Source organism: Castor canadensis, chromosome 9, assembly GCF_047511655.1.
Source record: "Castor canadensis chromosome 9, mCasCan1.hap1v2, whole genome shotgun sequence".
In the NCBI taxonomy this organism is placed as follows: domain Eukaryota; kingdom Metazoa; phylum Chordata; class Mammalia; order Rodentia; family Castoridae; genus Castor; species Castor canadensis.
In genome coordinates, this window is record NC_133394.1 from 140,346,668 (window position 1) to 140,923,383 (window position 576,716).

A 576,716-nucleotide genomic window follows, 5' to 3' on the forward strand; every position below is an offset into this window, starting at 1 on the left:
AAAAAAACCCCAAAGAATGTGGAAAAATCTAGAATGCAGAAATTTGCTGTAAAAAATACAGAAATTTTGTTCTTTGAAATATTAATAAAATTGAAAAATTTCTAGCAAAGCAGATGAAAAAACTGACAGAAGATGCAACTGAATGTTATCAGAAATAAAGTAGGGGACATAGCTAAACACCTGTAGGCATCAAAAAGAAAACAAGAGAATAGTACAACTACAAACAAATTGTGATAATCCGGAAGACACAGAGCAATTCCTTGAAAAATACATACTATCACAACTTTCTAGATCTGAAAGAGATTTCACTGGTGAATTCTAGAAAATGGTTAAACAAGAATGATATCGATTCCAGAGGAGAAAATAAAAGAGAAAGAACACTTCAATTTGTGTTATAAGGTAAGCATTATTCTTATCATGCACAGATGATCAGGAAAAATAGCATAAAATAGAAAAATACTGACCACTGTGAACCTGAGTATATGTGGATATATCCATGAATGCATATATGTAACAAATAGAATGCAATAAATGTAGCAAAAATGTAATAAATAGAATTCATTAATACTTAAATAAATTATATAAAAATATATAACCAAGAAGACATTGCAGAGATTCATGGCTGTTTCAAAATTGGAAAAAACGAATGTAATCTATAATATTAACAGGTTAATGAAGAAAAATCACTTGCTCACATTAATTGATGCAGATATTCAGTTGATAAAGTTTAATACCCAAAGAACATAAAATTCTCAGAAAACTGGGAATGCAGAGAAATGTTCTTAACTTTGTAAAAAAATGTCTACAAAATTCCTACAGCTAATAGGACACTAAATGGTGAAAAGCTGAATACTTCTTCCTAAGATCAGAAGCAAGACAAGAGTGTTTACTTTCAATGTTCTCATTCTTCATAGTACAGGAAGCTCTAATAAACAAAATAAGGTCAGAAAAAAGAAGTAAAAAGGAGCATCAATAAGAATGAAAGATGTTAAATCTGCCTCTATTTTAAGATGACATGATCATCTACAAGGAGAATCTTTGCAGATAATATCGACAAAAAACATTTAGAACTTGTAAATAAGGCTAGCAAGTTCATATACAATGAGTGAGCATAAAATAATTATATTTCTGTCTTTCTAAAGAAATACAATGACACAAAAGTAAAATATAATGTCATCTATATGTGATTTGAAAACTTAAAATCCTGATGAAAAATAAAATACTTCTGAAAATGGAGAGAAATTAATTCATAGTATTCATGGAATGGAAGAGTCACAATTCTTCAACGTGATATGTACATTTAGTGCATGTCCTATCAAAATATGGCAAAAGGTTTTTTTTCCTGACATAGTCAAGATTATCCTATAATTGATGCTAAAAGGAAAAAAGAACTGGAATGCCAAACCAAGCCTGAAAAAGATAAATGAAACTATAGGAATTCTTCTATCAACATTCAAGGAATTGTATACAGCTTATAGCTGAATGGTATTGGCAGAAGGTTAGACACATAGATTAATGAAGCAGAATAGAAAACTTAGAAATAGATCTGCACAGAACTATCCTATTGACTTTTGCCAAAGGTCCAATATTACTTTAATGAAGAAAAGATACTCCTTTCAAAGTACAAAGCAAATGCAAGGGACATCCTTAATCCAAAAATAAATTTTGACTGAAGTTTTATACCTTATACAAAATTAATTCAACATGAATAATACACTTACCTATGAAATTATGAAACTCTTAAAAATAGTGGAGAATCTTTTCAATCTAGGGCTAGGCAAAGCATTCATAAGACTAATACAGAAACATTCACAAAAGAATAAGATATCACATTAAAGAGGATATACAAATGATAAATACATGCACTGATATTGGCAATCACTACCCATCAGGGAAAAGTAAAATGAAACTACGATGCACTCAGATCAGAGTAGATCAACTATAATCCTGACAGCAGCAAATATTGAGTAATATGTGGAAAAACTAGAACATTCACACATTGTGTGCAAATAGAAAATGATGCAGCTACTCTGAACTCAAGTTGGCAATTTCTTAACAACCTGAACCTACAACTATCACACACTGTATAGCAACTATACTCTTAGGCATTGACTCCATAGAAATGACAGTTTAGGCCTGGCAAGGAGCTCTTGCCTGTAATTTCAGCTACTTGGGAAGCAAAAATCAGGAAGATCATGGTATAAAGACATTCCTGGAGACAAAAGTTAGCATGACCCGATCTCAATTAATGCATGCTTATAATCCCCATTATATGGGAGGCACAGATAGGAGGATGCTTGTTTGAGACCAACCTGGATAAATGCAAGATCCTATCTGAAAAACAGCCTAAAGAAAATAAGGTTGGAGGTGTATCTCAAATGTTAGAACAATGTCTAGACACCAGGCCCTGAATTCACATCCACATAGCCACCAAAAAATTATTTTCATTCAGAAATCTGAATGCATTGATAGCAGCTATTTTTTTTATAAGAGCATAACCAAAAGTTGGAATTAACCAGATACTCTTCAGTGAGTAAATGGTTAAACAAATTGTGGTATATCCATACCATGGAATACTATTCAGCAATTGAAAGGAATGGACTATTGATACCCAAAATAGCCTAGCTGAATCTCCGGAGAATTATGTTTAATTTAAAAAGCTAATATGAATGATTCATCTGTACACAGAAACGTTCTGCCTTGACTGTATCGATGTCACCATGCTGGTTGTGATATTGTACTGTACTTTGTTTTTTTTTCTTTTTTTTTATTGTTTTATTATTCTTATGTGCATACAAGGCTTGGGTCATTTCTCCCCCCTGCCCCCACCTCCTCCTTTACCACCCACTCCACCCCCTCCCTCTCCCTCCCATGCCATAATACACTGCAGAAACTATTTTACCCTTATCTCTAATTTTGTTGAAGAGAGAGTATAAGCCATAATAGGAAGGAACAAGGGTTTTTGCTGGTTGAGATAAGGATAGCTATACAGGGAGTTGACTCACATTGATTTCCTGTGCGTGTATGTTACCTTCTAGGTTAATTCTTTTTGATCTAACCTTTTCTCTAGTTCCTGGTCCCCTTTTCCTATTGGCCTCAGTTGCTTTTAAGGTATCTGCTTTAGTTTCTCTGCAGCAAATGCTAGCTAATTTTTTAGGTATCTTACCCATCCTCACCCCTTCCTTGTGTGCTCTCGCTTTTATCATGTGCTCAAAGTCCAATTCCCTTGTTGTGTTTGCCCTTGATCTAATGTCTGCATATGAGAGAGAACATACAATTTTTGGTCTTTTGAGCCAGGCTAACCTCACTCAGAATGATGTTCTCCAATTCCATCCATTTACCAGCGAATGATAACATTTCGTTTTTCTTCATGGCTGCATAAAATTCCGTCGTGTATAGATACCACATTTTCTTAATCCATTGGTCAATGGGGGGCATCTTGGCTGTTTCCATAACTTGGCTATTGTGAATAGTGCCACAATAAACATGGGTGTGCAGGTGCCTCTGGAGTAACCTGTGTCACAGTCTTTTGGGTATATCCCAAAGAGTAGTATTGCTGGATCAAATGGTAGATCAATGTCTAGCTTTTTAAGTAGCCTCCAAATATTTTTCCAGAGTGGTTGTACTAGTTTACATTCCCACAAACAGTGTAAGAGGGTTCCTTTTTCCCTGCATCCTCTCCAACACCTGTTGTTGGTGGTGTTGCTAATGATGGCTATTCTAACAGAGGTGAGGTGGAATCTTAGTGTGATTTTAATTTGCATTTCTTTTATTGCTAGAGATGGTGAGCATTTTTTCATGTGTTTTTTGGCCATTTGAATTTCTTCTTTTGAGAAAGTTCTGTTTAGTTCACTTGCCCATTTCTTTATTGGTTCATTAGTTTTGGGAGAATTTAGTTTTTTAAGTTCCCTATATATTCTGGTTATCAGTCCTTTGTCTGATGTGTAGCTGGCAAATATTTTCTCCCAATCTGTGGGTGTTCTCTTCAGTTTAGAGACCACTTCTTTTGATGAACAGAAGCTTTTTAGTTTTATGAGGTCCCATTTATCTATGCTATCTCTTAGTTGCTGTGCTGTTGGGGTTTAGTTGAGAAAGTTCTTACCTATACCTACCAACTCCAGAGTATTTCCTTCTTGTTCCTGTATCAACTTTAGATTTTGGGGTCTGATATTAAGATCCTTGATCCATTTTGAGTTAATATTGGTATAGGGTGATATGCATGGATCTAGTTTCAGTTTTTTGCATACTACTAACCAGTTTTCCCAGCAGTTTTTGTTGAAGAGGCTGCTATTTCTCCATTGTATATTTTTAGCTCCTTTGTCAAAGACAAGTTGGTTATAGTTGTGTGGCTTCATATCTGGGTCTTCTATTCTGTTCCACTGGTCTTCATGTCTGTTTTTGTGCCAGTACCATGCTGTTTTTAATCATTATTGCTTTGTAATATAGTTTGAAGTCAGGTATACCTGATACCTCCAGCATTGTTTTTTGACTGAGTATTGCCTTGGCTATTCGTGGCCTCTTGTGTTTCCATATAAATTTCATGGCAGATTTTTCAATCAATAGTATGCCGTGGGGTAGTTCTATTTTGATCTGGTCTGTTTGGTGTCCTGGAGGCCTCTTGCATTTGTATGGGAATGTCTTTCTCTAGATTTGGGAAATTTTCCGTTATTATTTTGTTGAATATATTATGCATTCCCTTTGCTTGCTCCTCTTCTCCTCCTTCAGTACCCATGATTCTCAAGTTTGGTCTTTTGATGGAGTCGGTGAGTTCTTGCATTTTCTTTTCACGGTCTTGAGTTGTTTAATTAAGAGTTCTTCAGTTTTTCTTTTGATTACCATTTCATCTTCAAGTTCTGAGATTCTGTCTTCTGTTTGTTCTGTTCTGCTGGATTGGCCTTCCGTTTTGTTTTGCAGTTCTGTTTCATTCTTTTTCAGCCGCAGATACCATTCACAGAACTGTCTCCAGACTCTTTTTTTTTTTTTCCCTCTCTCCCTAACTCTGATAAGAAATCAATCGAAGTACACCTGCATGCTGAAAAACTTACTGAAACTGTATTGCATTTGAACTTGGGACACTGTGGGTTTTTGTTTTTTGGGGTTTTTTTTTGTGCAGTTTTGTTCTACTTTATGTGTCCCCTTTGATGAGACAACTACAGAACAACATCTGAGGCACCATCTCCAGGATTGGAGACTGAGACAGACACCAAAATTATTAAGACTGAAACTTCATTGCATTTGAACTTGGAGGGTTTTTTTAATTTATTATTTTTTTATTATCTATTTTTCATTTTGTTTTATTTTATTATATATATATATTTCTTTCATTTACTTATTTTTCATTTTTATTCTTATCTTTATTCTTTTTATTTTTTATTTTCAATCCTCTCTCTGTCTCTCTAATGCCTGTTGAGCTTACTGTCGATTAGTACACTAACACTTGCTGTTAATACCTTTGTAACTTCCTTGATTGATTCCCTGTTTTGTTTTCTCCTACTTGTCTGTTTAATTGTTTTTCCCTTTTCTTTAACTTCTTGCTTTCCATCTCCTCTCACCATTTCATTCTAAATCTTACCATTGTTATTATTACAAGCTAGAAAATACTTAATTGCACACAGTACAGGGACAGTAACAACACCATGGACAATGATGGGAAGACAGAGAAAACAGGGAAACCAGTTTCCCCACAGCAAAAAATTAGTACAGGAACCAGAGGGAAATGAAGAAAACAGATACTCAGATCCAGACTCCAACAAAATGAAGATAAACTATGCCAAAGAATCCAATGAAGCCCACGAGAATAATTTAAAAGAAGACATACAACAGGTACTCAGTGAGAATTTTATAGAGATGATACTGGATATGGTCAACCAAAATGTACAGGAGACATTCAAGAAATTCCAAGACAAGAAAAATAGAGAATTTGAAAAAGCAAAAGAAGAAATAAAGGAAACCATAGAAGCACTGTATAAACACCAAAGTGAAACAAAGACCACAATTAATAAACAGATTAATGAACTCAGGACAAAAATAGACAACATTAAAGAGGAAACCACCCAGGATATGGATAACCTCAGAAAAAAGAACAAAACAGAACTGCAAAACAAAACAGAAGGCCAATCCAGCAGAACAGAACAAACAGAAGACAGAATCTCAGAACTTGAAGATGAAATGGTAATCAAAGGAAAAACCGAATAACTATTAAGTAAACAACTCAAGACCTGTGAAAAGAAAATGCAAGAACTCACCAACTCCATCAAAAGACCAAACTTCAGAATCATGGGCATTGAAGAAGGAAAAGAGGTGCAAGCAAAGGGAATGCATAATATATTCAACAAAATAATAATGGAAAATTTCCCAAATCTAGAGAAAGATATTCCCATACAAATGCAAGAGGCCTCCAGGACACCAAACAGACCAGATTAAAATACAACTACCCCATGGCATATCATCATTAAAACAACAAGCTCAGAAACTGTACTGTACTTTGAAAGACATTTCCTCTGACAGAAATCTCTGCCAGGATCTCAGTATCATTTCTTACAACACCATATGATATGTTTTCTACAATTTTCTCAGAATAAAAAAATTCCTTACAAGCCACATCACAGTATACTTAGCACACAATATTGTGCAACATACATTGAATTGGTGAAAGCTGTGTTGTACTGGTGATTATTCCTCTGGTTCTGTTCTTGATGTAGTGGAGACAGTACTTCTGTTCTCTTGCAATCTGGGACTTCAGATTTTCCAAATTGATTTTCTTTGCCATGTATCAGCATGTGTAAATGTTTCATCATAAATTCTGATCTTTATGCTCAATAAGAATACTTGTTACTTCACATACCTAAATGAAACAGAACTGAGACCTTTTGCAATTGCTTTTAGTGGGGTGGAAAAGGGTTGGGGGGAGAGACGATGGGGGCAATGTAACTAGTGTACAATATGAGTTTGATCAGAATTATCATTAAGAATCCCCCCTGTATAATGAATATATCCTAATAAAATTTATTAAAATATTATATAATGGCCTTGGTTATATCTGTACTTTCTCTACTGTGTTCAGAATTCAAAACTAATATAAAACTATTTGCTATAAAATCTTCCATAAATCCCAAGGTCTTGGGAAAAACAAATGGATACTTCTTATTTCAAAAATATTTGTGGTCTCTGCCTGAAAGATCTCCTAAAGTGATATAGCACTATGTTCTTCTTTATAAAGAAAACTTACACTGTCAACTTCAGTAAAGAACCATCAAATCATATGTGAGTGCTGTCAACAATACAATGGTCTTGTCTTACATTTCAAAGTGTTTCCTGGCATGTGTTCAATTATTGTTCAGATTTCACTAAATAGCAGCTTGAACTTCTGAGAAATTGAAAAGTATCAATTCATCACCATGATTCCATGCACAGCAGTTACGTCTATCACCCCTGGTGAGCTGAGGGGACTACCTTGATTCACTACTTCCTGGTTCACAGGTCACTGCACCTGCACCGGACAATCCAACAGATTCTCTGTTTAGATAAATCATCATATTAACTTCTGTCAACTCCTAAGGAGTAGAGAACCTAAAAGGAAATACTATAATATCATTGACAGAAAGATGTATCATCTTTTCAGAGGAATATTTGAATAGGTTTTGTAATGGCAAAGAGCAGTTTTAATTCTTCGTAACTTTTCTTTATGGATTGTGTGTGGTATTTTAGGAAATATTTATTATTACATGTTGCACAATGCTTTCAAATGTATGCTTCTCTATTTGATTTCAAATATAATAGTTACAATGAACTTTTTGCTTTTAGGCTAGTTCACTCAATAAAGAGCTATTCAATTTCTTTATTTCCCAGAATAAATGTTTTATTTTCTTCAAATTTGTCTTTCTTATTTATGTCAAAATATGAACATTTATCCTAAAAATTATTGGCTTTTTAAAGTTTATTAATTCTATTGGTGTTTGTTTCTGTTTCTGGGACTACACATTATAGCCAAAATGTAGGAAATATATGTTATGCCTTTAAAAAGTGTTTAGTAATCATGATTCACATACTAAAGGAATCTTAGTCTTTCATTCAAAATAATACTTTAAAAATGGTGGCAAACTGTAGTTCACTACTCAAATATGTTCATAAATGGGTTTTGTAAATAAGTTTTAATGAATGGAAATTTTGCCCTAAAGCTACTTTCATGATACAATGGGAGAAGCAAGCAGTTTAAATAGATATCATATATATCTATATGATATCATATATCCCTTATTGGATAACTTTTTTACCCTCACTCTAGAGAAATCTAGTCCATTCTCTCTCTCTCTCTCTTTCACACACACACACACACACACACACACACGCATCTAATGGAAAAATGTTCATGATATAAATTTAAGATAAAATATAGGCTAAAAAATGACCCAATTTTTTAATAAATGGAATATATATGTATAAAAAGTATCTGATAAGACACACAAAAATGTTGCATTTTGCTGTTTAGTGGAATTATAAACAATTTTTTCTTTCATTTTCCTTATGTGTTAAATCTGTTTTTTTATTTTGTCTTTCTTACTTTTTAAATTTGATAAGAAAGTTTGGGATGCAAGTAACAAAATTATAATGAACAGTATTTCAAACTAAGAGAAAACTCGTCGTTAATAAGGAGTCCAGAATTCAAGGTTCATCCATAACTTAATAATGTCATAAAGGGAAGAAGTGTACACAATATTTTATAATAATATAATTTCAGAGAATGATGTATAATTAGTAAAATGAAATCAACAAACCGAAGCATTAAAGAGCACGTACTTGCAGGGTTCTATCATTGGAACTGTGTGCTAGAGCCCACATCATCAAATTCACCTTGTTTCTCTTTTGTTTGCTGTGTGTATTGGAGGATTCATTTGTCTCCCTGTGCTTTCTTAATATATCTTTAAGAAGAAATTTAAAAACCTCATAGAATTACTTGGGATTTTGAACATGTTGATGCTAGTATAGTGCTTATAAGTGTTTCCAACATACAATAAATGTTGAGCATTTTATTAATATTAGTGATAGGAGAAAACTAAATGACCCAGGTGACTTGAAGGTCTGACCTTGAAGAAGATTCATAATATGCAACTATGAATGAACACACATACTCTCTGAAGCCTTGCTGGTTTTCCTGATGGCTCAGTCAGTCAGTGAACTACTACTCAGAGGGAACAGGGCCTGTCAGGTTTTCAACTTCATGGCATATATTGTTCCTGTTTTCTGAACAACCTATTTGTCTTCCTACTAATCTTATATTTCTCAGAGAAGGCTTATTTCGATCCTCATCCCTAAATTCCTTGATCTCAACCTGTATTATTTTGCTGGGGCTGACTTTATTGTCTACAAACCCTATGTGTGGGGGTAAACAAAAATTTATTTTTTCACAAATCTGCACCTACAAGTCCCAGATCAAGCTGTGAGCAGGGTTAATTCTTTTGACTTTTCTCTCCTTGGCTTATACAGTTGATCATTTTTTCCTTGTATCACCACATGGTCTTCCTTTTGAATGTGTGATCCAATTGCTTCTTGCAAGGACACCAGTCATTGAAATTAACAAATAGAATCATTATAAGTGCATACATGAAGCATGACAATGGGGTATGAAGTCAACCCTATGGTTATGGCAGGAAGGTTAGAAACTCCCCTGTGGTTATGATCACTAAACAAAATGGGTACTTTAAATCCTATTCACAACCTGTATTTACCCCTTTCACAAGGTCTTACCCAGGTTATTCCCTGAGTACAGTTGCAATTTTACACTGGCATAATTAAATTATTAAAATATGTATTGCCAACAAAAATGTGAATTTTTATGAAGTTAATGATCTGGCTACTTTACTTTCTAGAATAGTACCCAGCACATCATAAGAACTCAATAACACTTGCCTACTGAATAAATAGAAGTAAAAAAGAAGGAGGGTTGAGAGTAGATAGTGCTAGAAATGGTCTTTGAAATGGAATCAGGCATTTCAAAAAAAGAGAGTTTCTTGGAAGAGGATCTGATGACAAAAAGGAACAGTTTGTCAAGTGATCCGAAAATAAGTCTGAGAGGTGAAGTACAGAGACTGTAAAGTAAGCAGTGACTCAGAAATTTAAAAAAATATATAAAATTACCAGGTCTGTACTTGTTGGTTTATAAAAAACTTGCTTGGAATTTTGCAGAGGAAAGAGGGATGCTCATAAATATCACTCTGGTTGTAGTGTGGAAACTCATGGAGAGCACCATAGCTGAATCTCAGGAGGTTTATTTGATGATGTTTGCAAAAGTTTAAGTGAAAGAGATTGGGCTTTATCTCTGCAAAGCTCTGTTTCTTCAGCAAAATAAATAACAGGATTGGTGTTTGGTTGGACTTAGTTGAGAGTAATTAAGACAGAAGGAGCAGGAAATCATCAATTGAACTCTAGAGGGATGATGGTGTCATTCATTGGGGTAGAAAATACAGGGAGATGAGCAGGTTTGAAGAAGAGATGAGTTCAGTCTTAAGCATGTAAACTTGACTTGTGAGCTACCCAAGTGATGTAGACTAGCAGGCAATTGACAGTGTAGATCTACAGTTTAGGTGATTGGTATAAACTTCTTGGCATAAGTAAAGTTCTCTTTGAGGTATGATCTAAGTCAAGGAATTAAATTGGATGCAAATGGTTTACTAAGGAAGTGGGGGGAGCAAGAAAGTGAAAGAGAAGAAGCCAAATACTTGAGTAATGCAGCATCTACTTCCTATTCAGGGGTTTTTGCAGCAGAAGTTGCTCCACAGAGTTCATACAAATGGGGGCAAACAAATCCATTTCCTATTCCAGAATACAGGGAGAAGTACATATTAAACTCCCAGACACTTCAGGTTCTTCAAAAGGGTGAGGCAATTTCAGTGGCTAAGAGCAATACACTAAATGTCCCAGGCATGAGGTCTTGATAGTAAAGCACACAGAAGTCTCAGGATGGGCATGCAGAGAGATCTGAGGGGTCTGAGCAGGACACTAACAGTATTCCTTTCTGCATAGATATGTTTTGGGGCCGGCAACTTATACATGATAACAGATTCCATGGGAAAGTTATCCTCCAAAAGTGAATAACTAGAATGAGGAAAATGGAGCTTAAGATGGAAACAAAAAATGAAGTGGAGTCAATGAAAGCTGAGAAAGCTTACCAGTGTAAAAAGGAAAAAATCAGTGAAAAAAAGGAAAAACAGGGGATTAAAATTCCAGAAAGCCAAAAGAAGGGAGCATTATTCTTATGACTTCAGAGTTAGTAAGTATGTTCTTCCAATTTCTCCCAAGAGCTCTAGACAATTAGGTGTTTTACTGTTAAAAAGGTGCCTATTTCTGATAGCTAAGAATTCTCAAAATAATTTTGGAGGTGGATTCTCCTCAGGACTCTCAGCATGAAGTAGAATGCAATAACTATTGGACTGAGACAATGAAAGCCCAGTTTTTCTGTTCCACTTTCACTAGTACATTGACTTTTAACTGTAGACAATTTATCAGTAACATCTAGGCCTTTGTTTTCTTCAATAATAAAATTAGTTGGTTGGCATTGTCTCAAAAATGTTTTATTCTCTATTCCCTAGGCTGGCTCTGTCTCCTCCAGGCAAGGGTAAAAGTCAAAGAGCTGATGCTATAGATTTAATTAATTCATTCAATTAATATTTATTGAACACCTGCTCTGTGCTGGAATGTGGACGCATAGCAGTGAACAAACCTGGCAAGGTCCTTGCTTTCCACCTTATCAAGAACAATAGTTACAAAAGTAATTCATGGATTACAGTTGTGGTAGATGTTATGAAAGAGAATGAGATGTTAGAGGATTATATATCAGGGGAAGCTGCTATGCATTGGTAAATTCAGGAATTAGAGCTGGGGTGAACAAGTTTCTAGCCTATGAAGCAAAGTCCAGATTTGGTTAAGCTGGACTCTTAAAAGTTTGTCTACAGTGCAGTTTCACATAGAGACACTTGGTATTTATGAGCAGATCTTGGGGGGATATCTAAGACCTGTTCCAGACAAAATTAGCCATGAAGATGATCAGTGAGGTGGCAAAAGCTATTGGTGTTTCAACAGATTCATTTAGCCAATTTTTATTGAACATTTATACTTTTCATCCATCATTTTTCTTTTATAGTTTATACTCCATTAAAAAGTAGGATTTCCATTTATTTAGTGGTGCCTCTTCTCCAAGCCAGAAGAGTACTAGTTATGATTTCCATCTTCTTCAATGTTTTAAACTTGTTTTGTGAGCTAACATGATCTATCTTGGAGAGTGTTCTGGAGGCTTGAGGAGAAAGGGTAATCTGCTACTTTTGGAATGTTCTGTATGTTTCTGTTAGGTACATTTCACCTATAATGTTGTTAAAGCTCTTTTATATTGGCTGTCCGCCTGGTTGCTCTATCCATAGTTGAAAGGGAGGTATTGAGATTTCCTGCTACTTTTCTTTTGTTGTCCATTTCTCTCTTCAGTTCTATCAATGTTTGCTTCACATATTTAGATAATCAGATGTTGGCTGCAGTTAAATGAAGCTATAATTTAATGTAAAAAGAAAAACTGGAAAAATTTTAAATGTATGGAAATTAAACAACACACTATTGAGCAACTGGTGGGTCAAAACATAACAAAGGGGAAAATTAGAAAATATTTCAAAACAAATGAAAATGCAATGACAATGTAACAAAATGTATAGAGTTCAGAAAAAAATAGGTTATACTCATTTTTATATTTTAAATATAAATTCATGTAAACAAATATATGTTATTATATATTATATATATATTTAATATATATGTAATATCTAATATATATTATATAATTACAATATATATAATATATATAATATTTAATATATAATATATAATTACTATATATAATATATGTAATATCTAATATCTAATATATAATTACAATATATAATATATAATATATAATATATAATTATAATATTATATTATATAGTGATATTATGTATATAGTAATAAGTGCTTATGCTAAATAGAAAAATTTCTAGAAGACTTAAAGACACTAGAAGAGAAAGAACTAATTAGACACTTGAAAATACCTTATGATGATATCATATAGGGAACTATTAACACAGTTTTCAGAAGGCAAGACTTAAGCTGTAGAGTGCCTTCCTTGCAAGTGTGAAGCCCTGAGTTCAAACTTCAGTATTGTCAAAAAAATAAAAGGGAAGAGGTGCTCCACATTGCTAGTCACCATGAAAATGCAAATAAAAACTGCAATGTGGTATCATGCTATACCTCTGGGGATGATCATTATCTAAAACGATTAAGGAATTAGAAAATGTTCATGTGAACTGTTAGTGGGAATGTAAAATAGTACAACCACTATGGAAACAGTGTGGAGTTTTCTCAAAAGAATTGAAAGTAGAGCTACCACAACATCTAGCAACTCTACTTCTGGACACTTACCTAAAAAAAATAAAAATCAGGACCTTGAAAAGATACTTATACTCCCATATTTATTGCAATATTATGCACAATAGTCAAGAGGAGAATGCAACTTAAGTCTCCATTAATGGATGAATGGACTAAAAAACGGAATGTCATCCAACCAGAAAAAGAAGGAAATCCTGTAATATACTATAATATGAATGAATCATAGAAACATTTATCAATGTGAAATAAGCCAGGCACAGAAGTAAAAGTACAGCACAATTCCACTTACATGACATATCTATAATAATCAAATTCATAGGAACAGAAAGTGAACTTGCAGTTTCCAGAAGCTTGGAGGTAAGGATAAAGGTAACTTGGCATTTATTGAGTATAGATTTTGTATGTAAAATATGCATGCTCTATAGATATGCTGTAAAACATTGTACTTACAGTTAAAAATAACATATCACATACACATAAACCATACAGCAGTGAAATTGACTAAGACTGAAAGCTCATGTTTATTGAACTTGTCATCTAGATTCATTGGATGAGACGGTGACAGGAACTTTACCTGGATTATGCCATCCTTCTCCTAGTGAGAGCAGTTGAACCTCATTACACAAGTGCAAATGCTTCTCACTCCATTCTTCCCACTACTATGTGGTTAGTATTTTCTCTCATTTCTAGGAATGGGAATTTGTGTGAATGATTTTACTTTTTGCAGTCTTTGTTTCAAAATCTAATGAAACTCAGTTTCAATAATTTTTTTCTCCTTTTATTTTATCATTTTTATATTTACTTACACGTGTAGACATCAGTTTCAATAATTTTTATTAGCCACCATGACACTGGATATGAAGTAGCTTGAAGATTTCTGAAGCTTAATTTCTGTTGAGTTTGGATTTAAATAATAAATTTCTCAAATTATAAAAATAAATTTTCTGACAGATTCTGTATGAGACTTAAACAAGTGAAGCCATAGTAACATTTTGCTTAAAATATAGTTATGAGTTGTAAATCCTGGATTTGAAAATACACTAATAAATTCAATTTTCCAAGAAGCATATGCTACTGGAAATTTTAAAACTTTTTTATACATCTTACTCTTCTCCTCGTAGCTTTTTAAAAATGATACTGGGGTTTGAACTCAGTGCCTTAGGCTACTCTTGAACTATACCACCAATCTTCTTTATAGTTTTCTTGAGGCATTCGAAAAGTTGCATACAGATATTGGAGAAGGTATAATTCAGCTCAAATTCTAGTTTGTTCATTTATTATTTATACAACATCTCACTCAATGTATAATTTCTGTCATGATTGGCATCACCCTCTGAATAAGGAAGACAATCTTACTCAAATAGAGCTGCTCTAATTATTAAGTGAGCTAATGTATGGAACACAGGCAGTAGGCTTTCAATAGATGCTGGTCTCTCCTGTTATCTTTCTCTTGAAATAAGCAGTAATCCAAGAATACTTCTGCACCATTATTTCTTCTAAAATATTAGCCAATTTCAATTTAAAAAGATGAATTCCACTAGGGAATATAATTTGTCTTTATCATTGCTTCTGCTTCATCAATAGGAAAATGAGACATCCTGAGAGTTCAGTTCTCCTCCCTATTATCTGGCCATCTAAATGCATTTGTGGGCAATTTATTGTACAATTTGGTAACCTACTGATGTAATCATGATCATTTTATGATTATTGATTTTTTTCACTGTATAAAATCTCATTTATTTTCCAGTATCTTTGCCAGATTGCTCTTTCACAAAGAAGTAACATTTTGCCATGAGAAGCATATAAAATATTAAATTCCTTACCATTTTTTGGTCAAAGGTCAGGCTTTAGTGAGATGGATTGCTTAAGAGCCTGGAACATAATCTTGCAGTGACTGTGCAGCTGCCAAAATTCTTACAATAACAGAGAAATTATGGAGTTCTCATAGCTTAGGAATGACCAAGCAAACAAAAGGAAGGTTGAGTCCACAGCAAGTGGCCTTATGAGTCCTCATGAACTTGCCATTTTCTCACTTGCAGGGATGTAAAAATATAAAATTAGTTTCCTAAAGGAGAACAGAGTTCTATATTACTTTTTATAATATGTAATTATGGGCACAGATATGAGGATAATGTTGAGAAACAATGAAAAATAATGTGAAAAAGATAATGGGAGAAGGCTGGGTTGGGATTGGCTAGGTAATGCTAGGTAAAGCCTTGAGTACAATTGAGCAAACATTAACTGAGGATTGTTTTCAAGCCAGGTCTTGACCAAGGTATATTCTTCCATGAGAGTTAAGATTAGGTCTACACCCAAGGAGTTTATATTTTGTAGGCAGGTAGAAAAAGGGAATCATTTGCTGTATAGAAGTTGGAGTGAATAAGGGAGCTAAGTTGGTGGTGTACAGGTGTGTGTCCTGTGTTCTACTTTGCACGGGACTTTATCTTCTTACATTTCATCTCAAACTAGACTGAGGACCTTCCCAGCCAATTACCATCTGCATACTCACACACATATATGTGCATGTGATCAAAACACATGTTCTGGCTGTGAACAGTGGCTCACACCTGTAATTCGAGTTCCTCAGGAGGTGGAGATCAGGAGGCTCTCAGTTCAACGCCAGCATGGGTAAAAAAGTTAGCAAGACTCCCATCTCAATCAGTAAGCTCTGTGTGGTGGTTTAAGGGAAGCAAGAGTAGGAGGATCTCGGTCTGAGGCTAGCTCTAAGTGAAAATTCAAGACCCTACCTGAAAAATAACTAAAATGAAAAAGGACTTGAGCATTGACTCAAGTGTTACAGCACTTGTCTAGCAACTGTGAGGCCCTCACTCAAACTTTACTAATGCCAAAAAAAAAAGAAAATTAAAAAAAAAATTCTGCAAGCAGATTGGTGTTCAAATGTTATTTGGTTCTCTGTTTATCATGACCTTTTAAACTAACTTTTGTTATGTCTCTTAACTTCAATTGATCCTCAGTTATGGCACCTGAAAATAAGGTTTTAATAACACTCTTCCAAAACTGTTGTGAACTATGAGTCAATTTATAAAAGACTCATGTCATATGAGTCATGGTACATAGCACAATGAATAGCAATTATGTCTACTATTTTTTAATGTTTAGTAGGCTCAAAATCTTTTACACTTAATAAATATCCATTTGGAATTAGTAGCATTTAGAATTATAGTTAGGGATTTACTTGTGTCTTAGATAGTAAACTGGCTAGTTAGAATTAGCAACCTAGAGAATTTTCACTTTTGTGAAAACCAATAATTAAAATGAATAAATTTCCCATAAATTCAGATCTCTGTGTTCCCTAAAAGAGCAAAGTATCTCTAGGTATCATGCGTTTGGCTCTGCTATGGCCAAAATTCCAAAGCCAGTATTGAACAGATCATGTGACATTCTTTTTTGTTTGTTTTTGTAGGACTTGTTGCTCCCATGCCATGTATGAACATACCACACATATACACCTCAAATTGTGTCACTAATTTCAATTTTCACTTGGAATTTTCATTTTAGAATTTGGGTGTAATTCTGTCTTAAGTTCCAGGTCTGGGAACTTCTGTAAAGGGAAAGGGAATTAGAGTTGAGGTTAATGAAAATGATTCTGTGAATGAATCTGGAGTTTCCCTGCAGCTGTTTGCCACCTTCCTTTCCTGAAGAATGGCTCCAAGTGCAAAATTTAAAGTTTTCTTTTTCTTTCAATTTGTGGTTGTTCCTCATAGAGCCCTTACAAAATTTAAAAATTATATGGTTCTAGATGACCAATGTGAGTAATTGGTACATTTGACCTGAAGAAAACTACTAATCTTTGAATACTTAGTGATTCAGATTAATGACATTTTTTGACAGTTTGAAAATTATTGATTCTGCTTAGTGATTTTTTTGATGGTTTGAGAACTGTATAATTTTTATGGAATCAAATACATAACAAATATTGAGACTACAGAAATGGAGTGGACATGTAAAATTCTTCTGCTAAGTTTCTGTCATAATTGTGAGGCATAGCTACAAAACTACTTTTGGAAGCAAATCATCTGTGTGTTCACATGTGCACCTGTATACTCTTGTGGTTTGGATGTGCTGAATGGTTGTTGGAGAACAGTTATAAAACCACTTCAAATACACTTAGATAGGATTAACAATTGGCTCATTTGCTTTGATAGAAACTATAAAATCATTAGACTTTCAGTTTATATGTTGCTTGATTTTATACCATATCATTGAATGCAGAGGATGAGTTATAAAAGCATGTTCTTTGAGGGCTGTTGCTTAAGAAATTAATTTATAGAGCATCAAGTACTTTTTCTACTCAAGGTACTTATCCAAGTGATTTGCAAGCAAATTTTAGAGTGATCTGCTGCAGGAAAATCTTCCATATTAAGTCCTGTGAGTAAAATACCGTGCAAATTATTTTGCCCCTTTAGGGTGTAACATGGCTTTTTTAAATAAAGCATGCATGATGGATTTTAGGGGGGCACTTTATTTTCTAGAGTGTAACTCTTTTAAAAATATATTGGGTGTTTGGTTGTCTGTAGCTGTAAATGTAATATTTCCATAGACATTTTCCCAAGGAGTACAAAGTCCTTATTATATGAATAAACTGAATTACCCATACTACAGAGATGAGAATAAAATAAAAAGAAGGATAAATTTAGTTTTCATTTCTGCTCTCTTGACTAAACTTGTGATATCTGATATAAAGGGGAAAAGTTGACACCTAACTTTTCCCCTTTGCACGTTGGTCTCCATCCAATGATATAAGAGTTTGGCACACATTTCAAATAAATGTCCATTTTCTTATCCTTCTACAGGTCAATTGACCGATTCCTGTGAATAAGCAGACACAGTGTATAAAGGTTTTGTTCTGAATGAGCCCCAGTTGATTATCCCTTATCTGAAATGCATGGAATCAGAAGTCTTTGGGATTTCAGTTTTTTTAAAAACATTAGCATATATGTAATAAAATATTTTAAGGAATGGGAATCAAGTTTAAAAATGAAATTTATTTATGCTTCATATGTAAGTTATTTCCCCTTTCCACCTTCCTCATCTGTTTATATGAATATGCATATATGTATGTATATGTATGTCTATATTACTGAAGGTAATTTAATACAACTTTGTGTTCAGTGCCAATGTGTTGATAGTAACTCATTACAGGGGTAACGTGTGAAATTTTTGTATACAAAGTCATGTCAGAACCCAAGAAGCTTCATATTTTTCAGATTAAGGATGCTCAAATTGCATCTCCTCATGGAGCAAAGAAGGAGTATTGTTGAATGTGCTCCCATCAAATGAGTTTAAAAGGAAATTATGGAGATAGATTTGAGCTCTAATGTTGCCCCAGGCATCATGCTATAGGGGAAAAATATTCCCTGTTTTGCTGCTTCTTAGCTTCCAGGTCTTTGCTAAATTGCTTAAATTCTCCAATAATTAGTTGCTTAATCAGACAGTGAAAGCTAGTAACATTTTTACTGTTTCTTTCCCAAGGTGCTGGGAACAAACAGGTGTGAAAATCTTTTTTGGACTAGAGAATGCAACCTAACTAGGAAGACAATGGTTTTAGTCACTGAAATAGAGTGAATTATTCCATTTATTTAAATAAATAAGTATACACTAATTGAATTCTTACTTTAGGCCAATTATTCTCTTAGAAGCTGGTAGACAAAACAGATACACTATGCTTCTTAGTCTTATGGAGCTTGCAGTCATCTTTCTAATCCCTTCTGAAGCTGGCACATGGTACATATTTATTACTTATTTTTCAAAATTCAACGGATATAAAATTTAAATTATAAGAGTCTGAAGTACTGTTATTGGAATACCTATCTTAGACAATAATTTGGAAGAAAGTAGCCTAAATAAACCCCATGACTCATCAAGTATTTTAGGTAAGCTACATTTTCAGGCGTGATAACTCATTAGCAGGTTTGAACTCTAGTAAAATCCATTTTCTTGTTTCCCCTTCCCCATTATTTTATTTATTGTCAGTGCCTTTGAGTTTGATTGCTCATTATGAGTACCAACTCTCCTATTAAGTTCTTGTTAGGATTTGATTCACCTTTATATTCATATATTTTGAAAAACACAGCTTGCATGCATCAGTCATTATTTTGGAAATAGGAATAAAGCTTAAGTGATAATAAAGGGAAGAACAATAACTTGAGTTGATTTTTACAAAACCAGAATCTAATGCATTTGTTAAGTATATACCTTTCTGAGCCATAAAGTCAGAAAACCCAGAGTCATGAAAGTTGATGACTAAACTTTCCCCATATCTCATAGGATAAGAAAAGCAAAAGGCAAATTTATGTCACCATAAGATAACTACTGCTACTATTAGTCTATAGTTGACAAAGACCTTTTCATAAAAATAAGGCCAATACACTACTTGACTTGTTGGTATTGGTCTTTTAAGCCAGAGGAAAGGTCTTGATCTCAGACTAAAGTGTTCTAAGGTAGGATTTCAGCAAAAAGTTAAAAAAAAAAGAGGAAAATAGCATAATTTTAGTTTCTCTACCTCCTATGTCATATTATGTGTAATAACCACAAGACATGCAACACTTTCCCTCTTTTAGATGCAACTGCAGAAGCAACTGGACCATATATTTGGAATGGCCAAGGTCAAGAACCATTTTAAGTAATGGTTTTTATGTCCTATGGGAACTTTAGGACTTAGCCACACAAATTGTTACAGAAGATATTGGCATCACCAACTGTGTTAGTGAGCTTTTCATTACGGTGACAATATATCTGAGATAATCAACTTAAAAAAGAGAAAAGGATTGTGTTGATTCACAGCTTCAGAGGCATCAGTCCATGGTTGGTTGTCCCTATTCATTTGGGGCATGAATAATCCCAAGGCACTATATTATGGTAGGGGTGTGGTAGAGGAAGCTTGTTTATATCATGGCAGCCAGAAAATGGAAAGATAAAAAAAGCCTGGTATCCCAATATCCCATCCCCTTCAAGGGCACACACCCTCAATCCTCAATAACCAAACTTCCTTTTAGTAGGCCTTGCCCTTCTAAAGGTCCTGCTGCTTCTCAGTAGTGTCATAGGCTGGAGAGCAACCCTTTAACACATGGGCCTTTAACAACACTGTACCCAAATTAGAGCAATGCCAGAAAATATCTTCAGTGCACCTTGTGAGCATTAGGCTCTGATGTCTTCCCTGGGTTAGGAAGATGGACTATGTATTAAACAATAGCAAGAGCAGGTATTCAAAGGTGATTGGAGATGATGTTAGTCTGTAGAGCCCTCCATAGCAAGGACTCTATTTTACTTGACATAAATAGTATCATCAGGTGATAGGCAGTTTTTAAATGACAGATAATTAGAATTGTTACTATTGCTTTAGAGAAAACTCATAAAAAGGATAAAATATCCTCAGTAATCTGTGAGCGAGAAAGTCGGATATACACTGAAGACCTAATATCACAGCCATGCAGTAGATAGGAAATAAGCATATGGTGTTACAGAGAAACTTGTAGATTCTGTGATGCATAAACTTTGCTAAGAAATACTTATCATATAATTATATGTCATTCTGACCTGTTCACTTAGTCACTCATTATACACCAGGAACAATTTATGATACCATCTTTTTGGTTAGCCACTGGTGCCATTTTTATCTCTCCAGTTGTAAAATCCTATTTGAAGAAGGAATTCTTCAGGCTGACATAAAAACAGCATTGGCTGCTATAAATTCTGATGAAAGGATTCTTTGTAAGCAGAAAACTGCTTACAAAGAAATTGTAACCTGCATTCAGTAATATTCATTCTGCATTCAGTAAATATCAAATATAAAAGAAAATATTTTCTATTCCCCTAAAGGATGTTTTCTGCATCTTTTCAATGTAATAATTAAGGAATCAGATAAGTTCTAATGTTCTTTTGAGTCTTAGCAGTGAGGACATGCATTCTACATAGTTTATGATTGTATGTTTAAGCAATGCATATGAATTTTTATATCTGCCTTCCCAAAACAATAACTATCAGAATCCACAGAGAATCTATCAATACCTACTTTGTTTTTACTCATTTCTATCCCTCCACTTATTCAATTATCTAATGTTCATAAACGAAAATGGATTACTAAAGACCAATTTATTTTGCTAGAAACTCTGAGAGGGATAGTTTTAGGAAGTGAAAAATTGATGATTTTGCTGTATTCTAATTTTTAAGTAAAGTCATGATGAAAATTTTATTTCTGTTGCTCTTAATCCCAATCATTTAAGGTATCTGATAAGTTTCTTGTTTATTTTATACTCTGAAAAATATTGAAACAACAACAAAAATCCAGGCCAATGATTGGTTTTATAGTATTTATCCCATGGTTTTCACATGATTGTCTTGCCAGATAAGTGTCTTCAAAACCCTTTATTTTTACTATTCTAATTTACTTCTTAACACTTCCATGAACACCTCAAATGTGCTAATCTACTCTAAAACAGCTGCTGAAAGGATGTAGATATATAGACTGAAACACAAATATTTTTTTCTGTTTGTCTTCTACCACTCGATAGAAACTCCAACCCTTCTTCCCAGCCTTTAGGCTTTTATCACAAGAACTGAAAAACCCCAGGGATTATGTCTTGTTCTTGCTCCAGATCAGTTATTTTCAAATCCAGGATAATACTTGTGAGACATCTTAAAGATTCATAATTCCAGGACCCCCAACACAGATTTACCAAATGTCTGAGAATGTGGCCAGGTCATTGATTTTTTTTATAACTCCTAAGATATTTGATGTAATTTTTCCCCAGAATGACAATTGTCCTGGATTTCTCGCCACCCATATTTATGACTTTCCATGAGCATAAATCAGCTGCTGTAGGGCATTTGCTGTTCAAGCTTTGCCTGCCTCTTCCCAGTGTTGACTTCATGACTTGTAGTCTTGACATACAAGTCTTCCATGCATTCTCTTCCTTCCACCATTGGATTAGTCATCTCACAGCTATGGCCAGAATATTTGACCCATGTTCCTGTGAATTTCAGTAGGTCCCTCAAAGAAAACACCCTTCCCATTCTTTACAGTATCCCTGCGAGTACTTTATAACTGGTAGAAATTCTGTCAATCCATAAGCCTTCTTTGTATTTCACACCATCTATTTTTTATTCACCTCTTTATAATCCGTGGTAGAAAAGATTGGAACTAAAGGAGAAATTTAATAGGATAAACCCTAACTTTATTTCTCTCTTTAAGACTGAAATTCCCTGTTTTCTCTTAGCAATCAAGTTGACTAACAGAGGGACTTTGGGTGGTTGAATTAAAATAAGATATCTGTTCTGTGTGTATCCTGCCCCATGCCAAGGCATGATGTTCAATAAAGGGAGTTTGGCCAAATTTTAGCCTCTAGATGTTCCTGTATGTTGCACAACTAGCACAGTCCTAAGTAAAGAATCAGACTTCCTGTGAGCCAGCACTATGCTTTCCAACAAAGCCAATTCTGTTTTTGTACAAAACTAGACAAAAGAAGGGATCCTGACCCTCTACACCATGCTAAAGCCATCTATCTCAGTGTTGGGTGGCACATCCAGGATTCCCACTGGGACCTGCTCTGGGAAGAAGTGATTTATTCCCAAGTATGTATATTAAATGTAGTTCATGTTTGTATGTTTTTAAGTATAGAGTTCAAAAATTAATTGGCAGTTGATACTCCTACTTTTCTCATGCACAGATAAAACATTCATGAAGATTTCTTCTTTTGCTTTCATTATCTCACTTTATTTTTCTTAGTATAGTTGATGCTATTATAGGAAAGACTTTTTTCATGTATACTCTTTGCTTAACTAAGACATTTATGGTTACTTAATATTGCTCTCTCTGTCTCCCTCTCTCTTTCTGTATATACATACATATATTTTTATATGACTATGTATTTCTTGGATATAACAACTTATCATTTTCATATTTTTACAACCTTTCAACATTTTGGGACCACAAGAGTTAAATTTTTAGTGTTAACTTTGTTCAAAATGCTGAGCCAGGCATGTGTCTGATAGTATGGGTAATTATATGTGTATATAAATGCAAGTATGTATGTATATGTGTATGTAGATATAACTTTGTTATTCTTTTTATTCTTACAATGACTCTGCAAGTCCTGGGTTATGCTTATTTTACAAATGAGGAAAAGGAGTTTCAGAGGAGATAGAGAAGTTCTACTAGTCAACACAACAGAAAAATTTAGTCTGTACTGGCTCCTCCTTCTCCTAAGTCTTGGGACTTTTTATAATATGACTAGAAGATTCTTTGGCCACAAACACTAAACCAAGAAGAATTTCATGAATCTAGTCATGGAAGTAGTTTTCTGTGAGTCACTTTAATCATTTAACTATATGTTAAAAGGATAAGTGTCATCTTTAACACATTTTAAGAGTACTATCCTCTCCTGAGCTCTGCTGAAAGAAGGTCTATATAAAGTAATACAGTCACAGGCTGAACTGAAGGCAGAACTGAGCTCCGTCTACTCTGCAGTTTGTGACTGTTGGCATGCAAACTTGGTTAGAATGCAAGGAATCACTGCTCAAGACATTCCAGGAGCCGACTTAGAGGGCTTGGAACAGCAAAAGTTCTGGGAAAGTTTTGGTGCAACTTCTCATATTAAAAATAAAGAAGAAGAAAAGAAATGAAAAGAAAAAGAAAGCATGCCTTTAGGCAAGGTATTTAACAAAGCCAGATGAGAATTTCATTCATGCATTGAGAAAATATTTATTAAATGTCCATTCTCTGTTACATAATGAGAAGAGGGCATGCAGACCCAGTCTCTGTTCTCACATGACTGACTATCTAGGGGGAGAAGGCAGGAAACCATCACAACTTCAGAATGAAGGAATGAGAGGGGGTAAGGACAGGGAGACTCTGAAAAGGAGTCATGTCACAAAGCAGGGAGAGGATGTCCAGACACAATGAAGCAAATAAGCAAATGTCACAAGAGAAAAGGCTAGTGGCTTGAGGGATTGAAAGGGCATCAGTATGGCTAAAATTGAATGAGTACATGGTAACTTAGCAGGGCCTGAGCTGGTCTCTGCCTGATGTGGCCTGGAGGAAAGAGAGGACTTTCTCATTTGTAACTGTGAACATTTTGCAACTATTTTCTGTAATTATACACCAGTCTTGGAACCTGCTGTAGAACATGACTCAAAGAAGCTGCTTCTCTGTCTTTACTTCTTACCCTGTTTCTTTCTCACCTTAATAGCTACTGTTAAGTGAGCAAGAGAATGACAGGAGAGCATCGTGTGAAAGAAACAAGGTCTGAGCATCATTTTATGGTCATTCATGTCAAGCAGTATACACATGGAACCTGGAAAAGTCACTCTTCTTCTCATGGGCATTTGGATCTGGTTCTAACTGCCCTAACTGCTTCGTTAATATTCTTCTCAGACTCTAGAAGAATTAATTTAGAAGGTAACACACACGTATAGGAAAGCAATACAAGTCAACTCCCTATATAGCTATCTTTATCTCAACTAGCAAAAACACTTGTTCCTTCCTATTATTGCTTATACTCTCTCTTCAACAAAATTAGAGATAAGGGCAAAATAGTTTCTGCCTGGTAGCGAGGGGGTGGGAGGGCAGAGGGAGGAGGCGGGGTAGGTAAGGGAAGGGGCAGGGAGAAGGGGGGAGAAATGACCCAATCATTGTATGCACATATGAATAAAAGAAAAAAGAATATTCTTCTCAGACAATGGGAACTCACCCAGACGTGGAATCCATCATGGTGATGGATCTGCTCTTAGTCCAACTACTGCCAGATCAGAACCCACAGAAGTTATAACTGGACCCTCAGTACAAGGGATATGAAATATTTGCTAGACTTCATTTTATTTCTTGTGAGTTAATCAAAGCTTTAAAAAAATATCCAATTTCTTAGCTAAGTTGCTAACCCCATTAATTCCCAGGGTGGATATGTGCAACTGAGTTTCTTAGGAATTCTCTGCTATTTCTAAGTAAAGCAATACTTAGCATAAAACACATAGTGAACAGGAATATTTAGCCTATGACCTAGGTTCGGTTTACAGAAACAGCTGGAATATCACTCATAACCATTTTTTATTGGTAAAAAATGATGATTTTGCAATTCCCAGAGTCTCATAGACTTGATTTCTGAAATTGAATTGAAAATGTTAAGAAGCTACTGTTTAAAATCTCACAGCAAAGACAAAATGGGGACTATCTTAAGGTATAAAATCATTTATTTTTGAACAAAGCAATACTTTCAATAATAAATATTTTTATTCATAAAGGTGTTGTTTATGTAGCTTCAGTTTGGGTTTTAGTTGGACTTTTGAAGAGAGAAGGTTTGGACTTCACTTAGAATAGATTTGACATAAAGAAGTTTCAAATGTTAATTTATTTGAATTCATTATTACCAAATACACTGATATAATATCAATCTATCAGTCAATTAATCTATCATCTTTTAAACATAGTCTGCATTGTGTTCATGCTGGATATTCTCTTTGCCTGGCCAGATCCATTGTCTGGTGAACTTGACAATGTGCCTATGCAGCTGACCTGTCTGGGCTGCAGGAAAAGACTTCTTTTTCCCTTCAGCTTCCACTAAACTCTGCAATAGGAGGGACTGAAGCAGATGACAGGCAGGAAGAAAGAGATGACAGTGACTATCCTCCTGCTGGGAACTCATTCCTCTCCCTAAAGCTATAGCTGCTGTCTGATGTGATAAAAGCTCAACCCATTCCTTCTAGAACTTTTGACTTAATACAGGCAATGCCTTGTGTGTTATTGTACTTCCTCATTGTCTTTCATTTTGTCCACATTTGGAAAGTAGTTTCTCTGTAAACATTCCTCAGGCATTGGGTATACACATACAATATAAAGTCCCCTTAGACTTTGTACTTGGGAATCAGATTGAGACTCAAATTTCCCTTTCATATCATTTCTATCAGTCACTTCATTTTAAATTGCATCTGAAACTTAAAAACAAGTGAAATAATGACTTGTAATTCAAACTTAAAATATACTGAAAATTCCTGGTTGTGTGCCTTCTCCTAACTCCCCCATCTGCCACTTAGTAAATAACGTCTATAATTAGTAAATAAACTGTCTTTTGTCACCTGTACAGAAGTCTGGCTTTGAGTAGTTTTGAGGTTGTATAATGCTCTTGGGATTGAAAGAGAAATACAACTGAAAGCCACGTTGGCTTGGTGCTTTATGCACCTTATGGATGTATATGTGTGAAGAGAGAGGGTTAGAAAGGGAGAGATGAAGATGGAGGAAGGAGCTTCAGGCATCGAATTCATCAGAGAAATGTTTTCTAACCTTCTAATTCAGGCATCCACGAATCAGAGTATGGTGGCTTTTAGATTGAGATCCCACAATGTAGAACTGAAGACAGATGAGAGAGGTGAAATGATATGCAGTTTGCATATGTATATATATATATATGTATTATATATAGTATTCAGAAGGTATGAGTGTCCAGTGATGGTGGTTTCATGTAGCCACTGAACTGGATGAAAAGATGCTTCTTCCTTCATCCCAAAGAAAACAAAATCAACCCAAATAAAAATAACCTAAACAACAAAAACAACTTTTATAGTAGCCAAGTTCAATTCATTCTTAGCGAATGTTCCCACAGAATAAACATAACATTTTCTTAAGCCCTGACCAGTTAAACAAAACCAACTTTAAAGAAGGGTGGTGTTAAATGTTTCTTCTTTGACAATATTGTCCAAAACTGTAGCGTGGGTCTTTGAAAGGTTTTGGAGATGTTTCTGTTTTTCCCCTTTTCATCCTATTCCACACCATCCCCAGTTTTGTTTCCTTGGATACTTTAAAACTAACATCAAATTGTCTTTCATATCATGAAGGTTGATAGACACATAGATAATTCTGGGATCATACATTTGGGATTTAAGTGCTTTAGTCAAACAATGATGTCGAAACAAAATAGTCTGTTCTTTATCATTTTTATTGGCATGGAAACTTATTTCTCACGAAGACAGACATCTTCCCCACTCATAGAGCAAAGCTTTCAGGTTATTCTCAGAAGAAATATTAAGACATAATTAGCACAAACCTACTGCTGTGGTTTAGAGTTGGATATAAAGAGAAAAATGATCCTTGTGACTTTTGTTCTCATAATTGCTAGACTAACACAAAGGTGCTATTGTGAAAATGATTGTATTTATAAGAAACTATTCAGATGGCAAATAGTTTCACTGCTAATCACCATAATACAAACATAAATAGGAAGCTACATAGTCTTTTGTCTGAGATAGGGCATGGTGGAAATTTGCCTGTTAATTAAAATCCCAGCTCTGCCACTTTACAGCTCTGTGATTTTGGGGGAGTTAAATAGTCTCTCTCTGTTTAAATTTCTTTTATCCATGAAATAGAAATAAGGATAGTATCTACCTCATTAGGCTGTGATGAATATTATATGCATTGATATTTTAAAAGTACTTAAGGCATGTATGTAATAGGAGTCATGAAATATTTTTCATAGATTGAAAAGATTTGGGTTCTTTTTTATTAGAGACTTCTTTATTTATCTTGTCCATTCTTTCAACCATTACCTCCGTAAGCAGAATATCATTTAAGATTTTACTTACTGAGGGCCAAGTCCTTGTAGTAGTCATTATACTTTTAAAAGTTTGTTTAACCCTTATAGTGAATTTGGGAGGCAAATATGGAATGAAACTTGGTGCTAACCACTGCAGCATTTTTACTCCACTGAAATATCCCATAAGTATTCCACAACTATAGTTTCATAAATAATGTAGCAGTCATATAAAATACTTACTTCTCTGATTTACATTATTTAACTAAAATACTCTACACATTTACAATTGTGTCATCCACTCTCTTCATCTTCACCTGATAGACCTATAAACTGAGGTTTGGAGTAGAAATTTAGAAATCTCACTAAGGATTAACTTTTTTCTTACTCCTATAATGTTATAATTATTTTCTTCTGCAGCTTGATAACTATATTTTTTTCTTCATTAAAAAAAACCTTGAGGTCATTGCAGCTACTACCATTACCTTATCATTTGAAATATTATTGGTCCCAGCTTTACTCTCTGCTAGCTGCAAAGTAGCCTCATTATAACTTCGAGTTCTATAGTTCCACAACATGAGAATATGAAAAAGTTCTAGGGAATCTGAGTTTTAAGAAAGTAAAATCATTACTGATTCATATTCATTGACAGCACACAGATTGTGAGAAACTGGAGCAGGTTCCCAAAGTCTATGGGTGACAACATTTAAAATTTCTAGATTTCCATCCTCCATGCCCTCTCATCACAAGTGTTCAAGTTAGGTAATTATATATTTTAATGATGATTTCTAATGCATTTAGGTATCTTGAAGTCTTTGAGAGCCCACTAAAAATAATGAACCCTGTGCACTTAGTGAGACTAGTGACTAAAAATGTTTTTGTTTAGTGGTCTTCTCTTCAAGTTGCCAGCTCCTTATTTCTTATTTCTATTTCTTTCTTTCTTTTCTTTTTCTCTTTTAGTTTATGCATTGACTTACCAGAAAGTAAAATACTGACAGTGGTATGATTCTACATTTCCATATCTGGCATATTCCAATCTGATGGAAGTAAATATGTGAATATATCATGCTTAATTATAATATTTTAACATTCTTTCACAAAGGAAATCTAAATCAAATATACTGAGAACAATCCTCATTTTGATTAATTTGTGGTTATGTCAGCCTCAAAATAAGCACAGAGTGCTCTAGCCTAGCATGTTTTCAGCTTTCAGAATTTGCTTTTATGGTACCTATTATTTCCAGATGACAGGACATGGTGCTGAAAAATATGGGAAAATATGGTTAGGCTAATGGGTTTCCTGCCGACGAAGTCATTCTGAATCATTTAATGCGGCTTCTATATTATCTCACTGTTGATTAAAGCACAGGCAAATTACAGTACTGAAATCTCTTTCAGAGAAATTCTCTGATGAACTGGTTCCCGAAGAGGTGGGGAAATGTAATATGGGCATGTGCTAGAAGGTACATCATTTTCAAGCAATGTCTTTCTGAGATTCAGACATCAGCAGTGAATTTGTATTCCCAATGGATGTGTCACTCAGATCACTCCATGGGTATGTCAAGATGCTACGTGACGTGAAGATTATTTTTTAAATTTCTTAATTTATAAATCTCCAAAGCCTCTGCAGATGAAGCTTCAAACCTAGAATATTTTGGATGGTTTGGCATGCAGGAAATTAAAAATGGCTTCTTACAAAAGAAGGATATCAGAGGAGTACAAGGGGAAAATAGGAAGGAATTAAATAATTGATTAATTATTGGAGTTAAAAATATATCCATTATAAGTGGTAGTGTAGCAGTGATCTAAAAATGCATTTTAAATGATGACGGCTTTATGATTTAGATGTCATTTGCTCAACACAGAGATCCTAATGTTGATTGATAGGCTTATAGATGTCTTCCTTGGGATTTGGCAGACAAAACTGATGTCTATGCATTAAATCAAATGCTTCCACATCTTTTAGTTCTATTATAACACTCAAAGCATCATTCACAATGATCTGAAAGACTCATATCCCAGAGTTGTGACAAATGAAATCCACTTATCTCATCCAGATTATATGACTATTTTCCAAATCCTTTCTTAATATATGCCTTCTGAAGCTATGCCATGATAATTTCAGACTTTTACTGTTTTTATGCATTGATATTTTCTCCCACATATTATGGCACTTGATTCATCTTCCTTGAATTGTCATCAGTTTAGCATTGGCAATATTTATGATGCCTCATGCATTTGACACAATAAAGACAAAACCTACTTATAATTCACTCTGTTGTGGTTACATGGTTTCTGTTAAGGAAAAATGCAGAAAACGCATTTGTAGAACACCAGGATAAGGAATAAATATAATGTATAAGATGTGTATAGTTTTAAAACAAAATAATGTTAGAGCCAAAGAATCAATATTAAGTTTGAGAGCACTATGACTGGTTTTTTTATAAAATAAGAAAAAGAAAATAATATCTAATGGCCAATGCTCTCTCTAGTTTTGATTTTCTTGAATACAGACATAATTTGATTTTTCTGTGTGATTTTCCTGTACTTCTTGAAAAGTTGTACCAATTGGCTTAGTATTAAAGTAAGCTGAATTTGAGATCTTTCTTCACTAATGCATATAGAATATCTGAGTTGTTTGAAAGAATCAACATGAATTTCATAAACGTAATATTTATCATTCTTATGTGTTTATTTGCCTCTGATACTTGAGAGCCTCAGGAAGGATATATTTTATCTTATTCTTTGGTACAGCTCTACTTCTTAGCAGAATACCTGGCAACTAGGAGTCATTTCATAAATATCTGAAAATAATTTCTGAATAGCAAGCAGAAGATGGTATACATATTCTGCCACAATATAAACCAAACATACCATTATTTAATTATTCATTAATTCATCAATGGACAAATTGTCTAAAATGTATTTGTCTAAAATATATATTTGAGTGAATGTATCTTAGCCTAAATATGCACAGTGATGAGAATTTTTTAATAGATCATGGAAGAAGTTCTTACTATCATTTAAAAAGTTAGAATTCAATACATTCTGTTGGAGAGACCCATGATAAAAATGATTTTCTTTTTTATTAACATGTTCACTGTATAAAGGGATCCTTAAGATATGTCCATGCATGCATATATTATACGTTGATCAAATTCAGTCCCTCTAGAATTTTGATTGTTGTTTAATTGACTTTCTTAAAATTAAAAACTGATATGACAATCAAATAAAACAGAGATCTGCAAACTGTAGTTCATGAGTCAAAACTTGCCTGATGCTATGTTTATAAATAAAGTTTTATCGGAACAACCATTTTCATTCATTTATATTTTATAAATAACTGATTTCATGAGTCAGAGTTGAATACCTGAGATGGATACCAGGAAATTATAAAGCCAAAGATGTTTAGTCTTTTCCTAAAAAATACGACCTTTTAATCTCAAATTGAAATATATTGATAGTAATCTTTATAAAGATGCCAGCTACATTTCAGCATGGTACTCAAGGGCTGGAATATCTTAAGTGTTTGACTTTACCTCTCTGAGCTTTGGGATACTCATTTGGAAAATGGGAATTTTGATGAGGACCCAGCTATTTATTCTAATTAAAGAAGTAGGAAAATGTAGTCCTCCAATGTCATTCTCAATCTAATGCCTGTGTGCAGTGAGCCTTTCAATGAAAACATTTGAATGATAGAACCTAATAGGATTAGCATATCTGACACAATGGCAATCAATATTAAGATTGATTCTCTTTAAGAAGACACTTGTCTACAGATTTTTACAGTCTTGCTCTTGAATTTGAACATTAATTTGGAAGCATTCCAAAGTATGAAACATTTCAGATAGTAGAAACTTTCCCTTTTGTCAACTTATTTCTAATGCCATTAATATTACTTAGTACCATTTAGGGTCTTGAAATGTACAAATCATGGCACAAACTACTTCATAAATACTATGGTATTCATCCTCTGGATGACCCTAAGAAGTAGGCATTTTAACTGTATTTCATATAAGGACCATAAGGACTAAGGAAGCAATTTTTTTAAGTGATTCAACAAGGAAGTGGTAAGAATTTGAAACTAGATCTAGCCCAAAAGGCAAACTTTACACTAACACCTCATCATGCCTCCTGATGCTATTCCTTGGGCCCACTTTATTTTGCCTCCCTAAAATGGATCCCATTTTCCCATAGAATTCATGCTAAACAGAAATAGCTTCACAGCACATGTAGAAAACACTTTATTCTTTAACTAATAATCAAAATGAAATATAGTGAACCTGTGATAACATGGAAATAACCAAAATTCAGAAATGATTTCACAAGTGATTGATCCTTAGAACCCTCAAACTCCTGCCAGACAGCTGTGAAGACTTATTGGGTAATTTTGTCAACCTTGCTATCACATGACCTTGACACTTACATGCTTGAATTTTTCATCCATATTTGTAGAGCTTTGGCAGAGTTTTACAGTGCTATGTAAAGCAGCACTTGTTCTATTTGACTATTGTGCAGTCCCATCAATCAAATTACTCAGACAAGTATGTGAGATCCATCAATAATTATAGCATACTTTGACAAGGTGGTTGAGGAAGATATGGGAATTTTGGTGACAGATACATATTATTGCATTGAAAGTATTAAGAGGCACAGTGGGTGGAACTGCTGGATTCTCTACAGGCTTCTTCCCAGTGCAAAGTTAGGGAGGTAACATTTTTCCACCTGTCCTTAGGTTTTCTGTGAGAATTTCCTCAACTGATATTAGCATCCATAGGTTTAATGTAGATTTTTCCTAAAAGACTATACATATAATAGGACAATACAAATATTTCTAATTAAGTATCTTTACAGATTGAATTGTTTTTACCCAAAATTTATATTAATGCCTTAGCCTTCAACGCGATATATTTATAAGGAGATAATAAAGGTTACAGGGGGTCATGAGAATGGGGTCTTAATCTGATGAGGCGAGTGTCCCTACAGGAAGAATAAGAGATACCAAAAATCTCTCCCTCCATGTATAAAAAAGAAAAGCCCATAAGATGACTTAACAAGAAGGTGACTGTCTTATCTTGGAAAAAATAAAGCTCTAATTAGGAACCAAACCAGCTGACATTTTGATCATGAACCTCTAGCCTCCAGAACTCTGAGAAAATAAAATTCTGTTCTTTAAAGTACCCTATCCATATAATTTTATTGTGCAAGCTTAAGGTGACTAAAATACAACCTGTAGCAAACAAGAAACTAAACTGTGGCAATCCCATTCTCAATGTTATTTAAATGATACTTAAGAAATGTTGATTGTTATATGACATCACCATTGAAGAATTCCTTTCTAATAATGTACACAGTCCTGAAGAGAATTATTCTATCATAAGTTTTTATAGAAGATACATATAAAAGAAATTTTCTTTCCATTGCCCTTGTAGTGGTATAAGTCTGAGCTTTCAAAAAGTGTTTCATATCTGATTTCTCAATAAGGGTATTTTTGGCTATTACAGATTCGATATTTCAAAGAGCCTACTAAATACACAAATATATTGCATGTATCACATCCCATAATTCTGATTTTTAATGAAAGAAGAGCACTGAAATAGACTTAAGTAAATTTACATCTTATTTTCTTATTTTGTGTCTGTTAATATTTAATGTCAAAGGAAGAATTCTGCTTCTGGGAAAGGTACTTGTGAAGGACATGAGGATAGTTAATTTGGGAGTTGCTGTTACAAATCTTTACTGAATGTTCCTATCAGTGAGCAATATTACTTAGAATTTCTCTCAAAATTTCCACTATTTTAAGATATTTATCACACATAAATTTGGTTTCCTTAGTTGAATGGACTATCCATATGAGGCAATTGAGCCAGCCAGCAATTTTGATTTTAGGACCCAGAGAGAGTAGTTTTAGCAACTGCAACAGCTCTGGACTCAGCAGTAGCTCTGTGGCAAATGTGGTCAGGGTACGTGGAATTTGGTAACTTCAGGATTGAATGATTTGGACTGGGGATTTAATTTGAGATTCAGTTTCCATTTTGCAAACTTGTGATGGACAGTTTTAGGGCCATATAACATAAGGTTTATTTGTGTAACTCAGGGTCATCTGAGTTTGGTTCTGCCAGGATGTTCCCTTTGGACTTGAATAGAATGAAATTTAAGTGTTGAATTCATTGTTTACATATATTTTCCCTCAACTTTGTGGCCTCTGTTTAAGGAAAATAAAGATCTCTTTGTTTAAGGAAAATGGCTTATATTTTAAATATTTTTGTGTGGGTGTATAAATAGAATCTATTTTTATTTTTTACATATCTTGGCAATATTTCAAAGTATTGTATGTCAGCCATCATATAAGGACATATGATGATTTACATTTCTATAAATCTTTCAAACAACGAAAGACCACAGATACGGATGTTTATGATGAGCAACAGTTATACATTTTGAAACTTAGATTATAAAGAGATATTATGTTTTGCTCAAGGACCCTCACCTCTGGCCTTGGTTTGCCTTTGGTTTCATCTCAGACCACCCTCTCTTGGTGCTCCATTCACAGTCAGATACAGAATTCCTCTCTCAATGGGATGCAATGCTTTAAATGACTTCATACTTTCCCTAATTCCATTTCCCTTTCTAGGAATGCCAATCCAGTTCACTTCATCTCATTGCATTTCTCATTTGACCCATTCCCATTTGCCTGCTTAAATATTCTTCAAGTATCAGTCCTGCCCTCTATGATCCTTCCATACACTATGAATTAATTAGCTTACCGCAACATCAAGTACATCTTGCATTATGAATTATTTCCTTATCAATGTTCTCCATTAGTGCAAGTGTTCTTTAAAGGCCTGGACTGTATTTTATTCCTCTTGTATTTCAACTTCTGTTTTTTGTGCTGAGTCAGACATAGAGTAATCAATGTATATATAAGTATTTGGTCACTAGGTATGTGGTCCCAGATTTGCTAATTTTGCACTTCAACATTGAAAGTTTATAGACACACACACACACACACACACACACACACACTTACACATACACCATATCACATACATGCTAGGGTTGATTTAGGCAGAACACTTGAATTAAAAGGAAATTCACTCCCTAAACTGTGTTGATAGATCCTAAATGGTAGGAGCTGTTCTATTACCTTGGAAATAAAGTCATATCTTCTTATGTTGACCTGTGCAACCCAATTAGCAGGACTCTATTTCTATCTCTTGGTTCTTTCTATGTCTCTGAGTTACTACTGGTATCCAAGGAGTAAATTATTTTGTCTGTCTTACTTACTGGGAAGCAGAATTCAGACACGAGCAGAACAAAAACATCACAGCTGGCCCTTGTATGGCCAGGGAGAAACTGGGGTGTGTGTTTGTGTGTGCCAATTTTTCCTATTTATTATGCTGAAACATACATAACAGAAAATTTACCTAGAACAGAGAAGCTATTTTTCTTGTAGGACTCCAGTAGTTCATGTGAGACAGGTTGTTATAAAAGGGCACAATTGGGTCCTTCCTGGTTTCTAGCCTCTTATTTTACCATACAATTACTCTTCCAGAAACTTCTGTTTTTATATGATATAGGCAAAAGAGCCCTCATCACAAGACAAATAAATGGGCACATCTGATCTTGGATGTTCAGTCCCTAAAACTGTGAGATAAATAAATCTTTTTCATTTATGTGTCATCCAGCCCCAAGTATTTTGCTATGACATTGGGAAATGGACTGAAAGAGTTATCACATCCTTGTCTCGCCTGTTCTGATGGGATGTAGTAATTCCCTGTGAAATGGATTTTATCACAAATGAGAAGTGCAAAGGCTATTACCAAAAGAGGAGGATACTGACAAGAACACTTACCCATCCAGACAATTGCCATTTTAATATAGTAAAAGATTACATTTAAAGTGTATAATATTGAATTTTGTAGTTAAGATATTTTACAGGTCAATATTCTATAAAGGACAAATTACACTTTGTTTTACCTCTACCATCCATTGAAACTTTATTTGGATTTTTAACTAAATTAGGTAGTATGTGTTATTGTACAGGGTCCATATTTAGGAAATATCTCTTATTTCATGTATTCCTTTAATCTTTGTTCTAATTAAATAGCATTGTAACAGAGACATAACTTCTATTTATCTTTTTGTCTCTACAAATGAGCTATCATTTTTGTTTGTTCATTAATCTTCTTATTTTATTAGGCATTCAACCATAACTTTTGAATGCTTAATTTATTTGTTGTGTTTGATGCCAGGGGAGTTAATGTGTGTGTGTGTGTGTGTGTGTGTGTGTGTGTACATTCACATGTATGTGTGTAAGAGGGTGGCACAAGTTGATGGCATTTGAGAAAATATTACATTGTTCGTATCCTGAAGGACTTTGCAGTCTAGTGTAATATATAGTTACAATGGCCTTCAAGCACTAAAGTCACCAAATTATAGTGGTAAGCCAATATTTTCAGTGGAATAATAGTCATTTGGACACTAAGTGGTGAGTCTTCAAGTCTGTGCAATTCAGCTGAAAAAGAGTAATCATGCCCAAAAAGAATGTAGTATTTTACTCAGTGAGCAAAAAGGGTAGATGTGAGGCCTTTGATGGATCACACTACCTGTAAAGTTATCTCAGGCGAAGGACCAGTTTTTAGTGACATAGACACATTTACTGATAGCAGTCTAGGTGAAGCTCCAACTTCTTTTTTGATGAAAGTCAAAAGCATCCATATGATTAAGCTCTTTCTACCTAACTTCCACTTTCACTGCTGTGCTGTATTTGCTTATTCAGGGATCTCCAAGATCTTCTGAAAACAAACAACATATTATTTTCCATATTAACCATTGTGATACTGTTCACCCCAGCATATGTTTTGAAATTCCCCTGACTTTCCTCTCCATTATTTTTCTCATTATCATTCATGGAAAGTTTACCAAGATAGTAGACCCCCACACTGTCCTGACTCCCTTAGCTCTGATTCCCTTAGCTGTTTTCTCACTTGGCAGTAGAACTATCCAAAGAACTTTACCACCAACCTTCATGTAAATGACTTCTAAGTCAGTATCTGTAAGAATGATTTCTTTCCTAAATTCCACTGCTATGTTGCAATTAACTGGTGGATGATATCATTAAATGTTTCAAATTAAACAATTAAAAAATAAAATTCTTGTTGCTATTTCTCTCAGAAATTTAGCTAATTTCTTAAGGCTACAAATCTAATCATGTCCTCACTTTAAGACTATGATGTTTAAATAAACTTGCTTTCAAATGTCAACTTTCCTCTAAATGTTGTAACACCTCTAATGTCCTTTTTCTTATTTTAAATGAGATTACATTAGGAACTATCTTACCAGGATATTTATATACAATTATTAACACATATGCAACACATTCTGTGGAGTTGGATACAGTGTAATTTCTAAACAATGACAGTTTTTAAATTAATATTCAATATTATTCTCCTGCTTGAAATCAGAAATGAAACAGTGCTGTTCGTACATTACTTCTCATGCTTGTATACCATAGAGAAGTGGACAAATGATTTAGGTCTTAACACATGGGCAGAAATCAATAGAAAAGGAGATGGAAGGGTATTTTAGGTGAGGAAAAGCACTGAGGCAAAGAAGTGATCACTGTTTTCAATGACAAGCAAAGACAGTAGTTCTTCTTTGGCATTGAGTTCCTATGTAGGAAGTGTGTGGCTGTAGGGTTAAAAATTGATTTACTGTCCAAGTATTACATGCCTTCTTCCATGGACATGAGAGACAAGGGAAGATGTCTTCACAAAGAAGGTCATTCTCAAATATGTGCTTCAGGAGCCTTTATCTGGTATCAGAACATGACACAATGAAATGGACAGACATTAGAGGCAAGGGTTAGGAGATTACTGAAATCATGAAGTGGAAACATGATCATTTCTCAGCCATGAAAAGAAATCTCATGCAGCAAAGTTTCAATTCAAAAGGAGCCAGAGACTATTTCAGAGATTGGGCTCTATCCCCAGGGGAAGAAAGAAAGAAATAAAGCTTCATTGAGAAAATTTGGATTATCTGAAATTTACCAAAAGCAGGAATATGAGTTATTAAGAAGAATTAGCTGATGGAATTATGTTTATGAAATGACAAATATTTAAGCAGAATTCATTTATATAAATATATATATATATATATATATATATATATATATATATGCATATGACATTTTTCTGGGGAAGATTTAAACTGCATTTACCACATTATAAAGGGCCCATAAACAAATGTTCAAGATTTGCTACAGTGGACTATAAGCTCCATGATGACTGAGACCATGTTATTCTAGCACAGTATTCTATCTGTGGTGCTTAATCTATACAACATACTCTAATAAGTGTTCATTGACTGCATGAATGTATGAATAAATGAAAATCTTAACTCTTGCTGTCAACAGGGGGATGACAGTTAAACAAATGTTATACTTGTTGTGTTTTAGCTTTAGAAATAGGCATATAATATTGTTCAGAAGTTGAAAATTTCTCTTCAATAAAATAAAAATTTCCAATGTTAATTTGTTTGTTGTTGTTTTTTTCCTTCTGAGATGCACTTGCCAAAGCATAGTTAGATGTGCAAGAGATTTGTTACTAAGTATTGATAGTGACAGAGAGTGAGGGAGCAAGAATTATCAGTTGGACATTCAGGCTGTGATGCTTTTCTCATATTAAAGAAAGAAAGGATGATTCGTTAATAAGAGACTTAAAATAAAATAAAGCTCTGAGCAAGTCTCTATAAATCTAGTGGGACGTCCCTGAACCCGTGTTGTGAATGGCCACACTTTGGGAATGAATGGGCCAGCAACAGTAGCTTAATGACTGACTGACAGCCACTGAGAACGAGGAAGTGAAATTTCCCGGCAAATGATCACATGGACGCATAGTGGCAACAGCTGGAACTTCCATGCAATGGTATGTCTCAAAGCAGACTTTCTTAAGGGAGTTTCAAAGCATATATCCATGACTACTATACTTTTATATCCAGGACTCTTAAAGATCAAATTTGAAATATGAACTGTCCACTATGCTTCTGTTGGATGTTTCTGTTGGATGTAAACCAGAATTTCAGTACTGTCTATGCGAATAGCAGTCACATAGTGACTGTACGCATCAATGATGCTTGTAGAACTGTGACACTTCTGCAAAACAGGCTGGGAAAAACCCCAACCTTATCTAAGGTATGAGTGTTCATCTTATAAGTGTCTGAAAATGTTTATTTGCTTTCTGATGGATTGAAAGAATTTGAAACTACGTATAAAATATTCCAATTTAAGCAAAGCTTTAATTTAGAGACAACAAACCAGTAATTAGGAATGCATTTGAGACCACTGTGTTTTAGGAACTACTCTAGCCTCAGTCATCATAGGCTAACAATTTGAGAACAAAAATATACAGTGCATTTGATCATGCTTTGATTTGACATCTAACTAAAAAAACCTATTAGCTTCTTATTCAATTTAGATAAATATACGTTTTATGGAACTTTGGAGTGAAAAACAAGCTGAACAATCATTCAATGCAGACTGTCTCTGCAACATTAAGAATCATTTTTATCATTTGGAGGTGGTTCTTAACATCTACATATTCTCACGAAAAACCAGAGCTGTTGATACCTCTTTCTTGCTTCCTTTATACTCTGCTGCAGTCCTGGATTCTGGAACATAGAATTTAAACTTGGCCAATCCATTCTGTAAAAGTTCATCTGGAAACTTTTCAGATATGGTTAAAGCAAATAAGATGTAGTAAAGGAGTTGAACTGGAAGTAAAAACCAGTTTCATGGTCTTCTAATTTGGAGAGCTTTGTTTCACTCTGGATTCTGAAAGTCAAAATTACTGAAGCAAGAACATATATGAAGTCCTGGAGACAGAAGGCATTGCATGATGTTCAACATACAGATCTGTGTCTCAGCTAGGTAATGAGTTCACAAAGAAACCAACTGCGCATTCATTTCCTCAAAATCGTATTTTAAACAGAATGAGCTAGACACTTAACAAAATGAGCATAATCCATCCATTGCCACAAGGGAAGTATTGCAATGAAGTTTAGAGTTAACTGTTTTCCTTCAATGGGTCAGTAAAAGTACACATAATTCATAATCTGTAAAACCATTACTTTCATAGGTCTTGTATTCGCAGGAAACATCAATAACGTTTTGGTAGCCACATTCATTATGTTCTTCCTTTGTCTTCTATGTGGTAGGTGTATCCAACATCACATAGAACTGAATTACTATCTCAAATAAGGAAAGTGGGAAGAGTCTATATTTAGAAGAAGGAGTTATATAGAAATGCAAATGTCCATATACATTTCAAAAATTGCTTCATGCAAAAGTCTTTCCTTAATCAAAGATATCAGTCCTGTGGTTTTAATGTGATACTAGTCAGGTAACACAATATAATGAAATGCTAATTTCTTTTGGCCATTGATACAAAATAGCATTAACGTCACATTTCTGTTGACCTTCCCTCAACATCCAAGTGATGACCCAAATAGAATATTTCCAAAATGCTTCTTATTCCATTTGCTTCCTCCTGCTATTTGTAGTGGGCTTATTAGTTCCATGTGAGCTAATGGACTGAGGACAAAGGCAGGATTTTAAGCTGGAATACCTATGCTTTAGTTTTTTTCTGCTACTGTAACAAAACCACACACATTGAATAATTCATAAGGAATGAAAACATTCCTCCAACTTCTAGCATTTGAGAAGCCCAAGATCAAGGTCTTGGCATCTGATAAGGGATGCTTCTCTGATTTCAAGGTACTACCTTGAAGTTGTGTCCTCAAGAGGAGAAGAACACTGTGGCTTCTCATAGTAGAAGGTTAAGGGGCAACAAGGGGATGAACTTCCTCTGGTAAGCCATTTATAAGGGCATCTAATCTCTTTGATGCAGGCAGAGCCCTCATGACTCAATCACTTCCCAAATACCACACTTTTTCACACTTTCAGATTGGCAATGCCTGAATATGAGGGGTATACATCTATTCTATAGCAATGGAAACATCTTTCCTGCCTGGGATGTAGACCTACACTCTTTAAGTTCTGCTCAGGGGCTAGTTTCTGAGTGGAGAAAGACATGTAGGATTATCTAGACATCTGTTAAAACCTTAAACAGAACAAGTTCCCTACTCCTTTTCCTATGGAAATACATAAACTAGGGTAATCTCAAAACCTATGTTCAATGGATTAGGATATCAGCATAACAGAGTGACTTATTTATTCTTTATTTGCAAGCAGTTTCATATAACCCACTTACAGATACTCTACTGTCTACTTTTTCTTGTCAACTATAATAGCACTTTAGATTGTAATCTTTCAAAAGAATGTGAAAGATGTTCTTTTTAACATATGGTTTTATATGAAAGACAAAGAGTATTAACTTTATCTTCATTCTCGTTATGTTAAGCTCTTTTAGTATGAAAATGTGAAAGATGAAATGTTTTCATTCTGTAAGAAGTTAGTAATCAGCAGTTTGTGTTATTACAGCCTGGATTTCCTATAAGTGTTTAGTAGATGGCCTTTATTATTTATAGAAATTAAGATACACTATCTACCATGTCATTTTTTAATTCAAAAATTTTATGTATGTCATCCCTTCATGAAAGGAATTAGGTGCCCTTTTGAAAGGGCTTGAAATGGATAATTGAAATTACACAAAGGAAGTGACATGGAAATCTTAATTGAAATAATGAGGAATCTATTAACTTCAACATAATGCAATATTGAGGAATGAATATTAACAATGAAAATATTTTTATAATGACTGAAACTATGTCTAGCATTTATTTTGTGGGAACTGTTCAAATCATTTAATATATATTATTTCACTTAATCATCATGAGCACATTATAGGCAAGTAATTTTATACCTCCATTTTATATAGAAGAAAATTAAGGATTGATTAAGTTCACTGCCGTAGTCATAAAATTAGCCAATGATCAGAGCCCAGGCAGTCCAGCTGCAGAGTCTCCAGTCTTTTCACAAATCCTGGTCCTTTCATAATGATGTAAATTTCTAAGGTCTGAGCATTTTGTTTCCACACCTTATGTAATAATCTAGTTGAAATGCTATGAGTATTGACTCATAGTATTTGGACATTTCTTTAGTACAGATTTCAATTCCAATTCTTGCTTCAGCTCCTATCTACTATTTGATTTGAAGCAAGTTACTTAAATTCTGAGTCTTATTTCAACTGTAAATAGTATATAAATCTCATATTTTTATAAAGAAAAATTGAAATAATTTGGTGTGGCATAATCATAAAGTGTATAGAAACTTAATGTCAAAACACCATAATTGTTATTTTAAATAATTTTCATCACATGCAAAAAAAAATTGGTGCAGAGCTAGTTTATATATTCCGATGCTGAAAAATGAGCTATCTACTGCACAGAGAGAAATAATAGACTCTTGAGATAACTTTAAACCTTATTGAAAAAGGAAAAGTGTGAGTTTTGGCAGTACTATTTGATTTATTTGATTCATTTAATAATTTTACCTTTATGGAAATTTGATTGAAATAACCAGATTGGATTGTGACAAAGGGAATGCTGCAGGCTGATCTAGTAATTGACTACTGGTCATTAATTCAGTAAGTCATAAATGAATATAAAAAGTATTTATGAAGTTCTTGTTAATTGTTCAGTGATTCTAACTATAGTAATCCTTTTTGTTTTCTAAGTTCCTGAAATAATAACTTAATGCCAGGAAAAATTGAATTGAGTAGATATTCCATAGAACCCTGCAGATGAACAAATAAATGGGTAGATTTTTGCAATCATAAACTTCTTGTTTAGCTGAGGAGATAACTTCTATATACTTAAGAATGCTACTTGGTTTTAGGGACAAATGATCTACAAGTAAGTAATTGCTATAATGAATAAAAGCAAAGTGATTTAGAGAGATGACACATAAATTATGGGCATGAGCAAATGGGTAAAAAATTTGGAATGAGCAATGAATGGTTAGAATTCAATTAGAAAGATTGAAAAGGGAAAAACCTCCCAGGTAAGACAATTGTCATGAGCATATCTTGTTAGCTTTGGGGCAGAGTGAAACATCAACCTGGGTGAGAAGGTGGGGCGATTCCTGTTGGTACAGTGGTGTTTGGTAAGATTGCTGGTGACGGTGAGATTCATTGGCAAAGGTTTTGCTTGTCGTGCTTTACCTTGTTGGCAGTACTTTATTGGTAGTGAAGTAAACCCCAGCTTTAGCCTTTTTTTGGAAAAAGTTCTGCATTAGAAGGAATTATAAAAATGGACTATTTTGGAAGAATTCTACCCTATGGAGACTCAGAGCCACTGGGGCGCTGTTGACAGTGGGGACTGGGCTGTCTTTCAGTCTTTGGTTTTCCCTTAGGGAATGATGTTTGTGCAGTGTGGTGAAGCCAGAATCTGATTGCCATTCTTGTTTGCATCTCCAGGGTTGAATGTGTAACCAGATAAACCAGTGAATCTTGAAAAAAACTAAAGAGTAGATGAAATCAGTACTTTAAATAATCTACCAAGTTCATAAAGCTTTTTATCAACAGCTTTATGTTAGCCACCAGAATAAAAGTAGGAGTCAAAGGCACTGTTTTTTATCATATTTTTGTGATATAAATATATGATATATATCATGGTACTTGGAGTGACTACTCAAATTATCTGCTGAAATTCAGTTGACACTCTGTAGAGGGTATTTATTGTTGCTTTATTGATGAAAATTCATAATGGCTAAAGAGATCAATTCTGAGTCAGACTGAGTTTGAGTTTAGGCTCTGATGTTATTGGCTGCATGACATTGTTCAGCCTGTCTGCCTCTCTGTACCTCAGTAATTCCACACTGGATGAAAGAAAAATGAAGGTATTTTAAGTATATTGTTCTTGGTATTTTATTTATAAGCATATAAATAAGTAAAATAAGTTATAGGTTATTTAACGAAAAGTCCTAATTTTAGATGGGTTAGGGAGTAGAAAGAAGATGGAGTCTACAAATCTTATTCTCAACACAGGCCAAAAACAATTCATGGGTCTATATAAAGAAACCAGCAGCATTTCTCCTCAGCTCAGGCACAGTGTATTTGAGAAGCCAAGAGAGGAATATAAGAACTGTTTATTTAATGCCACTGTCTGACGTCCTCTGTTTTGAGAGTTTAGTATCATTCTAAAAGTTCTCTCTACAAGAGGTCAATTTAACCTCTTCCACTAACATTAGGGGAATCATTTTTCCATGGGGAGTCTTTAGTTTCTGTGGCACTTAAAATTGATAACAAAATAGAAATTATTATAATTTGCATCTTCAATGGTTCCCCAAAGACCCATGTGTTAAAAATTTGGTCTGCAGGATGACACTTTGAGGAGGTAGTGATTCCTGTGAGAGGAGGGGCCTTGTGAGAAGGTCTAGGTCATAGAGAGCATGGCTCTGAAGGGTCTGGGGAACACCTGATGGTGGGCTTCCTGGTTCTGTAGTTAGTGGGAACTATTTGGCCACATGCTACCACTATGTTTGCAAGCCCAAAGCAATGGAGCAATCTGATTATGGAGGAAGGCAACAAACTGTAAGCCAAAATAAATTTTTTTCTCTTTTAAGTTGATTATCTCAGATATTTTGTTGTAGTGGTAGAAAGCAGATTAACATAGAAATGTTCTTATGAAATTTTTTTCCAAGAATATAAAATTTCTCAATTTTATAAACATGGTATAATAGAAGAGTATGAATTTGGGGCTTCAATTTCTTCTGACATTAAAGCTAGCTAGAAAAACTATAGAGCTTTCTTCATCTGGTGAATCATGGTTCCAAGTAGCAGGTATCAATACATTTTCAATTGTGATTTATATGATCAAAAATACCCATATATGTGAGTTTCACATGTGTGCCTGTTCTTATGCATGACACAGACTCCCAGGCACAGGCACACTAACTTCATCTTTCATTCTCACTCAGGTAAAAATGAACAAGAGGATATTTAATACATGAGTAACTTTGACCATTTTAAAATTTCAAACACATGTAAATTGACTTCAAACTTTGGCCCTTTAATTTTGGTAAACATCTGTATATTCCCCTCACAATACATATGCAGGCTACTGAAAAGACTAGTACTGTCCATAATAATTGTGTACAATTAGCACAACTATGTAGATAAATGAGGGAAGTTGGTACAACTATTGAAGAAGAACCTATTTTCTTACATTTATGGATAATTGCTCAAAAGACAAATGAATAACTGCTGTGATTGAGAGAGGGTGACCACCATGAAACCGTATCCATTCAAAGTGTACCTTAAGGTTATCATTTCCTTTGGTTAATCCCATGGGCTCACAGGATACTGCTGAATACTAATTGAAACCCACTGTCCTAGTGGATAGTGGAGCAAGAATCTACATATAGAGAATCTTGAACTGAGGTCCACTTTCTTATTTAAATTCATGAGATTTTCTTTTTTTTTCATCTTCATACTGGAAAAAATGTCCCAACTTACAAAGTTGGTAGGAGAATCCAAAATGATCTTTATGTGGTAAAGCATTAGAAATTTACTTTTTTTCCTTTCTCTATTCCCTGCTCTGATTTCATGCAGGCACATTCTTTTAAAGTCTTTGCTTGTCTAATGTTTATAGGGCAGAAGTTAGAAGCTGTTTGAAGTTTCTTCCTTAAGCTCTATCATAGTGAAATTACGTCTTGAAACCTGGAGGTAGGAATGGGAATAGTTTGTAGGCTAGAGAAATGTGGGAAAAGACATGTCTAACAACTGGGAGGAATAAGGAAATGACCCTCTTTATCTTTTATCTATGTCTCTATAATGAGATTTATGAGTGTTTCTTTAAAGAACCCTGGGAAAGATTCCAAGATGGTGGCTAGAGGGAGGAAGCAGAAAGCATGCCTCCTAAAGTAAAATCTTGGAGAGACGATGGATATACACCTTACAAACAAAACCACCAAGAAGAGGCAAAATTTTGACTCCTCCACATCTCCAGCCTGCACAAAGCATCTCCAACTCATGTTGAATGGAGAAACTAGGAGGGCCCCTGGGCCGCCACCAGACGCCAGCGCCCAGACAGCTAGGGAAGACATGGACCATAAGCTTATGGTTGAATAGTACACTGTCTCTCCCTGTTTATATCTTTGAAACTTTTTTTGTTTGTTTCAATGTTTTGGTTTTTTTCTACTTGTTTATTTGTTTTTCCCTTTTCCTTTAACTTGTTTGCTTTCCATCTACTCTCACCCTTCCATTCTAGATATCACTAGTGCTATTAATACAAGGCAGAAAATACTTAATTGCACACTGTACAGGGACAATAACCACACCAAGGGCAAAGTTGGGAAGACAGAAATAACAGGGAAACCAGCTTCCCCACAGCAAAAAATTAGTACAGGACCAGGGGGAAATGAAGAAAATAGATACTCAGATCCAGACTCCAACAAAATGAAGATAAACTATGCCAAAGAACCCACTGAGCCCACAAGAATAAGCTAAAAGAAGAAATACTACAGGTATTCAATGAGAATTTTATAAAGATGATTGATACTGGATATGGTCAACCAAAATGTACAAGAGACACTCAAGAAATTCCAAGACAACAAAAATAGAGAATTTGAAAAAGCAAAAAAAGAAATAAAGGAAACCATAGAAGCACTGTATAAACACCAAAGCAAGACAAAGTACATGATTAATAAAGAGATAAATGAACTCAGGACAAAAATAGAAAACATTAAAGAGGAAATGACCTAGGATATGGAAAACCTCAGAAAAAAGAACAAAACAGAATTGCAAAACAAAACGGAAGGCCAATCCAGCAGAATAAAACAAACAGAAGACAGAATCTCAGAACTCGAAGATGAACTGGTAATTAAAGGAAAAACCAAAAAACTATTAATTAAACAACTCAAGACCTGTGAAAAGAAAATGCAAGAACTCACTGAGTCCATCAAAAGACCAAACCTGAGAATCATGGGCATTGAAGAAGAAGAGGGGCAAGCAAAGGGAATGCGTAATCTATTCAACAAAATAACAGAAAATTTCCCAAATCTAGAGAAAGATATCCCATACAGACGCAAGAGGCCTCCAGAACACCAAACACCAGATCAAAATAGAACTACCCCACGACATATCACCATTAAAACAAGTTCAGAAACTAGGGAAAGAATATTGAAAGCTGTAAGAGAGAAAAAAACAAATAACATACAAAGGTAAACCCATCAAAATCACAGCAGACTTCTCAACAGAAACATTAAAAGCAAGAAGAGCTTGGGGAGAGATCTTCCGGGCACTGAATGAAAATAACTTCAACCCCAGGATACTCTACCCAGCAAAACTATCATTCAAAATAGATGGAGCAATAAAAGCCTTTTATGATAAGCAGAAACTAAAACAATACGTGACCACAAAGCCACCACTGCAAAGGATTCTTCAAGGGATTCTGCACACAGAAAGTGAAACCCAACTTAACCATGAAAAGACAGGCAGCACCAAACCACAGGAAAAGAAAAAGCAAGACAGTAGAGAGTAACCTCAACTTAGGTACACACAATCAAACCTTCAAACAACTAAGACAACTAAATGGCAGGAATCACCACATACCTATCAGTACTAACGCTTAATGTTAATGGACTTAATTCACCCATCAAAAGGCACCGCTTGATGAAATGGATTAAAAAGGAAGATCCAACAATTTGTTGCTTACAGGAGACCCATCACACCGACAGAAATAAGCATAGGCTAAGGATGAAAGGCTGGAAGAAGATTTACCAAGCCAATGGCCCCCGAAAACAGGCAGGAGTAGCAATACTTATCTCTGACAAAGTAGACTTCAAACCTACATTGATCAAACAAGATAAAGAAGGACATTTCATACTAATAAAAGGGGAAATAGACCAAAAGGAAATAACAATTATCAACCTATATGCACCCAATGTCAATGCACCCAATTTCATCAAACATACCCTGACAACCTAAAAGCACATATTAACTCCAACACAGTGGTTGTGGGAGAATTTAACACCCCATTATCATCAATAGATAGGTCATCCAAACAAAAAATCAATAAAGAAATCTTAGATCTAAAATATATAGTAGATCAAATGGACCTACCTGATGTCTACAGAACATTTCATCCAACTTCTACACATGGGCTTCTTCTCAGCAGCCCATGGAACCTTCTCCAAAATAGATCATATCCTAGGGCACAAAGCAAGTCTCAGCACATATAAGAAAATAGAAATTATACCATGCATACTATCACAATATAATAAAACTAGAACTCAACAACAAAAGTAAAGACAAATAACATGCAAACAGCAGGATACTAAATAACTCATTACTTAATGAACAATGGGTCACTGATGAAATAAAAGAGGAACTTAAAAAGTTCCTGGAAGTCAATGAAAATGAAAACACAACCTACTGGAACAGATGGGACACAGCTAGGGCAGTCCTGAGAGGAAAGTTTATAGCCATGAGTGCATATATTAAAAAGACTGAAAGATCCCAAATCAATGACCTAATGATACATCTCAAACTCCTAGAAAAACAAGAACAAGCAAATCCCAAAACAAATAGAAGGAGAGAAATAATAAAAATAAGAGCTGAAATCAATGAAATAGAAATAAAAAAAAATACAAAGAATTAAACAAATATTTGGTTCTTTGAAAAAATAAACAAGATTGACAGACCCCTGGAAAACCTCACTAAAATGAACAGAAAAAAACCAAAATTAGTAGAATCAGGAATGCAAAAGGGGAGATAACAACAAACGCCATGGAAGTCCAGGAAATCATCAGAGACTACTTTGAGAACCTATATTCAAATAAATTTGAAAATCTTAAAGTAATGGGCAGATTTCTAGATACATATGACCATCCAAAACTGAACCAAGAGGATATTAATCACCTGAATAGATCTATAACACAAAATGAAATTGAAGTAGCAATCAAGAGTATCCCCAGAAAGAAAAGTCCAGGACCTGATGGATTCTCTGCTGAATTCTATCAGACCTTTAAAGAAGAACTGATACCAAACCTCCTTAAACTGTTCCATGAAATAGAAAGGGAAGGAAAACTGCCTAACACATTTTATGAAGCCAGTATTACACTTATCCCATAACCAGGCAAAGACACCTCCAAAAAGGAGAACTATAGGCCAATCTCCTTAATGAACATTGATGCAAAAATCCTCAACAAAATAATGGCAAACTGAATTCAACAACACATCAAAAAGATTATTTACCATGACCAAGTAGGCTTCATCCCAGGAATGCATGGGTGGTTCAACATACGAAAATCAATAAACATAATAAACCACATTAACGGAAGTAAAGACAAAAACCACTTGATCATCTCAATAGATGGAGAAAAAGTCTTTGATACGATCCAACACCATTTCATGATAAAAGCTCTAAGAACCTAGGAATAGAAGGAAAGTACCTCAACATTATAAAAGCTATATATGACAAACCTACAGCCAGCATTATACTTAAAGGAGAAAAACTGAAACCATTCCCTCTAAAATCAGGAACTAGAAAAGGTTGCCCACTATCTCCACTCCTATTCAACATAGTACTGGAATTCCTAGCCAGAGCAATTAGGCAAGAAGAAGGAATAAAAGGAATACAAATAGGTAAAGAAACTGTCAAAATATCCCTATTTGCAGACGACATGATCCTATACCTTAAAGACCCAAAAAACTCTACTCAGAAGCTCCTAGACACCATCAATAGCTACAGCAAGGTAGCAGGATATAAAATCAACATAGAAAAATCATTAGCATTTTTATACACTAATAATGAACAAACAGAAAAAGAATATATGAAAACAATTCCATTTACAATAGCCTCAAACAAAATCAAATACCTAGGTGTAAACCTAACAAAAGATGTGAAAGACCTCTACAAGGAAAACTATACACTTCTGAAGAAAGAGACTGAGGAAGACTATAGAAAGTAGAGAGATCTCCCATGCTCATGGATTGGTAGAATCAACATAGTAAAAATGTCTACACTCCTAAAAGTAATCTACATGTTTAATGTAATTCCCATCAAAATTCCAATGACATTCATTAAAGAGATTGAAAAATCTCTCATTAAATTTATATGGAAACACGAGAGGCCAAGAATAGCCAAGGCAATATTCAGTCAAAAAACAATGCTGGAGGTATCACGATACCTGACTTCAAACTATATCACAAAGCAATAATGATAAAAACAGCATGGTACTGGCACAAAAACAGACATGAAGACCAGTGGAACAGAATAGAGGACCCAGGTATGAAGCCACACAACTATAACCAACTTGTCTTTGACAAAGGAGCTAAAAATATACAATGGAGAAAAAGCAGCCTCTTCAACAAAAACTGTTGGGAAAACTGGTTAGCAGTCTGCAAAAAACTGAAACTAGATCCATGCATATCACCCTATACCAATATTAAGTCAAAATGGATCAAGGATCTTAATATCAGACCACGAACTCTAAAGTTGATACAGGAAAGAGTAGGAAATACTCTGGAATTAGTAGGTATAGGTAAGAACTTTCTCAATGGAACCCCAGCAGAATAGCAACTAAGAGATAGAATAGATAAATGGGACTTCATAAAACCAAAAAGCATCTGCTCAACAAAAGAAATGGTCTCTAAACTGAAGAGAACACCCACAGAGTGGGAGAAAATGTTTGCCAGCTACACATCAGACAAAGGACTGATAACCAGAATATATAGGGAACTTAAAAAACTAAATTCTCCCAAAACTAATGATCCAATAAAGAAATGGGCAAGTGAACTAAACAGAACTTTCTCAAAAGAAGAAATTCAAATGGCCAAAAAACACATGAAAAAATGCTCACCATCTCTAGCAATAAAAGAAATGCAAATTAAAACCACACAAAGATTCCACCTCAACCCTGTTAGAATAGCCATCATTAGCAACACCACCAACAGGTGTTGGTGAGGATGCAGGGAAAAAGGAACCCTCTTATACTGTTGGTGGGAATGTAAACTAGTACAACCACTCTGGAAAAAAATTTGGAGGCTACTTAAAAATCTAAACATTGATCTACCATTTGATCCAGCAATACCACTCTTGGGGATATACCCAAAACACTGTGACACAGGTTACTCCAGAGGCACCTGCACACCCATGTTTATTGCAGCACTAATCACAATAGCCAAGTTATGGATACAGCCAAGATGTCCCACTACTGACGAATCAATCAAGAAAATGTGGTATCTATACACAATGGAATTTTATGCAGCCACGAAGAAGAACGAAATGTTATCATTCACTGGTAAATGGATGGAATTGGAGAACATCATTGTGAGTGAGGTTAGCCTGGCTGAAAAGACCAAAAATCGTATATTCTCCGTCATATGTGGACACTAGATCAAGAGCAAACACAACAAGAGGATTGGACTTTGTTCACATGATAAAAGCGAGAGCACACAAGGGAGGGGTGAGGATAAGTAAGACACCTAAAAAACTAGCTAGCATTTGCTGCCCTTAACGCAGAGAAACTAAAGCAGATACCTTAAAGCAATTGAAGCCAATAGGAAAAGGGGACCAGAAACTAGAGAAAAGGTTAGATCAAGAAGAATTAACCTAGAAGGTAACGCACACGCATAGGAAATTAATGTGAGTCAAATCCCTGTGTTATCTCAACTAGCAAAAACCCTTGTTCCTTCCTATTATTGCTTATACTCTCTCTTCAACAAAATTGGAGATAAGGGCAAAATAGTTTCTGCTGGGTATTGAGGCGGTCAGGGGAGTGGGAGGGGGTGGAGTGGGTGGTAAGGGAGGGGGTGGGGGCAGGGGGGAGAAATGACCCAAGCCTTGTATGCACATATGAATAATAAAAAAATTTAAAGAAAGAAAAAAGAATAGAATCCCGGACGCTAATCAGAGACATTAACATAGAGGGAAAGCACTTTATACCTGCCTTTAAGTTATGAAACGTGTAAATCATGAGAAGTAATTGAGGTTGAGAAAATCCGGGTGGAGTGAAATGTGTTGACCTGTCACTGTTCCCACCTTCCCTTTTGGCCTTCTAGTGTAGAATTTTTAAACTGATCTTGAATATTTTAAATGTTATATTTCTCAATTTTCTGTCCATGTGAGATAGATTGTATTAGACTATTGGTTTTATACTTGGCAATATTAGTTTTTCAGGTTAGGGTTATGGATTACTTTGTGACCCACAAATATAATTATCAGAATATGATTGTGTTTGGAAATCCAGTCTTTACAGAGGTCATTAGGTTAATATGAGGTAATTAGTATGAGTTCTAAACCAATGTGACATATGTTTCTTTGGATGTGCACAGAAGGAAAAACTATGTGAAGACACTCACAGAAAAGTCATGTGACTAGAATAATGCATTTATTAGCCAAGGGAGCCAAGAATTACTGACAACTATTAACAATACCAGCATCTAGAGGCAGGTTCTTCTTAGAGTCATCAGACCATGACTCTGCAGACAACTCGATTTCAGACTTCCTTATACTTGAGAATCAATGAGTGTCTTTTGTTTCAAGCCACCTAGCTTTTTGTATTTACTTATGACAGTCGTAGGACACTAATGTAGCAAGTAGTTGGAGTTCCGAATGTCTATTTCTTTACCTGGAGATGGGAGATAGTGAATTTCCTTGCATTGTCTGACAAATTGTAATTGACAATAATTGTAAATTATTTCAATTATTATAAAGGTGAAGAGAGGAAGCAGGGCTTTCAAATACTCCTCCCACCCACCTTTTGAACACTGACTTGTTATGAAGCTACGGAGTATGGTAGCACATGTTGTGATACAGGTTCATTCTCTTAAATCTTCTCAGTTTCTTGTAGATTTCATTGCTTTTCCCTTTATTGCCTTGGTTATCCTACTGTCGGGATGATATCCTGGAGAGCAGAAACCTTAATATCTTGGATATTTATTCTTTTTTATTCAGGAGGAAAAATAAAGACAAATATACATATACCCTAGACAAAGCCTGTACATCTGTGCTTTTCTTTTCAACTCTGCCACTTCAGGAAGGCTCTTCTATCCCACTCAGCTTTCCTCCTTTTTAATGAGAAGCTAGTTCAACCCCTGAAGTTCCTTGAGTTTGAAAGCTGACTCAAATGTCTCTAATACAAAACTAAGTGATATTCTGGTTTAGTGGTCACAGTTATCAGGTTCAATGTAAGGTATTTTTGTCCTACATTTCATGTTAATACTTTCATGTTACAACCTTAAAGACCCAGTCCTTGGGCTGATACCTTGCATTTATTCCTGACTTTTTTTTTTCTTTGCCCTCACATTTTATTTATTTACTTTTTCCTTTATTGCTTTGCTGGATGGGATACACTGTGGCATTTACATAGGTTCTTAGACTGTATCAAATATATCATACATGAATTCACCCCCAAGAGCTGTCATCTTTCTATGATGGGCTGTGAAAGCTGAGTAAGAAATGTAAGAATTATGTTCCTCCCAACAGGAATGAGCATACATAAAGATGTTAAGGTTGGAAATTGTATGTTCCCATTTCCATGTGAGGGTTGCTACCATTTATTTTAATTGTGGTTATTATTAAGCGTATGCTGTTGGAAGTGGTTTGAGATAATCCGCTTGTTATCTGGGCAAGCACAACACTGATCTCTCAGGGATGACACAGTTATCAGGGTAGAGAGACAGGATGCTTGAGAGCAGAAAACAGATGCTTAGCATTCAGTATAGAGTGGCAGCCTTTGGCTAATATTTTTGGAATAAACCAAGACAGCAACAACAACAAAAAACTGATTAGCAATAAGAACAATGACCATACTATCAACTCTAAACCAAGCAACAGTTGATTGGGGAGTTACTAATAATTATACCAGGCAGAATCATAGGCATAGAGTAAACAAGATGTTCACTCCTTCTAGTAGCAAGGAACAAGAGAGAAGCAAGAATTTCTGTGCCAATCAAATCAACTTGAACATTAAGAACAGGATCAAGACCCTGAGAAAATGAGGTAATTGAACCATATCAATTAAGATTAAGGTCTTTCTTAGTTGGAATTGGACACAGAAATCAGATTCCAGTTATATGTTCTTTGCAGTTCTTCTGCAAATAACTTTGTAGAAAAATATGTCATTCTGATTCACATAACAATTGTTATGTTGATAAACTATTATATCATCTTCATTTGGTGCAAGGATAAAGAATTTGGGTGGCAAAGAATTCCATTTCAGCTCAGTAGAATGTTTTTTCAGTGATGGTTTGCGATGGTATATGCAGTCATATTTGTTTTTCCTTAAACTTCTTGGTGGTACAGAAAAGTGTAACAGTATACCAACATGGTATGTGCATGAAACCTTATAGCTTATAAAAATATGTAACTTCTTTCCTATTGTGCTTACTTCCAAAAATGTATTACTAAGAGCAGTAGCCTGAAGCTTTTCCAAACTTTCCCATTACCTTAGAACTACACATATCCCTAGTCACAATTGAAACTATATTACAGAATCAAAATGTCATAACTGAGGAATATCAGACCCTTATTTCATCCATTTCCCTATCCCCAAAACATAAGGTCTGGGCTCAGAAACACCACCAAAGCCAAAACCAATAAAACTGAGGCAAACAAACAAAATCACAAATACTTTTTGCCTTATATATCTGTGCATGCTAAATCAGAGTTTCCTTTTAGAGGAAGACCTTCTGGTTCATGTGGAACACTGCTTCAATTTCCTCTCTTCTCGGTGTGTTTGTGTATGGTCACAGAATTCTCATTATGGTTATCCAAACCATTGAATCTTACTGTTTCCAACATAATTTACTTGGATCACTTCACTTTTTCTCAGTCCCATCCCCCTTCCCTAGCCAGGTGATTTGAAATTCCTCTGAGACACAGAAGATTTTAATTTTGTTTTCCTGCTAGAAAGCTATAATGTTGATGAGTGATATCTTAGCTTTATAATGTTTGAGTGAGATGATGTGAAAAGGCAAACTGTGAGGCAATGAGAAACAGTTGTTTCTGCAAAATCAAGAACATTTTACCTTCTACCTACAATATGCTTACCTCTAAGGCATCTTCCTGGAAACTTAAACACAAATTTTCTCAGATGAGGTTATCTGTTTACTTGAGAGAATTTAGTGATACGAGCCAAATTTTTTGACATTGCCACTGTCAGCTCATGAAATGCACAGGAATGGATGGATATTGATTGGTTAAAAAATAAAGGTCAATATCTTAAGGATTTTCTTTCCTGGCCAGGATTCAAGAGTGATAGTATTGTGAGTATGAAAGGTAAAACACTGGAAAACTGCAGCAGATAGGTAAAATATGGAAGCAATTTCTCCAAAAAGACTCTGAGGAATCACAGGGGCTAATCCAAGAGCAGATGAAGTGTTAGAGAATAAAACCACTGGTAAGAACAAAATGGAGGAGAATGAAGGAGAAACAAACTAACATAATGACCAAGGTGAGACCAAGAACAGGAACCAGACCAGAGTGAGACTGGGAAGATTTAAACACAGATACAGGATGGACATATGTCTCAAACCAAAGAAAAGCAAGAGGTAGTGCTGATAGAGTTAATAGATCTTTCTTTCACACTACATAGAGGAAATCAATAGAACATAGCTTTTAAAAAGTTACCTCCAGAACCGAACATAATAGAAAAATTTTAAATCTCATAAAGAATTTAAAAAACAATTCAGAAGGAACATCATTCTTCATAATGAAATGTTGAAAACCATTTGACTGAGATCAGAAGCAGACAAGGATGACAACTTTCGTAACTTATACTCAACATTACACTGATGTTCTTTGCACAATATGGTAAGAACATCTTAAAAGTTAACAGAAATAGGGAATGAACAAAAATTTTCATGTACAACATGATTTTATATGTAGAAAATACAAAATAATCTCCAGATAACTAATTCGTAATATCAAATAAATATGTCAAAATATATAGGCACCATGTCAACAATATAATGACAACAACTATTGGAAAACAAAATTTTGAAAATAGTTAATTGATAGCAGGAATGAATCTAAGAAACTCATCTATAAATCTCTATTTTAAAACTGCAAAATATCACTAACAATAAAAAGAAACAACTAAGCCAATGATTTATGACAAGGGATGTCTTGCTTATAGACTGAAAAAAATGATTAATAAATACATTTCAGACTTCTCCTCCAAAAATCTTTAAAATTAATATAATCCTAACCAAATCTTAGCAGCATTTTTCAGTAGAAATTGGCAAATTGGCCATAAGATTTATCAGAAAATACTAAGGGTTAAATATCAACCAAGATAATTATGATGCAAAAGAACAAATGACATGGAAAATTTTCATCAACAGCTATGAAGATTTACTATAAGGCAACACTTATAAGACCCTGAGATATTTGCACAAGTGTAGAATGGATAAAAAAATATTAACTCTATACCACACATGGTATAAAAATAACCTCCAAAAGCATAATAGAGCTACATAAAAATTATAATAAGATCTTTAAAAGAAAACAAAGAAAGGCACCTCCAATTCATCATTGAAGTCAAAGATTTCTTAAATAGGATACAAAAAGCACTAACTATTAAAGACAATTCTGAAACTGAATTACCTTACAATTATATTATAACTGTAGACATTTTACATGAGTAGAAAAGACTATATAGAGACTGAGATATGAAGAAACCACACTCATGTTATACAAAAACTATAAAGCCTTAGAAAAAGAGATAGTCAATCCAAAAAAAATTAAGAAATTATTTGGACAGACACTTAACTGCAGGATATGTTTAACTTTCAGTACATGTAGTAAAGTATATCCAATCTCATTAGTCATTAGCTTACTAAAACTTCAATAAGATATCAATACAAACCTCACCAAAATGATTACAATTCAAAAGACTAAAACAACAAAGCTTCACCAGAGTATGAACAATGGGAATTTATTTGCAGTGCTGGTAGGAATAAATATTTTCAAGTTGCTTACAAAGCTCTTTAGCACTATCTTCTATAGCAGAATATTAACATTTTCTATGACCCCCAAACTGCATGCCTATGCCTATATTCAGGCATAATTATACAATAACATAGAGAGAAAGAGACAGAGAGAGAAAAAGAGAGATAAGAGAAATATAGTTTTATTGAAAGACAAATGAGAATGCTTATGGAAGCTTTATTTATAATACTACCTAACTAGAAAAAACAACCAAAATAAATAATGAGTTATAGTATAACACTCGGTAGAATATTTTACAGTGATAAAAATGAATGAAATATTGCTACATGAAAAAAAAACCACAGGGAAGTTTCTCCCAAGCATAATGTTTAAAGATTAAGTCAGGAACAAAGAAGTATATACTGTATAATTCCTATTATCTAATGTTTTAAAATTTGTAAGAAAAAGTAATGTGACAGAAGGCATATGATTATTGATGTTTTCTAAAACCTAGGTTATACTTTTGTGTTTGCATTGTAAAAACTCGTGAAGCTATTATCTTTATAATTTTTCTAATGTTCAATGCATATATTAGACTTTAGGAAAAATTTTCTGAAAGTTTAGAAAAGGAAAAAATCAGATACTAGTTGTGTATTTCAAGTTTTGTAAACATAGCTTATAAATGTCTATATACCAAAGTCTATACAAAGTCTATGTATAGTCTGTAAAAAGTCTATATATCTCTGTAGAATGATAACATCAAGTACTTCTAGGTGCTGAGATTTAGAGTGATTTTCTTTTGCTTTTTTTTCTCTATTGACTAATATTTTCAAAATAAACATGAATCACTTTTACTAAGATAGATTATTTATAAATAGATCATTAAGAAAAGTGAAACTATACACTTTGAGGGGAAATTCTGAATTTTCATGCTATATTATTTATATTTTGTTCTATATTGTAAACTACATAACAGGAAGGAATAAATCATTAAGATGTTAAAAAAATTTATTGCAAGGCTGAGTAAAAAGAGCAAATGCTGGAGGTATCACAACACCTGACTTCAAACGATGCTACAGATCAATAGCAATAAAAACAGCATGGTACTGGCACAGAAACAGATTTGAAGACAAGTGAAACAGAATGAAGGACCAAGATATGAATCCATACAGCTATACCCACCTTATTTTTAACAAAACCACCAAAAACATACCATGGAGAAAAGACAGCCTCTTCAACAAATGATGCTGAAAAAGTGGTAATCTACCTGCAGAAAACTGAAACTAGATCCATGCCTGTCACCCTGTACTAGTATCAACTCAAAGTGGTTTAAGGACCTTAATATCAGACCTGAAACCTTACAGTTCATACACAAAAGAGCAAGGAATACCCTGGAAGCAATAGGTATAGGCAAGGACTTCCTCAATAGAAATACAGCAGCCCAGCAACTAAGAAAAAGGTTGGACAAATGGGGCTACATAAAATTAAACAACTTCTGCACAACAAAAGAAATGTTCTCTAAACTGAGAAGACCACCCACAGAGTGGGAGAAAATATTTGCTAGCTATGCATCAGACAAAGGACTGATAACCAGAATATACAGGGAGCTCAAAAAACTACACTCCCCCCAAATCAATGACCCAATAAAGAAATGGGCAACTGAACTAAGCAGAACTTTTTCAATGAAAGAAGTCCAAACACCTAAACGAAAACATGAAAAAATGCTCTCCATTTTTTTGAAGTGCATTCAAAACCACACCAAGATTCCACCTTACTTCTATTAGGATAGCCACCATCAAGAACACCACCAACAACAAATGTTGGTGAGGATTTGTGGGGGAAAAGGAAGCCTCATACACTGCTGGTGGGAATGTAAGCTAGTACTTTCCACTATGGAAACAATATGGAGGCTCCTTAAAAAAATAATAGATCTGCCATATGATCCAAAAATACCATTCCTAGGGATATACCTGAAGGAATGTGACTCACATTACTACAAAGGCACCTTCACACCCATGCTTACTGCAGCATTATTCAAAATAGCTAAACTATGGAAGCAGCCAAGATGTCCCACTACTGACAAATGGATTAAGAAAATGTGGTACTTATTCACAATGGAATTTTATTCAGCCACAAAATATTCTGTCATTCACAAGTAAGTGGATGGAACTAGAGAACATCAACTTCAGTGAAATTAGTCAGGCTCAGAAGGCCAAAAATCACATTCTCCCTCATATGTGGATTATAGACGTAAAATAAATGCAGTAATATTACTGGACATAGATCATACATTAAGGGAAGAACACACACAGGAGGAATAGGGAAAGGGGAAAAACCAAAAACTTAAATGTGGTTGATGTGCTCATTGTATAGGAATTAATGTAGTAATCTTAAAACTGGCCAAGGCCACTATGGGAAGGGGACCAGGAAGTAGTGAAGAGGTGTGGTAGAGATGAACCAATTTGGGTCCTAATACACATATGCATAGAAATAATACAAGGGCTCTCCTTGTATAACTATCATTATCTCAAACTAGCAAAAATATCATGTTTCTCTTTTTATCTTTTATGTTTTTTCTTCAGCAAAATTGGAGAACAAGAGGGAGGGACAGGTTCTGTCCGTAGGTGGGGTAGGAGGGGTGGGAGTGGCCCAAATAATATGTATACATGTAAGGAAACGTAAAACTGATAAAATAAAATTAAAAATAAATAAATAAATAAAATAAAATTTAAAAATAATTATTGCCAGAATCCCAGTGTCATTTTAACAATGTCTGATAAAGTGGAGGCATCGAATTATAGTTATTGAATGAGAAAACGATTGTCTCCATTCTCTGATTTTTAAAGTCACTGATAATGTCTTCCATATAAATTCTTTGTTCCAAAGCCAAGCTGATCTCTTTTAGAAGCTGCCTCGGTTTTTCAAAACAACACTTTGCAAAGCCCAGGTTCATAATGATTTGATGGAAGGACTGAACTGGGATTTGGAAATCTACTGCTTGCCAGACTAGCATTGAGCAAGTCCCTCAAACCCTCTGACTCTGAATCCCACCATTTGTAAACTGTGGAGAGCGGATTATGAAAAGCCTATGAGAACTGGATGTAAGCAAGGCAAGATGCGGCTTAATTACTTTTACCTGTAGGCCAAGATAGGCAGAGCCCAGGTCACAAAACAGAAAAAGCACAACAGCTGTGTCTCCTAAGCTTGTGTTCAGAGAAGCAGGAATGCAGGTTTCTCCTGTTACAATGCCACACCCCTCCCCAAGAGCCTCTGCTCCACCCTGTTTGCCACTGTCTATAAAAGACCTCTGAATGAGGGTTTGGGGCTTTTTGCTTTTGCCTTTGGCATTGGAGGGCTTTTTGGGCCTGGGTTTTTGAGGGCTTTCACTTGGGCTTTGGCTTAATTCTTTTGCTTTGGGTGTTTTGGTGTGGGAAGCTTTTGGAAGGATAAAGAATTACTGAAGGGAAAAGAATTGCAGGGAAATTGCTGAATGGAAAAGAATGGCTAAAGAGTGGTAAACAGAAAAAATTTAACATAGGCCTTAGGAAAGTTAAGCCAAAGAAGGAACTTTAACATAGGCTTTAGAAGCTAAACAAAAGCCAAAGAGAAAACATGGGACAGTGTGAGTCTAAGGAAAGAGATTTTAAGCAAGGTTTTAAAGAAGAATTTAGAAGCAAGGTTTTAAAGAGCTGCAAGGAGTAAGGCCTTAAAGGATAAAGATAGAAAAAAGAAGCAGTTAGGGTTGGGTGTCTCCATCTGAGCACTCAGCACACCTGACCCCACTTTCTGTCTGTCTGTCTATCCTGTGTCTTTTCTGAATTTCTAGTTGCCCCCAGTTAAGTCCAGTTAGGTTCAGTAATAACCAGTAGTGAGAGAGAAAGCTCGCTCTAACAAGGGAGGGAGCAAGAAAACAGCGCCCCCTCCAGTAAACCAAGGAATGGAACCAGACTGTTAATATAATTTCCTACATACTTTTACAGCTATATCCCATTGGTCATAAAGTGTTTACATTCCAGTGAAAGTTTATTGTATTTTTTAATATAGGACTACAGTTGGAGATTTCTTATTTCTTATGTCAGTTGAAAAATTACCTTATGTATCCACTTTTCAGTATGATGTTAGAGTGCTTTCACAAAGGAAAAACATACATTTAAAAATATGTTGTTTACCCTTAATCTATATTCCAAAGGCACTCTTTATGGTTGAATTTTCATAAGAATGAACATTATAAAACTTTTCATATATTAAACAAAAAGAGCTGATGCCCAGAGTAAAAAATAGTCAACATACACCTGTGAAAAATCATAAAAACATAAGACAAATTATATTTGAGAAATGTGACTTCTTATGAAAAATGTATATACTTTTATCAAAAATAAAATGACTGCTTTCCCCCTCCTTATCCAATGCTCACTTCTCAAATCCAACACTTACTGTGAAGAAATGCCCAGAACTGCAAAATCACAAAAATTAATATAGTTAGGAAGTGCTCTAAACTGAGCATAATAATATATATGTTTTACTTTAATGTCAGAAAACTATTGACATTTCAATCCTACTCCCAAGGCTTAAGAAAATATTTCAGTTTATGCAGTATAAGATGTTGTTATCAAGGATAGAGATAAAATTTAAAAGTAACAAAGCACAGAAGAAATTCCAGATCATGAGTCAGGGAAAGAAATTTTTATGAGGGATTGACTCAAACAGTTGCAGAGGCTGAAAATTCCCATCTGCTATCTGTAAGGTGAAAACCCAGGAGAGCTGGTGATATAATTCCAGTCACAGTCAAAGATACAACCAGGAAGATAATAATGTAAATTCTAGTCCATGTGCAGGAGAAGAGCAAAGTCTCAGCTCAACTAGAGAGTCTGGAAGCAAAGGAGATGTCTTTCTCTTCTGCTGTCTTTTTTGTTTTATTCAGGCTATCAACAAATTGTATGATGACAACCCATTTTCGAGAGTACCATATGATTTATGGAATACATGAATTCAAGTGCTAGTGTCATGTGGAAACACTCTCATAGACCCATCTGGAAACAATGTTTAACTTTGGCTTTCATTGGTCCAATCAAATTGACAAACAAAATTAACCATCACAACACTGGAGAAACTTTATTGGGGCAGGTTCAATAGACAATGAGACAGCTAGAGAGTTTAGACAATTTGAGGAGGTTTTCTGTAATGAACCTGAGCAATGGGTTTGTGCGTGAGGGATCAGGTGAATTTTTATTTTCAATATAGAGAGTTTAAAGTTGATGGAAGAGAACCATTAAAATGCAGGTTAGGCAGAATGATGAGGTTGAGGGAAGAAACATCAGCACAGCAATGGAAAGGGGAAATTGTAAGAACAGAGTTCTTAAGCAGGAGAGAGAGATGCCAACGGAAACTGAAATTCAAATACTCCTTTTAAAATCCTGCCTTAGAAATAAAGGTTTGCAATGTCCTGATGAGCAAGGAGCCCAATGAAGCCAAAATTAACTTCAGGCAAAATAATCTGAAATGTGTAGTGATAAAGGAAAGTTATAAACACCAGTTATAGCCTCATAAACAATTTTGAAATGAGGGCTTTTCTCTAAGTGTGTAGTTTTCAAACCTATTTTGCTTCATCTTTTTTCCTAAGCTATTGTAATTACCTAATTAATGGTCATCAAATCTAATCAGTGGTCAACAGATATGAAATGGGAAGATGAGTGGTCCATTCTTCCTAGAGAAGAAAAATTGAGAAGTCCTGGGTTTGTCAAATATAAAATCTTACATAAAATCACTCCTGAGAATTTTCAATAAACATGACTTCATATAGACTAACTTTAGAGAACCCATTTCTTTGGCAAATAAGATTTTGGTCAAAGGCAAACTTGTGATAAATAATGACAGTAAGCATTTATGCTCCATAAATTGAAGGTAAGGTCAAGAAAATGCCAGTAAGAAGAATGTACTGTCTGCCTTGGGTCTGTGGAAGAACTGTAGAGAAGGTCACTTCCTGGTATATTGGTTCTTTCATAGGATGGTATCATACCAGAAATTTTGAGTTGTTTTACACTAAGTCTGTAATTCGAGTACACACTGTGACTCTGGCATGATTGTTTACCTGCCTTGTAATTTATTCTCACTGTGGTCATGTAAGTTTGTGAAGAAGGAAAAATGCTGATTTTCACAGTAAGATGTCAACCCATATCTGGTTATGAGTAACCTAATTATTAGAAGAGCTTTACTTTTCTCATTGCCGTATCTTTTATTATTATTATTATTTTTGCTGTGCTGGATGAGGGTACGTTGTAGCATTTACAAAGGATCTTACCATGTAGCAAATATATCATACTTGAATTCACCACCTCCATGGCTCTCTTTCATCCTCCCCCTCACCAGACTCCTGAAGCAGTTTCAACATGTATCATTTTTGCATTTACATACATGTGTATACATTATTTGTACCATATTCATCCACACCTCACCCCTCCCACCAGTGCCAGCCCCAACCACTGGGCAGATGGCCCATTGGTTCTGCCCTCTTGTTCTCCAATTTTTAGAAGAAAAAACATAAAGATAATAAGATAAACATGGTATTTATGCTGGTTTGATATAACGATAGCTGTACAGGGAGATTCCATGTATTGTTTCCATGCATATCTATATTACCATCCTAATTGGTTCATCTCTACTAAGTCCTCTTCACTACTCCCTAGTCCCTTTTCCATGGTGGCCTCTGCCAGTTTGCAATTACTATGTTCATTCCTATACAGTGAGCACATCAACATCAACTAATTTCAAGTTTTTGGTTTCCTTCCCTTGCCCTAACCCTTCTGTGCATGGTCTCCCCTTAGTGTGACCCATGTCCATGTGACCCATGCTGCATTTGTTTTAGGTCTGTAATATGCATATGCAGGATAACATGTGATTTTTGGCCTTCTGAGCCCAACTTCACTTAAGATGATGTTCTCCAGTTCCATCCATTTACCTGTGAAAGACAAAACTTTGTTCTTCTTTGAGTAAAATTCCATTGAGTATAAGTACCCAGTTTCTTAATCCATTTGTCAGTAATGGGTCATCTTGGCTGTTTCTATAGCTTGTCTATTGTGAATAGTGCTGCAATAAACATGGGTGTGCAGATACCTTTGTAATAACCTGAGTCACATTCCTTCAAGTATATCCCTAGGAGTGGTATTTCTGGAACATGTGGCAGATCTGTGTTTAGTTTTTTAAGAAGCTTCCATATTGTTTTCCAAAGCAGTTGTACTAGCTTACATTCCCACCAGCAGTGTGTGAGGGTTCCTTTTTCCTGGGCATCCTGGCTAACATTTGCTGTTGTTGGTGTTTTTCACGGTAGCTATTCTAACAGGAGTGAGGTAGAATCTTAGTATGGTTTTGATTTGTATTTCCTTTATGGCCAGGGCCATATAGGGACTTTTTAGCCATTGGGACTGTAAAAGAGCATTAGTGGTCATTTGTCCTTTGGCTCAAGCAATCCTCTGGTCTTGTGTGGGTAATTCTGTATATCCTAGTACTTGGACTTGTGTTGGAATTTCAAAGTATTTCCATCTCTTCTTGCCAGTGCTGGTATTGGGTCTTCGTTCTCTTTCTAAGTTTCTGAAAATTCATTTTAACTTGATGCCACATGGATGATAATGTTCATAGAAGACCAGCCTACATGGTGTCATAAACATGCCATTAGATGTAGATTTACACATAGTGTACTTTGAAAGTTAAGCAAATACATTTTGTATTCACTCAGTGCTTGCAAATTAAAGTCATTAACTCTCTTACAGGAGATAACTATGAACAAAGTACATTATATGAATGTATGGAAATACCATGATGAAGCCTTTTACCATGCATAATTTACTATATGCCAATAAAAAGTCATTTACTCCTGAATATTATTTCAAATTGAAAGGCAAACCATCAAAGATCATCAAAATTTATTTCACTACTGAATTGATGTTCATGACTCATTTTGTTCATTGAAATATGTTCTTTCTATAAACAATAATAAAACTTAGACACAGTTATGTCTGCATTTTGAGAATGGAGATAAATTGAAATTGGTCAAATTGAATTCCTTCAGATATCCAGAGAAGCTGGAAAGACTCATTTCCTATTCTTTTTCAACCTCCTTGACTCTTTGCTTTTGTATCTGTGTAGCTATCTCAAGTCATTCTAGGATTATGAGATGTCTGACCTTCTTAAAATAAGATTTGGGTTCTGTTTTTTGTTAGAAAAGAAAAAAATATAGTAGCTTTCTTTAACTGGTAGAATGTCTCTAGCCAAGCCTAATTTAGACTTTAGGTAGTATTGAAGCTAGGACAAACTTCAACTTTCCCTTCCTTGTTTCCTTTTCCTTGCTTCCTTTCTCTCTCTCTCTCTCTCTCTCTCTTTCTTTCTCTTTCCCTTCCTTCCTTCCTCTCTTTCTTCATGTGTTTGTGTGCTGTACTTTATGGGGATTGTTTTAAAGTAACTTATATTTGTTCTTCAAAGATGTGCCTTAGTGTTTCTTCTAATTTAGAGAAATCAGGCAAATTTAATGACAGGTTTACTTTTCTGGGAGAAAATTATCATTTCATTTTCCTAAATATGTATTTTGTTAGTTTATTCAATTTGAAATATATTTATGTGTTTTAAATTTGATATTCTAGTTTTGTTTAATGACTATAGAATATATATAGAACAGAAGTATGTTTCTATAATAAGAGAGATATTGCCCAAATAGCTTTTTTTCTTCTTATTGCTTTGGACTTTCTGGGTCTTTTTAGGTTCCATGAAAATTTTAAATTGGTATTTTTATTTAGATAAAAAGTCACTGGAATTTTGATAGGGATCGTATTGACTCTGCAGATAGCTTTGTTTAGTGTATTTTTAACAATATTAATTCATGCCACCAACATATAACATTATGTTATTTTCAATTTCTTTCATTAATATTTTGAGTACATAGATTTTTTTACTTACTTGCTTAAATTTATTCCGAAGTGTTTTGTTTTTAAAATTCTTATAAGTAGGATTTTGAAGTTTCTTTGCAGATAGCTTATTAGTGTACAAATGCATACTGATTTCTGTATGTCCATTTTGTATCCTGTACTTTTACTGAATTTATTTGCTCTAACAGAGTTTTTTCTATACTATTTAAGATTTTTTAAGTGCCAGGTCAGGTAATCTTAAAAGAGCGACAATTTACCTTCTTCCATTTTGATTTGGATGCCTTTTATTTTCTTTCTATCAAATACCTGAGCAAATACTGGTTTTGACATAAATTTATTTGAAATAGCATTATCAGAGGGGTGTTCCCTTAGAGGTACATACTTGGTGGGCACAAAAGCACTATTGAAGCCTAGAGCTGCTTATGAATGCTTAGAATGTAAGTTTCAAATTGACTTAAAAGTGATGGAGGAAACAGATGTTTAGCCTGAAGTTTATATTTTTCATGCATACCTGGCATCTTGTTTCTGTTCACACATCAGAAATTAAGAGAAAAATCTATTCTTCCACCTACATCCTCTTCCAAAACAAAGCAAGCAAACCAACCAATAAAAACTAACTCTTTAAATATAATTTGGCTCCCTCAATTAAGATAGAAATTGTGGGACTGGGTAGAATTCAGCAGCTTTGAAACTTAGTCTATCATTTTTACCCAGTATGGTTAATTTCTAGTCCATTTCCATTACTGTGTCATAAACTTATGGCTCAAGTACAAACATAAAATGTCTCTGAATACTTTATTTATAATTACATAATCTTAGGGTGAAATTAAATTTGAGTAATACAATGTGTGGTTCTTAAAATTTATGCATCAGAGACATTTAAAATCATTGTTCAAAAAAAATCTATGGACCCTTTACATACAAAAATGTACAAAATAGATACGAAATTAAAGGTGTTCATAGATTTTTATAATTTTATCACTGGGTTCTGTAGAGATCTATTAGTCTCATTTTAATAAACCCTTAATATTTCAATATTACCATCTATTTTTAAAAGGCAACTTTTTGTAGACATTATTATTACCACTTAGACTTTATTATTTAGAAGCATCATTTTTTAATTCATACCTAATTTGAAGTACAGCGAGTTACTATAAAAGTGCTTGGTAAATTAATAAATATTATTTTTTTCATTTACTTAATTAACCCTTATAGAGCACTTGCTATGCATGGGATGTTTTTAATGGGCTAAAGTTGCCAAGATGAGTAAAACAGAATATAAAAGAAAGGACAAATGTTTTGGAGTCAGACATGGTACCACACCTTGTATTTACCTAGTAAACATTTATGACATATGTGATACATGTAGAAAATACATGAAATGATAAATAGTCCAATATTTTGAATACTGGAAAGCAGGTGAAAGCATGGGAAATAATGATAATCTATCTGTGCCTTATAAATATTTGATTCTTGAATAATATTTGTTTCTCTCCTTCTTCTACTTTCTCTTCCCTTACAGTAGTCCAATTACTAACATCAGAAGGATTGTGAGATGAAAGTTCATAATGTGGGAAGTTCGGGAAGAGAGGAATAGACACAATGAACACAAAAAAGGCACCAGCTAAATCTGCCTTGGGGGACTTGTCAGTTCCTTATTAAGGAGGCATTATAGCACATGTGCTATAATTCCAAAAGGTGAGATTTCTTAAGTTGAAGAAGAAATGGAGAGTGACCTACAAGACATTAGAAGTGATGTTTCAGTTTGTAATGGAGTTTAGTAAAAATCAGCAGAATAGAGAATAGTGGAGCACATGGAGGTGAGAGAGATGATATTAAAAACAAAGTTTGGTCTAGATATGAAGGTACACATATTTTATACCAGGAGAGTTTTATATTGTCTTTAGATACATGAGAGCCATTAAAATCCTTTAAATTAAGGTGAAATATACTCTCAAACTTGGGAATATAACATAAACTTACAGATATAACCTTAACTTCAGTTTGTTAATTTGTAAAATGGAAATAAGAATAGTCCACAGTACGTAGAGTTATTCTCTGGTGTCTATGGTAGTCTATGAAGTCAGTGATTTAGAGAATACATTTAATATTTAGAAGAGAAAAAAATTTAGGAGAAAAAATACACTTGAGAAACAATAGAAGATAACTCCAGAAAAAAGCAGAAGATAAAGCATGTTTCATAACTAAACACTGGAGTGGTGATAAAGGAATAATATTTTTAATACCTTGGAGACCAGACGAACTTTGTCAACTATACAGGAAAGGAGAGAAGACTTGGAGGGGAAGTGTGTTTAAGAACTGCTGTTGGACATGGGACAAGGAATTGCACCTGAGGGTGTACTCAGAAGCAGTAGGATTGTCTACTATCTTCTGATGCCAGTTCCAGCTAGCTGCAGAAAAGACAAGCTGCTATCTTTAAAATTGCTCAAGAAGTGAGCACTTTAAGTTGATCCTTTTCCAGCAATAGTTGAGTGTCACCTGGGTATCATCTACAAAAGTTTCTCCCTTTGTGATTCCTGAATTACATCTGAACTATTCACAAATATTTCCTTATATACTTGTCAAAGTACATTTGCATCCCCCAAAAATGATGGTAAGATTGTGGACATCAGAGCATTTTTGGAGGCATAGAAAAAAGTCCTCAGTATCCACAGTTGACTGAAATCCACCACATTTTGCTATTAATATAATTTAGACATTCATTTTGGGATTCAGATATTGAAAGAAGCAAGTTATATTCAGACATTTTCCAAAATTCAAAATGTTTTACATAGTAATGTGTTTTATCACATTTCCATACCTGCATATAATGTGCTTTGATCATATTCATCTACTGTATTGCTTTCTGCTTTTGAGATTTTTATTTTATAAGTTTTTATTAGGACATATTCATTATATGGGGGAATTCATAGTGACAATTCCAATTAGACTTATATTGTACATTAGTTGCATTGCTCCCATGCTCTCTTCCCCTAATTTGCCTCTGTGTCTCATTTAAAGCAATTGCAAAAGTTTTCTTCATTCTATTTCATACAGGTGTATGAAGTCCATCAACCATATGCTCTCACCTTAATCTCCTTCATTCACCCTCTCCCCTCCCACTACTACCCCACACATACGGTACCTATATTTACAGTCTATATGTGGATATCCAGTGGTACCACTCTTAGGCATCTACACCTGTACACCGAAGTTCACTGCAGCACTATTCATGTAGTGAATAGTCTATGTTTTTAATTATTAATGTTTTAGTTGATGTATGAAAGGGTTTCTCAATGTATCCCCACTGTGAGTATACTTTACTTTGGTTTATTCAAACCCTTTTATTACTCTCTCTTACCCCTTTACCTCCCACCCTACCCCCATTTTTCAACAGTTTTCAATATGCATCCTTATATCCTCTATGTTCATAGATGCTATGTTTTGTGATATGACTGATGCTCTATCATTCTCTTTTCCTTTTCCTCTTTCCCCAAGTTCCATAGAATAGTTTCACTATTAAAAACATGTTCTACATATGAGTTTGTGTATTATCATGCTTGTTTTTGTATTTATATTTATCTTTTGAATCTATCTTCCATGTATAAGAGAAAACATCTGGCCTTTGGCTTTCTAAGCCAGGTTTACTTCACTCAGTATGATGTCCTCCAATTGCATCCATTTACCTTTAAACTATGTCATTATTCCTCATAGGTGTGTAAAACTACATTTTGTAAATGAATACATTTTCTTGATTCATTCATCAGTTGAAGGGTACCTGGGTTGTTTCTAAAGCTTAGCTATTGTGAATAGTGCTGCAATGAACATCAGTGTGTAGATATCTCTATTGTACACCTGATTTACCTTCCTTTGAGTATGCCTTGGAGCAGTATCACTGGATATCCACATGTAGAAGACTGAAACTAGATCCCTGTCTTTTCCCTGTATCAAAATCAACTCAAAGTGGATCAAAGACCTTAATATAAGGTCTGAAACTTTGAAACAACTCCAGGAAGTAGTAGGAAATATACTGGAACATATAGGTATAAGGAAAGACTTCCTAAGTAGAACTCAAAAGACTCAGTATCTAAAAGAAAGAATGAACAAATGTGACTGCATCAAATTAAAGAGTTTCTGCATAGCAAAAGAAACAGGCACTAGACACAAGAGACAGCACACAGAATGGGAGAAAATCTTTGCCAGCTACTCATCCATTATGGGACTAATATCCAAAATCTACAAAAACAAAACAAAAAAACCCCTCAATACCCAAAGAATCAACACCCCAATGAAGAAATGGACACATGAATTAAACAACGAATTATCAAAGGAAGAGGTACAAATGACCAGTAAATACACGAAGAAGTGTTCAACTTCCCTGGTTATAAGAGAGATGCAAATCAAAACAACACTTAGATTTCATCTCTTTCCACTTAGAATGCCCATATTCATGGGTGATAACAATGACAAATGCTTGAGAAATCTGAACCCTTATACATTGCTGGTGGGAATGCAAATTAGTACAATCACTATGGAAAGCAGTATGGAGAGACCTCAAAGAGCTAAAAAAGTAATGCCATATGACCCAGTGAGGTTGAGTTATTTGTCTTATTTGTTTTATAGCTTGAGCACTTAGCACAAACAACATCTAAGCCCTAATATGCTTTGAAAGTTGAATGTTAGCTATAATAGCCCTGGAAATGACTTAACAGTCTACTGTCACAATGTAAAATAAAATATTTCATCATTTTCCTATTGATACATTTTTATGTATTTTGTTAAATTGTCACTATTATGAGTAATACTGTTATGGGTTATATTTATGTTTACATTTTTAAAAATTTGTATGATTATGTCCTTTTTCCCTTTATTGTTATGCTGGATGGAGGTGCATTATGGCATTTACACAGGTTCTTAAAGCACATCAAATATATCATACATGAATTCATTCCCTCTACTATTTTCTTTTATTCTCTCCTTCCCCCAATTCCTGGAGTCATTTTGACATTGATGTATTGAAAGATGCAAGTTATATTTAGATATTTTCCAAAATTCATGAAGTTTTACATAGTAATGGGTTTCATCATAACATTTACACAACTGCGTATAATGTGCTTTGATCACGCTCTTCTCCTGTATTACTTTCTTATTTTCCATTCTCTTGTCCCATTTTCCCTTCCCCTTCTTTTAGTGGTTAAATGGCACCAAGGACTTTGGCTTTCTTAGTCAGAGTTGCATATTTCTTGCCAAGCAGAGTAAATGAAATATTGGATCTTATTGATGTTTAGGAGAATGATGCCTATTTCCTCACAAAATTTGGAGTCGTCAGGTGTCAGATAAATAGAAGTTCAAATACCATCTTTATTCTTGAAAATAAATATTGGAAGTTACAGCAAAGGTCTTAGTCAAGTGGACTTATTGATGGAAACTTGGCATTGAAATAGTCCATATAAATAAAAATTAAGTTTTTTATGATTTCTGTCTTCTTCTTGTCCAAGGGGAAAGAGTGCAAGGAAAAACATAGATCCACTTTATAGTGCTTTAAGATATTTGGTAAATGAATTATGATAATCAAGACACTTGGACCTGTAACTCCATGTTCTAGTTGCCAACCAAATAATTCACTACTCATTGGGAAGCAGTAAAAGGTAAAAAAATCTTAGAAAGCTAAGTCTGTTTCTCTAGTGGGGATCCCTTTACTTGAAAATAAGGAGGATCAGAGAATAAGCAGCTGACATATATTGATTGCATGCAATATTTAATGAATCTGACATTAGTAAAAGAGATAAGGAACATATAAAAGCTGAGAATGATCCTGTTAATTCTGTTAGCCAATATTGAGAATATTGTCTAATAATTAAAAATACACATTAAGTGAAGTACACAAAATGGCCTTTTAAAATGCACAAATGACTTTCACATCAAGTAAACAGAAGTACACTCCGTTCAGAAAAGGAATATGCCTAGAATGGAAGAGAAAACAACACTGGCTTTTAAATTCTCTTAGATTATTTTTGGATAGAATTTCTAAAATTTGTTCTGAAGGACACTACTTTTAGATATCTTGAGGTATTATGGCCAACAGTGGGAAGGGATGAGAAATACAGATGTTTGAGGATGGGTGGAAGACAATGCAAGTTTTATGGAGAAGGCCAGCAAGAGCAAAAGCTTCCTGTGGACCCAGGGAAGAAGGATTGGCACACTCTACTGCATTAAAGAGTGTTGAGTAAAAAACGAAATCATGGGACAGGTCTCAGTCAAGTAACACATGAAAGGAAAAATAAGATGGAGATGGAGTAAGCATTTTAGGAAGTTGATCTGGTTGGAGAAAGCAGGCAAACAAATTACTTTACAAGAATGAATGTAGAAATCTTAAACTGACTGAAACTACCTTAATAAAGGGACTAAGGTAGAATGAAGAAAACCAAATGGGGTTATAATACGTACATACATGGAAATATCACAAGGAAACTCCCTGCTTCCCTTTATCTCAAACTAAAATGTCATGTTTTTGTTTTATCGTTTCTCTTTTTTCTCCTACAAAATAGGAGAATAGGAGGGTGGAACGACTCCTGCCCAGAAGTGAGGGCTGGCACCAGTGGGAAGGAGAAGGTATTGGGGAAAGGGCTAGGAAAGTGAATACGGTACAACAAAATGTACACATGTAAGTAAATGCAAAAGTGAAACCTCTTGAAACTACTCCAGGAATTAGGGGAAAGGGAATGACAGAGAATGGTTGAGGAAGTGAATTCATGTATGATATAGTTGATATACTGTAAGAACCCGAGTAAATGCCAAAATGTACCCCCATGCATCACAACAATAAAGGAATAAAAAACTCTGCTATATTATAAGGTGCAGTGCACATTTTGAAATTTTTAAGTATTGTTAACATTTGCTTATAATCAAATTTTAAGAATGTATAAGACAACAATCATTATACTTAATTTTTCAAGAGTGGTAGAATAATAGCAAAACTACTTTATACTATTTATCCATATTTGCTTATTTTGAGTTTTGATTAGCATATATTAATTATATGAAATGTTGGATCTGTTTGTGACATTTTTATACATGTTGATGATGTACTGTTGATCATTTTCATCCCCCACTGTCCTCTCTTCTTTCCTTTAGTAAATTATTCACCAAAATATACTGTTTCTGAAAATTTTAACTTAACAATCCGTCATATCTTTCAGAGATTATTTTAATGGATTTTCATTTCATTTCTTTACATGAGTATTGGATTTAATGTCATTAATATTCTTCCTATATGTATTATGTCCCGTAAATGTCAGTTTTTGTGCCACAGACAAAAGGACGATGTCCTGGCATATCATGCTTCCTTGAACCCTTGATTCCTTGCTTCTTACTTCACTTCATTTAATTCCTTGAAAATGTTGCTAATCATGGCTGAAAATTAGGAGATTTCAATTTCTACTTTCTGTATTGTCTCTCAGAATGATGGCTTATCCAGACAGAATGTGAGCCCCACTGTTTATGTTATATTACTATCAGTAATTCTCAATGAGACTTTAATTGTCTTAATTTCTATTCTAAATGTGGAGTCTGGGATCTGTGCCAGCAGTTATTTCTTTGAAAATAATAATAAAAATATATCCAGGTTTTGATTTTATAAATATGTCCCTGCATGAAATGTTAGTCAATTATATGTCTTGTTATCTTCAATTTTATTGTAAATTCTAACTACAGGGAACTGTTGGGAAAAAAAATTGAGGCAACTAGTGATAATCCAATGAGTTAATAGGATCAGTTTTTTAAATTACCAAATTTATAAAGGTAAATATCTAATTTTTAATTGAATTTTTATTTTTTAGTATTTTATTTCTCACTGCTTAATAAATCACATTGTTGTAAATGATAAATTACAGTTGGGAATGAAGGTTGAATGCTTATTTTAATTTTACTTTCCTCTTGTGTGACTTAAAATTTCACTATTTGTTTTAAAATAGAAACATTGTAATAAAAATTCATTGCAAAAGCAGTGAAAGTGAGTAAGTTGTTGTTGTCAACATTGGATAGTTGGTAAATTATATAAACCGACTTCAAAAGGGATAACTTTGAAGTTATATCTTACGTTCCTGAACAAAAGTATTTCTGAAACATCTCAATTAGAATTTATGATGTCAAAAGATAGTTTTCAAAAAAAGCTCTCTTAAAACAAAGATGAAGAAAAATGACAGATCAGAATTGGAAATAACTTAGAACTCCATCTTTAAGGCAAAATAAATCATTTTATATGGTTTCATCTAAAAATGAAGGTATGTTTTATGCATCATGTAATTCATCCATTAGAGGTATAAAATTCAATGATTTTAGGTAAATTTATAAGTTGTACAGCCTGGAATCAGTTTTAGAGCATTTTCATCTCCCAGTGAGATCCCTCATATCCAGCAATCATTAAACTCAACCCTCTAAATCTCCCCTCAACCACTCCCACCACTGACATCCATTAATCTGTGATAGTTGTCTTTTCTGAACATGTCACATAAGCAGAATAGTACAATATATGGTTTTATGTGCTTGGCTTCTTTCACTCATCTTAATCTTTATTAGTTTTGACCACAATGAAGCATGAATCAGTAGCTTGTTTCCTTTTGTTGCTGAACAGTGTTCCATTACATGACATCTACAAATTTGTCTATCCATGCATCTACGTTATATTAAATGACTCCCACAGCCTTAATTCTTGAACTGGGTCCCCATCTGGTGGTGCTACTCTGTGATGATATAGAAGCTTAGGAGGTGTGGTCTGGTTGGAGGAAGTAGGTTGGAGGTGTGGTTTTCAAGGTTATACCTGGTCTTTACTCCCTTTGCCTCTCTACTTTCTGTCTACCCTGAGGTGACTAGCTTCTCTGCCATATGTTCCTGCCAACATAATGTTCAGCCCATGATGATGTAGCCAAGTAAGCATGGACAGAACCCTCTGAAATCATGAGCTAAAATAAATCATTCCTCCTTTAGGTTGTTTCTATTAGTGATTTTCTTACAACCATGATAGTATTTACTAGCACAATCACTTCAAGAGTATGTAGGATACTTCTAATATTTGGCTTTTATGAATAAAGCTGCTAAGAATATTTATTTGAAGGTCTTTGTATATGCATCAGTTTTCTTGGAGAGCCACCTAGTATACCTAGGTGATAGGGTGAATGTACATTCTATGTTTTTCACATCTCAAGTTTTATTTTTAGAAACAGCACAGGAGTACATCACCCCCAAGATGGTAACCTAAGGATCACACCAATAATTCCTTATATTGACAGATAGAAGCCTTTACTATGGATCCTTAGTGGCTGCCCCTGCACTTTTGTAAGCCTAATTCCTAACTAGAGTTGCAGCTGGGGCCTGGACATTGGTTTGAGCTTTAATCTTCAGCCTGAAGAGCCTGAGCTACTTGGCAAGGTGGGCATTTGTATGCTTCTGAGCTTGGAGTAGACAACATAACTAGTCCGATCAAGCTTGTAACTGGCACCCTTTGGGATGTCGGGTGTATTCCAGTTGAGTTTTGCAAGGACCTTGATACCTTCAGCACAAGTGTTCTTGGCCTTGGTATTATTTGCTTGCATTTTCAAGCCCTTTTGGTTTTCACCTGGAAAGATGCTTGTTCCTTAGGAACTTACAGTCTACCCCCTTAGGAGATTCTTGTTATTGTGATCAGGGTTTCTTCAATTCCTTGCATGTGGTGTGGTATGGTTACTGGACTTGACCATGTGTATACCATAATCCATGGCTCCCAAAGTGTGGGAAGATAGGAAGAGAGCTGTGTGTACAACCTTTAAATTCTCCACACTTTTTCCAAAATGCTGTAACAGTATACATCACCATTAGTAATGTATTCCCACTTCTCAAATTAATTGGTTATTTTGTCTTTTGTATTTAGCCATTCTAAGTTGGTATGAAATGGAACCCACTGTGGTATTAATTTGCATTTTCCTAATGACTAATTGTGTTGAGTATTTTCCCTTTTGCTTGTTAGCTATTTGTATATCTTCTTCATTAAATTGTTCAAATCATTTTTCCATTTTATTAGGATATTTGGTGTTATGTTATTGAAGCATAAACATTATCTGTGTATTCAGGACTCAAGCCCTTCACATACATACATATTTTCAAATATTTTATTATAGCATGTTGATTATCTTTTAATTTTCATTGTTTTGTTTCATTATTCTATTTCCATGTGCACATTTACTTTAATCATATTCACTCCCATCACCCTCTCCTTTTGCTTTTCCCTCTGCCAATAGCTTTCCCCCAAAAAAATCTCCTATTCATTCATATAAATTTTTAGGTCTGTCTTTTCACTTTTTAATGATGTCTTTTGAATTACAGGTGTCTATAATATAAAAATAATTGACATATTTTTATCACAGTACTTAATATTTTCTTCTGTAGAACAGAAGAATTGAAACTTGAAAAAAGGCATTTGCATTTAAAACATACATTGGGGAAGTAAAGCATATTGTATTTCCTTTTTGAAGATTCATTATTCATACAAACATCTTATAGTCCTCCAAACACCGTTTTTGTTTATTTAGTCATGACAGTACAGTATTTTTGTTAACATTTTCAATAATTCTTAAAATGTACTGCAGAACCAAATTTGGGAAATTCATGGATTACAGTTTATGCTTCACAGCTATTATCATAAGCATTCCATCTTGTAACTGCTTCTGAGAGTAGACAAGATATGGCTATTGTATTCATGAAGAGCAACTAATCCAAGCCAAACATCCGGTGATTGTTGGATAGAGTTTATACCCAGGTCTTCCTCCCAAATGCCATGTGCATTTCAACTGTGTTATCCCAGGGAAGTATCAATCCTATGAATGCTCATGTTACCATAAGCACTTAGGTCCAAAGGTTTTCAAAGTTTGTTGAGTGACTGAGTACTGTTTGTACATTCCGCAACATTACACATGCCAGTCTGAATGTTCTTCAGATAGTGCTAACAATTGGGAGGAAAAATGCAGTTAAGCAAGAGGATATAGATGTGGCAAACAGATCAGGAAGGGCAGGGAAAGCAGAGGGAAAGGCAACAGGTGGCGAGTGAGTAACAGAGAAAACCTTCACAGACTTCTCATATCTGCTTTTGCTGGGTTCTGATTCTGACCGATCAAATGGTGTTTTTCTTTTATTCTGTAGAAAATCTTGCAAATTAGAAATTCATAGGATGATTCAAACTAAATAAATAAGGCCACTAGAATGGTAATTGAGTATATAAAAATAAATGAATAGTTATGAAAGTGAAAAACACAAGGTCAATGAAGTAATAGAGGAAAAATCATTAAATGAAATATAGATAGCTTGGACCATGAGAATACTTTTGAAAGTGAGATGTTAGGAACCTTTTGGTATATTTATTTAAGTTTAATTCATTCTCAGACCAAACTTAGACAATACCAGTGTTTGAAACTAGAGAATTTATGAACATTAATGTGGGCATTTATTTACAAAATTGACAGGATTTCAATAACATTTGTTAATGTATGATGAAATAAGGAATAATCAAGGAAATATTCATCCTTTAAGAACAACCACTTTAATTACTTCCTTAACTCAATGACTATCTATTTAATGCCTGCTATGTTCCAGGGATTGTGCCTTGTTTCCCTAATAAGCAAACCATAAAATAAAGAATAAATGTAACTGTAAGTCAACTATGTAGTGAATGGATGATAAATGCTGGGGAGAAAAGCAAAGGTGGAGCAGGTTTTGGGAGATGAAGACCATTTGGTAGATGGGATGTGCTATAGAAAGCACTGGGTATGAAATTAGCAATGGTCAGAGTAACAGATAATAGGTCTCAATATGAAACATGTATGTTTTTACCCTTATTTGATTTCTTATTCATACTTTTTTTCTCAGATGGAATGTAAACAGGATTAAGTTATTTGTTACCATAATTTGAAAAAAAAGTTCAGTTGTTACAGTATCCATAAGCATTTGAAATAAACACAGTTATTGTCCTTACATTTTTATTTGTCTATGGAGTGACTGTTTTTCTTTATTTGTTTATTTATTTAGTTACTTATCATTTTACAACTCAAATTTTGAAGACAGTAGCATTCTGTATACTTTTCATTCTTTCTTCTCTGATTTAGCCAATGGGATTTCACGAGAAGTTTGTATTTATTAACATAATGGATTACTTCATGGAGTAACATATGAAAGTGGGTATTATTTTTCACTTCATTTAAATGACTGAGTGTTCTCCAAAAGGAAAATCGAGGGCATTTGGAAGATGGTTATGAAGAGAGTTAGGTTAAGAAGGTACAGTTTGTGAATCCCATCACCTACTTTATGGATTGTGAATGAAATGTCATCATCAGGGCAAATAATATGTACAATGGGAAATAAGAGGAGTTGATTTTATGATGTTGGAAATTTTCTTTATGGTTTTTCTATATGAGAAAGTACATTTTATTCTACAACATATAAATTCATTTGACTTAGAGTGTTGAAACATAATCTTTAATCTAAGGCATAAATCAATGGGATAAATTGGGTCTTTTGTCTGTCCTCTTTATGTTGATTAGTGAGCACTTACATGTGTTTCTCCCTAATAAGCTGCTGTTTCTCATTGGTCAACATAGTAATATAGAAGAAATATACAACATAATACAAATTTAATTATATCCCAAATAATACCCATCCCATCTAGAATTTCTTCATTCATTCATTTATCCATCCTTTCACTGAAAATTTATTTTGAGAACTTAACCTGCTGTGACAAAAACATGAATAAGACATAATTAAATGAGATAGATGTGTGTTAGGTGTTATGGACTGAATTTGTGTTCTCAGTTCATTTGTTAAAGCTCTAATCCCCAATATGACTGTACTTAGAGGTAGGACCTGTGAGGAGTTAATAAAAATTAAATGAATTCATAAAGTGGGGGTTCTACTCAACTAGGACTGGTGTCCTTACATAAAGAGGAAGAGACATCAGAGATCTCTCTCTCTTTTTACCAAGGGAGGATGCAGCAAACTGGTGGCCATATGTTAGCCCTCAGTAGAGCCTTCACTAGAGGGTAAGTTGGCTGGAACTTTGACCTTGCAGTTCTTGCCTCCAAAGCCATGTGGCATAAAATTTATGTTATTTAGGTCACCTAACATATGGTATTGTGTTATGAAAGCCTGGGCTCACTTTATAAAGAAAAATGCTTATTTATTTCACAGTTTTGGAGTTCTAAGTCCAAAAGACAAAGGGCAGGCTCTATGAGAAAAACCCCTTACAACCATCACCTCTTGGCACAGATAACAATGGTAGAAATGCATGCAGGATCAAGGAAGGTGATTACATATCAAACCAGGAGCAGAAAGAGAAATAAGACAGGTGGCACTAGACTTTCCCTTTTTTTGACAAACTTCTCTTGAGAATAACTACCAGAACTACCACAGGAGAAACACAGCACACTCCTAACGACCTAAGGCTCTCACTTCAGAAGTTTCCACCATAGAGAAGAAAGCTTTACTCACAATAGATCATTAAGGAACAAAAACTGTACACAAATCAAAACGCGAATGGTGGATAGGAATTTATCAAACAGTGATGGTAGTAATGCAACTATGAAAAGCTCCTGGTGTTTACCACGGGGCCCTTCTATGTCTTTCACTATCAAATTCCTGTGTTCAAAGAGTATTGTGATGAGGGTTATCAATTAATTTTCACTGGTGTTACTTTTCCTTTGTACCAACATTCCAGAGCTTCTTACAATTCTCCCTTTCTCCACCCTCACTGCACAGTACCTGTGTTCTTTCTATGGACCTGCTGATTTCAGTGGATGTGTCCTAGAGCACTGGGATCAGTATGGAAAAGCTCTATGTGCAGTAAACACAGCACAAAGGCTGTGTTTACAGGTACCATTAGAATGTCTGGAGACACGAACTCAGAAATGTCATCTTTAATTACTTTCTGCCCAAATGCTAAGTTGCAGTCTGTATTTCCTTCTCATCTTGTGCTTAGTTTTCTAACACTTATATTAGTGTATTATAAATGTTAATATCTATCTCACCCACTGAACTGTGGGGCTCACTGTGCAGGTAATAATTTACTCTGGCCATTTCTAATACTGGTAATCATCTGTTCAGTCATTTACCCAACCACTCATGTATTCATCTAACCTATGCATATTTAACACCTAGAAAACACTGGTCATACTGCCAGACACTGGTGGTACCACAGTGAACCAGGCCAAGGAGGCAATAAAGAAGTGGTCACAATAATTCCATTGATAAGTGCTCTGAAGGAAATAAACTGTGATATAAAATAAAGAAACTGGACAAGGACATATCCAAAAAGGAGAACTACAAGTCAATCTCCTTAATGAACATCTATGCAACAGTCCTCAATAAAATAATGGCAAACCAAATCAAACAACATATCAGAAAGATCATTTACCATGACCAAGTTGGCTTCATCCCAGGGATGCAGGGGTGGTTCAACATATGCAAATGTACAAATATAATACAGCACATTGATGGAACCAAAGACAAAAACCTCTTGATCATCTCAATAGATGCAGAAAAAACCTTTGATAAGATTCAACATCATTTCATGATAAAGGCTCTAAGAAAATTAGGAATAGAAGGAAAGTACCTCAATATTATAAAGGCTACATGTGACAAATAAATGGTAAAACTAGAGAACATCCTCTTGAGTGAAGTTAGCCAGGCTCAGAAGGCCAAATATCATATGTTCTCCCTCATATGCAGATTATAGACCCAAAACAAATGCAGTAACATTATTGGACATGGGTCACACACTAAGGGAAAAATGTGCAAGGGAGGAACAGGAAAAGGGAAAAAAACCTAAAACTTGAATGTGGTTGATGTGCTCATTATAGAGGAGTTAATAAAATCTTAAACTTGCAGAGTCCACTACGGAAAAGGCACCAAGAAGTAGTGAAGAGGTCTGGCAGCGATGAACCAATGTGGGTTTCAATACACAAGTGCATGCAAGCAATGCTAGGAGTCTCTCTGTATAGCTATCTTTACCTTAAACTAGCAAAAATGCTATGTCTTTCTTTTATTTGTTATGTTTTGTCTTCGACAAAATGGGAGAACAAGAGAGTAGAACAGTTTCTTCCTGGAAGTTGTGGGTTTGGGGAGTGGGGAAGATGGGAAGAGGAGGGAGGTGGCCCAAACAATGTATACACATGTAAGTAAATGTAAAAAGAATAAAATTTTAAAAAGTGAAAAAAATAAAATAAATTTATCATATATTAAAAAATGAAACAAAGAAACAGGACAGGGAAGGGGAGAGTGAGTATCTGAAGATGAGAAGGTATATTATGAAGATGTGTGAGGAGACAGAGCAAGCAGAGGCTCTAAGTAACAAGGGTAGCAAGTGCAAAGGCTTTGGGGCAGTAAATAGTTTGATTTTTTTGAAGAGTAGAAGTTATGCCAGTATTACTGGATTATAGTATATGAATTGGAGAGGGAAAATGAGGTTGAACCTTGAAAATCATGATGAGAATTTTGGGTTTGCTGTAGTAGAAAGCTGTTAAAGAGTTTTTATTGTATATACATATATGTATATATGCCAATTATTCAATTGCCACTATAATTTATGCTTTTAAAAAAATCACAGTATCATTTATGTGAAAGCATGACTGCAAGTGAGCATCTACAGAAGTAGAGAGGTGGCAATTACTATAATCCACTAGAAAGAGAAATGGTCCCCAGGACAAGTTACTAGTATAATGTGGATAGAAGAGAACACATTTGATTTGTATACATTGATATGTAGGTTGAGATAATTTGATCAAGGTTGGATGTGAATTATCAGGAAAAGGCAGGATTTAAGGATGACTTTAAAGTTTCATGTCATAGAACTAGATAGACGAATGTACCATTCAACAAGGTAGGTAAATCAGAAAAGGAACAGGTTTGAGAGAAATAAAAGTTCTTTTTATCTTGGTAAAGAAATCAAGAAGGCCCTAGAATGTAGGGGAATGAAGTTCACAGGAGATTTCTGACTTCTGCATAGAATCAGGGTATGGAGAGCCACAGGACTGCTGTACTTGAATGAGAGAGAATGAAAATCAGGGAGACATGAGTCCCAGGACTGAAGCTGTTGCATACCTGTATACAGAAAGAGAGAGAGAGAGAGAGAGAGAGAGAGAGAGAGCAGTTAACAGCAGAGAGATGGAGAGCCACCATCCAGAGGTGGAGGAGCAAATTGGGTGAATGACTTGTCAGGCAGGAATTGACCCTGAGATGAATGTTGTTGAGAGACTGAGAGAAATGTGCTAAGAAAATGACCATGATACTGGCAAGGGTGTTGGTGACTGTCCAAGAGAGGTTTCATGGCAGTGTGATGGTAACCAAGTCAGACAGGAGAGGGTTGGAGAAAACTAAACAAACAAAACATCAAAAGACCAGATTTAAGGTTTCTTCATATCATCAATCTGAAACCCCCACATTACACACAACTCAGGCCAGCACTTCCTGAATAAACTGTTTATAAAAAAGCCTGATCTTTAAGTGGATGTTACGTTGAACTATGAGCCCTTTATAACCAGAAGAGCAGTTTTCAGAATTTACTGAGAAAAAGAAAAAACTCAGGTCCCATATCAGTCTTCTGGCTATATTATTGTTGGATAATTTTGTGATGCATCATCTTTCAGGTACAAGAATGATTATAATTTGGCACTCACTTTGCGATCTTTTTGCAATTTCATTGATGTAATATTGTTAGAGTAGAAGAACATGCATTTGAAGAGAGCAAGGGCATTTCCATCACAATGATGTTCCCTCTGTTTCTTCCACTCACCTGAAAAGTAGCTTTCTTTTGCCATTGGTACTTTCCGGGTGCCAGAGGAGAGAGGAAGCTGATTTTAAAGCTTTCCCTCAAATCACCTGTCTCATGGGCTGTTTGTACCCTGGGCATAATTTTCTTTGAGCATGAATGAGATGGGGAAAAAAAAAGTAAACAACTTTATAATAATTAGCTGAAATAGTTTTGTTTCTTTCTCTACAGAGACATGTTTAGCTTTCCTTTAATCTTTTTTTATTTATTTTCCACTATTTTAGTTTGTTCAAAGCCTATGCATAACTGCACCCTGGATTTACATGGAATCTGAGGGAGGATTCAACCATAGAGCACTTTTTATGGGGACTTGTGGAAACTTTTTTTAAGTTTTCTTTTCCATTTTGATGATGTCTAAAAATAACTTGCAGGTGGGCAACTGAATTCAGAGCCAAATTCTATCTCTGTTCTTTATTACATTATTTTGTTGCATTTTTAGAAAGCTTTGCAGCTGATATTGAAGTATTCGATTTTTTTTTCTGAATCTGTAGTTTTTCAGAGTTATTTACAGGCCTATATAATGTCCATAATCTTGTTTTTATTATAATTTTAGTTTTGGTAAATGAACAATGAAGTGGAATTTAGACATGGAGCCAAATGCTATTTTTTCACTGCACTGAAATGGTCTCTGGTTGTTACTTGATCCTGGTGTAGAACATCAAAGGTTCAGGTCTTTTTCAGTAAATATGGACAACAGAATACCTCTCTGCTGAAAGAATATAGAGATGAATCCATTAATCCCACCAGACACTGCAATGCTGAATTATTTTCTGACAAGTTCTTTTTTTTAAAAAAAATATTGGATCATTCAGAAGCCAGGGCAACCATCCTCATTTACAAATTCACAGTGTCTTTTTCTATCATCTTGGCAAGTTTCCTTTCCCTTAATCCCAGTTCTCAAGGTGATCTTGTGAGTGTTTCTTGTGCTGAAACCACCAAGCCTTGTAAATTTCTGTTTAGACAAATGTATTACCTCTATTCTTTTAGAATTAAATGTTGCTGTGTACCTCAAAATGGTCCTTTGAATACTAAATAATTAGGACCATAAACTCTTCAATTGACTATTATCGTGCATTATATGAGAAGCAGTATTACTAGCTCATTATGATTAATCTAGGGAAAACAATGTGGTTATAATTAATATCTATTCAATTTGATTTTCTGTAATGGGGGATACACACATCTGCTTATACTTAGGGAAGACTTACTATACTTAGGATCATCACCATCTAAATTACAAAAAAATATTGATACTATGCTCAAAGTTGAACAATATTTGCAGTCGTTACACCTGAGGGGCATGGAAGAACACTGTATTCAAATCAGAAGACTTGAGACACTATGACATAATAAAAATGTCCTTTTCTGGGTAATTAAATTATTTTGTCATCAGATACCTTATTTTCAAATATGGAGGGTGTGAAAAAGTAATGTCTCAATTTTCTTGATCATCTAAAGTTCTATATGCCTCTTTTCTTTTTATTCAAAAATCAACTAACTTCACACATAAGACTTCGTTTCTGTGATAAATTGCACAATACAAATAAACATGCCTCTTTGACCTACTGTTTCCATACTATTCCTCCTCCAGTCCCAGAAGACACAGTATCTTCCCTTTAAAGTGTTTTCTTCCTCATCTTTTTCTACATGATATAAGTGAGTATATTCTTTTAAAAATAAAAGCATAGTTTAAGACTGTTATCATCTGTCTAATGAATGTATCATAACATGTTTGACCATTATGCTTATAAAGGATAGTCACAGTATTTCCTATCTTCTTAAAAGAATTATGATGAAAATCTTCTCTGCAGACATAAGCAATTAATCCTAGAGTGGAAAACCTCACAGGCATAAATGACTGCATCTGAGGGAATACATATTTGCATAATTTAACTTCTTGAAAGCTGCAGTATATATAATACAATGTCTTGTATGTGAATGTTTAAAATCTTGCCAATCTGATGGCCAGGACTGTGCACTCATTATTTTCATTTGCTTTTCCATGAAAGATGAGCTTTCCTCTTGTGATTATTGACTTTTTGCAGTACTTATGTCTTTTGGCCATCTTTTTATTTTTAAATATCAATCTATACCGTAAAAGGGTTTAATGTATTCTGGATGTTAATCCAGTTTCCTTATATTTTGGACAATTTTTCATTTTCCAACTCATCACTTTTCTTTTTCCTTTGTTCAGGGTGAGTTTCATGTTTTGTTAAATGGGGCTCTTTAAAATAGTTACCAAAAGGGATGTGTGTACTTCTTACACAAAAAAGAATACTGATTGAGAATAAATCAGCAGTCAGTACATTTGTAGTGGACTTTCTCTGTGTAAGGCTCTTCATCAGAAATAATCAATGAGGGATAAAAATACAGAGTAACCATTCAAGTTTGTTAAGATTCCTATGCTTATGTACTCTTATGTATTTGATTAGAAGTTGCAAAAATGCTCTTAAGTAGTTACATAGTATGCTGTGATTTTATATAAAATAAGTATCTCACATCCCAGAAACATTAACATCTATTTGATAAAAATCATAGAATTAGAATTGTGGCAGAGGAAGTTATATTTGCCACCATGTAGACTAAATTCTGCTCTGGGAAATCACATCATTTCCTGTCATACCTCCAGTGACAGAGAATCCAGTGTTTGTTCTAAGTATTACCTCTTGCTCCCCTGCCTTTTCCTCCTTATTTCCCTCCTTCTCTTTCCTTTTCTGCTTGCCTTTCCTTCTTTTGATTGATTGTAATTTTTTTGATAGAGTCATAGAATAGTTCTATGCTTCCTGATCTGTGTCCCCTGTTAAATTTTGCTTTTTTAAACATAGTCATGTTTGGATATATAGGTTTAGGATGAAGTAAATGTATGCTATTGGGAGTTATCTAATTGTACACATCCACATGCATTATTATACTTATATTGTATGTGTGTGTTTGTGTGTGTTTGTGTGTGTCTAAGGTATGAGAGAAGCATGAGAATGACACCAAAGTTCTGGGTCCTTTATGCCCCTTTGCCTTGGGTACACTTGAGCCTGCTGGCTTGTCATTTTTTATAGTACTGTGTCACTTTTGATAGGGTCCTCTTCTACTGAAAAGTCCCTCATGCAGCTCCTTATCTGATTAACTTCTTCTTGACCAGGACTTTTTGGTGACCTGCAAGCACCAGTAGATGGTGACTTTCACCTCTAAGCTTCACCTCTCCCATAACTAGGTCTAAGTTTGATGCTTCTGTTCTCCTATATCTCATTCTTACCCTTGCCAGCTGACATATCCTACTACATTGGAAGTTCTTGCTGAGTTGTCTATATGCCTCTCACTGGGCTATGAGCATCTAAGCACAGATTTTCTCTACTGGTTTCCATGGTATGTTGCACTGTGAAGAGTGGACTCAAACTTGTTGAAAGTCCAGTGGTAGCTTCTTATTCAAAGGCATGTTCCAATATCCAAAGTGGAAGCCTGAAACAATAGATAGTATCAAACTTTATACACACTGTATCTTTCCTATACCTACTTTTGATAAAATTTCATTTATAAACTAGGAATGTAATATTAACAATGATTTATCACTGCATACAATTCTTTTCTTTCTTTATTAAGTTGGGAACTTTCACCTTTTCACTTAATGGAAGCTCTTTCTATTTTTCCCCATATTTGAAATGTCAACATCACTATTCTGGTGCTCTGGAGTCATGATTGTAGGTAAACTAAAGGATTTTGAACATAGGCACTGCAATACTCTCTCAGTTGATCCACTAATTGTATGACAATTGTATGATAACATATACAATGTGGACGTGCCAGGCAAAAGTGATGATTCATGTCCAGGGAAGGAAGGAGCAGGATAGTGTGAGATTTCACCACATTATGAAGAATAGTGCAAATTAAAAACTTAATAATTGTTTAGCTGGAATTTTTAATTTTATATTTTTGAATCAGAGTTGATCACTGTTTCACAGAAAAGTGAGACAGTGGAGAAGCAGAAACCACGACACCGTGAGTAAAAGAAAGCAGAAACCATGACACAGTGAGTAAAAGAAAACATAAACAAGCCCTCTGTATTAGTAGTGTTACTTTCAAAACCCCTTAAAAATGCCCTCCTGACTCAGCCCATGTTTTTCTTCGTCTCCTAACTTCCAAAACTTAGTCTTTTCTTCTACCATTCCATTGCCCTTTCTGAAAACCAATGTCATTTCTGGCCTCTCAAAACCTGCGTCTGTTTACATTTTCTCAATAAGACCACACTGTGAGCAAATATAGTACCTTCTTAGCAGAAGGAAACACCATGAGTTTTGGTCTCTGTTATATTTATTAAAAATACATGTGTCTATTTATCATCTCACTATAAGATATGTGAGATGCCAAATGGTTCAGAGTTAATATTTTATAAGCTGGGATTTTGTGTTATTTGTATGGCTTTCATTTTGTTTGTCTGTGCTTTCTAAATTGTTCACAATGAAAATGTAATCTTTTTATATAGGGAAAAAATAGTTAAATTATTTAGAACATGAGTTATTAGATTTTGCATTGAGAAGGTCTCTAGTGTCCCTCCAGGAAAATTTTAGGGGAATAGTGAAGGAAGAAACATAATTGCAAAGAGGTAAGTTTTCTAAGCTTGCCACTTAAGAATCTGGAACTTTTGAAATATCTTACTGAAATAAACTTTACATTAAATTAAAAAGTTTCAATACGTTGATAATTTTAGAGTAATTCTAATGAATAATTTATCAAATGAGTTTCATTTAATTGCCCAGGGAATGATTATAACTCTTATTTCTTTCTCCATAGCAATGAGGAGACTTAATATCAGTATCCGCCATGCTAGGTGCAGGCTCAGAAGTCAGTGAAATAGTGAGGTTGAGGTTTGTAGGTGCTGGAGAGGATAGCCATCTGCACTTCATCAAGTTTCATTTGGATCATTTCAGTTACTATGAAATGAGGTTCCTTCCTTCTCCTGACTGTTGAGAGTTTTTTAGACAATAGGTGTTCAAGGCTCTCATTCCAGAACCCTCTAATTCAACAGGGCACCATGGTAAATTAAGATGGCCTATCTCTTGGAGCCAGAAAAGTACAGAGTTGGAATGTTACATGTACCATTTGCCTGCTGTGTGAATGAGTGTGTAACTCTCATTTGTCAAGGTCTTAACTCTTCATCATAATAACAGGGTTTTTTAAAAATAATGGTTGACAACACAATATGATATTTGTGAGTGTTAGTTATCTTGCTCTACTTCTCTCTTATTTATTTCCTCCTCTACTTCTGAGTTTCTCTCAGATTAAAAAATATATTTCTTATTCTCTTGTGAAGCCAATGTCTTATCAGAGAAGCTAATGGGAGCTGTGGATCCTTTCTGGATGAAAATGCACACATGCACACAAGTTGATATATAATTTCAGACTAGTCATTGGTCGACATGAAACACTTCTAGGGGCCCAGTTTTATGAAGCATTGTTTTACAGTTTTAGTCTCAGCTCAGTTCCAGTTTTCCTTTCATAAACTATTGGGGAATTTCAAAGTCCTTTACAAGGGACCTTGGAGAATCAGGAGTGTGAACTCTGTTACCATCCAACAGCACATGTAACTGGGCAGGTGCCAATGAGTTGAAGTGACTACTTGGAGGCTGAGAATGCATTGCTTTTCTCCTGTCCTTGTTAAGCTTTTGGGGGTTCAGTTGTTCAAAGATACTCTTGCCTGCCTCTAGGAAACAAGTAAATATTAACTCTTGATGTCAGATTATCTGACACCTGAAAGCCTGGTTTTACATCTTTCTTTGGATTGTCATACTCCTAATCAAAGGTTAGTTAAAGAGTCAATTCATCATATCTCCAAATTTAAACATAATTTTTCTACTCAGTATGCTGAACCCGAAGAGCCAAACAGACAAACACAAAGCATTTGCTCTCCCCTCTTCCACTGACTTTATTTAGCTCCATAATCCACCTTGCTTTCCTGAAGTGCAAGGGACTAACACCCTGGAGAAGTACTTAATCAATGGCTGATGAAGTTGGTGCTACCGCACCTGTCTCACCCTTAATAACTCAGAATTCTGTCTTATACATTGACTCCCAAGTCTGCCTCAATTGAATAATGTTCTAAATGCCCTCAGTGGTAACTACCATAGTAAAGCACACATCATTGATCTTTTCCTGTCTTGCTTCTCACTTACCTATTAGCATTTCCAAGTAGATCACCTATACTTGATCCTCTATCAGCTTCTGAAGCAATCAAAATACGACATTATCTAACACACTGCACAATATTCAATTGGCTGTTCTATATTGTGGGAGGTTTAACTGGCTGGATATTCACACACTAGATGTCCTTAGTGATCTTAGACACTGTGGTAAACAAAGAACCTGCTAATAACCCAATACCCTCCTCCCCAAGTGGACAGGAATGCCACTTCTACTTGATAATCATTGAGCTACCAGAAAAAAACCTGGAGATTCTAGCTTCAATGTGTACTTGAATAATTTATTTAAGTTTATAATTTAAGTTAAAAGAAAGAAGATGATTTCACAAGGCCTTGCAAAAAATATGTTTAAGATGAATTAAGATTTACTGTATTTATGTCTAATTTATTAAGTTTAAGATTTACTGTATTTATGTCTAATTTATTAAGTTTACAAGAATCAATTAAGTTCTTGGGGATCTTTTGTTTATTATTCAGATAGTTGAAGTGCAAATTAAAGAAAATCAAATATATTAAATGTATAAATGGTATTTAAAATATTTAAAGGGATTTAATTAACTAAGCTGTAAAATCCTCTTTAAAAGTCACACTTAAAATTTACTAGATTTATAAATAGAATCATGCGTCTATAAATTAAATCTAAATGATTTGAAAAAAACTAAGCCTCTGAGTTTGTAGCTTTAAAAAATTGACTATTAATGTCAAAATTCTAATAACCCTATATTGTCCTTCTCTATGCAATCATTTCAAATAAAGCATCAGCCTTAAACCATGTGTTCACTTCTTACTCTTTATTCCAAAATGTACAGTGAGTATCTTTTCATCAAGCATAATCTGTCTCTCACAGCATCAGTATATGTTTACTTTCCCTAAACTCAGCTGTGATGTCTGCAGTTCTTACACATTTTCATTAGCTTTGATTTCTACTATAAGGTGTTTGTAGACTGAATTGTGCAATTTTATCACAATCTGATTCTTTTTTACTGTGCTGGGATTGGAAATCATGGCTTTATACTTGCTAGGCAGGTACTCTATTACTTGAGTCATTCCTGCAGCTCTTTTTCTTCTGGTAATTTTTGGAGACAGGTTCTCACATTTTGCCCAGGCTGGCCTTGACAGTGATTGTCCTATTTTATACTTCCATCCATCACTGAGAGGACAGCTACATGTACTTGCCCAGCTTTTTTCCATTGAAATTGAGTCTCATGACTTTTCTGTTGGCTTGGAACTGCAATCCTCCCAAGATTTCAACATTTCTCCCATGTAAAGCTTGGGATGGCAGGCATGTGCCACTGTACCCAACTGTTTGTTGAGAAGAGCATCTTATGAACTATTTGCCTGGGCTGGCCTCAAATTGCTATCCTCCCAACCTCAGCCTCTCGAGTTTCAGGTTACAGGTGTGAGCCACTGGGGCCCAGCATCAATCCAGTTTCTTAAATAGTTATACTGGGATTTCTGGGAGTGTTTTGTAGTTTTACGATTTTCACCTCTTTTTAGTCATTTAAAAACTTTTTCCAGGCTCACTCTATCCTCTCACACTGTGCAGCACTCCATCTTTAGAGAGGGTCCCTAACTGACTCCAATTTTCTTGTCCTTGTGAACATGAGCCAACTGGCCTATGATGTTGTTTTACCACAGATTCAAGCTCCACTTATGATTGTGCAGGGCTCAGCTTTATGCAGCTGTCCCAATTCTACTTGCACCAGTTATCTCTTGCCATAATGCCATAAATAAGCCACCTCAAAAATCAGTAACTTGAAATAATAATCATTCATCATAGTTCACGAGTTTAAGTGTCAGTTTTAAAGCAGGTTCTGACCTCATCTAGGCTCATTTGTGCATCTTCTATAGAGTATGAGTCCAATAGACTTGATCTTCACTGAAATCTTTTGCATGTTTGAGAACCATAGGGTTGTTTGCTAAGTTAGCATAGTTTTTGCTGGTATGGCAACTTCTGACACTAGCTAGCACATATTTGCTTAGTGATCTCAGAAAAGTCAGAACAGAAGTGATGACACAGTGCTTTCTTAAGCCTCTGTAAATACAAAGTTTGCTAAGATACTGTTTTATCCCAGAAAGCCATATGACTGAGTCCAGGTTCAAAGGATGTGGAAATGGTCTAGATTAAGGAGAAATGCAAGGCCAGTGCTCTATGGAGAGTGAGCAGAAGTGCGTCATTAAGGCTTAGTCAAAATTTTCAGGGAAGTCAGAATAAATTTTTAGGAATTATGGAATTTAGACAATCCCATACTTCTAGACGGTATGGAATACACCGGTACAGTCTAAAATTCCTAAGGATATTTTTTTCATAAATGAAGAAAAGTTCAAGGGGAAAGTCAGAAGGAACAGAACTATTAAAATATCACAATGAATTATTGCTAGCTGTCCATGACAGAATATGGTTCTTTATTTGATATTTGCACAATATATATCCATTTAGTTAAAATTCAGTTTGAAAAAGTTTTCTATTAATTTGGACAATTTGAAATCACACAACCTCAGAGCCCCCAGTATATTTGAAAGAGAACTTTGGTGTAATGGTTCTCAAGCTTAGAGAGTTTACAGCTTGTTTTTTCTTCATTCTTTTCACCTTGATCTTCTTTTTTTTTTTCTTCTGATTCAGGTTCTGAGTGCGCCAACTGTCAAGAAGCTACCCAGAGACTATCAATACATAGCCAACTCAGGAACGTACTGATCTAGTAAACAGTGTAAGATGGCACTTATTCAAGTTGTTTTGTATGATTCTTGCTGCTAGGACCTGGAATTCATAATTGGAAACCTTGACTTCCCAAAGAAAAATAGTAACCCAATTTTATTCAAATACCTCTCTCATGGACAGTCAAGTGAATGAACATTTTGCACACACAAATACACACACACAATTACTTGCCCTGTATTCAATTTGACATAATAGTCCAGATATTTTCCTAACATTTTGGAATGAGGAAAACTCGTTCTATGAAACTAATACAAACATCTGTTGTTAACAAAGATCTCTTAAAGGATGATTTGTGTGTGTGTGTAGTGTGCAAAAGAAGGCTTACAGAGTACGTGTGTTTCAAAATAAAGATTCTTGAACAAACATCATAGGTACTTGGTATCCTTAGAAAAGCTTGCAACCTTGTTAACAAATCCATTACACTTATTGGAGTCTTTTATTAAGAATATCTGGCAGAGAGGTCTCTCCAAGTTCTCTTTAAATAAATTGATGGCTCTCTGCAAGTTTTATTCCATACTCGGCTGTTTGTCATTCTTACAGCAGCTGATAAATACCCATGATTTCCTCTTTCTCTTCCAGGTGAAAGGGTGAGTTAAATGGGCAACATTTATGTCAATGGGACTTCAGATTTGTTTCACTCCTCTCAGTCTTAGGTTATGCAAAGCTACTTGTAATATGCTAGGACCTATACATGACTCTAAATGCATGATTCAGTCACATGTTTTTATACAACCTAGTAGATATGATTCCATATTTTCATAGGGAAAAACTGACATTTTAAAGATAATATGGTTATTCACAATTCCTGAATATGAAGTGTAATTCATACATCTGTTAATTTCTAAAGTGGCAACACTTATTTTACAACAAGTAATTATATATGTGCTATTTACTTCGTGTTCCTCAAAGCAGCATAAACAGAAAATACTTGTGTTTCAGTAGAGATTTTCCAGTTATTTCCAGTGAAATTTCAGAAATGTGTTTCTGTGAGCAGATGTTGAGCCCTAAAATGAAATCAAGCCAATTAAAAATACTGTTAATGTTCCACTCAGCAAAAGGGGGCTATAGGATAATTTGATATAATGTGCTGAAACAGCCAATATGTACTACTTGTACTCTACTGTCTTAGATGTTGGGGCATGAAATTGGATAAGATACAGTTCATGCCCTCATGAAACTCACACATTACTTGGAACAGGCAAACTACTGGATATAAAAGAGATATTTGGAATTAAATATAAAGCCCTTGGAGGATAGGTAAAGGTATTATGAAGACAGACAATTGGTTTTTATGGAAGAGATGGAAAACAGTGATCTCTGTTTTCTTTATATATCTATAGAATAGATATATAAACTATAGGTAGATAGATATTGGTAAATATAGATATAAACATGCTGTTGAAAGTGAGGGAAAGAGAGAAAAACATCTTTCCAACTCTTAATCCATATTGTTCAAATAAAATGGAGTATCTTCTAAGCTCTAAGTAGAAAACTCCTTCACAGTTCTAGAGGCTGTAAAGCTAAGGTTGAGGCACAGAAACACTCAGAGTTCAATTAGGGCCCACATGTTGGTTTACAGAAGGGATTTACTCTCTCTATTCTCATATGGTAGAGGAGGACGTGGTCGTTCTCCTTTAGATTAGTATCCGCTTTTAGAAGGAGAATAATTCCATTTGTGAGATGTTTCTCCTCATAATATCATCACCTACTAAGTGCTCCATCTCCTCTTCTTCATTACATTGGTGATTAGGTTTCAGCATATGAATTTGGATGGGGACACCTGCATTCTAACATAGCCAATGGTGTGTCAAAATTGTACTCATACAGAAGCAAAGAGCATGCAGGGAGGCATGAAGTGAATATCTGTGACTTCCTTGAGAAATCCAAGCTTCATTACTGTCCCAGAAATCAATAAAAGTATATAATTTCAACAAAGAAATAGAAGTTGTTTAAAAACAATCCAATGGAAATTACTGAACAGAAAAAAATGCACAACCAAAATAAAAATATGTTGATGAACACAGATGTAGAGAAAAGATGACTTAGTCTGGACAACAGAGAAATAATAGACTGAAAAAATAAGGAGATTTGTAAGACAATGACAACATGATTTTAAAAATGTATTGTCAAAGTCTTAGAAGTAAAGTAGAAAGAGGAAGGAACTGAAAAGTAATGAATAAATAATTATTTGACATTTTCCATATTTAGTGAAAGAAAAAGAAAACATCAAAGCAACAGAGCAAAACTTAGATAAGATATATCCAAAGAAATATACACAAAATACATGATAACTAAGTATCTCAAAAATAAAGACAAAGCTTTAAGGGCAGCCAGTGACAAGTAACGTAATATCCATAAAGGGTAAGTCACTCAATGGACAGAGGATATTTTACTTGAAATGATGGAGGAAAAAGTGGTATAATCCTTATTAAATTCTGAAAATAATAAAATGACTATCGTAATATTTATATACAGCAATGGTAGATGCAAACAATTAATTCAATATACCACACCAGTAGAATTTAATAAATAAATGACCATTTCATAAGATAAAGAAAAAACAATTGACAAAAATCTAACACTTTTTTATTAAAAAAAAGAAATTAAGGATAAAAGCCAATTTCTCTGAACTTGCAGAAGAGCAGCTATAAAATATCCAAGCTGAATTGCTTAGTGGTTAAAAGTAGATGCTGTCCCCCAGAACCAACAGCAAGATGAGAATTTTTAATATTATGACATATATTTTGCATGGTGCTACAGATTCTAACCAAGATAATTTGAAAGTAAAAGAAATTTTAAAAGATTCAAGTATTTTAAAAAAGTAATACTATTTCTATTTATAAATTGCATACTCTTGTACAAAGAAAATACTAAGGAATCCACTAAAAACTATCAGGAGTAGTAAGTTCAGCAAGGTTAAAAGATGCAAGATTAATATAGAAAAATCAATTGTATTTTTACATATTTGCAATGAATAATCCAAAATAAAACTATGTAAAGCATTCTACTTACAGTACTGTGAAGAATAATATAATACTTAGGAACAAACTTAACAAAAGAGTACAAAACTCAACTCTGTAAAGTATAAGTCAGTGTTGAAATTATAGAAGATGTAAATGAATGGAAACATGTCCCATGTTGACAAATTGGAAAACAAAAAGTTATTTGAATGGCAATATGTCTCTGTATAGCTATAAGATTGATTAAATCCCTATCAGAATCCCAGAAGATCTCATTCTAAAACTCAAGTACACTTGTAAAAGTCCTCTAATAGTCAAGAAAAAAACCTTAAGAAGGAAGAAAAATTTTGAAAAACAAAGATAAAGCTGTAAAAACAACCAATATCAAACAACAAATGATGTATAACAGAAAATTTACTCAAAGGCCGATCATTTGAAGTGAAAGCTTCAGGAAGCAAGGCAGTGAAGTAATGTGTCAGGGTTGATATACAGATCGACAGAGTAGAAGTGAAAGTACAGAAGTAGACCCATGTGCTAATGGTCATCCAATATTTGGAAGGGTTATCATGACCATTCCTTGTGGAAAAAAATCATCCCTTAAACAAATGTCTGTGGGACAAACAGCCACATACAAAAGAACGTTACACTTTATGCAAAAATATCACAAGCAAGAGCAAACACCTGAATGAAAGGGATAAAACTATAAAACTCTTAGAAGAAAGAATAAGGGTATATCTCATTGCCTTAGATTTGCCAAAAGATTCTTAGTTATGACACCAAATCATGAGCAAGAAAAGAAAAATATCAGTTAGGATTCATCAAAATTTAAAACCTTTATGCCTCAAAAAACACTATACAGATGATCACAGCTCATAAGATCGGGAAAGTTTAGCTAATAATATAGGAAGCTTGTACCTAGCATATATTAAATGTTCTTACAAATCAATTATAAAATAGAATTCATTTTGAAAAAACAGAAAAAACCTAAGTAGACTTTCTCCCAAGAAATACACAATCAGCAAATCAATACATAAAACAGTTAATATAAATTATCATGGAAATGCAAACCAAAGCCACGAGGAAACCTCATTTCATATTCTCTAGGATTATTAAAACATTTAAAATTAGATAACAAACATTGGTGAGGATGCAGTGTATTTGGAATCCTCATACATTGATGGTGAGAATAAAAATTGTTGAGCTTCATCATGTCCAAAATCTAGAAAAAAATTTAAGTGACCATACCAACAAAATGTAGTATAATCATACAATGAAATATTATTCAGCAATATAAGTAAAGAAAGTAACAGTTTACATGTTGTGGTTTGGATATGGATAGTTTTCCCAAAAGCCTTAAAGGTTTGGTTTCTAGCTAAGGGGATTTTGAGAGGTGATTGGGCCCTGAGGGCTGTACCATCAACGTGATCATGTTCTGCCTTAATATAAGCCTGCAATGACTGAGCCGTGCAACCATGAGCTGAAACATCTCAAACAGTGAACCAAAATAAAATTTCTCTCCTGTAAGTTGTTCTTCTCAGATATTTTGTAGCAGTGAAAAATTGGCTAGTACATCATACCATGACATGGATTAACCTTGAAAACACGTTAATTTACAAAAGAACACATACACATGAGATGTATAGAATAGGTAATTTAATGGACAAGAAAATAGATTAATGATTATTTATGGTGGAGGTGGTGAGGGGGTTGAGAGTAAGGTGGTGACGGCTCAAGGGAATGGCATATCTTTTTGAAGTGATGAAAATATTCAAAGTATTCAAAACTGACTCTGCCAGTGGTTTAAAAAAATGTCCTCCTCAGGAGGATCACAGGTCAAAGCAAAGCCTGGGCAAAAAGTAAATGAGAACCAATCTAAACGAACAAGCTGAGCATGATGGCACACCTGTTATTCTAGCCATGCAGGAAGGAGGTCATAAGTAGGAGGATCTTGGTTTGAGGCCTGCCCTGAGCAAAAACATGAGACCCTATTTGAAAATAACTAACCAGCAAAAAAGAGCTGGGGGCATAGATAAAGTGATAGAGCACTTGCTTCATATGAGTGAAGTCCTGAGTTCAAACTCTAGTGTTCACCCCAAAAAAAGAAAGAAAATATGGAAAAAATTACTTAAATCAAACTATCAAAACACAGACAGGTTAGAGTAGATAGCCTAGGTTTCTTTAGAACTATTGTAAAATTGAAATTTAATTAAGAATCTAGCAAAAAAGTCTTCAGGCATAGATGACTTATTGGAGACAAGCCATCCAAACCATTAACACAAACTTTTCATGTCTAAAAAATAGAAAAGAAGGAAATCCACCTAAGTCATTTTAAGTGGTTGATATTACGCTGAAATCCAAGAACAGCAAGCATGTGTGTGCACACATGCACTGGACACACGGACACACACACATACACACACACACACACACACACACACACAGAGCAAGAGCAAGAATGAGAGAGAGCTGCAGACCAGTATCTCCCATGAACTTGAACTCAAAAGTCCTCAACAAAAATCTAGTACATTAAATACAACAATGTATAAAAAGAATATGACACTATTAATGTATGCAAGCCTAATTCAATGTCACTATACACATCGTTATAATCTCCCATATCAACAGGCTGAGAAAGATAAATCATGTGGTCATTTTAATTGAAAAAAATTACATGACTAAACCTTTCAGTATATTGGAAATGAGGGGGAATTTCTTCAACTTCATAAAAAGGATATTTCCCAAATCTACAGCTACCATCATACTTAATGTAAAAGATAGTAATATACATTTGACTTTCACAGGCTGACCAGGTAAAAATGATACATCCCAATGTTTTTTGCACATAGGTGTGGTTAGTCGAGTTGCACTAAACAATTCAATGTAGGCAGGAGTGAGGATATTACTGCAGTTGCAAGTCTTTAAGAATCAGTGCAATATTTCTGGTTTCATTCCCCTAACAGGGCAAACAAAGAAGCTTCATCCTTCATCCCTGTGAGGGTACATACACATCAAGATCCTGACCAACAAACCGGATGAAATGAACATCAAACACGTACCTTTGCAGACATTAGTTACCAGAGAATAATCTCATTTACCCTGACCAATAGAACAAAATCACATGCGTGTGTGTGTGGGTGTGTGTGTGTGTGTAGTGATGTACCCTGTTAGCTAGAGCCATTCTCTTCCTTGTTCTTGCCGGCACAGTTTGCTTCTTATGATGGGGAATGGAAATAACAAAACAATCAATTTCCTTAGAGCAATGGCATTGGTACACTAACCAATTTTAGTCAATGAATCTATTGAGACCTAATGAGAGATCTATGAGATAGTTTCTGGGATAGGTGCACTTATCTAATCAATTATTATAATTTCCCATTTTCCTTTTATGCTTTCATGTCATTGTATATGGACATGGTGTATATAACTAGTGTAGCATGCTGCAACCATGAGGAGAAATGAAAAGTCATTGATAACCCATGCATTGCCCTTGACACTATTGAGTTGCTGAATTATCATGAGTTGTGGTTACACAATCTTGAATTGGTTGTCTTATTATGTGGGGAAACACTGATTTTGACACTTTTCAATGAATATTCCTTAAACATGAAGAGTACACAGTATTTCATGTATAGATACTTCTCCAAAATCTGGTACTTCAGCTACCAAGTAGAATCAAATGAGATATGTTTTCTGATGAATCCTTGCTATTCAAATTTTGCTACTTTTTTTCTCCAAAACTCAGGAAACAAATTGCTTCAGGTAATGGCATGTTACTTTATCTTACCAGAAAAAAGTTACTGTCTAAACCCAGAGACTGCTTGATGATGTTTGAAGGATTCATGTGTATATGAAAAGATACGCACAAACATACATAAACATATCATTGATGCACAGTTAGAACAAGATTTTATCTTTACACTCACTTTCATTTTAATTGTAAATGTTGACTTTAACAAGCTTGTATGACAGCCAGATATATATGCATTTTGCAAAGACACACATATATATGCATAAGTGATTCATTACACATTTTATACTTGGATACTTGTTATAAAATAAGTAAAAGAAAAATAGAAAATTCCTGTCCCCATCCCTTTTAAGTCTACAAAGTTCCATGAACATTATCTGCTGATTTGTTGTCCTTCTTGTATACTTGATTCTATAAAAATATATTTTTATTAAGTTAGCATTTGTTTATTTTACAGGACATCAAATATTGCACAGGAACATAAACAAGCTGAAAGATAAAAGCTGAAATGAAACTTCAGGTTTAACGTGAGAATGAAACACAACGATAAACACAATTTCCCCCCCAAACACCTCCTTGTAATAAGAGCTTTGTAAGCAGACAATGCCAGTTACAGTTTCAGTGTTATGTGTGTCACTCAGAAGTGCAAGTCCACTGTGACCTCCTTCCCAGGAAATAGATAAATCCAGAGAACCATACAAAGCACTGCAGATCAAGTTTTCATTCTGACACTGATACCTGAGAATTTGTCAATGTCGTGACTGAGACACCACTCAGTTTAGACTGCAGCATAGAAGTCTGTACACTTCTTTGGAATAGCAACAGACACATCCCATTAGATGCTTGTCTACTGAGACCACACGAACAGCCACTAAGTACTGCTGATGGAAGTTAGTAGCAATTTGTAGACTTTTTTCCCAATTTTCGATGATCCTCCAGTCACTTATCTCATTCTTGGTAGCTATCGAACTCTGGATACCATTTAACTGCTCTGTTTCACAAGAGATCTCTATTTCTAGTCTAGTTCAAGATTGAAGGATTTGCTTTGTCCAAATAAAAATCCTTTGAAAACCAAACCCAACGTTTGAGGTATATCCAAATATGTCCCTCTGCACAATTAATTATCTCCTACAATTCAGTATGATAATACAGGAGTGCTTTTCTTAATCATAAAAATTTTATCTAGGAGAAAAGAACAGATAGTGGCAAAAAGGAAAATAACTTTACAGTGGTGATTGGGAAGTAGGTTAAATAACTTCTTAAAAGATGTGGTGGTGCATGCCTATAATCCCAGCACTCTGGAGGCTGAGGCAGTATAATTATCAGTTCGATGTTGTTTAGGTTGCATAGCAAGCTTCTGTCTCAAAAAAGCAAGGTATAAATAGATAAAAAATCATATCTGAAATTCATGTATTTATGATTTAGTTTGTATTATTTATTTTATGAAATTTGTACAGTATGGAATTCTTGAAATTAAATTATCTACCATTATAAGATAGAAATCATGATTGGAATTTACTTGTATAAATTATGTACTGTATTTTTATAGCATTAAATGTGTTTATCCTCACATTGCACACCAGTTATTTACTCCTGTGATACCCAATATAAGTAATCACCAATTTCCATTTTATTTTCTTCCTGTGCACAATGGTAGACTATTTCCACACTCTTTGGCACTGAGGTGTGGCTATTAGCCTGGCTTTTTGCTACAACGTTATATAAACCATCATCAGGACAGATCCATAAAATCTTTCCATTATATTTTCCCTTCATTCCTCCTTAATAGTTGCAGAAAACGAAGGATCATATAGTGACCATGGAGAGTGGCAGAGCTACAAAATGTACAGAATTTACATCTCTGAAAAAGCCACAGGACATTCTCCTGCCACATAGGAACATCTGCACTAGATAATAAAGCATTAGCAAGAAATAGATGCTTATCATCTTAGGACAATAACACTTTGTATCTGTTTTCTATACCAGCTAGTATTACTTTCCCTGACAAAAACATACCTTACAGGAGACTTCATAATTTTATGTGCAGATTCTTTCACTGTCACCCAATATCAACTTCAATTAAACATAATATCGAAGCTTAGCAGATGGGGAAAATCTTTGCATTTGAACAAATTCTTAGTGAGATATAAGTGCATAGGGTAGGATCCTATAATGTGAAGTTAAGGTAATGGGATTTTGTCCCATTATACTAATCACTAATGCTGTGCATCACTAATTTCATGATAGTTCCAGATTAAGCACAGGAGGTCTTACAGAGTTGACGTCTTTTTATTCTGTTATCTTTATAGGCTTTGTCCTACACTATACAGAACCACCTGGTTGAGTGGTTGAGTCAAAAATAACTTCCTGAATGCTTGCGGGCTTAATCAATACTACAAATGGCCTTTGATGGAAACATAAAATAACTAGAGCCTGTATGTTTCAGCTAGTTAACCACTTAAACCACAAACATTTATTATAAATACAGGTTAACTGCCTGTATGAAGAAAAAGTAGTAACTTTTCTATTACAGGAAAAATTATTGTGGCTTCTTTTCTCAACATCTAGCAGGTAAAAAAGAATGTATTAAATCAACTCTGGAGCTTTGTTTCTAGGCTATGTTACCTAAGTTTTTAAAGAATTCAGGGTTCCCACATAGTGAGATATTTCACTGATAATGGTAATGAAAACATTAAGTGGTGAAAAGCATTAAGTGTGTATACACTGTGTGTTGTATAATAAATTGCCACAAATTTAGAAGCTTAAAAATATATACTTATTACTTCACAGTTTCAATGTGACTAGAGACTGGTCACAACTGAAGTTGGTCCTCAGCTTCATGGACTCTCTCACATTGTAATCAAGGTATTAAACAGGGCTGGATATAATCTTAAGGCACAGTGGGGGAAAGATAATTTTGATACTTGCTTCTGTGGTTGTTGGAAACCCCATCATCTTTGCTGTATTCTATTTTCTGAAAGCAAAATACCTCAGAATGGTCCACACTCAAAAGGCATTTCATCTTGCAGTCATCCTGTTTAAGTTCACTGCATAGGTTCTGGTGAGCTTTTGCAGAGTATACTTCCAATCAGATTTTAGTTTCCTGAGTTATTACAGTGTTATTCTGATTTGCTTTATAATTTCAGCACTGCCAGGGCTTTTGATCAATTCCATCTGGTGCTGTAGAAAGCACTTTCTGGGGTGATATGCTGTTGCTAAATGACCTCTAGGTGGAGAGGGAAGCAGAAGCTTCTGAGCCTGGCTCTTCTTATGCTATTATGTGAAGCACAGAAAGACATAAGGTTCTGCAACTGATGCTACTTATTTGCCATCCAGGTCATAAAATGGGGTGTGGACATTCCAGTATTTGGGTGACTGGAGGGGATGACTGCCAGCCAAATCAGGCTGAAGAGCAGTGGTCAGGACTTCTCATTAGGTGGGGCTTCGCTATTCCTGATCCTTTGGTTGGAAAGAGTGACCATATCGTTTTTGTGTTTTTACTTTCCTGGTTGTGTGGTTCTGAACTGCAGGTGTCTCTGTCACTCAGTCCAAGTGGTATATGGAAGATAAAAAAGTATACACATGTTAGTAAATGTAAAAATGATACCTGTTGAGACTGTTCCAGGAATTGGGGGAGAGGGAATGAAAGAGAACAGCGAAGAGGCGAATGTCAAATTTGATATATTTGATACATTGTAAGAACTTTTGCAAATACCCGTTGTACCCCCACCCAGCACAACAATAATAATAATAAAAATCCAAAATACTGTCTTGTTTTCCAAATTCTGATTTTTGTAACTAATTTACTTCCTTCTATTCAGCTTTCACTATTTACATTGTTGCAATTTTTTTTTTCAACACTGGGCTTTGAACTTAGGACCTCATGCTTGCTAGACAGATGCTCTACCACTTGAGCTACTCCTCCAGTCCTTACATTCCTTTTACATTGTTAAATAATATCTAGGTACTTAGTTGTACTATGGGAGGTTACAGAAAAAAGGAAGTGTATACAATATTTATCTGGGTTCCACCATTCTCCATAAATCATTCAATGTATCACCAAACAAGGTTTCAGAAAACTATGGTTTCTGTAAGTGTTCTCCACTTTAGTACAGCTACTTGTAAAAGTATTGACTTGACTTTAAATTGTCTTTGCCTCTAATATAAGTACCTTTCCCTGATCATGTGATCTTTATAGAAATATCAAGGTATAATAATGGTTTCCAAATATTGCTTCTGAAGGAAGCTCAGGAGTAGCCCACATTGTACACACATTACGCCAAAAAGGGAAGTGCAGCTTTAAATGTGACTTCTAAATTTTAATTTCCATGATCTAATCCAGGGAGCATGCAAAACGTTTTAGCAAGTTTTAAAATAATTTAATTTATTACTTTCTTGAATAAATTAAGAAATATTTTAGGAGGTAATAGCTTCTGAGGTCATCCTTTCATGATGGATAGAATGTGGATGAGTAAATTGGGGAGGCATTAGGAAAGAAGAGTGAGAGTTAGTAAATCCATGAAGGTGGCAAGGTATGGACATTCCTATAAAAGCTAAATGGAGCACATTTTGTTTGCAACAGAGTATAAAGAGGAGTATTGTGAGTAATGACAAGCTTGAAGACTAGTTGAAGAAGACCTTGAATACTACTTTAGAAAATGAGTTCTTAATTTGTGAGGCAATGGAGCATCCTGGATAAATTTAATAGGGGACATTTGTCATTAAAATCATGCCTTTCAGAAATGCATTTGAATGTGGAGAATACAAATTACAATAGTTTGACAAGAGTGAGTTTCATAGTAAAAAGAGGGATGGAAAAATACCTCAGATAAGATGGTTTAGTGGTCTAAACATTTGTGTCCCCCCCCCCCTCTAATTTATATGCTGAAATCTTAAACTCCAAGATGATGATATTAAAATGAGAGAGTTTTGGGAAATAATTAAGTTATGAAGGTAGAACCCACTTTTTCAAAGAGAACATTTTAAACAATGGCCTTCCTCCACATGAGGACATACCACAAGAGACTGCTGTTTATCACCAGGAAGTGGGCCCTCACTTGACACCAAATCTGTCAGTAACTTGGTCCCAAGTTTCTCAGCATACTGAACTATGAGAATTAAATTCTGTTGTCTATAAGGTAGCCAGTCTATGGTGCTTTTTTGTAATAGCCCAAACAGACTAAGGCAAATACAGCAATTCATATATTTGATTCATAACTCTGTAAACTATGCACACACTAGGATAGATTTTGCAGTAGGCACTAGGGTATAAGATGACCACGACAAGCATAGTCCTGGTCCTTGATGATCTTACAGTCTAAAGAAAACAGAGTAATTAAACAAGAAATTAGAACATAGTATTATAAAGGATATTCTAGGTAAAAGAAGGCTATGCAAATATAATGAAAGATAAATAACTTGGAGGTCATTATGAAAATATTTTCTAGTAAGTAGTGCCTAATGTGGGTGACTATATATCCTACATTTCCTAGAGAATTTCCTAGTTATGTCTGTTCTCTTTGTGTAAGATATTACTAACACCTCCAACCACTCTCAAAAAATTCCCAGCTTAAAAATAAATTATTTGGTTATCCTATGTCTAAGTGAAATCAGGGATAGTTGCAGCTATCCAGGTAAATGGTCAGTGGTAAAGAATAATTTAAGTATAGTAAATGTCATGTAAATAGACCTGGAGGAAGAAAGGAATATAGTATATTCTAAGAATATTGCTAATAAATAATTACTATTGTTTTAGAACACAAATGATTGAAAACAAGAGAAGAATATGCTAATTGTTTGCACTGCAAACACAGAAACTGAACAAGTTTCTTAAAGATTCTGTCCTTTACAGTGAGTACAATTGGGATCTTTGAGGGACAGAAAAGAAGGATTAGATTTGGCTTCAGAAACAGCACCCTGGTTTGGTCTGTCAATAACAGATTTCAGGAATTCAAGTGGGATGGAAGAATGACTGTGGCCGAAAAATCCATTAAAACCTTCCATAATGACAAAGATGATGCATGATAGAAGGGTAACCCAAGATATTGGCAGTACTGAGAAGAAAAGAATTTGAAGGATATTTCTTAATTAGGATTTGTAGAAATTGGTGGACTGTTGGAATTTGGTGGATGAAGAGTAGGAATGATTAATGATAGGACACTGTTACTTTGACTTTGGAATTGAGTGGCTGGTGATGCTATTCATGAGTCAAGAAAATGGAAAGGAAAAGTGGAATTCAACATATTTTGTAAAGGAAATGATTCAAATAATTGAATCTGATGAAGGAGGAAGAATGATGGGTGGTTTGAAAAAAATAATGCAATACAGCTCATTTAAAAGGAAAAGATGGCCCAGATGATAGTAAGAACTTGGTTTGTTTACCTGTTCATAATAGTTTAAGTGGAGGGAAAGTTTTAGATGCTAAAGTGTATTTTCACAAGTGATTACTTCTCTCAGACCTTTGGAAAGGTACTGGTGGAAATCAAGAGACAGGTTAATACTGAGTATGTGAAGTCAGTATGCATTTGCTAGAGGATATAAACACCCTGCATGTGGCTGACTTCTGAACGTTCTTAGGGATAAGTTCCTGGGCCATAAAATTGTCATGGGAAGGATATCCAGACTTGTTTCTGTAGTTCCGACTGAAAGAGGAGGTCCGCATCAACAGATTTTTTTTTTTTTTGACAGTACTGGGTATTGAACCTAGAACCTTGTGCTTGCTATGAAAGCACAACATCTCATGAGCTATCCTTTAAACCTGGACCAGGAATTTTCAATGCTGATGAAGACACAAGGAAAATTTATAAATTTATTTTTTGCTATTTGTTTATGATTTTTTATTATGGTGCTGGGAATACAAATCAGGGCCTTGCATATGATAAGCACTGAGCTAACCCCACCCTAAATTTGCTATTTAATTTGGCCATTCTGGCACAAATGAATTTGTGGGATAAAAATTTAAATAGAGTGAAATAATGAAAAGCAGAATGTTAACTTTGAAAGGTAGGTCATGGAGATATAGAGGCAAAGCGTATAATTTCCTTTTTGCTAGAATTTGTTTTTAATTATACATGAAATGATTGTGACACAAAGATGTAGCAAAGTGATGTTCCTTGTGAATGGATGAAAAGAAAATGTATTTGTAAGTAGAGAAGAATCACTAGAGAAGGAAAACTTCAAAAGAAATCAGAAAAATTAATTGATGGAGCAAGTTCCACAGATTGCAATAATAGTATTTTTAATTCAATAAAAAGGATACATTTTTATATATGAGGTAAGAAAGGGGTGAAACTTCGCTGGTGAATATATTAGACAAAGGAAAAATATGAATGGATGAAAACATATGACTAACATTTATTACATTTCCTTTAAGAGACAGGCTCTACACTGTATTCTATTCTAAGCTATGTTCACAAGAATCCTAATAATTTGAGGTCTAGTTATCAGCTATGCTACCTGTTGGAACAACAAGAACATAAAATTCCAAGTGCTAGTACCTTAATTTAAGCAAATATCAAGTTAAAATGCATACTCATTTAGACTCATTTCCTTGGACCATCCATTGGGTCCTTAGAATTCTCCATATGAGTTGGCATATAGCCAATGGGCCATCTGAAAGAGTTTAAGACGGTTTAAGAGCCAGGCCTGAAAGTACCATGTGCCATTTCCATCTCTAGTTACCTTCACCTGATTCACTGTCAGAACTTGGGAAAGGAGCCTTGCTGAGTGCCTGGAAAGTAAATGAAGCAGATTTTCGTGAACTCATAGTTAGAAATAGTAAAATCAATGAGATGTTAAATGTGAGAGTTCACTTTGCATAGAAGGAAACTGAGACTTAACTTGTGCTTAAAGAACTCACCCAAGATTACACAGATTAGAAAGATGTGTCTGGCTGAGTCACTGAATTAGAGCACATCATCTTCTGTAGGGACAAGCCTCCACCATCAGTTAGGCAGAACACGGTAATGTGATGTGAGCACAAGTCACTGCAGAGGAGTTAATTAGAAACATATGCCTCCCTTGGGTCTTATTACCGAGCTTCTTTGGTCCCTTTCAGGACAGTCAGAAGCTTCCATTCATCCATTCTCTCATCTGACCATTCAAAAATTACTATTAGATACACAATAACCATCAGACTGGACCGTTCTAATGTCCACTGCACAATGGCAGAGCCTCTGCTCTCACAGAACATGTTAAAATACAAGCTTTCAGAAATAGGGCAGTATGGCTACAGATGCTCATCCTGTTTAACTTATGCCAAAAAGTAAAATAATACATTGAAAGAATATGGGCTAAGAGTTCAACAAAGTAAAGAACTAAACTAGTGAGCTTGGCGTGTAACTCGGATTTGGAACACTTGCATAGTATGTATGGGCCCTAGGTCTAATTCCCCTGAACTCTACTGATAAAAATACTAATAATGAAATATAAACAAAATTAAATGAGTATAGAAGCTATGGCTCTTTCAAGGGACTCCATAACAAATTAGTGGAGAGTCTCTTCAGGATATGAGTGTTGAGTATTGAGATAAATGGACTACACATATTTTCAGTTTTAAATATTTTAACTCCAGGAAGATGAATTCTAATTCTGCTAGGTTATATATCCCAATCTCTTCCTTGAGATGTCTCAAAAGAAGATCTTACCAGAAAAGTGAGGGATAATTATCCAAAATCTTGATACAGTTACAAGAGAAATAGAAAACAGATGAAGAACAAACAAAAAATATTGGTGAACTACTTTAGTCAAAAAACCTGAATACTGCAAAAATAAATTAAACAACGATATAAATATGTGATAAATACAAAAAGTGAAATAAATAGGACTCGGTCAGAAAAATAATTGGGAGGAAAGGAAGTTCATGAAAAGATATTTGGGTCTTGAATAAGGAGGAAACAAGCACAAGATGAGCCAGAGAGGAGCTTCATGGATACAGGGAATAAAAGACCCTGGGGCTTGGTGGTAAACAAAAATAAGCTGATATGCCAAAAATATCGTGAAGGAGGAGAGAGGAGCAGGTACGTGTGGAGTTCACAGCAAGTTGCAAAAATTAAATTTAAGTTCCAGTAAGTGGGTATTGCCTTTTATTTATTTATTTATTTATTTTTTTATTTATGGTACTGGGGTTTAAACTCAGGCCCTTACATTTGCTATGCCAGTGTTCTGTCTCTTGATCCATGCCTGCTTCCCTTTTGGGTTTAGTTTATTTTCCAGATAGAGAGATTCTTAAGCTTTTTATCTGGATGACCTCAGACAGTGGTCTCCCTGCTTCCACCTCTTGAGAAGCCAGGATTACAGACAAGTACCACCACGCCAGATTGTTTTTGAAATAGAGTTTCATTAAATTTTGCCTGAGCTGTCCTAGAACAATGATCTTACCTCTTTCATTGTTGGAATTGTATGTCCAGGTTGCTGGTTGCTATTAAGAGAAGAGTGTGTTTACTCAAAAGTATCAAATGAGTGAATTATTTATTTTTGCTGAAAGGGAAGAAAGATTGCTTTTGTGTTTTGCTTACTGTAGAGACAATGATAATTCTGTTTCTACTAGACTTTCGTCCTAAGAATAGCCCTGATTGGCTGTTTAGTATCATTGGCCTGAACTTTTGATATGTCATGTACTCTCTTGTCATCTGTATTGGATAAGAATCTTCCTGGCAGATTTGGAAGAAGAAGAGCATGTTCCCTGGAGTAACTCAACCAGGATTAGTCTGATTGACAACTTTCTACCCAAGGGGCCTGGAACAGGTTATTTACAGTCTCTGATCTTCCTTTAAACTCCCTCCTGTTGTTAGCCAGGTATGGCGCCTCTGCATACAATACCAGCACTCAGAAGGCAACGGAAGGAAGGCTACAATGGGGAGACCCTATCTCAATTTTTAAAAATCCTTCTATCTTTGATAAAATTATTTTCTCTCTCTCTTGTTCTGAAAGGTCTGATTGTCCAAAAATAGCTTACTAAAATAAAACAAAACAGACTTATTGGACAAATTGAATCCCCTATGCAATCCAATAACCCAGGCATCTGGTCCCTACAACAATTCCTTATAGAAGGCTGAAAGTTACAGTTTTTTTGTAGCTATTGAATACAAAGAATCCTAGTCAGATATAAAGTTCAAAATATCAATAAAATAATTGTTAAATGGAAGAACAATTAAGACTAGAAGACATTCCCCTAAAGGGGCAAACAGGGGAATATCTTTGTGTGCTGTAGTGGGGGAAACTACTCACCCATTCTTAATGTATCTCTATAACAATTACCCCATTGGTTCAACTTTCACAGTAGCTAGAGGTAGATGGTGGTCACTACCAATGTCGGAAAGAAAAGTTCTCTATTCCATCCTTGACACAAGGTAGCAGAGTTGCAATTTTCGCAAACATAAAAACACAGTGAAAGCCTCTTAATTTCTTACTTAGATATTTAACAGTTGTTATAATACCTTTCTAGAACTCATTAAAGAATAAATGGAACTGTAAGTTTTATTTATAATTCATCATTGAAAATGTTTATTGTATTTTGAGATGCTGTAAAACATCACTCCATTTCTTCAGTATGTAAAGTGCCTGCTTGAAATACATAAAAGTCTCTACCAAGGTGCCTCACAAGATACGGCAGATTTAATGAATGGTACTAAAACTGCTAACATTCCTAATATTTTGTATCATTCAATTTCACACACTAGTAGAACTGCAAGACTTTTGTTCATAATTTCATATTAACAACTTAAATTTTCTTGGCATATACTGAGTTTAGATTATATTGCTATTGCATAAATATTTAATTTAGGTGAACTTCTTTATATTTTAATATTTCTGGTCCATTTGTTCCTAAATGTTTTCTGAATATCTTCTAAGTTCTAATAGAAGTTCTCAGAGGATAATAAACAAATACAGATTTCAGATAGAATATATTTTCAAGAATTAAAGAATGCATAGTCAAAATATTTTTATGGCTTATAACCAAAGTTGCCAATATTTTTCCTTGAAATGTAGAATAAGGATGGCAGAGTTAAATTCCTCTTTATGTAAGATACTTCCATAAATAATTATGTATTTAATCAGAAATTGATTGAAATCAACTTCTGGGTATTTTTGCCTTCTACTTTCCACAAACTGAGATAAGACATATATTTGAACCCTAGAACGTCTCATCATGTGTAGCACAAATGAATTTATGTGAAATAATTGATTTGTATGTATGAATATGTGTGCATAGTGGAGGCAAAAATATTGTCCCTCTTTAAGCTAAAATTGCACTTAGCTTATGATTTTATGGATGGATTGTATATGCATATGTCTGTGTGTGTATGTGTCGTGATTTTATTCTAGGATTCTTAATATCAGTTTCATTTTTCTACAAAGGAACAAGATTTCCATGGTCTAGTTGAAGCCTGATACATTTTTATGAAACTAATTACTTTTACATCTGTACTCTTTTTTCCCCCTTCCCTGGATACTTTTGTTTAAATAAAATGGCCTTTATAATTCTGTTTAATTGTTTGATTTCTGTCAGAGGGAAATTAATTTAAATATAAAATGGAAAAGTTAAAAGAAATAAGTGAACTGCTAGATATCCCTCAGGTTTGTCCATTTGGACCAAAGTTATTTCTGTTACTGAACATGATCCACTCACTGCTCAACAGTTCTGGGCAATGGATACCTTTACTAAAAGAATTTTACACAAATTACAAGCTCTTTTTGTAAACTGTGAATTCTAAAAACCATGAGACAATTTTTCAGTTCTTCTTCATCTTTTGCAAGGAAACAAAGAATTGCTGTATAAACAGAAAAAATTGGATTTGTACATGCAACTGATACTTTAGTAATTCAAATATTGAGTCTATATTCAGAAGAGTGCATGTGTTTTATTTGGGTTTCTTATTAGTGATATAGCCTTCTTTGGAAGGTTTAACCCCCCATAATGCTTGAAGAGGAGAAAATAAATCACCATAACAGCAAATACAAAAATAAAGCATGTATAGAAAAACACTAAAACTCAGTGAAAGACAACTAGCAAATCAGCAATAACCATAGAAAATGAAGTAGTGAAAGTAATGTGGAATAAACTGTGAAACTAAAAATTAATGACACTGAAATAATAAGAAAAAATAAAGTTAGTGATTTTATAGTGGTACGTTCTTTCAGTTTATTCCAACATATATTTGGAATATATTCACAATATATATTCTATATATATCTATTCACAATAACATTATGTCAATGGAAGTGTGAGCAGTCAAGTGATTTGGATGGATAAGAATTGAGGCCTTTACCCTCAGCATTGAGGAATGACATAGTTGAGAATCCACAGTCAAGAGAAATGAGACCTTAGAAATATCTATGACACCTGGACAGGGTCCCAGCATCCAGGGCAAGCTGGCCATAGAGCAGGATAATTCAAAGTGGACATGAACCACACTGTTTACCTTAAATATGTTAGAGAAAGGTAAAACTCAGTATCAAATGACAGATCACTATATAGTATCTGTACAATCTTTGGCAAGTTCTATAATCTCCAAAACCTGTTTCTTCATCAGCAACACTGGGATTATAACAACTGCTGCACAGGACTACTGAAAAAATTACCTGAGATCATCCACTTAAGGCATTCGGGCCTCTACCTGAATATACCAGCAAGTTGATAGATTTATTAAGAGTATATTACTGTTTGGTTCAACCTTTGTTTCTCTATTTATTTGACATCTAACATAAATATATATCACTGAATATTTAAAAACACATTTTTAATGAATGTCTAAGAGCTTTCTTTATTGAATTTCATGTTTAATGTACCCATTTCTCCATTTTTGACCATTTATGTTGTTTCAAAATTTCAATTATTATGAATGACAACAGAAAAGCTCCATATTTAAAATGTGATCTGCATTTTTGATGAGACAAGAAAAGTTCATTGAATGTCACTTAATGTACCAAAATATAAAACATTTTAAGATTCTTCACACATGGACAACTTGCCCGCAGAAAAAGAATGCCTAATTAGACTATTTTGATTTTGATGCTTAATTTTCAAGTAAAACACAGCACCAATTTGTATGATAAAATAGAAATATTAGAAATTTCAAAGATGAAGCAGCCTCCACAGTTGATCGGTGAGGGTCAATGTCACTAAGTAGTCCTATTCTTTCTATCACTTCCATCTGTCTTTCCTGTTGTGGACAGGCAGATAGCAAGTAACCTGTAGCAAGTGCAGGAATTTCCTGAGGACCAAATGAGGCTCAGAGCCTCTTTCATGCAAGTGAGGAAGTACACAGTAGTCTTCACAGTTTTCCTTGGTCCTTGGTCAGATTGAGCATATTCCCATTTCCAGCTAATCTCTGCAAGGGAAATTGGATTAGCACAATCAATTTGGCTAATAATTTAGGATGGACTGAATGTAAGGGAATCAATAATAAAATAAATCATGAATTCCATTGCCAATATTTTGAGTACAACTTTAAATTTATGCTCAGTAATACTATCTACTTTTGTAAACTGTCAATTCTATTTGCATCCCATGAAAAATATGTTTGTGTGCAATTTACAAGTTTCTGTAAAAAATATAGTGTGGCTGTCTATTGGATTGGATTGAATGACAGAATGAAAAACTGGAATTTATCAGGTCTTAATTCAGCTGGACTATATTCTACAGGGTTGAGCCTTACTAGCTGAAGAGGATATAGACTTCCTAAAATACAAGGAGGATATTAGAAGCAAGGAAAGCATCTCAAGAAACATTACCCAGCACTAAATCATTATTTGGAGGAATCTATAAATGGACTGTAAATTAAAACGTGAAAATGGGTGTAGAGAGGAGTGAAATTTAAACTCTCAATGGGATAATCCCTCAGATGAGATGGCCTCACACTGTTTCTCTTGGATTATTTCAAGGCCCATTGTCTTATCTGAAGGAAGGCTATTGAGCAGTGATTGAGTGGTGGTGACCTGGTGCTACACTCACTTTGCACAAAAGCCCCTCTGCTGTAATGCTTGGCAAGGTTATACACTGAAGCCAAGTGTGACCCTAAAATAAAAAGAAACCACTCATCCACTCCTTAAAGGGTTTAGTATGATGTATTTTATTATATCATAATTTTGAAAGTGTCATTTCTCCTGATGGCTAATTGTTAGCTTTCAAATGGATGTTGTGCAGATTGCAATCAAATATCTTTACTTTATTGAATGCATATGTTGTTAGGAAACATGATTCCACATGAAAGGACTCTACAGTTTTACTGACACCCAGTTCTCTTTGCTCTAGTTTTGGTCTCCCCTCCTGCTGAGGCTGGCAAATTAAAGACTTTTTCTTACCATCTATCCTTCCAAATTCCCTGATGTGCATCACTGCACAGAATAAATGCTCAGGTGATTTCCGATCTTCTTTTGTGGTTGTCAGTCTTCTTTCAACTTTTAACTGAATATAGTGGAGGTGCTATGGCCCAGCAAGAGTGTTTAAACAAGTGTTACAAAACATTTTGTGTAAAGGGATTAGCTGTACATTCACATTTCCATTCCAAATTTCAACTTGACTGCTTTTCACATCTGGCACTAGAATTTGTTTATAGAATGTTTAAAGTCTTTGTGTCTGAATACATATGTATGTGTATTATGTGTACAAGACACATATAGTAAGGACAGATGTGCTATTATATTGACCCAGAGTAGTTGACCAGAGACAACTACACGGTCTGTTAAAACAATGTCCATTTTTTTATAAAAATAGTTATGTCCATTGACAATAATTGATAATTATAGTTAAAGCATTATAATTACATCATTACGTATGGCATATGCAATCTTATAATTACTTAAAGATAATACTTTTCTGGAAGTCCCACCTGACTGTCTTAATAACCCCATGAAGTAGACCCATAACTAACATAATAATATTGCCCATATAAGGAAACTGAGGCTCACACCTCTGGAAAATACAAAACATAGCTTTTATGCAATATCTTTTGTTTTTTTGTGAACCAAAAGATTTTTATATTGTTCATTTAGTAGAGTTTTAGAAGAGAGAAAAGAGAATTTGGTGACGGGAAGTAGATATATGCATTTGTAAACCAGGGTGGATCTAAAGTTAGATAGTGTAAAGTTTCAGACTATTCAGAAATACAGAGACCTTAAACATAGTCTTATATAATGTATGTGCCTAAGAATATTTACTTCTAAGGAAGTATTTTTTTCTCTGTAATTGTCATTTTTAACTTATTTATATTTTCTCAAGCAAAAGAAAGAACTTTTTTTTATATTATCTAATGATAGAATGTGTTACAACTTCAATGGTCTTATTTTACAACTTATTTATCATTCTTTTCTTTTCAAGATAATTAGAAATTATTACAGCAAACTCAAAACCAAAAACAAAACCACATACAGAGTGGAATCAGTGGAAGAAACACCCAAACAATCAGCATAACAAAAAGAAATTGGAACCATGGAAAAATAGAGAAATATATTTTAAATAAAAAAATGTTCAGTATTGTAAGCAAACCTGGGAACCAGAAAATTGCCCGATTTAAAAGATTGAAACATATTAACCAACCTTTTAGCTGACATAATATTTTCCTGGCAATACAATTTTAAAGGATCTTACTAAAGAAGAGAATGAGGAAAATCACTTAGTTAATATCCAACCAACATATATTTCAGGACGATGGACACTAGAGATTAGTTACGTACAGTAATGATGACAGGTTTCAGTCACATGCCTATGGGTCAAATAACTTCTGTTCATTTTTCACTTGTGTTATGGATATAGTTACAGACCATTCCTCTGTCTCTGTAGAATACTAAGAAAAGTGACAAGGACTTTTAAAGTAACAGTTCTATAGTAAAACACAAGGATAGGAAACCTGCATTTTCTGGAAACCTGGAGGGGACAGTATCCAATTTGTCTCACTTCTAAGTACAGGGAAAGATGAAAGGAATGAGGTAAATTTTGAGTTGATTCTCAAAGTGAAGATTTATCCAGTTGATAACCAAATGAAGGGTATTTTAAGAAGGTTAAAGAGAAGAAAATATCAGAAGAAAATATAAGAAGGTTTATGAGAAGAAAATATCAAATTGAATGAGGTCTTTGAAGAAATTTATGTAATCCATATCTCAAGAGCATCTCAGAAAATAGGGAGAGGTGACATCAGAAAGATCACTGGAGATTTATACACCAGACTAAGGAGTTAGGAGCCATTAAAGGATATTAATCACAAGGCAATAAGATCTTATTTGTATTTTAGAAAATCACTCAGCCCTATATGCATATTTTGACAAGGTAATTCCTGTGTTTTTAAAGGGAAAAACAAAAGTCAGTCATTCGTTCAACATTTTTGTACATTTACTGCTTGACCATCACTTCAGAAGAGGTAAGTACAAAAAACTAAGTAAAGTAGACTGTCTCTATATCCATGAAACATATGGACTATGGTGAAGACAGGCACTAATAAAGGTTATAAGTAATTATGTAAATGGTTGTATGTGTGCAAAAGTCTATGGGAGAGAAATAGAAGGGTCTACAGGACCTATATTTTTTTAAAAAGACATCCTATCCAGGATACTTTTAAATTTGCCTTACTCTTATTGTCCCATTATTGGAAGGAAGGTGAAGGTGAGCAGGCTCCATGTCAGGACATAATCACTTTCTTCAAAGAATACACAGTCCTTCAACATTTCAACTAAAATTTCCTGGGGCCTTTGCAATACCCACGAGTGAGGCAGCCATATGGAATCTGCTGCTAATAAATGAATGGATAGACTCAGTCAAGCTGAAGAAACTTAGTTGATAATGTAGGTCGAGTAAGTCATGCTGGCTCATGTCTATAATCCCAGCTACTTGAGAGGCAGATCACAGTTTGAAGCCATCCCCAGGAAAAAAAGTTAGCAAGGAGGCTCAAGGAGCAAGCCAAGTATGGTGGCTCATTCTTGTAATCCCACTTACACAGAAACATAAGACCTTATTAGAAAAATTACTAAAAGCAAAAAGGAATAGAAGCATGGCTCAATTGGCAGAGCACTTGCCTAGAAAGCATGAGGTCCTGAGTTCAAATTCCATACCTCAAAGAAATGGAGGACTGATTAGTGTAGACTGGAACAGCTAATTTGTTTCCAAGATATGCTGGCAATCACTTAAACATTTATCTCAAACTTCCTCCTTGTCAGAAACACTTCTAGGTGGTGAGAATCTAGCAGTGAACACAGCAGAGAAATTCCCACCTTTATTGAGCTCATATTATGTGGGGAGAATAAGTCAATGCCTTCAATCATAAAATATATCAGATAATGAGAAATAAGGAAATAGGACAGGGTGTACTGACAGAGCAAGGGATAGAACACAAAAATATCAGAGGCGGATAATCTATAAGGAGAAAAGTTTTTTAGCTGATTATTTTGGAAGTTTAGTATTCAAAAGAGAGAGGCTCCATTTCTTTGGCAAGGTAGCAAAGAGGGGCCCATCATAGTAGATATTCATGTTGGAGCACGCGGTCAAGTTCAAGCTTGGAAAGGGGGCGAAGAGAAGAAGTGAGAGGGGAGAGCAGAGAAGGAAGAGGTGAGGGAGAGAGGAGAAAGGGGAGAGGAGACAGGAGAGGAGAAAGGAGAGAGGAGAGGGGGAGGGAGGGGAGGGAGGGGAGGGGAGGGTAGTGAGGGGAGGGAAGGGAAGTGGAAATGACAGGAAGGAAGAGGAGAGAAGAGGAGAGGAGGGGCAGGAGAGGAGAGGGAAAGGGAGGGGAGGGGAGAGAAGAGGAGAGGACAGGAAAGGAGAAGGGAAGGAGAGGAGGAGGAGAGAGAGAGAAGAAGAAGAAACAGGAGATAAACTTATCACACAGTCCCCTGTGGGAGCACACTCCCAATGATTTAATGACCTCCCACTAGGCTTTAGGTCTGGCGGGCCCACAGCTCTTTCAAATAGTACTACTCTGGCATGCTGGAGACCAACCCAAGTTGTACCATATGACCTTTGGAGCACACATAATTAAATCATAACCAAGCCATAGAGGAATCCTTATATGGGCAGAGCAGGAAACAAATTTTGTAAAGGAAATAGTGGCAGGGTAGTAACGCAGGAATACAGACACTAGTTATATTTCGGAGGCAGAGTCCTAAGGACTAGCTGTGTGATAGATATGCAGTATACCAAATAGAAAGGAAAGAAAGCTGACTCTAATCATTTTGCACTGGAAGTCCCTGTAACTGAAATGGAGAAATTATTTGAAGGAGTAGGAAATCAGAAGGGATTGTAGTTTCAGACATGTTAATTTCAAGCTGATTACTCAAATTTTGTACAGTCTCAGATGACCTTATGGACTCCTTCTCTTGGTTATATCCTAACTATACTGCCAAACTCTGAAGTTTTAAACTTGGATGAAACACTAAGTAACATCTAAACACTTGGAAGACAGCATGGTGAGAGACCATCAGAAGTTAGAAGGAGCTGTGTCTCCATGGGAGGAAGCCAAACACATTTTCCCATCCTTTGTTTACCACATGGTATACTTCTTTCTGGTAATCCATTCCACGTGTGGAATCCAGGTTCTTGAGCAGTTTTTCGTGTCTCTGAAGTTCATTGTTAAATAAGAATGAAGTAAAAAATGCCTCACTTTTTTTTTGTCTTGTCTCATTCCCTTCTTTTCTCTCATACTCACTATTCTAAGTTTGTACTTAAATTCATGCACAGGGTCTTATTTCCACATATCATACGCAAGGACAGTTGCCCACAGGACATTTAAGTGGGTATGTCAATTGAGAAATTGGATTAATAAGTTCAGAGAAAGGGAGTCACAGTGCCGGGAGTGGTGAGATTGAACGATTTAGAGATTTTGGTATTATTATACATGGATAGCACTGGAGTCTTGGTAGGAGAAGATTTCTACAAAGGAATGATTATGTAGAGAGATGTGAAGAAATCCAAAGACTTAACTTTGGCCATTCCCATAATTAGAGGTTCAGGGAAGCCAGTCAGTAGCCTGAAATGAGCTACCAATAACAAGGACTCAAAAAAATTATTTTTGTGGAAGCCAAGCTAAGACTAAGTCAAAGATGAAGAAGTAAAGTATCAAATGATCTGGATACTGATATGAAATCCCCCACCTGGTAGTATAAACAAGAAAGTCAAGTTCTTTTCATATTATCAGGATAAATTAATTGTATATAGGGGTTTCATTATGATCTTTACATTTATACGTATAATGACTTTGATAATATTCATCCCATCTATATTACCCTTTCTGAACCCCACCCCATCTTCCTGCATACTTAATAACAGTTCTGGTGGATTTCATCGTGTTCTTTTCACACAGACAGAGTGCACTTTGTCATATTCACCCTCTTCACCTTCTACTCTCTCTCTCTACCTCCAGCTTACCTCCCAGAGAGTCCCCCTTACACAGTGACATTATTATTATTATTATGTCTAATTCCACAAATGAACAAAAGAAAACATTTGATATTTGTCTTTCTAAGCTTATCTCATTCAACATGATGCTTTCCAGTTCCATTCATTTTCTTGCAAACAATGTAATTTCATTCTTCTTTATTGATGAATAATACTTCATCGTGTATTTGTACCATATTTTCTTTATCCATTCATCATTTGTTGGGCTCCCAGGCTGATTTCATAGGATAGTTGTTCTGTACATTGCTACTATAAATGTGGGTCTTCAGATATCTCTAATGTATGTTGGCTTGCATCCATTCAATATATATGCCCAAGACTGGTGTAGCAGAATCATAAGGAAATCCTATTTCTACTGTTTTGAGGAAGCTCCATATTTATAAATTTTACTTGAAGTGTTGCACTAAATTTTCCACCAACAGTGTATAGGGTTCCTTTTCCCCATGTACTTGCCAGTATTCATTGTTGTTTGTCTCTCTTCTTTCTTTTTTCCTTCTTTCTTCTTCTTCTTGTCTACTGAGGATTGAACTCAAGGCCCGATGCTTGCTAGGCAAGTACTCTACACCTTGAGCCATTCTGAGTCTTCTATTCTATTCCCTTGGTCTATTCTATGCATTTGTTTTTCTACTACTACCATGTTGTTTTTGTTACTATGACTCTGTAGTATAATGTGCAAACAGGTGTGAAGATAGCCTCAAATTGCACTTTTTCTTTTTTTCTTTTTTTTTACTAGGTATTGCATTGACTTTGGGTTGTTTTTATGTTTCATTATGAATTTTTGGATTTTTTTTTCTATTTCCAAGAGGCGTGACATAATTTTGAAGGGTATTGCATTGAATTTGTAGGTTATTTTTGATAGTGTAGCCATTTTCACAATATTAATTTTGCCAATCCACAAACATAGATCTTTCCATCTTCCACATTCTTCTTCAATTACTTTCTTCAATGTTTAGTAGTATCACTGTAAATGTCTTTCACTGCCTTAGTTAAATTTATTCCTAAGTATTTTTTAAGGTTATTGTGAATGGGATTGTTTTCCTGATTTCTTTCTCAGCCTGTTTGTTTTGTCATATAGAGAAGCTACTGAATTTTCTGTGTCAATTATGCATCCTGCTATGCTGCCAAAAGTATTTTTCAGATATAGGAGTTTTTTGGTATAGTCTTTTACATATAAGATTGTATCATCTGCAAATAGGGAGAATTTGACTTCTCCCTTTCTATTTGTATCCCTTTTATTTCTTTCTCCTGCCTTATTGTTCTGTCTAGGAACTCAAGCACCATATTGAATAAAAGTAGAGTAAGTAGACCCCTTTCTCATTGAAAATCAACCTCTTTAGTATGTAGTGAAAGACTCCTGTAATCTCAGCTACTTGGGAAGAAGAGATAGGATAATTGTAGTTTAAAGGCTGCCCCAGGCAAAAGCATGAGACCCTACTTGAAAAATAACTATAGCAAAAACGACCGGGACTTGGCTCAACTGGTAGTGCACTTTAAGGCATGCATTCAAATAGCAGTACCACAAAAAAAGTACAAGACCCCATCTGAAAAACAATCAAAGGGCTTAGGGACATGGCTCAAGTGGTAGATCCATTGCCTATCAAGTGTGAGACCCTGGAATCAATTCCCCTTACTGTCCCAAAAAATCCTATAAGTCAACAAAAGTGTTCTAAGGACTATTTTGTCCTTATACTGCTAATTTGAATAATGCAGTCCAGTAAGGAAGGCTTGTGTTGATTTGGTAGATAGCCTCTCTCCTATACTTTCTCCATTCAAAGCCAAGGTCATCTATTAGTTTTCTTTATGAAATGCTAATTTTTTGGCTATATCAACTTCTACCTGATTTTAACTTATTAACAATAATTAACACATGCACAGCACTTATTATTGCAACACCTTATTATAATCTGTCTTGTTCTAGTTTGTTCTCTATCATACATGCAAAAAATGTTCTCAACAGCTTTATAATGGACAATTCATATTATTATTACCATTTAAAACACAAAATCAATACATTATTGAGAGGCTAAGTTAATATGCTAATGCCATGTAGTGAAACTAAAGGAGAACTGTGATTTGAACCCAAGGTGTCTGGCTCCATGTTTTTCACTCTTTGTATCATGCAATACTGCATTAGGAATTGTGGGTTGGATAGCAGAGTATACAGAGTGTATTATTTAGGGTTATCCAAAGAAAGAACTAATATGATATAAGACAGTCTCTGACTTACAGTAGCTTTACTTAGGATCTGTTCACTTCATGATAGCGAAGAATACTTATATAACAATTCAATTTTCCACTTTCAATACAATATTGAATAAGTGGCATGAGATATTTGACATTTTATTTTATTATAAAATTCACTTTTTCTTAGATGATTTTGACCAGCTGTGGGCTGAGGTAAGTGTTCTGAACATGCTGAAAACAATACTGTTATGTATGTGGAGTATATTAAATGTATTTTTGACTCATGGTATTTCCAGCTTACACTGAGTTTGTCAGGAAGTAACACCACTGCAAGTTAAGGAGCATCTTATTTAGTATACAAGAGGAAATTCATTATGGGAATTTCCTGCTCTCCTATGTCTGAGAGCAGGAAAAGATGCATATCCCAGCTCAAGAACAGTATGAAAAAGCCCCTTGCTTTCCCTTTGTGTTCTATTCAAGCCCTGGCTAGAATGAATAATGTCTACCATGGTGAAGGTGGATCCTCTTTATTCAAACTGCTGATTCAAATCTAATCACTTTAGAAGACACCCTTGTAGCCACCACCAGGAGTAGCTTTCTGGGTACCACTTAACTGAATCAATTGGATACATAACAGTAACTACCATAGTTAGTGTAGGAGAATTCCATTACACATCATCATCTTGCTTCTCTGGGTCCCACTTTTTCTGTGTTGATTTAGGCATCTGGTGGTCCACATGCTTCAAACAGGAGAGGAGGGGTGTGTTGGGTTATGCTTATGGTATATGAAGCTTGAAAACTCTTTTCATGGAAATCTAATACTATTTTTTCTGCATTCTCATCAACTCTGGGAGAATTTCTGCATGAGATGACATGTGAATAACACTCAGAGGGATGATAAAGTCATTAAATTACAGTTTTCAGAGGCTTAAATGTCAGTGTTCCTATACATGTCACAAATTTTTAAAATGATTGACTGTGGGTGGCTTTACTATTTATTTAAGAATTTGCCTTGTGGATACATTTTGTATAATATACTTAATTTTTAATGTTCAGCTTTGCTGTGGTTGCCAGACCAAAATCAGTGACCCTAAAGAATTACACTCTCAGCTATGGTTAAATAATATTCCTTAAAAGGATGGAACATTTTGCTTATTGTACTTTCACTTACAAATTATGGAAGAACAGGGTAAAATCCATGATCAGGTGGATGTAACCACAACTTTAGGTAGTTTTCTAATGGTAAGAGCAAAATGGGGAATTAGAATCAGTTCACTTTATTCTCCCCTGCTTTCATGCTAATTTTCTCCTTATAAATTAGAGCTTCTGAAGATTGTTACTGTCACCTTTCACTTAAAATGATGCCTTTATACTGACAGGTGTATGGGATTATTTCTGGAATAGCAATCACCCAGAATAATTACCAGAAATGAAGATCCATAGTTTGGGTTATTAAAAAATAGTAGGAAGTATAGCAGACCACAAATAAACATCCATGAATTGGAAGAATTAAAACATATATGCTACCCAAATTATTCTATAACTCAATGCTACACCAATGATATTTTTCCAGATATAGAAGAATCAAACTTAATATTCAGTTGAAATCACAAAACCTCAGAATAGCCAAAGACATGTTCAGCAAAGGTACAGACATCATAATTCCTGATTTTAAAATGTATTATAAAGCTACAGTATTCAAAACAGTTCTATTGGCAAAAAACCAAGTAAACAGAAACAAAGAAGGAAGGGAAACCAGACACATAGACTAAAGCAACAATATAGAAAACCCAGAAATTGAACTCATATATGGTCAACTGACCTTCAATGAGTGTCAAAAGTAAATTGGGATAGGCTAGTTACTCCAATAGATGAATTTGGGAAAACTTCAAAATGTACATGTAAAGTGCAATTGGACCCTTGTTTTACACTGTAACCAAAAATAAATTCAAATATATTAATTATTCAAACAAATATACCTAAAGCTCTAAAAATATGAGAAGTAAACATATGAGAAAATCTTCATGACACTGGCCTTGGTAAGGATTTCTTGGATATGACACCAGAACAGCAGGGAAGCAAAGCAAAAATATACAGGTGGGACTACATTAATCTAAAAATACCTTCCACACAACAAGGGAAATAATAAATAATAAGAGCATGTAACCCATGGAATAAAACGTTTGCAAACCATATAAAGCATTAGTATCCAAAATATCTATGGAACTCCTACAACTAAATAGCAAAAGAACAAACAAAAATAGGCAAAAGCAACAAATACTGGACAAATGATTGAGTGCTCTGTGGACACCAGGACAATAGGCATGTGAAGAGATGCTCAACATCACTAATCAGAGAAATGCAAACTAAAATCTCAATGAGATGTCAACTCATCCCAGTTAGAGTAATAACAACAAATGTTGGCAAAGTGTGGAGATAAGAATGGTTTGTATGTGGTAGGAGCATAAACTATTAGAGTCACCATGGAAAACTGTTACCTCAAAAAAGTGAAATTAGAAGTGTTGTATAATCCAGCAGTATTCCTTCTGGGTGTGTATTTTAAATAACTGGACTCAGGATATCAAAAGGATCCCGATCCCATGTTGACTGCAACGTTACTGACAATAATCAAGACATGGAAGTGAGCAAGATGCCCATTGGTGGATAAGTGGATAAGAAAATGTGAAATCATGCCTACAGTTGCAATATTATTCATCATAACAAGGAAAGAAATTTTGCCATTTGTAAGAACCTCAATGAACATTTTGCTAAGTAAAATAAGCTAGACACAGAAGGACAATTACCACACATTATTGCACAGTATCGCACATATGAAGAACCTACAGCAGGCAACTTTAAGGAAGCAGAGATGGGAATGGTGATTATCAAGGGTGGGAGGAAGGGGGAAATGAGGAACTATTAGTCAAAGGGTATGAAGTTTTGGTTGTAAAAGATGAATAATTCAAAGACTCTACTGTGAAACATCATATGTATAAATAAAGTACTATATTTACATTTATGCATTTTCTAAGATGTATTCTTAAGATAAGTGTGCTTATTACAAAGTTAGTAAATTAATAAATGTATTCAGCAGGTAATAGGTGTTTATGGTATACTTTGTAAAGTATATTATACTCACCAAGTTGTATACATTAAATATACTGACTTTTTCTTGTTTTCTGGTTTTTTGTCTCCTATGTAGCACAGACTAGCTTTGAACTCACAATCCTCTTACCTCAAGTCCCCTGAATTCTGGGATTTCAGGTGTATACCACTACACTGTTAAATTGATAAGCTTATTGTATGCCAATTATACTGCAATCAACTGGTTTTAAAATTTAAGTAACTAAATGATCTCAGTGATGTGGCAAAGTCTTACCTTATACAAAGCACGTACCTATACTAGAGTCTGACATATGTTTTGTTTTCTATTCTCAGCAGAAATTCTAAAGTTGGATGGACTGAAAGGCCTAAGGTATACCAAGGAACAAAGATTTGGGGTAATTATTCAGCCAATCTTAGACTTTAACTGTTTGTATTGTATCTTTTGTGTGACTTGATGAAAATTACCTTCCCTGAAACTGTCAGTCTATGCATTATTTATTTAAAGCTTCAAGTAAAGCACCCACCTTGTGAGTCAGGCAAAAAATAACTCACCTGACTTTCTTCCTAAACTTACAACAATATAGAATTCAAAGAAAAAGCAAGATAGTGTATTTTTTTATGGATAAGGAAGACAAAGACAACAGAATCAGAAATGAAGCAGGGTTTTCAAACTGACTGATCTGAATTTAAACAGCTGAACCCCATTTTTTGTTTGCCTTGTGTCCTTCCTACCCACAGAAGAAAGGGACTGTGGCTGCTGTTGAAATGTTCCAAGGACCTGCTATTTGAATAATAATAGTGACTAATGTAGCACAAAGGTTTCAAAAGGCCTGTGATAACATTAGAAAGGAGAACACCTTAACTGGTCATTTCATGTACTACCAGTAACAATCCTGGAAAAGTAACAAATATATCAATGTTGACTTAATAAGGAGTTTGTTCCCTTAATGGTGTAGAATAGGTCAGCACAGTAACTACTATTATGTCCCTGCATATCATATAATGCTCTGAAATTTACCTCATTAAATTTATATCAAATAAGGAGTGGGAATATAGTTAGAAAACCAATGTTGCAAATTTGGAATTATAATATTTCATTTTTGTAACTTTGGCCTTGTATTCCTTGCAAGTATTTTTCTCAGAGATGAGATTTTTCATCAACCATATCCTAGAAAGAACAGCAGACTAGAAACTCTACTGTACACATTAGCCAGAAACTGCAAAGCTTCTTTAAAGCATCCATTCCTTTAATGCCTGGTTACAGAGCAGGCTTTGCAAAGTCTTTTTTTTTTTTTTTAATTGTTGGGCTGGGTGGGGGTATACTGTGGCATTTACAAAGGTTCTTACAAGGAATCAAATATATCATACATGAATTCACTCCCTCCACTGCTCCCCTTCATCCACTCCTCCATCCCTGGAATGGTTCCCATAGGTATCATTTTTTAATTTGCATGTATGTGTACACAGTTTTTGTATTGTATTTACTGTCCTATTCCCTTTCCCGGCCACCTTCGCCCTCCTACTGGTGCTAACTCTCTCTGGGCAGGACCTATTTCACCCTCCTATTCTCTGGTTTTGTAAAAGAAAAAAGAAAATGTTTTAAAAAATGACATTTTTGCTTGTTTGTGATAAAGGTAGCTATACAGTGAGTTTCCTTGTGATATTTCCATATATATATATATATATATATATATATATATATATATTATAACTCCAATTGTTTTATCTACTCTACTTTTCTTCATTCTACCTTAGTCCTTTACTTATGGTGGTTTTAGGCAGTTTCAGAATTCTATATACATTTTGGTACACAGAGTATTTCAACCATTTTCATCTTCTTAGTTTCATTCTTTTATCCTACCCCTTTCATATGTGGCCTCCCCTTAGTGTAATAAATTTTTCATAATATTGCTGTGTTTGTGTTAGGTCTATATTCCATATATGTGCATATGAAAGAGAGCATGCAGCTTTTGGCCTTCTGAGCCTGGCTAACTTCACTTAAGATGATATTCTCCAGTTCCATCCATTTACCTGCAAATGACAAAATTTTATTCTTCTTTGTGGCTGAGTAAAATTCCACATAAGTAAACACAACATTTTCTGAGTTGAAACCCCCATACCACCAGAAAAAATGAAAAAAAAAAAAGTTTGTAACGTTTTCTAACTGGTGTCCGTAGATATAAGGGCTTCCTGTATCTCCACCTAGCCTCTTTGGGTTGGCCAGCAAACCCGCCTGTCACTCTCCAGCTTTCCCTCAGGCTTTCATGTCTAAAGTAGGGGATAATATTTGTACTTACATTACAGGGTTTGCCGTCAGCATACCTAGCATATCCAGTACCCAGAGAGAATCATTTTGTAAATGTTATTACAAAAGTATTTTCATGGTCATTCTCATTGTCTCTGTAGAGGTGGCCTGCTTTCTGTCTTTTGAAACTGAATTCCTTTCCTAATACCCTTTCCTATCACTTTCACTACAAGAAAGTAAAAGAAAATGAATAGTAAAAACCAGGAAAATGTGATAAATTTTGTAGATTTTTGCATATATTATTTCATCAGCAAATTGAAAAATAAAAAAGGAAAATATAAAATTCAAATTTTGATTACATTATTCTTTTATAAAAGAAAATATGTGTAAGCATTCATATGTCTTGTTCTGCCATGATAATCAATGATAATGAATCATTAAGCAACAAATAGTTTAAGACATTCTAAATCTAATCCTAGTAAAACTATTTCATGTGTCAACTAAATTTATTGCTTAACAGGCATAATAGTACAGTTCACATGACTCATTGTTTCATTGTTTTAAATTTTCAAAGAAATGAAAATTTTAAGTGACCATATAAAATAACAAAACTGAAACCACTTATAGCACTGTGAGTATACTAATTAGTTAATAATTATAGGATTTAATTCAACAAATGATTTTTTTGAATAAAAATACTGTCTTGATGCTTTTCAAGAATCACCAACATGTAGGGACAACCATAGTGTATTTTATAATTGGTTTAAAATTCTCTACAAACTGTGTACCCCTTGTCTATGCCAAAGGTAGAATGACCTAATCATCTTGCCTGTGGTGTCTTGCCACTAGACAAGATTAAAATGGATTGACATCTAAAGTTTTAGAAGAAAACCTATCACATAACATGCTCCATAAACATTATTTACATTATTGATTATGATACCTCCATATACTATATGTATTAAATATAGTATAAATACAGTTTAAACTTCTTGGTATATTAACATTCATAGATTGGACTAATTTCTACATTGTTTTTTCACTTTGAAGAATGAGGAAAAACTTTAGCAGCACTGAAATTTTCATTCTTTATCTAATTTATCATTTATTAACTGCAAAGTCTTTTGCTATATTCTTGCTGGCTAACCCTGTTCATTAATTTTCTAGGGACTTCCTCATTCTACAAGGTGTAGGTTAGTTGTTAATTCTGGGAACTTGATATTTCAATACTATGTTCTAATGTTTGGCTGTAGGCTAAGGACAATGAGAAGATACTGAAGGGTTTTAAGTAGAGGAGCTATTTGATTTATAGACCTAATCATTTCTCTATTAGTAGTGTGCATTATAGATGTAAAGGGAATACTCAGGGAAGAAGAATGCTTTGGTTGTTGTAGGGATTTGCTCATGAGATAATGGTGATTCTGCAAAATGGGGCAATGGGGATGGATTCTACAGATTTTCTAAGTACAATTGACAGTCTCATGATTGAATATTGGTAGCTAAGGACAAAAGAAGCTAAAGGAAAATTTCTGAGTTACCCTCCAAGTTAGATGGTACATCAATTACTAAGAGGAATAAAACTAGTAGAAATGGCACCAGTCACCAAACTTCTAGGGTGCAGGTTTTGTGGAAGGGTGATGAGCTCCATTTTGGCTTTAGTCAGAGTGACAGTTCTATGGGGCATGAGGTAGAAATGTACAGGAAACATTATTTGGAATCCAACTGCAAAGAGATAAGACTGAGCTCTCCAAAAGTGTGTGAAAGGAGAGAAGGGTAGTTGGATGTGCATGGAACTCTTAGTCATTCCAACAAATATAGGAAGGAACAAAGAAGGAAAGCCAGCAGAAGAATCTGATTAGGAGAAAATGTGCAAAGAGATGCAAGGATACTTGGAGAATGTTGTTGGGAAAACTATTGTGAAAGTGGACATTCATTATAGTATGGAAGTACTTATTGCCTTGACTAGAATTTAAATTGTGGAGGGCAAAAACCATGCCTTTGGATGTACAGAGTAGGTGTCCAGTACAGTATATTCACATTTATATATGTTACATATATCATATCATATAATATCATATATGACATAAATTTTGTACAATATATTATATAGTGTATAATATATATTTATAGACATATATGTCTCCGTCTCTCTTTCTCTCTCTCTCTCTATATATATATATACATTTCTACAGGTGATTTGCCACTCTGTCATTTTGTGAAACAGGAAAACATATAAATTTTCTGGACTGGTAAATTGATATGGCCAGAGTCGATTTGTGCAGGGAGTATTGTAGTGCCATTGATGATTGTGATAATTTACTATTCATCCAAATGATCTAAAGTTTAGTTAAACCCTGAGCTTTCATTTAAAGCCCTCAAATAAGTAGTAAGTTGCAATTATGTGAAAAAAAATCAGTGCATGGAAAAATAATGTCATTCATATAAATTCAAGAAGTTCTGATCACATTAAAGAAAACATGTCAAATACACTGGAAATCATAGGCAACAGGCAAAAGAGTTGCAATAAGAATCTTGCCAAAAAGACCTTGTTCAGTCAGTGTAGCCAGGAGGGAAATGCCCGGATAGAATGATTTATGTGGAAATTTTGAAAACCTGATCCACACCCTATTGAAATTACTGGATCCTGGGAATAATATGTGGTTACTATGTGCAAGTCAGAGGGCTTGATTCACTATTCTCAAAAGGCTGTCAAGCAAGTAGTGACAAACTGAGAATTTTCTTCCCAGAAAAATACATGGTAAGACAAGTTTCTCACAAAAGTGGAATATGTTCAGAAACAAGTGGATTTGATAACTGATTTGTAGATGGTGTGTATAATGGAAAGAGGAGACATTTTTGGGATGCTACTAACCTGGGTTCAAATCCCCTAGCAGTTAAACACAAATAATATAATTTGAGTAAATTGCTTAATCTCTTGGTTTTATTTGTGAAATTGGAAGAATACTTTTTACTTGTTACCTTGGTCTAAGAATTAAGTGATGACGTGAATATAAAAGGTCTAGAACAGTGCCAAGGTTAAGTGTTCTATGAAGTCTGATTTTTTCTGATTTTTATCTATAATTAAAAAATAATTAGTAGTGTCAGAGACATATGTTGACAGTAACACTAGCTTGAGATGCTCTAGCTATTATAAGGTTTAAAGAATTGTGGGTTCAATTTAATTTTTAAAAGTCCACTTAAGCCTGTAATATGATTCTATTATATAAACGAGATAAAACAACTGTTATTATCAACATATATGATTCTATCCAACACACACACTTGAAAAAAAAGAATAACAATAACTAAGTATTTATTAGTGACTAAAATTAATATTAACTTGTGGCACATGTTATCTAAGCAAGATTTTCCTAGAAATGTATGCAAAGTCAATAATATGATTGTATATTACTGAACAGCAGAGTCAAGAGTTATTGATAAAGGTCAGAAGAACTTGAGAAAATTGCCACATGTTCCTTTCAATTTTCCTACAAATAGTGAGAAAACTCAGTCGTCTCCATGATAGTAACTGAACTTAATTACAGCCTTGGTTATGGCACAATTAGTGTGCCTACTTATTTAAAAGTTATAAGAAAATATGTAAGTGAAAAGCAAAAACAACAGTTCATGTAAATAAATAATTCAATTCTTTCTTTGATTGTTAAACGTGAATGTGGAAATAGGAAAGAAGTCATGCATTTTATTAGGAGCAATACAGTGAACTGAATAGAATTTTCATAGAAATAATCTGAACTTGATATTAATGAGATTTCAGAATAATATCAACCAGGAGAAGTGGTGACATAAGTTCCTAAAATTATGAAACTTCCTTGTTTTTAGAAAGTATGATTCAAAAATATCTAGATTGTTGTCTCAAATTGTGATGTTATCTCCCCTGGCCAATGAAGAACAGCAATGAAAACAGAATTTGTATTTTGACTACAATTGTTAATCTTGGTTTGCAATGATGAGTTTAGTTGCTGTATCTCAATTAATTACTGAACACAGTGCTATGACTCTTAGAAAGGATCTGAAGATAATCTTAAATTTTGAGAAAGAAAGAAGACTAGAAACAAAAGGAGTGAAATTTTTAGGGCCAAAGTAAGAGTTGAATAGAAATCATTATATTCACAAAAAGTCATGGTTTGTTATAATCAGAAGCAGTATTGCAAATATTTAACAGTGTGGTGGTACCAAACTGGATGCCATTCTAACTCTGGATGTGAAGTCTTGGATAGCCAATATACTTGCTAGAACAAAGTAAAGGTACCAACTGGAGTTTACAAAGGACTACTGGAATGATTAGGGTGTCCAAAAGTGTCAGTATACTTAAATATTTTATTAAGTCTTATGGACTTACCTAGTTTTCAGCCATGAATGTAACTTATTCAGTTTTGATAATAAAGCAAACCAGATTGCTGAAAACCCAACATCATGTAAGAAGGCAGTTTGACTTAGAATCCTCACATATATGTATAATTTAGAACGATGCTATATTTTCCTGCATTGGAACCTGAAAGTCTCCACTTACCACTCTTAGATCTTGGCCTGGTAGTAAGCCATACTCCTGAGCCACTAATGGAAACAATCCTCATGAGAAATCAGAATATCTAGCAAATCACACATGTATATGGAACCTCAAATCATTCATGCTGTAGAAAAACCTCAAACCTAGAAGCTAATCTAAAATTGGCCTGAAAATAGAAATCCCTATAGCATTTTGCAGAGAAAAATGTAAAACCATTTCTTAAGGATATCTCAAACTGGTAAAAAAAAACAAAAAACAAAAAACAAAAAACAAGCAGGATGCCTATGAGAGAGAAACCTCCTCTGAATGAGATGTAATAGACAGAATAACTATGGACCCAAGAAAATCCACAACCCGAGATTGTTCTTTGATTCTAAATGGGAAAATTCATGCTTGCATGACAAAAGATGAGTGAACAATTTGAAATAAATTTTAAAATGAGTACATCAGAATTAGAAAAGATAGAACAATAAATTATATCCCTAAAATAACATTTTTATTAAAAAAGATCGTAATTTGAGGAGAATTCAAGTAAAAAATAAGAATAAAAATGAGAAAAAATATCTTTAGAAGAAATTAGCAGCAATGGCTATAAATCTCACTGGCCTCCACATGAGACATCTGACTCAACAATGGGACAGGTCTCATGACTGCTAGGAGCAGGTCATTTTTGAAATGTTGAATAAGAATCAAGATACATCAAAGGCACCTAAACACCCACATTTATTGCAGCACTATTCACAACAGCCAACCTATGGAAACAGCCAAGATGCCCTACGATTGACAAACGGATTAAGAAATGTGGTATTTATACACGATGGAATTTTATTTAGCCACAAAGAAGAATTAATTTTTTTTTGTTTGCAGGTAAATGGATGGAACTGGAGAACATCAACTTAAATGAAATTAGCCATGTTCAGAAGGCCAAAAGCTGCATGTTCTCTCTCATATGTGAACTATAGACCTAATACAAAAACAGTAATATTATGAAACTGGTCACACTAAGGGGAGGTCACATACAAGAGGAGAAGGATAAAAGAAGGACAGTAAGAAGATGAATATAGTTGATACACTCTCTCTATACAAGAATGAATATAGAAATCTTAAACTGGCTGAAACCACCATAAGAGAGGGACTTGGGCAGAATAAAGAGAATTAGAGCGATGAACCAATTGGGGTTGTAATACAGGTATATGAGAAAATATCACAAGGAAACTCTCTATGTGGCTACCTTTATCTCAAACAAACAAAAATGTCATTTTTTCCTTTACAAAATCAGAGCTTGGAGGACAAGAAGATGGAATAGGTCCTGCCCATTTGGTGGTGGTGGAGGGAGATGTATAGACAGACACAACTAGTACCAGTGGGAATGGGGAGGTGTTGGGAAAAGAGGGTAAGAGGGTGAATACATTGTATTTGAATACAGCATACCTGAAAGCAAAAATGGTATCTGTTGAAGCTACTGGGGGAGGAGGGGGAGAAGAAAGGAGAGTGGGGGAGGGGATGAATCCAAGTATGAAATATTTGATACATTGTAAGAATTTCTGTAAAAACCACAGTGTCCCCCCACCTAACACAACAACAATAATAATAATAAAAAACCGTGAACTAATTTCATTCAGTAATTCTAATGAGAGAACATTTGCACTAATGAGATCACTCACAGATTCTACCTCCACAATATAGCATCATTCATGTTCATGTGCTCTCTGAAAGGGAAGACTAGCAAGAATAGATTAAAATTGTAGAATGAGTGTTTTATTTACATCTGATCCTTCAGAAACCCTCTGAATTTATATTAAAGGATTACAAACACAATATACTCTACCTCAATGAGAATGAGGGGCAATGTTGAAGAGAGGTGAACTCTTGTCAATTTCTTCTCTCCTCCAATGAGATGCCTGAGACAATATGACTTTCTAGGAGATCCACAGTCAGCAAGAGTGAGGAGCTTCTTTCCCTCCCTTAAAAACATGTAACCTTAATGTTATTTTTTTGTATATGGTATAAAGTAGGGGTTTTGCATTTTGCTGCTAGATGGACAGTATGATATTCTAACATAGTTTATATTTTTATATTTTTATTAGTGCATATTTATTTTACAATGTGTAGGGTTTTATTGTAATATTTCCATATGTACATATAAATATACTTTGATCTTATTTGCCCCTTCTATTACTCTTTCTTATCCCTCCTATCCTACTCCCCTTTTATCCCTCTTTCAAGTTTCAATGGCTTTCATTATGAACTTTTCCTACATGGGTGCAATGTACTTCAATCACATTCTGTCCTCCTTGACCTCTATCTTCCTCTTCCCACCTCCTGCAGGTTCCCCATCCAAATAGTCTTCCATTTACATTGATTTCCTTTTTTGTATTTTGATCTAGCATCTACATATGAGAGAAAATATGTAGCATTTGTCTTTCTGAACCTGGTTTATTCTGCTCAATCTGATGATATCCAATTCCATCCATTTTCCTTCAAATGACATTATTTCATTCTTCTTTATGGCTGAATAATATTCCATGTGTATATATACCATCTTTTATTTTACCCATTCATTTGTTGATGGACATCTAGGCAAATTCCATAATGTGATCTAGCACCATTCATTAAATAACCATTTGTAAAGTTCAAAATGTCAAACTGCTCAGATATTCTAATCTCTTCCACTGCTAATACCTGTATCTTTCTATACCCATGCCACTATATTTTTGATCAAAAGAATCTTAGGGTAATGGTCTTACTTAACATACTCTTCCTTACAGTTTTTGTTGTTATCATTAACATTTCCATTGATTAAAGGCAAACCTGGAGTATTCTGAATGAACGTAAAATTATTTTACCTACCTTTTGGAAAAAAGTAACTTAACATTCTTTTAAATGATAAACTGCAAATTTAATCTAGATCGATACATGTACTTTATAATTTTCTCTCCTTATTTTTCATCAATTGCTTATTAATTGTTACTTGTTACTATGTCATTTATTGCTTAATGTATATTGGGTATTGGTTATTCCTTACACATCTCCATCATAAGAACAGTCAACCACCACATAAAACTTCTTATTGAATTCTTTAGATTTTAAAAATTATATCATGGCATTTCTCATGGATAGTTACATGCATGGAATGTGGTGGAGTTTTTCTTACTTGCATGAAATAATATCATCTGAAGAAAATTCCTTCAAACATTTGTTGAGATAACCTAAAACCTAAGTTGGATTTCACCCAGGTCCAGAGAGAGGTGAGTAGCAGGACTGTGTTGTCTGTGCTCTGGAGGAACACTGAATGCAATTGTACTGTGGCATTTTGTTACTGTTTACACTGGAGGCACATTATAATAAGCAATACTGTACCTGTTGTAATAAGGTGAAGTACCTTGTTCAAACTTTCCTATGTAATTTATTCATCCTGGATTATAGATTGGACCACTGTGTAAGGAATTAATTTGAATTTTGTCATGTGTCAGTTTCTTTTTCCCTTGGCTGGTAGAATTCACAAGGACAAAATCTCCTGTTTACTTCTAGCACCTAAAAAGCCAGGCCACGCCCTCACACCTGCATAGGCCTGCACGATCTCTGCCAGGACCTTGCCCCTAAAGCCTGCCAATCTGGCCATCCACAGACATGCAGGATCTCCACTCCACTGGCTCAAGTCCTTCAGGCACACAAGGCCCACTAGTTTGCCTCAAAAGCCCTCTGCCTGCTGGCCTGTGGGATCCCACCCACCTGCCACCAGCCACAGGAGGGCTCCAAACCTGCCTAAGAGACACACACAGACAGGTTTGGATGCTAAAGGAGTAACATCACAACAAATAAGACTGCAATTCTACTGTTCCAGAACTGGTGAATTTTTTTCCCTTCTTTAAGGGATTTGCTGCCTGGTTTGCTGTTTGATTATTCACCATCTCTCCCATTCTTTTTTTCTCTTTTCCTCTCTTCTCTCTTCCTTTTATCTTTCCATCTCTTTCTCTTTTTTTATCCTTCTCTCTTGGTTTTGTTAGTATTAATATTGTTACCCAGCTAATACTAAATTACACATAGTCCAGGGATAGAAACAGTACCTAGTGGAAATATGGGAAGAAGAAAATGGGAGGGAAACCATTCTCCCCCCAAAAATAAAGTAGTACAGGATTTAGAGCAAAATGAAGAAAATGGATACCCAGATCTAAACTCCAACAAAACAAAGATAAACTACACCAAGGAACCCAACGAAGCCCACAAGAACACTCTGAAAGAAGAAATCCTACAAATAATTAATGAAAATTTCATAGAGATGTTGCTAGACATGGTCAACCAAAATGTACAGGAGGCACTCAAGAAATTCCAAGACAAAAAAAATAAAGAATATGAGAAAACCCAGAAACAAATAAATGAAATTATAGAAGCCCTAAATAAATGCCAAACTGAAACTGAGACCACCATAAACAGAGAGATAAATTAATTAAAGGCAGAAATTGAAAATATTAAAGAGGAAGTAACCTACAATATGGATAACCTCAGAAAAAAGAAACAGAAAAACAAAACAAAATGGAAGGGTATTCCAGCAGAATAGAACAAACAGAAGACAGAATCTCAGAACTTGAAGATGAAATGGCAATTAAAGGAAAAACTGAAGAAGTATTAGTCAAACAACTCAAGACCTGTGAAAGGAATATGCAAGAACTCACCAACTCCATCAAAAAACCAAACCTGATAATCATGGGCACTGAAGAAGGAGAAAAGGTGGAAACAAAGGAGCTCATAAAATATTCAACAAAATAATAACAGAAAATTTCCCAAATCTAGAGAAAATTATGTCCATTCAGGTACAGGAAGCCTCCAGAACACTGAACAGACTTGACCAAAATAGAACTACCCCATGACATATTATCACTAAAACAACAAGTACAGAGATTAGAGAAAGAATATTGAAGGCTGTAAGAGAGAAAAAACAAATAACATACAAACATAATATACAAATAATATATAAACCCATCAAAATCACAGCAGACTTCTCAACAGAAACATTAAAGCAAGAAGAGCATGGAGTGAGGTCTTCCAGGCACTGAATGAAAATAAGTTCAAACCTAGGATACTCTACCAAGCAAAGCTATCATTCAAAACAGATAGAACAATAAAAGTTTTCCATGATAAGCAGGAACTAAAACAATATATGACCACCAAGCCACCACTACAAAAGATTCTCCAAGGAATTCTGCAAACTGAAAATGAAAGGAAACAAAACCATGAAAGGGCAGGCAATACCAAACCACAGGAGAAGAAAAGGCAAGAAAGTAAAGAGTAACACTGATTTAGCTACACACAATCAAAACCTTAATCAACAAAGACAACTACATGACAGGGATCACCACGTATTTATCAATATTAACACTGAATATTAATGGACTAAATTATCCCATCAAAAGACACTGATTGGCAAACTGGATTTAAAAGGAAGATCCAACAATCTGCTGCCTACAGGAGACCCCACCTCATTTACAGAAATAAATACTGACTGAGAGTGAAAGGCTGGAAGAAGATCTACCAGGCCAATGGTCCCTGAAAACAGGCAGGGGTAGCAATACTTAACTTGGACAAAGTAGACTTCAAACATACACTCCATACTAATAAAAGGGGAACTACACCAAAAGGAAATAACAATTTTAAACATATATGCACCCAAGTCAATGCACCCAATTTCATCAATCATACTCTGAAGGACCTAAAAACATATAAATCCAACACAGTGTCTAAACAAAAAAATCAATAAAGAAACCCAAGAACTAAATTACATCATAGATCAAATGGACCTAGCTTATGTCTACAGAGTATTTCATCCAACTTCTGCACAATATTCATTCTTCTCAGCAGCCCATGGAACCTTCTGCAAAATTGATCATATCTTAGGGTACAAAGCAAGCCTCAACAAATATAAGAAAATAGAAATAATTCCATGCATTCTGTCTGACCACAATGCATTAAAACTAGAAATCAACAACAAAATCATCAGTAAAAAACACATAAACAATTGGAAGCTGAACAACACATTACTCAACAATGAATGGGTCATTGATGAAATTAAACTGGAAATTAAAATGTTCCTGGAAGCTAATGAAAATGAAAACATGACCTACCAGAACCTATGGGACACAGCAAAGGCAGTCTAAGAGGAAAGTTTATAGCCACGAGTGCATATATTAAAAGGACAGAAAGATCTCAAATCAATGGCGTAATATATTTTGAAATGGTGACTGCAGTGCTATGTACATTAACTTCTCTTTCTTCTGTTCTTTTTTTCATAGTGAGAGAAAATGTGGTTTGTGAGGCTCTGGCTGTAACCTTCTTTGATGACATCTCCACGATTCAGGGCTTTGTAAAAGCTTCCCTTACTCCAACTCCAAAAAAGGGAATTGTAGGACAATTTCAGTCAAAGATTCAAAGACATGGTGGTTAAAAGTGATAAAGAATGATTAGCATTATTTATTGCTAGCATTATGATGGCAGGAAACACATCCCTATGGCATACTATTGCGTACCTCTTTCCCAGCAGTGAGAAGTACAAAGCTGGATAATAATCCCTACTTGTTTGAAAAGAATGGATAATGATTGAAACAGTAATAGAAATAATATCTGAGTCTTAAAAGTTTATTATATTATTACCACTTTATAAACATTTTAACTAATGTCTGATTTAATTTCACCTATTAGTTGGATAGTTTTATGGCCCCCATTCTTATTCCAATTTTATATATGAGACCACTGAATCTCAGAGAAATTAAAAAATAATTTTCATAAGGTCAAATGAAGAGTGAACTTAAAGTTTGAATTTGGGGGTTCCCAATTCCAGAACCACATACTTAGAGTGGAGCAGCATTACTTTGGACAAGTCCTCGATTCCTTTGTCATGCCAATTCTATTTCTTGGATAAACCATCCTAACTGATTGCATCCTTAAGTAGAATTTTAACAGGTAAAATTGTAAACAGAGCTTTTTAGGCTATTGAAGCCAGGTTCTAATACTGCAAGTTTTTCTTCCCAAAGGGGAAAACTGTTGTTATAAAAATAACTTTTGAGAGTCTTAGATTGTCTGATAAGCCACATATAATGCCTGAGCTAATCTTCCCTGAAAGCTCTTCGGGCAAATTTCTGTTAACACTCAGGTTTGACAGTTTAATGCTATTACACTACAAAATATATGCCCTTTCCCCAAATAAACATGTTTATAATAGCAATACAGATGTCGTCAAGGGACAAGGTTATCAAGAGATAATTAGACCCCAGAGAGATTACAAGCTCTTAGATCATAAGAGCAGTATTGCAAGCCTGCCTTACTAAATAATTGTAAGAAAGTCAAAGTCAACTATAAATACATATATTTCCCTATACTTACTTTAAAAAAGTATAAACCAAAGGTGCATGCTTATGTGCTGAGATGATAAGAAATCTCTCTGTTACCCTAAAATGTCTAAATATAACCCAGAAAATCAACTTTCAAATTGAATTTTAAATAAGAATGTGAAAAGAGAGACACCCCTTTCTTCTTTCCCTCACAGTTTTTTAGGTTAGATGTTTTCAGGATGTTCTTATACCCTGCCAAATGAATGGTTGGGTTCCAAAAAATAATTTATCCACTCCACTTTAGACTCCATAAAAAAATAAAAATCTAACTTCATGCAATTCTTGTATAAGATTCTACATGTTTGCACATAATATTTCCTTGTCTTGAAATATCTTTCCTATTTCCAACACTATATTTGCTACCTAAAATGTGACATCAACTCAAGAAACTTTTACACTTTCTTCAAAAACAGAATCATGACAACTTATGTGAAATCCTCCACCACTGTCCAAAACCACCCCATCTCCTCAATCAGAGCATTGAAATATTTCTTGGCATTCTAATAGCACTTTATGATTAATTTCATTAATTATCACATGGTTGCATTGCATTGTCCATTTACAGACCTTTCCCGTACTAGAGTATGAACAAATAATGTAAATCTTTGGTTCCTAGCAACTTGCTTAACAAAATGCATTTGTTCAGTAATCATTTACAGAATAAATGAACAAATAGAGCAGATAAATAGAACCAACTGTGGTTTAGCAAAGAAATCATTTATTTTATCTGATATGTTCTTTGCCCACAGTTCTCATTCTTGTTAACAGAGCAGGATAATTCTATTCTTTCAGGAGAGCATAGGAATGCAAGTGAAACTTTGGAATTTTATGAAGAAATGTCAGTTGCTTTTGGAGGAAGAAATGGGGGTGACAAGTTTTGTTTTGTTCTTTGCAGTGAAGAGGTGAGTCTCTATTTCTTTTTCTTTTAATTATCACATTATTTCATTTACAAAACTTCTTACAACACATTATAAATAAATTCGCCCCCTCTATCATTCTCCTTCTCCCTCTCTGCCCCCATTCTTAGAATAGATTCAACAGGTCTCATTTTTCCATTTTTGCTCATGAGTACATAATATCTTCGCCATATTCACTCTTCTACACATTTTCCTTATATCCTTTGGTACCTGTCTGGTACCAATCCCCAGACGGGACCTGTTTTACATTCCTGCCCTCTGATTTTGAAAAGTTTGTTTTTTAAGATGTCTATATAGAGTTTCTTTATGACATTTCTATGTATATATGTATTTTATTCCAAATTGGTTCATCCCCTCCAGTTTTCTTGCTTATACCTTAGTCCTTTTCTTGTGATTTCAGTAGGCTTAAAAATTCTATATTCATTCTTATATAGAAATTATATCAACTATATTCACCAATATTACTTCTTTTTCAAATTTACTTTTTGTAAAAATGTCTTAGCTCTTTTATTTATTAATTATTTATTCTGAGTCTGACAATATCATAGTAACTGTCACAACAATCTAATAAATTAGTGATACCTCTTATTAATGATGCCACTTTTGCTTATGTGACTAACAAGTCCTTAATGTGGTCCTGTGATTCCCTCCTTCATGGAGTTTTTACAATTGTGTGATCCTTCTATAATTGTGCTTTGGGGAAGGTAAGAGTATGTTAAGAGAGTCTGAATAGATGAACTATATTGCATTAGATTGTAGCACTTGTCTTCCTGGAGTCAGTCTCTCTGTCTCTTTCTCTTTCTGTCTCTCTCTCTGTCTCTTTTTGGTTTTAAGGAGAATGAACCCCACAGAGAACTGCAGATGGCTTATAGGAAATGAGGATGGTGGCTTATAGGAAATGAGGATGGTTTCTGAGATCTTCAGTCTGCAAGGAACTAAATTCTGTAAATTACCTGAAGCAGTGTAGAACCAGCTCTTTCTTTAGTTATTCCTCATGTGAGACAACAGATCAGAACGCCTTGATTGCAACCTTGTGTAAGTCTAACTAGGGGATCAGCTAAGTCATGTCCAGAGGCCTGACCTTCAAAATGATGAAATAATAAATACATATTATTATAACTTTTTATATTTGTGGATATTATTTATACAGGGAGACACAGAAGAAAATTATGGTACATAAAATGCATTTGACCAAAGATCAAACAGCTAGTGGTATGTTAAGATTTTGAACGCCGAGTTTAACTGCAAAGTTCTCACCTTCTCCAGCATTGAGTTCTTCTATTTCTGTTCTGCCTTAGATGATAAACTCCCAAGAACATAACTGTTTCACATTTATTGGTAAGCAACACAGCGGCAGGGAACTCAGGGGTTAGGAGTTAAAAGAAAGTTACTCAGACCTTCACTTTGCCAGTTACTATAGTTTGGAGATAAGTAACTAAAATTAATTAGGCTTTGTTTTCTCATCTGAAAAGCAATGACAGCAAAATCAATATAAGAATTGTTTTGAAGATAAAATTACATATCATATACACAAAGGCTAATAACATGCAGACATTGAATTAATTGTTTTGCTTCTAATATGTAATATGCCCTATATGAGCTTCTCAATGATTGAATGCTCAATTTCAATAATGTTCTAGAATTGATTTTGTTTATCTTAGGAAAACTACCATCTCTTTTTAAATATGATGCTGGCTTTTAATTGTAGCTGCCATAGATGGAGGAGAGAACTATATCTCTTAAGACTGTACATTCATATGACATCTTTATTTGTTTCTATAAAAGCCAAGAAACAATTTTTATAACATATGGTCTTGGTTTGCTCTTCCTGCAGCGGAGAGACCTGGCCTGAGGCAGGAGTGAAGGAGTTAAAAAACTGATGCTGGCAAATTCCCTTAAATCAAGTGCTTGTTACCAACAATGGTGAAATCTTAAATGGGGGTAGCTGATACTGGGAGGAGGAGATGAAATAAAGTCCTTTTCCTTTCTTCTATAGGCAAACGAGGAAAGGAAAAAGTAGTTTAAAAGGGATCTTTTATGCAAGGCATTTCAAAGGGATATGATGAAAACGCAATACAAAATACACTCACTATATTAGCCAACAGCAAAGCTTAGACAAATATGAGCATTTTCAATTTGTTCTTGAAAGTCTCCAAGGAATTCTTACAGCTGCAGAAAAGGGGGAAAAAAAAAAAGGAGGTGACTTTGAATGCAGCCTGAAGAAAATATTCTTGCCCTTATTGAATCAAGTTGAACAGAGGCCACTGGTGGAAAGCAAATCCCTGAAGATGGATGGTGTATAAACAGCAAGATTCTCTGAAAAGAAATTGAAGACATGGTTGTAGAAATCTCTGCAAACCAGGGATGAAGTCTAAAAATGAGTGTGGGGTCTGAATGACAAGAAATATTACTCCACTAAATGAGAAGAATAAATACAACTGGATCCTAGGGAGAAACTTCACTCATTCCAGTGTCTCTGGAATTAAATATCAGTGGTGAGTTTGTACACCACTATTGTCTAAATCCTGTTGTTTAAACACTGAAAAAAGACTAACTGATTTTCACCTTTCCAGTAAATTCTTCAGCATAACAGCCTAGTTTGGAGGAGGGGAAGACAGAAAAATGTGTATCAAGAAAGAACACATAAAAGAACTTGGATATTAATTAATAAATTAAAAAGAGCTCAGAACAGAGTTCTAAATTTTATAGTTTTAACTGTCTCCTTCAGTTAGTACATTAACTTTATTGAATTTTTGTAAAATGCATAAGCAAATAATACTTTAAAAGTTCAGAGATCACTACATTAGGACATTCAAAAGGAAATCCCCAAAGAGAATTATTAAATAATGTGTTGAGCTGTGAAATAAATGTCAGACACACTTGTGCCTTTCTAATGAGTTGTAAAATAATGATACATCATCAACATAAACATTCAAGGTTTTTCTTTGCTTTCATTTACTTTGAGACTGATTTTATATTCAAAACATACGCAATGGAATTTTACTCAGCCACAAAAAAGAATGAAATTTTGTTATTCGCAAGTAAATGGATGGAACTGGAGAACATCATCTTAAGGTTCAGAAGGCCAGAAATCGATGTTCTCCCTCATATACAGATTATAGACCCCAAACATATGCAGTACTATTATTGGACATGGGTCACACACTAAGGGTAGAACATGCACGGGAGGAATAGGGAAAGGGAAGGAAACCTAAAACTTGATTGTGGTTGATGTGCTCCCTTTGAGGAGAGAATAAAGTAATCTTAAATTGGCAGAGGACACTATGGGAAGGGGACCTGGAAAGTAGCCAAGAGGGCTGGTAGAAATGAATCAATGTGGGTTACAATACACAAATGCATGGAAGCAATTCTAGGAATCTCTTTGTATAGCCATCTTTATCCCAAACTAGCAAAAATGATATGTCTTTTTTATTATCTCTTATTTTTTTTTTCTTCAACAAAATCAGAGAAGAGGGTGGAACATGTTCTGCCTGGAAGTGGGGGGCGGTATTTTAGGGAGAGGTGGCACAAACAATGCACACACATGTAATTAAAAACAATAAAGTAAAAGGAGAGAAAAAACACATACTTAGAATCCAATCTCTTCCCACTCCCTGGACTACTATCACATACATTCTATCACCTCTCTCTGGGATTATTGCAGTAGCCTCTTAATTGTCTCTTTATCTTGGAATTCAGCTTCCTAATGTCTATTTTTTACATGCACTAAAAGATTGATACAGTATGCAGCTCATACTATATTGCTATTTTTTCCCCAAAGCCTGATCCTGCTCCCATTTCTGACTCCGTATCTTGTCAGCCTTCTCCTCCCTGGACCTTATAACATAAGTCTAATGAATGCTAGAATTGTGCCTCGCTTCTTTGTCTTATTACATATGATATTTCCTGCATGCACATCATTTTTTCAATAACAGCATGCTGAATCGCAGCAATGACTTTATTTTTTAAATACTTCAAAACTTTCTATACACTAAACAATCCATTCTAAAGATCTACCCGTATCAAGATTTGGCTTAGTTTTGGAAGCCAGAGCCATTATTTCTTGGTTTTTGATATCTCTGAATTTCTCAATGATTCTTCACAAACAGCTCACACAGTGTGCATCAAAAGACTTCAATTCTATAATTTATGACCTGTGAATTTATCCAATAGATGTGTATTTAAATACAATAAAATGTTGCATGCTTATCTCTATTCTCAGGTTTGCTAGTAAAAGTAAAAAATGATGATGTAAGTAAATTTTAACAATTGCTACATCCAGTAGGATGCTAATCAGTCCAGATTAACCTCTTCCACGGTGGCAAGAAGGTGTCTATCTGTCATCAGTAACTAAGACTTCCAAATTAAGATCATCTGCTACTGGCTGCAGTGAGGCCAATGCCTTGGTAGTTTTCCACAGGGATACTTCTAGAAGTACTTCTAAATGCATCTTTCTATACATTCTATGTATTCCGGTGACAACTCATGGTTTAAGATTTCAGTTCACTCAATGCTCTCTTTGAGGACTCTGATTTCTGCAGTGATCTCTCAACCTAGTTACATCACTGTCACAATTTTTATTCACATTTCTTGTCCTCTTTGGGTCATTTTTCTTTCACTATATACCTTGAATTCTCCTTTTACCTTTATGTGTTTTCTTCATAAATTCATTTTGTCAGTCCCACTTATGAGCTGAACTCTGGATTGCACACTTGTAATTACCCACTTCTTTGTCTGACTAACTGATAATGTTCTTTCAGATTTGGGATCATAAATCATCTTCTTCCTAAATCTGCCCCCACCTTCATGTACCTATATGTGTTGCATTTCAAATTTTTAGTGTTTTCCCTTCAATACATTTACAACTTCATTGTCTATTTACTATTCTGTATTGCTTACTAAATTGTAAGCTCTCAAAGGAGAAAGAGTTAATGGACAATTCTACATTTTTATCAACATTGTGGTAGTTTCAGGAAGAGTCTTGGTATCCACCAGTATTAAATTTAAAGGATCAATAACCTAGAATGTAGATAAGTGAGTAAGTATGCTCAGTGGAAAAAGAAACCAAGTAACCAGGTGCTCACAGAGAATAAATGGCATTTTTTTCTCTAGGTTTGATTTTTCTTTGATAATTTATATTGGATTTTCTTTTTTGTAGGACATTTGTGTGGTTTTGAAACTTTTTTAATTAATAAAGAGAATAACATAACTATAGACATTTTAGTTATTTTTCATTTAACTTTACTTTTTATTTTCTTCAATTTTTCCTCTAAATTATAAAAACATAAACAGAGGTGAAGACCTCTGTGCAGTCCTCTTTATTGGTGTTTTCTCCCTCCCTTTCATTGATTTAAAAGTTATATTTCCCTCCTACTTTTACTATATATTTTCTATATAATTTATATATATAAATACATAAATTTATATGTAGATGTACATATATTATCTATGTTCACAAAGCAAGCAACTATTTTCACATTCTAAAACTTTCATGCAACATATATTTAAAAACTACTTGATTTTGTTCAATATATTTTGGAATTTATTGAAAGTGATCTAGTTAAATTATATACTTTCTCTGACCACAATATATTTTAGCATTTTACTCTTTTCCCTTTCTTTTTATGACTTTTAAATTGAGGACAGTTCAGTCAATACACTTACATTTTTCTCTACTAGCTGTAAGCTCTTGTTTATAGATAGCATTAACCACAGTTTCTCCCAGGCAAGTTAAGTTTTAGTATCCCTAATGAACATATAATTTATGACAAATAGTTAAATTTGCTATAAAATTTTGTTAATTCATTTGTAGTGTTTTTCCTCTTCTTTCTCACAATGTTTGCCCCCTTCTTACTTATAATTTATCACCACTCTAGTTCTATAAATGTGTTCATTTTTCCTTAACTCTTGAATAATACTTTAGCAGAGTAGAAAATTCAAGGCTGATTTTTATTTATTCTCTGACTTTGAAGATCTTCATCATTTTTACAGGAAAGGCAAGTCTGCAATAATCTAATCACCACTCCTTTGTATGTAATACATTTTCTCCATGGTAGCTTTGATATTATATCTATGTTATTGGTATTTTACAATTTGATTATTATGTATCCAGGCACATTCATTTTTATTCATTAATCTATTTTTGATTTTGTAATTTGGCATTTGATTACAATTTTAATTCTTGCAATGATCTTTTCTAAAAGTACTTCTCTATAGTTCTTTCTTATTCCACTTCAATTCTTATAATTATATATTAACTCAGTCTTTCTTCCACATGTATTTACTGCTTCTACTTACATTTTTTATTTCATTCTAGTTCCATGTTCATTTTGGGTAAATTCCTGAATCATTTATATTAGAGTAATTATTGACTTCCGTCATAATCTGTACTGCATTCTTCCTGAAAATGACTTCTGTACCTGCTTCTCCTGATGCTCTTCCCACTTATAGTGTTTGCTAAACTATCTTTTTTGTGATTTTTTTTATTAATGTACTGGGGGTACATCATGACATTTACAAAACTGCCTACAATGTGTGTTACTTAAATTCATCCTCTCCATAATTCTCCCTTTTCCCCTTCCCTCATTCTTTGAACAGTTTCAACAGTTCTCATTTTAGCATTTTCATACACGAATAAAAATTTTCTAAGAGCTAATTATAGGCTCCCATGCAGTTATAATACACAGAGATCTTGTGTGCAGTTTATGTGGTTTCTCCTGGGGCACCATCTTGCAAATCTTGGTGTAGCATTACAATTAGAATATTACCATTGATGCAATCTACAAATTTTATTTTAATAAAATAATTATTTAAATAAAACAAGTATTTAACAAAATAAAGTAATTAAAATTATTTTAAAAGCTAATGTCTTAAAATTTCTCCAATTTTACTTGTACTGTACACTATTTTTGTGAATTTCGCTCAGGTGTAAATCTGCATATTTGATGTCTTTTCTTTATATTCTCAGGTTTAAATAATGATGTGTCCTATGGTTCATTCCTTGGATGTTGTTGATTCCTTATTAATTACTAATCTCTAGGTGACATATCCCACCTCATACCTACTGTAATCTGCCTATGTAGATTAAGGTCAACATCTCTAGCCACTCTCATGGATGCTGTGTTTATATGTGCAATCGATTGTTTAACTCTCTTCTCCTAGACCTTAAATCTGCCAATGTGTTCCTGACTCAGTAATTCAACATGTTAGTCTATTAGATCTGTATTCTTATTATTGTTGAGGTATCACACATTGGCATGACCCCCCTTTTTTTCTCATATTTTCTCACGTTTTGTATCTATTCTATGGAGATATCCTTTGTAAGTTTATTTTCAACTGGTATCTCAAATCTGCTCGTTTGTTCACACCTCTATCCACATTGCTCTTATCAAAGTCTTTGCTGCTCTCCACTTCACTACAAAAGTACTTCTAAAGTGTTTTCCTTGCTTCTAGTTTTCTTGATTGCACCTTAAATTCCATTGTTTACAATACACCCAAAGTGTATTTTCAGACATAAATCAGAAGCATCCTCAAACTTTCCAATTACTTTAAGAGAAACAGAGCATAAATTGAGTCTTTTTTGAGCATATATTTCATATTATATTAGAAACCTATAAAACCCTACTTGATTTGGTCCCTGGATGCCTCCTCACTCATTCTGCTTCATTCCTTTAGCCTTGCTTCATTCCTACTTGTTAAACTAATTACTTCTGATCCTAGTCCATGGACATTACACTTGCTTTTAATTTTTCCTTTTTACTACATTTAGAGTAGTTTTAGGTTCATAAAACTATTGAGCAGAAGGTACAGAGATTTCCTGTATGCTCTCTGCAAGGACACTTGCATAGCCCTCCACATTATCAACACCCTTCATCAGAATGGCGTGTTTGTTACTATTTATGAATCTACATGGACAAATCATTAATCTCTAGCAGATAATGATCTTCATATTGTTTCTATTAAATTTTCACTATCAGAATGTCATATAGTTGTAGTCACATAGTAGGCATCTTTTTAGGAATGATGCCTTTAACTTAGTAACATGCACTTAGGTTGTTCCATGTCTTTTTTTGGATTGATAGCTCAGTTCTTTATGATGCCGATTAATATTCCACTGTTTGGATATGCCACCATTTATATATTAACTTAACAACAGAAAAACATCATGGTTGCTTCCACATTCTTGAAGTTATTAAGTAAGCAGCAATAAGCATCTGTAGGCAGGTTTTGGGGTAGGTATATTTTCAATTCTTTTGGGGAAATATCAAGGACAATGACACCTATATTATATGACAAAAAATATGCTTAGTACTATAAGGTTTGCTGATCTGCCTTCCAAAGTGTCTGTAACATTTTTCATTCTCACTGCCAGTCAATGAGAATTCTTGTCACTGTGCAGCCTCACCAGCATTTGGTGGTGTCGGTGTTCCTGACATTTTAGCAGGCCTTTAATATTTAATCATTTTTATGTTAGTTTTTACTTCTCTAATAATATTGGGTATGGAGAATCTTTTCATATGCTTCTTTGTCATCTGCATATCTTCTCTGAGCATATTTCTCTTGAAGTCTTTGGTTCATTTTTCAGAAACTATGAATTCTAATTTTATTAGTTTATCATTTTTTCTTTCATTGATCATGTCTGTATTGTCTTTGGTGCTGTATCTGAAAAAAAATCACCAAAACTAAGTTAATTCAAAATTTCCTTTTTTCCCATGAGTTTTATAGTTTACATGTTTTATTTTTAGACTTACCTCTATTTTGATTTGCCTTTGGTTTAAGTGATAAGGTCCATGTCTTGATTAGTGTTTTATATATCTATATCCAGTGTTCCAGCAGCATGAGTTGAAAGTATTTTTTCTGCAAAGCATATCAGATATTTCATTTAAATATCTCTTCAAATGCAACTTTCACAGAGAATTTTCTAGTGTTCCAATTGATTTTCTCTCATTATGTCTTCTTGTATCACTAACTTTACCTGATGTAATTTATTAATTGACAGATTTCTCCTTCTGTTGTATTAGCTCTAGGAAGGCTATGTTAATCACTCTGAAATTCTCAGTGCATAGAACAGTAAATGGAACACATTAAACAGAAAACTGGTATCTGTTGTAAAATGAATCTATTTTCCAATTCATTAAAAAATGAATTACCTCTTATTCTTGATGTTAGATTTTAAAAGTTTAAATTGAATGACTAACATTTTTTAAATGTCTGATTATTTTTCTTCCTTTATGACTATTCCTTTGCCATTGGCTTTTCTTTAATAGCGTATTTTCTTTGTAGGGTATTTTTTCATTTATCTTTTAGAGCACCTTACACATACTTACCCGAAAGCCATTGTCAGTATTCTTTAAAAATGAGTATTTAAATTTCATTTCTAACCAAACAATTAATTTTATAAGCTCTTTCCTAATGATGAATTTCTTTATGAGACTGTCAAAAATGTGGAGACTTAAAATATAAACCTTTGGTATCTCATTATTTCTATAGTTTACTTTTGCTGGGTGATTCTTGTTTAGGATTTCCCATGGTCTTGTAATCAAGATATCAGTATAATCTGTATAAGACTAGAAAATCTCCTTCCAAGATTATTGGCAGAAGGCCTCCATTTATTAATACGTGAACCTCTTCACTGGGTTGCTTATGAGACCTCTTACATGGAAGCTGGTTTCACCAGAATAAGTGCTATGAGAGAGCTAAATGGTAGTCATGAGCTCTACGTGACTTAGCCTAGGAAAACATTACAGTAATTTCCACTGTTATCTATTGGTAATAAGAGGCAACACTATTCAATATCTGACAGAAAACAAGAACGTAGATACCAGAAAGCTCAGATGAGAGGCCCTTTAGACACTGGATACAGCAAGTGTCTACTAGTTTTATGAAAAGTCTGTTATGTTGTGTCAGAGGTTTGGCTCAAAAGTGATATTGGAAACATCAAGCCAATAGGAAGACATGTAATTTTTATTTTTCCTCTTTGTGAAACTTCAACTGTCTAGATAATAAAAACTAAAGGATGGATATGATCCTGTCAACAGCCTCTCATGAACCATACTCTAGTCTCTGGTTTCCATCAATAAACCTCTCCAGCCTACTTTTCATTTAGAAGCGCTGTGTGTTTCAGCTTTCTACTTTCTAATTGTACATCCCATCAAGGTGTCCTTTAACCTCACAACTGCTTTGCATATCTATTCTGATTCTGGTCCATGGAAACCCTTGCATATATCCTCAAATATTACTTTAAACATAACATATATTTATCATCTATTATGTCCATGTATTTACTACAAATTAATATATCAAAGTACAAGTTACTATTATGAATGGAAGTTTTCCTGATCACTATTATGGCGATTTGGGGCATGTTATAATATTATATCATGCATTGTTAAAGTAAGTTCATACACAGTTTCTGAAGGACTGGGATATAAGTGGCCATCCTGAGTTATTTGGTTGTGTTCTGGGAAGTAATAAAGGTATATAGAAGAAATTTTGGTTACTGACCTTGTAACAATATAAGACATGGGTGTAGGGCAGTATAACATTTGGCCATAAAGACTGGATGGATCTTGAGCTTCAAAAGGTATAAAACTAAGAAGGTAGGTCTCACACACTGACACCAATCACAAATCAGAATTTTATCATGGCTGTTTTATCATTAAAGAATAGATAGATAGATAGATAGATAGATAGATAGATAGATAGATAGATATAGATATGTCTATATCTATATATAGAGAGTAAACTCGGACTATATATCTTGGTAGTTATTTCACTATTATTTGAAGTGTTTAATTTTTGGAGTTATGTTCATCTGTATACTGAAAATGAATTTATTTCAATTGGTTTCTTTCTGATATTGTTTGGCATTTCTTCATTAACAAATTTCTTCATATTAATTGCAATTCTACTGCTTGACTTCAGCTAACACTTGCAATAAATACAATATCTTATTTACTTTTTTATAAACTATGCCACTGTATCAAATGATGAAATCCATGACTAAATTACTATAATTACTCAATCTTGGAAATTAATGGGTAACATTAGAAACATCAATACTGAAGCAGAAAATTATTTTGGTTTGTGAGGTTATGTATTTATTGAGAATTATCCTTCCATGATTCTTCCATGGTCTCTACAGGGTAAATTTTTACATTCAATAAAATGAAATCACAGAAAAATCCCAAGTATGCATTTACTACCAATTATTTCTCTGAAAGAATGAATAGAATTTTATATAAAACATAAAAGTGTTGAGTCTGCTATTGGTAAATATTGCTTATATTCACAAATGAAATAAAACATGAAAGGAAGTTGAAATGTCAGATATTATTCTAGAGTCCTTGGGAGGAGGCAAAATTTATAGATTTCAAGAGAATGCATCTTCAGACTAAATATGATATATCCTCTGACTTTCATGTTGAAATAGACCTTATTTCCAAGAAACTGAATGGGTTGAAGAGAATTTGATATTACAATCCTCAAGAAACTACAGAGTTGGGAAAAGGAAATCAAGGGAAATAGTTATTTCAAAATGAAACAAGCAGAAATGTAATACTAAAGAAAAAGTACATCATCAGAATGAAAGATTTACATCTAGACTGAGTGACAGATATATGCTAGGATCTGTGAAGGGTGCTTTGGCTTAGAGCATGACAGTAATTCTCCAAAATTAAGTCAGACATTTAGATCCATTGCAGAGTAAAAAATGAAGAATAAAATAGTGTTAGTTCCTTAATCCTCAGCTGTATGCACAAAATGAAGTTTGAGATCACAGCAACCTTTGGTTTTCTTAGATTGCTTCAACATTCTAGTAAGACACTGATAATATTATCAAAGGAGAAAGAATTATAACCAGACTCAAGAAGAAAGAGCAGAGAATCTATATAAGAATAACTGACCTTTATGCTGAAATGGAAGGAAAATTTTATGAATGTGTTGCACTTTTTGTATTTCTCCAATTGTAACCAAATCAAGATAATGATTTTGTTAAAGCAAAGCTAATGTCTAAGCTAGTTTTGACATTGATTTGTAAGTGTCTTGAAATTTATACAACATATATAAAATACATTTGATTCACTTTGGTACTAATGTCACTAAATGTATAAAAATCATTATGTACTCAGTCACTATGCAATAATCATTGCTTGTTTGGCTTAACACTCTACAATCATGGAAGGACCTGCTGCTAAGTTCAAATTTCCACTAAGAGATAAGAGCTTATTTTTAAAGTGAGATAGGTTGATAGATAACAAATTATAAAAATAACAACATGTTTTAATATTTTTCATACTGTTCTTTATCTCAGAAGTTTTGTAAATTATTTGGACAGAGATAATTACGTCCATTTTAAAGCATTCACACCAGAAGTTTTGAGGTCATATTAATTTGCCCAAAGTCATATGGCTGTTTTTCTAGTGAAGAGTGTTAAATTCAAATATAACTTTCTGATTACTAATGCAGTGTTCCCACCATGATATCTATTCTTCAAGAGAGAGCACAAATATTCCAAATCTCTACATTTGGAAGATCAAGGAAGAAAAATCATAAGTTTAGGGCCAGTCTGGGCAACACAGTAAGTTGAAGTCTGGCCTGTGCTACACAGTGAGAGTCAGTCTCTAAAGAAATAAAAATAAAATAAAAAGTTAAAGGCATGGCACAAGACAACCCCACCTCTGAAAGGAAACACTGCAGTTTTAGTACTTTAGGCCTATTTCCAACACATCACTCAGCACATTGTACACAAATATAAAGATAAGGATAATACTAAGGCATAGTAACATTGTTTTACTGACCACACAGGCCAGGGGTTTTTAAATGTTCTTTCATTCAATTATGGTATTTTAAAAGACTACAACGTCTTGAAAAGAAAATTGCAAAGTAAATATCATAGGAGAACTTATTAGTGATTAAGTTTGCAAATACAAAAACAGGGATTTTTAGGTATACCCATTTTTAGTTTTCTATTCCAGTTGAGAAATCTATCTAGGGCACTTTGTTTAGTTCATTAACATATCTTAGGAAACCAAATGAATTGTTTGTCAGAAAGAATTATCTGGAAAGAAATTACTGGGCTCAGTGTTGCATATCTCTGTGAATATTGCCACACCAAAATTAATTACAATTATTAATAACAGTTTTCTCTAAGGATGCTTCTTTTACCACCTAAAAAACTCATTCCATGTTTAGGTTGGTTATGGTCTGCATTTTCTTTGAAAACTACTGCATATTTTTACAAGTCTGGAAATAATAGTAACACCAGATCAAACATTTCAGACAAGTAAAATGTTAATAATGCAGTTAGCTAAAATGTGGAATTTTAGAAAGGTAACTTTATAGGTCATCAGGATAAGCAAGAAACAACTGCCCTCTTCAAGAGTATAGTATCTGGCAGTATTGCTTATTAGATATGTTTATTATTTATAATTACATGAATGTTATTGAGAAAAAGAAAACAGCCGTATTTGATGTAAAATTACGAAAAAACAACCTATCAAAAAACAAAACTGCTTGCATTTAGTTACTTGCTCTGTGAAATATCGGATTTGAAAAATGAAGCAAGTCTTTTTTCTGTGATTTCTCTCTCAAAGGCCCAAGGAGGATAAGAGATTTTTGTAGACACATAGCCAGTGTACCTGGGGCTTTCCACTGTGCAAATTTAGCAGTTTTCAGTAAGATTATCAAAAGGAAATGGTACTATTGCTATATTCCAGAACTCTATATTCTTTAACATTGATCCAAAAAATGCTTCAAAAATAGAAAAATGGTGGTTTTTGGAACATTCCTCCACAAAACTTGGGAATTACATCTATCAGTGTAAATGCTATATCACAGTAATTCCATATGTGTATCATAGATCAGGGATTTCTTTACCAATGATACGACTGATAAAATATTTTGGAGGTAATAATAACTACCATGTTCATAATGAAAGCTATGTTCTGATCATAGTATATGGAAATCCTCTTACCATATGTGGAAAGGACTGTTTTTAATTGTCTGAAAATTGAGTAAAGCCTGTTAGCTGAAGACAAAGGGTCATAGAGAGGTGGGAGACACATCTGGATTTTACAAGATAGACCTTATCAGTCCCAGTTACTTATGGCTACCCTTTGTAAGAGACATTTATGCATTTGAAATTATAAGTAAAGAATCAAGTAGGTAGACATCTTTTGAAGCAGAAGTATAGGGTGTTTACCTTTCATGTAAGTCATAGAGGAAGAGAAAATGTAATTCCAACTAACCTCCAGGCAAGGATAGACAATTCTGAGATATGTTTCTGAATATTTGGTGAAATTAGTTAAATATTTATGGAAGTATAGAAAGTAGGGCCCTCATCCTGCCAAGAGCTAGTGTAAGTGCGACAAAAAAAAGATCTTGAGTGAATTTGACTATGTTCCATGAGTTTGAGACACACATGTGTCTATAGAGATGGACAACTTGCTTTCTGACCATATAATTTTAAATGAAAGCAGTTGATAAGAGCATTCTGCAATGGACAGAAAGTAGAATGTGAAGAAGGGGAGCAGCTTCACAGGAAATTCCCCAAGTGACTTGGAAAGCTTATAATATAGTGTGGACCTGGAAGAATTCTGTAATAATTGTCAAGAAAAAAAAATGATAACATTCCCAAGATAGGAGATTCATGCCCCTTTCCTTCAAAGATAATCCCTTCTGCTATTTAGAAGACTTTTGGAAATTGAAATACAGAGACAGACCAGACCACATTACAACTCATTTCACCAGTAAGAAATGTTATGCCTCAGTTGCAGCAAAGTAACAGAATAATTAGTAATATGTGAAATTGAAACACTATTAACCTAGGTCAAAATAGTAAGTCCTGAGACTGAATAATAACTCTTCTCTCCTGCTTTCCCTTTATGACCTTCCTTCCTTCCCTCCCTCCCTCCCTCCCTCCTTCTCTCCCTCGCTCCTTCTCTCCCTCCCTTCTTCCTTCCTCCCTCCTTCCTTCCTTCCTTCCCTTCCTGCTTTCTTCCTTTCTTCCCTCCTTCCTCCCTTCCTTCCTTCCTTCTTCCTCCTTCCTCCTTCCCTCAATCCCTCCCTCCTTCCCCTCCTCCTCCTCTCAATTCTTGGGCAGTGGCACTAGAACCTTGTCTCTCCCCTCTGATGAAATCTCACTGACTATCATATCCTAGGGTATATGAAATAATTCAATTGATTTATATGAATATATAAATAAGTAGATATTAAAGAGATAAGTGAAACTTCCCCCTCTTCCTCCTCCTCCTTCTTAGAAAAATTCTAAGCACATAGGCTACATAATGCATTTCAAAACAGGTTTCATTTATCTCTTTAATGTCTATTAAACACCAAGTTCCAGTGCCACTGTCCTAGAATTGAGAGGAGGAGGAAGGGGAGGGGAGGGGAAGGAGGAAGGGAGGGAGGGAAGGAAAGAAGGAGGGAGGGAAGGAAGTAAGGAGGGAAGGAGGGAGAAGGGAGGAAGGGAAGAAAAGAAAGAGGGAAGGAAAGAAAGAGGGAAGTAAGAAAGGAATATTAGAGAGGGAAAATTTATCCAAAGTTAATTTAGGTTTAAACAGTGACATAATGTAAGCAAGATATCAGCTCAATTTATGACCCAGGAGAATTGACACTACATGATTGAGCAGCATGATAGGAAATGTTAAAGTTATTTCTTACTTAAACATTCATCAAATTTAAATTTTCATACTCATTGCATGTATGAAATATCCAGTAAGATATCCACTAGATATATGTTGCTATTGAGTATTAAAAAATGTTTATTTTTTATTAAGGAAGTGAAGTTTTGTTTTGTATTTATCTAAAGTTAATTTAGGTTTAAGCAGTGAAATGTGACTACCGGCTGCTATGTGGAGCACAATGCTCCAGATTGCCTCATACGTGCAGTTGTCTTATCTCTGTGGATCCTGAGACACTTAAGACACTTACTCTAGCTCTTAGAAGTTCTCATTTCTCAGGCATTTAAGAGGGCACACACATGCACACACGCATTTAGACTTAGATGAGAACAATCTTTTTATATGAAGTTTCTGAAGCTGCTGCTCCCTGAGCCTTAGTAAGAGAAGTGACAAGTGTAGGCTCTCAAATCTAGAACAGTGGCCCTACCACCTGGTGTCTCTCCCATCTGCTGAAAACTGACTGACTCTATTATAGCCTGAGGTTTAGATAATAATTTACTTGAATTATATGAATGTAAAAATAAATAGATATTAAAGAGATAAATGAAACCTGTTTGGAAATGCATCCTATGGACTTAGATTTTTCCTAGTTCTTTTTGTTATTAACAACGTAACTATAAAAAATTTAATTAGCATCTTCGGTCCCTAATTTTTCATCTGTAAACTGGGGAGGATACCAGGTCAGCCTCCTCAGATCCTTTTCTGTGGTTTTGTTGTAATAAATGTGGTGCTGCCTGAGAAAGGAATGTGTGAGCCATGAAGTGCTACACAAGTGTGGATTATTATTCATTTGTTACCACAGCAACTGAAGGGCATCTCTGTGACAACAGAATAGCTAAATGAAAAGCAGTGATTAAAAAAATAAAAAAGGTATTGTCAGAACTGAAATACATGATACTTCAGTAGCCAGAAAGCACTAATACTCATAATTCTCTTGTGCCTTTAATTTCTAATCAAGAAATGTTATACATAGATATCAATAATTTTGAAAATACAGAGAAGAATAAAGAATACTGTCATTTTGATGTGAATTTTCAATGTTTTACTGGTACTTGTGAACATTTCAATGTCTATATAAATACATATGACATTAAACTTTGATTCTGTAAATTGAGAACATACTATAAGTTCTTTTATAATTTTTATGGGTTACACATCATAATCACTTATGCAAATATTAAATATTTTGTTAAAATATGTTTCAGTAATTACACAATATATTGCAATATTGCTGTGCAATAATTCTTTTAACAATTTATTGTGTTTTATGTTGGTCTCCCTTTCCTTCTTTGCCCTTTCTTTCTATATATTATATATGAAAGACTATATATGAGAGATATATTATGCATATTTGTATATGTTTTATATATATATATGTGTGAGACTATATATGAGAGATAGCCACACTCTCTGGCTATCTCTGACTTCTCTGTGTTGCTATTGAAACAATCCTAGAGTAAGCATAATTTGTTTTTAGAAATTTACAGACAAGCTCTCTCACAAGGGGTAGTATTTGAACTGAGTCTGAATGACCAAACATGGACAACACTCCAGGCAGAAGAACCTGTATGTACACCTGTATGTGGAAATTTTATTTGACTAATAAGACACTGAATTATCTCTCCAGGGTGGATTTACAGCTTATTCCTCATCTGACTAAGAGATTAGATGGAGTTATTTTGTACTTCTGTTCTAGGTTGTCATATTTCAGTTGTACTTTATCCCCTATGGATATTTATACTGCATTTATAAGTAAGATCTGAAGTCAAGATCTTTATACATCTGTACCCATCATATCATAAAATAATTGTTATGTATTAGCCTAGGAAATATGCCTTGAATGAATGATGAGAGGTGAAGATATTGAAGTTTAGTACACTATATGATAAATTTATACCTCAGAAAAGATCCCTACCAAACAGAACTTACTCAAAAATATACATTCTACATATTGATAACCAATATTTAATACACTTATGGGAATTATGAGCAAGAGCAAAGAGAAACTTATAGAGCTCCTGATCAGTCAATGCCTTCTAAATGTAAACTCCTTCTATCTCATACTCTTAGATGCAGAGCAAATACCAAATAAAGGAAAAAACACTTGGTAAAGGAATTTAGCTATGGAAACAATGGTGAATCTCAAAGGTTTCATTTGTACTTTTCCATACTGAAAATTCATTGTCTTTGTATTCATGGGATAACATGTAGTGCATTTAATTTCAAGATTAATGCCACAAGTATATTGTCTCTTAGCTCATAATTTTCAGTTTCCTCTTTGGTCTGTAGGATGTCTTATAGGGCTTAGAAGACATTTTAGGACCTTTCTGGTGCTTAGCAGGGGAGGCACACTTAGCTTATAAGCATTTACCATATTAACCTTCAATTCTCCATCTCCTGATTTAGTACTTACTCCATTGTCCTGTTTTTCCATATGCTAGAAAACAAAGTCTGAATATACCACAAAATACACTGTTTGTGCTAATGCTGAACTTCAAAAGTGTTTTACTATACCGAATTTGTTTTAAAACCAACTATTAGGGAAAAATCAAATACTTAAGCTGTTCATATTTTACTAATGGAGATAAAAATATCACCTAATCATTAGGGTATAGGAACAAAACCAGGTAAGTTAATCAGTTTTCAGGAATCATTCAAGAATTCCACTACATATAAAATGAAGAATCCAGAAAATCAAGAAACGTTAGCGCTTGCTATATTCTTGCGTACCCCAAAATTCATAAGTTGAAGCTGTAACTCACAATGTGAATGTACTTAGGGATGGGCTTTGGAATTCAGAGTCAGATGAGCTCATGGGAGTAGGGTATTCATGATGAGACGTAGTGCCCTTACCTTTTTAATGACTAATACAATGCTCTATTGAAGGAAAATGAAAATACTGAGAAAGTGATTTTCATTCTGGGTATCTCTCTGAGTCTTTCTCTGCAGGTTGATAGAAACTTGGTGTAGGTAGCCCATGCAGCTCTCAAAGAGAAGGTATATCCATTGTGCGCTGTGGGGAAAAATCACTGTGATTGTTTTGATTGTGAAATCTGTGGTCAAAGGGAGGCTCATTATACTAGGTACAGTGGTGCATTTCTGTAATTCAAGCTACTTAAGAGTAGAGACAGAAGGATTACAAATTTGAAGCCAGCTCATGCAAAGGTAGTGAGACCTACCTCAAAGACAAAATAAAAACAAAAAGTCTTGGGGCATAGCTCAAGTAAATGAGTGTTTGCCTAGTGAGTATGAGGAACTAGGTTCACATGGCAGTACCTCAAATAAAAAGAAAGGCTATTCTGGGAAAAGTGGTATTATACCTCTAGGCCACTTTGACTTGAAGACAGCTGGGTTAATGTGACATCATCTCTATTAATTCCTTTGGAGCTCTGGGAGTCTGGCTGACTCACTGGACTATGTGGGAATTTGAAAGTTGCCATCCTTGCTCTCTGCCCCATGGCAGACTAAGAAGACTGTTATTTGGCTGTAGACTTTCATAGTAGAGATGGTCATTGACCATAGAGACTTGGGGAGGAAAATAGAATATTGAAATATAGTTAATACAAATTTGAAAGTCTCCATAAGAAAGAATGATGGTAGAGAATTTGGCCTGGGTTCTAGTGCTTTGTGGAAAGCAGAACTTGTAATCGAAGAACTTAGATATGTGCTAAGAGATTTATAGGCAAGGTGTTGAAAACACAAACTTGTTTTCCTTGCTTATTTTGACAAAATGAAGAATGGATTGTTAATCAAAGAGGAGCCAGCAAATGATAATTTGGAAGATTCAGCCTATTGATATATTGTGTTATGGAAACAGGGCTAAGTGTGCTGTTGAACAAATGTTTACTAAACAGATTAGGTGTGCACTTCATGAATCCATCTGATCAACTCTCTCCATAGAAGCCAAAATTCAAATGCATTTATCCAGGAAAGATCTGAAAAAGACACTTTTGTCTGATAGATAAAATGTCAATAAGAATTTTAAAAGTTTTATGCCAGCATATTCACTGCCAGCCTGGATTGAAAGGGACAGAGACAGGATGAAAGGGATCAGGAACAACTTTGAAATAAAGCTAAAGATGCAGAGCCCAAAAGAGATGCCATTGTCACCATGTACCCAGAAGAGAGCATGGCTTTTTCCTCATGGATTCAGAAGACAGAACTGTCACCTGAGGCCAAAGTGACAGGATTTTACTCCTGTGGATCTAGAAGAAATTTATTGAGCCTAAAAGGATAATTTTCAAGTCCTAATGTGTAATCAAACTGCCAGCTTTCAGACTTGCTTTGGATTGTGTAGCTGCTTTTTATCTTCTGATTTCTACCTTTTGGAATCATAGTATACCTGATACATGTCTCAAAATACAAAATATAAAACTCTCATATTTTGGTAGTATATAAGTTGTATTGTTTTATAATTTCAAACATGGAGAGACATTTTGCATCAGGGAAAATCTCACCCATACTGGATTACCTATTTGAATTAAGATTTTTGAATTTAGAGTTAACCAATGATAGAATGGGTTAAGAGATTTGGGGATGTTTGGATGCAGTGAACATATATTGCATATGAGAAGGACATGAGTTTTGGGGGAGTCTGTTATGGGTTGAAATTTAATCAGCAGCAGCTTAGTGTGTTACTGTACTTGGAGATAGTGGCTTTAAATGGGCCTGAATTTAATACAATTCTTTAAAAAGAGGTGAAATTGTAATGCACAGAGAGATACACATAAAAAGAGGATGATATGAGAGAACATAGGGAAAATATGGCAATCTGTAAGCCAAAGAAGAGATCTTTCACATCTCTCAGAAAGAACAGTTCTGCTGACAATTTGATTTTGTAGTTTCAGCCTCTAGAAAAATGAATGAAAAGATTTCTGATATTTAAGCTATTCTGTTTGTAACACTTTTTCATGGCATCCCTAGGAAATGAATAATGTATATAATATTATTGAGATTCTATAGTTCTTCTACAATCTGTGATTAATATAGGAAAAAGCCATATTATTACCAGTGCAATACATGTTAAATATCTACTATGTGTAGTGCCCTGTGGTAACAGCTAAAGGCAGTCAGAAAACAAAACTCATCCCATACTTACAGATTATAGATTAGAACAATCATGTCTTAAGATGTCTGAAAAATATGTATTATTAACAATGGCTTTCTTGATTTAAATAAGTCATAATTTTGAATTAGAAAAATTTAAAAACTTTTAAGGTATATTGTTGTTTTTTGATATGATACAATTTTAGGAAAATTCATGTCATCAATTTTAAAGTTATTATTAGTGAGATACCAAAATATGGAAATAATTGAGATTCTCATAGGGAGTACAATATATCATTGCCTGTTTCACAATTTTACGTAGAGCTGAATGTTTTACAGAATGAATGTTAGTGCTAAACATCTAACTTATTTATTTTATATGTTGTTATATATATACTTTATACACTGGTTACTGTGGTAAATTGTATTGACATTGAATAAAGCTATCTAGTAATAATCTGTTTTCCTATTTTTGTAAATTTTTCTTTTCCTTCCTCCCTTCCTTCCTTCCTCCCTCATTCCTTCCTTCTTCCCTCCTTTCTCCCTTCCTCCCTCGTTCTTTCATTCCTTCCTCCCTCCTTCCTTCCTTCCTTCTTTCCTCCCTCACTTCTTCCTTCCCTCATTTCTTCCTTTTTTCCTCCCTCAACCCTTCCCTCTGTCCTTCTTTCTTTTCCTTTCTTCTTTCCTTCTTCCTTCCTTCCTCCTTCTTTTCTTTCTTTTTCTCTTTCTTTTCTTATGGTGCTATGAGTTGAACCCAAGGCCTTATACATGTTAGACAAGCACTTTACACTGGAGCCGTGACACTAGCCCTCATTATTTTATTTTGGTTTTGAGATAGGCTCTCTTTAACTTTGCCTAAGGTCACCACAAACACGTGATCATCCTACTTCCACTTTTTGAGTATCTGGAATTACAGGTGTGTACCACTAAGCCCAAGTATAGGTTTTTCTAAGTAGTACTTATTTGCAATAGTTTTTTGTTTTGTTTTGTTTTGGTAGTGCTGGGGCTTGAACTCAACTCTTTTACCTTTGGTCACTTCACTAGCCTTATTTTTGTGAAGGGTTTTTCAAGATAGGGTCTCATGAACTATTGTACAGACTGGCTTCAAACCGCGATCTGATCTCTGCCTCTTGAGTAGCTAGGATTAAGGTGTGAGCTACCAGTGCCCAGCAAAAAGTCAACCTGCAATAATTTTAATAGTTTGAACTCCAAATTCTTTGGTCTGTAATTTTATCATTTTCTTCTATTTTGTGTAGAGATAGCTTTTACAAATACATTATTATGTATTCTTTGATCTTACTCATGGAGATAGATAAATATTTTACTGCTATTGTTTTCCAGAATAAATACTGCATTTGAAGACAATACAACTGGCCAATATATCCTAGTTTATTATGTTTTGAATAACGAGACAAGTTGTTGACAAATTCTGCTAGTAATGATGTGAATAGTTCATGTAGACAATCCATGCATCAGAATAAGTCCGCAGCCTGTGTATTTATTGACCAATAAATTTAAGAGTGTAGTAGGGTAGGGAGAAATGATGGTAATGAAAAGGCTTCATAAGATTATGAAAAGCATAATTGTAGAAATAAAAATAAGGAATACAATTTATTACTGTGGTACCTAAAACAATAAAGCAGTGATGACTTTTGCATAAAGAGGCCTGTTGGTGATATCTGGCTACTAGACAAGCTGAACTTCAGTTATGTAAGAATAGAATGAAAAAGGATGAGCTGTGTAACTACCTGAAAAGGGAAGTGATTCTTTTCCTTTAGATTTACAAGGCTTTCAGATACATAAGTTGAATAAAAGTCACTTTCTTCACTACTATTCCAACTTCAAAAGTTGTAAAATAAATTAAGGACACTTCTATCCACTCGTCTTCAAAGATGCCCTCTCATAAAAGAATCATGATCAGAACTCTAGGCATAGGAACTTACATACTCAATGAAACTCTATTGTGTCCCACCATCACTAATACACTAATCCCTGCCAGCTAATGAAAAAAATTAAAAAACATATATTTTCTTTTTCTGAACATACTTCCTCATGAAGTGATGGGTTTGCCAAGGATTATCTAAGAAATTACATTATAACTTATAACTCATATTAACCCAGAGAAGATCATGTATTAAACATAATGGGTTATTACAAATATCCAGATTGAACCATACCTTTCTGTATTGTGGAGAGGCAAAACTTGAATATTTGAAGTGTTAAACAATAATATCGAATAAATGCAATTCTGAAGGTAGTACAAGAAATGTCATGGGTAGACTTGGCAGCATCATATTAAAAATGTCCGCTGTGGAGTCAGACAGGACTGGGTGCATTTCTTGAATTTTCTTTACAATGGTCATTGGAATATTAGCCTATTTAAATTCTCTGATTTTTCTTCTCTATTAGTTTGTGGTCACTGTTCTTTCAATCATGTAAAAATTTCATTGGAGCAAGGATCCTGCTTATATATTTTATAGATTCTAAGAACAATAAGAGTTCAAGACATAAAACAGATGAATGAATAAAAAGGTGAAGGAAATAGTCAGTTTTCAATTATTATCTTCATTTTTATTGAGAGAATATTTTATTGGTTTCTGTAATCAAACCTACATAGATAAGACCTTACATATTTAATGCATTGCATTATCCCTGTATAAATGAAAAAAAAATTAAGTTTACTGTTTCTAGACAAATATGGCCTTTAACTTCAGCACCACACCAACTCAACATAGTAAAGTGGAATATTGTTTTCTATGTTGACAGCACAGCTTTTCCAGATTCTGCAGTCATCTGGACAAAATAGTAGAGGCATCCAGCACACTCCATTAAAAAAATTTTTTTAAAGAAAAGAAAAAGTAAAATACAAACCAAAGAAAATAACAAAGTTCTTTTACTGTTGTGGTATCTGGCACCATTTTTTATTAGCTTCTTAATCATAATCTGAAAAGAAAACATTCTGAAGAAACATCACTAAAAACAGCTCTGATAAAGCATGGTCACTACTACATGTCACAAAGCAGGTGCAAGACATTGTACATTCACAGAGATTCGGCAAAGTACTGGAACTTTCTTGGTGCTCAGCTTTTACATTTGCAAAATAGTATTTAAATAATGTTTTCAAAGAATTACAGTGATTACTAAGTGTAAAGTTAACAAATCATGCAGCTCTTTGATTGCAATGCATAAGGGTTCAATAAATGGCAGCTAGTGAAATAAATATGATACTCTTACTTCACCATAGGTGATTTTTATATCTCCTCTCCCTTTTTTTTCTTTGACAACCATTGTAGCCAAATACAATATGGCACAGGCAACATCTGATCAAGACCCTCAAGTCCAACACTTTCCTCTGCCATGAGAATCTTCCTGTTCCAAATCAGGGCTGAATCTTCACTCTGGACTCCAAAACAAACATGTATAGAGCAGAGCTGAATTCAACTTACAGCTTGAACTTCTTATTCAGAGATGAGAGCCAACTCATAATATGAATAACAGACTGTTCTTGAATTATTGATTCAAGGACTTTTTTTGACATTACGATGGCACAAAAGTAATACACATTCAGTAGGAACCACTGTTCAAAATTTTGAATTTTGATTCCCCGCCAGCTAGCAATAAGCAGGAGTAAGGTTATTTGAGTCAGCCCATGATCGCAAGGATGAACAGTATATACTCTACATTGCACTGTGTAGCTCAGCTATGATGCTTGGAAAATTAGGTGTATTAACTGTATTTTAACTCTTGATATTTCCAGCTTCTGATGGGGTTTTCAGGAGATAACCCCATCGCAAGTCAAGGAGTATGTTGAAAGCCGCGAAGACTTCAGAGCTGTTAGAATACTTATAAAATACTGAATGTTGACTATTAAAGCTTTCATGGAATCTCAGAAAGTGAGCTTTCCAAATTAGAATGAAATAAATCTTCTTTCTCAAAGAAAGAGTGTTGCATAGTGAAACATTGAAGATGGATTTCAGTCAACAAAGGAAAAGAGGTAATGCATTCTTGTCACAAAAATAGAAAAGGGAAATTGGCTGAACTTCTTTCAGCACATCATATTATTTTTTGATTTTCTGCCTTTAGTCTTATTTTTTCTTCTCTCTACTCCTCCTCTACCCAATTCAGTCAATTAACCATGCATCCCATAGGTCTGGTCACATCATTTGACAAAACCAAGCACATCATGAAAGTCAGTCAAATTTTCAATAATTTTTGTTATGGACTTTGTGCTCCTGCTACAGGGCATTGCTTGACTCCATAACTTAAAACTGCCATACTGTTTTCTGCTTCATATACTTTATATAAACCTTCTCCTTTGCCTGTTATGTCTCAAAACACCACATTCTAAAATTTCACAAGTGAGATCCTCTTTAGTCTTATCAATCCAGGTCAAGAACTGGCGAGTCTACTTTTATTATAATGACAGTAACATTTTAGGGCAGGGCCATTTTTAATTACCTTTATTACCCTCATTGATTAGCATAGAGTCTGACATGTAATGTGTGCTAAATAAATACATGTTGAGGTGAATTGAATCCACAGGTCACTTCAAAGATCAAAAATAAATTGGAAAGAAACATTGTGGCTAAAATCTAGCTGGTTCTGAATGTGATTTTTTCACCATCACATTTTGATAAATTATATTGATGACAGATTTTTGAATAGAGGAATAGGCATTTGGAAGGGTTCTTCAGTATATAATTCAGAATAGTTCATATATTTCTTCCTTGAATTATTTCTTCACATGTTTCTAGGTTTTGAATTATATTAAAACCTATAAAGGTTTAACAAAACAAGAAAAAAATAGGTATTTCTGTTCAATTTTCTTATTTGAAAATCATAATATTTTGCTACATCTATCTTCTAGGATTGGTATTAGCCAATGAGTATTGGCAATGGAAGTTGTTATAGTTACTGCATGAAAAGAACATCACTTCCTTTTTCCATTTTCTCCAAGCAGTCATGTAAAGACACAGGACATAAGAAAACCTTAGAGTTCTATGCCTAAAAGAAACTATCCAAATTCTAGGAAGGGGCCTATGAGTGGTGAGAAGTATCAAGGGTGATTTTCCTGACATTACACTTTACCCTTGTAGCCAAGAATAGTAGAAAAGTCATGAAGAAGAAAACAGAAAACCCTAAAGTTATATTTTCAAAAAAAATGTGTAAAATAAAGGCCAGAACTTCATGACATATGGAGTTTTATCACAAGCAACCTTTGCAGTAGGGCTGCAAATATAACATTAGATGCTAGGCTTATGCACTTTAGAAAACATTAATGTCCTATTTGCATTTGTGTATCTTCAGTAGGAGAAATACATTTTATTTTAATGCCAACAAAAGCACATTACAATGGGAACCTAGTTGGCTGCCCCAAAGAATTGAAATGTTTAGTAGAACCATCAATAATTCATATGCTCAATGTAGAGAAAAAGATGCTTGGCTGTATAAAATTATTTCTACCTTGGTGCAGAACCGATGATTTGCTCTTCACGAGTCACTTTTACTCCTTCTCACCTGTGTCTTAATGTATAACATGCGACTTGTTTCCATCAAATGTTATGCCAGATACTGTTAGAAATATCTCATGCTTAGTTTTGTCTTAATCAAAGTCAGACTGATATTTAAATTCTAAAATATTATGTAATAGAAAAATAAATAACATCACACAGTTTTAGTTAAATAATCCACTGCTTAAATCCCTTTCTCAATCATAGATTTAGAGATTTATGTAAGTCTTAAACTGTGTTACATGATCTGGACATTGATGAATAAAAACATTAGGTTGATTGCGTTGTATATTATTTTGATTAGTTTTTCCACAGTTCTTTGTTCATGCCCAATTGTTCTAGTGTGCAAAATGAAAAGATTTTGAATGCACATAGAGTTTCAAGGGAATTTGCAGATCTAAGTAGCCCTGGAAAAAATTTCTTGAAACCCCTCAGTCTTCCTCCAAGAGCCTAAAGTAAAGAGTCGATGGTAATATCCCATCACTTTCTTATGCTTTCATATTTCCGCTGTGATAAGATGACCAGTAGACATTTTGGGGAGTGAAAAAGGAAATAAAATCTGTTCAATGAAGGAAAAGCCAAGAATTGAATTATTCCAAGAACTGTAGCTCAGCAGTAACAGGGTATATAGGATTACACCATAGAAATAATTTTGCAAGTCTCTTCTGACAGATACAGAATGATAGGGGAACACTGTGATGTACAGGATGTTCCCATTATGTTCTATAAATTTGCATTAGAGGTTAAAAGTAACATAAATAATGCATGATAAGTTCTATCAAAAGAGTTTCTGGCTGGAATGAGTGCACACAGGAAGCTGTCTGTAAGACCATATTTTAACAAGCCTGCGTAATGGCCTGCTTGGCCTTATTCACACCCATGGAAACTCTGGGGTTTGCACTTTGTCAAAGGTTAATGGAGAAGCACAAAAAGTCAATTTGATTTAAACTTAAAGCTGATTTTTTATGTGAAGGTGCAAAATACTTGTAGAGTACTACCAGTTCTTCCATATCACTGTATAAAACAAGTAACATTGGATTTTTACTGTGCTACACTAATGTTTGAACCTATCGATCTGGCATTCTATCCTCAAATGATAACTGGAAAAACAGTTTTGTCTACAGGATAGATGGCATAACACATTCAAAGGTTGTAGGATAATAACAGTTGAGGACTTTCTCTGTGTGATTATCCATGCTAAGAATTTGACATATTATGTCATAATTACGAATGCCATTAAATTCATATAAGAACCTAACACAGTGGGACCAGTCCTAAATGAAAATATTATCAGAAATATTAGATTACTGCAAAACTGATAGGTACATGTATAGAATGTCTAGGTCTGATTTCATTTTCAACTCTCTTTCCCATTAACATTTTGCTGCTTAGTGATAGACACTGACTTTTGAGATTGGTTTGAGAGAAGCAACTCTGGAGGAAAGTATTTACTGACCTAGAAAGAAAAAGTGAAAACCTTGGCAGTCTTTAGCACGCTGAACCACATGAAATGGTATAAGATGTAGGAATGAAATGAATGAATGACGCCAGGGCCTGTCCCAAGGATATAGATAGGTCTTCAGAACTGCCTAGACCAATGTGAGGCTCTTGGAGATGGTGGGATTGGCGGAGTTAGGTGGACTGTCTGGAGACAACTGAAGTATTGGAGATATCTCCTCTTACCTATGCCTCAACATTGTTTGATTCTTATTTTTTCAAATGGAAAAAATAAAAACCCATATGAATTTCTGCCTTTCCCCAACTTTTTCCTCTCCTATAACCATTCCTGCCAGTGAAAAATGTATGTTTCTTGTTGGTCCATATTTTAATTAAACATTACTTGTTCCTGCTAGATCCATTTGCCACCCTCCCATCTTCTGAAGTGTCCTGATGTGAGTGGAGATGGGGACACTGTGGATGACATCATTCTGTGCCATGTTATTGAGTTTAGCCAATGACATTCACCAACAGAAAATCAGAAAATAAGAGGAGAGAGGTAAGGTCATTTGTTTTCTTTTTTTCTTTTTTCCCTCCCAACTTGGTCCCACTTCTCTGGGAGTAGCAGCTTTTCTATAGACCCCACCAGTGACTCTTCTAAGATTCTAATTTACAATGGTCTCAAAACTATGGTTTTCTTCCCTGTTCCTTAAGCCCTGGCTGTGATAATAGCTTCCTACTGCTGTTAGTCTTTGGGTGTCTAGCCATCTATTATTTCCTAATCCCTGCCCCCATCTGTATAAGTAGATACATCATTAAAGTCTTTTCACTTGATCTAACTAGAGTAGATTATTTGTCATGATTGGGCCCTGACAAATATTAATATTATTCAATTGGCCTACCTGCAATGATCATCCTAGCCTTCAGTTGCACAGGATCAAGCCCCAATGAAATACTGATGTGGTCCAACTCTTGAAATCATAAGGCAGAACTTTAAGAGTTCACAATTAATAGGAAACCCATTTGCACACAGATCTAACATCTTGGTATCAAACTTCCTAATCAAAGATTTACTTAATTTGGTTATTTATGTAAGAAAAAAAATAATTAAAAAGTATGCTTGTGAGTAATCCTAACAGTTTTCACCTATTAATTCCATTCACAAGAGCAAGAGGCTATGTGAAGCGTGACTTCATCTCACATTCAGGTGCAGCACGACAAGTGGGCACTTTCTGCTCCCAGTTGGAGTATCTCTCTTGATGATTCCAAGATGATAGAGACAACTCTGCAGCCAATGGAGACAAGTAGAAGAGAGAATCTGTTTACACATTAGATCCTCTTGATGTTTTTTTAGATCCCAAAGCAGAAATTTTGGGTGTTTGGCATGATTGTGTTTTTATTATAGCTCCTTGTCCAATTTTTGAACTGGTGAAATATTTGCTAGACTAAAAATAAAAGTTGAGGCTTTGGAAACTGGCCTGCAGGTGGAGAAATGGAAAGGGAAAAAGAATATTACTGCTTCACAAATTTCCCTTGGGAACAATGGTCCTGTGTTAACTTTTTCCAGGCCCATTGTACATGAATGTTTGGACTATGTGGGTAGAAATGAGGGATGAGTAAAGAGAGAGATAAAGGTATTTGTAACATTTAGGAAGCAGAAAAAGTGAATAAAACCAGCTCTCATCTTTGTCTTATTAACACATACAGTCCTTCCTCTTGGCTTCTTGTAGGTGATATATCAGTTTCAGAATAACACCCCAAGAATTAAAACTCCAAGGAGGAAGAACAATGACAGTCATTCATTTCACAAGCATCTGTTCTGAATTCTTTGTGTTTCACATGCTGCTTCAGATGAGAGGCCCTTGGGTAGGAGAAGAATTATGGGAACCAGACAGATGGGAGGTGAACTGGGTGTGCATAGGACAGAATAATAACTGGCATATGTACTTGTTCTACCTCAATCCTCAGTCCAATGAGTGAGACAGAGAGAAACCTCCTTCATTACCATTCTTGTGACCAGAATAACGAGGGGATGGGTTGGTGTGCTGGAAGGTGAAGAAGACCCTCTGTTAGGGCTGAGTCATTTTAATGAAGAAGAATTTGAAGCCAGGACACTTAAGTGACTTGTGGTGAGTTACACAGTTCCTCGGAGGTGAACTGACTAAAGTTTACCTTCTGAGTTCAGGATGGCCAGAGACAATAACAGAGAAGAATGGAAGAGAGGACTTTTCCCCCTCATTTCTCTGGATTTAGAGAGTTGGGCTGCTGTGTAGAATCAGAACAGAGGGATAATGATTTACTAAGCTGCTATAATCATGCAGAAAATGAATGCAAATTAATATTTTAATATTTTGAAGTGTAATACATTGAAGTGTTTTAAATCAACACTATGATGTCCAAGTGAAAAACCAAATAGCTTCCACAAGCAAATGTTACATTTATGCTGTAAAAGTAAAACCTCAAACTTTGAAAAATACACTGTATCAACTGCATGTGCACTTAAGTGCAATTAACTATAGACCTGGCTGAGAGTCCTGGATGTCTTAAAATGCTTAATGCAGTTGCTTCATATTCAACAGCCATGTAATCAAATAGGAGCATTAATAAAATCGATTCTCGCTCTGTAATGGAGACTTAAATAAAACGAGGTCACTAATTACAGGTATTGAGTTGTTTTGCCTGATGTATTGAAGCCTTTTATGTACTAAGCAAGTACCATTTTAAAAGAATCTCAAACAAGAAAGAGACAAGGAAATACGGAACAGATGTAGGAGTGAAATGGATCTTCTTTTAACTTTCCTCCCCACCTAGAGAAACAGGCTGAGATGAATAATGAGCATTGATTAGAAAAGAGAATAAAAGGCTAATTCCATCTCCAATGATAAATAATTGCTTTCTATTGGCCATAGCTTGAGGGAAGCCTAAAACCGGGAGTAATTTATAATCTTACTTTCAATTATTTATTTTCAACATTTTATGTGTATTATGTCTCTGCTTACAATGAGCATGTTCAACCAATAACAATTTGTCTCCAACTTAGCAAATTGTTAATTAAGGACCCTATGTGCTTTACAGAGCAATGGAAGCTAAAATCAATGACTGTCTAACCTGAGGGTTAGGCTCAGGCAATGTACGAATACGCCAAATACATCCATAGGACTTACTAATGAGACCATAAGTGATTGTTTGAGAATGGTGCTATGGCAAGGGTACATGAAATAGATCTTTATATATATAATTCCCTACACCCACTTTTTTCTAACCCTGGAAAACATAACAATTTAATTCTTCTTGATGATTCCAACTGGAACCACTAGGGTTTCCAGAAAGCTATGAAAAATGAAAAGTTATGCTCAAGCTATCTATCTTAGGAAGAAAAATGGAGGGGTTCTGAGAAATCAGTTAAGAAGAATATTCTTTCTTCTGCCTACCCTTCCCAGCCTACCCATTTTCCAAGATTATATTGTGTCTATAACTATTTTACAGATCTCTCCTAACCCATGGTACCTTGCCTTTAAACAGAAGCATTATTCCTATAATTAATCTGACTCCATGAGAGGCAGTATAGATCAACTTAATCAAGGCAGGGAGAGAAAACTAATTTTTGTTGGGGAGGAATTAGGTATCAGGTACCTAATTGTACACACAACCACATTTATTCCTTAGAGCAATATTTGTCATCAATAACAGTTCATTTCCTATTCATTTTCAGATGCGAAATTCAGGCTTAGTAGTTAAGTAAGTGTTCACCAAGTTTTAAGTATAGAGAAATGAAGGGGTGGAATATATTGCAGGGTGTATCTGTCTTTGGACTCATATGTGTGGAGTCAGAATATAAGGCCAGCCCAACTGATGCGAAAGCTAGGAATCTTTACTCTATGCCATATTGTCTTTGTCAGAAAGAAATTCCTCAATATGATCTGAGTAATCATATTGAAATAGTATTACTTCAGGCAAGCTGTCTAGCCTTTCAGAGGCTTAATTTTCATGTCAGTAAAATTACCCAGTTGTAAGAAGTGATGGCAAGGGCTACTCTGAGCTGGAACAGTTTTATTATACTGCTCAATTGGCATCTTCCTCCCCTTTCACATCAGTTTGCTTTTCTCTCCCAGTATGAACTTGACAATGTTAGAGAAAATGAAAATTTCTCCAAAGAACATTTCAGTTGACCAGAAAAAAAAAAAATATAAAGCTCAAAGAAAGAACCTAAAAGTATGGAAGAATTTCTTCCTGTGTAAATACCTTTATGAACATTTCTAATTCTGCTGTACTTTTGAAGATCACTATATATTTAAATAAACAAAAAGTTATATGAAAATCATGTTCTTTTATTATTAGACTAATAAACAAAAATCCCTGTGAAGACAGATCATGATGACATGAGAAAATGATTATAGGATCTGTATACTGCTTTTATTAACTTCTAAGACTTGAACCATCCATTTGATGCAAGCTTGCAAAAGGAATCAAAATAAAATAGAAAAGGATCCAAAGATTCTATGAACTGTCTTTCACGTAGTATCTGCAAACACTTGTTATGTATCTTGATGTTCTTAGAATTAACTGATGAAAGTTCCACAATAAATTTTATTCTAAAAATGGTAATTCACTTAAAATTAGATTAAAAGCCTAGATATACACTGTTTTCAATAGGCACATCTAAATTGAAATGGCACATAAGGCTTACATGTTAAAAAAAAGTACAAGATAAGGTATTTGGGAAATAGAAACATAAAAATAAACCCAGGAAGTAGTGATACTCTATGAAGACATAAGCAAGGTATGACCTATCAGATACCCAACACCAGGGCAAGAAAATTAGCAAAGTCAAACTCATGGTAGAAGTCAGATAGATTTCAAAACCATGTAAATAGACTGCATAATTGAGAAATGTAACTGAAATCCTACCTATAGGATCTTAATACTATAAAAATCAATATTTTATCAAAAAAGAATTAACAAATAAATATATGCAACAGGATATAAAATAGAAATCATGATGAATTCCAAAATCATATTTATTGGTTTCATTTTTTAGTTAGCAAACAAATGACACAGCCTGTAAAAACAGTAAAAGACATTTGAAGTGGTTTAGAGCTTTGAAGTAAGACTACTAAGTAGTGAGTTAATATTAAACTAAAGAAAATGTAAAGGTAGACAGAAAAGAACTAATAAGAAATTTAAATAAGAACATTTCATTTTTATTTTTAAATAATAAAAAATACCATGAAGAGAACCTTAATAAAATTAAAAGCAGATAAAATCAAGCTGATACTTGCGATTTTGAACAAAAAAGAAATATTTGCAAGATAAAAAATATGGATCTTCCAACAAGATAATAATATAACTATTTTATTCATAAAGGAACAAAACCCATTAATACAAACAATTTAATGGAAAAAGAATATTTTAAGATAATAGAAGTTTTTGAAATTATTTCAAAGATTTAAAAAGCATAAAAAAGAAAGCATCAAAAGATTAGTTGTGGCAGAAAACTATAAAGGCAGCTGTAACACTAAAAATTTATGAATCATGATAGATTTGTAGGTAAATTTTATCAAACATTTGGGGAATTGAAATTATGTACCTTATAAAATTATTTCATAGCATAGAAAAAATGTGGGCATTTTGTAAGTTTGCATACACATACATAAATATGACACACATGCTACTGAAAAATTAACCTATGAAAATGTAATACTTAAAAGTTAAATGAAAAAGTGGAAATGAACGAACAAGTAACATTAAAGAAAATACTAATATTGAAATAGATTTTACTTCATGAACATAAATTGGTAAATATTAAGAAACCAGCCAGTACCCACAAAAATCAATTACATCATACATTTGCAACTGATTTCAAAATTTTAAATAAAATAGGAATAGAAGAAAATTCTTTTAAAAATTGAAAAAGAGTATATGATAACATACCACCAACAAATTTCACAGTATCTCTATTGAGACAATTCATTAATCTCAAGACCAAGAATGGTGACTGATGTAACCATCCTACTTCTAATCAGCATTACTTTACATCTTCAAGTCAAAGAGACAACATTACTAACTTACAATTAACCCTATGATCTCAGAAGTCAGACAAAGAATTCTATTACAGAACAGACATTTATTACCTGGAAGACCTTGGGCAATTCTCTCAACCTTCTAAGCTGAAACTTTCTAGTCTTTGGAAAAGAACATTTGTCTTTTCCTCTCTTATGAATATGATTATTCAATTTAATAGCATTTGTGAAGTGATTGTCAAAATGTCTGTCATTTAATAAATGTTATTGATAGTATAACTATTAACTCATCATCCATTATTATTATTATTATTTTCTTCATCATAGATACTTCTTCACATTTTAAACAAAAGTTGAGTAAATTTCAACAGGTGACTGGAATAATGAAATAAAAAATTCTATTTACTTTATTTATGTCACCAATACCAATTAAAACATACAGTGGTAAACAAAACCTGAAGCAGAAAATACAAACAAAAAAACCAAAAACATCTACAACAAGATTATAGAATATAAATAAACTTTATTTAAGTTTTAAGGTTTAAATTAAGAAACATGTAAAATATTAATGAAATATTTAAATAAAACTTCAATAATTGGAAAGCTATACTATCATTTTGGATTAAACAATGCTTCTCTACCTCAAATAGTGTATAATTTTTTTTCAATTGTAAATTGGAATTGCATCTTTTGATGATTTTGGTAGACATGCAAAATGTCAGCTAGAAGAATAAATGTAAAAGGAGAGGCTTTAAAAATAATGAAAACTATGACTAAGATGAATTTATGATATCAGTATTTGTAAGATACAAGTATCTTGTGACCTTATCCTCTTAGCTCAAACAGTCATTTCAACTCATGGTAGTCAGCTGCATATGTTGTGGCTTTGTGGGTCTCGCTTTCTCTGAAATTTAAACAAGACACATGAGCAGATTCTGTAGTTCATTAGAAAAGGACAGAAAAGTCAATTAATTTGCAGCCAGCTCATATCTTGGCACTCAGGTGCCACATACAAATCCCCATTTGCCAACCTTTTTGATGCTGGGAAACCAGGCAAATATCCAGTTCCAATCTTCATGAAGTTTGCACCCATTTGAAATAGTTGCGTTTATATTCACTTATTTCATTTTGTATTTTAATTCTATTAATTCCCAATCAATTGGACTGGCTTGTTCGGATGTCTGAACTTTAAGAGAAAAAAAAAATCTTAACTAAAATGTTTACTGATTTAGACCCATGTTCATTTTGCTTCTCTAAAATGTTTTATTAGAACAGCTTCTTTAAAATGCTATGGCCCTTCTTTCATTTTTTCTTCCTTCCTTTCTTCTTTCCTTTCTCTTTCTTTCTTCCTTCCTTCCTTCCTTCCTTTCTTCCTTCCTTCCTTCTTTCCTTCCTTTCTAGTATGCTCAAGAATACTAGGCAAGTATTCTTCCACTGAACTACAATGCCAGTCCAAGTGCGATATGCGATAATTCAACTTAAATTTCTTCTCTCTCTCTCTCTCTCTCTCTCTCTCTCTCCATCTTTACCTTTCAGCCTCTAGTGGTGTTCATACTGATGCTTATGTGAAACTATCTCTATCGAAACCCCACCTATATCCATTCCTATGCCTGAAAGTGTGCTTGTTCTGCATTCATGTAGATATTATCTCTGAAATTCCATCTCAGCAAGGGTTATGAACCCTGACTGTAAGTCATGGAAACTGTATGGCAAGCAAAGACATTACTTTGCAAATACTTCCCGTGCTTTCTTTAAGCACTATAAACTACTGTCTAGCAACTGTAAGGCACTGAGTTCAAACTCCAGTGCCAATGGAAAAATCAAAACAAAACAAAAAAAAATTGCAAGTCATATAGTCAGTTGAGAGGCAAAAAAGCGATACTGAGCCTCTAGACGTTCTTTGGAGACGTCCTGTGTATGATGCAGCAATCTTCTCCTAGATCATTCTGCCACTCTGAGTATACATTACCTCCTGATACTTCAAACTAACTTGGATTTGCTGTATTTTGAAAATAGCATGAACAGAGTATAACTTGTTTCCTGAAGATGATTCATTCCATTCTCCAGAAAGGGCTAACATGGGAGTACCACACTTCTCTTCATCGAGGCCTGTGATTTGTTGTGCAATGTATTGAGTAGGACCATGCAGCATCTGCTAGGCTGCTCACCACCTCAGCTACTGGATCTGAGATCTGCGAGATCTCTGTGGAGACTTTACTTTTATGATACCTTCATAAACTGGATGAAGTACTCTTCTGTAGCTTCTTCTTGGCAGAGAGCCTAACAAATGAAAGTTAAGTTTGACTGCTTCCAAAGAAAAGACATTTCCTCAGCATTTATGAAGGTCAACATGCGTAGGTGCACATTAGTTACTATCAAGTAACAAGGAAATGTGAATAGGTGCCCAGGATCTGACTCAGCCACTCACTTATTCATTAAGTACCTGTGGACACTTCTGTGGAAATGCTGAGAAGATAATGAGCAAGACACAGCTGCTGCCAAGGAGGGGCTCTTGAAATAATGAAAAAAAAAAAAAGCATGAAGAGATGAGGTCCAAAATATTAGTGCTAGTAATGACAATGAAAACAGTAGCATTTAGTGAACTTTGTTTACCAGGTGCCAAGAAGTATTTCTATTTACATGTAGCATGACAACTCTCAAGAATTAGTAATAAGCTATTATTATTATTGTTGTTGTTATTGCTATGTTTCTGTATTTTATAGACAAAAGAATTGAAGCCCAAAGAGTTTATAATTCATTCAAGGTCACACAGCAATAGGCAAACGTCATAGTCAACAATTCTGACTCCAGTAGCTCACATAAGAACTGCATAATAAAAACAAAATGTGAGAGAGTTTCAGTGAATCGCCATAGTTACCACAATTGGCCTTGTCAGTCCTTTAAATTTTAATCATTGTGGTGGAAACATACATTCAAATAGTGCTTTAAGTAAACTCAAATTCCTTTGGGCAGGGGTTAGCCCTGCTTTAGCAACCCAGAGCAGGGTGACCAACCACCTGAAACTGGTAAAGATTTGACCAAAGAGGTGGTGTTTTAGGGAGGTCTTCATTTTCCAAAGAAGTCACTTTCCGTAGTAACAGTGGAACTATAAAGAGGTTAGGAAAAGGAATCCACACCTCCACCTATTGCCTTTCCCTGAGATTGCCGTCCTCCATCCCAAAAGCAGTACTGTAGGAGTACAGATGTAATGTGTCTGGACAACAGCAATATATTTTTGTTTGCTGCCAGAATTCTAGTGTGTTAGGAGTCTGTCCTGATACCTGCACTGCTCAACACTGACAAATGCACAAGTTTTCTTTCTGGCCTTCAGATTTCTCATTCAATTATTTACTTTTCTATCAATTTTATTGAGATTTAATGCACACCTCATTCAGTTAACATATAAAATTTAAGTTCTGAAAGATACATGTACCTATAAAAATAGTCACGATAAAGGCACCGGACTTGTCTGCATTCTTCAAAAGTCTTCCTTTCTCCTCATTCTGCCCTCCATCCCTGGCCTCTGGAAACCACTGGTCTACCTTGTGACTATATATTAGGTTGAATTTTCCAAAATTTTATATGAATGGAATCTCATAGTTTAGTCTTCTTTGTCTGGCTCTGGTCAGCCAGCATAAAGATGTTAGGATTTGTCCATGCTTGTCTATATCTGCAATTCATTGCTTGTTTTAACTGAGTGGAATTTCGCTACCATGGCTGAACTATTCATAATTATTGTCTTTTATGAATAAAGCTATGAATAATAATGTGCACAATTTTTTACAGGAACTTATACTTTGATTTCTTCTGAATGAATATATTTCTTAAATTTTCAAGGAAACTGCCTGTTTCCAGTATAGTTATATGATTTTAACTCTTTACCAATAATGTAAGAGAGATTCATTTGAGATCTAATTGTTACCATACTTGGCCTTGTCAGTCTTATAAAATTTAGCTATTACACTGAAAATAGATATTCAAATGATACTTAAAAATTATTTTTTCAATCTGGGTTCCTTTCAGCAGAGCTTAACACTTAAGTTGTGGTTTTGGTTTGTGTTTAAAATGATTGCCCTACACAAAGCAAGCCTCAGCAAATATAAGAAAATAGAACTTATACCGTGAATACTATCTGATCACAATGCAGTAAAAGTAGAACTCAACAACAAAAGTAAAGACAAAAAACATGCAAACAGCTGGAAACTAAATAACTCATTACTGAATGAAGAATGGATCATCGATGCAATAAAAGAGGAAATTAAAAAGTTCCTGGAAGTCAATGAAAATGAAAACACAACCTACTGGAACCTATGGGACACAGCTAAGGCAGTCTTGAGAGGAAAGTTTATAGCCATGAGTGCATATATTAAAAAGATTGAAAGATCCCAAATCAATGACCTAATGATACATCTCAAACTCCTAGAAAAACAAGAACAAGCAAATCCCAAAACAAATAGAAGGAGAGAAATAATAAAAATAAGAGCTGAAATCAACGAAATAGAAACCAAAAAAACCATACAAAGAATTAATGAAACAAAAAGTTGGTTCTTTGAAAAAATAAACAAGATCAGTAGACCCCTGGCAAACCTGACTAAAATGAGGAGAGAAAAAACCCAAATTAGTAGAATTAGGAATGCAAAAGGGGAGATAACAACAAACACCATGGAAGTCCAGGAAATCATCAGAGACTACTTTGAGAACCTATATTCAAATAAATTTGAAAATCTTAAAGAAATGGACAGATTTCTAGATACATATGATCATCCAAAACTGAACCAAGAGGAAATTAATCACCTGAATAGACCTATAACACAAAATGAAATTGAAGCAGCAATCAAGAGTCTCCCCAAAAAGAAAAGTCCAGGACCTGATGGATTCTCTGCTGAATTCTATCAGACCTTTAAAGAAGAACTGATACCAACCCTCCTTAAACTGTTCCACAAAATAGAAAGGGAAGGAAAACTGCCAAACACATTTTATGAAGCCAGTATTACACTTATCCCAAAACCAGGCAAAGACACCTCCAAAAAGGAGAACTATAGGCCAACCTCCTTAATGAACAAGGATGCGAAAATCCTCAACAAAATAATGGCAAACCGAATTTAGCAACACATCAAAAAGATTATTCACCACGACCAAGTAGGCTTCATCCCAGGGATGCAGGGGTGGTTCAACATACGAAAATCAATAAACGTAATAAACCACATTAACAGAAGCAAAGACAAAAACCACTTGATCATCTTAATAGATGCAGAAAAAGCCTTTGATAAGATCCAACATCATTTCATGATAAAAGCTCTAAGAAAACTAGGAATAGAAGGAAAGTTCCTCAACATTATAAAAGCTATATATGACAAACCTACAGCCAGCATTATACTTAACAGAGAAAAACTGAAACCATTCCCTCTAAAATCAGGAACCAGACAAGGATGCCCACTATCTCCACTCCTATTCAACATAGTACTGGAATTCCTAGCCAGAGCAATTAGGCAAGAAGAAGGAATAAAAGGAATACAAATAGGTAAAGAAACTGTCAAAATATCCCTATTTGCAGACGACATGATCCTACACCTCAAAGACCCAAAAAACTCTACTCAGAAGCTTCTAGACATCATCAATAGCTATAGCAAGGTAGCAGGATACAAAATCAACATAGAAAAATCATTAGCATTTCTATACACTAACAATGAGCAAACAGACAAAGAATGTATGAAAACAATTCAATTTACAATAGCCTCAAAAAAAATCAAATACCTAGGTGTAAACCTAACAAAAGATGTGAAAGACCTCTACAAGGAAAACTATACACTTCTGAAGAAAGAGATTGAGGAAGACTATAGAAAGTGGAGAGATCTCCCATGCTCATGGATTGGTAGAATCAACATAGTAAAAATGTCGATACTCCCAAAAGTAATCTACATGTTTAATGCAATTCCCATCAAAATTCCAATGACATTCATTAAAGAGATTGAAAAATCTACTGTTAAATTTATATGGAAACACAAGAGGCCACGAATAGCCAAGGCAATACTCAGTCAAAAGAACAATGCTGGAGGTATCACAATAACTGACTTCAAACTATATTACAAAGCAATAACAATAAAAACAGCATGGTACTGGCACAAAAACAGACATGAAGACCAGTGGAACACAATAGAGGACCCAGGTATGAAGCCACACAACTATAAGCAACTTATCTTTGACAAAGGAGCTAAAAATATACGATGGAGAAATAGCAGCCTCTTCAACAAAAACTGCTGGGAAAACTGGTTAGCAGTCTGCAAAAAACTGAAACTAGATCCATGTATATCACCCTATACCAAGATTAACTCAAAATGGATCAAGGATCTTAATATCAGACCCCAAACTCTTAAGTTGATACAAGAAAGAGTAGGAAATACTCTGGAGTTAGTAGGTATAGGTAAGAACTTTCTCAATGAAACCCCAGCAGCACAGCAACTAAGAGATAGCATCGATAAATGGGACCTCATAAAACTAAAAAGCTTCTGTTCATCAAAAGAAATGGTCTCTAAACTGAAGAGAACACCCACAGAGTGGGAGAAAAATATTTGCCAACTATACGTCAGACAAAGGACTGATAACCAGAATATACAGGGAACTTAAAAAACTAAATTCTCCCAAAACTAATGAACCAATAAAGAAATGGGCATGTGAACTAAACAGAACTTTCTCAAAAGAAGAAATTCAAATGGCCAGAAAACACATGAAAAAATGCTCACCATCTCTAGCAATAAAGGAAATGCAAATTAAAACCATGCTAAGATTCCACCTCACCCCTGTTAGAATAGCCATCATCAGCAATACCACCAACAACAGGTGTTGGCAAGGATGAGGGGAAAAAGGAGCCCTCTTACACTGTTGGTGGGATGTAGACTAGTACAACCACTCTGGAAAAAAATTTGGAGGCTACTTAAAAACCTAGACATCGATCTACCATTTGATCCAGCAATACCACTCTTGGGGATATACCCAAAAGACTGTTACTCCAGAGGCACCTGCACATCCATGTTTATTGCGGCACTATTCACAATAGTCAAGTTATGGAAACAGCCAAGATGCCCCAGCACTGACGAATGGATTAAGAAAATGTGGTATCTATACACAATGGAATTTTATGCAGCCATGAAGAAGAACGAAATGTTATCATTCGCTGGTAAATGGATGGAATTGGAGAACATCATTCTGAGTGAGGTTAGCCTGGCCCAAAAGACCAAAAATCATATGTTCTCCCTCATATGTGGACATTAGATCAAGGGCAAACACAACAAGGGTATTGGACTATGAGCACATGATAAAAGCGAGAGCACACAAGGGAGGGGTGAGGATAGGCAAGACACCTAAAAAATTAGGTAGCATTTGTTGCCCTTAACGCAGAGAAACTAAAGCAGATACCTTAAAAGCAACTGAGGCCAATAGGAAAAGGGGACCAGGAACTAGAAAAAAGGTTAGATCAAAAAGAATTAACCTAGAAGGTAACACACACTCACAGGAAATCGATGTGAGTCAACTCCCTGTATAGCTATCCTTATCTCAACCAGCAAAACCCTTGTTCCTTCCTATTATTGCTTATACTCTCTGTACAACAAAATTAGAAATAAGGGCAAAATAGTTTCTGCTGGGTATTGAGGGGGGGGAGAGGGAGGGGTGGGAGTGGGTGGTAAGGGAGTGGGTGGGGGCGGGGGGAGAAATGAACCAAGCCTTGTATGCACATATGAATAATAAAAGAAAAATGAAAATAAAATAAAATAAAATAAAATGATTGCCCTATCCAAACTCGAAACACATTGCATTTATACATCTTACTTTAACTTTCCAAAAATATTTCTTTCTTGTCACTATCTTAAGCAATAGTTATTAGCAAGTCCCATTCACACATAAGAAGGTAAAGGCTAAGAGGAAGTAGAGGCTAAGTCTTACACTTAATAATAACAATTAAGATGTTGATTACATCGATTTGGCTCTGAAGCTGACTTTTCCCCTTCTGACCTTCAGATGACAGGAATTACACATGAGAATATATTTTCCATTATTATAATGTCCATTTTTCCTTATTATAATGAAATTGCTCAGGCTGGGTGCTTTATAAAGTAGAAGGGTTTATTTAGCTCACAATTGTGGAGGCTAATAGCCAAAGCCTATGGTGCCCCTTAGCTGTGTTACAAGACAAATGGCATCATGGTTGAATCTTGAACAAGACAGAGAGATCACATAGTGATTCAAGAAACCAGAGAGCAATTAGGGAGTCAGGCTGGTTCTTTTATAACAATACTTTCATGGAAATTAACCAAAGTAACAGGAGAGATACAGAAATTTTCTTCTAAGTATAGCTTCATTAAGCTCAAGGGCACCCCGCAGGCCCTGCCTCTTAAAAATCCCACCACCTCCCTATATAACTAACCAGAGGATTGAGCTCCCAGTAGATAAACCACTGGGGGACATGTTCAAGCCATATACAAATCACAGCATATTGACATAGCTAGAAACTTATATCAATTAACTGAGTCAACTTGTTGGGCTTAATGGATAGCCACAGCCAGATGTATCATTTCAAAAAAAAATAATGTATCATTCCTTGCTCAAAAAGGTGGAAAATTTTCCGTTAAAGAAATTAGAACAGCCGGGTGCTGGTGATTCATGCCTGTAATCTTAGATTCTTAGGAAGCAGAGATCAGACTAGAAGTCAGCCTGAGCAAATAGTTTGTGAGACTCTATCTTGAAAATACCCAATACAAAACAGGGCTGGTGGAGTAAACCGAGTAGTAGAACACCTGCCTGGCAAAGCGTGAGGCCCTGAGTCCAAACCCCAGTGCCATCAAAAGCAAAGTTTTAGAACATGAGGTTTCTTTAAAATGTTTTTCGTCCTGCAATATATCTCAAATTGTATGTTTATTGGTTATTTAATGTCATTATAAATAGATAAGAATTATAACTCTAAATTATTGGCATAATTTTCTAGTTATCTTTACATTGTAAAATGCTGGGTTTTAGTGACAAATAACTAATTTGTACGTAGAATCACCAACACTATATAAAATTATTTTGTAGTTCATATATGCACATGAATGCAGACATTGTCAAATCAGTTGAAATGCTAGCAAAACCCACTCAACTATTTTTATGTCATTTTTGATACACACACATTTTACCAATACTGCCTGCCATCAAACTACTAATGAATAAGATAGATTTCAAAGAAAGCATCTATGGACTCCCCTATCTGCCTTTTCCTGTACATCATGATTTTTATTGTTAAGTATTTAGGTAATATCAGGAAGTAACATGAATTTGATATGCCTTCTTTCCAATAAAAGCATGTAAGGTTTGAACAGACCACATAGTATGTGGGGCTGTCAAAGACACACTTACTCAGTGAAGAGCACACTTACCTCACACTTGCTTTGTGACTTGTTGTACTCCCATACATCATCTGTGTTTATGCAGGTGTAATACAAACACTGTATTCAAATGAAGTGACAGGTAATGGTAGGCATTCATATTTATGTATATACTCTGATTTTCCATTAGACTAAATTTAAGCAATACATTTTCAAGGATAAAATTATTAAGAACTTCAAGACAATAACAGAAGATCATTAAACCAAAAAAGGGGTTCTTTCTAGGAACCAGGCTTTGTGTGGCTGTAATGGCAAAGTGCTCATGTAGTTTGCTTTTGGGTAGCAGGGAAACAAGAAGAAAGAAAATTGTTTACAAACATAGTTTTCACTCAGTAATTCATTCAATCAGTTGTTATGAAGCATCCATAAGAGGTCAAGCATTGCTTTCTAGGCTTGGGATATATCACTAGACAAGACAAGAAATTTCTGCATACTTGCATTCTGTATTTGTTGGAGGAATCAAGTGTGTAAGGAGCCACCTATTGTAACATGGAAGAACATTAGTGAATAGAGAATGACTAACAAGAAACAGGAGAGTTGGGGATGTAGCTCAGAGCACTTGCCCACATGCACAAGGCCCAGGGTTTGATCTCTACCACCACAAAAACACATAAATAAGTAAATAAATAAAAGAAAAAATGAGAAGAGCCAGGCTCTATGAAAAAAAAAATCTCATTATACAACTAGACTTTCCAAAGATGTTGTACATGTTGGAATCCACTAATTGTGTAAATGAGGATAAAGAGCTTTTTGCTCTTTTGATTGTTTTCCTGGTTCAGATTGCCAAAAGAGTTAATCAAATCATTCAGTTAAATGACTTTTACCCCATTTGTTTGTTTTGTTTGTTTCTTTCTTGGCAGACTGTGGAAGCACAAACCTCTAATTGGATTTGTCCTAAATTTCCTCTGTGTTTTGGTAAAATGGATGGAATGCAAATCCTCATCAGCTTCCCATAGAAATGTGCGATGGAGAAGGGCCCTATTTTACAATTAATAAATCACCATTGATTGTTGTTATTTTGCCAAATTCATTTTTGTCAGCAATATGAGCCATTAAAAAATGGTCCCCCTCATCAGAAGGCTTGGAGAAAATAGAGCTTTATCTACTCTGGAAGTTGAATGTGTACAGGTTACCCAGAGGACTGGTTAAAACACAGATTGTCAGATCCCACCTGAAGTTTTTGATTTTGGAGGTCAGGAGTAGGGCTTGAGATATTGTATTACTGTCACATTTCTAGGCGATGCTGATACCACCAGCCTCTTTTAAGTAGACCACACTAACCATTGGATGTCAAGAGACAGAAAGCCTAAAGTTCCATTTTCTCTTTAAAATTGTGTAGGTTTGCTTATATACATTGTCATGCACTTGGGACAACATGTTGTTGCTACAAGGTGAGAACAGTCTGAAACTAGGCTGAAACTGTAGTTTTCACCTTTGTCTCTTAATTCACTGTGTGTGTGTGTGTGTGTGTGAAAGAGAAAGAGAGAAAGAAAGAAGTGCCCAAAGAGGAGCATCATACTCCATAATCTTAAATATTTTTCACTTGGGAAATGACAGCAAAGAATGCAAATTTAGCAAAAAAAAAATTGCAGTTAGCTTATAATTCTCATGTGCAAGTTAGTAAACCTACCATGATTATTTATCCTCAAGCTATTATATCAGGAACTTTTGCTACTTTCTCTCATTTAGACTACTTATGATCCTTTGCAGTACATCTTTCTAGCCTCCTTTAGAATTGAGAAAATGTGGTTTAGTAGAGCTTGAATGAAACATTTCAGGTCACAGTTAGAAAACAGTTTAACCAGTACTTAAATTCACAGCAAGCTGGTTGAATTTAATCAACTTTCTCATGGAGAGTCTTAAGTTTTTTTTTTTTTTTAAGTTGAATGACTACATGCATTGTTACCTCTTAAAAATTATTTGCTGTGAATGAAGTTGCTATATTGTTTTTTTTACAAATATTTATTATTATATTTCCAGTTTTCAATTAAGTAACATTGCAATGACAGGATCTGATAAAGTGAGAAGGGATACAGCAGGAAGTTCCTTCTAGAGAATGCTGAAGGGTAGTATGTGGATTGAGAGGAAACAAGAGGAAAATATTCTGCTCATAAGCAAACCCCTGATCATTTCTCTGAACATATTTCATTTGTTGTTCACTTGGACTTATAGAAATTTTAATGCTTCATCATAATTTACTTGAAATCAAGTAAACTATGAGTCACTGGATGATGATGTTATAACCCAGAAAAATAACTTCTAGAATATGTGAATTTATTCATAAACAAATTTTATTTCTTCTGAGGATTTAAAGACACTGGTTGTGCTAAACCAAGTTTCTATCTATTAATGTTTTTTCCTATGATCACTCACAAATTTTAATGTATAAAATTCCTACTGAAAGTGAAATACACTCTTAACTTAGAAAAAGTTTCTAAAATATAAGAAGAAAGGGTGAAACATCAGTAGTCTTTCCACTATTCCAAAGGATTATTAAGATGTAAGTTTAATTTTTTTCTTCTTAGTTTTGGTAGACATGGGTATACAACATTCCATATTCATACCATAGTTTGTATCCTGAATTTTTAATCTAAAACATCACAGAATTTTAGAATAGATTTTGAGGCTTGATTTTCAAGTATGAAAGTTCCTCTGTTGAGTAGATCTGTATAAACAGATATTTAATTAATTTGCTATACCTGGTATTATATTTCTAACTAATATAAATGTCATTGAAATGAACAAGAACATTTTTTATGAATAAAAATGCTTAAGCCCTTTGGTTTATTTGAGGTGGATGCCAGAAAGGAATGAAAGTGTCTCCTTCACTTGCAAGACTGCTAACACTGTCTCCTGAACAGTCATGTAGTGACATATACAATCCAGGACTCCTCACTTGTGTGGCCCTTTCCAAAATCCCTGAGGAGGACTGTAACATAACTTACTCAAATACAATTTTCAGTGCCTACATTTTTATTCTTTTTTCAAAATCAGATGCTCCAAATTACATGACCTTCATGCACCATAAAACTTGAATTCTTCCTAGCTATTGAAGACATCTCAATGGTATCCCTATAAGTGAGAGTTATGAACAGAGACTTGCACAAGTTTGCTAAGATGAAGAGTTATCAGGAGAGCAGAAATATGACCCAGGCCTCTGGCTTCCAGGCTTCATTCTCCATATCGCATGCTGCTGGCTCTCAGAGTCTTCATTTCTCTTTTTTGTCCTTTACTGAATCTATTTCATTTTGATCAAAGTCATCTCAGTGATTTTATTTTAATTAACCTGATGGATTTAAAGGATGAAGTGTATAATGTGCATCTTCTTTAAAAATATTTGATGACTCTAAAACCCATATCCTTTGAGAGTTTGCTATCACCAAGTGTTAGAATCTTACATACACTGAATATTAATTTTTTGTAGATGTGGATTACAAATGAGAAAATGTATCAGGGTAGCAAATTGCTGAAAGCTTTTCTGGAGATCAGCATGAATAATGCATATCAAATTCATATTGCATATTTTTAGAAATTATGCAAATCATATTAAGTAAATTGATTGTGAAGTGAGGTGTTTTGATAAAAACAGTTAATTCCATTTTTGTTACAACATATAAATGGTGTTTAGGGTAAGCACATTCAAATCTATCAGCTTCCTATTACTTTATGAAAACCTGAGTTATTTAATAATAACATGTTCTCTACTCAGAATATCAAGGGTTTGAGCCTCTAACCTCAATTCTTTTTATTCTATTCTTAAGTCCACTAAACTAATAATGCATGATTTTATATACTTTCTGAAGTTATTAAAATTTTCTTATGAAATTTGTGATTTGAGCAGACTTAGAAGAAGAGACCTTATTAACTATATCTTAGTTTAGAGTCAGTTCTCACAATTAGGTGGGTATAGTCACATACTCTCTGAACATCCGCTGGAGACAGAGAAGTGATTAGACTTCACATTGAAGAGGTATGGAGTCTTCTGGAGGACAAAAAGCTCACACTCCCCCAAGTTAGATACAGATCTGGATCTAGGCAGCACTCATGGGGAGGCAGGAAAAGTACAGTACACTCAGTGAAGTCACAGAGGTGTTTACATTTGAGCAAAAAATTTAATTATAGAGACATTTGCAAGACAGATGCTAAAAGGATAGAGTTTGATGCAGCAAATAAGGAAGAGAGAAGCCTGAAGATGACAAAAAAACCCCATATAGACTAAGAATTAAATAGACACTTTCTTGTTTCACAGGAAGTAGATATGATATGTGAAGAAATACAGTGAAATCTAAGATAATAATAATAATGATAGTTGATATAGTAATAAATACAATGAAAATAATAATACCCTGTGAGGCAGATAGTAGTTTCTTACTCTAGATGAACAAGTTAAGGTCCAGAGAGGTCAGGCAAATTTCCTAAATTTTCATCAAATGATAGAAAGTCTGAAATACACATTAGAAGAACTGATGTTGAAGTCTAAGGGTAACACAGACTGAAGATTCTCTTGACAAGATGCAGTGTGGCCTCTTCCCATATCAAAAAAGGTGCTATAAAATACATTTCGAGAGCAAATAGTAACTGAATGTATCTTATGAACCAGTAACAATCTTTCTATTTTGGATATATCAATGAACAAGCTGGCAAAGACTCAGCCTCATGAAAATTATATTCTAGTGGGAAGGACCTAGAAATATATTTTTAAATGAACACCCAGGATGAAGAATACCATTCTATGCTGGAAGGGACAAGTATTATAGAAGAAAAATGGAGTAGACTCAGAGGAATAGAGAATATGAGAGTGGGTTCTGGTCACAAAGTTTAATAGATTATCCATATGGCTACATTAAGCTGGTAAAATTGTAGCAAAACCCTAAAGAAGGTGAAAGTGTCAGTGAAGTAAATTTCTGAAATGTTTACCAGGCAATAGGGTGGACCAGTATGGATGATCTAAAACTAGGTTCCTAGAATGGTTGAGGTTTAAAAAAGAGGCCACTGTGGCTATAGAGGTTGGAAAAAAGGAAAAAAAAGGAGAGAATAGTGTGAGAGGATACCTTGGGTACCTTGGAAGAAGAATCATGTCTAATCTTAAAGCCATGTAAAGATGCTATTGTTTTTTTTTAATTATTATTATTTGTTTTTTGGTGTTTGGGGGCCTACATCAGGACTTTGAGCTTACTAGACAAATGTTGAGCCACACCTCCAGCCCATTTTTCCTGTGGTTATTTATTTTGTTATTTATCTGGAGAAAGGGCTTGGCTTTTTGCTTAGGCTATCCTGGACCTCTATCCCCCTATTTTATGCTTACTGCCTTTTGCTGGAATGACAGGCCCAACCATTTTCTGTTGTGATGGGATCTCTAACTTTTTGCCCCATCTGGCCTGGAATTTCAATTCTCTCTATCTCAGCCTCCCAGGTAGCTAGGATTATAGGCATGAGTCATAGGCTCCTGGCTTATGCTGGCTTTCTTGCTTTAAGTGAAATAAGGAGCTACTCACAGCAGGGCTGTGAGCAGAGGAGTATGGGAATCTGCCTTACTTTTTCACTGAAAGAGTCAAAAAAAACATATGTTAGGCAGTCTGTGTAGTTATCCAGGAGAAAGAAAATGGTGGCTTTTAATCACTATGGAGATAGTAGAAGAAGTGAGAATTAGATGAATTTTGGATATCATTTGAAATTACAGTGATAAGGACTTGTTAAAAAAATTGGATATAGGGAATGAATAAAGAGATGCCTTGGAGATTTGCTGTTTCAACATCTGAATGATTTGAGTTGACACCAAATGGAATTACTTCTATGATTTAAATAATTACAGTAAGAATACCCTTCCTACTGAACAATCCCCACATTTTAGGTAAAGATCTCGATCTCAGGTAGTATAGACCTTGTACAGAAATGTTTTCCAATTGTAATTATTAATACTGTTATTTTTAAAGTTTCTAGTTTGGAGAATTAATTTTATGATTACAATGGTGGACACAATCACATCAAGATCTTTCTCAATGACAGACTATTTGCCTGACCAGTTGAGACCCAACCTATTGGCAGCTATTAGCATCTCCAGTGATTGCTTCTGATATAGGGAACCACGCCCTTCAAGCTGTTTCTTCTTTGGATGCTCCATATCCAATGATTACTGAAAAGGGAACATAAAAACTGTCATCTTAGCTCTATTCAGACAACTGTTAAGGGCCATTCTAGTACTACAGTTACCCATGGGGTTGGTACAGCATGGTTTTTAGCCCATATTAATGTGTTAATTTTTTATTGCTGCTATAATAAGTTACCACAAACTTCATGCATAAAGCAATACAAATTTATTTTCTTATAGAAATCTGATGCAGGCTCAACCCAACTAAAACACATTGATGGTACATTATTCCTTTCTAAAGTCTTAATAATTCATTTCGTTAGTTGCCTCTCTAATTTTAGAAGCCACCAACTTTTTTGGCTTGTGGTTACTTTCTTCATGTTCAAAGTCTGCAATGTCTGAATGAGTTTTTCTCACATTGGCTCACTCTGACATTTACTCTTCTGCCTCCCTTTTCGACCTTAAAAAGTTCTTCTAAGGTCTTTTAAGGACTTGTGATTGCATTGAGTTAACTTGAATAATTCGGTCAAATCTCCCTTCGATTAGAAATTATTCTATCCACACGGTTAATTCCCTTTTGCCTGTAAGTTAACATGTTTGTAGGTCCAAGAACTGGAATGTTGATAAATTGGTTGTTCCATTATTCTGCCTCCTATACTTGACCTATTTGCCTAATCCTTCTCTCTCCTACCCATGTAGAGGTGTTAATTTTGGTATGTTTTAATATAAATTCTGCCTACTGAACTATGTCTCATATTCTGTTTCCTGAAAAATTAAAGACAAATATCCTAACAATAGCCAATGCCCTTATGTGGAAAATATTAAGTATAGACATATAGTCTCCTTCTTTTGCGTGCTGAACCATCACCTTTTTCTTCAATATATTTAATATGTACTGACTCTGTTGTCTCTCCTCACAAACGTGTTCCAATTGCTACTCACATGACTATCCTATTTATCTTCATTTTTCATGACTGATCTTCTATTTCATGTCATTCTCCTCATACTTTCTTCACAACTGAGTTCTATGTATACGACAATCCAAAGACAACTATCCCTTGTGTAAATAAGGTCTTTTTCCAGGGATTAACCCTCCTCAACTGCAATAGCTTCTATGGTAAAAAGGTTATCTCATTTTCTCCCAGTGTTTTGAGTATCTAAGCTACCTTGGGATGTTTATCCTCTTCTTCTCACCTGCTTTTATGTTTTTGTTTGTACAAAGTATACATTCCATCTTAAAACTCATAGTCTCTTGCAGACTTAGAGGTGTGCTCTTTCCTCAACACTAACATTAAGATATTGCACCTTAATTGCCTATTTAAGCTCTGAGATGGCAAGATATATAATTATTATATTTTACATTGTATTGAATATTTGAGATATTGGTTGAATCAATAATAAATTAATCTACTCAGTCCTGTATCTACAAAACTCTACCATATATTTCACATAGCAGCTCTACTAACACTCCAAACCTAAAATATACAGAATGAATTCATCATTTTCCATCTGACCCTTCTTTTATCTTATTTTTGCTCAAGATTTCACCATTTTCCTAATCATCATAAGTTCAAATCTGTGAGATAAATGTTGATTTTTATTTTCTTGTCCTCTAACCCTTATCTTCCTCTGTGCCCAGCTATAGTATAAGTGGCAAATTAGATTATCCAGATTCTATTTCTTGAATGCAACATACCTTTACATTCGTCTTTCTCATCTCATTATTATGTAACTTGAATAAAGATCTCTTTTTCACTCATCTGTGCTAAGCTAATAATCTATTATCAAATTTCTTTCCTTTATCCCTCCCTTAAGTGCCTCCATATGTACTTTCTGAATTACAGTGTATATCGTTTTTTAAAAGATAAATGCTTAATTAAAAACTCTACCAGTATCCAGTTAAAAACGTCTTATGGCAGAATTCAAAGTCTTTTGTCAGCATTAGAAAACTATAAGGTGCAAGTTGGAATATGTAAGAGGTAAGCAGAAAAGTTCTGTGATGCAAGTAGCTTTGGGACTAGCTAATCTAAGTAAACTTATGTTGGTGTATTTCAATCAATACAATGTGGAAGAAGCAATGCTGTGCCACATCAAGACTGGATCTCAGGAAACCTTGTGACTCCACTAACAGCCTTCTTGGAACACTTCTGCCATCATGTGAAGAATCCTCAGCTTTTAAAATCAAACAAGCAGTGCAAAAATAAAATAAAAATACAACAAAAACAAGAACCCTGGAAGGGAAGAGACACCTACTCATCCAGGATAGCCCAGGCTCCAGCCAAAATCAGAGGCATGAAAGAGCACAGAATTGCTCAGCCAACCCTCGGTGCTCTGAGAAAATAGTGAAGCCTTATTTAAATGCTCTTTTCGGGGAAGTTGGTTATGAAGCAATAGATAACTGATATAGACTTGCTTTTCTTTATTTGAAAGCCTAGCAAATCCTATAAAGCTCTGTACTGAAGACTACTTAACTTTCTATAATCCAGTCAAGCTTATTTCACTAAAGAATCATTTGTGGTTGCTACTTATAAACTTTGTTCAGATTTCTAGTGCTAGAACTCTGTTTCAGAAATTCAAATTCTTATCATCTGTCTGCTACCCACTCTTTAACTCTGTTCTGCATTGTTGTATTTTCATATACAATCCGGTTTTTAAAAACTGATTATGTTCAATTTGTGACCATCCTCTCTTTTTTCTGGACTTGATGCTAACTTAAAAATAGTATCTCATTTGTGAAGCCTTTACTGACCATCCCTTTTATAAATTATTACATTGTTATGTTAGGTCACATATGAGATAACTCTACAGAGTTCCGAGGTACTCAGTGAACCCACTATGAGCTCAGGACAGTGTAAATTCCTGGAGTTGTAATGACCAGCAACATTGAGCTCTGAAGTCTTGATTCTCAGCATTGCATGTTGGTTATTTATATTTTACTGGTCTGGGTGTTCCATGGGGGCAGAAGGGAGTTATTACGGATATTTTTCCATTTTGAATGTTTTCTTTCCTTGGGAAATTGTCAACAGCTATTTGTGGAATAGTAAGTGTGTGAATAATGTAAATAATTATTGCTTACTATTCATTGCATTAGCTATTCCATAACATTAAGTCCTTTAGAATGTAATAATAAATTTTACAACCAATCCCTAAAGCATCCCACAAGAGAAAGAACTTAAAATAGTCACTAGGCAAGTCTTCATTCCACAAATTCAAGTACTTGTTCATTGGAACAGTCTAGATATAAATACAGTTAATTAATATTTTGTGTCTGCCTTCCATATTTTCATTAGAAGTGTATATGATGGAACATCATTTAAATAAGAGTACAGTAAATATTTATTTACCACAAACTACTGGATTAAGACATTACATATATATGATCTTATGTTTAGAAGTCTGTCAGGACACCAGGTTAAAATCAAGGTGTCAGTAGGGCTGTATCTCTTTCTGGAGGCTCTAAAGGAGGATTAGTTTTCTTCTCTTTTCCAGCTTCAAGAAGATACCTTTCCTCCATCAACAAGGACAGTAATGTGAGATTTCTATGGTCATTCTTCTATTGTCACATCTCTTTCTGATGATGACCCAGAAAAAAATCTTTTTAAGAATTCCCAAAATTAAATTCTGTCCTTTCCACCTTTTATCTTACTCACATCTGCAGTCTCTTTGTGAAGGCAATGTAGTCACAGAATGTGGGATTAGCATGTGCACTTCTTAGAGAGGTCATTATTCTACCTTCAACCATGCAGTGCCAATTGCTTTTAAAATGCATACTTACCTATTGCCAGTGTGTACACAATATTAACCCTATTTTATTGATGGGGAAACTGGGGCAAGATATACCTTCCCTAAGAACATATAATTCAAACGTATCTAGAATGCACATCTTCCTGACTTTATTTATCACAGTTATAAGCATGCTAAATTGGAAAGTAAAATAAGTGAGTTTTCATGAGGTATCTGAAGTGGCAATAGGAATGGTCCATTTAACAATATTGATTGAATAGAGAAGTCAGGTGTATAAACTTATAGTGAAGTCCTAGTTCACTGGAGTATGAGTTTTCTTTTTCTTTTCTGCATTTGCTTTTGTAGATGTTGGGCTAAATCTAAGAGGTGGTGCTTTTTAAAGTTGCTTTCAAATTCAGAGCACTATTCACTTGACAAATGTCTATGAAGCATTACTCTACCAGACGAGGTAGGTAGCAGATAAACAAGATGAGGATGATGGGAAGTGAGACATAGAGACCAGACTCTGTCTACAATAATATAATGACCACTGCCATGCTTTGTTACAGAGAAAAATATTTGAAAATTTTGTACTGATTCGTAGGGATAATGACAGAAAATTTTCAAAGAGAGGTAACTTTTGAACTGCATTATCAAAGATTTCACTATGAAAATTAGAAGGAAGAAGGAGCAAATATACTATAGGTATGATTGAGTGAATTCTTGAGACTGAATGAGATGGGAGGCCACATCTACAAAGACCTAGGTGTCAGTCATCCTGGACAAATCACCTCATTGTATGTTTGCACTGCTAATACCAAGTACATCTCCTGGCATATGATAAGAGCTAACAAAACATTAACTAACATTGAATACTTATAATCTAATCATCTATTATAAGTGTTTAGAGAATACTTACTTAGATATATTCATATGCAGTGATGGCATTTTGGAAGAGACTATCACTATTCCATGAATTTGGAAACTAGGTGTCCATGGTCAGGAGAATGAGAGAAGGGAATGAGTTAGGAAAGAATCTAAAACTGTGTGAAGAATCCCAAAAGTAAAGTAGATCATGAAAATTGTTTACAAAAGGACATAATGGCCAGTTAAAGTCAGGCTATGAATACAGAAAATTCATTTATGACTTGTATATGTCTGCCAAAGGAACTCAATCAGAAAATGAAAGACAATCCACTTCCAACTCCAGTTGATGAATGGATGGGGCAATGGAAAAGAGAGAACTGAGAAAGAAAGCACTGACATTGATTGAAAGGAAAAATGATGAAGGCACAAGAACAAACATACTTATCCAAATAGCCAATAAACATATTAAACTTCTTTTTGCCCCCCCCCCAGAGAAATGAAAGTTGAAACTATATTGAGATTCCATCTCACCCTAGTCAGGATGACTGCTTTCAGGAAAACAAAAGCAACAAATCCTGGCTAGAATGTCGAGGAAAAAGTAGTGCAGCCACTATGGAAATCAGTTTGGTGCTTTCTATAAAAACTAAAAATAGAGTTACCATATGATGTAGTTTTACCATCTCTCTGTATATACCCAAAGAACCAAAGGCAACATATGCTAGAGATATCTGCATGCCTACTTTTATTGTAACATTATTCATAAGAGCCAAGTCATGGAATCAACCTAGGTGCCAACAATGAATGAATTAATAGAAACAATGAGTATATACACAGAATGAAGTTTTATAAATCCAATAAGAACTACAAAATTATATCATTTGGAAGAAAATAGATGGAACTGGAAATCATCATGTTAAATGAAATTAGCCAGGCTCAGAAAGACAAGGATCACAACATACTGTTTCTCCTATGTGGGGTCTAAAAAGCAAGCAAGCAAGCAAACATAAACTTGAAAGTAGAATAGGAGTAGAAAGGGGACCAGAAGGAGGAGAAAAGTGGGATAATAAGTTAAATATGATAAAAAATAGCTTATATACCTGAAGGAAAATATCATAATGTAGCCAACTATTTTGAATTATTAATATACAATAATTACAAAGAACAAGTATATTTCCCAAAAAAGAAACATTCCAAAGGAAAAGTCTAGAATTTTAGGAACTCCTGTTGTTAAGCAATTACGAATATCAAACAAAATAAAGCATAATTTAAAAAACTCATTTGACCCTCTGTACACAATGTGTACCTGACAGTGCTTTCATAGAATGGTGGGTTCTTGGTTCAGAACAGTTGCTCCCAGATTACTTAGAATGGTTTCTTTTTATATGAGACACCCTAGAGGGAACTTAAGGACAACTCCATGTTTCCATGACTGTAGTCTAAAATGAATAGTGTGCTTTAAATCATTCTTCAGTATGACAGCTTAAAATTGAGAATTCAAATGTATTTCCTTTGAAATCACAGTAAACAAGATTGGGTGAAAGCTGCAGAATCAGGCCTGTAGAGAAGGCCTAGTGTACTTTGATGTACTAAATTATTGAGTGGATATTAAATGTAGGGAAATTTTCAATTCCTATATCTATCTAGTATATTTAGTGGGATTTTATCTGAGGAGTTATGCATAACTTGAAAGGCAAGGTTTGGGGCTGAGAAACACTTGCTTAGGTCATAAAAATGAGTATTTAGATACTAGATTCTCTGCTTAGTACACTGTTCACATGGCCAGTGCATGTAAGGCCCTCTGATCCATAGTGATCTTATCTTTGAAATGGTGATAAAACTTCAGAATTATTATAAAGATAAGAGACAACATGTACAGAAAAGAAGAGAAAGACCAGTTCTGGAATAGAATAGATTTCACTAAATAAATTTCACCTAATGAATGTCTATTTTATATAGTATTTTCTGAAAATCCATTCTTCTTTTATTACATATGTATAGAAGGTAGGAATCACTTATATAGATCTCTTTGGAACATGCTTCCACATTTTACCTGAAAAGGAGTTTTTATATGACTCATAACTTTTGAACCAGTGCAAAAATAAACTTGAACAAGTCTATTTCTGTAACAGTGCCTTTGTGTATTTTCTGCCCCCCACCTCTATTTGCACATGTAGAGATAACTGCACAGTTGGATGCCTAGTCTATGGTTTATATTAATAAATCGCTGTTCCATGACCCTTTTATACTATGGACTAGGGAGAAGCCATAGTTTATTATTTCTGTTTTATGGATTATATCACTGAAATCTTAAACCTTAAATGGCTTCATTTTGACCCCAACAGTTCAGTTCATGGAATCTATCCCAAGTAAATAATCAGAGAAGGGGCTGAGATTTATGTATAGGAGTGTTCATCCTGGTGAGAGGAAAAATCCCAACTATTCAGCTTTAGAAGATTTATTAAATAAATTATGCTCTATCCATAAGAAGGAATTAGTTTAATAGTGAATGACATTTTAGAAGACTATTTCATGGTGTAATATTGAGTAAAGAAAGCATGATTCAAAAATAATATTATAAGTATAATGAAAAATCTAAAACTTTTACAAATTACATGCTAACTCAAATGGACTGAAATGTTTTCATTCCTTTTCAATTGTATTATAGAATTAAAAAATTTCTTTTCTGAGTAATGGTATCTATAGTAACCCTAAATTGTTTAATTATTAGTATTTGAGTGAATATGGTACAAATACTGTGGAAACTATTCCAGGAAATGGGAGGGGAATACCAGAGAACGATGGAGGGAGTGAATTTAACTATGTTACATTGTAAGAATTTTTGTAAATGTCACAATGTAACCCCAGCACAACAATAATAAAAAAGAACAATGAAAGGCCATATCTCCTCTATTTTCGCCATTAATAATTAAACACACATACACACACATATATGTGTGTGTGTGTGTATGAGAGAGACAGAGAGAGAGAGAGAGAGAGACTTAATAGTCTTGAAATAGTGATGAATATGTATATGTGTGTGTGCACATGCACGTGTGTGAAATATTCTAGTATTGTTTCACTTCTTGTAATAGAGTTAATTAAAATATGTGTTTACTTTAGCATTCTTTGCTTTATCTATTTTTTCATTTTAGGGTAGGATTTCTTAACCTTCACAAAATTGACATTTTGACCTGGGCAATTCTTTTCTTGTGGAGTGACTGTTCTGTGCATTAGAGGGAACTTAGTAGCTTCCTCAGACTCTACCCCTTTGTCTACAGACCCCTTTGTCTGTGCCCTGAGGCAAAATAGCCCCTAATTGAGAACCACTGGAGTAAGCAATAGTTGTGAGATTGTGCCTTACAAATATGTTAACTGAAAAATCTCAGTGGTCTCATTTTTCAAATTATCTCATTTAGTTCTTATAAAAACAGCATTCATTTTGATTTTCTGTTGTTTTTGTTGCACTAGTTATATCTAGACAGTCAATCTTGTTTGAAAATATCTAATTCAAACAAATAACTTTCACAACTAAATTGAGTAGAAGAACTGGTAATTAACTGCTTATCTGATTTTAATCATTTCCTCCTCAAATCAGTTTGTGTGCAGAAAAATACTCAATCTAACACATCACGAACACCCCAGCCAATGACTTACTTAGTTTTTATGGTAGAGTAAGCATAGTTTTGTAATCAGAAAAACATCTGTGTGTAGTCTGCCTATATAAGTTTGGGCAGATCACTGTTTCTCTTGGATGTATTCTCTACATGTCTAAAAGATTTGAGTTAATAATAACATCCTACAAAGATTTTGAGGATCAAACAGAAAGAGCAAAACATTACTACAGTGTTAAATCCAGTACATAGTTGAGTTTTCTATAGATTTCATTCTAACATTTAGGACTATAAAGATCTGTTAAACTTATTGCCGACTTTAAGAATCTCATACTGTAGTGGATGAAGCAGGCATACATTGACTATACACTGTGTGCAGGTTGACCAACCATTCTGGTTTGCTTAGGACTAAGTGATTCCTTGGTTGCAGAACTTCTATACTAAAATGGGGAAAGAATGGTGCATACAGACATGTGCTCATCATAATAATAAATGCCTTCAGTAGAATCTGCTGGAAAACAGATGAGGAACAAATTTGACTTATTTTTAAAGTTTAGAAAATATTACAATGGAGCTGAGTTTTTGAAAATGCATTTGAAGAACTTCCTGGCAAAGGAAATCACAGGTACTCTGTACAAAGGATTGGAAAGTGTATCACACTCTGTAAGTAATTATTACTGGATCTCAGGGTAGCAGAAAGCAAATTGGTTGAAAGGAAGAATCAAGTTATTGTCTAGAATTGGCAAATGTCAGTCTTAGAATCTAGGAGTTTAATCTTTGTGCTATAAATAGTATTAACCAAATTTTACCTGGAGATGACATAATCAAATGTTTTTGAGGAAAATAATCCTGATGTTAAAATACAGAATAGATTGGTAATAGGCAAGATAGAAGACTCAAGATCTTGTTTGGAGTTTTTTTATGGAACACTGTGAACAGAAAGGTAAGATGAATTTAGGTAACATTTAGAGATATAGGGATTAATAGTGCCTAGTGACAGTATGGCTGTATTAAACAACAGGAAGCATTTGAAAGACCTTTGCACTAATTAGAATAATGAGATGATGGGGTATTCATAAATTAAAAATACATAAAGAAATGGATATGGGGTGTGAGGCAGGAAAGGTAAACAACTTATCATTAACCATACTGAATTTAGCGTGAATGTGTGATCTCCATCTAGTCAACGATGTGTAGTGCGAAGTCAGAAGTATAGTTTGGAGAGCTGAAATTGAAGGTGGAGATAAAGTATAGAAGTTGAATCCGTAGGACTTATATAAGTTCACCCTAGGAAGTCATAAGCGTTAGAAGGAAAAAGTTCTGAGGTTCGAGTTGGTCAGGAAGGATTCTCTTGCTCACTGTAGCTCTTCACCTTGCGTCTGGGACAGTGGTCTATAGCCCTAAGCACTGAAAAATTTTGACATGTTTGGTTTTAAGAAAGTTCTCTTTGATGATGTTTATGCTCTGCCTGCTAGTTAGTTAAGGGAAAACTTTATTGGACTTTTATGCCCACCAATATCCATAAAGGATGAAAAAAGAACATAAAAGTCTCTGATTAACATTTGTGCAGCCAGAGGAAAATGGCCAGCAACCAATTACCTCACACTTTCCTAAAGGATTCTTCAGTTCATTTCTTGTTATTATGGGTATGGGTGAAAAGAGACAGCAACCAAAACTACCTTTATGTTGCCTGGCCAAAAGCTCAGCTTCCAAAGTGTAAGTGAAGTAAGCAGAACTCCTTTCTGAGCCAAGAATTAAGGCAGTGAATTCAGCCATCAATTCCCATTGCATGTGATATGCAATCTAACAAGTTTTCAACCAAGCACTCTGGAAACAATTAAAAGTAATCAAGCTGCCCTGATCAAAGGCTGCTGGTGTTTTAGATTGCATTTTGGTCACCCACAAGTAGTTTTCTAGCATCTGCCCTGCCCTGTTGAGGTCTGAAGCATAAAAAAATAAGTTTCTGCTCAGTGTGAGTTTAAGGCTGTGGGTCACTAGGAAGCAAATACATTAGGGCTAAAAAAATAATTGTTTAGTTTATAGTCACTAGAGGCTTCAGCTTGAATGAGACCTCAGTTGTGGTGGGTTAGAAGAGAAAGCAATGCTCTATAAAAACTATTTTCTGATATGTCATTGTCAAAAGCATGTGTGATACTATTAACTTCCCAAACAAACATTTGCAATTTGTGCTAATTGCAGAAAGACAAATATTATCCCATTTGCAAAATGCACTTCGAATTTCCATACAAACCTGAGCAATAAACATGGTTTATGTGATCACACAAGCTCTGCAAATGCTTCCTAGTACGAATATGATTGGAAATATGATATCATGGGTGACCTTTACCTCATGGACAAAGACCCTCAACATTTAAAATTTCATCACCATGAAATGGAGGATGGACATTTAACTCTGGCTCCATCTAACAAACATTTAAATGTTACTGATGACTTTAAGACCCCACTTTGGGTCATAAATGTATTTTTGGTTCTGGGAACATTTAGTATGAAGCAATAGTAAAATTCTAAAAGAAGAAAGTGAATCAAGGCCTACTGGACTATTTCCATGTCAGTAAACACACACTCATACAGTTGTAATGATGAAAGGAAATGTAACTATCCAGTCCATACCCTTACAGAAGAGGAGAGCAGGGCCAAAAGAACTTAACTTAAGATAATTTGCTGATGGTCTAAGAGTTAATTACTGGCAGATTCAGGATTGAAATGTAGGTGTCTGAATTCTCTCTAGCTTTCTTTCCCTTCATAATAAAGATAATTTTTTAAAAATCTAGAAATATTAGATTGACTAAAAAGATAAACTATATTGCAGTTGTATATAAGCAAATCCCAAACACCTAGGATTTACAAAGTTCACTGAGCTATTACTTATAGTTGGTCTTCAAGAATTCTTAAGTTGCTTAAACACCAGCATTGTAACCCTTGACTAACTCCTTGAAACATAATACATTTCATGGTAGGTTAAATTACAGGTCACAATTCTTCAGTTCCCTAAAGTAGTATTATACATCCATACATATGCCATAGGTTGTTGTGAACATTCTTCCCTGCATCTTTATTTGGGCTGTGAATTGCTTGGGACAATTGAGAGTTTCCTAAAGGATTTGTATTTTAGCAAACATGTTGGCAAAGGCTTAAAAAAGCTTGTACCTACCCTCCTATGTTTTTGTCATTTCCAATGAGAACATAAAGAAGGTAACCACTGATAAAACATAAGACCAGGGCAGTGCAGTCAAGAATAGCCTAGATCTACAGATCCCCATTTGACCATGGATCTGTAGGTCAGAAATCATTATTAATTGGGAATGTGTGTTATGATTTGATAATAGTTGGTTACGCAGAATTATTATGACAATGATTAGCGTACACTATTTTAAGTGTGGATTCACTTTTATTTTCTTAAATAATACTGATGTCTTAAGACAAAAACTCATAACTGGATATAAATATTGACTAGCTGATCAATGCTCAGGCATTTACTTATTTAATGTTTACTCATTTTATATCCTTGAAAAGTTAAGAATGACACATTTTGTAATCATCCTAATTTACAGTTCTCTTCACAAGGTGATTGTTTGTGTCTTCTCAGAAGACACAAATTCCCTCTCCCCCTCTATCTCTCTCCTCTCCCTCTTCCTCTCCCTCTCCCTCTCTTTCTTCTCTCAATAGATGGCATGTAGAAAACATCCATTTGCTACCCAGGAAGGGAGCACTTATCAGATGCTGGACCTACAAGAGCCTTGATAGCATCCCAAATGGAATAACATATAGTTCAATGATGATCAAGAATTAGACAGCATAAACCTTGAGAGTATAACTTCTACCTCTTTTACAGATTGTAAAATTAATCTTCCCAACATCAAAAGAAGATGCACTAAAGATGCATTATCTCTATGGAGTCACATTTTGAAATTTTTTGGTACTTCATTATAGCTTGGCAAACTGGCTACTTAATCCCTTAATATTCTTCTGGATGAGTGTCACAAAGTTGATGAAACCCACTGATGATGAATCTAGTCTCGCATGTAGAAAAGATGAGAAAGGGTGGTATAGGCATACACGTAAAGGACACCAACTTGAAGCAGGGCCTGGCCCATGAAGGGTCACATGGAATAACTGTTCTTTGCATGGGGTAAGGTCCAGGGATGGGACAATGGGTAGACTTGTTTCCCTTTGTGGGACTTACATTGTAAGGGTGGAGAGAGAGACACAGTGGATGGCATTGGTAAGATGTGGTTGGTGGTATGTTGGGATATGCTGATCTCACTCTTCACTGCCTTCTGTACTGACCTGCCATCTTGACCAGTGAGGCCTTCCAGGACATTCTTTACTACCTAACATGCTTTATATTTCTGCTGAGAGACTGTATAACATGTTTTTTATTAACTTGTTTTAGTTTTTTGTCCTTTTTTTCCCTATCATAATATAAGGTTTCTGAAGATACAGATATTTTTCCTCTTTTGCTTTGCTGCTGCTTCACATTATTGTACAACTAACATCTAAAAGATGATCTAGCATAGGTGGATTCTGAGAACAACAACGCTTGTCAAATAAATGGATTCAAAAGAACTTCTAGGGATGCAGAAAATGTCCTATTTGTCTTATTGGAGACTTCGAAGTTTGCAAAATAGAAATAATATCTGCTTATGCTTGAAGTGACAGCCACAAATGGGGTTGGGAGGCCCTTAGACAAAAGCAGCTCATCATCCATGCATCATGTTGATATTGTGGAGATGGGGCCATGATGGGTTTTATTTTTTGGAATTATGTTCATCCTCTGAGTTTGTGGTAAGATCAAGTAGATAAATACCAGGATTTTTTTTAACCACACATTCTGTCCTGGCATCAAAGAAGACATCTTATATAATAAGGATGAAAATCCAGGAATTCAAAGCAAAATATCCTTGTGGTCTAAAATGTGACCCTGGTTAGTGGAAGATGTCTTGAGACTTAGGAAGTAAATTGGATTGCCCAGAACAAATGATTTTCAGAGCCACAGTTCCATGGGCTAAGGTTGCCTTCAGTTCCAGGTTGAAATTAGAATCACAGGTAAGAGGAATACTATGTAATTTTGAAGCTAGAGGGTGAAAGGGAGCAAATGTTTTGGGGTGGTAGAATGGTAAATTGGAAGAGAGGCCATATCTTACTATAGGGGTGAAAATATCTAAGCACTATAATTAGATCAAGGCTAATATTTATATTTTAAATATGAATGGAACACATTTTAATAGTAACTCTTTAATCATTTATTGAATTCATATTCTCTTTGGACATGTATCACCCCATTTAATTCCTGCAGTAAACTCATCTAACAAATAGTATTTTGAAATTGATCCTTATGGAGGAAAAGGTAAACAAATATGGTAACTTTTCTAACACCACTCAGCCACAAAGTAAAAAAGTAGAAAGTATTCACTCTTTCAAACTATTTTTCTTATTTTGATGATACACAAACATTCAGTTTTGCTAGATTTCTGCTACGCTGGGAATGCATTATGAACACAACTAACAAAGGATTGTCTTCTTGGACCTCTAGCTAAGTGTAGTCTTACATTCAAGCACAAGCTTCTGGGCACTTGGACATATGCTTTCAGCAATTGAGCTACAGGTGAGAAGGTGAAGAAGATAAGTGGGTGTATAAAGTAGAAAGGAGCAAGGAGTCATTAGCAACTACAGTTTTCCAGAACAAAAAACGGTACAAGGATGTGATTGTCCTAACAATTAGTGGAATTCATTAGTTCATAAACTTGTCCATTCATTCAACAAATATTTGTTGAATAATTACTATGATTCTGGCCCTGTTATATGTGCTAGGAGTATAGTAGTGAATAAGACAAACAGTGCACTGAATGAATAATTCATTCAGTTATTACAGATAGTAATAGACATTGTGAGAATGAGCAACAGGTTTATAAAGCAGCATTAGAAGTGTGGTCAGGAGGAAGCATCTCAGAGTTGAGATTTGAGTATAGAAAGTAGATATTCAGGAAGTCTTATTCCAGACAAAGGCAAGAGCAAATAAAAGACTCTAGGTAGGAGCTGTGAAGCATATTTGAAGAAGAGAACTGGGGTCTGGAGTAAAGGGGGCATTTAAAGGCAAAAGGTAACCTCATATGATAGGGAGCTAATAGCTTGCTGGTTGCAATGAGAGATATCAGAAGAAAGGAGATGGTGGGGTATTTTTCTCTTTAGATTATTTTAGTTTCTCTCTTTGAAGGTAAACATTCCTGTAAAGAATGATAGACTGTATCTGGCCTTCAGTAGATTAATAGAAACATCTCTTGTAAAGCCTGTAAGAAGAATGCCCCCAGAGCCATTTTTTTCTGTTATTGAAATTTTCTTTGGTCAACATTGAGGGAGGCTACAGCACTAGCTGAGTCCAAGTGTTGTATTTTATTTGTTACACATGATGTTGCAATTGGAGATTACATAGCACTTTGTTGATAAGATCATTAATGGTTTTTCTAGTTCTTATTAATTGTTTTTCATCATTTATAAATTGGACCTCTGCAAACTGTCCCCAGGGCATAAGTGCAAAAATTGAGCTTTGATTATAATAAGTAAAGTATTATTAACAAAAGCAATTACAGTTAATAGCTTCAACTAAGGAAAACAAAATGATTGCCTTTTTTGCCTTCCCACTGGGTAAACCAGATTAAATCACTTGCAGAAAAGAAAATCTTTATTTTTGGTCCTACCAAATGTTTTAAAAAAGATGTTGCCTTTGGATGTTTCTATTTTAATGTCCTTTGTTTAGAAGCAGATACTAGGGTTTGACATAGAGAAATTCATTGTTAATTACTTGCTGAGATGAGAGGCCTGCTCAGAGAATTCAGTATTTTAATTCAGATATTATTCACTATGTGATACAAATGAGATTCTTCAGCTTCAGAAAGTTTGTTTAACTTAGTCTTATAACTTAAAAATAACCCAAGGAAGAAAGGAGCCAAATCATTGTTCCTTCACTCAGGATTTTTAGTTTTACTTTTTAATCCTGAAATCTATCTAGTAATCTAAACTAGTAATGTTATATGACATTAAAATAATTTCTAAGTGAATCAAAGCAAAAATTTATTTCATTATAGTTCTTATTTATTATAATTTTCTGCCTAGTACCATGTAAAGCTGTATATTTGTCATGCTTACCAGTATGAGCAAAGAAATCTGAGAGTGATTACATAGCTCAGACTTTCTCTAGGAATATGGGGTTCCAAGAGTTTAAGGGATTTGCATCTGATAACAAAACCATTAATGGGAGAAATGTTATTTGAAGTCATATCTCTGTCTGCAAAATTCACTGTCTTGCCAAAGTACCTCAGGGACATTTCACACAGGACTTCCCTTTACACATAATAAGTTACTCAAGTCAAAGGCAAAGGACTCAGAATATCTGTCATGAGCTCTGTTCCTAATACTCCTCCCCAGTTTTGACCAGTATTTGGTTATTTACAGGATTTTAATTGCAAGAAAGTATATCTCATTGAATTTTGCCCTTTCATGTTCACATAGTACCAAAGTCTTCTCTCTTCTGCTTGAGAGTCTAGTCAATGAGCTCATGGAACTGCCTGTCAAGTAGACACTTTCCCAGAGATTTTATCATCCTTACCTGTTCCCAACATCGGTGTGAACATCTATTGGAGATTGAAGGCCACTTCTTAGCTTGCCATCACACACTTGCTTTCTCCTAGTGGTCACTGTGGGAAGTTCCCACGTATCTACCAATGGAACCATTTTACCTCCCTCCAGGTTCTGATGTATGAACAGAAGACAGACAAAAGGTTTAATAGGAATTAAATTGTTGTCACCTTCACATTTTGATTAGAATATTAAATGTTTTTATCCAAGACTGAAGGGATGACTTAATCTATCATTTTTACATCTAGAATACCCAACTATAAAATACAGGCTCCTAATATAAAATAATTTTTTTACTCATCTAACTTTAGAAAAGAATTCTAAACAGAGAGAACAGAGAGCACCAGATATCTGTACTAAGTCTGTTTATCACATGGAAAATGGAAAATAGGCCCAAACATATTCTTCCCTTGAGGGTTATGAAAAGACAGAATATAAGAGAAAGAGGAGTGAGGTGTGCTGCAATTCTCTTTTCAATGTAGAATTTGCACACAGTGGGGATCACAAACCCAAATCCCAATCATATCTGGCTCTCACTAGTCTATCAGGCTTTCTCTTCGTCTAAAAAGGCAGTGGAAAGAGAAAGGTTTACTAGAGAGACGCAGGCAAATATTGAGATACTCTGAATAGCCTTTCTTAAAGATGGTGCTATGGCTCCTGGGAATTCCTTATTCAGGGACCCTTGCAGGGTTGGCAAAGTTTCCAGTGTCCACATCTCTATTTTCTGCAGGTCTTCTAGTAAGGCATCAGTGCAAACCACCTACTCCATTCCAAACTCCAGTTCACTATTCAGCAAGTGAGCTCAAGCAAAGGAAGCCTTTCTAGAACCTCTCTGTGCCTAAAACCTGTGGTCATTACAGATGCTGATAGGCAGAGGTCAGAAGGCAGCCAGTTCTGGGATGCTTTGTGCCTTTTCTCCACTAAGGAGATGCTCAGACCTTTCACTGAGCCTGGAATACTAGCCTACCACCTTCTGAGATCACTGTTTTCCACTTTTTCTTTGTTTCCTCTTTTATTCACTGTTATGTTTTTCACTATGCCCTCTATTTTACATGGAGGAAAAATATATTCATAAACACAAAACAACATATAACAGCCCTCAAAATTATAGCAACATTTTTTTTCTAGGATGATCTTTCATTTCGTATCCCTATTTCAAAACCTATCTATTTCATCCACTTTCTCCTGTCTTCTGGGTTGCTTTGCTTCCTTGCTTTCTCATTATTTATTAATCACCATCTATGATCTCTGCAATGGATACTCAAAACACAAATAGTTGTTGATCATACACTGCCATTCAAGTTCTCATATCTCACTGTAGATATAGGTAAATTAACAGATATTTGAAGTCAAGTGTGATTGTTGACATATTACAATATTAACTAACCAGCACCTTGATTAGTAAGAGCAAGCTTTCTGAAATTCCAGGTCTGCAGGATATATGTGATGTGATATTGGAAAAATCATTTATTTTCCTTGTACCTCAGTCTCCTTACCTGGAAATACACACAATATCTTCACAAGGTTGTTCTGAGGGTTACCTGAGTAAGCACATATTAAACGTCTTATAATTGTGCAGGGCACAAAGTAAGTACAAAATGAAGGTGCTTATATGAAATAGTGATATGAGGGGCATGAGTAACAAGATAAGAAGTAGTGGGGGCTGATCATTGATGCCTTTCCATAAAGAGAGAATATTTGAAGTGTGTGTTAAGAGAACAGAAGATTTTGCTAAAGTGGGTGAGGTTGGGAGGTTACTCAGAGCTGAGATGAACATGTACTAAAGAATACAAAGTATGCAAGGAAAAGTTCTTCTGAGTAGTGTTCATGAGATGTGAGTTATGGCCTGAGTGTAGGGGGGTAGAAAGAAATGGGGAAAGGAAAAAAATATAGGAAACGGGCTGAGGTCAGATCTTAGATCTGCAGATGTCATGGAATGATATTTTCTCTTCACCCCATAGAAAACAAACTTTGGGGGAATGCTAAGGAGATTTACTTTATCAAAGCAGGACTGTGGCAGCTGTTTCATGTAATTTCCTCCTTAAAAATCATAGAGGTGCAAATAATTTCACAAATACATTTCCTTTTTAGGATCATTTTTCCTTGAGGTGTGTCCACTTTCTTATTTGAAGATTTGTTCACGAAAGCCAGCAAATTCCTGCCAATCACCACAGCTTACGTAAATGAGCTAATTTTCTGGATATACTCATGTTTCAGATTGTTTTTCCTCTTCTTCCTCCAAAAATTCCAAGGGTTTCTCATCGAACTCTTTGCCTTGGTCATGTTTATTCTCGTACTTCCTTCTTGGCAGTCATCCAGACCTCATGGTAACTAAGAGGTTGCACTGCTTAGACGTCGTCCCTTCTGCAAAGTGACTCACAGATGGAAGGGCTTTTTCTCCACTGGAAGTATTATTAGACTAACATTTGATCCAGAAACCAAACCACTGGAGATTACTGGAACTCTGTGGAGAACTGAGCATGTGTGAGCCCTCCCCACCTCGTACAAAGTGGAGAGGACTTGTGCTCCAAGACTGAGCATTTTCTCATTCTCCAGTTCTGTTACTTGATCTTTCTCTTTTTTCCCCTTACTGTACAGAGACTACCTGTGAATTTGTTAAGCATGACTCATCATACACAATGCACCTCTCTGCTGTAATGCACCAATGCTTCCACAACGCCATGTCTTACAATATCAAATGCCATTGCAGTCAATAAAGTGTCAGAAAAGCACATGCTTTTGTGCAGATGGGCCCTTGTATTAGATCACAGTCTAAATCCTACGTGTGGTCCAGGTTAGAGTGTTTCTGTGCCCTCCTGTGTGCATGCACATGTTTGGCAGCAGAATTATGGATGTCACATTCTTAATAAGCTTTTCTTTCTTTTTCCACATATTCTAGAGTTCATATCTTTAACAAGTCTTAGTTTTCTTCCTATATTGGAATAGATTTTCTGAGAAGTGTTTCCTCTTCCACTCACCTCTGATAAAAGAATATAATAAAGCAGTCAGGCATGTTGACACACATCTTTAATTCCAGAACTTGGGAAAATGAGGCAAGGGAATCATCAGTTCAAGGCCAGCCTGGGCTATACAGTGAGTTCCAGACCAACCTGAGTTACATAAACTCTTTCAGCAAAGTAGCAAGATACAAAATTAACATACAAAAATCAGTAGCCTTCCTTTATACCAACAACAAACAGGCTGAGAAAGAAATCAGGGAAATAATCATATTTACAACAGCCTAAAAAATAATATAGTACCTTAGAATAAGTTTAATGAAGGAAACCAAAGACCATTTCAGTAAAAACTATAGACCTCTGAAGAGAGAAATCAAAGAAAACATCAAAAGATGGAAAGATTTCCCATGCTAGTGGATTGGTAGAATCAACATTGTAAAAATGGCCATACTACTGCAAGAAATCTACATGTTTAAGGTAATCCCTATCAAAATTCCAATGACATTCTTCACAGAAATAGAAAAATCAATCCTGAAATAAACATGGAAACACAAAAGACCTTGAATAGCTAAAACAGTTCTGAGCAAAAAGACCAATGCTAGAGGGATCACAATACCTGACTTCAAACTACACCACAGAGCCATAACAATAAAAACAGCATGGTATTGGCACAAAACCAACAGGAAAACCAGTAAATCAGAACAGAGTTCTTAGACACAAACCCACACCTGTACAGCCAACTGATTTTTGACAAAAGGGCCCAAAACACATGATGGAGAAAAGACAACCTTTTCAACAAATGTTACTGGGAAAACTGGATATTCACATATAGAAGACTGAAACTAAATTGCTGTTTTTTACCTTGTACTGAAATCAACTCCAAGTGGGTCAAATGACAAGAAGCTTTTTCTAAATATTTCTACCCAATCTTTCTTTAATCCATGCATCAACATGCCTTTTTATATCCAAGCACAGGATGCTTCTTATGAGGCAGTGAGGTTTTTGGAATACTGGAAATGGATCCCCTACTCAAAATTTTCTTATTTGTAGACTAAATTGAAGGCTTTCATTACAATGTTCTCTGTAATAAGTTATAACTCTAATACTTATGGAGTAGTTTCTATGCACTGGGTCCTAGGTTTCTATTCTAAGTATTTTATCTGTACTATTGAACTTTATTCTTAAGCAATCCCATGAGTCAACTGATATTACTGTCCTCATTTATAGGATGTGCAGATGTGAAGCTGGTTGTCTTGAGATTATTTCTGATAAGAAGTGGAGATTGGATTTGAACTAAGCTATTTGATTTCAGACTTTGAGCTCTTAACCATTTCACTTTCTATCCCTTTCTCACTTCCAAAGAATTATGTTATCATCCTATAAGAATAAGAATATGTCTATACACTTTACAAATGGCCATTCTATGATTTCTGCAGTGCACAGAACATAGTTCTCTGTAAATATGTACTAAATGAGTGAGCAAAACAGGCCTTGGGGCCTTTGAACTTTTAATAGATTTATGTAGTAAGTGTGTAGAATGGAGAGGAATAACTGAATACATTTTGAAATGGATCTGATAAAGATTGGAGGAAAGGATAAAATCTTGAATTTATCTCAGTTCTACAGTGCTGCAATCTCTGCATTTGACAGTTTTATATCCATTATGGTTTAATCTGTAGAAATTTATGGAATAATGAATAGTATTCCATAAATTTATACTCCTATTTATATCATGCCCATTCTTTATTGCCCTTCACTTATTTTTTTTCTCCCAAACTGGAGGAAGAGTAGAACACAATTATATGCTCTGGCTTAAGCTTAAAACCACAACGTGACCAATTGCATCCTATTCTGTGCAATTGAGCAACAGAAATTGCAGAAACACTAACAAGCCATGCAGCTATCAAAATGTCACAAACCAATTTAGTAGCTAGGGTGGGGTAAATGTGGATTTGCCCTAGGACATGGGTATTTACAGCATGTAGGAAAGCATGACTTATTCTTTAAAAATTGTGCAACACTATGAGATGACTTCAGTCTTACACATCTCCTTCTACTTTCTCCATTGTGTCTGTAGCAACTCAGTCCAATCTTAGCTCAGAGATACAGGAGCTTATGAAGTTACATAAAGAGAATTAAGATCAAATCTTTTTTCTCCTCTATTATTTTATGTCATATATTTTTATCCTCTTTTGGGATCTACAATAAAAACTCCTTCATTTAGAAGATTTAGACATAGTTCATTTTGCTCCCACAGATCCAAAAATGCTGTTTGTATAGATAATTAAAAAACAATTCAAGTAAGAGAGGTTAGGATACTATGGAAAGCACAGACATGCACTTATCTATCTAACGTCTATCTGTCTATAGCTTTTTACTCTGCATATTTCCTTCACTTCATGATCATATGAGTACTTTAATACTTAAGTTAGTCCAGACAAAGCACTTACACTGTTGCCTAGTTCCATTTGATAAAGTTTAGTTGTTATTGATAATTTTATTACAACTTACAACAAACCAAATAATAAAAATAACTATTTAATTTATTCTTACAATCCTTTTAATGAATCCTTCTTTGCTTAAATATGCTAATTAACTAATGATCTAGATATTTACTTGGGATTCCTTTTAATCAAACACACATTTTTTTTTCATTTGTAGGACTTTATAAATTTCACTCTGCATGTTCTCATATATCTATTTATTACTACCTTACAGAAATTTTTCTTTTCCTTTATCCACCCATGGAAGTCTCAAAACCTCCTCAATATTAAAGAGACTCTACACTGGTAATATTCCAGGAGAGAAGTTGTTTCTGTTTCTGTGAACATGGCTCCCCGCAATGTGTGTATTGAATCATGCTCTAAACAGTTCCTATGCCTCTGAAAGGAAAATGCTCTTAACATTGTATTACGGGCATTCTCAATTTTACCTTGGGTCTGAGGATATAATTTTGATTAGTTAAATTATATCCCACCACATTAATCCTAAAAGTCATTTGATTGCTTTCAATGTGCGTATTGTGCTGGAATGGTTTCAGTGATGTAGATAATATTATGAATGACAACTTTGCAAGTGATCCTTTTCGGCTCAACTAAGCAAAAATGTATGCATTATCTTAAGGCTTCAAATCCACAATGCCGATGTAGTAATTATGAAGATATATACTTTATAAATATTTGTTATTTTGATTCTTACTTCCTTCGTACTCTGTGTATATCTTCATGGTTTTTGTTGTTGTTGTTGTTGTCCACAATTTGAGTGTCTAATTATAAACCAACAAATTGTTGGTTATTCATCCTACACAGAGTTGTAAGATTAATCTCCAAATGACCACATTAAGCAAAATTTTTATTTTGGATCTTTATTTCTCTCTATTTCATGTAGCTTATATAAAACTAGGGAACAAGATAATAGGTACTTTCCACAATATCACAAGATATGTTGAAATAGATGACTTCTTGTATTTTAATAATTCTAACGTGTTGAAGGTGTCCATTAACTTTAAATAGATTAGTTCGTTATTGGAGGTGCTTAACGTAAGATACAGTTCCCTTGTCTGACAATGTTTTGAGGTAGTTATTGTCTTCTTTCAGGATAGATTATGAGAAATGCTGGCATAGCCATATATATTTTGGGGAACCCAAAATTATAGTTCCATAACAAAACAGTACAAATGCCAGTTGTCTGGGCAGTCATTAGACTCACTTGATTTTTCTCCAGATGTTTCCTGTATCCCATTAAACAACCTCTCAGAGAAGAGCACGTTTCAAAAAATTGTTCTGTGTTTAAAATGTAGGTGCTAAACATAGCCATTCGGTGAAAATGTAGAAATCAAAATTCAGTTACTCATTTTAGTTGCCCCCTGCAGATGTGTTTCTTTGCCAGATGTCAAGCACATTACTGATTATTGTGGCTTTCCAGAGACTCCCTTCCTTTTCTGCTTTTCTTAGAGTGATATACTTTCTCTTTACTTCTGGAAGCAGTTTTTATGACATCTTGAACCATGAATTGAAAGGTTAAAAGATGGGTACCCATTATTTTTCCTCCTGCCTTCCTCCATACCAGATTGCTTGTGAACTGACCTGAAGCAGGAAAAATAAATAGCAAACAATCATCATCCTCTTGTCTTTACCTAAGTACTTTCAAGATCTCTAAGCCTGGGAAAACAAGCCCTTGGTTTGAGACAATGGTTTTCCCTTCTATTCTCTGGAGGCCGCAAAACCCACACCCGTTTCCTGTCCAGGCACAGTCATTTCATTTCAAGCCTCATATTGGTTTGGAAAATGACAAACCAGATCTTGGGAAATGTCAGACTTTCAGGATTGAGTTTCATTTGATAGCCACTGACGTTCCCTTTTCACTTTTGCCTTTCTCTCGCCCACAATAGGAGAAGTACTAGTCATAATTCTCTAATGCTATGACCCACAACTTCTTATCTTCTCTCTCATCTCACAGCTGGCTGTTTTAAACTTGCTTTAAACACCATGCTTGTCTATGTAACATTCGCGAGAGAAGTGCTTTGCAATCCACAGTGGGCTTCAAAATGGGGACCAACAATCTGAATCCAAATTATCAAGGAAAAGTTGTTTTTGTATAGTTTTTGTATCTGCAAAGTTGCAACTCACTATGTTTTAAAAATATTTATTTCAATATATTTCTCTGTTGGTTTTACTTTTATTCATCTTGTTCCAATACACTATGGTGGGAAAAGAGAAAGAGCCCAAACATAAAGGAGTTTCTTACAAAGCAGCATCTGAGAGTTTTAGTTACATACTTGTAGAAATTCAAATTGCATTCTCAAGTCCTCACATCCTTTCTTTCTTAAGTAGATTAAGATTTAACTAGTTTCTAACAAAATTCAGATTTGCTGATTTTGAAAACAAATAGATATGTGATATAAGACTCATCATTGTTCTTAAAGAATTAAAAATTCCCAGAAGACATGACTGATGGTGCACATTTGTAATTCTGGCTACTCCAGAGGCAGAACCGGGAAAATTACAAGTTGAGGTTATCTTCAGGCAAAGCTAGCAAGACCCTATTGTGAAAACAAAACACAAAACAAAAAGTCAGGGGCATGGTTCAAGAGGTAGAGTGTTTGCCTAGTATGTGCCTAAATTCAATCCCCACTATCTCACCAAATAAATCACCCAAACATCTCCACTCTCACCCACTGAGCACCTCACTACATCTATTAGGCAAGAGGAATAGTACCATGAATACTTGTGACTCTTCACATTTAAAAGATATTTACAGAGCTGGGAGAATTTTCTTGGACATTCTTCTACTCTTAGTAAAGTAGGACTGATACAGGGAAGACTTTCTTTAACCTAGTTGATCTACATAGATAGTTCAGCTGAGTAGTTCTAGTTTCTCAATGGATATGTCAAGTTGGATACTTTTATTGATGATATTAAATAAGAACTATTCATTTACTCAATTTACCTTTATATTGACTTTAATATTGACCAGAGGTTCCCTGAGTGGATGGAGTAAATTCAGAGATCCCTATTTTCTTCCCCAATCTTGTTTTTCACCATTCTTCCAAACCAGCTATGTTCATGTCCTGTCAATTATGGCAGCTAGTTCACACATTAGGTTTCTTTTATTGCAGATACTATTCACCCTGTAAAACCCTGCATTCTTCTGCCGATTTCCATGAGATCTTTTCTCACATGAGAGGGAAATAATTCATTTTCTGAAATAGATGAATAGACAATAATTGGGACTATATTGCTTCAGTCTCTTCAGATAAATTTCACAGAAGCATTTCTATTGGAGGGAGGAAGTAATCCTTTGGTTATTCCTTCCTACTTGAGCCCTGTTTGCTGGCTTATACAAAATGTTACTCTGATCACTTCTGTTCTAATTGGTTTAGGCAACTCAGTTTTCAGTGCTTCTCATGAGAAGTTAATTTCTAAGATCAGTGGCTTAGTGATTTTCTTGACCAAAAGTTTTTCCATTGTGAGGTGTGTGTGCGTGTGTGTGTGCGCACTTCTATCGTTCTGTGACATTTATGTGTTATATGCTTTGTATGATATTAGCTTGTTTCCTCACCTTCCTTTTTCATTGGATTATCAGCTACATAAACTTTGCTCTATTTCTTTACTTAGAAGTCAATTCCTAAAGATATATCACTGATTATTTTTTGAGTTCTCTCTAATTTGAGACAGATTTTTCCAAAAAGACACTCTTTACTGTAATTCAAATAAATATTCACTTGGCCCTAAGTCTGGTTTGATTTGCTATAGGAAGTGACCCCCCCACACACAATATGTAGGTTTTTTTGTACTCTTTGCTAGATACACCACTTAGTTTTTGCAACTGTTGTGAAATTCATAATCTTTTTAGGAGGAACTCAGTGAGCCACCTGCCCAATAGTAAGAACCAAGATTCAGAAATGAACAAAATTTACTATAGAAGATGAATAATTCCTTTTGAATTAACCATTTCTTACTAAAGTTCACTTGAAGATTTGCTGATTAATTATTTTGAGTAAATGAGATTTACTCAAAAATAAACTTGAGGTAGAAGTCCTTATTTTTCAGTTGCATTTTACTTAAGGAAAAGATTCTAAAATCAATATTCAATATGAAATTTTTTTCAAAATTGTAATTGAAATTAACAGAGATTATCTATAAGGTTTTTATTACTAGTAATGACCAGGAAATGGTTTAAATACTATTTGTTGTTAATTTGATAATTTGCATTTATAATAACTGAGGCAATCACTCCTCTTAAATGACTTCCAACCATGAGCACAGGATTGAATTTGTATAACATAGATACACATATTATATTACATAATATACTTGTGTTATAACTTATATAACAGTTTACATAAGCAGAAGGTTTAAAATCCAGTATATAAGTGACACATACCTTTCTCACTGTGTCATTGTGATTAAATGAATGTATCAGAATGCATTTTCTGTTGAACTTCGTCTATAACTACATGGGAAGGTCTCTTGTTAACAACTTGGCTTGAGTGAGAACTGCACTTTGTGTTCAGTCACTAGAGCTTGAGGTTTGTTTGTAACTTCAGTCCTGCATGATGTATCCTGATTGATAAAATTTTATTTAAATCTTTTCTTTCACCTTGAATTTTCAACACTTCTTCACTACAACATTAGCCTCAGGAAATTTCCTGCTTTTATTTTATTAAGAAAATAGCAATACTTGCATTGCATATTTATTTCCTTTATTCTGTAAGTATACCTTCAGAAGTATTCATTTATTCTATATTATTTTGTGTAAAAATGGAAGTGCTATCATTAAACATGTAAAGAATTATCATTTCATGACTTTTCACCTATTTAGAATTGTCCTTATAATCATCCCTTCTCCCTCTTTCAAGATCACATTCACTTTCTCTGTTGTAATATTCCTCAGTGTATACATATGCTGTGATACTGTCTACTTTTAAAATCTTACCCAAATTACTACTTTTATCTTTCAGAGTCATTTTCAATACTTTATTCCTGTGTTTTCTTCCTTCAATGTCTTGCCTCCTGTCCTGTTCTGTTATCCTGATAGTGTATTGAATCCACAAATTTCACAACTATCATCATTTTATCGTATTTATTGATTTTAATGTGTGTAACACAAATTATTTGGAAACTTGTTTTATACTATTAGATAAATAGTAAGCTTTTTAGAGTATATCTTACATACTAAAGGAAAAGTTCTGAATATACCTTTAAATTTCAGTATCATTAAAATATTTACTAATGCCTGGCACTGGTGGCTTATGCATGTAATCCTGGCAACTCATGAGGCAGAGATCAGGAGGGTAATGTTTTGAAGCCAGCCCTGGTCAAGTAGTTCACAAGACTCTATCTCAAAAAACCCAACACAAAAAGTGCTGGTGGAGTGACTCAAGGTGAAGGCCCTGAGTTCAAACCCTAGTACTGCAAGAAATAAAAATAAAAAATACTAATCATATTGTGATCCATAATGTACTTATTGACCTCCCTAAACACCACATGTTAAGCTTTTCAGTGGTCACACAGATTGCGTGTGTGTGTGTGCATGTATGTGTGCTGTGCCTGTAATCTAGATAATACTAGAAATGAAATGTGGATAATGCATTTGATTTACATATCAGCTTTTATTTATTTGTTGAGACAGAGTCTAGCTATGTGACCCAGGCTGGCCTGGAACTTAGAGTCCTCTTGCCTCACCCTCCTGAGTGCTGGGGTTGTAGACACATTCTCCCAAGCCACTTTCCTGATTTACTTAGACATTTAAGGCACCAAAACAATATATCCCAATGTTGCACCAACTTTTGTTGAGCTATAACTTCTAGCTACATTATTGAGTAGTTGTTTCATAGGTCTATATGCAAAATCTTATCATTTCCAATGCTTAATTTTATAAATTATAAATTTATAAATGCTTATAATTTTATAAATATAAGGTTATTTTCTAGCCAGAAATAATCTTATGATCTTGATTTTGTGGAGCAAAATGTCAGCTATCTAATGCTGATGCACCTGAAAATGTAATATATATACTAGTTTTGCCTATAGCCATGCAAGAGGAAAACTTTTGACAATAAGAAACTCAAGGGCACCAAAATAGAACCTTTCCATGGCAATTATCATTAAAACAACAAGCAGAGAGAACATAGAAAGAATATTGAAGGCTGTAAGGTAGAAAAAAACAAATAATATACATGGTAAACCCATCAGAATAACAGCAGATTTCTCAACAGAAACCTTAAAAGCAAGAAGGGCATGGAGTGAGGTATTTTAGACACTGAATGAAAATAATTGCAGCCCTAGGATACTCTACCCAGCAAAACTATCATTCAAAATTGATGGACAATAAAAATCTTCCACAATAAACAGAAACTAAAACAATATATGATCACCAAGCCACCACTACAGAATATTCTATAATGAATTCTGTACACAGAAGATAAAAGCAAACAAAACCATGACAGGACAGGAAGCATCAAACCACAAGAGAAGAAAAGACAGTAATCAGAGTTTCATTGATTCAACTGCACACAATCAAATCCTTAAACAACAAAAACAACTGAATGGCAGGAATCACCACATACCTATCAATATTACACTGAATGTCAATATACTCAACTCCCCCATCAAAAGACACAGCTTGGCAAATTGAATTAAAAAGAAATATACAACAATATGTTGTCTGCAAGAGACCCGTCTTATTGACAGAAATAAGCACTGGCTTAGGGTGAAAGGCCAGAAGAAGATTTACCAAGCCAATGTCCCCCGAAAACAGGCAGGAGTAGCAATACTTATATCAGACAAAGTAGACTTCAAACCTACAATGGTCAACCAAGATATAAAGAAGGACACTTCATACTAATAAAAGGGGAAATACATCAACAGGAAATAGCAATTACCAATCTATATGCATCCAAAGTCAGTGCACCCAATTTCATCAAACATATACTAAAGGACTTAAAAGTACATATAGACTATAACACAGTGGTAGTGGGAGACAATAATATCCCTCTATCACCAATAGATAGACCATACAAATAAAAAAATCAATAAAAAAATCTTAGAACTAAATGACACCATAAATCAAATGGAACTAACTGATGTCTACAGATGTTTCACCCAACAACAGCACAATATACATTCTTCTCAGCAGCCCATGGAATTTTGTCCAAAATAGACCATATCTTAGGGCTCAAAGCAAACCTCAGCAAATATAAGAAAACAGAAATAACTCCTTGCATTCTATCTAATCACAGTTCATTAACACTACAACTCAACAGCAAAAACAACAGCAGAAAATATGCAAGTAATTGGAGGCTTAATAACACATTGCTCAATGATAAGTGGGTCATAGAAGAAATAAGAGAGGAGTCCAAACATTTTCTGGAAGCTAATGAAAATAAAAACGCCACCTACCAGAACCTATTGGATAGAGGAAAGGCAGTCCTAAGAGGAAAGTTTATTGCCATGAGTGGATATATTAAAAAGACAGAAAGATCTCAAATAAATGAACTAGTGTCACATCTCAAACTCCTAGAAAAACAAGAAAAAGCAAAATCCAAAACAAGCAGAAAGAGACAAATTATAAAAATAAGGACTGAAATTAATGCAACAGAGACCAAAAGAACCATACGAAGAATCCACAAACCAAAAAGCCAGTTTTTTGAAAAAATAAATAAGATTGACAAGCCCCTAGCAAATTTGACTAAAATGAGGAGGGAAAAGACCCAAATTAGTAAAATTATAAATGAGAAAGGGGAGATAAAACAAACACCAAGGAAATCCAAGGACTCATCAGAGACTACATTGAGAACCTATATTCCAATAAATTGGAAAAATCTTGAAGAAATGGACAAATATCTAGATATTTATGACCATCCAAAATTGAACCAAGAGGATATCAACCACCTAAACAGATCTATAACACATAATGAAATTGAAGCAGCAATAAAGAGTCTCCCAAAAAATAAAAGTCTAGGACCTAACAGACTGTCTGCTGAATTCCACCAGACCTTTAAAGAATGAATACCAACACTCCTTAAACTTTTCCATGAAATAGAAGGGAAAGAACAGTTCCCAACTCATTCTATGAAGCCGGCATTAAACTCGTCCCAAAACCAGACAAGGATACATCCAAAATCCTCAATAAAATAATGCAAAATTCCTCAATAAAATAATGGTAAGCTGAATCCAACAATATATCAGACAGATTATTCACCATGACCAATTCGGCTTCATCCCAGGGATGTGGGGTGGTTCAACATATGCAAATCAACAAATGTAATACAGCACATCAATAGAAGCAAAGACAAAAACCACTTGATCATCTCAACAGATGGATAAAAAAGCCTTTGATAAGATTCAATACCACTTCATAATAAAAACTGTAAGAAAACTAGGAATAGAAAACTAGGAATATAATATTGATGAATGTTGCCTCAATATTATAAAGGGCATACATGAGAAACCTTTAGCCAGTATTGTACTTAATAGGGTAAAACTGAGACCATTTCCCCTAAAGTCAGGTAAGAGACAAGGATGCTCACTCTCCCTCCTCCTATTCAAAATAGTACTGGATTCCTAATCAGAGCAATAAAGCAATAAGGAGAAATAAAAGAATATAAATACATAAAGAAATAGTGAAATTATCTCTATTTGCAGAGGACATGATCCTATACCTCAAAAAACTCCACCCAAATACTACAAGACACCATAAACACCTTCAGCAAAGCAGCAGGATACAAAATGAGCTTATAAAAATCATTAGACTTTCTGTACACCGACAATGAACAAATTGAGAAAGAATATAGGAAACCAATTTCATTTACAATACCCTCAATAAAATCCAATACCTAGGAATAAACTTAACAAAGGATGTAAATAACCTCTACAAGATCTACAAACCACTGCAGAAAGAGATCAAGGAAAATTACAGAGGATGGAAAGATCTTCCATGCTCATGGATTGGCAGAATCAACATAGTGAAAAGGGCTACACTACCAAAAGCAATCTACATGTTCAACACAATTCTCTCAAAATCCCAATGATATTTATGACAGAGATTGAAAAATCTACCCTAAAATTCATTTGGAAACACAAAAGACCATGAATAGCTAAGGCAATACTGAGCAAAAAGAACAACACTAGAGATGTCCCAATCCCTGACTTCAAACTGTTCTACAAAGCCATAACAATAAAAACAGCATGGTACTGGCACAAAAACAGAAAAACAGATATGAAGACCAGTGGACCAGAATAGAGGACCCAGTATTGGCCAACTTGGTATAATTCATCTGTGTGGGATTTTGGAATCCATCTTCCTGCTTCAGCCTCTGGATTGCTAGGATTGCAGACATGTACCACCAGCTAGTCTCCTGTTTTATACCACCTTCAACTTGTAGATACACTATCTTAAATCAAATATGTCCCAAACTAAACCCATTGTCTTCTGACATAATTTGTTACAGGAATTTTGTATAGTCACTGATTGTGATGGACAGGAAGTATTATGGTTGCATGCAATAGAATACTAACAGTGCCTAGAAAAACCCAAATGATAATGAATTCACAGAGAATCACTGCCTAGAGTTACTGGGGTTGTTCAGCAACTGAATCAGGTCAATAATGTCCAGGCTTTTCCCACTTCTTTGCTCAAATACTATGATCATTTTGCCCCTTTTTCTGGTACAAACAAATCCATTTTGCTCATGTTCTTGAATTATATTTTGATATATGACTTAAGAGTTTGTACCAAAAGATACTTTTTGGGGAGAGAAGAATATTCAGCCCCCATCATAGTTCTGATAATATCTCATTGTCCATAACCAGGTCACATATCTTCCTCTAGCTTCAAGAGAGGCTGAACGTATCAAGCAAAGGAAATGGACAATTTCATCTATAGGGAAGACTTTATCATCAACAAACTGGAGTTCTGTTATTCAGAGTACTTGTATAGGAAATTAACAGCAAGACACATTGTCCATCCTTTTCTCCTCAATACTTCTGATTCTTTCCTATTTGAGGAAGCCAAAGAACCTCTACTGAGATTCCCATAAAAGTACTCATTGTACCTTTTGAATTCCAGTTTCTCCTACTACTGACAAATCTCTCTTATTTTTGTCACAGATATTTTTGCATCTTTTTCAATGGTCTTGCTATTTTCTGTCTGCATACACAGCTCTTCATGGTTTTATCCTTCCTCAGTATCTTGCTTACAGGGGATGCTAAAAGAATATTGCAGCAGAAAATGAATGAATGAGTCCATGGTTGTCAGAAAGCCATTCTGATATACTATGTTTATCAAAGTCTATTCAAATAAACCAGAGTTTCCCTTATCTCTGCTGTGAGAACAAATGTTTTAATCTCTTTTTAGGGTGCTAGAACACAAACCTATTCACCTTTGGCTCTCTCCTCTCTTCAGTAAGCTCCCTCTTCCCATACACACACCTGAAATGAACTCCTCTATGGATCATCTCATATTGCCATATAAAGCACAAGAACAGTATTCATATGTGAAAATGATTTATTCATGTAAAATGACATAAGGCAGGGGTGATTGTTTTGAGTAGCTTCAGTTCAGTGTACATATTTATGCTTCTGTCATATAAAAATCCCTTTCTTTTCTTCTTGCCTTTTCCCAAATCTTTTTTTTTGACCCTCCTATTGCTGACTCTATCAGAAACCTTTCTGTATCTTTACAGCCTCGTATCTATTTACTAATGCCTGTAATTTTAATTTTTTCTGGCTGGAAGAACAAAGTCAATCTCTGTGGAGGCAGTCAAGAGTACTGAAGAAAATTAAGTACTGAGAAGCCCTTGGCCGATGTTAGACTCAGTGGCCTTACCCTCCTGATGGGGTAATTCTGATGTATGTGGTACATGGTCTGCCAGAATTTCTAGTGAAATTAGGCACCAGTTGTTCACAGTAGCAACTTGCTTATTTTACCATTAAATAGATGAGTAGTTTTGGTTTTTTTTTTAACTTTACATGGTTCTCTTCCCTTCCTTGTCTGCTTAGTTACTTCTCTATATACATATCTACATACCCTGAAATAAGCACCCTGAAGGTGAATACTTGCTTCACTGTCTGCATCCAAGGGAACCCATGCTCATGTAAAAGACTAACTAACCCAAAGTATCCATACCCAGAGTAGCAAACCTCCCTTGAGTGACATCATTTGTGTGACTTTTACTGATACTCAGGCTGGTATTCATCTCTTCTTCCACTTGTGTTTTTGTTAACAGTCCTTCATTATTTTTCTTCCAAACATTTTATCACATGTTTATATGATCTTATAAAATTGTCAAAATGTTGCTTGTACCAATGTTTATTCTTTTCAATAATGTCTCAAGCTTCCCAAGGGCATATCCTATATGTTGTGAAAATCTCTATAATCTTAACCTACCTGGCCTATAACTAATCACTGTAGAACTATGCCACAAGTGTTTTATACTTGACTAATGGGCTACTGCAGTTTCATGACATGCCATGGGCTTCTAACAATTCAACAGAGAGTCCCACTATTTGAGTGGGCGTTCTGGTGGTTTAAGGACAAAAGCAGAGAAATAGAGCCAGAATTTCAAACAAGACTGTTTCCATCCATTTGTTCTGGACTGAAAGGACATGGATACATCAATAATTCCTCATGTATTAAAGATGTATGCAAACTATTATAAGCAGGGATACATGGAATATTTTTTGGTGATACTGTGGTTTGGGCTCAGGGCATTGTGCTTTCTAGGTAAGTACTTTACTATTTGCACAAGACTCCCAGCCATTTTGCATTCTCATTAATTTTCTTTTTTGCAACCACTTAAGGTGAAGAAAAATTTCAAAGAATACATAAAACAAAATTCATTACTTAGAATCTACTGCCTCAAAGAAACGTCTAATCATTTTTCTGGGCCCTCATTAAGTCTTTAAGGTCACTGTTTACAAACTACTGTCAGATGGTGTGGCTTATCCATTTAGTGGAGTGAAAATCTGTAGTGTCTATGTACTTTACTCTTTTTCTATAATTTTTATGAGAAATTCCTTAGAGTCTTATTGATGCCAGCCATGAAAATTATGTTCTGAAAAGTATGGAAAAGCCATGGTATAAATTGTTCAGAGAATAGCGGTTTGACTTATTTGCTATTTTATATGTATAGAAACTTTGGGGAATATTTATAATAGAAATCCATTTTCATAATAGTTATCTTGAAAACAACCTTCCAATGGAGAATAGTTTGTGAGTTATTACAATGCTCCCTCTTAATTATTTGTTCAGAAAAATTTATTTGAGTAATTCTCTTCAAAGGGGCATCTATTTGCTTAGCATTCTGTTGGAGCTAAATTCTGATGACCTTCAGGGCTAGTAAGTTTCTGATGAATGGTGGCTAGAATGGGAGTGGACTTTAATTGCATGTCTAGGGGCAAAGTGTTGGATTACATTAGTGAATATAATAGTATTTTAGGGAAATGCAAAATATCCAAATGATTTAATATACACGACTAGCAAAAACAAATCTTTCATTTGAAAATCACCCTGGTCATTTGTATTAATAGAGTCGGATGACTTTAATGTTCTCTGAAACAAACTGTTATAAAACATTCTGGACAAGACCTATGATTGCAGAATAATGATAACTTATGATTAAACTCTGACATAGTCAAAGAGGAGAAATGCATATTTCAAGGAAAGAATCTCTAATCTATTTAACATTGATGCTGTCACTTGTCCAGTTAAATAATTATTGTGTAACGGATACACTGTAATATTTGTGAGATATACAAGGGTGAATGAAAAATAGACTCTGGCTTCAAAACATTCAAATATTCTGAATATTTTGTTATGATGGAAATCCTGTGTGATAAGTGCAGTGCAAGTTATGTTAGGATCTTTGAGGTGGGATGGTAAAAATGAACTCTGAGAAGTCTCCTTAGTAGAGTGATACTTGGATTTTGTCTTCAAGATTAATTAGAAGTTGCATAGATTTTTTTTAAAAAGATAACATTAAGGACAATCCAGAGAGAAGTCACAAAAAGTATGGACTTGAGTAGTGATCAGGGAAATTTTTCTGAATAAATCCCCATATAGTAAATATTTGTTTTGTTTGCCATACAGCCTCTACTGCAACTATTCAACTCCTCTGTTGTATGATAGCTATAGAGAGTACAAATTAGTAGAGCTCTGTATAAACTATCTGTACAAGCAGGCATTGGTTTTGCTGCCCATATTTCACTGACTACTGCTCTAGTAAATCCATTCTCAGAAAGCATTTGGGAGTCAGTTCCTTTTAGCAGTTCCTCTCTATCAGTATCAAAGTGGATTATAGGAAGCTGACCAAATCTTCCAAGCCAATATCCATTAGTACCTTGTTCCCAGGGACACCCACTGATCATCATACCTTATTCATAGAGGCACCCACCAATCATCATCTTCACTGAAGTTCCTGTCACTGCCTAGTTAATGAATTTATGTATATTCAAAGCTGTATATTCTTTTTGGACCCTGAAGACTCAAACAATTCTTGAGGGCCCAAACTCTTCCTTATATTCCTCTTTTATGAGTTATCTCAATGCTCTAAATGACTGGATTTTCTGATATCTGGAGGTTTTGAGAACCATAGCTTGGTTAGGGTTTGTCCACTCAACTCCAAATCTCCTATTCATTCTCAACACATACCATCTTTCTTGTTCTTGGAAGAGATCTTTCCCCCAGTCTATTGGCATGTCTAAAACATGCTTCCAGGAATAACTTCCTTCAGGAGTCAGCTAGAAGTCCTTTTTATCAGAATTGTCATCCTTGACCACAGTGAAATGTATGTTACCTGTGTTTCCCTTTCTCATAACATAGTGTGCATTTTTAGTCATAATCATAACCAACCAGATTTTTATTGATATACTTATATGTATTAGTTTATAATCTATCTTGCATTCCAAAAGTGCAATAAGGGTTCAGATATTCCCCATGTTTAACAGATAATCAACCTAATAGATTACTCCTTAGCTCATAATAGACACTCAACATGTATTTTGTGTATGATGGAACATGAAAGAACATAGAAACATTTTTAGCATTCACTGTTTAGTGATTAAAGCCCCATCAATTTATAAAACAGATAAGTTGAGCAGAAAATATGAAAAGAGAGAAGGCTAAAGACACACAATGGAAAACCCAGAGCATTAGCTAAAAAATTGAGAATAAAATGTCAAGGAAGAAAGTCCAAGAACAACAGAGGAGAGTAGCACATTTAGTCAAGGAACAAAACACATTAAGGAAAAGTATGCAAGCCTCAGATACAAACACCTCTGAAAAATCAAGTCATTGTGAACAAGCATTACTCTTTACTTCACATGTTGATCTTTTTGTAGAAGAGAAAAAGGAACATTTCTCCTTTTTAAAGTGAAATATATTCTTTCTCAATTTGTTCATTGTTGGTGTATAGAAAGGCTACTACTTTTTGTATGTTTATTTTGTATCGTGCTATATTGCTGAAGCTGTTTATGGCATCCGGTAGTGTTTTGGAACTTTGATGTATAAGATCATGTCTTCTGCAAATAGGGATGTTTTGACTATTTCTTTACTTATTTGAATTGCTTTTATTTCTTCTTATTGCCTTATTGTTCTGGCTAGGACTTCCAAGACTCTGTTGAATAGGAGTGGGGAGAATGAGTATCCTTATCTTATCCCTGACTTTAGGGAAAATGGTTTCAGTTTTTCTCTATTAAGTATGATGTTGGCTATAAGTTTGTAATATATAACTTTATATGTAAATAGATAAGTCTTTATAATGTCGAGGTATATTCCTTCTATTCCTAGTTTCCTTAGAGTTTTTTTCATGAAGTGGTGTTGAATCTTATCAAAGGCTTTTTCTGCATCTATTGAGATGATCAAGTGGATTTTTTCTTTGTTTACATTAATGTGCTGTATTACATTTATAGATTTGCATATGTTGAACCATCCTTGCATCCCTGGAATGAAACTGACTTGGTCATGGTAAATGATCTTTCTGATATATCGTTGGATTTGGTTTGCCATTATTTTATTGAAGATTTTTTCATCAACGTGCATTAAGGAAATTGGCCTCCAGTTCTCTTTTTTGGATGTGTCCTTGTCTGGTTTTGGGCTGAGTGTAATACTGGATTTATAAAATGAGTTACACAGTGTTCCTTTCCTTTCTATTTCATGGAAAAGTTTAAGGAAGTTTAAGGAGTGCTGGTATTAGTTCTTCTTTGATGTGCTGGTAGACTTCAGCTGAGAATCCATCAGGTCCTGGACTTTTCTTTTTTTGGGAGACTCTTTATAGCTGCTTCAATTTCACTACATGTTTTGGACCTGTTTAGGTGGCTAATATCCTCTTGGACCAGTTTTAGATAGTCACAATTATCTAGAAATTTGTTGATTTCTTCAAGATTTTCCAATTTGTTGGCATATTGGTTCTCATAGTAGTTTCTGATGGTTCCCTGGATTTCCTCAGTGTTTGTTGCTATTTCTCCTTTTTTGTTTCTGATTTTACTAATTTGGGTCTTTTCCCTCCTTATTTTAGTGAGATTTGCCAGAGGCTTGTCAATCTTGTTTATTTTTTTCCAAAAATCAGTTTTTTATTTTGTTGATTCTATGTTTTTCTCTGGTCTCTAGTGTCTTAATTTCATCCCATATTTTTATAATTTCTCTCCTTCTGCTTGTTTTGGGTTTTGCTTATTCTCATTTTTCTAGGAGTTTGAGATGTAGCATTAGGTCATTTATTTGAGATCTTTCTCTCCTTTCAATATAAGAACTCATGGCTATAAACTTTCCTCTTAGGATTGCCGTTGCTCTGTCCAATAGGTTCTGGTAGGTGGTATTTTATACCCAACCTCAAACTATATTACAGAGCCATGGCAATGAAAATAGCATGGTACTGGCACAAAAACATAAAAACCAGTGGAAAAGAATAGAGGACCCAGATATGAATCCACATAGCTACGCCCACTTTATTTTTGACAAAGGCATCAAAAACATATGATAGAGAAGAGACAACATATTCAAAAAATGTTGTTGGGAAAAGTGGTTATCTGCTTGCAGAAAACTGAAACTACATCCATGCCTATCACCCTGTACTAGTGTCAACTCAAAGTGCATTAAGGACCTTAATATCAGACTCAAAACCTTGCAGTTTTTTTGCTTGCAGGGAATACCCTGGAAGCAGTAGGCATAGGCAAGAACTTCCTCGGTAGAACTGAAGTGGCCCAGCAACTAAAAGAAAGGATGGACAAATGGGACTACATAAAATTAAAAAGTTTCTGCACAACAGAAGAAATGGTCTCTAAACTGAACAGACCACCCTCAGAGTGGGAGAAAATATTTGCTAGTTATACATCAAAGGACTGATAACCAGAATATACAGGGAGCTAAAAAAACTAAACTCCCCAAAAATCAATGAACCAATAAAGAAATGGGCAACAGAAATAAACAGAACTTTTTCAAAGGAAGAAATCCAAATGGCTGAAAAACATATGAATAAATGCTCACCATCCCTGGCCATAAAGGAAATGCAAATCAAAACCACACCCAGATTCTACCTCACTCCTGTTAGAATAGCTATCATCAATAACATCACCAATAACAGATGTTGGTGAGGATGTGGGGAAAAAGGAACCCTCATACACTGCTGGTGGGAATGTAAGTTAGTATAACCACTTTGGAAAGCAATATGGAGCCTCCTTAAAAAAAGTAAACATAGATCTGCCATATGATCCAGCAATCCCACTCCCAAAGAAATGCAACTCAAGTTACTACAAAGCACCTGCACCCCCATGTTTTTGCAGCACTATTCACAGTAACCAAGCTATCAAAATAATCAAGATGCCCCATTACTGACGAATGGATTAAGAAAATGTGGTATTTATGCACAATGGTATTTTATTCAGCCACAAAGAAGAATGAAATTTTGTCATTTGCAGTTAAATGGAAGGAAGTGGAGAACATCATCTTAAGTGACATTAGCCGGGTTCATCAGGCCAAAAATCACATTTCTCCCTCTTTTGCAGCTTATAGACCTAAAGCAAATGGGGTAATATTATTGGGCACAGGTCACATACTAAGGGGATCTATGCACATGAAGCATAGCAAAGAAAAAAAATCAACTATGTTGATGTGCTGCTCACTGTAGAGGAGAGAATAAAGTAATATTAAACTGGCAGAGGCCACTATGGGAAGGGGACTAGGAAGTAGTGAAGAGGTCTGGTATTGATGAACTAGTGTGTGTTGTAATACATATGTGCATGGAAACAACACTAGGAATCTCTCTGTACAGCTATCTTTATTTCTGACTAGCAAAAATGCTATGTCTTTCTTATTTTCTCTTAATGTTTTCTCTTCAACAAAATCAGAGAACAAGAGGATAGAACAGGTTCTGCTCAGAATAGGGGGGTTCTGGTGGCTCAAATAATCTATACACATTTCAGTAAATGTAAAAATGATAAAATAAAAATACAGAATTCCAAATACTGGAAAAAAAAGTGAAATAATGCTGCACCTGTATATCTGTGTGGTGTAATGCTCAGTTCTGTTTATAAGTTCCTAGGACTGTAAGGTGCTTATTTCTAAGGTTATTCTCTTTGGAGGCTTTAATATGACCTGATTTTGGTGCTAATATTATGGAGAAGTTCTTCCTGAATAATATCCTTTCCTTTACATGTTGTCTTCTCTGTAAAAGTGATACTTTTGAGTAAAAATGTCAATTTCCCATAATATTATATGCATAAAAGTTCATCAATTCATTCAAATATTTGTTTACCAATAATTATATATTTATTTTGCATATATATTAATTTATAGGTTTATATTTAATGCTAAGTAAGTGTCATAAACTACTTATTAGGGATATAATAAATGAATGAAATATGTCTTACCTGCCTTTATGAGGCTTGCATTCTTGTACATCAGAATTGAGTGAAGACAGTTGCACTGTGAACCGTTCATATTCAATTTAGGCAAATGCTATTAAGGAGGGTAATAAGGTTAAGAAAGCATCTAATGTGAAGACTGAGACTTGGGAAATGAAGAACCGAATTTTCCAGGTGACATGAGAAGAAATAAATATAAATGGGAACTAAATAGAAAGTATCTGTAATTTATGAAGAGACAGGGCATATTCAAGGGAGAAGGAGACTAGTGCAATTAGAATATAGAAATTGACAGGTTCGTGGTATGGAATAAAGCTGAGAAAGTAGGTGAAGACCAGATTATGCAAGGATACATCATAGTCATGTAAAAAGATTAGTTTCTTTGCTAAATAGAAAACTCACTTAGGTATAAAAGTAGACCTAAGGAAAGCTACCTGTATACTGTTGAAATAGTCTACTGACAGGTAGATGATATACATTAAAAAGAAAAATCAAAACCATGGTTTTTTTTAAGATTAATAACATAATGTCTGCATTCTACAGAGAAAGTTTTCAGTGAAGGTTAAAAGAATTGAAATATAATCGGTACAGGATTCTGAAGCATCATGACTGACTGAATTTGAAAGAGTTTTGGATATTTGTGGCCAGGTGAATAGTCATTTCCTGAATCAGGAGACATAAACCAACCAGAGATTCCTGGGAATTATTCAAACCAATTTTAAAGGACATCCTTTGCAATGTCACCCTTCTTGAGGATCTTGCACTCTGTCTCTTTATATCTGTGAGAGCATTGCATAACCTTTCACAAAGCAAGAGTTTGTCATTCTCTGCTGATCTGCAGATAAAATATGGGGTACATTTCTTGGATTCCATGACCCTGTTTCTAAGAATCCAGGGACTTTTTCTTAGGAGCTTCTTTTCTAGTTCATTTGACATGAAGTGCTAAAATTTCATCAACAAAGACCAAACTGAATAAGTTAGATAAATATGTACGCATGTATGTAATTGCAAAAATGATACCTGTTGAAACTACTCTAGTAATAAGGATAGGGGTATATAAAGGACAATGGTAGAGGGGCTCGTGTATGATATATTTGCTACATTGTAAGTACCTGTGTAAATGCTACAATGTACTCCACCCAGCACAACAATAAAGGAAAAAATAAACCCAGGGCCACCAAAGGAAAAATATAAAAAGCTTGTTGGAAACTTCATCTTCAGTGTAACAGGGTGAAGGTAGGGAGCCCAATGGAAAGTGGTTAGGTCATAAGGCTCCATCTCATGAATGGGTTAAACTGATTTTAGAAGGGTTGGATCTCTCCCACATGCCTGCTCTCCTGGCCTTCCACCTTCCACCATAAAATGACCTCTCAAGAAGGCCCTCACCAGATGTCAAGCAGCTGCCAGCACCCTGCCTTTTGACTTCCCAGTTTCTGGAACTGTAAGCCAAGTAAATTTCTTTCCTTTGTAGATTAAAAAGAAAAAAAAGAAAAAAAACACCTATCCTTAGGTGTTTGTATGTATGGATCTGAGTTGAGAAGACCCAACTTGAGATATACATTTATTTATAATGAATTTATTTATAATAAGGCTTTATTATTTTTGTTATAAAAAAAACAACAGAAAACTTTATCCAGGTGGTGGTGCCTTTGTGAAACTTCATTGTTTGCTTCATATAGCAGTTGTACCATTAATGTGTTACCTAATGAATATGTACCAAACCTTAGTGTGTGATTAGCATATGTCTGAAAAATAATCAACAATTAAAATAGCATTTGAATTAATCTATTGTGAACTTTTAACTTTTAATAATGCATGATGTCCAGGATAAAAGGGGCCCATTTAGCAGTTCAACAATTTGTTTAAATAATATATAGTTTTTTAAAAAGCTACAAAAAAAGGGGGGGTTTTGGATGTACAGGAAGAAGTTTAAAGCATTTTGTTTATAATTCCCTGTTGCAATTTTAACTGACTTTATTGATTTGGGGTTGAATTTATAGATTTATTTAGAAAAAACCTAGCATTTTTAACAGTACTATGTCTTTCTCTTCCACAAATCTTGTACACCTTTTACTTACTAAAATAAATATAATTTTTTTAAAAATTTAATCATTCCTTATATTCTATCTAGAATACAATATTCTTGTGAGTAATTATGGAATAATTCTTTTCATTACTTTCCTTAGAACTATTGAAGCAATGTTAAATGAAATTCATCTTATTTTTCATTTAAAAATATTTCTATTTATTAAGCATGATGGATTGTGCATATATTGTCATCTAAAATAAGCATTAATTTGCAATTTAATTGAAAGTTGTTCTCAGGAATATCTTAAAATTACCCTTTTAACATTTACACTCTTGGTCATATTTTGTAGTTCTTTCTTTTTTCACATATTGATGTCATAAATAAAAGATTCTAAATCATTGATTTGTGCTAAAATTTGTATGGCAAATTTTATTTTATCATAGATTGTAAGGTTTTTGATAAATTTCAGGTTGATTTTCTACATAGCATTTTACCTTTACAAGTCATAAGAAAGTTGGGGTTGTTGTTGACAGCTTCATTTTCAGTCTTTGCTATTAAACTACTCCTATTTTCTTATTTTGTAATTTTGACACTTTATATTTCCTTAATAATCCACTAACTTAATTTAAAATTTTCTAATGTGCCTAGGATTATAATTATTATTTTCCTAAAATAGGAATTTTCTTTCAATTTCTGTATGTATGTATTTGTATTTTATTACTATAAAATTATCCTAATATTTCCTAGACTATGAGTTATTTACTTTGTGAAGAAATAAACAGTGAGTCTCTAGACATTCAAATCTTTTTAAACTTTATGTTACCAAATTTTACTACTCTTAACCACTTCAGGATGCTTTTCTTCATCTAGTTTTGTTGCTGCATTTCTGTTTTTTGTATGTTTGTTTGTTTTGTAGTACTGGGGTTTGAACTCAGGTCCTTCACTTTGAACCACTCTACCAGCACTTTTGTTGAGATAGGATCTAAGGAAGTCTTTGCCCAGGTTGGCTCAAACTGCAATCTTCCTGATCTCTGCTTCCTGAGGAGCTAGGATTACAGGTGTGAGCCACCAGTGCCCAGCCATTTCTAATTTTTTGATCTAAATTATTTTTAAGTTATCTCATTAAAATAAATAATCAAATCATTAATACTATGACTGTTTCTTTTCATCCTGTCCTTTGATCAGAAAACTGTGCTACATGGTATTTTTGTTGATATTTTTCTCTAAATTATATATAGGATTTTTATTTAGTCTGTTCTTCAAAACTTGGAAGAATGTTTTCAGACATTCAAGATCTTGCTTCTTGCCTCTGGTTTTTAAAAAAATATTTTCACAAACTAGCTTGAGGTATCATTTAGAAACAAAAAAATAGCATCTCAGTGAATTTTCATAAGTGAATATATGTACATAACCAGTATCTACACTTTATAATTACTTTATACTTTCACAAAGTGAGTATCAGTACCTACTCCATAAATCACTCCCTTTCACTTCTCCACATCAAGGGTAAATCTTCTCAATTTTAAAATTGTAGCTTAGTGTGTTATAAGACAAACATTGTTGTAACCAAAATTCATGACAGAAACAGAACCCTGATGGTTAACCTAGAGGGTACTGCACATGCACCTCCCACCTCAACCCCTTTCATCCAAATGATTCTGTGGGATTCTTTCATCCAAGAACAGATTCCCAGGTAGCAGTACTTAATGTCGCTCATTTTCAAAACCAATTTGATTTTCCCTTTAAGTCTCTTAATCTACATTTCCCCCTCCATCCCTTCTTTCCTTTATGCAATGTCTATTGAGGAACCTGAGTGCTGGACTTAAGTTACCTGCAAGTTCCACTGACCGCACACTGATGACGCGGTTTCATTTGTGTCTCTTCCCTCTCTGTTTCCTATAATTTTGTCTGGATCAAGAAGCTTGATCAGGTTCAAGTTCAATCCTTGGCAAGGCTAAGCAGGAGGTGAGGCTCTTTTTCATCAGAGGCACACATAATCTGGTCTTTACTCGTTCTGGTTTTGGTATTTAATGCTTAGGTCCATTCGTTCATAGCAAAATGGTGATACTTTAACTCTTACCTTGTTTTAATTTACTAGTTAGAATAAGTTTGTAATCAGATGCTTTCAGTGTCTCATTCAGTTACCCAGAGATACAGTTAATATAGGAAAGGACAATTTTTTCTTTCCTGGGTTTCATACCAACTTATTTTCAGTCACCCTTGGGAGGTGACAAAATTGCATTTTTGCTTGCTTGGTTACTTTCCTTATTCTAATAGGATGAGAAAATCTCACAAATGTTACCTTGTGCTTAATTATGAATCTCACCTTTTAGGACTTCCCTCTTCCCTCCCCTCCAGTGTTCTGTCATACCTGTTTCCTTATCTGTATATTAGAAATTATATAATTTGAAGGTTTGGATGAAGGTTCAATGATATCCCACCTTGCACAGAAATAGCCATACAGTCTCCTTTCTTAACTTATGGAGTAGAAGTCGCAGAGCTGAAGGTATATCCATTGTACTCTAAATACCGATGGTGTTGGATGTAAGGGGAGAATGCTTTTGCTAGCCTATGTAACTAGATAAAACCAGGATTCAGAAATAATTATGCCAGAACAGAAAATAGATAGAATTTATTTGTTGAACGAATATTGAAGTGCATGTGTGTAAATCAAGTTGTACATACTACTTTAGCATTCTGAAAGGGAATCATGCTGTGTGTAATTGAATTTCTCTGAGGTGTTATGTTGTTGATTTTTCTCTGTAGTCACAGAAGTAAGAAGGAAGATATATTTGTTGATTGTGGTCACATTTGGTTTTTATATTTTTTCTCTCTAATGTCTCTACTTACAAGTACACCAAGAAAAAAAAAAGAGAGATTTTAGGAGTACTTCACAAAAGTAGAGCTAAAATGAGTGCTTACCTATAAAGACTGAGCTTTTCTCAGGAAGCAATATAGTTGGATGGCCCAAGAAATTATCTTAGATCAAGGGAAACTTGAAAGGCTACAATGGGTAACCTCTGAATTAAGAATATACATTTAACTTAGCCTGACATAACTATATGTGTATACATAGCCTGCAAAATAGGTTTACAGAGCTCCAAACTTTACATAGCATCATTTGAATTATTTAGACTCCAAATCCCAAGGTGGTGGTGGAAAATTAATTTATTATCTTTTACTGCCACATTTGCTTCCTAACTGGATTCCATCTTCATCAGAGTTAATAGTCTAACCAACCACTAAGTGTTAAGAGCCAGGTAAATGCTGGATGTACTTGGAGTTGTTCACCAAGTGTAATCAATATTCGGTGGTGAGCAATCCCTCCACAAACAGTTTTTAATGAGATCAACATGACTCAAATGGGCAAAATCCTAAACTGTTGCAGTTAAATAGAATAGGATTACTGTTAGGAACTTAAAAATGTGGTATATGTTTTCCATTCAAAAATATGTTTATTGAGTGAGCTTTTGCAACATTGCAAGAACTTTTGTAGGCACCACTGATGAATCAGTAAACAAAACAATCAACAATCTCTACTCCTTGGAAATTTCTCTCTAGTTATGAGTTAGAAAACAAACAAATAATCTATTTTAGGTTTTCAGCTTCAGTGAGAAGTTTACATTTAAACAGAAATTAAAAGAAGTATCAAGACATATAGATGTATACATAACTGAAGGAAAAAGATTCTTGAAAGACAAAATGACAAATCATAAGGCTTTGGGGAATAGATGGAATATAATGAAAAATGGAAAGTTTGTAGAAGATAAGAGAAGTGACTAAAGTCCTTATTGTACAGGGATTTGAAGACAACAACAAGAATGTTTTGCTGTTGTTGTATCTATGAATGATATGGAAGCTGTGGTAAATTAATCATGGTCACAAAATCTTGGCATTCTTTCTATTGGACGGTAGAAATTACCTCTCCTTTCCTTGAATCTCAATAGGATTTGTGTCTGTTGTGATCAACAGAACATGACAGATGTGGTTCTGTGCATATTTCTGGGCCATGATTTTTACAGATTTTTATTTTCTACTTCCTATTATTTGGAATACTTATTCTAAGAACCCTGGTAGCATGCTCTGAACAGCTCTATCCACATAACGACTTTATACATAGGCAATGTGACTGAGCTCAAAGTCAAGTGACAACATCTACTGCCAGCTATGTGGTTGTGTTGTGCTGGATATGCAGCTCAATCCATTAGATTACTCCAGCCTCAGTCACTATCTGTTACATTTGGCACTCACATGAGGGACTGCAAGCCAGAGTCTTTCATCTCATACCAGTCGACACATAGATGCAAGAGGGTTAATTGTAAACTATTCATTAAATCCATTATATTTTAGCATGATATGTTAGGTAGCCATACTAGTATTTGCTGTAGGTTTCTGAGTGGAGAGATGACACAATTTTAGTTTTGAGAGAATCTCTTTTGTTGTATTAAGAATAAATTGTGGGCTGGTGCCAGTGGATCGTGCCTTTATTCCTAGCTACTTAGGAGGCAGAGGTCAGGAAAATCGCAGTTCAGTTCAAAGCCAGGCCTGGGCAAACAGTTTGTGAGACCCTATCTCAGAAAAACCCTTCAGAAGAAAGAACTGGTAGAGTGGCTCAAGGTGTAAGCCCTGAGGTCAAACCTCAGGGTTCTTTATTGAAAAAAAGAAACAAAACAAAACAACAACAACAAAAAATAAAACAAGAATAAATTGTAGAGGTCAAGGGAAGAAGTGGAGAGAATAGTTAAAAAGCTCTTAGAATAATGCTTATGAGTAAGAACAACAATTTGGACCAGTAAGGTAAATATTAAAATCATAACAAGTAGTCTTTAAGGTAGAGTAAACACAATTTATTAGTGGATTAGCTATGCTGTATAAGATAAATAGAGGAATCAATAATGATTCAAAACATTTTTGTCTAAGAAACTGAAAGAACAAGTCTGGCAGGTGGCAGGAATGGTTGAAAATAAGAGTTTTGTTTTGAGTACATTCATTTTGAGAGACTGAGAAATGTTAAATGACAATTACATGTATGGTCTGGAGCAGGCAAGAGAACTATGTCAAGGATAAGCATTTGATAGTCATCAGTGACTGGATAAGGTCACCAGGAGAGAGACATAGATTCATAAAACAATAAGCCAAGGAGCTTAGCCCTTGGATATGCCTAATGTAAGTAATGGGAAAGAAAAGAACAAGCCAGAGAAGACAATTAAGTATGAATAAATAAATAACACAAAAATGACATAAAAAGCATAATGTCAAAGTAAGAAAGTGAGTAAAAGAAGAAGGAGGAATAAAACTTCAAATGATGCTTACAGGTCTGGTTGAATGAAGTTAGCATTGACTCTTGGGCTATGTGATATGAAATTCATATTCATATGAATTTCAGTGCAGTGGTGGAACCAAAATCTATGTGGAATAGGTACAAAAAATGTAGAAGAGATTGGACTTGCAAACCCAGGCAAGTCTTTCCAGGAGTTTTGATATTATAGGGAAGATAGAAAGTTGGAATAGAATGGAGGAAAGTTAATAGAAAAGTCAGAGAAATAGACTTTTCTTTTGCTTTTTGTGTTTGTTTTGTTTCCTAAGATAAGACAAGCAGTGCATGTCTCTTTGCTAATGGAGATTATCTAGTAGGGAGATGAAAATTGTCATGGGATAGAGGGAAAAGTTGCTAGAGCAGTGTCCCTTGTAGGGAAAGTTCATCAAGGTATTGGTGAGAGAAGACAGAATATGGTAGACTGATACATTATGTGGCAGGTGTGAGAAAGTAAAATACTTGTACACAGAATAAGAAGCAAAGGTGAAGATTGGAGTACAATTGTATGCTTGAGGAAAGAAGAGAAAATCTAGCATAGCTGTCTAGAGAGGAAAATTAATTAGAACTGAGAAATGTGTTCTGATGGCTCCACAACACTGAGGATACACTTAAGTTTAGTGAACTTGCATTTAAATTGAGGCCAATGCTGGGTGCTGTGGCTCGTACCTGTAATTCCAACTATTCAGGAATCTGACATTGGGAGAATTACCATTTGAACTAGCCCAGGCAAAAAAAAAAAAAAAATGAGTGATACCTATGGGAGAATAACCATTTGAACTAGCCCAGGCAAAAAAAAAGAAAAAATGAGTGATACCTATCTCAACACAAAAAATCAGGCCTTGTTGTGTGCACTTGTCATCCCAACTACAAGTAGGGATAGGAAGTATAACTAGGAGGATCAAGATCTGTGTTGAACCTAACAAAAAACATGAGACCCTATCTGAAAAGTAATTAAAACCAAAATGCATGGGGCATGGCTCAAGTGGAAGAATGCCTCTCTAGCAAGTGCAAGCCCTGAGATCAAATCTCAGTATCACCAAAATAATGATAATAATAGAACAAAATAAAATGAGACCACCAAGCATAATTGTGGTCTCTACTTAGGTTTTGCTTTGTGAGTACAGATACAAAGTTAAATTTAACCAGGCTAGTATTATAAGGTGAATAGAATGAAAGCCAAAAGGAGAAAAAAGCTGAGATTATATGCAGGGTAAATATTGCAATAATTGTTCAAGAAATTGAAGCTTGGATTTTTGTCAGATAATGCCATATCATTAAAACAAAAAATACCATTTCATTATGGTAATAGGGCTGGAAATATGGATTCTGTTGAACCTCCTTTTGCTGGGCCATTTTCTTTCAACAAAACTCTCAAATTAATTTAATTAACATTTACAGAGTACCTGTTTTGTGGATGATAAAGGATTATGAGCAGAGAACTTCTGGAAACCATTTTGATACAAAGGCAGGAAGGATGATTTTTGACACCAGTTACAAAGACATGATCTTACTCTGGGAATTCTTTAGTACTCATTAGAGAGGCATTTTCATGATTCAGATTTAGCATGCACTTAGCATTCACAGTGAGCTGAGACCTTTATGGAAAATATAAACAACATTCTCCCTGCTTTTATGGCACTTTATATAGGCTACCCTGTGTTTTTGTCAAGTACCTAATAAAGACAAGAAGAACCTGTTCTAAATTGCTATTATAACAATGCATAAACTGGAATTTTGTTAGTAGGAGGTTTAAGAAGTTCTTTGCAAAGAAATTTGAATCTAACCAAGAAGTTTACTTCTTAAATTATCATGTTTTAGAAAAGGTTACTTCGTTTTGAAACATGCCTTCTGAGAATCCACAGTGCTAACGGCTGTCTCATTCATCATCTCTAAAACCTTATCAGAGGCATATTGCATTTTCTTCTTATAAATCTTTATTCTGATAAAAAGTCAATTAAAGAAAGATTAATCTTCTTTCCAGGTAGGAAAATTTCTCATTCCTCAACATGATTGCAATTGCGGTTCTACTTTCAAATCCAGAAAATGTTGCTAGGGGAAAAATGTGAATAACCTACATTGTACCATTACCAACACAGCCATTTTGCATTTACCTTAGTAACACTACCGTAAATAACTCATATATCCTCTCTCTTTCTTTGTCTATGTAATTTGAATCTCAGTAGTTTTTTTCAAAGGATTTATATTCATTGAATACAGGGTGGCTGAAGGTTGTTACTAAACTTATAAATGTCTTTTTAAGAGAGTAAATTTGACTTTCTCTTTTAAATTGTATTCTTAAATTGTTTTACTTGCAATTCCTCCTAAATTGCATTGTAAAAACTCCCAGACTTTGGTATTCTTTTGAAGACTTATTTTCTCATTGTAGGTAACGTAAAGCGATCTTGTTTCTATCTACAAGCTTTGTTATAAAAATTTTGAAAGTGTGTCATATGAGGTCTGGCTGGTGAGGTTCATTGTTTTAGTTATTCTAACACAAATCATGCAAACTGATGCTTTCATATTAAAAAATAGGGCCTAAATTCAGTTAACAAGCTCCTTCTCACTGCTGACCTAAAACAAAACAAAACAAAACCCAGAACATTTAAAGTGTTTGGCTTTTGTGTCAGATTATTTGGGTTGCTATAAGAAAATACCATAAACTGGGCAACTTAAAAACAATGCACATTTACTTCTCACAATTCTTCATGCTGGGAAACCCCCAAATCAAGGTGCTAACAGATGCTATACCTGAGGAACGTCTGCTTCTGGGTGCTAGGTTAACTATTATCGCCTCACTTGGTGGAAGGAGGTAAGGGAGTTGACTGGACTCTTTCTTATAATACCACCGAACCCATTTGTGAGAGCTCCACTTTCATAAACACTTCTCAAAGATCCCTCTTCCAACATGGGAACATGGGGAATTAGGTTTCAACACATGAATTTGAGGTGTATAAATATTCTGTATGCAGTCCCTTGAAAGAAACCTTAGTGACTTTGAGTTCAATACCCTAATTTCTCAAATGAACTACAATTTTAAGACTTTCCTAATCTTACATAGCTAAAGTAATGGACAAACAGGGTCTGATCTATCTTTTGTTTTCACATCAATATTCATTGTAACACAACACACCAGAATTAATAAATAACATGCATTTAAAAATCCAATGCTGATGTAACTCAAAATTTTAGAGATAATTACTTTGGTATACCTCTAATTTATGTGGCCATGGCTCAATTTTAACAACATCTAGAGGTCTTTTCCTCCTTCCAAAAGAAATATTTGCTGTGTTATTTGGACAGAACTGGTTGTGATGAAGGTTGTGGCAGTTAGGAAAATATTTTGAAGATGGATTAAGAAGTTCCAAAGAAATGATATATTCTTAAGGAAGAGAAACTCAAGAAATATAAAAATACCCTAAAAATCGTAGATCAGAATTAGTCCAGTGTTCATAGAACTGGAAAATAAACAGAATTCAGATTAGCCCCTCAGCCAATTTGTCTTTAATGGTATATAATAAAGGATCATTGAGCTGTGACCACCTGTGGCAGCTTTGGTAGAGTCAGCAGTGTCTTAATGATGGGCTCTTTTCTTGTCCTTGACATTGGTTCTCTCAAAGAAGAATTAGAGAGAAGAGAAATGGGTGAATGTAATTAGTAATCACATAGATTTTATGAGCACCCAAAGAATGCCCACTTAGTAAGGGCTCAAGAGAACAGTAAAGAGTTCTCAGTCTTTGTGACTTTGTGGGAGTCTGGATCAGACAAATTTTTATAGTAAGAATTCTCAGGACAGTATACTCTAAAAGAATGAGGGTACTCTAAAATTAGTGTCTTTCTTATAGTATAAGTTAATTTACCATGTAGGCTTTTTCTTCTTAAGTAACATCTATTATGTTTACTTTGTTAAAGAATCAATCTGTCTAAGTGAAGAAAAGAGAAGAACCTAAGATGTAAAACAAGAAAATCAATACAATTTGGACATGCAGGGATAAGTATGTTAATATTTTTCTAGTTATTTATACATATATGGAAAATTAGTCTATTTATATCTATCAATGTCCTTCACATTAATAAAAGTAATTTAAACATTTAGTGAAAATTGTATATACTGTTTTTCTGCACATGAAGCAAAATTCCTATGTCAAGATTTCATAAAAAATTATCTGTAGCTAAATAAAATTCCATTGGAGACCAGGAAGTAGTGCAGAGGTCTGGTATAGATAAACCAATTTGTGTTGTAATACACATGTGTATGGAAGCAACACAAGGAATCTCCGTATATACCTATCCTTATCTCAAATTAGCAAAAATGCTATGCTTTTCTTTTTTATCTTATATGTTTTTTCTTCAAAAAAATTGGAGAACAAGAAGGCAGAACAGGTTCTGCACAGAGGCAGGAGGAGGGAGAGGAGATATGAGGTGACTCAAACAATTCATACACATTAAATTAAATGTGAAAATGATAAAATATAATTTTTTAAAAAAGAAATCATTTGGCATAACTAAGAATCTACCAATCTGCAACTCTGGCTTAAAACCTGAGACAGAACAAATCTTGAGAGGAGAAGTAAATGCATTCACACTTCTCAGTGGCAAATTCTGAATTGAGGAACCAAATTCTTGGTCACCTTGAAAATTTTACATTCTACTGCACCCCATATTATTCCCAGAAAAGTACTTTCTGAATCTCAAAAATCCTTTATTTAAAAAAATCATGAAGACTTAAGTTGCAAACATATATGTGTGTATATAAACACATGAGGTTTCAGTGTGTTAATTCCATAGATACATACAGTGTACTTGAACAAGCTCAACACCTCCAATATATTCTCCTAACCTCCTCTGTCCTCTCACCTTTATCAAACAGTGTTTGGTGAGTTTCATTATATATGATCATATATATCCATGTATATATATGTAGGGATACATACACACATGCTTTCACACACACACGTGTCCTTTTATCCCACCTACCCCTCTTCAACCTTCTGTACTCTTTCCTTTTTCCCTTATCTTCCTTACATAATTTAGATATGAACTTCTTATCAGATTTTCAGTTTGAATATTGTCTCATAATCCACAAGCTTTCTCTACATTTTGTTGATTGTTTTCTTTGCTGTGAAGGAGCCATGAAAGGACCCTAAAGATTCTCCTTGATTCCAATGGAACAGAGGTTCAATAGTATATACCCATTATCTATAATACTTGCACTAGTTAAATTCCTCTTTATTTCCAGAAACATGTATTAGAATTGTACCTCTCTTCAATTAAAATTTAAGGGTTAAGAATGCCATTAGTATCCAAACAAAAAAGATCCATGTACTAGTTGAAGAGCAAACTGTTTAGTGAGATCTCTGTCTACTCAAAATAAAGTCAGGTGGAGAGAAAAATAACAGAGGACTTAAACTTTTTTAGAAGAAATGGATAGCCATACACAAAAAGAAAGGAAGGAAGGAAAGAAGGAAGGGCAGGAGGGAGAGAAAGAGGGAGGGAGAGAGGGAGGAAGAAGAAAGGAAGGAAGGAAAAAGGTTTAGATATAGAGCTTACAACCTGCTCAAAAATTACCTCACAATGTTCATAGTCCTAAATGTAAAATGCAAAATTATAAAACTCCTAAGAGATACTATAGAATAAAATGTAGATGAGTTTAGGTTTGGTGATGACTCTTTAGATACATTAAAGACATTATCCATAAATAAGGAAATGGCAAGTTGAATCTCATTTAAAAAAAATTCTGTTTAAGAAGACAAAGAGAACAAAAAGACAAGCCCTAAACTGAAGAAATGCTTATAAAAAACATACACAGAAAATGACCATTATTCAAAATATACCAAGAACTCTTTAAATTCAACAAAGAAACAAACAACCAGATTTTAAAATAGGCTCAAAACCTAAGTAGTCATCTTACCAAAGAAGATAAACAGATAGGCAATAAGTATATGAAATGATGTACCCTATCATAGTAGGAAAACACAAACTACAACATTGTGATATCACTATAAAACTATTACATTAGACAAAATTCTAGAGAACTAACTACACCAAATGCTGTCAAGAGTATAGAAAACAGGAACTATCATTCACTGCTGGCAGGAATGCAAAATGATACAGCTACTTTGGAAGATAGTTTGGAAGTTACTTACAAAATTAAGCATAATTTTATATGATCCAGGATGTCTTGATATTTATCTAAAATCTAAAAATTTGTTTCTACATAAAAATAACTTCCTAAAGATACTTAAATTTTCCATTGATTGATTAACTAATTCATACCGATATATTATCAAAATGTTTGTTATTAATTCCATCAACATATTATTTTTAGGGAATGTTATAACTCTTTAAAGGCCAAATACAGTTATGCTTCTAAATTAAAGCAGGTCACTCTGCTAACAGTAAGGGAGGAAAAGTACACTTTGAGGAAGATCTAGCAGGCTATTGCTATTTTGGGAAGTAAGCAGTCCCCACTTCTCACAGTTACGAAGCTTATGCCAACAGAAAAATTTGGGGAGTTACAAGAAAGCCTTCATTTAACTAATTATTAGTATTGGAATTTTTTTCTGAATTGGGATCATCAAAATATGTCACAACCAGTTAATTGTTATCAAATGCCTCTTCACATTAGCCTCCTGAAACACTGGGTAGCAGATGGCAGAGGTCAGCAAAGTCAAACATGGGATATTAAATGCTGAGCTTCTGAACATCTGGATAGTTTTTTTTTAAAGGAAAGGTAAATCTATGTAGGTGTCATTAGCTCTCTTTCATATTAACTTGACAAAGTATATTTCCTTACAAGTCAGCCATGGGGATTACAATTTTGATAGAATATGTCACAAAGGGAGACATTTCTCCAAGCATCAATCCTCTCTTCCCCATTACACCTGCACAGACGATTGATTTGCTGCATCCTCTGGCAATCAGCAGCCTGATGGTGGTGGAAATCATCAGCATGCCCACAAGCACCATCTGTGCAAGAGGAGTTAGGCAAATGAGCAAAGAAAGTAGGGGCTATGAGAGACCAGAGGAGTGAGGAGTGAGGAGTGAGCACAAGGCGGTTGGATTTAACTCCAAGCAATCCAGAGGTGAACCTTCACGTAACACTGACTTTCAGACACTGCTGTACATTAGGCTCTCGAGGGGAACACCTTTAGATTTCTATGTTTGCTCTCTATTTCAGATCAACTGATTCCAAAGCTCTAGTGATGGGGCCCAGAGAGTATAGAAAAAACTGAGATAAATTAATAGGAAGTCAATTAGGAGACTTACTGATAGAAAAGGTAACATGCTGAATTTATTACATTCTTTACATCCAAGTCTGAATTCAATGCTTAGAAGAATTCAATGCTAGGTAAATGTACTACACAGACCACCAACATCAACCTCACATGGAATTGTCAGACTTTCGAATTTTAACAAGACACCCAGGTGATTCATAGTCAGATAAAACTCTGAATAGCACTGAGTTAGAATGTTCCTTTTTTTGTGGAAATCTCTAAGAGATCATTTGGATGAAAAACATACATTTCATGTTTTCAATCATTCAGTAGAAACTTATGAAATGCTATGGACTTGTCATTCTTCTGAGCTCCAAGAACACAATGGAGAACCATTACAGCTATAGTCCCTATTCTCATAAAGATTAAAGAAGAAATAGATCAAATAATCATGTGCATACATGTTTAATGTTGAACCATGATAGGAGTTATAAAGAGCACCTCCTTCTGCACCTACATTCTCTCTAGCCAAATTCTTTCAATTAATTTCTAGATGAACTGAATGTCAGTACACTTACATCAGGTTTTCATAACCTAATGGTTACAATCAGATAATTATTTTTTCTGTGCTTCTAGTCACACTAGACTTACCAGCATCTTCTTGTTTTTGAACTGCTCTTTACCACAGTCTATAAATCCTTTGAGATGCTTCTTCAACTGCTCCATCACCTCTATTTCTTTATCTTCTGTATTGTCTTCACCATTCGAACTGAACTGAGGCACTCACTTTTCTTTCATTTTTCTGCAGACTGGCCTTCTTGGTTATAGATTCTTCCTTTAAAGATTATCTTGAATTTAAAATCCTTTCACTGACCTAAAGTCCATTTCTGCTAGGTGACTTAAGCAAAAATGCTTTATGCTTATTTGTGATCATTACTTTATCCTTAGTGACTACCAAGGGCTTAGCACCTGTGATGTGATCAATAGATAGTTACTGGAATAGATAATACCTAGTTGGATGAATAAATGTACCAAACCCTTCAAGAAAGAGATCAACAATGTCAAACACTCCTGACTAGTCAAATAATGTGAGTACTAGAAAATACATATTGCGCTTGGTGACCTCTGGGCAAGATATATGACTGGGGAAACATATTTTATTTTTTTAAGCTACTGAAAAAGTTTTATTAGCATACTGAGAATATTGGAAGTACTATAATAAAAGTGTACATTTATCCTTTTGGACACAATGATTTTGGTATTTATTCCAAGATACCTATTTGCCCAAGACACTAACTAACATCAGAGACAAATACTCTGGTGAATAGTAGTTGGGAAGTATGCATTCTTATGGGAAGCCCCCATCCAAAAGTATGGGGACACCAGGTTTCCTTCCAATATGCAGCTTTCACCTCAGACATGTCACTTTATTCTCATTTAGCAGGGCTTGCAAAGAGAAATAAAATTCTTTAAGTGCCCAATGAACTAGCTAATCAAGTGCTAATAGTTACCATGATGACTTCCAAGCATCTTGATCCCCTCAGAAATATTTACTCAACCTTTGAGATGTCTTTACCCTCTGCTTTGCTTCCATAGGTGTGCCCCTTGGGTGCATGGCATGCATCCCTGTAATAGCATTTCTCACAGACCTGAAGTATTGCTAACTTCACTGCATACTTTGTAAAGGCTGGGTTTTCTTCACCATGAACTCATTCGATGCTAACATGAACTTTTTAAGAGTGACTGATTTCTTGAGTGAATGTAATAAGTAGCCCTCTTTTTTGCCTCTCTGTCTTTGTAAAGACTGTGTTTCTAATAGGAAGCCAAGGCCAAGCACAGAGAAGTTCCACTCAGTGTTAGTTGAAATTTTATGTAAATGAGTGGAATTACCTAAGCAAGAGTTCCCTTGTCTCAGGAGTATTCTTTAATGATAAAGTGTATCATCTACAAAGCAGCCCGCCAATAACCATGACACATTAAGGCAAAATAAGCATTGATTCCCTATCTTTTAAAAATACTAATGTGAATTGGGACCTAAATAAATACAATAAAATCATTTCTCCAGGTAACATAGGAAATTTATTCCTTAGCTATTTTGCTAGTCATTAACTTCAATAAAGGAGTTAAGAACAGAATTATCATAAATTGAATTATATCCTTTAAAGCAAATTCTGAATAAACTTTCATATAAAACAGTATTGTATAGAATAATTTGGTAATTTTATGTTAGTTATTATTTACTACCTAGAATACACATTCCCTGCATGAGTCCAGAAATAGATGACTGATCGATTACACTTGAGGAAAATGCTGATAAAAGGAGTGAATATTAAAAGAGAAATTGTAGATCTCTCTTGTCTGCAAAGACTGATGGATCCCTGGTAAATCTTTCTCCTACTTGTCTCTCAGATTCCCTTTATCTGGTAATTGCATCAGTTTTCCTTGGGGATCATCTTGAATTCACTGAATTGTCAATGTTGTGCAAAAGGAATTGATATCATTCCCTTTTTGTCCAGGAGTGAGCAGGCAACTCAAGCTTGGGTAAACACAGCCAATACAACATACAGTACATCTTCACTATTCATAAAGTATATTTCTAATTCCAAAAGTAGTATCTGCAGTATGTGCTGCAGAGACATAATGAATAGCAAAAATTTTAAGTCTCTTGATGCACACGTTCCTATCTAAGATCGAACAAAGTGTAGCTCTGACCTTTTGTACATTAGCAAGTATCTTTTTCGAGGTCTACCTACTGCCCTGCTTTTCACATTTCAGTGCAATTTTGGTGGATATTTTAGTACTAAAAATGACCCAAACATACTGCTAGGATTCTGAAAAGCAAGAGGCAGTGATAGTCTTATGGAGAAAATGATGTTAGATAAGCTTGTTCAAGCATGAGGTACAGTGCTGTTGGCTTTGAATTTAATGTGAATGATTCAACCTATACAGAGGTATTTGTGGAAGTATGCAATATATATAATGTGTAAGGGTTTATGCACACACATATTGACTCACAGATATCTAAGTCAGTGTGATTGTATTTTATCTACAAGCAGTGGTTTGACATTTGCTAATTCAGTGTGTGTGGCAACTTTTAAGAATGAAACTAGCATAAATAAAGAGAATGAACTGTATTTCCACTGATTTTCACTTATTCCAAAGCTAAAGGGATCATAGCTTTCTTGTTTGCTAATAGTACTGGATATGACCAACTTTTTGGTAAAGTTAGATAATGGAGGCTCTAAATTTAGATTCTGAGAATGAGGTCAACTTAAGAAGTATAAGATTAAGAGATTAAAAAAAAGTCAGAGATAAGATGGATGGGACACACAAACAAGACAGAGAAACAGAGAGAGAGAAAGAGAAGGAAAAGACAAAGAAGAAAAGGAAGTTAGAGGAGGAAGAAGAGGAGGAGGAGAGTGGAAAGAAGGGAGGAAGAAGAAGATGAAAAATGAAAGGACCAAAAACTGATACATCTTAGCTGCTGTGCTTTAGCAGTGCCTAAAGTAAATCCACTCTGGCTTTTTTCAGTTTCATAAGCGATAAAATACCCTTTATCTGTATTATTTTATTTTCTTGTATTTTCATTTATAAAGTTGGATTTGTTTCTTTTTAATTTAAATTTTATTTTATTTTCAAATTAGCATACACTAATAAAACATGGGATTTCATTAAAGATCCTGAAAGCAAAAAAATGAATGCAGAAGAAAAATTACTCCAGATACTGATGACTCCATAAACTTTCTCTTTCAGAACAAGAGACTGTCTGCTAGCTCTAGTAGCCCATGCCTGTCATCCTAGCCCTTGGGTGGCTGAGAAGAGAATCTCAAGTTTGAGGCTAACCCGGGCTACATATGGTGAGCCCATCTCAAAAAACAGAAGAAGAAAAAGAAGAAGACAGACAATGAGCAAGAAGATAAAAAAATGTGGAGAAGGAGGAGGAGAACCTCTGAAGAAAGAGATTGGGGACAACTACAGAAGGTGAAAAGATCTCCCATGCTCATGGATTGGTAGAATCAACATAGTAAAAATGGCTATACTACAGAAAGCAACCTACATGTTAAATGCAATTCCCATGAAAATCCCAATGACATTCATCACAGAGATTGAAAAATCTACCCTAAGTTCATTTGGAAACACAAGAGACCACAAATAGCCAAGGCAATACTCAGCAAAAAGTTGGCAAATGTTGAATGCTGACTTCAAACTATATTACAAAGCAATAGCAATAAAAACAGCATGGTACTGGCACAAAAACAGATATGAACACCAGTGGAACGGAATAGAGGACTCATATATGAATCCATACAGCTATGCTCACCTTATGTTTGACAAAAGTGCCAAAAACATATGAGGGAGAAAAGACAGCCTCTTCAACAAATGTTGCTGGGAAAAGTGGTTGTCTGCCTGCATGTAGAAAACTGAAACTAGATCCATGTCTATCACCCTGTACTAGTATCAACTGTTAATGGATTGAAGACCTTAATATCAGACCCAAAATTCTGAAGTTAGTACAGGAAAAGAGCAGGGACACTCTGGAAATAATAGGTATAGGCAAGGACTTCCTCAATAGAACTCCAGCAGCACAGCATCTAAGAGAAAGGATAACAAATGGGACTACATGAAATTAAAAAGCTTCTGCACAACAAAAGATATGGTCTCTAAACCGAAGAGACCATTCACAGAGTGGGAGAAAATATTTGTTAGCTATACATCAGACAAAGGACTGATAACCAGAATATACAGGGAGCTCAAAAAAATAAACTCCCCCAAAATCAATGAACCAATAAAGAAATGGGCAACTGAACAAACAGTTCTTTTTCAAAGGAAAAAATCAAAGTGGCCAAAAAACACATGAAAAAATACTCACCATCTCTGGCCATAAAGGCAATGCAAATCACAACCATACTAAGATTCCACTTCACCCCTATTAGAAGAACCATCATCAAAAACACCACCAACAAAAAATGTTAGCAAGGATGAGAGGAAGGAACCCTCATACACTGCTGGTGGGAATGCAAGATAGTACAACCACTTTGGAAAACAATATGGAGGCTTCTTAAAAAACTAAACATATACCTACATAAGATCCAGCAATACCACTCCTAGGGATATACCCAAAGGAATGTGACACAGGTTACCCCAGAGGTACCTGCACACCCATGTTTATTGCAGCACTATTCACAATAGCCATGTTATGGAAACAGCCAAGATGCCCTGCTACCAATGAATGGATTAAGAAAACGTGATTTTTATACACAGTGGAATTTTAACTCAGTCATGATGAAGAATGATATCTTGTTATTCACAAATCAATAGATGGAACTGGAGAACATCATCTTAAATGAAGTTAGCCAGGCTCAGAAGGCCAAAAATTGCATGTTTTCCTTCATATGCAGACTTTAGACCTAAAACAAATGCAGTAATATTACTGGGCATGGGTCACACGCTAAGGGAAGAACACATCCAGGAGGAATAAGGAAAGGTAGAAAACCCAAAACTTGAAAGTGCTTGATGTGCCCACTGTGAAGGAGCTAATACAGTAATCTTAAACTGACATAGGTCACTATTGGAAGGTGACTGGGAAGTAGTGAAGAAATCTGGTAGATATGAAACAGTTCGGGATGTAATACAAATGTGTATGGAAGCAATGCTAGGAATTTCTCTGTATAGCTATCCTTATCTCAAACTAGCAAAAGTGTTATGTCTTTCTTATTATTTTTTAGGTCTTGTCCTCAACAAAATTGGAGAAGAGGATAGAACAGGTTCTGCCTGCTAACAAGGAGGTTGGGTGAAGAGGGAAGAGGAGGGGGGCAAGTGGGAGAAATTGCTCAAACAATGTATGCACATACTAATAAATGGATAAATAAACCCAAAAAAAGGAGGAGAAAAGGAACCAATTGCTAACAGTTTATTAATGACATGCTTTAATTGTATGTAAAACAGAAGCTAGCAATTGAACAGAAATTAGAAACCATAGTATTTTTGAAGAAATTTTTAGAACATTTTCTTTTAATGTCTTTAGAAAAGAAATACAAGTTAGCATGTTTGTAATAGGCTAGGAATAGTTTGCTTTGTTATAGTTAGGAACAGTTCATTATTACTTTGGTCCTTTAATTCAAAGATCCAAATATTGGAGTTAAAGTAATCCCAAATATAGTTTCTGGTTTTTCTAATTCATAGCTCTGTGAACTTTTCTGAGCTTCATTGTTTTCTTATGTTTAAATGCTATCCTTGAAACTTTTCCAGGGTGTATAGTGGGTTTCTAAGGAAGGAGAAACCTCAAAAGAGAAAATAAATTGTGTTAGCAAGCAGGTCCAGGTGGAGTTCAGAATCCACTTGGACAAGTAAGTGTAGGTCAGGAAGACTGACATGGAGGAATTCTTGTGACTCTTGTGTGAAACTTTTCTCTGGCTTTGTATGATATATTTGATACATTGTACTGACTTCTGCAAATGTCACAAAGTACCCTCACCTAGAAAAACAATTTAAAAAAAGTTTTAAACTCAGTATAATGATAAATTCCAATGTAGGCACTATTAAGAGGAAAATAAATACAATTCCACAGATAAAAATAAGAAATCAATGAAAGAGTTTGAAGATGCTTCAGTTTCAACATATATACTGATTTATAGCCAACTCTCTGCCATCTTACTCAAAAGTAAGCATTTAATTTGATTACAAATTGCCATGATTTTGCCAAAAACGTGCTGTAGAATCATTTTATAACAAACTGGACCTCACTAGATTCTTCTGCTCTGACGATCACCAGCAATTCCCAATTTGCATCTCCTCTCACATATAAAAGAGACACTTGAGTTGTAATGCATGTAAGCATGTCTATATTGCAACTCTTCCTTCCAAAAAATTCCATCTGTACATTTGTAAAAATAAAAATTATAATAACTAATTTTACCTTTTGGTACTTTTTCAATGGCTGAATCTTTTCTATTGTTGTTATTGATAATAATTTCATCCTCTCCATATTTTCTATGATCTTCATCTTCTTTTCCTCCCCAAATTCATACTATCTACTTAAAATGCCCCTTGAAATTTTCTTAAGGTACATGAAGATTATCCTTTTACCTTCCTAGCCTATTTGACAACTAACTAGAATATCACAAATGAGAATATGGTAATAGACTCCAGAGAGTTATACTGGAGTTTTGTTGTTGCTTTACCTCAAGACCCTACGAGAAATGCATTGGACACTCTGTATTTTTCTATGGTTTCTCAAGTCTCACAGTAGTTTCCTCTTCCTTTGCACATGCACACATCAGAACAATGGGTTGCATTAAGTAGGTCAAGTTTAGGGGTGATCAAACCAGAGAGGCATAACTTCTACAAGCTGTTAAAGACATCTTTGTTCACTCTTAGCTTGAAAACTTTTGATCTGGGAAAGGGGAACAGGAAAACATATGGAAGAAAATTCTAAAGAAATCTCTCAATACTGTTTTCTTCTTTGTGCCCTTATTTTAGATTTACCCAAACCCTAAGTATCATGACTAGTGTGCTCATGGCTGAAACACTGCACACGCATGTGCTTTAGTCCTTCCTATTCCCCATGACTTTCTTCTTACAATGAAAACTGTGGAAGTAGAATAGAAGGGTATGTGATTCAACAGCATGTAGTTGAGCTCCATGAAGGAGGAATTATTTTCATTTTTTGAATATCCTATATAAGTTGCAGAAGGATCTCAAGTCATCAAGCAAGAATGACTTAACATGCTTGAAAACTTCTTTGACAAGTAACAATCCCAAAACATGCACTGTTGTGCACATCAGCAACAGATAAGAAAGACAGATGTTGGACTGGTCTCCCCCCTCCCTCTGGAATGAGGCTGCTGGAGGAGGGGGTGCTTTCCTGCAGCTGTTCCCCACTGCTCAGGTGGGAAGCAGGCTGGACAGGCATCACAGTAGGCATTGCAATAAATCAGATAGCATCTCTTCTGGAAGAAGGCCAAGCTGCCATTAAAGATGTTAGGTGTAGCTCTCTGGTAGTTCAGGGAGAAGGAATCTATTTCAATCATTTCCATGAACATCACAAAAGCCGTTTTTTGGATTTTTTTTCTTTCTTTCTTTCTTTTCTCAGAACAGAATGTGTTGTAGAACTTCCTGCTGAATTTATTAAGGGGAAATAAAAGCCCCACACTCATTCCACCACACTCTGACATTGCTGGAAAATAAACTCTGGACTAGGATCTTATAGAGTGAGGTCTATCTTGACTTTCACTTTTTTCTCATTTCTTCTCTGAGTCTTTGCAAAGCAGATAATCCCCAAATTAGCAATTCAGTGAAGGAAGACTGTTAATTAATAGAAGATTCCTGTGCAGTGCACACAGTGCCATGTTCATCTATGCGAGAAATATCCTATGGAGCAGAATGAGCTTCTACAATCTTCCAGATAACTCATATGTTTGAGCATTGCATCTGGTTGACATTGTTGAGTAAGAGGAAATCTGGACCAATTTATTGGCTACCTTATCCTGTATAAAAATCATGGGTTTTTTTTAGTCTGACAAATTTGAATGTAAGGTAAATCCTAATCCCATTATTAGTTAGCAGTGTAAACTTCATTAAATCTCTTCAAATTTGTATTGTCACTATAAAATACAGACACTACTTCTCTTTCATAGGATTTGGAATTCTTCATGAGACAAAAGAAAACTAGATACTGTTATGATTTTCTATCGCTGATATACCAAATTATCATAAACTCGGTGGTATAAAGCAACACAAGTTTATGATCTTACAGTTCTGGGGGTATAAAGTCCTGAAATAAGGCTTAACAAAGTTAAATCAAGATGTTGGCAGAGGCTCCCTAAGCAATGCATTCCTTGCCTCATCTGTTAGCAGAGGCTATTGTCTATCATTCATTGACTTTTACACGTTACTTCAACCTGTGCTTCCAATATCACATTGTCTTCTCCCTCTCCAATCTCTCAGCTTATAAGGACCCTTGTAATTATATATGAACCATCAGGATAATCAGTTCAACTCAAGATCATTAACACAATCACATCTACAAAGTACATTTTAAAACATAAAATATTTATGGGATCCAGGTATTATAATACAGACATCTCTGGAGTTGATTATACAGGCTGACATAGGTATGTATTGTAGGTGTTGGCACAAATAGACATGCAATAAATTTCAGTTCTTATCTCCTCTTCTCCTGTGTGAACTGGAAGCAAGATGAATTTACTATTTTCAATAATATATCAACACTTGTACATTCTTTTCAGAGGTAAAAAAGAAAAGCTGACAGAATCCCAAGAGTAAAAGGAAAAAGTCTTCAATTCTTCAAGACAGCAGAGTTATTATATTAATGGTATATGAATATAACATATAGATATTATGTATATCATGTATTTATGTGTATTTCCTTCTTTGGTGACTCTTGAATATCTAGTGTATTTTATTTATCTAAGTTACATTTGGAAGGCATCTAGAAGAAAACAAAATTATTTAGCCAATTATAATTAGAAAATTATCATGAGGTCATGAACAGTGGGGTCAAAAATATGGCGACCTATCTGAAAATAACTTGAAAATGAAAAGGCTTGAAGTCATAACTCAAGTGGTAGAATGCTTAAATGCAAGGCCCTGAGTTCAAAACTCACCCTACCCCCAAAATTTTAAATCATGAGGGAAGAGGGAATTTTTCACGTGATATGCCATGAAACTAGATACAGAATAACCATTTGGTTTTTAAGAACAATATTAAGAATGAGAGAATATCCTAGTTTTAGAGTCTATTAGAATAAAGGACTTATGATATGAGGGAGTTGGAACTGCTAGGTATTTTCAGCCTCTGATTTAATATTCTTTCAAATTGCACTGACATCATAATCATTTATCTTCAAGGAAAGCAGAGAGAGGCCAAAATAGTTTCAGTTTCACTCTGTTTTGATGGCAAATTCCTATCCTTTTGCTGATGTATGCTCTACAGTGATAATTCATGCTGCCATCACATGAAATGAGCCTACTCAATTAAAATATTTTTCATAGGGGAGTAACCTAGGGAAGTGAAAGGAGCAGCATGTAGGACTTCTCATGCTGGGTTATTTTTGGATGGCCTTCTTGAGGGATCAGTTTAAAGCTAACTTCTACAACAAAGCTTTCTTCAATGATGCAGAAAAATATGCAGAAGCCCCTACCTACTTAATAAAAAATAACCAGCTCACTGCACTGGATTTAGTAGGACAAAATATAGAGCTTATTCTCCTATCCTAGTTAGCTACCAGAAACTTTAATTATGGCTACAATGCATAAGTTATTAACTCACTCATTCATTTATTCATTGTTTCAACAAAGATCATTGACAAACATAGTATGTGTTTATTCAAGTGTTCAATCACTCATTCTTCTGTCTTCTCAGTTAATCAGTTTGTATATTCACTCATTATTAACTCAACAAAATTGCATTGAATAACTATATGTGCTCATGTTGTGTTGAGCAATAAAGATGCATATGCAAAAATAAATCAAATACTTGTATACCTTATCAACCCAGTTCTTGGCCCATTCTTCATGTGGAATACAAAACTCTGACTATAAGATAATGAAGAATTTCAAAACCTTTCATTCTTCCATTTTCATATATTAATACAAAATATACCCACCATATTCAATTAAGAATGGGGGAGGAAAGAGGAGGGAGAACATAGAGAGGTAAATCTAAGAAGATATATTGTGAGCACATGTATAAATATCACAATGTATCCCCTTGTACAACTATTACATCCTAATAAAAAATATCATTTAAAAATATTTTTTAAAAAGACAAACAGAATTAGATTTTGTTGATTGCCCACTGACGATAAATGAGAAATAGGTAGAGAAGTTGTGTTAACAGAGAGGTTGCATCATTGAGAATCTGAGTTCATACCTCCTCATGTGTAAGATGCACCCTCAATCATTCAAATTTGTTAACCAGCACAAGACTTAACAAGCATTAAGCTATGATCAGTAACTATGTTACTAGGCTCAGAAAAATGTGGATTTTCCCCACCAATTTGTTTTTATCCTTGTCAGCATCACTGTGAAAAACACAAATGGTACCATCTTCTGCTCCTATGTCTACCAAAGTACAATGGTTAGTCTGCTTTGAAATAAAGTAATTGAATTTCTCTGGGCTTCTGAGTAAGGCCAGAGTCACTGCCTTTAAAATGATAGGTTCTGGGGCAGGAAGTGTGGCTCAAGTGGGAGACTAGCAAGCATGAGGTTCAGAGTTCATATCCTACCTGTGCCAAAAACAAAAAAATATATAGGATGATAGGCTCTGGCCATCTCAAGGGCAGTCTTCAGCAGCATCATGTTATATAACAAAAAAATCTTGGTCTTTACCTAATGAATTAGCTTAATATATTTGACACATAGCTGAGAAAGAACAATGAAATGCCCTGAATAGCTATCTTAAACAAATAGAAATGTCACTTTTTTTTTTTTTTACAAAAATGGAAAACAGGAAGGCGAAACAGATCCTGTCTGAGGGATTGGTGCCGGGGTGAGGGGAGGATATAAGAGGATGAATATGCTGGAAATATTATGTATACATGTATGCAAATGGAAAAAAATGAGACCTGTTAAAACAATTTCAGAAATGGGGGAGAGGAAGGAATAAAGGAGAATGATGGAGGAGGCAAATTCAACAATGATATATTGTAGGAATTTTTATAAATGTCACAATGTACTGCTAGTTCAACAATAAAAAATCAATAAACACACACACACACACACACACACACACACAGAACTGTTCCTCCTTGTCTGATATTCCTCCTTATCAGGCTGTTATTTTCATTTCTAGACTTGACTTACTCTTAATCCAACCAACCCTCATCTTCAGTATTTTCTGCTGTGCCTCTATACTCATATTAGTCTGGAAATATATTTTTCTTTCTTCAGATAGTTTCTATTTCCTTTCCTTGTTTCTACTTCCACATGTACATTTTTTCAGTTCTTCTCTTCTCCTTCTGATATTACTTCAGGGAAGCGTAGATAATAAGGTAATGTAATGTCTAAATGTTGCATCATTGTCCTCCTTGTCCTTCAAATATGCACAGTCATCTACAAACTTGTTAAGAGTCGAGAGAATGAACTTATGTCTTCTTAGCTCCCATTTTCTGACCTTAATATTGAATTGATGAATCCGTGAATGGACAGTTTGAAAGCTATTTTTTTTTTATGTCTGGTACCTTTATGAGAATAGATCACTGATTATATTATGAAGTTTCAGCTCCTCTGGAAATCCCTGCATCTTTACTGCTAAGACTTTAGCCTCTCTTCACTCTTCCTTTCCTCTCAATACTTGAACTCCTATCTGAAGCTGTCAGCAGCTTTTATCAGCATGAACAGTAAAATGATATGTTTTCAATGATGAAAATTTGTGATACTAGTTTTGGAAGCATGAAATAGAAATAATCATTAGGAAAGAAAATGAAAACAACCTAGAAAGTACAAACAAAATGAAACAATACAAAAGAAATTCCAACTGAATTCCTAGGAAGATCACATTGATTAAGTATAAACAGTATTCCAAGCACTTCTAAATAGTCTGTGTATAATAATTAAATTCTTATAATAATCTCATAAGGTATATATCACCTTTTCACCTGAGCTGTGAGACATAAAGGTTAGGAAACTCTTTTAAGCCTATAAGAGGTAGAGACAGCGCTATAATCTGTATCTTTGACTCTTAGACACCATGTTGTAGACCACTAAGTAACATAGCCATAGGGACAGACAATGAGAAAATGTATCTATTAGTACTGCATAGAAAGATTTCAAGTATGATACATTTGATAAGTTGTAAGAACCTTTGTAAATGCCACAATGTAACCCTACCCAGAACAATAATAATAATAATAATAATAATAATAAAAAGATTTGTGATGAGAGTAGGTGCCTGTATGAGTTTAAGGAGGGTAAGCTATGAGAAGAATGGTAGTGATATAAATTCTTCTTTCACTTTTTGGGTCAAGATGGTCTAATATTCACTTAGATTCAAAGATTTGAATATCTGATTCATAACAAAACAAAACCAAAAATAAATGATTGGCTGCCATTAATCCTGACTTTGAGACATTGACATTATCCCTGACTTTGGGTGGACAATGAAAGGATCTGTTTCTTTTGGAAAGTCAGCAATAGATTATGGAAAACCAATCAATCACTTATAATTCCAGATTTTGATTCTTTACTTGTGGCCAATTTTACTGTTAAAAATTGACTTATAAATCTGGATAAATACAAGTACTTAGAAACATTTGGTATATTCAAGTGAGTTGCAGGGTAAGAGATAGCAACAGAGTAAAAGAAATAATTACTAAGACGTTTTGTACCAGTCCTCTCTCTGCAAATTAGGTGTGAGTGTCATTCATCTGGGACAATTGTGCAGGCTTTTGGTTCTGCTTTGGAAGCTAAAGAATGTATAGAGTTTTGGAATTCCTTTCATGTGGAAGGAACCCAGATCCTGAGGACTGTTAACAATGGACACAGCACACAAAGATCATAAGAAGACTTCTGTTTTTAGTTTGCTTAAATAACACTTTTAGAAGCCTTGAGTGCAATGTTTTTTATGACCATGAACAGAACATCTTGGGTCAAAACATATAGTTGAAATAAATTCCACTTTAATTAATTTAATTGTATTTTTTTCAGAGCACAAAACTTGCTAAACAGGTTTCAAGGTTTCCTGCATTTGGGTATGAGGTAGTGTTTTTCTTCCTTTGCAATCAACAGCACATTCTACAAACAAAATAAAATAAATCACTATGTATCAGGGCTGCCAGGCACAGAGAGTGTGTTACACTCATTTTTACTGGCACTTACTAATACCAGGTGATCAATGGAATGATTGCTTAGTGAATATATGCCTGAATAAATGATGCATGACCAAAACATTTTTGACCAGATTTGAAATTAAATTAGTAACATTGTGTGAGATTCAGTAGCCAACTAATGCTTTGTTTCCATATTAGATGTGTATTGATCCTATAAAACAGGGTTTGCCCTTATTGCTGGAGAAGGAAAAAGGCTTGAATATACTATTTCATAAATTATCAGAGTAGTAGACTAAGAATAGGAGACCAAAAAATAGTAGCTACTGTGATAAAACTTGAGGTAGGTTGTAATGGATGAAGTCAGGAGAAATTAAAATTAGATTCCATTTTGTTAATGTTTATTTTATTGTGTTGCTTTTATTTATTTGTTCTTTTGCCTTGTTACTTTCCCAATCAAAACATTCCGGTGGTCTCCATTGAATTTATAATAAAATCCTTAGTTTTTTAATCTGGTTTAGAAATTCACACTTAATCGAGTCTGTCCACATCACTGTCCTCAGCTCACTCCATATACTACTTTGCTTCATCTCTTTCCTCAGGAACTTTGCTCTAACTATGCCTGAACTTCTTCCTCATCATCTGTACTTAGCTGAACCTTTTTCCATCTTCAGGTCTAAAACTACAATAACTCTTCAAAAAGAATTTCTTGAATAACCCTCCAAAATTATCCAGTAGCCACTATCACTTCCTATCACAATTCTGTGCAAATCTCGACACATTAAAGATGCCTTATGTTTGTATCCTAGCTGAGCTTTTCTGAGCTACAGCCATTCATTACTGGCACTATAACATGTAGGTAAAGAATCCACTTTGGAGGGACCTCATCCAGCCCTGATTTATCCTTCAGCCATGCAAGTCATCCCATGGAACAAAAAGCCATTAACTTTGCTGTGCTTTTTCAGAATGTTTTTAATTACTACTGTACTTGTTATATAGAAATAGATAAAACACTTATTCATTGACTTCAATCTATAATTATGTTTATTTGTAGACTTTTATAAATTATCTATCTCCCTAAAATTTTGTCTGTTCCATGATACCATGAACTTTGTTCTGTCTGTAGCTGTATTCCTCATATCAGTGCCTGCTACACAGTAGATCCTTCATAAATACTTTCTAAATAGATAAATTACTTTGTTAACTAAGCTGAATAATTTCACAATTTTTGTCTTCCCAAATCTGTTTCATGATTCTATATAATATTATCCACATTTTAAATGAGATAATTAAATATTAAAAAGATTGAATTATTTTCCCAGATTAAAGCAGCAATTACTGACACAATTAGCATTCAAAGTAATTACACTGGGATATTTTGCCATAATCATCTGTAATGAATTGTTGGGTTATCCTGCTTTCCATATGCATCTTTGACTTTAAAACGTTATATAGCAAGTGCTTTAGGGTACAGAATGTGGAGCCAGGCCACCTTGGTTCAGTTTTAGCTACTCTGTCAGTTTTTACTGATGTGATCAGCTCAAATTTCTAATCTATAAAATGACAATTACAAATTCTTTTAGTTCTCAGTGTGGTTAAGGATTAAATAAATGAATATAACTGAAGTTTATATTCCAGGAGTTGGCACATAACACGTTTTCCATAAATACTACCTCTTATTATTATTGTTATATTTTATATTTATGGATAGTTCAGTACTTAATAACAATATTGCTAATAAACTAGTTGCTGACATTTTATGTACAGTATTTATTAAAACATAAGTCAACATATGTATTCATACTATAAAGTGAGTACTTGTAACTGTGAATGTGGGTGTTCTCTTTTGACTTACATGGCCTACTTGAGTGCTATGATTATTTTTTTAATGAGGAAAATAGTTCTGTCTGAAATTAAAAATTATGTGATTTGTATTTGGAGACTACTCTTGGAGGTGATGGTGGCCAACTCTCTCACTTGTTAAGTATGGAAACTGATGACAATAGGGGTGTAGGACCCCACTTATGATCATACAGGCAATTAAAAATTGAGCAAACACAAGAGTTAAGGTGTTTTCAGTCTTATTCTGATGCTTTCCCTGTATGCATAATGCCAACATAACATTGTAAATGGAGAAAAGTCTCCCAGCTTATTGGTTATCAAATGTGTGTAACATTTGCTTATTACTTTATGGGAGTGGGAATTCAATGAGTGCTTATCAACTCCACATCAGTAAGAATAATAGTAATTGCTCCATAAAATGATAGGGAATATCTGATTTTTCTAGGTTAATCTGAGGTCATGAGAAATAGACCATACTTGGAAGAAATTAAAGACATTGAAGGATATGAGATAGATGTGAAAGAATTTGCCTTCTCAGATGCCTCTGAAACTGTAATTAGTGGCCTACAGTGACTGGCCACAGCACTCTGGGCCTTCCTTCACCAAGCAGCTGTCTTCCTTTTTTAGGAAGAGCTATATAAGGCAGCAAACCACATGAACTTCCTTTAAAGCAACTAGAACTTTTTGTCAACTTTATCTTTTATCTCTCTCTCTTCAGAAGCTCCAAGAAGAGATCTTATCAAAGAGATAATCAAAGGAAGCTTCTGGAGTTATGATTTCCCAGACAAACTTCTGGAATTCTTAAACATAGAGCCAGATTCTTGACAACCATGATGTGGTTTGCATTCGTGTTTTCTCCCTAACAATCTCTCTATAATATCTTCAGGCTGTGTGGACAAAAGTCAAACAGAGCTTTCACCTTTGCCCTGTGTTTTCTGGAGTTAAAGATCCGAGTTGTCCTTGTGAACTTAGAACTATTTCTTGCTCTTCTTTCCCTGAAGTGAATCTGAGGACTCAGGTAAAAACGAATAGAAAAACTACCTCTCTTTCCCTATTTTCAGCCAAACTGTAGAAAAACCCTCTACTTCAACGTAACATCAGAAATTCTAGCAGTAACTTTGAGACTCTGGATTTCCCTTTAATTATACCACATGCAGTATTTCCAAGACAGTTATTGTCAAAGTAAAGAATTTTTATTTGAAAGCATAATACAAATGGAACACCATGAAGGGAAATCATTTTCTTACAAACATCCCACTTCTGAATTTAAAATGTGCCACTAGTGTGAAAGAAGGTGGTAGTGTTGAAAGTGCAGCTGGCAGGTGGACTTAAGTCAGGACTTTTGGTTATATTCAACAGAAAATTATTAGAGGAAAAAGTTAAGGAAAATGTCTTTAAAGAAAAAAATGGAAAGATCCAAGAACAAGATGGCTGAGGAACATGGTTCAGTCTATGTACACTTACTTGTATTAGCTTATCCCAGGTAGTGCCAGTGAATATTTTCCTATGTGCCAGGTGCTGTTTTATGCATATTAATTCATTCAGTACTTTAACCAGCATTATAGGATAATGTCTATTATTATCACTGTTTTACAGATGAAGAAACTGAGGCAAAGAATGAAAAGTTTGTCCAAGGACAGCAAACTTTTAAATTGTAGGGCAAGAACAGCAGTCAAGGTCACACAGAGAAATGTCCCCCTCTTAGCATGCCATCTCTGCCTCCATTAGTTACCATTTACTTTTTCTCTCACAATCATCATTGCAGTCACTGAGCACTAAGCAAAGTAAGTTCTAAATTAACCCACTACTGTGAATCACTTATTTCAGATTCAAATATTGACTATGATATCTAATTCTCTTATGTGTCATATCTACATCCTGTCTTTGAGGAAGTCAGAAAGTATCTGGCCTTTGATGGTGGGACTCAGAATAATAAATATCTTCAAACTAGGAATTGAGTTCAGGTGCTTAACAGCAATAGTCATTGCTCTCTATTATAGTAACAACTAATAACCTTGGAAGAGAAATCTAAATCCTATCTAAAGACTACTATGCAATTTAGAAAATTTGCAATGGTTACAAATGTAAATGACCTTTTTTTTTTTTAATACCATTGTGAATTCTGTCCAAAGCCTAAACAGTTTATAATCTGTAAAGAAGGACTGGAGAGAATAATTGCCTGCTTTGAATGAGTTCTGTTGAGAGATCACACTATGGGACTTTGACTCTAATTCATATAATTTCTTCCAATATAAACTTGAAAGTTAGATAATGTAGGAAGTGAACAGACAAAAGGAACTGAGAAAAAGAGAGAGTGAGATTTCTACTGCAGAATGCTTTTGACATGGTCCAGTTACTGCGTCACAACTTCGTGTTTCTTAATCTTGGCAACAGAATAAAGTCCTCAGCAGAAGGACTTTTTTCAAGTCCAAAAACATGACACTTCAGAACTCTAACCATAACTTCTCTTTTTATGTCTACGGGATTTACAGTGTTTTCAGATGGAAGTAATTTAATACCATGGTGATCTTTCATCTAGCCTGTTTCCTTTCAGTGACCTTATGTTTACTATAAGAAAACACCAACAAGGTGTCTGATTTCTTCACAGAAAAATGGCAACTATTTAAAACAAAAGGATTTTGTCCAACAGAATCATAAATCTTTCAGTTTCTGTAATTTAACAAAAAAGGCTCATTTGTTCTGTGAGGAATCTTTGACTGTAAAACAAGGCCAGTTTGACTTTCTCATAAAAATGCATTTTTTGAGATGGGGGAGATAGCAGTAGAATAAAAAGTCACTGTTCTGTGTATGGCAGGAGAGCCAAATCTTTTAATTTCCATGCTTTTCCACAAACTGCCCATAAGTTATCATTTTGAAAGAAAACCCTAGAATCCTTCCTGGCAATGCCCAAGATGCTTTGAAAATAATAGCAGGTTCTTTGTGCCCTTCACACATTTCTGCTTCAGTATGTGTGATTCCTGCTGATTTGAAAGCGTATGCTGTACACCAGAAAGCAGGCTCTTCCTGGGATGAGAGACGCTGCTGGTAACCACAGTAACACACCTTTCCAGGGAATCTTCCCATCCACATTTAATGGGTGGAACCATAAATAATGGAATAAAATCTTTCAGCAGAAGACCAGAAGCTGCAAGTGAAGTACTCAGGAAATGGATAACAGCTGTCTTTAAGGTGCTGAGATGCAAGATGCATTCCTATATTGGAGGAAATTTTTCTATTAAGAGAGAGAACTTGAATCCAGGGTTCATTCTGTTTGCAAAATAGATCAGGAAGATTAAAATGCCAAATACTCTTATGAGTACAATGTTACTTCCAAAGACAAATTACATACTTTTATCTAGGATGTAAAATTAGTCTCTCTAAGTATGAATAACTAATACAGGAATTACTTACAATTTTTTTGCAATCTTGGGTATGTCCATGAACAATGTGAAATTAAAAAATTATCATAAATAGCAGTTGTGTGTTGACTACCTGAAATATGGCAATGTCTTCTGGTCCTTGAAAGTAGAGTAGGGAACAAGGTACATCAGAGACATAGGTAAAGAAGAAGCCATGAGTAAACAGGCATCTGAAGATTGACTGCTATTTAGTAGGAAGTGGGGAAAATAATGAGAGGGTCCCAGTGAGAGGTACTAGCTCAGGCAAGGACTAAGGTGTATTAGGGAACTGAACTTGCTTTAGCATGTTGGTATCTGGCCAAAAACCATATTCATTCAATGTTCAAAAAATATTTATTTTTTTCTTTCTACAATATGGCAGGAAGTGCTCCAGGTGTTTGGTGTATGACCATCAGCAAAACAGAGGAGCAATGTTTCTTGGAGTTTCTTCTACAATCTATGCTCACAATCTCCTATATCCTTATCTTATAGGAAAGAGACAAGTTTTTAATTGCAACAATAGCCTATGCAAATCTACTTTCTTAAGGTTCTGGAATGATAGCAAATTATCTACCTACAGTTTGTTTTAATGGATGTCTGCCTTCAATAAAACTGAATGGGACTCCTAAAATGAGCAAAATACTATTCTGGGTCCAACCAGTAAAGAGATAAACTTGACGTATAGGCTCATTACGATTATATTCACAATAATTGTGAATTAGCTACTAGATACAAATGAATTCTGGCATTTTATGAAACAACAAAAAACTAGAACAGATTTTTCAATTCTAAAGAAGAATGAAATCATAGTTCTGAATCTACTCTACTTTAAGACTTACCATAAAACTACAGTAATCAAGAAAGTATGGTATTAGTAAAATATACAAAAATGGAACAAAATAGAGAGCCCCAAAACAGACTTCTACAAACCTAATCAACTGATATTTGACACAGGAACAAAGGTAATTCAATGGAGAATGGATAATCTTTTCAAAAAAGGAAGGACAACAACTAGATAACAACATACAATAAATGAATGCATACATACATAAATAAGTTGAGGCACAGACTAAATTTTCACAAAAATTATTTCACAGACATAAATGCAGAACTCTCAAACCATTGTAAGATTATAAAGGATCAAATCTATGTGACTTTGAGTTTGGTGATGATGTTTTAAGTATAATTTCAACAGCATGATCCATAGAAGAAAAACTTGGTACACTGGACTTCACTAAAATTCACAGTCCTGTTCTGGACATTTGTACCTCTGATTTTGAGAATTCCCTGCTTAATTCATGTGCCCATTTCTTCATTGGGGTGTTGATTCTTGGGGGCTGAGTTTTTGATATTAGTCCCTTATCAGATGAGTAGCTGACAAAGATTTTCTCCCATTCTGTGGGCTGTCTCTTGAGTCTGGTGACTGTTTCCTTTGTTGTGCAGAAGCTCTTTACTTTGATGTAGTCCTATTTGCTCATTGTTTCTCTTAGATGCTGAGCCTTTTGAGTTCTGTTTAGGAAGTCACTCCCTATACCTATCTGCTCCAGTGTTTACTGCTTCTCAAAGTTGTTTAAAAGTTTCTCGCTTTATATTAAGGTCTTAGACCCACATTGAGTTAATTTTTGTACAGGGTGAAAGACAGGATCTAGTTTCAGTCTTCTACATGTAGCTATCCAGTTTTCCCTGCAGCATTTGTTGAAGAGGCTATCTTTTCTCCCTCACTTAGATTTCATCTCACCCCAGTTAGAATGGCCATAATCAAGGGTAATAACAATAACAAATGCTGGTGAGAATGTGTTGAAACAGGAACCCTTATACATTGCTGATGAGAATATACTAATTTGTACTACCACTATGGAAAGCAGTACTGAGATTCCGCCAAAAACTAGAGAAAGAACTGTCATATGATCCAGTGATACCACTCCTGGGCATCTACCCAAGGAATATAAGACAGGATACAGTAGAGACAACTGTACCCGGATGTTCAACGCAGCACTATTCATAATAACCAAGGTTTGGAAACAACTCAGGTGCCCTACAACTGATGAATGGATCCATAAATTGTGGTATATATACACAATGGAGTATTTATTACTCAGCCATAAAGAATAATGACATGTGGTTTGAAGGTAAATGGATGCAATTGGAGGACATCATGCTAAGTGAAGTTAGGCCAAGATCAGAAACATAAAAGCTATGTTTTCTTTCATACATCAAAGATAGATCCAAAGATAAACATAAACACAAAAACAAGCATGATCATATACAAACTCAGAGTTAGAGCATGTTTGAAACAGTGGAACCACTCTATGGAAGTTGGGGAAAGAGGGAAAGGAAAAGAAAATAATAGAGCATCAGTAATATCACATAACATAAGATGTAAAGGTAGAGGATATAAGAATGTGCATTGAAAGCTGTTGAAAAATGGTGAGTGGGAGGTAAAGGGTATGGGAGAGTAGTGGAAGGGGTTGAATGGACCAAAGTAAAGTACATCCACAGTGGGCATACATTGAGACACCCCTTTGAACATCAACTTAAATATTAATAATGAAAATCAAGACTGTAAAATAGGTACAGTATGTGTGGGGAGGTGCTGGTGGGAGGGGGGAGGGAAAAGGAAGGAGATAAGAGTGATGGTATGTGGTAGATGGATTGCATATACCTGTATGAAACAGAACTAAGAAACCTCTTGCTGTTGCTTTAAGTGGGGTGGGGAAAGGGTTCAGGGAAAAAGACAATGGGGTCAATATAAATAATATATAATGTAAGTCCAATTGGAATTGTCACTGTGAATCCCTCCATATAATGAATATATCCCAATAATATATTATTTTTTAAAAAAAACAAAGTCCTATTCTGTAAAGGATTATCTTAAGAGAAAGAAAAGACAACCCAGAATAGTAGAAAAATCTTTGCATACATATATGTTAAAGTACTGTGGAGTTACAATGAATTCAACACTCAGCAAGAAGAACACAAGCTACCAAATTCAAAAAAGAAAAAAAAAATGGGCAAAAGATCTGAGCTGATGCCTCATCAAAGAAGATATAGAAATAAAAAGATGGTCAACATCTTTTCATTAGAAAATTGCAAAGCAAAACAGCAAGAAGATATTGTTACACACTCATTTGAATGACAAAAGTCTGAAACACTGAAATCCCCAAATGCTAGTGAAGGTGTGGAGCACCAGGGCCTTCTCATTCCTTGCTGGTGAGACCTTAAAACGTTAAAGCCACTTTGCAAGGCAGTTAAATGATCTTATAAAATTAAACTCACAATCCAGCAATTGCATTGCTTAGCAATTACTCATGAGATAAAAACATATCCACACAAAATGTGCACACAAATCCATACAGTAGTTTTATTCATAACTACCAAAGCATGAAAGCAACCAATATGCCTCTCAACAGGTAAATACATAAACTAGTTGTTGTGCATTTCATAGTGCAATGTTTTTCATTACTTTATAGAAATATGCTGTCCAGACATGAAAAGACATGAAGGAACTTTTAATGCATATTGCTAAGTGAAAAAAGCCAATATATGCAAAAGAAAAATCTGCATGATTTCAGTTATATAACATTCTAGAAAAGCCAAATGTCTAGAGACAATAAAAGGATCAGTAGTTTACAGAAGTTGGGGGGAGGGAATAAAGGATGAATTGGTGGAGCAAAGAATTTTAGGGCTGTGAAACTATTAAGTGATACTGTAATAGTGACTTCAATTAAAAAAAATGGGCAAAATGTCAGTAAAGGAGAATGTTGTGTGTGAGGATGGAATATGTGGCAACTCTGCACTTTCCACTGAGAAGCTAAAACTATCTTAAAAAAAATCCCTCTATCATTTAAAAAAAAGGTTAAAAAAAAAGAATTTCCTTAATCTTAGAAACCAGATGAGGCAGATAATGTGTTTGTTTTTCTGTCTATGTACCTATTGTCTCTCTAGTTATCTTTTTGTCTAAATTATGACTGGGTTATAATAAAGGAATGCAGAAAATTCTATATGAACATAGAGGTATTAGTTGGGATTAATTCCTTCCTGATTAATGGGTTAAAAAGTTTGTAAAAGGGTGAAGGATAATAAGCAGCATTTGTATTGAACCATGAAGGATCCGTTGGAGCCCAGCAGATTGAAAGACAATAGAAAGGAATAAAATAAGTTTAAACTAGGTGAGGAAGCATAAAAGTTCACTCTACAAAGTGTGACTATAATGTCTGGTTCACGAGAGGAAAAAGCAAAGTCTGTGGCCTCTCGGTTCTATTCATAGACAATCTTTGTAAGCAGCTGTAAAACTGTATAAGGCAGGGATTATTAGTTTGATTTTACCAAAAAGGACACTGTGCCCTGGAAGATGTACTAACTGGCTGAAATGTGAGTGAGCCTCAGTGGGACTGAGCAAGGGGAATACTGCTGATTCTTTAGGGAAGCTTTTTCTGACACCTGCAAAACTTCTCTCCATGCCCTTATTCTAACACTCCAAGGAGATTCTGGTCTTCCCCTTGAGTTGGAGTGGGCTCTAAAAGCTACTATTAAGAAGCACTTTATTCCTCAGATATTACAGGACTGAAAATGACAGTAAGTTGTAATTATAGGCCACAATGATACTGCAGAGGCTTATCACAGCTGTGACCTGTGCTCATTTATATCTTAGAAAAGTGACTCTTGCAGCTGTGTGCATGTGTGAATGTGTGTGTGTGTGTGTGTGTGTGTGTGTGTGTGTGTGTGTTGGGAGAAAGATTAGCGAAAAGACACACTCCTGACAAAGAGGTCACACAGAGGAGGACTGGAGTTAGGAAAGTGTGTGAAATATGCTGAAGAAATGTGAAGGATCCCTTTCTCAGAATTCTTCTCTATCCCATGAGACGGGCATATGAGTAGTGAGATCTTTTAATTCTTGTCACTGAGGATGGATAAGGCAGGCAGACACTTCTTTATTACACAAATAGTGAGCATTTGAAAAATACTTTCTGTGTGTCACACATTTCAATCTAAATTTTCCAATGTGATGCCAGTGGGGCAACACTCAGATTCCCCATAGTTCAAACATATTCCACAGGTAACCCAGCATGTAAGTGATCACAACAAGATGGAAATATAAACGCCCGGACTTGCTTTCAGACACTAACCTGAGAGCACTCATTTTGTTAAGCATTTAATTTGGCATTAATTATTTTAGGATGTTTCTTTGAAATTGTTCCAATTACAGGTTTCATTAATTGTTACACATATACAATCAGTAACTCAGAAAATACCTTCTTGGATTCAAATAATATTAAATGTTTATCTCCCTCACTGAGTTGTGAGTTTCAATAGTCCAAACACAATGTATAAAAGGATACGTAGTGTTGTGTCTGGTATATATGAATACTTAGTAACTATTCTTGCATAAATTATTTTGCTCATGCAAAGTAGTTTTTAGAAGCTATGTAGATGTCAGACAACAATAAATAGCTTATGATTGCTGTCTCATTATATCAGAGAAATTAAGAACTCAGAAGAGGAAAGACAGTTAAAATCTGTCACTCTGCACATAGACCTCATCTGAGTGTGACTATTTCCTGACCCATTGTCTTTCTCTCCTCTGGCTTATTTCTGTTTCAGTTTCCATGGTAAACTTGCTTTCTTTCTCCCTCTCACAGTTTGCTGTTGCATCAGGTACAGCTGCCCTTTACAAATCACCTCTGACCTTCACTTCTGGTATTCTCTCTTGCTGATTCTTCTTTGACCCAATGCTCCTGGCCCTACAAGATTTCTCCAGGATGGCAGTCTCTTCTCTGGGGGAAACTAGTACTTTTTAGGATTGAGACACAAGAAAATGTCACAGTCTCGTTGTTTGTGGTTTAATAACCCAAATGCCAACTATTCAGGTGTTTTTTTTTTATTTGACTTACAAATATATGTTTAGTTTCAGGGGTCACTGTAAGAAGAATACACAGTTATGTCTAGTTTTTAATAACAATAAATTTATATTCACCTAAGGTGAGTTGTTTAAGCAAACATAGTTTGATTCTTAGTTTTAAAATTTTGGCAAACTCAATTTTATAAAGTGCTTTTTCTCATATAAACATTCAGTTAATTTTATAAACAAAGATAAATGGCTTAAATTTTATGAAAGTTATTTTAAAGTTGCTCATAATTTGTAAAGAAGTCCAACTTTTGTTTAGCACCTAATTATTCAAATAGCTAAATGAAATGCGTAGATGTGATTAATGGAATGTTTACAGGAGCCATTTCTTTACATGAAAGTACTAGAAACACAAAAAGCTTACTCCGTTACTGATTTAGGAAACATCTTCCAATATTATACATTCTTTGGATGAGGTAATGTGCGTGATGTATCCATCCCTTGCCCCCTTTCAGAGAAGCCAGGCTACTATGAGCAGAAGACAGATTCCGTGGCCATCAACCCACAGAACGCCAGTGAACCTCTCTGGCAGTGCATGAAGGGCTTGACCCTGGGACTAATTAAGCTTCCTTCCTCTGGGACTCTGCGTGGAAGTCAAAGTTAAGTCTTGCCTTATTTCTTCACTGTGATGGGGAAACCCATTTCAATTCAGCAGCATTCTTCTAATTGCAACACAGCTGTGGAGTTGCAAGCATAGCAGAGCAAGATCAAGGGTGAGACTCTGGAATTGGCCGTCACCTTTCCTAAGGTTTTTGGTCTGAGGAAGCTGCTTCCTTCCATGAGGAATAATCTAGAGCTAAGAGACCCAAACCCCAGAACGCTCTTCTCCATGTGATTTCCCTGAACCTCAGCCCCAAGCTTCAAGTCTACTAGCCATTCTGTAAGGGCAGATCCATGCAGCCTACAGTTTTGCAACTGGGGGAGATAGGTATGAAAGTCAACCCTGCAAGTAAGGATGATGTGTCTAGTACATGTCAGACACTGACTTATGCCATAGGAGGTAAAGGTGTTGTGGTCCCTACATTGAACTGGCTCACAGTTTCATACCTCATTTTATATTGAGTGAATCTTTCCCTATACCTACATGTAGAGAAGAAATTAGGAAAAGAGATTTTCAGTTATGAGACTATCATGTAGAATTAGAAAGAGCAATGGATTTGGAGCCATGTGACTCTGTTTAATATCTGATTCAACCAATTACAAGTAATGTCCTTGTGCAAATCTAATTATTGAATTAAACGTTTCTGAACACCATATATGTTTTGGCCACAATGTTAAGGATACTAATAGAAATAAGACAAGACCACTGCCTTCAGGATGGTTGTATTTATGACATCTGACTTTGATATTGTATCTTCTATTGAAAGTATCATTATAATAATTTATTGATTTTTTTTTTGCAAACAGGATTTGAACTTGGGCCTTGCATTTGTTAGGCATGTAATCTACTACTTGATCTATACTCCTAGTCCCATGTGTTTCAGTTATTTGGGGGATAGGTTTTGAATTAATTTTTGGATTGTGATCCACCTATTTAGGGTGCTCATGAAGCTAGGTTAACAGGTACTCACAGCTGCAACCAGCCATTGGTTGAAAAGTGGTCTCCCAAATATTTTGCCAAGTCTGGCCTTGAACCCCAATTCTTCCAATCAGTGTCTCCCAAATAGCTATGATTAAAGCCATGAGCTACCATGCCCAGTCATAATTACTGCCCTTTCTAACTCACTGAGCTATTTTGAAAATGAAATTTGATAATATGAAAAAATATTTTATTTGCAAAAGATTGTGAAAATATTTGTACTATATTTATATAGTTAATTATGTTTATACACTTTTCAAAGGGGTGGAATATCCAAAGTAGAAAACACGTATAATGAAAACAAAAGACATGAACACATTTCACATTTCTTCTCCTATTCTTGCAGTTCTTCAAGCGTAGTATCTAGACCTACACCATTGACATCCTCTGAGAACTTGTCAGCAATGCAAATTCTCAGTGAACATCCCCGAGCTAAGGAATCAGAGGGAGCAGCAATCTGTGCTTTAATAAGTCCTCCAGCTAATTGTTTTGAAAACCACAGCTATAGAGCCACAGTAGAAAACTCTGGTCTTCCCCCAATTAAAGCATCCTGCTTTCCCAAAGACTTCCTTTTGGATAGTAGTTTTTCAGAGGTACTTTCAAGTTAAAGTTTGGATCTGAGAAGAGATGAATATTTGTGGAAATTCTGATGATGTAAATAACTTCACATCACTCTACTTTCATTGATCATTACTGACAGACATTGATAGAACACAAATTATGTAACAAGGGATATTTTCAATTCTTTTTGTTGGCATTCTGTTTCCCATATGGCATGCTCTCTCTCTCTCTCTCTCTCTCTCTCTGTGTATATATATATATATATATATATATATATATATATATATATATATATATATATATGACATATTTTAAAATCATAGAGGAATAATCTGACATTATTCTTAAGATCCAGAAGATAACTTTATTCATTTTTTTTATAGTCAACAATACATTTCTTAATCACCCCTCTGACAATTTTTATTGAACTGCTCCTTTCTATAAAGAACACTGAAAACTGTCAAAGTAATTTTAATAAGGGTAGTGGGGGAATAGGAGAACAATAGAAGGGATGAACCACATTGGAACACAATATATGTATATATGGAAATGTAAGAATGAAACCCCCTGTATAACTATCATATACTCTTAAAAACATTTAAAAAAAAATCCAAACAATACAATGGGGCTGATATGCTGATGTCTTTTCCTTGCGCACATGAAGATCTTATTGAAAAATCTCCACGGAAAGCATGTCTTTGCTTTACTGCAGTCCTACAATAACCTGCTGACCTTGAAGAGGCAATTCTAGCTTGAAAGCTATATGTTACTGACTGCCAAAAGCAAGCAGGACCTGCACTTTGGGATGTGGGGAGATTTCATGTATTTAGAGAACATTCCCAAGATTATTTCTTCTTCAGAGAACAGAACCAAGGCATTCAGACACAGCTGTGCAGTGGGAAGGGACTGAGGTTAATTTTTTCTGTTCAATCATGGTCCCACATAAACTTTTCTGAGAGGAAGACTTCAGAGCAGAGCTTGCATCATCTGAGCTAAGCTGCCAGGGTCCCTTTGGTTTAGATCACTTTGTTATTTTTCCACATATTCTCATAGTTAATTTGGGGAAAATAAGATAAGGTGTTCTTTGTTCAGCTTTCTCTTTCTCTTTATGCCTGTATCATTTCTGCTTCCCCTCTCTGAAACTTTCACTGCTTTTTTGAAGGAGAAAAATAGGTCAATGAAGCTAACACACACTGGGGTGAGCCTGACCTAATATCCCCTCCCCCAGTCCATTGGGCTCATTTATTAAAATACTTTAATATAGTAGCTATTCATTAAACTATTTTAATAAATCCCTTTCCATTTTATAAGGAAATCACCTGGAAAAAGTAATAATTAGTACAACAAAGCATACATACGGTCAATTTCCCACATCAGCATTCATGAACACCAAAGATATTTGGCCTTGAAAGAATGATAGTTATCTGTCTGCCCCTATAATTATATTAAAAGGAAGAGTAATTGAAAGAAAAATTCAGATTTAACAGTAAGTGTGAATTTGCTAAAGGCAAATCACTTTATTTTTCTCATTATCAGTTTCATCTAGAAATGAGAGTAACTTTAACAAATTCTCATTAGGCACTTTTCTATGTATTTTTCAACTATTGGTAAAGTTTGTTACAAGCTTGGGATGGCTAATTACATGTGCCAAATTGACTGAGTTACTGGACGCCCACATTTGTGGCCACCATTATTCTTGGTGTATTTATGGGGAGTTTTGAATGAGATTAATATTTGAATCAATAGAATTAGTAAGGCAGATTGCTCTTCTTCATGTGGGTAGACCCCTTCCAATCAATAGAACACCTAAATAGAACAAAGACAAGATCACAGTGAACTCCACTTTACTGTCTTTTGCTGAGACATTGGTCTTATCTATTCTTCTAATATGGACTGAAGCATCAACCCTTGTTGTTTCCTGATGCTTTCACTTTTGGACTGGAACTTACAACCACTGCTTTTACTGGTTTTCAGGCTTTTGGACTCAGACTGGACTACATATTGACTCCCTGGGTTTTTACCTCACCAACTGCAGTTCTGGGTGTCCTCAGCCTCCAGAACTATGTGAACCAATTCTTCATAATAAATCTCGTGTGTGTGTGTATGTGTGTGTGTGTGTGTGTGTTCAAGTGATTACCTGTGTTTGTACATATAGACTCCTTTCAATGTTACCAATACAATTAATATTTCAACTATAAAGATGAAGAAACACAAACTGAGAAATTTAATGACTTTCTATGGTGATTTAAAGGTATGTTCAAAGATTCTTTGACACTCTTTAAGAGGAGGAACTTAATTCTTTTCCTTGAGTTCAGGCAGACTTAGTGATTGATTTCCAGTGTATAGATTATGAAAGATATGAAGAATGTCTCTCTGAATATTAAGTTGCAGAAGCACTATGACTCTATCTGCCTTTCTGCCTGTCTCTTTCTCCCCTGCTCTTTCCATGAGTATTTGTGTGTGTGTGTGTGTGTGTGTGTGTGAGACCTCTTGTACCAGGAAAAGCAAGCTCTATGTATATGAACAACTCTATCAAAAAATAAAAAAAATAAATAAAAAGAACTCCACACAGAAAGAAACTGAAATGGGCTGCCAAAGCCACAGCAGATTCTCAGATCTCTTCAGGTGATTCCAATCTCATGACAGATCCTGAGTCCAGCTCCACTACCTAAGTCTCTCTTACAGTCTTGACCTTCAGAAGTGGTGTCTGATAAATGTTTGGTTTTTTTAAGCAGCTAAGTTGAGGATAATTTGTTAAATGGAAATAGATACAATTTCCAAAGGTCCACAATTCATAAATTCAGGACTAGTATCCAAATTCCAACATTTTCCACAGCTATTATTTTTAACAATTACCTCCTGTTGCTTCCCTTGATGACATAATATTGCAGATCAGAAACCTCCCATTATCATCCCCACCTCAGTATTACTCTAATTAAACATCTACCCATTGCCTCCATATTTCACAGCAAATAGTTCCTTGACTGAGCTTCATGAATATTCTTGACAAAAAAAATGAAAACAAAAACAAATGCACAAAATACCCAATCAAAGAAACAAAATTTCTTTTCTTTTCTTCATTGTTAATGGGCCTCAGAGACATTCTCATCTAACCTTCCTTAACAGATGAGGGTTTGAAGCTCAGTTGTGTCCTAGCCCAAGAGACATCCTGAGAGAGTGTCTGATGCTTGTCATTCTTTTTCTTATTAAAATAATATTTTGGGAAATGAAACGAACTAATTGAGGTCTCTACTTAATTGAGATCTCATTTAATAACTTGCTGATATTTTCAAGAAATAATGACAGTGTGACATAACAGTGCCTATTTCCCCAGAGACACTTCTGATGACAGTATAATAAGCTTCATGATGGATTCCAATTCCCCAAACATGTCTTGCTTCTCACCTCCAGGCTTTTGCACATGCACACACTTCCTGCAAAACCACTGGCATTCTCTCCCACTCCTTCTTATATCCAGCTACCTTCCTTTCAACTGTCAAGACTCAACTACATATCCAATGTCTTTAAAGGTGGATTCTTGTTATCATTTTACCCATAGTTATCATTTTGATTCTAATAACAATTTAGTTAGTGCAATTCAGACTAGAAGCAGGTATTTTGGGAACAAATAGGCATTGATTTCAGTCAAACTTATGATATAAACATGCCCATGAATTTTTTTTTCAAACTCTCTATCCTTTGATCTATCTACCAAATGTAGATTATGTCATTATGAAGATTAAGCAACTATATAACTGGAAGCAGTGCCTGGCACTGAAAGGTCTTAAGTACTATATTATTTATTATTTTATTGGTTTATATACATATCACAGTGTATGCAAAATTTTCAATTACACTTTTAGAACAGATACTTTTGAAATGAATGATTGTAACTCTGGTAGGTGTCTTTTGTCTTTTATGCAATGATGGCTGATGCACACAAAGGACAGAAATTCATTTAAAATGTATCTCTAACTAAATTCCCCATATTTGTTTTTATCTAATCCTTTGCCAAAATTTGGGTTCTTACCCCTTTAATCATGATAACTGTCCCCTTCTCTCTTTTCCACCCTGTTTAAGCATTTTATAACTTATGAATGCTGTACCTTTTATAAAACTTAAATATGATTGTCAATACTTCATGCTAATCCCTTTCCTCCATCTCAATAGCATCATAGTAAACCTGGCATCATTTCCTCAAATTCTTTTGCTTCAGCCACCTCTCATGATACACAGCTTCTCCTACACACGTCCCTGACACCTCAAACCTACTGTTCTCCACATGTATTTCTATTACTCTCTGCTAAAATAACTTACTCACTGCTTATGTTTTGACAATGGGAAATTTTACATATTCATCACAGATTGAGTGGAGATGCATTGTCTGTTTTATCCTTATCCATTTTCTCTCCATCACTGAAACCAAAAGGTTGGTGCTTTCATAACACACCCCCACATTCTTCCACCTCCAGGCTTTTCACCATACTCTTACTCTTCTGAGAATGCTCCTTTCCCCCTGTTTTGCCTGTGAAATAATGTTGTCATGAAAAGACCACTTTAAATGTCACTTTGTTCATGAACTCTTTCCTCATGACCTGTCCCTTTCCCCAAACCCTAATGCTATGACTGCCCTTGAACTCAGTTCCTAAATTCAATTGCATTGTAGAACCAGCTAAAATGCCTGGTAATGTAAATATAATTACAATCATTTCTACAAGTTTAAACAAAAATGATTGCCTTTCCCACTGATTTTGGGGGATGGACAAACTCTGCTGTGTTTAGACATTCGTAGTACAAATACCTTTACCTAAAAGTCATTACAATATGGGAAAATTGCCTCTGTGTATGTTCTGGGTGGAAATTATTGTCTGCCTGCTGCTGGTTACTGGAAGACCAAAACTAGCCAAAAGACAGACTTTTAACAAGATTCTTCCTTGTAATGATAATTGCTTTGAGCCCCAAACTGACTTATTTACTAGCTTTTCGATTTGAAAGTCATTTCTTTTTAGGACCTGAAGGGTTTTTGCATTGCCTGGGGAATTGGGCAGCCCCCTTTAATTAGAAAAAGGCCAAGATATTCAACATATGCCAAGATTTGTGACATTTGTGATGGGACTGGGGTTAGATAAGGAGAAAATGTGGTTTAGCAAGGATAAAATTATTCATTTTTCACCTTTGTGATGATTTTCCCTGAGTCAGTGGAAGAAAAGAAAAACAAAGGATTCACATTTGTACTTGCCGAACACCAAACCCCAAGTTAGACCCAGTGGATGCTCTACCATGAGGGCTGGTCAGCTCAGAGGTGCCCTCTGTACAGCTTCATGAAACTGAACACTGTTCAAATGAGGAATAAATGGAACCAGGGAAATAAAATTAATGTTTTTTCAAGCACAAATATTTTTAATTGAGTTTTACATCCACATTTGATCCAATAATTCTTCCCCTTAATAAAAATAGCATGTTGCAGAATTCCCACCAGAAAGTTGAGAGGTATCTGGAACAAGGCAGACAGGCCTGGCTCACGATGCAAAAAGCCCTCGATTCCCAGAAGCAGTATTTTCTTTGAAAATTATATGCCCTTCACAATTTGTTAATAAATCTGTTTGAAGCAAAAATATGAGTTGCAGAGTATATGCCACTGCTAGCTGCAAACTAAAATTGGTTCCCAATTTTGTTTATTTGAGTTTGTTACTTCTTCTACTCAAGGTGTTTATTTCATGTATACAAAATGAAACATGAGGGAAATTTAATGCCCTGGAAATCTTGAATTATCTTTAAAATGAAAGTTCCTTAAAAAAGAAAGTTGAAAACTTTGAAGATTGTGAAATCAGCAGCACAATTTCACTTAGAAAGGAACATTAACCCAAGCACAGATGTTATTAAAAAAAAGTACAGGAAATAGACTTCCCCCATCTTCTCTGGAGACCTGGGAAAATTATCAGGGACTGAAATAATTAATTGCTATTAAAAAATGCATTTCTCAAATATCATTTACATCAAATTTGCAGTTCCTTTTCCCCTATATTTAATAGCCAATTAAGATGTAAAAATGTGCTTGTTAAATAATATCACAACCATGTTAATAGTGAAGCAATAACCTCATGAAAGCTAACCAGTTGCTCATTTTTACTTTTTATTTCTTTTTTATGAAAGGATATTAGCACTGATAACCATCTTTCTGGCTGCAGAACAAAATGAAGTATATCATTTCCATATGTGTCTGTAACACATAAAATATATTTGAATTTTAAGGTCATCTTAAAATAATAATTCAACATTACAAAATTGTCACATCAGGAGAAAATTACTTTCCTTAGAATGGAATTCACTCCACCAATTCCTACTGTAAATGTATCTAAAGAGTATATTTCTATGTATTCGTTAATTTTTAAATAAAAAATATACAGGTAAATGAATGCATAATTGAGGATAGTGTAATGCAATCATTATTTTTACAGTATTCAATGTATTTAATCCTGTGAGCATTATTTATATTTTTAATTTTGGGTGATGCATTGTAGATGTTGACAATCTAGAAAAATTATGTTCCTATAAAAATCTTTCTTTAGGGCACACTGATAGAGTTATGACTTCTCCTTTTTAGACTAAACACATGTAGACACAGCATAATCACATATATCAAATTATATGCAAATTTATGTGATAATTTGATGCATTTACTTTGAATTAATATCATAATATTTTCACACATTGGTGAACATTGGTTGCTTTATACTTGAAGCAATCATGAATAAAGCTACCCTGAAGTTTGATGTATAAACATTTGCATGGACATATTTTCATTTGTATTGATAAATATATAGAGTAAAATTTCTTTTATTCAGAAATTGTATGTCTAAATCTATTAAAAACACTCCAGGTGTTTTCAGCTTCCCCTCAATTTATTTTTCATCTTTTCTATACTCCTTCCAGGGCAGAGCAGTTTCAGTTGCTTCACATCCTTCACTAAAATGTGCTATTGTCAGTGTTTTAAACTTTAGCCATCTAGTGAATATATTGATAGCTCATGTAGTTCTAATTTTCATCTCCCTGATAAGTAATATTGTTGAACACTTTTTCATATGCTTATTGTATGTCATCTGTGTTTCTTTTTTACTGATCGCTTTTTTGCCCATTTTTAAAATTGAATTTTCTTCTTGTTATGAACTTATTGCATACTCTGGATACAGTATCTCTTTAGAAGAATGTTGCACAAATATTTTACCCCAGCATATGGCTTGTCAGCATGTCTTTTCATTTTCTTCATAGTGTTTTTCAAAAAACAAAATGTAAAAATATTTGATCATATAAAATTTATTGATTTTATCTTTTCATTTATTGTTTTTGAATTGCTAAACAAATTTGCTTTCCACATAATCACAGTTCTTTTAGAAGTTTTACAGCTTCAATTTTGTGCTGCATTTTAAGTCAATTTTTGTATGTATTCTGTGTTACAGGATAGATTATTAATTTTTTTTAATATGGGTGTGCTTTTCTGGCATCAATTATTGAATTGCTTTGATACTTTATACAAAAATCTACTGACTTAACATACACCGTATTTCTGGAATCTATTCTCTTCTGTTGTTGTATAGATCTCTCCTAAGCAAAAATCACACAGACACTTTCTTCAGTTCTATGCTTTTGCCTTTCCTGCTGGAATTCTAACCACATGAATTTAGATTTATTTTTACTGTACCTGAGATCTCTGCAGTCTCTGAAGTTCTGTTCATATTTATTTCTATCTACCATCTCTCTATTTTTCTGATAACTTAACTGATAGATCTTCCAGTTTGCTGAGATTTTAATCTGTCATTGACATTCTGTTACTGAGCACATCCAGTAAGGTTTTGTTGTTGTTACTATATTTTTTCATTTTAAAATTTTCATTTGCATCTACTTTAAAGCTTATATTTTTAATTGAGAATTTTTTTTATTCATTTCAAGATTCTAATTTATTGCTGGAACATTTTTATAGTCACTTGTCTTTGCTTGGCCTATTATAACAAAAACATCATAAAATGAGAAGCTATTTTTCACAGTTCAGGAGACTGAGCATCTAAAATCAGGGTGCTAGCATCGTGCATTTTGGTGAATGAGGAACTCTTTGCTATCCCTTTTTATAAGTATACTTAGCCCACCACAACCAGGCCCCATCTTTATAATCTTCTCTTAACTTAATTATATGTCAAAGGCCCCATTTCTATGATCACATTGGGTTTAGTTAGGGATTAGGCCTATGAAGCAATCTAGGAGGCGCTCAAACACTGAATTCACAAAGTTACATTAAATCTCCTTTCAGATAATTCTAACATTTCCATTGTCTCAGTGTTGGCATTTGTTGATTGCTATGTGGGAAATACAAGTATGTGGACCTGGGTCTGAGGCAGGCTGTGGACAAAAACTGTGAGGCTCTATCTGAAAATTAACTAAAGCAAACAAGAGTGACAAGCAAGTAACAGAGCACTTGCTGGGCAAGCAGTATTCCCTGATTTCTAAAGCCCAGCATAAACTCCAAAAAACAAAGGACATGACTGTATTTTAGTGAAATTAATCATATGATCAGATTCTAGATTATCCATTTTGTGATTATGTAAAGTTTTTTTCTTAGAAACCCATATATACAAGTATTATATATTTAATATATGTGTATATTACACACACACATTTTATTTTTAATGTGGTTACAGCTACATATTCTCATACCTAGCTTTTTTGTTGCTGTTGAGATAGGGTTTCAGTAAGTTTTTGCACAGGGTGGCCTTGATCCATGACTGTCTTATCCCCACCTCCAATGTAGCTGGGATTATAGATGCAAGCTACCACCTTGGTTCTTAGTATTGAGTTTTCTTTGGAGAATTCACTCATTCTTATTTCTTCAAAATTCCAATAGCCTGAGTCCCTTATATTTATCTCCATCCCTGAATCTTCTCTCTAGTTTACAATTACATACCTGATATATCAATGCTGCCATCCACCTTTCTAGTTATCTCTATTTTGACATTTATCCAAGGAATAATAGCACCATCTTTTTATTTTATACAAACTTCTGGATGGCTTATTCATCTCTGTGTCTATAGTACATGTGCTCTTGAGTCACACATTCATGTTGTAGTAATTTAATAAATTACCATATTATAAAAAATGTACATTTCAGGAACAAGATTCCTCTACTAGGCCTTGATTTTTATCTTTTCCTAACATCTCACTTTAACTCCTCATATGTCAACCAGCACTATCACTTTCCCTGGGTCTAAACGGGAAGGGAAGAAATTCATTGCTTCCTCCTGTACAGCATCTCTTCTAGAAGTGTACTAAGCACCCATTCCTTTTCACTTTCACCTGATTTCCCTGATGTTCCTTTACCACCTACTTTCCAACCCTTCAATCACTTCCACCGTTGTCTCTTGGGCATTTCTCAAGCTCTTCCAATATCTGTGTCTACAATAAGCTACAGGGCCTACGAAGTGTAACAAATACTCCAAGTACTTTTGAAAAGAATCCAGTTGACTAAAATGGAAATGTTAGAACACTCTGAATTGTGGTTAACTGTTGTGAGACAAAGATAACATTACCCACATATCCTGGTTTCTGATAAACAGATCATTACTGGAAAGCTCCAAGACATGTACTCAGAGCCCCTGTCTCCACTGAAACACAAGCATTGAAATGCTAATGGACTGCCCAGTTGGTGTTTTACTGAGGTGTGTATGCAAGTCACAGGCTTTGTACTGAAAATATGACAAGCAATATTATTAAACATTCTGAATTGATGAAAGCACTAAATATATATTAGCATTAATATAAGGAAATGAATATTACAGGAAAGGAGAGTATATGTTGGAGGACCCAAAATTATAAATGAGAGAAGTTGGTGAGAAAAGCACTTTTCTTGGCCTATGTTCAAAAACACAAAGCCTTAAACAATTGTAAGAAACTGTCTCTAGATATATTCTGGGAAGCAAATTCAGCTAACTATAAATCAAGAGAGTTATTTTTTATTGTAATTCAAGGATGCTGCAGTATAAGAGGCAAGGGAGATTGTCAGAGGAAGAAACAAATAAGCTCTTCTTCATAGCCAGATCTTCGTAAAGCATGGATTTGCTAGGGTCATTCTTCCAATTCTTTGATATGGCACTGTGGTTTACCTGAAAGGCATTATGGATCCATGTCTAAATTCATTGATGATAATACTGCAGCAGAGTGAGGTGTAGGGAGTTAAATCCCCAGCTTCAACATTGCCTATGTGTCACTGAGTTAACTTTTTTTCTTATTTCTAAGAGCATAGTCACAGTAGCAATTCCAGAGGTTTCAGTGGTTAGCACAGTACTCAGCCTAGAGCAAAAGATAGTAAACACTACCTACATCATTAGTTTTATCAGATTGTTTCAAAATCCTTTTCCATGATATAAATGACTCTCTTGCTGGCCGTAGTTTACTTTATAATCTCACTACTAGTCATTCTTTCCCTAAAACCTCAGGAAGTTCTAGACAGTTTCCTGACTATGGTAGGGGTTTCTATCATATATTTGCATATATATGTTTTCCCCAAATGTTTGGTCTGATAAACTCCTACTCTTTGTTTAAGATACATTTTCTGAACTTTAATTCTTGGCGTCCCCTCAAAAATGACTACATATATTTAAATTCTTTCTGTTTGCTGTTCCACATTGGGCTTTATTTTTTATGTTAATCCCTGTTACATCTGTGGCATGTGATTTCCTCTAGCTAAGATGTACTTTCTTTAAAGCAGGAACACTGTGCCATTCAAAAGTTGTTCTCCCATAACCTACTACTCTTTTTGGCCACAGAGAAAGATGGAAAAGTTTCACTATCTGATGCATCAATAAGCCAAACACATTTAGCAATGCAAAAATATGACATGGTAGAAAGTAATTTAGAAATGATGGAATAGCAGTTCATAATTATATAAAATAAAGTGGAAAAACATCAATGATGCGTTAGTATTTCTGTGTGTTGACAAAGATCTTTAACGAAAGATATTAAAAACAATGCTGAGGCATTAAGGATGTATCTCAGATACCATGGGTTTGATCTCCAGCAGTGTGAAAAAATTCCAGTACACTGCAATCCACCAGTTTCTTTTAAACTGAATATGATATAATGCATCTATAGTATATTCCAATATATACAGAAATACAAAAATATTGAAATAAATGCCCCAATATAATTAGATTTATATAGATTGCCAACAAATGATGGACTTAGAAGTGATTATATTTATATTTTATGTTTTTTCAAGTTCTAAAATCTGTAAAGAAATATTTTTGTTCTTATAACTATTATAAGTGGAGGAGAGCCATATACCATTATATCACTAAATAATGTTAATAAATAATTAGTAACTTTTTAATTACTATTTTTAGAAATTATAAGTTAGTTAAAACCTCATGTGAAAGAGACTCAATATTTTTTCAAACCTAGAAAAATATACAACTGTCTCATATTCTGTCTGTACATTCACCCACCTTTTTTTTGTATCACAATGTATATTGCGAATCCCAGCCTTTCACTCTCTTAGTCCTCACATTTAATGGTCAAGATATCTGAGAAAACAGGTATATCACAAAACCATCCTTCCATAGGAGAACAATGCAGAATGGAAGTCTTCTCTTTCTGTAGTCACTGCATTAAATTTTTGATCTACATGGAAAAACACAAGTCAAAGTCCTTATGTATAGTGATAAAAAAGCTGGAGCTCAGAGAGAAAGGGAGATACACAAAAAGACACATGGCTATCTGGTAACAGCAATAGCTCAGTAACCAATGACTCTTTACACTTTTGAAATATCATTGAGTTACAAAACTGAGGAAGGATTTTAGAAAGTTTCACAACTGCTTCATATTACAAAGGGATAATTGAATATTTAGAGCTATTCCATATTTTCTCCTAGATGATAGAGGTTGTTCTAACCAGAGAAGAACTATATACCATTCATAACAGAATATTGTTTCTTCATTGGGTTAAGTGAATTATTTCAGATTTTTCTGAGAGATATTTTTATCCATTTTACTTATCTTCCTAGGAAACAATGATCTAGACAAAGTCAATGAAAAGTTGTAAAATTCTAATTCATTTATATCATTGAAATGTGTGTTATACGAAATGTTTTCCTAAGATCTTTATAACTATAAAAGTTGGAGGTTTTTTTGTCTATTTAATCTTGAGTAAAGTCTTGATGGATAGACATAACTATGGTAGATATTTTACTTACTCTTCCCATTAATTACAATGGGCAAAGTGTCTGACTGGAGCTCAGACAGGTGGATGCACTGGTTTTCCAAGAGTCCTAGGCTCCAAAGTGTAACAGAAAGACTTCTAAACTCCATGATGTAGCAGAAAGTCTACAGCATGATAGAAAACCTGAGTTCTCGTTCCATTCTTGCCTGCTTAGCTCAAGTGTCTTGAGCAAATACCATTATGGTTCAACATGACAATCTGTTTATGTATTCAATAACAGATTTCATAAGACTTTATCACTTTTTAGTCCCTGGTAATAACTCAAAACTTAAATAGGAGAGCTTTGATTCTAATCAAACTGAATCTTAAGCAAGTGATGCAAAGAGAGAATAAAATTGTAGGCCTAATTCATCAGAGGATCAAACTGCAACGAGACCTTATGCACAATTCTTAGGCAATGTCTTAAGAACCCTGGTCTTCACCATATTCTAACAACTCATCTATGCTAAAATCTCTCAATACATGTCCAGGCAATTCCATTTAAAAAAAAAATTCAGAGACAAAATGGTTATGATAGATAATTATTATATGACTGGATGTCTGTAATTAAGAAGACATTCTTAAATCATCAGTCTGTTTCATAGAGAAAAAAGTGATAAATTAGGCATCTATTAATTCAAAGCCAAACTACTTTTACATTGAATATATTTCATTGAAAAAGGAAGATGAGGAAAACACATGATTTGAATTCAGAACTCACTCCTGCATGTACACCATTAATTATATCTGCCATTATCCATTTGAAAAATCATTACTTTTAGGTGTGTGCTCATTTCAGATCATGCCACTGACCTGCTTCAAATTCTATTTACCATTAACTAGTGTAATTTGAGTAAACCCTCTGTATGGTCTATTTGGTCTTGTGAGTGTCCTTACCCATCTGGAGCTCCAATTTCATCACACTCCTCATGTTGTACTATACCCCAAGTCCACCGCCTCTTTTAGTCTCTCTAACATGCCACCTTAGAGGCCCTAAGATAATTCTCCCCCGGGATGGGATGTTGCTCCCCTAGGTCTTTACATAGCTGATTCCTTGTTGTCATTCAGGTTTATGTGCAAATGTCACCTTGTCAGGGAATCTTCCTGGGTTTATCCCTTCTACCTTGCCACTTTCTTCCCATCCCTTTTAAGTCCCTATCATGTTACCCCTCCACCTGCCACCTACCTTTTTAAAATTTTATTTACAATTCTTTCTACCAAGTTATAGTTACCTGAATCTGGTATGAATGTAACTACTTACGAGTTTGCTCTTCTGCTTTCAACACATCTTAAGCTCCTTGCACGCAAAGCCTTATTTTCTTGCCATCTCTTTATATATAGCACTTTTAACAGTGCCTTTCACTTAATAAGAATTTGATAATTAAGAACTTGATAATTAGCACTAGATGATTGAATGAATGAATAAATGCTTTTGAAATAACTCTGTTAGCTTAAAACACAAAATGGATATATTAGTACTTTCATTTGAGTTTTCATTTGATATACTTTGATAAATACCTATCAAAGTATTTATCATCGGTTCTAGTACACAGAACTAACATATGTGACATTGCCAATGATTTTGTTGGTTAGAATATCACTGGGCTCTTCATCCACTTACAAAAATAATTTGAAAATGATACAGAGAGCAAGGGCAGAGAGAAAAACAGGAAGTTCTGTTTTCTAAATGTTTTCTAACTTCTTTTCCCTTTCAATGATCTTTCTCTTGAACTTATGCCTAATTTGTCAGACTTTATTTGTTTCTGTGTTTCTTACCCAATTCTAAAATCTTTTTTCTTTTTAGCAATAAGCCAAACAACTAATTCTGAATGGCCTTTTTTACTCTGTAGCTGTCCGTTTTGCATCATGTAAGGAGGTTTAACTGAGTAATATAATCAAAGGACTACTCATATAATTAGAAAAAAAACCTATTTTCTTCTCAAAAATACACAATAAGGACAATACTGTCATTCTTTTCTTTCACACATATCTTATACACTGATGCACAGCAAAGCAGAATTTTCAAATTTGTAACACTTCAGGTGTCTGGGTTTGATGAATAATAATTGTCAGTCCATTAAAATGGATTATGATGATTCCCAAGGAATTGGTTGTTAACATAATTAACAGCTGGCTTTACTTTCAAGACATTAATCAAAAAGAGCAAGTTGCTGGAAATGACCAGGTTCTCACAAATGTTACTAATTAGTAAAGGCATTGAAGTTGTATGACAGTGATTCCTGACACTGTTATCTGCATGATTGTATCAAAATTTTAATTTCCCACAGTGTTATGTGTTTTCTCATGTGTTATTAAACCAATAGGCTTGTTAATAAATTTATTTTAAAGAAACAGACTCAATATTTTGACTATAGAATGGAGTGTAAAAATTTGCAAAATGGCAATACAAAATTCATAATATTTTCTATTCATAAACTGAGAATAAATTTTATGTACACCAATTTCCTTTAGTTACTCCAATGCAGCCTAAATAACTGTCACGAAATTATTTTGAGAAACAGGATAAATTTTATCATTATATGTTTATTGCATATCTTATAATATCTTTATGTAGTGAAAACCAAACTAACAGAAAAGAATACTAGGAAGAAATTTTAAAACAATTACTCTATTCCCACCAAGAAAGAAAAACCTCCCTTAACATTATGGAAAATTTGTTTCCATATATGTATATGTGTATAAACTATCTTGTTCATTCTGAAATTACCCTTTGATTTTATGGGATGTAATTCTGTAGCCTGCTTTCTCATAAATTGTATACATTAGGTTAAAAAATCTGAGCCCAGAAGTAGAAAACACCATTTATGGAAATTTTCAGAGTTAATCACCTTTCATCTGCCATTCTCAGTCATCTTATTTCTCATACCCAGAAACACTGCACAATTTTAAATCTTGGAAAGCAGACATTGTTTTGTTCTTTTGTTAGTGATTGCATGTGAATGGCTTGAGGAGCAAAGAGGCTTTAATTCAAGCAATCAGCATCTTCTACCATTAGTCATGAAATAAACTCAAATCAGATTCCACTTGGGAGTCAAGCTACAGTGTAAATCAAAGACAGCTGAGATAAGCAAATTTTCTTCACAATGAACATTCTAAATCTGAGGTGATGGTAGGGCCAGTCTCAAGTACAACTTTGCAGGTTTTCAAAATGAAGACCCTGTTTTTAAACAAATTGTATTTATATGTGTTTATTGTGTAGTGTAAGGTAAGATGAAAAAATGTTGCTTTACTATATGGCTGGGAAATATGAGGGAGGTGTTTCACTTAGTGCTGTAGTGATTCTGCTTTTCTGGAAATGCCTCACAGCTCACAAGTTTGTAATTAAGGGAGGGAGGATTTTATAGTCCATTTCAAATGTGAATGTTTCACAGAGTTCTCATCAAATCAGGATCAGAGATGTAGTGGTGGTTAAAACAGAACATTTAAACTCAAGAAGTTCAAAGTCTACAGGGGGAAATAGACTCTTACATAAATAATGCCTAAACAAAGTGATAAATGTTCTTACACAGGAATGCACAAGACAGTGGGGAAAGCCCTCCAGGGAGTAATTAGTGCCCAGAGGCTTCTTTGAGATGGTAATGCAGGTAGTCAAGTTCAAGGATGAGCAGGAATTTTTCAGGCACATCTACAGCCTGTGTTAGGAAGTAGGAAGGTTATTGTGCTAAGAAAATGCATATATATATTGCTTTCAGTGAAAGACTTAGTAAGATTTAGTAAATATAGTGGAATGATGCTATTCACCTCTGTACAAGTTGAATACTCTACATGTCTCAATTTCTAAAATGGGTTTTATTTTCAAATGGGTATTTCATTGTTTTTGTTTTGTTTTCTGGTTTTGGTGTACTGGAGTTTGAACTCAGGGCTTCATTCTTGCTTCAACTACACCTTCAGCCCATTTTGCTCTGGTTATTTTGGAAAAAAGATCAAGATTTTGCCCAAGCTTGACTGGAACAATCTTATTTTACATTTCTTGTGCATACACTCAGGTATGTACCACTGAGCGGAGCTATAAATTGAGATGGAGATTTATCAACTTCCTGCCTGTAATCTTCCATATCTTAGCCTCCCAAATAGCTAGGAATAAAGCTGTGAGCCACCAGCTTAAAATGGATATTTCTATGAGAATGTCAGTAGGAAGTTACTTTATTTATTAAACTGAAATATAATTTTTCTTAATTCTTTCAAGACATAGTTATCATACCAGATCTCTGTTGAGTATTTTGGATCAGCAAGGATGCTAGGTAATTTCTGTAATATTACTTAATTATCAGGATGGCCCTCATCTTGATTATTTAATAACCACATGGATGTCAGTATCCTGCTTTCAACAGGTGAATTGTGGCACTTTTTACTGTAATGGGAAACAAAAAAGGGTGAAGTAAGATTCAAGAAGACTATGACAAGTTCTGTCCTTCAGATGAAGGACAGGAGAAATTGTCTATGGGGATAATTTAAATAAACATGGCGAGATCTTTAAAGTGGAGTTTGAGGTAGAAAATGTTAACTTGGAAATCATTAATACTGTATAACTGGAGCCGAAGAAAATTCCTGGGATGTTTTAGAGAGAGAAGGAACAAGAAAGGAGTTCCAGTGAGCCCCCTGTAGGGAAGGAGACTATATAATGAGACATAAAGGAGAATAATATCCAAGACAGAGAGAGTCATCAGAGAAAGGTTGGAAATCCAATCAGGAATGAGGATTTAGGGTTGGGGATATAGCTCAGTGGTAGATCATAGATCATGATGTCTTGGCCAGCAGTAGCAGGGATTATTTCTGTATTTCAGATCACAGAGAGCAACATCTGAGCAGTGTTTATTTGATTTCCAACAAGGTGATAATAGTGAATTTGTCAAAAATAATTTCAGAGTTGAGAAGTGGGTACAGAAGTCAGACTAAAATAAAATAGGACTAGTTAATGAAATGAAAGAAAATGTGTAATAAGAGCAAACAATTTTAATAAGGACTTAGTGAAAAAGAAGAAAAGGAGAGAATAAGAGAGAAATAGTTCTTGGATGTGGAAATGGTACTGGATTAATTTTATAGGATAGACTTGAACACTGTACAATGGTCAGGAAGAGCAAGCAGCATAGATCACAGTCCAGACTCTTCTGGTGCAGGTGACAGTAGAGTGATTGATGTTTTCAGAGCAGGGAAAGATGGAGACTTATCAGAAAAAAAAAAAAAGCACATGTCCAGTAGAAAGGAACAGTTTAAAGATATAAGTCAGAGAAATAATAAATCATATCTCTGAGAAATTTAGAAGAAATCCAGAGAATAAATGGAAGAATCAGCATTAAACAGAGAGCTGCAAATCCCTCTCACTGTCAATTCTGAGAGGAGTCCTCCCTGTCTCAGTGGCTTCCCAAATCCAGCAAGCAACTTCCCACCCCTCTACTCTTTCATTTTCCTCCTAACACCTGTCATTCTCTAAGTTTATCCTGCTTATACATTTCTTTACTGGTTAAAAGTTGAGCTTGTCTGCCTTTTAAAGATAAATTCAATTATATCAGGGACTCTGCTTGTCCTACACAAACTCCATCATCTGAAATCTGAATAGAATACAGCACATGTTTAATATTCAATTACTTGTTGAGTTATACAAGAGAGGGAATGAAGGATGGCAGGGAGAGACAGAGATAGTGAAAGAGAGAGAAAGGGAGGGCGAGGAAAAGGGAGAGGTAGAGGGAAAGAGAGGAGAGGAGAGGAGAGAGAGAGAGAGACAGAGAGAAAGAAGAATATATGTAAGACGCTTTTGGCCATAAGTATACACCATTTTCTAAAATATAATGGCAAGTTAGGTATCACATTCCTCAGTGTGTATATAAATGGACTTGCTTTTTTAATTGAAAATATGCAATTATTTTGGATCATAAGATGCAAAATGTCAAGAGTGAGATAAAAAGTAAAATGTTTTCACATGTGGAATGGAATTTTATATTGTTTATTGGCCTGGTTTTGAGTCTCTGCTTACATTGAAGGATGAAATCTGTAAATACTACAAAACTGAGATAAAACAATAAGCTCTAAAATTCCATCACAGGCAAAGACATGAAATATCTAAGTTTTATTAGTGGGAAGATTCCCCAAAATTATACTACAGTTTGCATGGAGTAACCTTCAAAAACTTCTTGAATAAAAATATTCCCAAAACACCTCCATAGAGAAAATGAATAAAACTGCCTTTCATTGAAAGTTTTGGCAACTGGATACCCTCTTGTCTCCAAGTTAGCAGTAAGCTATAAGTTTAACACATGTGGAAACAGTACATTAGGTGAATGTGCTAAAAAGACCTTTGACAGATAGTCTCCTTGAATATCTAATAAGAGGAAAAATTTTCCAAAAAGCAGAAAAAATAATGTCTGCTTTTGTTTAATTCTCTGTTGATAATGTAGGCCATAAATAGACATGCACAGAAAAGCTTTTCATGGTGAATACTGTTGATGGTTCTTTAACTTAGGAATGTGTGTGTGTGTGTGTGTGTGTGTGTGTGTGCATGTTTAAAATATGTATGCAGAGAAAGTCAGGAAAAAAACTGAAATATAGTTTTGACAGATAATATGGCATACTAGTCTTCATTTTAAAACAGATTAAAATTGCAAAACATGTATTAATCTTGTAGGACATATCTGAGAAGTAAACATTTTCTCTATAAAACAATAAACAGATTTTCATACAAGAGAAGATAGAGAGATGTGAGCTTTTTAAACATATATAAAAGAAAGAGAATGTGAAAGATATGTTATCCTAAAACAAGTAAATAAACCTTTTCTTGTTTATATTAAGTGATGATGGATAAAAGTCAAACTTTTGCTTATGAATGGCCATCATTTCAGTTATAATTGTTGCAAAATAAGGAGGAAAGGAAGGGTGAATTGGAGATTTACATACTAGAATAAATCTTTTGATGCCTCTTAGAAGGTGCTTATGGCATGGCACTAAACTTTCCTTTCAATGATTCATTCATTTGTTAAGGATTTTACATTAGAAGAGATCCTGTGCCAGGCTCTGTGCTGGACACTTAATAAAATTGATTTAAAAAGTCTTAATCTCTAGCTTCATTCTTGCATCCTGGTTTTGTATGGAATTAGGCATTTGGGTACTTAATGAAGTATCCAGGTGAATACTGCACTGTGGTACAATACAGTATTACTGGATGTATGCAAGAAGCATCCTCTCCCAGAATCCCTCCATACACAGGATGCCACATATCACAAACAGGAAAAAATAGCAAATTTGTTAAAGCACTCATGGCTACCTCTATGACCTGGGGTCTCCTGTGCAGCACTATGGCAGTGGGATCCAGTGAGTCCCAGCATCTGCTCTCATGATGACACTGTTCAGGCCTCAGAGGACTATATCTCAATTCTTGTCCACCTAAGACCTTGAAAGAAAAGGCAAGTTCAAGTGAATTCTGTGGATGTGGAGTTCACATACATGATGAGGTTGTGGTTCTCCTGCTTCTGAGGTCTGTGATGAATACTACTGCGGAGTTCAGGGAATATATGACAATTCAGTGTTTAAATAACTGTGAAGTCAACTTGATTAAACTTTCAAATTCTCTCTCTGAGGTAGCATGCATGTAATATATCCTTACATATTAAAATGTGTCCAACTTCTTACCTCTAAGTTTCCCAATAAAGTAGTTTTTATATATCTATGTATAATACTTAACAATATGATTATATTAAATGTAATTATAATATATTATATAATGCTATATTATATATCATAATATTTAATATAGTATTAAATATAATGGTATTATAATTATGATATACATAATATGTTGAAAATTATTTAAAATTAAAAAATGAAATGTCAACTCAAATAAAATTTAAAGATTGCTATTAGTTTATTAACTATTATGTTTATTATTTTAGTTTAGTAGATTTTTAACATTTCAGAAAAGCATATGAAAGAATGCTAATTTTTCTAATTTAAAACTATTTTACTTTTACTGAATATAGTTTATGATTGTGAACATTTTATGGAATTATATTTAAATCATTAAATTATTTCCATTAGTTGAATTCACATTATGTAAAGATATTAACTATAAGAACATACTACTTTTTACTAAAAAGCATAAGCTATTACCATATGTATTTCCACTCATTTTTAAAATAAATATTATTCTACATATCTCCAGACCATCGACAGAATACCATTCACTTATAATAATTCATCCATTTTTAATATCATATAATTTTTCATTGTATTAAGTCTGTAGCCTTAAGCATATCGAAGAGAGTATTTAATGTAACATTGTTAAGGTGATATATTACTTTGAAAGTTTTAGGTATTTGTTAGTGTGGTTCTCAATTTGCACTTTTGCCCCAAGCCACACAAGTGTTCTATGCTGGCCATAGCCAACTTGTCTGTTTGTTAATTTAACAAGTAAATACTGAGGCAAAATATTTGACATTCCAAGCAATGTATTATACCACTGGGGATATAATGAGGAATCATAAACATGAACCCTACTTTCAAAGAGGTATTATTTTGAAAGGAGAGGTGGTAATTACTCAGAATATTGCACAAATCAATGTAGTGGTGTGATATGAAGAAGAAAACACTGAGCGTCACAGGAGTACAGAGGGAGACACTTTCCAAGTAGATTCAGGGAAGGCTTTCCAGTGCAAACTGTCCAAATGCACATTTGAAGGATGGGTAAAAGAGCCAACAGAAGAAGAGAAGAGGAAAACTATGGCCTCTGAACAAAATGGAAGTGGTGCCCTGGATGAACAGAATAGTTCTCTCTATAAGACTAAATAGAAAATACTCATTTATAAATGAGTATAGCATGATATTCATCAAACTCTTCACTCACTAGTTCTTTCCTTTGCACTGTCATAGGTTCTAATTTAATAGGAAAAAATGAGAAACTCAGTAACTTTCTGCAGTACCAAGAAGGTCAATACTGCTACTTGCTGACTCTCCAATAGTATTGCTCTGTCCTAAGCCTTTGTGTGTGAACACTTCACATGTAAAGATAACTTATTTTATCCTTACAACTACTCTAAGGGGTAGGAGTTATTGTTATTCCCATTTTATAGATGAGGAACTCAAATTACAAAGTGGTTAGCACTTATTTAAGATGCCATAACTAATAAATTATAGTCTGAATGATTTAGAGTTAAGCTAGACAATCTTGTCCCAAACAATAGAATAAGAATCACAGTAGTATTATAACACTATATATATGAATTATGTGACTATATTTATTCATTAGTATGTAATTACATACTTACACACATTTCAATATTAATACGATATATAACTTTTTGAATATATACTATGAGTATATATTTCATATGTTTACTGTAATTATTGATACTGCATGTAATAGGAACTATATTACAATCATTATCACCTTATTACAGATAACAGCCTTGAACCTTAGAGAGATTAGGCAATTTATTCACAATCACACAGTTGACAGATAATATAACTGATTGTAGAAAGTTGACACTTCACCAGGCTAATCTGTTACCTAAGAGACAAGAATTTATCAGTACTTTTTACAGTATTATTGTGCAGACTGGTAGAAACTTATCAGCAAATTAAAAAATGCCTTCTAATTTGCCAGTAAGGAAGTCTAGGCCAGCCTCCAACTTGTGATCCTCCTGGTCACTCCTTCAGAGTCCTGGCACTACAGGTGTGCACCACCATGCCTGGTCTTGATTTTTATTCTTAAATAAAAGAAAATAAATCTAAGTTTAGTTTCTTTCATGGATATTTTCCAATTACATATTGCAGAGTTGAGAGATCAAATCAAGCCTGATGATACATGTAATTAAGAATAGAGAAATTGTATCTTTCTCATTATTAATATGGGCACCACATGTTTTCTGTGAGTGACAATGTTTCTTGTAGCTTCTTCTATGAGACCCCTTACTCAGAAAAATCATGTTGATTTGAATCTCTTTATTATAAAAGTTAGGTAAACTGTTCTTGATTCAAGTCTTTCACTTCCCAAATTCCATTATATTTTTTTAATTTGAAGCATACTCTCTTTATAGCAAAATCACAGACTGTTCTAATTCTGTAAAAAATAAGAAAAAAACTATTTAAACAAGTATTTTTGTCAAGGGACTGAATTAATGAAGCATGATGTATTTGAGGTTAAGCTGCTGGACATGTCCCATTGTTCCTTCAGAACTGGTTTATCAGCTGAAAGAAATTGTACTTTAAAAATAGCCCTTTCACTGTTATTATAGTTATAAAAAGCCCCACTGAACCTACTTTTTACTGTCTTTTTTCAATCTGGATTGAATTAATCTTGGTGATCCCAAATAATTTAAGGAGGATATGGAGATATGCACACAGAAATATCCACATGATATAGATTTCCTGTTATATTGTAGCTATTTATAGTAGATGAATTATTCAAATGCATGTTAATGAGAAGTTGCAATTTTATTCACTGTGAAGGTATTTTGAAGACTAAACAATATTTATGAGACATCTAAATGTTAATCACTATGAAAAGTGCTTCGAATCTAACATTTACTTTAATCTCCCAAAACATGCAAGGGACCTTTATTTCCTATAAGAAAAATGAGGGGAAAAGCATGGAAGGTGTCAGAAATGCACCTCAGTTTATACATCTAATAAGTGGCAGTAGCCTGGTTAGAACTGTAGATAAAGTTCAAGTCTAACCATGAGAACTGGACAAAAGTTGCTGATGTTTGTAAACACCTTACTATTCCATACATATTCCAGAGACAAAATAGGCACTTTGGTTTTGGTACTCTTGGTTTCCATTCACCAGGCTTCCAGAAATTGACTATATTTCTAATTCAATATGAAGTATTAAAAATTGCTCTAGTTAGGCATTCCAGTAGTACTACATTGAATTAGAGTAAAGGGAGTGGACAGCCTTGTCTCATTTGGGATTTTAGAGGAAATAGTTTCACTTTTTCCCATTTAATATGATGTTGGTTATAGGTTTGTCATATATAGCTTTTATAAATTTCAGGAGCATTCCTTCTATTCCAAGTTTTTTCCCAGCTTTTATCATGAAAAGATATTGAATTTTTTGAAGAATTTTTCTGCATCTATAAAGATCATAATGTGTTTCTGTTCTTGATTCTGTTTATGTGTAGTATTACATTTATTTATTTGTGCATGTTGTACCATCCTTGCATCCCTGTGATGAAACCTACTTGGTCGTGATGTATCATATTTTTAAAGTGTTTCTGGATTCTGTTAGCAAGTATTTTATTGAGGATTTTTACATTTACGTTCATCATGGATATTGTGCTATAGCTATAACTTTCTTTTTTATTTCTGATTTTTGATGTGTCTTTACATAGTTTTCATACTACAGTAAAGCTGGCTTCCTAGAATGAGTTTGGTAATATTCCTTCCTTTTTTAGTTTATGGAATAGGTTAATGAGCATTGGTGTTAATTCTCCTTTAAAGTTCTGGTGGAATTAATCAGTGAATCCATCCAGACCTGGAGTTTTCTTTGTTTGGGGTGGGAGGGAGGGGTTATAACAGTCTCAATCTCACTGTTTAAGTTGTTAATCTCCTCTTGGTTCAATTTTTGTTGTAGTTTAAGACAGGACAAAGAAATAATGAGGGATTCAGATAGGGAAAGAAAAAACAAAGTTATTCCTCTTTGCAAATAATATGATCTTGTGCTAAAATACCCTAAAAACTCCACCAAAATATTATTAGATCTCATAAACACATACAACAATGTAACAGGATACAAATTCAATACACAAAATTCTGTAATATTTCTATCCACAAACAATGAATAGTCTGAGGAAAACAATACCACTCATAATGTCATAAAAAGCATTAAAATACCTAAGAATAAATTTAATGAAGGAAAACACCTACACAGTGACAATAATATATCATTGATCATTGAAGAAATTGGTGAAGACATTAGAAGATGCACATTGATTGGCAGAATCAATAGGGCAAAAATGGCTGTACTACCAAAAGCAATTTATATGCTCAATGAAATCTCTACAAAAAGTGCAATGACATTCTTTACTCAGATTGAAAAATCAATCTTAAAGTTCATATGGAAGCACTTTAAAGACCTCAAATAGCCAAATTAATCCTGAGCAAAAAAGAGCAACACTGAAGGTATCACAATAATTGACTTCAAACTATATTACAGAGCCATAGTAATAAAAATAGCATAGTACTGGTACAAATACAAGCATAAAGACCGATGTAACAGCATAGAAGCATAGAAGACACAAACCCACATAGGACTTTTGACAAAGGAGCCAAAAACATGCATTGGAGAAAGAACAACCTCTTCAACAAATGGTGCTGGCAAAACCATTTTTGGTACTGAATATCTACCTATAGAAGACTGAAAGTAGATCACAGGCTCTCACCTTTTACTAGTATCAATTCAAAGTGGATCATCAAAGATCTTAATGTAAGGTCTGAAAGTGAAACTGCTACAGGAAAGAGCAAGGAACACACTGGAACATGTAGACATAAGTAATGACTTTATGAACAGAAATCCTAAATAACTAAGCAATAGACAACTGTAACTGCATCAATGTAAAAAGCTTCCACACAGCAAAGTAAGCAGTTATTAATCTGAAGGGACAGCCTACAAAATGGAAGAAAATCTTTGCTAGCTATACATCTGACAAGGGATTAATAATCAGAATATACAGGGAGTTCAAAATCTAATCTTGCAAAGAATCAACAACCCCTTGAATAAATGGACAAATGAACTGAGAAGACAGTTAACACAAGAAGTACAAATTGCCAATAAACACATGAGGAAATGTTCCATATTTATGGGCAGAAAGTAAGTGCAAATCAAAGTGACATTGAGATTTCACATCACTCCAGTCACCTGACAGTAAATACTGGAGAGGATACAGGAAAAGGGAACCCTTTTCCACTGTGAGTAGGAATGTGAATTAGTGCAACTGCTATGGAAGGCAGTATGGAGGTGCCTAAAAAAATTAAAATAGGCTTACCATATGATTCAGCAATACCACTCCTAGACATTTACCTGAGGAAATGTAAGCCAGGATACAAGAAAGCCAATTGCACACCCATGTTCATTGTAGCTGAGCTCTGAAAATCATCCAGATGTCCTAAAACTGATGAATGGATTAAGAAAATGTGGTACATATACACAATAGAGTATTATTCAGCCATAAAGAAGAATGAAATGTTGGTTGCTGGCAAGTGGATGGAACTGGAGATCATCATGTCAGACAAGGTAGCAAGGCTCAGATAGACAAAAGTCACATGTTTTTTCTCACATGTGAAAACTAGACCTATACTAAATGTATACATAATACATACATGTTATATACGTACTTCTATGTACACACACACACATATATATATATACATGCACACTAGTGTGTACATGTGCACATGCATGAATGTCATTGTTGTAGGGGTTCTGTCTGGGTGGACTATGGGAGGCAGAAGAGGAAAACAGAATGATAGAGACTAAATAATATTGAATAACATTGAATGCATCTGTTTGAAGATAGTATAACAGATAGCACAGTATGCTGTTGAATAATAGGGGAGCAGGACAATATATAGAAAGAGTAAGTAATACAAGGAGGTAAATCTGATTAAAGTATGACGTGTGTGTGTGTGTGTGTGTGTGTGTGAGTGTGTGTGTGTGTATGTGTGAAATACCAGGGTGAAACACCTTTGGACATTCAACATACACTTTAAAACACCGAAGAGACAAGAAGTCAAAACTGGTCCTGTCCAATAATCCGTACCAGTGGGAGCAAGAAGGGTAAACATAGAGAATGAAAGAAGGCAAATATGGTGGATATATTTTGTATTTGTGCATAAAAATAGAATAATGAAACTTGTTGCAATTTTTCTAAGAAGGGAAGGTATAAGGGAAATTGATGAAAGGAGTGAATCTAATCCAAATTTAAGGTAAGCATGTATGTAAATGTCACAATGTAGCCCCATGTACAACTATTATACTAATAAATAAAAGAGGAATTTCTAAAAACTAATTAATTTTTGATACATATAAAATAAATTAAGTACAGAATTTGAAAGTTTCAGTGCTATCAGATCTCTAACAGATAGATTTCAATAAACACTTTTTAACAAATGAATATAGTCATTACTGGTAATATCATTTAAAGCATGACTCATTTTCAAGCATCCTGTCAAAATCATCTAATAAATCTTTATTATAAACTTTACCTCATTTTTTGCTATAAGGAGCATTATAATCCATCAAATAACTTTATAGAATTGTTAAGGCATTGTAAAAGAAGGTGTTGCACAAATATTTTCTCTACATTCTTAAAGAGGTATATATTTTAGAAACTGAAACAGGAAGGAAGGAATTAATAATTTTTACTAATTATAAGAGAAAAAGACAATAATTTTTGAGAACTCAGAAAGAAGAGCAGAATCATAAGAAGTCAAAATACTTTTCAACAAAAATAAACTATATCAATGATGGGCATTTTCACTTATTGTTATCAATAATATAATAATTATACTATTAATTTATTTCTCTTCTTTCTCTCTTTAGGTTTCAAGTCTCACTCGATCTGCATCTCAGAGTTTGATGAAGTTACTCAAGTCACCCTTGGAAACAAGGACAATAATGGGATTTTTTTGAGGATACTGAAAAAGACTGAAGAATGCAGCTGACTGAGATCCACCTAGGTCTGTCAAAGGCTCTTAAGTGTTCCATAGTTTTCCTTTTTTTAAATTGTACTGGGGATACATTAGGGCACTTCCAAAAGTTCTTACAATATATCAAATATATCATAGTTTAATTCACTCCCTCCATCATAATCCTTTATTGTCCACCTCCCACTCCTGGAATAGTTTTAACAAGTCTCATTTTTCCATTTACATATATGTGTATACAGTATTTGCACAATATTCACCAACCTATACCCCTTCCCCACATTCTTCCCCTCCCACTGGTACCAACCCCTAGACAGGACCTATTCTGCCCTCCTGTTGACTGATTTTGTGAGAAAAAAGAAAGAACAAGAAAATACCATTTTTGTTTGTTTAAGATAGCTATACAGGCTGTTTCCTCATGATATATATATATATATATATATATATATATATTCAAATTGATTCATCTCCTCTATTTTTCTCCTACCTTAGTGTCCTTCTTATGATGTTTTTAACAGATTTAAAAATTATTATATAGAAAGTACATCAACTATATTCATCTTCTTAACTTCCTTCTTTTATCCTCCTCTCTCATATGTGAGCCCCCTTAGCATGATCTGTTTTTCTAATATTTCTTGTATTTATATTAAGTCTATAATTTCTTATATGAGAGAAAATGTGGACTTTGGCTTTCTGAACCTGACTAACTTCACTTAAGATGACGTCTTCTGGTTCCGCCTACTTACCTGTAAATAACAAATTTCATACTTCTTTATGGTTGAATAAAATTCCATTGTATATAAATACCACATTTTCTTAACCCATTCAGCAGTAGTGGGGCATCTTGGCTATTTTCATCTCTTAGCTGCTGTGTATAATGCCTCAGTAAACATGGTTGTACAGGTGCCTTTATTGAAACCTGACTTACATTCCACTGGGTATATCCCTAGGAGCAGTATTGCTGGATCATTTGGCAGTTCTGTTTTTTAGAGGAGCCTTCATACTGTTCTCCATAGTGGTTATACTAATTTATATTCCCTCCATCAGTTTATAAGGGTTCCTTTCTCCCAACATCCTTGCCAATATTTGTTGATGCTTGTGTTCTTGATGGTAGCCGAAGCTTTTTGAACGCTTTGTGTATTCTGGTTATTAATCCCTTATCAGATGTATAGCTGGCAAAGTTTTTCTCCCATTCTGTGCACAGCCTCTTTAATTTGATGACCATTTCTTTTGTTGTGCAGAAGCTTTTTTATTTCACATAGTTCCATTTGTCAATCCTTTCTCTTAACTGATGAGCCATTTCATCGCCAATGCCTATTAATTCTGTGCATTCCTAGCTCCTTCCTGTACTAGCTTCAAAGTTTCAGGTCTTATATTAAAGTCCTTAATGTACTTTGAGTTGGTACTTGTACAGGGTAAAAGACACAGATCATTTCAGTTTTCTGCATGCAGATATACATAGGGAATTTTATCCAGCAACATCCTCATCATTTCCTTAAATAAAGACTGACATTTTGCTATATTGGAAAAATAACTTATGCTTTGGAAGATTCAGAAAAGTCTCCAGAGGTTGGATTCTTTATGCAGAAAATGTAAGAGAATATTTCATAAGGATAAATTGCAACACATTAAAATGTCTATAATAAAATTTGGTTGGGAAAGAAGCTGATGAAAAGTTATGCAAGTTGATGCCTATTAAATGCCTACAAATTAATTATGCCATAATGATTTTCTGACAATACTTCTCATAAAGGAAGTAGAAGTTGTGCAAGTCACAGGTTGCTTTATACGAGTGGAACATCTAGATTAAAGAACAATAGAATTACTGTACTCTGTGCTAGAGTTAGATTGTGTTTAGAGTCAAGTACTTATCTCTGATGTTTCACCTAAAAGAGTATATTAAAAATCATGGTTGTTAGTTATTTAGGCTTTAAATTAATAGATGGTATAGGACATCTCTATCTCATCTGCCATACTAGGCATTTGATTAATGATTAGAAATATCTATATTTGTTTCTTTCAGTAACCATAATGTCTAGAACATGGGAAAACTAGGCAATAAATAATTAAATGAGAAAATCTGCACCTGTAAGTCAATATTTTTGTGTGTCTCTTGCCATGTTTAAGGCACTTGACCTATCAGGCCCTGAAATGAAAAATGATGAGCATCAAATGCAGTTCCTAACACAGAAATTGAATCTTTCCAAACATTGGAGAAGGAAAGAGGACCGAGTTAAGTTATAAACCAACATATATTCTTTTTTCCCTAAAAATTCTTACTATTAGTTTCAAAAATAACTATCACAGTTTAGAAATTACCTACGAGTTCAGGAGCGTTGTGTGTTGTTAATTGCTTGGAAAGAAGTCACACTGTAATTAGTAACAACATAGATGTAATGTGACTTGATAGGAATTCCAGACTACTCACCTTAGGCAGAACTTGACCAGCACATTTGGATTTCAACTTGATGTATCTTCCTTTTACAACTATAGTTTCTCCTTACACTGTTTTCTTCCCATTCAGTTGAACTCTCAAAGACCCATGTCATTACACCTGTAGGCTGTCTCGCAGTTAGTATTTGGTTGATGCATATTTTCTGTGTATTCTAACATGGTCCTCTAATCTCTCTGTATTTATTGCAGATGGGATGCAGGGTCCAGAGACTTGACTTAAATTCTATTCCTATGGTAAAATTTTAGATGGCTTTTTCTTTCATCAAAATATCTGGGTTCTGTTGTGTTGTAGGCAACAACTGATCCTTAATGTCTCAACTCATTAATTTATTAGGCATTATAAAAGGTTGATATTTTAATTTTATATTTTGAGCCTAAATAGATCATTTTATAGGGAGGTGACTTTATTATCCACCATTTTGCAAATCACTTGTATTGTTCATATAGGAAAGGAAAGATAAATGTTCACCTTGTTCCTCATACCAAATTTTGAAGATAGTAAGTGTCTGATTTCTTCCTTCTTCCTATCAAATATTCAATTTTCAAGATAATAAATTGGTTTCTTGACTTCTTCAAAGATTATCAACTTAGTCTTTAAAAAATTTCATTATGAATGCCTAAATTTAAACATATTTGATGGGCTTCAACCCATTGCCATTCTCTGACCATTGAAGCTCGCTTTTTTTTTTTAATCATTGGTAGCCAGTGATGACCTCTGAGTTTGCTTCTTGATCTGTTCATAAAGTCTAGCAGGCTTTGATAGCTTGTGGTATGTAAGGGTCTTTCCACTTTATGTTGCATTTTTTGGTTCACAAGTATAGTCAATTGACTTCTCAAAAAGCATCAAATTCTTTTAATAAGAAAGAGTATTAACAAGGTTTGGGTGCCAGACACACTCACTACGATAGGGTTATTCATTGTTTTTAGAAAGATGATAAATATTGGGCTCAAACTGATATCTCTGATTCAACTGGAGGAAAATTGTGGTTTTATTTGATATCCTCAAAATTCCTTTCACATTGAAATTCCTGGTTCTCAAGGGTACAGAGCACAAACAAATTGTTCATTATTTGTATATTCTATCTTCAACCCTCTTCTTTTCAGCCTACATCCATATTCTGCAATCTCAGCAATTACACATGTTAGTCTATCTTCTTCTCTTCATTTACTCTAACTTCTATAAAAATAAATTTTAAATTATATTAATGTTAACTAATTTATTACTAAATTATATTTAATTATCATGGTAGTCTTAATGTTGATCATACTAATTGTTTTTGCTGTCCAAATCTGGGTCCCCAGTAGGTTATTTTAAGAATTCAGGTTTTCCTGAGTCATCACTTGGTGACCATATTTTGTTTATTTTCTTCATATAAGTTTGCTGAGTACAAACTATGCTTGACATATTTTTTCCTTATTTTTAGATGTTTTACTTCATTATTTTCCAGCATGAATTGTTGTTAAGAAATCTTATTTAAATATGTTGTTCTTTCTCTTAAATACCATATGCTGGTTTTGGCTTCTTCAAAGGATTTCTTTTTCTTTACCATAATTTTACCGTATTTCTCTTGATGTTGATTTTTCTGATTTGGTACATAATATATGCTTTTTTTTATATATCCTGCTATGTTTCTAAATTTAGGGAAGTTTTCTAGAAATGTTACATTTAGTATTTCTCTCTTACTTTCCATATTTTATTGTACAGATACTTCTATTGTAAGACACATGTTTTGTCTTACTTTTGATGTTATCTCTTCTGTTGAATCATTTTAGTTCCTATTTTTTATTGTTTTCTTTTTTTAGCCATCTATTTCTCTTGAGTTATTATTTGTAATGTTCATTACCTCATAACTTCTCCTTTTTTGTTTACTTATGAAAAATATCTCAAATTCTTTTTTGGCTACTTTTAAATAATTTCTGTGATTAATACTTTTATTCACATTGTTTTATTATTAAATCATTTTCTGTCTTGCAGCTAAATTTGATACTATACCTTATATTATTCATTTTTTAAAATATATCTATCCAGTATACCTTCAATGATTTCTACAAATGTTATTTTATTACTCATTCTTTTTTCCATTTTATAATAACTTTTGGATTGATAAATTTAGGTTCTTTATTTTTGTGTGAATTTATCTTTTAAAAAACATTTGGAAGGAGTTATAATTTAGCTAGATTTTTTCCTTTTCTGTTTTTTATAGTTATCTAAAATCTGATCATTTTATTCTCTGAGTTTCCATCCTCTGTTTTTACCTGGGTAATGTCTACTTTGTATCTACCTTTATATTATCCAGTTCAGAGTTTCTTCCTCTCCTACTATGTTCCTTAGTGACCCTTTCCTAGAACAGTTCTCCAGTCCTTTGGTTTCTATAGGTCGTGGGACATTGGCTACTTTGACCTCATGATTTTTGGTCTTTATACAGTCTCACATTTTTAATTACATAAGACTGCCTTGCCATTTTTTCCCTTTCATTTTACATGTATTTCTAAGATTTTCTGGTTTATCTATCTAGTACATCCATTTGTATTATTCAAGGATTCGTGACAATACTATCTATGCTGCTGCCATTGTTGTCACCATCACAGAATTCCCCAACATCTGTTCTTATTATTTAGATTGTAATCTTGAGCCCCAAGATTTAAAAATTATTTTATTGTCAGTGAAAGATTTTGAGCTTTGTATTTCACAACAACTTTTTCATGTTGGAGTAATAGACCTTTTTTCTGAGTTAGCAAGGTAATTCTGTATGATTACTGAACAAATGATGGCTTTAACATTTATAAAATAGCAAGCACTGAGCCTATACCAAGCGAAGGTCTTCTGATTCTGATTTAGTAAAATTTTGTTGGTTATAATCATCACCTTATATCCTAAGTAAACAAAAGATATTACTATGAGCTACCAATCGCTAGTACATTAGAAAAAACATAAATTGCCCAGTAAGGGAAATAATCAGATTTAGATTAGCATTTCCCATCTAAAAACACATACCTCTCAGCCAGGCATGGTGGTATACTTCTTCATTCTAAAACCTAAGATGCTAAGAGAGGAGACATTTGAATTCAAGGTTAGCCTGGACTACTTATGTGAGACCTTGCCCCACCCCTAAATAAATAAAATTTTGAACATGTAACTTCAAACAACTCCACATCAATAGCCTATTCAAGGACCCCCTGTTCTTTTGCCTGAGCAATGTATGGATATGTGTTGTCATTAACTATCACATTGTGTGAGACTACTGTGGAATTTGGGGCTGCAATATTTGATATGGGTATCTAATGGGTTCCTTTTATTAACAGGGCAGACCGTTGAAAGCACAGAGTCTGCCAATACCCAGAAAATTTCCTGCCCCCCCCACCACATATCCAGTCTCTTCTGAAATGTAAGTTCCATGTTTAATATGAGAGAGCAGTGAAGGCATCAGATCACGTTTCTTACATTAGAAACCTCTCTGCTTACCAATCTCCTCTCTTAGATCAAAGATGTAATGGCAAGGCTGCAACTCAATAGCTCTCAAAAGAAAATATACAGGATGCATGAATGAAGTGATCAAGGATAGCAAAATGCTCTGTTTTCTGCCTAGATATATTTTGCATATTAAAAACAAATAATTCTTCTCTCCCACGTATAATATGCAGTTTCACATTTTTGTAATCACAAATCCTCCCTATCATCTACGTACCCACTTTTTACAGAGGCATAGGTAAAACTTAATATTTGTTTTTCCTCCTACCTTAACAGCTCAGAAAACAGTATGAGTAAACAATGTCAACAACAAATGTCACTTGACACTTAACCTAATTATAACATAAAAAAAAGAGAGTCATAGAGATATTTTTAAACTGGGCAGCCCAGATCCCATCCAAAAAGAGGGCTCCTATTCAGTGAAAGCTGATTTTTCTCATACACTAATGCAGGCCCCATATTCCTAGATCTTCCATTTTTTTCCCCAAAGAAACAGGAAATCCAGAGTATTGTGTGAAATGTTCCAGGATTTAATGTTGACAACTAATTTATTAATTTTTAACATTGTGTAGGATAATATCTTCTAGGCCAAACAAAACACATCTGTAGGCAATGGAATTCAGTGTTTCTTCTGCTTAAGAAGCTTAAACTATTTATTTTTTCTCCTATATTTTCATTATTCTGTTTTATGACCAAGCTCACATTCGAGCTTCTCTGTAAGCCTTTCTTGAATTCCCTCCAGGTGGCATGTTTTTACTCCTTTGTGTCACCACATTTCCCTGTAGAGACTGCTGTCACACCATCTAAACAATGTTAACCACGTTTGTGTTTTACTGTAGTCCTCATAGTAAGCTGTAACCTCCTTAGGGAAGAGGCTGACCTGGATTGACTGGTGGCCTCGAAAAGCACACCAGGTTCTAAACTCCAAGTCATGTGAATGTGACGTACATGGAATAAGGGTCTTCTCAGTTATATTTATCTCAAGGGTCTGAAGATAACATCATCCTGGGTATTCCGGGTGGACTCTGAATTCAGTGTCACATGTCCTTATAACAGACAAAAGGAAAAGACACAGATAAAGTAGAAGGCCACATGAAGATGGAGGCAGAATTTAGAGCGATGGAATCACAAGTCCAAGAAAGACTGAAACTGCAGAAGATCAAGGAATGGAGCACAAATCTTCATCCTATAAGCTTCAGCATGCTCACAGGCTGCTGACTTCTTTCCTGCAGAACTGAAATAAAACAAATTTCTGTTGTTTTAACTACCACATTCATGATGATTTGTTATAGCAGCCCTGGAAAACTAATACAGAATCTATGTTTATATAACTTTGTACCCCCAAATACCAACCATACATTCTGGCATATTGAAGGCTCATAGGAAATACATGCTAATTCTTTGGAATCAAAAGTATAAATCTCACTCTTTCTGAGTTTATGAGTTTCCTTGCTCACTTCATGCACTAGCAGGATAATATTATTTCATGCCTCATAAATAAGGTTCTTGAATGGACTTATTAAACTCAGTAATCAAACCAGTAACAGTTTATTAATGTTAAGATTCTTTATGACCTGTTCCTCTCTGAAGAAGTAAAGTATGCCTTCTTAGTCTATAGATAAGCAAAGAGAAAAAATTACTTCTTCTAAGGTAGGTGTCACTGCACTACACCAAAATGCACTACAAAAAACCATCTTTTTCCTAAGAAAATTGATCCATTATCCCCAACACAGAATAATGGACTAGAAAGAGTGGGCTGTGGTCACAGGCAGGCTTGGATTTGAAAGACAGTGCTACTTGTTCCTAGTTTTAAATCCTTGTGCAAATCACTTAACCTCGTTGAGGAGGTGGTGGTGGTGGGAGGAGGCAATAAACATTGTAAGTATTAAAGAATTAAATAGGTTAAAAGTTCTTATTGAATATCTGGACTTAGAAGGATCTAAAAAAATGTTGACTGACTTTCACGGATTTTCAGTATGCTGTTTGCTCTTAATTGAGCAATTAAAGTTTGGGAAAATGGATTCACATAGACTACTGGTTTGAATTTAAGACTATAAAGTAGGATTTCCTACTCTTAAAATGCAATCCAGACTTCTTTTTATAATCCTTAAAAAGCTGGTTGGAGGATGGAACTTTTAGTACTACTAGACCCATTAAATTCTGGAATTATTATTTCCCTTACTGAAATGATAAAGAATATATAATCAAATTCTCCCTTTGTTGTACATTAAACATCTTTCTTGTTGACTGTTAATTGATGCTTGTAATCAGCATTATGATTCATGATGAGAGGGTCAAAAAGATGAAATCATGTACCCACACTAGCATTATTTCGATGTCATAGCTTTTGTAAGATAAAGGCCTTGTCAATTAAGTTGAGCCTTATCAACTCAGTTTTCTCAATTGGCAAACTATATTCAGCACATGCTAGAGATGTTGGTAATACTATCAACTTCCCCATGAACCTTTCTAAAACAGAAATACAACCAAGCCAAGACCTGTTGAGAGACAATGGTTTTACACCCTTTCCTTTGAACTGGGCCAAAGATTTATGCATGGAGCACCAGCTCACCAAAGGGAAGCATTTTTGGGCTTATCAGTCCCCCAAAATATGCATAGAGTAAATTTAGCTATGTAAGTAATGTGTTAGATTGATAGTTCTATGTCGGGTGTCAATTCTTAATCAGAGTGACATTTGGCAGTGTTTAGTTGTCTCAATTAGTATAGGAAGGATTCTACCAGTACCTAGTAGGTAGGGCCAGGAATGCCGTTGAACATCCTGCAGCACACCAGATGGTCCTCACAACAATAAACTGTAAGAACTAAAATGTTAGTAGTGCCATGATTAAGAAATTATAGAACTGATAAACAAGAGAGAAGAAACTTATTAAGGAAAGCTTGTTTAAATTTGGGGCAGATATAACTGTTAGGGGACAAAAACATGCCAGAGAAAAGAGTAAATCTTAGAGTGAAAGACAAAAGTAAAGTTTTGTAAGAGGAAGCAAGTCTTATATACTCAGTGTGCCTTGTTGGAACATTCAATGAAAGGTAAAAGAGATACATTTAAGGGAATACCTAGTAGGAATTTCTCACAGTGGCATTAGGTTTATTAGATCAATCTGTATTCAAATGTATATAACTCTAGCTTAACCCTTGGGTCTCTAAGACACAACACTGAAGGAAGTCACCAAACTGAAAACTAACAGGATAAAGGACTAATTTTGTCTAGCATTATTAAATGTTGTCAATTAAAACAAAGATAGTGTAGCTGGAGATAAAACATAGAAGATAAAGGAAATTAAGCTTTCTAATATCACTATCTAACATTGTATCTAGGCAAGAGATTTTTCATAAATTTATAGAATAAGAGAGAGAAGTTTCAGATTATCACTTAAAGATGTCAATTTCACTAAAGTTAAAAAAAATGCCCTCATATTTTGGAGAGGAAAGGGAGGAGTCCCAAGAATTAAATCCCTAAGTTTTGGAAATGGAAATTAAGAGAAGATATGTTAAATTGATCATCATAAAAGGACTACAAGAAATATAATTTAGCTTTAGAAAGAAACCTCAGGAGAACAATCATGAAAACATCCTTCAGAGTGATGTGGGGATGTTGGGCAGGCCATATGTAGCTAGAGACTGGCATAGTGGTGGGAGGGTTAGATAGAAAGCCACTGAGTTTTGCATAATTCTTTTGTACAATGATTTTGTTAGCCATTACACCATTACACATCATTTTGTTAATTTTTTATTAGTCAAAAATAAATCAATAAAGGGTGAGAAGTGTTACTCAATTGGTAGAGCACTTGCCTAGCAAGTCCAATGCTTTAGTTCAATTCCTAGTACTGCAATAAATAAATAAACATGTAAATAAATACACAAACAAAAATGTGATCAACATAGCTCAAGGCCATCATCGATTGTCTCTGATATCCCAGCCACTGTCAATAAATAGACTCTACAGATTTTACAGTTAAGCACTGTTTTACTCATAGGTGATTTTATAATTAGTGTTCACAGAGTGGTTCAGATAGAGGAAATATTTTCACATTTATTATTTCTGTACATATTTTAAAAAGCATTGTTAAATGTGATTAGGCACTTGAGAAACAGACTCTAAGACTGACATGTTTGTTAGGAGGCTTATTAATAGGGAAGCATTAGGGAACCACACATGGGTAGGAATGAAGGCAGCAGGATGGGCTAGGTTATATGGTTAGCTCCAGGGTGTCCAAATGTGCTCAGCTCATTCTATAGGAAGTTCTGGAGTTATTTCATAGGAAGTTCTGGAGTTATTCTATAAGAAGTTCTGGAGCTTAGTTTCCCTTTCAGAGTTTAACAAAACATGGGCAGGAAAATCTGGGCTTTTTCTTCCCATATTGACCAGTTACTTCCTGCATACTTGTGCATGGGTAAGGAAGCACTATTCAGCTGAGAAAAATTCCCTGACAAGAATTCAGCTAGGAGCTGAAGCTACTGATAAACCCACAGAACAGGGAATCTTATTCCTGAGGCCATGTGACTGAGCAGTGCAACAAAACTGTATACACTGAAGTATCCATTTTATAGGTAGAGAAATTGCAGGTCCTTTGTGAATTTAACTGTGCTGATCACACCTCTGTGAAGCTTTAGTGTTCCTGGACCACTATAGATCAGCAATAAGCAAATGTAATTGTCAAACCAAAAATGTGTTTCATGAAAATGACATAGTCCTCACATGTGATCTACTAGCTATAAAGCGTTAATACTAAATGGACAGTATTGAATAATCCTTGAAAACACAAATGGTAACAACTGTCTTTCTTTAAATAAAATGTTAAAATTATTTTTCCCTTGAGAGTTCTTGGAATATTGATACTGACTGATATGCAAATTATTAAGTATGGTCTTTTAACTCCTTTGGAGAGATTTGTAAAGTTTCTGTACTTATTGAAAACAAGTAATTATTTTTTTAGAATGTAGAAATTTTTCATTCTTTTTCTTGTTTGTTTGTCAGTGCAGGGGTTTGAACTCAGGGTCTCATGCTTGCCAGACAGATTCTCTACCACTTTAGCTATTCCACCAGCCCTGAAAATTTTCATTCCTTATAGTTTCCTGGTTCTGGATAATTATAAAAATAATCTTAAAAATTTTAATCTTGTTAAAGATGAAAACAGAGAAAGCATTTTATGGAATCCTATGTGCCAAGTGGAACAGTTTGGAATCTATATTACAAAGAATGAGAAATTGGCATGGGAGTATTTAAGGTCTGTTTTGTTCTTTTTTTTTCTTTCTTGTTATGTTTGAGATTCCCATACTATCTGTTATCAACCATGTTGACTCATAAATGTAATTTTTGATTGAAACACATCTGATGACTAATCTGTAGAACTGTGGAATTCACATACATGATAAAGATTGAGAGAAATGAAAAATGTTATGTAGTTTCTATATCAGGTGGTTGGAATGAAAACTTGTGGGTTGTTATGGACTGAAAGAGTATGTCCTCCCAAAATTCAAGTGGTGAACCTCTAACCTCCAGTGTGGTAGTATTTGGGGATGGGTGTTTTGGTGATGATTATGATTAGATGAATTCATGAGGGTGAGTCCCTCATGATTGGGTTAGTGATTTTGTAAGAAAGATACCAGAAACTTTGCTGCCTGTCTCTGAGATATAAATACCCATTGAGAAAGAGGCCATCTAGAAGCCAGAAAGACAGCCCTTGCAGAAACTGACCAGGCTGGAACCTTGATTGTAAATAATTTTCAGCTTCTAGAATGGTTAGAAGATAAATTTCTATTATTTATGCCTATAGTATTCTGTAATAACATTGTGAGCAGATTAAGACATGTTTCAATCTAATTGAAAAATGGAGATATTTTGAGGTTTGGGAACATTAAAAATTTAATGGACAATCTGTTTTAAGTTACCTCTCTAGAGCTCAGTGAAATCAGTAGGCAAGACTATGATTTCCTCCAAACCAAGTAGACCCAAGCAAAGTTACAGATATCACTTTGGAATTTGGAAATAGAGTAAAAAATGAAACAGATACATCCTCATGAAGATTAACATCTTCAAATCAGCCAAATTCTAGTCTAGAGAAAGATGATCTGCCCTGATCCCAAAAGCTCTCCGGATATAAAAGTGAATTTTATCTGGAGGATACTGTATCATCCAGGGATTCAAATTATTTATTTACTCTTTCATAAACAGTGTCTAATGGGATTAGGTCGTCAGACAGAAAGGGAACAAAAAATCAACAGGAGCTAAAGAACAGATGCAATGTACCACCTGGGTACATTTTGCCAAATATCCTTCTTCACAAACAATTCTGGTGTTATGGGTAATCTGCTTCTTTAACAATTCCCAAGCAGAGATGTTCCCATACCTAAAAGATATCTGGAAGCATCATCTACATTGCAATATAATTGAAGTTTGTTGCATACACTTCCCCTCAGATCACCATCTTGACTCTGAGGGTTTTTGACTAGGTAAAACCACTCCCCATCCTCTGGTTCATGGAAACTCCTTCCATTTTCTTAGAAAATCCCTCTGTTGTGTATATAGTATTAGCATGTCAAATCTCCTTAACCCCAAAAAAGTGCCTAAGCACCATGAACTTGGAACACTTGGCTATTTGTTTAGGTTGCCTGACCTCATACTATCTTTTTTTTTTTTTAAAGCATTATTAATTGTACAAAGGAGTTTCATTGTGTTATTTCCATACAAGTATGTGATGTACTCTAGCCATATTCACCCTTCCATTACTCTTTCATATCCTCTTTGTCCACTTTTATATAATGGTAATAGGGTTCATTATTCTATTTTCATAATGCACATAATATAATTCAATCATATTCACCACCATCATCCTCTCCCTTTCTTCTCCCACTCCCACAGCTTCTGACCCCAAAGGAATCCCCATTTTGCATTTGTGTCATGTTTTCCTTTTTTATAAGTAGAGATTCTGCATTTGAGCCAAGTCATGTGATATTTGAGTTTCTGAATCTGGTTTATTCAGCTTAACATGATGACTTCCAGTTCCATTCATTTTCTTACAAAAGACATAATTTCATTCTTCTTTATGGCTGACTAATCTTTTGAGGGTGCATTTTTTTTTCATTTGTCTGTTGCTTCAACAAACCTCACTTTTAAAACTCCAGGGATTCCAAGATGGCGGCTAGAGGGAGGAAGCAGAAAGTGAGCCTCCTATAGTGAAATCTTGGAGAGACGCTGGAGACACACTTTGCAGGCAAAATCACCGAGAAGAGGCAAAACTTTGACCCCTCCACACCTCCAGCCAGAGCAGAGAATCTCCACTTCACGTTAAATGGAGAAACAAGGAGGGCCCCCGGGCTGCCAGTCACCCGCGCCCAGACAGCATGGGAAGACACGGACAAGGTGAGCTTTATGGTACCATGGTACTACCACAGACAAGCCTGGGCCAGAGCAGCATAGCTCCATGGACAGACTGACCTCCACCCAGGGAAAAAAAGAGAAACTGACTAATAAGCAATAAGAACAATAAAGACACGCAGGAAAGAGGATGGGGTACACTGAGCGCTGAAGATTGGGGGAAGGGAATCCTTCCTGGGACTGTAAATAAACAAGCTGGGCAGGCAGGAGAGGCTCTGGTGGGAGCGGGAGCATGTAACCAGCAACCAGGAGCAGGAAAGCTTGTGAGAGTGGCAGAGGGAGGAAAAATCCACAGGAGAGGAGGGAAGACCCACTTCCCATGTGAACTGTAAACAAACATGCAGGCCTGAGAATGCGGGTGTACTGTCACCTTTCCCAGTGTGCTTGGAAAGGGAAAAGCTTGTAGCAAAGGCTCACTCACAGGAAAACTCTGAGTAAACAAAGCCTGCAGGGCCAGGTGCATTCTAAGCTAACCCCAGAGATCTGCATAAATAATGCCTCCAGCAACAGCAGGCTGACAGCAGCAGGCAGGCAAGCCACAGCTGCAGATGGAGACTTTTATTTTTTCTCTCTTTTTCTCCCTACCTTTGATGAGAGAACAACAGAATTACACCTGCATGCTGAAAAACTTACTGAAACTGTATTGCATTTGAACTTGGGACACTTGGTGGGATTTTTTGTGTGTGTGTGTGTGTAGCTTTGTTCCACTTTATGCGTCCCCTTTGATGAGAACATGACAGGACAACATCTGAAGCACTATCTCCAGGATTGGAGACTGAGACGGACACCCAAATTATTAAGACTGAAACTTCATTGCATTTGAACTTGGAGGTTTTTTGGTTTTTTTTTTAATTTTCTATTTTTCATTTTATTTTATTTTTATATATAAATACTTATTTCATTTACTTATTTTTTATTTTTATTCTTTTTTTTTATTTTTTATTTTCAATCCTCTCTCTGTCTCTCTAATGCCTATTCAACTTACTGTCGATTAGTACACTAACGCCCCCTGTTTATACCTTTGAAACTTTCTGGTCTGATTCCTTGTTCTGTTTACTCCTTCTTGTCTGTTTATTTGTTTTTCCCTTTTCTTTAACTTCTTCCTTTCCATCTCCACTCACCCTTCCATTCTAAATATCACCATTGTTATTATTACAAGCTAGAAAATACTTAATTGCACACAGTACAGGGACAGTAACAACACCAAAGACAATGACAGGAAGACAGAAAAAACAGGGAAACCAGTTTCTCCACAGCGAAAAATTAGTGCAAGAACCACAGGGGAATGAAGAAAACAGATACTCAGATCCAGATGCCATAGATAAACTATGCCAAAGGACCCAATGAAGCCCACAAGAATAATTTAAAAGAAGACATACTACAGGTACTCAATGAGAATTTTATAGAGATGATACTGGATAGGGTCAACCAAAAAGTACAAGAGACAATCAAGAAATTCCAAGACAACAAAAATAGAGAATTTGAAAAAGCAAAAGAAGAAGTAAAGGAAACCATAGAAGCACTGTATAAACACAAAAGTGAAACAAAGACCACAATTAATAAACAGATAAATGAACTCAGGACAAAAATAGACTACATAAAAGAGGAAACAAACCAGGATATGGAAAACCTCAGAAAACAGAACTACAAAACAAAACAGAAGACCAATCTAGCAGAATAGAACAAACAGAAGACAGAATCTCAGAACTTGAAGATGAAATGGTAATTAAAGGAAAAACTGAAGAACTATTAATTAAACAACTCAAGACCTGTGGAAAAAAAATGCAAAAACTCACCAACTCCATCAAAAGACCAAACTTGAGAATCTTGGCCATCGAAGAAGGAGAAGAGGTGCAAGCAAAGGGAATGCATAATATATTCAACAAAATAATAACGGAAAATTTCCCAAATCTAGAGAGAGATATTCCCATACAGATGCAAGAGGCCTCCAGGACACCAAACACCAGATCAAAATACAACTACCCCACGACATATCATCATTAAAACAACAAGTTCAGAAACTAGGGAAAGAATATTGAAGGCTGTAAGAGAGAAAAAACAAGTAACATACAAAGGTAAACCCATCAAAATCACAGCAGAGTTCTCAACAGAAACATTAAAAAGAACATGGAGCGAGATTTTCTGGACACTTAATGAAAATAACTTCAACCCCAGGATGCTCTACCCAGCAAAACTATCATTCAAAATAGATGGAGCAATAAGTCTTCCATGATAAGCAGAAACTAAAACAATATGTGACCACAAAGCCACCACTACAAAAGATTCTTCAAGGGATTCTGCACACAGAAAGTGAAACCCAACTTAACCATGAAAAGACAGGCAGCACCAAACCACAGGAAAAGAAAAAGCAAGACAGTAGAGAGTAATCTCAACTTAGGTACACACAATCAAACCTTCAAACAACTAACACAACTAAATGACAGGAATCACCACATACCTATCAGTACTAACGCTTAATGATAATGGTCTTAATTCACCCATCAAAAGGCACTGCTTGATGAAATGGATTAAAAGGGAAGATCCAAGAATTTGTTGCTTACCAGGAGACCCATCTCACTGACTGAAATAAGCATAGGGTTAGGATGAAAGGCTGGAAGAAGATTTACCAAGCCAATGGCCCCCAAAAACTGGCAGGAATAGCAATACTTATCTCTGACAAAGTAGACTTCAAACCTACATTGATCAAACAAGATAAAGAAGGAAATTCCATACTAATAAAAGGGGAAATAGACCAAAAGGAAATAATAATCATCAGCCTGTATGCACCCAATGTCAACACACCCAATTTCATCAAACATACCCTGAAAGACCTAAAAGCACATATTAATGCCAACACAGTGGTTGTGGGAGACTTTAACACTCCATTATCATCAATAGATAGGTCATCCAAACAAAAAATTAATAAGGAAATCCTAGATCTACAATATACAATAGATCAAATAGACCCAGTTGATGTCTACAGAACACTTCATCCAACTTCTACAAAATATACATTCTTTTCAGCAGCCCATGGAACATTCTCCAAAATAGATAATATCATAGGGCACAAAGCAAGCCTCAGCAAATATAAGAAAATAGAACTTATACCGTGAATACTATCTGATCACAATGCAGTAAAAGTAGAACTCAACAACAAAAGTAAAGACAAAAAACATGCAAACAGCTGGAAACTAAATAACTCATTACTTAATGAACAATGGATCATCGATGAAATAAAAGAAGATATCAAAGAGTTCCTGGAAGTCAATGAAAATGAAAACACAATTTACCGGAACCTATGGGACACAGCTAAGGCAGTCCTGAGAGGAAAGTTTATAGCCATGAGTGCATATATTAAAAAGACTGAAAGATCCCAAACCAATGACCTAATGATACATCTCAAACTCCTAGAAAACCAAGAACAAGCAAATCCCAAAACAAATAGAAGGAGAGAAATAATAAAAATAAGAGCTGAAATCAATGAAATAGAAACCAAAAAAGCCATACAAAGAATTAATGAAACAAAAAGTTGGTTCTTTGAAAAAATAAACAAGATCGATAGACCCCTGGCAAACCTGACTAAAATGAGGAGAGAAAAAACCCAAATAAGTAGAATCAAGAATGTAAAAGGGGAGATAACAACAAATACTATGGAAGTCCAGGAAATCATCAGAGATTACTTTGAGAACCTATATTCAAATAAATTTGAAAATCTTAAAGAAATGGACAGATTTCTAGATACATATGATGTACCAAAACTGAGCCAAGAGGAAATTAATCACCTGAATAGATCTATAACACAAAATGAAATTGAAACAGCAATCAAGAGTCTCCCCAAAAAGAAAAGTCCAGGACCTGATGGATTCTCTGCTGAATTCTATCAGACCTTTAAAGAAGAACTGATATTAACCCTCCTTACACTGTTTCATGAAATAGAAAGGGAAGGAAAACTGCCAAGCACATTTTGTGAAGCCAGTATTACACTTATTCCAAAACCAGGCAAAGACACCTCCAAAAAGGAGAACTATAGGCCAATTTCCTTAATGAACATTGACACAAAAATCCTCAACAAAATAATGGCAAACCGAATTTAGCAACACATCAAAAAGATTATTCACCACGACCAAGTAGGCTTCATCCCAGGGATGCAGGGGTGGTTCAACATACGAAAATCAATAAACGTAATAAACCACATTAACAGAAGCAAAGACAAAAACCACTTGATCATCTCAATAGATGCAGAAAAAGCCTTTGATAAGATCCAACATCATTTCATGATAAAAGCTCTAAGAAAACTAGGAATAGAAGGAAAGTACCTCAACATTATAAAAGCTATATATGACAAACCTACAGCCAGCATTATACTTAACAGAGAAAAACTGAAACCATTCCCTCTAAAATCAGGATCCAGACAAGGACGCCCACTATCTCCACTCCTATTCAACATAGTACTGGAATTCCTAGCCAGAGCAATTAGGCAGAAGAAAGAATAAAAGGAATACAAATAGGTAAAGAAACTGTCAAAATATCCCTATTTGCAGATGACATGATCCTATTCCTTAAACACCCAAAAAACTCAACTCAGAAGCTCCTAAACATTAATAGCTACAGCAAGGTAGCAGGATATAAAATCAACATAGAAAAATCATTAGCATTTCTATATACTAATAATGAGCAAACTGAGAAAGAATATATGAAAACAATTTCATTTACAATAGCCTCAAAAAAAAATCAAATAACTATGTGTAAACCTAACAAAAGATGTGAATGACCTCTACAAGGAAAGTTATAAACTTCTGAAGAATTAGATTGAGGAAGACTATAGAAAGTGGAGAGATCTCCCGTGCTCATGGATTGGTATAATCAACATAGTAAAAATGTGTATACTCCCAAAAGTATTCTACATGTTTAATGCAATTCCTATCTAAATTCCAATGACATTCATTAAAGAGATTGAAAAATCTACCGTTAAATTTATATGGAAACACAAGAGGCCACGAATAGCCAAGGCAATACTCAGTCAAAAGATCAATGCTGGAGGTATCACGATACCTGACTTCAAACTATATTACAAAGCAATAACAATAAAAAGAGCATTGTACTGGCACAAAAACAGACATGAAGACAAGTGGAACAGAATAGAGGACCCAGATATGAAGCCACACAACTATAACCAACTTGTCTTTGACAAAGGAGCTAAAAATATATGATGGAGAAATAGCAGCCTCTTCAACAAAAACTGCTGGGAAACTGGTTAGCAGTCTGCAAAAAACTGAAACTAGATCCATGTATATCACCCTATACCAAGATTAACTCAAAATGGATCAAGGATCTTAATATCAGACCCCAAACTCTAAAGTTGATACAGGAAAGAGTAGGAAATACTCTGGAGTTAGTAGGTATAGGCAAGAACTTACTCAACGAAACCTCAGCAGCACAGCAACTAAGAGATAGCATAGATAAATGGGACCTCATAAAATTAAAAAGCTTCTGTTCATCAAAAGAAGTGGTCTCTAAATTGAAGAGAACACCCACAGAGTGGGAGAAAATACTTGCCAGCTACACATCAGACAAAGGACTGATAACCAGAATATATAAGGAACTTAAAAAACTAAATTCTCCCAAAACTAATGAACCAATAAAGAAATGGGCAAGTGAACTAAACAGAACTTTTTCAAAAGAAGAAATTCAAATGGCCAAAAAACACGTGAAAAAATGCTCACTATCTCTAGCAATAAAGGAAATACAAGTTAAAACTACACTAAGATTCCACTTCAACCCTGTTAGAATAGCCATCATTAGCAACACCACGAACAACAGGTGTTGGCGAGGATGCGGGGAAAAAGGAACCCTCTTACACTGTTGGTGGGAATGTAAACTAGTACAACCACTCTGGAAAAAAATTTGGAGGCTACTTAAAAAGCTAGACATTGATCTACCATTTGATCCAGCAATACCACTCTTGGGGATATACACAAAAGACTGTGATACAGGTTACTCCAGAGGCACCTTCACACCCATGTTTATTGTGGCACTATTCACAATAGTCAAGTTATGGAAACAGCCAAGATGCCCCACCACTGTCGAATGGATTAAGAAAATGTGGTATCTATACACAATGGAATTTTATGCAGCCATGAAGAAGAACGAAATGTTATCATTCACTGGTAAATGGATGGAATTGGAGAACATCATTCTGAGTGAGGTTAGCATGGTCCAAAAGACCAAAAAATCATATGTTCTCCCTCATATGCGGACATTAGATCAAGGGCAAACACAACAAGGGGATTGGACTTTGAGCACATGATAAAAGCGAGAGCCCACAAGGGAGGGGTGAGGATAGGTAAGACACCTAAAAAATTAGCTAGCATTTGTTGCCCTTAACACAGAGAAGCTAAAGCAGATACCTAAAAGCAACTGAGGCCAATAGGAAAAAGGGACCAGGAACTAGAGAAAAGGTGAGATCAAAAAGAATTAACCTATAAGGCAACACACACATACAGGAAATTGATCTGAGTCAACTTCCTGTATAGCTATCCTTATCTTAACCAGCAAAAACCCTTGTTCCTTCCTGTTATTGCTTATACTCTCTCTTCAACAAAATTAGAGATTAGGGCAAAATAGTTTATGCTGGGTATTGTGGGGGGGAGAGGAAGGGGGAGGGGGCAGAGTGGATGGTAAGGGAGGGGGTGGGGGCAGGGGGGAGAAATGACCCAAGCCTTGTATGCACATATGAATAATAAAACAATCAAACAAAAACCTCCGTATTTCTGCCCCTGAAGTTGTTTCTTCAGTGAGACCAAGAACTTGCCATTCATCTCTTCTGACATTAAATATAGAAGAAAAACAAACAAAAACAGCCATACCAGGCACTAGATTAAGAGTAAAACCTGGAAATAAGCAGGAACTATAAATGTATTTACTACAATATCAGTCCTAGATTAGAAATAACTGGGGTAATATGATTATATTAATAAATGAAAAGATGAAGAATTTTTTCTGATAATGAAATCTTTAATACACAAAACCAAATTCTAGGTCTAAAAAAATAACTCAAATAAAAAACTCAATGAAGCAGATTTTTTTGTGTGTGTGATACTGGGGCTTGAATGGCCTATACCTTAAGTCACTCCACCAGACCTTTTTTGTGATGGGTTTTTTTCAAAATAAGGTTTCAAGAACTATTTGCCCAGGCTGGCTTTGAACTGCAGTCCTCCTGATCTCTGCCCCTGAGTAGCTAGGATTACAGCTGTGAGCCACTGGCACCCAGCTTAATGGAACAGATTTTTATCAGCTAAAGGAAAAACTGAGAGATAGGTCAAGCTGGATGTGGTGGGGCATGCCTATAGTCACAGTGCTCAGGATACTCTGACAGGAGGATCTTAAATTTGAGACAAACTTAGACTACAGAGTGATACCCAACATTGAAAAAAAAACAAAAATAAAAATGAGTCAGGAAAAACAAAAAGCAAACAAATAGTTATAAAACCAGTTAGGTTGATGTATAAAGAAAGATAGAAAAAGCAGAAAAGAATAAATACTTATTTGTGGATCATGGAAGAAGAATATAACATTATAGTAATTCATAAATATTGATGATATAGAGACTAAAGTAGAAGAACATTTGTGAAAATGTGATGTTCAGGACCTTTGCAAACTTTATGAACCCATCGGGTTCACAAAGTTCTATGACAGCCATGGAATATAAGGACAAGAATAAATCATGCCTAGATATATCATTGTAAATTGATGGCAATCAAGAGCACAGAATAAACAAAAGAAAAGAGACATATTTCTTTCAAAGGAACTCTCAAAACCAACAGCCTATCCAGTGGTTTCCCAGTCAAAATAGTGGAAGTCAGAAAGCAATGATATATTAGCTTCACTCCCTTATCAACAGCATAACATGGTGACAGTGTCTGGCTTGGTACTTAAAGACTACTGTATACACATTCTGGCTGTTCTGCTAAATAGCTGACTGATGTTCCACAAATCCGTGATATTACAAGTCTCGGAATCCCAGTCACATATGTGTAGCATGTACATTCTCCTTAGGGTTGTTATTGGGACTGAATGAGATGATAAGTGAAGCATTTAGCACAGTAAATCCAAAGCTCTGCTATTTTAAGTGCATAGTTCAACGACACTAAGCATTCACACTGTTATACAGACAATCTCCCGAACTCTTCTTCTTTCCAAACTGAAACTCTATACCCACTAAGCACTAATTATCCATTCTCACTTCCTGCAGTCCCTGATAACCACTGTTCTACTGTCAGCATTTAGGAATTTGACTATGACTGGAACCTCATAATGTAGAATCAGATAATATCTTTTTGTGCAGGGATTGCTTCAGTTATTATAATGACTTCAAGGTTCATCAGTACTGTGGCACACGTCAAAATTCCCTTCATTTTTAAGGCTGCATAATATTTCATTGTTTGTATATAACACATTTTGTTTATCCATTCATCTGTATTTTTGGATTCTAACTTTTGGCTTTTGTGAATAATGCCTTTATGATCATTTAAGGACAAATAAATATAAGCATCTCTACTGTGAAGTCTTTTAAATGGATACCCAGACATAGAATTGCTAGATATTATGATAGGTCTATGTTTATTTATTTTTTGAGGAACTATTATTATTGTTTTTTAAATAGTTACTTATAAGGGTATTTCTTTATTAATTAGATAGAAAAGACTATGGTGAAAAGTGTGACATTTACCACATTATAGTGAAATCCTCAACACCTGAGCTATATTGTACATAAAACAATTAGCTGCTGACTGGTCAATATCCTTGTGGGACAGTAGATTGTGCAATGAATTTAAGGGTAGATTGTGGAAGTTCAAGTTTAAGAAATAACATAATCCACCCCATTGGTCTGGGTGCTAGACACATTAGTTAATTTCCTGAGCTTCAGTGTTCTTTCAGGTATTAAAGGGAAGGGTGAAAAGTTCCATTGGGATGAATAAGTGAAATTATGTGTAAACAATCTGAAGTGCTTTAAAAAAAACTACAAGATGCTGGTCAATCTTTTACCATTATTCATCTGAAAGCAGGTATACCAGCATTTTCCAAAAACACATGCATTATAGTTTGACATCTTTTGCACATTATTTTTATGAAGCATATTTTTAAATTACTTCCTTGTAAAATTAATGAACCCAGGTTCTATTCACTTACAAACTAAGCATATTAAAGTATTCATAAGAAATCAAAATATTACATTGTGGTTGCAAATTTTTCTGAATACCAGGGTCGAGGTTAGGCTAATTATGTGAAAATGCTTGGGAAAATCTACATAATAATACAGCTTGAAAAATATAGGAGAGGATGAATAATGAGGGAAGATAATTCCTAGCAACTCCTTAAGCAATAAAATGCTTTCAAATCTGTATAGCTTATCTCCTCATTGTTAAGTTTGGCAACTCTCTAAAGTGTATATAATCATTTAAAAATATAAGATAAAAGAATGAACAGATATATTCCATGGTCAGCTGATTTAATGCCTGAGAGGACAGTGAAGGAGATTTAAGGTACAGAAATGTATTACACGCACTTTTCTATCTATATGCAGAATAGTGTCTATGAACCCTATCAATATATCATACAGCTTAACTTTTTAAACTAGTAGGCAACACCTTCCAATATTTATGAGTGATCTTTTGCTGAAATGTAGCATTTTTCTAACATTGATGCCAGGGACATGAAAGATTGACAACTCTGGAAAAAAAACGCTTGGAACAATTATCTAACGTTTTGACTTTGTAGGACTTCTTGAGATTCTGGATCCAGACAACTGGACTTTCTTAGGAACAGAACACAGAAAACCAAATGACTAATTTTTTAACCAAATGACTAATGCTTTTTAAAAAATGTTGTATGCTGCTTGTGAATATTTGGGCAACTTTAAAAACTTGGCAGCCATCTTTACTCAATATCCTCATATTTCACAGACTTGACCCAGGCAGATGTTTAGGGTTTTCTTTTCAACTTTTTCCAGACTTTCCTCTCCCTAAAAGGTCTTTTATATTTTGTTTTATGTGATTTCATGAATATTCAAGGGTTCAAGATATACTCTCTTCTGTTTTTCTATCTGAGATTTTGGCAGAATAAAAAATTAATTGGTAGAATTGATAAAAGTATTGTGGGTGGCAAATGGTACACACCAATCTATGGTGTATTTGAGTTGTGAATTCAGGTCTACCTGTTAGCAAAATCCATATTCTACACTTCACCTTCTAAATATGTATGTTGTGTGCACACGTGAAAAAAAAACTACACACGTTAGCTTTTAGCATTGGAAATACCTCTTCCTGATTCACACATATCAAATATAGTCTTCAGTGATCTCCTACATCAAATCCTTGCTGTTAACATGAAAGCCTAAATCCCACATAATTAATATCTATCCAAGAAGTGAAAAATAGAAAGAATCATGAGTTTGTGGGTCTCCCCATCTCAACACTACTCATGTTTGAATGCATATACAAATTTTAAGATTCTCAAGTAACATTTTTCTAATAAATTCTTGAGCCCTTAGAACTTCATGACATATTGGTGCTCAGAAATAACAAAATTGCACCATCTTCTGTTATAGCCATATATGCCACAGATATGTGGGGGAGCTTTAGATGCGATAAAACTCAGTGTTATAAGGTAGAAGGGATAGACACACTCTTTATTATACCAAAAGTCTAGCAATACTGGACTATGTAGTTAGCTTGCCCCAGGCTTAACTTGGACTGAGCTCAGGAACTATTATATCTCAGGTCAATTAAATATGAATATTCTTCCTTTGTTAGGCCCACAAAATGACCACCATTTATCTTATCTATGCCCTCTATAAAAGATTAATTACTAGTTCTCTGGGACTATTACTTGTATACTATGTTCTGTACTATTTGTAATTTTACCCTCCATATTCTACCACTGAAGCTATCTCTCTGTCTCTTAAACAAAAATTCAGACAACCTATTTAATAAAATTAAAATAGTTTATTCAGTATGATAATTCGACACTTTCTAAAGGCCTATGAAATTTGTCCATATTGTATCTATTTAGTAACAATTCTTCTATTATTTAAATTCAAATTACTGTTATCCCATTTTCAAGAAAATGCTTGGATGTGTTAATCATCTCTGGAAAAATTACCCTGATGCTCAGATATTATTAAAACAGGAACTACTTGGTGAGTTGGCTCAAGTTCTGTTTTGAACAACAGGAACTAAAGAACTCAACAATTTGCTAAGCAACAAGGTATCAAAAGGTTTTCTGATGTCACTGATAAACTAGTAAGTAGAATCAAAGTGTTTCTAAAATTAACACCCATGAAACACATATTATTATTCCTAAATCTATAATTTCTTTTCTTAGTGATACTAGGGGTTGAACTCAGGGCCTCATGCTTTCTATACAGGTACTTTACCACTTGAGCCACACTTCCAGCCCTTTTTGCAATGGTTATACCACAGTCTTTCTGATCTTCACCTTCTGACTAGCTAAGATTATAGGTTGAACCACTGCATCCAATCTATTTAAATGGAGGAACTGTATTTAGTAAGTTATTCAAAATTTGATGGAACAATCTTCTATGTGATCAGGTATACATTTGTAATTTCAAAGGTAGTGTATTAAATAAAGGTTATTATGTTAATATATTTGATTTGCTTCATAATTCTAGGATATAAAAATAACTCAAATGAATTTGCATTCCCATTGTCCCTAGTTTGCAAATGAAAGTTGAGGGTTTGTTAAAGGAAAACAGATTCCAGGAAGAAAGATATTCTAGACAAATCAGAGTAGTCAACTTCTGGGGAGACCCAGAGGCAACTTCAACTCCATTAGCAAAACTGCCTCAAAGAGAGCCAGATTTTGTAGCAAGTAATTCTCCTGTGGCCTGTGCTTATCACTGTGACATGTTTCCAAAGAAGTGAAGGACTTTTCAGTTGCTCCCTTTTTCTTACTGATTAGCAATGTTAAGATGTAGTGGTTAGAAGTTCAAAGCACTTCCAGAAAGATTAAAGTAATTTTTCCCTACTCATTCAATTTCTTTTTTCAATTTTATTTTAGTTTTGATTAGGCACATATTAATAACGTGAGGGGATTTCATTGTGATAATCCCATATGTGTGTACAGTGTACCTTGATCAAGTTTGTTTTCTCAATCACATTCCCATTCTCCCTTCCCTCTCTTGCCCTTTCCCCCTTCCTCTTCTCAGTGATCCCACCCAGACAGTTCCCCATAAATATTCATATCCCATTATTATCATCATCACCATCATTTTAGGTCTAGGTTCTACAAATAAGTGAGAGAATGCCATATTTGGCCTTTTGAGCTTGGCCTGTCTTACTCAGCATGATGATCTCCAGCTCCATCCATTTTTCTGCAAATGAATAATTTCATCTTTCTTATGAATAAGTAATACTCGATTATACATACATTCATACATATATATATACATATATGTATCTCTAGCACCAGAAAACAACAAAAAGAAAATCTAGCTTAAAGCCGAGGATATTGTGGTATATAACTCTAATTCCAGGACTTGGTAGGTTGAGACAAGAGGATGGCAAGTTCAAGCCTTGAACTGTGTCTCAAAGAATCAGGAAAAAGGAAAGAAGAGAGCACCTCGGTAGTATCGGACAAGAGCCAAACCCCAAATTATGAACTTCTTTCTCCTTTAGACTTTTGTAAGCAATCCCTGCTTTGACTTTCCCTATAACCCTTCCAAGATTGGTAGTTGAAGGGGTTAAGAACATATGCTACGTTCCTAGTCAAAGCTCTCCTGAAACATACTTCCAGAATCAGGAACCACAGAATTCTAGGCTTCAAGGTTTTGCATCCTCTCCCATGCCTTATTTTATCCTCCAAGGTCAACCTCAAGGGGAGCCCTTTTTTGCCAATATGTGCAGTCTTGCATCACAGAGGAGACCAAGAGCAGAGGGACCCTTGCTGTGAGGTGGTAATGAGGGCTTGGTATGTTGTAACTTCCACTTGTGTGTATACATGGCCTACCATGGTAGGGTGAGCTTGGAGAGAGAAAGAGAAACAACTGGAGTCATGGACGACCAGATGCCAGAAATTCAAGGGGCTTCAAAGTTTGCAGTTAGAATCTGAATTCTAGATCATTCAGAAAGCATGTGAGTCAATATAGGCACAGTGTATAATATTGAGCACATTATTAGCCTATGCTGGTACCATTTCGACATGGATGCAGAAACTTCCATTTGTACAGGGCAACTGGCCTTTGGAACAGTAGCAAAGCCTAATCAAATCAATATTCTATGCAAAGAAGAATTGAACCATCATCCTTAGAATCAAATGATATAGTGCATGTTTACAGAATTTCTTCTCCAATATCTGGGTTTCTACGCGGGTGATAGATACATAACTTGGGTCAGCAGTAACACGTGAAGATAGAGGGTGCGTAGGGGCATCAGACTCCAGAAGCAGTTTCATCTGGTTTAGAATTGAGGTTTTTACATATGTAAAAGGTTCTGATCAAAAAGACCGTGTATTTCTATGTATTGAAAGTATAGCAAGAAAAAATTGAAAGTCCCCGCTATCTATAAGCATAAACTACTTTATTTAAACCAGCACAATCCTATGAGATACATATCAATAGTTTTTCTCGATTTTACAAATGACAAAACCAAATCTAAGAGAGGTAAGCAGTGTTTCCCAAGATCTGACACCTGCTAATTTCTGGAGCATTAAGCTATCATGTATTCAAAACTGTATTTCCATGGCTTCCTGTGGTCACTTAGTTTATATTTATGTTTTATTTATTAGAAGTTTTCTCTACATTGCATTCAAATGTGTGTCTGGACATGATAGATAGATATATAGATAGATAGATAGATGTAAATTTATTAAATTCACAGATCTTAACATTTTGAAAAACCTAGCACACAACTGGATTCTTAAATATATGCAAATTATTATTCGGTAGGTTATGCAATCCATCCATAAAGTGATACTTACACTATACCTTATAATTAATATCAGACTGCCTACACAGAATCAAATTAACTAAGTTTGTACCCTGAGTAATTTTAGTTGCAGCACTGTCACTAAGGAATTTAAATAACTTCAACATCAAGTCCTTTGTAATACTCCTCTATTGCAAGGAGTTGATAAAGCATCTGATTTTTGAAGTAGTTTCAATGGACTTAGAGAAAAGTCAACATTAATATGGCTCCAAGTACTATTTTTAAATGACATAACAACAAAAATAGCTACTATATTATTGATTGATCTGTGTCTCATACATCGTACTATTCTGAGAAACATAGTACTTTTTGTATTTGTTATTATAAGATGTAAAAGAAATTATTAAAAAGTTCTTAAACTACATGACATATTTTCCTTAAAGTAAGCAAGAAATGGTTTGCTGCTAAAATAAAAATATGCCTTTGAGATAAATTTTAAAATGCTAAACAAATCCTGATGACTTTTATGACTCTTTAGGGTGTCAAGGACTCAAACATGGATTTTTGAGCCATAGATTCATATGGCATCTTATTAATCACAGAACTGGACTGATTGCTTGTGATTACCATTTCCAATTGCTAAAATATTTTGAGTATAATTCTTGAGTTAAATTCCTAAAACTACAATGAAAAATTATTCTGAGATAAATTGAAATGGATAAAGTTAAGTCTAATTTGTTATAAAATCAAAACATTCCATAGCCCAAGGAGCAGTCTACACTGAATGATATCCTAGAAATCAGTGATTGCATAGTGAGCAATAAGAATCATATACATCTGAATTTATGTTCTATATGTCTGAGAGGCTCCACAAATTCCAAGTTGTGTAATCTTTCATAAATTCTCTTAATCTACTATAGACAGCTGAATCAAAGTCACTCAAAGATAGCAGTTCTTAATTTCTGGAACTTGTAAATATTACCTAATAAGGAAAAAGGATCCTTGTGGATGGGGTTACGGTAGGGATCATGGGATGGGAAGTATTTCTGCATTTTACACTTGGACAATCAGGGTAATCACAAGTATCCCCATAAGAAAAGACAGAGGGAGAAGTGACACAATCAGACAGGAGAGTACCTAAAGGAGAAGACAAGGTAAAAATGGAGGAGGGGACTGGGGACATGCAGTGTGAGGCAAGGAATGACACAACAGCCACCAGAAACAGCAAGAGGCAAGGAGCCATGTGCCCCTAGAACCTAAAGAATGAGTCCAAATCTGATGACACCTTGATTTGTTCTTGGAGTACTGATTTCTTATTTATGGCACCTAGGACTTCCTGTGTTTTTAAACCATTATTTTATCCTTATTTGCTACAGCAGGCAAAGGAAACTAACATACTTGTCTTTGCACTGGTTTCTTCAGCTGCAAAGCTAGGGAAATGTTAGTACTTGTTTCACAGAATTATTAGCAGAATTTAGAAGACAATAATTATAGTGCACACAAAATAGGGCCCTGCACTTAGTAATGCAATGTAAATGTTACTGGATTTCTCTCTCCACATCTATCTATCATCTATCTATCTCATACATATATGCGTCTATCTTCCATATCTATAACATCTACATTTATGACTATAACTATACTTGTCTCAATAGATATAGCTGTAACAACACCTACAACTATTCTTTTATTATCTACATTAGCTGTAATTTAAATTATTGTTCTTTTTTTTTCAGCACTGGGGATTGAATCCAGAGACTTGCTCATGGGTTCTTTCCACTTTAGCTATCTTCCAGCACTTTTGTTCTTATTTGATTTTGTGACAGGGTCTTGCTCTACCTTTTGTCCAAGCTAACCTTGAACTTATGATCCTCTTAGATCTGTCTACGCAGTAGCTGAGATTATAGGCATGCTTAATATCTGTTCTACATCTCAGATCAAGTTTATGGTTACAGAATTTTTTTAACTTTTCAAATATAGAAGGTATTTTCAACAGATGACATTAAACAAGCTCACAAAAGCTGTGAAATTTATATTATCTAAAGTTTTTCTCTGATAAGTGTTCTATGTATAGTGCTATGAAATACATAAAATGACATTAATTTGCTTGTAGGTAGTCAACAACATACAAAGACAAAGAAAAATCATAAGGCTGCCTACTTAATGAGATATCATCTCTAATTTTTAACTTGATAGCCATCCTTACTAGAAGTTACTTCCAATGAAAAAAAATTGCTCTCAGGGAGGAAATTTTGGTGAGGAAGAAAGGATGTTCATCATTTCTTTTCACTGGAGCTCATCGAATAAGGGTAAATTACTGAATTAAAAGCTAGGAAGACTTTCTTCTCTCGCTGTACCTGGAAAAACTTGGCATTGAAGCTTAATTTCTCTGGAATTTAGTTCTATTATTTACGAAACTTTACCAGAAGACCCAAAATGACATTCTCTTCCTTTTTTTATGCTTCCAACAACACTCTATTAAACTTATTATATTTCACTACTTTATAATTATTAACTTCAAATGTGCCCACTCAACTGTAAACTCCTTGAGGATAGGCATTATAGTGTCTGTGTACTTGTCCTTCTTTTCTTACATGTGTTAAGCTCAATCATCTTCCCCAAATCCTGAACTCATAGAATGCCTAAGAATGTCCACAGGGCACCTGCACACCTGCCTGTGACCACACACACGTGCATGCATACTGACATAATTTGTTTTTTCTTTCCTTAATGAGTGAATACTTGAAGAAATTAAAAACTTTAAATCCCAGCTCTCAAAGATTCTTATTTTAGATCTTCTGTACTTCTCCAAAATGGAAAGTTTTTCTACTTTTCATTTATATTTAAGAATATCACATAGGAAAGAGATGCTAAGGTGAATTAGCATATTGCAGAGAAAGCTACTGACATTTTGCAAAAAAAAAATATTAAGTTAAATGTCTTGAGAGAATTCAGGATGAATGTGTTGACTTGTTTTTTTCTTCAGGGACTGCACTAAAACTGATTTACTGAATATTCAGGGCCAGCCTGGGTGGTGGCCAATCAACTGTGAAGAGATACTAAACAACTGTAATTGCTTTGGTACATTATGCAGTGGTTTGGAAGGCTCAACATTGTTCTTCATAAGTTTCCTTTTCTTGTTTTAGGACAAATATTATGCATGTTTGTCAACATGCTAGTTTTGTGAAAGTCTTAAGTCTGTAATCATATTGTCATCACCTATTTACTTGGCTGTCTCCCCTAAGAGTTTATATTTACTGATAATAATCACTGGGCTTTCCTTTCCTAGAGTCCAAAAGGCTTCTGCTCAATGAATAAGCACATAATAAACATCTCTGGACTCGATCAATGAGTGAAAATCTATAATCTAAGGTAAAGTACAGTTCTCTTTAGAGAATTTGGGAGAAGGTACAGTTATTTTGAATGACTTTATTCCTTTATTCCTTTCATGACCTGTGAATCCAAAGACTGTATTATTGGATTCTTTGTATAAATAGATCTCTTAAATGATTCTGGAGAACGTCAGAAGTGGTGGAATAAATATATCATCAGATTCTAGAAAAAAATACCATATATCCTTGTGTAGATTCGAAATATATCTCAAATGCTGTTATTGACATTTTGCTTCAAAATTGAATCTTTTAGTCCGTCTGTTCACTAAGAGCTTGTGTTCAGGTTGTGGTGAGCTAAGGCTGATAAAAGCAACTTCAAGCATGACTCAGAGCATATATTCAGCAAGAGAAAAGGCTGGAAAAAAGGCTGAATTTTTGTAGCTAAGTATAAACACTGCATTTTTGTAGTCTGCAAAGCAGATTAAAATTTTAATTTAAAATCATTCTGACAAAATTAGAAAAATAAAGGAGATAAAATATGTATAATTCTGTCAACCTACCAAGCACCATTTGTCATGAGAAAGCAATGTAGTAGAATGGAAAGCATTTGGAGCCCTTACAAAACACAATTTTACTTGCTTACTTAGCTATGTAACAATTGGCACTTCACTCATTATTTAATATTGACTTTCTCTCCTATTTATAAATATGTGCACATATTACATATCTGTACTGTATTGAGAATTATATAAAATATGCTGAATAAAAGGTTTGTGGGAATGCCTGACACACAGCAGTTGCTTAAACAAGGGAATTCATTATAGGTTTTAGAGTTGACTAGATTTTTATCTCATCTCTGGCCCCATGCTTACACACATTTAGTAGTTGCAATCACAATTCTTATATGTCCTTAATTCCTTTATTCTGTGATTTGTTTTCTGTTTATTACTACATGGTTTGTGTTTATTTTTTATATAGTCTGATGGATTACTTTTAATTGTCTGGAATACTATCTCTTTAGTGAACATGAGCCCCTGATGGACAATGCAGGCTTTCTGAGGCAGAAATTTACAAGTGAATACATGAATCAGGGACACTATGCCCTGTCTAGGAAGAGCTTTTTATTTCCATCTTTACTTGTTGAGGAAGTTGTGGCCTTCTTTTTCACTGATGTGGATTTTACCATCATTATCCATGCCTCTAACCTGCGGCCTCGATTACTACAATTCTCTTGACTTTAGGCTACTTTTCAACTTCAGCTGGTGGGGAATGCAGAAATCTGTTTGCTTGTGGGTAGCCACTGCAGGAAGCATATCGTACCAGTGTTCCATAGCAGAATGCAATGGAACTGCACTTTAATGAAGGCACAGCAAGGTTGAGATATTTGAGGAATCACTTGAATATTTAATGAGTCTAAATGGAAGGGAGATATGCTTTTTCCGGTTTTCTATTTTGCCATCAGTGGTTGAACAAAAGACAACAAAAACATTTTAGTTGAACATTATCATTTCAAACAACATAAGCATTCTACAGCAGAAAAGTTAGAGTCACAGTTAAGCTCAAGGCCCTTGTTTTCAAATTCCATGCCAATGGTTTTTAAAAAGTTAAGGCTTCATAAAAACCTTACTTACCCACCTTTCACTGATGAAGCCATTTTTGTGGAGACTGAAGATGCAAAACACAGAAGCATGTCTATCTGGGAATGAGGTAGAAAGCTGATTTGTTACATAATCAGACAAAGAAAAATAAGCAGGCAAACATTGTCAATGCTATTTAATAGCAGCAGATGAGAAAGATGTTCACGGGGATTTCATACAAAGGGAAAGAACAAACATTTACCTCACTTTGAGCTCTTGCTAGACATACCTACACAAATAATGAATATATACCTCTCTAGTACACATTATATATATAGTTTTTCAGTTTCCATATTATATGATTTCATGCACACAAATATAGGCTATGTATATAGGTACATGTACTGTGTATGTACATTGATTTCTCTAAATCGAATTGATGTATTCTTAGCTATTATTATATCATCTAAGTACCTTCTTTGTAATCTGGAAATATTTCATTAAATCTCATGACTCCATCAGCCACCTAGTTTTGGTATATCCTTTCACAATTCGCAAAGGATCTACTGGTATTTCTGGTCTGAAATTAACAAGGAGAAAATTTGTTGATTTAGTGAATCATCTGCCAGTTCATTAACTATCAAGTACTCAGATAAACTTTTAATATGTTAGCTTCAGTACACTTTCTAAAACCTGTGGGCTAGTAATCTTAATTGCAGTTAGTTGTGGGCAGCTCCTGCTTTCATGAAGATTAACAGAAAGTGCTGGAAGCAAAGGAGGAGGCTGAGAATTGCAGAGCTAGCTCAGATATTTGTTGGCTGTAGCACTTAGGGCCTTGAAGGCAGAATTACACAGTAGTTAAACAATGGTTTTTGTGACACATTGGCCACAAACTAAGCTTCATTGCTTACTAGCTGTGAAACTTTGAACACGTTCCAAACTCCAGAACTCAATTTCTTGTCTGTAAAATGATGATATTAATTACAGCTATAGGGGAGATTGCTGTGCTTTTAGACTAGACAATTTCATCCATGGTGTGTATGCTAATCACTCTGCTGTTTTAGCTATTGTTATTCATATTATCCCCTGTGAAATAAGCAAGACATGTTCTCTTACTTTTTAGATCACTTTACTATCAATATTTGACTCAGAAGATAGGGGAAAAATGAATTCACTGTTAAACTGAAACTGCTGGTTCATGGTTGATGTTATAAAGTCATCCATTTTTTCATTTATCAATTGAAAGAGTAATTACAGAGTACCTACTATGGTCTTGACATTATGCAAAGTCCTCTGTAGAAAAAAATCAGCAATCTATGGAAATATTTATAGGTGAACAGAAATTATGATAACGTATTTGATAGAAGTATGTACCTAGCTCAGTCTTGGGGTGGAGGGGGATGAGGGAAATCTTGTTAGGAGGTAGAACCTCAGGTAAATTTAAGATAGGAAAGATAAGTTATAACTAAAAGAAGTATTAGGGGTTAACTAGTCATGGAAGATTTTTAGAGTTGAAGTTGAGAGAGAGATTACATGTCATGGCCACATAGTACAAGAACTAAGCAGCCAGAGATCTTTGCTCCACTCCAGAGACTCAAGCAGTCATATTTCCCTAGCCATACACTTTTTCCCAAAGATTTCAGGGTTAGGAAATGGGTCACTACCATCAAAGTTGCATTCTGGAAAACATGGTCCCTATGTCAGGCAGCCAGCCCATCTGGGGAATGTTGAAACCCTATAATTTCCACCCATCCCTACAGCAACATTTCCCTTTCATTTGATAGTAAGGTGGCAATTAAAAAAAATGTAATGTGGAACACAAGAAGAGGGCAAAGGGAAAAAGTGAAAAAGGGAGGAAGCATATGGCCAAGGTAATTAGCTTCTTTCTGTTACATGTGGGTTCATACTTCAGAGTTGCATATAGCAATCTATATATTTCTGAATTTTATAAGAAATTCACCTTCTAGCCAGTGCCAACTTTCAAGAAAACTATCATAAATATTACAGTTTCTTTCCCACCCTCCTTTAACTCAGACAATTTCTTCAACATGTCTTCATAGCAAACACAGACACTTTACATATCTATCACAAGGGTTATTGAGCATTATTGTGAGGCAAATTTTCATCTTATTTAATGGTAAAGAATTGTTTCATATGCTTACTGATTTTTTTCCAAGTCCATAGTAAGTAACCTTATTTCCAGCTAATAAAATTCACCTGAATTGGCCTTTCTTTCTCTTTTTGTATTTGGCAAATCCTTTTTGTTGTTAGAATTATAAGCAGCACAATACTTTCTATATGAATGGGCAATGAACATATAAAAACATCATTTTATTTTAAGAAATCTGAACATTTTGGTGAATTATCTCAATCAAACAAGGCCCAAAACATAAGAAAAAAAAATCCTAATTCACTAATAGTTATATAATCTTAATTACCTAACTGTCTTAGTTATGTAAGAATTAGCATGCAATTATGCATGTTTAGGACTAAACAGAACGTTGTAAATTATGGATTGCCCCAATGTAATAAAAATTTAGTTAGGCTTTGTCTTACATTGTCAATTAAGTAAACTTTGGCTCTACTGACTAAATTTTGATTTATGTTGCCTTCCTCTTACATTTTACCAAAGTGAGAAACTACAGAGCTATCTTAATGTTTCAAAGATTAATTGTCCATAACACCAATTTGGCTTGCATGAAGTTAGAACAGCTGTAATTATGTTCACCTTCCCCAGTGAATAAACCTAAGAAAATATTCCTGGGTTACAAGTTCCATCATGTTACATTCAAGAGGCCAAACTAAATACAGTGAAAGCTGCTTATTTCACTCTTTTCCTGAATGCACTCCTACAATTTTTCATTTAAATTTCAAAGTCTTTGCAAAGTTTCCAAACTACTAGGTTGCCAGCATTTAACTGTTTTTTCTTCTTTTCATCTTCTTTGAAAAATGATAAAGGTTTTTCTGTCCAGATAATTATTTTTGATTAATATCATCCTAATTACTTCCATAGATTCAGCTAATAAAAAGACAAGGAAAAGTAAGATAAAATTGAATTTCCAGTTCTCTTAGTCACAGCCTTTGAACTTACTTCAGTGATATGTTATCTGAGCTTCTCCATTTTGTTACAGAAACTGTAATATTGCCATCATTTTAAGTGGTCAAAAATAGCAGCTCAAAGTAATGTTAGAACAGAGTTTCTATCCAAATTCATCAGCAAGTAATTTTTACTCCTTTTTAAATATTTTATTATTATTTGACCAATAATAATTATATGTATTTATGAGGCTTAATGTGATATTTTTGTATATGATTATAATGCGATTTGTTAGCTGCTTGATTATTACTCTATGCTCGACAAAATTGCTTTCAATCTTTTTTATTTACTATAGAATGGGTTTGTAAATATATATGATTTTTTAAAAAGATTAGAAATGGAGATAAAATGCCCAAACAGTGTGCATTCAGTTCCAGACATGGCTTTACTTAAAATATAACTCAAAAGTTTGCAGGAGGTTTTGTTTCCTAATGTTCTTAAAAACTACTTTCCTCTTGAGACCTACGTTCTATAAAGTGGGTTCTTTTTAGCTCTGTGGGTGCAAGCAGAAGAAGAAAAGATTTGAAATGAAGTAAAAAACGGAAATGGAGGCTTCAGAACGTGTACTGCTTAATAGACATCATAATTAGGCATTTACCAGAGTAAGCCAGAAAGTTTAAAGATACCTTAGAGATTCATTCAGGAAAGTTAAGAGACCCAAGTTCCCCACATTCTTTGATGGGAGGTAATCTTAGAGAAAAAAGTGCATGTGGCAGTTAGAACTAAAGACTGCATTGATTCCAGGTTTTCACTTACTGTGTGACTTTGAGAAGTTACTCAATCCTTATTTGTCTTATTATTAAAAATTAATATTATAATATTGCAACAAATTCTAATGAGATAATCTCCAATCCATGATGTTATAATTTCTGTTAGGAATATTCATGGCTCTACCCCTCACATTAAGTTGGGAACTTGGCATTTGTGATTGCAATTCTTTTTTCCTTGCCTTCCTGGGAACAGAGAGAGATTCAGTTGTCCCAAGAAAAGCCAATGTACTTTTATTCCTGAAAGGTTGGAATTTAGCCAAAGACAATTCAGTTGACTTGAAAGTAGGACTGAGGTGATATAACACAGCTATCTTTTGCCATGTATACAGTTAGGCAGAGAAAATCACCAACAGAGAGAAATGATCAAGTAGCTCTGAGCAATGGTTTGAAAGGTGCAGAAAGATGAGAATACAGGCTGCTTGAGTTCTGGACACTTGTCTGTGCCCTAGTTCCTGTCCTTGGTGTGTGTTGCTGCCATTGGCAAATGTTGCATGACATATATCTGTATTCATGGAGTAATTTCTCTATCCCCATGTTAGCACAAATTTATTTTATTTATCAGCAAACAAGTGTTTGAACAAGAAGAGTACCAGCCCTCTGTTATAACTATGAAACCTGTTAGGTTATTACAAAATTTCATACAGTCAGTGTCTGGAGTGGTCTTTTAAGTCAGTCATCTTTGGGAAAGGGCTGCTAAGCAGTCTACTGCTTGGGCCATGATCTGAGCCCTTTTGTTTTTGAATTTTGTTTAGGAGGTAGTATCTCATTATCTTTGCCCAGGCTGACTTTATACTTGGGATGCTCCTGTTTTCACCTACAGAGTCGTTGGGGTTATAGACTTGTGTCATCACATCTGGCTCAGTCACTTGTTTCTTGATTGCTTGCTGTTGTCAAGTGTTCATTTAATTTTCCAGCACAATCCTGACCCTGCCACCTTCCCCTATTGCAAGATGTATTGACACATGAAACATCCTCTTAAAATATGACCACCATTTTAGCAAAAAAGGACTTATTTCTTATCTTTGACAAAGAATAAAAGCAAAAAATAAATATTAAACTTATTCTTTAATAAATATCTAAATACAGATTAGAGATATTCCAAGACATTTAAACTAAAAGGTTATCTATAATTTTAGAAAACACATGTTCTTTACCCCATGGTATGACATGTTGTGGTACATAGACATCTCTAATATTTATTTAGAGCTGTATATTCTAAGACATTTAGATTAAATTTCATAATCTAGCCAGGTCTCCATTCCATCATCTATAAATTATAGAGGGCTAATAGAATGACCACCATTTTTCACTTTGTATCAAGATTCTATTCAATTAGCCTTGGTTGTCTGCAATATGGGATTTTGAAGGATTGTGAGCTGTGTTTAGAATTAGAAGAATAAGTGGTATTGTAAGTAGTAGCACACAGTGAGAAGACTGAATGTACAATTACATGGCATCTGCAGAAAGATTCGTAGGTGAACAGGTGTTTTAAAGAAGACTTCAAATGTGTACTGGCTTATTTGAAAGAAGTTTTTTGCTCGGTCTCAGGAGAATATGGTCAAATGAGCAAGGCAGGGTGGGGACCCTCTCATGAAGCCCCTTAGTGATAAACCTCATAGCTGTTAATCCGATTCTAGCTAGACTAGAAATGAGGTGTGAAGTGTCACTACCCGGGGAGGTTTTATGAGGCAGGTTTGAAAACAATGTGCATCACATCTATCTACTCACTTTCTGTTGTCTGGGTTCATTTCACGTGGCTAAGTCTAACTGAAATTTAGACTGGGCTCATAGTTTCTCTATGTCTTTAGGAAGACATTGTAAATACTGATTTTGGTAATCAGTTCTCAGTCCCTTCCACAATACGGTGGATATATTTCAATCTTATCCACCACTTGTTTCCATTTATAGAATGTGTAATTGTCTATTATATTACAGATTTAAGTCAAAGCTCTGCTTGCCCAAATTCACTAGTATTTTCTTTATCTCTTAAGGGCCCATTTTTTTGTTTTTGTTTTTTTTTTTTAGTTCAGTTTAGTGTAGGGCATTTATAAGCCTTGGATAAATGCTTTGCTACCAGTTTTAATTAGGTAGTTTTGTTCTAGTGAAATCATTTTTCTAATTTGTCATTGGAATATAAACTTCAGAGAGCAGGGCCCTCATCTGATTTGTTTTCAATATGGGCACAACAACCATAATGGTACTTGACCCATAAATGTTACTCAGTGACTATTTATTGAATGGATATGTATTTAGATCCTATAACTGTTTTCATATGTAGTGAGTTCATGGAAAGTTTCCTTTAAAATTGTTACCTATAAAGCAAGCACTGAACAGACACATAATCGTAAAAAGCTAGAAAATCTAAACTCCTCACATTTCCATTATCCTGCTTCAGAATTCCACTGTTATCTCTAGAGGCAAACAACAAAATCTTTGAGGGCCCATGATGGGCCTAAGTGATAACGATTAAGACTAAGCAGTGAGGAGGTGACCATATGTACCATGTTCTTACAACAGCCATGGATTCTGTCCATTCATTCATGCTTTCATTAAATGCTGCCTTATTCTTCCTCAGGTGTGTTCCAGTTTGATGACAAAATACATTATTACTCTAGTTATAAGGGTTTTTTTGTTTTTGTATTTGAATCCTTCCTGATTCATCTTGCATAACTTTAATTACCTTAAATCTTGTTAATCTACGGTGATTTGAATAACTGTTTCAAATAACAAATATCCCTACATGTAACCTGGCCTTGCTTTATAAAGTATTGTCCTATATTTAAGCATGTATAAATAGGTTAAGTTACCTATTCTTGTCAACAAAGTGAAGTTCATTAGAATATACCACTGAGCAGTACTCAGATTTATGTGGCAACAGATTTCTCAAGCATAATTGCATCTGGTAGCAACTGTAGCCTAATGTCAGCTGTTGAAATTTTGAACATAAATCATAATAACCAATGAATTGGCAACAGATTTCCCAAGAATAATTAGGAATAACCAGTACTGGCTATAGATTGACCATAGATTTGTTAAGCACAGAGCATATACTGGTAGCTACAGCTACCAGTTACAGTGGACTGTCACAGTTAAAGTTTCAAACACAATTCATAACTATAAGGGTTTAGGTCAGATGAACATAATTCTAAATTAAATATTTTCTAGCTTATTTTAATACTATAGGGAAACGTTTAAAGGATAATCAGTTCTTTTTGAGTTGTAATGATTTCAAGACATTCATTTTTTTAAATTTTTATTTTATTCATATGTGCATACAATGTTTGGGTCATTTCTCCCCCCTTCCTCCACCCCCTCCCTTAACCCTCCCGCCACCTCTCTCTCCCCCTCTGCCTCCTCGTTACCTGGCAGAAACTATTTTGCCCTTATCTCTAATTTTGTTGAAGAGAGAGTATAAGCAATAATAAGAAGGACCAAGGGATTTTGCTAGTTGAGATAAGGATAGCTATACAGGGAGTTGACTTGCATTGATTTCCTATGCATGTGTGTTACCTTCTAAGTTAATTCTTCTTGAACTAACCTTTTCTCTAGTTCCTGGTCCCCTTCTCCTATTGGCCTCAGTTGCTTTAAAGTATCTGCTTTAGTTCAAGACATTCATATTTAACTAGTAGGATTACTTGTTGTTCGGTGTCTCTATTCTTTCAGCTAATTAAAAATCAATTACCATGTTTAGTTTTTTAAAAAGTTTCCATCTTATTTTCCAGAGTGGTTGTACTAGCTTGCATTCCCACCAGCAGTGTATGAGTGTTCCTTTTTCCCCACATCCTAGCCAACATTTGTTGTTGGTGGTGTTTTTATGATAGCTATGGAAGTGATGCTAGGAATCTTTCTGTATAGCTAACCTTATCTCAAACAAGCAAAACACTATGTCTTTCTTATTATTGCTTATGTCTTCTCTTAAACAAAATTGGAGAAGAAGGCAGAACAGGTTCTGCCTGGAAGCGAGGGAGGTGGAGGGAAAAGGGAAAGGGGCAAGGGGGGAGAAATGGCCCAAACAATGTGTGCACATATGAATAAATGAATAAAATAAAAGAAAAAAGTAGGATACTAATAAATGACTAAAATATATTATAATAGATTATTATTTAGCTATATATAAATACAATTAATCAATTTTTAAAAAATCAATTACCAGCTAGGGATGTAGTTCGGTGCTATATCACTTAACTAGCCTGCTCAAAGCCCTGGGTACAATTCCCAATACCACAAAAAAACAAAACAAAACAAACAAAAATTCAAATACCAATACTTTTGCCTTCACTGAATAAAAACTATTATCATTATTGCTATTGTTACTTCTTCTTCTCTTCTTCCTACTAATCAAATGCAAGTCTCCTATGATTTCTGGATTTAAAAGGTTGTCTATTTTTACATTACCATTGTTTTTCCATGCAAACCTTACTTTTATTGTAACTTTCAAATTTCTGTAGCCTTTGGTAATCTCTCCTCTCTTTTCCCCTAAAGAATAAGTGGCAAAATACTTAATTTTAAATTAGAATGTTCCTCTTAAATTCACTAATTACTATTGTATGTTGGAAATACTGCTAAATGTTTTTTTACACATTATCTCATTTGTTTGTTGTAAACTTGTGTGATAGGTATTGTGTTTTTTGCACCATGAGCTGTACACATCTGATCATCTCCAACAGTATAAGCATCCTTGAAATTAATAACCATATGCTTTCCAAAAGATGAATCTTGGTATATGGTAGATGCTCAATAGATGTTAACCAAAAATCAAAAATCAAGAGCACACATTAATGTAATATGTATTATTTATCACTGCAACACAATATTACAACTGCTGTGACTTAAACAGTGCACACTCATTAACTCACTGTTACTGTGGGTTACAAATGCAGTCAGTGCTTTATATCTGCATTTATAGATTCAAACAATCTTGAACCAAAAATCTTTCAAAAATGCATCTGTGTATAGATTATATGCAAATATTTTGCCACTTTATGAAGCAACTTGAGCATATGTAGATTTTGGTTTTGGCTTGGAGTCGGAGAGTGTCACAGGTCATGTGCACTCTCATGATATGGAAATTACACAGGGTTTTGACTCTCAGAAGTTAGGTGTCATCCAGACCACCTCACGGGCTTTCTAATATGTAATTTTCAGCAAGTTTTCTGAAAGGAATCTTGTTTAATATCAACTTAGTGTTTATCAGGAAAGGTCCTATTAAAAATATGACTGAGGAGTTTTATAATCTGGTCGTGAAAATTTAATATATGGTTAGTTTACCTGGTGAATAGAGGACTGTCTTGTGGTTAAGTTTGCTGTATAGAAATTGCCTACTTTTTTTCCATGCCCCTTATGGTACATGTACGCACTATTAAAATATTTATGCAACTTGCATAACTGCATCTAGAAATTATATATTTGATGTAATCTGTTCAACCACATTTCATTTTTACATTTTCTTTTAAAAGCATTTTTGGCAACTAGAGCTTACCTGCCTATCAAGATCCAAAGCACACCAGCACTGTGTCTTGCCAGCGAGCAGTTGAGATGCCAAATTCATTTTAAATTATAGCATGGTAAGTTCAAGGGAGTACATGTCATTGAGGGGAATTCTAGTTGTTATGTCTAATCTTTATGTGAATTCTCAACTGATTTCATGTTTTAAATTCCAGCTGATGAAATTTCTCATGCAGCAATATTAAAAATCATAAAATAACACAGGCAGATACACATGAATTCTCATTTATGATCCTCTATTTTCCTAAATATGGCATGTTGACCTTAAGTAAAATATAATTGCATGTTTAGGCACAGTTTCACTGAAGCAGAAAATTCATTTGAAGTTCTAATAAATTTTCTTCTCTTCCTATCTCTTTTCATATCTACTTTTGAGTATTGCTAACAACAATTCATTTATGCTTAAATAAACAGGACTGATAATTTCCAATCTCAGCACCTTCATTCCTTAGTATCTGATCTTGAAAATTCTCTTGATCATTTGAGCACCTATTTCCTCACCTGTAAAAATAAAAAAAGAGCAAAAGGATAATTATAATTGCATGACCATGTGGGGGTAAGCATTGAATGGGATTGAATATCACAATGCTTACTATGTTTCCCAGCTCAAAGTTGGTATGCAGTCCTTGTAAATCTCTTCCTTCCATCTAATGGTAATATATTATACTTACAGCTCAAAAAGTGGTCTTTCCACTGGAATTTTCCTTCAGTTGAAGTCCATGCATCCATAAAGGGATGGCTTGTTCTGAAACTAAGTTACCTATGATGGTAACAACCAGTCAGGTACATTGGCTATAAACTCTATTAAATACTTTTCAATGTGTTTTTGATAAATCAAATATAAAATTTCAAAAAGCTCACTGCAGGATTTGATTTTCACTTTTATTTAGTAATTTCCTTTCTACCTAAATGGAATTCGAGTTACTGGTTGCCTATATATATGGACGTTTAACCAGTTATAGATTTTTTTCCAACATAATTATGTAAGAGGAAAGTCTTTTACCATAATGTTGAAGTATTTGGTAAAGATTTTTTGTCTCCTGTCTCCATCAAACAATTTGAGTCTGTGCTCTGTTTCACCATGGTGACTACAAAGGAGAAATAGTTATTAATAAACACTGAGCACTCTTCTAAGTAATGTATTGTTTAGTTACATCTTAGGTTATCCTTTAAGGTAGCTACTATTGTCGTCTTTTTTTTTTTTTTAATTCAGGGTCTCATATTTTCCAGAAAGGTATTCTACCACTTTAGACATGCCCTGTTCATTTTTGCTTCAGTTGTTTCTCAGATAGGATCTTGCTTTTGCCCAGGGCAAGTCCTCCTACCTATACCTCCTGTGCACCACCATGATAGACTACTTTTTTTTTTTTTTTGAGATAAAGTCTTGCTAACTTTTTTTTTTTGTATAAACTGTCCTTCAACCATGATCCTCCCTAATGTCTACCTCATTGGTAGTTGGGATTACAGATGTGTGTCACCATGGCTGGCCCCTTTATTTCCATTGTATGACAGATCACTTAGGTTGAGAAAGTTAAGTAGCATGTTATAGTCCACATATAAATAACGAGCAAAGCCAGAATTCAAACAGAAGTACTCTGTAGTTCATACTTACTATCATTAGAGCTTTACAAATTGAAACACAAATTTCAAGTGTGTTTAACCCATTACCTCAATACATTTGATGCAAGTGTGACTTGGAAAAGTGCTTTGCTGAGATATATTAATGCAGGAACTCAAGCAGCCTGAGTCTTCTGAGGTGTGGGAGTGGCCTGGTTGGTGAGTAGCAGTTACTGTTGCACATTTCTCCCCACTTTTTGGTGAACACATGCATCAAAGTCTCTGAGTGTGGGAAGAGGTTGGGTCTCTTGCTTCTTCTTTTCTCAATAAGATGAGTGGGAGACACTGACCTGGCAGACTCAATGTTTCTTTGGCCCTGTCATTTCGTGGTGATACCTAAAAAACAGGGAGATATTCAGGGAATGATTCTACCACTTTCTACGTGAAAGTCATCTTTGTGTTATTTAACATTTGGCTCCAGACTTTGGTGAGGAAAAGGAATTCTGTTTATTTGCCTTTTAGAGACTCTGTACATTAGTCTACTTTGGTTGCCATAACAAAACACCACAGATTGAGTAGAATAAACAACAGAAATTTATTCCCTTATAGTTCTGGAGGTTAGAAGTCTCTGATCAAAGTGCTGGCAGGTTTAGATTCTTCAGAGGCCTCTCTTCATGGCTTGCAGGTCACTGACTTCTTAGTGTGTCCTTAAATAGTCTTTTCTAAATGCTCAAGTGTTTCTAGTATCTTTTTATTCTTCTAAAGACATTAGTGATGTTGGATTAGGAACTGATGTTAATTACCTCTTTAAAGTCTTTATCTTCAAATACAGTTGGTGGTTTGGGTTTCAACATATGAATTGGAGGAAAGACACATTTCAGTCTGTAGTGTATCATGTATAAGCTCTGGCCATGATAAAATGAATTATCTGAAAGTGTGGTTATTCATTCCTTAAAAGAACAAAATAAAGTCTGAACCTTCTAAGCTTTCTTTCAATTTGAATACTTACTAACATTGAGTACCTATTTATATAGCAGAAATTCATTAACTCCTTGAGTAATTATTATTACTCTGCTTTGAATCGTCTTATTGACCCATTTTACAAAGTAAAAGTATTACAGAAACATCAAGCATTTTTCACAACTAATGACAGAGCTAAACTTTGAACTCAGATTTGGTCTCCAGTAATGCTTGGATAATCCAATGCTAGGCTAAATGTTTTGGCACTTTCTTGACATGTACTATATTATTTATAATGATATAAATTAGAGGAGTGGTACATTTATGAAATAACTAATTATTTTATATATTTATTTTGTTTTATTGAAAAATTTGGTCTGAGCATGGTGACCTGTGCCTACAATTCCAGCTATGCTAAAGGCAGAGGTAGGAGGACTTCTGTCTGAGGCCAGCCCTAGGAAAAAAGTGCAAGATGCTATGTGAAATACAACTGAAGCAAAAGAGGCTGGGACATTGCCCAACAGGAAGAATACTTGCTTAATCTTCACAAAGCCCTGAGTTCAAATCCTAGTATAAGGAAGGAAGGAAAGGAAGGAGGGAGGGAGGAAAGAAGAAAAACTTACTAGGAGTGGAAATTCTTTTTTAAATTTTTATTTTTTAATTAGCATACATTAATAAGGCAAGGTGAATTCTTTGTGATAATTCCATGCATGCCTACAGTGTATCTTGAACAAGTTCACCCCCTTTATTATTATATTTATTATATTTCCATTCTCCACTTTTCCTCCTTTTTCAAGCAGTACTTTTTGGTTTTCACATGCTGTCCTCATATATTCTCATATGTCACTATGCTGTCCTTACACACATGAGGAGGTGGACTTTTTTTTAAGTTTTAGCAAGGATTTATTTTACTATCACAAGAGGGGGAGAAACATCTCCTGTTCCCCATGCAGGAAATTGGAGCAAAATCTCTGGACTGAACATTCTTAATCAAGTTAAGCATCTCACCCTGGTCTAGGCTGGTAGTATCCGGACATAGGACTCTCTCTCTTGACTTTCCTGTTTATCCACCAAGAGGATTTTAGATGAAGAGTTCCTGGGTGGGGCCGAGGATGGCAGTAATAAAGTACCTTAGTAGGGGAAAGGAGAAATTCTAGCCATAGAGACACCCAAGAAATATCTAGACATGGGGAAAGTGAGCCAAGGTATGCACACGCTGTGATAACAGCTCAGCAAGCAGGGCTGCTTCTGACTAGTCCAGAAGAAAAAGGCTTAGTCTCACGTTCATAACTGCAGACAGCCACAGACAATATCTGCACATGTGAGTACCTAAGTAGTAACATGGATGACAAATGTTGAATTCAGGTTTTTACAGATTGACAACAGACCTTTTGTTTGGTGAAATCATAGGCTTCTTAACATTTAATATCCTATATTTTCTTAAACCACTGCATGATAAAGTTCTCAGAAACATGGTTTGCTTTAAATTTAAGTAATGACTATAGTGTGGTGTAATTCTGGATAGTGGTTATTTTATTAATAACCCATAATCCTAGCATTGCTATAAAGCATTTAAGTGCTTGGTGGATGCTGGCTGTTCCCTATTTGAAGTTGATGAATACTTTGAATAAGAACTGTTCTGGTCTTTTCTGTCAGAAAATAAAGATAAATATATTTTCATTCCTATTCTGAAATTGTTTAAAATTTGTTTAGTAGGATAACAAGTCTATAATAAAAATAGTTAAGGGGGCCAGGCATGATGGTGAATGCCTATAATCCCAGCTATCAGGAGGCAGATTGTGGAAGGTTACTATTTCAAGGTCAAGATGGGGAAAAAGTTAATGAGACCTCATCTCAACCAACAAGTAAACTTTGGTGATATAATTCTATAATCCCTACTATGCAGGAGGAATAGGCAGAAAGATCACAGTGCAAGGCCATCCCCAGATCAAAACACCATACCCTAGCAGAAAAATAAAACAAAAAGAGGTTAGGTGTGTTGCTCAAGTGATAGAACCCCTGCCTAGCAAGCACCAGGTCCAGAGTTCAAATCCTCATATTGCCAAAAAAAAAAAAAGTTAAGATGTATTGAGTAATATATTGCACTCTTAGATGCTTAAAAAACTTGTTTTTATTGAATCACATAATTATAAAAAAAACTAGATTATGCTTTCCATTCCCACTTTATAAGTAAGGAAGCTGAGTCCAGACAGTTCTAATATTTAATTTACATTATGAGGCAAAAATATTTGTAGATCAGCTTGTAAATGTACATATATAAGTTTCCCAGGAATGCTGTAAAAATTACTATAAACTATGTGACCCAAAATAACAGAAACTGATTCAATGCAGGACCTGCAATGTGACTACATGTGCTAAGACCCCTTTTCAAACATGGTCATATTCACAGGCTGTTAGACACAGCATCATGGGGGCAGCCATTCAACTCCCTGCACTAAATATTCTGGTTTCAATGTCTTTGCTATATTTCTGTTTGAAAACAAGACATTGAAAGGCACAGTTGGACAGAACAGTAGAGAAACACAGCCTTTGGTAGCAGGCAGAAAGGAGTTCAAAATTTGCAATTATTTTAATTACAGTTGAGTTTGCTATGAGCTAAAGGAATGTCCCCTATAATATTCAACTTTTCATTTGTCATCTAGGAAGTATGTTTTATTATACTTTCTACCACATCATTTTGTGAAGATTTTTTAAAATAATAATGAATCAATTCTGACATTTTAGTGGGTACATACAAAATATTAGTGTTCTTTTACTGCCCAGGAGCCCAAACATGTAGTAAAAGAATGGGAAAATAAACAATTTAGCTTCAGATGAAATAAAAACTAAAATGTTGCACAGAGCCACACTCAAGGTATTTCTAGAAGAATTGGTTGACTCTACATTGTTGAAGATTTAGTAAATGTTCTTTAGAAAGGAAAAAATAATTTATTTTTGAAAAAAAAGTAGTTTTACAGGAAATCATAGAAAATAATTTCAGTTTAGAAAAATAAATTGTTATAGTACTATGGAGAACCTTCAGGCTCAGGAATAGAAGCTTGACCAAATTGTGAGTAATTCATTATGCAGTATTGAGACAAATACACCAAGATATCAATTTTTGTTTGCAGCAGTAGAATTTTGGGTCTGATAATTCATAATCCTGATATAGAAATAACTCATGTATTCATACACAAAATACAAACAAGCAACAGAAAACGAGGAGAAAACCAAAGGAAGCACTTCACAGAAATTAACATTTATGGAGCCCGTGACTCTGCAATGGACCTGGCACGATAATACTGCTGCTGAAGGAAGCGTCCACATCCATTAGTAGTCGGGTTGCACGGTTAAGCACTGGGTGTGGTGGTTCACGCCTGTAGTCCCAGCATTCAGAAGGCTGAGATGGGAGAGTCATGAGCTTGAAGCCAGACATGGCTGCATAGTGAATACCAGGTCAACCCAAGTTACATAGTGAAACTTGTCTCAATAAAAGAGAGACAAACAAACAAACCAACATGCAAAAACAGTCACAAAACCAAGCTGGGAAAGATCAACATTGTGAAGAAAAACCTGAGTATGTAGGAACGATATTCTCATTATTGAAATATAAATTGAAATTTGTCAGAGTATTTTGGGAATATTTTGAGATTCTCCAGCACTCAATGATTCCCCTCTAAAAAAAAATGTGTGCACATTTACAACAGGATGCACACATGAGGCTACTCACTCTTAATGATACCTCCAAACTGGAAACCCCCACCACGATGACCATCAGAAATAGAAAGGTCAAATGGCCCAGGTCAAGTAAGTAATTTACTGCAATGACATTATAAATCCATATGGATGAATCTCAACAAGTGAAGAGGATGAAACGCCACAAAAAAATACAGGAAACATGATTATATTTAAATAAATCCCAACTGCAAGGAAAATAAACTGCATCTTTAAGAACAACAATGAATGCAGAAGATTTTTTAAGAATGAAAAAAATAGCCAAATGTATGAAAGAAAAAGAAAGAAACAACCTGATTGGTGCACTGTGACTTTCAAGATACTGGCAAAATTATTATTTTTCTGAAAACTTAGGAGTAGTGTTTTGGTTGCTTTCTTCTACCTGCTCATTAAACTCTTTCTCTTCCTGTTTATATGTGTGTCTTCATATGTGTTTTAAAAATTCCCTCCAGGGGCTAGTGGCTCATGCCTGTAATTCTACTCAAGAAGCAGAGATCAGGAAGATGGTGGTTCTTAGCCACCCAGGCAAATAGTGCATGAGACCCTATCTCAAAAAAAAAAAAAGGATGATGGAGTGGCTCAAGGTATAGGCACTGAGTTCACACTCCAGAATGGCGGGCCAAAAAAACACTTCTATTGCATGTTTGTGTTTTGCAGTTGTATAATTAGAAAAAAAACACAGTGCTTTTGACATAGTATACTACAATTTCAGAGTTGAACATAAGCAAACTCTTATTGTACAGGTAGTGATTAAGATTTTTTTTCTCTTTTAGTAATTATTTTGAAGAGGTTCAGTGACATACCAAATGTCAGTTAAGGAATGTAGACTCTTGCCAGAATTTTTTATTGTTACAAATAGTATTTTGATATTCATTTTGGTGCATGTAAACTGATTAAATAAAGTGAAACATTTTATGTGTACAAAAGAAATATTTTTTTCTCTTCCTCCTCTTCTCCTCTTATTTTTCTATGGTGAACTATATGTATTTGATCTTTGTCTTTCTATGTTGTACAAAATGAAACAAAGAAAAAAATCGTCTCCTTTTTTGACCAACGCTTAAAGGAATCAAATCAAATAAACTTGTACTATAACCAGCAGGGCATTTGTTCATGAGAGTGTATATTTGAGGAAATGAATGAAAGTTCCTGGAATTTTACAAGGTGTGACTCTGATTCAAGAAAATTATTTAAATAACTCTTAAACTACTTAAGGTTTGCTAAGCATGGAATATTTCACAAAACTTCTCAATATTACAATCTTAACATCATACCTGTTAGCATGATTAGATTTTACTTCATCATTCTAGCATTTGCTTTCTGCAGTATGTCTGGTTATGTGTTTGACAGGGCTTTTTTGGCAGCATACAGAGTTTTTAATAGCCAAGCATGTGCAAGAGTGAGAGATTTTCCGTATGTTAATTGAGGAAAGCCAAAGGGAGGAATCGCCATTGCGCAATTCTATAACAGTGTGGATTATGCAGAATATTTCACAAGGTGGCTCCCATCATATTAGATATGCGAAAGACTGAGTGCATTCTGCTCTTCTGAAAAATTAGCATTTCCTTTGTTTTCTTTTTCTTGTGGTGTTCTCAGATGAGGTTATTTATTACTCTTACAATGAGCAGAGAAGTAAAGTGTCAATGTGGACATGGTGACTGTTGACCTGAATATAACATACACTGATGGAGGTGCATGGGTGGGGATGGAGGGTGGGGAAGGGGATGGGTGGGCAGAATGATGGTCTGAAGATAACAACTGATTGAATGAGTGATTCTGGATCGCCTGCCTTCAGTTGTCCAATAAGAAAAGGTCAAGGTCTACGTCAAAAAGTAAAGACAACTTTACATGTTTCAACATTTTTCATTTTTATAGTTATTTTAAATAGGCCACAAGGTAAAATGGATTAAAACTAGAGTGAGGTGACTTTGACTTTTTGTTTATAACCATGACACCAGAACATGCCTTGCAAGTAATAAATCACTGCTTCCATTGCCTATGCAGTTTAGCGCCTAACACTTCTTTTTTTCCCATAAATATTGCTATAAATTATAGCTGCTCCTACAGAAAAAAATAAGTAGATATTAACTCTAATGTGCATTCTGAGAAATTTTTGGGATAAGTTAATCACAACTGTAAATTTTGATCAAGTAAACCTCAAGCAATATTCCACAAAAGAGTCAAAATATGCAGCTATAATATGTCTTTTAAAACTTTTATTAGCATAAATGAATTGTATAAAGGATTTCACTGTGATATTTACAACATGTATTTAATGTTCTATGATCATTTTTACCCCATCTATATTACTGTTTCTTTACTATATTACTTCTAGTATGACACTGCTCCAGAATGAATTCTCTGAGCTGTGATAAGGAAGTTTAGAAAAAAAATCATATTTAAGGCAATAGCTATAAAACAAAGCAGGATTTGAAATGAGTTTTTGAAGTTATGTAACTAGAGGTAAAAAATTAGAGCTACTCATATAAGAATGTCAAGCCCAAAGGATCTAACTGTTAGAGGAAAATGTTCAGTGTTAGAGGATTAGGGAAATATGGAGCAATAAAAATAGTTAAGTCAATCCAACCAATTCTTGAACCTCAAATTTGCCTTATGGTGGATCCATGCAGATTTACTTTTTGTTTGTTTGTTTGTTTACAGAGGAGAGGCCAACGCAGTCTCCTACTATCACAAATAATGCAGTCAAGTTTCCCACATTTGGGGAAATCGCAGGGGTCAGCCCATCCACAGTACAATGGATAAGACTTACCCTGGGAAAACCACCTATATGTTCATGGCATCTCCCCTGTCAGGTAAGTATGTAGATAGTTCCCAGAGTTTGGTTTTCCACTCTTACCCATTCTCTGAATAACGTTTTGTGGAATCATTGCTGTCTATGGGGTGTATTTGTAGGAGAGGATAATTCTAGGTATACATCTTCTCCCTAGAAGGGAAGGATCAGGGCACAATTCTTCCTGCTCTGTCACATCCATGGCAAGTTGGTTAATCCAAAGACCAATCAGAAAGACTTTCCAGGCATTTTGAAACTTGTGAAAGTGAACCATAGACCTGAAATGGGAAGGGACATCATGGGGCTCAGAGAAAGGTGATGTATATGAACTTGACATAAAATGTAGGACATTAATTGCTCCTTAAAAATTACAGCGTACAGTTCCTTTTCTATGAAGACCGACATTGATGCCACTTCATGGCAAAGTAAAGTAAACTATAAGCTGTCCTTAGCCACTTGAATCAACAACAAGGGAACGTGTAGAAAATTTGGCTCTATTAGCTGTATTTCACTGATGTGCATTTCTGGCACTTGGCCATTTGTGTTCCAAAAAGTAGATTAAAATGTGGATCAATGTTGGAATTAACTGAATGAATGCTGTACCATCCTAAAAAATCGCCTGCTATGTTAAAAACTATCCACCATATATTCACTGACAGTTTCAAAAAGATTGTCAGAAATGATCACTTATCAGGATATTATAACTTAACTTCAATAGCTGCATATATGTCCTTTTTCCTAATTTACTGTTAAATCACTTCTTTGGCTGACTTATTTAACATGTAAAATGTGATATTTTAATCTAAGCTGACCTAAATATATTTTGCACAAATACTATTTTATGATTCAGTATTATTTACAACTCTGTGACACATCAAAAATTTTAAGCAATATTGTATGAAAATATGAGTAACAGATTTATGCTCCAACTTAAACACTGTCTTTAAGCAAGTGCTCTACCATTGAGCTACACTTTGAATCAGAAATGGTATCTTTAAAATGTTCTGTCGCTGCTCACAGAACTCATAAATATCAATATATTCTGTCACATTTAAGCAATTAGAAATCAGTAGTTCATTTACTTTGTTTCTCATATAAACATTGGTTAATTCTCCTTGCTTTTAAATTTTAGTAAGACATGTTTTACCTTAGTAGTCTGAAATAATTTCACAGTTAGGTCAGGTTGATCCACAGCTGGAGGTGGGCTGACTGATACTTCTTATCTTTCCTGTTTTGATTAACATACAAATAGGCAGATTCTTGTTTTTCGTCTTTACCTTTGAGGGGACAAAGTTGGAAGCAATCCACAGCAGGTTGCAAAACTGTGGGCAATGGAGCATGCCATCTGGTAAGAATATGCTGGAAATCTTCAGCTTTCTCATTTCAACAAAAGGAAAAGTTAAGTCTATTAATACAGCTTCTAGCTTGGCTGAAAAATAAATTCCACAAGTCTCAAATTGCATCTGGTTTACTACATGTCTGGCTCTAATATATATCATGAAAGCCAGACAATTTGGATGAAAATATTGTTCCTCTCTGAGCTTTTAGCAATTGGAAGGAAATGAGTATTATTCATTTCTTAAATTCAGAGACCCTCCCTCTCATGGCTCTGGGATATTGATCTGGAAAGCACAGTCTGTTGGGTCTGTTCATTTGGTGATGAAAATAAGAACCAATAATGTCTTTACAAAAAGGAGAGGATAATAATGGGAAAGGTGATCTCCCATACCAACACACCATTAGTGAGATCCGTTGTCAAGATCACAATGACTCTAGCTCTTTCCGTTTGCACTGACAAGATCTCTGAATCTTCTCCGTTAGGCATATGACTGACTGACTTTAGAAGTTTTCATGGTTCCTGATTATTGTACAATTTTGACAAAACTCTCTGTCATAGTCTCTGTTTTATACATGTTTTAGGGCTAGAGCCATACTAACACTTATCTTCTCTGTAGTACCTAATGCCATATTAAGTGTATAAGAAGCATTTTATGGCTCTTCTGTTAATCAACACAGATGAGATCCTCTTGGCTTTTCCATCATAGTCACGAGATGACTGCCACATATTCAGCCACCAAATCCATATTTAAGAGAAAAGGAGAGTTGTTCATGACCGTCTCATCCATCCTTTTTACTAGTAATAACTTACATTTCTGAATATGTCACAGGTCTCTTTGGAAAGGAGGACAGGAGTGTATGTTTATTTCCAACCTCTATGATAAAGGTAGGCAAGTAAGCTTAGAAATAAGCATTGAATCTATTTTAACCTGTGTAGAAATCCTGCAAAATGCATGAAAAACATACAGTATATAGTAAGACTCAGTAAACTTCAGGTGCTGATAGCTACTAATTTGTGGGGAGAAATTGACTTGCCTCACGGAAATTATCAAAATGTGACTTTATAACTGTAAAGAGATAGAAAGTGTACATAATTAACCATCCAATGGTACTTAAAGAGTTTATATTCCACAGTTTACTTTGTAGTACTACCAGACGAGAAAAAAAAAACTGTACATGTGGATTCAAAATGTACTATCCATTAAATTTTCTAAAAACTATACCACTTTGACAATGTCAAGTCAGTATACTAAACTAATATAGTTCATATCCTAAAGTAAAATTTAGCAAAACACCTAGAGATGTACATTTATAAGTTGCTTATGATTTTTACAGTAACTCCATTTGGTGCTTAACAGGGTAAAGAATGCAAACCAAATCATGAATATTTACTAAAGACTATCACTTCTAGAGGCAAGTCTGGTCTTAAACACTAAATTGTAGGTGCACCAGCATCTGAAGCACATCATGTTGAGTTTCTAGGGGTTTCTTTTGGAGCATAGGCCAACCTGGTCAGGAGTTGGTGAACATCTCAAAGAACTTCAATGAAAAATGAACACTACAGATAAAATCAAGAGACAGGTCAGAGAAAATAACTCTTTTGCTAAAATGTCTGGCCCAAAAGCAAGCTAACTATAACTTGTAGCAACACTGCAGTGTAGAGCCAAACCCATGTTCTATGTCAATTAGCCACAGGGAACTTTGGACAAGTTTATTAATTTCTCCAAATCCTAAAATACTGAGATACTTTACCTTTACTGAGAGAAGTAATACATAACTTTTAGATTGTAAGGAAAATTAGAGAAAAAAGTAAAATATTTTATAGATTATTATATTATACTGTATATATGTATATATATAGTTAATTACCTTTAAATCTTTTGATTACCCTCAAGTAGTGACTTATATTCAGATAGATTGCTTGGTGATAGCTCCAGGAGGAAAAACAAAGAGGACAGGATGAATAAGAGGATGAGAGAGAAGAAAAAAATACAATACAAACATGAATTATAATGCCTAACAAGGTAGGCAAGAAGGACACAATTTAGCAGGGACTACCTGGGGAGTGTACAGAATAACCATAAGAATTGGTCATCTAAAGGGTGGAAGACTTGAGTAGTCATCAACCAATGTCCATTCTCCATTGGTTAAGGTTTGCAACTTACCCTTGCAATTCCAGTTATATTTGTGGTTGCAGACTCAGTCAACTGATTGGGTAGAGAAGGCTTCTTTTAAGTACAACCTCCAAGGCAGAAAGCAAAACACTGTAAACTTTGTGCTGTAGGCTAAATAATTGTATGGCCTCATGAATCTGAGCTCCTTAGAGAGACTGTGGGCTCCTCCTGTACCTGGACTCAGAGGCAGTACACAGGGATCTGACTGAGTGCCAGAAGTATTTGCTGCAGTTTCCAGAAAAGATAAGCTACAGATTTCAATAAAGTTAGTTATTATGACAGTAGTGAATTAAACAAATATGGATAAGTGTTCTGCATTCATATCTTAAAGCTAGAATTCAAAATTAAGGGTTAGAAGATTGAGACAAATAGCACTAAGATGTTCAGGAAATAATAACTTTGGCCATTATGTTGGGTAGAACCTACAGTTTTTAACTTGTATAATCTGCCTCTGCTGTGGAAATATTTTTACCCTTATAAACTGACAGTGTTGATGAGTTGCTACTTCACGAATCAAAATCCAGAGCTTTCAGTGCCCAACTTTTGCTAATACACATTGAAAAACCCTATCCTGCTTTAAATTTAGGGGCAATCTCTTTTCTTTTCTCCTCTTCACTGACGTCCATACCCCAGACAGCAGGGTGATCCATCTACTGGTGCTCATACTTTTCTTGTTTCTATGGTTCTCTTATAAGACAGTATAGAAATTGAGCATACACAGTTAAACACTCCTGTAGAAATTCAACATCATTGTGTGTCCAAGTGCATGATCATTTTTCCTAGTAATTATTTTCTTGATTTTTTAAAAAGAGCAACAGTTTTATGCATTAGGAGAGAATGACACCCAGTCTTACATCTGAAATACTTAGAGTAGCTGCTATAGGGACAGAGTAGAGATGAAGCCCAGAAAGGACTCAGGAATCCCACTGCCAGCTTGTAGCCTTGCAGACCAGAATCTTTTGATGATTCATATTATCTACTTAATATGTCTGAAATTAACAGAATAGAACTCTGCTCAAGAAAGGCAAATATCCTATATCCCTAACATGCTAAGTATTATAAAATACTTGAATTTGCAAACAAAATTACATAAATTCCTCATGTATATAGTTCTTATTTATTTAAACCAAAATTTATTAAATTAAAAATTGATTAAAAATCAAATATTAAGATGATGTTTTCCAAGCATCATCTTAAGTGAAGTTGGCCAGGTTCAGAAGAACAAAAACCGCATGTTTTCTCTCGTATGTAGAATACAGACCTAATACAAATATAGAAATATTATGAAAAACAGGATATGCTAAGGGGAGGTCACATAAGAGAGGGGAGGGTAAAAGAAGGAAGTTAAAAAGGTGAATATGGTTAATGTACTTTATATCCAAGAATGAATATAGAATATTTAAACCTTTTGAAATCACCACAAGAAAGGGTGCTAAGGTAGAAAGAAGAAAAATGGAGATGAACCAATTCAAGTTATTATGCATATATACATGGAAATGTCATAAGGAAACTCCCTATGAAGATATCTTTTTTTATTGTTTTATTATTCATATGTGCATACAAGGCTTGGGTCATTTCTCCCCCCTGCCCCCACCCCCTCCCTTACCACCCACTCTGCTCCCTCCCTCTCCCCCCCACCCCCTCAATACCCAGCAGAAACTATCTATGAAGATATCTTAAACAAACAAAAATGTTATTTTTTTTCTTTCACAAAATTGGAAAACAGGCAACATGCAGAGACAAGAATAGGTTGGTACCAGTGGGAGAGGGGAGAAGAGGTAGGGAGAGGGTGTGGGAGGGTGAATATGGTGCAAATACTATGTACACATGCATGTAAATGGAAAAATGAGACCTGTTTAAACTATCCCCTGAATGGGAGGAATATAATGAAGAAAAGGACAAATTAAAGTATGAAGTTTTGTAAATGCCACAATGCACAAGAATACAATACAAAAATAAATAAAATGTTAAAACTGGTAAAACTTGTGTAGTTTTTATTCATATATAATAACAGGTGCCACTGAATTAAATTGATTTTGGGGTTTATATGAACCTAATTGGGTAGTTACAAGTTTTAGCAGGTACAGAAATTTTCAGAGCAGAGGTGGGCAAACATTTTCTGTAAAGTAACAAAGAGCAAGTAGGTTAGATTTTGTGGATCATATGGTCTTCTTTGGAACTATTCAACTTTACTCCTGCAGTACAAAAATGGCCACAGTCACAACAATAATATGCTCAATAAAACTTCATGTATAAGATTACCTGGTGACATGCCATATTTTGTTTGCTATTAGGGAGAGCGCATCTTCTTAACAATATAATACTTAGTCTTTGAAAATACTCTAGCATTTGCAGCTACCTGTAGATTTTAAGTAATGTCACACAATGAATTATAAATCTGAGAATACTAATAAGTAATAATAAGAAGAAATAATAGTAATACAAATCTAGAATAAAATATGGCACCCAGATTAAAAAATGTAAAGGTAAAAACTTAAATTTAAAAAATCTTAAGAACACAATAAAAGAGATATTTAGGTATTAGTAGACAACTATTCTTTCTTGTTTTCATGAGGTTTTAGTGAAGAGACAATGTAAGTTTTCATTACACTTAATTGTTCCTCAGCACTAATAGCAAATGATAATTACTGGCATAAATTGAGAGTTTATTCAGTGTTCTTCCTATAGTCCACTAGCTTATGTTGTCTGGCTTCTTACTCTCAACGTTGAGAATTTCATTTCAACCATATCAAATTGGAGATGTCAGTCAGGAGTTTCTGGACTCTAGCTATGGGTTTGGGAAGCATACTGTCAGCTTTCCATATCTGTGAGTTCCACACCCATGCGTTCAACCAACTATGGATTAAAAATAATTGAAAACATATTTCTTCTGTACTGAATGGACACAGACTTCTTTTCTTGTCATTATTCCTAAACAATACTATTTAAGAACTATTTACATAGCACTTATTCTGTACTGGGTAATAAAGGTAATCTAGAGAAATTTAACATATACATATAACATATACATGGGTATGCTATGTGCATATATGCCATTCTATCTACGAGATTTGAGCATCAATGGATTTTGATGTCTGTGGAACCAATCATTCATAATAAGGGAGAACTGTGCATGGTATTAATGAATGCATGATCACACAGGGTAATACTGCAGAATTTTTTAAGGGTTCAGAGCAAAGTCATAAGACACTACAGGTTCAGGGCACAAGATATCAGGTCACTTGATTTCACTCTATGAACAACAAAGAATTATAAAATTACACAAGATAGAGGATTGGAAAGCTATGTATTTTGCAAAGGATAAAAAGAAAGGTTATCTGAATTTTTCATGGAAAGAAATGATTATCTCCAAAGTCCACAGGATTCAATTGTGTATTTATTTGACATGCACACTCATTTAAAAAATAAAATGGAAAATTCATGGTTTGGACCAAGGACATTTTCTGAAAAGAAAGTCCATTTTACCAAAATTCTCTCTGTGTTAAGGAAAGTAATCTTGAAGTGTCTGTATCATCATCATAAAATTAGCACCCTGGGTTATATTTATTTAATGTCTTGAAAGTCAGGAGAAGCACAGCTCTATCTGGCAATGCCATGATGAATAACACTCCTAATGGAGTTATAAATTGAAACTAATTGGTTTATGTGATTGTTATTAAGTCTAATTTAAGCTAGTTAATGGAATTTTGTTTGGCAAGGGAATAGAGGTGATCTTTGTGGATGATATTTTTACTTTTGAAATAGGTTGCTACATTACCCTATTGGATCCACAGAATAAATAAGCATCAGGTTGTATTGTTCCCATGCACAATTTGAGTCAAGGGTTAATTTTACAGAAATGTAGCAAGAAATTCATTATACTTCTAATATAGTAGTATTTCTGTCTAGAGTATTTTCATACCCAGGCTTCACATTGAACAGTCTCTATATACGACCAAAACATTTAAGTCAGTGTGACAGTTTGGTGGAATATAAATCCATATCACAGTTGCTTACATGGATTCTAATACCATCTAATGAAAAAATAAATGATCTTTCATGAGAATCAAATTTACCAGGAAACCTAGCTAAGTGAACAACATACAATTTAGGCAGTCATCTACAATATTTTATATTGTGTATGACTCCTTATTTTTTTTTCCTCTCTTGAGTATGACTGTTTCTTAACTGACTGAGAAAATATAGCATGGATGAAATTGAAAATTAGTATTCACATATGTGGGCTACAGTTTGATAATTTGTTTAACCTGTACATAGTAGAGTTCTTTCAAATTTTCCACTTCAAAAATCACTAATATTTCAGCAATAAACAATACACTTCTATTCATATTGTTAGTGTTATCAGTTGTCTTAAATGACAAAGAAGTTATGAGAAAATATACAAAGCCGTTTCATGTTTGGCTCATCTCTTTGCACATTCTTCAGAGAAAACAAAAAATGTAAATAGAAAATGGAAGTCATGCCATTTCTTAATCAGATTCTGGATGAATCCTTTTCCAAAACAGTTCTCTTGAATGTTCTAAATTGTAGCTTGCAATACACAGATTCAGTCAGGTTGACATGGGTAAGTCAGTGCATGTGGATCACATGAGAGTTCCATTTAGATAGATAAATATGAAAAATGCCGTTCATAGGAAAAAAAAGAGTAAGACTGTTCTTTATAATGCTAAGGCTATTTACACAGTTGGGCTTTCCTCACCCTTTAGGAAATGATGAGTTGCTTCTTAGGCATCCTGTAGACCAGATTTTATAACAAATTGGGCAGCAGCACTAAATAATTTCAATGTCCTCTGTAACTGTTCTTTGCAACCACTTTACACAATATTTATCTCACAAATTTCAGTGCTGGAAGAAACATAAGAGTATAGTACAGACAAGGATACTAATTGCTTAAGTGCTAGTACAAGATCATACTGTTATGCTATAAAAAAAGATGAAGTTTCTTGGTTTCAAAATCGGTGGTAGATGGAGGAGAAATTTAACTGATTTTTATTTATTACACTCATGCAATTGCGTCTGTAGAGTTTTTCTATGCATTAAGTCAGTGTTTACCATAACCAACCGTTATTACTAATTAGTATTCTTCCTGTTTACAAATGATGAAACTCACAGTCCCAGAGACTACTTCTCATAGCTAAGAGTAAACAGTTAATACATTCAGTGTTCTTTTCAACACCTTATATTAATTATCCAGTTGTGACGAAATGAAATTGTTCATTTCTGAAGATGGTAAGAATTTGAAAATGATTGACGCAGTTGGTATTCTTAGCTATAGCACTTTACTCAGTGGGGTAGCTATCGGGAAACCAGTCCAATCAGGGAATGAGATGCTTAGCATAATTGAATTATCTTTATTTCTACAACAGCCTTATATTGACAACAAACTCTGACAATCTATCTAGACCAATGCAACAATTCCCTTACCTTACTAATCCTGGTAGTATTTTTATTTACAAAAATTCCTGTTCTCTACTAAATATTAATGATAATATTGTGATAAATATAGAAATGGCATTGGGAATTTGCTGATTTACTCCAATACCAGGTTCCCACCTGTGATACATATTTAATAAATGTCTACTAGAGCTAAAATTATTTGAGGACATTTGTTGAAAGTCATACATTTATTTTCTCCCAAAAAGGGGGGAAAAACTTGAATAATAGAAGGGTCTAAATTTAAGTCATTTGAGACAATACAGAAGTTATTGCTATATTCTTCTAAGAAGTGGGTTATATAGTAGACACTCTAAAATGCACTTCCATTTTGAAAAGCCTCTGGGCTTCATGTTGGTTATGGATCAAATACAAGAAATGAACAAGGGTTTTCACAAATTTGTGTCAATCCATTCCTTTATTATTACCTTCCCATCTTTGCATTGATGTTAGTTCTGACCTGACATATGTTATGCCAAATTACTAGGAAACTTTCACCTTCATGGTTTTGGTTCTGCTAGCCTCAGAGCTTGAACCACCTTCTCTCTAACACTACATTTTCATGTCTCATTTCCCCTTCACTACACTCAAAAGTAAATGCAGTAATGAGCTGTCAGTCCACCCAAATACACTAATTTCCCCCTTCCATGAACATCCATAATGTTAGGAGTATATTTTGTTATCGCACATCCATTTTAAATTTATCTCCCTTGTTAAAAATTTTTTGATGGTTACTAGACAATAGAAACTTATTAACACCTGTTTCTTTCAAATGTCTATAACTATGCACACATGCAAAGTGATATGCGATGTACCGCATTCATTTAAGATTTGCCGTTTTTCATTTTCATTAGCATTTATTTCATTAGTATATGATACAGGGGGGATTCATTGTGCCAATTCCCAATGGCCTTGCATTATAATTGGTTATATCGCCCCTACCATATCCCCACTGCAATCTTCTCCCAGCCACACTTAAAGGAATTGCTATATTTCATGCATGTATATGGAAACCATCAACCATTTTCCTCACTTTCTTCTCCTTTGTTCATCTTCCCACCTCCCACAACTACTTCCGTACCCTGTACCTATTTTACAGTCCTGTCTTCCATTTTTGATTCCAATGTCAATGTCCAAATGGGTCAAGATTTGTATCTTGCTAATATTGTTAGTAATGTAAACTAAAAATTAAATCATGTAAAATGTTTCCATTAATTTAATTTATATATATACATATGTATAGTATTATTGCTATATAATTTCACCTTTTCTTTATTTTAATTGTCAAATGAAAGCAGTACATACTTATGATGAACATGTGCTCTTGACACATGTATTATAATGTAATTCCTTTCCCTCAGATCTTTATAGATAGAGACCCTTTTCTTTGGGCATTGAATGTTCCTATGGAGAGACAGCCGAAGCCAGCCTCGTTATGGCTACTTTTGGGGGTAAGTTGATTTTTCTACTTGAATACTTAAAGGAAACTTCTTTTGTACTTGAAATTCAATAACTTAAACCTGGGGTAATCAGTGCTTCTTGTTCCATAACACATTTTACTGAACTACTACCTTTCCTTAATATCTGGTGATTTCATTCCATATTTAGTTCAAGGAAATGTTCTTCTATCAAAAGTTATAAAACATACACTTTCTTTGTTCCTTTAAATTTTTTCTTTACTTCAATGATATAGATTTGTCTTCCCATCTGACTAATTGATTTAATCAGTTTTGCTTTGTTGCCTGCATTATTTCGGGTGGTCTCAAACCTCTTTTTCTTCTGTAATTTGATTTTTCTGCTGGCTCACTTTGGTTCCTTGCTGATTCTAATTTTTATATCCACTTGGTAATTATGTTGTTTTCTTCCAGTTGTCAATATGTCTTTTCATCTTTTGTTATTAATTAACTTCATGTGTTTGGTTTTTAGCTTATTTTTCTGAATTTCAGAATTTGGATTATTGATTTCTTGTAGTAATTATATTTCTTGTAGCGTACAATACTTATGGAGTATTTTCTTCTGTAAATTTGTTGATTTTTCTTTTACATTCTATTTAACGTTGAAATGCTGTGTTTTTTTCTCTTTTTTTCTTAGTTAAATTTCTATATTTACACTTGTAATTTTACTCCCCACTGGCTTCTCTGTCTAGATCTCTAATAGTCTTTGCTGTACAGAGGGTGAGTTCCTGAATAATATTGAATCATTTCCTTACTTATCCAAGACTAGTTTGATTTTCCTACCAAAGAGTGATTTGAAGGTTTGATATGTGTGGTTCTGTCCTATATAACGAGGTCACATGGGGAAAGCCAGAATAGTGGTGTGCAACATTTTTACACTACCTGTTCTTTAATTTTATGTTTCTACAATGTTTAATTAAGTGTCCTGTATCTATTTAATTTCTCCTAGCTGTAATGTTTAATCCTGTCTTATTGTACTTTAGTTTGAATGTTTTCTTCAAAGATAACGCATTAGAAATTTAAACACCAAATTCACGTATCAATGATACTTGGAATGGAACCTTTGGGAGGCAGTTAAGGTTAGACATGATCTTGAGGTCATCATGGAATCCCCATGATGGGACTAGTGGGTTTATCAGAAAAGGAAGGAAGACCTGAGCACAATTATTCCATGTCTCTTACCATATAATATCCTCCAAAACAGCATGATGCAGCAAGAAGTCCCTTATCAGCTGCTGGCCTCCACAACTGTGATAAGCAGATCTACTTTCCTTATTAAACACCCAATATTCATTATTCCTTTTTTCTTTTTGTCTTTTATTTTATGTTGAGTCTGGACTTTGAACTCAGGGTTCTGTGCTTGCAAAGCAGATGCTCTACTTCTTGAGACACACCTCTAATAGAATTTTCTGTGGTTATTTTGCAGATAGGGTCTCACAAACTATTTGCCCAGGCTGACCTCAAACCATGATTCTCCTGTTCTCAGCCTCCCAAGTAGCTAGGACTGCAGGCATGTGCAACAGCAGCTGCCATAATGTTTAATATTCTGGTAATCTAACAACACCAAACAGAATAACATGTATGGCTTAATTGACCTCTGAACTTTAGGCCCTTCTCTCACTACATACAGCTCTGCAGCCTTGATTTTCCTTTTTTTGACCAGGTTTTCCAGCAACTCTATCTACTATTCACTGATAAGAACAGAGGAAACCAAGGATTATTCACTTAGTTTTCGTCTTTGAAAATGGGAGGTTATGGTGAAAGTTCTCACTAGCTCTCAGCTTTGTGTGTGTGTGTGTGTGTGTGTGTGTGTGTGTGTGTGTGTGTGTATTGGACATTTTTGAAAGAGGATGAATTTGAGCAGGCTTTTAAAAGAACTTTTGAAAATGGAAGGAAATGGTGTTTGTGGGGATGAGTATATGGTAAAGGAACCCATAGGCTGTATCTGGGTACAGCAAATTCATAAGTTTGGCTGTGCTGTGATTTATGAAAGATGCAGTGGTGCTTAAAAGACTGAAACCATGCGGATGCTGAGTGATCACCTTAGTGACTTTGAGACCTTTTTAACCTTTTAACCTTTGGATCTGGCCACAGATGGATGATACCACCCTTGTTATCTTCCATGTCTCTCAAACGAAGCATTCAAGTTCCTTTCCTTCTGTTTAGAAAAACAAACTTCTCCACCAAGACAACATCACTTTCCTGAGTTCAGATTGTAGCAGTCTGGCATTAGTAACAAGAGATTAGAGGTGTGAACTTCCTCAATTTAGGTTAACAAGGTGCTAAATGGGCAGGCCAATTACAGCTACCCCTGACTTCCTGACTCCTGAATGTCCAGTGAATGAGCTTGATCCTTATTCTGTGGTATTTATAGTATTCTCAGCTGAAACTTATTGGATTCCTGAAAATGTGGATTGTGGATTCCTCAGGGTATTGTGGAATTTTGTGGGTTCACCATAAATGCCCCAGATGCTTTCCAGAACACCTGGCAATAAATTCCAGCCTCTTTGACTTCCTCTTTCTTCTGATGCAAGGTTATTAAATATGAAATATTGCCCTCTGAAATTCACATAAAACAGCCTAATTAGTAAGAGGAGGAAGTAAGAGCAGGATACACATGGTAAGGAAAGGATCATGGTGGGGCTAAGCACAGAGATCTATAATAATAAAAACACAAGGAATTCAGTTCCCTTCATTGTCCTGCTTGGCATAACATCCCTTCTGCAGAACTCCTGTTCAGGCTATATTTTTCTGCTCACAAAATCTTGTGGAATATTTTTTGTTTTGTTTTCTTTAAAAAGTACTTGTTTTATTGTTTGAAATTTACTAAAAATTTGGGAGGCTATATTGCAAAAGACTTCTTATGCAACCTCTCATCCAAATATCGACATAAAAGAAAATGCCAGGTCATAGACCCACATTAACATAGGAAAGAAAAGATTTGCTGTCCTTCCTTTTTCACCTCCAAATGCATGTTCTACTTCATCATTCCCATGTTAAATTCTCAAACATTGTGATAGAATAAACTTACCAAAATTATATATATATATATATATATATATATATATAATTTCTTTTATTCATATGTGCATACAATCTTTGGGTCATTTCTCCCCCCTTCCCTCTGCCCCCTCCCTTTCCCTCTGCCTCCTCTCTCTCCCCCTTAACCTCTCGCTACCGGGCAGAAACTATTTTGCCCTTACCTCTAATTTTGTTGAAGATGAGTAGAAGCAATAATAGGAAGGACCAAGGGTTTTTGCTAGTTGAGATAAGGATAGCTATTTGACTCAGTTCCATAAATACTGATCTGTATTTTTACAATAGTTGCTCAAAGCAAAGTCAGTAAATCTCTTCTAGTGTACAGAATGTTCATTACTAGTCTTTAAATTCATAAACATCTTGAGACAGAATTTAAATGATCTATATCATTGAGATTTTGTAGAAAGAATAGATATGCATTCAGGTATCATCCTCTTATACCTTTTCATTGCCTTGTGTAGGAAAGAAGTAACATATATTTCAAAGTTCATGGCGGAGACCATATAATAAGGGATGAATTAATCAAATTGAAGATACAAATGTATTTAAGATCTTTTTTATGTTACATGAGAACTATGAGAAATGAATGCTCAAAGAAACAGGAAAATTTTTTAAACAATTGTATAGAAGTGTTATTTGAGGACAAGCACATATGATATAATATTAATGAACCTATAGTAGGTTAGCAAGGGATGTTCAGATTCTTTGTGGCATCTCTGTGGGACATTCCTTTCTTCTGGGAACAGGAAGGACCCCATGGGATTAATTTTTGAAGAATAAAAGAGAATTCAGTTTTTGTTCTTTGGGGATTTTGTTGTTGTTATTGTTTTACTTTCTTTCTTCAAGACAGGAGCTCATTACGTAGACTAGGCTGGTCTCCCAACAATCTGACCTAGCTTTCATAATCCTCCAGTCTCAGTCTTTCAAATGCTGGGATTATCGGTATGAAACAAGGACCTGGTTAGATAATTCTTTTATCTGAGGGGAGAATGGTGATGAGAAAGTAAAACTGACCTTCAAGTGTCTATTTCCTTAAATGCGAGGCTGCCATATTAGGTGACATTGAGTATGAACCCCATTACTTCTCTCCAGACAGATTCCAGGACAGATACACCTTGAATGCAAAGGTGAGAAAGGCACCCAGAATGTGGTCCATAATGTGCATTGAATTGCAAAATCCTGCTATGCTGAGTTCAATTAAAAAAGAATGTTTCCTATAGGTAATCCATGAGAGAAACAGATATAAATCGTAGTATGATTTAGTATTAAGAAGAATGCAATAAATATTAATGTGATCAGGAACAGAATACTAAAGAGTATTGAATGAGTAAAAACTTGCCCACAGCCTCACCTCTTTGATAATTTTTAGGATGACTTTTACTGCCAATCCTTTGGTTTTATTGACTATTACTTATAGTGACAATATAATAATAACCTCTGGTTGACTTGTTTATATGTTATGTTATGTTTTTAATTTGGAAAACTCTCCTCAAAAAAGAATATGACACCAATGCTAAACAGAGTTCACTTCCTGCATTTTCGTTATTTATTATTTAACAATAATCACACACACACACACACCACAAACACACATACACACAACTGTAGTCTCTGTTGAACTAGGACAAATACTTACTCATCACTACAAACAGTTAGGAAAATTCCAAGTTCTAGGTTTATGGTCCAGAATAGAATTTCACAAGGACTAGAGCAGTAGCCCAAAACAAAGGATGATTTTTATCCCAAAGGTGATGTCTGGCAATTAAGGAAACATTTTTGTTTGTCACATCTGGAGCAAGGATGTGTACCACTGCATGTAGTGTACAGAGAGTAGTGATGTTACTAAGCATACTATGCTACCCACAACAGTGCCCAGTACAAAGTATTACTCAGTCTAAAATGTTTGGAGTACCAGATTTTTACTATAATAATGAATCTTCTCATGAAGCAGATGAAGTCATTAATGTTGCATGTTTCAGAGATCATAGAAGGGCACCTGACTCAAACTAAGTGCCCATAAAAATATTTCAAATAAGAAAAAAAGGTGAATATGATCAAGTTACACTGTATGCATTATGAAAAGGTTACAATGAAACTCATTAAAATAATATCAAGAAAGACAAAAGGTAGTTGGGGGGTCATGGGAAAGAATAAGGCAGTGGATATGATTATAGCATATTACATTCATGCACGGAAATATCACAACAAACCCCTCATCTTGTACACTTAATGTGTACTTGTAAAAAGAGTAGAAAAAATAAGTCCTGAGATAAATTTCATCAAGAAGTGAAGTGTTAATAAGGAAAATAAGGTAAAAAAGATTTCACAGGAAGGGTGAGCAGCACACACAAATGCAGGAAAACATCAAAAAGGTTGGCATCTGAAGGTAACATCAGGCAGTTTGGTATTAACTGAATGTGAAATTGGTGGCGATGAAATGAGGAAGGTTATAGGCCAGTGGTGGCCTTGAACCCCTCACACTGGAATACATAGAAGTGTATAAGATGCTTAGGGGCTCCTGTGCTTAGAGATTTCACAATCTGAAGGTGGTAAGTGAGGTAATAAATTGTAAAACTGTGTGTAAACATTATCACAGAGTATTTTAGTTTCCCTAAATAGATCACCATTTTAGAAATGTGGATACATTAGGTAAATTGAGTATAGATATGGCCTCCAGAAATTACTAGGAGGGGTTTCAGAATGTGTGTGGATTAATTGAGACCTACAGTGAGGAATAATGTATCCCAGGAGAGGGGTACAGGTATGTTGCAATGGAAATACAGAGTAAACAGAATATAACTTTCATAGAAAATCAGAAAGAGGGCCGGAGAGGATGTCTCAAATAGTAGACCACCTGCCTAATAAGTGCAACAATCTGAGTCAAACTCCAGTCCCACTGAGAGAGGGAGAAAGAAAGAGGGAGGGAAGGGACAGGGAAAGAAAGAGGAGAAAGGGGGAGAAGAGAGACTCTGAGAAGATGGTGTATTAAGACAGGCTATTAATATCATGTATATTAAAATAATTGGTAATAGTTATCAAGCATTTATTAAAAAAATAAGTACTTCACAGACATTAGATCCTTTGATCCCTAATATTAGACACATTTTTCATTTCCATTTTACAGAAGAGGGGGCTGAGGTATAAAGACATTATCCAAGGTCACTTAGCCATTAAATGAGAAAACCAGAAACTAATCCAAATATTGCTGAAACAAACAATATTTTAAAAAGTTAAGGTGAGAGAAACAGCCTATCCCTACCCCTCATAGAGGAAAGAAAACCATTGCAGGCACAGATGTAAGGCATCCCATGGTTTATATAGAGAAATTAGAATAGTTTATTGTGCCAGAATCCTGAGTTAGATAAAGGATCATCGAATACACAGATTTTCCCAAGTCATGTGAGCAAACAAACACCTAAGAACCTCTCATTAAACACCATACTGCCTCCGAAACCCATTCCTAAGGCGAAGTGTAGGCATGCATCCATTGCTTCGTTCCAGCTCTCTGAGGTGGGCCATCTTGAATAGTTTAGAGCAATTATTTGATCACACACTTCCTAATTGGCAAAAAAAAATGTTAATAGTATCTTCAAAATCCCTCACTCCTTAGCTGCCAGTGGAGCATGCATGGAACAGATGCCAAGGACAGCTTGGAAACTTCCAAAAGGGCTGGAAACAGCAATTACTATTAGTCCTCCGATCTGCTGCAGCCACAGTTGGCATCACAGGCAGGCGCGGTGCTTGCCAAGGGACTCAGGTGGCATACTGAAGGGACGTCTTACTTATAAAACCATGTGATGATTTTATTTCCCTTAAAATCCAAGATAAACATAGAGACACAATGCACAGATATTTAACTCCCAGCTAGAAAAGGAAGAGTTACAAATGTTTCAAGGAAATATATCTTTAACAATTTATCACAAAGTTGATACCGGAGACTAGGCATTTGTTAAAAAGATTCTAACATAACTGTGCAAGTTGATTATTTTCTTCTAAGTGATTGCTGAATATATTCTGCCTTAGAAAATGACAGTGACAGGCTATCCTGGGGAAAACCATCACTATTAGGCCCCAGTTTTCTTTAAAGCCTCACCTCACCTCCTCACTCCCAGCCCTCTGTAATCTGACCTTGGAAGATCTTTCATCTCTTGTTTCTACTACTATCTGCTATGTTCAAGACCAACTGATTTATCTCACCCAATAATCCTCCTCTAAACTGTGATCCAAACTTTACTTCAGGCACACTTACTCAATTTTTCCATTAGTTAAACCTTTCAAGAACCTCAGTTTTTTTCCTTTATTCTGAAATCTGACTAGCAACTAAACTACCAAAGACAAAAAACCCATCACCATGTACACTTAACTAATAATGCTGATAATATTGCATTCTGGTTATGAATTTACATGTCTCCTAACTATATTTTGGGCCCACCAGAAACTAGTACCAGGTCATGAATAAATAGTAGATAAATAGATGAGTAAACAAAAAGCCCTTCTTCTTTAAAAAGTATTTCTAGACATAACAGAAACCCACATATTTTGCATTAAAATTTATTTTCTATTTTAGCAGAATGTGTGCTGAAGAGACAGATCTGCGTTCAAAACTTGACCCCCTTACTTTGCTATTACTTTATTTGTTCAAGTGAAGCATTATAAAAGATGTACATTAATAATAATTATCTTGTGTAGTTATTGCAAGAAAATAAATGACATAATGAATGTAAGGGTCTTATCCCAGTGCATAGTATAAACCAAATTCAGTTAATGTTAGCTGTTAATTTGTTATAATTAATTATGAGGCAAAGTATAAAAATCTTCCCTTTTATATGTGGACTGTAGTTTGTGATTTACTTTCAAAAAGTACAGTGTTGAAAGTGGTGAAAAAGAAGCAGCCACTGATTCTGTCAAGCTAATCTCAGTTAACATGAGTAGGGATAAGTTACAGTAATAGAATGTATTCTGATACAATGCATAAGTGTAACACTTTACCCTTGTGCTCTTTCATCTGTACATTTACCAACCCAGTCTTATAAGAAAAACATTAGTCCTATTCCAACTGAGGAATACCTGATTAGTAATTCTCAAAACTGTCATAGTTAACCAAATCTAAGAAACTGATATCCAAAAGGAACTTTAAAAGACATGATTACTATACAAAATGTGACATACTAGATGGAGTCGTGAAAGAGAGAAAGAAAATGGGAGGAAAAGCTGAGAAACCTAGTCAAATAATGAGTTTAATTGAAATGAACTTATCAAAATTGGTATAATAATTTTGACATATATACCACACTAATAAAAGAGATCAGTAATTGGGGAAACCTTTTTCAAGGGATATGAAAATTCTTTATACTAGTTCCATAAAGACCACAAATCTAAAACTGCTCTTAAATAATACGTTTAGTTTTAAAAAAAAAATCTTGGTTTTCAAAGACAGATTAGTCAGAAATTTTAAGTACCCAGACACATTTGATGTGTCATTGATGAGTTTAAAATCAGGAGGTCTATATGGAAAGGAATGAGCATGAACTTTAGGAACTGACAGTAGACTTTGTTTAACAATCAGCAAGAAAATGGAGACCTAAGTCCTCAAGGTACAAGGAATTGAATTTTCAAAAGAATGAGCTTGGAAATAAATTTTCCCCAAAAGCACCAAACAAGAACCCCATTTGTTCAACACACAGCTTATCACCTTGAGTGGCTACTCTAGCCACACTGCTCCTGGACTTCTGATTTAGAGAATGCTGAACTAGTAAGTAGGCATTGCTTTAAGTCACTATGTTCTTGGTATTTTCTTATGCAGCAATGGAGCACTAATGTAGAGCTTTAATGAGCAACAGTATCATCTTTCTACCCAGGCCAATCTTACCTGGGCTTCTCACATTTGTGATTATGAGAACTGGAAACAGGTAAACCTGATTCAGCCCTTAGCCCATTCTTTTCAGCGTACTCTTGCTGAAGGGGCAAACTGTAGTCTGTTCTCCCTGGTGTTGTTAACCAGGACAGGATCTGCCCCTGCAAGAGTGTATCTACATTTCTGGAGGACAAATTAGTGTAAGGGAGACAGGAGGTTGGAAAAGCCTACAGGAGAGTAGTCACAAGTCATGTTACTCCCCTTATCTATAGTTTTAATAATAAAGTTTCTCTGATCTGAATCATTGTTGCTCCCAAATTTTAATTCTCATTTATTCTTCAATGAGAGGCCAAGATAGAATTGTTATTTATGGACCCCATCCAACTTTACCTCGAAGTGTTCTTTTCTATGAGTCAAAAAGGCATAGAAAAAGAAAAACACTGTATTTTGCAAAAAAATATTATTCTCATTAGAGCTACAAAAGAAAATGCGGTTAGGTTATAGAAAACGATGAATAGCAGCATGAAATGTTTGATTTAATGAAATTCAACCTTCTTCTTGAACACAGGCATGACACTTTGAGAATGAGGTTTTAAACCTATGACTCTGACAGTGCTATGCAGTCCATGGGGGGTAGTGGAGATGGAGGGCATGGGAATAATTATGCCTATGCAAATACTGTATAAAATGATTTGCCTTTGAGCTTCATATAAAAACTGATCTTGGCTCAAACGGGGACTCACTTAACAGGCAACAAGAAAGAATGGTATAAAGCATAAATCTGGCTTAAAAGCTTGAGACAAGCATATGTGCTTATGAAAGTTGAATTTTTGCCAACTTATTTATAAAGAATAAAGTGTCACCTCACCACTCAGCAGTTGCAGCTGGATTTTCACTTCCATTCATGGAGTAAATGATTTTCAAAGAATTTTTCATAATGGTCAAGTTTGGAAAAACACCACATTCTAGGTATCATTTAGAAGCTTCAAGTAATTAAATGTGGTAGCCCTATAATCCTTCAAAGAGTGAGTACATTCATGCTGACTATCTGACTCTTCTCATTTGAAGTGTGAAAACTGGCTTATTATGATGTGAATTTTTAATTTCATGAATCCATTCACAATGCCCCATTGTGAATTCAGTCATGAACCCTGGCACTTAGAACATAATAAGGAAAATACTGCTTTAAATGCATTTTCCTAGGGTATTAATATATGTTAGAAGCTGTGTGGTTCTTGGATATCACTCTAGGGCTGTGGCAACTCACATATGCCACAGAACTACAAACACAAATCTAACTGGAGTCAACAGTCAGATACTAGATTATACTTATACACATATGTATATATATATATATATATATGTATATAAACACATATGTATATATGTGTATATAAGGATAGACAGATAGATAGGTAATGTCCAATAGACTAAAATACTCCCAAGTTCCAACTCCACTCTACAGAATCGTATGTACAGGTGCCATGGCTGACTCTGTACTCCATTATAACGCAACGAGATGCTGTCTCACATACTGCCTACGTTGGGCTACTATCTTACAGTGTACTGGATTGTGTTTCACTGGGAATACCAGATTTCCAGATCTTTCAAAATCTTCTCAACGCTATAAGGGCAGCTAACTTTATCTAACATGTGACCTGTAGACAATATAGGATAGCAGTTAAATGGGTAAAACATGACATCAGATTTCCAAATTTCTTATTGTACTTCAATCAGGTGGCCTTAAGAAGCATCACTTTGTTTTTAAGGGACCCAATTTTTTCATCAGTTTAATGCCACAAATAAAATTGGAAAAACAGAGCACTATCTTTATAAATTATTGTTGAGAATCAAACATGAAAACACATAAAATATTTGTTAGTCTTACTCAGAGATAAAGAACCAGCCAGGTGCTGGTGGACAACACCTGTAATCCTAGCTATTCAGGAGTCAGACTTCAAAAGGAATTGGAAGTCAACCTAGGCACATAGTTGTTGAGACCCTGTCTCAAAAACACCCATCACAAAAGAGGGTTGATGGTATAGGCTCTAAGTTCAAACCCCAGTACCACAAAAAAAAAAAAAAAACCTCAGTGGTGTACACATACATGTATTATATATATGTGTATAAATGTTATGTGCATGCACGTGCGCATCCAATAGTAGATAGACGGGGATTTATTACAAGGAAGTGGTTCCCATGATTATGGAAACTAGTAAGTTCTTAAGTTTTCAGGGTGAATATATAATCTGGAGACTCTAAAAGCCATTTCCTTGATTCCAGTCAGTATCTGAGGACTTGAGAAGCAGGAGAACTGATGGCCAACTCAAGATCTAGGAAGAGCCATTATTTTTGTTTAAGCCCAAAGAGATGAGAAAAAAATTGTGATATTCTACTCTATAAGGAAATCAGGAAGGAAGACTTCTCTCTTACGGTGAGGACGATACGGTTTTTCATTCTGTTTAGCATTGAATAAGGCCCAACCACATTAGGGAGATAATTCAGTCTATTAATCTCATCCAACTCTCACAGAAACAACCAGCACAATGTTTTAGTAAATATCTTTGCATCAAGTGCCCCAGTCATGTTGTCACAAAATTAGACATCATACCTGTATAAAGTACATTTTCTATTTGGGGGAACATACTTAAAATATTAATAATTATTTTATTAACCATTAACTCTGTGGTTATTTAATATCTAATATTTTTAAAGTGAGCATTTATAACCACATTTTAAGTTGAGAAATACAGATTTTTTACAGTGGATAAGTATAATTTCCAAGAACACACAGTCACTAAGTAGCAGAGTCAGAATTCAGAACCTCCAATTTTGGGCTATATAAAACTCTGCTTTTACAAATAAGTCAGAGTGCTCATCTTTCACAAATAAAGATCTTTCACCTGAGAAAGTGAAAACCTGCACAAAACTCTTTCAAATTCTTACAGCTTCCAGTTCACTTCCATGCCAGTGCACATGTTTATATATAACCATGTGTGAAACATCTATGCCATTTTTCTGAGAAGTTGAGTAGGTGGTGTGTATTTCAACAGCTCATCTCCACCAAATGAGAGCTATAATATATATTTAAAGATGATGTCAGCCTTTCTAAAGATAATTTTCAACTGTGCTGGGAAAAATATAAACTGCAGCACTGTAATAATCAACATATAAATAGCTTCCACATCTTTGCCATGTAAATTTGGATAATGATATTATGGAAGAGGACTATCAAAAAGGGCCTTCTGTTACCACTCTTTCTGCTAACTAGTGAGCAGCTGGGATGGATGACATTTTTAGTTAAAGCCAGTTTGGAAAGGCTTTTATCCCATAGAGATAAGCTAAAGTCTCAAAATAAAACATCCCAAACTGCCAATGTTTGATTGGTTTGAATTTAGAAGGGTGATATTAAATGCCTGGTTTTCTCACAGTTTTGGAGGAAAAGTACACAGCTTTCCATTGCCCTTTGACTGCTGACAAACAGAACTTCCAGGTCTTTTCTGTGTGTATGTGGGCGTTTTCTTCACCTGATAGGATTCAGGATGCATAACCCCTCATCTGCAGGGCAGATAATGATGTTTGATGAAGATCAAGTCTCATCAACCCTCTCAGAGAAACAGTCCTCTGCCAGATGCAACAACTTCACAACCTTGTCAGGGATAGATAGGCTAGTTATCTCATGCCACTGTGGTCCCCACTGAAGGGTTCCTACACATCTTCCATTGCAAGTGGAGAAGAACAGGACTCTTGAGGAACTCCTTCTTTTGAAAAGTTGTTAATTCCAGGTAAAGTTGGGTAGGTACATGGCAGAAAGTCACAAGAAGGTAACTCTCAACTGCGACAGATTTTTTTTCAGTAGAACAATTATATATATAATTTCCCCTGACTATAGGTGGGTCAAGTGCTTCTCACTGCCATGAATTTAAGTCTCCTACTGCCTTATATCCAGTCAGGCTCATTATTTAAGTTTCAGTCTTTCTCATATAGGACTTTTGCTCTTGCTCACCACCACAGATGAAGTATTAATCAAAGACTATGCATCTGATAGTGATCTTGACCTAGATCTTGTTTGATTAAGGGAAGCACAATGTGTCTTGGAGGAGAAAACCTGGGCACAGAGAACATTGGCAAGATTCTCAGTCTGTAGGGTGGATTTTATCTGTGCTCTTAACTATTTCAATTCATGAGTTTGGGAATGCAGAATACCACATATCACACTTTTAAATCAAATTCTCTTTTACTTTGGTCTGAACTTTTCTTCCTGTACTTTTTTCAAATTCTTCCACAATATTTTCTCTTATCCACATAAGTACATCCCTTTGGATGGTAACTGTCCCAGGCTTCCAGACATGGCTCTATTTCTCTACCTCTCAAATGTGGACATGGCCATGTGGCTTGCTTTGACAAATAGGACATTAGAAAAATCAACGCAGACACCTGAGGTTTGCTTGTTCATTGGAACTTTATCTCCATTGTTGTGCTTGATAACTTTCGACTACAACATGAATGAGCCCATGCTAGCATTTCAGAATGGTCACATGGAAGACAGTCAAGGGTCCCAATCAAACTCAATCTCATGGCCCAATAAATTAATTTGCTGTAGTTGAAGAGATCCTTAGAGATTGTCTATTTTATTGAAGATATGCAATGCATTGCTGTGTGTACAGATGAATGAGTGTACTTAATGCTTTCTCTCCAAGTTACGAGACTTTCCTTGAAAGGTATGCATATGCAAACATTGCTATCCTATAAACTGATTATGGAAGATACTTTAGCAGGAGATCCACATATTTCCACACCAGAAAAAAGACTGGAAATTAAGACCAAGGTAAAAGATCTGGGAAAGCCTGAAGAGAAGGCAGATTGAGTAGGTTTTCTTTTAGCACATTAAGCAAAACTTTTTAGCTTTATTTTCAAAAGATCTAAATCAAACTGGTTCAAAAACATAAAAGAAAAACAGAAACATAAACAAAATCAATACTTAAAGTACTGAAAATGTCTAGGGAAGCTTTGCCTTCAAAGAATGGCTGCTCAAATACTTTATCATGACTCCCTGTCTCTCAGCCTGGTATTCTGTTTCCCTTTGTTGGGCCATTCATTCTTAAGTAAAATGGTTGCTGTCAACATACTCAAGCCCAGCTCCAAGTTTTTAACAAAGAACTGCTTATTTCTTAAAAGTTAGAAAGTTTTTGCCAGCATTGGTCATACATTCATCCATGAACAAGTCACTAAAAATGAAAATGGGGTCAAAGTCAGAACCAGAATCTGAGTAGGAGTAGTGGATACTCCTACAAGAAGAGGAACAAGAATGTTTTCTTTCAACTTTTGAAGAGTACTCATTTATTCAAAGTAGGATTTTTATTTTGGAGCAGCAACTGAGTGATAGAGTTAAGGGCAGAGGACTAGGAAGGAACACAATCACTGTTAGTTCAATAGACACTTTCAATTAGAAAATAACATTTCTTCATTGTTTTTATTCATTACATTCAGTTTCATTCAATAAATAGAGGGAGCCATTTTGATGTCTCAGCTTCTGAGAAGACAAAGTACATTTAAAAGATCACTATAGGTATTAATAACCTCATGCATTATATTTCAACACTACGCTTCTCTTATTTCCCCAAACAAAGAACGACAATCCCTGGAGTCTTAGCAACTCAGTACTTACACCTCCACAATTACGTATTTGGCTCATTGCAGAATGAAGTAATCAGATGAAGCCTGGTACAGACTGGTTTGAATTTAGAACAAATATGAGTGAATTTATCCAGCAACATGCCTTAGGGGGTAAAAAAAAATTCTTTGCTTTCACTGCTAACTCAGAAAGAGCCAGAATTTTAATGGTGTTACATCACATTTCTGAAGAATGCAGAACTGGGGAGGGGAGGTAAGCCACCAAGGTGAGGTAGAATTCAGAAGTAAAAATTAGGAATGGCTGCAACCAGGAACAAAGTATAGAAAAGAAAACAGAAGTTGAGAAGCTATCCTAAGATGTCCCAGAAAAGGAGCAATCACTCACACAGAAGGCAAACACAGATACTGGAGCCTGTACAAAATGTAAAGTATTAGAACTGAAGACACAGGGCTTCACCAATGAGGATACTCTCAAATGAGGGCATATGTCCAAACACCCAGAAAAGACAATTCCAATTTTGTGGTTGTTTTTTATCTTGTTTGTTTTTCCTAAAATTAGGATAAATTTATGAGCATGTTGTCAGGTAAGCTTATTATAAAATGAACAACATACATAAAATACAGTGAAGATATTCTATTCCACAACCCCCATTGATGTCTTCCTATACATCAGACACACATACAAAGCTCTGGGTTAATAGCTATTAGTTCCTCAAAATTCAGCTAGCTATCACATAATCCAGGAAGGCTTCCATGACTAACTTCTTTCATTGTAAGAATTTTCATCTTATATCATAATATTATTAACCAACTACATTTATTTGTTTGTTTATATGGCTGCTTCTAGCTGGCAGAGTCCATCATGTAACACAGTTGTATCACCAGGACATACAATAGTTCTCAGTGTTTCTGACTATGCCTTCATTTTCATTAAATAAATAAAGAAGCTTATGCTAAGTTCACATCAAGCTGTAACAAGTAACACCAGGATGGTGTCCACTGTAGAATGACCAGAAAGAGAATAATACCACTATTATCCATCCTCTTCCTTGTGCCAAAGGATAGCCACATTTTTGTAAGCTTAGGTATGGATTCCAAAATATTTTAGTAGAAATTTTATTTATAGGTAGACTTTTCCAAAATAAAATTAGTGCCCAAATGGAAAGGATGTGTCAATAATTAAATACACCATTTTGTGTATACTATAAATGATAAACATCCCCAGGCATTATGTCATTTGTGCTTAGAAAAAAGTCTATAAGAAATGAGAGTTCTGTGATATGAAACAAATCACCTCATCTGAAATATAAGATGAAAGTATCCATTTCTGATCTATATTTCAACAAAATTGCATGAGCTTCAGGATGCCTCTTGCTTAAATGTAGCATTTTCAAACATTAAACATATAAAAATTACTGCTGAGCTAAACCTTTATTTGCAAGTTTGTTCTTAATCTCTAATCACTTTAATCTTTCTAAGAGATTTAAAGTATGCATTTTTTCTTCTTCCTCTACTGCTATGATTCATAGAGCTAGTGTGAGGTTAGGAATCTGAATTTTCAAAAATTGTCCCAGGAAATACTGATTCAAGTTGGCTGCAACAAACTGTAACTTGAATACCATTGCTTGTTTCCTTTATGCCCATCATTTTTCTTCATTTCTCTTTTTCTATTATTTCCTGACTGTTCTTCAAGTCTACCAAATTTTATGAATATAATGGCTGGTATCTAAATAGTAATCAATAAATACTGATTAGAAAGAAAAATGTATGAGTAAGAGAACGAATTTGTGTAGGATTGAATAAGTGAATGAATATATGAGTGAGCAAATGAATGAATAACCATGTCTCTCCATGTAGTACTTGGACAGTTTTCCTCTCATCTCACATATTTAGGGGCCATCCATCCTTAGATGTCTGCCAACTCTGGCACAGAGTTGTAGAAACCCCCAGCTGAGAGTGTTCAGTTAATAAGTCCAGGAGGGAAGAAGCTATGATCAGGAAGCAAGTAAGAGAGGGGCCCACAGGAGATTGTTAGCAGAGGCTGACGTCCTAACATGTAATAGGCAAAAATTGCCATTCGGAACGAGCCCACAAGAGACAGCAGATTCTTGCTTCAGCCAATTTAGTTTCCTGTTAGAAAGTTACTGGCCACAAATGAAACTAGTCTCTGAGTAAAGTGTTTTGGTGCAAATGACAAAGCTAGGTGGGGGAGCTCCTTGTTACCTGGAATGACCTGGAACAATAGTGTGCAGGGAATAATAATGAGTGTACACCTAACTTGATCTTTTTAAAAATTGGCATTAAAAAAAAGAGTGGAGAAATGACCCAAACAATGTATGCACATGTAAATAAATAAACAAAAAAAGAGAGAGAGAAATAAACATGAGATTTTACACATCTTGTGACATTTTAGAAGTGACAGTAATAAGACCTTTGTACTTGGAATGTTGTTTTCTGTGGAGCTGTACCTTGGGAGTGTAGGTGTAACTAGACAGTTCTGGTTCCACCTACAAGCTATCTTGCACTCATATTCACTGGGTGTTCATGGTTGTGTCTAAGTGCCTGATGGGATCCCCACCCAGGAGGATGGATGCCATCCCTACTTCCCCATCTCCTGTTACTACATATTTCATTTCCAGGTTTGAGATTGAAAGCTGTTGGTTTTAACATGTGGCCTTCTTGTTTCCACATAGTTTTGCTGTTACTGACCTTTGATCTTAGCTCCTACCTTGCCTTTCTGACTTGATTTCTGTCCAGTACTGCTGACCCTGGAGCCACCTCTGAGTGTAACTTCTCCCCCTCCAAGGTGAGAAATGAAGGCCATTTTATCACAACTAAGGACCTTTGTGCTCATTATCATTCAGTCTGGAAACTCTGGGGATATATTCTACTCATATTTTTACTTCTCTTTCATTCACCAATGCTCTGCTCTGAAAGTTGTTTCTTCTGTTGCATTCCCATGGTTTCTACCTTAGTTTTGGCCTGGATTAGCTGATTTCTGAGGCAACAGCTTCCTAATCAATCTGCATGATTTTACTCACATATTTGTATTGGTATGCCAAATCAGAACACTTTTTTATAAACATCACTTCTTGTGGACAAAAGCTTCCTGTGGACAAAACTGTCTTTGGAAATATTCAGTTGAATTCTACCATGTTTAATTGAGTTGACGACAACCGCTATTTGCTGACAATGTACAAATTTCAAGTGTTCTCCAGGGATAAATGGAAGATAAATAGATGAATTATGGAGATAGCAGAGGACAAACTCATAAAGAGATATTAATACATGATAGGTAAATACAATGGTAGAAATAGATTCAGAGGTTGAGAAAAACCTTCCAGAAGAAGAGACACCGTCATTGACCTGAAAGGGTAAAAAGAAAATGTTTTAGTGATCAGTGACAAGAGTAAGGACATTGGGCCATTGGCTACAGTGTGGCCACAGGCATGAGGGAGAGATCAGACAGAAAACCAGTCAGAGGCCTAACTAGATGGTTCAATGCTGAGAAATAATGAACAAGAAGGACAATACAAGGGTTAGATCATACCAGATTTGCTCTGACACGTTGAAGGGGAGAACTTTAACATACATGGCCAATCTTTAACTGAGTAATCCTCATTTATCATATCCGCAGGATGGGTGGAAAGGAAGGTGTTTAGTAATTTACGTGAACATAGTATGTAAAGCCACAAGATAATCATGACAGTCTTATTTTGTTTATTTTTTTACTGGTGGTACTGAGGATTGAACTTAGAGCCTTACACTTGCAAGAATTTTTGTTTTAGTTATAATTTTGATAGTGACTCAAGCATTTACCTAGGGTGGCCTTGGAACACATCCCTTCTACCTATGCCTCCTATTCAGTGGGGACCATGATGCAGACCACTACACCTGACATGTTCGTTGAGATGAGATCTTGCTGTTTTTTTTTTTTTTTTTTGGCTGATTTGAGCTGCAATTTCCCTGATCTCTACCCCCTGAGTAGCTAGAATTACAGAGAGGAACCACCACATCTATGGTATTTTAGATGAAGAATACTTTATAATATGACTCTTCTCATTTTAGAAAAGAGAAAAACACTATATATTATAAAATTTGTTTTCATTTATTTAAAACCTTTTAAAATTGTAGCCTTTCAGTGGGTTGCATTAGGTTAGAAACAATCATGTCTTGATCATATATTCTCTTTTGCTTTTAAAGATACCTAAGATGTAATTCAGAGCTCCTGGAACCAAAGATTCCAATCAAAATTCTATTCTACTCAAGTTATTCTATTTGGGGAAAATTGACCTACTGTGGGTCCATGAGTGGAATTCAAGTTTGAATCACCACCTAGGCCTGTCCAATCAAAAAATGTGAGACTCTATTCCAAAACTAACTGTAAGCATAAAGGGCTGGGGAAGTGATTCAAGTGGTGCAGCTTCAGTCTAGCATGCATGAGACCCTGAGTTCAAACCCTAGCACCATCCCCTCAAAAATGATTACATAGAAGAGTAGATAGGGAGAGCACAGGTAGATATAAAGAATGATAAATGATAATAAGTGAGTTACACATCTGTGAATACTTCATAGAATAAGTAATAATTCCACTTGAATCTTAGATTTTATTTTGTGCAACTCACACTTTTGTCTTCTCACAGCTTTTATATGTAGTCATATGTTCATTCATCCGTATTGCATTCTTTCAGACCTTTGAAAGCAGAAACATCATCCTACCTTTGGAGACCAAATATGTCCTAGCACTGAATCTGGCCAAAGGTAGTGAGCAGTGTATCTAAGGTATAAGGCATGGACAGTTTCAGGTTAGTTCAGCAATATGGATGGAGTATATTATGCCATACAAATGGCTTAGAGATAGTGCTAGATCTTGGGATGATTACTGATTCCATCTCAGAATATATTTTAATGGATTCCAGAATTTCATTTTGACATTCCTACTCATTATTTTATGTTCTCTAGGTAAACTTATTTATAGATCTCATGGTTTCCTCAAGAGTGAGGCATAGATGATGACGTCAATATCAAAGTGAAGTTGTTTAAATTTAGCAATGAATCAGAGGAAAATTCAGAAACTTCAACCAGAGAAGAAATTCATAAATTTCAAAGTTGCTAGATCATTTTCCCTAATATCTAGAAATACAACTCTTTTAAGCATATAACATAATGAGATCATTATTGTGGTCCTTTTCAATTATATTACTGATGCAGACCAGATTGGATTCTTAGAGATCTGCAAATTAATATAATAAACATAGATTCCTGCTCATTAGTACCAGTGCTTCTATTATAAACAATGGACAAGCAGCAGACCCTGTGTGGAGTTTGTTATTAAATCCTATATTGTACAAATAGGGCTCAGCCTATACTTAATCCTAAAAAGTTTGTAGAATTCTTGAATTAATCATTCTAATAATGCAATTAGAATAATTAACAGTTATATCATATCCATTTGAACATTTCAAAGTATGCTTATATCCATTATTAATTAATAGTATTTATGTATAGAAAAAAGTTATTGGATTAGCAAAATAGGGATTATTCTGACTGATTAGTTGATTTTAATAAATAAACAAATTGAGTAGCTGAGAACCAAAATGATATGCTGTGAAATGACAAGCATGGTAGACGAGGAGGTGGGACTGAATACCGTGGGTTTCTATGTGCAGAGAATAATGCACATGTGCAGCAGCAGCATCCAAATCTCCAGCTGTTAGCTGGAGATGGGGCTCATGGTGGAGCTCTTGCCACTTGCCCAGCATGGGTGAAAGGGCAAGGCCCTCAGTTCAATATACAGGGCAGGTAAAACAAAAACAGAGAGAGATACACACACACACACACACACACACACACACACACTCACACACAGAAAGAGAGACAAATAGACACAAATGCTAAATAAAGACAGGTAGTTCATGAAGACTCTAGGGCCGATAAATTATTTTACATCCATGTGCCCAGTAAGCACAACAGACTGACCAAAAGTTCACAGAAACAGAAGAAACTAAACATATCTCCGTGGCCTCCGAAGAATTGAAAAGTAATGAGAGACTTTAGTGGTTGCTTTTCAAATACCTATTTCTCATTTAATTTCCTTTTCAGATAGAGTTACTTATTGTACAGGGTGATGATGCCAGATATTCACTCCCTTAGACTCCCTTGTAAATACAGGATAGGCATATAAGTAATAATGGTCAATTAACCCAAAGAAGAGGAATGGAGGGCTTTGAGAATGGTTTCTTTCTAGTTAAAGAGATGTAATAAAAGAAATTTCTCTTCATGTCCTTGAATGATGTTGGGTAGGGATATGATATGTAGAGCTGCAACAGCTGTTTTGTAAACATGAGTGACAACAATAGGAACACAGTGTACCCACTAAAAGTAGTGGAAACAAGAAAATTGACTTGGTTTCTGGTGGGTTTGTTAAACTTTGATAATCTCTCTCTGAAATATCTTTAGATTTCTTGGTAAGTTATATAAGAGAAATCCTTATTTCTGTAGCCATAATTTGGGCATGCAATGTCTTTGTAGCCATACCATCCTAATTCGTAAGTAGGTTATTCCCTGATCTTTACATCCTCAAGTGAATCAATATCCATGAAGCCCAGCTGAGCCTAGCATAATTATTTCTGTGACTTTGTCCTGTATTATCATAAAACAAACCTTTTTTTCCCTTCTTTACATGCATTTCTAGTGCTTGCAAAAAGTGATGACTTGGATACAAGCTTTCAGTAATGTGTTTCTGAAGTTAGGAGCTTTGTCTAAAATCCCCAAAGCTTTCAGTTTTAATGCAATTACACCTGGAATACAGGTTAGCCACATGGGCTTTTCTAGTTATGTAACATTTGTTTGTTATTTCAAAAATTGTTGGAAAATAGGGATATCATTCACTTACAAACTATTCAGTATTGTATAAGTAATTCTATAATAACCATTTTCAGAATAACTTTAGTGCTCATGGTGACATCATTTAATCTACCATAAAATTGTAGCATAATACCCAATGGAAAAGGGTTCAAGTGTTCAAAGAATGAGATCAGGATGGAACGTGAATGAATTCAACCACAATTTGAACTTCTTTCCAGGGAAGTTACTTAATATTTATCCATTTAGATATATTTAAAAGGAAATGTCTCTTGTTAAAGCCTCTCTTTTGTGAAGCTACAGTCTCCAGATTGCCAAGCCCATTGTCCAGAGAGCAGAGCACTTGGAAAAACCTGCCAGATAAACAAGTTCTCACAGGCCTGGGGAGAGATTAAGTAGTGCTATGTGTAGGTACCCAAAGATGCTTTTGCTTCTCCCATTTCACTGGCACTGTGAAGTTGACAATCCTGGAAAAGCATTGAGTTTGGAGGCAGGGATTTTTCAAAGTGACAAGCTTAAAAAATACAATTCACCTTTTGCTCTTCTACTTTCAAACTGCAGACTTCTAGGCCTCCTTAGAAATCAGTTTTGTAACTCTCCATATGCTCTGATATCTTTACTAAATAGGTTAAGCTCTCCCGCTCCACAGGTTTCCAACTGTAGTGTTTAGTTGAAATGCCTCTTTTAAATTCAGATGATGAAGTGAGGGCATTTATAATTTAGACATCAAAAAAGCCATATATTCTGTCTCCTAGCTATGCACTGTTATCTCAGTGTTCTTATAAATTTAGAAAAATAATGACTAGCAAACTCAAATTGGTTCTAAAATTTCTTCTTACCTAAGCTGATGCTAAAAGACAGAGGAAATCAAGTGGCCTAAAATGTATGAGAAGGTAAAACTTTCTTGAATGTTTACCAACAATATAGAAAGAGCTTCACAGCTCCAATTGGCAGAAAAGTTAGAGGAACTGAAATCTCATTCTGCCTCTGACACCAAGCAACTTTACAACATCATTTAAACTCTTTTGTCTCCTCGTGTATTGAATTTTCCCCTCTGTACATTTGATGCTAGTTAATACCTCTTCTCATTCTTAGCAACAGCATAGTTAAGAAGAAATTCTGGAAACAACTTGAGTTTGCTATTAACTATTTCCCTGAATTTGTAAGAAAATTGAGATTAGGATGTATACTTAGGAGATATAATCTTTAATTACTCTCAAAATTTGTCATTCTATTTCTTAATAAAATTCAATCATACCAAAAAACTTAGATTTGAAACTTATAGATCTCTAGATACAATGGTTATCTGATGCAAAACTCAATTTTCCCCCCTGCATAATGGAAGTGACAATATCAGTCTCAAAACTATGTTGTAAAGATGCAAGGTCATCACATATAAAATTGATATTTATTGAATTGCAAGCTTATAACAAACATTCTATCCCCAAACTTTAACATGATTAGCAATCTTTAATAAAATAAAGTGAAATAAAGTACTTTATTTTTAAGTAAAATTCCTGATTTCATTTATTTTTAATATATATTGGCATGTCTTAAGTTGTACTAGTAAGGGATTTCACCAAGTCATTTCTATGCAAGCATATAATATACTTCAGTGATATTCACTCCCCCATTACTCGTTCTTATGCCTCTCTTCCCTCCTCATTTTCCCTTCCCCTTGTACCTCCTTAGTAGTCCTCCTTTTGCTTTCATGACCTTGGGGTCTTGTTTTCCCCTGCCTTCCTCAAATGAGAGAAAGAATGCAACATTTGTCTTTGAAAGACAGGCTTATTTCATTTAAAATGATGGTCTCCAGTTGCAACCATTTTCCTGCAAACAACTTAATGTCATTCTTCTTGATGGCTGAGTAAAACTCTAGTATGTATATATGTCACATTTTCTTTATCCATTTACCCATTGATGGGTACCTAAGCTGATCCCATATATCAGCTATTGTGGTTAGTACCATGATAAACATGGATATAGGATATCTTTGTAGTTTTTAAAAGAAAATCATAATTATTAATTACTGAGAAAAAATATCATCCAGATGGAAGCTTTTTCTCAAACATGCTGCTTGAAACTGAAATATTTAGGTTTTTGTGGCTAATTCTGTCTGAATAATGAGACTCGGACAGAGCTATCATGAAGTCTAATAAAATTGTACCACCTGGAACAGCATTCCAAATACACCCTAAATAAATATACAATGCTGAGAAAGTGGAGTGTCAAGACAAAGTCCCAACTAATAATCCAAGGTGATAGCAGGCCTTAACCCCATCATTGGGAGAGAGATTATAGAAATTCTGGAGACACCATTGTAACTTACTTTACCCCCTTTTGACTACATAAGGTGCACTGGTGAACCTGCCAGCTCTAAGACATCCAAAGCCAGAAGTAGCAGAGTCAGAGGTAGTTGACTGCTCGGGTGGTTTGATTTCTTATTCCTTAGAATACATAAATGCTCCCCTTCCACCAATTTCTCGGCTTCACTGGTAGTGAAAGTAGGCCCTTCTTTCTCTGTGATCTTGAATCTTTTATTCAGAAGTCACTGTAACAGTCTTTAGAGCATAGTTGTCTGTTTATAGGTATGAGGTCCCCACCAGGTTTGGAAAGACTCAGCCTTAATCTCCTTTGTATCATGGAGAATTTAGCAAGGTTCCTGGTCCTACTGAATGTTAAGAAAGCTTTGATGAATGAATGAATGCATGAATGAATGGAAGTTCAGCTATACATTTTTTTTCCTTTCCCTAAACCTCATATAGGTCTCAGTTTGAGTTTCCAGTATGATTTCTTTTCATATTAGGGTAAATGAATTTCAGATAGCTTCTTGGTAGTCATCTTGTCAAGGGAATACTTAGAATTGAGCAGAGAATTGGAAAAAGCAACCTATATAGAGAGGTGAGGTCTCCAGTAACACTCACTAATTTCCTTCCCTCTTACCTGTTTGTTTGTTTGTCTGTTTTTTCCTGGACAAAGGAGCTTTGAATTCTATGTACTGGGATCACATAGGCTTTTTACAGACTAAGAAGGAAGAGTGGCAGCTGGGAACTGTCCCAGGCATTATGCATGACTCATTTAACTTACTCCTCACAAGATCTTAAAAAGTAGCAACCCTAAAAATTCTGCTTTCTACAGAAAAGGAAACTAAGACATGGAAAAGATTCCCAGAGATCCCTCCTGTACATGGCCAGAACGGGAGTTGAGAGTGAGTACTCCTAAGCCAGACCTCTTTCTTTAGAGATCAGGAAAATCCTCTGGATGCTGTGCCCACTGATTTGTACTCACTGTTTGGATTCAAGATGCTGGTGCCAGGAAGTGTAACTGGAGCTGGTACCAGAACACTCATGCCTTGCGCAGGGGTAAAGTTCAGGCAGAGGGCAGATGGTAGGGGGCTGGAGACAACTTGTGGAGAATATTTACATGCCCAAGTGTTTGGTATAATAGATACCCTCTGCTCCCCCAAACTTGGCTGAAAAGACAGAATGCCCTGGCTTTGAAGAACTCCACATCTGCACGTATTCTTGATATTGATTTCTTTTGTCTGGATGGGAATGACAGACATCTTTTATGCAGGTCTGGCAGACATGAGAGCAGAGCTGACTCTCCCTGAATGTGGTACAGCCACCAGCAACACAAACATACCTAAGCAACCCAAGTAATGCAAATGTCCTTCTTTCCTTTGTTTCCACAATTATTTATAAAAATATCAAGTACGCTGAAATGCAACGTGATTTGTGAGGCAGCTGAAGTCCAGATACTTCTGAATCCTCCCATCCTTCAAGAAAAAGGGAACACGAGATATAAACCAGCTATGATAACAGGAAAGTAGTGAGTGCCAAAGTTACTTGTCCCAGGGGCTTTAAGTACCCAAAGAAGTTCAGAACTACAAAAGGCAGGATTAAATCCAAGGTAATGCTGATCAAGGGGAGTTGAGAGTCAGATGCCAGAGACAACAAGTGTGCCCTGAGTTCAGAGGCAGTGGAAGAAAAGAATATTAAATACAAGCACCAGAGACCACATGCTTTCCATGGAATATGCTCTGTCCTTGGAATTTTTTAGGAATTGATTCAGGTATTGTCATGCTCTAGTAAAGGTGAAGTAGTGAATGCTGTAAGGAGTGAGGATCTCCACTGAGAGGCAAAGCAGACAAGAGCCTATATGGGAAGGCTGAAATCAAATTATGAACTCTGCTGCCCAGGGGTGTGTAGACAGGCTGATGTGAAACTAGTTTGAGGGTAGGCCCGGTATATGGAAAGGAGTGCAAGGAAGTTGCACAAGGAAGCCAACCTTAGGACTTGAAATGGCCAGTTATTAGGTCTCTGAAACAAACTTTAGGGTCAAATCAGAAAAACAAAGAGGCAGATTATACCAATTAAATATTATAATTAAATGAAATATGTCCAATATCAGAAGTAGAACTGTGACATATAAGTGCTAGGCATTCATAAACAAGATAGTACCTTTTATATATTTGCATGTTTTGCATAAGTGCCCTTATTTTCTGAAATGCTTTTTGCCATGAGATTTCAACTTTAAAAGATGATTTAATGTTTAGATATTTTCATACTGTGTATGTAAAATGATACAATAAATAAGGTTTGTGATTCCCTCTAATTCATGTAAACTTTGCTTATTTTACTCATTTAAAATAATTTCCAAATTGTAATGTTACGCATTGTGATTTGCAAATTTTTATATATTTAGACTCTACATAATTTGCTGAGTAGTGGACAGAATGGTAGTCTTTAAAGATGTCCAATTTCTTCTTCCTACCTGTGAATGTGTTATATTACCTGGCAAGGAAAATTAAGGTTTCTTTTGAACTCCTCTTACAATAGGGAGATTACTCCACATGATCTCGATCAGTTCAGTCTAACCACTAAACCCTTAAAGATGGAAGAAAGAGACAGAAGAGAAGAACAAAGGAGGAGATGTGATGGTGGAAACAGTGTCAGAGAAATTTGATTTGAGACAATTGTTGCCTCTGAAGGTGTAAGGAGAGAGCATTAAGGTAAGACTGCCTTTAAAAGTTAGAAAATGCAAGGAAACAGACTTTCCACTAGAGTATCCATAAAGGACCAGAACCCTGATTTTAGTCCAATGAGACTATTCTCAAACTTCATACTTTGGAACCTTCTAAATAATACATTTGTGTTGCTTTATCCTGCTAAATTTGATGCAATTTGTTGCAGTAAGCATCAGAAAACCAACACACGATAGAATCTTTTCAAAATATACTTCTGTCGTTTTTATTAAAAATTGTGATCTTGCATTTAAAGTTCAGAGGCTCTATTCTCATCTCCTATCTCTGAAGTCCTAAGAAACTAGAGGAGTAGTGGTACTTTTGTCTCTGTCATGGTAGGACAGAATGAATAGAGAATACTGATACAGATTGTCACTTTGATCAAACTATAAACTACTATGAGCTTTCTTTTTGAGTCAGGCTCCTTCTAGGTCCTATTTCCATCCTGACTAGTCTAGTAGTACCAAGAATCTTGCTGCCAAGTCAGGACTTACACTTGGTATCTCATCCCTTCAGCCTACCTTCAACAAAAACCCTACAGAGTCCTTCTGGCAAGAGTCCTCCTATCCTTGTTGTGTCCTCACATGTTGCACAGGGATGGCCTCAGACCTTGACCTTCTCATTTATGGCCTCCTGTATAGCTGAGACCATAGGTCAGCACCACTATGCTTGTCTTATTGACTGAGATGGGATCTTGCTAACTTTTATTCCTGGTTGGCCTCAAACCATGATCCTCCTGATTTCTTCCTCCTAAGTAGCTGGGATTAAAGATGAGAGATACTGCACCCAGTCCAAGGTTTTGAGTTTTAATCATCTAAGTCTTTTCTATGTAACTCTAGAGCTTAGAAGAAACCTGAAACTTCATTCAATCCAACATCATCGCTTGTCCTCAGACTTGACAACCATAGACACCTGAGTCCTTAGTTAGTTAAATCATTTTTATGAGTGTTAGAGGACACTATTTCCCAGTGTTATCCTGGCTACTTATTACCTTTTTCTCCCTTTATGTCTTCTACATTAACAGATGATTACTTTCAGTTCACTTTGCTAGAGAAATGTGAAATAATTAAATGGCACATATCTAAAATACTTGCTCCATCTCACATAATGTTGGTGTATACTCTTCTAAGTTCAAACATTAGTCAAATACCTCTTCAAAACACTAGAATTATTATGTATATAGCTACACTTAAAATCTGAAAAGAGTATTATTAAAACTGTAGTCAGGGGTCATTTGTGTCAGGTACTTTTCTCCTTTATTTAATAATGATACAATAGAGAATTACACCAGACACTGCTAATCAAACCAATGTGAATACTGTGAACTTTCAAACTTGAGGAGTACAAATTCAGTCAAGTAACTAACATAATTATATAATTAACTGTAAAATGTGGTAGGATTGTAGCCAAAACTATTGAATCTCATGGCATTTCAAGGAAAGGCTGGTACACTTTTTTTTAATTTTTATTTTATTCATATGTGCATACAATGTTTGGGTCATTTCTCCCCCCTTCTCCCACCTCCTCCCTTATCCCCCACCCCTCCCTCACCTCCTCTACCCCCTCGCTACCCAGCAGAAACTATTTTGCCCTTATCTCTAATTTTGTTGAAGAGAGAGTATAAGCAATAATAGGAAGGAACAAGGGTTTTTGCTAGTTGAGATAAGGATAGCTATACAGGGAGTTGACTCACATTGATTTCCTGTGCATGTGTGTTACCTTCTAGGTTAATTCTTCTTGTACTAACCTTCTGGTCCCCTTCTCCTATTGGCCTCAGTTGCCTTAAAGTATCTGCTTTAGTACACTGTTAGTCTAGATACATTCAAAGGCTTCACAAAGGTGTTAACAATGAGGTAGTCCTGGAAGGCATCAGTAACATGTGACAGGTTACATGGGGTATACAGAATCCCTGAGGAAGATACAGGGCAAGAGGCATTGCTGAGGTTCAGCAAATAGCCTAGTTCAGCACAAATATAAAGTATGTATATAAGAAGCCCTTAAGATTTACTAAAAAAATATTTTATGGCTAGATATTAGAAGATAATTTAGAAAGTGATGGAAGTCATTCTAATTATTTGAGATTCCTTAAGTTAACCTATCAGTGGTAAGTGAGATGTTTGGGATAATGGGATATGAATACTTTAAAAAGGCTGTCAGAAAGCTGCTGTAATAATCCACAGGAGATGTAATGATGCCTGAATCTGAACTGAGGTGGAAGAGACGGCCTATTGCAGAGACATGGCAGCATTCCCAGAGCTTGGCTTCCACTCACCTGGGCCAATTAAGGGAACAGGAGCAGCTATTGCTAATTCTCTGGGTACAACCTTTGGGACAGAAAAATCATGACATTTACAGAAATAAAGGCCAAGCACAGGAGCAATTCTGGGTTTTAGGAAGATGAGTTTTGTTTTGGATATGTTGAGTTACGAATACCAGTAGGATTTTAAGAGATTATCAGCAATGAAATAGAAGTGGAGTATGTTGCTGGACAGAGAAGCTAATGGGGAACCATCAGTGTGGAAGATGGCAAAAAACACATGGAATGATATTTCAGACAGATGCAATGGAGAGGAAGATAAAGAAAGAGAGATCAAATAGAACATAGCAAAGACTTACTGTAGGGAGCCCACAAATGAGGATTTGGGGAGAAGTGGGTTTACAAAAGAAAAGAATGATTCAAGTGATGAATAATGGAGTGGGGTAAAAAATGACAAAAATGTCTAAGATCTAATCATATTTTATCACTACAAAGCAGCAGTCCTGGGAAAATGCCAGAGTAGAATAAATATTGTAAGTGGCCCATGAGTAAGGCTGTATGGGGAGGCAAAAGGAGTAAAAGGAATTTTATACCCAATGAGCTTTATAATTTTAGATGCATATATGCAAAAGGAATTTGATGAGATGGTAGGCATAATGGATGCCATTTGTGCTAAAATTATATCACAGATGCTGTTTTATGAACATTAGTAAATCAGATATGAATATGAAAATTTGGAGATCAATTATATTTATATATGTATATTACATATGTTATATATTTAAACATTAATATATGCATAATGAATTTTATGTACCTGTAACTTTTAAATAAATCCAGTAGTAATTTTTTAAAAATCAAAATTTAAGTTTGCATGCTTTTAAGGTCATTCAGAATCCTAGTCAAACACTACCCTAAAGAAGGATTGTGTATAAATATTTTTCTTTTAAAACCTTTAGACTTTAAATATAATTGGAATCATAATCTCCAGAGTATTATCTGACATTGTAGTCTCTCATTTTTAAAGGTGCTTTGAACTTATCTACACTATGACCAGAAATTTATCCCTATGGAAAGGAAAGATGTACCAGCTAAGAAGCTGTAAACTCCCGTTGATAATCTGTGACACCAACAGTCTTTGGAACTAGACAGCTAGGCTTGGAAAACCATAGGAATTTGGACTGATGACATAAACTGCAGCCAAGGATGCTGAAAAAGCCTTTTTGATACTATGTATCTTCCTTTCTTCTTTCAAAGACCCTAAATATACAGTTGGCTTCAAAGTTCAGCAAAAATCTGTTACAACAGGGAGAAAATATGCAGGGAAATGTGTGATATAGAAGAGGCTTCCAGTGGGAGAGAAAAATTCAGGAGAATTATGAGAAATTCCTTTTTTTGGGGAAGAGTACTGGGGTTTGAACTCAGGGCCTACACCTTGAGATAGGCTCTTGGGAACTATTTGCCCAGGGTTTGTGTTAAACCACAATTCTCCTGATCTCTGCTTCCTGAGTAGCTACAATTACAAGTGTGAGCCACTAGCACCGGTCTCTGAAATTTGTTATGCCAGATCCAACAATACATATAAATCCTGGCAGTATAGTTATTTTAAAAGAGAACAAATAGCTTCACAATTATTATCACTTCAAGATCACATATATGATTTGGTGAATAAAGAACCCAAAGATTTAGCTCTTTAGACTGAAAATTCTAACTTTTACCATTGATTTTTCAGTCTCAAATCTGGTACAACAGTTTGTCCTTTAAAAACATCTTTTAAATAAAATCATGACATGAATTTTTTTTTAAATTGTTGGCTTTTTCTGTAAGTTTTCTTTTCTGTCTTTTTTTTTTATTATATACACACAAGGACTTCTTATCTCAGAATAATAGTTTGTATGCTTTTGTCTGAGTTTGAGTTTTGTTTTGTTTTGTTTTAGTTTTAACCATTTCTGTCCCTGTGCAAAACTGTGGATTCTTTTAGAGGATGAACCAAGACTCCAGCTTGAAGAGGCTTGCAGACATTTATAGAATAAACAGAATATACCCAGAGATACTTCCCAAAGTCATTTCTATGTACAGAAGAAGTTGTGTGTGCTTTTCTCCCCTTTGACTTTCACAAAAATAAAGGGCTAATATCACCAGCGGGCAAATTTTGTAAAATTACTATCCAAGTGTTTCAAGAAAACCTGCCAACACAACTCAAACCCAAACTTCCCCATTCTCTGTTTCATGGCAAAGGGCCTCACTGGGACAGGCTGCCAGTCACACAGATGAGAGCCAAATTGTTTAGTAAATTTGAGAAGTGGACAGATGTTCTCCTGGGACAATAGAGACAGGCACCGCCACATACATTTTCACTTGACGTGTTAACCAATATTCTTAGCCAATTATTCAGAGACGACCAGCAGTTAATGCATGCAAAGGCAGGAGCTGGAATCATCACTCATACATCCCACACAGTCCCAAACTCCTGCCAAAGTGTTAAATTCCTCTTGGGCTCTGAGAGACACAGAGTTCATTATTTATTTTTATTTTTTTGGTGGGTCCTTGGATGTGTTCCTGAAGGCTTATATGAGAACATGTAAAACTGATTATAAAATGGTCATTGTGAATGAATAAATATGAGAAAATGAAACAAACTCTGGAGATATATACTTCAAAATATCGCGCATGAAAGAACAGGTTTTATGTACAAGAATGCGTTTGAGGTCTCAAAGGTAATTACCCTGAGTCACTAGAATAGTGCAATAAAAACAATAGCAGCTGGGCCACACCAGTGATATACTGCACTTACTGCTATTAAGCTAATTTGCAGCAGAAATATGATGTAATAAGATCTATCATTTTAATGGAAAATAGGAAAACATAAAAAGACTATGTTTTCTACTTTATTGCAAGACATGACAGAAGAAGAAAGTTAATGATTAGAACCTCTACTTCCAAGCATTCATTTTTACAATGCCATTGTGTCTCTGACATGTTCTTCTCTAGGCTTTAAAGCAATGCAAACTTGGAGCTAGTACCTGGTAAATCAGAAGATAAAGTGATTAAAAACCTTTTAAAGAATCTTGCAAAGCTAGGCAGCATTTTTAAAGTGATATCTTCTTCCTGAGGAAAATTATAAACATTAAATATTAAATATATGTATATATATATTCATATATATTAAGTATTGCATATCATAGTCTTTTTATGATATACATTAACATATATCATATATAAAATAGCCATTTCTATATCAAAGTTTCTTAAATGAAGATATTAATGTGGCAAAAAATATAGAACTGTATTTGTCAGCAAAGCAGAAACCCTTAAGTCATTCAAAATATTTAGCATAATAGAACCCATTGATTAATCAGGGGATAAGACCAAACAGGGGTCTAACAGACCACCCAGATACTACCCACTGTAGAAGGCAGCTTCCAACTTTAAAGGAGGAGGAAATGGGAAACATGGTGCCCCTTGAAGCTGAGGACACCGTGTGGGAACTAAAATCATGATAGATGACTGTAGAGGAAAGTGGGACCATGGAAGAAGGTGCTAAGTTAAATGAATACTGAACTATGGAAGAAACACAGCCAATGCTTTTGGAATTCTTAGCAGCAGAAATGGGATTAGCTCCTCTGTCCCATACTCCATTCTTCTAACATTGCTTCCCATTGGTGATAACAGTCAAAATCAGGCTAGCATGGGAGCTTCGATGCAATAGACTGAAGGATTATGTTCACCCAAAATTCATGTAGGAATCTAATCCCTGATGTGATGGTGTTTGGAGGCTTTTGAACGCAGGGCTTTGGCCTTCTGAATGGGAGTAGTGTTATTATGCAGGAGACCATGGGGAACTCTGTCACTCTTTTCTTCCTATGAAGAGAAGCTGAAGGAACGCCCTCACGAGGATTTGTCCATGATCTCAGACTTCCAGGTCCCACAATTGTGAGAAATGTATTTCTGTTGTCCATAAGCCACCCAGTCTTTGACAATGTGTTACGGCAGCCTAAACAAGAAAACTAAAACACTGGGACATGGATACTAGATATCAGGTACAGACCAGTACTGAGCAGATAAAGGACATGAATACAACTGGAAATCTGCCAGTGTTCTTCCCAAAGCACATCCTTGCTCATAAGACCATAGCTTCTTCCTTAAATGATCTCAATTGTCTGCCATAGGTCTCCCTTACTAAACACTGGCCTTCTTATAGTCTATTTCCCACAGTACATAGACAAAGATCTCTTCAAACTTGGTGTCTGACCAGAAGACACTCTGATCCATTTAAAACCCTAAAACATCTTCCAATGCTTTGGGGAGCAAGATGAAACTCTTCCTGAAAAGAAGGAGCCTTTCTTGAACTTGATGGATCACTTGAAGCTGTTCTCAATTATAATCACTATACTGTTTATACTACATGAATTCTGGTCTTCTTGTAACATTACCATTCACTTTTTTTCACTGTTTACTTCTTTCCAGACTCTTATTTTTACTCCAGAGAAAGAGATGCAGGATGTCCTTGCCTAGAGTATAGGTTTTATGGTATGAATGTGAAGAGGCACACACAAGAAAAGAAACAAATGCAGAGTATTTAAGATGGTTAACAATACTGTAAGTATACCTTATATGACAACATCAGAAAGCCCTGTCCAATCAGAGGCTGTTTGCATGGAGACCAAAGGAAAGTAAGAAACTCTTTATTTATTTTTATTTTATTTTATCGATTTTATATTTACTCACATGTGTATACATTGTTTGGGCTACTTCCCACCCCCCAACCTATTCCACCCTCTTGTTCTCTGATTTTGTTGAAGAGAAAACATAAGAGATAATAAGAAAGACCTAGCATTTTGGCTAGTTTGATAGAAAGATAGCTATACAGAGAGATTCCTAGCATTGCTTCCATGTACTTGTGTGTTGAAACCCACATTTGTTCATCTTTACCAGACCTCTTCACTACTTCCTAGTCCCCTTCCCATAGTGTCTTCTGTCAGTTTAAGATTACTATATTCTCTCCTCTACAGTGAGCACATCAACCATATTCAGGTTTTAGGTTTCCTTCCCTTTCCCTACTCCTCCTGTGGGCGTTCTCCCCTTAGTGTGTGACCCATGTCCAATAATATTACTGCATTTGTTGTAAGTCTATAATCCACATATGAGAGAGAACATGCGATTTTTGACCTTCTGAGCCTGGCTAACTTAGCTTAAGATGATATAGTCCAGTTCCATACATTCACAAGTGTGAATGACAAAATTTCATACTTCTTTGTAGCTAAATAAAATTCCATTGTATATAAATACCACGTTTTCTTAATCCATTTGTCAGTAATGGGGTATCTTGGCTATTTCCATAGCTTTGCTATTGTAAATAGTGTTGCAATAAACATGGGTGTGCAGGTGCCTTTGTAACAACCTAAGTCACATTCCCTTGTGTCTATCCCTAGGAGTGATATTTCTGGATCATATGGCAAATCTGTGTTTAGTTTTTTAAGAAGCCTCCATATTGTTTTCCAAAGTGGTTGTACTAGGTTACATTACCATCCACCAGGAGTGTATGAGGGTTCTTTCTTCCCTACATCCTTGCCAACATTTGTTGTTGGTAGTTTTGTTGATGATAGCTATTCTAACTGAGAATCTTGAGGTGAAGTTTTATGTACAGTATATGGGGGAAGAGCTCACCAGGCAGAAGACACACAAGTGCAAAGTCCTTAAAGAATAAGTATCAAATTCTAAAACTTTCTATGTCACTACTTCAGGAGAAGGTTTTTATTTTCCTTTTATCTTGGGATAATATGACCCTTTATAAAAACACATGCCTCTATAAAGTAAAATTTAAACATATAAAAGACTTTACAGTAAGACCTCAAGCTGTGAAACTACTAGAGGAAAATACTTCAAAATACAGACACAGGCAATGACTTTCTGAATAGGACTCAAATAACTAGGAGTTACATTGCAAGAATTGATAAATGGGATTGCATCCAATTAAAAAGCTTCTCCACAGCAAAGCAAGCAACAGTGACAGCAAAGAAGGAAACAGAGTGAAGAGACAGCCTAAAGAATGGAAAAAATATTTGTCAACTAATAGCAGACAACTGATATACAAACTTAAAAAATCAAAACACCAAAAGAACAAATAATATAATCAACAAATGAGAAAGTGAAATGAACAGACATTTCTCAAAAGAAGTATAAGTCACCAACAGCGACATTAAAAACACGTTCAATATATTTAGCCATCAGGAAAATGCAACTCAAAACTACACTAGATTCTATCCCATCTCAGTCAAAATGACTGTCATCAAGAAAATAAACAACAACAAATGCTGGTGAGGATGCAAGAAAAAGAAACCCTTATAAGCTGTTGGTGAGAATGTAAATAACTGAAGCCACAGAGGAAATCCCTATGAGGTTCCTCAATAAACTCAAAATAGTACTACTAAATAATCCTAGCCTACAGCTGATACCTATACAACTACATTTAGTTCAGAACTTTTAAAAATAGCGTACATGCCCTTCAGCAGGTAAAAGGAAAAGAAAATATAGTATATATACACAATAGATTATTACTCAGTCATAAAGAATAACAAAATCAGATTACTTGCAGGAAAATGCATGGAACTGGAAATAATCAGGTTAGCAAAATAATTCAGACTCAGAAAAACAAATGTCATATGTTATCTCTTATATATAAGATCTAATTTAAAAAAGACATTAAAAGTACAATGAGTTCTATGTGGTAAGAGAAAGGAGACCAATAAGAGCACTCAAGAGGGGAAGAGAGGATGATGGAGTTTGCAGATGCTCAACGGACATTATAGACATGTATAAAACGTCACAATGAAACCCATTATACAGTTAATATAAGTTAATTTTTAAAATTCCAACATATTTTCACTTTTAAATTATATATTCTTTTCTGTAATAATTTGGCAAACACTTACCTCAGTCTTTTGATTGTACATTCCCTGAGGGGAGTGGCTGGATTTCTCTTAAGAAGTAAGTATTTCTGTATAAAAGAGAGGCCCAAAATAAATTGGTTCCAAGAAGACAAATGCATATGTATGATACACATAAATGTTATGCCTAGTTTGGCAGTTCCATGATGTCAGGAATCTAGCATCTTTTTATTTCACTTCCTCAGTGTCCCTGGAATATTTTTTTGTTGCTCAGGATATTTCATCATTGCATTCACCACAAGGACAGCAAAATAGGGGTAGATGGAGGACAACCTATCCCAATATGTTTAAGACTCAGAAATAGGACATATTATTCCCCTAACCTTCCACTAAGCAAAACCTAACCTCTTGACCACACAAAGCCAAGTGAGAGGCTCAAAATGCATGTGTTCTGGAAAAATGCTATTTCCATGAAAGAAGGAAAGGGCCAATTTTGAGAGAAAGCTGGAGGTATCTGCTAAACCAAGAGGAAAAAAGACAGAGTCCTAGGGACATACGTGAGCTACCTGCTGATAGAGAGCTTCAGTGAATGCCTTGACTAGAATAGGCAACCTGTTTTGGCTAGAAGAATGTAGAATTGTGGTTAGATGACAGAGCAGAATCTTAAGTTGACAATTTTCTTATAAAATATCTAAAGAGAATACTGAAGGTATTTTTGTGAAGTGCTGAACATAGTTAAATCATAACTTAAATTGAGGACATTGGCAAAAGAAAAAGTGAAGGGAAATCACTGGAGTGTTGAAATGATCATTGCATTTCCTCAGAGAAAAGGCTCAATGCAGACCAGCAAACCACCCATCAACAATTTTGACACTCCATTTTCTTCCTGTTTTTGAATAAGTTACTGTTTCCTTAGTTGACATTTGAGTTTAATATTCAAGCTCTAGGAAAAGCCTTTACTTTTCTTTTAAACATGCTAATATACCTTAGTGTTATTCAATGGACTGAAACCAATAAAGGATACTAGAAAAAAGGACACTAATAAAGCACATACTTTATTAGGGTCGCCTTGGAAGAAACACTTGCGAACCTTTACACAAGTCTGCACACTTTTGCAAAGAGCCTGACAGCAAAGGTTTTAGGTTTGGTCTTTGTTGCAAGCACTCAACTCTGCTAAAATAGCACTGGAATAGCCACAGCCAACTGGAATGAATAGGTAAGGCAGTTTGCTAATAAAACTTTATCAACCAAAGCAGATAGCTCCTGGATTTGGCCTGAGAGTCCTGTTTTGCTGATCCCAGGTTTGAATTATTAGTTGAATATCTTTTTATTGGGTAGAAGTATATTTGCTTTTCCCACATCAAAGTTGAAGGAGCATGTGATGCTTCTTTCCTTCCTAGTAGAGACTCTTACACTATGGAGGAAAGTGACCCTCTTGTTAACTATGACGCACATATTCATCAAGCAGGCATGGACGAAAGTAAAGGCAGGGGGAATCATCAGTGAGGACTTTATGGGGGAAGCACTTTGAAGCTAAACCACAAAGGTTGCATATTTATTTAATCATGTTTTATGTCGCTGCACTTTCCAAAATTTTTGTGTAGTTTTAGTAAGAAACTTCCTAAAGATCTCATAACCAGCAAAAGATGGAGTCAAACCAAGATTTTAGCTCAAGTGCCTTCATTTATTATACTGTTGACCTTCTGCACTGAGTGGCCCATAAGGAAAAGATTGTCACCCTTCTGATACTGGGATCTCTATCTGTTTTTACAGCAATCTATCCCATCAGCTTTCAGATCATTTTCAGGATGCTGTGTGGTCACAAGTGTAATACAAAAATGAGTTATTTCAATAGATTTTATTGCATCATGTCAAGGGGACACCAGTAGGTTTTAGAAAAGACTAATATTCCAATGTGTAATGATCGCAACATCCCATTAAGTGTGGAATGTTTGTCACTACTAATGCAAACATAATCACATTATTCTATACTTAATGACTTCCTAAAATGTAAGTTCCATGATTTTCAGTACTTGCCACCAAACAGAAAGAAAAAATAGTTTGTCTTGTGTTATCTCTCTGAACAGCAGTGGTAGCTCACCAAGACATTAGAAAATCAAGTACTCCATGACTGCACCTACCACATGAAAGGCCGACATAAACAGCAGACTTTAATTACAGCTTGGAAAGAGCATTTCTGTTTAAATAAAATAAAAACACACGTGGTTTAGTGAGTTCACTCTGAGTCTAAACCCCAAAATGCTATTTAAAGTACAAAGTGGTTAAAGGATTTTATTTTTCTGGTCAGCTCTATGCCAGGTAGAAACAACAACCCGACCATTTCTGACAGCATAAGGTGTTCATCTGTGTTTGGCTCTGGGTCAGCTCTTACATGTTTACCACTCTATCTGGAGAACAAAGCCTTCCATTAAAACACCTGACAGTCTTCAAGCATAATATTGGTCATAGTGTTATTTTTTCAAAACTTTCTTAAAATTTTCTTAGGACCATGATGTTCCTTATTTCCTATCCACTACAATCCCTCCAGGCACCAAGTACCACCATTGGAAGGATACTTTCCCTCTGTTGAATACCTTTTCTAGGCACCTATTCCATCACCTCATGCTTGCAGTTCTTTCTATTCTGCACTGACAACTAACCAAACTTTACCACCTGGTTTTGTGATCTTTGCAAGCTATTCAACCTACTAAAATTGACAGGGGATCTGAAGAATAAATTGTAAAATTAGCAATAACTTGTATTGAACATTTATGAGTACTCACCAAGGCAGGACTGATCTTTGGAGCAAGCATCTGGATAGGAAATCACTCCAAACTCTAAATTAGTGACTAAGATTGCTAACAATTGTTCATCAACATCATCACTGAATAATCTAATTCAGTGTCATTTTTAATGTTGGATGGACAACTAATAAATATGAGAGGATACAAAGGGAGCATCATTCTGCTTGTGTTTTAGGATTAAATCAGAGATATTTGCAACTAAAGAATACCTGACCTTCAACATCACGTTGCTTAGCATCAAATATAAATTTAGTCACTTTCTAGTTAAGGGAATCAAAGAAAATCTCCTTAATCTTTCTGTTGTTCAATATCACCTCATTAAAAATGGGGAGGGATAATATTGTGTCTATGTCAGAGAAATATTTTGAAGTCTGAGTTAACATATACAATTCATTCAGAGGCTAGTCTGGTAGGTAATAAATGCAGTGTTAGTGTCTTCTGTGTTAATTTGATCTGTGCCACTATTGAGGGCTTGTGCTATTTTAAGTCCTTAAGACATGATCTCATTTATTCTCAGTCAACTCTGGAGAACTGCATATTCAAAAAAAACAGACCTCTGCATTTTTGCAGAGAGTTTTACATTGGTAAAATGTAGAAGACTATCTTACTTCTAAACTCATAAAACAATAACAGAATGAAAAGATTGAAGGCTACATTTCTCATTGAATAAACATAAATAAAAGGAAATGTCTTTGGCAGCACATTAATTTAGAAACATTGTAATATATATTTGCATATGGCTGTGCTTCCTAAGCACAATAAATGTTCACAAAAATATTTATATTTAAGTATACCGTCTCCTTTAAAATCATTACGAATACTTTATGCCTTCATACAGATGTTAACTTACGTTAGAAGCACATTTCAGTAGCATTGATGTTGGAGTCGGCATCTTCTTATTATCCCTGCCTGGTTATATGACCATTTTTGCAAAATTAAAGTGTAACTTCTTCATTTATGCATTTATGTTTCCTCAGAATTATCTCTAATATTTTTTACAGTACTCACTGTTAAATTAAAGGTAGGGCATGTTCTGGAGGTTGAGTTTGGGCTTCTTTGTGGCATTTTATCTTGTTTAACTTCCTTTCTAGCTTATTGATGTCTTAGTGCATTTTACTGCATTATCACTAGCTTTTACACATGCCTGTTATTTTATAAAGATTTTGAATTATCACAACATTGAATAATGTAAGTGTAGAACAACATTCCCTAAAGCCTTTGCAGAAGTTTCACATAGGTATTTATAAGTAAATACCTATGTGATTCATAACACCAGCAAAGACTTTTGGTATTTCTGTTTAATATATGTGTGCCTCCTTCAAACAATACTAAAATATATTATAGAGCTTACTTGAATTATAATTCAACCCTATCATTGCTGACAGAATGGGGTTTCCTTGAGTGTTTGGCTCTGGGCCAGCTCTTAGAAATTCTGATTCTGGAAGAATTTTGAAGATTGTGGAAAATTATATAATTTCAAATTTTACACATGAAATTATGTATTTAAATTACATTTTAAGATTGTGTTTGCAACCCACATACAATGCTTTAATTCTGTATTTTACTGTAGTTTATGGGCTCCTCTGTCTTTGATTCTCACATTAGCCTGTCAGCTGAGACTTGTAGTTCTGCTATGATACTCACAGCATTGATTTCACTTAAGTATTGACAGACTTAAGGTTATATTTCCTGTTCATACCAAGGCAGTTAGCACTTCTGGTTTTTTGGGGGAAAATTTGTAACTTTTTAAAAGAACTATTTAAAAAAATTACTATGTGATGTGAGCAAAAGGCCCCTACTCATGTCACACAAACTGGCAGGGAGTTTATATCATCTTCAGTAAAATAGGTAAGTATAAAAATGCCTTCTTGCTAGGCTACACAGATCCAGCAGCTGTGTGAATTCTTCTGACTCTACGGGAGGTCTCCTGGACATGTCAAAAGCAGAAAAAATCATCAAAGAATACAAGAAAATTCATCCTGGTTTTATACAAGATGGTAGAGTGTTGACATCCCAATACCCCAGCAGCAATTAAGTAATGTGAGAAAGGAAACTAAGGGCACTCCAAAAGGAACCCATGGGGTCCCATAACTAGCAAGAAGCAAAACCCTCTCTGAATCCACAAATAGAGAAGCAACTAACCACGGGAAGAATGAGAAGAATGACTCACAGCTCAATATCCCAGAACACCAGCCCCCGAAGTCTCCATGTGGCTCCAGGGCCCATCAGCGCTCAGTGGTAAATCTGGCTTCCCAGTTCACACAGGAATTCAGAGCTGGACGCACCCTATTACTACATGACCTGGTACCTTTACCCTGAAACTTCAGGGAAACTGGCACCCCTGTATAAGCAGGACCCCCAGGACAGGCACCCCATCTGCAGGTAACAGAAGGCAGAAGCCAGCAGGGTTGCTTACCCCATGCCTACAGCAGCTTCCATGGCTCCTGGAAGCCTCAACCTGTCAAACAGCCACAGAACTCTTGCTGCCCACAGGCTTGGCTCCCTGATGCTTGCAACAGCTACTATTGCTCCTAGAAGCCCAGGCCTCAGCACAAGTAGACTCAGGGAATCTACTGCCTTGTGGGCACCAGACGACTCAAGCCCTCTGGCACCAAGCCCTCCTGTGGGAGAGCCCTTGCTTCCCTGTCAAAAAGAAGAGACCTAGATCCTCCACTGAGTGGTAATCTGCCAACCTCTTGGTGCCAGGAGACCTGCTTCCTTAAGGCACAAAAAGACCCAGTGGTTCCCACTGCACCTGACCACAGGAGCCCCCACTTCTCCGTAAAAGAGAAAAAACACCAAATTACTCACTGAGGGGAAGAAAACTGTAACCTACTACTCAGCGAGAGGCACCGGAAGGCCTGCCACCCAAGATGCACAGAGGCCCAGTGCCACTGTGCCACTGTACCTGACAGCTGGAGAGCACCCACTCCCCCATCAAAGAGTGAGAATGACAGGTTCCACACTGAGGGGACGAAAGTTGTAACCTGCTTTTCTCTGGACAACACCAGAAGCCTACTTCCCCAAAGTGCACAGAGACACAGCACTTCCCACCTTGCCTGCCTGCAGGAGAGTCCAGTCTTCCCTAAGAGCTGGAACCCCAGCTTCTCCACTGAGTGGCAATCTGCTACTCTGTAGCTTTCAAGAAGCCAACATCACAGAGGTCCAGCACTCTCCACCATGCCTGACAGCAGGAGGGTCCTCACTACCCCATTAAAGAGCAAAAACACGAGGTTCCCCACTGAGGGGAGGAAAGCTGTAACTTGCTACTCTGAAGGCAGAACTAGAAGCCTGCTTCCCCAAGGTGCACAAAAACCAAGCACTTCACACTGCACCTCCCTGCAGGAGAGTCCCATCTCTGCTGTCCACGAGCTAGAATCCCAGTTCCTCCATGGAGTGGCAATCTGCTACTGTGCAGGTGCTGGGAGACCTGTCTCCCACAGTGCACAAAGATCCAGAGCTCCATGCTGTGACTGCAGCATAGTCCGTATACAACCAGCACAGAGTGAGAACTCCAGCCCCTTCACTGAGGGGAGAAAAGAGGTAATCTGCACCAAAGCAAGAACATTGGAAACACTCCTCTGAGAAAACAGTTGTAACTCCAAAAGAAAAAAGTGCAAAACCCCAAGTAAAGGGGCACAAACGATTAAAACCCTAACCAAAACCAATTCCAGATATGTAAATCTCTATGCAGAATGAAACAGCAAGACAACCACTCTTCATCAAAAGCCAATTCCACCACTAAGGATCTAAATACCTGAATAGAGGAAGAGATATGAAGTAATGAATTTTTAAAAATAGTAAAAAGGATTATCAATCTCAAAGAAGAAATACAAAAACTAGTATTTGACCTCAAAGAGAACGTGAATAAACAAATGAGCTCAAGAGAATACAAAAAAGAAACACAAAAAAACAGATGAATGAAATTAAGAAGACTATCCAGGATATGAAAGAGGAAATCTATAAATATATGGAAACCCGGAAAGATAAGCAATCTGAAATAAACAATTCAATATTCCAAATAAAAATCTCAATTGAAAGCTTGGGAAACAGAGTGGAACAAATTGAAAATAGAGTATCAGGATCAGAAGACAAAGAAAAGACTTAGACCTTTAGATTAAAAGATCATGAAAGAAGGCTAAGAAAATATAAATAGAACATGCAAGATATCTGAGACACCATGAAAATATCGAACCTATGAATCATGGGTATAGAAGAAGGAGAGGATATACAAACTAAAGGCATTGACAACCTATTCAATAGAGTAATAGCAGAAAACTCCCCTAACCTTGAGAAAGAGAAAGTCATACAGGTACAGGAATCTTACAGAACACCAAACTATCAGGACCAAAAAAGGATCACCCCCAGACACATCAAAATCAAAATACTCAGCACACAGAACAAAGAAAGAATTCTGAAAACTGCAAAAGAGAAAAGACAAGTCAATATAAAGGCAAACCAATTAGAATAAGAGCAGATTTCTCAATTCAGACTCTAAATGAAAGGAAGTCATGTAAAGACATAATTTAGGCCCTGAAAGAAAACAGTGGTCTAACTAGATTAGTCTATGCAGCAAAACTACCCTTCCTATTTGAAGGAAAAATTGAAAGCTTTGACAACAAGGAAAAACTAAAGAAATTCACCACTATCAAACCAATACTACAGAAGATATTACATATAGAAGAAAAAAATAGAATGAAACAGGAAGACTCAAGAAAGAATATACTTCTGAGCAAGCAGACCAATAAACAAGCAATAGGTAAAACTAAACAACAAGGGAATAAAACTGACTGGCAACAATAGGCACCTCTCAATATTAACACTGAATGTAAATAGCCTTAATGTCCCAATCAAAAGACACAGAATAGCAAACTGGGTCAAAAAACAGGACCCAATCATATGTTGCTTACAAGAGACTCATCTCACTGAAAAAATAAATACTGGCTTAGAGTCAAAGGGTGGAAAAACGTTTTCCAAGCAAAGGAACCCCATAAGCAGACAGGAGTGTCTATACTCATATTGGACAAAGTAGACTTCATACTAAAATCAATCTGAAGTGACAATGAAGTGCACTGCATGTTAATGTAAGGAACAATTCATCTAGAAGAAATATCAATCTTTCAAATATGTGCACCAAATACAGGGGCATCTATCTACATTAAAATAAACTCTAATAGCCCGAAGAGCACTGATAGACCCTAACACGGTGAGAGTGGGAAACCTGAAAACACTACTGTCACCAATAGATAGGTCATCCAGGCATAAGATCAACAAAGAAACTTCAGAGCTACTCCACACATTACACCAAATAGACATGGTTAATATCTACAGAGTATTTAACCCAACAAACATGAAATACACATTCTTTTCTACAACTCATGGAACTTTCTTCAAAATAGTTCACATTTCAGGACACAAAGCAAGTCTCACCAAATTTAAGAAAATTGAAATAACCCCTTGTATCATATCAGATCACAACAGATAAAACTAGACCTCAACAACAACAACAACAAAACACAGATATGGTGATTGAACAGCACACTGCTGAAAAACCAGTGAGTGGGTGAAGAAATAAGGGAGGAAATCAAAAAGTTCTTAGAATCCAATAAAAATGAAAATACAACCTACCAGAATATGTGGGACACAGCAAAGGCCATGCTAAGGGGGAAAGTTTATAGCTATAAATGCCTATTTTATAAACCAGAGACCTCTCAGATAAACAACCTAATGATGTACTTTAAGCTCCTAGAAAAACAGATACAAACCAAACTCAAAACTAGCAGACAGAGAGAAATAAAAAAGATCAGGGCCAAGATCAATGATATCAAAACCAAACAAACTGTGCAAACAATCAATGAAACAAATATTTGGTTCTTTGAAAAGATTAACAAGATCAACAAACCTTTAGTCAACATGACAGAACAGAGGAGGGAAAAGAGCCAAATTAATAAAATCAGAAATGAAAAAATGGACACAACCACAAATACTAATGAAATCCAAGGAATCATTAGAGAGTAGTTTGAAAACATATATTCAAGTATACTAGAAAATGTAGATGAAATGGATAAATTCTTAGATGCATATAACCAACCAAAATTGAACAAAGATATTGAAAAGCTAAATAGTCCTATTATTTATAATAAAATTGAAGCAGTAATAAAGAGTTTCCCTACAAAAAATAGCCCAGAACCTGGTGGATTAATGACAGAATTTTATCAAACCTTTAAAGAATAACTAATACCAATACTTCTCAAACTTCTTTAAGAAATAGAAAAGTGAGGAACACTACCAAATTCATTCTATGAAGCTAGCATTACACTCATTCCAAAACCCAATAAAGAAGTAACCAGAAAAGAGAAATATAGACCAATATCTTTAATGAGAATATATGCAAAGATTCTCAACAAAATACTGGCAAACAGAATTCAACAACACATCAAAAAGATCATACACCATGACCAAGTTGGCTTCATTCCAGGGATACAAAAATCCATAAACATAATACACCACATAACAGAAGCAGGGACAAAAACCACATGATCCTCTCAAAAGACAAAGAAAAAGCCTTTGACAAAATCCAACAACCTTTCATGGTAAAAGGTCTGAAGAAACTAGGAATAGAGGGAATGTTCCTCAATATAATAATATGACCAATGTGGAGCCAGCATCATACTAAATGGAGAACAACTGAAACTGTTCCCGTTAAAGTCAGGAATGAGACAGGGCTGTCAGCTTTCACCACTCCTATTCAATATAGTTTTGGAATTCCTAGCTAGAGCAATAAGACAAGAGCAAGATATGAAAGAATTTAAATAAGGAAGGAATAAGTCATACTATCCCTATTGGCAGATGACATGATCCTATACCTACAACACCCCAAAAATTCTACCAAAAATTATTAGAAATCATAAACTTTTTTTGGCAAAATAGCAGGAAACAAAACTGAAATACAGAAATCAATAACTTTTCTATATGCCAACGACAAATAGATTGAGAAAGAAATCAGGAAAACACTCCCATTTACAATACCCTCAAGAACAATAAAATATCTTGGAACAAATTTCACAAAAGAAACCAAAAACTTTTTAATGAAAACTATGAACTACTGAAGAGAGAAATCAAAGAAGACATCAGAAAATGGAAAGATCTGCCAAGCTCTGGATGTGTAGAATAAACATTGTGAAAATGGTCGTACTATCAAAATCAATCTACATGTTCAATGCAATCCCTATCAAAATTCCAATGACATTCTGCACAGAAATAGAAAAATCAATCATGAAATACATATGGAAACACAAAAGACCTCAAATAGCCAAAGAAATTCTGAGCAAAATATCCAATGCTGGAGACATCAAAATACCCAACTTCAAACTGTACTACAGAGTCATAAAAATAAAAACAGCATCATATTGAAAAAAAACAGATAGGAAGACTAATGGATCAGAATAGAAGATCCAGTCATAAACCCACAAACACAGATGATCTTCAACTAATCTTCAACAAAGGAGCCCAAAACGCATGATACAGAAAAGACAGCTCCTTCAACAAATGCTGCTGAGAAAACTGGATATCCACATGTAGAAGCCTAAAACTAGATCCCTGTCTTTCACCCTGTTCCAAAATCAACTCAAAGTGATTAAAGACCTTAATATAAGTCATTAAACTTTGAAACATCTCCAGAAAGCAGTAGGAAATACACTGGAACAGATTGGTATAGGGAATGACTTCCTAAATAGAACTTAAAAGGTTCAGCATCTAAGAGAAAGAATGAACAAATGGAACTGCATCAAAGTAAAGAGCTTCTGTACAGCAAAAGAAACGGTCACTAGACTCAAAGGACAACCCACAGAATGGGAGAAAATCTTTGCCAGTTACTCATCCAATAAATGGACTAATATTCAAAATCTACAAGGAACTCAAAAACTCAGCCTCCAAAGAATGAACTCCCCAACAAAGAAATGGGCACATGAATTAAATGGGGGAAATCTCGAACGAGGTGCAAATGGCCAGTGAATATATGAAGAAGTTTTCAACTTCTCTGATTATAAAAGAGATGCAAATCAAAACAACACTTAGATTTCATCTCACCCCAGTTAGGATGGCCATAATTAATGGTAATAATAACAACAAATGCTGGTGAGGATTTGAAGAAACAGGAAATGTTATACATTGCTGGTGGAACTGCAAACTAGTACAACTAGTATAGAAAGCAATATGGAGATTCCTCCAAAAACTAGAGATAGAACTGCCATATGATTTTGGGCATCTACCCAAAAGAATGTAAGACGGGATACAGTAGAGATGCCTGTACATGATGGACATTGCAGCACTATTCACAATAGCCAAGCTTTGGAAACAACCCAGGTGCCCTACAGCTGATGAATGGATCAAGAAATTGTGGTATATATACACAATGAAGTATTACTCAGCCATAAGGAATAAAGACATATGGTTTGAAGGTAAATGGATGTATCTGGAGGACATCATTTTAAGTGAAGTAAGCCAGGATCAGAAACACAAAAGCCACATTTTCTCTCATATGTGGAAGATGGATCCAAAGATAAACATATACACAAAAACAATCATTATCATATGCAAATTCAGACTTAGAGCATGTTTGTTACACTGGAACTACTCTATGGAACTTGGGGAAAGAGGGAAAAGAATAGAGAATGACAGTTTGAATAATATGGTGTGACATAAGATGTGAAGGTAGAGGATATAAGAATGTGCATTGAAAGCTGTTGAAAAATGGTGGGTGGGAGGTCAAGGGGTAAGGGAGAGTAATGGAAGGGGTTGAACAGACCAAAGTAAAATACACCAACAGTGGGCATACATTGAGACAACCCTTTGAACATCAACTTAAATATTAATAACAAAAACCTAGACTGTAAAATAGATACAGTGTTTGTGTGTGGGCGAGTACTACTGGAAGGGGGAAGAGTAAAAGAAGGAGATTAACATGAGGGTATATGGTAAATGGGTTTTATATACCTATATGAAATAGACCTAAGAGACCTCTTGCAATTGCTTTAAATGGGGCAAGGAGGAGATTTAGGGGGAGAGACGATGGAGGCAATGTAAATAATGTACAATGTAAGTCTCATTGGAATTGTTACTGTGAGTTCCTCCCCTGTATAATGAATATATCCTAATAAAATTTTTTTTAAATGCCTTCTTTTCCTACAAGTCCATGGATCACCCTACACATTTATGGTTTACAGAGAGCATAATCATGCTGGTCTATCCTGCATTCAAATTACAAGGACAGAGAAAAAGAAGGAGCTGGAAGCAAAACATAATTATCTAAGAGATGAATTCTGGGACCTGGAAAAAACTGAGAGAAGGACTTGAAGAATAGATCAAACCACATGAAAAATGAAAGAAAGCAAAATTACTAATAACTTACATTGAATATTTTACATATGCCAGGCACTGTATGCAGTACTTTATATGAAATCCTTTGGCTTTGACCTTCTGGTGAATGCAGTTATGCCCTAATTATTTAGATTAAAGAATGACTACATAGGGTTTGGTGTTAATTAGTCATTGCACAGTTTTGCTAATTCAAAAGAGAAGGTATAGTAGTATCATAAAAGTTTCAGGTACACTTTTAAAGGACAAAAGAGAAAGACAGAAGGCCTTGCCCTTCAAAGATTCTTGCATAACTCCGGATGCCAGAATATGATGCTACTTGCTTTTGAATCTACATGAAATAGGTATGAATAATATTTTATAAACAAAAATCCAAAAGGTAAACCAAGAAGTAGGAAAACCAAGCTTGAGTGTTCTTATAGCTACAGAGAATCACTTCAAACAATTTTACTTGCAAAGAAAAACCAGACCTTTCAATCTAACAGAGCTATAGACTCTCAAATAAATAGCCAAACAACAGCAATGATACTTAAAGTGTTGATAGGTTGAAACAATGGGCCAAAACAAAAGTGTGGAAGCATAAAATGGCATAAATGTCAACCTTTTGGTGGCATTGTTTTAAATGCACACTTTTCCATTTATTGATTTTGTGATCTTTGCAAGTTGATCAGCCTTTAGGATCCTCAATCTCCTCACTATAAAATGGGGCCAAGAGAATCTCTCTTACAGTTGTAGGAAGCCTTTTATTTTGCTTCAAATATTCAACTGTGTGTGTAGGATGACTTAGTCCTTATTTGCAGCCAAAATATGTAGTGACAATCTTGGCAATTAAATGTACACTTAGTTGTAAAGGCGACAAATTTAGCCTGAGTTAACAGAAACAAATTTCCAGATCTAGAAAGGAATGCTTTTGTTTTACTCATAGTAGAGTAAAACATTCAGAAGAATAAAGCCCTTAAGAGATTTTAAATTGCTATTAAACCAGGCATGAAATGGGATGATGGTTTAAATATTGTTTGATATGTAATGATAGATGATAGATAGATAAATAGATAGATAGATGATAGAAAGATAAATTTTTTTTGGTAGGACTGGGGTTTGAATTCAGTCCATTTTGCTTTGTTTATTTGCCTAGGCTCACCTAAAAATATACTCCTTCTGCCTCCTAAGTAGTTAAGATTGCAACAATAAGCCAATAGCACCCAGAAATGGGCATTTTAAAAACTGTGGCTATAACATTAATATGTGTCTACTTTCCTTGGTTGCATTAAATATGGTCCTGAATCCCACTGATCTCATGAGCAGTCTGGAAATTGTCATGGGACAGCACTTTCAAAAGCCACTGTACCTGATGGGTCTTGTGAAATATGCATTTTCACACCCAAGGTATGGTAAATAAAACTGCAGAGTTGTTTTATTTATTATTGTTTTAAGTGAGAAATCTGTTTTGAACCATATAATAATAATCAGTGTGACTATTGGTTCCTAAAATATTTATTAAAATATTAAATTATTATTATTTTGCTTTTCTAAAGAACATACTACATGCAATAATTCCACTTCCATCATGGAGTTCTGGGTGGGAGAAGACCCCAGGTCCACAGCTCATCCCCACCCCTCTTGGACGCTCCCTTCAACTTCTCTGACTCCTGGGAGAAGTGTGTGATCAGCTCCAGAGGAAAGGTGCCAGGTTCTGTGGCAAACCACTTGCACCATCTAAGCTTGGAACCATGAAAGACACATATGGGTTGCTAATGGTCTTTGCTCTTCCCCTCCATCTCTCCTATGCAGCTATCCTGCCATTGCTACAGCATGGATGATCCTGAAGAACATAATTTTTTAAATGACATAAATCAGGTACAGAAAGACAAATCCTGCAGGATCTGACTCATGTGGAGTATAAAAGAGTTGTTCATAGAAGCTGTGGTAATCAGAGAGAAGAGCGGAGGGAGGAGATGATGCCAGGAAATACACAACTACACTGAGTTAAGAGGAATAAATTCCAAAAAATCTATTGTATGACAAGGTAACTAGAGTTAAAGATGACATGTATCCTTGAAAAATATAAAGAGAATGGTTATTATGTGCTATTGTCATAAAAATGATAGATTATGTGAGGGAAGATAGGTATTCATTACATAGGTAGATTTCTCATTCCACAATGGAGATTACTTGTACCTTATAAAAACATACATAGACATCTGATTATTAAAAAATAAAATTACCCCAATTTCTGAGTGGTAGTTTTAAGTGATAGGTAAATGAATGTAAATGTAAATAACATATTTGGATATTATGTATGAGGGATGATTATAACTATCACAACAAACTCGTGACTTCATGAATATTATCTTTAGCACAAGAGTAAGATTACTGAATGAAAACGGTTAACAAGAAATTTGATTTAAAGAGCAAAACTTTGAAAAGTTTAAAAATTTTAAATTGGTATAAGCTTCTGAGTCTTAATAAACTAGAGAATCATGAGAGTGTATGGCAGCACAGAAGATAAGATCCATGCATGTACAGAATCTAAGACATAAAGGTATCAATAAATGTTTAATTATATAAATAACAAGAGAAATAAACATCATGCAGTAGGCACAGGCACATAACACAATCAAATCAGACACTTCTTTTGCACATTATTTTTTTGGTGGTACTGGGGTTCAAAACCAATCACTCTATCATTTCAACTATTCCACAAGACAATTTTGCTTTAGTTGTTTTTCAGATAGTAACTATGCTCTTTGCCCAGGGCCTGTCTTGGACTATGATTCTCCCATCTCTGCCTTCTGTGTACCAAGGATTGCAGAAATACCCTGTTCTTTAAATAGTATCATTAACTCTTGCCAGGGCTGGCCTCAGCCCATAAACATTTCCTAAATGCTATTTTCAGTCACATACCAGGGATCTAATGCTCCCTGCCTGTGCCTCAATCTTATCTTGTGCTTTCCTCCATGGCTAAAATGATTGAGATTTGGTTTAGCAAACTTTTGCCTGGGCTCACTTTGAATCCTGATTTTGCCAATCTCAGTCTCCCAATTCTGTACCATCACTGCCATGAGCCTTTTTTCTTTCTCTTACTTTTTTTTAAAAATTATTCATTTATTCACATGTGCATACATTGTTTGGGTCATTTCTCCTCCCTGTCCCCCTCCCTGACCATCTTCCCTCCTCCCCCCTCACTTCCAGGCAGAACCTGTTCTGCCCTTATCTCTAATTTTGTGGAAGAAAAGACATAAGCATAACAAGGAAGACAAAGAATTTTTGGTAGTTGAGTTAAGGATAGCTATACAGAAATATTCCTAGCATTGCTTCCATGTACAAATGTGTTACAACCCAAGTTGATTCATCTCTAACTGATCTTTACACTGGTCACTGATCCCCTTCTCATGTTAACCTCTGTCACTTTAAGATTTCTGTATTAGTTCCTCTGGAGTGGGGACATCAAACGCTTTCATGTTTTGGGTTTTCTACCATTCCCATATCTCCCGTATGTGTTCTCCCCTTGTCACGTGACCCAAGTCCAACCACATTGCTGCATTTGCCCTAGATCTAAAGTCTGCATATGAGGGAGAACACACAATTTTTGGTCTTCTGAGCCTGGCTAACCTCACTCAGGATGATGTTCTCCAGTTCCATCCATTTACCTGCAAATGATAAGATTTCATTCTTCTTCATGGCTGAGTAAAATTCCATTGTGTATAAATACTACTTTTTCTTGATCCATTCATCAGTAGTGGCATCTTGGTTATTTCCATAACTTGGCTATTGTGAATAGAGCTGCAATAAACATGGATGTGCAGGTGCCTCTGGAGTAAACCTGTGTTGCATTCCTTTGGGTATATCCCCAGTGGTGGGATTGCTGGATCATATGGCAAGTCTATGTTCAGATTTTTATGAAGCCCCGATATTTTTTTCCAGAGTGCTTTGCACCAGTTTGCATTCCCACCAGCAGTGTCATTCACATCCTTTGTTAAATTTACTCCTAGGTATTTGGGTTTCTTTTTCTTTTGAGGCTATTGTGAATTGAATTGTTTCCATACAATCCAAGAATACATCAGAAAGATCATATACCATGACCAAGTCAGCTTCATCCCATGGAAGCAGGGGTGGTTCAACATATGCAAATCTATGAATGTAATACAGCACATCAATAGAACCAAAGACAAAAACCACTAGATCATCTGAATAGATGCAGAAAAAGCCTTCAACATGATCCAAAACCACCTCCTGATAAAAGCTCTAAGAAAACTAGGACTAGAAGGAATGTACCTCAACATTGTAAAGGCTATATATGACAAACCTACAGCCAACATCATACTTAATGGTGAAAAACTGAAACCATTCTCTCTAAAATCAGGAATGAGACAAGGGTGCCCACTATCCTCACTCCTATTCAACATAGTACTGGAATTTCTAGTCAGAGCAATTAGCCAAAAAGAAGAAATAAAAGGAATACAAATAGGTAAAGGAACTGTCAAAATATTCTTATTTGCAGAGGATATGATCCTGTACTTTAAAGACCCAAAAAAACACTACCCAAAAACTCTTAGACACCATAAACAGCTATGGCAAGGTGGCAGGATATGCAATCAACTTACAAAAATCATTAGCTTTTCTATGCATCTTTCTCTTACTTTTTTTTTTGCCAGTATAAATGTTAACAGAAGCAGGATAAATTTATAAAAAGACTATTTCCAGAAAGATCTGTGTCTGAATCCTGTTTTTGATATATTCTTAATCCTGAGTCACAGTGAATATTAAATGTCCTTTCAGAGTCCCAGGAAATGGTGAAGTCACACCTCCTTCATGGGGATAGCCTGAGGCTTAGGAACCATCAGAAACAGGATTTGAATTAGAATCATTCCAACTTAAAGTAGGGCAAAATGGAAATCACATTCAAGTTACCTGAATGGAAAACACAAATCATTTCTCTGACTGATTTACAAAAATACCTTTATTTTTTTGAAAAGCACTTACTGCATCTTATTTTTGAAATGCCAAGGATGAGGGGAAAATAGATATGCCATCAAATAATAACAATAAATGGCAAGTCACAGGGCTATGATAATAGGCAAAAACAGTTGTAATAGATGGACAGAGAAGTCACCCAGAAAATATCAAGTAGAGAACAATTTCAGCCAGCAGATTCAGAGACTGAGCCTTGGTTTCAGTTTTTGTTATCTGTAAACAGAAGGACTTGATAAGAGTGAGGAAATTTACCTTTCTAGCCTTTATAATGTATTTGGCTTATTAGAAATAACAAAATATAATTTATTAAGTTCTTGCTACATATCAGGGACTGTTCTAAGGGCTTTACAAGCTTTTACTTTAATCTTTACAATTCCCATGAACATTTAAGTCAAACTAAATTGCTAAGGAAATTTTATCTGAAGGAGGTTTTCTGGGATATAGATTTCTTGCATTAATAAGTTACATGCAAATATTGAAACAACTTTTGCTATTGAAGCTAAAAAATCAGGTCAACCACATGGCAGATTTTTGGTTAAGGTATTCAAATTCCATCTGGATACAGTTATCAGGGTATTGGTACTAGAAATGGCTTCCACATTTGCTCACAGGTGTATAAGTTTTTCAGATGGGTGTCAGAATTTTAACATGCCTTTCTCAAATCTGACTTTCCCTAGTAAGACATTAGCTAATGATAAGGACTCTGGTCATGTTGAAACCTCTGGTGTGGTAGTGCTTACTGTCTGGCCAGTTACAATGCATAGCAGAGTCATGTCCAGTAGCTCTCAATACGTCTCTGTGCAAAAAAAGTCTTAGTGAAAAAAAAGTCACAGCTATTCCACATATGGCTGAGAATACAATGCAAATTAACAACTGTCACAAAAATTGTGTGTGGATGTGAAACATTTTATAATGGTATGAAATATAAATACATGTAATCACAGTGTGAAGGCCACAGCACTACCTGAAAACAAGGCTATGGGATAGTCGTACTATGAGAAAAACTGATAAGTTCACAACTTACAAGAATCATAATTGGAAAGCTAATTAAACACAGTCTATATTATTGAATTTACTTAGAACCCATGTTCTGAATGTTATATAATATGAATTATTAGTTATATTACACAGGATTAAATTGTTATTATATTCTACTAGCATTGTTTGTGTATTTTTACAATTGTTAAATCATTTATATATGTATATACATGTATTTGCAATATTTGTATTCATATACATAAAAATTCTTATTAGTGTTTAATAGCAATCTTCTGTTAAAAACAATACGTTTAACATCTCCATCTACTTTTTTCAGATTAAAAAACTGAAGATTAGAAAGGATAGGTAGCTTTCCAGCTTCAACAGGACAAACTCCTGAAATTATAAGTATGGTCCAATTGCTTATTGACAATGAAGAAAATCAGTTAAGACATCTCTTATTTTATATCAGTATTTGTTCTTTAAGCTGTTCTCTACAATCATGAAGATTTGCATCTTAAAATTAACATCACTTCTGCTTATGCCATGGATCTGTTTCTACATGTGTAACCTAAGATATGACCACATGTCTTAGGAAACAGTGCTCCTTTTTCTTCCTTATTGAGATTAAATAAATGGCATTTTTCTTCTTGCCCAAGGAGTATGGAAAATAGCAATGCTACCAAAAAGAGCAGCAAAATCATGGACTATGACTAATGTTACCCAAACACCAAGGGTGAACTATATTATTTTCATGTGTTACTTATGGCCAAAGCCACACAGCAAACTACTAATGAAGCTGGGATGACTCCTGTCATACTTCATCACCCACATACATTTTTTTCTATTGCAAAACTAACCGAGTTCTTTTATCAGGAGAAAACACTGTTAAAAAGTCTCTGTTTTTGTTTTTCACTTTGTAAGATACAATTTATGAAAACAATACTAGCTAAAAACCACAAACCACATATTTTCTAATTCTATTTAAAATGTGTAGAGGAAAATTGCTTTCCTTCCTAGGGAAATGCTACAAAATAAACTTACAGGCAGTTTTCCTACTGTGCAAATTTTCATAATGCAAATAGAATAATTGGCAATTGATTAATAAAAAAACATTATTTGCATTACACAGACTATTACCAGTAACAATACAATCAAGTTTTGATTCAGCGGAACATAGGACAATAATTGTTTCACTGTGAAGAGAAGGTAGGAACAGAGAGGCATTTTTGAGAGTTTATTGTATGAGAGCATTGCTTTTTGTTTTAATATTTTCCTTTTTAGAAAATTTTGATGCAGTTCCACTTTTATTATTAATGATTGTGAAAAGTGCTATAATCAAAATTTCAAGGTCATCTAAAAGTAATAGCAGAGACAGAAAATCTGGAAGATTGAAGGACAAAGCAACAGTCTTTGCTTATTTACTGAATAAAATTTTCTCAACTTATTAGTTTTGCTTCCTATATCAAAACAATTAAAGACATATGCCTTATTATTAAGAGTTTGCAATTCCCTCAACAGTGTCCATTTTTTCCATAACATTAATTTTTGTTAAGAAATTTTTCTTACAAATGCAGCAATCATGTTAAGAAAGAATAGATCCCTAAAAATAAAATTTGTCTACTGTTTAAATATAATTCATCTCTCTTGATTCTATTTTTTCCAATTTTCCATGAATGTGCTACTTTAAAATTATATAAACTATTAAAAGACCTAGATGAAAAAAGTCATTTTGGATTTAAAAATCTCATGTAGAATTTTAGTGTGCCATTCCATTTCCATATCACTGAATACCTCCTATAAGGCTTATTCTTCATTTTTAATTTCATTAAGAAAAGTATCTTAACCTGAGTTTCTAAAACTGCTCCCCAAATTTCTGATTTTACACTCACCAATCTATCAATTATCTATCTATCTATCTATCATCTATCATCTATCAATCTATTCACCTACCTGTTAATCTATCCATCTATCACTTAACTACCTATCATCTATCTATCATCTATCATCTGTCATCTATTATCTATCCACCTATTATCTATCTATCTATCATCTATCATCTATCAATCTATTCACCTACCTGTTAATCTATCCATCTATCACTTAACTACCTATCATCTATCTATCATCTATCATCTATCTGTCATCTATTATCTATCCACCTATTATCTATCTATCTATCTATCTATATCTATCATCTATCTACCTATCTATCAGATATCTATCTACCTATCTATCATCTACCAATCATCTATCTATCTATTATCTATCATCTATCTGTCATCTCTCTGTCATCTATCCACCTATCTATCTATATCTATCATTTATCATCTATCATCTATCTACCTACCTATCAGATATCTATCTATTTTCTATCTACCTACCTACCTATCTATCATCTATCATCTACCTATCATCTATCTATCTATTATCTATCATCTATACATCTGTCATCTATCATCTAGCTATCTATTCATCTATCATCTGTCTAACTGTCATCATCATCTATTTTGTGTATATGTATCTGCTTGCATACAATCACAGTTTGCTTAATAATGAGGACACATCTCATAATTTCACCATTGTGTGAACATTGTACAGTGTATTCACTCAAATGTAGATGGTATAACCTATAGCCTACTACACATGTACTCCTTATAGTATGTATAGATGATACAGTCTATTCTTTCTAGGTTCATGATGAACAAACAAAACAACATAAGGTTCCATGCAGCACAGGAGAAAATTGTGTAGTCAAGAGATGCATAAGATGTATGACACAGAGACAGGTGCACTACAGTACATTGTTTTACAGTAAAATTTCAGGATTTTGTAAATAAGGATACAATTGAAAATAAAGATAAATTATGTTATGTAAATATATAAGCAATAGTGTAGTCATTTGCTTTCATTATCAAATATTATGCATTGTACATAGTTCTATGTGCTGTGCTTCCATATGACTGCTCATATAGAAGGTTAGATGGCAGCAGGACCACCCCAAATATATTAGTGATGAATTGCTTTATGATATTGTGCTATTAATGTTGATTCTAGGCAAAGGAATTTTTTACCTCCATTACAATCTTAGGAGACCACCATCATATACATAGTCTGTCATTGAACAAAACATTAGGAAGCGTATGACTATATATAAATAATGTATCATATATGATGTTTGTATAACTATAAATACATATCTACCTACATCTATGTCTATTTTATAGATATATTTCTTATCTATTTTACAGATATATAAAGAGATATAGAGAATATCTTCAGTATTAATCAGAGTCCTTCAGAGATACAGAATAGGACACATATATAATTTGAAATATTGATTATAAGGAATTGTCTCACACAATTGCCTTGTTCCCAAGATCTACACAAGAGATCCAGGGGTTTAATTCCATTTTGAGAATGAAATCTTAAGGCCTGAGGACCCAGAGAATTGATGGTCATAGGCTGGTAGTCCTCAAGTTTCACTGCAAGTCTTAAGGCAAAGAAAAAAAAAATATTCCCAACTTGAAAGCAGTCAGTCAGAAGTAATTCTCTCCTTGCAGGAGGGCCAGCTTTTTGTTCTTTTGCAAGTTTTCAATGGGTTGGCTGAGGTCTACTCACATCAGGGAGGCAAACCACCTTATTCATCTACTAACTCAAAGGTTGAACTCATCCATAAATACCATCCTAGGCACACCTAGGATGTTCTACCAAATATCTAGGGAGCCCATAGCTCAGTCAAGATAGCACATAGAATTAACCATGGCATCAAACTTGACATTTTTTCCCTTCCAAATATTTTTCTAGACTTTCATCGGGTAGAGCAAAATTCACTCTAGACACTTCATGACCATCAGTGATCTTGTTCTCCTCCCAACCGAGCAATTTATCTGAGGATTGTTCAGACTAACATCGATCTACCATTTGATCCAGCAATACCACTCTTGGAGATATACCCAAAAGACTGTTATTCCAGAGGCACCTGCACATCCATGTTTATTGCGGCACTATTCACAATAGCCAAGTTATGGAAACAGCCAAGATGCCCCACCACTGACGAATGGATTAAGAAAATGTGGTATCTATACACAATGGAATTTTATGCAGCCATGAAGAAGAACGAAATGTTATCATTCGCTGGTAAATGGATGGAATTGGAGAACATCATTCTGAGTGAGGTTAGCCTGGCCCAAAAGACCAAAAATCATATGTTCTCCCGCATATGTGGACATTAGATCAAGGGCAAACACAACAAGGGGATTGGACTATGAGCACATGATAAAAGCGAGAGCACACAAGGGAGGGGTGATGATAGGCAAGACACCTAAAATATTAGCTAGCATTTGTTGCCCTCAACGCAGAGAAACTAAAGCAGATACCTTAAAAGCAACTGAGGCCAATAGGAAAAGGGGACCAGGAACTAGAGAAAAGGTTAGATCAAAAAGAATTAACCTAGAAGGTAACACCCACGCACAGGAAATCAATGTGAGTCAATGCCCTGTATAGCTATCCTTATCTCAACCAGCAAAAACCCTTGTTCCTTCCTATTATTGCTTATACTCTCTCTACAACAAAATTAGAAATAAGGGCAAAATAGTTTCTGCTGGGTATTGAAGAGAGGGGAGAGGGAGGGGGTGGAGTGGGTGGTAAGGGAGGGGGTGGGGGCAGGGGGGAGAAATGAACCAAGCCTTGTATGCACATATGAATAATAAAAGAAAAATGAAAAAAAAAAACACTTTGAATTTCAATCCAGATTTTACTATGTAAACTTTGACATGTTTTTCCAACCTTGGTAATCATTATTTATCTATGAAATGGGATATTATATGTACCTCATCAATTGCTGTGAGGATTAAGTAAAGATCCTCCCTACCCTCACCATTACCACTGCACATAAACAATGACTTTCTCAATTCTTTCACTTTGCTTTATTTAATTATTTTCTGGAGCTTATCATTCTATGTATCAATGATCTCTTGCTATACAGTATGTTCCCCCAAAACATAAAAGCTTAAAACAACAGTGGTATATCATTTCCGATGATTCTATGGATTAACTAGGGTTTGCCTGTGATACTCTTTGTCTCTATGTGATGCTGATCCAGGTCACTTGTACAGTAGCATTCAAGTGTGGGATCTGCTCGGCCACTTCACTGACTTATTTGTCAGTTATTAATGTCAGCATTTGAGATGCTTCAGTCATCCTTCCTGTGACCAATCTTTTCCAGAGATCTAGAACTGATTCTAATTTAAAGCATGGCAGCTGAGTTCCCACAGTGCAAAAGTGGAAACTGCAAGGTCTTTCATAGTCCAGTCTGGAATTGGTACAGCCATACTTGATGTTACTCTTCAAAGTCACAGAACTCAGTCAGATACAAAGGTAAATAAACTCCATCTCATGATGTGAAGAGAAGCAGGTACCTGTGAGGAAAGAAAGGAATTGTGGATGCCCATCTTTAAAGTTGTTCTCCTATACTTGCATCAGTTCAGTGGGCTGCTAGGACAAAGGACCAAAAATTAGTGGATTAAAAAACAGGCCTCTATCTTCACAATTCTGAAGGCTAGAACTCTAACATCAAATTATTCAAATGGTTGGTTCTCACTGAGAGTTGTGAGAGAGAATTTTCTGTGTCTTTTTCATAGCTTCTTGTGATTTCCTGGCATTTTAATGTCTCTTGGCTTTTACAAATACCATGCTGTTCTTCACCTTCATTTCCACATGACCTTCTGTCTATATGTGTCCATTTCCAAATTTACTCCTTTAAACAAAGCACAAATTATATTGAATTAAGCCTCATCTTAATTACTTGTTTTAATTGCAACACCTTTAATCTCCAAATCAGATTATAGTCTGAGGCAATGTATGATTTCAACATACAGATTTTAAAGGTAAACAGTTCAGCTCTTAGTGAGACTATAATTTACTTAGTCTAGAACAATCTGTGTTATTGTTTTTACAAGTATCTCTCACTATAATGGTTCATGCAGGCAGGAGTCTTTAGTTTCTGTTTCTTTATTTCTGAATTTTAAATTGTTAGAACAGTACTTGGCATAGATATAATATTCAATACATACTTATTGAAAAGGAAAATGAATGATGCTTATCAAAATGTTAGTATATTGTCTGGTACATGAAAAGTGCTAACCATATTAGCTCTTATCATTATAATACATTTACTGATCCTAAGAAGACATCTTTGAGTGTTCTTTGTTAAAATATCCAGGAGTGACTCTTTATGACTATGAAACTATTAAACATGCCAGAATGTACAAATCCCTATGATTGTATTGTTGCAAAATAGTTTTGTTTGGAACATATGTATTTATTCCAAGATTATGATATAGTTTAATGAATTTTAGGGAGTCATCTTTGCAAAAATAATTTATAAATAGCTTATAGTTCACATATGTCACAAACTGATCATTCTTGATTAAGCAGAATTCATAATATCTTTGGTTGTTTCCTATATACAAATATTCCCATAAACTATAGATTGTTGATTATTTCTAAAGTATTATGTTGGGAGATGGTGTACCAATGTACAATGTAAGCCTACTTGAAATTATGATAATAAATCTCCCTTGCACAATGAGTATATTCTAATAAAATGAAAATATAAATTAAATAGGTAGAAAAGAATAAAATGAATTATTATATCTTCTCTATAGTTTCAAAAATTAAGTTTTTTATATATTTGTGCTACTTATCTCAGGGAGTAATACCATTCTGAGAAGAAAAATCAACTTCTGGTCATTAATATAGTTTAAAAGTTCCTATGTTTATATTATATTCCTTATTCTCCTTCCTCTAAATAGTAAAGTTGAAATAACAAAGTTGTAGGATCCTTAGCTCCAAAAATATAGAGAGAAATTTGCCTCCCTGTTCTTATTTATAAATAAGAGCCATCCTAAAATTAGAATCTAAAAGTTAAGTACTCCCATTTTAGTAATATTTGGCTCACTGGCCTACAGAGTAGAAATCAAGGTGAATTCCTTCATATTAACACCATATGCTACCATTCAGAATCATGAATGCTGTTGATGAATTTTCAATTTAGAATGATTTTGCTGTCTGTGAAAAATTGTAAACAATACTCATATTAACCACTGAGTCCAAAAGACCTCCATCAGCTCTGCCCCAACCCAGGCACTCAAGGTCCCCAGAGATTGCCATAGGGGTATGTAGAATAAATTAAAATTAAAATATTGCCCAGAAGAGACCATATGTTTCAGCAGACTGCATTTGCCTTGGTGGGGGAATGAAAGTATTAAGGCAAATCAAGTCCAACTTGTCAAAAAATTAAATTAGGACCGGAAGGAAGAGGGAAATTTTAGTCAAGGGAGTTGGAAACTTAACAGATATTCTTCTGAAATCAACAGACAGAAAACTGGTGATGAAAACACGCTTAATCATTTTATTTCCCCCCCCAAATCCATGAAATACAAGTCAAAAACATTAATGTGGGAATATAAGTGCTTTCTAATTTTCTCACAAATGTATAATATTTAAAAACTTATATAAAGCCTAACATTGATACCTAAATTGGCTACATTCTACAATCTAGATGATTAATATTATCAATAAACAACAAAGATTATTCTGAATTAGAAAAAATGTTCATATTTATCATATCACTATTATTTTATATTATTCATTATTATGAATAAAGTAGACAAAGATTCTGACTGCTAGAAAACATGCATTTTTGTGTTGACATACAAAGTAACAATATGGATTGTTCAAAGTGAGATAATTTTATTATGTGAATAGTTCTAGGGAAAAAAAACAAGGCAAACCATAGGAAAGAGATTACTAGAGACTGCTCATGGGAAGTCATCAGTGAGAAGAAAAGGAGATGAATAAATGAACTGTATGGATGTCTAGGGGAAATTGTTCTAAAAAGATAGCAATAAATGCTGGCATGATGGTGCAAATTTGTAATTTCAATTACTCAGGAGACAGAGACAAGTTTAAGGCCAGAATGGGCAAACTTAAAAAGACTCTCTCACTTAAAACAAAATAAAACAAAAGTGTTGGGGTATGGCTGCAGTGGAAGAGTGCATGCCTAGAAAGTACAAGGTCCTGGGCCAAAACCACCCCACAAAACAGAGCAAATGAAGAGGTGATTCGTTTTTTTCTCTTCAAGAATAATCTTTGTTTATTGATAATATTCTTCATCTAGATTCTAAAATGTAGCCAATTAGATAATAATGTTGGGCTTTATAAAAGTTTTAAATATTATAAGCTTATACATTAGAAAGTACTTATATTCCCACATTTAATGTTTTTGACTTATATTTCATGGGAGTTCGGGGTGGAAATAAAATGATTAAGGTTATTTTCTTCACCAGCCTTCTGTCTGTTGATTTCAGGAGAACATCTGTTAAGCTTCCAAGTCTCTTGGCTAAAATTTCCCTCTTGAGAAATAGTTCAAATGCAAATCTATGATATTTGTGGGTGAATTAAATGTAATTTTGAAAAAGGCAATCAAGAATAAACCCTAATTATGGCCAATGGTTTAATTATTTACTAGAAGAACTGGGAAAAGCCAGTGTATGAAGAAAAAGTTAGGAACTCAGTTACACAAGTTGGGTTTCAAGTGCCCACTAGATATTCACATGAAGAAATATTTAGTATTTGGAAGTATTAATCTGAAACTCAAGAAAGAATTCTTGGTCAGGTGTGGTGGCTCAAGCCTATATTCCTAGATACTTGGGAGGCTGAGATCAGGGAGGATCTCAGCTTGACGCCAACCTGGCAAAAATGTTCATGACAACCCATCTCAATCAATGACTGGACACAGTGCTATTTGTCTTCCCAGCTATTTGGGAAAGCACAAATAAGAGAATGAAGGTTCTGGCAGCCCTAGGCATAAAGCAAGATCCTATCTCAAAAAATAACCAACACAAACACACAAATGGCTAGGGGCATGGCTCAAATGATAGAACACTTACTTAGCAAGCTCAAGGCCCTGAGTTCAACCCTCAGTATTGTAAAAAAAAAAAAAGTAAGCAAAAGAATTCTTGGACAGACATATGATAAGTAGGTAAATAGCAAGACAGATAGGTGATCGATAGATATACAACAGACGATAGATAGATAGATAGATAGATAGATAGATAGATAGATAGATAGATAGATAGATAGATATTGGCAAATAAGTAGAGGAAGATGTTTTTAAAGCCATGAAACTAGATGTTGTCACTGTGGAGAGTGTGTAAAACTTAGAGCAGATTAATTCAAGCATCAATTTCTAGGTAACTTGTGGCCAGAAATATAGAATATGAATTCCTGGACATTCAATGAAGATTTAGAGTTCTTCTTTGTCAAGCACTTCTGATAGATGACTACTAAAACTGATTGCCAATTTTAGTAGATCACTTTGTGAAGAATAGTTTTGGAGAATTGAGCAAAGCTCAGCTCAGAGTAGCTTTGAGAGAAATTCTAAAAGCCAAATTTGAAATATCAGTATAGTTAGCACTTTTGAGAACGTTTCTTGAAAAGGAAGAAGATAAATGAGGCAAGAGCTGAACTAGTGAGTAAGTACAAGAAATATACTTCTAACATGGGATAAATTATAGTATACTCAGATATGAATAGCCCAGCAGAGAAGAATTTGTAATGCAAGAGAGAGGGGTGAGTGACTAGACTCACATATTGGTAATTGTGAGACGGGGTAGCCATCCATGGAATCAGGTGCCATTAATCCATAGTCACATGCTGTCTGGTACTGTGTCTGGGTAACGTGGTGTTGGAAACCTGTAGATATTCTTACATTAATGGAAACACAGTATTTTTAAAACTTTATTTTTAAAAGGCAATCATGTGATCATATTCTTTTTTCAATCTGTAATAGCTGCTTGCAATTTATTATTGGGCACTCTCAAGGCAGATATATGTTTCCTAAACCTGAAAACATAATAGCTGTAATTTCCTTTCTTGGCTTAAACCCAATAACCTTCACTGATCAGGCAAAAGAGAGAGTAAAAAACAGCAGAATTAGAAGTTGACTTTGATTAAGTGAGTGCCTACTCCTCAAAAAAATAACAAACGAAACAAATGACTGACTTCCTGATATATAGATGTCTAACTTTGGAAACTGTGACAATAACAATAACCATATTACTCATCTGTGATAGTAGAACAATGTTGAAACTGTAATACATGAAAATTATTATTCCTAAATTATCCAGGAAAACTTTAAAATTAAAAAAAAAAACCCAAAATTTTGATTCCTAGTAATACAATGGTAAAAATACAGGATTGAAGAAAAAGCAATGACAAAGTACATTCATTAGTCTATTAAAGAGACATGGTACTGCACTAAAGGAGAGAAATAAGTTGGTGGGGAAAATGCATCACCAAGAAACATAAAGACGAGTGGCACCTAACTGAAGGCTCCAGAAACTATGAAAATCATTTGACTGGGAAATATGCACACATAAAACTCACCCGGCATTTATGTAAGCCTTTGTGTCCCCAAACTGCAATTATGCATGCATTATTAAAGATGCAAATACAATTTGATGCTTTATAATGTATTTGAAGGAAATTTCTAAAGCATCTAAATGAGTCTACCCAGTTAATTTAAAAAAATACTCCTCAGTTTCTTGCAAAATAATAGATATTAACTGCATGTATTCAGCAAGTCATATGACTCTTAAAAATGTCAATTTTTATGAAGACAAAAATAGTGTATTCATAAAGCCTAAGAGTCTTACAAATATTGCATTATGACAGTCATATTCTTTTTAACAACAAATATTCATTAAGTTCTTATCAGGTACCAGACATTATTCTAGGCTCCAGATGAACAAATGAGAACATGTACACAATTTTTACCTTTGTGGAAATTAATTTTATTGGAAGGAAAACATTGTTAAGTGTAGAGTTAATATGCTTTTTCTGCTGAATATAATAAAGAGAATACGTTAAAAAAATTTCTCTGTACTGTACTACTAAAAATAATAATACCTGGACTAAGGATGGATCTCAGTGGTAGAACACATGTCTAGCATGTGTCACGTCCTGGGTTTGCTCCTGAGTTCTACAATAACAATCATAATAACGCAGTTATGACATGTGATGACATACCCAGAGAAGTTTTCATTTTAATACTCATCACACATATCTTGAAGCACCTGTCAGGATATATGAAAACTCATACATGTACATACAAAAGGCTTGTATATGATTTTATAACTGGACAGCCTTCAACCTTAAGTGAACATGTTAGATTGTTAATAAAGGTGCCAAAAACATACATCATAGAGAAAGCAGCCTCTTTAACAAGTGGCACAGGGAAAATTAGAAGACTGAAACTACATCCCTGTTTTGTCCCATCCAAAAAAGCAACTCAAAATGGATCAAAGACCTAAATGTAGGATCTAAATTTTGAAACTACTAGAGGAAAACATACAAATATCACCTTGAGATCTAAGGATAGACAATTACTTTCTATAGATCATTCTATTAACTCAAAAAGTCAATTAACAAGAATTGACAAATGGTTTAACATCAAATTAAAACATTCTGGACAGAAAAAGCAGCAAAGAATAAAGTAGAAAGAAAGTCTACAGAATAGGAGAAAATTTTGTCAGCTGTTCATCTGACAGGGATTAATATTTAGAATATATAAATAACTCAAAAACCTAACACCAAAAGAATAAAGAATCCATTCAATAAATAAGCTAATGAAATTAACAGAAACTTCTCAAAAGGAGTACAAAATTTCAATAAATACATTAAAAACATTTTCAACATCTTTTACCATCAGTAGAATGCAAATCAAAGCTACATGGAGATTTTATGACATCTCAGTCAGAATGGCTATCATCCACCTCCCCTTTCAAAAAAAGAAACACCAACAAATACTGGCAAGGACTCAGGAGGAGGGGCAAGAAACAGTTTTACAAATTTGGTAGGAATGTAAATTAGTGAATCCACTATGGAAATAAGAATGGAGCGTCCTCAAATAATTAAAAGTAGAACTATCATATTATCCAACTCTACCACTCCTGTGTACATACCCAATGAAGTCAAAATCAGCATACAATAGAGACACCAGAATATCTATGATTGCTTCAGTACTAGTCACAACAGCCAAGTTATGGAATCAGTCTAGGTGCTAATCAATAAATCACTAGATAAAGAAAGCATACATATATACACTTGCTATACATATACACAATATGTATAAAAATATAGTATTGTATATGCACTGATACCCACATAGTGGAGTATTGTTTAGCCATAAAGAATGAGATTATGTCATTGGCAACAAAATAAATGGATCTGTTGATAATCATGTTGAGGTAAATAAGCCAGACTCAGACAGACAAATGTCACATGATTTCTGTCATATGTGGAATCCAATGTTAATTAACAATCATGAAAGCAGAAGGAGGATTATTAGGTAAAATTAAAGGTATAAGAGAAAGCAATAGAGTGTGAATATGATTGATATATATTACATACATGCATATGTATGGACATTCCAAAATAAAACCCATTATTTTGTGCAATTCATTCAAACTAATAAAAATAATATTAGCAAATAGAAACTTGTTAAATGCAAAACTATTGCTTCTGGAAAATTATGAATAGTGTATATAAAATATTGATCATATTACAGAAGCTAGGAGCCCCTTTTCACATCTTTCTATAATAAAGAACATATTTCTTGACAAAAATTTTATTAAAATTAAACAGCCAAATTAATTTGCACTTCCACTGGCAATGTGAGAAGACCCATCAATCCACTTACACCCAATATTTGGTGTCCTAATTCCTGGTTTGTATCTCATTGCTCTTTCACTTTACACCTTCCATATTACTGTATTAGTAAGCATATTTTCAAATGTCTATTAGCTATTCCTATAGGTTTCTTCATGAAATTCCCAGATTTTTCACTCATTTTTAGAAAGACACTTTGTAAAAATTATTCATTTATTCACATGTGCATACATTGTTTGGGTCATTTCTCCTCCCTGCCCCCCTCTCCCATCCTCTTCCCCCTCCCTGCCCCACTTCCAGGCAGAAACTGTTCTGCCCTTATCTCTAATTTTGTTGAAGAAATGACGTAAGTATAATAAAGAAGACAAATCGTTTTTGCTAGTTAAGGATAGCTATACAGAAATATTCCTAGCATTGCTTTCATGTACACATGTGTTAGAACCCAGGTTGATTCATCTCTAACTGATACTTACATTGGTTACTGATTCCCTTCTCATGTTAACCTCTGTCACTTTAAGGTTTCTGTATTAGTTCCTCTAGAGTGGGGACAATCAAAAGCTTTCATGTTTTGGGTTTTCTACCTATTCCTATATCTCCTGTATGTGTTCTCCCCTTGTCATGTGATCCAAGTCCAACCACATTGCTGCATTTGCCCTAGATCTAAAGTCCGCATATAAGAGAGAACATATGATAAAAAGACAACTTTTTGTTACTGAGTTGCATGTTATGTAAATATTCTGGGTAGTAGTCCTTTGGTAACCATATATTCTGTAAGTGTTTTCTCTGTATCTGTTGCCTTCCTATTTTTCCATGCTATCACTTTATAAGAAAACATTTTAAAATATAATTGTAATATTGGATAGAGTCTCATTTGTTCTTTGATTTGTACAACTTTTTATTTCCACTCTAAGAAAATTTTGTATATCTCCAAATCTGGAAGAAAGCCTGTAATGTTTTCTTCAAAAGCTTTAAGATTTTAGTTTTTATGATGCAGTGTATCATAAATATATAGTATATCTTGAATTATCTTTTGAGTATATTTTAATGGAAATTTCCTCAAATTAAGGTGTCCACATATTCCAGTATTTGTTGAGTAGACAAAATAAGATAATATTATATCATAAAGCTTGTAGAAAATCAAAGGGCTAAGTGTGGACCTGTGCTAGCTTATCCATTCTCCTCTACTGAGTTATTTGCTACTTCTATGAGATTGCTTTGGACAGTCTGCATGCATTGCATTTTATGTGACATCTTAGAATAAAAAAAACTCTAAAAAATTTCTGTTGGTATTTTACTTGTGATTGTGTTTAATCTATAAATCAATTTGTAGAGAATGAATCATAAAATTTCCAATCTATTCAGTTATGTATCTCTCCAGTTAATTTTAATGTATTGCTGTTCTACAGGAATATTAATTTAAATGTTTTAATGACATCAATCATCCTTGCCAGTAACATATGTAGTTAGATTCTCCACACATTTTAAATCAGAACTTATTGAAAACACACCTGAGTCTGCACTTCGACATGTACTGTTGGCTTTCTGGAAGCCCCTCCAATTTCTTACAGGCTCCATTGCTCTAAAATTTCTTATAACAATTTGCTTCACACATACATGCTACCACCATTGACAGCATGAAAATTTGAGACCCTATACTTGAGTTTCACAGAAGAACTTGCCATTTCACAAAAGTACCATATAGTTTCTTTTTCTTTGCTCTTCCTTCTATTTATAAAGCTATTCTATTATTTTCCAAACCTGAAAAATTCTAGACATTGTTTAAGATGAACCTGAAATATTCTTTCTTTGGTTTAACCTATTTTTAAGCCACCCCAACAAAATTAATTGCATAGTCTTTGGGTTACTCATCACTTTTATATCTCTGGTTTGTTTTTAATATGGCACATTTGATGATATGTATATGTTCCTTACATGTTAGTGACTGTCTTCATTTTCCTATGATAATTTAATATGCAAGAAAAATATATTTTCATATTCTATCATAAATGTCATGAAGTATTTCAAATACATAGAAAATAAAGAGGTAGATATAATGAACAAATGAATACTCTATACCAGTTATACTCAACCAGAGGTGATTGCAGCCACACAGAGCAAAACATTTGGTCACATTTTTTTGATCGCCCTATTTGGGGGTGATGGGGAAATTTGCTACTGGCATCTAGTGGATGGAAGTCACAGAAGTTAGCTACTAAATATCCAGATATCCTACAGTACACAGAAAAGCTCCACCCAACAGAATATTGAACAATATATCAAGTACGGAGACTGAAAACTCACTTTACACTAACCACTCAACTCTACTAGGTGTTATCATTTTGCCACATTTGTTCTGAACTTGCCCACTTTTTATGTAATAAGAAACTAAAAATATATTTGAAGTATAAATATATTCTTAAACTCATTCTCTATATAACCTATGTAGAGAAAACCACCATCTTAAAACTGATATACAAATAACCCAGCATATTTTTTATTTTATGTGTCACAAACAACATTCAGTTTTCTATATTTATCCAACTTTCAAATATTATATAACTTTCTTCATTTCAATCATTATTAAGATTTGTTGACTTTCTTTATCTCATCTCTCTTTCTGCTTTTGTTTGTGTTGGAGATCAAACTCATAATCTATACTGTAGCCAAGATTTACCAACTTTAATATTTATAGGTGTAGGTCATACCCTTTAACAGACATATAATCTCCACTGTGTATTTATGTTATTATTACTCATTGATGTACTAATGAACATTTCGTTGTTTTAAATTTTTCCTCATGACAAATGGTACTGTGATGAATTTTCTCATTATGCATTTCTCCTCAGAAAGCAAATGGATGACATGTGGGAGCTGCACTGACTAGTGTCTCTCCAAATATATGTCCATCTAGAACTTCAGAATGGGGCTGCTGTTGGAAATAGAGCCTTTCTAAATGTATATGAGATAAAGAGTTCATTCCAAATTAGGATGGGCTCTAATCCAATTACTGTATTCTTATAACAGGGAAATTCAGAAACATGGATGTAAGACAGCCTCATGAAAACAAAGTCAAAGATTGTAGTGTTGTGTCATTAAGCTACAGAAAGCCAGAAATTGTTCACAAGCACGAGAAATTAAGAGAGAAACATGGAGCACTCTCTGCTCATTGTATCCAGATAGATCTTGCTTGATTATACCTTGATTTTAGACTTCTGGCCTCCAGAAATATGAAAGAAAAAAATTCTGTTCTTGTAAGATACCCAGTCTATAGAAATTTGTTATTGTATCTCCAGCAAATAGGTACATGTTCATATCTGATTCATTTTCTTAGTATTTAAATCAAGGACAGATAAGTAGGACTATAGGGCATGTGCATCCACAAATTATTAGTTTTGAGACTTCACTCTCTTTCCCATCTTGGTATCATCAGATTAATATTTGTAAATCTGGTGGATGAGACAGTATTTCATTGTATTTTTTCATTTTGTATGATCAATAATTAAGTATATACCTTCATATTTTTATTTCATTCAGCTCCATTATTTTAAGAAACATCTATATTCTGTTATACTTATTTTGTATATGTGTTGGATAGTTGTTTGTCTTTAAAATATTGAAATTGCAGGGTAATGTAAAACTTTCTGGATACTGTATCTTTGTTGGAGATATCACAAATATCTTCTCAGAGCCTATAATTTGTCCTTTAAATTTGCATGTATTGTCTTTTTAGTAGGACTAATTTGTTATGTATATATATATATATATATATATATATGTACACCATTATAATTTTTGGGTTCTTTTTAATTCCTGTGAAATAATCAATTAAATTTCCATTGTAAAGCTATTGCCCTACATGTTCTTCTAATTGTTTGATAGTTTGTTTTCAATATTTATGCTTTTAATTTGTTTTAAATTTATTTTTGCCCAGTATTATATAGACACATTTTTTTCTTTGAGAAAATCAATGTTCCTTTCAGCCTTTATTGAGTAATATATCTTTCCCTTGGTTGTAATGAGACCTCTACACTATAAATGCTTTATTTTTAATGACTCTATTTCTGAGTTTTATATTCAATTCCAATGACCCATTTGTCTGTTTTTCCCCCATATCATATGGTCATAGTGATTATACTTTTAAGAGTTTTGATATATTAAAAGACCAAATACCCAATTTTGTTCTTCTTCAGATATGTCTTAGATATTCTTAGCCTTTATTTTTCCAAAGGAATTTTAGGATCAACTTGTGAAGTATCACAATAATCTGTGGAAGAATTCCAACTTAATTACATTGATCTTATAAATTAATTTGTTGTTATCTGACATCCTTATTGTATTCTTATTCATTAAAATTTTAAAACATTACTTAGTAAGTGTGTATTATTTCTTATGTTTTATATTCATTTGGTTATTAGTGGTACATGGGAATACCCTAATTTGTAAACTGATTTCTATCTAGCATTCTTATTAAATTTATAGTTATTCTGGGATTTTAATGGCTTAAATCTTATTTTCTGAAAGTGAATGGTAATATTCTCCTGTTTTTCTGGATTTTTTTAAACAAATATTTGCATTATATAAGGTGACCTGACAAATGTTCAATGGTAATTATGATTGCAAGCATACTTGCTGTGGTTGCAATTTCAGTGGTTCTGTTTACAAAAGGTCTTATGCAAATCCAGAAAATCACAAATGGTAGGCAAGTGCCCTACCCCTTGAGTCATGCTCCCAGCCCTTTTGTTTACTTTTTGTTTCTCAGATACAGTCTCACTAAATTTATCTGTCCTGACCTCAAAGACTCAGTGCATGCCTTTAAGAAGATAAGGATATTTTTGGCTACATTTTATGATGAATTAGTAATGAGCTTTATTAATCATTTCAAATTGTGGCTACTCAATGAGTAACCATATGTAAACCATACTACTAATTTATAAATGCTGTTACTGGTAGGCCACAGGTAGTTCTCTGTTACAAACATTTTAAACAAGTATAGAACATAAAGTATAAAATTATATTCATGCCTTTTTATGTACTAAAAGTATTTTATGATCTTTTGGGTAGATATTTATTTAATTTATAAAATTCAAACTTTTGGGGAAGTATAAAATGACTACATCATAAGTAAGATTTCAGAGGTACCCTAAAAAGAAAGGTAGTAAAACACTGAAGAGAAATGAAATAGATTATAGAACCAAAATAAAGCTTTGTGGTAATGAATACTGGTAGAAAACTCTAAGGAAAGAAAGAAAAGACCGAATGTGAAACCACAAAACATAGATACTGTGATCTAAGATGTGAAGAACAGAGGTTAAGCTTTCATACTTGCAATAATGCTTTTGCTAATACTTTTTACAATCGACTAGAATGGCAAAGTTATACTGAGTAGAGCCAGGTTCTTTATGTTGCATACTGCATGCTAGAACATCTTGGAAGCTCCAGTATCTACCTTTATGGCTGCAATCCACACCTAGAGTACCCATTTTAAAATTAATTTTTGTATTCCCAGAGTTGAACTCAAAGCCTTGCACTTGCTAGGCAAGTGCTCTACTGCTTGAGCCTCTATGACAGTCCCTTTTGCTTTAATGACTTTTGAGATAGGGTCTTGCTTTATGCTCTGGCTAGCATTGAAAGACATCCAGTTCTGATTAAAAAGAAATCTTAACAAACTGTGAGTAGAATGAAATAACTTTAACTGGACTCTTAGCTTCCTATTTATACTTCCCCATATAACTAGAATGACAGGTGCATGCCATCATATCCAGTCACTGTTTGAGATGGTTTCTCAAGATCTTTTTGACCAAGCTGGCATTGACCCAAGAGCCTCCAAAACTCTGCCTATGGATTAGCTAGAATTATAGGAGTAAACAACTTCACCCAGTCTCTTTTTTTGAACATGTCTAATTTTGATAGTCTGTACATTCCCTCCAGGTCACAAGTAAATAAAGCTCACGTTGGTCAAATGTTGATACCATGAGAAGTATTAACAGAAGTAAGTGTGAATGTGAATGAAAGAAGAGGAAATACTGTTTTTTGTCTCTGAGTCACACTGAGGCTTCAGTCATGGCAATGGTCGCAAAATCCTCTTACTATGTAAACTTTTCTTTTTCTCTCTGTGTGTGTCTTTTACCTTTCACTCATCTCTTTCATTTCTCTGCCTTTGATTTTCTGTCTCTATGTATCTCTCTATCTCTGTTTTCAACTCTCATCATTCAAACTGAATGAAATATAAAATAATTATAAATGTAATACAATATTACAGGTTTAGTATTATAAGGAGAAATAATAGTGCATGATTCATAATGATAAATCACTCTTCTAGCTTCACTAGTATTTTCTGCCAAACATTAAAAGAATAATTTATATCAATTCTCCACAAACTCTTCCAAAAAGTTAAAGAGGTGGGAAAACTTTCCAACTCATTCTGTGAGACCAGTATTAAATTTATATGAAAACCAAACAAAGGTATTACAAAGAAAGGAAAGTAAGAGATAAGAGAAAACATCTCTTACAAACACACATGCAAAAATTAACACAATCTTCATAAATTAAATCTAATTATATATAAAAAGAACACAAGTGCTAAATTGGTTAATCTCACATATGCAAGGTTAATGCAACATTTACAACTCTATCAATGTAATTTATCCTATTGATAATGCCTAAAAGAAAATAAATAAGCATATGGTCATTTCAATAGGCTTTGAAAGGCACTGCATAAATGTCCTGACCAAAAAAATAAACTATGAGTAGAATGGAATAACTTCAACTTGAAAAAGAGGATCTACAGAACTTTCACCACTTATATACTAGTTAGTGGTCAATATCTGATGCTTACTCCCTTATAGCAGGACAGAGGATTGTGTCTGCTCCTAGAATTTGTATTCATTTCATTGTTAGCACCACCCTGTGCAATGAAGCACATTTGCCTTTTTTCAGAAAGAGCTAAAATATTTTTATTTGTATATTTTATGATCATCTACAAAAAGCTAAGAAAGCTAAGACATAAGAGTAGCAAGTTCATAGAATATAAGGTAAGTATACTTTGTATCTAAAAATCAGTTGTAGTTCTAGACCTAGAAGCAGTTGATAAGAACTTGAAATCACTAGCAAAACCCAATCATTGACTGAAATAAAATATGCTATTTAAAACAACATAAAACTGTGAAGTAATACTTAAATAAATACCATCCAAAAGTTGATGTGCAAAACGTACTTGAAAATTGCAAAAAATTGCTGAGAAAATTAATCTTAAATAATTTATAGTACACTACACTTGGTTGAAGGGAAACAGTTTTAAATGACAATTCTCTCCAAATTTAACTATAGATTCAATGGTATTCCAATCAAATAACTGAAAGTCTTTTCAATAAAAAGTGATAAACTTATTGTAATTGTCATATTGAAATATAAAGAATCTGGAATAGACAATATACTTTGGAAAAAATTAATTTATAGACATATCAGTTTATATTAGGGCTAGTATTAGATTATAGTAGTAAGACAGTGTGGTGTTAAGCAAACAGACAACTTCTGGTTACAGAAGTTAGTCTTAAGCACATATAGTCAACTGATTTTTGTACAAATATGTAAATATTTGTAGTTGTAAATATTGTGATCTCAGTTTAAACATTTATTACATGTCAACTAAATCATTATCAAGAAAAGAATCTATTAGACTTCCTAAACATTAAAATCTTTTGAAATAACCATAAGATGGTGACTAAGGTAAAAGGAGAAAAATAGAGAAGATGAAACAATTTGGGTTATAATACGTATATACATGGAAATGTCACAATGAAACATCCTATGTAGCTGTCTTAAGCAAACAAAAATGTCATTTTTTTTTACAAGAACAGAAAGGCAAAAACAGGTCCTGTCTTGGGAGATAGTACCAGTGGAATGGGGGTGGATATAAGAAAAAAGGATGAATAGGATGGAAATACTATGTACACATGAATGTAAATGAGACCTGTTGAAATTACCCCAGAAAAGCAGGAAGAGGATAAAGGAGAATGATGGAGGCAGTGGATTTAATTGTGATATATTGTAAGAACTTTGTAAATATCACAATGTACTCCCAATACAAATAATGAAAAATAAAAATATATGAAAAATAAATAAACATTAAAATCCTCTGGCCTTTGAAAGCTACTGAAAAAAGAATAAAAATACATGCCTCATACTGAGGTAAAATCTTTGTAAAACATACATCTGATAATAGACTTACAGCCAGAATGAAAAATAATAACTAAAACCATTAATATAAAATCAAACATCATACCAAAATACACAAATAAGTTGAACATCAATGTTCAATATTCCAACCAAAATATATGTGTATTATATATTATGTATCACATATTATATATCATGTATTATATATTTTATATATAATATAAAAAATTTATATGTATATGCTAAAACCTGGTGAGATAGCACCACATACCTATTCAATGACTTAAATTAAAAACCCAGAAATCACAGTGTGTTGATGAGGCTATGGAACAACTGGACCGCCCCTATATTACTGGTGGGTATGAAATATACTCAGTCAGTTTAGGAAATAAAATGGCACTTCATTAAAAATTAAAGTTGGATTTTCACATGACTTACCTTTTCCACTTTTGGTATTTATACAGAGAAATGAAAATATGTGTTTATCTAAAATTATATATGAGAAAATGTGTAGTGTGTTTATTCATTGATGACAAAACAAGAAATACCCCATGTCCTTCAAATAGAGAGAATATGCAAATTGTGCTTATATTTCTTCAATGTAATAGTACTTAGTAACAAAATGAACAGTTCACAAAAACACAGAGAATGAAATAATTATACTGAATGAAAGAAATCAGAGAGAAACAAAGTCCATAATGTACTATTTTATTTATATAAAATTCTAGAAAATGCAAAGTAATCAGCAATGACAAAAGTTTATCAGTTGTCATTTGGAGTTGGGTAGATAAGAGGTGGGAAGGTATGGGAAGGAGGGGTTAGATGGGGGAAAAGAAAACTTTAATGATGAATGATTTTGTTGCTGTTGTTTTTTTAGCAGTGCTTCTTTGGAAACACACACTTATTCCATAGTTTTCATTTGTTTGTTGTTTTTTTCTTGTGGCAAAGTTATATACCTATGTAGATATATGTCAAAACATCAAAATGTACTTTCCATTTATGTGAACTCTATTTTGTATGAAGTTCACCTCAGTAAAATTATTAAATAAAGCAAACATTCAAAACACACACACTAATTATGAAGAGGAGCACAAATTCCTTTTCAAATATTTGTTTAATCTTTTTGTGGAACATCAGAGCATTATTCTCTCAATTCTATGAAAATTTCTTGCTACAGAAATCCTTATGTAACTTAATTCCATAGAATCATTGTCAATAACCTTAGAGATAGGTGCTAGAGGAGAACTTTCTGTATTTATTCTGTGTCCTAAACCCTCTGCTGACATAGAAATTGGAACAAAAGAAAGAAAGGGGAGAAAAATGAGCAAGGTTTTTTTTAGAGAAGACCCCAAAAGTGCAAGAAACATAAACAAAAATAGAGTAGTGAGATTATATCAAATAGCAAGGGTTATCAGTATGAAAAGACAACCTATAAGTGGGAGGTAATATTTACAAATTATGCGTATGGGATAAATGTCACAATATATAAGGAGTTCAATAGTCAATAGAAAAAAACACCTAACTGAAAACCGAGTAATAAACTGAAATAGACATGTCTCAAAAGAAGACAAACAAATAACCAACAAAAATATATGAAAAAAAATGCTCAATATCGCTAACTACTAGGAAAAAAGCAAATCAAAAGCATAATGAGATTTTACATCACCACAGGTAGGATGACTGTTATCAAATAGACCAAAAGTAGCAAGTGTTGATGAGGATGTGAAGAAAAGGGAATCCTTGCACACCAATGGCAGAAACATAAATTAATACATTTATTACCAAAAACAATATGAGAGTTCCTAAAAGAAATAATAGAACTACCAAATGATTCAGCAATCCCATTTCTGGAACAAAGAAATATCAGTATATGGAAGAGACATCTAGACTCCCATATTTATTGATTTATTGCAGCCCTATTAAGAATAGCCAAGAAATGGAAACAAGGTCCATGTTCATTAACAGATGAGTGTAAAAAAAAGAAAAAATGTACATAGGCACAGAGTGCTACTCTAGACACAAAAAAAATAAAATCTTATCATTTGCAAAAGCATTGATGGAACTGAACATCATGTTAAGTAAAATATGCCAGGGATAGAAAGACAAATATTGAATGATCTCACTCATATGTTGAAGCTAAAACAAAAAAAAAGGTGATTTCTGAGAAGTTGAGCATAAAATAGTGATTAGTAGAGGCTGGTGAGAGTATAGGGGAGGGGCACGGTGATGCAGTTAGACAGGAGTAAGACGTGATAGTGTGCTATTGCACTGCAGAGTGAGAGCAATAATGAGCTGTATATTTCGAAAAGCTAGAAGAAAGGATTTTGAATATTTTCCCCATAAAGACATAATAAAAATTTGAGGAGACAGAAATGTTAAACATGACATTATACAGTATATTAACATTATGCAGTGTACACATCTATCAAAATATCAGATTACGTTTTACATATTAGTTAATAATAAATTTAACTAAGGAAATCTCATTCCTACCAGAATTGCCTACACAAAGAATTAAACATGTGGAAATGTGAAATATAAAACAGTGATCTCCTCGAAATTGAGAGTAGAATGGTGACTACCTAAGACTGAGAAGTATAGAAAGGAGGAAGTGAATGAACAGGTACTAAGAAACAGTTAGATAGGACCAAGAAGTTCTGGTTGCTACACCCAAGTAGGATGCCTACTGATAACAATTATGTGCAGCATATTTCAAAAAGCTAGAAGGAAAGATTTTGAATGTTTTCAACATTAAGAAATTATAAATGTTTGGAAGATATGTACAATATATGCTTAACTTGACTTAAACATTGCATGATGCATGGATGTATTGAAACATCGCGTTGCCCCTTTTATATGTACATTTTATACTGTTATCAATTCATAATAAATTTAATTTTAAAAAATGATTAAACATGTGAAATCTACGTGATAGTTTCATACATATATATTATAAATATATCTGCACATAGCTCATGAGGTACGTGTATATACATATGAGCGTATTTATGTGTGTACATACATACAGACTTATAGTTTAGGAATATGGAGATCAAACAGTTGAACAGATATTAGCTTGCTATTGTGTAAATTTATATAGAGAACAAGGGTACCGAATATACAAATATCTCCTTGTAATTCATGGTCATTATTGGGGTGAAAAATAGTTACTAATTGCAGAATATAGAATTTCTATTTACCACAAAAATCCATGTTACAGTTCCCTCTCTAAAATATCCAGTATTTAAACACACATAGTTCTGTGTAAATGCAGATGCTTGCATTAATTAAGCAGTGTTTCTTACTGCAGATGCCAATGAATACTATGTAGCATTTGAGAGTTTTCCTAAAGTTGTTATTAAAAGTTATATCATGCAGTTTAGGCAATATAAAGACAGCAAATAAAAAAGGAGCGATAGATCTGTTTGGTTCTTCATTCCTCCTCTCTGTTAGTGCCATGACACTAATAGGCCAATAAAAAGTTGTTTTAATTAAAAGTTGGATTGTGTGAGAACAGAATGTATCATTTCCTCTGCTTTCTGAGTTGGAGTTTAAGCATGCCCACCTCTTAAGAGTCAGGTACCATTCATGTAAGGAGATCTTTCACATAGGGAAGGAGCAACATGGTTATGTGTGGGAAGGGATGTGGTTGAAAGCAAACAGAAAATGTCATAGCTCTAAAAGACTGCTTCTTAAGTCAACACCTCTTTTTTAAAGCTATGGAAACAGAGGTTCCAGGAAAGGAAGTGATTCCCAAGATTACAGATTAAGTTACAGGGAAGTCAGAACAGGAATTTGCTACCTTTTGAAAGGCAACTAACAAGCTAAGCTAGCAGAGATCTGAATGGCATAGCCCTCAATACTCTATCCAGATCAGTTAAAGGAACCAAAGCCCAAGAATCAGACACTGACCAACAGGAGTGCCTGGCTCCTGTAATATAAACTTTGTCTCCTTCATAGGAATACCCTATTACAACCGCCACAGAGCTGCTCAAGTGGAAGTAATATACCTTTCACTTTCCCTCAACAATTTGTGGTTCCTAAAATCCAGTTGGCAAGAATTAAATGCAGGTCTCTGAACCTCATCACTATTGACAGTTAGGGACAGATAATTCTTTGTAGTAAGGACTGACCTATGCATTGTAGGATGTTTAAAGTCATCTCCGGTCTTTGCCCAGACCAGTATCACCTCTACCACTTTCTGGAGTCTCCTGATGTGTATATCCTTAATCCATGCTGCCTTCTAGCAGGTCTGAGGTTAAAATATTCATGTAAACTCCATGGATCCCAACTACAGAACTTGAAGGCAAATGTTTAATTCACTTATTAGAACCCAGAAATTAGAAGGACCACCCTATAATTCCTGGTAGACCATTTAACCAAGCATCTTTCTCTTGCCTCTATAATCCTCAATGACACTAGGCAATTTTCCAGGTAAGTAACTTGACAAATTTTAGATAGGAGATAATTACAATCCTCTGTTTATCAACAATCTCTCTGTACGCTCTAAACATAAAAAGTGACTTTCTCCCTATTTCGTCTTTTTTTGTTAATCCCCCTTTTTATTGGGGTGTGTTTATTTCCAGCATTAGGATTCTTATACACTTTAAAAGTCATGGAATCTGTGTCATTGTCTCTGACTGCCTCAAATGATGGTACAATTGGTTATTTTTTATTCTGTCTTTCCCATTTGTAAGAAATTTTTACTAGTATATATTAATTGTACAAAGGGGTTTCATTTGATATTCCCATACATGTATACAATGTTCTTTGATCAAATTTTCCCCTTCTATCACTCTTTCACACCTTGTCTTTTTAAATTTTAACAAGTTTCATTATTTTGTTTCCCTACAAATATATAAAGTACTTCATCATATTCACTTATCTTTCACCCTTCTCTCTTCCTTTGGTTCCCACCCTAAAACACTCATCATACATTTCTTATGGTCTAGGTATTTGCCTTTTGCACACTGGCTTACTTCATTTAACATGATGAAATAAGCTCCATCCATTTTCCTATAAATAATGTAATTTTATTCTTCTTTTTGGCTGAAGAATACTCCATTATATGTCTATATGTGTCCACATTTCTTCATCCATTCATCAGTTGATTAGCAGCTGGGTTGACCACCTATTTAAGCAGTATGTCTACTGCTGTAAAGATGGGTGTCCAGGTATATTGATTGTATGCTTACTTATATTTCTTTGAATATTTGTCCAGAAGTGGTAAAAAAGATCATATTTTTAATTCGATTTTTAGTTTTATGAGGAACCTCCATACTAATTTCCACAGTGGCAGCACTAATTTATATTTTTACCAACAACATGTAAGGATACCTTCCTCCCACTCCCAGTGTCCTCATCAGCATTTGTTGTTTATTTTCTTGATGATAGTCATTCTGACCAGGGTGAGATAGAACCTCAATGTAATTTTGATGCATTTCCCATAATTTTGTGAGATTCATATGATTGTATGAAACCTTAGCATCAATCACAATTCCCAGAACACAAGTCAATAATTATTAAACAAGTAAATACATGTATAATAATTAGTATCATCTGTATAAATGAGATTATATTTCCTAGTCAATTCTTTTGGCTTTTACAGCTTATTATTCTTTTATTTATAGTATTTGTATATTCATGATATTATCTGTCTACATTTATGTGTTAACATGGTTGATATTGACTTAAGACAGTCAGATGTTTTCCTTGCATATAATAAAATTTACCAATTCCTTCTTGCAGTTCTTTCAGGAATTAAAAGTTTAAGCATTTAGAAGTCAGAAAATATACAACTGTAAAAACATTAATGGAATGTCTGTTCATCCAATTCTATAGGTGTGTGTGCATATTCATAGTACAAATGAGTTTCTCTGTGAGACATTCATACATGCGTATAGTATACTTTTATTAAACTTATTCTATTATTTCCTTTTTATTCTCTTAACACCTTTTGTTTATAATTTGTAATAGGGTTCATTGTTCTATTTCCATACATACACATAAAGTACTTTGCTCATATTAACTCCCCATCACATCCAATTCTTTAATCTACAGGATTATACTCTGATGAATGTTTGAAGATGATGCAGTAACTTGAATTTTACTCAAAAATAAAAGTTTTTTTTATGACAGTTCCTTTCACTATTCTGAGAATTTTTGCAATTATTTATCTCCAGAGCTAATCTACAATCATCAGATTTATTCAATTATAGGATATTTAATATTATTTATTTCATAGTGCTTTTTAATATATTGAATAAAATAGGTTTCAAATACCACTAAACTATCTACTTAAAGTTAGTTAAGTTGTTGAATTTCATGTATAATCTATAACAAAAAATTAGAAAGTAAATAAAATTGACTCGGAGACAGACAAAACTGCACTCAAATTCTGGTTCTTTGATTTTCTAGGTGTAGAAATCAGGCACATTAATTAATTTCTCCGAGTCCAATTTTCTTTATGTTAAGAAGAAAATGACTAATATAATCTATTTAATATTTTCAAGACAATTCTTGACAAAAGGTGAATGATCAATACATTGCAATCAGCAATTTATAATTTTGTTAAGTTTCGTTCTTAGATGGAAGATTATGTTCACATAAGGCATTTTCTTTTCCATAAAGTCATTTTATGGAGTATTCTTATTGCTTTAGCATTCTCTCTATGAAAGCAGGTCACATACAAATGTTAAAAATGATAATACCTTTCCTGACGCTTGTGTATTATTCTCCTGTATTTGAATGCAAAATTATAATTGTAATTTTGTTCCTAAATTTAATTGGGACATTTGTTGTCTTTAACCAGTAAAATTTTGACATTCACTCCTTTATGTTAAGAATAGAGCTATATTTTTGTTACTTGTCTAGGAGTTATCATTAGGGCACATTAAATTTACGGAATTCCCATTATGTTCTTACTAAAATGTTAATATAATTTGTCAGATTATTCATGTCTATATTGAGATAAAGGGCCTTTATTCAAGGTAGATATTCTTTTAATATCCTGCTGAAATCAACTTGATAATCTTTCATTTATATTTTTCATTTGTAAACATAAATGGCATTATTCCTTTGGTGCTTCCTTTGTCATATCTAAATGAGCTTCAGAAAAAAATTATATAACATTCTATGAAGTTGTGTTCTTGGAAACAATTTAGAGAGCACTTAAGTTAAACTTTTTAAATTAAAATTTAAAACAAAATATAAATTTGTTGTCTAATATATTTTAATGCTTTTCTTTGATAATTTCTATGCTTTCTTCTATGATCATTGTCACACTGAGGTTAAAAGCCACTTTGTGACTCCATATTTTAAACTACACTTTTCCCCATGAAAGATATTCCTATTCCAGTCATTTTAAAAAGGATATAGTTTGTGAAATACTATCCCATACAAATCTATTCTTCATGCTCCTATTTTATATTTATATCTGTCTTCTAGTTCTAGTTTTGAATATTTATTTTAATTATTCCTTGAATTCCCTGATCATTTTACATAATGATCTATTTTAAAAGAACTAGCCCTTTGTTTTACACACACACACACACACACACACACATACGCAATTACCATAACAAATCAATTAAGGGTTGAATTTTATGCCTTGGCAATTGTGAACCCTTCCAAAACTACTAATGTCTCTAAACCATGGTTTGCTTATCCTTCTTCATTAATGCTAAAAAGAATCATGTCTCAAATGACCAGATGATAGAATGCATTTCCAGCTCAACCACAGTGGCTGGGTCATAATTTTTGCTTAATATGTACTGCTGACAAAAGCAAGTATCCAAGACAGTACCTATCCTCATTGCCCAGTTTTTGCCCATCAGCATGCTCTATTTTTATTATATATATGGGATTATTTTTGAATGAAATATGAGATAGCCCCATAACTTGTCAAATATTCTATACTCCAATTATCCAATATTATCTTCCATTCTGCCTGTTAACATCTTCCATGTGTGGGTTATATCCTAGGTCAGATCTTGTGTTAGATGAGTAACTGTCTTTTGTGGTATGATTATGCTGTTGGTCCTGATTGTATAAATGGCAAATTCATTCAGAGGAACAAGCTGGGAAGTTGGAAACTCTTTAGACTGTGATTCAAATGTCAGCTTTGTGAATATGATCAAATCCCCTAATCTAATGTTAGCTTTGAATCCGTTTTTCCAAAAAAAGATCAATCATAGTCAGTAAACAATGGGTTTAGGTGAATTTGGTAACCCAATACAGTCAGAAGGTCAAGGGCAAGAGTGGTACCAATGAAACATTGCCCTTCCTTCCTTCTTTCCTTCCTCCCTTTGTCCTTTCCTTCCTCTTTCCCTACCTTACTTCATGCCAGTAGCATCCACTTTTTATGCACCATAGGTTTTTGAAAAATGCAAATATAAAACCAAATGTGAGTAACTCTTTTTGAAGAGAAATGTCAAGCATGGAGTTCAAATCCACAATAATAAGAGATTATGATTTCTTGAATAGTTTCTGTCCATTAGATTTTAATCCTAGAATATCACAAAAAATGTTCTATTACTTTTAACTACTAATTCCTACCCTGAACAAACTTATATTCCCAACAAGTTGTATGTGCAATTTCTATTTAGTATTAACTAAATAGAATTTAGTTTAGAATTTGTGATACACAAATTGACTAATTCTAAATTCAGTTTAATTACTGGGAAAATGTAAAATTATTATTCTTGAGAAAATTGTTATATAAATAATTTAAATTAGAAATGAATGACTTTGGGTTGCTTTCAACTTATTCCTTAAAGAAAAAGAAGGCTTTAGCCAGGTGTGGTGGTGTACACATGTAATCCCAGAACTCTGAAGGCTGTGTATGGCAGGGGGACCAAGAATTTTGAATTTTATGTCAACCTGGGTTACATAGTGAGTTCTAGGGTAGCTTGAACTACAATCTGGTACTCTAGCTTTACAACAATAACAGTAACAAAAAGATAAGAAAAGCTCAAATTACTACATTTTGCATGGTGAACTTGACTTTTGAATATTTGAGCAAATTTATTTATCCTAGGCAACACATACCTGTTTAAACATGAATTTTTATTACTAAGTAAATTAATTATAATAAATATGCCTAGTCAATTTCTGGGTTATATCCCTTTCAAATACATGATTATCACATTGTGTATGTACCGCTGATGTCACAAAATATGTTTTTTACATTAAAATGTTATATTCTTAACAAAAATGTATCTATGTATTTTTCCCAAGGGTAAAAAATTTCTGATATGTAAAAAGATGTTTCATGTTTAATGAAGTAGCAATAACATCTTTGATTATCTGTGGGTCCTTTGTAAATCAGAGTTGTTTTAGAGAGAAAAGCATCCATGACATTTTTATTAGCTTTGCTGTGGCAGCTGGTTCGTACTCACTGTGGAAACAAATGAAGACCACCCAAACATGACAAAGACAAGATAATTATTCAGAACTCTCCATAGCAAAAGAATGAGCCACTGTCACTTGTGCTTGGCAGAGATTCAAACTCAAGCAGTAAAATGGGAAAGCTTTCCAGTAAGAGAGAGAGAGAGAGAGAGAGAGAGAGAGAGAGAGAGAGAGAGAAGGATTTGGAGGTGGACCTGGGGAGAGGGAAGTATGTTATTTAGAAAGGGGAGCAATTTGGAGACCATCACTGGCTTTCTCCAGTTTTCACTGAGGTAGAAACAGAAGCAAAACAGGAAAGGTAGAAGTTGTTAGACTCCTACTAGTTTGGACCCGTTGATTTTTAGATATGTTTGGTTTCTGGGCTGGTTGTGTACAGGTTTTGGGTGGGAGTCATACTGTTATTCATTGCCCACTTGTATGTTCACCTCTAATTGGTCAACTACCTAGTTGGGTGTGTGACCATATGAACATGAGACTATAGCACAAGGACCGATGAGAAACTTGAAGCTCAAGGAGAATAAAGAACAGACTCAAGGACAAAGATATAACAGAAAGCAAGAGTGTTTATCTAGATCAGTAAAGTGAAATTACAGTATTTGCTAGTAATGCAAATGTGGGGCCCCACCCAAGACCTACTGAATATGACACCCTGGGGGTGGGATTCAGCAGCCTGTGTTTTAATAGGTCTTTCAGAAATTCAGCTGTTTCTATGATTGTGAGAATTATTGATATAGAGCTAGATTCAGTATACTGTGATACTTTCAAGCAAGGGAAAAAGAATTTTCCCACCCTAAATACACTCCTCTAGAAGTCAATGGTATGGTGGTTAGAGTGATTTGCTTAACAAGGATTAGAAATAATCACTGTGTTTTAAATGTGAGATGCTGAAGTCTTGCCAGGGATTTGAATAAATTGAGCTTTATTAGGATTGATGAAATGAGGATTCTTACTTCCCTAAAGAACAGTTTAAGCCTGAACATGAAGTAAATCAAAGGAAATGCTAGGCTTGGATTCTGCAGATGTCATTAATTAGCAGATGAGGCATTTGGCATTTACATCCAGTTAGAATCTCGACTTGGGGGAGATGGCATTTGATATGCAGAATGCTGGCTGGTAGAAAGTAGGAATATTGTGTGCAGGTCCCTCCCACATATTGGAAAGGACAAAAGGGGAACAAAGTCTTTCATTCTGTTAAACATAGAACCCCTCTCCACAGACTTAACCTCAAAATGACAGTGACAACAACACAAAGTCAAGCAGTAGAAGAAGCCTGCATGCCTGTACTGTAAGCGTGAGAAAGAATAATGGATTTTTGTTGAAGAAAAGACATAACCATATAACAAGGAAGACCAAGCGTTTTTGCTAGTTAAGTTAAGGGTAGCTATACAGAGAGATTCCTACTATTGCTTTCGTGTACTCATGTGTTACGACCCATGTTGATTCAACTCTAACTGATCTTACATTGGTTCCTGATCCCCTGCTCATGACAACCTGTCATTTTAAGGTTTCTGTATTAGATCCTCTGGAGTGGGGACATCAAATGCTTTCATGTTTTGGGTTTTCTACCTATTCCCATACCTCCCATATGTGCTCTCCCCTTGTCATGTGATCCAAGTCCAACCACATTGCTGCATTTGCCCTAGATCTAAAGTCCACATATGAGGGAGAACATGATTTTTGGTCTTCTGAGCTTGGTTGACCTCGCTCAGAATGATGTTCTCCAGTTCCATCCATTTACCTGGAAATAATAAGATTTCATTTTTCTTCATGGCTAAGTAAAATTCCGTTGTGTACAAGTACCACATTTTCTTGATCCATTAATCAGTAGTGGGGCATCTTGGTTATTTCCATAACTTGGCTATCGTGAATAGTGCTGCAATAAACATGGGTGTGCAGGTGCCTCTGGAGTAACCTGTGCTGCATTCCTTTGGGTATATCCCCTGGAGTGGGATTACTAGATCATATGGCAGGTCTATGTTTAGATTTTTAAGAAGTCTCCAAATTTTTTTCCAGAGTGGTTACACTAGCTTGCATTCCCACAAGCAGTGGATTAGGGTTCCTTTTCTCCCACATCCTCACCAATACTTGTTAGTGGTGGTGTTTGGGATGATGGCTATTTTAACAGGGGTGAGATGGAATCTTAGTGTGGTTTAAATTTGCATTTCTTTATGGCCAAAGAAGTTAAGCATTTTTCCACGTTTTTTGGCAATTTTGAATTTCTTTTTTTTTTAATTCATACAATGTTTGGTTCATTTCTCCCCCCTCCCCTCACCCACTCCGTTACAACCCACCACACCCCCTCCCTCTCCCCCCAACCCCCTCGATACCTGGCAGAAACTATTTTGCCCTTATCTCTAATTTTGTTGAAGAGAGATAATAGGAAGGAACAGGGTTTTTACTAGTTGAGATAAGGCTAGCTATACAGGGAGTTGACTCACATTAATTTCCTGTGTGTGTGTGCTACCTTCTAGGTTAATTCTTCTTGATCTAACCTTTTCTCTAGTTCCTGGTCCCCTTCTCCTCAGTTGCTTTTAAGGTATCTGCTTTAGTTTCTCTACGTTGAGGGCAACAAATGCTATCTAGTTTTTTAGGTGTCTTACCTAACCTCATATCTCCCTTGTTTGCTCTCGCTTTTATCTTGTGCTCAAAGTCCAATCACCTTGTTGTGTTTGCCCCTAATCTAATGTCCGCATATGAGGGAGAACATATGATTTTTGGTCTTTTGGGCCAGGCTAACTTCACTCAGAATGATGTTCTCTAATTCCATCCATTTAACAGCGAATGATAACATTTCGTTCTTCTTCATGACTGCATAAATTTCCACTGTGTATAGATACCACATTTTCTTAATCCATTCGTCAGTAGTGGGGCATCTTGGCTGTTTCCATAACTTGGCTATTGTGCATAGTGCTACAATAAACATGGGTGTGCAGGTGCCTCTGGAGTAACCTGTGTTACAGTCTTTTGGATATATCCCCAAGAGTGGTATTGCTGGATCAAATGGTAGATCAATGTCTAGCTTTTTAAGTAGCCTCCAAATTTTTTTCCAGAGTGGTTGTACTAGTTTACATTCCCACCAACAGTGTAAGAGGGTTCCTTTTTCCCCGCATCCTCGCCAACACCTGTTGGTGGTGGTGTTGCTGATGATGGCTATTCTAACAGGGGTGAGGTGGAATCTTAGTGTGGTTTTAATTTGCATTTCCTTTATTGCTAGAGATAGTGAGCATTTTTTCATGTGTTTTTAGGCCATTTGAATTTCTTCTTTTGAGAAAGTTCTGTTTAGTTCACTTGCCCATTTCTTTATTGGTTCATTAATTTTGGGAGAATTTGGTTTTTCTTTTGAGAAAGTTCTGCTTAGTTCGGTTGCCCATTTCTTAATTGGTTCATTGATTTTAGGAGAGTTTATTTTCTTAATTTCCCTGTATATTCTGGTTATCAGTCCCTTGCCTGATGTGTAGCTGGCAAATATTTTCTCCCACTCTGTGGGTGGTCTTTTCGGTTTAGAGACCATTTCTTTTGTTGTGCAGAAGCTTTTTGATTTTATGAAGTCCCATTTATTCATACTTTCTCTTAGTTGCTGGGCTACTGGGGTTCTGTTGAGGAAGTCTTTGCCTATACCTATTTGTTCCACAGTGTTTCCTGCTCCTTCCTGTAGTAACTTCAGAGTTTCAGGTCTGACACTTAGTTCCTTGATCCATTGTGAGTTGATACTAGTACAGGGTGGTAAACATGGATCTAGTTTCAATTTCTTGCAGACGAGTAACCACTTTTCCCAGCAACATTTGTTAAAGAGGCTGTCTTTTCTCCATCAAAAATGAGGTGTGTATAGTTGTGTGCATTCATATCCGCATCCACTATTCTGTTCCACTGGTCTTCATGGCTGTTTTTGTTCCAGTACCATGCCATTTTTATTGCTATTGCTTTGTAATATAGTTTGAAGTCAGGTATTGTGATACCTCCAGCATTGCTCTTTTTTCTGTGTATTGCCTTGGTTACTGGCATTCTCTTTCCAAATGAACTTTAGAGTAGATTTTTCAATCTCTATGATCAAAGTCATTGGGTTTTGATGGGAATTGCATTAAACATGTAGATTGCTTTCTGTAGTGTAACCATTTTTACTATGTTGATTCTACTGATCCATGAGCATGGGAGATCTTTCCCTCTTCTTTAGTCTTACTCAATCTCTTTCTTCAGGAGTTTGTAATTCTCTTTATAGAGGTCATTTACATCCTTTGTTAAATTTACTCCTAGGTATTTGGTTGTTTTTGAGGCTATTGTGAATGGAATTCTTTCCATGTATTCCTTCTCAGTTTGTTCATTGTTGGTGTATAGAAAATCTAATGATTTTTGTAGGTTGATTTTTGTATCCTGCCACCTTACTGAGGCCGTTTATGGCATCTAAGAGTTTTTGGGTAGAATTTTTTGGGTCTTTAAGGTATAGAATCATATCATCTGCAAATAAGGATATTTTAACAGTTTCTTTACTTATTTGTATTCCTTTTATTTCTTCTTCTTGCCTAAGTGCTCTGGCTAGAAATTCCAGTACTATGTTGAATTGGAGTGGGGATACTGGGCATCCTTGTCTCATTCCTGATTTTAGGGTGCATGGTTTTAGTTTTTTACCATTAAGTATGATGTTGGCTGTATGTTTATCATATATAAATTTTACAATGTTGAGGTACATTCCTTCTATTCTTAGTTTTCTTAGAGCTTTTAAGTGGCTTTGAAGTGGTGTTGGATCTTGTCGAAGGCTTTTTCTGCATCTATTGTGATGATCAAGTGGTTTTTGTCTTTGCTTCTATTGATGTGCTGTATTACACTTATAGATTTGCATATAATGAATCACCCCTGAATTCCTGGGATGAAGCCAACTTGGTCATGGTGAGTGATCTTTCTGATGTGTTGTTGGATTCAGTTTGCCATTATTTTATTGAGGATTTTTGCATCGATGTTCATTAGGGAAATTGGCCTGTAGTTCTCCTTTTTTGGAGGTGTCTTTGTCTGGTTTTGGGATGAGAGTAATATTGGCTTCATAAAATGAGTTTAGCAGTTTTCCTTCCCATTCTATTTCATGGAATAGTTTAAGGAGAGTTGGTATCAGTTCTTCTTTAAAGGTCTGATAGAATTAAACAGTGAATCCGTCAGGTCCTGGACTTTTCTTTTTTGGGATGCTCTTGATGGGAGCTTCAATTTCTTTTTGTGTTAAAGATCTATTCAAGTGATGAATATCCTCTTGGTTCAGTTTTGGGAGGTTGTAAGTTTCTAGAAATCTGTCCATTTCTTCGAGATTTTCAAACTTATTAGAGTATAGGCTCTCAAAGTTGTCTCTGATGATTTCCTGGATTTCCACGGTGTTTGTTGTTATCTCTCCTTTTGAATTTCTGATTTTACTGATTTGGGTTTTTTCTCCCCTCATTTTAGTCAGGTTTGCCAGGAGTCTGTCAATCTTATTTATTTTTTCAAAGAACCAGCTTTTTGTTTCATTGATTCTTTGTATGGATTTTTTGTTTCTATTTTCATTAATTTCTTAATTGATTATATTAATTATTTCTTTCCTTCTGCTTGTTTTGGGATTTGTTTGTTCTTGTTTTCTAGGAGTTTCAGCTATAGTGTTAGGTCATTGATTTGCAATCTTTCTGCTGCCCTTTTTATATATTCACTCATGGCTATAAACTTTCCTCTTAGGACTGCCTTTGCTGTGTCCCACAGGTTCTGGTAGGTCATGTTTTCATTTTCATTAACCCCCAGAAACCTTTTAATTTCCTCTTTTATTTCATCAGTGACCCATTCATTGTTGAGTAATGTGTTGTTCAGCTTCCAATTGTTTGCATATTTTTTACTGCTGTTTTTGTTGTTGAGTTCTAGTTTTAATGCATTGTGGTCAAACAGAATGCATGGGATTATTTCTATTTTCTTATACTTGCTGAGGCTTGCTTTGTGCCCTAATATATGACCAATATTGGAAAAGGTTCCATGGACTGCTGAGAAGAATATATATTGTGCAGAAGTTGGATAAAATATTCTGTAGACATCAGCTAGGTTCATATGATCTATGGTGTGATTTAGTTCTAGGATTTCTTTATTGATTTTTTGTTTGGATGACCTATCTCTTGGTGATAGGGGGTTATTAGGTGTGAAGAGCTTTTAGGCTCTTCAGAGTATGATTGGTCAAATTGGGTTCATTGGCATTGGGTGCATATAGGTTTATAATTGTTGTTTCCTTTTTGTGTATTTCTCCTTTTATTAGTATGGAGTGTCTGTCTTTCTCTCATTTGATCAAAGTGGGTTTGAAGTCTACTTTGTCTGAGATAAGTATTGCTACCCTGCCTGTTTTTGGGAACTATTGTCTTGGTAGATCTTCTTCTAGCCTTTCACTCTCAGTCAGTGCTTATTTCTGTCAATGAGGTGGGTCTGCTGAAGGCAGCAGATTGTTGGATCTTCCTTTTTAATCCAGTTTGCCAATCAGTGTCTTTTGATGGGGGAATTTAGTCCATTAACATTCAGTGTTAGTATTGATAAATACGTGGTGATCCCTGTCATGTAGTTGTCTTTGTTCATTAAGGTTTTGATTGTGTGTAGCTGAATCAATGTTACTCTTTACTTTCTTGCCTTTTCTTCTCCTATGGTTTGGTATTGCCTGCCCTTTCATAGCTTTGTTTGCTTTCATTTTCTGTGTGCAGAATTCCTTGGAGAATCTTTTGTAGTGGGGGCTTTGTGGTCATATATTGTTTTAGTTTCTGCTTATCATGGAAGACTTTTCTTTTCATCTATTTTGAATGATAGTTTTGCTGGGTAGAGTATCCTAGGGTTGAAGTTATTTTCAATCAGTGCTTGGAAGATCTCACTCCATGCTCTTCTTGCTTTTAATGTTTCTGTTGAGAAGTCTGCTGTGATTTTGATGGGTTTACTTTAGTATGTTATTTGTTTTTTCTCTCTTACAGCCTTCAATATTCTTTCTTGAGTCTCTGTACTTGTTTTAATCATAATATGTCATGGGATAGTTCTATTTTGGTCAGGTCTGTTCAGTGTTCTGGAGGCTTCCTGTTCCTGAATGGGTATAGTTTTCTCTAGGTATGGGAAGTTTTATGTTATTATTTTGTTGAATATACTTTGCATTCCTTTTTCTTGCACCTCTTCTCCTTTTTCAATGCTCATAATTCTCAGGTTTGGTCTTTTGATGGAGTCAGTGAGTTCTTGCATTTTCTTTTCACAGGTCTTGAGTTGTTTAAGTAATAGTTCTTCAGTTTTTCCTTTAATTGCCATTTCATCTTCAAGTTCTGAGTTTCTATCTTCTGTTTGTTCTAGTCTGCTTGAATGGCCTTCCATTTTGTTTTCTATTTCATTCTTTTTTCTGAGGTTTTCCATATCATGGGTTACTTCCTCTTTAATATTGTCAATTTTTGACCTTAATTTGCTTATCTCTCTGTTTATTGTGGTCTCAGTTTCAGTTTGGCATTTATTTAGGGCTTCTATAATTTCATTTATTTGTTTTTGTGTTTTCTCATATTCTTTATTATTGTGCCCTTGGAATTTTTTGAGTGCCTCCTGTATGTTTTGGTTGACCATGTCTAATAACATCTCTATGAAATTCTCATTGATTACTTGTAGGATTTCTTCTTTCAGAATGTTCTTGTGGGCTTCGTTGGGTTCCTTGGTATAGTTTAATCTTTGTTTTGTTGTAGTTTGGATCTGGGTATCCATTTTCTTCATTTCTCTCTAAATCCTGTAGCACTTTATTTTTGGGAGGAAATGGTTTTTCTCTTTTTCTTTTTCTCATATTTCTACTAAGTAATGTTTATGTCACTGAATTATGTGTAATTTAGTATTAGCTGGGTAACAACATTAAAACTAACAAAACAAAGAAAAAAGGATAAAAAAAGAGAGAGAGAGATGGAAAGATAACAGGAATAGAGTAGAGAGGAAAAAAGAAAAAAAAATGGTAGAGATGGTGGATTATCAAATAGTAAACCAGGCAGCAAATCCCTTAAAGAAGTGGGGAAAAAAAAATCGCCAGTTCTGGAACAGTAGAATTGCAGTCTTAGTTGTTCTGATGCTAGTTCTTTAGCATCCAGACCTGTCTGCGTGTGTCTCTTAGGTAGGTTTGGAGCCTTCCTGTGGCAAGTGTCCAGTGGTTGGGGTTCCATGGGCCTATGGGTGGAGGCCTTTAGCTGAGGTGAAGTAATGGGCCTTTGGATTGTGGGCTTGGCATGCCTAAAGGGTGAAAGCCAGCAGAGTGGAAATCCTGCATGTTTGTGGATTCCTGGCTTGACAGGCTTTGGGGACATGGTCCAGCAGAATGGAGATCGTGTGTGTGTGTGTGTGTGTGTGTGTGTGTGTGTGTGTTTGTGTGTCCCTGGCTTGGTAGGCCTTAGGGGCACAGGCTTGAGGAGTGACTATTGTGCAGGGCTGTGCAAGCCTTGGGAGGGGGCCTGGCCTGGCAGAGATCATGAATGTCTGTAGATGCCCGGCCTTAGGGGCTCATCCCATGGAGATCCTGCAGTTCTGAGGGGTGTCAGTTTGGGGTAGCACAGCCCTTGTTGGGCAAAGGAGCAGGGCTGGAGGATTGGAGATCCCATGGAAGCGTGTGAAGCAGAGGCTCCACGGGCCTATGGGGCAGGGCTTAGCATGCAGCACTAGCTGTTCTTTTAGTATATGGTGGTGTGGAGAGGCCTCCCACAAGCTAGGGATTCAGAGTGCTGATGTTTCAGGTCTCCCTGATGTTTTACCTCAATCAAACAGGTCTCCAGCTTCTTATCAAAGTCCCTGGATCACGGAGGTCAGAACGTCTGTGGCTGTGTTCCAGTCACCATCTTGGATCTCTCCAGTTAAATGGTTTCTACCTTTGTAGGCCTCACAGTTTCACTTAAACTCTTACATATGCATAATGATGTGGGGTGGATGACTGTGAGAGTTTGTCAGCGCTTGCACACCTTGCCTTCAGAACACAATCCCAGACGTTGTTCTCATCAGAGAGCAGTGAGGTGCAAGTACAGCATCCTCTCCATCATCTCATCCTTATTCACACTCAGCTCACACACTTCCACTGTCTCACATAAGCATATTCCTTACAGTAGGATTAGGGTTTTACAATTAGATGTTGAATTTTGTTTACAATTAAATGTTGAATTCCAAGCATGAAATTTAAATGAGTAATTCTCTTTCTGAGCATGGAGAAAAAAAGATACTACTTGATTATATATTATATACATACACACCAACTTGCTAATATGTTTCATATGTGTATATTTGTGTGTATGCACAAGCATATATGCCCCTAGGTGTGTGTTTATTGGGCAGCTATAGACTAATGCATAGATACAGGGGAGACTATTGTCTTTACTTACAGGTTGCGCATTGAGGTAGATTGGTAGTACATAGATCTGGTTGTACATTATCTCCACAAAGAATCTTTTCCTACATGCTAGAAAAGCAGGTGCAAATATCCCATTAAAAAGTTACATATTATTCAGACAGGACAGAATAAAATCAGTAAATGCATCTGACATAACTATGTAATTATTTGTTAAAAATTCATAATATCAACCAATTAAAATAGTATAAACTTTAAAAATTAATGAATCAAATCCAGTAATAGCTGTACGTGCATCACAGTTTGGGTGTGCAGAAGCACCTAGAAGGGCCCTTCACACAGTAACTGGAGGTGTTAGGCAAGGCTGCATGGACAAAGCAGAAGGAGGTGTGTGAAGATAAAGAAGAGGCCTCCAAGAGAAAGAGACAGCTAGGTAAACTGAGGGAAATTGGGAAACTTGGTATTCCTAGTTGTAGACCATGAGACAGAGAGCAGCAAATGATGAGGCTGCTAAAGTAGAAAAGAGTCAGTTCATAGTGGGTCTTGTATAAATTTTAACAAATTTGACTATGCTTTGTAGGTGGGAGGATATCTGCAGAGAGAAGGGGACCAGTTGGGAAGATTTTTCAGTGTTTCCTATGAGGAGTTGTAAAGCTCAGAACTACTATAGTAGAAGGAAGGGTATTGTATCTGGGGAAATTCAAGGAATATTTAATAAGAAATTCATTTGGACTTAAAATGTGTGTATGTACATTTGAGGGGAAGGGTTAAAGACTAAAGTAAAGATCCCAGATTTCAAGGAGAATGTTGACAATAAAACAGAAAGAAAATAAGTTTTGGAGTGGAAGTAAAGTTGATCTAAAAGTCAAAACAAAATAAAATGTATTCTAGTTTCAAATAAGGACTATGTGACACATAAAGACAAGGCCTAGCATCCAAAAGTCCAATTTGAGAATTAAACTGTAGAGTAATGAGATAAAGATAGCCTGAGGGAAAGCCCACTTGTTTCCCTCACTTGCAGTTAAGCATGAGCAAGTTATTTAGTTTCTTTGAGCCTTACTTAGATTTTCCCCTGTAAAATAAATTACAATTTGCTGTGCTCTTGTAAAGATCAAATGAGATCATTTCTATGAAAGTGTTCTTTAAACTCAATGTTTTTCCAACAGTAAAGTCATATTATTATCAGATTAAAAATAGCTCTGGCAGATGTATATCCCATATTAACCTTTGTTGGCCCAACTAGTCTCTGCGTGTGTGTGTGTGTGTGTGTGTGTGTGTACTGTGCGTGTGTGTGCATGTGCAAGTCTCTTATAAGGCAGAAATAACTTCTTCAAGGGTAGATATGTTGTCTTAAACAATGTAGGCATATAAACACTGAGTAAAATACTGACAAAGGCTATGGATCCTAGTTGGCTAGTCCACATTTGCAGCACTAGAATAATCTCATGAAGCAGTACATCTTCTAACTGTAATAAAGACCTGGGCCTCCTGGAAACAGTAGTGAAAAAATGGGCTTCACAGATGGAACCTGAAAAATTAGAATTTCTTAGGAAGAATCTATAAAAAATAAGAAGGTTTGGCATGTCCTCTGGGAAGTGACCAAAGAGCTAGTCATTGGTGGAGAGGAATCTGAATTCCAGAATAAAGATGGAAACTATTGCAGAAGCAGCGAGAAGATGTGTAATAACAGTGAATAGAGCAGGGAGCAAGAGATGCATTTTAAAGTCATTCAGCAGCAAAGGAAAAGAAAGATGAAGAGACAACTAGGAAAAGAATAATAATGAACAGAGCCAAAAGGTCTTGGTGTTCAAACGACTTTTGTAAGATATGACTGTAGAATTAAACTGCAAAATATACCTTTGATTATACTCCCTCCCTTCTCAAATTGTGTGTGTGTGTGTGTGTGTGTGTGTGTGTGTGTGTGTGTGTATATTATATTGCTCATGAATCAACACATTTTAGATTGGTAGCAAATGATATTAATCATTTTGAAAGCATATAACATTAGAAAAAGACCAGATAAGAGCTGAGATCACACTGTTCTGATGAGCCAAGAGAATTGAAAAATATCTCCCAAAGAATATCTCCTGGACTTACTGAATTCCATTGAAACTTGTTATTAGAAATAATGGTATACTAGTCATCTGCTTTCCAACTCTTGTGGGAATTAACTTTGCTCTGGAAAAATAAATATTTATTCACTGCATACTGCCTACAATGTGAGCACCAGTAAAGACACAGTTGTGAAAATAGTGACTATTTTTTCTAATTATATATTTATCCTACATCTCCTTTCACAATACCTGATATCTTAAGCCCATTGTGAAATGGAAATGGTTCTTGCCAGAAATTTGATTATTGCAGTAAAACATGTATTTGGAAACAAACTTTTCCAGGACCAAAGAAATTAGAGATCTTTATCTGTGTCCAGATGGGGAGAAACTAGAGTTCAAGTACAGTGTGAGAAACCAAGTGTAAAAGAAAGTATAATCAATAATATAGTGGAAGAAAACTATCATGAATTGAAGTGAAAATCCAGTTATTAAAAGTATTTATCATCTTCAAGGTAGAATAAAAATAAAAGAAATATAATTATTTTAATAAATTCAAACATTTTTCAAAAGTTAAGTACCATTTTCTAAAAATCAATTTATATAAAATAAGGATATATGGGTATTTCCTTCACATTATTAGAGAATTAAAAAATCTTAAATCATGAACCAGGGTCATAATTAATGGTAAAACATTATAATCATATTAAACAAAGTAGCCCTTAATGATTCCTTGGATTTTCTCAGTATGTGTTGAGATCTCCCCTTTTTTGTTTCTAATTTTATTAATTTGGTTCCTTTTGCTGCTCATTTTAGTCAGATTTGCTTGGGGTTCATCAATCATGTTTATCTTTTCAAAGAACCACCTTTTTGTTTCCTTGGTTCTTTGCATTTTTTTTTTTTTTTTTTTGGTTTTCCATTTTGTTGATCTCACCCCTAATTTTTATTATTTTTTCCATCTATTAGACTTGAATTTAGCTTGTTCTTATTTTTCTAGGGGTTTGAGATGTGGCATTAAGTCATTTATTTGAGATCTTTCTGTGTTTTTAATATATACATTAATGGCTACAAACTTCCCTTTAGAGCCCCGGTTTGCTGTGTCTCATAGGTTCCAATAGACTGTGCTTTACCATTAAAAAAATAAAAATTGGCTGGAGTACTTGGCATTATAATTGCAAAGACAAAAAACAGCATCATCAATTAGAATGGCAGAATTCAAATCATAATTTTCTCAGTGAATAATACTTTCCAACCAAGAATAAGATTTGTGAAACAATGGCAGAATTCAGAAATGATTCAGCAACACAGTTTCTGGTAAAAGTTGATAATAATTTTGAAGTATTGAATAAAATATTAATCATAATATTAAAATATGCCTAATAGAAAAGAAGAAAGTTAAAAACTAATTTCATTAACTGTATATATTGTAGACAGGGAATGTTGTTGACTGGTGTCGTGCATGAGGTGCTGTGTTCCCTCTTCAGCATCAACAAAAAGCACATAAGTATTAGGCACATAAAGGGAGAGGCATCCTTGCACAAGAAGATACTATCGTAAAAGCATTATATCTCTTTATAGATAATTTAAATATTTAACAAAATTATAAACTACTTTCTTTTATATTGACTTGTAATGAACTTGATAAATTCATCTGGTTCTGTGAATATGGACGAAAAAAATTATAAATGCCTAAAAAAAGTGCAATAAAAAGTCATTTGCCTGAGCTATGGAAGATTGATGAGATGTGAAAACATGTAACTGATACTACACTAGCAAAGCAGTATACTGAGGCTAAAGAGTTATCCAAGAATAGACTGAAGTGTGAATGAATGCACTATCTAATAAATATAGCAGTCATATTAACAAAATTAAAACATTATTCCAGAAATGACATCTGGAAATATAGCTAAACTTTTATTTAAAATAAAATTGGGCCCAAATATCTCACCACATTTAAGAAATAAAATCTGGATTAATTATATTTATAGTTTTAGAATTCATTAATATAATAAAACTACAGGATATTATTCATATGATTTTTAATTCTTAAGATCATATCAAAAACTTCATTTATTTAAATTTTGTGTGAAAAACTTCTACTAGCAATATTAATAAAATTTTAAGACAAGCAATATTTATTTACACATATAAGCTCCCAAAATTTTTAAAAATCCTTAATAAGAGCTTTGACAATTTACTCAACCATTCTATATCTATGTTGCTTACTTGTGTTTAAAATTAGATTCATATTTGTATGTACTCTAATGTCTTTTGTGAGGACTAATGACATGTATTAGTTATCTAGAACCTTTCAGTGGAACATTGTATATGTGTATGAGTGTGTGTGAGTATGTGTGTGTATATAAAACAATCAAGTTACCAGCAAACACAATTAGAAATAATCAAAGGTATAGTGGACGGTTAGAAATTACAGATTATGATTTATCAAAACAAATAATGCCAATTGATTCTTTAAAATGGGCAATGAATGAAAGAGAGGAACACATAACTTCTATAGAAAAGGGGACCCAGCTGAATTCTGTAGCACAGAATACACACAGCTTGTAAAGTGAGCAGCATAGGAGTATTAGTAAATAATTTTGATACTTGTAAAAGTTTAAAGAGGTAACTTACCCAACCAGGATAGATATACCTGAAACATTTGTGTATATTTTTAAAAATCTTATGAGCACTTATTTTACTAATATTTTTATTTAATTCCAAGTCTTTTCTTTGCCACCTAATCAGAACTCCTAATTTCTGTTTCTCATAAATGAGGCTGTGGTCAAAAAGTTTAGGAGACCATTCTGCTGTACAGATTGAACATGGGTTCATAAAGGATGTAGATTATGTTGTCATTCTCAGTAAATTCTTTCCTGTCAAAGGATTATCCACCTGCCACCTTCTTCCCCATATACACGACTACCATTCCTGTATCTTGTCCTTTGAGAGAACTTCTTTGTGAAGAACACCCATCCCTTCTCTGTGGTAAGGTTGGATTATATGACATGGGGCAGGAAGCAACAGTTCTGAATGGATGCTCTAAGACTATACATTTTTCCTGTGCCTGTCTTTTTCTGTATGCCTCAAAATTGGTGTCACCAGATGGGGGCTGTCTCTTTAGCTTGCAAGATGAGAAAAAAGGTGAAACGTATCCCACATCTGTGGCCACCTTCTGAGGCCTCCATGCACAAACTGTTGTTAATAAGACACGAAAACAGACAGAAGGCAAGGAAACCAAAATAAGTACTGTGCTACCCACAGGCCAGGCAGGAACAAGGGAGCTCCAGCTCACAGAAACAAAATAGTGTGGAAAGCTGCCAGATCATTTCAGGTGTGCAACCAGCTACCCTGCCTCTTGCCCTTGTCTTCCTAGCAACCTCACAAGTAGTAACCCAGGTAATAAATGAAGTTTTGCTTTTCTGGAATGGTCATTTTATGTCATGGGCCCTGTGAATTTTTGCACTAACAATGTTTCCTTTATTATTTTTTGGATCTAGAGACCTTAGAGACAAATTTGAAATTGGTGCACCTTTAGAAAATGTAGATATTTATGTTTGCATTTTTACATCATTATCATTTCTATCTCCATTTTATGCTCCAGTTCTTCTAGTCTTTGTTGATTTTTGTTAAATAGATTCTGTGTGTTGTTTAAGGTAGATATAAGCTTTTCTAACTACCTTATGTCTGTTTTAGTAATTGGTATACCTGAACAAATAGACATGTGAAAGCAAAGTGTGTAATTACTGAGCACCTTCTGTTTAGTATAAATGCTTCTGATATACTTAATTCTTTTAAAACCATTGAGTTCTATGTTATCACATGCCAATTTATCAAGTGAAGAGCTGGATCCTTGTATATGTTAAACAGCTTGCCCACTGTGATAAGAGATTGCAGAAACAGAGAACTTAAGTATCCATGAATCCAAAAATTTCCTCTTAATGTGGTGCTTCTAAATTAGCCAGCTCTACTGTAGATATGAAGCTGATTATGCTTGATAGTCAGCAGTGGTAATGACCTCATGTAATGATAAATGGGAATGATCAGGAACCTTTGAGCATGTTAGATTGGGTTTTTCTTTAGTACTCACTATAACATGTCTTTAAATTAAAGTCCTCTAACATCACATGTAACCCATCATTATCTCTTCACAAAACCAAATATTCTTGGGCACTCCTAACATGCCTACCCAGTGCTTTGATCATAAAGTTTCAAAGCCATGCCAAGTTTTCCCTTGATTGCATGGCATGCAGCCCTTAGTAGCTTTTATTTTTGTCTTTATGCAAATAAACAAAGGCATGGAATTGGAAAGAAAATCGAAGATGAAAGTCTGTTTATGAGAATGCCAAAACAACTTGCTGTTTATCCTGTGCTATCGCTCCACTGTTAATTCTTCACAAATAGAAACAATGACACTAAGTAGAAGCAACTTGAGCAAAATATCAGACAGAAATAACAAGCAGATAATGGCTTTCTTTGCAGAATAAACTTGCATTGAATCTTAGACGGTCTAAAACCCAATTGATGTAAACCAAAATACATAGCTTATGTATATTATCCTATTCATTTTTTAAAATATCAGCACAAACTGCTACTATTATTAGAATATTGTACTCATGAGGAAACTGAGTGGGAGATAAGTTGTTGCCTGTACAACTGAATGTGACTAGAAAATGGCATTGTCAGAACTCTAACACACCTGAATCTATGTAACTATGGCATCTACCTTATCCATACTTTGGAAAAATGTCTTATTAATACTCCCATATGCAAAATAGAGTAAATATTATTGTATAAGAATGGAATAATTAAATACAGGTTTAATATTCATCAGAAAAAATGTGTGAGATTAGAAGTATTTACTATTTTGGAGCTGTCTGGGTTTTTGAATACTTTCATAGACTTTACTAATCCATACGTAGTCAAAAAATTCAAAATTTAAAACATTTCAAATTCTAAAATATTTTTGCCAGTATGCTGGCAGTCAAAAAAGACTCAGATTTCAAAGCATTCGAAATTTCACATTTTTAGATTTGGGATTTTCCAAGTACTACATTTACCATCTCTAATTTTCCAAATTTTATTTCAAACATTCTGCCTTTGTAGAATGTTCAAACTTACCCTGTTCTTCACTAGCAGAATAAGCCCTTCATTTCTTCATTTTACTACCTTTCTAAAGCACATGACTAAATTCATGAGTTCTGCAAATGTTGACTTGGAGAGAGATTTCTTTAGATTTTTGATAGGCCAGTTGAAATTCTTCATCATCTTTTCAAGTGATTCCTTCAGGTTACTTAACTATGTCAGTTCGCTTCTTTTCTGTCCTTTGCCATGATAATTTGTTCAGGGATAAGTCAAAAAGTGAATATCTGAAGGCTTTGACAGCATGGTTTCAGAAATCTGTCTTTCTTAACACTAATTACTACTATCTATTGCAAAGAGAGTACAACACAATAAAGAGTCTTCACAAAAAATAGTGCTACAACTATTGAATATCCATGGAGTAGTGGAAGAATCTAGGCACAGACATTATATCTTTTAAGATAATTAACACTAAATTGATCACAGATCTAAATGTGAAATTCAAAGCTATAAAACTCCCAGAAGATCACATAGCAGAGAACCTAGATGATCTTGGGTGTGATGATGACATTTAAGGTACAATACCAAAAATACAATCTATAAAAGAAATGATCAATAATCTTGGCTTCATTAAAAATTAAATTTTTCTGCTCTGAGTAGACAAATGCCTCAAGGGGTAGAAGATTTACCAAGCTAATGGCCCCCAAAATAGTTAGGACTAGTAAACTTATATCAGATAAAGTAGACTTCAAACCTAAATTAGTCAGAAGAGACAAAGAATATCACTTCATGCTAATAAAAGGAGCAGTACATCAAAAGAAATAACTATTGTTAACTTATATAAACCCAATGTCAATATAACCAATTTCATTAAATATACACTAGTGGACTTAAAATCACAGATAGATCCCAACACAGTGGGGATGGGAGACATCAATATTCCTTTATCTATATGGGTTATCCAGACCAAAAAATAAATAAATAAAATAAAAAAGAAACTTTAGAATCGAATGACACCCCAGAGCAAACGAACCTGACACATCTACAGAGTATTCCATAATGCAACAGCACAATATACATTCTTCTCAAAAGGAACTTTCTCCAAAATACATCATAACTGAGATCAGAGAAAAGTCTTAACGAATATAAGAAAATTGAAATAACCTCCTACATTTTGTCTGAACACAAAATTATGAAACTAGAACTCAACAACAAAAGAATTCTACTTACAATCATCTCAATAAAAATCAAATACCTAGGAATAACCTTAACAAAGACTATAAATGACCTCTACAAGGAGAAATACAAACCACTGAAGAAAGAGATAAAATAAAACTACAGAAGATGGAAAGATCTCCCATGTTTATGAAATGGAAGAATAAAAATAGTAAAAATGGCTATAACAATCTACATGTTCAATGTAGTTTCCTTCAAAATCCCAATGACATTCACCACAGAAATTGAAAAACCAACCCTAAAGTCCACATGGAAGCACAAAAAAACACAAATAGGCAAGGCAATACTGAGCAAAAAGAGCAATGCTGGAGGTATCACAATACCTGACTTCAAACTACACTACAGATAAAACTACAATAAAAACCAGCATGGTACTGGCAAAAAATACCATGGAGACCAGTAGAACAGAATAGAGACCCACATATGAATCCATGGAGCTACACCTACCTGATTTTAGACAAAGTCACCAAATAATACAATGGAGAAAAGACAGCCTCTTCAACAAATGTTTTTGGGAAAATTGGATATTTGCCTGCAGAAAACTGAAACTAGATCCATGTCTTTCACTCTGTACAAATATCAACTCAAAGTGGATCAAGGACCTTAATATAAGACCTGAAACTCTAAAGCTAGCACAAGAAACAGCAGAGGACACACTGCAATTAATAGGCATAGGCAATGATTTCCTAACTAGAACTCAAGTGCCTCAGCAACTAACAAATGAGACTGCATGAAATTAAAAAGTTTCTGTACAGCTCAAAGAAATGTTCAGTAAATTGAAGAGACATCCCACAGAACAAGAGAAAAATTTTGCCAGCTATACATCTGACAAGGGAGTGGTAATCAGAAAATACAGGGAGCTCAAAAAACTAAAAGTGACCCAATGAAGAGATGGGCAAATGAACTGAATAGAGCTTTTTCAAAGGAAGAAATCCAAATGGCTGAAATGCCCTGAAGAAATGGTCACTATCTCTGGTCATAAAGGAAATGTCAGTGAAAACCAGGTTAAGATTCCACTCACTCCTATTAGAATGGCTACCATCAAGAACACAAACAACAACACAGGTGGGTGAGGATGTGGGGAAAGAGGAAGCCTTACACTCTGCCTGTAGGAATGTAAGCTAGGACAACCATTGTGGAAAACAGTATGGAGGCTCCTCAAAAAGCTGAAGAGAGAACTGCCATGTGATCCTGGAATTCCGCTAGTGGAAATTTACCTGAAGGAATTTAAGTCAGCTTACAATAAAGGCACACCCATGTTTATAGCAGCACTATTCACAATAGCTAGGCTGTGGAAACAGCCAAGATGCTCCAGTACTGATGAATGGATTAAGAAAATGTAGTTTTTACATGGAAGCAAAACTAGGAATCTCTCTATATAGCTATCCTTATGTCAACCAGCAAAAGCCCCTGGTCCTCCCTATTAATGTTTATACTCTCTCTTCCACAAAATTAGAGATAAGGGCAAAACAGTATCTGCTTGGAAGCGAGGGGTTGGGGGCGAGAGGGAGGGGATGGGGGGAAAGAAGGGAGCAGGGGGAATGGGGGAGTAATGACCCAATCATTGTATGCACATATGAATAAAGGAAATTAAAAAAAAGAAAATGTGGTATTTACATTCAATGGAATTTTATTCAGCCACAAAGAAGAATGAAATTATATTTGCAGGTGAATGGATGAAACTAGAGAACATCATATGAAGTGAATTTAGCCAGGTTCAGAAAGCCAAAAGCTGCATGTTTTCTCTCATGTTTGGAATATAGACCTAAAACAAATACAACAACATTGTGAAAAACAGATCACTCTAAAGGGAGGCCACATATGAAATAGGGAGGGTAAACTATGGTTCAGGTACTCTATATAAGAATGAATATAGAATTTTTAAACCTGTTGAAATCACCATAAGAAGGGTCCATGGTGGAAAGAAGAAAAATAGATGAGATTAACTAATTTGGGTTATAATACATATGTACATGGAAATGTCAAAAGGAAAGTCCCTGTGTAGCAATCTTCTTTTTTTTTAATTTTTATTCATTTATTCACATATGCACACATTGTTTGGGCCATTTCTCCCTCCTGTCTCCCACCCCCTCCCTATTCCCCCTAACCTCCCTTCGCTTCCAGGCAGAACCTGTTCTGCCCTTTTCTCCAATTTTGTTGAAGAGAAAACATAAGCAATAATAAGAAAGACAAAGTGTTTTGTCTGGTTGAGATAAAGATAGCTATACAGAACTAATCCTAGCATTTCTCCCATGCTCTCCCCTTATCATGTGACCCAAGTCCAACAACATTGCTGTATTTGCCTTCAATCTAAAGTCCGTATATGAGAGAGAACACAATTTTTGGTCTTCTGAGCCTGGCTAACCTTGCTCAGAATGATGTTCTCCAGTTCCATTCATTTACTTGAGAATGATAAGATTTCATTCTTCTTCATGGCTGAGTAAAACTCTATTGTGTATAAGTTCCATAGGAACTGGGGTTTGACCTCAGGTCCTACACTTTGAGTCAAAACACCAACTCTATTTTGTGGTTTTTTTTTTTTTTTTTTTTTTTTCTGAGATAGGATCTCGTGAACGATTTTCCCTGGACTGGCTTGGAACTGGGATCTTCTTGATCTCTGCCTCCTGAATAGCTAGGATTACAGTTGTGAGCCACTGTGCTTGGCTCCTTTGTAGCTATATTAAACAAACAAAAATGTTGTTGCTTTTCTTTTACAAAATCAGAGAATAGGAGGGCAGAACAGGTCCTGTCTGGGGAGGTTGGTACCAGTGGGATAGGAGGAGGTGGGGAAAGGGTTTGGGAGTGTGAACATAGTGCAAACAGTGTGTACACGTGTATGTGAATGGGAAAATGATGTGTTAAAACTATTCCAGGAAAAGAGGGAGCAGGAGATAAAAGAGAATGATGGATTGGATCAATTAAACTATGATATATTTTAAGAATTTTTGTGGATGCCACCATGTATCCCCACCTAACACAACAATAAAAATTTTAAAAAGAAGTTAAACAAATGGTAGAACAGCCTACAAAAAGAGGTTCACATCATGCACCATCAGGGAAATGCATATTGAAACACCTATAACATGCTGTCATGTACCTGTTACTAGAATGGCCACAATGCAGAATAAAGAATGTAGAGCAACAGGAACCCTCATTCATTGCTGGTGAAATGAGGCAGTTTCTCACAAAATGAAACATATTCTTAGCATACAATACAGCAATTGTGTTCCTTGATACTGAGCCAAAGGAATGGAAAACTTATTTTCATACAGAATGTGAACACAGATGTTTATAGTAATCTTTTTTATAATTGCCAAAACATAGAAATAAACTATGGTACATCCAGACAATGGAATATCATTCAATGCTAAAAATGAAGGTAGGGTAAGGGGAAAGATCAAATCATGAAAAGACATGGAGGAACATTAAATGCTTATTACTAAGTGAAAGAAACCAATCTGAATGAGCTAAATATTGTATGATTCCTAGTATATGGCATTCCAGAATAGGCAAAACTATGGCATCAGTCAAAGGATTAGTAGTTGTTAGAGTTTGGAGATGGGGATAGGGATGACTAGGTGGAATGCAGAGGATTTTTCAAGCAGTGAAAATACTCTGTATGAGATAGTAATGGTGGGTACAAGTCACTATACATTTGTCCAGATCTATAAATGTGCACCACTAAGAGTGGACCCTAATGTAAATAATGGATTCTGGGTAATAATGTAAATTCATTTATTGTCACAAATGCACCACTCTGATGAAAGATTTTTATAATGGGGACCACTATTATGTTTGAGGTCAGAAATATATGTAAAATTTGAATACATTCATCTCAATTTTGTTGTGAATCTAAAACTTCTCTAAAAAAATTAAGTCTTTTAAAAAGAAAACCTATACAACTTCAAAAAGAAGAAAGATACTGGTTCCTTATGATATCATTGAGTCATTATCCTGCAGGTTACCCTTCTTCTAGACTACCAATTTGTAGAACAATCTATTCCACAATGTATTTTAATTTGAGGCAGGTGTTTATGTTTAAAAGAAAGTATCTACGGTATGTTTCTGAGTTTCCCATCAAAGCTGATGACTGTGGAATGGTTATGGAGTTAAGGCTCAAATTTTGGTTCACTTATTTTAAAATGTGTGATCTTGAGAAAATTATTCAACTCATTTTGCTTTTAGTTTTATTATCTATAAAAGGATAATACCTTACTTGCATTATTTGAAATATCATATGCAAGATGTCTTGTAGCATACCACTTACTCAATAAATAGATATCATATTTAATGGGAGAGAAACAATTCATCTCCAACAATCTCTTCAAACTAAGTCCACATTGTTCCAGCATATATCAGTTGTTCTGGCATCCCTTTTGATACAACAAAGACCTATTTGGGTATATTTTTCCTTTGATAGTATTTTTGAGAACTCAGCTTGGTTCATTTCCTCTAAAATATTGTTTTTTTGAGAGAACTTACTCTTCCCTGTTCTGTAAGCTCTTGTGGCACTCAAAACAAACTTCTTTATAGGGTAGTGACTTAATAATAAATCATTGATCTTTACAAATAAAAACAAACACTGAAAAGACATTCAAAATTCAAAATACATGAATTCTTTTTGTTAACTTTGAATCCTGCACATTGTGAAATCATATAGAAAGAAGAAGGGGAAAGGAAGAGTATATTTTCAGTAATTACTATGCATCAGGCACTGGTCCGTGTTATTACATTCTTTTATATTTATTTACTCTGAAAACAACTATTTTCTCATTTATGATCTGTCAGCACATACTTATTGAGTCAAAGATACTATGCTAGATCCTAATGAGCTCCTTGCTGTATGCTGCTATTTTATTTAAATGCAATAAGTAGTTATAAGTGATCATTGGTCAAGTGTAAATTATTTTTCCTATTCACATAAAAAAGAAAAGTGAAGTCATTTGCACCAGTAACATGGACTGTAAGTGGCAAACTGTTAGAAGAATGCAGGGAAATTGAAGAATATAGTGAGGACTGAGATGTAATTTCTGGTTTTAGTGGCATAAGATTTGCAAAAACATACTTGAAAGACATTTGCTGAATGAATAAATGACTCTGAATCCAGTCTGTCTTCCTTCAATTTCTTTGTCATTTCACTATGCCATGCTGCATTTAAGAAATCTACATTTTAGTCACTAAATTGAAAATATGGCATATTCTAGCTGATTTCTATCTTATTGATATACTCAATTAAATTTAAAACAAAATTTTATGCTACCTTGATTAAAATTGAAAAAAAGCCTATTTTATTTTATTTTACAGTTTTGAGTAGGAAAGTGTATGAGAATCTTAACTTACATCCTTTCTACATAAAGAGATTAAAATCTTGAACCAAATTGCATTAAAACAGATGCAAACCATATAGGCTCAATCAAACCAGAATAAAAGAATGAGTCAGAGTTTTGTCCCATTCCAACATATCAACAATTATTTCCATTCAAAATAAAGACACTCAGTCACCAAAAGAATATTTGAGGAAATGAACAGAAAATACAATAGGAATTGTCAAAAAAATTTAAACACAAAACAGCAAAATAAGCCTGGAAATTATTCCAGTCCAAGGAACATTATGGAATACTTTGTGCTTCCCATATCTCAGCATTAAATGTGTCTTCTGTTTCTACTACAAAGTAATCTATTTTAGTACTTTTTCTCAATCTGTCATCCATTAATTTAGTCATACTTCATATAAAAGTAGTTAAATCAGTCATTTTCAATTTCATGTCCATTGGATTGGGATTGGCAATGCCCCAGAAATCATGTGTTTGTTTGCATTATTATAAGCACAGATTCTGTGGCTTTCTTTGGATTCCTGCATGAGTCCATTATCAACATAGTTTAGAAACACTGATTTAGTTTCTTAATTTTCTCTTGCCTCTAGCAAGTTTCAGTATCCTCCCAACAGTTATTTGCTGGTCAAATCCACATTGAGTTCCAAATTCCTGCTCTAACACTAACAAGCAATGTTATATTGGATATGTTATTAAAGTATGTTAAATGGGGATATTAATGTCACCTGTCTCCCAAGATTATTGAGAATATTAAAAGACTGCATTTAAGTAAAATGCAGAGAAAAATGCCCAAAACCTAGAAAGCATTATTAAAAATGTGGCATTGTGTACATACTATGAAAGAGTAAGATAGTGTGATGAAAATCTGAGCATTTTGACACTATTACTGTAAAAACTCATGATACCACCAATCATTTGAACATGCTTCCAAACTATGTTCCCAGAGCACTTGCACTTTGAGTTGTTTTAGACATTCTGTGTAAACTACATCATCTTAAGTGAAGTTAGCCAGGTTCAGAAAGCCAAAATCCTCCATGTTTTCTCTCGTATGTGGAATATAGACCTAACACAAATACAAGCGATATTATGAAATCAGGTCATGTTAATGGGAGGTTACACACTAAAGAGTGTGGGTAAAAGAAGGAAATTAAGAAGGGAAATACAGTTGTTGTACTTCTTATGTAAGAGTGAATATAAAATTTGTAAACTTGGTGAAATCACCATTAGAAGGGGACTCAGGCAGAAAGTAGAAAAATAGAAGGGATGAAGCAATTTAGGTATAATACATATATACATGGAAATGTCACAACGAAACACTCTTTATAGCTATCTTAAACAAACAAAAATTTTTTTTTCACTAAAACAGAGAATAGGGAGGTAAAGCAGGTCCTGTCTGGGAGGTTCGTACCAGTGGGATCGGGAAGGATAAAAGGAAAGAGTGTAAGAATGTAAATGTAGTGGAAATATTATGTAAGGAAAATGGAAAATTGAGACCTGCTGAAACTATTCCAGCAATGGGGAGAGAAGGGATGGCAGACAATGAAGTAGGGAGTGAATTCAAATATGATATACTGTAAGAACTTTTGTAAATATCACAATGTACCCCCAGTACAACAATAATAAAAGGATAGATACATTTGAGAAATACTGAATATTTTTCTTCCTGAAAAATAATAATACATACTAGTTTCTTAAGAAAACTATAAGAATTTCTTAAACAAACATGCTTATATATATTTAACCACAAATTTTTCACCACAAAACCCTTTGTGAAGTGAATACATATTATTTTCTTGTGGAGTTCACAATTTAAGTAATGTAATTCTCCAGGATGGCGGTCACTTTACTTCAGAAAATGAAATACTACCAAAGTCTACTTTGTTTTCTTCAGTAGGTATGTAAGAATGCACTTAGCCACAATATTTGATACAGTAATTTCTATTGTCGACTGAGTCAATTATACTGTTGTTTATTCTTGGAAAGCTGAGGAAAATAGAAAAGCCTTTCTCACACACATAAAATGCACACCCAAGAAAATTCTACTGTGAAGTTGTATAGAATTTGAGTTCATGTCAGACATTTTGGGGCAAATAAGGACTAAAGTTCACTGACTAGCAATCTTTAGCTGTAGTTATCACCAGAAGTGAGATACCACTAAAAGCCAACAACAAAACATATGGTTTAAGCTGACAATATATGCTATTGTTTTGTCAATTTTGTTTGGGATATTTATATACTTTCTTTGTGTTGTTATCAAAAGTACATTTTATAAATAATTTTAGTAATATGCCTACTTTGCCTGCAAGAGATACAAGACCTCCAGTGGATGACAGAAGGTACAGATAAGTACCAAAGTACCAAACAGTACAGTTGCATGTGTGTGTGTGTGTGTTGTGTATGCATACTATGGTTGGGTTTTTGGTTTTGTTTTGTTTTTGTTTGTTTGTTTGTTTGTTTGTTGCAATATGGGGATTGAACAAAGTCTTCACTTATTTGGCTAATGCTCTACTACTGAAGCTACACTTCCAGCACTTTTTGGTTTTGTTTTCCTTCTGATATAGGGTCTCACTACCCAAATTTGCTCTGGTTGGCCTGAAACTCGCTACCCTCTTGCCTCCAACTTCTCAGTAGCTTGGATTGCAGGTTTCTACCAGCGTGTCTGGCTATTATATGCTTTTCCTATACATACTGAGATGGTTTGAACAAGCATCCCCCAAAGCCCATATATTAAAAGGCTTGGTGCGCAGCCTCAAGGTGCTATTGGAAGGCGGTGGAACTTAAGGAATAAGGCTGAGTAGGAAGTTTTATGATCGTTAGGAGTGCGCACTTGAAGAGGACTGTAGGATATTGGTCTCTTCCTCTTCCTTTTTATTTGGTATCCCATACATAAGGTGAGACCTTTATCCTCTATGGACTCCTGTCATTATGAACTTTGCCATCAGAGGCCTAAAGCAATAAGGTCAACCAATAATGAACTGTGAGGCAAAATATACCTTTCCTCTTTAAGTTGTTTTTCTTTGTGTTATGTCACACTTACTGAACACTAACATACAGACATATATATGATAACCTTTAATTTACAAACTAAGCACAGAAAGTAGTGATTAACAGCAATAACACATAAAATACAACTATAATAAAAGTGTAATAACATACCATAAAGAAATAAATGTGCATAAAATATTTTTTCTCTCTATCTCTGTCTCTCTCTTTCTCTCCCTTTCTCTCTTACTCTTCCAAAGTATCTTATTGTACTGTACTATATTTCTCAGATAGTGGTTCACTATGAGAAATTGAAACTGCAGAAAATAGGAGTAGATAAAGCCAGATTGCTTTCTATATTAATATGAGGTAAGTAATTGAATAGTTTTTGAGGACATATCTGCTTTTATTTCTTAGGGCCTTCATTACAAATTACCACAATTTGGTGATTTAGAGAAATAAAAATTTATTGTGTCACAGCTATGGGGGCTAACAATTCAAAATCACAGGAAAGATAGCGCCATGCCTCTTCTGAAGGCTCCATGGAACATAGATTTTTATATCTTCCAGCAACTAACAATCTCAGACATTCCTTGTCTTCTGACTGCATAACTCTAATCTCCACCTCATTTTCCCCTAGCTGTCTCTGTGTGGCTTTATTTGTCCTCTCCTTTTGTTACAAGGATACCAGTTATCATATTTAAAGCCCAGCTTAAATATAGAATAATTTTGTTCCACTATTATTAGTAAATTACATCTGCAAAGAGTCTATTTGCAAATAAAGTCACATTCTGAGATTTAGTTTGACCTTAGAGAAGGGAAGCAATATTCAGACAACTCTAATACCTTCTAGCAAATATACTATTAATTCTTGATATTTGAAGAACTACATAAACTCACTAGTTAGGATCCTTAATTAGTTTTATACATGTCTATTGGGGACACTGATAGATAAAAAAAAGTAGAAATTCAAACTATTTTTTGTTCATTGCACTATGAAAGAATATGAACACATTTATGAAGATAGGATTGAAAATTTCAGCTACCAACAATGTTTTCAGATAAATTGACATAGTCTAAAATATAGTATATATATCACACTACAATTTATATGCAGTAAAATAGATGTTTTGTTAATAATTTCAAATTCACAGAAATAACTTTCAATATATTAAGAAGTACAAGGAGCTAAAAAGAGAAATTATAAGTGTTGGGATTGCATTTGAGAACTTGGAGAATTTAGCAATGTGAATTCCCATTCTCCCCTCACCCTTTAACTCAAGCACTTACAAGTTCATCTAACTGAATCGATTTAAACTAAGGTAAAGAACTTTTATTAAATTGTCATAAGTTCAAGAATTCTACAGGCAGTCATGACAAACAGGAAAGTTAAGAAACACCAAGAAAATTAATACAGTATGACAGTCCCAATGACAGTCCAGAAAATTGATTTTCTTTCAAAGCCCATATTCCTTTTTTTATTGAGGGAGAGTGGTACTGGGCATACACCTTGAACCACTCCACCGGCCCTTTTTTGCGATGGGTTTTTTTCGAGATAGGGTCTTGTGAACTCTTTGACAAGCTGGCTTCAAACCATGATCCTCCTGATCTCTGCCTCCTGAGTAGCTAGGATTACAGCATGAGCCACCAGTGCCTGGCAAGCCTGTATTTATTAACTGGGAATATTATGATTTATTTTTATTAAAATAAAAAATGTTTTTATTTTAACATTTTAATCACTTAAAATTACTTTTATAAATAAATATAAACCAACTTCTATTTTAGCAATATGCTCTATGTTCACAAATAGTTTAACATAGACTAAAATTTAAAGGTTCTGAAAGAGGAAACTTATTTCTCATGCATACAAAGTGTATTGAGTTTAAGATCTTAAACAGAAGCCAATAATTATGGCATCTTATGAAAAATACTGAGTCCTAGTGTACATATAAAATATGAAGTGTTCACATCTAAATTGCAAAATGCAGTAAATAAGTTAATAAATTTTTTTTGTAATGGTGCAAGACTAGGAACTCTGATAGAAAGGGAGCAAATACGTTTGCTCTTTCTCTAGAGGCACTTTTTGTATTGCTGTTCACATAAGGGCAAACCAAGCAGAGCACGGAAAGAATTCTCACTGAACTGAGTAAAGAGAAAATCCAGAGGAATCAATGCAATTGGGATTTGTTTAAGTTACATGAAGAGATGAAGGAGCACTAAGAGGAAAAAGTTGAGAGGCACGTGCACACCCATGTTTATTGAAGCACTATTCACGAGAGCCAAGCTATGGAAACAGCCAAGATGCCCCACCACTGACGAATGGATTAAGAAAATGTGGTATTTATACACAATGGAATTTTACTCAGCCATGAAGAATAATGAAATTTTGTTGTTTGCAGGTAAAAAAGTGGATGGAACTGGAGATCATCTTAAGTGAAGTTAGCCAGGCTCAGAAGGCCAAAAGCTGCATGTTCTCTCTCATATATAGAATATAGACCACATATGAGAGAGGGGAGGGAAGAGGGGAGGGGAAGAGAGGGAGGGGAGAGAGAAGAAGAGAAGAGAAGAAATACTTCCAGAACTAGCATTCAAGGAACAATGTGGTAGAGTGGGATTCATGACAGCGCCCCTGTACTAACTCTTCATAGGGAAGAATTCCCCTTGACATTTGACCCAAGTGTGGAACACAAGCCTACTTTTTTTTAATTTAAATTCATTTTTGTAACTAATGAATAACATAAAAATTATACATACTTATGGGGTATGATGTTTCAAAAAAAAAAAGTTACATGAAGAGATGAAGGAGCACTAAGAGGAAAAAGTTTCAACAATTTTCCACAGTATTCTCACATCTGACATATGCATATAGAAACTCCAAAATGCTGACCAAAGAAATTAAAGTAAACTAATGAATAATTATTGCTCTTCAAAAAATACCCAGAATATACAGATATGGAAGACATAAGAATTCAGAGCAGTCATAATAGAGGTAATTCATTGAGCAAAAATGCTCAACATACTTTAAAAGAACAATTTAATATTCATATTTAAAAAATAAGAAATACACTGGTGTCTAATCAATAAGTACTCAACCAAAAAGAATAAAAACAGTGTGAACCACATTGAAGAGAAAAATCAGTCATAGAAATGACACAGCATTTCTGGCAGAGAAACAAGAAATATAAGGCATATAAGTACAATTAAATAGTGTTCAATCTTTAAAAATAACTATTATTTGCAACAGAATGGATCATTCTAAGGGATATTAATTACATCAAGGAAAATAAGCTAAGTACAGAGAACTAAATGTGGAATCTTAAGATGTCCAATTTATAGAAGTGGAGAGTGGAGTGTGCTGGGTTATGAGTAAGGAGGTGAGTGAGAATTTCCATGCTCTCCCCACATAGAAATGGGAAACATTTGAATTGATGGATATGCTAGCTACTTTGGTTAGATTATTTTACAATATATACTTATCTATATACATCACCTTGTAACTCATAACTATATGTAAGTATTACTTGTGTATACTTTTAAATTGTTAAAATAAAATACAACTGACAAAAATAAACAAGAATAGTTTATTTTTTTCTATGCTAGAAGACGCTTAAGAAAGTTTAAAGTCAGAGTTCACAGAAAAGAAGCTTTTCTGCAAGTAATTTAAGTATCAAAAGAGATGTTTAAAAGAACAATGTAAAACTTATATTCAGAAACATAACATAATGTCTGTCATCTAATCAGTAAGCGCTAAACCAAAAAAGACCCCAAAAATGTGTGAACCACATTGAGGAGAAAAATCATAGAAACAAAACTAGAAATGGCAGAGAAACTAGAACCATAAAGAAAGAACTTTAAATGGTTATAAATATACTCAAAATTCATTATAATATATAGCAAGAAGAGAAATAATCTGCAAATATAACTTCGAGGGCTAAAAATAAGATATCTGAAAATTTTCAAATACTCAAACAATGGGCTTAAAAGCAAATAAAACACTAATAAAGAAAAGATTACTGAACATAGTACAAATAATTAGAAAATATAAAGGAAGGGAGAGAGAGAGAATAGTGCACAATAATTTTGTTTCTGCATTAAATCCCTAATTTGAAGAAAACTATAACTTTGGAGATCCAAGAAAAGCTCCAAATAGTTCTAGCAGAATAAATGCAAGAAAACCACACTAAGTAATAAAATTGCTGGAGTAAAGCAGTGATAAAGAGAAAAATCTTAAAAGCAGCCATAGGTGGAATTACATAAGACAGTAAAAGTGAGAAAAATGATTTTAAGCTTTCACTGGAAAAAATGGAAGCCAGAGACCTAAAGTACTCAAAGAAAATCAATGTTGATTGTATTTTTTATTACCAGCCATCTCATAGTTTATCAGTTTAGGTGCTATGGATTCCTTTTCAGATTATCAAAAGCCAAAGGATATCATTAGGTGACCTACACCTAGAAAAATGTAAAAGCAAAGTGATCACATGGACAGAAACTGCTACAGGATTGAAGCTCAAATCTCTACAAATAAAAGATCAGCAAAACATTAAATGTGTATGCAATATATACACATTTTATAACATCTGTCTAGATTAAAGATATAAAAAGTGTAAAAGGTAAGAGGGAAGTTTGGGGATTTTACATTGTATGTAAAATGGAATGATATTATTTGACAATAGATTGTGACAATTTAAAATGGATATTGTGAGCCATGTGTGTTTATGTGTGTGTAAACAATAGAGAAAAATGGAGAAATTATACCATTTTATGACTTGATTGTTAGGTGAATATTTTTTGAGAACAGAATACTGCTAATTTACAAACTTAGTGTTTGTGCTCCCCTCCCAAATTCATGTATTACAACCAAATTGTTGGTTGGTGATTTTTAGAGATGGAACACTTAGGAGTTGAGCCCTTATGAATGGTACTGGTGTCCTTATGAAAAAAACCATGAAGAGCTTGCTTATCCTTTTCTCACATGAGGACACACTAAAAGAAGGCACCATCTGTGAATTAGAAAACAGGCCTTGGCCAAATGTAAAATCCAGTCCAGGACTCTGGACTTCCCAGGCTCCACTACTGTGAGAATTAAATTTCTGCTTTTTGGATATGATCTATGACACATTATTTCAGCAGCTCAAGTGAACTCAGACATTCTCTTTCATAATCAGGTCATTTATTATAATGAAAAAATTATAGCTGGAACTATAGCTCATAATTTAAAGATCAATCCTTAAGATATACATGTTATTATTTCAAATTGTTACCTGGTTTTTTTTTCATTTAAAAAAATTTTTTATTATTCATTTACTCACATGTGCGTACATTGCTTGGGTCATTTCTCCCCTCTTCTCCCTCCCCCATTGCCCCCCACCCCCCACCCCCCCATGTTTCCAGGCAGATCCTGTTCTGTCCTTATCTCTAATTTTGTTGAAGAGAAGACATAAGCATAATAAGGAAGGCAAAGCATTTTCATTAGTTGACTTAAGAATACCTATACAGAGAGATTCCTAGCATTGCTTTCATACAAACGTGTTACAACCCAAGTTGACTCATCTCTGATTGATCTTTACACTGGTTCCTGATCTCCTTCTCATGTTAACCTCTGTCATGTTAAGGTTTCTGTATTAGTTCTTCTGGAGTGTGGACATCAAACGCTTTCATGTTTTGGGTTTTCTACCATTCCCATATCTGCCATATGTGTTCTCCCCTTGTCATGTGATCCAAGTCCAACCACATTGCTGCATTTGCCCTAGATCTAAAGTCCGCATATGAGGGAGAACACACAATTTTTGGTCTTCTGAGCCTGGCTAACCTCACTTAGAATGATGTTGTCCTGTTCCATCCATTTACCTGCAAATGATAAGATTTAATTCTTCTTCATGGCTGAGTAAAATTCCATTGTGTATAAATACCACATTTTCTTAATCCATTTGTCAGTAGTGGAGCATCTTGGTTGTTTCTATAACTTGCCCATTATGAACAGTGCTGCAATAAACATGGGTGTGCAGGTGCCTCTGGAGAACCTGTGCTGCATTTCTTTGGGTATATCCCCAGGAGTGGGATATCTGGATCATATGGCAGGTCTGTGTTTAGATTTTTTTTTCTTTTATTATTCATATGTGCATACAAGGCTTGGTTCATTTCTCCCCCTGCCCTCACCCCCTCCCTTACCACCCACTCCACCCCCTCCCTCTCCCCCCACCCCCTCAATACCCAGCAGAAACTATTTTGCCCTTATTTCTAATTTTGTTGTAGAGAGAGTATAAGCAATAACAGGAAGGGACAAGGGTTTTTGCTGGTGGAGATAAGGATAGCTATACAGGGTATTGACTCACATTGATTTCCTGTGCGTGGGTGTTACCTTCTAGGTTAATTCTTTTTGATCTAACCTTTTCTCTAGTACCTGTTCCCCTTTTCCTGTTGGCCTCAGTTGCATTTAAGGTATCTGCTTTAGTTTCTCTGCGTTAAGGGCAACAAATGCTAGCTAATTTTTTAGGTGTGCTCTCGCTTTTATCATGTGCTCATAGTCTAATCCCATTGTTGTGTTTGCCCTTGATCTAATGTCCACATTTGAGGGAGAACATATGATTTTTGGTCTTTTGGGCCAGGCTAATCTCACTCAGAATGATGTTCTCCAATTCCATCCATTTACCAGCGAATGATAACATTTCGTTCTTCTTCATGGCTGCATAAAATTCCATTGTGTATAGATACCACATTTTCTTAATCCATTCGTCAGTGGTGGGGCATCTTGGCTGTTTCCATAACTTGGCTATTGTGAATAGTGCTGCAATAAACATGGGTGTGCAGGTGCCTCTGGAGTAACCTGTGTTCTTTTGGGTATATCCCCAAGAGTGGTATTGCTGGATCAAATGGTAGATCGAGAAGCCGCCAGATTTTTTCTAGAGTGGTTGCACCAGCTTGCATTCTCACCAGCCGTGTACGAGGGTTCCTTTTTCCCCACATTTTTGCCAACACCTGTTGTTGGTGGTGTTTTTGTTGATGGCTATTCTAACAGGGGTGACGTGGAATCTTAGTGTGTTTTGGATTTGCATTTCCTTCAATGCTAGAGATGGTGAGCATTTTTTCATGTACTTTTTGGCCATTTGAATTTCTTCTTTTGAGAAAGTAATGTTTAATTCAGTTGCCCATTTCTTGAGAGCTTGTTTGGAGGTTCTAGCAGGGGAGCGCAGCTACTTGTATACCCTTGACCAAATAACGGTCCTCCTCTATCGGGGATGGTCGTCCTCTTCGACCGAGCGCGCAGCTTCGGGAGGGACGCACATGGAGCGGTGAGGGAGGAAGGGGACACCCGCCTAGCCAGCCAGATCAGCCGAATCAACCCTGGCGATCAATGGGGTGACAGATGTCGCAGCCAGATCGCCCTCACATCCAAGTTGCCCATTTCTTAATTGTTTCATTGATTGTAGGAGAGTTTAGTTTCTTAATTTCCCTTTATATTCTGGTTATCAGTCCCTTGTCTGATGTGTAGCTGGCAAATATTTTCTCGCAGTCTGTGGGTTGTCTCTTCAGTTTAGAGACCATTTCTTTTGTTGTGAAGAAGCTTTTTAATTTTATGAAGTCCCATTTGTCCATCCTTTCTCTTAGTTGCTAAGCTTGTGGGGTTCTATTGAGGAAGTCCTTGCCTATACCTGTCAGTTCCAAAGTATTTCCTGCTTCTTCCTGTAGTAACTTCAGAGTTTTGGGTCTGATGTTATGGTGCTTGGCCCATTTTGAGTTGATACTAGTATAAGGTGATAAATATGGATCTAGTTTCAGTTTCTTGCAGATGGGTAACCACTTTTCCCCGCAACATTTGTTTAAGAGGCTGTCTTTTCTCCATCGTATATTTTTGGCACTTTTGTCAAAAATGAAGGGGATATACTTGTGTGGATTCATATCCGGGTCCTCTATTCTGTTCCACTGGTTTTCATGTCTGTTTTTGTGCCAGTACCATGCTGTTTTTATTGATATTGGTTTGTAATATAGTTTGAAGTCAGATTTTGTGATACCTCCAGCATTCTTCTTTTTACTGAGTATTGCCTTGGCTATTTGTGGTCTCTTGAGTTTCCAAATGAACTTATGGTAGATTTTTCAACCTCTGTGTTGAATGTCATTGGGATTTTGATGGGAATTGCATTAAATATGTAGATTACTTTTAGTAGTATAGCCATTTTTATTCTGTTGATTCTACCAATCCATGAGCACAGGAGATCTTTCCACTTTCTGTAGTCTTCCTTAATCTCTTTCTTTGGGGGTTTGTAGTTCTCCTTGTAGAGGTCATTCACATCCTTTGTTAAGTTTACTCCTAGGTATTTGATTTTTTTAGGGCTATTTTAAATAGAATTGTTTCCACATATTCCTTCTCAGTTTGTTCGTTGTTTGTGTATAGAAAAGCTAATGATTTCTGTAAGTTGATTTTGTATCCTGCTACCTTGCTGTAGCTCTTTATGGTGTCTAGGAATTTTTGGGTAGAGTTTTTTGGGTCTTTACAGTATAGGATCATATCATCTGCAAATAAGGATATTTTGACAGTTTCATTACCTATTTGTATTCCTTGTATTTCTTCTTCTTGCCTAATTGTTCTGGCTAGGAATTCTAGTACTGTGTTGTAGTGTAGTAGTGTAGTAGAGTGGGGATAGTGATCACCCTTGTCTCATTCCTGATTTTACAGGAAATGGATCCAGTTTTTCACTGTTAAGTATGATGTTGGCTGTAGGTTTGTCATATATAGCCTTTACAATGTTGAGGTACATTCTTTTTATTCCTAGTTTTCTTAGAGCTTTTATCATGAAGTGGTTTTGGATCTTGTCAAAGACTTTTTCTGAATCTATTCAGATGATCAAGTGCTTTTTGTCTTTGCTTCTATTGATGTGCTATATTACATTTATAGATTTGCATATGTTGAACCACCCCTGCATCCCTGGGATAAAGCCAAATTGGTCATGGTGAATGATCTTTCTTATGTGTTTCAAATTGTTACTTCTTAAATCAACTAAAAATAATCAAGTTTACAATTTGCTTACAATTGTTTCTTCTGATGTCATCCTTTCTATGTGGAAGCATAAGCTCTAAACTATTTCATTTTCCTTCTCTGTGTAAAACTATTTGGGCTAGGAGTGTGGCTCAGTGGTAGATTGTTTGGATAGTAGGTGGGATCAATCCCAGCACTACAACAAGAACTTCTTCAATGTGCTTTTAAGACTCCTTCCCCTCCAGGTTAAAGTGGGACAGACTGGGTTTTTGCCTTCCTCCAATATGAAGGTTAAAACTGTGTATTTCCTTTCCTTCAAGGTAGTTAGGTTCTAGGTTCTGAGCAAATCTTATCAGTCTAGGCACAGGTTAAATAGTGTCTGCTGAGGATGAACTATTTTAAAGAACTGGATATTCTGATTTATTTCCCAGTGGTTCCTCTTCTGTCTTCTTCTCTTGGAAGCACTAAGGGATTTTTCTATGATATTCACTATGAGAACCTGGTAGAGTTTCAGGAGACAAAAGTCACAATAGTTTCAAAGGCCTCTGATGACTTCCCTGGAGTTTATCTCTCAAACTTGTACACACCAATATTCCAGCAAGACTTCTATAATATTTTGAGTTTCTCTACCCCAAGACCAGCTTCTTCTGAGGTTTCTGTTCATAGGTTTCTAGTCCCGGAGGTTTCTGATTCTCTGTATTTGTCTGTCTGTACTTTTAATTTGGGGGTCTTGTGATCAAACATGTCTGATGGACTTAAGATTAATTGTTGATTTTCAGTTTGTTTAGCTTTTCACTTCATAGGATAGTGACACTAATTCCATTATTCTTGAATATTGAGTAAAAAATTTTGGGAGACCCTTCTGTTTTTGTAAAAGTAGTTTTTGCTGGATATAGAAATCTTGCTTAAAAGTTTTTTTTTTCCTTCTTTTTTTTTGGTGGTTCTGGGATTAAACCAAGGACCTCATGCATGCTAAGCATCCTTTCTACTACTGGGCATCCCCAACAGTCCTGAAGAAGTATTGTTGGATACTTTAAGTGTCATTCCACCACCTCCTGCTCTCCATGGTTCCTAATGAAAAGTCAGCTGTTAATATTATTAGGATGAATTTCTTTTCTCTAAGGCATTGAAGAGTCTTTCTTTGCATTTGCCTTTTTATTGTTTAACTATGATGTGTTTAGGTATGGATCTTTTTGACTTGATCCTACTTGTTTGCTTTCTGAGTTTCCTGAGTGCAGTTTAATATTTTCAGTGAATTGCAATTATTTCAGCCATCATTTCTTCATATGTTGTCCTCCTACTTGTTTCTTTAGCTCTGGGGTATTCTCTCAGGCATGTATTAGCATCATGATGGGGCTCACAGGTCTCTGAGGTTCTGTTCATTTTAATTCATCTTTTTTCTTTCCTATCCTCATACTGAAACATCTCAAATTATCTTCTAGTCTACCAAGTCTTTCTTTTGCCAGTTAAGATATACAGTTCATCAAATATGGTGAATTTTATCATTTTTTTACAGTCAACTCCAGAAACTATAATGGTGGAGTGGGTGAATTCAGCTATGATGTATTTGATATATTGTGAGAACTTTTGTGAATGCCACAATGTACCCCAACCAGAACAATAATGATATGAAAAAAAAAGGAAGGAAAGAAGAAGAAAGAAAGAAAGAAAGAAAGAAAGAAGAACATCTATCCTTGATTGCAACAGGTTTCATTGTTCGATTTTCATGCATAAATAACATCCACTGTATTTATCCTCTTCACCCTTCCTTTTACTCTCTCTCTTCCCACTGACACCAACTCTTGGAGAAAACTTATTTTAGCCTCATTCCCCTTTGATGTTTAAGTATATATTGATTGTTTGAGGGGGTTTCTCTTGGTATTTCAGACATGTATATATTGTACTTTACTCAGATGAATCTTCCCTATTACTTTTTCTTCCTCTCTGCTCTCCTATTATTCTATAGTTTACCATTCATTATGTTACATGAATTGCATTTTAATATTATCCACTGTCTATTATTATTAAGTGCCTTGAATTAATTTCCTGCCCAGTCCTCTCCAAAAGGGATGCATATCTTAGCATATGTCTATAAAGCTCCAAAAGGTAGTTTGTACCTTTGATGTAATCTTATGAAAAAGTTGATTTTAACATTTTTTCCAGTGTCTTTGCTACATTTCTGGCAGTCTTTACTCTGGTATTCTACAGTGCTTCTCATTCAAAGAGTAATTTTCACCTACCTCTTGAACACATTTGGCTGAAATTAGCTCAAAACATTCACAAGCAGAAGAAAGAACAAATGATTGTGGTTTTTAAAAATTCTATAATTTTTGATTAATTCACAAATCCTTTATTTAATTATAGAATGTAAAATTTTAATCATACTAGGATACAAGGTGAATAAAACAGTGTCACTCTTTTGAAACATCAGTTTTCTGAAAGAGATTTGAATGTAGTAGAAAGTAACATACATTGCAGTTAGTGGTATAACTAGATAGGGAGGTAATAAAATATACAGCTGTTATGGGAGGTGGGATGTTTACCACTCCATGGCCTATTTCTAGTATGAAGTAGTCCTGTTTCCTTAAATAACCTTCCCAAAGTTGAAAGCTACCTCCTTTATAAATTTATGTGATACATTAATCAGTCACAGAGAAAACTACTCTAATCTAGCAGCAGATGCCAGCATGTGGGTCAAAATGAAGTAATTGTCACTGTATGTGTTTCATCACACACACACACACACACACACACACACACACCTATTTGATCAGGACACTAATACTTTAAAGCTTGTGTAGGGCTAGTGGAGTGGCTCAAGAAGTAAGAGTGCCTGACTAAAGGTAGTCTTCTCTGAGTTTGAAATTCTATCGTAGGCTTGAGGAATGTGTATCAGTGATGGCACCATCACAACCACCAGTGAAATATCTGGTCATTTTGTGTCTTAAAATCACATTCTGATTTTTCAGTGTAATAACAAATCTAACATAATATTTGTGGAAAAATTCCATGTTCCTGTAAAAAAAATCACTCATATAGTTAGACAAGTCAATGTAAATATTCTACAAAAAATATTTACCATGTATTTCCTAATCTATAAACATATATGTACTTTAAGTTCCTGTAATGAAAATAAAAAATAGCTTTTAACCCTTAATTTTTAATGTTAGGATGACTTCTATGTCTAGTTGCTTAATCAAATTTGTTTAAAATTTCATGAAAAGATGCCTTCCAAATAATTTTTATGGAAACTTCTAGATAAGGAATATTTACTTTTCAACAATACCCATTTAATACTTGTTACCTTAAATGTGTTGTTAATAAATATAATTAAAGATTTCTTGAAATTAAACATAATAAATTTGAGACAAGAAAAATGCTTAAGTGTGAAAGCCAAGACTTTAGCAACAGTTCTTAATCCACAGACTACTTAAGATCATGTAAGAGAATAAAATTTTTATTAATAGATGATCTTTTAGATATTTCTCTATTACTAAACTAAAATTCAACTCAAATCAAGTCCAATTCCTGTACATAAATTAGAACATAATAGGGGTCCATAAGCCAATTAGAATGGAAAAGTATAAGACAATCTACAATTTCTCTACTTTGTAATCCAGAAAGTTCCTGGGTCACTTAATTACAGGTGCACAACTGAGGAAGATACATGACCTTCAAAGTATAAACTTTTTCATATGTAACAATGTAAATAATTCTTAATTTTCAAAATTACATGAAAAATCGAGAAATATGTAATATATGCAAAACAAGAAACAATGTTTCTAGTAATATTGAATGTTACTTTTCCTGAAAGAATATAAAATATTTAATAGGAAATAATGCAATTTAAAATACTGGAGGAAATAAGAATGAGTCCATTATTTTTGTGTGTTCTAAATATATTTTTCTTCTCAGTGTCATTGCAAGTATGATTATTTTTCATGCTAAATGGTTCTTTCTTTACTCTTCAGCTGACTTGCTATCACATAAACACAGTTTTTAGAATGGAGGAAAAATCCATTTTGTAAAAAGCAATAGCTACACAGAGGCACACAAACACAGATTACTTGATGAATTCATCCTGAAAACTAATTTTGGGGTGGGTATTTGGGTCAGAACCCAGGGCCTCAGGCATGTTAAATATGTACTCTACCACTGAGCTACATCCCCAGACCCTGAAATTGAATATTTTGATTTGTTTGCCATTGGCAAAGTACAATTTCCTATGTTTATGTAAAAGGAGAACAAAATTTATGTGGAATGTCAAATATGTTATGAAGAGCCATTTTTTGATGAGTAAAGTAGAAAGGAATGAGGAACATAAGGATTGAATTTCCTTTTAAAAATGTGTGCGTTTAAAAATTAAGGAAGGAAAGTGTTTAGAGGACCATGTTTGTTTTTTTTGTTTTGTTTTGTTTTCCAGACCTGAAAAGTTTGAAAAATAGCATGATATATTTGATGGGAAGAAATGTGGTTTCATTTCCTTGTTGCTCATGCATCAACATTTTTATTAAAACAAAGCATTACACTCTATAGGTGTTTTCAATTGGCCTAATTTTCTTAAATTTGTGAATTATTAAATATAGAAATATAGGATCACATTCCTCCAGTTCCTGGAGTACAACCTTGTCTTTATAAAGGATGAATTACTTTGACTCATATATGTCAGAGCAGATAGCTCTCTGAGGCCTGTGCCCTCAGTGCACCTCTGCCTGACATAGTCTCCTCCTCTTTGTTTAATTGTATGTATTATGATACATTTGAAAGTGGAATTGTGAGTTTCCACAACAGGCAGCATGTAGCTCATTGCTTATCACATACTCAGTGGATAATTAAGATGGTTGCCAAGTAATTATTATACCATATTTTACTATATCTTAGAGGATGTGTTTAATTTTAAAAAGTCAGCATGATACTGTGTGAGCATTTATTTTTCTTAAATTTATATGCTTCCATAACAATTTAACAACAAAAAGTCTGATCTCTGATGTGTAAATCTCTTAACTGAAACTTTTATATTTTTTAACCTTGAACTTTTAGCATTACAAATATTCAATGTAGCTAATAAAGACCATTTACAATGATCTGTAGTCTAGATCCTTAGCGATTTTAATAGAAAGTTGAGTTTTGTTTGCGACTGATGAACTATTAAAAACACTCCAAAAACCCCAAACCCAGGTTCTTTGAAGTTATAGAAAGAGAAATGTTATAAAATTGTGTGAGAAGCCATCAAAATATTTACTGTAGCATTTTTTCAATCTTTTTTATTTTTACAGGTCAGAAGGTAATACTAATAGTTTTAAAGTCCTTATAGTAGTCAAACTTGTGATTATTTTCTTGACCTGTTTTTCAGGTGCTTAACACGTTTGGCTTCAAGATGTAGGTATTTTTTGATTCACTTCTCTGCCATATCAATAATTTTATAATGGAAACATTTTTCATAGACTGTGTATGAGGTTCATTGAATTATCAGAAATCTGTATACAATGTGGAAGCAGGCAATGTGATTCAAATGAATAAGATAGAAAATTCAGGAGAGTTGAAAGCAAAGTAAACTTTTTCAATATACACAATCAAACGTGCATATATCTGGGCCATGTCAGAGTTATCTAGGGATGTGATTATCACAAATATACTTTAGTGTACTTTTTATATATATAAAGTCTTTCTGATATGACTATAAAACAAAAATTAAAAGCAGGAAATTAAATTTTGATACAGCACATCATTTAACCCACATACTCTAGTAAAATTTCAGTAACTGCTTTAATAAAGTTCTTTACAGATGTGCTTTTTCATGATAAGGAAAATAATCTGGCAACATGTATTTTATTTTTCTGCTTTTTTCCCACTTGATCTATTTTACTCTGGTAAAGCTTTGTAGGCTTTCGTGTCTTGTTTTTTTATTGTTTTTTACATTTATTCATATGTGTATGCACACCCATCCCCTGCTTCCAGGAAGAACTTGTTCTGCCCTCTTGTTCTCTGATTTTGTTGAAAAGAAAATATAAGAGATAATTAGAAAGACAAAGTGTTCTGATAGTTTGAGGTAAAGAGAGCAATACAGAGAGATTCATGGTGTTGCTCCCATGCACTTGTGTATTGCAACCCACATTGATTCATCTCTACCAGACTTCTTCACTGCTTCCTAGTCTTCTTCCCATAGGGGCCTCTGACAGTTTAAGATTACATTTGCTCCTTACAGTGAACACATCAACCATATTCAAGTTTTAGGTTTCAGTTCCTTTCCCTATTCCTCCCTTGCACGTTTTCACCTTAGTGTAGAACCCATGTCCAATACTATTATTGCATTTTCTTAAGGTCAGTAATCCACATATGAAGGAGAACATGTGATTTTTGGCCTTCTGAGCCTGGCTAACTTTTTAAGATGATGTACTCCAGTTCCATCCATTTACTTGAGAATCACAAAATTTCATTCTTTGTGCTGAATAAAATTCCATTCTGTATAAATACATTTTTTAATCCATTCATTGGTAATGGGGCATCTTGGCTATTTCCATACCTTGGCTATTATGAATAAAGCTGCAATTAACATGGGTCTGCAGGTGCCTTTTTAATAACCTAATCACATTCCTTTGTGTATATACCTAAGAGTGGTATTGCTGGGTTATATGGCTGATCTATGTATAGTTTCTTAAGAACCCACAATATTGTTTTCCAAAGTGGTTATACTAGTTTACATTCCCACTAGCATTGTATGAGAGGTTTTTTTTCCTTGCCAACATTTGTTGGTGGTGGTGTTTTTGATGATAGATATTCTAACTTGACTGAGGTAGAATCTTAGTGTGGTTTTGATTTGCATTTCCTTTATGGCCAGGGATGGTAAGCATTTTTTCATGGTTTTTTTTTTTTTTTTTTTTTTTGTCATTTGGATTTCTTTGAAAAATTTCTGTTTAGTTCTGTTGCCCACTTCTTTATTGGTTCATTGACTGGGGGGAGTTTAGTTTTTTGAGCTCCCTGTATGTTCTGGTTATCAGTCCTTTGTTTGATGTATAGCCGGAAGATATTTTCTCCCAGCCTGTGGGTGGTCTCTTCAGCTTAGAGTCCATTTCTTTATTAGTCCATACTTACTCTTGGTTGCTGGGCTGCTGGAGTAGTACTGAGGAGTCCTTACCTATATCTATTGTTTCCATGGTATTCCCTGCCCTTTTGTGTACTAACTATAAGGTTTCAGGTCTGATATTAAGGTCCTTAATCCATTTTGAGTTAATACTAGTGCAGGGTGATAGGCATGGATCTAGTTTCAGTTTTGTGCAGGCAGACAATCAATTTCCACAGCAACATTTGCTGAAGAGGCTGTCTTTTTTCCATCATATGTTTTTGCACCTTTGTCAAAAATTAGGCGGACATAGCTGTGTAGATTCACATTCTGGTCCTCTATCCTGTTCCATTGGTCTTCATATCTGTGTTTGCACCAGTACCATGCTGTTTTTATTGCTATGGCTCTGTAGTAGTTTAAAGTCCGGTATTGTGATTCCTCCACCGTTGCTCTTTTTGCTCAGTATTGCCTTGACTATTCATGGTCTTTTGTGTTTCCAAATGAACATTAGGATAAATTTTTCAATCTCTATGATGAATATCCTTGGGATTTTGATGGGAATTGTGTTGAACATGTAAGTTGCTTTTGGTAGTACAGCCATTTTTACTCTTGGTTCTGCCAATACATGAGCATGGGAGATCTTTCCAACTACTTTAATCTTCTTTGGTCTCTGTCTTCTGTGGTTTCTAGTTCTACTTGTAGAAGGTCATTTACATCCTTTGTTAAGCTTATTCCTTGGTATTTGACTTTTTTGAGACTATTGTGAATGGAATTATTCCCTGTATTCTTTCTCAATTTGTTCATTGTTGGTTTATAGAAAGGCTACTGCTTTTTGTAAGTTGATTTTGTATCTTGCAACATTGCTGAAGCTCTTTACGGTGTCTAAGAGTTTTTGTGTGGCATTTTTTGGTCTTTGAGGGATACTTTCACTATTTCTTTACCTATTTCTATTCCTTTTATTTCTTCTTCTTGCCTTATTGTTCTGGCTAAGAATTCCAGGACTATGTTGAAAAGGAGTGGGGAGAGTGGGCATCCTTTTCATGTTACTGACTTAGGGGAAATGGTTTTGGTTTTCTTCATTAAGTATGATGTTGGCTATAGGTTTGCCATATGCAGACTTCATCATGTGGAGGTACATTCCTTCTATTCTTAGTTTTCTTAGAGCTTTTATCATGAAGTGGTGTTGAGTCCAACAAAGGCTTTTTCTGCATCTATTGAGATGATCATGTTGTTCATGTGTTTGCTTCTGTTAATGTGCTCTGTTACATTCATTGATTGCACATGTTGAACTATCCCTGCATCCCTGGGATAAAGCCAAATTGGTCATAATGAATGATCTTTTTGAAATGTTATTGGATTTGGTTTGCCATTATTTTACTGAGGATTATCTCATCAGTGTTCATTAAGAAGATGGACCTGTATTTCTTCTTTTTGGTGTGTCCTGTGAAGTTTTGAGATGAAAATAATACTGGCTTCATAGAATGAGTTAGGCGGTGTTCCTTCTCTATTTCATGGAAAAGTTTAAGAACTTTGGTAACAGTTCTTCTTTAAAGTTCTGGTAGAATTCAGCAGAGAAAGTGTCAGGTCCTGGACTTGTCTTTTTTTGGGAGACTCCCCTGATACTTCAATTTCATTACATGTTACAGATCTGTTTCAGTGGTTAATATCCTCTTGGTTCAGTTTTGGATGGACATAGTATCTAGAAATTTGTCCATTTCAAGATTTTCAAATTTATTGGAATACATATTCTCAAAGTAGTCTCTGAAAATTCTCTGGATTTCCTTAGTGTTTGTTGTTATCACCCCTTTTTCATTTCTGATTTTACTAATTTGGGTCTTTCTCATTTTAGTCAGATTTCCCAGGAGCTTGTTAATCTTGCTTATTTTTTCAAAAGAAACCAGATTTTTATTTCTTTGATTCTTTATATTTTTTTGTCTCTATTTCATTAATTTCAGCCTAATTTCTCTCCTTCTGCTTATTTTGAGTTTTGCTTGTTTTTGTTTTTCTAGGAGTTTGAGATGTAGCATTAGGTCATTTATTTAAAATCTTTCTGTCCTTTTAATATATGCATTCATGCCCGTAAACTTTCCTCTTAGGACTGCCATTGCTTTGTCCCATAGGTTCTGGGAAGTGGTGTTTTCATTTTCATTAACTTCTAGGCACCTTTTGATTTCTCTCTCTTACTTCTTGTATGACCCACTCTTCAGTAATGTTATTCAGCCTCCAATTATATGACAATCTGTCAAAATATTTACTGTACCATTTTTCAATGCTTTATTATTTTTACAGGCCAGAAAGTAATACTAGCAGTTTTAAATAGGCTCTGGTAGGTGGTGTTTTTATTTTCATTAGCTTCCAGAAACCTTTTGGTTTCTTCTCTTATTTTTTCTATGACCCATAGTCTTTGAGCAATGTGTTATTCAGCCTCCAATTATTTGTTAATATTGATAGGTGTGTGGTGATTCCTGCCATTTAGTTGTTTTTGTTGTTTATGGATTTGATTGTGTGCAGTGAATTCAATGCTACTCTCTGATTAGTTGTCTTTTCTTCTGTGGTTTGATGCTTCCCATCCTCTCATTGTTTTGTTTGCTTTCATCTTCTGTGTGCAGAATTCCTTGTGGAATCTTTTGTAGTTGTGGCTCGGTGGTAAAATACTATTTTAGTTTCAGTTTATCATGAAAGATTTTTATTGCTCTTTCAGTTTTAAGTTATAGTTTGCTGAGTAGAGTATCATAGGGCTAAAGTCATTATATTCAATGTCCAAAATACCTCACTCCATGTCCTTCTTGCTTTTAAGGTTTTTGGTGAGAAATCTGCTATTATTTTGATGGGATTACCTTTATACCTTAATTGTTTTTTTTTCCTTTTACAGGCTTCAATATTTCTTCTCTGTTCTCTGTGCTTGTTGTTTTAATGATAGTATGCTGTGGGGAGGTTTTATTTTGGTCAAGTCTCTTTGGTGTCCTGGAGGCCTCTTGCACCTGAAAGGGCAAAACTTTCTCAAGTTTGGGAAATTTTATGCTATCATTTTATGAAAATATTACATACCCCTTTGGCTTACACCTCTTCTTCTTCAACGGCCATGATTCTCAGGTTTGTTCTTTTGATGGAGTTGCTGAGTTCTTGCATATTCCTTTCAAAGATCTTGAGTTGTTTGACTAAGATTTATTCTTTTTTTTTTTTTCCTTTAATTTCTAGTTGATCTTTGAGCTCTGAAATGCAGTTTTCCACTTGTTCTCATTTGCTGTTTGGCCTTCCACTGTGTTTTTTTTGTTTAACTAAAGGGACTTTTTATTTCCAGGATTTTTGTTTGATTCATTTTTCTTTGGTTTTCAATGTCTTTGTTCAATTTCTCTTTTATATTTTGTGTTGTTATCTTTAATTCATTTATCTCTTTTTTTAATAGTGTCCTGTGTTTCACTTTGGTGTTTGTTGAAGTCCTCTCTGAGTTCATTTATTTGTTTCTGTGTCTTCTTATGTTCTTTATTTTTGGTGTTTTGAAATTTCTTGAGTTCATCTTGTATATTCTGTTTAACCATGTCTAGTATCATCTCCATGAGTTTCTCAGCGATTTCTTCCAAGATTTGCTCTTTGAGGGTTTTTTTGTGGGTGTCACTTGCTCCATAGATTCATTTATCATTGTGTTTTGGAGAGTCAGGAGCTGCATATCTATTTTCTTCATTTCCCACTTGATCCTATATTGAATTATTTTTTTGAGGAGAGTGGTGTTCCCATCTCTACACTTGGTGCTGTGAAGTTATGTTCTTGAGAGGCTAGTTGTAGTTTTGCTTACTTGTTTTCTTTCCATTGATTTAATTTTTGTGTTGTGACTTACTTGGTTGTTAACTAGGTTGGTGTGCTCTTTCTGTTCCTGGCCTGGGAGTATAATTTAGCAATAACAAATTCATAGGTTCAATGCCAGACCAGTTGTTTACACATTATATAGAAAATCTCTTGGTGATATTATTTACAAACAGTGAGATTTGGTAGAGTAATGGTTATTAGGCTAGATATTTTGAAATTTGGGGAATTGGTAAAGGTGGTACTAACAATGGGGGGGTGGGAAAAGGGTTGCATGGGTGGGGTAAGAGGTTTGGATTCTGCTGGGATTTATGGACCTTATGCATGTTTGGGTATATTTCTGTTGTTGTCATGGAGGATGCTTGTGTCAAGGATTGCAGGGGGCTGGGGGTGTGTACAGTTGGTACAGTAGGTTAGTCAGTGGGTGGTGAGTGTATAGCAGGGAGGGTACTGTGGTGACAGGTTAGGGGAGGATAGTAGGCAGAGGTGAAGATAGGGGGAGAGGGTGGATGAGGACATCCAGAAAGAGTAGTTGGGAGAGAGAACAATAGATTGTAGCACAGAACAAATTGGGAAAGTGAAGGGTGTAAGAATATGGATGAGAAAATAGAGATGGTGAAGTTAATAATACAGTAAAAAACCCATACACATACACACACACACACACACAAAAACAAAACACTAGGAACAACCAGGTACAGGATCAACAAAAAGTTCAGTCTTTTGGTAAAAGTTCTGGAGTTATTCCTTAGGCATCTAATCCTGGTATTGGCATACAAATGGGAACTCTGATGTGATCTCATCATGTGACTGGCTTGTAAGTAGTGTTTGGTTCCTTCTGTCCACAGGTAAATTTGCAATTGGGAGGTAAGTTAAGTCTGCCAGTTCATGCATGGTGGTCTGAGCTATTGTTTTTCACCAGGCAGCAGCTGTGTTGCCCTTCAGCTGCAACTCTGTTTGTTGAGCTCAGCTCCTCCCCCAGCAAGGTGGGGCAATTCAGTTTTGAATACTGCCCTCTGTCCCATGATATTAACTCCAGGATCCACCACCTGCCTAGCCTTGGGAGTTTGACTTGTTGCCCACCACTGCTCTGAGCCCTTGTGCCTCTCCCAACTTCTGCTTAGTGGTAGTAGCTCTTTTGGGAGGTTGGCTTGTCATCCTGTCCCCACTCTTTACCTTTGTTTCTTTATTCACATTCATTCACTGAGAGTTGGGCACTGAGAGTTCAGCTCCTTGCCCCACTCCTGTTCACCAAAACAAGTTCTATGTTCCATTCCCACTCTGGTGTCAGTTTAGATTACATTTTGCTGTTTATGCTTTTCAGTTTTGTTGGGGGAGTTCAGTCTGCCCAGGTGCTGTGCTGGATTATGTTCCCTGGGGAGTTGGGAAGGGGAGTTGTGTGTTGTCCTTGATGCTTACTTTCTCATTCTGAAGATTCACCTTTGTATGGCTTTGAAACTCACAGGTGGGGAGAAATGGAGCAGTGTAAGAAGGCTTTCCACAGATTAGGGGTCCCGATGTCACAGAGTTTGATTCTGATTGATGCTCTGTCTTCTGCTTGTTGGGAGGAAAAGGAAAAAAAAAAAAAAGAGAGAGTGAGCGAGAGAGAAATGACCAGGGGGCATTTTTTCCCAGAGCCAGACATGCCTTGCTGGCTGTACCATATGAAATTTTCATGGCTGTTAGTTGTAATTAAAGGCTGATTTAAGGGTCAGTCTTTCAATTTTATGTGCACCAAATGTAATGGTGATTATTATTTTGGCTAAAAGCGATCAGAATTACCCAATTGTAGCTCTGACATTTCAAGGTGGTTTCTAGAGTCATGTTGCTTAGGATTTCTGATTCCCTGCCCTAACCACCATCTTGCATCCTCCTGATTTCCTTTTTCATATCCTGGGTAGTCTTCTTAATTTCAGTCATCTGTTTGTTTATATTCTCTTTGAGTTCATTAGTTTTCTGTCCTCTGAGCTCATTAATCATGCTTACTATTATTTTTTGGATTTCAATCTTTGATATTTTTCTCTTTGCAGTTGATTAACTGATAACTTTTGCATAGCTGTTGGAGTGTGTACTTATCTGTGAGGAAGCTCTTGGGACAAACTCTTGAACTTTTCTCCAGGCATGTAATGGAACCACTTCCAGGTGATAGAAAGCTGGGTTTTCCCAGAATTCCCACACCATAGTCAGAAAACAAAATACCAGCCTTGAAGATTCAAAAGAGTCTCCAAAATTTCTCTTTTCTTTTGACATAAGAGGATGTAGTTATATCTTTTTTTTCCTTTCTCTCCTCCCACTCTCACCTATCTTCACCACTGTTGGGAAGACTTTATAAGTGATGTGGTAGGTTTCTTCTTTGTAAGGCTTCATTCCTCTGGCTTTTATACTGAAAGCATGGCTGGAAACATAGCAGCTGCAATTTTATAAATATAGTATATAGACTCAAAAACTCACTGATTCTCCTTCAAAAAAGTATTGGCAACTTCATGTCACAGTCTCACCATGCATACAAATTCATAGGCCATCTTTACATCCACTGGCCTGCATGGCAATTCCACTTCTCCCACTGCCTGACCCTGCTTCCTCTCACTCTTTGCTACAGGTGTGAATCCCAAATAAATTTCTCACATGCTAAACTCTTTCTCAGCATCTGCTTCCAGAGAGCTCAATGTGGGGCATTTAGTTTGAAGTTCAAAGTTAAGCTTTGGCTTTTTAATTTTTTTTTCTAGGCAATCTGCCTGCCTGTTATCTATTGCAGTAAACCTAATCCACTTGGCCTAGTCTTAATTGCAAGATGACTCAGGCAAGGAAATATAAATTTTTTAAAAAGACAATTACTTTGGATGATATTTCAGAATACTCTCCTGCTCTACTCTTTTACTTGGCTGCATTAACCTCAGGGGAATTGAGGTCAGAAATGTGACTTTTCTTCACAACACCTCTGTGGTAATTAATGATTTCAGGAGAAAGTGAGCATCAAAAATCAAAAAATGTGAAAGTATACACTGTTGTTTCTATAACATTAGCAAACCAAAATCCATGTCTAAGGTAAACTTTGATAATTTCATTTTAAAATGTCCCCAATCATATGTTAATGATTTCACATTAACACAGTAGCAAAATCTTGACAACCATGACATTTCCCCTTCCAGTCAAAACATCATTCCCTGGAGAAATACGGGTATATTTAATGATTTACCTTCATTTACATCTTATAAGTGCCAGAGTCTTTGGATGATTTCTGAATCCTCTACATATCAATTCACCAATGTTCTGGTAATGCAGTGCTGAAGTTTGTTCTCAGGAGATGCTGCATGAGTGGTGACATTTTATGTGTCCAATACAGCTGAGAATGAATGATTTTTACATTTTTAATGCTATTAATGATAAGGCAGAGAATTTGTTCCAATAGAAGACATCCCAGTACTCCCCCATGATTCTCCTTAATGCTTTATTTTATCTGACTACAACTAGCATACCTCTATTTCCTGATTAACTCTAAATTTAGGTTTTATTTTGAATAAAAAGCTGGGCCTTATCTGTTAAGAAAAAAAGATAACCAAATCACAAAGAGTACTGTTCAAAGTATGTATTTCAAGTGAAGCTCCATAGGATTTTTTAGTAAATAAAATATAACTTAATGAATTTGGAATAGCGTCTGTGCTCTATTTTGATTAGGGGAGCTCTGATTTATGGTCAACTCTTAAACTGATGTATACATAGCTTTAATTGCTTCCCCAACCCTCAGCCATCCCTCACCTCTGCTATTTTACGGAGCCATCACCCTCCATTATTTTAGATGTTTCCCTCCTTTACCTAAAGCCCTAGGAAGGGGTATTGTCCTTTTCTTTCCATCTACAATCATCTATTGCACATTTACATGCTTCCTAGCTTCTGCTAAACCATTGTTATTTTACTGTCTGCTCTCCCAGGTCCTATGATTTTAGTAGTTGTTTTTTAAGTCATTTTCTTGAAGACAGGTAGGGTTTGTAGAAAGCAAAATTAAATGTTCTGTCTCCAATGCTTTGATTTCTCTTTCACAGATCTTTTCTTTTACCTATTGTATGTCATTACTCCCTGAATCAATGTGTGGTATCAGCAGTTCTCATGTTTTATTCACCTCACAGTATTCATCCAGCTTTATGGGTAGCTTTATGGGTTTGGAAACAAAAGTAGAAGAACCAAACAACAAAAAATTCTTAAGAAAAAAATCAAACCTCCCCAAAGTAAAGCAACTGGATGTCATGGTGGTCTGCTTACCTCTACTGATACTCTTTTGTGTATTACTTGATATACTCTAGCTCATGGTCACCCATGACCAGATGTAGTTTCTACTTATCCCTGGTACTATGTAATGTATTCATAGATTCCAATCTAGATGGCTTTTAGACATTGCTGACTCTACATTTTTATCTGGGACTTCCTAGTCTTATTTCCCAAATCTATTTATCATGTACTTTTCTAACTCAGGACCCAAATATATGCATGTTATTTACATAAGTCCCTTGTAAAATTTATTTCTCTAAAATTCTAAAATGTACAGAAGTTTGTGGGATCATGTAATATTTTTATTGAGGTTCTGTTTGTACTTTATTATGTTTTTCTTGGTGTGTGTGTTATACACCCTAAAAATAAGTCTCAAGCATCCTGTTCTTCAAAACTTTCCAAATATTAATTTCTTGAATATCTTGAGTCCTCTTCAGTCAACTTATCCACACTAGGTAGGTGTCATGTTGATTATTCTGGCCAAACTTTCACTACTAATGTCATTCTAGTTGTTATATTTTTAAGAAATTTTCTCTCATTTCACAATGATTCCTGTAGTGTTTGCTCTCAAAGTCTTGGAACACATTTTGTTCCAGCCTATATTGCCTTAGTGGTATGTACTGCTTTGGGATAGAATTTTGGTAGAAAAATGTCCTTTGTAAAAATGCATCATCTACTGTTCATGATGTCTTGTCTGGTTTTGCTTTAAAACATGTCTCCTATGTTTATATCCACTCCTTATTTAACTTTTTTTCTTTGGACCAAAATATTGGAAAGTGAAATGCACTTAGAATGTAAGACACTTTAACATTTCCTGCATTTGCATTTACTTTTTATCAAAACCTTAAAACTAAATGTTTAAATATATTTTACCCCTTTTGGAATGATTTGAAGTCCTTCTGTGTGTTAGTTATTGCACTAGTGTTTTGAGATTCAAAGAGACAACTTCTCCATTGGAGGAGACCACTATATAAATGGGGAAGAAAACATGTGAAGTAATTATTGCAACACATTGTCATGGCCATTATTATAGAGGTAAGAAGTGTTAGATGTGAATCCAGTGGGTGAATGATATAAATCAGAAATGAATGGACATGGATTTACTTTTTCTAATTGTATTGACACCTGCTTTTCTTTTTTGTGAAAGATATCAGAGTTTCTGAAGAAAAACACATGCTTGGCTCTAACTACAAGGCCAGATATTTAAAAAATTTTTTTGTCTCTCTTGTTTTCCAATTTTTGTTTATTCAGTAGTAACATGAGTTCAACACTAAACTCACATCTTGTAATGCCACTGTACCTTATACCATCCCAAGGGCTTGCCTGACTCTAACTGGTTTTCTTATTGGTTATTTGTCAGAGAAATCATATGCCCCAAAATCTATGGGTAGCAAAAATGAAAGCCCATTATGCTATTTTATGATGAGAAGTAAATAATTCTTAATATTTTTCATATTCATCAGAATAATCTCCTTATGTTTCCATTATTTGGCCATGGGGAATTTCTTTCTCACTGAAACTTGTTCTCTGGCTTTGCAAACATCGTCTAGCTCTGGGACCCCTCTGACATCAGCAGTCTATTCCTTGGCTGTTGAAATAGTGCTTTTCAAGGAAGAAAATATATTCTGGTCTATTCTTTTATTGCCCCTTGTATGCTGTTCTAATAATCCATAATGAAAATTATATCTACAAATACGGGGGAAGCAGACCTTTCTCATGCAACATCTGTTTTCCTTCTAGCCCCTCCTCAGTGGAACAAAATGTTTTTGGATAGGAACTTGGTGCTAATTAGATTCCATCAAAGAGCTTATAATGTTACCCATGCAGCTTCACTAACCCTTCCTATGCTGAGGTTTTGAGACAGTCATAGTTTTATTTAAAAAATCCTGCACTTCAAGTAGTAACTTACGTAGCATTGGGAATCATCCAAAATGTACTTTGAATTCTCCAGGATGCTTTGAAAAATTATCAACTTGGTCTCTCACTTTACCTGTAACATTTATGATCTTTTGAGATTTACAATGCTTTGTTTGGGACACACAATGTATATTGAAAGGCAAACTCTTTACATCGGAATGAAATAGACCACTTATTATTTTACCAAATAACTTAGAAAAATCAGTGACAAAACTTTGGCTATTATCAACAGATTTTTTTCCATAGTGAATACATGTGAGTTATTTACCTTTTTGGCAAGATCTTAAAGGATTATAATTTAGAGGTTAGACATGTCTTGAATTGTGGACTTTGGAATAGCAGGCAAATGAGGTGAACAGCTTATTAAGGAGCTTTAACAGAGTGTATTAAGCATTCTTATGATGGATTCTTTTCATGCCCTTGATAATAAATTCACTTTTCTCATGCAATGAATTCACTTGAGATTCATAGTCTCCTCGTAAACCTTGTAGTAAATGTTTAACCTCAGATTTCAAATGCTATAGTACTCTTTATGATAATAAATGTTATCCCGATGGGATTGTGAAGTTAGTGATTACACACAGTGCTTCAGTTAGAGAAAACTTACCTCCCACATATACTGAGGTCTCATTTGAGTATGTGATTATAAAATTCATCAAAATTACTTTTAACTACACATATGCATCTCATATTTCTATGTACATGGATGGAGTTTTCTTTAGCCTCAATATGATTAACTCTTAAAGCAAATAATGATTCAACAAAATGGAGTGCAGACATTGCTATGTTTCATTAAATTAGGCTGAATTTTATTGTAGAAGATTTTAACATCTAATAAATACTGTGAACTTTTAAGAATATTTAGACTTAAGATTTTTTTTCCTTTTGCTGTTCCTGAAAGACTCTCACAATTTTGAGTTCTAAAGCAATATGACATATTCTGTATACTATCAGATAAGGTGGCAAGGTAATAATAATAAAAAAATGAACAAGGAACATTCTTGAATCCAGCCTAAGAATTCTATGTGTCTACATTTTAATAACTGAAGGTATTGTCTGTGACCTTCCAAACAAATTATTTTAATATTGACAAAATACTTAAAGTCTATGAAACAATTGCCCTGGAATTGAAAATGAACTTGATTTAATATCTGTCAAAAAAGCCTAAACAGTAAATACAAACACTTCATTAAAATGCACCAAGCAAAAAACAAGCAATAATAAAATAAATATTTTTCCTGCTAATGCTCTTTGTCTAAAACAAGGGGACTGTGTGTCATACCCAGTAATCACCCTTCAGATTTCCTTTATTCTTCCCATAACTGTCCATGACATCCACAGCAGGGGAAGAGAATTCTGTAGATTCTCACTTGCCACTAAATACCTGGCCCAGAAATGACACATGCCATTTCTACCTACAACTCACTGGCTAAATGAGTCATGACAAGCCCTAACTTAACAGGAACAGAGACACTCACAGAGGAAGGAACTCTGCAATGAGCCCTTGCAATGTCTGCCATACACATAATAGTCTCCATCTTGAAGGTTAATCAATACAGGCAAACATGGACACAAAAGCAATTCCAAATCATTCATGTGAGAGCACATGAATCAAAGAGTAAAGGGTACAAGGAGACAGATGATTTTTAAGCCTCAAGAAAGGTAACAATTCTACTAGAAAATCAAAGGAATGATGGAGATGAAAAAGGCATTCCAACTGAATTTAGTAATTACTTAAAATTTCATGGCCTTTTGATGGTATCATGACATACTTAGTGTTGGGGGCTGAAAATATAAGATCTGATGGCCTCATCCATTCAGCCACTGGTGAAAAATTTATCTACATCATAATATGGAGCAAGCATGGTGGGAGCAAGTGTGACAGGCACAGATGTCACATGGCAAGAGAGGAAGCACAGAGAATGAGCTAAGAAAGCTTAACTCACTTTTTAACATCCCATTTTGTAAGAACTAATCCGGTTCTGAAACCTTACCAGCTCCTGCAAGAGGGCATCCTTTCTGATGGTGGTACTCCCAAGAATTATTCATCTGGCACTATGCCTTGCCTCCATAAAAATCCACCATCATTCAACATGGCCATCCTGGAATTCAAGCTTCTAGCACAAGACCCTTTGGAGAACAAATGAAATCAAACCATTACCAATCTCTGGCACTCCACAGTGGCTCTTTTGTTTAGAAGTTGGTCTCTATCTTCTCTGGCATCCATGGTTACACTTTATGATAAAACTTGGTGTGCTTTATTTTATAGAAATAATGCTATATTTTTCATATAGGATGCATAATTTTACACTGTAGTTGCTAAATCAAAAAAAATCAGGAAATCAATGAAATATAGTTGTGTATGAAAAATATTGAGAAAATTCATGTTTATCATTCTATTGTATTAGTGTTCCTTTTCTGAAAAAAAGTTATTGAGGTGAAGAATAAAGATTTATGACCCAAACTGAATCAAAATAACCACAGAAGCATACAATTATATGAAATTATATGATTTTTTCTTCTTAAGAGAGCCCGTTTCCTTTTTAATATTCCAGTAACAACTGCAAATGTAAGAGATGACTTTAAATGTAAAAAGTAAGAATTTGAAGTGTCTAGGGATAGGCATGGTTTGGGGCAGTGGAAGAAGTAAAGCAAGAGAGAAAATGTAAAATATGGTTAGCAAGATTGTGGTCAGCAGCATCAAGTAACCACATTTAGAATCTAAGGTCCAAGCAATTATTTTCCAAAGAAGTGTTGGGGAGGCACCTTATTGAAAGACATAGAAGCCTGGACTGGAAGCTAACTATCGGAATTTCTCTCCCAGCTTTATTAGTCCTCTCTGTGACTCACTTCTCTCATATGTAATATGAAGACAGAAAGGTGGTGCAAAGGAGAAGTGGGAATAGCCAGTTTTGCGCAAAATTGCTTGCATACTATGATGATTTCAGGCTCAATAGTATAAACTCGACTTCCAGAAATTTATCTCCTTTTGTTCCCTTCTGTCTACAATGCCTGAGATACCAAACCTAAGATTGCAATATTTAGAATGTATAATTCCCTATAAGCAGATAAGTCATTATTAATATCTGATGAACAAATCTTTAATTTTTATAAGAAATTTAGATAAAGACATAACAAAAGGACATATAATATAAAGAATATGAGAAAAATACAGGGCACAGTACTGACAATAGGAACAAGAAAAAACAATCCAGAGCTCTCTGGAGAAGAAAGTTGGTGGAAATTAGATGATCAAGCCAACATCATAAGCTTGTTAACATTTCCAGTAGCCTTCTTCTTTTTTAGAGTCTGTAACAGAATAGTTTCTTGTTTGTTTATGCTTAGTATAAGTAAAAAAGTATAGAAAACTGTTCAAGACACCTCTAATTTCTTTTATTGTGGAAAAATTTTTTAAAACATATTAACTCATAGAATAATTTTTGTTTAAAAAGTTTGATATAAATCCAAATTAATCTAATAAGTCACTTCCTAATTGATACTCTTTACCAATGGTCTATTATTGTTGTTGTAAATACCCAACAGAAAACAGATAATGATGCCTTTGCTATTACTGTCTCCAAACACTAACTCCTTCTATTTTGTTCAGGCAAAACTACCTTGAGCTATAAATTTCTGTCTTTATAGCTTGATTCCCAACATGGAACTAGATTCTCAACATGGAACATGACTAGATTCCCAACATGGAAATTTTCTCAACATGAATTAATCTTCTCAACATTTTTTAGCCAGCTAACTCATAAGTACTATTCAAAACTTAACTTGTTCAAAAAGTTTGATATGAATCCAAACTAATCTAATTAGTCATTTCCTAATTTATACTCTCTACCAATGGTCCATTATTTGTAAGCAAAGCACTTCTTGACCTGACTGAGACACAGACCTCAAAACCTACCATTAAGCACCATGCTCAAATCAGTTTTCACATTGTATTATACTTCTCTGTATATTTGCTTGTCTTTCCAGTTAGATTAAACACTCTCATAGGGCAACAAGAATGTATGGTCATTATACCATTCCTGTCACCTGAGACATAGCATTCCAGATAAATATCCAATAACAGTGGATGAACCAAATTAAGATTTTGTGTCATATTATCTCTATAGGCACAGTATCAGTTTGTAAAAAATCAAATGCTCTTCATGTGATTTATAGCCATTGTTAATTAATGCCATTATATTGGATAAGACCTATAATTGTCCCTGAGAGAATATAAAGAAGGATGCATTCAATAAGGAAAGTGAAATAATGAATCCATTTTGATATATGTGCAGGTAGATTCTATGTGAGATTGTCAATTAAAACTATGAACTAATTCCTTAGGCAGTTCTTAAGGATGAATATAATGTAAAAATGTTATCAAGATATAAAACTATTGCTATCAGATGATTCAAATAATTATATGACTAAACTTGAAAGATCAAGGTAAGCAGTATTCACATAGAGAATAGAAATAAAAATATAGTACTTCCTGGAAAATCAAGAAAAATTAGTTTGGGTAAGGGTGAATTTTTTCTATTATATTTATTTTTCTTTTTAACACATTTTTACTTTGAATTGACATGTAGGATATATATTAATGATTGTATATATTAATGGGTACATTGTGATACTTCAATACATGTACACAACATATAATGATCATGGAAGTCAGCATATATATCACCACAGACATTTATAATTATGCTAAGAACATTCAAAATTCTGACAGGCATTTTGAAATATTTTATTAAATGTTGTTGACCATAGTTACCCTGCTGTGCTATAGGACATCAGATGTTGTCTTATCTGACTCTACTTCTGCATTCATTACCATCCTCTTTCCATTCCCCCTCACCCACCTATACTCTTAGGATCTGTTAACCACTATTCTATTCTCGACTTCTGTGAGATTAACTTCTTAGTGTAGATTTTCTTATATAAGTGATAACGTGCAATATGTGTCTTTCTTTGTCTGACTCATATCATGCAATGTAATGATTACCAGTTCCATCAATGTTTTTGCAAATGTCAGAATTTATTAATGGACGAATTATATTCTGTCATGTATATAAACCACATTTTCTTTATTCATTCATTCAGTGATGGACATCTAGGTTGATTCCATATCTTGACTATTGTGAATAGTGCTGCAATAAACATTTTGAGTATAGATATCTTCTCACAGCACTGATTTCAATTACTTTGGAGATATACACAGCAGTGCAATTGTTGGATCATCTGGTAATTTGCTTTCTGGTGTTCTTCTTCAGAATAGACACATTATTTTCCATAAAGGCTAAACTAATTTGCATTATCAAAAAACAGTGTATGAAAATTCCCCTTTCTCCATATTCTTCCCAGCATTTCTTAATTTTTCTCTGTTCATAAGAGACATTCTAATGGACATGGTGGTATCTCATTTTGGGTGTTGAATTATATTTCCCTGATGATTATTGATGCTGAGCATTTTTTCATATACATGTTGGCCATTTATATATAATCTTTCTAGAAATGTCTATTAGGTTATTTTCCCATTTTTAAAGTCAGATTTCTTTTACTGTAGCGTTCATTCTACATTTATCTGGATATTATTCCCTTGTTAAATGATTAGTTTACAAACAATTACTCCCATTATGTAGTCATCTCTTCACTCTGTCTACTGTTTCCTTTACTATGCAGAAGATTTTCAGTAGGATGTAATCTCATCTGGCAATTTTGCATTTGTTGACTGTGCTTTGGGGGTCATATCCAAAATGAAAATATTGGCAGCACTAATGTCCTAAAGCATCTCCCTGTTTTTATTTGCCTAGCAGTTTTAGAATATCAGGTCTTAACATTTTAGTATTTGATCATTTTGAGTTGATTTTTATATATGTTGAAAGATGGGTATCTATCTTCTCTATTCTCAAATGTATCTTCTTGTTGCCTTGGTCTAAAGTGATTCATCTGTAGATACATAGAATTATTTCTGGCTTCACTAGTCTGTTCCATTGTGCCACTGGTTTGCCAGTACCATGTTATTTGAATATTATTGTTCTGAAGTCAGGTATTGTAATAACTTCAGCTTTGTTCTTTTGCTGAGAATTGCTTTGGCTATTCACAGTTCTTTGTGGTTTCATATAAATTTTGTGTTTATTCTAACTCTGTGAATAATGTCATTAATATTTTTTTAAGGATTGCATTGTATCTGTAGAGGGTTTTGTGTAATATAAACAGTTTGACAATATTAATTCCTCTAAAATAAGAATATGGGAAGTCTTTCCACATTTTCAGTGTCATCTTCAATTTCTGTCATTAGTGTTTCTTAATTTCATTATAGAGTGATTTCACTTACCTTCTTTGTGAAATTTATTCCAATATTTTTTCTTTTTTGTTAGCTGTTGTGAATGGGATTGCTTTGATTTCTTTCTTGGCAATTACATTTAATGGTGTGTTAAAAGCTACTGATTTGTATATTCTGATTTTATATCCTTCAACCTCCATTTGTTTATCAGTTCTGGTAGTTTGTTGTAGAGCTATAAAGTTTTTTTATCCATAAAATCATGTTGCATGCCATATGGATAACTTGACCTCCTCCTTCTTATTGTGATGCCTTAATTTCTTTCTATTGTCTACTGCTCTCACTGACTTCCAATACCATATTGAACAAAAGTGTAAAAGTGTACAACCAAATACTTAAATGGCAGAAAAACTATATTTTTGAAGTTTTTGAAAAGAAACAAGAACCCACCCTTTCACAGCAACTGTTTTACAATTTTGTCCTTCATTTTTAATTTCATATTCATTGTTCAAATGGGGTTTCTTGATGGTATCTCAGCTATGAATATCCTGTATTTTGGTCAAATTAACTCCCCTCATTAGTCTCCCTTACCCTCTACTTCCTACCCTCTATTATTCAACAACTCTCAGTGAGTTTTGTTATTTCATCTATGTCTTTCAATACTGTGGACTCTCTATCATTCTCATTTTCTCTCCCTCCTCCATATATATATGTGTATATATATATATATGTGTATATATATATATATGTGTATATATATATAATTGGGATGTACTCTCCAAGTACTGGAGAACAGAAGGGCTGAACAAACAGGTTCTGCCTAGGAGAGTTGGTCCAGTGAGAGGGAAGAAGTGAGGAAAGGGTGAATGAGTGTGAATATGGTATAAATACTGTGCACACATGTATATAAATGGAAAAATGATACCTGTTGAAACTATTCCAGGAATGAGGGGGATAAAGGAGAATGATGGAGGGATGAATTTAAGTATGATATATTGTAATAATTTTTGTAAATGTCACAATGTACTCCACCCAGCAAACCGATAAAAACATAAATAAGTAAAATGAAAAATAATCTCACTACTACAAAAATGTCCTATATATAAATGTGTATATGAATATGAACATATTTGGTTCTTGTATACATTTACCTTTTGGATCTATTTTCCACATGTAAGAGTAAACATGCAACCATTTTCTTTCTGAACCTGGTTTACTTCACTTAATATGATGTTCTACAATTCCATCAAAACACATAACTTCATTCTTCTTTATGGCTGAGTAGTACTCAATTGTATATGTGTACCACATTTTCTTAACCCATTCATCACTTGTAGGGCATCTAGATGGTTTCTATAGCTTGGATACTGTGAATCAAATTCCAATTTTAGAACTTTCCCATCACCACAGTACAATCTTTCATGTCATCTGCAATCAGTCATTGATCCCATGCCCAATCCCATATGGTTAGTGGTCTACTTTCTGATTTAGAGAATTCATATAAATAAAATTGTACATTGTGTGATCCTTTGTGACTGGCTTCTAACACTGACTGTAATATTTTTGAGGTTTATCCATGTGGCAACAGATATAAATATTTTTAAATTTTTGCTGACAGTCTCTGACTCAATTTCTGCTTATCCATCAATCCTACTATTTTTCTTTATTTGAATTCATGGATTTCTCTTTTGATAACTAAATATATTTCTTTATGTTTTCTTCAGATTTATTTTGAAGATTTATTTAATTCAAAGAGAACATTTCCTTTACAATAATATAGAACACCATTATTTATCTTTCATCCATTTGATGTGTAGAAAGCAGAATCCTTGTAATTCTTTTGAGGAATGTGAAATAATCAGAATATCTAACCTTCAGTGTCATCATCAGTAAACACAGTGAGTACCAATCTCTAAGAAAAACTTGAAAACATCATTAATTTTATGCAAATAGAAAAAACATAAAGAAATATTTAAAGCAAAAATGACTTTATAAGATTTATTGTCTTCTAAGACTAAAATATGCATAAAGCAGTTTTATAAAGATAGCGAATGTATTTTTGTATTTTTATGACTAGTGAGTTGTTTAAAAGCATTTAAAATGAGAAGACAAAATAAAGATAGAAAGATAATAAACATTTTATGAGGAAAGGACAAAGGTCACATAGTTAATAGTAAATATTAAATAAAGACTGGGATAGCAATTACAACATCAGGTTCTAATCTCTGATTACCATTAAAAAGCTGCCACACATGCACCTTTTCCATTTCTCACTTTAATTTTCCACCTGTAAATTTATCAAAGGTTATTCACGGAAAGAGCCTCAGAACACAATTCAGGGCATGCAATCCTCGCTCTCCAACTAACAGCACATGGGAGTCTGGTCAAGTCCTTCACTTTCTATGATTCTCTTCCTTGTCCATTCAATTCAACAACTGTCTTGAGCGAATGTAGGAGATCATGCATTCTCATAACACAGAATACCTGTCATCAGGAAATTTCCAGCCTATTTAAGGTAAAAATAACACAATACCTGTAATGAACTACAGTCAAATTGCCCATTAATTGCTACTGCTTGTAGAGGTTTTACTCATGAAAATGATTCATGTTCTGGACACCTTTTCCCTATGGCACTAAAGAAAGCACTCAGAGAGCAAATGGATCTGCTTAAACTCATTCCCATTGTCTCAGGAAAAACACTTTACCTCTTTAATATTCAATCACCTGATCTTCTAAATAGGAATAATAATAAATAATTTTTTCCTTTATAAGAATTAAAACAAACAAGTTTATGTATGTAAAGTATATTGAACATTGTCTGGCCACAAGAGAGAGTAGCTCTTATTATTAATATCAACTTATTCTTATCATCAACACTATACTTCCTTCTTGAACCACATTTGTTAGATGAAGCTATTAATGTAAAATTATTACTAAATCATCCAATGAAATCCTAGTTCCATCAATGATCCACCATGTGATCTTAGAAAAGTTCCTGGTGTCTCAATTTCATTTTTTTCAAATATGCATGTCAATATCATTTTCCTTATAGAATTGCTAGAAGAATTAAATGAAAAGATACTTATTATACTGACCATATATAAGTGGGGAGAAAGGCTTTATATTCTAAATATTAGGTTTGTTCTTTTCTTCATTAATTCTATTTTTAAAACTATTAAACAATGAAAGGTGGTTATTACTACTATAGTAGTAACATTTTATGAGCAGAATGAACTGCGAAATTTTCTAAGAAATTGTCATAAAATTAGTAACAGTAGCCATAAATAGGTGTAGCCATGAATATGGTTTTCATCAACTGAAGGTGGACAGGCTCTGATTGGGCTGAGTTGTGCCTTCATTTTGCATATAAAATATCTAGATGATGAGATATTCAACCAGGAAGAGGATTTCTTTCCTCAGAAAATGACCCCCTAAAAGTAACAAACTATATGTTACTAGATAAATGACCTAGAAATGTCAGTGGGGATGGGAGAGAGTCTGAAGATTTTGAAAAACAATAGAGAAAAAAAGTGACAGTTCATGCTTGGTAGGGGAACAAGTAATATGTGTCAGACAGTGAGGAAATAGAAGGTATTTCTGGGAAGTGAGGTCCACGGATGATATTAGGCAGCTGTGTGGAGCCTGGGGGACTATGAAGAGTGTCAAGACCATAAGCATTAATAAATTGGAGGTCAAGAGATCGTGCTGCTCATCAGTCAGTGTCACTGGTGATGAATGTCTTGAGGGGAAAGGTCAGTGGATGGGAGGTGACTAGAGTATTCCAGAGGAACAGCACTCTTCTGTTAAGCAGGAGGCTCTTGAAAAACTGACACATGGTCATTAAACCTGTCACATTGTGAGCAAGGACCAAAATCAAATCAGAGTGAACATTCTAAGAGTTTTCATAAATTGAAAATAATGATCAAATTCAGATATTTTTCTACTAAACTATTACTTTAGATAATTCACATTAAAAGGTCAATTGCTATTTTACAATATACTCCTTTAAAAAATAGGTTCATGACTCATAAATAATTGAAAATAAGCCAACTGTATGTTTCATTTTGCAATTTTTTTAGATATCTCTGATGGAAGTAAGCTTATAAAGCTACAACCAGAGGGCAATCTTAGGTCAAGAGCTCAAATGACTGAAGACTATGCCAAAGAATTAAGAAAGGTACATTTTAAAATGGGTGCATGATAGGTGCATGAATAAGAATCATTCAATTTACAGTCAGAGTAGATGTATTAACTCATTTTTACAAAGTCTAAGTGAAAGTATCAGGTAAGACCTACTTATGAATAGAAGGAACTAGAATCAGGCAGACCCAATTCCATAAATTGGTGATAGTTTGATAAATAGGGACAATAAATTCTATCTCAACACTGCTGCGATTAGATAAAATAAAGTGTATAATCTAGTAAAGCAAGATGTATGAGTAAAGTCATCAATAAATGACTGTGTGCATGTGTTTGCATGTAAATGTGTATGTATATGTACACAAATATCACAAAATTTGGCCTTATCTCATTTGAAAATCTTAATACTGATTCTATAATAAAATTCATTTGCTCAAATATACATATTTGCTCATATATATATATACATATGTGTGTGTATGCATGTATATATACATGTATACATAGATGTGTATGAGTTTCAAGTACAGGTTAGGTCTTAGATACATAAGAAGCAGTGGCATAAATATTCAAAGTTCCATCCTGGTAGATCTTATATTTTAGGGAAAAGCTGATAGATGATAACAAGTGTGGACAGTGTACTTAACAGTGCTGCTATATCAAAGTACAAGAGATACAGAGTGTCATGGGGTACTGGAGAAATACTGTGAATTTCATTCTGATTTTAGATGGAAAGGCTATCAACAAAAAACCAGATGTGTAAAGACAAATGAAGATAAGCAAGAGCGAGGTATGGGCACAGGAGAGGCACATTTCAGGCCAGGAAAGAATCAGATTCAAGGCCTTGAGTCAAGACAAGCAGAGAGCAGAATGGCTGAAGCAGAATGAGGAAGAGCAAGTGTCACAGAGAAATGGGCTGTGTCACACAGGACATGGAGGCTGTGTGAGAGACTTTGCTTTCTACTGAGGGAAATGGAAAACCACCAAGGGCTATAAGCAAAGGTATAATAGGCTGGCTACTGTTTTAAGTTAAGTGTACCTTCAGGGCTACTCATTTTAAATTCTGACAATACCAAATGAAGAAGTTGCTGTTATTACCTCTATTAGTCAGACAAGGAAAAGTAAGCTCAAAGAGGTTAAGCGATTGACATAACACACAATCAGCTACTGGCTGAGCTGTATTCCAAACCAAGGCAGGTTCAACAAATAGCCTCTGCTCTTTTTCATTTTTGTTGTGTCCTTATTTTATTTTATTTCTGGAGGTTTCTAGTACATATCTCTATACTATAATAATATTATTGCCATTCATTTCTTTTATTTTGTTGTCTATATTTTCAACCCATTCTCTTGTTTCAGCAAAAAATGTTCTTTTTTAATATTTTATAATCTCAGTAAGTTCTGATCACTAATGAAACCTTATTTAGGAAAATCCACTTTTTTTCTTATATTGTATGTTATTTCTTCAAAATTATGTTGTGTTTATGTGTGACTTCCCTACTCTTTTCTTCTTTTATCTCCCTCTCTCTCACTCAGTTTCTTCCTCCCTCTTTTTTTCTTTTCTTCCTTATTTTGTGTTTTTTTCTCCCTGGAGTAGATAGGTATTTTTCATGTATTATGTAATTAATCCTATAGTACTATTGACTCACATTCTTCCCACTCCCTCACCCCTTTTTTTCTTACATTCATTCTAAACCTCTCTAGAACATTTGGTGCAGCTCACTATTTTGCTATGTCAAAGTATGGTTCTTAATACGAAGGGCTTAGGAATTTGTTAGAAATCTTCAGTCCTAGTCCCTGCCCCCAGGTCTGTATTTTAGCTGGATCCACAGGTAGTCCATCAACACACTGATCTCTGCAGAGTACTTTTTCTTCAGACTGAGAGGCACAGCATAGGACTTGTCCTTGGTCTTACTACTATCTGAGGGACCTGTGGATAGAATCTGTTTTTTTTATTTACAGCTGCAGGAAATGTCAAATGTAAAAACAATCCCATATCCATTATCAAGAGGAGAGCCATTAAAAACATTCCCAATAAATAAAAGTGGAACCATTTTCTTTTTATGTAACACATGGAAGTATAAATTTCAGAAGTGCATGACATAACTTACACTACGTCTAGAATGCTTTCAGTTATTGCTTCAGTAATTTTTTTTCTGGAAATAAACATTACAAGAAAGCAATAAACTGATATTAGTTCTTTCTTTTAATTCTCCTTCCTTCACTAATTTTTAAATTATTTATATCTATATTGTTCCTATATATACTTATATTAATTATACCAATATTGTATTTTTATTATTATTGTTATACTAGGGTACATTGTGACATTTACCAAAGTTCTTATAATATATCATAGTTTAGTTCATCGCCTCCATCATTCTCTTTTATCTACCCTCCCCCCATTGTTTTCTGATTTTTTTAAATTTATTAAATAACTTGGAGTGAGAGATACTGATGGAAAGGAAGAACACTGTACTCTTTTTTTCTCAAAAGGATACCTAGTTCTTTGGTCTAAGATAAGGGCTGAAAGCAGAGAAGAGAAAACTTATCCTTCTATCCTAGCAGTTTTACTATATTTTTGAAGGCAAAATACCTACTTTAAACCAACTGCACTTCTTAATTCACTGCTATAATTATCTTAATTACTGCTATAGATTATCTTTCCAGGTTTTAGAAAAAAAACTTTTAGAATTAGTTTGCAATGTTCTTAAAAAAATTATAGAAGTTAAAACACTGACTCAAATTATTAAGTGATAGGTGATAGACACAAATCCAACATTCCAATTTAATTCCTTTCTACCAACATGCTCTATATTTTTAAACAAAACTGTGACGAATAGCCACATGGGCACTGTCTCTTGGCAATAGTATCACTCCACATTTTACATTTCACTGCCATTTTTTGCAGCTGACATGGTCCCACATCTTCCAATTGCATTCCCAGGTTTCAGCCACCATAAATATATACAGATCATCTTCTTTTCCTAAATGGTGGCCTCTTTGTGGGTAAATCTAGTGCCCTCCTCTCTGAGCCTCAGCTGTTTACATCCTGCTGTGAGTGATTGTGAGTGACTGCAAGCTGGACAGCTGCACCTTCAGTAAAAAGAAAAGGCTTACACAGGCCCCTGCTTCTGAATTCTGTGACTGGCTGGTTCATGTGCTAGATAAAAGCAGATGGAATAAAGTATGTTTCTTCCTGAAACATTTTTGTCTTACTTTTATTTCATTGTGTGTGGGCTCTGGACTTACAGTGTGTGGAATAGCATTCAGCTTATAAAGTCAGAAGTGTTTTGTTTAATCTAAAATAATTTAATTGCATTAATTTTATGCAAATTGTTAAAGCCATAACATTATCCATAAATTTGAGTCCAATTTCTCTGTGTTTCTCAGGCCACCATTACTTGCTTTTTACTACACAGTTTTTTGATATCAAATTCCTGTAAGTCTTATAGACCCTGAACTGTTCAAGTGGTGAAATAGCAAATGACAACTTGGGAGGCATTATATCAGCCAAGTCATTATTTTACTTGGGAAATGTAACCTAGTTCAACCAAGTAGTAATATAAGATGAAACCCATGTGTATTCAACTGCCAATGAGCCTGTTTATTTTAAACAGCTTTTATTTCTTTTAATAACGATTCTGGAATATCATTTATAGTAAATTCACTTTTTAATGACAGCATTTTCAATTTTATATATCTTGAAGATATCCAAAACCAATTAGTCTCTTGACAATATTGATTAAGTTCATTTACATTTATAGTGTGACTTAGAAAAATTAGTAAAAAGCTATTCTAGAACACTGCACAAAAAATGAATAGAAATGAAAAACATTTAAAAATAACCAAATACTCATTGTACACTCCTATTGCCAATCCATTTAAATATATATTTATGTATCAAGAAGAATAAAAAGTACTTGCTCCTAAAATTTTTCCCACAGATATTTTTCTTCCTTTGGAAATTGTCTTTTATTATCCCAACAATGTACAGTGGTGAATATATTAATATTATTACTTGTCCTTCTAGGTTTGCCCATAATGCTTGAAGTAAATGTACAAAAGGCTTGTTCTGAAAAAGCTGTTTATATGTGGTGAAGTGCTTTGGGTCAGTTCAACAGCCTTTAATGTTAATTAATTACTCTAGCAATAATTATGGAGCAAGAATTATAAGACCTGCACATTGTGAGACTCTAGAGGGACATAAATGAAATGGCAGACAATGTGAGCGCACTGACATTGGAATGAGGTAAGAATTTTGATGGCACTGAGGTGATAAGGCATGAAAATTACTGCTGTGCTTGGGGCACAGATCTGAGCCCTGTGATGGATACAGAAAAGCATAATATATTCATATGTACTAAAATATTTAAAAATATTCATGTAATAATCGCTAATCATAAAAATTATACTTAACATATATAATGTGTTTATATATTTTCAAATAATGGATAATTCGAAGTTTCACAGGGTAAATGAAGTTTGTCCTTTAATGGAAGAAGGCTGGAATTTCCTCCTAATAAATCCTATCTCCTTATCACGGTTGAGAGAAGCCAAATATCCAGTAGCTACATGATAAATGGATACCACTTTTATAGTTTACTTTTATGTAACATGTCTATTGTTTTGGAGGCAATGGTGGGAAAACCAATGGTAAGTCATTTAAAGGAAATGCTATGGTCATCCATGGCATAATTTTAATCTCCTGTTTGACAGATTTCTCTTTAAAGAGGATTTGCATGTCCTTTGTCAATCATGAATAAAAGATTTGAAGACATGGTGCTGCTGAAGCAAATTTTAACACACAGTGGCCTAAATCAGATAAATTTGCTATCCTTCTGTTACAGAAGTTCCATGTCCCACCTGGGTGAAATCAACGTGTCAGCCCGGCTGAATTTCTTCTAAAGGCCCTAAGAGATAATCTGTTCCTTGCCTTTTCCAACTTCTAGAAAACAGTTTGCTTAGTTTGTAAGTCCTTTCCAACTTCAAAGGCATCAACAACACAGCATTCTCAAATACCACTCTGAGTTTGAGTTCCTTTTCTACCTACCCCTCTATTTTAAAGGACCCTATATAGATGGACCTACATAAATTATAGAGGATAATCTTATCTTGAAGTCAACTGATTAGTAAACTTAATTACATTTACAACTTTAGTCTGTCACTGCCATTTAAATGAACATATTCAGAGGTTCTGGTAATTAGAATATGAACATTTTTGGAGACTACAATTCAGCCCACCACCATATTGGTTTAAATAAGAACCTCTGCTCCTCTTCTCTTGGCTTCAAATTTCAACTGGTTTCAAAAGTCCATAAAGAGTGTTCCTTTGATGGGTAGAAAGGTTGGTCTAGAAGTCACATACAAAGATCCCTGCATGGATCATGAAATGAAGAGGAATGAAATTCACCTTGATACTTTCTTGGGCTATTTACATTTTGTCATTTCTAAACCATTAGCAAAGTCTTTTCTCCCTTGTTCCTCATTGTAATGGTCTTGTTTTTAGCTAGTAGATATTTGGCTGGAAGTCCAAATTTGGGTCATGGAAAAATAACAGCATTTGAAGCCTAAGTGGTATTTGATTTCCCAAGGAAAATGTCACTCTTGGAGACAACTTTTCAAATCATAAGGCTCTGACATCTATTTGTAATTTTATCCCTTGTCATTATTAGAAGATGTTGACTTGATTCTTATGGTAGTTGTCATACATGGAATAGTCCAAAAATTAATTGAAAATGATGTAACCTCAGAGTAGGCGGTCACATAAATCAACAACTTTAAATTAAAATGAAGTGAGTGTAGAAAGGTCTAATGGTTCTCCTCTCGGGTCTACTCATAGATATCACTTCTTGATATGCTAACATGATTGTAGTAGTAAAGCAGTCTTTGTTTCCAACTCCTATGCCCTCTATGTTTGAATTGTACACACAGGTCCTTTGTAATATAACTATGTAGTACCTTCTGGTATGAACAGAGCATGTGTTGCTGCTCTGTTGATATTGAGTTTCGCCATGTTATTACTCTGGCTAATGGCATTTCAGTGAAAATGACAAGTGTGTAGGTTGCATATCTACACTCAAAGAGGGCTTGCATATGTCTGCTTTTGCTCCTGAGTTCCTGCATTTTCCATATGACACTCATTTTTTTTCAGACAGTGTCGGGTCCAAGATAAATGAACAATATATGCAACAGAACTGAATTCTACCACAACCTGTAGTCAAACCCAGCTGAGGTGAGTTAGTCCCTTGCAAACATGCAATTATGTGAGGAATTAAAGTTAATATCTCATTACTTACCAGGATTTGGGGGGATGTTTGTTGTGCTCCATTGTGGATGGCAAGATCTCATTACTATCATGTCCATTCAAGTTAATATTTGCAAGTCAGTTTGACTCCATTGTTTTCCTCAACTTCTATATACAAAAGCTGAGGGAGATGCAATAAATTCTTCCTATGAAACTTCTCCATACTCGTTCATTTCTCACTAACCTCCTGCTTTAGTCAAGTTGGTATCATTCCTCTCCTCGATAATTGCAGCAGTCCCATAGCTGGGCTCTGCCTCCACTCAAGCACTGCAATTCCTTCTTCAAAGTGATCTAGAGTAACTTGCTTAAAATTCAAGTTCAAGAGTGCAAGGCTTTGAATGAAATTAGTAGCAGTCTTCCTATTCCTTCTACCATGAAGGTCAAATACATTGTTGTGACACTCTCAGCCCTTCACAATCTATTTCATTGTATATCAAGAACTTAGAAAAATGCCTGGAATGTAATAATAGATGGTTAAAATATTTATGACTGGTCAGAGGAGCAAAATTACAAAGATAGGGCTGCTATCAAAAAGCGTAGAAGGAATGATAAGGTTATAGGAGAGAATACAACAAGGAAACTCATTCTTATTTGGAGATAAAAATGGGAAAGTTCTTGCAGAAGTGATACAGATATAGAACTGGAGAAGGAGTTGAAGTTAACAGCAACACAGCTTTGGTAGACTGGAGTTTTACCAATCATATACATGGCAGAGGCAGAAATTAGATCTAGGATTCAAAAGATAAAGAAAGAATAATGGAAAGCAGTATGAAATTGTTTAATGTTAGGAGATTGAAAATTGGATCCATTAATTTTTATATTAAAATCACTGCAACTTTATTTTGGTACCAAGCTTTCTAAACTACGTTTTACAATTTTAATAAGATGGTTTACTTAACTACCCCAGTATACTGAATTTCAAGGATTGCTTTTTAAATTGATGTTTCCAAACATTAAACTGTGCTTGAATTAAATTGAATAGTTATCTTAAAAACAGATGTAACCATCTCTTAATCACAGATTGAGGATGTGTTAGAATTCTATGATGTTGAGCACTCTTTAATATTTCCTAGAGTACCAGTGTGGGAAAGCCCTCTTTACTTTCTTTCAGGATTCCTTTATCAATTGCCATCTTTCTTCTGCTTCTTTATTTGATTCTCATAAGTCCTGCATGGTCTCACTGATTTTGGATTCCAATTTCCTCTCTGTCCCTTGGATGACTTCTGTTTTGAAGATATGACAATCGCTCTGACTCTTCTTTTATGGGTGAAAGAGAAAAATGGTGTTTTAAAATTAAGTTTTGTCTCACAAAGCATCTTACTGCAATAACACTCATTTCAGAAACAAGTAAGTTCATCTATGATTTATAAAGCTACCAGGAAATATGTAACATTTATCAATTTAGCAAATAGCCCAAATCATGGACTTGTTTGTGAGAATGATACTACCCAATTGTATACTAAAAAAACCAGAGGTTTAAGCAAAATAAACTGGTGTATTATTATGTGCAGCTCTCATCAGCACCACTATTCCATCAGGTAGAGTCACTGAGTGAGTGATGTTTCATTTTATGGCAAGGGTCTGACATGAGTGCAATATTGAACTCTACTCTCACTGCTTTGATCCACAACTACTGGACGAGGAGGAATAAGTTGGTGCATAGGGAGAAGGAACTAGGTAGGCAGAGTTGAGTCATGATGCTTTCAGCTTTAGTTTAGTCTCCAATGTTCTTGTATTCTTGTTCATTCTTTGCCCCATGAGTCTATGGTTGACAACTTCTCTGCCCTTAAGGAGAAAGTATATTCCTACCTGTGACAAGGTAAGCCCAGATACTGGGAGCAGCTTTGGTTGCCACAAAATAAGCAATCTCTCCAGAAGCACCATCAATTTTGAGGCTGATATTTTTATCTCAATATAATAAACTCCTTTATATATCTCTTAACTAGCTCAGAAGTTATATGGAAAAAAAAGATTAGTACTCATTGAGACATTTCAAAATGTCTCAAGTATGGTGGAACACAATACTAGTTTCCACAAAACCATGCTCCTTGCTTTGCTTTTAGTTTTTGGTTTTGCCATTAAAAAGTATGTTCTTGTAAAGATCATTTACAATCTTCTAGCCTCTATTTTTAATCACTAGAATGACACTGAAGAGCTAAATTAACGTTTTTCATATCCTAAGTTACTGACTTCTCAAGAACAGAAGTAAATGGGCCAAGTTGAAGATTATAAACTTTGGAACTCCTATACATGCTTTAAAAAGGGCAGTCATTACAGAAGGTATAAAGATCTCCCATGCTCATGGATTTGTAGAATCAATATTGTGAAAATGGATATGTTACCAAAAACAATATACATGTTCAATGCAATCTCTACCAAAATTCCAATTACATTCATCAGAGATTGAAAACTCAACCCTAAAGTTCATTTAGAAGCACAAAAGACCATGAATACCTAAGGTAATACTGACCAAAAAGAGCAATTTGAAGGTATCAAACTATACTACAGAGCCACAGCAATAAAAACAACATGGTGTTTTTACTGACTTGAAAACAGATATGAAGACCAGTGAAACAGAATAGAAGACCACATATGAATCTACTCAGCTACGTCCACCTAATTTTTTTAAAAGGCACCAAAAACATGATGGAGAACAGACAGCCTCTTCAACAAATGTTACCTGGAAAACTGTATATGTGCAGGCAGAAAACTGAAACTAGATCCATGTTTGTTATCTTGTGCAAGTATTAATTCAAAGTGAATTAAAAACCTTGCTATAAGACCTGAAGCTAATACAGGAAAGAGCAAGGAATACACTGAAATCAATACTCATAGGCAATGACTTCCTTAATAGAACTCAAATGTCTCAGCATCTAAGAGAAAGGATTGATAAATAAGACTACATGTAATTAAAAAGCTTCTGTACAACAAAAGAAAGAGGCTGCCAAATTGAAGAGGCTGCCTACAGAATGGGAGAAAATCTTTGCCAGTTTACATCTGACAAGGGATTAATAGCCAGAATATACAGAGAGCTCAAAAAGGTAAGTAAGCTCCCCCATAAAAATCAATGACCCAATGAAAAAATGGGTAAATGAACTGAACAGAGCTTTTTCTAAGGAAGAAATTCAGATAGCCAAAAAACATATGAAGAAATGCTCAACATTCCTGGCCAGAAAGGAAATGCAATCAAAACCATGTTGAAATTCCACCTCACTTCCATTAGAATGGCTATCATCAAAAACACAAACAACAACAAATATTGGTAAAGATATGGAGGAAAAGGAACCCTCATATATTGCTGATGGGAACTATAAATTAGTACAACCACTATGGAAAGCTGTATGGAGGCTTCTCAAAAAACTAAAAATAGAACTGCCATATGATCCCGCAAAATCACTCCTAGGGATACACCTGGAGAATGAAGTCAGGGTACAAAAAAGACATCTGCACACCCATGTTTATTGCAGCACTATTCACAATACCTAAGCTATGGAAACAGCTGATGAGAGCTGCACATAATAATACACCAGTTTATTTTGCTTAAACCTCTGGTTTTTTTAGTATACAATTGGGTAGTATCATTCTCACAAACAAATGCATGATTTGGGCTATTTGCTAAATTGATAAATGTTACATATTTCCTGGTAGCGTTATAAATCATAGATGAACTTACTTGTTTCTGACACCTGTTGAAACTATTTCCAAATGGGAGTAGGGAAGATAAAGAAATGATGGAAGGGGTGAAGTCAAGTATGACGTATTTGGTATAGTATAAGAACTTTTGTAAATGCCACAATGTACCCCCACCACAACAATAAAAATAGGGAAGTCCTACTTCTAACTAATATTGAGCTTCCCAATAGGACTTTGCAACCAAATATTTGAAATCCATTCTACTAAATAATCTCTGTGGCTTTTCTCCATTTCTGATGCTGTGCAGCTCCATGTAAAATGCACAGAGGATGACTTGTTAGAACAGGAATTATGCAGGGTTAGGAGTCAAACAGACATAAATTTGGATTATGACTCACATAAGCAATGACGTTATATATAATGTATAACAGAGTCATTGAATAGATACAGAGATGATAAATAAATGGAGATAGATATAGTTAGATGGATTGGTAGATGATGATGATAGATAGATAGATAGACAGATAGATACATAATGTAGATGGATTGATAAATAGATGATAGATGCAATTTTTGTTTAGCTTAAATGGAGCAACATGGGCGATTCCTCAATGCACGCAGGGTGCTCAACAATTGATAAATCATTTAAATAATTTAAATAGTAGAAAAATTCTTCCCCCTTCCATATTTCAAAGGGAAAATCTGTTCAATAATAACATCAAATATTTATATAGTGCCCTAAAACATTTTTATACATGCCTTGTCTCATTTAATTCACATGATTCTCCAGTGTAAGTCCACATTAATTTCCTCATTTTTTAAAGCGAGAAAGTCAGTTCAGTGGTCTGTTCAAGGTCATGTAGCTAATAAATGATAGGCTTGGGGTTTGAACCTAAGATCTCCAATGCTAAATCTGTGCTAATGCCAAGCTCTGAATTAGTCATACATATTCAACTTTGTCTATCGTCATCACTTTTTCTGGTTCAGTTCTTCCATGCGACTCCTGTAAAATGAAATTGGTGATTGTTTATGGCATCGTGGATGGGTTGTTATGTTAGCTCATCTACTGAGGCAGCCATTGTGAAATAACATGCTCAGTGACCCCTCAGTGTGAAGTGCAGCTCCTATGTCATACTTGTCATTGTTCAGCATTAGTGCCTACCCTTATGACTCCTTAAATTCACTTTCAAAGTATTCACATCAAGGTGGTTGCTCCCAAAATGATTCAAAGGTCAAGTTTACAGTCTGATAAATACCTTTCTTAGTTTAATCACTATACTTGATCTTTATTCCAGGTAAAATATTGTTCAAAATAAATTACATATCAAAGGAGAGTTTTTTAATGGCCAAGCTGTTATTTTTCATTTATAGGATGATATGTAGAAATGTTTCTTGACTTGGTTAAGATAATCAAATTCCACAGAAAATATAACCCCTCCCTTCCAATACAATAGTAACAGACTTCTAAGTGAAAAACAAGACAAGAAATGGAACCCTGGCTTCTGTTATGGTATTGCATAGCAGATCTGTTGCAATGAAATTTTTAGGAACTTATCTCAAGTTGAGACTAATTTCAGTTACACTCTTCCTATCTTACTTTCTCAATCTGCACAGGTAAATCAACAAAATAGTGGATAAGTAACAATATACACAGCAAAATAATAGCAGTACATATCCATAAGAAAGAAGGAAAATGAATGAGGTTGCTATACTGCGTGTTACCTTTTGAACTTTAAGTATACATTAATGCTTCCTTTGTCACATAAGTCCCATCCTAAATCAGTCACGCATCCTGTCATCTTAAACTTGAAATGATGTCCATAATTTGATTTGTGTCATCATAATGGGACACACACTGTTATCCATTTGTTCAATACTCTCCTAACTGGTATTTCCACGTTTGCTCTTGTCAACAGTCTCATTCCTGCACAACAGGCTCATTTATCCCCTTACAATGTAAGTCAAACACTGACTTTCCTTTGCTCTGAACAATACAATGACTATCCCTCCCACTCAAAAGCCAAAAATTCCTTACAAGTTGGCAAAAGCCAAATCCCTTATAATAGCCTGTAAGGCCCTTTTAATTCTGGTCCCTTGTCACTTTTTTCTACTACTATAGGCTTTATTCTCCTTCAAGCACACTGCTTACCTGTATTCTGCCGGTACCTCCAGCCTTGGCCTCAGGGTTTTCCTATTCTAATTGTCTTTATTTGAGAAGCCCATTTCTGTAACTCAGTGTGACCCTCCTCCTATCCTGCAAGGCTCTCCTCAAATGTTACCAGCCCAGTGAGGCAACTCTTGTCACTTCTAAAATTACACACTGAAGTACTTCATCCCCCTTTCCACTTTTCTTCTTAGCCCTTCCTACCACTAACATACAGCATATTTAACCCACTCATCTTATTTTTTTCTACCTCTCCCATCAAGATAATCTTCACAGAAAAATTGTTGCTTACATTGTTCCCTGCTTTGTCTCCAACATCTACATCAGTGCCTGGTAATTGGTTATTGAATGAATGGCTCTCCTTCTATCTACCATGCAGGGTTAGCCTTGATCAGTACACAGAAGCTAGAGCTCTGTGCTGCATCATTCTCAGGAGCTACAGTTTAGTCACATGACTTGCAGCAACATTAGCTGTATGACTTTGCTTTATTTTCCTTATGTGTGGAATTAGTATACTTGTAGACAGGCCACAAGTAACCAGGAAATTTAAATTTGACAACATGTACATAAACAAGATTTTAAAGTTCAAGGTAAATACTTAAGTTGTCATCATCATATAAAATTTTGTTACATTAGCTATTGTATATTACTTTCTCATATAGTAGCATGGAAGTTTCCCTAAAGCACATTCCATAGGAACCCATTTAATCATAACTCTGGGGAATGCTTAAGTTCCAGTACTTATAGTAGGAGATCTCAAAGAAAGAATTAGTTAATTTAATTCTGGGAAATTATGTGTATTGTTTTTGATGCTGACAGTTTATTAGTCTGTTTGACATACTATAGCCAAATGCCTGAGGCTGTGGTAATAGTAGTTATACAGAAAATAGTTCTATATAGCTTATAGTGTCAGAGGTCAAAATTTCAAACAGTTTATCATTGGCTCTGGTAAGGGGCCCATTGGTTGTATCATCTTGTGGCAAATGACATCACAATGGCAGGAAAATATGCAAGAAGGAGAAATCACAAGGTGAGACAGGAAGCCAGAGCAAAGAAGGGCTAGTCTTATGACCTTCCATAAGGTTCCACTTCCTCAGTGCTGCCACACTGGGAGCCAAGCTCCTGATACATGAAACCTTGTGGATAAACTCAAAACATAGCCAAAACACCAGGGATACTTTTTGCTATACCCTGCCTCTTTCAATAAATGCATTTGTCTTTTTTCACCACTCATCATTCTCCCATCCTTCAATACTAGACATTTCTTTATCTTTTGGGTTCAGCTAAAATGTTATTTCTTCCATAATGTCTGCCCCATTTTCCATATTGATGTGTTTTTATAGGATATTAAATGTCTTCTCTTTCATATTCCATAAATGAAATTAATAACTTAGTGTATTTCTTCCTCACTGTTAGTGCAATTAGAATACAAACATGTGTTTTATTCATACTCTATTACACCTTATGACATACTATATATGTCATGAATTACATAATTTAAAAATGGCATATTTATTGAGTGCATCTTTAGAAAAATTTAATGACAGCAATAATTCTGAACTTTGAATTCTTACATTAGCATTCACCCTTTCATTAAGTCATTTTAATTTTTTCTTTCAATATAGTTTTTGTGGCATACTTACTGGATTCTTATTATCTATATGACTTCATCAACTTCATGTTGATCCAAAAAATATTTAAATGAGCATCTATTATAATAATATTTCGAACACATTATGTTCTATGTGCTATCACAGTTAATTTAATTCTCTATATTTTTAATTTAATGTTTTACATATTAACTCACTTGGTATTCCTGACATGATCTGTGTATAACTATCTATACACTCAACTCCATTTAATAGAAGAGGAACCTAAAGCACAGGTAATTCAGGTGGGCCACACAGCTAGAAAGTGTCATGCCAAGATCATGAATCAGGCAGTGCACTTCTAGCGCTTACATTTCACCAGGAACACAGAGACATGGGTAAGCAAGTCCTCCAGACTGAGGAAATAAGCATTCACTGGCATTATGATACAGTTAAATTGTTAATTTTATGTGACTTTTATTTATCATTGATCTGCCTACAATAAAAATCTTTGCACTGAGTAAAGTATCACCATCCTCACCAAAAAGACTGTTGATACTTTAATGGACTTTATTCTTTTTTTTTTTAACTAAAATATCTATCTATTTATCATCTATCTATCTATCTCTACCTGCCTACCTGCCTATCTAAATTTATATTTCTTTAAGAAGTACATAAAAGCTAATAATAAAACCTATTTAGTTATTCAATTTACCTTTACTCACATTTCTTTTCTGAGAAATCTTATCTGTGCTACTGACTTAATTCACAATAACTGCTTAACTTTAGTACTCTGTAATGTCTGCAAAGTGTCTCAAGGGAGTCGTTAAATTTCTATAATCAAAAACATAAATGCAGCAAGAAGAATCTGTATTTTATAAAAAAAAATATGGAGGGCATAAGAACCTTCAAATTTAGGTAGTCTCTTCTCACTGAGGGAACACAGGCACAGAAAGGTTAAGTGACCTCTCCAACACCATGCAGAGCATTGGTTCCCCAAGGAGTGCTCGGACAGTGTTTCTTCTCCATTAATTCTCCTGTGAATCATTTTATGGCTTGAAGACTCCCTATGCAATAAAAGTTTATTGGCCGTGTGTCAGGAACTTTGCTAGGTGTTGGAGGGAGTTACAATGATTTATGAGACATAGCCCTTTCCCTAAAGGACACCACAATCTAATGACAAAAGCAGTAACAAACATGCTATAGACTCTAATAAGTAAAGTGTCCAGAGAAGAGGGACACAGAACCAAACCTACAGGGATTGAGATAAAATATTGGAAATAGTGATCTGTAATCTGAGTCTTGAATGGTAAGTGAGGGATTGGATTTTCTAGAGAGGTAAATGGGGGAATAGGGAGGACAGGTAAAGAAGAAGCCTGTGGACACAAAAAGGAAAGGCAGAGATAAGGATAAAAACCACAGAGACCAGGTCAAGAATACCAAGTGAGTTAATCTCTAGGCAGAGGTAAGCATAAGTAAAAGTAATATGAAATATTGTGAAGGCAATTCATTGCTTATGGACTATTCACAGTAGAAAGGAAGACAGCAGAAATTAAGTCTGCATGAATAAGTTTAAACCATAAAATATCAAGTAAGCTATATTTAAAAGCTTGGTTTTATTATATAAAAAATGTAGAGTGACTGGGGAATTTAATGTATGTCCATTAGATTTGTGTTTGCATTTATGGAACCCTGGTGCCTGTATAATCTATGAAGTCAAGAATTAAAGCAAAGAAACAAATTAGGAAGTAAGTGCAATAACCCAATTTAATGTTTTAGAGACATTAACAAGGGCAAAGAGATTGATATGAAGGTGAAGGGTAAAGAGATTAATATGCTTATGTATTTTACACATATGCATAATGTGAAATATGTATTTCATATACAATATTAATATTTGGGACTTGGTAAATAATTGAATGTTGTGACTAAAGATAAAATTGGGATAAGACACCCTAAGGTGGACCAACACAAATAGGTAGTACAGGTTATGTGGACATTCAACATACAGTAATTGAAGTACATTTTGGTTGAGGAATCCAGTAGTGCTTAAATGAGTATGTGAATGTGATTTAAGATATATACATGAGTGTAATTAGCATAAAATAATGCAATTGAATGTCCTTGTTTAGGAAAACATACAGAATGAGAAAGGCATAATTTGTACAGGAAGAAGAACTTGGGGGAGGGACAGAAATCATGTCTTTAGAGTTATGAAGAGAAGCAGGAAAGAATGATGTTACAGAACCAGAAAAAGTAAGCATTTTAAGAAGGAAAGTATTCTCAATTACATACAGAAAGAAGGTTCAAGAAGGACAGTTTTTGGTCATTGTGAGGCAATAAATACAGCAGTGAAGGGGAAGAGAGAAAAATAGAGTAACCATAGATGACATTTTTGATAGTTATGGAAGCCAGGGATCATACCTTGAGAACAACGTAATTCCAGAATGAGATATACAGGTCTTCAGATATTTAAAGGCTGAGGAGAAGACTATTTGGATAGAAAAGAAATTGAAAATAGAAGAGCTGTTTGCTCTTACAAGCTAATAAGTAACCACCTATTACTTGGATGGATCTTGCTTATAATTATTGATGTCAGCTACATTTATGGTATATTGAAAATAAGTAATTAAATCCCAAACCAGGCACAAACCCTTCTGGCACAAGTTTCTGTGTGGGAAACAGATGATACATGGTAGAAATCCTAAACATGAGGTGGAATTAACCATGATTGTTTTATTAAAAGTACCATTTTTCATAAGAAAATGTTATAGTAGAAAAATATTCTCACCCAGAACCAGGACTGAGATAATATTAGGGAGTAGAGGAAGAAGACTAGAAACAGGGGGGGGGGAAAGAGGTAGATGTCCCTTCTTTGTTCTAGAAGAAAAGTTTGAAGCATTCTGAAATGGGGTCAATGTCCTAGGGAAATCAGGTCAGAGGAAGTATACAGGAGTAAAAGAGTGAGAGAGGGTGTAAAAATAAGGAAGGATATTTTGGGTCACTTCAAAGAACCAGAAAGGAACTCCCCCACAAAATATGATATGGATGTCAATAATGATGATGTCATATATACACACTAAGAAGATCTGAAAAGTTTATCACTCACATAAGAATGCTTTCTTGGAAGAGTAGGGTGAACTTTCAAGCTGATCTCAGAGGAGGGAAGAGAGGAAGACTGACTTAGAGTGTTAGAGTAGTTAGGGCATAATACGTGTAAAGGGAAGAAAAGTTTGTTGTTGCTACTTTTATTTTTGTTGTTGTTTATTCAGTTTACCTAGATGTGGGGTAGAAGGGAAAGGGCCAGTGATAGATATTGAATGTTTCCAGCAATCATACATCAAATATGGAGGAAGACTGTACTTACAAAGGGATTGACTTACCTTCAATGGCCAACAATATATGGATAAGAGAGATGACTAGAATTGCCAGACTGAAGGCATCTGCAAGCTTAATCTATTTGCACATATATTCCAGATTATAGAAACATTGAAAAGAGGAAACCAAAGTGGCAAGGACATAGGACTCACAGTGGTTAACCAAATAGTCTAGATGTCAAGGGGGAAGTTACATCTAGTAGACCCAAAGTCTGAATGGACAAAGCATGTCAAATGAAGATACATAAGGCAGAACTCATAAGCCAAAGCGGCCTCTGGTAGGTGTTACTAATTGGTTCACAAGTGCTCTGGAATTTGGCTGTACTAAGCCTGCAAGTGAGGCTATTACTGACTACAGCTGGAAGATGGCAGAGTCACATTACATTTTCAAAATCTTACAGCCTTGTCATTAGAAAAGAAAAAGAATTCCTCTAAATTAATGAGTGGCATATTTTACCTGTTCAAGACAACTAAGTCTGAGGTCAGAATAAAGCCTAGAATTAGGAAGACTTAGATGGTAAACATTACAGCAAGCTCATAAATCCATATGGTTTTGTTGTTGTTTCTCTTGTTTAATCCAAAGAGGAAAAAATGAGATGACTGATCTCTCTAGATCAAGAGAATGCTTGAGAAAATAGATTCTATTGCTATTTTGTAATGATCTGCTTTTTCAATGATGACACCAGCTGGACACATTAAACTTCTTCCATTCAAAGAGAGCTGAGATAATAAGACAAGTAGAGTTCACTATCCTATTTTTTTTCCAGAAGTCACTACCTGATCCATTAAAATCCAGATTTCATTTATCAGTTCTCTAACTAAGTTGACACCCCATAACACTGGAATATTTTCCAAATATACTTACAGAACAGTTGATAAGAATTCCCACCCATAACAGAATGTCAAAGATATTGTTATGAAAACTAAATGTGTTATAGTCAGGAAATCAGAGCAGTTTGTTTGTGAGCCTGTTGCACATATTTTTACCTCAAATATTTCAGCATTCTACCTCAAATATTTCAGCATTTCATGGGTTCTTATTAATAATAGCTCTAATAATGTGACTTGACTATGTTTTGGAGGGGTAATGAATGCTGATTAGGAGAACTGTTGTTATAATAGAAGCTGTAGGTTTTTGAAAACATTTTTTGGATGTTAAATGAAGCATATAATATTTCATTTATTATTTCTGGACAGAAAAGTTCTGAAAATAATTTCTAGGAAACACACCTTTCAAAGTGAATTAGGTTTTCAAATTGAGTGTTTTTAACTGCTACAATTAAGATCATAGAAACTGGAACCAGGAAGCTTGGGTTCAAGATCTGACGATTACTACCATTATTTCTCATCCATAATTACATTAACAAGGAAAAACTAAGCAGTTGAGACTACTTCCTGGTCTCATTTGTAGGATTAAAAGGATCAATGTTTTAAAGAGCAGGGCTCAGATCCTGGTGTAATTCTACAAAAAGACATTAAGTAAGGATGAGCTATTATTTTTCTCAGGCATTGATTACAATATCCAGCTCTCTCCCTTCCTTTTTGCCTGAGGGCTAATGATTGGAGTTTCAGGTCTCTCCAGGGCAAAAGCTAATACTGTATTATAAATCCTCTCAATTGTTGCCATATTACTGGTTTTAATTCTTCAGTGAATTCTCCCAATTGGCTCAAATTCTGTATTATCTTTGTCATTATTGATTAATTCCATAATTAATTCTTAATGGAATTTGGTTCCCAATGTTATTTACCTTCTGAAACATTTGGAAATTGGAAAGCAGCATTGTAATTGCCTTGGCAGAATTTTTCTGACTTTATGAATCTTGTTTTAGATATATACTAGGAAAGAAGGCTCCAAGATTGGTAGAATCTGAACTCCTATCTTGACAGCAACAGCATTTGACTTTACACAGACTGTTAAACCAGTGAGGTAGTTTGATCCACAGGTGAGAAAGTTACTTCTGTTAGCCATTATGGCTGTCATCATTTGGGACATCAATTTAGAAATCCCCTTGTAAAATACAAGATTTTCCTGAATTTCACTCAAAAAAATAAAATTAACAGGGCCAAAGTGAAGCAATTGTCAATTATCATTTTGGAGATATTACATTATTCATTTAGTTAATCATTAATTTTAAAAATTATTGGGTATTTTCTTTGAGTCACTCACTGTCTCAGTCTTGCATCTAAATAATGAATAAACCTAGGCCTGCCATCCATATGTCATAGTCTTCTAGGGTAAAAATATGGTTTTAGATGATTCTAAATCTACAATCTCTGACTTCAATTGAGAATATATGAATTTTTTGTTATCATTTCCAGATAATACCAATATTCATGTGTTATAATAAAATGAGTGCATCTTATTAAAGTGGACATTATTAAAATTATTATCCAATATGGCATCTGAAGGAAGGCCTAAATTTTACCTAAATTGAATTTTAAGTTGAGTAGTTCAGCATACCCTTGCACTGTGAGCTAGAACTAAAGGAAAGCCCTGGTTAACATTCCAACTCCTCCCTTCCATGTATGTTTATAACCTTGGGGAAGAGATTCTCATCCAATGGCCCAGGTACAGGTCACCTTTGGGACCTTCCCTCTTGGTTGGTCTTGCCTATGAAACTCACCTTAGCAGAAGGCTGGGAGGCCCTGCTCTGGATCTGGTGTGTGTGTGGCAGAATTCCCTCCATCCTTTCAAGGTAGCAGTATGGTACAGTGGGGGAATTTCAAGACCTGAAATCAAACAGGCTCAAATTCAAATCTTTGTTTCTGTGCTTATTGTATGAGGAGCTTTGAACTAACCACTTAATCTCTCTCGAGCCTCAGTTTTTCATTTGTTAAAATTGGATTGATGACATCTACCTTACAAGGAAGTTCTGAGAACTAAATATGATAGCTTGTGAAAGTGTCTGGTATATATTAGGCTTTCTAAAATCATTGCTTGAATATGAACTAAGAGATATTTGAAGTAATAAATGTTCTAACCACAGGATCAATTCATATTGTTAGTTGTAGGGTTTAATCTTGCCAGATGTAAGAGAGACCTTATTCTCACTTTACTTCATGGTGTATAATTGCTCTAGACTGTTTTCTGCTACACAACTATCTTGTTGTTGTATACCTAATGAGGAGGGGAGCATGAAGTTTTCACTTCTGATGTGTATCAGAATCTCATCACTATATTTAATAGTATAGCTCTGTTTATAAAGACCCTTGAAGGTACAGACATATCTAATATTGTAATGTTCCAAAAAGGAGCATTACTCTCAGATGGTATTGAGGGTTGTGTCCCATCAGTGTAGAACTATTGAATGTATGTATGAATGAATGGATCAATCAAAAATTGGATGACCAATTTGTATGAAATTAGCATCACAAAATGTGAGTTATTCATTTTTCAGGCAAGCAAGATGAATAAAAAAAAAATCACTGAAAACTTTGGGATCTGAAGGTTAAAGTAGTCCTAACAAGGAAAACAGGGATACTGAAAGTAAAGAACAGCTGTTCTTCAGCTAGCAGTCAAAAGTTACAAAAGAAATTAATGATTAAAAACAAGCACTAGCAACAATACATTTTTCTGGAGTTTTCATTTTTATTAACTCTTTATGGAAGAGTTGGCCTTTCAATAGGATGTTAAGGAAAACTTAGTAACATAAATTGTGTATATTTACACAACCCTAAATGAACTCATGATTTTTTTGCAAATATTTGTGTGCCTAGGGTGTGGTGAACACATATAAGATTGATGTTGTATTGATTGATTGTATTGTGTTAAAGTGTGGAAAATTGTTGTAATAAGAAGTATTAGCTAGTGTGTGTTAGGACTAAGAAACCAAGCCAGAGACTGACAGGCTGATATGCAAATGAGCCAACCCTAAGGTGTTTAGACTGATAACACCAACTATGAGGTCACCACCAAGCATAAAAACCCCAGTCTCGCCATCACTTATCGCTCACCTCCCGAACACTGGAGACCCCGCTGTCAGAGCCCATCCTGAAGCTCTGACATAGAGGCAGCCACCACTCGAGAGTGCACCCCTTCTCCCAATGACCGGGTGTCACTGGTGAACTGCAAGACTGGACCTGCAACTGAGGTTGGCTGTAAGGATTCCCCAGAGCTCAGCTGGACTCCCCTTATCAGCTAAGAAGACGGTCACATGGTGAGCAAGGCTTGGGGAAGGCCTGAGTAAATTCCTGGCTGACTGGAGTAGAAGAGGACAGGACATTAGGATCTATGTGAGAGAGCTGTGGATTTGTTTGAATAAAATCTTGTTCTCTGAAGTGAGAGTCTCCTGAATACTGCTTACCCATACTTGATTGATAACTACCATAAGTGCTCGACAGTTGGCGTAGTTGGCAGGATCTCACGAAGGGGATTATGATCAGGGCTTTTTGGGTTTTAATAAGCCTAGCATGGGAAAGGGCGATCTGGACACAGATCTTGGTCTGGGGACTGATTGAGGCATTGGAGGCACTAGAGTGAAGGAACAAGGAAGGGCACAGTGAGCAGAAACTTTGACCAACCACCCAAATGATGCCAACCCAGCCTTCGTTGGGGAAGAGCTTGGGTGTGGGTCCTCCTTTCCTGCATACCTAGGCCCACCACCCAGACAAAGCCAACCCAGCCTTGGTTGGGGAAGAGCAGCTAACTTGGATGAAGGCCACCCCTTGCTCCAGAGCAAAAGGAGCCCCCAGTGCTGAGATTTTCTCAGAGGGATTTTAGAACTTACCCCCAATAAGGAATGCTGAGTAGCTATAAGACAGTGGGTAGCTAAAAGATTATATAGAATTGGAGACTGGCTATGAGACAAACAAATTCAGGAACTGAACACTGCCAGATCCATTCATTCGTACCTAAGGAAGGCACTCATTAAGAGAATATTTACCCTAGCCACCTGGTGGGAACCTGAAGCCTCAGTAATGGCATCTGCAAGGAGTAAAGTATGGGAGAAGCTGAGAAGGAAATGGGGTAAAAACAAGACAAGGGTAGAGATAGAGCCAGGATCCCCTTGGAAGGAGACAGAGATGCTAATGCAGGAAAAATTTAAAGATTACCCTAAGGGGACAGATATAACTATTCCCCTTACAGACCCATACACAGTGAACCCCATAGTGAGAAGTGCCCAAAAGGAAGAAATACCAGCCATATTGTGCAAAATAATAGATGACACAGATATTGACCAAAGAAGGGGAAAACAACTGGTCAATAATGTCTAGGCAAGAATAACCCCTTCATTGAGGCATGCTCAGCAACAACTCAAAAGGTGACTTACCCCCCTGTAAAAGGGCATGAGGAGGAGTCAGGAGAGGAGACTACCATAATAGAAAAGAGATCTCTGACAAGAACTGAGTTGCACCAATATAGGACAGAATTTGCCCAGAGAGGAGAGAAGGATGTAACCTACCTAGAAAGAATATGGTCTAATGGAGCTGATACAGTAGAACTATTGGCAGCAGAAATGAAACAGCTGGCAGGTATGATAAAAAAAACCCCACATACACAAGGGACTACTGATGGCTCTGGAAGCATGTCCAGAGGCCATGAGGACCTTGTTTGCCTGGATAACAGAGGCGTGGAGGAATATAGTACTGGACATGGCAGAGGGAGTTCAGTGGAGGAATTTAGACAAAGTCATAAAACTGGTAAGGAAGGTAGAGATTTTATATAAAGTTTACAACCCCGAAATTAGGGCACCATTTGGGGCACCAGTCTCGAGAGACATGAAAAAGATAATTATAAATGGAGCTTCACCACATTAAAAAATGACCTTAACAACAGCCTTAACACAGGCAGAAACTTTACAGGACATCACAGACTTTATTAAGGAAGTGAGAAACTTAGAAAAATGCAAGGTACTGTCCTTCCTGGTAGAGAGGAAAAGAGAAGCTAACTGGCTGCCAAAACAGCTTACCACCTTTATAACTGAAGTACCAACATGCTTCAGGTGTGGACTGAAAGGGAATGTCACTGTAGACAGAGACAGAATTTCCCAACCAGAACCCAACCACAAGGTACATGTAGATCCCTGCTTCCAAAAAGTGGGGAAAGCTCCTATGGGGCCAAACACACCAAAGAAGGACAGGATGGAACAGATGGGGACAAGTGATGGGGAATATCAGACCTTTTGGGAACCTGAGCATGAGCAGAGGCCAAGGCCAGAAACACACTCATGGGAACAAAGGTTATGGGGCCAACCAGCACAGAGACAACAGATGTCAGACCCTACATCCGACTACCAGTGCTTGTCAATGGACAGACCCACTTCCTAACATTTTTAATTGATACAGGAAGTGAAATCACAATTATCATTTCAGTGCCTTGCCCCAAACAACAGGATCCTATACAGATATAGGGAGTAAATGCTGTAAATATTGCTTACAGATGCCCAATGAGAATATTAGTGTATGACAGAGAACCTATAGAAACATGCAATCTTTGTGTCTGCACCAACAGACTTATTAGGAATGGATATTATTCCACAAATATTTGGTACATGGCTACCTTTAAAGAAAAATAAAATGTTACAAGTAAATCTGGCAGAGTTAAAAGTAGAACCAATAGTACTGCCGGAAATACAACCTTCATTTACTAAACAATATCCATTGAAGGGAGGACATGATGAAGTGACAACATGTATAAATACCCTAATAGATGAAAGAGTCATTGAAAGGACACAGTCCTTTAATTTTAACAGCCCAGTCTGGCCAGTTAAGAAACCAAATGGTACCTATAGATTCACTGTAGACTACAAAAATTAATGAGCTTTCACCTGCAATGCCTGGTAATTTACCAGATGTACAAGACTTATTTTATAAAATACAAAAAGAGCATACACATGGTTTGCATCAGTGGACCTATCTGATATGTTCTTTGCCCTACTGTTGCACCCTAAATCTACAGAAATGACCACCTTTACCTGGAATAACAAACAATATCAATTTAAAAGACTACTGCAGGGATATAAGAACAGCTCCATCATAGCACATGTGACATTACAATGGTCACTAGACAAATTGAAAATCCCAGATGAATGTTTAGTACTGTCATATGTAGATGATATAATTATAGCTGGAAAGAGCAAAGAAAAGGTATCAAGATTACTAGAGGAGACAGTGAAGATATTAAGGAAAGATGGATGGATGATAAATCCAAATACAATACAGTACCCACAAAACTCTGTTAAGTTCTTAGGAGTGATATGGACAGTGACAAGACCAAAAGTCCCCGACCCAGTCCTAGATAAAATTGCCAATTTAAAAGCACCAACTAATAAAATGGAAGTGCAACAAACTATCAGATTTTTGGACATTGGAAAAACTGTATCCCATATTTACAGATCTTATTACAACCCTTGTATCTGGTTATTAAGAAGGCCTCTGATTTTGAATGGAGCCCACAACAAGAACAAGGCCTTTAAGGCAGTAAAGGAGTTGATAACAATTCATAATCAATTATATATCATTGCATGCACTGATACCGTGATTCTGGATATTTCCTATCAAGCAGGATATGGAAATTGGAGCGTAATGTGTTAACAAGGTGCATGCACAGTACCCATATCATTCTATTTATTGTAAAAGATTCCCATATGTGGAATCCAAATATACAATTTTTTAGAGACGCACTTGGACTCTCATGGAGGCCTGGTCCTGACAGATCAATGCCTAATAATCCATAGCCCAGTACCAATATTAGACTAAATCAACATGAAAGGGGAAGCCCTAGCTGGAACCCCATCCAAACCTAAGATGTTGCAATGGAAGTGGTTCCTCTCTGAGTTCTTCAATAATCATAAGATCATGGCAAAAGGGGAAGCTTCCCTCTGGGTGGAGATTGTCTCAGCCCCAATGGTACCATGCCCCATAACCATGCCAAAAAATTACACAGTCCAAGAATATTGGCCATTGGGGAACAGAGAGATGGGACAACTCACAAACAAATGCCTGCTTCACTGATGGATCATCCATGTTGCAGAGTGGCAAGCTGCATTGGAAATCCACATCCTGGAGACCCACAGATGGGTAAATTCTCAAAGACCAAGGCACAGGTAGAGCAGCACAACATGCAGAGGTCCCTGCAGCCAGATTAGCAATTGAACAATCTCACAAAGAAGTACTTAAAATTGTTAGGATATATTCAGACTCGTGGTTCGTGTGCAATGGTATTGCAGTATGGTCAGGAAAATGGAAACATACCAACTGGCAGATAAATGGCAAGGACATATGGTCTAAGGAAGATTGGATAAAAATGAGTGTCTATTAGCATCTACATGACACATGTGGATGCACACACAAGGAAAAGCAATCCAACATCTCAGCATAATGAAAAGGCAGATAAGTTAGCAGCTCTAATGATTACCAAAAATACACCTTGGCAGGTGGAAGAGTCCACAGACCATTCTGTGACCTTATATAAGAAAGACAATGGGCAGATCTGTGGAATGTGCATAAATAAGAAGGACTAAAAATGACCCTTAAAAGAGGACCTGGGAATAAGGTAATACAAGATAAACCTAAATGGACTAAAACAAATACATTTGGGAAGTATAAGAATGAACAAAATGAAAAAATAAAACAACAAAAACTCAAGATATGTACCCCATCAATACAAGAACTAAGAGACCTTCATAAGGCATAAGGCCATTGTGACACACATGCATTATTTACTTGGGGACAATTAAGGAACATTGACCTGTCTTGGACAAAATGTAAACAAACCGTGGAAAACTGCCCAGATTGCCCAATGAAAGTCCAAATATTTAGATATAGAGCCCCATCAGAATTGTATAAACCCAATTGCTTTAATACTATAATACAGGTAGATTTCATAGGCCCATTAAAAACACATAAGGGAGATTATGCATGCACATTGGTAGATGCATATTCTGGTATAATGCTGGCAAAAGCACATAAGAGACTGGATGCTATGGCCACCATATACACACTACGGTGTTGGTGGGACAGATATGGCCCCCTGGCCATTATTGAGTCAGATCAAGGCACGCATTTTACTCGTCAAATAGTCAAGAAATGGGCCCCGGAGATGGATGTTATGTGGAATTACCACCTAGCATACAGCCCACAGGCAGTAGATAACATATCAAGACATAATGGATTATTGAAACTGAAACTACAGTATTTGAAGGATCTGCTTTAGAGATGGCCTGTATGAGCTCAGTTCTAGACTAAGGATTTGTAGACCCTCACCCTTTGAAAGTACCTTCCCCAGACCATTTTTTAATCCGGGGGTGGTAACTCAGGGTAACAAGGTACTCCTACCACACAGAGTTACTTTGACAGACTACAATAATAATCTCTTTCCACAGGAGATTGTGTACTTGGGAGCACTCCACACTGTTTGGACTACAGGGAAAAAGGGTGACCTCAAAATCACTAAAATAGACAAGCTGGCACCACGATGCCATCTTTAGCATCATACTGCCTGAACTACATACATACTACTTACTGCCGCATTATTTTGCTCATTATTATAGTTATTCTAGTTTGGGTAGGAATTACAGTAGTTGGCCATTATACCCTCTGCCATGAAAGGAGATGCCAGGGCAATGCCAATAGCTGTACTACCAATAGTGCTAACCTCATGTGCAAGAAATTTACTAATCACACTTTGTGTATCCTGGATCATTGGCTCCAGTGATGCTAGTTCTACAACCACCATTAAACCCACTAAATACTTTCATAATGAAACTACCTACACACAACCCGATCCCTACACTTAATTCCTCAAATTTCTTGGTCCCATGGAAATACTTAGACATACAGCCATTTTTAAAGTATAGGCCTTCCTATTGGGCTCTGTATACACATTGCTACACTAGAGGAAAGTGGGTGGTTCCATCTTACCACAATGACTACTTTGAAAACAAGGACTTGTTCCATTTCCACCTTATGGGCAGAAAGCTATTTCCGTCAACCAGTCATGTTAAATCAAGTCCTGCAGCATCTATTGAAAGTGTTTTATGGAGGAATGCCACTACTGAGTCAGCCATTTATGCTACTTATGCAGCAGACATTAAACTTAACACCGTAATGTGGAACTCTCCAAATTATTATATACTCAATAACACCAAGGGATCCAGTTTTTACACCAAGATTACCTTAGAGGAGGAGCCTGTCTGCTATACAGACATCATTCCTTCAAATCTTCCTTTCCCCATTGATCAAACAAGAATTCTGAGCTGAGGATTATTATGGGAATGAGCAGAATGAGAAGGGGGATGAAGGAAGTGGTACCCCAAGTACTTCAAGTACTACACATAGTACTCCCATAGCATTACCACAGGATATACTTTGAAAACCTATACCAAATTTTGCTCCCACAGAAGGCAGAAACACTTCATATCTAGATTATCCCAATGGGCCATATGGGGATATATGCCAGAAGAAACCCTCTCTGACCACCCATCATGTGTGATCCAGATGGACAACCCATTGATCCAGGGGAACTAGGACACACCTTTAATTTGCCTTCAATGTGTGTCATCATTTCTAATGTGGGTACCCTACGCTACTCAGCACATGGAACCTTCATTGACGGACATGAGGCAATCTTCAGACTCAACACAGGACCTCCACAACCACAATCAGACGTATGAGCAGGCACCAGTGCAAGAATCATTAACAATCAACTGAAGGCTGTGGACTTCAAGGACGACATAATACTACAGTGGAAACCTGGACATTAGTCCAACTTGACAAAAGACACAGCATCAGCTTGCAGACCAGGGGGTGGCTTTTATACAATTCCCCCATCTACACAATGGACTGCATGGACATACTTACAAACATGGGCTGCAGAGGAGATTCACCCACATCCACCAACTACAGGATTTATCACTTTCTTCACTGTTTCCCACTTCTGCCCAGTGGTGACACTTGTCCATTTCCACATGTATTACAGACTGGGCACATGTCACTAACGGACTAATGAACACTATGCAGCATGCCATATGGGACATTGGCATCCCGTTGGTTGGGAAAAGGCCTTTTATTGCAACTTTCGCAATCCCATTCGTGATGCTAATTAACTGCTCCAGTTTACCATGGAACTCATCCCCGAGGCCCTATGCTGAAGACTAGGACCTCAAGGTCTCAGGGGGTGGACTGTGGTGAACACATATAAGATATTGATTGTATTGTGTTAAAGTATGGAAAATTGTTGTAATAAGAATTATTAGCTAGTATGTATTAGGACTAAGAAACCAAGGCAGAGAATGACAGGCAGATATGCAAATAAGCCAACCCTAAGGTGGTTAGACTGATAACACCAACTATGAGGTCACCACCAAGCATAAAAACCCAAGCCTCGCTACCACTCATCGCTCGCCTCCTGAACGCTGGAGACTGTACTGTTGGAGCCCATCCCAAAGCCCCAATGTAGAGGCAGCCACCACTCAAGGGTGTGCCCCTTCTCCCGATGACCGGGTGTCGCTGGTGAACCATGAGACCAGACCTGCAACTGAAGTTGGCCATAAGGATTCCCTTATCAGCTAAGAAGACGGTCACGTGGTGAGCAAGGCTTGGGGAAGTTCTGAGTAAATTCCTGGCTGGCTGGGGTACAAGAGGACAGGACATTAGGATTCATGTGAGAGCGCTGTGTGGATTTGTTTGAATAAAATCCTGTTCTCTGAAGTGAGAGTCTCCTGAGTACTGCTTATCCATACTCGATTGGTAATGAACCATAAGTGCTTGAGACACTAGGGCATATTATTAAAAAGTAAATCACAGTCTGGGTCCTGGTGGCTCCCGCCTGCAATCCTAGATACTCAAGAGCCAGAGATCAGGAGGATCATGATTTGATGCTATTCCAGGCAAAAACTTTGCAAGATCCTATCTTGAAAAACCCTTCACAAAAATAAGGCTGGTGGAGTGGCTCAAAGTGTAGGCCTTGCACTCAAGCCCCAGGACCACCAAAAGAAAAAAAGTAAATCACAGAAGGAATATAGGTAAGAATGAGCTTTGGCAGTAATTTTAAATTTTAAATAATAACTATACAAGAAGTGATTAATTACTAAGTTTTAGTGCTAATTCAATTAACTCCATTCCATTTTCCACACCACACTGTCTCTAATTAGCTGATTTGCCATTAAAAACAGCACATTTGTGACAAAAATTGCATTGGAAAAGAAAAGGGACACCCTGTCATTAAGATTCAAGCATTAATTTACAACTAGATCCTAGGGACTATTTTCATTTTACTTACAAAAAAAATAGAAACAAAAAAAAACATTAAATCCATGCTAGACAGAAGTAAACATATTCATCTAATTACAAATATCATCAATGGTGTTAAGTGTTTAAAAGGAATTGTAGTTCCAAATCCATTTCAAAAATTGATTCTATTATTCTATCAGGTTTAATATAATTGTAATGTTTTACAAAAGCATTTTTTCTTTCAGTGTTTTTAATGCAAAATACAAACTTCATTATAATTGGTTATGACACTATTAATTCTTAAGATTGGATCATTTGGTTTTAGGACTAGGTAAGCATCATAATTCTACTAGATACAATAGTCATTTTAGTGAAAATTAATAGAATTCTTGACCTCAACCTGATCAGCAAAGTTGTTACTGAGCCAAATGCTATGTAAATTGTGTTGCTTTGCCATCTGGTTCTTACCATTTACATATTCGGCCTTGTGCCTTAAACACCTGGAAATGTAAGTCACAATTTAAAAATTGTGATGAATATTTTCACCATTTATTGCTTATCTTCTGAATTGTAGCTCATTTAATGTCATAGCTAAAACGTTTTCTCTATTATGAGGCTCTTGATGCATATCCCTTTAAATATCATTGTCAAAGCATATGTTCTTGTTCTGTAATCTCTGAAGACAGGTACCATTTCAGTGGTTCCATATGACTTATCATTTACTAAGAGAAAAACAACAGGATCCAGAACTCATTTTAAAGATTAGAATGACCAATACTATTTGAGTCCAGAGGTTAAACTAGCATTCAGTTATGTATAAAAAGTGTTATAACATACCAGCAGGATCCTGCTGGTCTTCACTTGTGTTTTTGAAATGCTTTCTTTAAGGTTCCAGATTTTCATTAAGAGCATAATTTTATAGTAGTGAAATATCAACTTGTTAGTTGATTTTCAATTTATCTCAATATTTAACTTTAAAATAGAAATACAAATTCTTATTTAAAAATTACTGGTCTTTTTAGAAATATTCTTTAGAGAAAACTATTATCAACTCTTATTACTGTCCAGAATATCCAGATGCAAGATGAGAGCCCATAGAACCAAGTAGTAAAAATGAAAGTAAAGTATCACTAGCTATCTGTGAAAACTCAAGTACCCTCTCCATGTGCTGAGAAATCAGCAACACTTCTTTGTGTACAATCTACCTAGTGGCAAGAAAAGTTTGGAGAGAAGTGATAACTTGATTTTTGAACTGCCTCCCCATCTTGGGTTAGTCTTTTCCTCTTTTTTTCTAATTTCAACATAACAAGTGTCACTATAATCTCTGCTTTCCAAGTCACCTCCATTGTTGCTTGCAAGTCTTGATGTGATACACCTACCACAAATGGGAATAGAGCTGCACTTGCCAATGGCAATATTGGCATGGATACAGTGGGCAAGATTGAAATTTTCTATGAGAAATTGTTCACTCTTAAGCTCCATTATAAATCATTGAACCTAACCCATTGCAGTTGAATTTAGAACATAGGTAGTTGTCAAAGGAACATGGAAGTTAAAGCAACTTGTGTTTCTTGTGTGTCTCTATGCTGTACAGTATAGTAATTTAGAGGGAAAGTTTTACAATCACTTAAAACTCAGTCTGACTACCAGATATAACACTAACTATGACTTTGGGCACAATCATAAACTGATTCAACCTATTTTCTATTTTCTAAAATAGACATGATAGTTCTTTTCACAAAAGATTGCAGAACAGATTACACAAAATAATGAATATAAGGCATGTAATATATCATTCTACATGTGACAAATGTTAAATAAAAGTTATAATATTATTGTAGTCATTCAGGATACTATGTAATGACAGTATACATCAAATATTCCTCCTCATTTCCAGCTTCCATTGTTGACACTATGTGATTACTACTGGTGAGTGAGATAGGAGAGTCAATGATGTGTGTTACTCTAGTCCAAGGCGATTGAGTGGTAGTGTGCCTCCAAATTTCTCTCATTCCCAGTAATAGTGACTTTGGACACTACAAGTTACAGATGTACAGCAACAAGATGGAGGAATTCTAGCAGCCCACATCAGATTTTCTATGAGTACAAACTAAAATACAAACATATTATGGTTATTTTATTTTACTTTGCCACAACACAGCCCAAGTTGATTAACACAGATCTGTTGAGATAGAAATGTCAAGTTGAATTGATTCTCCCCATAACTTTGTAGTTAAAGAAACTAAGGTTCAAAGACTTTAAGTCATTTCCCTGATGTTTCAGAGATAACTAGAGCCACAAAAATTGCATTTAAACTCTTTGAACCCTATGGAAACTTTTCTGTAGAAAACAAGGGACTAGCCAACTGAATTTATAACCATAATTGGTGATAATGATGATATTTATGATGAAGATCTGAATGGATCGATGTCTCCCAATCAACCAACATGGCAGTAAAGTACCCAGATTCATTCTTCATCAAAATAGGTGGTTATAAAACAAGAACAGCACAATATATAAGGCTGTTGCTATCCCTTGTAAGAAAGACATTTTTATTATACTAGGTGTTACTTGATGGTAGGTTAATTATTACAATGTCATCTATTATATAAGAAAATAATACCTGGAATTGATTTTGCATACATGCATCACTTTAAAAAACTAAGATTTTCACCTTGAAATTGAAGAGATATTGAATATAGACCACCATTTTCCTTTCCAGAAATACAACTCAGTAACTCAGTGTGAATTCAAGGCCAATGAACTTAAATTTGCTTACCTTATTTCTAGGGAATTTGTAGTTTTGGCATCCGTACTTCTTTAGTTGATACTAAATTAACCTGCTTGTCATTCTCAAACTGATGAATGAAACTGAATTATGAATATTTTTTATTATCTGAGTTGATTGATCTCACTAATGTCATTCCCCCATTCAATCACCGCCCCCCCAAATCTACCAACTTTCATTCCTAATTTGTTAGGTGGAACACAACCAGACTCATAGCCTGCCTATTTTTTCAAGGAAATTGCTCACATTCTGAATATGTTCCACTGTTAGTAGTTCTTTTTTGACAAATTGGTATTCATGTTTCCTTTGGAAAAATGTGTGCAAATTTTTTAAAGTTCTGAAAAACATTTTCAGCTGGTTTTATTTTCCTTCTCAGTATGTATGTAAGGCCTATTCTAACATAGCTCATACAAAGACATTTGCATTCTTGTGATAATTCTAAAGAGCAATGGTATTTTCAAAAAGGAAACTTTACCTTTAACAATTTTGACTGAGTTCTTACAAATTCTTAAGTGAATGGTCTTTATAATAAACACATGGTATTTTGACAGACCTAGGATCTAGTTTTAGTTCTTCCAATAGCTAGTTGTCTAAAAATAGAAAACACATTTGCTATTACTGAGTTTTAATTTAAACTTCAATAGTATGGAAGACAAAGATCTCCAGGGTTATCTTTGTTTCTGACTCTGTGCATTGGTACATACATGAATGTAATCTTTTCTTTCACCCAGGCTTGTTTAACATATTTTTAAATAATCACCTTCATCTAATCTCTCACTCACCATCCACCAAACACTACTCTTCTCTGTAGTCACTCATGTTTGAACAGTTTAATAATTTATATAATTTAAATTTTTCCTATTGCAATTACACAATTGGATGCTTTTTAGTAAAATTATTCTCATGTAACAAACATCACAATTTAGAGTATTTCCATGATCCTCCAAATCTCTCCTGTGTCTTTTTAAATTTAATCCCACAAGTAAGGATAAAATGTAAACTACGCATCCTATGCAGCAGCTGGTCTGGTATCCACATTTATAAACTTACCTATTTTGAGCATTACATATAAATATAGGTATGTGATGTGAAGTGTTTTATGTGCATCTTATTTCACTTTACACATTTTAAGTTTCTTCTGTATTTTAGTATTTTTGAGTGATAGCATTGCTTCATATAAATATTGCCATATTTTGTCTATTCTTTTACCAATCAGTGGGAATTTGATATTTCGAAATCTCATTATTTTAACACTTCTGTAAATATTTTTATACATGTATTTATGAGGACATAGGTTTTCTTTTTTCTTGAGGAGACTATCAGTAATGGAATAGTGGGTCTGTGGAAATGTTAACTGCTTAAGAAATTGCCAAATGGTTTTCCAATTTGTTTATACTATTTTACATTCTAATCAGCAACACATGAAGGATTCAATTTTTCCACATTCTGACATTTCTATTGTTAAAAAATGGCTTGTAGTGTTGTCTCACAGTGGATTTAAATTGCATTTTTCTAATAATCAATACTTTGAGTACTTGCCAGGAGCTTACTAGACTTAGGTAGTGACGTCTTTAGTGAAATGTCTAACAAAAGCCGTTTAAACTGTCTTATTTGCTGATGATGCACTTGAGAGAATTCTTTATATTATGGATTAAAATCCTTCATCAGATCTATGACTTAAAATTATCTTCTCTTAGTCATGGATTTTCTTAGTGCTTTTTGAGGTGAAAGTATAATTTTGAGAAAGTCCAAACTATCAATTCTTTCTTTTATGATCATTGTCTTATCTTAGCACTCATTCAATCCAAGTTCCTGAAGATCTTGTATGTTTTATTGTCAAACTTTTATAGTCTCAGAATTCAGACTTAAATAATTTGGTCAATTTCAAGGTAATTATTTTGTATATGGTACAAATTGAGTTCCTCTTATCTTTCTTTTCCTTCTTCTTTTCTTTTCTTTTGCATAGAAATTTACAGTTGCTCATCACTATTTAGATTCACAGTTGAGTTCCACTAATCATTGTGCCAATAATCATGTTGATTATGTCTTTATAGCAAGTCTTGAAATTGGATCATTGTGTGCATCCCTTAACTTTGTTCTTCTTTAAAGAAGAACAAAAAATACCAAACTGTGTTTTGTTCTTCAATTTTTTATATCAATTTTAGAATCTTTGTACCAATTTCTGTTAAGAAAAACTACTGATATTTTGAAGGTAATTGCATAAAATTTATAGATCAATTTGGAGAGAATCTTCACCTGATAATATTTACTTTTTCAATACGTGAAAAAGGAATGATTTTCCCTTCCACTTATTTTAGATCATCTTTAATTTCTATTAGCTATGTGTTGAAATGTTCAATGTATGTCTCTTGTATATTTTTCATTTTAAAATATAACAATTTTATTTTTACAAATAATTTTTTTAAAGTAGGAAAAATAACCACTGTAGACAAAGATATCGTAGATATATAGTATTGTTGCCAATTTTGTGCTCCTCTTTCTTTATTAGAGCATCATTCCTCCAGTCCTTGCTGTGTGATTTGTGGTCCCTATCTCAGAATCAGTTCTTTTGCCTCTTTGGCAGCTCTAGTCATGTGACATGCTTTGGCCAATGCCACATAATCAAAAGTGACATGTATCAATAACATGTTTTTACCCATTCTCTTACTTTTTAACTAAAGAATAGAATAATGATTAAAGTTGAAATAACACCCACTGTAAACAATCAGTTATCTTTTTTCCCCAGAAGACACTGAAGGAAATTAGCTTTTTACAGTTACCTTGATAAAAGAGTGATATTGCACAGAAACTACTCCTAGCTTGTCAATGAGCTTCTTGCATTCTGACTATCAAAATGTGAAAGATAACAGCATTCCAACTTTAAAGGATGGAAGACAAAGACACTGACCCTGGATAACAGCAGATAGGATTCCTAAACACTCTTAAATTTTGAGTTTGGAGATTACTTTTTGAAAACAATTTACTGCAAATTTAAGAGAAAGCCATGTTCTTAGTCAAGCTCTCAATTTACTTGAGACAATTATTTTACTTGTTTCATACATTATAATTTTAACTAGAGACAATTTCTCAGTATTTAATAATGAATGAGCAAGATCTGAGAAGTTGTCATGTCCCATGAAAATCTATTTCCATAAATTCCTTTTGAAATTTTTTCCTTTATTGTTGTGCTTGGTGGGGCTACATTGTGGCATGTGTATCATACATGAATTCACCCCCTCCACCACTCTCCTTTATCATTCTCCCCCGACTTCTGGAATAGTTTCAACAGGTATCATCTTTGCATTTACATGTATATGTACACATTTTTTGCACTGTATTCACCCTCTTCCCCCTTTTCCCCACCACCTTCTCCCTCCAGCTGGTACCAAGCACATCCTCTCCACAGGACCTGTTCTGCCCTCCTATTCTCAGATGTTGCAAAAGAAAAAAGAAAATAAATGACATTTTTGCTTGTTTGAGATAAAAGTAGCTACATAGGGAGTTTCCATGTGATATTTTCTTGTATATATATACTTTAAACTCAATTGGTTAATCTCTTTAGTTTTCTTCATTGTACCTTAGTGTCTTTCTTAATGATGGTTTCAGCCAGTTTAGGTTTTCTATATTCATTGTTGTATAGAGAGAGTATACAGACCATATTCATCTTCTTAGTTTCCTTCTTTTACCCTGCCCCTTTCATATGAGACCTCCCATTAGTGTGACCAATTTTTCATAATACTGCTACATTTGTTTTAGCTCTATATTCCACATATGAGAGAGAACATGCAGCTTTTGGCTGACTGAGCCTGGCTAAGTTCACTTAAGATGATATTCTCCAGTTCTATCCATTTACCTGCAAATGACAAATTTTCATTCTTCTTTGTGGCTGAGTAAATTCCATTGTGTATAAATACCACATTTTCTTAATCCATTTGTCAGTAGTGGGACATCTTGACTATTTCCATAGCTTGGCTATTGTTAATAGTGCTGCAATAAACATGGGTGTGCAGGTGCCTTTGTTGTAACCTGTCTAACATTCACTCGGGTATATCCCCAGGAATGGTATTGCTGGATCATATGGCAGATCTATTTTTAGTTTTTCAAGAAGCCTCCATATTGTTTTCCAAAGTGATTGTACTAGCTTGCATTCCCACCAGCAGTGTATGAGGGTTCCATTTTCCCCTGCCAACATTTATTCTTGGTGGTGTTCTTGATGTTAGCTATTCTAACAGGAGTGAGGTGCAATCTTAGTGTGGTTTGATTTGCATTTCCTTTATGGCCAGGGATGGTAAACACTTTTCATGTGATTTTTATCCATTTGGACTTCTTACTTTGAAAAGGCTCTGTTCAGATCGTTTCACCACTTTTTCATGGGGTTATTGAGTTCAGGGGAGTTCAGTTTTTTGAGCTCCCTTTATATTCTGGTTATCAGTCCCTTGTCTGATGTATAGCTGGCAAAGATTTTTCTCCCATCCTATGGGTAGCCTCTTCAATTTAAGAACCATTGAAGAACTTTAATGGAGAAAATACATTGACCTTGATGTATTTCATTTTTTAAAATTTTTTTCTTTTATTCATATGTGCATACAATGTTTGGGTCTGTTTTGAATCATGAAGGATATTTACTGGGAAAACTGTGATAGAATGTAAAGGGAAAATTAAAACTTTGAAATCAGATCCAGTATTGATCCTGTCCACTGCACAAGCAGATTTTCCACAAAAGGAATTAGGAAGAAGCCAAACACTCAGGAGACAATACATGCATTTTGCCAATGTGAGTAGACACAGGTCTTTACTTGGTTGGGAATTACCTGCAAGCAAAGTATTTCATTGTGCACAACTTCTACTTGAATCTTAGACTTCCTCTCCATTGTCAGTTCCTTCTTTCCGCCCTTTGTAAATATTTCCTAAGGACAGAAATTGCTGTTATCATTCATTCATTTATTCAATACAACATTTTTGTTTTATTTTATTCTGAGTTTTTAAAATTCTGTTATAGGTTAAGAAATAAAAAAGAATTTCACCGTCAGTGAATGCAAAATGACAGTGCAACAAGAAAAGTAGTGGGATAAGCATAAATGAGCAGTAGATGTGCTAATACTTACTTTACCTGTCAGCTGGGGGTTAGGTTATGACCTCCTGAGGAGGATAACTGAAGTTGGTCAGTAAAGAAGGGGAAAAAAAAAGTTCCCTTCTCTGGGAGTAGTTTATGCAAAATAATAAAACCATAATAGCAGAAGGGGCTGTTCTGGAAACCACAAGTCATTCCAACAAACAATTACCTATCACTTTGAATCTGCTGTTTTCATGTGATTCAAAATTTTTACTTATCATACTATTTTGGGATTTCTATTGATGGGCCTTTCATCTGACTCAAATTCATTTCATATAAACAATTGTTTCCTGTGTTGTGTGAATTGGTGGTGAAATATACAAATAGTGAACAACATTTTCTTCCTTACCTTTGTTGGTTATCTGGATCTACTACCCTAACAATTATTAGCTTTCCAAGCTAAGAATTGGCTCTATTTGAATAACACTTCTCCATTCCCTGCAGCAACTTCTTAGTTTACCTCCTTCCGGTTTGTTTTTGACCATCTCTTAATTGTTCTTCTAGCTCTAGTCTCTCCATCAACTTATTCAAAACCACTGTTATTTTATTACTTCCTGCTCACAGAGTCTCTTTTTACTCATCTCCTTGTCTGACTTTTAGGTATCAGCCTGTTGCTTCTTTGCCTTCCATCTTCTCTATTCCTCTCCAAAGAGCCATATAATGCCCTTCCTTCCAACCTCTTTTTTTTTTTTAAGTTCTGGAATTTGAACTCAAGGCCTTCACCTGGAGCTACTACACCAGCCTTATTTTTGTGAAGGCTTTTTCAAGATAGGGTCTTGCTGACTATTTGTCCAGTCTGTCTTCAAACCGCAATCTCTGATCTCTGCCTCCTGAATTGCTAGGATTATAGGCATGAGCCACTAGCACCCAGCAACCTCTGTCTTTTTGCTTCTTTCATATTCTTTACCTTGACTTTTTCCTTTGTCTCTCTTTCCAATTTTTATTCATTTTTCACTTTAGTTAGTTCATTCATCTTTTTAATAATTTCAAGATAGAGAACAGCACTGCCTGCTAGTGAGTTGTTCTCTGATTCAAATTGTACTTTTGATCAATACCATGAAATTTATTGTTGAGTAATTTACTGTTCTATACAGATAAACTCTGACTTTTGAATGTTGCTATTATCCTGTTAATTAAACAGTAATATCCTTAGAAGTAGGAACTATGACCCTTTTATTTTTCTGAATCCTACATCATTCCCAGCACTCTATGAGGGCATAGTGAAAACTCAGCAAATGATGGTACAACAGCAAAGTACTTTTCTTTATTCCATTTCTAAATTTAGAACTCATCCTGAAATAGCAAATAATGTTTCATGAAAAATTTCAAAAAAGTTTCATTCAAGTTAATTGTGAAATAGTCACCTTGTAAAGTTATAATGTATTAGTTTTTCAGTACATACAAACAAAACACAAACATTTAAAAGTCTAAATTTGCAAAAAGTCAAAATTCTTTACTGCAAGGATATTAATTTTTACTTTTGGACAAATTGCTTTTAATACTCATACAGCTTCATACATTCTAGCTTTTTTAATGTTTTTATGACATCAGCAGTGATGTTACATAAGAAATTTAAAAGATAGCCTTTTCCTTAAAGTCACTATTTATATGAATGTATACATGTGTTTCTTATATTACTGATGTCTATGTACATCTGGGCAACACTGGTAACGCAATGTTACCCAAAACTAATCGAGTAGATACGTTGAAATTAGAACTGCTTCATTTTTCTAACCCATTATCTTCTTTAAATCATCATTTTTGTCAGATTCCAGTCAATAAATCTTTGCAACTGGTTATATTTTGATTTTGAGTGTTTTTTCCTCCCATTGTTGTTGTTATTTTGAGCAGAGAGGTTCACTCACTCTTTTAAATTAAAGACTCAGAAATGGACTGCATGGATATCAAAGTATTGTCTCAGGGACAGTTTCTTTCAATGCAAATGGCAATTTCTAGTCGGAGATATCACTCACCTCCTTGCTCATTTACACAAGTCTTCATGATGAGGAGGTATCAATAAACTTCCATCAGCTGAAAAACTCATTTCATGGAATATAAAGTGCTGACACAAAATATGTCAAATATGTGGGACTTTTGTACACCAGTAATCAATTCTCTCATTCTCCAGACACCAATCTGGTGTTTTTTAATTCAATTAAATTCTGACTAATCAGCTAGAATTAGCATCAGGACTGGCAGATTTAAGGGTTCAGTCCAGCAAGATGGCGCTCAATTTAGTTGCCAATTGCATTGTGTGTATCGGGTACAGAGAATACCTATTCTTTTTTGTCTGACTTTACCACAACGTCAGGTGTTCCTTACAATGTCCCTCTTTCAGGTCCAGTAATTTCCTAAAAGGGCTCCCAGAACCTTAGAAAACAATTTATTTGCTATCACTGCTTTTTTTCAGGAAGAATTTCAATAGCCAGAAGAAAAAGTACATAAGGCAATATCTAGAAGGGTACTGAGTGTAGCAGCTTCTGATACCCTCCTGACACCATAAAATCTCACCCTGGAAACTGTCCAAACCCCATCTTCTAGAGATTATAATTTTTTATATAGGAATTTTTAATGGAGGTTTCATTACATGGGTGTGATTAAATAAATCATTAACCATTGTTTGTTTATTAACTGAATATAATAACTGAATGGCCTTTATCACAATTAGCCTCCATCATAAGGGAATCTAGAGACACACTGAGACATCTCCTTAGCACAAACTCGAGTGTGGCTGAAAGGGGCTCATTCTGAATGACAAAAGATCATAAGCATTTTAGAAGTTCTGCTCCAGGAGCTACAAATGAAGGCTACATATATATTAATTGTTCTATCACATGTCACAGTCAAGCACTTACTTTAGTGTAGTCCTGACTAAAATTGTCTGAATTTCAGTTTCCTTTTTAGTAAAAAGGATCCATTGAGAAAATTTATCAGTAATAGTATGTCACGCACTTATAGTTGCTTAAAATGACATATTGCATAAGAGATCATGATTACTGTTAGTGAACATAGTCTGGAGTTTGCAAATCTAAATCTCCAGCTGAATGAACTTGGAGAAGTAAAAACCTTCTTAATGCTTGATTTCCTTCAAGAAAATGAGAAATTTACAACTACATTTTAGTCTGTATGAGCTGTTATAGCACAATGCCTTAGACTAGGTAGCAAGAAAAATGAATTTCCAGAGAACTAAATGAATGAAAAAAGCCACTCCAAAAAGAATACACACTGTTTTATTCCATTTATAAAATATCCTTGAAATAACAAAATTATTGAACTGACTGTAGTTGACAGACAATAAAAATGTTGTGAGGATGGGGTGGAATGAAAATAAATGTGTTTTTAAAAGACCTATTTGAGAGATTCTTCTGATATCTTTGATATCACAAGATATCAAGCCTTATAATGACAGTCTTATAATTGGCCAGTTGGATGGGATGTTTCAGATGCATTAACTGAGATTTAGAATTTTTCTAAAATTCTAAATTACCCTTTTACATCCTGATCAGAACCCAATCCATAATCATACTTTGCATTTAGCACCAATATAGAATAGTTGCTCCTTCTGTTCTGTTTTTTGACCTGGATAATTTTGATAAACACAAACCAGGTATTTTTCAGGATACAATCCAACTTTGATTTTCCAGCTGTTTTTTTTTTGTGAATAGATTCAGATTAGTCATTTGGGGTAGAGACAGTATCAATGTGATGTTCTATTCTCAGAACTAAATAAAAAGGTAAATGGTTTCTATTTCATCATTGTTAATAGTCATGTTCAACGATCACTGAGCTGGCATCTACCTAATTTCTTCATTTTGAAATAAACTAATAAATATTTGGTGCCCTAGATTACAGAATACAATTATCACAATCCCTTCCTTTTCCAATTGCATGACTGTTACTATTACATCAACACATCAGTTTATATCACATGCCAATCCACAAAATCTCATTGCACATACTTGCAATTCTTTTAATTAAACATAATTCAGGCATATTGTATGCTTAGAGAAAGTAGTGGCCACATATTTAGCTTTGAAACAGCATATAATCTTTCATTTAATGCTGCATTTCATGAAAACAATGATCATAGTTTTAGAATTGCATCTTTTACATTATCAAAGATAGTATCTTACATTTAATAAATGCCTAAATGTATATATTGCTTCATTTGAATTGATATAATTGTGGTCTTGGAAAGCAAGATTTGCAATTTCCCAATAAATCAATTGGATCCACTTTGTTCTTTTCACTATGTATTTGATACTGACATATGAGCAACTTATTTTCCATTTTGACAAAGAATGAAGCCTACAGTAGATTAATTTTATAAATTGATACACCAGACTATCCTTACACTCTTTCAAGATTTTTCTTTTCCTAATCTCTAGTCCAATACCCTATGGTTGTCATGTCTTCAAAAATTGCCATCTTATTCACAATCTCATTTATCCATTTAGTTAGTGAGCATTAATTGGGCTTAAAACTGTCAGTTAATCATTACATCATCATAGGCAGATTGCTTCACCTACTAAACCTCTTTCCTCTCTATAAAATAGGGGTTAGGAAAAAGTTGTATTTACTGACTAGCAGCAAGAGAGGAAAAAAGTAAACATTATACAATTCTTCCACAACCAGAAGGTTATACATCCACTGTAGAAATGGCATTCATATAAAAAGCCAATACTTAGCACCACAAAAAACATTTCAGTGCTTGTGCAGAGGTGAGATGGCCTATTATGTCTGTGAGAACATACAGCCAACATTTTAATATAAAAAACTCAGCATTTGTATCTATAATTATGATTTATCATAAAAATACAGCAAAACTAAGCAATAGCAAACAACAAAAGAAAACTGTAAATTAGTATAAAAACATTGATAAGAGGTACAGAATATATTTACTTGGGAAAGTAATCAGAAACAATGGGAGAAAGCATGATAAGAGAAAAAAAAGAGACAAAGATTCAAGGTCAGCAATTTCAGGGAAAAACAAATATTGAAAAGAGGAACAGAACTATACTTAAACTATATTGAAAGAAGACAAAACTATAGAATTTAGAGCCATGCATAGGATGTTAGAAAAGAAATGGAGAAAATCACAAGTGTAAATACAATTTCTGGAGAATGCATAGCTTCAGTGAATTTTTTGATCCATGTGTCCAACTTCAAACATGAAATTTACTGGAAATGAGTAAGTTTACAATTAAAAAATGATTCACTGGGAAAATAAAATCATAAAATAATATTTTTAACAATACTGAGTTGTTTGTTTCTGCAAAGCTTCTTGGAGCTTAAAATAGAGCTTCAATGTGCATTAAGTAGACTGCCAGGAGGGATGTACAATTTGCAGGTTTTCCTAAATTTGGAACTCTTGAGTATCTCAAGAGACTTGTATACATTACAACACTTTTTTCCTTGATTGAGTTTTCAGATTTGAATGAGAGATTTGAGAGTTTTAATCATTTTTAAATGTCTGTGACATTAAAACACACCATAGTTCATATTGCTAGTAGAGAATATGAAGTGAAAAATAAACATATCACACAAATGTAGATCAGTATAGAACTTTGAGAGAGAGAAATCAATTTGTCATTTCAGGGTAATAAATGTTAGTGACTATATAAGTATGGGATGGAAATAGTTATTGGAACATGAACCACATAACACACACACACACACACACACACACACACACACACACATATATATATATATATATATATATTCAATTTTCAAATATAGTTAAGAAACAGTTAACTGTAAGCAATATTTTAGTTTTGGCCATTCTGAATTAATTCATTCTCCTGGCTTTGTATTAAGCTATTTCCATTGACTCCAATTTTTTTCAAAAGCCAGAATATTTTATAACATTACCTACACATGTGCACCCCACTTGAATATTTTAATTAAAATTAATGTTCACATAGTAGAAAAGTTAATAAATGTTGGGTAGCACCTGTGTTTTTTTGATTGATTATACAAATCTCACAAATTCTTAAACTTCTCTTATAATCATATTCTTATATAGCAACATTCATTGTGCACTCAGAACACTCACAGAGTCCACATTTGTTTTGGGAGAAACCATCTAGATCCAAGATGGAGGTTAGGTAAGGGAATTAGAAATCCTAAGCTTCAGAAACCACTGGAGCTACACTTGGGTAATTCTGATTGCTTTTAGACAAAACAATACCCAAAAATCTCATGCACCACAGCCAACAAGCCACGTCCAGCCCTGGGAAAAAAAGTTCCCTGGCCATTTCACTTTTTTATTCCATTTTCTCCCAATGAACAGAAAACAGAGTATCAATCAGAATCAAACTCTGTGACATCCTTGACCCCTAACCCATGGAAAGCCTCCCTGTACCACATCATTTCTCCCCACCATCCAGTTTCAGAACCACTTGAGTGAAGCTGTAGAATGACAGGTGAGCATCACACACCATGCATAACTCCCTCATCCATCCACACCCACCCCTGGAACATAAACCAGCATAGCCCCTGGACAGACAACCCCCCCAACTAAACTAAAAGGCATAAACAGTGAACTGTAATGTAACACTGACAGTGGAGGTGGGGTGGAACACTGAACCTGCCCCAGGGCAAGGAAGTGAACTCTCAGTGCCCAACTCTCAGTGAATGAATGTGGATAAAGGCTGAGAGCAAGGGTGGGATGACAAACCAACTTCCCAGAGGAGCCAGTAGCACCCAGCAGAGGTTGGGAGAGGCACAGAGGCAAAGAGTGGCAGTGGGATGACAAGCCAACCTCCCAAAAGAGCCGCTAACACCAAGCAGAGGCTGGGAGAGGCACAAGGGCTTAGAACAGTGGTGAGGTGACAAGCCAAACTCCCAACCCAAGGCAGGTGGTGGATCCTAGAGCTGATCCTGTGGGACAGAGGGCAGTATTCAAAACTGAATTACCCCTCCTTTCTGGGGGAGGAGCTGACCAAACAGTTGCAGCTGAAGGGCAACACAGCTGTCACCTAGTGAAAACAATAGCTCTGAACAACCCTGCACAAACTGGGAGACTTACCTCACCTTCCAGTTACAACCAACCCTGTGGACAAAAGGAACCAAATACAACTAACAAGCCAGTCACCTGGTGAGACCACATCAGAGTTCCTGCTTGTATGCCAATACCAGGATTGGACTACTAAGGAATAACTCCAGAACTTTTACCAAAAGACTGAACTTCTTATTGTTCCTGTACCTGGTGTTTTTGTTGTTTTATCATGTGTGTGTGTGTGTGCTTGATTTTTTTCTGTATAATTAATATTACCATATCTATTTTCTCATCCTATTCTTATCCCCTTCACTTTCCTTCCTTTTCCAGTGCTGTAATCCATTGTTCTCTCTCCCAACTATTCTTTATGCCCCTTCTCATCCACTCTTTCCCCCTGTTTTCACCTCCTTCCATCCTCCCTTAATGTGTCACAACTCTACTCCTTCCTCCTACATACTCACCATCTGCTGACTAACCTACTGAACCAATAGTACACAACCCTAGTCTCCTGCAATCACTGACACAAGTACCTTCCACTAAAACAACAGAAATACACCAAAACATGCACAAGGGCAACAAAACCCATAAGCATCCATACACTACAGCCACACAACCACCCCTGTTCCCTGCTCCCTTTTTAGTGCCACCTTTACCAATTACCCAAATTTCTATATCTAGCCAAATAATCATTACCCGCCCCCAACTCCCACTGCTTACAGATATTATCACCAAGGAGTTTTCTATATAATATGTAAACAATTGGACTGGCATTGAACCTGTGAAATTGTTACTGCTAAATTACTCTTCTAGGCCAGGGACAGAAAGAGCACATCAACCTAGCTAACAACTAAGTCAGTCACAACACAAAAATTAATCAAGGAAAAGAAAATAATTGAGTGAAACCACCAAGTAACCTATCAAGAACAAAGTTGCACAGAACCAAGTAGAGCAATGAAGAAGAAGAAAGTATGGAAACACCCTCCTCAAAAACATAATTCAATACAGGATTAGTGGGAAATGAAGAGAACAGATATCCAGTTCTGGACATCAAAAAAAACAATGATAAATGTCACCAAGGATCCCAGTGACACCCACAAAAAAACCCTCAAAGAGGAAATCTTGGAAGAAATCTCCCAGAAACTCATGAAGAATATAGTAGACATGGTTAAACAGAATATACAAGATGCACTCAAGCAATTTCAAGACACAAAAACTAAAGAACATGAGATTACATAGAAATAAATAAATAAACTCAAAGAGGACTTCAAGAAACACCAAAGTAAAACAAAGCATACTGTAGAAAAAGAGATATATGAATTAATGATAACATTACAAAATATAAAAGAGGAGTTGCACAAAGATATGGAAAAGCTCAAAAAAAATCACACAGAAATCCTCGAAATAAAAAGTCCCTTTAGTCAAAGAAACACAGTTGAAGGCCACTCCAGCAGACAAGAACAAGTGGAAGACAGAATCTCAGAGCTCAAAGATAAAATATAAATTAAAGAAAAACAGAAGAAATCTTAGTCAAACAACTCAAGAGCTGTGAAAAGAATATGCAAAAACACAGGGGTTCCATCAAAAGACAAAACCCGAGAATCAGGAACATTAAAGAAAGAGAAGAGATGCAAGCCAAAAGGATACATAATATATTCAATAAAATGATAACAAAATATTTCCCAGTTTTTGAGAAAGTTTTGCCCATTCAGGTACAGGAAGCCTCCAGGACACCAAACAGACTTGACCAAAATAGAACCTCCCCACAACATATTATCTTTAAAAGAAGCACAGGTAACAGAGAAAGAATATTGAAGCCTTTAAGAGAGAAAAAACAAATAACATATAAAGGTAAACCCATAAAAATAACAGCAGATTTCTCAACAGAAACCTGAAAAGCAAAAAGGGCATGGAGTGAGATATTTCAGGCACTGAATGAAAATAATTCCAGCCCTAGGATACTCTACCCAGCAAAACTATCATTCAAAATCAATGGAGAAATAAAAATCTTCCATGATAAACAGAAGCTTAAAGCAATATATGACCACCAAGCCACAACTACAGTGGATTCTGCAAGGAATTCTGCAGGTAGAATATGAAAGCAAAGAAAGCCAAGAGAGGACGGGAAACATCAAACACAGGAGAAGAAAAGACAGGTAATAAAAGAATAGCATTGATTCAGCTGCACACAAACAAATCCTTAAACAATGAAAACAACTAAATATCAGGAATCACCACATAACTATCAATATACCTACCTATTACATGCCTACCACTTACCTATGAATATAAATGGACTCAACTCTTCCATCAAATACACTATTTGGCAAACTGTATTAAAAAGGAAGATCTGACAATCTGTTGTTTACAAAACACCCATCTTACTGACAGAAATAAACACTAGCTTAGGGTGAAAACCTGGAAGACATATCAAGCCAATGACCCCCCAAAACATCCAGGAGTAGCAATACTTATATCAGACAAAGTAGACTTCAAACCTACACTGGTCAAATGAGACAAAGAAGGACACTTCAAACTAATAAAAGGTCCTGTACATTGAAACGAAATAACAATATCAACCTATATGCACCCAATGTCAAGGTACCCAATTTCATCAAACATGCACTAAATGACTTAATAGCACATATAGACTCCAATACAGTAGTAATGGGAGACTTTAATACCCATCTATCACCAACAGATAGGTCATCCAAACAAAAAATCGACAAAGAAATCCTAGAATTAAATGATACCATAAATCAAATGAACCTAACTGATATCTACAGAATGTTCTATCCAATAACAGCACAATATGCATTCTTCTCAGCAGTCCATTGAACTTTGTTCAATATAGATCATATCCTAGGACACAAAGGAAGTCTTAGCAAATATAAGAAAACACAAATAACCCCCTTCATTCTATCTGATCACAGTGCATTAAAACTAGAACTCAACAACAAAAACAGCAGCAGAAAGTATGCAAATAATTGGAAGCTGAATAACACATTGCTCAAGGAGCAGTGGGTCATAGAAGAAATAAGAGAAGACATTAAAATGTTCCTGGAAGTTAATGAAAATGAAAACACCACCTACCAGCAGCAAAGGCAGGCCTAAAAGAAAAGTTTATTGCCATGAGTGAATATATTAAAAGGACAGAAAGATCTCAAGTGACCTAATGCTACATCTCAAACTCTTAGAAAAACAAAAACAAGCACAACCCAAAACAAGTAGAAGGGGAGAAATAATAAAAATCAAGGCCAAAATTAATGAACTAGAGGTAAAAAAAAAAAATACAATCAATGAAACAAAAAGCTGGTTCTTTGAAAAAAAAAAAATGACCAGCCCTTGGCAAATCTGACTAAAATGAGGAGGGAAAAGACCCAAATTAGTAAAATCAGAAATGAAAATGGGAGATAACAACAAACACCAAGGAAATCCAGGGAATCATCAGGGACTACTTTGAGAACCTGTATTGCAATAAACTGGAAAATCTTGAAGAAATGGACAAATTTCTAGATACTTATGACCATCCAAAACTGAACCAAGAGGATATTAAGCACCAAAACAGATCTATAACATGTAATGAAATTGAAGCAGCAATAAAGAGTCTCTCAAAAAAGAAAAATACAAGATCTGATGGATTCTTGGTTGAATTTTACTAGACCTTTAAAGAAGAACTAATACCAATACTCCTTAAACTTTTCCATGAAAAGAAAGGGAAGGGACTGCATAATTAATTCTATGAAGCAAGCATTATACTCATCCCAAAACCAGACAAGGATACATCTAAAAAGGAGAAGTACAGACCAATCATTTAAGTGAACATTAATGAAAAAATCCTGAAGACAACAACATATCAGAAAGATCATTCACCACAAACAAGTTGGCTTCATCCCAGGGATGCAGAGATAGTTCAACATATGCAAATCAGTGAATGTAATACAGCACATTAATAGAAGCAAAGACAAAAACCACTTGATCATTTCAAAAGATGCAGAAAAAGGCTTTGATAAGATTCAAGACCATTTTATATAAAGGCTCTAAGAAAACTAGGAATAGAAGGAAAGTATCTCACATTATAAAGGCTATATATGACAAACCTACAGCCAACATCATACTTAATTGGGAAAAACTGAAAACATTTCCCCTAAAGTTAGGAACAAGACAGGATGCCCACTCTCCCCACTCCTATTCAACATAGTCCTGGAATTCTTAACCAGAGCAATAAAGCAAGAAGAAGAAATAAAAAGATATCAATAGCTAAAAAATTTCAAAGAATCCTTATTTGTGGACGACATGATCCTATACCTCAAAGACCCAAAAAACTCCTAGACACCATAAACATCTTCAGCAATGTAGCAGGTTACAAAATGAACTTACAAAAATCAATAGCCTTTCTACATACCAATAATGAACAATTGAGAACAATATAGGAAAACAATTCAATTTACAATAGCCTCAAAAAAATCAAATGCATAGGAATAAGGTTAACAAAGGATGCAAATGTCCTCTGCAAGGAGAACTACAAGCCACTGAAGAAAGATTGAAGAAAACTACTGAAGGTGGAAAGACAGCCCATGCTCATGGATTGGCAGAATCAACATAGTAAAAATGTTTATACTACCAAATGTAATCTACATGTTCAATACAATTCCCAACAAAATCCCAGTGACATTCATCACAGAGATTGAAAAATATGCCCTAAAGTTCATTTGAACACACAAAAGACTGTGAATAACAAAAGAAATACTGAGCAAAAAGAGCAATCCTGGAGGTATCACAACACCAGAATTCAAACTATATTACAGAGCCATATCAATAAAAACAGCATGGTACTGGCACAAAAACAGATATGACGACAAGTGGAACAGAAGAGAGGACCCGGATATGAATCCACACAGCTATGCCCACCTTATTTGCAACAAATTCACCAAAAACATCTGATGGAGAAAAGACAGCCCCTTCAATAAATGTTGCTGAGAAAAGTGGTTATCTGCCTGCAGAAAACTGAAACTAGATCCATGACAGTCACCCTGTACTAGTATCAACTCAAAATGGATTAAGGACATTCATATCACACCTGAAACCCTCAATTAGTACAGGAAAGAGTAGGGAATACTCTGGAAGCAATAGGAATAGGTAAAGACTTCCTCAGTAGAACCCCAGCAGCCCATCAACTAAGATAAAGGATGGACAAATGGGACTACATCGAATTAAAATCTTCTGCACAAAAAAAAGTTCTCTACATTGAAGAGCACACCCACAGAGTGACAGAAAATATTTGCTTCTATACATCAGACAAAGGACTAAAATCCAGAATACACAGGAAACTCAAAAATCTAAACTCCCCAAAAGTTCATGAACCAATAAAAAAGTGGGCAAATGAACTAAACAGAACTCTTTCAAAGAAAGAAGTCCAAGTGGCCAAAAAACACATTAAAAAATGCTCACCATCCCTGGCCATAAAGGAAATGCAAATAAAATCCACACTAAGATTCTACCTCACTCCTGCTAAAATAACTATGATCAAGATCACTACCAACAACAAATGTTGGGGAACATGTGGGAAAAAAGGAGCCCTCATACCCTGCTGGTAGGAATGTAAGCTAGCACAACCATTTTGGAAAATAATATGGAGACTTCTTAAAAACCTAAACTAAATCTGCCATATGATCCAGTAATACCACTCCAAGGGATATACCCGAAGGAATGAGACTCAAGTTATTCCAAAGGTACCTGTATACCCATGTTTATTGCAGCACTATTCACAAAAGCCAAGGTATGGAAACAGCCAAGATGCCCCACTACTGACAAATGGATTAAGAAAATGTGGTATTTATAAACAATGGAATTTTACTCAGCCACAAAGAAGAATGAAAGTTTTTCATTTGCAGTAAATGGATGGTACTGGAGAACATCATCTTAAGCAAAGTTAGGCTCAGGAGGTCAAAAATCATATGTTCTCCCACATATTTGTATTATAGACCCAAAACAAATTCAGTAATATTATTGGACTTAGGTCACACACAAGAGGAGAACACATACACGAGGAATAGAGAAAGGGAAGGAACCCTAAAACTTGAATGTGGTTGATGTGCTCACTGTAGGGAAGCAAATATAGTAATTTTAAGCTTGCAGAGACCACAATGGGAAGGGGACTAGGAAGTAGTAAAGAGGTCTAGTAGAAATGAACCAATGTAGGTTGCAATGCACATGTGTATGGAAACAATGCTAGCAATCTTTCTGTATAGCTATCTTTATCTCAAAGTAGCAAAAAACAATATGTCTTTCTTATTATCTCATGTTCTCTCTTCAACAAAATTGGAGAAGAAAAGGGCAAAACCGATTCTTCCTGTGAAGGCACAGTGGTGGTGGAGAGGTGGCCCAAACAATGTATACACATGTGAGTAAATATAAAAATGATACAATAAAATAAAAAAGGAAAAACAATCTAATTCAAAATTTCTTTTATAACAAAATGTTCAACATCTCATGTAATTTATTGAATACATTAGTGAAAGTAAAAAATTAAATGGTTTTAGAGGTACACTGTTGCATCATTATAAAGTCAAAAAATCTTAAATTTAACCTTTTTAAGTTGAGGACTACCAATATTTAACAAATACGACAAAGCAAAGATAAGAGAATCTGTGTGCTCAGACTTGCTCCATAGTGCTTCTTTGCTTAAGCCAAGAGAATATTCTTGGGCAAGTGTACAGAGAATAGAACTGTTTGTATCCAGTTATCTTAACCAAGGTCATCCTATATTAGCCACTCATCTGCCTCTGGGCATGGGATTGGGCTCAGCTAGGATCAAAAAAGTTTCATAGCCCCTTTCTAGCTTAACACAGACACATGACTGGTATTTGACTTTTGATAGTTCAAATTACAATTTTTCAACTTTATGATGTTAGAAAAACAAAACACACTCATAGAAACTAGAATTTAGACTTTGAATTTTGATCATTTTCCAGTCTAGTGTACAGTACCATACTCTCTGGCTACACTGGGCTTTGATAAGAGATGCCATTCCCAATCAGGTTTTTGATTAGAAGAGTAAGTGAGCAATACTGTTCAGTACCTGCTGTTGCTATGTTTTGATGTTCAGTAACCCAACTTACGATGGGTTTATCAGGATGAAAACACATTGTAAGTAGAGGAGTGTCTGCATTGTCATGAATTAACTGATCAACTGAATCTTACCAATTTATTTGTGTGACACTGAGTTCTTGTGATCATTTTATAAATGGTCATGATAATACATAACTACTAGGTTGAACAACTTATTATCTAATCAGGACAATCAATGAATAGAGGGATGCTATGTGTAGCAGTAAATAAGCACCGTCCTACACACACCTGGAAATACATTTTGACTTGTAATCAACTTTTGAGTCCATTGAAGATGGTCATTTTAATGGTGATCAAAGATACTGTCTCTCAGTAACTGATTTCTCAGGGAGCTGACATAACAAATAATTGTTATCCATATACGGTGCTTGCTGACTATTTAGTACTTAGAAATACTGAAAAAGGATTATGTAAATTTTTTAATGGAGCAATAATAAAAATGAATGAATGACTGGAACAATGGCAAAAGACTACTGATATATGGCATCACTGTGAAAGGCAACAGGAGTAGTTTAGATTTGAGCTGAATTACACAATATATACTGTGATATAAGAGTGTAGCTATTTCTGTTTCTTTTGCTTGTTTTACTGATGAACATATATATCATGATGTCAGATATTTCATTATGATCCAGAGATTTACACCTCACAGAGCACTGTAAAATTAGTTTTTGATGTAAGTTTTTCAATTAAAAACAACGAAAAAGCATGTCACCTACACACTATCTGAAAATCAAACTTAGCCTTTTATTATCATTTTATGACTTCACACTTATAATATAGAGGAAAACAAGTAGATTTCACTGTGTGGGTGGTTGAAACCATATGATATTAAATTTAAGAAGATATCTTTAATTGACTTTCTATCATGTGACTAGTCCAGAGTTTTGATTAACATAAGCAACAAAATGTATATACAAGAATGTACAGATATAGGATATGACTCTCTATATTACTGAGTAATTGCTGTATGACAATGTTAAAACAATTTACTGACTTAAAAAAGACATTCATTGTATCACAGTTTCTATGAATTAGATGTCCTAACACAGATTTGCTGTGCCATCTATAAGGCTGCAATCCAAACAACAGCTGGAGATGTCATCTCATCTGAGTCTTGACTACAGAAGGATCCTTCTATGGTTTGGAAGTGGTGTCAGTGTGACCTCCAACGCTTCATGTGTTGGAATCTTGGTTCCCAGTGTAACAATGCTAGAAGATGGTTGAACCTTTCAGAAGTAGAGCCCAGTATAAGGTCATTAGGGACACTCCCTTAGGAAGGGATTAAGTAGTTACCACAGGACCCTGGATGGTCTCATGGCAGTAGTTGGTTTTAAGGGGCAAAACTGTCTCCTCCCCATTCTCTGGCTTTTTGTCTCACAATGTAATGTCTTCTGACATGCAATCCCACCATGATGCCATCTGCAATGAGGGGATGCAGTGGGGGATTCTTCCAGAGCCCACACCATGCTGTTTGTACTTTTAGCCTCCCAAACAGTAATATAAACAAACTTCTTTTCTTCACAAATTTCCTAGCCTCAAATAATCCTGACTAAAACAGATCTACTTCTAAATTCACTCAGATTTTTTTTTGCTCTTGCAAATTCTTTTTTTTGTTGTTGTTATTATTTTATTTATTTATTTTATTTTATTATTCATATGTGCATACAAGGCTTGGTTCATTTCTCCCCCCTGCCCTCACCCCCTCCCTTACCACGCACTCCGCCCCCTCCCTCTCCCCCCAACCCCCTCAATACCCTGCAAAAACTATTTTGCCCTTATCTCTAATTTTGTTGTAGAGAGAGTATAAGCCATAATAGGAAGGAACAAGGGTTTTTGCTGATTGAGATAAGGATAGCTATACAGGGCATTGACTCACATTGATTTCCTGTGCGTGGGTGTTACCTTCTAGGTTAATTCTTTTTGATCTAACCTTTTCTCTAGGTCCTGGTCCCCTTTTCCTATTGGCCTCAGATTAAGTTTTTCTGCGTTAAGGGAAACAAATGCTAGGTAGTTTTTTAGGTGTCTTACCTATCCTCACCCCTCCCTTGTGTGCTCTCGCTTTTATCATGTGCTCAAAGTCCAATCCCCTTGTTGTGTTTGCCCTTGATCTAATGTCCACATATGATTTTTGGTCTTTTGGGCCAGGCTAACCTCACTCAGAATGATGTTCTCCAATTCCATCCATTTACCAGCGAATGATAACATTTCGTTCTTCATGCCTGCATAAAATTCCATTGTGTATAGATACCACATTTTCTTAATCCATTCGTCAGTGGTGGGGCATCTTGGCTGTTTCCATAACTTGGCTATTGTGAATAGTGCCACAATAAACATGGGTGTGCAGGTGCCTCTGGAGTAACCTGTGTCACAGTCTTTTGGGTATATCCTCAAGAGTGGTATTGCTGGATCAAATGGTAGATCCATGTCTAGCTTTTTAAGTAGCCTCCAAATTTTTTTCCAGAGTGGTTGTATTAGTTTACATTCCCACCAACAGTGTAAGAGGGTTCCTTTTTCCCTGCATCCTCGCCAACACCTGTTGGTGGTGGTGTTGCTGATGATGGCTATTCTAACAGGGGTGAGGTGGAATCAGTGTGGTTTTAATTTGCATTTCCTTTATTGCTAGAGATGGTGAGCATTTTTTCATGTGTTTTTTGGCCATTTGAACTTCTTCTTTTGAGAAAGTTCTGTTTAGTTCACTTGCCCATTTCTTTATTGGTTCATTAGTTTGGGGAGAATTTAGTTTTTTAAGTTCCCTGTATATTTTGGTTATCAGTCCTTTGTCTGATGTGTAGCTGGCAAATATTTTCTCCCACTCTGTGGGTGTTCTCTTCAGTTTAGAGACCATTTCTTTTGATGAACAGCAGCTTTTTAGTTTTATGAGGTCCCATTTATCTATGCTCAGTCAGATTTTTTATTAGCATAAAGTAGTTGTGCAAGGGGGATAAATTGTGACATTTATATATGTGCTTACAATATATCTTAAATAATTCACCCCTCCATCATTCTCTCTTATTCCCCCTTCTCTCCTTAGCACAATTTCAATAGGTTTCGTTTTTCTACTTTCATACACAAATGCAAAATAATCCACCATGTTGGCCCTCCTTCATGCTTTCCTTATGCTCTCCCTTCTCCCATTGATACCCATTCCCAGACAGGACCTGTTTTACATTTCTACCCTTCATTTTTTAAGGGTACATTGATAGTTAATGGGGGGGTTACCTTGGTATTCCAGACATGTATATATCATGCTTTAATCAGATTAATACCCCCCAGTACTTACTCTTCATCTACTGCCCTGTTCCCCTATTATTCAACAGTTTACAATAAATTGCATTATATTATCTGCATACACAGATACAATGCTTCAGTATTTTTAATCTCTAACATTCTTATTCCCTTCCCTATCTCCCCACAGTTCCCTCAGACACACCCATTACTTATAAAGAGAGAATGTGTCTCTCTCTCTCTTTATTTATATACATATATATTTACACAAGATTATATGTATTTTAATGTACATTTATCTTATATGCCTAGTTTCCACATATGAGGGAAAACATGCAATCTTTGACCTTTTGAGCCTGGCTTACTTTGCTTAACATGCTGTTCTCCAGTTCTACCCATTTACCTGCAAAAACATAATTTAATTAATTTTTATGGCTGAATAATACTCCATTGTGTATATAGACATATATGTATATATGTTTATAATACATATGTATGTTTATATATATGTATAAATATATATAAATATAAATTTTTTCTTCATTCATTCATCAGTGTGGGGCATCTGGGCTATTTCTAAAGCTTGAGTATTAGGAATAGTGCTACAATAAACATGGGTATGCAAGTGGCTCTATTGTATCTTGGAGCTCATTCCTTCAGTATATGTCCAGGAGTGGCATCACTGAATCACATATTGTTGTCAGAACTGAGTTCAAATCCAGAAAAATGAGAAAGATTCCAAGAAGGCAGGTGCTACAATGTTTCATACATAATCATGTACACCTAATTACATCCATCCTTCACACTGCAGTATTCTTTTTGTTAGAAAGAAGACACAAGTCATGTCCATATTAAAGCTGCAGGAGCTGCATGGGCATTTGACATCAGGAAGTGAATGCCATAGGCATTGCCATACATTTTACCCATCACACATCTTCAAACAGGAATAATACTTATTAAATTACTATATCCTTTTTTAAATCAGCCAAACAATATTTTTTATTAATTGGAACCATAGTTCAGAGAAACTGGTAGCATGGTGACAGGACAACAGCTCCAGCATGTGGTCATCACACAGAAGGTCTTCCTGTAGCACCATGTACCACATATTAACTTGTCCGTGTTTCCTTCAGGAAGTTTTGACTGATGCTTACCACAGACTCTAGAATGTGTGCTGTGACTTACATATACCATATTGCCAGGATGGTTTTTTAGCATTCAGAATTTCTACAAATTTCTTTTTTTGGGCCTTTTAAAACATATATTTTTATGTAATATTACCTACTGGTGCAAGTGAAGACTAAATGACACCTGACTTGAAAGGGTGCAAGACCAATGTCTGTTCATTGATCAATTTCCATAATTTTGAAGATTAGATGAAAAATAGGTGAAATTCTTAAATAGAAGTCTATATTTCATGACATTTTGAAATTGTACCCCTGCTAATTAACCACTGATGACTTGGAGTGACCACATGGATCCCATTTAACAACTGTGGTGGATTCACGTCTGCTGAAATGCAATACAAATGTGGTCTATTGGTTCCTGTCACTTCTCCCACTACAAAATTAACCTTCCATCCTATCTTTCATTTATAAACTGAAAACTCATTACTTTTAAAAATTCAATGGAAACTTACAAATCTCATTGGGAATTACCCAACTGTTAAAAACTAAACCAAAGTGCATAAGTAATAAAGACAAGCCTTGCTGCTATAGAAAAATTGCTCCAATAGAATTTTTGTGCATTATTGTTTTTTGGTGAACCAATTATAGTGGCTAAAATTGGAACCTAAGTGAATAGCTATTTCATGTCGCTGTAAGTGAAATGCAAGCATTCTCTATTTCAAAGTCACTTGACATAAAACTTACACATTCCAGACATCTGAAACTTTCCACCTACTTATATCGCTGCCACTTACATATATCGTTAATCCATCAATAACTCTCAGGGTTGCAACAGCTGAATGGAAAAATGGCCAAAGTTCCCCCATTTCATAAATCTCTAAGTGCTTGTGATTTTTAAAAATACTACCCATATTATTATTTGCAGTTTCAAAATGATTAAAATAATTTAAAAACAGATACTCTTAAATGGTGAGTGATTTAGTCTGGGGTCAGAATTAATATTCCACATTTTCTTATTTTTGGACAGAGAGCTATTTACCAAAAAGATTTTAAGCAAAAGGAATTAGCACACTTTTATGTTGACTTTCCAACTTAATATTAAAAAGGAGAGCATTTATGGGGGAAAATGTGATTTCAAATTTAGTCTACTAGTTTTGTATATTAAAATTTTCATGGAGAAGAAAAGATTGAAGTTTTAAAGTTATGGAGGTTTATTTTAGTCTAAGACATATTGCATACTTAATATCACAAATATGGAGCTATTGCTTTTTTCAATAAAATTAGTAAATATACTCCAGAGTTTGCATCCACACCAATGAAGGTATTTTCTAAAGGAAAGTCCAAAGCCCTTTTGGCTTTGCCAATTACATTCCTTCTCCTCATGTAGTTCTCTCTTTATTTGTTAGCCTTTGCTATATCACTGGGATGCTAGTTTAATTTCATTGTTTAGAGGCCAAATGGATATAAGATCTTTTAAGTCTGTCATACTTGCACATGTTTAATCCTAGAGTTTCTAGTGAGTGAAGCCCTTCAACAATTTAACTAGCAAAAATAAGTATTAGAAAACTTCACTTATTAACGTAAGTAAAAACTGTCAGGAACAAACTTACCAGGAGGCTCAATACAATGAGCTAACCAGAGACTTTTTTCCTTATAGGAAAAACAATATACTCAAAGAAAAATATTTTAATTTAGTTAATTTTTGGCATTGTAACTTTGATCTAGCAATGCAATATCTGTAGTTTTAAAGCCATATGAATAATAAAAGAAAAAGGAAAAAAATAGATAAGTAAATAAAAAAAAAAAGCCCAACATAAAACCATCTGCCATTATGAATGACAAAATATCTCCTTTCATATATACACATTTATACTTTGGTTTTGGTAGTATCATACAAAATACTGATGAAAGGTATGTAAATGGGAAAATGATGACTGTTCAAACCATTCCAGGAAAGAGCAGTAAAGGAGAATGGTGGAGAGGTTGAATTCAAGTATGATATATCTGATATATTGTAAGAATTTTTACAATTGCCACAATGTACCCCATCCAGTACAAAAATTATTGATGCAAGGACCCATTTCCTATGTCATTCATATAGCCAAGTCAAGTAATTCAGATTCATTTTGAAAATTTTGTATGTGAATGTTTAACATATTTACATTGCCATCTTACCTCATTTGGTCTCAATTTTGTTATTTTACTTAGTTTTTTTTAGATTCAGTTTTAAGCTTAGATTCAGTTTTATGCTTCACTACTAAATTTTGTTACTATTCCCAATGTTTATTTTCTTTAGAAATTAAAAGCATGCAAATTCTATTTTATATTAATCTTTCTCTTAATATTTTTTCTATTTGTGTATACATAAAATCTAATATATATTAAATCCTTACTGTGTACTAGACCTTAGAACAAATGTTTAGCTTTCAGTAAATCACTTTTACAACAAACCTATAAATTAGATGCTACTTTACAAATGCAAAATTACTGATACTAAATCTAGCAAGCTGTAAGGAATGATGATAGGAGTGGGATTCAGATGTCTGGGACTGAGACTTGTGTTCTTAATATGATAATACATCATCCCTCTTTAATTATCAGTTCAACGTGAATGAAAGTCTAGCTCAGAGCCTGAGATGGGAGAAAAGTTGGTAGGTGAATGTTGTCTTTTTTCTTCTAGTTTGAAATGATATTTTATGTTAGGTCTTTTACATATTTATTTTAAATATTTTATCCATTTGTCATCTGTATGACATCATTTTTGTTGTATTTTCTTTCATTACAACTGTATCAACTCTCAATAACTTTATTTTTAATCTTAACCATTGGTAATATGTTCAAATGATATCCTGTATTTCATATTTTTAACTAGATATGTATAATTTCTTCCTATTTATTTTTCCACTTTTAAACAAAATATTGTATATTTTGTATACAATACAAAAAAGTGTATACTTTTTTTCTGGTGGACTGAAATTTGAACTCAGGGCTTCATGCTTGCAAAGCAGGTTTTCTACTACTACAGCCACACCTCTAGTCCATTTTGCTTTGGTTATTTTGGAGATGGGGGTCCCATGAATTATTTGCCTGGGCTGGCCTCGAACCATGGTCCTCCCAATCTCATCCTGCCAAGTAGCTAGAATTACAGGGATAAGCCACTGTACCCAACTTCTGAAATTTTTACCATGTGATATAATACTATCTTATGAGAAGTAAATTGTTTAGAATGAAGTTTCTCCCTAAAAAAATGCTACCTATTTTATAGAAAATATTTTCCTCTAATGAATATTATACCCACATAATTGCTATACATATTTAAACATGCAAATCTGTGCACACAAAAATATATGCATAAACTGTTGATCCACTTCTTCAGTCTACAATGCTTCTATTGATCTGCCCATCAATAAACATGTACCCCTATCATACTAATTTTAAATTTCTAACTTTTATAATAACAATTGTTGAAAGTCCTCAGTTTACTCCATTTTCAAAGTTATTCTGGTACCTACTCTACTAGATACACTATAGAATATTTCTCAGGAAGATAATTTTTAAAACATTTTCAAGTAGCATGCTTAGTGGATATTGAAATGCATTGCCTCAACAGCCTTAAAATACAGACATGACATATTAATAAAATCTGAATTGAAATTGAAGATTACAGGTATAATTTATTTTTATTTAATGAGAAATGTTACTGAATTCATAGTTAACTATATGGAAAGAATGATCATTTCTTCATATTTGCCCTATTTGTATCATTGATATTTTTTTACACCAAACCTCCTTTTCAAGGATTCAGGATGGTGACTAGGGCACAGAAGCAAACAGTGAGCTCCATAAAGCAAAAATCTTGCTAAGATGCTGGAGCCACACTTGGCATAAATAAAGCACTAGAAAGAATCAAAACTTTGACATCCTGAACCCCTAGCCCATACAAAGCTTCTCCACACCACATTACACTGAAAAAACAGGAAAGCCCCCATGCTGCCAGACACTGGCTCCAAACCTGCTTGGGAGACATTTGACAGACCAACAGGTGAGCAACAAGCATCATGTAGTATTCCACCAGCCACCCCTGGGATAAACCAGCATAGCACCCTAGGCAGACTGATATCCCTGCCCTGCAGGGGAAAAAAAAACTGAATAAACAAGGAACTGAACAGTAACACACAGCAGAGGAGTGGGGTGCTGTAAGTGCACTGGATAAGGGGGGAGGGGCAAGGAGATAATCTCCACGTGAACTTTCAACAAAAAAATGACTGGAAAGGCAAAGGGCTAACAGCTGGTTGGTGATAAGCCATTGCCTGAAATAGGACAGGTAGGGTCTACAAAGCTCATCTCCTGAGCCAGTGAGTAACATCCAAAGTCAAATGACACTGCAAAATTGGAAAACAATCAGCAAACCATCACAGCATGCTGACATACATACAAAGGAAAACCCATCAAATCACAGCAGATTTCTCAACAGAAACCTTAAAAGCAAGAAGAGCATGGAGTGAGGTGTTCTGGACACTGAATGAAAATAACTTCAACACTAGGATTCTCTACCCAGCAAAACTGTCATTCAAAATAGATGGAGCAATAAAAGTCTTCCACGATAAGTAGAAACTAAAACAATATATGACCACCAAGCCACCACTACAAAAGATTCTTCAAGGAATTCTGCACACAGGAAATGAAAGCAAACAAAACCATGAGAGGACAGGCAGTACCAAACCACAGGAGAAGAAAAGACAAAGAACCAGAGAGTAACATTGATTCAGCTGCACACAATCAAACCCTCAAACAACAAAAACAACTAAATGACAGGAATCACCACATACCCATCAATACTAACACTAAATGTTAATGGATTTAATTCCCCAATCAAAAGACAGCATTTGACAAAAAAGGAAGATCCACCAACCTGTTGTTTACAGGAGACCCTTCTCATTGACAGAAACAAGCACTGGCTTAAGGTGAAAGGCTGGAAGATTTACCAAGCCAATGGCCCCCAAAAACAGGCAGAAGTAGCAATGCTTATCTTGGACAAAGTGGACTTCAAACTTACATCGATCAAACTAGATAAAGAAGGACATTCCATACTAATAAAAGGAGAAATACACCAAAATGAAATAACAATAATCAACCTATATGCACCCAACATCAGAGCACCCAACTTCATCAAACACACTCTAACGGACCTAAAAACATATATAGACTCCAAAACAGTGGTAGTAGGAGACTTAATACCCCACTATCACCAATAGTTAGGTAATCCAAACAAAAAAATCAATACAGAAATTCTAGAACTAAATCACACCATAGATCAATGAAGGTAGTTGATGTCTACAGAATATTTCATCCAACTTCTGCACAATATACATTCTTCTCAGCAGCCCATGAACTCTTATCCAAAGTTGATCATATCTTAGGGCACAAAGCAAGCATCAGCAAATATAAAAAAATAGAAATAATCCCATGCATTCTATCTGATCATTATGCATTAAAACTAGAACTCAACAACAACAAAAAAAACAGTAGAAAACATGCAAACATTGGAAGATGAACAACACATTGCTCAATGATCAAAGTGTCATGGATGAAATAAAAGAGGAAATTAAAAGATTCCTGGAAGTTAAAGAAAGTGAAAACATGACCTACAAGAACCTGTCATACCATAGCCATGAGTGCATATATTAAAAGGACAGAAAGATCTCAAATCAATGACATAATACTACATCTCAAACTCCTGGAAAAACAAAAACAAGCAAATCCCAAAACAAGTGGAACGAGAGAAATAATAAAAATAAGGGTCAAAATTAATTAAATAGAAACAAAAAAACACACAAAGAATCAATGAAACAAAAAGATGGTTCTTTGAGAAAATAAATAAGTTTGGCATACCCCTGGCAAATCTGACTAAAATGAAGAGAGGAAAAACCCAAATCAGGAAAATCAGAAATGTAAAAGGGCAGATAACAACAAACATCACAGAAATCCAGGAAATTGTCAGAGATTACTTTGAGAAACTATATTCCAATAAATTTGAAAATCTTGAAGAAATGGACAGATTTCTATATACTTATGACCATCCAAAATTGAACAAAGAGGATATCAACCACCTCAATAGATCTATAACACAAAATGAAATTGAACCAGCAATAAAGAGTCTCCCAAAAAAGAGAAGTCCGGGACCTGATGGATTCTCTGATGAATTCTAACAGACCTTTAAAGAAGAACTAGTACCAACTTTCCTTAACCTTTATCACAAAACAGAAAGGGAAGGAACACTGCCTAACTCATTTTATTAAGCCAGCATTACACTCATCCCAAAACCAGACAAACACACCTGCAAAAAGGAGAACTATAGGCCAATCTCCTTAATAAACATTGATGCAAAGTCCTCTATAAAATAATGGCAAACCAAATCTAACAACTCATCAGAAAGATCATTTACCATAACCAAACTGGCTTTATCCCAGGATGCAGGGGTGGTTCAACATACGCAAATCTATAAATGTCATGCAGCACATTAATAGAAGCAAAGACAAAAACCACTTGATCATCTCAATAGATGCAGAAAAATCCTTTAATAAGATCAATACTACTTCATGATAAAAGCTCTAAAAAAACTAGGAATAGAATGAATGTACCTCACCATTGTAAAGGCTATGTATAACAAATCTATAGCCAACATCAAACTTAATAGAGAAAAACTGAAACCATTTCCCCTAAAATCAGGAAAGTGACAAAAGTGCCCACTATCCCCACTCCTATTCAACATAGTACTGGAATTCCTAGCCAGAGCAATTAGGCAAGAAGAAGAAATAAAAAGAATATAAATATGTAAAGAAACTGTCAAAATAGCTCTATTTGCAGACAATATGATCCTATAACTTAAAGACCCAAAAACCTCTACCCCAAATCTTCTAGACACCATAAACAGCTACAGCAAAGTGGCAGGATTCAAAACCAGCGTACAGAAATCACTAGCTTTTCTATACACCAATGACAAACAGACTGCGAAAGAATATATGGAAACAATTCCATTTACAATAGCCTCAAAAAAAAATCAAATACCTATGAGTAAACTTAACAAGGTATGTGAATGACCTCTGCAAGGAGAACTACAAACCCCTAAAGAAAGAGATAAAGGAAGACTACAGAAGGTGGAGAGATCTCCTGTGCTCATGGATTGGTAGAATCAACATAGTAAAAATGGCTACACTACCAAAAACTATCTACATGTTTAATGCAATTTCCATTAAAATCCCAATGACATTCATCACAGAGATTGAAAAATCTACCCTAAAGTTCATTTGGAAACACAAGAGACTGTGAATAGCCAAGGCAATACTCAGCAAAAAGAGCAATACAGGAGGTATCACAATACCTGACTTCAAACTATATTACAAAGCAATAGCAATAAAAACAGCATGGTACTGGCACAAAAACAGACATGATGACCACACAGCTATGCCCACCTTATTTTTGACAAAGGCGCCAAAAACATACAATGGAGAAAAGACAGCCTCTTCAACAAATGTTGGTGGGAAAAGTGGTTATCCACCTGCAAAAACTGAGACTAGATCCATGCTTATCACCCTGTACTAGAAGCAACTCAAGATGGCTCAAGGACCTTAATATCAGACCCAAAACTCTGAAGTTAGTATAGGAAAGAGCAGGGAATATTCTGGAAGTAATAGGTATAGGCAAGGACTTCCTCAATAGAACCCCAGCAGCACAGCAACTAAGAGAAAAGATGGACAAATGGGACTACATAAAATTAAAAAGCTTCTGCACAACAAAAGAAATGGTCTCTAACCTGAAGAGACCACCTACAGAGTCAGAGTAAATATTTGCCAGCTATACATTAGACAAGGGACTGATAACCAGAATATAAAGGGATCTCAAAAAACTAAACTCTTCCAAAATCAATGAATCAATAAAGAAATGGGGAACTGAACTGAGCAGAACTTTCTCAAAAGAAGAAATTCAAATGGCCAAAAAACACATGAAAAAATGCTATCTCTGGCCATAAAGAAAATGCAAACCAAAACCTCACTAAGATTCCACCTCACCCCTATTAGAATATCTACGATCAAACGCACCACCACCAACAGGTGTTGGAGAGGATGGGGGGTAAAAGGAGTCCTCATACACTGCTGGTGGGAATGCAAGCTAGTGCAACCACTCTGGAAAACAATATGGAGGCTTCTTAAAAATCTAAACATAGGTCTGCCATATGATCCAGCAGTCCCTCTCCTAGGGATATACCCAAAGGAATGTAACTCTGATTACTGAGATTACATAGGCACCTGCACACCCATGTTTATTGCAGCTCTATTCACAATAGCCAAGTTATGGGAACAGCCAAGATGACCCACCACTGATGAATGGATTAAGAAAATGTGGTATCTATACACAATGGAATTTTATTCAGCCATGAAGAAAAATGAAATCTTATCATTCACAAGTAAATGGATGGAACTAGAGAACATCATCCTGAGCGAGGTTAGCGAGGCTCAAAAGACCAAAATAGTATACTCTCCCTCATATGTGGACTTTAGATTTAGGACAAATACAGCAATGTCTTCCTGGATGTGAAGGGGGTGGGGGGGGAGAGGGAGGTGGCCAGGGGCATGGGGGAGAAATGGCCCAAACAATGTATGCACATATGAATAAACGAATTAAAAAAAACCTCTTTTCTTGTTCCAGAGTGAAGCCATATCTATGTACTTATTTTAATATATGATTACCTGACTTATTCTCATGTTACTTAATATTTGCAACTATATTTATTTGGTATCATTTAGCTTTTATATTGCATTCTATTTAGAAAAATATTACTAGGGTCACCTAAATTATAAAATAAACTGGATTTATAATTGGTACCATAAAGGAATCAGTAAGTAGGGTCCTGAAATGGCTCAGGAGGTAAAATAAAAGTAAGTCAGAGGACATGATATTTTAAGACATGATTGAAAGAATAGATAAGATTCATGTAGAAAAAACATGAAATAATCTTCTAGGGAAAACTTAGCATGCATAGAAGGCCAGAGCATGTCAAAATATTGTCTAATTCAAGGACATGACAATAGGCCAGTACTGATGGAATGTGGGAGATGAAGACTCAGGATCACTCAAATTTAGACACAGAAAGAAGAGTGCAGTTGCAGAAAGCAGAATGCAGAGAAGTAGCTAAGTAGCTGGGCAAAGCATCAGGAAACTGTCCCAGATGTAGCTTTCCATGTTACTGGTGTTTTAGCTGCAAAAGAGTTGTTTTAAATAAGCAATATATATTGCATACTATGATTGATGGATCTAACATCTCAACAGGAATCTCATCCAGAGCATAGTTTTCCCACCAAGTGACTCTGCTGTCCATATTATAAATTTCCTCTTAAGTCTGGCTCCCCTTCAGTGGAAAATAGTAATATGAGTTTACATCCCTGGAAAGAGTAAATTCTCTTTTTTGGGATCTATAAACATCTCCTCGTGTTCTGTGGTTCAATTGTTCATTTCAGCCTGAATAAGAAAAGTACAATTACTCTTAGCCCAATTGTGATGGTGTAGAGAGTAAGATCAAAGTTTCCTAGTCACATGCTGGTGGGGATGGGTTTTGTGCTTAGAATAACTAGGATTCTGTTATGAAAGAACAAAGTAACAAGGGATACTAGACAAGCAGTCAATGATGCACAACAAAAATAATGTAAAAGGACTAAAAAGTGGAAGAGTATGGGAAATGAGTAACTAGAATGTGATAAGAAACAACACTTTCAAGAGATTTTGTAAAAAAGAATCAACAGTGAGGTGGAAGTGGAAGAAAAGGGGGTTAAAAATGGCACCCAATGAGCTGGGAAGATGGTTCATGATGAAATCCAGATAATAGGTGGAAGATTTGCCATTGGCAGGATGCTTGAATACTTTCCATTATAATGTAGTGGAGTGAGTGTGGATATAGATGAAAAGCTAATCTGAGTCTGTGTGGGAACATGCAATAGTTCTTGGTGAAAATGTTATATCCTATGAAACATAAGACAGTGCCATCAGCAGAGAATGAAAGAGGCAAAAGAGGCCACAGGTTTGAGGAGAGCAGAGAAAGAATCAAATGGTCAGGAGAGAGTAGAAAACCTTTTCTTGCCAAAGAAAACTGATAAGGAATTCAAGTGGTATTGAGTGCACAAGTAGGATTTTCTGCTATAGTTTTCTTTTTTTTTTTTTTGAGCATTTGATATCTATTTTTAAATTCTCTTTGCTGAAGAAAACATATTGTATGTGAGTATGGTGTGCATTTTTAATAATTGTACATGTGTGTACTACCATGAGGTTTCTAATTCTCTTAGATTTTTCCATCCAATTTCCTTACATGTATGTATTTTCTCTTTAAATGTTTCTTCTTGAAATCTTAAATTGAGAATATAATTTTAATAGTGTTATTATTTAATGGTTATTTATTTGCATGATAAGTGAATATGAGTAATTTTCTGGGGGCAGATCTTGGTTTATTTTATTTTCCATAAGAAGTATTTTTTCACCACATTTATTTCAAATTTAATTTAGGGAAGTTTTATTCTATTATATCTGTCATATTTCAGTTTGTTATTTTCTATCAATCACCCTATAATATGACTTATTTGACATGTGTTGTTAAGATGTTATGACAGAATGGGAACAACTACAGTCATAAGACTGTATAACTCCCGTTTTTTAAATGTATGACTTAATCTATGCTCTAAACCATTGATTTTCAACATTTACTGTGTGTCAGAGCTCTTGTAGTACTAATTAAAACATAATTGGTGGAACCCATTCACACTTTGATTCAGTGGGTTTCAGACTGGAGCTGAGGATTTGCTTTTTTGACAAACCCTAATGGAACAATGATATTGCAGGTTTGGGGACCACATTTTTACAACAAATATCCAAAACCATTCAAAACCATTTGCTTCATCAAATCAGAATGAAGAAAAAAGGGAAAGAATTGTACTGAGTGCATTAAAGTAGAAGGTACTGAGTAAATTCCAAAGTATGTGGTTCTTTGATGAAAGTTTTGCCATTTGATAATCTTTGCACTAAGCCTTTGTAGGTTTGTAAGGGAAATTCAGGTCTCAGGTGTTTTGGGCCAAACATTAGTTGGAGCCCTTCTGTGTAGCTAGGCACTGATTTGAAGAAACCGAGGAACTTGGGAGTTAAATAAATGGACTTGAGTCATAGGTCAGTGTTCAAATCCCAACTTCACAATTGATCCACTTTGTATGGCTTGGGAAAGCAGTTAGTCTCTCTCAGTGTCCTTGCATTGAGTTTTTAGGGCATCCATAACAAGGTACCACAAACTATATGGCTTAAACATCAGAAATGTATTGTCTCAAAAATCTAGAAGCTAGAATTCTGGGATCAAAATGTTGTTAGGGCTATGCTTCCTTTGAAGGCTCTAGGGAAGCATCAACTCCAGGCTCTTCTCTTAGCTCTTGATGGTTTATTGGCTTGTGGTAGTATAAGTCCAATTTTTAAATAACTTTTTCTGTGTTTGTATCCCTGTCCTAATTTCCCTTTTTAAAAGGACATTAATCATATTAGATATGGAACTCATCTCACTCAGGTATAACTTTATCTTAATTAATTATATCTGCAACACCCTTTTTCTAAATAAATTCACATTTGAGATACTGAGAGTAGGTATTCAATGTACAGATTTGCAGAGTGGAGTATTTCTTTACCTGCTCTGTGACAGAGATTTAAAGTTACCTAACTAGTAGAATTATTGTGAAAATGAAATTAAAATATATGTGTAAAGGTTTTATTTCATAATAACTATTTGAGATGCTGTAGTATCATTAACAGAATGTATCTATGCTCTTGTAATCCTTGAAGTAATTTTTTTCTTGCCTACTATCTGCATTTAAGTCACATGAGCATCTAGAATTTTTCTTAATATGCTCAAAATTTAGTTTCAAAAATACATACTACTGAAAAATTATTTATCTTTTGTCCACTTGTGGGGTTTTTCCCTCCTGCTTACAGAAAGGATTGAGTATGTCTGAGCTACAATTTTTTAAGCAGAATACTATTGCCTTGTGGGAACAGTAGACCTGTTCAGAGAGAGAATCTTCAGCCATAAAGCTACTCACTCTTTGATCCCATCCACCACTCACCTCTCTTTCTTCTTCTATTTACTTATTTAATTGTTACCTTGTTTTCTGCCAAACATGTCACAGACGATGAGACCCTGCTTTGGGCCTGTGACCAGCAGGAGCTACATCAATGCTGAGATTAATTCTACCATCTGAATGGGCAGCTTGCAGGTGGTAATGACTTTCAGCCACAATTTCTTGAAAGCTCAATGCCTTGCTTCAGCTTGCCATTCCATTACCAATTTTCCTGCTCTCAGTCTATTACCAGTTTAAGTCCCTGAAGTTCCCTTCCACTGCTTCATTTTGCTCTTGCTGTCTTTCTTATTCAATTGTAGTGACTTTAGCCGGAGCCTGAATGGAAGTTCACTGTATCACAAGGCAAAATTAAGTTGCTGTTCCAATACACTTGCATCTATAGGCATTTGGAAAGATAAAAGTTTTGGTCAGTATGTGGGGATGAATTGTTAACACACAAATGCAGTATTTTCATCAGCTTTTTAAGGTACCCTGGTCTTATCGTTTCTGTTCACCCAAAGAACAGGCAGGAGAATGATATAAGGAACATTGAGTGTTTGTACAAAAATCCCCTTCTTTACCCAATGCCATGTATACTTAGAGTGCAAAGATTAATAGAAACATAACATTCAAAGCAATCAACTGAATAAAGATGTGTTGATGTTTTTATGTATGTACATTTTCTATAGTTAAAGGGGAAAATTGATTAAAGGAATGATCCAAAAATACCTTCCATTTATTAGTCATCCTCAGATTATGCACATAAGTGCTAATATTTTCCTCAAACCTTGCAAGTTTATTTATTATTCACACTCCTAATGTAAGAAAACAGGTATGTGAAGTCAAGTAGCTAATCCACAATTCCTTTACTGTTAGATAAAGCAGTTGGGATTTCATCTTGAACTTCTGTCTGGGTTCCCTATAGCCTCTGCTCTAGGTAAAGGGTGTGATATTACCTGGTTTCTGTATTCTTGTCTACATTGTAGATGCACAGAACATGTGGCATATTTAGTTTTACATAATCATACCACTTTCCAGGCAGAGCAAAGATGCCATCTGAAATGACCTACAGTAATTCCTTTGATAGCCTTTCCTTTACCTCACCTTATTTTCTGTATAAACTGGACAAAGACAGGTCCACGTGAAATGACTGAATCCTGTTTTGGTGTGCAACCAAACTAAGGAGGGAGACACCCATTCCACCTTCTGTTTTGAACACTTCCAAGAGGGCTCAGAATAACCAAGTCAATTTTAACCTGCTTCCTGCTCAGCTTCTTCCTGCCTCCCACATTGACTGAAAACATATATTTCTGTTAATTGAAGGGTATATACATATATATGGATATATCATTATTGTGTATATATATATATATGTATGTGTTTATACACACATTTATATTCATAGTTGCAGTTTTAATAATAAACTAATATCCTTATGAGCCAGAATTTTAGTAATATTTTATGACAAATATGTGGTTTGGGGTCCTGGGGATTATTGAAGCACCTAGTGGGGACTGCAGTAATTCCTCTTCTTCCTCTTCCTCCTCCTTGGAGACTCTGGATCCAGTCAACATCTTCTATTCATCCTTCATTCCCGCGCCTGACTACATTTGGTTCTAGATTCAATACCAGTAGCTACAGCAATACCTATTCCACCTCTGCTTTAAGAGCTTACATTTCAGTTTTGAAAAAAGATCACAGTGATGGTGTGTGTGGTTGTTTTCTCTTTTTGTCATAGTAAAAAAATCATACTGAAATCTACAGATTTTAGTAGATGAAGTGTGATAAGTAGTGAAACAGTAAATCAGAGATTACAAAACTAAGCAAGGCTTAGTTTCAATTCAAGATTTTAAATAATCTCCATTGGCTGTGTCACCTTGGACATTCCTCAACTTCTTTGAGCCTCAGCTTTAATTACAAAATACCAACCCTCAACTCAAGGATAATCATGAAAAACAAGAGACTTTTCAAATATAAACAAGTTCTATGCATGCTCTAAAGCAAAAATTGCAAAGTTCAATAAGATTCATTGGTTAAAACAGGAATATTTTCCTTTATTTGTATGTTGTGCCTTATGGACATTTTATCTATTTCCCATGACACCACCATGAAATAAGCCAAGGAGCATTGCACAATTTGTGTGAAGTCAGAAAACAAGTAGATAGTTACCCTGGGCTCCAGTCTGCCTGATTTCAAAGCCCAATTTTTGTAATTTCTGCATTGTATAACTGACTTAGCTAATTTTTAATACCTCCATTGATATAACTTTTGCACACCATTTACATTATAAAGTATGCTGAGGGAGTCACCACTTGAAATGCACAATGAAGAATAAAGGCAGAATCTTGGAACTAGAAAGTTCTGTCAAAGTCATCTATGTGAACTCTTGTTTTACAGAAAGCTCACCAAACCATTCCAGACACATTGTCAGGGAAGGAATTAACTGCTCTGCTAACTCCTCCACTGCTTAACCAGACTTGCTACCCCCAGAGTTCCTCCTTACATCACTTGAATTCCCTCCAGCTGCAATTTATGCCCTTCTTCTCTTATTCTTGCCTCATCAGAGAGGGAGAACAGCTGGTCACCATCCTCCATACAATCTCACATGGCATAATGAAGGTGGTTATTGAGTCACTCGCCAGCATCCAGTCCAGGTCTTGCTACACAGACCTATTTCCTGGGGAACTGACAAAGATGGGAAGTAAAGGAAAATACATTCAAACATATTCACACCTAGTAAAATACTGAACAGAAAAACTGTTTTTGGAGTGAATACTAATATCTCATTATTTATTGCACTGTTCTGTAATTCTTTTACATCTGAAGCCCATTCCATAGTGGCTAAAGATATGACTTTTCACACAATTTAGCTTTGGCTTTATCTGAGTTGGAGGTAATTAAGTCAGGAAATCCAAGTGAAAGAAAAAAATGAAAAAGGTTTGAATAAGGGCCAGCAGGATATTTGATCCAAGGCACATATGTCTGAAATTAAATTTGGAAGTTAGACTATGCTGTCCTTAAATCATGATGGCAAAGGAAGGGGAAACTTCTGTGTGCTAAGAAAAGGGACTATGTAGGCTGCTGCCTTACAGGAATTGTAGGGGACAGGGATAATTCCCAGAAACTGCCCAGATTGACTAAAAGGCTGTTTGGCACACCAGAATGAGGGAACAAGATTGGACAGCTCCCTATAATTACCTTGTTCATGTTCTTGAGAGATTGCCTGTGTGCCCAGTGAATTTGGGCAGGTACAGCTGAAGCATTGTGCAGGAAATAAGACACAGCTTAAATAGTCTAGTTTTTTAAGGGTCTTATGCCCCTTCTGTTAGAAATCGTTTAGATATATATTATTTCATGCATTGTAACTTTATTATTTTTGATACCTTTAAAAAGTTGTCTTTATCTGAAGGTGTCTATTTGAGGGATAATAGTTTTCATTTCTCAAGTAAATGGATACTGGAAATACAATTCTGCAGGAATGGGAATCACATTCTGGCTCCTTTACTAGTTCTAAATGAGGTGGGCTAGTGTCAGACCATTTGTTAATGCATTTATTCTTTCAGTTAATCATCCATCAGTGTGATAGAGACAAAAACAGTATCCAACTATTGAGTATTATGTGAGCTAGCACATGAACACTTTCTAGAGGAGCTGATAAATACTACGAGCTTGGCAGGTGTTGAATGTTACTGCGGATTATTATTACAAACAAGACCCAAAGGCCTAGAGGAGGACAACTAGGAGTACAGAAAATTAATGTTTAATAGGAAATCCCTTTAAGACAATGACCCAGATAAGCAGGCCTCTCAGTGGCCAGTTTTTCAGAAAAAATGGAGGGTTTCAGGAAGAGGGTGATGAATCCTATTTGCTGCTGTTTGGAGCACAGCAGAAATGTTTTGTTCATCTGGTCATAACCCTATAAAGAAGGTATTATTCAGCCAGATTGTATCCCTAGAAAGCAACCAAATAGAAGATAGCTTTTCAAACTAATTTGAATGAGAAAATATTGAGAGCTTTTTATTTATTCAATTTAGAGAGGAGATAGGGTGGAATATACTACTGGTCTTACATGACTGTCTGAGGAATATAAAAATCTTTATGGGGAATAAAATAAGTGCCCAATGGAATGTAAATCGCAAGGAAAATTTCATTCATTAAACAAAACTTTTTAACAATAAAATATGGTCAAAATATCACTGAGCTGGCTCAGTGATAAGTGTGTCACTACAAGTGTGGAGAATAGAAATATATTGACTATCGCATTTGGAGATTGGTGTATAAACCTCACAAGATCTCTTTTTACATTCATAATGCTGCAGTTTTATTAAATAAATCCTTACTTAGAAATTACCAATCAAAAATGTTTCGAAGACTGAAAGGACAGAACACACACAAGCTGTCCAGACGGGGTGAAACATTTTTACCTAAACCAAATGTAAACAATACAAAGTGAAAATTATCTTGTGGTAGTGTGTTTTTAAGAGTTAAGATAATGATGATTCTTTCACTCACCAGTGGGGTTTCCATACACTTGATTTTGCAAGTCCCACTGCTGTCAAAACCAGTGAAATTCTTCTCTGAGGTGAGGGAAACCACTTCAAGTACAGGGAGCAGGCTGCTGATGGTGGTGATGACATCACTGAGGAGCGCAACCAGGGTTAGTGAGTCAAGGCCAGCATGAATAAGACAGTGCTTTTTCAAACAACTGCTTCATCAGATGTACCAATCAGGATGATTCATCTCTACCCAAATTCCTTATGAAGAATTTAAATTCATAGACATAGGCTGAGAAGGATAGAAAGGAAGAGGAGATAGAAAGAGTTTGGTTATCCAGTAACAAAGATACAATTATCTGAGAATATATGTTCCATAGCATTCTATGATGAATATAGTTTCTTTTGTATTTCAAAATAGCCAAAAAAAAAAAAAAAAAAAAAAAGGATTAGCTGGTATGATTCTCTGCCTCCAGTTTCCTAGTAGCTGGGTTTACAGGTGTGTACCACCATGCCAGGTTTGAAAGGTTTTTTTTAAGCATGATATTTAAGAGACCTCAATGATTGGTTATTGTGATTTAATAAAACCCACATTTCTCACAATGATCTGTAAGATCTCTTGAGTTTACCTAACTATAGAATCTCATCTACTAATTTCACTTCCTTTCATTCTCTTCTAGACATATTGACTTTTTCTGTCTTGTCAAGTCAAGATACATATGGACTGTTTCCCTGCTTCTTGTTCCTCCAGATGGTTGTTTCCTCTTCATAATTCAAATAGCAACTTGAACAATATTTCTCTAGATGTTTTCATTTTTCCTCTTCATCCTCCATGATTTCTGCCTTATTTCTCCATTTTATTTTTCATAGAATTTGTTAGAAACTTTTTCTCCAAGTCCTTTTCTAGTGAAATCAACATTGATAAAAAAAATTGGTATCAAATGTCACAAAGAAAAAAAATTTTCCCTGTAAAATTTACATGAAAAATACTTAAACTGGTAAAAAAATTCCCCTGTAGTGAAATTGAAATGTAAAATATAGGACACAACTTCTTTGCAAATAAATGATTAAAAAACTAATTTGGCTTACCTGTTTGCTTCAGAAATTATATTCATTAGAAACCTATTTGTGTCTTGACTTTTGTGGACACATATAGTCAAACACTTTTAGAGTCACAAGGATAAGGTCAAAACAAAGCAATAAATTTATTCTGTAACCAAATAAATACAATTTTTCTCAAACAAGAACCAGTGAAGATCTACCTGATTTTGCTCCTCAGTTTTCCTTCTCCTTGCAATGCATTCTTAATCTAGTTGCATGACATGTGTGTTAGATATCTGTTTGAATGCTTCAAGTGAATCTAGAACAGTGTCTGACTCAAACACACAAGTTTCTCCATGTATCCTCACTGTGAGTACATATATCACCATTTTCTTGAGACATTCATCAGTTGTAGGGTATGTGGGTTATTTTCATAGCTTGGCTATCGTGAATAGTACTGCAATGAACATTGGCGTGCAACTGTCTCTATTGTATCCTGACTTGTGTTCCTTTGGATATATTACCAGGGGCAGTATCACTGGATGATATCCTTAGCTTTATGAGAAATCTCCATACTGCTTTCCATAATGGTTCTACTAATTTGTATTCCCACCAATAGTGTATAAACTTTCCTTTTCTGCCACATTCTCACCAGCATTTGTTTTTGTTTTTGCCCATGAACGTGACCATTCTAACTGGGGTGAGATAAAATCTTAGTATTGTTTGATTTGCATCTATTTTATACCCAAGGAAGTTGAACAGTTCTTCATGTATTTATTGGCCATTTGTACCTCTTCCTTTGAGTATTCCCTACTCCCTGTGCCCATTTCTTCATTGGAATGTTGATGCTTTGGGTGTTAATTTTTTTGATTTCCCTAAAATCCAAAATTTTGAGTGCCAAAATGACATCACATGTAGAAAATTCTGCACCTAACCTCCTATCATGTACCACAGTAAATATACAACCATACTAAAAATATTGTATAAAATAACTTCAAGCTATATTTAATAAGGTTTATATTCTTAAACATAAAAGAATTTCATGTTTAATATTGGACCCCATCCCCAAGATATCATCTTATGTATATGCAAATATTATAAAATCTCAAGTCTGGGTCATTTCTGATCCCAAACATTTTGAATAAGGAAAA

The 576,716-nt window shown here is 34.9% G+C and overlaps 1 non-coding gene across 1 annotated transcript; it reads right to left on the minus strand.

Moving 5' to 3' along the window:
- Nucleotides 1-345,282: 345,282 nt before the first annotated feature.
- LOC141411064 (U1 spliceosomal RNA) lies at nucleotides 345,283-345,443 on the minus strand. Its single transcript, XR_012435924.1, has one exon. It is a non-coding gene; the product is annotated as a U1 spliceosomal RNA (small nuclear RNA).
- Nucleotides 345,444-576,716: the final 231,273 nt, after the last annotated feature.